Source organism: Pieris napi, chromosome 7 (genome assembly GCF_905475465.1).
Source record: "Pieris napi chromosome 7, ilPieNapi1.2, whole genome shotgun sequence".
NCBI classification, from domain to species: Eukaryota; Metazoa; Arthropoda; class Insecta; order Lepidoptera; family Pieridae; genus Pieris; species Pieris napi.
The window spans coordinates 5182661-5759376 of NC_062240.1; the positions used below are offsets into that span (position 1 = coordinate 5182661).

Genomic DNA, 576716 nt, shown 5'->3' on the forward strand with positions numbered 1-576716 from the left:
ATGATTTTGACTTTCACACGTTAATGTTATTAGATTTAAAAATCATATATAAAAAGAAAATTCCATTAATATACGGATATATTGAGTTAAAATTGTTCACTTGTTACAAGAGAAAAACCATTAGTTTACGTAAAAGTGTATTCCGAATAAATAACGATAAAATTATTCTCATTTATTTTATTGAATTTTAAAAAGAGAAGTTATATATTATAGAAGTGCTAAAGTGCTCTTCAAGTATGTTCACCGCGGATATTAATTTAATCCCTACCAGACATAGATTAGAGACCTCGGGAATTTCTTTAGGCCCCGTATTTTCTTTATTAATATGTAAGCTCGCCCGTAGCTCGTGAAATGACAAGATATTTTATCCAAGAAGTCCATAAACAACCAAAATCTACAGCACTAGTAAATATATTGCTATTAAAATTGGAGAATTCATCAAATTCGGTAAATCAATGTTACAAAACCACAATGGCCGACCTTTTCAGATTTGGTACACCCTATTCTTAAACTACCTGTTAGGAATCTGTTTATGCGGAGGTCTATTTCATGTATTTATACACACACATATATATTTGACTATGTTGTGGTCCTAGGATGCGCCTATTTCCTCATGATTTTTTTACCAAGCAAGTGAAAATTGCGTACATAGATAGAAAGAATCGTTGGTTCAGCCGGCTCAGTCTCAGTTTAGCAGGCTCAGGGTTTAGAGTCGCACTCTTAACGATCGTAATGATATGAATAGGTAATAATAATATTTTATTTATGCTTAAATCGGTTAATTTTTATTTCACTATTTATAGTATTATAAAGTGACTTAAATGGCGTTTATGGTTAAGGTTATTGGACTCAGTTTCCGAACGTCATAATTGGCCCGTTGTGCCTAAAGTCCTGGCTAATTTAGCCAGCTTAGCTCCTTCCAGAAGCACAGAAGTCTCCTGGACACTTTACAGGCTTCACGGAGCGACCTGTTCCGAGGATTTCTGCACGTTGTTTAGCCACAGCCTCGCATTCCAGGGCTAAGTGGGTGGAGTTTATAGTTTTAATTAGGTGTTGAGTGAATCTTATTTCGATAAAAGCACTACAGCCGCTTTCTGCTGGCTATATACGGCATCATCAGCCAGCCCATGCCGTGGTCTTCGAGCGCTTCTTTCCCCAGTTTGGGGCTGAGCTGCCGTAATCCTTATTACCACCAAAAGTTTAAGACACTCCGTTTGTTAATTATACTTTTTATTAGGTATACAAATTACTGGGGCCCCATAATGCTTTAGAATTCGTCCTCTGTGCCATGAAATTATTACTTTAATATCAGTTTACCGGCAAACTCGACCGTCGCTCCATCACTATAATGAATGCATTATTTACATTGGCTGTGCTTTATGTGTACTGTGACGTCAGCGTTTTATTAAAATCATAGTTTTTACGTTAACAGACCGTAGTTTTACCTGTGAATTCTTTTTATACTACGGTATTGTTACAAATTACTGATTAATAGGTTTTTCAAAACATAAATTATAGACGAAAATATAAACTAGGTTCCTCCTGAAAACATTGCAACGGCAATTAGCCTTTACTTTTATTTTAAGTACAATTTGATTTATGTCACACTAATCTAAAAACTGTACATTGGTAAGTGTACTATACAAAACGTATTAAATGTTTAAACAAAAATATCAATTTATTTGTCATATTGTATTTTTACGTCCTTGAAATTTAAGGAGAATTTGCAATACATAAAAGAAAAATTTATAAATAAAAGAAATCTTTTAATTAACAAAGGAGCTTAATGAGAATACATTTTCATAACGTTATTCATTAACTTATTCCAAAAAGTCCGAGTAATGTATAAAAAATATGGAATTTACTGTTGACCTGCCATCAAATTATAATTCTAAAAATGTTGTTGGTAAATCGAAAATAAAAATTCAGCTGTAGTAAAATGATCGTACTTTAATGTCGCATTCCCCGGCGCAATGCAGCGGGATGAAAAATATATGCTACACAACCGCCATTAAATAAATTATTTTTTCAGTAATAGCCTTCTACGTCGTAGACCCAGCGTAGTTATTCGTAGCTGATCGCCACATATATAATGCACATCAGAGAATTGCTAAATTTACTGTCATCAAGTTTTTTTAAATTTAGGTTACGAATTATTTCTGTTTTATTGATTGATTATTTTACAGCAGCTTACAGCCAATACCCATACAATATATATATATATATATTCGCCTTATATTTGATATGTTATCCAGAGATAGCCAATTTTTATAAAGAAATTAGCTGACCTGGCAAACGTCGTTTAGCCATGTATATCATGTATAATAAAAAATAGGGGTTGATCGTAGAGGTGTGAAAATTAGGGGTTGTATGTATTTTTGAATGCTGTATCATAAAAAAAAAAATTTTTTATCTAAAAATTAAAAAAAAATTAGGGGAGGACTACCCTTAACATTTAGGGGGATGAAAAATAGATGTTGTCCGATTCTCAGTTATACCCAACATGCACACAAAATTTCATGAGAATCGGTCAAGCCGTTTCGGAGAAGTTTAACCACAAACACCGCGACACGAGAATTTTATATATTAGATTTATTAAAATCTAAAGCGAGAATATAGGTAAGAGTAAGTTAAACTTTGTACTAGAAATAAATAAATTATCCACTCTAGTTTATGAAACAATGTGCAGCATTTCCGTAAGTAGTCGTTCCGAGTTCGCGCTGTGAAATATGTATGCTATAAGCGTTGCCCCAATAAATCCACTTTATCCCAAATTTGAGCAGTTTGCAGAATTACTGCCGCACGGGAATCTTAAGTGACTTGTGTTGGACTTAAATTGTAACTTGATTAGTCTTATTTGAATAAAATCAGTGGCGCTACAACCTTTTTAGGTCTGGACATCAGATTTCTGTATCTGTTTCATGATCATTTGTCAATTGAATAGGCTGTTGTTGATCAGCCTCCTGTGCCTGACACACGCCGTCGACTTTTTGTGTCTAAGACATGCCGGTTTCTTCTCAATGTTTTCTTTCACCGTTCGAGCGAATGTTAAATGTGCCATAGACAGAATGTCCATTAGTGCACAGCCAGGGATTGAACCTACAACCTCAGGGATGAGAGTCGCACGCTGAAGCCACTTTTTTTTATGAGGTGATCAAGGATGTCGAGCTTTACGCGGGGACTGTGGGGCTGGGTCTACACTTAAATCCCTCTGCTATTCCCCACGAGACCCCACACACTAAAAATACCTCAGCCCTACACACGCCCTTAATATGGGCCCTCGGGGTTCGCTAGGCATTCTACCCAAGGACGCTGAAGCCACTAGGCCAACAAATAATAATAATAAATAATCATAATTAATAACCTATAATATTTACTACTTGATATACAAACCTTGCAATATGAGAAATAAGGGAATTAAAGCTATTCCTTTCTGAAAACCACCACTGCCTATAATAAACTTTATATATGCGAGTAATAGATACATAGTATACGGTAGATTATCTACAGAACAACTATAAAACCTAAATAGTAGGTCAAATTACAAACTTGTAAATGTACTATCTTTCTAACAATGTATTTTACGTTTGTATTTACTAAGATAAATGCTAGGTTATGTCAGTTAAAATGCTGTTTTGTATTTTACAGGTATGCTAGGGTTGCAAGAAATAGTAAACTGACTTCATGTTGTTCAGTTAGGACATTTTTTTCACAAGCTTCTCATATTTTGTTTTTATTATTTGTGTGTACAAATATTAATTTATGTAAGTATAAGTAGAACCTGTAAAAACTATTGTATGAGTGCGCTTTACTACTGTATTTTAAACTAATATTATAAGGTATTAAATAAAATATAACATCATATTTTTTCATCTATGTTATATATGTTGTTAAAATATTCGATACGTAATAGGTATCAAATGCACGAAATGTGTATTACATAGGATCTTCCATCACTACTACTAGGAGGCGCGCAAATGCAATAGTTTATATTCCAATATTTTACACCTAATAGACTGTTTTATGTTATATAACACTGTACGAGATTAAATTCTAGAATTATATGAGACAATAACAAGTATTGTATTAGATGGCCTCTTTTTATAGTAATAATTTACTATATTATGTTTATCCTAATACTACACAGTAATGCTGTAAGGTTCCTGGGTCAAAGGGGATGTTTTAAATGTAAAAATATAATGTACTCTATTATTTACCACTTAAGTAAAGCATTGTTATTACAAGTAAATGATTTGTTATGAAAATGCTATGCTTAAGAGAGTGTCAGCGATTGACTAGCTCTCATGTTTAAACTCCGACGATACAGGAAAATGCCGCGCACGCAAAGAAAACGAAAGTAAGCAAAATGTACAGTCATGGCTCGTACAATGCTAATATGAGTGTTGGTTTAGGCGTGCATCATCAACCCTAAGCGATCAAACGTCGCCTGAGCTCACATATTTCTTTCTATGCGTTCAATGTTTCGAGTTATTGTTGAATGTAACGGAACATAATTTTGATGTTTAATGATCAATGAAACAGACGAAAAAATCTTCTTCATGCAGTGGTGTATAGGAAATTTAAAACCATAATAACATCGTTATGATCATTGATCATGTAGCTAGTAGTTGTTATATTTATTTTATTCAGTGTGAATTTGAAAATTAAAAATATGAAAAGTACAGTAACGAAAGAAATAAGAATTAAAGGGTAGGTATAGCTCTCAAGAAAGCGTGGCGTATAACCAATCAATAAAATCGCATAGCTTTTGTGATTGTAAAAATGTAATGATATGTAAATGTATTAGACAACGATTTCGGACAAACTTGCCCAGAAGCAAAGTTAAACAGAGTATGTAATAAAAAAACGTGTATACTTATGTACACGCGTTGGAAGTTATACTTCTTTGGAGTAGCAAGAAAAAGATATTTTAAATATTTTATCTTTCGCCTTATTCAACGTTTGTAGAAAAAACTACATTAGTGTCGTGTCAATAGAAAAAAAATTACGCTCATAATTTTTTCCTAACGCACCAAAAGAAGTATAACTTCAAAAATAAAATCACCTACGTTTATTCTGTAATTTACATAGTACGAACTGATGGAACAATCAATCTATTCACAGAAAACTGCCGTAAATCCTAAAATTTCTCTAAACCATATCTATCCAACTAGGAAATCACTATCAGTGAATAAATATGTGCATAGATACAGGTGCACTCTCTCTTCCAATAATAATCTCATAGTCCGATAGAAAGGATGATAGAGGACACGACTCATGTATCGTATGATCAGAAATAGGACCAATTTTGTTTTAATTGCTAATTCTATCTCATCTTAAATAATACTAATAAATAAAAAAAAATCAAAAGTCATTTATTAATCTAGGTACAATGTGTACACTTATGCATGTAAATTTACACCATCTCACTATCTTATAGCAACATTAGTGCCCACACATTTTTATCCACTATCTATTCTTGAACTGTGTAAAATCCTTTTTTTATTGGGGTTTCCTTGATGTAAAGTTTAAACTTATGTAGCGGAAGTTTGGTTATATATCAGAAAACATATACATTTTACGATGGTTTCCATGAGAGTAAATAAGTGATAGTAAGTAATGATAATAATATTGAAGTGATATAATTATCAAAATTAAAATTACGTACACGGCGCTGTAGTTTCGTTAATTTTTCATATGTACTTTAAATAGTTTTGTTTTCAGAAGCTGGTAACCCTATTGAATATCTGTGTTTTAGTGTTTACTATTTCTTTGTCGACGATTATCAAATGTTTTTATTTTTCTACTTGTTTGGGGAACATGAATCTCAAACAGGTGATTTCTAAACCCTGGTATGATTTGAACTTAAGTATTTTGAGAAATTACACGTAGTTAATGACTAGGTTTTATTACAATCTTAAAAAGGTATTTTTTGTTTACATTATATATCTATCTATTCTATTCCTAAAATTATGAATTAGCATCATATACTTAAAATAATAATATTACATGCCATATAAAAAATTATCTAATATTTTCTTTGAAATTGTTTGTAGCTGTAACTCAATAGATACAGTAGGCATAAAATTAAGTAGGGTTTAAGTTCAAAATACATCACTAGATTTTTGAATGCAAAGGAATACGGTCAAGAGACTGATGCTAGCTTTCAGCTCAACAAAATTGTACGGAAATTTGGAAATTGCACCTTTCAAATTAAAAATAGCGCAAAGAATTTGAGTTTAAAGGAACTAGGTTAGTAAAACTTCAGAAACCATAACAGTTTATAAGTTATAACTCACTAATAATGGCACAAATCAATTCAATTCATATAATTGCTATTAGTGTTATATATGTTTATCGTTGTATGAGGGTATAAAACATAATTTCATTTGATTATCCTTAACAAATGATTTGAAATCTACATCATTTGATAGTCAAAGAATATATTCTGCAGCATTTATATGTGGTCCAAAGATCGAGCCTACAGTGCATGTTGTTTATCCGGCGGGGCGCGGAGGGATCGGTGAGAGGGGAGGCTCCTGGCCGGGCCCAGAGTTTATGCGCCAATTCAGCGAATTTAGTGCTATACAGCCAGTAAGAAAGCGTAGAAAACTATGTACAATGCCTTATGTAAATTGCATAAAATCCTTAGTAATAGTATATCTGTTTAAAATTTGGAATTTTAAATAGAACATAATTATTTTAAACTATTTAAAAGTAAATCAACGTTATAGAAGAGCATGTCCTTTGAAATAATAACAGACAAGATTGAAGGATATCTCTTCAATATGAATGATCACTATTGTATTTAAAACTGGAGTTTAAGCTTACAGCGCTTTTCATCTCACAGCGCGTTTTATCCGCAAAGAGTTAGCAGTTGCCCAGTATTCAGTCTGTAGCTGCCCTCCGTCGTAAATACACGACCGCGAGTGCTCAAGTGTTCAGAAAACGAGCCGACCTACCAACTAAAGAACGAGCTTTTAATACAACCGGTGAGTAAAAAAAGTTTTAAAAACTTCCGCCTTATTAACCAAGTGAGAGCAACGTAGCTGTGCTACGAGCGCTACGTTGCTACGAAATTGGTTTTTATCGCCGATTTGAGCGATTCTTGGGGGTCAAAGCAAGGTCTCACTTACGGTGATGGTTTGTAGCGAGTGGACAGTATGCGAAAGTCCCACGCCCGTTGTCATTTCACGGTAATTGTACTAAGAGCCTCGACCTTGCCCGGTGCACGGTCCATAACTTCTTTGTTTCATGGGACAATGAGATCTGTTTAAAACTAAGCTCACGCTGATTGGAAGAAAATTTTAATAACTCAAAGTTTTAGTGAATCCGGCATAACATATTTGGTTAAAAATATGTTTTTTTACTATTACTGTTGAAAATTGTTGACTTTTGTCGGATAGACATTGAAATTGATTTGTCTTTATTAAAGGTGGTATATATTTCGTAAAAATAGTTTTTGCGTTTACAATTATTATAGTAATAGAAAATAATATTAAATCCAATTAAAAATAATACAGGCACTTAAACATTAGTGTTCTATCATTCAATTAGTAACGTGCATAATATTATCGGTCCCTTGATATGCATTAGATCATTTTATGTTGATGAATTCACGATTACATTGCAATTTACAATGAAATGAATTTTGTTTTTTTCAAATATCATATATTTAGGTAATTTTATATGTGGATGTGGTATAGTAGAATATATTTGTATAAAAAGCTGTAGTATAAGGCATATAACACTTTTTATTTAGTTGTTATTAATATAGCATAAAACCAGTTTTACGCCTTCGTGAATAAGTAACAAAAACGCAACATCAATTAAAAAGTTAATTGTTTAACATACTAATCAGATTGAAACATAAATTCAACCACGATAACAATTACACATAGGTTTTGCTTACTTTACAAGTAATTAAATTTCCATTACAAAATAACTTTATAGCCATACAATACACGCAATTACTTAGTCCACATATTATTAAAAAAGACTGGCAAATAAGAATCATAACGAGTATATATTATTTCAAAGTTTTGCATCAAAATATCTTATGATGTCAATAATTATTTCAATTTCCTTTGCAATTTTATAAATATAAAACTTTACATATACTCTAGCATTGGTGTTTATTATGGTTTTTTTAATGTTATAAATGGACAAAGTATTCAATTTTTGAATTACGTTTATGAATATAAATTCTAGTTTATGTTATATAGTTCTCAAACTTTCACGAGCAATCAATTGTCCCTATGTTATAACTATAACATGTTAAAAATAAATACTACATTTAACATTTAAAATTGTATCTTGTTAATTAAAATGATATGCGTTGTTATTGAGTCATTAATCTATTTTAGATATAAATAGCCAGATGTCGTAAGAACGTCTACGTTTTATCTGCCAGATGACGCGATAGTATAATATCCAATTAATGCAGCTTCTTCTAATTGAATCCTTATCAAACATGACACAAGTAACATAATAGTTTGCATGTTCTAGAGAAATCTTCGTTGCTGCGCTTGATATAAAAAAATATCTTTGAAAACATTTACAGTTATAATTAAATACGCATAGTTTACGCATTAATTTAAGAAAGCGTTCATGATTTTAAGCTTGCAATTGTATCTATGCGGAACTGATTTGGATATTTATGTCTCCTTACCTTTGTTGGTATTCCAATAAAAAATTACAACATTGATTTAAAATCTTATCAATCTGTTTTACCTCTTTTCTGTTCATTTATTTATTCTAATAAGTCAAGAAGGTATAATAAATCAAGGAATTAATGATATAATTTTTTAATGATATAATTTTTTAATGATAATAATTTTCTTATAGGGCCGTTACTTTATTTGTAGGAATTACAATTTTACGACTTGATATTCAAAAGTTTGTAGATTTTTGATACCAAGTTACACTTATTACAAAAAAAAATTCTTCAATTTATGGTAATTGGTTTCACAATGGACATATTTTTTAGTTCCAAATATATAGTAGCAGTACTTGTGACTCTATATATATGTATACGTATATTCACCGATTTTCAAAATTTTATTTCATCGGTGTAAGCGTAATATGTCCTACGTTAATAGTAGGAGAGGCACTATTAACAAAACGTGTACTGTCACGTGGTAATCAGCTGGCTAGACGCGTGGGTTGACTCTGAACCCAAACAGTTGCGTGGGCGGCCACGCCCTCGCTTTAATATTCAACAAATTTAAGATTTTCCTTACAATCCCGTCTGGTTTCTACCAATTTAACCTACTGTGTTTAAAGCTTCAGTTTTAAGCCAGTAGAAAGATAAACTTTTTCTACTAAATTATTAAAACGTGTCTTTTAAGTAGAATTCAGTTCAATAGCTTGTGTAATTATAACTCTACGTCAACGCGTAAGACTTAGCCATCATATATCACTTTTACGCAGTTTATATATATATTAAATAAAAAAATACCATGTTTTTAAATGTAAACTATATTCTATTTTTTTTTTAATTTAAATTGATGCCCGGACAACATATAGGAATACAACTCTGTGAATGACTGTAAAGAAAAAATAATATTCTAAATAAAACATAGAATAAGTAGGTACTTCTTACTTATTCTTGTCTGGTCTACACAATTTTATTTAAACATGTTCCTTAAATGTAACGCCTACATATCATATTCAGGTGTTAAAATTCTAATTCGCGAATTTCAATACACTGAAACATTGCCATCAATTTTATACAATTTACAATTGGTCGGCGCAAGCGTCAAATCATGATTGCACAAATTGAATACAGCACGTATCCGCTGTGAGCGACATAATACAGCTGGATTTGATTAACTTCATATCATATTGTCACAGTTCGTGTCACACTTCCGGTAATAACGAGAAACACTATGAAAACAAACTACTTTTATTACGAATCATGCCAAAAGCTAACTTTTCTCGTTTTATTCGCTCTCATCTCTATTTGCCAAATTTGCAGAAATTCACTGTTTATTATCATTTTAATTTGAAATTTAAGTGTTTAGGTTTAACAACAGTGGATATTATAATATCTTAGACTATTCGTGTTTTCATATAAACGATATTATAGGGATAAATAAATAAAACAATATTATATTTAAAAAAAAACTATAAAGGATATAAGTCTTATATAAACAATGAACACGTAAAACAGCGAGTTATATATATCAAATGTGTAAAGAATTTTAAAACAGTAATTTTGGTGTTTACACGAAATCCTATAGTATTGTGTGCTTTTAACACTTGAAAAACCCATATAGGATCAAAACCTTAAAATCTTTGAACCGGTAAATGTCACCCGACTTTTCCTTTGTTCACAATAGTTCCTTTGGAAGGAACAACTGAGAGCAGTTCATTTTCTTTTGAAGTCACTGAGCTTTCGCGTACTCTATATACATGATATACAAGTACTGTAAACTTTGTGTTAGCACGACGATCTTTAAATGGTTTATAACTATTAAACGCCGTATATAGGTACAAAATTATATAGAATATTTGTCACTGACTTCTTACGCTAAGAATTTTTATTGATGCAGGGGTACATAAAAACAAAAATTATTTATTATTATAAAATTCTCGTGTCGCGGTGTTTGTGGTTAAACTCCTACGAAACGGCTTGACCGATTCGCATGAAATTTTGTGTGCGTATTGGGTATGTCTGAGAATCGGACATCTATTTTTCATCCCCCTAAATGTTAAGGGTAGTCCACTCCTAAATTCTTATTTTTGAATATTTTTTAATTTTTCTATGATAAAGCATTAAAAAATACATACAACCCCTAATTTTCACCCGACCACGATCAACCCCTTTTTTATTATAAATGATATACATGTCAAAACGACGTTTGCCGGATCAGCTAGTAACAATATATTTGACTTTTAAGTTCTTAAGGAAATTGTATAATTGACTATGTATCTAATAACTAAACTTAAAGCATATACTCTTGAGTGATTTTTGTAAATACATATAATAATTAAACAATTTATATCTTTGCTAAACTAAGAAAATTTATTACATTAGGAAATTAAAAAGGTTAAAGTAACCTACACATTTTTTTTATGACTATCATTAAACGGGCAGGAGGCTCACCTGATGTTAAGTGATATCGCCGCCCATGAACACTTAATACTAGGGGGCTCGCGAGTGCGTTGCCGGCCTTTTAAGATTTTATACGCTCTTTTCTTGAAGGACCCTAAGTCGAATTGGTTCGGAAATACTTTATTTCAGTGGGCAGGCTTGGCTAGGTTCCACATAGTGGTGGTGCGCGGCAAAAACTGCCGATACTTTATGAAAAGAGTGTGATTAGCGTATGTATGTAAGTAAAACCTATGACTAAACCGCAGTTCGTCCTAATTATCGATTCTAAATCTTACCCTAAAGATATACGGATGATTTTTTGTATAATATGTTTATATACTTACTTACTTATTATTTAATATTATAAGGGTAAAGTGAATAAAATATCAAGTAATTGTTAGTTTTAATTGTAAATTGAAACTAATTTATGTACTATTCGTGCGTAGTGGGGCGTGTCGTTAAGCCATAACAAAAGACTTTACCAATTCCAAAGTTGAACCTCCTATCTCTTGATCATACTTATTATGTAAACTTAAATCAAAGTCGGCCTCAACCTATTAAGGCTCTACGAAGTTAAGCTATAGTACTTATATGATAGTCATAAAAACCTGACCTTTCGTGAGTAGTAGCAATATATCAGCGAAGAGCTAAAGCAACCCAATGCGGTGAATTGTAAGGAAAGCTATTCCGGGGAAAACGAAAGTCTTTTAAGAATCAATGGATTTTTCTTCTGCTTTATATGTTTGAAATTCTATATTTTTTGATCAAATTATTAGTTTTACGGGTGTTACTTATATACCATATTTATGTACAATAAGGAAACGTAACAAACACATTTCGTTTGAATGATTGACTAATATAATAACAAATATGTATAGTTAGAAATAGTCAAAGTCATTATACGATGTTATTCAAATATATTAATATTTAATTAAAAAATATAAATCAATACAAAAATTAGGTTAACGTTTTTTGAATGTTCATTATTCTTCTCCCTATTTTTATTAAAAGTTATTGCCAATAGATTACAATTTGCTAAAATGAACACGAGAAATACGATGAATACAAAAACAAATTACATTCAACAGTCAAAATGAAAAAACATTTATAACTTCCAATTTCATTAATGACTAATTAAATTTTATCTGGAGTAAACTTACTAAATATTGAGCAAATATATAATTAATTTACTCAATAGCTTATTACTTAATGGATGTATTTTAAGTGACTCTGTGGCCGCTGTTTAGTGTGCTGTGTTTGGGCATCGAATAAAATCGAATATCTTATGTGCCCAATTGAACACTGGTACTGTGATGGAACACTCGTTAGCAATCGAATCGAAATACCTTAGACTAAAAATCGCCTATACACTGATCACTTCTAATCTATTAAGAAAAAATATATCAAGAAACATGTAGACATCTGAGATAAAACCCAAGGGTTTTTTCTCTGTGACCGCAGTTAGTAAAAAACTAACTTTGATTATTTTATAAATATTTTTGACCTGAAAACTTCAAACAAACATTTTATATTATATAGAACCGCACTAGAGTTTAATTATATATTGGCGTTAGAAGTAGAATAATTGCTCTTTTCCGAGCAGCTTTTATCTAAGAGCTCCGTTCATCGCCCGTTAAAGTTGATTGGTAGGCTCTGTACACACTTTGCGTTTCAACCGCTACTTAATTAATAGGAAGTTGACCTAAAATTGCCAGTTCAATTAAGATGAGGATCTTTCATATAAAAAGGAAGATTTAATAATATTTATTTGTAGTTACGAAAATATTGGTGCAAGACACGAGCGGACTTTTAACACATTTTATGATGTAAAAAGAGTTTGTTCTTTGGCAACGCGGTGAAACCACATTTCAGATTTATGTATTTATAAAAAAATTAAATATAAATAGCAACTATCTTTAAATTTTTGTACGAAGTCAATAAATAATGGTTTGAATTTTTATTATCTAAGGCCCAATAAGTTTACTTGGCAGCGTGCTAAAGTAGGAACCACTTTAATGATATAACGGATATGAACTCGAGAAGTATCATTAACTCGTCTTGAATGCGAAACAAACCTAATTAAACTTGAAAGTTTTGGAAATGGAGTTGAGTTGTGCATTATATTATTTGCTTTGACAGTTCAGTGGCAAACTGACGATGTATCCTTATATGTACTCGTTTTCTTTCATGCTATCTATAGATTATAGTATAATGTTTTTGATTGGTCATGTAATTTTTATTTGATTTTGTACATGGAAAAAACTTGACGCCACGCTATTCTTAGTAGTTTTTTTCCCCAGTATGTAATCGGCCTAACCGCACCGCACCGGCGCATGACGCAGGCAGCCGCAGTGCGGTACATGCGAGTGGAATACGACACCACAGCTCTCATTAATCGGGACCTTGGATAGACACTTTTCCACGAAACGATACTTTTGTAAATGACAATCATTACGGGCCATTAATTGCTCCCGTTTTTGAGCAGGCACTTCTTGATGAGCGCTTCAGTAGTCCTCTTTTTTATTTTGTTTCTAATAAGTCACGATTGAACTAATTAATACAAAGAATAATATTTAAATGTAACTAAACTGTATACAGAATGATTTGGCAATATTTTTGTTAAAATTACTTTACATAAGTTTATTTAACCGCCTTTCTAATTGATTAGTTACACTGTTATAAATGCACTCTCAATCTATTATATACAATATCCTACGAGGTGAAGTTCTTATTATAAGATATGATAACCGTTAATAGAAAATCACTCATATCGTACAAACATAGCTGAAACGCGTATTGATTGATGGCTTAGTGGTGTAACGCGTGATAATCACAATTATATTATCTATTGCATTGATATTTAAGACTCAAGATAATAATTGGCACTTAAAATGCCGAACAAAGAAGACAGAAAATATTCTTAAGATTTAATTATATTGGCATGAAACAAATAGTAAAAAATAATGCGAATCGATAGTGTCCTACTTATTGTTTAAATAAAGCAGCATGTAGTTTTATGACTTTAAGTATTTTCTTAAACTCATGTGTGTCATCGATAAGTATGTGAGTCTCGGATTCTGTAAATTTTAAGTAGTTGTAGCAGTTATGTTATTATCAGAATGCTTCTGGGTGAAATACGTTTACTTAGTTTGCTTCACAATCTTTGCTATATTAAACTATTTTTATTGAAGATAGTCCCTTAGACTTACCTTTAAAAGGGTGACTCACGAGATGGACGCTTGCGAATGCGTTGCTGTCTCTGAAACAATATACATTGTAGCAATACTTATAACTGATATTTTATTAAGCAATAAAATATCGTTTATTAAAACCTAAACATAGCAATCAAATATATTTAAAAAATTTCTTAACCTACATAGTAATCATAAACCAAATTTAAAAAGTTTGGTCCCTGTGACAGTATCTTTAACTCTGGTAGCATTTCCTCGCTCTATTGCGATACTTATTCGTTGAGCGAGGAAAGCACCAGCTCTGGGGTCACTACTATCTACCAGGCGCCAACTTAAATTTTTAATTAGCGCCTGTGCACTTGAACCCCACGGCCCAAGAGTCTCTACTCCAAAGGGAACAAGATCGAATAATCGAACATCGAAATTCCATTCAATTCCACTCTCATCTTGAAACTTCCTGTATTTTCCGCACGTGCAATAAAGATGTCACTTAGTGAGTATCGTAGCAATTGCAAAGGTAAATATTTCGTAATGACAGGAGGGGCTCATCGTGAGAGAGTTTAAATATTAGCAATTGTTCATTCAACTACAATTGTATAAAATAAGTGGTTGATTATAAAATATCATGGTAGAAGGTAAGTTTGAACCGTAGATAATACGAACTTTACGAAAATTTCAGTTTCTGACAGCACAAAAGTATCGAATTCCATATTCCATACTAGATTTCGTGCCTCCGTTTAGTTGCGAATAAGCTCATGCAGCGAATCTTAAGTTTACAAAAATGTATCGGTACTTATCGATAACGATAGCAACTCCATCATACGCATTGTTGGTATATTATGTACCTAACCTTCTTCTCCTTTCGAAGATCAACCTGATTTAAAATAGATGAAAAGCAGTTTTTAGCTTAAGCAGAATTGACTTAAAAGCGTGCGAATCAATCTATCGTGCTAGGTGCACCATAGATTGATTGATTGATCCTTTCTATTGAAATCTAATGAAAGAAAAACGGAATATCCTATACTTATGAATTAACATGAGGCACAGAAAGGTGATCATTTACTTGCCTAATAAAAAGGATAAAAAGAAAACAGGATTTTTATTTGCATGAGTAGATTTTAACAAAATTATGGAGATATATATACAAGTATCTCGTTACTTTTTTTATTCTCTATCACGTTGTAGTAAAAATGAAGGCAGTTTTTTATACTTATTTTCACATAAAAACTACCTGCAAATTCTATTTTATTAATATAAGCTTCTCGATTCGCTTACTATAATTATACATTATTTTATGAAAGTAAACGTCACAAATTATTATTTGAGAAATACCTTTAAACCTAGTCAAACAGTCATGGTATATATTTAATAGTAAAAAGAGCCAAAGGAAGTCATACGTTTTATGTAAAATACCTGGACAGCAAATAGCTATATATAACACACAGTTATTATTCCTCTTATGTGTTTTGTTGTGTATATAACTATAATGCATTTAGCTTTTAACTATTATTATACCTGGTGCTTGGTAACGTAACATTAAACCGCAAACATGGAAATGTGTGTTTAATATGATTATATTAAAATCTAATTAGTATCGTACAATATGCGCTAATTAAATGAAATGATAAATGACGCATTAATTTCAACTGAAATGCAATAACTTAGCATGCAAATTAACAATCGAATTCGTTATTAATTGATTGATGAATCCTCGTTATTGTAATTAAAATTTGTTGTAGCTGAAATATATTTACCATTACATTAATAAATGGTTTTATAAAATAAAATAGTTTTAAGTTGTGGTTATGCAAATGAGTGCCTTAGTGGAGTGCACACAGGTTTCAAGTGTTCAAGGATAGTTGATTGAAGCACTTGTGTTTTTCCCATATTATGGCAAAATAAATAACACAACAACGTTTGTATATAGAATGTAATCGTCAAAACCAAAATATTTTTAAAAGCATTGTCCTCACTCAGGCTCGAATTTACTGGCATAAAACAATTTTAAACTCTATAAATAGCGACGATGTCCCAACCGATATTTGCCCGTATAGCTAGAAAACATCACGCATTTTTGTTATTATTTAAGGACTTCTATGCAACACGTTATGACATTTATATCATCAATACACTAGGCTAGAATTAAGATAATATTCTAAGCGATTTGAGAAGAAATTAACGTGCTTACCAATTCGCCCTAAAAATACCTAAAATTGTGTCAATTATTAAGTGAAAAAATTCTTTCTGCCAATCTTTGAATAGTAATTAATTTACTATCTACTTAATGTAATACTTTTGGAAAAATGAATTATTCTATTAATGATTATTTGCGTGAAACATAATTGACATTATTTTAAAAAGATCATAGTCGGTGTGAATATGAGATAGGTAACAATTAAAAACCTAAAAGTAAAAGTATTTTGGTCTTTGTGAAGAGGTCATCTAAACATAACACAATGTACAAAAGGGTTGAAAGAAGAACTGAATTTGAGTGTTCCTTACCCTATTCTTCTACTGAATCTATTTTTAAAAGTATTTTTTAACATAGTTATTTAATAAATTAATAATGCTAAAATACGTTTAGTATGTACGTAAAGGCAATGTGGGTTTTACACATTACTCTTTCTCTAAATTCAAACTTACTATATAGCAAAAAACATGGTAATTAACTAAAATAATATACAGTTTTTTAAATTTTCTTAACCTACAATTTCTTTTTTTTTAAAGTTCCCTGTGGCAGTGTACCTTTAAAGCTGGCAGCATTTCCTCACTGTATTGCGATACTTAGTCGTTGAGCGAGGAAAGCTCCAGCCTGGGGTCACCGGTACTAACTACCAGCCGTGAGGCGCCAAATAAAATAATTAGTTTTTGTATTCATAAAAATACAACTCACTCTTCGCTGGAACTACTGAGGTCCTATTAATCAAGAAGGCTATATCAAGATGTTATATACTTAGTTTGAAAGTTTGTTATATACTTAGGGTGAAAACGTAGTGCACAGCTAATATATCAGCAAGAAAGTTATTTAAATTAAAATGGTCGCAAGACTATCTGTGGTTAAAATTAACAGGCGTTCTTTCTCGTTTTTCGCTCATTAAAAAAGAGGTTCCAGTGGAAACTTTTTAACAAGCTATTTGGCAAGATACTTAACTACGAGTATTTTGGCGAAATAACGTTGAAGGATATTCATGTTTAAAGTATGGAATTATCATATGATTTATTTATGTAATACTTACATATTAATCGCAAAATCGCTAGTGATTTATAGATAAATTTAAAAGTTCCATTATTTACACGTATTTAACGACTTATAAAACATCTACATAAAATTAGTCAACAGCGAAACATTGACACGAAAAATTGATTAGGATATGGGAGAGAAAATTATAGAATTACAATAAAGATACCTACAGTATTAATCATGTAAAGCGTTAGTACCACTATGACACTGAAAAATAAAAATGGGGCCCTAATGAGGTCGGAAATTGGCATTCGCTCCGATTCCTACTTTTAATGGGACCCAGAATTAGGTTATCATGTCTTCCTCTAATGGCTGCAATAAAACTTGAAATCTTTAAGACCTTATATTAACTATCGTTACTTGTCTTGGGTTTCTGAACATCTTGCGTAGTAATGAGTTTCATTCTCATGAGGTCTAGGCCTGGCTATAGCGGCGAATATAAAATGGTCTTATAATATAATCTGGTGAACTACCATTCACACCGTAAGTACTACATATCGGAGTATGAGTAAGATTTTATATTGAAATCTCTATGAAAAAAATTAAAAGGTAAAAAACTATTCACAGGAAAGAGGTTTATTAAATTATATTTACAATATTATATGATTTTAAATCAAAACAAAAGCACATTCATATGGTCAAGTTAAGTTTTAATAAACTTATTATTATTAAATATATAGAAAAGTTATGACACAAAAATAGTTTTTATAGGTTTTTTTTTAAATTTAAGTAATTTGTTTTATAAAAATTATTTGAATTTATCACGTTTTAATAGACATATTTAATAATCTCTTAGTTTAGTTCAGCACTTCACTACTATTCATAACCATTAATTAATTAGTTGCTAGATAAAAGATTTAAAATAATACAACACAATGATTCAACGTCAAAAATATTTCACGAATTTTGCCATTTTTCCCGCATTTTTGTAATCATTGTTATACGAAATCTTTTGTTGGGGCTTCGAGCTGAGATTTAATCAACGGAGATTGTGAAAAAAGGGAGCGTATTTACTTGCAAAAGGGGTGAGTTAAAATCAATAGCCAGCCCATATGTGAGGTGTATCATATAAAGGATATCTATCCCAACAGATGTACGGTTTTATATTGCTCGACCTGAATTGGACAGGTAACTAGATTTATCTTTAAAAAAATGTTTTAATAATCATAAAGTCTGTCATATAGGCTAACATGTTACTTATGGCATTTTTACGCTATAAGGATGTTTTCAAAAGCTAAGTAGGCAGTTTACATTTTTTCTTGGCGTAATTAAAAACAGATCAAAAATTTTGTTTGTAGCCATGTGATTTATTTGTGTCATCTAAAGTAATGATCGTTTCGTAATTGCGCCTTTAAAACGCCATTGAAACACTTTTAGGAACTACCTTCATACCTGATAGAGGTGGTTACCAAAAAGGGTTATTGAGGTTAGATTTAACAATAGAATTAACCATACTGTAATATTAAACCTCAAGGTTTCATCAGACGATGCATTCCTTGTTTCAATAATAAAGTATGTGAATATTACTGAACCTCGTGGTAGCAAGATCACCTTCATGTTGCACGCAACATCCTATATGTATGAATAATTGATAATCGGAGTTTAACCATCAAATAAGACACACTACTTTAGATAATAACTATGTTCAAAACTACATTCCATGAAAATCATATAAAATACTCCTTACTACAAAGCAAAAATCCATCTTCCTTACGCAAGAAAAAAGTGAATCTATATGCAAAATAGTGGTTGTATAATTTCGTTTAACAGTTACTAAGCCAAGTTGAAGTTGAAATTAAATTATAAAAAAACATTTAGATTGAAATACGCTAGTTTCCTGGTTGAATAACACTTAATAATAAATCATATTAAACAATAATATAGTAAACGAAAAGTATTACAACTAACTTCTAATTTTATATTAGATCACAATCGCATAAAAAAATTAAATTAAGAGGAAAATTGGGTTCTAACATCGGACAGATATCTCCAACGTACTAAAAAATAACACAGATATTTCTAGTAAAAGAAACTCCGAACTGGGTAAATAGGCATGAAAAATAAATACGTCCTTTACTCGGGACGAAATAATTTTCCCAAGTGGCCCTCGAGCTAGCTCTCACAACGAAAGAAAGTTGGAAACTCGGCTTTTTGCCGGACTAGTTGGTCTTAGTTCGTAGAGGACTCTACAACTTGGACAAATTGCACACGAGTGGGCCGTATCGAATATTTTGTACGTACACCCGGTTTGTGTTTAGATGTTGACCTAAATCGCTTGGAAATGTGCATAAAAATCGTTACGGGTGAGAAGTTTACTTACTATGAATGATTATTTCAAAGGAATATAGTGTTGTTTAGTATATTGTTAGGAAATATTAACGATCTTATTATGATATGTTTGTATATTAGTCTTACAACTATTAGTTTAGGTTGTAGGTTCATATTTGTAACCTAACAGTCTTTTTATATTGAATAAGCTATTGCATTTAAACGAAATGTATACCTATTTAAACCGCAAAACAGATTTGCATGATCCTAAACTATATTAGTCTAATTACACCGTTTTAACAAAAGAACATGTCTCTTTTGACAGAAAGAATAAAATCTGTCATTACGTTAAATCTGTGTGCTAATGAAAATGAGCTTGAATTTAGTTTTTTTATGATTAAGTGTTTTAATCTTTAGATTGGAACTAAGAAATATTTATTTTCTTTTTTAAATTGCTACACAATAAATTATTTTATTTACAATTTATCTGATCAGATTACGGCATGAAATTATTATTATATCTGCATAACTACTAACATATACTCTTTAAGCAACTACACACTCAAATAAGACCAACCTTTTGTATTTATCCAAGTCAAATAAAATAGTGCGCATTAGCGCTTAATTTATTTAATACTTTTTGAGCTAAGATAAGTGAATTTTATATAAGATGTTAAATTGCGGTTACTTTATAATACCTATCAGAGAACCAATCAGCTTATTGCCAAGATTGAGGGCACGGGGTGTTTCTACTCTGAGCTCTTCATTAGCTTCGTAATTACTATTTTCTACTTCAACTAGCTGGATCATATGAAGACATAGTTGAATTTATGTGTCTTCAATATATTCTATATGTTGTGTATGAGTTTGTACTTTTCCCTGCACGCTCAGATTACTGAACAGTTCTTCAATTTGCTTTGCACATAATAATAATAATAAAAGCCTTTATTCAGACAGAAAATTTTATATAATTTTAAAATTAAACTATTATCACTAGTGAGTCGGTGACACCGACAGGCGACAACCCATCTATTTGCCCAACTTTGGCAAAGGCCTCCTCCATTTCTTTCTACTCTGCTCTGTTCTGAGCTTTTTTTGTCCATATTTTCCCAGTTACGGATTTTATTTCGTCTTCCCACCTTCGAAACTGTTTATCTCTTATTTCTTGGGTACCAATATATGATTTTTTTTTGTTCCACTTTTCTATACCTCTTATTATATGACCACATGAGGCTTAGCATAAAGCTTTATTTAAAAATTAAATCAGCCTTATTACACTTGTTCTAGTTGGAACAAATCTTTACAGAAAGGTCCAATTAACTACTTTAGTAAAACGAGTAATAAGACTCATTAAGTTTTTAAGAATAAGCGGCTACTCTTTATTAGAGTTTTTTCTGAGGATTTATTATATCTTTTCCTTAAGGTATTAATATTTTCGTTGATAGGAATAAAATTAAATATGGCTATCGTGTTAGGCGTGATTACCCAATGCTCCGTTTGGCTGTTAATAAAATAACAAGTACCAACGTGCCGAGACTTAGGAATATGTAATTATTATGAATAAAAGACATTATTTTTCATGTATGCTTTATTAGTTTGTTTTTTGTTTCTGTTTAGTTCCTTTTTTTTTCATTCTCAATAACTATATGTAATATTTCCTTTTCTCACAGTGGTTGCCTGGAAGAGATCGCTCGAAAGCGATAAGGCCGCCCTCCTTTACAATTAACTATGTGCAACAAAGTGTAAATAAATAAAAATAAAATAAAACACATAAAAATTTATAACGTATAAGAATTGGTACTATATATTAAGGCTATATTATATTTTCATTTGTTACAATTGCAGTTGGTGTACCCGAGTATGTGAAGTGGCTGGTCGTGTGTCAAGAGCCTTTGTAATGGCGCTCCGGAGATAGTGCCAGGTAATTTTGAGCTTTTATATATGCAAACGTTTCTTAAAGTTTAAATCTCGCATAGACAATAGACATAGGGTAATCATGGTCGTCCTCTATTATTGTGAATTAATCTGTACATATTTATATATGTATCCTATAGAATTATATTCAATATAACCTTTAGATGTATATGCAATGAAATTGAGTTATTCCAGGATTTTATTTATTATTCATTAAAAACATTGTAGGCATAATATCGATTTGGTGCCTGTGAAGGCACGGAAGGATATTTATTCCTAATAAAAACAACCTATAAAATAAAGGCAAAATTGTCTTTTCCCATGCTTTATTGAGGCGTTAAGGGACTTCATGTTTCATGCGTTGCGTATGCGTTGGATAATCCAATGAATACATTTATAAAATAAATATTTTTTACAGTCTTTCAAACTTAGGAAGCGTTCTAGGCATACAAAAAATTATGTAAACTTTATTAGGTACTATTTGTCTATCTATCGAAGTTACAATCTTTAAAAGATTAATAAAAAGCTAAGAAATAACCAAACAGTTCTCGAACGACATACAGTATTTCAAAAATACAATGCCTATGTGAAATAAACTGTTCGATAAAATCAAATCAGTGCAGAAAGCACGTTGCGCCCAACGCAGGGGTTGAGAAAAATATAATGACGTCATTTGTATGTTAGGGCACGCGGCGAGCCGTGAGCCGACTTTATGAAGTTAAATAGTGATGGGCAAGCACGATAAAATATTATATTTCGTAAATTAAAATTTTTCAAATTCAACAATATTTATTATATTCATGATAATCAAGAGAAATTCACAATTTCGAAGTAGGAATTGGCGTGCGTTGCGAAAAGTTTGCGCATTCTAGTAGAGATAACATAAACACGACGTGACATCTAACTCTGGGAATTTTATTTTCCAGACATTATATGAAAGTATTTATGCAAGAGACTATGCTTATCTTTATCCCAATGCCTGGTCTAATCATGCGTATAGCCACGCCCCGGCTAAATATAAACACAATAATTTTTCTCATAAGCTTTATTAAGCAAGACTCTTAAGTATGTTATGTCGTGAAATCTGACAACAAATATTAGTACGAGCATTTTTGGGTTTGTATAATACTCAAATTCTTAATTAGAAATATATATTTTAAAATCTTATATTGAGATAGGCTGCTCGTTTGATCATCTCCAGAAGGTATATTATGTATCCGAGGTATTGAACTTTTTAATATTGATATAAAGTTAGTTTATTTTATTTGTTTGAAAAAATATTCTTTAAACAAGGTTATTTGATCAATTTTAACCTATTGTTATGTTACTAAACTCAGTTTTAACGCGAAAAGGTATCGATTATACACATCACTAGCTTCACTGGATAAAGTTTTCTCTTCAAGTAGTACGTGACCGTATAAAAAGCTGAAGTGGAAAGTCACGGTCTGTTCAGAAATTAACTCGTAATTATAACACGGTTTGTACTTAAATCGAGACGAGGGTTAAATCGCTTCAACTATTTTCAAAAGATCTTGCTTAGCTTAGACTGCGATCGTAACTTTTTCACATGTACACTATGTTATTAACTGTGTGACGTTAGGATGGTAGTAATTGTAAGTATTTTAATATCGTTGTTGTTACAATTTAACATTTTAAATTAATAAATACTAGAAAAATTGAACGTACATAGAACATAGAATAGAACTTAAAAACAAGCAAGGAAAAGAATAAAAAGAAACAAGAGCAATTCATTCAAAGTATAATATCACAGAAGAATTATTAACGTATTTTTATAACCAATACGTATGTGAAAGTTCTTAATCACCATATAATTAAAACTGTCTTCAAAGCCGATATAATCCGTGGCGTTTACCTTAATGTTAGCATCACTATTACTTATGTGTTGACAGATCCCATAAAAATATATGGTTGTTATTTTAAATTACATGACAAGCAAAATAAAAATCGTTTCGTAGTTCTAACTTAAGAACAAATGCTACATTTTACAAAATTTAACGTTAGAAGTGTAGATGATAAAGTTCAAATCAAATATCGTTTTAAATGTAGGGCCGCATAATTACATTTTATCAAGAGGCGTCAAATGGCTTTACTGGCAATTTTGTGTCCCGGTTAGGGCAAAAATCGAGCTAGACTTTCACTGAATCAGTTATTGTCGGTGAAAGTTACGATAGCAAGTATTATAGCCGATGTCCGGGATCGACGCAATAACCTTTTTAAATACTTTAGACTACTTACATATTAAATAATTTGGTAACACTTGAATTTAGCAAAATATAGTAGAGTGCAATGCAAAGTTGTAGGAACTGGGATTTAGTTTCATATATAGTTAACTCAATTAAAATTAATATAATAATATTGAAAGTTAAAAGTCTCTAAACAATGTAAAGCAGTATTAAACAGATCAATAAAGCTTCAAATATAAAGTTAATACCTTTAATATTTTAAGCTAAATTTAAGTATTATGATTACTGGCATAAAATGTCCAACAATTTTAAAAAAAAATTCTGTATCTGTTTCAAGATAATTTTTCAATCTAATAGGCAAGTTAGTGATAAGCCTCCTGTGCCTGACAAGCGTCATCGACTTAAGTCATCGGTCTAAGGCAAGTCGGTTTAAATGCGCACATATACAGAAAGTCGTAGAGTCGAAAGTCATCGAGTAGAAAGTCCATTGGCGCACAGGCGGGGATCGAACCTACGACCTCAGGGATGAGAGTCGTACGCTGAAGCTACTAGGCCAACACTGCTCTAACAATCTTTTAACATAATAATAAAAATGTATAGTTATATAGTTATGTTAAGTCATTTGTCCTTTGTTAATTCTTATATGTATATGCATCGACCCCGCGAGGAGACAGGGGGTAAGATGTGAGATGAATTGGAACCGGTTTTCATTTGAGTGTGATTGGTCAAATGGAAAACGGTTAGCGTCTTATGACTGTGATTGGACTAGAGATACTGTTGACCAATTACAGTAAAAGGAAACGTGAATTTTTTCGTCTTTTCAGGTTTCCTTTGTTTAATCTTAGAGACTTTAGAAAGACTTTGACTACTATCTAAACTAATCGTTCTCAGTGTTTAATAATTGTGAATTGCTCATTAATGTTATATTGTTTATGTTTATTTATATTTACTATGGAAGATAATTTGCGAGTTGTTCCCACGAGAATGTAAGTGCGTGCTCCTATTTCACCATGCCTACTGCTGATAGAGGACAAATCTTAGTTTTTTATTTTATTATTAATTAGTTAAAGATGTCGATGGAACATGTTGTAATTATTGCAGCTCCATACAAACATTTTCTAAAACAAAAAACTTATTGCCAGTTCTTCTCGTCCGTTCTACGCCCTTTATTTGAGAACTGGCAGTAAATCTAAAATTAGAAGTATATAATAAATAAATGATTTTGAATTTGAATTTGATGTCTTATAAAAAGACACTAATTTATGTTACACTTTTAATAAAGAAGTAATTAAAATGGATGAAGCGAAAATTAAATCCCTTCATCCATTTAAAAAGTGTTGTTCCTGTGATGCAGGCCGCTGAATGTATTGAAATTCATACATATATTAAAATGGGGAAAATCAACAAACGATTAACATTGAAACAAAAAGAGCTTGGTGTACGCTTCTGGCTTTACAATTTATTGTGTTATATTACACGTCCTATAAAGATAAATTATTTTGATAATAAAACATATAGCATTTATCAAATAGTAATAATCAGATTCTAATGTAGTAGATAATTGATTAAATGATTAAAAATGTTGCCGTTATATTGTTGTTATAACTCCAAAATTACCAAAAACCTACCTAAAAATAACGAATTCCAAAAACATTTGTAAATATACGATATATTTTAATCATTTAAAATGAAATTACTTTTATACAGTGTAGAATTCGTATAATTTAAATATTAACTTTATTGTGCCAAAAATTTAGTTATTAACTATAATATACGTAATAACCGAGGTTTTCATAGAATATACAAAATAAATATTATAGATATAGAACTCTAGTTCCGTAGGTATAATTGTAGCTAAATTGGTCTACGTCGTAGCTCGCTACGACTACAAATTCTGATTTCTTTGTGAGCGCAAATATTAGCCAAAGGTAGGTCGTATCGATCCCTTTTATTCGAAGGCTTTTCCTAATCAATATATTGTCTTTTCATGTCAAGGCCATGTTCACCTTTCAAGAAATTATGTCTTATTCATTATTCCTTACACAGTCATGAAATCATTGGATTACATTTTATCGCTTCCGATATATGCTTATCTGGATGCAGTTCGTAAGGTGATTATATTTATGTGTTTGACATACTTATACATATAATTTATGACGTAATAATAAAATCAGTCTTCATGCCCAACATAACTTTATTTAAGTATATTTCTTAAAATAAGACACAGAAACAGATCTCATTCTTAAAATAAGTCGTAGTCTCCAAGAATTAACAGACTTAAGGATTCTCCTGGCCTTAAATTAATTTAATAAATTCATTGACCAGCTGTATAGCGAGGCGGCGCAGCCAGTAAAGGCCACTGAAAACTTTTCATTTTTTTAATGTTTTTACTACAATTTTTAAAGTTTTGTACAGATGAGGTTCAAATTAAATAAATAAAAATTTAGATTTTAATTAGTAAATTTCTCGTTTATATTTCTTGTCTATTAGTCAGGCCTTCAAGGGCACAGGGTGAGATAGTGTCGCAGTGCCACCACTCAACTGTTTGAATTGCAAATAACCGTATCTGTGCTTTGACCTTCTGGCACGCGAAGCCACGATATCGTTAACAACTGCAATTTCAAATGAAGTTTATATTTCTTAGATATTACCGAGTTAAAAAATTATTTTAATTATGGAATATTTTGCAATAGTTTAAAACCAATTGCGTTGGTTTCACTATTTATTATGTTGTTTTCTGTCCTTTAAAGTAGTGTTTATAAATGTTACATTCACCCAAAATATATTTATATCAATAGGTCAGTATAATCTTCTCGCTGTCATAAAATCTATTATGTACAGTAAATTTTTAAAAGCTCCTTTATGTGACTTAATCAAGCCGCAAGCTAAGTTCGAATACAAACCATTAAGTACGAAAGTAAGTGCGTTAAAAATATAGGTATTATATATTCATTATAGATTTGGGCGACGACGAGGTGATAAAACTATTTTGCTTCTCAATGTTTTTAAATGTTTAAAAGTTGAAAATTCTACATGAATATATTTTTGCATACAATATAGTAAAAATGAGACCGTGTATGAATTCATCAAGGGAATGAAAAGTGTCACTTAATTTGTAATTTATTAAAATGTAAAGGATTAAAATATCTAGTTCACTGTTATTCGTTAAAAAATATAGTAGTCATCTCACTCAATAGAAACCATAAAGACCTTGCAATGTACTCTTTGCTATTTCTTTTCTACAACCGGACGTCATCTTTATTCATCCAGCATAGTAAAAGCGGCCCAATTACTGAGTCTGAAAAGACTTAATCTATCTTTTCTGTCCATAGAAATAATTGAGTACTATTTAACAATCTTTTTTACATTTTCTTTCATTCTACACGTGTACTTTTAAAATTTTCACGCGAGGAAAAAGCTTGGAATGACTTGAATAATTAAGAAGACCTTTATGCGGGAACAATGTGGAGGTTTTTATGCAAGCGAGTCAACAATGGTCTGTGTATCTACTTTATTGTGGTCATCGGTTCTCTTTTATTTTAATGCGTTCGATATTTAAAATTATTTCATTGAGCTTTTGGAGACTTGTGTTTGATTGGCTTGGATATAATGGATAACGTCCAAGAATGTTTTAGGATGTAAATATGGATTCTCCAGAAAATCAAATATATAAAATTCTCGTGTCACAGTTTTCGTTGCCATACTCCTCCGAAACGGCTTGACCGATTTTGATGAAATTTTTTGTGCTTATCCGGTATCTATGAGAATCGGCCAACATCTATTTTTCATCCCCCTAAATGTTAGGGGTAGTCCACCCCTAAATTTTTTTTTAAATTTATTAGACAACATTTTTAATTTCTATTTTTTTATGATACAACATTAAAAAATACATACAACCCCTAATTTTCATCCCTCTACGATCAACCTCTATTTTTATTACAAATAATATACATGGCAAAACGAAGTTTGCCGGATCAGCTAGTAAATGTATAATAATCAACGACTAATAAACTAACATTTTATAAAACGATGATTTTCAGCCATAATCAACGGTGAAAATACAGCTTTATAACTGCCTTCGTTCGAGGTTACCGTGAACCTTTCGAATAGGCGTTTTTCCCTGGATTTACATAATTTAATTTAGCCTTTGCGGAAATTCTCGTGTCATTTGTTAAGGATTTGTAGACGTTGCGAATTTCATATATTTCTTTTTTGTGGCCTACTTTCTACAGGTAGACAAATGTTCTCTAATAATATATGATATCTTATTCTTATGCATAATATAAATACGAGTTTATTTTTTTACTAGAATAACAATGAGCTTCACGGTCCTAGCTTCTGTGGTACTATCTAATAAAATATAAATCTATAATGTATTTTATTGTACTAACAAAATTGTAAAGGACTGAAAGTTTAAAATTGATAATGAATTCGAAATTCTATCAGAAATCATACTTCGATAAACACAAAAATAATATTTGAAATATCTAAGTAGTATCTTCATACATAAATTATATTTTTTATATGTGCAGCTTAGCTATCTTATCAATTAGGATAAAAATTGTCTTTCTATGCCAAGTATCTTACTTATAAATAGTAAACGCATATTGAACTTGTACATCAAGTCCAGCTCGAATATTGATCTAAATCCTCGCCCATTTAACAATAGTAGATAATAGAATTAAAAATAGTAAGATAACTTAATCTTCAAAAATTTCCATGAAATACATGTATCAGAAGAGGAAGTAAAAAACACTTTTTTATCTCTTAAAAAAACCAGTGGCTGTTCATATCTGTTTCGTGTTCATTTTATTTTTCCAATAGGCATGTAGGTGATCAGTCCAACGTCTTTTTCTACCTAAGGCATACCGGTTTCCTCACGATGTTTCACCGTACAAGCAAGTGTTAAATGCACAGGAATGAGAGTCGCATGGTGAATCCATTAGGCTAACACTGCTTTTAACTCCTAGAGATATTTAAGAGTTCAGTTACGTTGCAAAATACATATTACCAATACCAGTTTATTTGTTGATGCGGTGTTTATAGGATTACATCTCATTTCACACTTTTTGTACAAATACAAAATAACATGATAAACATTTAAGAATGTTTACGTCGCATACCCCTTGTATGTGACATATGACATTATGTATTTGATAAACTGATTATTGTTTTACTAGGACCGACCTTAGGACCTTGGATATGACCTTTGTGCATCTGCATTAGTGAATATAATACTACCTAAATCGCCAGCTTAAGTTGGTTGTTATCGTAATTACTGATGATCAATATGTTATAAATAGATAACGATAATATTGTAATACTGATTATTTTTAGCCGGAAACCATAATGATAATTTTTCAGCGTTTAAAATGGGAATAGTTTCTAAAAACCTTTTCGTTTTAGGAATAAGAAATCAACGACTTTGGTATAAGACAAACTATTTACTTTATACGTAAAGTAGCAGGCATCATCTGTGTTAGATTAGTGGTTTGATAGTGCAATTCTCAATACTAAGCCCGGCCCAGCGCTTAACACTTGCTTGAAACCCAAAAATGATCACATATTCAGAAGGCTGTAATAATAATAATTAATATATAGAAAATTAAAACAAATTTGGTCTCTGTGGCCAGTGTACCTAAAACGCTGGCAGCATTTCCTAGCTGTATTGCGATACTTTTATTATGCCATGCAATAAACAAAAGGCTCTACGGCTCATTCACAAACGGATTGATTCATTGGAATTGCATTCACATCCAGCGCTGCAGCATTGCGTTGGTAACGCGAATATATCGGCCCATTAAACTTTTCTGTAGAATACTCATTTTCAAGCAAGTTTATTACTCTTTTGATTAATGGTCTTAACCAGAAGCTCTTACTTTCGTTAATTTTAATAATTAAATGTTTATTTAAATGTTACTCAGGCTACGTTTTTTATCTAACTATTTCCAATGTATGTATTAACTACATGGATTAATTTACCGGTGATAATTGCCTCGAACTAATATAGGCAGACCAGTCGAACTTTATTTGATCAAACAATAGTGTTACAAATTTTTATTTTAAAGCATTAAAAAACCTATTTCCAAAAGGATCTTGAAATGAAATATTCCTAACGTAATTGGTTAATTAAAGACATTCAATCAAGTCTAAATGCATTAAGTATCTAAAAGTTATATTACTATAATAAATAGAACCGAACAGGAAGTTAATATTTTGTTACTTTTTCATTTGATTAAAAACGAACTTACATTTAATAATAAAACAATTTTTTACCGGATTGAAGTTATGTATTTACAATTATTTTTCATAATAATTGTCACGGTGACCACGCACGCTGTAAAGCACGCGAAACGTCGGTTAAATTTAAAATTATGAAAAATAATTGTAAATACATAACTTCAATCCGGTAAAAAATTGTTTTATTATCAAATGTGTGAAAGTTATGTCAATAAAAGACTAAGAACTTACATCTTAATGACCCCTACGATGTTCCAATTTAACAAAAACGATTTATCAATTCATGAAATGCAATTTAAATCTAGAATGAAGATAAGACTTACATACGGTAATTAGCCACCTGTAATTTTTATCTTCAAACATATCCAGATGTTATACCTGGTAACAAAGTTATTATCTGTTATCAATATACTTATCTATGCTTAATAATTTAATATCTCGAGTCATATAGAGTATAGTGCCAATTAAAACCATTCATTCATTCATTTTGTTAGCATGATTTGTCCAAAGTTATCAGAGAAACAGATTTCAAACAACGGCCGTCAAGATATTGTCTTAACAAATGGATGTGTTGTGACTTGATAATTTAGGAAGTTGAGGACAATAGATAATACGTAAAGAAGATTAACTTGAATAAAAACTGTTCCAAGCCGGGAAATTTTTGACGTCATTTGTCTTTTTAGAAATAAATAATAGATGGTTGTTATATATTTAGGGATGCCTTCAGAAATTTGTGTTTCATAGCTGTAGTATGAGGTCTGCCCTGCGATTCTGTAACTCACTTTTCGAACTCACACAGCGGTTTTCGCATCGGCGGTCGCTCTCAAATCAGTCGTGAAGCAGTCATTTTATGATTTGGCATTCTGAAAAGGTGGGAGCTTGTAGTTTATTGTTTATAGCATCGCAGGGCAGAACTCTTTCGTCTGATTTAAAAATGTTGTATGTATTAAGTTTTGACACAAATATATATGTAGGTGATACTGTGATATAATTTCACCGGATCATCTAGTCATTTATTTAAAATGTTATCTATATACTTACAGATTTATAAAATAATGATTTTTCTTCATACATTCTTTAAAAATAAAGGATTAAGATAATTATGACATAGTTATCTGGGACTTGTTTTAATCTCCGATTATAATAATTTTTTTATTATCTTTCTGAAAATATTACAGATATTTCTAATACCAACGCAAAATGTTACTATGTACTAGAAAACAGTTTTAAAACTATTGTTATGATATAGTTTCTCTATTATTGTCAGTAAAACTCAAAACACAAGCAATTTCCAATTTGTTTCGATAACGGAAATTTGAGAAAATGTGTAGGTAGGTTGCTACCTAATTGTAAACGGAGTTAGGTAATTATCAATTAATAATTTTGTATTAGATCTTTTTATTAATAAAAACATATTCTGTACAAGGATAACAATTATTTATGTTTTTACCGTGCAATGAAAAAATTAAGTTGACTGAAAAGTTCATATCATCATAGTTCATTGATCTTTAATTCTATGATCAATGAAAACCTAACAACTATTTGTCTTAAAATTCATATAAAAAACTAATCTATTATCTCTATATTCCAGGTCGTGATTAGAGCACGTGTAGAGGCGGCATGCGTGTGCTAGTCGCAGCGTTTGCGGCGCTGCTGGCTCGCGCGTTGGCCAGCCCGCACGAGCATCGAGCGCGGCACCATGCACCAGAGCACGCCTCACATTTCCCTATACCAGCCCCTCCTCAGCCTTACCGAGGCCATGGGGAAGCTGTGAGATACAATCCCGAATCTGACACGATCCTCCCGCGCATAGACGAGCACGAAACTTCATCGAAGCGCGCCAAATTCGAAGAAACTGAAACCTCCTCTAAGCGAGCTCACGATGAACGATTCTACTCTAATCATGAACGAGTCGAAGAACTCATGGCTGACGAACCTCATTATGGACCAGATGAAGAAGATCCACTAATTGTTCGAACTAGAAAAGGAAGAGTTAAGGGAATTACACTCACAGCCGCAACCGGGAAAAAAGTAGATGCTTGGTTTGGAATACCATATGCTCAAAAGCCAATTGGTGACTTAAGGTTCAGGCACCCAAGACCCGTTGAAAGCTGGGGTGAAGAAATACTCAATACAACAACACTGCCACATTCGTGCGTCCAAATTATAGATACAGTATTTGGGGATTTTCCCGGTGCTGTGATGTGGAATCCCAACACAGATATGCAGGAAGACTGCTTATATATAAATATAGTTTCACCGAGACCACGTCCGAAAAATGCAGCCGTAATGCTTTGGGTCTTCGGCGGGGGATTTTATTCCGGAACTGCCACCTTGGATATTTATGACCCTAAGATTCTTGTGTCTGAGGAAAATGTTGTGTACGTATCTATGCAGTATAGAGTTGCATCTTTGGGATTCTTATTTTTTGATACAGCTGATGTTCCCGGTAATGCAGGTCTATTTGATCAAATAATGGCCTTGGAGTGGGTTAAAGATAATATTGCATATTTTGGAGGAAATCCACACAACATAACACTGTTTGGCGAATCAGCTGGAGCAGTGTCAGTTTCACTTCATTTACTTTCACCGTTGTCAAGGAATCTATTTTCCCAGGCAATTTTACAATCTGGAGCTGCAACAGCTCCTTGGGCTATTATTTCTAGAGAAGAGAGTATTCTACGTGGAATGCGATTAGCAGAAGCAGTACATTGTCCGAGCTCTAGAACAGATCTAGGCCCAATGATAGAATGCTTACGGGAGAAAAGCGCTGACGAGTTGGTAAATAACGAATGGGGAACATTAGGTATATGTGAATTTCCATTTGTGCCCATTATTGATGGATCCTTTTTAGATGAGATGCCACGTCGGTCTCTAGCTCACCAAAATTTTAAAAAGACTAACATTCTTCTAGGTTCAAACACTGAAGAAGGTTATTATTTCATATTGTACTATCTAACAGAACTCTTTCCAAAGGAGGAAAATGTTGGCATATCTAGAGAACAATATCTTCAAGCTGTGAGAGAACTAAATCCTTACGTCAATGATGTTGCGCGTCAAGCAATTGTGTTCGAATATACAGATTGGATCAACCCGGAAGATCCAGTGAAAAATCGAAACGCTCTGGATAAAATGGTCGGTGATTACCATTTCACCTGTGGGGTCAATGAGTTCGCCCATCGATATGCGGAAACTGGTAATAACGTCTTCATGTATTACTATAAACACCGGAGCAAGAACAACCCATGGCCGTCTTGGACTGGTGTAATGCATGCTGACGAAATTAATTATGTTTTTGGAGAACCGTTAAATCCCGGAAAGAACTATTCTCCAGAAGAAGTAGAATTCAGTAGACGACTTATGAAATATTGGGCAAATTTCGCAAGATCTGGGTATGTATTTTTATAATTAACTTTATCGAAATTATATGCTATTTCTGTATAAACTGATCTTTTGTATCATTGTTTCTTTCATTATTAATATTGGGTATAACACTTACAGGAATCCGTCAATAAACGCTGGTGGCGATATGATCAAGGAGCCGTGGCCGGTGCATACAGTTTCAGGTAGAGAATATCTTTCTCTGGCAGTGAATTCTAGTAGTGTCGGACGTGGATTACGAGTCAAACAATGTGCATTTTGGCAGAAATACATACCTCAATTAATGGTCGCAACAAGTAAGTATTTAACATAAATTATATCACAATTACGAAGTATGCTGTGAACGTAGTAATAGTTGGACCAACAGATCAGATTCATACATGTATCACTTTCTAAACATAAAATCGATAACTACTTCATTAATTAAATAGATGTGTGTATTCCCAATTAAGATATATATTTTTAAATTTAGGATTTTAAAAAATTAAGTAGGTACCATTTATACGAAGTATATTTAATTTTATTACGAAATATGTAAATACTCATAAAATTGATTTCTCAGTTATGAATAGTCATTACCTATATAGCAAATGTATTATGAATAATCCTTTTTAAACGAACGCAGGATCTAGGGTTGAGAGTTAGACTAAACCAACACTGATTTTATAATATCTACGTTGAATAATTGTATTATTATTATTAAAGGTAAGCCGGATCCACCGCAGAACTGCACGAACATCGCACCTGCGTCCCAATCCTCGTACATTGCAGTGGGCTTTAGTTATATTTCAGTGGTTAGCTTAAACACAATGTGGTTCAAATATTTTAAATTCTTAAACTAATAATTATGTACAAACGCTTAACTCTTGCTTTTACAATGTTATTTCAATGTTTAATAGACAATTGTTCATCGCGATAAGAATTGGAAATAGATTTAAAACATCATGGTTGTTGCAAATATAATTTTGAAGGCCTATATGTTTGAGTTACAAATATATGTGAAATATTTTAAAAAGTTATTTTTATATGTAAAATATTGTTTTAAATGTAAGATATTTTAGTATTGTTCTGTAAGTTATCTAGTGGTTATGTTGCCTAACCTTCTGCTTTATAAGTGTTATTGGATATCCATCTATGTTGTCTATGAGGAGTATAGTATCTCCTTCAACATATCACTTGTTACTAACAAATTTTAGAAGTATGTAGCGATAAACTTGTAATTCTAAGTCTTTACATATCTTCGAATGTTTTAAGAAAGTGATAACGCGCATGCTCATTTAAAGGGGATCTTGTATATGAGCATACAGTTGAAAATGTGTTTTAGCAAGATGTAGAAGGAACAATGTGTTAGCTTTAACGCCTCTAATGCAATACATATCACGCAAGGCCAGTGAAATGATACAAGCCTTACATAGGTTAATACGATCATTTCATTACTATGTAGCGGACCAATATTAGAAAGTTGTACGTTTGAGGTTTAAACCAATATGAAAATAACGTATTGGAAAAGAGCAATCTATATAAAAATATAATAAAAATATTTCGAACAAAGAATATGAAAATAGCTAGGCTGAGGTCAGAACCAATTACGTACTATAGAGGTAATATTAAAATTTTCTACTGAATGATTGTTTATCTGAACTCTCTATAGCAAATGAAAAATGAAAAATTAAAATACAATATTCAGTCTTAATTCGTTCAGGTTAGACTTGCTTTTGGATTGAATATTTATAATACCCGTAAGATCATATAAAGTAGAATTTTTAGGCTCGGTAGTTACTAGTTAGGTACAGCGATTCAGCTTTCGAATATTGGTGTTTACGAAATAAGTATTGATAATTATGTTAACAAATTTAAATTTCTAGTCCTAAATTTGGAATGTTTTATAAATTCAGCCTCACTGTATTTCAAAAGTAGATAAACATTTATTATCTACTTCTAAATTAGATTATTCCTCTTTCACTATCCTTATTAAACGGAATCGAGTAAATGAGTAATAAAAGATAGATTACCAAGTGTAGTTAAACGTTGTCAAAAATCTCAGAAAATAACAAGTGTTTAGATTACAGAATACTTACCTAAAAGTGGCTGTTGCGTTTTAAGTGGAGTAAATAAATACTGATAGACAGTGAAAGAGGCATTTATTAACAATTAGTGTAAATAAGGTAATGTAACCTAAGTAGAATTTATCGTAAAAGCCCGAGTCTCTTGTCTTTATTATTTCAAGAACCGGGTGCTATCAAATAACCTGTTGTGAAAGACGATACTCTATGAGATAGAAATGTATAATTTCACGTAGAAACTTTGGTTTCGTTCTGTGTATATGAACTGTATATTTGTAAGAAAACTTTAATATCTGTGGACGGTTCTTAAGAAAAACTAATGGACTGTCCCCTGCTTGGCTTAAACGATGTAATATTTGTGGGCTGATAGATTAATATAGTCATGTATTTTCACGTTCAATGTTTCAAGGACTACGCTTATTTGAACCTGCGTATAAACCTATAGAGTGCCTCTTGTTCACTTTTATATAATATTGATACACGTAATATAGGTAAATGTAGTTGTAGTCTTCTTCTGAAATAAATGCACTTAATTTTTTATTTGAAATTTTTAGGATAATAGCTTTGTAGTGCCAAAAGTTAACGGAAATTTTAACAAATCGCGTAAGTTACCTTCTTAATTGTAATAATAACTATGGCTGAAAAGTTATAATATATTAAAGTATCTCGACAATTACATCCTAATATATGTTTCAAAAGATCTGAAATAATTCTTTCAACCAATAAACTCGTTTAATTATGTCCTCTAAATACACAAAATGCGAGACGTGCATATATCGAATAAATAATTTTAAAATAATAGTTGCCTTCATTTTCGATAGAACGTTCTTGTATATCGGCTTCGCGATAGAATTTCGTCTATGTACCAAAAGGCCTATTATGTAGCTTAAACACAAACACTATAGGCCTAAGCAATGCTTATTATAATTTAAATAATTGTTTTTATTCTTATAGTGAAGTAAACATTAGTGCTATTATTGAATGTTCGCATTTATGTTTAGTTATTATGAAAATAAATGCTTGTACATAAATTATGTTTTATTCCTTTTTTTGGAGAGGGATTCGGAGCGGAGTATTTACTTAATGTGGGTTGAACAGTCCCTCCACACAACATTTATAAATAAATAAGTACCTACCATAAAATGTTTGTTACGTAAGTTTTTGGAAAATGGACAAACATTATAAACTAAGATAATGATTATCAGAGCTTATCAATATCTTAAAATGGATTACCATATAAATGTTATTTTATCGATCACGAATATATATTAGCAGTATATAAGGGACGATTTAGATAGTAAAGTACATTGTAGATTGAATAAGGTAAGCCACTGGACTTTCTATTTTCTTCTTAAAACTAGTTTTTATTTGTGACTTAACTTTTTTACTTAATGATAAGAAAACCTTAAGTTTTTGATATCAATTTTTTTATTTTTGTTTTTACAAATTTGCGACTTTATATTTATTTTCAGTAAATCAGTCAAAATGAAATTCCTCGTTCTTGGACTTGCTCTCCTCGTTGCCGGTTCATCGGCTTTCCCCGACATTCAAGGTTTGTAAATTGTTTGTTAACTTAATAGCAGAGCAGATGAAAAGCGGAATGTAAGATGGTTGTATGTTCCTAGTAATAGCTGGACATTTGGATCCAGAAAATTATAATATATCTACTATATAACAATAGATATTTATAATAGATATATACTATTATACTCTAGTATAAACTGCGGAATACTCATGTTTGAGTTGTTTATTTTTATATATTTGACGAATCGGAAGGCCATAATATGCTAATTATAGCCAAACGCCTATGCTCCGCTGAATGTTAGCTAAAAGTACTCAGTTGCTTAGATATGTAAGAGATCGAATAGTAGTAGGGGTTCCTATATCTTACCCTCACAAATCACAAAAAAAAAACATTTCTCTGCCTTGAAATTTCCTGTCTTGTAAATGTCACTTTACTTTAGGACATCAGAGTGAGGGAGAACTCTTTGCTGTGAACCTGAGAAAGGCTATTGAAGCTATCAAACGCTACATGGTCAGAAATGAGCTAGACCCAATTGTCGTCGCAAGGGCTGACCGTGCTATTGCTCGTTTCCCGTAAGTAGTTTTGGACGTTAGTATAGTAACGTTTAAAGACGTAACGTTTAGACGACTCATTGGTCTAGTGGTTAGTACCCATGACTGCGAAGCAATGGGTCCCGGGTTCGATCCCCGGCTGAGACGAACATCGATGTGATGAGTATTTGGTGCTGTGCTTAGGTCTTGGGTGTTTAAATATGTATTTATATGTCTATCTATCTATAATATGTATGTATATCCGTTGCCTAGTACCCATAACACAAGCTTCACCAGCTTAGCATGGGACTAGGTGTGAATTGTCTTTAAAAAAAAAATCGAGAAAAATAAATTGTTGTCGTATCATGCAAATGAAAATACAAAGCAAATTTTTTCGAAACATAGAACTGTCCCATTTATTTATTTTACATAATCGCAACACGTGTGATAGATATACATATATTAATAGAACAAATTGATCAGCCCTGCGATTCTGTAACTCACTTTTCGAACTCACACAGCTGTTTTCGCATCGGCAAATCAGTCGTGAAGCAGTCATTTTATGATTTAGCATTCTGAAAAGGTGGGAGCTTGTAGTTTATTGTTTATCAGAATGCCAAATCATAAAATGACTGCTTCACGACTGATTTTAGAGCGACCGCCGATGCGAAAACCGCTGTGTGAGTTCGAAAAGTGAGTTACAGAATCGCAGGGCAGAGCTTGGTCAAAACACTTGTCGGTTATTTAAATGAAACACTTACTAGTAATTATTAAATCGTCTTCTTAATATATATTCCATGTCGGGTCCCAATCGAAGACACAGTTAGGACAGTAGAAACGGCATTCGAAGAATGTCCTGTTTTTGTAGAGTAGTAAATCTTATATTTCCTTGTAGATACCTGAACGTCCGACTCTTCGTTGAAGGTCTCAATTTCAGTGGTCTCAGCAACATCGTCATCCACACCTTGGACTACTCCAACGTCTTCAGCAGATTACGTTACGACTTGGAACTCCCTGAACTTGACTTCGTCATCGGTATGTGTTTTACGTCATTAGTCATATAGGATTAACAAGAATCAGTGTTGGCGTAGTGAAATCCCGACTTAGCGCCAACGGATTCTTTCTATAAGCGCAATTAATATATAAAGATACACATCGTGAGGAAAACTCTCTTACTGGTGATTGAGAGCTCTCGATGACGAAGACGAGTCTAGATGTTTCCTGAGAGACCCAGAACTGATGCAATCAGAGGCCAAGACCCATAGGATAACAGTGCAATGACGCTTTTAATAATTTTCTTAAATTTGACCAAATTAGACGTATTGACTTTCATAACATCTTTGTCTTATTTTCATTTATAATTCGTGTTAAGTTCTTAATTACCATTATTATAATTAAAATATTTTTTTCAGCCGACTCTGGTATCTCTGGCACAGTCGTTTCCAACAACGTCAACGCTAAATTGGCCGGAAAGTGAGTTTTTTTTCTATATTTATAAAAATATGTTATTAAATTAACGATTACAAATTAATCAGTATAAGATGTTTGATTAAAATGTCTTGTCGAAATCGAGCCACAAACGGACAAACACAGCAATGCATTTGTTTGAACTTTATTAATAAAATGTGTTACTACATATACTGTAACATTTTAGATTGACCATCTCGAACGGTCGCCTGGCTGGAGAGGCATACGTCCAAGCTAACATCATCACCGGTTCTGTCACCATCACTGAGCTCGTGGCCAACCTTAGCATCAAGTCAATCAAGGTATTATTTTTATAATATTAGTTTTACATTTAAACATTCAACTTTCAGTATACAAGGAATATACATTATTCATATTTTAACACATGATTCAAAACAATAATTCTCTTTGTTGTATTTTATTTTTGCCTTTAATGATTGTAATATTTTGTTATTTAATAACTCTATTTTTTTAGTCTGACATCACCCTCGAAGTGTTGGACAATGACCTCAGCGAATGGCTTAACAACTTACTCAACGTCAGAATCCCCAACTTCTTGGAGGACAACGAGGTATGTGGAATAATAATTAATGTTTCTTTGGACCAAGTGATATCACTTAAAGCAAATGCCACAGAGATATAATCGATTTCTTATATGTAAGAGAGGTGAAAACGAAAAAAATAAGAAAGATCTTCCGATAAAGAACAAATTACAATTATTCATTCATTACAATGGCTATAGTCCAGGAATTTAGATTTATAACTGCTACCTATAAGCACAAAAAAAGAATTTCTCCTCAATAACACAGACTAACATTATATAATAATACATTAATATATACAACATTTTTGTAAACATACCTTAAATAAAAAATTAACCTAAATAAGTTTTAATATATTTCGTAGATTGTGTTACCAATCGCATTATTGTCTGTCTCTCTATCTAACTATTTTTAGATCGACACAAGCGACACAAAATAATTAATTGTAGAATTTAGGTTACATTCCGTGTATAATTGCGTAAAAAAGCAACGTCGCGTAAATAGATGTTAGCCATATATTTTTAACATATTTGTTTTATTTCAGAGCGACATCAACAGAGTCATTGCTGGTGCTATCAGATTCATCGCTCAGTTGTACCTCGACAACAGACCAAGACCCGTCGCTTAAATCATAAGTCACCCGATTAGTATGTTAAAACTTCTTTCAACACCTGAATAAAGAATATTTATAATATTTGTTTTTTTATGTGGTAGATGCCCTTACCCTTTATTTTAAGCCTTAATTTTAAAACGTTCATGAGATTAGAAGCGCACCTCGTTCACAGAACAATGGAACTATCCCACAGTACATAATAATAATACAAAGAAATATGGTTGTGAAAAAATCTTACGCTAGTGAGCCCCTGTGTTGTGGTTAACAAGTTACTAGATTGCAATCACACCGTGATACATGGTGCATGTTTAAGACAATTTAAAAGAAAGAAAAAATAGTCTTAGTGTTAGATCTAATTAAACAAAAATCTTGTAAGACCGTAGGTATGCGTGAATGTATGATTATGTGAATGGGCGTGTGTGTCTCTGCAGAATCAAAAACCAAATCGGCTAGCATGTTTTTTATGCGTTTCGTGATTTTATATCTGGATAGTTTGTCTATCTCAGAATCCATAGATCGGAAGATTTTTTTTTAAAAAGTAAATGCAAAAAAGCGTTGATTAAATACAGTCCTTTGTTTTGGCATCGGGAATAAAAAACGTCTGTTGGTTATGGGAGTTTGTTAGTTATCTTAAACAGACCGCTAAGATGTATAGCTTTCTTACTGAATAGGTTTTTGTTTCTAGGTGGAGTTAGACTGTGAGACATCTAAACGGACTGCGATAGGCTACTTTAAGCATTGCTCTTTGTGCATGTCTGCCAACATGATCAGTGTAGGTACTCATAGATGCAGCCGTTCCTCCCCATGCAGGTAGACAGTATGTTAGAATGGACTGACAAAGTGCTAAGTAAATTATTCTAATAACTGCGTCTTCACCTACTCATTTTAGTCGATTGAAGATATACATTAGACCCTGGAAGACTGAGCTTTTCCCAAGTAATATATCGGTCTATTATTACTCCGAGATATTTAGTAGATTAGTTCCTAAGATTTAGGCTGAGCAGATTGTTTTGAAGTCAGTTGGAAATGCAATTTATACCGTTTAGTATGAAATATAATAGAAGTATCATCGGCAAATGCGTTTTCCGTTGTCTAGTGGCAGATTGCACAGCCCTTCGATTCTGTAACTCACTTTTCGAACTCACACAGCGGTTTTCGCATCGGCGAATTTATGATTTGGCATTCTAATAAACAATAAACTACAAGCTCCCACCTTTTCAGAAAAGTGAGTTACAAAATCGCAGGGCAGGTCGTTAAAACAACAAAAATAGGTGTCTGCCCTATGGTACTCCAAATGTGACGTAAACGTAACGTAACTCAACATTGTAGTCGGGACTGCAATCGCGACTGCAATAGCTGTTGGAAGTACCGTCCCAGTTTCGTGTTTGAACGGCATCTAATAAATATGCACTTATTTTATTTTTTTAAACTATGTCAATTAGGAATTTAAAAATCACCCTACCCCTGGATGTCGCCTACGTATTCCGAATCACATTAAATACTTATTTCCCCAGAACGAGGCAAATATCTTGTCAGTTATTATCTTTTGCAACAGTATGAAGCATTATCTTTCTCGTCTTAAATATATTGAGGTTTAGATTTAAAGTAATATACATGTCACTCTGAGCTCACAACTACTCTGGGGACGTTAACAAAAAGGACGTATCATATCGCTAGTTAACGCGTGTTTAGCTAGACATATTGACCAATCACAATTTAATCTACCTAATCTAGTTATCGTACGGTGAAGGAAAACATCCAGAGGAAATTGTCATACCTAGACTCAAAAAGACGACGACGTCGCTGCCTGACAAGGCATAGAAGGCACAGGCCTAGGATTGTATAAACTGTTTTGTATCTAAGAATACATTTTAGATTAAATAAATTATAGATATATAAACATGAGAAATTTTATGTATCTCGCCTAATAATGAATTAAACTATATGTATGTAGCAGTAAATTTATTAGATAAAGTATGAAGTTTATTATAATTAACAAGAGGAAATAGCACGTCAATGGATTATTACTATCTGTATAAAAAACAAATGAACGGAAGTCTAATCAGTAATAAATTGTAATCGCTTCTTTTATCAAATCTATGAAATACTGATGTACCTGCCAGTATGTTCCTTATAATAAAGATTAATTTCAAATAAAAATAATAAAGACTAATTCAACATATTTTCTATTATAATCAAGTGGTATAAGCTAAAAATAAATAGGTAACTAGATTAATGCCTTTATAGAAAAATATACCTAGTACCAACGCATTAAGCAAACGATTTGTTGTTTATAAAATTCATTAGAAGAGTTATGGATAAGGAATGCTCGTTAATGCAGCTTCAGTCTTTTCTTCAAACACACTCAGCTGTCTACAGGATATACGATTTTGCTCGGTGTGTAACTTCAAGCATCTTACACCACCCGATGTCTACATATAAAGAATTTTCTCTTATTAAGGGCCCGAATTCATTTTTATATATCCGTCATTCGAAAAAACCGAATGATTATCTTCTCTTTCTTTTGGTTCCTCTCCGCTACTGGAGGTTAGCCCTCAGTCTTGTGAAGAGTGTGTTGTCGAGTGCCAGAAGCAGCAATTCTTTCGCCGTCGCAATACCCTACTCACTAATGTTACGATTTTTTCCTACGACTAACGCGCCGTTTACCCATCATACTAGATTGCAGGAGGTGATACCGGTCATGTCGCAACACATGGCCCAGGTATGCAACTATCTGTTGCTGATGAGGATGATTTCAACATCTCATAATAACAGGTAAAAGAAAGTCGCTCCCAAGCAAATATTTTTTTTTAAATGTGTGAAAACAATACAATTCCGGGTTAATTTATACCAGAGTTCCCCAAACTTTTTTGTGTCGTAGACCCCTTGCTATATATTGATTTCCTGTAAATTTCTAACTTTAGTGAAGTTTAGTGGTAAAACTTAAAGTAAAACACATTTTAATTTATACATTTATTAATTGAATTTAAATTAAAACTACTCAAAATAAAATGTTGTATCTGTTATGCAAAATATACGTAGCGCGTCAAATTTGTAAGGGTTAATCTTTTTCTTCTCCATTTTCATTTCATGGACCCCCAAAATTTTTTTCGCTGACGTAGACCCCTTGCAGGTTGTCATAGACTCCTAGGGGTCGATATAGACCACTTTGGGAATCACTGATTTATACTGATTGTATTAGTATAAACATATTTTAATTTATGGCTTAGTTATCGCTTTTCTTGAAGTACAATTTTGTAGTCGATCAAAATTAAGGCACCCATAATTTATAAAAAGTCAAGTACGTTTTGAAAAGGGTTCGATCTTAGTAATGAACAACTTCAAGAATGCTGTATATTAGAAGAAATGTAAAACTGTCTTTTAAATTGTCGTCATAATATTATCTGAGCTGTTCGGTTCAAATTCCAAATATTGTTAGTAATAAATGCATTTTATCGTAATTTAATAATTAGCTGTGCACCCCGGTGTCATCTGCATTAATGATTGAGAATCGCGTTTCAGTTACTGCGGAATTATTTTGAAAACATATCCTTTAAAATAAAATTATATCAAGGTAAGTTTTGTTCAAAATTAACTGATAATTTTATTCGGATAAGAAATAAAAACATGTTTATTAATATGGGCTGATTTTAAGTGAACCCCATAGACACTTTCAATGCCAAAGGGGTTGCGAGTGCGTTGCTAATCTTTTCTTGAAGGACCCTAATTCGAATTGGTTCGGAAATACTTCAGCGGGTAGCTGGTACATAGTGGTGGTGAGCGGCAAAAACTTTAATAACGCTCAGAGAAGTAACGTTTAGTACACATTTACATATTTCTTATAACATTGTTTGAACAACTACCATCATCTAACGACGACACAATTAATATTGGCGTACCATATCAACGGCGATATGTCGTATCTTGGGATTCTCACTTATAATACCACAAGAGCTTCAAAATTATCGGGTATTTCCCGATAGGTTAGTTGCAAACAAATATAGTCGTCATGACGACTATATTTGTTTGCAGGGAACCTTGAGGGAAATGCCAGATAATTTTGAAGCTCGTGTGGTATTCGGGGGATTATTTTTCCGACCCAAATGTCGGCCAATAGAATTGCACCATGAGACGAAATGTACAGTTAACAAATAAGAATTTCATAATGAATAAAACAACTACTTAATACTTTTCTTGAAGCAACGACCAGAGAAAATTTTCAAAAAATTATCAGTATAATACCATGTAGGTTGTACCACGTGACGTCGAATGGTGCAATTCTATTGGTCGATATTTGGGTCGGAAAAATAATCATATGTAATACCACAAGAGCTTCAAAATTATCGGGTATTTCCCGATAGGTTCGTTGCAAACAATTAATATAGTTGTCATGACGACGACAGTCGTCATGACAACATATTTGTTTGCAGGGAACCTTGAGGGAAATACCAGATAATTTTGAAGCTCGAGTGGTATTCGGGGGATTATTTTTCCGACCCAAATGTCGGCCAATACAATTGCACCATGAGACGAAATGTACAGTTAACAAATAAGAATTTCATAATGAATAAAACAACTACTTAATACTTTTCTTGAAGCAACGACCAGAGAAAATTTTCGCAAAAAATTTTCAGTATAATACCATGTAGGTTGTACCACGTGACGTCGAATGGTGCAATTCTATTGGCCGACATTAGGGTCGGAAAAATAATCAAAATTATTGAACGTATATTAATTAATATTAACTAGAAAAAAATAACAATGTTCACGGAGTACCAATTGTGAATTACATAACAATTAATGATGATAATTAATATCAAAGATTAAGAATGTATCTAAAATGGATTAATGCTAAATTATCAGATAGCACCCAGCTATTGAAAACGTATAAAAGTTGACACTTTTTTTGCATGCAACATTACGTGCTTGCACCAGGTAAGTTAAAGATCAATTTGAATTCTTAATTGAACTTAGATTTAAGCTTATTTTGTCTTCATTTACGAAATATATATTTATTCATATTCAAATTTAATAATTACTTCCACATTTTTTAATTACTATATATTTAATATTTATATATTATATGGTTTATGGTCAAAAATTAAATGTGTTAAATTTTACATGCATTATATAAAAATTCAGATAATAACCGTAATGTATGGGCAAATTCAATTTAAGGATATCATTACATACCAGTTACTTCAAAGATTTTTTTTACATACAGTCAGACAAGATGAAATTCCTCGTATTCGGACTCGCTCTCCTCGTCGCCGGAGCCTCGGCTTTCCCTGAAGCTCAGGTTTCTGAGCTCCAAGGTATGTGTGTATTACGGAGAAATATTTTCTCTTTAAAGTAACGAATCTGAATTTTTTGGTAACAATTATTTATGTCTCTTTAGTTAATAACATTAAATTAGAATATTCCTCTCTATAGAAATTTAAGTATTTAAATTTTTATGCTTGTTTTGTGGTTACATTGGTTGATAGTGTACAATAATAAATTAATACATTGATACATTTATTTATAAATGTACGACTTGCCTGGACTAGAGATAATTCCTTTAGTAATCACTGCAGGGCTTACTTCATTTGTGATACATGTCTAGAGTTAATTAGGTAGACTTAATAATGTTCATAATTATTTCCTTACGGTAACACGGAGATTTATATATACATATTAATCAAAAAAATCTGTCTGGGCCTCAGATTTCTGTATCTTATAAGCAAGTAGGTGATTAGCCCTCTGTGCCTGACACACGCCATCGACTTTTTGGGTCTAGCAGGTTTCCTCACGAAGTTTTCCTTCACCGTTCGAGCGAATGTTAAATGCGCAGCTGGGGATCGAACATACGATATCAGGGATGAGAGTTACACACTGAAGCTACTAGACCAAAAAACTCTATATATACATATATGCAACTAAAATAGGTGCTGAATGTTTTGAATATTTTATAAAAGATAATGGTTTTCAGGGCGCGACTTTGTTGGCAACCTGAAAAGGATCATTGAGCTTTTCCGTCAGCTGATCCTCGACAACAATTATGACCCATTCATTGTAGCCCGCAGTGATCGCGAAGTAGTCTACCTACCGTGAGTATTGTGCAATTCATTATGATGATAGACTATCAGGTCATAATTACATCCTAAGCTAATCTGGAAATTCCGTACATGAAAGCCGTAGTCGGGTCGGCGCGGCGAAGAGAACACTATAATGTACTTAGATCTAGATCTATCTTCAATAGTAATCTTTGAAGAAAAAATAATATTTTTTTCATATAAGTAAAGTAATATTAACCCGCTTAGTCTTCATGGGTTGAAGCAACAATTATACCAATGGCGGCAAAATTTAAGTTATACAGAATTGGAGGATTAGATAGCTGTTAGTTATTATACATTACACATTCACACACACAAATCCACACATAGTCTACCATTCGCACAATACAAGTTTTTATTACCACATAATTTAGAAGAGGAGAGTCGGAAGAACTGAAGTAATTTCTATTTACTTAGGGACATACGTCCAATATTATTTTATAGTTACTGTTTTAGTTTTAATGTTGAATGTTCAATTATCTTATTACAGACACGTTAACCTCCAATACTTGGTGGAAGAACTGGAGATCACTGGTGCCAGCAACATCGTAATCCACAAATTGGACTACTCTAACATCTTCAACCGATTCCGTTACGACTTAGAACTCCCCGAGCTCGCATTCAGCCTTGGTAAGTGTGTGTAATGAGTGTACTTAATATCAAAACAATATTAAAATGTATAAATATTAATAATAAATAGCAAACTATTGGAACACGTTACCAATTAACTTTAATTTTGTTACTTTTAGATTCTATTTAGTTTCCGTTAATGTTGTAAAGCTGATATATGTTTTTTTTCTTTCTAGGAAATGCCAAAATCAATGGTTTGCTGCTATCCCGAAACCTCAACTCTGAACTCGCTGGCTCGTAAGATTCAATACCCTTTTATATTTCAATATAAAACTGATATGACTTAGTACACATAGTTGTTATGTTTATGCAATGCGTGAATATATAAATCGGATTTTTTTAGCCTGAAAATCTCCGGTGTCCGTCTTTCCGGTGAAGCTTACGTGACCATTGACATTCTTGCGGGTGGTGCCATCAACATTGACTCCCTCGAAGCTCGTTTTGACCTTGCAGGACTTGAGGTGAGTTTAGACATATTGACATTTAGACATATTAATGAAATTTTACTGGTACCGGTGAACGCTACATTATTTTAACAACTCAAGTTACTATACATTCTTGTTTAAGTAGAACTACGCTTACTATAAAATTGTAATACTTTTTAGGCTGAGATTGAAGTCATCGTTCAAGAAAACGACCTTAGTGAACGTGTTAACGTTTTCATCAACGAAAGAATCCCCGCCTGGATCAAGGATAACGAGGTAATAATAATCTAATTTGATTGAAATACTCCTTTGGAAGATGAATTAAACCAATTTTTTCGACTATATTAATTAAAAATTAAAAAAGCATGTAGGTGATAAGCCTTCTGTGCCAACTGAAACCATAATGGTTTCAGAATATAAATATATAGATTATAATTACGACAATCATAATATTGTCCTTTGTTAACTTAAGTACTAATCTTAATTTAAATAAATCTTTTTAAACGAATATAAACGCGAATTTTTCAGGGTCTTGCGACATTTGCCTTTATATTTGTTAAAGAAATATAATTCGTTAAAAATAATAGCGGGTCAACTATCGTAAATTGTATTATCATATTTATAGTATAAGATTGGATTTTACAATTCTAATACTTATTTAAATTGAGTTTGTCTGTAACGAGGTTAAACATGAGTTGCAATCAATTACAATATACAGTTGGTTGACCTATCCCACTTGTTATAAGTTTTTTAAAAGCGTATTTCTAATGATTACTTTTGTTTCAGAGTGACATCAACCGTGTCCTCGGAACTGTCATCAGGACCGTTGCTCAGTACCTCCTGAACCGTTAATTGTTTACTGTACTTGTGTATGTTAATATTATTTTCTGATGAAATATATGATTTTTGATAAATTTATGATTTTTTACTCCTTATTATTTTATGCCATAAACCATTTTAAAGTCAGTTATAAACGGATTACTCTCAATAACACTTTATTTTTCATACTAATAAAGAGCATAATATCAAGCCTTAAAGCTGTTCTTGTAAAATCAGTGTTAGGAGAGGACAGTGCCTTCGAGCTAGGGATGATCGATATTAGAAAAACATCGATTTTGACATCAATATCATAATCGAAAGCCCAATATCGATGTTCGATATTTATCGAAAACCGAACATTACATATTTCAATATTTTTTATCAACTGACTGAATGTAAAGTAATTTTGGTAAAGAAGAACCTTTTAATCTATTTCTTTGTTGATAAAGAGTAGTGAGAAAGCGTGAGAGAGAAAGAGCGGGCGAGACTACGAAGTGAACGTCCGGTGCGCAGCGAATGAATACGAGTTCAGGATTTTAATAAACCTGATTTGTGGATGCGTTCATAGAAGACTTACATTTTTCGTAAGTAGCATTGGTCGTGCAGGTGCTGAGACCATCATCGAGCATCCCTATTTCGAGCTATCGTAAACATATTCACTCTCCTCCCCAATTATCGTCCTAATATCAATACAATCCATAATTTATTTATTTTAAGTGTGTGTATATTTTGTAAATGTTTCAAGGATTAAATGATACTTCTTTATTATTATGGTAGGGGAGCCCAAGAGGGGATTTCGGGATTTACTAAAGGGCGGCAGATTAATATATAGGGGGATACCTTGTACCCGGTTAAGTACCTCCACAAAATATGAGGCCCATATATAAGGCCGCCCGTGAAGGAGACAGGATCAGATTAGTAAAAAAAAATTGACCATCAGAAATTCCCGAGCGCGTCAGATTAAGGTAGGGTGAGTTAATTACATCCTAAAAAGTGTATATTCCACTAATCTGACAATTTGAGAGTGACGGAAAAAAAGGGGAGGGCAACAAAGTTGTAAAAAAAAACCGTCATCTCGACATTCTCGAGCGTAGCTAATTTTTATTTTATTTTGAAGGAAATAATTCAAGAATAATGAAAAATATATAATCTGACGATTTCCGCAAGCCTAAATAACAAAAAATCGTCGATAAAGTTAAATGCGTGCAGCTGCGTGATGCCTACATTTCCTTTAACCGATCGGAATCTACTAAACGGCGTTCTAAATATTTCCCTCAAAATTACATTTCCTGTGAATTTGAACCGATTTGGACCGATAGATTTTGAGAAATTTTGAAAAATCTTAAAAAAATAAGAAATATTTTTTTTTTAAGTGGTTTCTTTATTGATCAACTTCAAAAACTAATCTGCCTTTGAGCTTGAAAAACCACGTCGATCGCCACCAAGCTCGTCAAAAGCGGTTGATTAGTTCGAGAGATATCGTGAACGAAAGAAACCCGAAAAAGTGTTTTTTCGGGATTACTCCGAAATTTGTGGTTCTATCAATTAAAATTACTTATGATGATGATAAAACTGCGTCGAATGCCGCCAACCGCGTGAAAATTGCTTGATCCATTCAAAAGTTATTGCGGTTTGAAAATTCCAAAAATAGTGTTCTGTGAAAATTCTATCAGACTTTCGAGCTGGGAGAGCTCAAATGCATAGACATGTTATTTCTTTGAACTCAGCGAGCTCAAAATATCAATTTTAAGCGCCCAGGAACGGAAGTAGCGGGAAGTTGCAGGGATGGCCCTTTCGGTGAATCGTTTTTCTAAATTTTTTTTGTCAGATCAGGCGAATCCCTCTAGATAATCGTCAGATTATGAGACAGTACGTTTAGAACATAAAGATGAACCACATATATCTTAATCTGACGCGCTTGAGTATTTCAAAATTGCGATTTTTTTTTGCATATTATGAAATTGGCCGTGGGTTTGCGTCCCATCGAAATCGTCAGATTAGTGAATGAGAGCTTTTTTTTGGTGCACTTAACACTCCCTTAGAAAATCTGACGCGCTCGATAAATTTTTTTTTTTTTCATTTTCAACCCTTAAATACAACCACCCGCATCATGCAAACGATCAGATTAACATACGTACATTATTAAAAATACGTAGGGCATAGATGCTATCAATATCTGACGCGCTCGAGGATGTCCATGCAACAGTTTTTTTTTATATATTTAACTATCTATAGCCGCTTCCCCCACCGATGAAAAGGAATTTATCATATAACATTTTTTTATCTAAGCTTTGCATCCCAATAGGTCTCTACGACGCTCGAGTAAATCCCCATTTAGCATCGTGGGCTCCCCTACCATTATAAAAAAACCCAATAGTTTTTATCGTATTGAGGGGTTGAACTTAAGAGGGCGTAAGTTAAATATATCTTTAAACTGTTGTCGATAGTAGGTTCTCTATTCTCTATATGATTAGTATCCTTGGTGTTTACTGTTCTGTGCTTGTAATGTTGAAAAATATTGTATTTAGCGATTTGTATTATTAATAATTAATATTTAATAGTTGCAATAATGAATTAACAAGTATTGAATTAATAAATATAGATACAATTCCATTACTTTAACGAAGTATTTTTACTAAAAATCTTTCAGATAGTATAGCATGAAAAGCCGTTCCTAATTTGTCTTCTAAAATGAAGCCTGATGAACTGCAATCGGAAGAAAAAGTTACAGGAGACGTCATCGGAGACACCGCCTATAGTGAACGGTTTGTGTTAAAGATTTTGTTAAAATTGGCCAACCTCGACACACTTAAAGATGAAATCCTCGATCAGGCTTTTGAAGAAGACTTGTGCACTCTTTGGGACATGACAGCAGAAAGAGATGTGGTTCTATTTCTTCTACAGCATGATGTTCTTAATCTCCTTAGTTTTGCTTGGCCTATTATTGAAACACCACGCATTGCAGAAATTGTGGTTGGGATTATTGCAAATATGTGCTGCCAAAAAGAAGCTGTGATAAATCTACTTAAACTTGTGCCGTTTGTAAAGTCTCTAGTAGAGTGTATCAAAGGCAATGATAGTTTAATCTTAATTCAATTATTGCGTCTTATAAACTCAAGTCTTTTTCTTGCAAGTAGTGATAATATTCAAATTTGGTTAAGATTATTTATAGAAGTTGGCTACTCTAAGCATTTATTTTTCATTCTAAAGAACTCTTCACAGAAGGACCTGCTTATAAATGCATTGGAAAATTTAAATACTATTTGCACATATTGTAATATAGAAGAGCTGTGGTCAGATTTCTTTGGACATTTTGTAAGTGTTGAAGCTTTGGAAAGTGTAATCATAGGATATATTGAGATTGCTGAAAAACATAGAGATTTATGTGAGAAGGAACAATTTGAACGGATACTCCTTATAAGTATACAAATAATTTTGAACCTAGTTGGTTTTGACAAGTCTGTTTCTATTTTTAATGACAACAAAAATGATGCACTAAAAATGATAACAATTACATTCCAATATTATGAAAACAAACTCGTCAACTGCAAGGAAATTGATATGGATCTTGTGGACATAGTTGATTCTACAATTTCTGTTATTAATGCTTTGAAAATAAATGAAATAAGTGAGCTTGATGATTATTTCATGCAAAGTTATAAAATGTGGAAAACTTTACACTACATGGTTGATGATCAGCAAGTCACTGAAAATGATTATGAAGATTTGGTTAATGTTTCTAAAGAACTTCAAACTTCATTAAGTACCTTAATGTTTGTGTATATGGAAACATGTAATGAAGACAATTTACTTAAGGCTTTAGATGAAATTAATGATGACTTTGATGATGTTGCATCATTTATTGTAAATAAAGGTATTTTAAATTTAGTCACAGAGAGAGTTTCTACTTATCGAACAAGGTTAAAGGAAATTGTGGATTGTTAACTAAAATCATGTAACCCAGCCCTAGGTAACCAATGTTTTTGTTTACTGTTTCAAATACTTTCTGTACACTTTGTCTAAATATAACTGTGAATCCAATATTGATTTTTATCTATAACTAGTATGCATATTATTTAAACCTGTATTACATAGAAATAAATTCAATGTTTTTTTTATTTATAGATATTTATTTCAGTTTTAAAAAAGGGTTTGGTAATAAATTATCTCTAAGCCTTATATAACATTAGCTGTCATGTTAGACAAATTGCCAAGTACGGAAACAAGTCATTCTTTCAAAAATGCTATAAAATACTTAGTCCAATTGGTACTTTTCTCTCTCAACTAAACTAATATATTCTAATAATATATAAGCTATGTGGATGACATCCTGCTTTTAAGCACTTCAGTCTGTGGACTTAGGAATCATTTGAAAATATGTGAGACTTGAGAGCTATGCAGCTGATCAAGGGTTAGTTTACTAAGGTAAAAATTCAGTGTTTAATATTCTAGTGGTTCTGACGTAGGGTGACAAACAAGCAGTTCATATATGTTCGTTATCTTAATGATACACTATTAGACAGGATAGATAAGTTCAAATACATTGGGTATTTCTTTATATCTCCCTGACAGTCCTTATAATGTAGATAATAGATATAGCTTAAAGCTAACCTGATAATATAGTATTTAGGACAATATTGTATCTCAAACAATTATAGTTATTATGGACTTATGATCTCTATCAGTCTGATTAATTAAATAGATTATTATTATTACACATCTCATAAAATTGCCATATTATGTTCTTGACCAAATGTGACAAATTCCATCCCACTAGGCCCTGGACTTGCCATACATTTTTACTCTACTCGATTTTGAAGTCTATATGAAAAAGTCAATAACTAAACACCAACTAAAGGGAGAGGAAAAGAAAAGGCAATAAATGAATGAAAGAACTGTGGTACCTCAGTTTTATATAGTATAATGTGGACGATGGTGCCATATTTTTCCATTACAATCAAATAGTAGTATCAAAATGAAGGGTGTGAATCCTAAGGTAGCTTTAGCTAAGTAAGTGTAGAAACTGATTTTGTTTAGTAATTCTTTGCATTCATTGATTATTTAATTTTTATCAGTCTTTGTTTATATTTGCCCACACCACCAGTTAGTTTAGATTTACGTTTATAATCATATATTATATAGGAATGATACAAAAAACTAATTCTAAAATAAAAACAGCACAATATGTATGGGATTATATATTTTGTAGACATAAAGCAACATTCACATTACAATAAACGAGTTCTACCGTCGCCATTTAGCGGAGTATAAACTATTCGAATGTAACAGTACGTAATTCGTAACAGCGCACTAACATTCACTCAGCTCGAACATTCAACATCACAATACTGAAAGGGAGAACGAATAACTTTATACTTTACGTGTACTTAATCTAACTAACCACGAGCCTACGAGCCTCCAGAAAGGAGCAAAACGCACAATTTTAAATATCAATTCGTAAATAGACATATCGATATAGAATAAAAACAGGATAAAGACTAGACTTTACACTGATTAACGACAAATAGCTAACAGCAATAAACCGCGCCTCCACGGCAAACAATGTCGCCGTAAACTCAAACAATTGAGCGAAACAATAATTTCCCTGACGCGAACTGTGACCGATCACGTTTCGCAAAGGCAGAAATTAATATACAATTAATCGTTACCTACAATAAATTACATAAATAATCTGAATTTAAAAACAAGTCTTAGGCTTCAAACACGCCCGAGGCATGGCAACACCCGGCTCTCCTACTCTACCGTCTTTATTACGACTGCCATTTTATAGATCATAATAAATAAAAAATAATAAGAAACAATATTTACAGATTCGTAGACAAGCCGCGGGCCATATGAACGCAACCCCTTTGTACTGACAGGGATATGTAATAGAATTTATATTTTGTCCTCTAACATTTTTAATTACATTAAGTAATATTATAAAACTGGAAAAATTTCGGCGAACCTTTGACGAAAATACACTCAGCTATATGTCAAAATTTATTTTAAATTTAATATTACACTTCACGTGTAAAACATGCGAATAGCGACAATACCAAACCAGCCACGTTATTCTGATGGTCCGTTTTTGGCACTTTTCTCACCACCACAGACTCAATAATACTTTCAATGAATTTGGAACTATTATAAAGAACTACTTTAAAGTGTTGATTTAACCAGAAACCATAATACTTATTAAATCGCATTTCTTTTACATTAGTCCCGAGTCTGTTATGCGAATGCTTATCTATGCCATTATATATTGATAAAATCTACAAGCTTCAACGATATGTTTGACCGAATACAGTGATTTGTGCGTGAATCAATGTTAGAAATTTGTCTCAAAACATTCGCTAACAGACAACAATAAACATCTTTGGTACATTTTGTGAGCAAAGAGTCACGCCTAAAAAGCCTTAAGCGATAATTTATTAAATACTGTCGTTGCCAATTAAACCACGCGGTAAATATGCTTTAGTGGACCTTATTTTCACTGGAATGTTCACAGTTCACAATCCCACGACTAGGCCCAACAAATATTGCTTTACAATAAGCGTAATACATCCGAGTAGGTACGATACATCCATTTGTACTTACATACGTCTAAAGAAACAACCTAGAGTCCCCATTCGTTGTCTCGTTCGGACAGCTGTGTTGCGATAACTACGGGGTACAATAAATAGGAATACATCTACACAGTCTGTTAGGCGGCAAGGGGTGTTCAATAAATCGCACATCGAGCCGATCCAATACTGAAATGACGCTCAAAATGTCAAACAGACGCGAAATCTATTGACGACCTCGGCCGGCATTGCCAAAAAGTACATCGAATTAACAAACACTATCACTCAATGAATAATCGAGATTACATTACTCCTTCAGGACTGTTGTTCTTACGCTCCCGCAAAGCCGTACACTTCCAAGACGCGGATCTCGAAGTCGCCCGAGGGGCAGAGTGGAGGGTTGTTGAAGGTAGAGCAGCGGTCCGTCTTGCCGTATCGGATGTTTTCATCCATCCATATAGCTTGACCGTCTCTGGAATTTCAAATTATTATTACTCATTTACTAATAATTAATATTAAGAGGCTACTAATAATTTATACACAAAAAAGTACACATGTCAGAAGTGAAACTTCTTTGGATAACTAATTTTTAACTCTTGTTCATATTTATACAAATCTAAAACTTTCGATTTCCGAGACATATGCCCGCCTTCCACTGCGAGCGGAACGGACACATTACGGACTCCGCTATACTCGTAACGATGGATCGATTGGAAGGCGGGCATTAGAGAGAGGAAGATAGGTTTATAGGAATTTAATGAATTTAATTGTCATTAAAATATTAAGTGTCGAAAATTAATACAAATTGAATTTTGTTAATTTATTTATTGGATAATAAAAACACGTGGTATTTTCAATTAGTTTTTTGCGATTTCAATAAATTATTTTGCATAAAATATAAAATAATTTCATAATTTCTCTTAACAAAATTTTAATTTTAAAATAGAATTTCTATAAGATAATTCGCCCTTCTCACTCTCTCTTAATCGGTCTCAATCGTTCTCTTCCTTTTCGTTGACAAAAACGCTGCACATTTTCGTGACGATCCATAAAAATGTTATTATCATGCACCTAAAGAAGTTTCACTTCAAAAATATGCATTTATTCTAAATACTTCATTTAATAACAACAACGAAAAAATTAAAAACAACCTATCTCTTGGTCCTTAGAGAGACCCTAAGTGTCATATCCCTTGTCTCAAACCCCGATATCCCAGTTTATGCCCTCAAACACAAACTGAGATAGATGGTAGACAACGTTTAAAATCGATATCTATTTATAAACCTCAACTTTCTCCATAATTCGTATTGATTAAAGTTATACTTGACATTAGTAAATTGTATTTTTGAAGTTATACTTCTTTAACCCTAGAAAGATAATCATATTTTGTAATACGGAAAAGATAATCATGCGTAAAATTTACGCAAGAATTTGAATTAGTTGTAGGTCTAGGTTTAATAGTTTATTTTAATGAATTGTATGTTATTATATATACACATATATTAGAATAATTAATACTGCAGATAATTTTTTAAACTCCTTTATTTTTACTTTAAAAAAAAGAAAACTTTAAACGTGGTCCGCTACTTCACTGTCGGTGTCCTCACACGGAAGCTCGTCATCACTTTGCATAAGAGCGGCCAGGATTTCGTGTTGGTTTCAATTGATACTCCCCATTGTGATATATATTAGCCTCAATATCTTTAAAAATGAAATTATAATATTAGTTATAATATAAAGTATTAAAACAGTACTAAAACTGTCATATAAGCCAAAATCATAAAAGTCACGATAAAGATAATCATGCGTAATTTTGACTCACGCGGTCGTTATATTTCAAAATCGGTGGCACTTACCTTATTGACACTTACGTCACGCGGCAGCTCCCAACCACGAATGAAAAGTCCTAAACGCACAGCTATGGATTCGCGCCAATTAGAAAGATAGAGCAATTATTCGAAAACGCATGCGTAAATTTTACGCAGACTATCTTTCCAGGGTTAAGCGCGTTATGAAAAATTGATGAGAGTGAAATTTTACGATGCGCGCGCACCGTGACACAAAATTAACAGAATGAAGTTGCCCACGGAAGATTCGCGACATAGACATAATTTAAAAACAACATTCGAATTATAATAGAATTTATGTTACACTTAATGTAAGAGAATAATAAAAAATATTTGTTTATTTAATTTTTCAAATGTAAACTGAACTTTATTGACTATAATGACTCCTTTACCAATCTTTGATTATTTAATTGTAATTAATTATTTGCATGCAATCAAAAACTATTTTTAATAATGCCAAAGAAATATAACTTCTTACGCGCGTACATAAGCACACGCACCCTTTTTTTTGTGCTTTGTATCGTAATATAGAAAAGTACAAATATAATTTGTTTTGGGATATTAGTCAATTTTTGAAATCTTATGTCCAAACGTAGTTTGAGAATCCACACTCCCGGTGAGATTTCCCATCTACTCACCCCCCACCAATAGTAATCATAGAATTATCAGCGGCCATGAAAAGCGAGCTGGCGTGTGTGGTCTTCGAGTCACCATCTTTGTTGTCTGCCGCACAACCGACCCACGGATATTTAGCACGGACTGGATGCAAACTGGAAATACGTATGTTTTTACTAACCCTCCGCCTATGGTGATCATTTTGGAGTCTGCCGCCATAAAAAGTTCGGAGCCGTGAGCGACTCGCTGGTCTTCCTTGCCATCTCCGGCTGAACACCCAACCCAAGGGTATTTTGCGCGCTCAGGGTAAAGGCTGTAAGCGAATGGTCGCGTCACACACAACGAAAAGGTGTTGCCAGTAATTGTAATTTCTTTGACTTTCTAATTTTATTTTAATTCTGAACCTTATAAATATACAATATATGTTAATAAGTATAGCGCGAAGTGCGCAGAAGGCCCGAACAAAGATTAATCATATTAAAAAATGCCAAAGTTGTTTAGTAGAAAAACCTCGTCAATTTATACAAATTGAAAGGGAAATTCCTTGGCGAACCTAAAGCAATGTAAACATTTACTTTGAGCAGGACTTTTTGTTTTGATACTCTGCGTATAAAATACATCATTATAAAAGCGTTTTGACGTTATCTTATCATAGTTCTTTAATATATTCATTGGAATTTTTTCTTAACTGGCAACACCTAATTACACCCAAACATGTACAAAATTAAAATGCAGATACATACTTATTATTTATATTATTCCACATATTATATATGAAATGTTTTTCCTATTTGTGTCATTAATAAAACCTTTTTAATATTTAGTAATAGCAAGACAAATAAATAAGGCAAGCAAAATAGTGCAAAATAATAAAGTGCATACAAGTAAATCATGCAAAAACGTATTGACCAATGAAAAAGCAAAGCCTTTACCCGAAGAGCAAAATCAATTATTGCCATAATTAAATACTTAATAGCGGCAAATTATAAAAGCATAAGACAATTTATGGCGTCGACTAAAATGTCAGCCAAAAACAGTTCAGCAAAGAAATATAAAAGATGTTAAGTAGTATATTGAAGTGATAGAAATTGGTATTAACTGCAAAAGATTGATCAAATTTTGATGAACTATGATATCGAAGTAGAGTTCTTAACAAAGAAAATATAGCATAAATTTCTAGCAGCAATATACTTTCAGTATGAAAAAAAACCTATCTTCAGTCACCATGTTTATCCATAATGTCAAAAATATTATTCATTTTATCGATAGGAGCAATAAATTAAACTATTTTCAAAGACTATATATATATATATATATATAAATAGATATCGTTCCTGCAAGAAATGGTTGAAAAAGACAAAATTATTAATTTATTTATCGGAATCACTCCAGCTATAAAAACTCTAATTGTGATATGATAACTCTACAATTGTCTAGAATTATTTAAGGCAATATATATATTTTTTTTATTGTTTAATATTCATAGCTGATTCAATGGTGACTTTTTAAGACAAAGTCTGATCTTAGAGCCTTGTGTACCTGAATAGGAAAGTCTCTCCAGTGCCAAAGTAGGCCTGTCTGTTTCCTCTTTCGTCCTTCTGATTTCTCTCGAACCATCTCGTCGAGCAGTACGCACCAAATACCTGAAATTAACAATACAATCATATAGAGAAACTATTATTTTATATTCTATGTATAAATAAACAGCTTAATAGGGAAACACGACATAAATGTAGTCTTATGATTTAGTGGAAAAAATAACTGCAAATCATACATAATTTATATTCAAATATAATTTATTACGTCTTTGACATCACAGAATTGATTATATGCAAACAACTCTTCGTTTACGTCAGAAAGACAATTATTATGCCAACTATTTTTAGATGCATTACCATAAATAACAAAAATATGTATTTAAGTATTTTAATTATATACGTGAAAAATCCAACAACATTTTGTTTGTTTTTTGATAGTCGAAAACAAAAGACGATCTAAAACAATATAGACAAATTGTCACACATTAACTAAACTTTCTTTTGAAAGCACCTATAACTCCGTTGACCTTGGGCTCTTTTGCATACATAAATGTGATCGCGGCAGATAGCACTCACATTAATTTCAAGTGGTATAAAGTAAAACCTCTGCAGAAACCTTTGACTTCTTTTAAAAATTATGTATGTATTATTTTTATAATTTAAAAATTAATTTTATAAAAAAAGCGTTCCTAGATGCCCAAGTTTGAGCACACTGCGGGTGTACATACCTCGTTGTTACATGTCTTGATCATCAGCAGTGTTGGTTCATGATGTTCAACCCTCACATAGAAAGTGGTCAGTGAACAACCATGCTCCTCAGTGGTGTATAACAGCACAGGCTGGTACATCGTTATACGGACAGGCAGCCATGACCACAGTGTGAATAGCTGGAATTTTTTACATGCCCAAGTATTTGTTATACTGACGACTGTGTGAATGAGTCTTACGCAGAAAACCTCGTCAATTTATACATAATATATAACAAATTTAATCGTAAATAGTCTTTAATATGTACAACGTACTAAAATTCTAAGTATTTAGAATGTTTTGTCATGTTTATTAAACATACATAACTTTATTAGATTTATTTATATATAAAACTACAGTTTTGTGAAAGACTCCCATATGTAGGATTAACAATGAAAGTATCCTTCTATGAAATGTAAGGAAATGTTCCGGCATTTACGAGGGTTTCTTAATTAGGCAAATAAACCCTATCACACAGTCATTTAAAAAATAATAATAGGCTATTTAAAGGTATAAAAGGCTACAATCTAGCTATTTAACTAATAAATATTAAACTGCATTCAAATATTAAATATCAAAAAATATATTTTATTATATAAACATTTATATAACTACTATTTCTACCATATAATTTCTGTAATATAAATAAAGTACTATGAAATTTGATTTTCAATTATTATATAAAATCAATTTTGATAAAACTTGGTAAAAGTATTCATGAAATTTTACCTACAAATATTTTTACGAAGGAGGAGAAATTTTGTCATATCATTTAATTAACTTAAATAATAATTTAAAACACATTGACGGCACATAATTAGTCTTGTAAGTTTAGTGACGGTGCCAAGTGGTTTTGTGAAACATCTAGACATAAAACTATACTGTACAACAAACATGCAATAGGAGACACTTTGACCATAACACTACAGTGCATACCTAGAGAATATTAAGTCCAACATATCCAAATTACCAGTAGTAAATGCTACGACTCGTAGATATTTCTAAAATAATGTCATATCCATTTAAAAATGATTACAGTTACGACAGGTATATTAAACCCTGCGTATTTTGACCTACGTTCTACCGCTTTGTGGCCCAAACAAAAATATTTTAAAGCCGGCCAATTGCTTGGAAGTTGTTACGTTAGCAATTTTATATTACCACACGGTACGCCCGCAACAAAATACTTTTATCTAGAGCCTCTATTAAGCTGGCATAAAAAGCTGTCAACGACCTAAAAAGTCACTAAATTACGGATAAAATACGATATATTACCGACTTTAAAAATATTCGAAGAAGTGCTATCTCATCGTAAATTTAAAGTCAGTTTTGAAAAATATATAACGAAGTAAATATAATAAATAATTTTCTATGTTTACGACTAATTTCAATACGCAAGCAGCCACGAGATGATCCTACATTGTGTCAAGGTTAAAATGACTCCAAGTGAAATAGCCTAGCATGTTAAAGGACAGTGAAAAATTATAAAAAATAATGGTTATGTTTTAATGTGGGACTGTGTCATCTATTACCCTTGTGTGACATCATTCTCTCTTCAAAATTAAACAAAAAAAAATGCATATATTTAAATAAATGTTGTAACAAAAATAGGAGTGAAATGATAATAAATTGCCCGAGTCTAAGATCCTTAAATATCCCTTTATTTAGATGTAATCATAATCATAAACAAACATAAAAATAACTTACATAATTGATCGCATAATATTTTATAGAACAATTGTTATCGCATTTACACTATTAAATTACACGCTCCAATATAATCAGTATTTTATTACTGTGTTTTTCTTTGATGTGTTTTGCATATAGAAACGTGATATCGTCTGCATATATAGGAAAAGTTTAAACCATTAGATCATCAAATTGGGTCCCAGGTAAAATTTTATATTTTTACGGGGTTAAATATACTTTTTGGAATTAAATAACTATATATTATACAAAAAAGAAAAAACAAATTAAAATTAGAATAAAGAAAATAAAAAATTCTAACAAATATTTTGAAGAGAGAAATTTCGATTAATTTGCCACCACATCTACACCCGAAATTAGTGATACCCTATTCAAACCTTCTGTCTGAGGTCTGAAGAATGCTGCTGCTGATCGCTGAACACCGCATTAGGGAATGGGAACCACAGGGCCAGGTGAGAGGACCTTGGACTCTGCAAATACTTTCGGTGATCATGACTGACTACGGGGTCAATGACTTTGACCGTAAACATAGAACCAAATAATGTTCAGCTCATGAAAAAGTATATTTCCTGCGGCTAATTTTTAGAAAATACAAATTACCGACACTACTACACTATTTTACCAACTGGATAATTGTAAAATAAAATGGGTTCTCTGTTTACGGTCGCGACTGATGGGAGTGATAATATCTAATTTGGTGTGTGTAGATGAAGTGTGTGTTTGGCTTTTTAAACGAATTAATTAAGCTTATATAATTAGCCTTCCAAAACATTGAAATTCTTGAACATATAACTCGGGCCGCCATGCATTGGTGGATCAGATTTTATGCAATATCATAACAATTTTTCTGGAGCTTTTATTCTTCGTTAATACAATTTTCCTGCGGCCTAAATTGTCGTGTAATAAAATCTGACCCGACCACCACGCACACAAAAACGGCAACAAAAAAACGAAATAATTCGAAGCGATCTTGTCAAGTTCGTAACAAGCGACGTTTTAAAACACCTAGTGTCAAGCGGTGCATACATCGAGAACGTCGCAAGCTTACGCGACAAAACTACGTCTTACTTCACTGTGGTCTAGAATCTGCGACTTGATCGCTTGTATTGGGTAAACGCCCATCGAAAGGGCGCGCGGGCCCGGCGAATGTGAGCCCTAACGGAAAATCGTCACAATGTTAGCGCTCAATCATGCCAAATACCTAGAACCTAATGTTAAATCAAAAGCACCCTGAATCGAGAACGCATGCTCATGTCCAAAACCTTTCAACCGTCACACACAAACACTGAATAATACAATAAACAACTCCATTCAAAGCCAATGAGAATGAACTTCAATTGACTGTAACTGTTTTTCGATGATTTCGTGTTGTGTACACACTGAGAGAACATATACATAATTTCGCTACACGGATCGAAACATAACATAAACTGGATTCGTGGGAGAGGACAGGAGCTATCTTACAAGAAATATAATTCATCGAATTTGTATCTTTCGATGTAATTGAAGTTAGTCGTGTTAGAAACTTATTCGAATGATATAAAGCGAAAGCCACGCCTATTATCTTGTACAATACCATCTGTTTGCACGTTTCCTCAGACATTTTCTGCAAACCAAGTAAAATCACTTCTAATACACATATACATAATATAATGTAAATATTGCACATCACTATAAAATTTAGTGTAGTATATACTTAAGATACATATATAATTCATAATAATATAGAAAGTAACATGTTTAATGTAATATTAGAGAATATACATTTTAACATATTTTTTTGATAATCCACCACCAAAATAACAATTCAACATTATGTTGTATAGAATAATAAACTTGTATTAAATATCATATTTTCAATTTCTCTTGAAAAAATTAAAACTAATCAAAGTATTAGTATAAACATAACTTACCTCGCGTATAGTTAGAGTGTGCGACATCATCTGGATATTGACCTGTGATTGACTGGTGGGAAGATTATCAGATGACCGTGACCGGACGAGCCGATTTCCCGTGATGACCTGCTTCGACTTGAGCGTCATTTCCGTCTTGATAAACACCCTGGATATGTACTGCGAACTGAAATTTAAAAGAATTTGAAAATTGATTAAAACAAAATGTAAATCTCTCAGGATTGTCTTTCTTATATACATGAGTACTTCTTTGATAAAACTTCTTTAGCAATAACTGACTCATAACCTCGACAAAAGTAAATAAATTAGTTATAGAGGCCTGATAATGTTATGGACATTATTTTAGTTTATTGTAGAAAATAAGTTGGTAAAGTAACAGCGCGTTTGAAAATACTATAGTTGAAAAAATATCCAAACAGATTAAAGAATTAAAAATCATATATTTTCGTCTGTCAAAGAATTATGTCCACTATCCCGGAAGCAATATAACCAGTACATTATTATTCTTTTATTAGATAAATTACTAACCTCAGCGCCCTAATACTAAAAGCAGTACGCAAAAGCTTGGTAGGAGAGGCTGGCATGTTCCTACAAAATTTATCGATGGCGTGGTCTACGCCATTCTTCGTCGCTTCAGCATACCATTCCGAGTTTTGATTGGTGCTGTGTTTGTGGAAGAGTATCAAGATCGCTAGTGCGACTCTGTAGAACACCTGGAACATTCGAATTTTAAATTCAATACTATACAAACTCGTTAGAGCAGCGTTCATTTTTTACGCGCGACTGTCATTTCTTATTAAAAAAGACCTCAAAATCGACGAAGGCTCATCACATAAATAGAAATAGAGCACAACCAAGACCTGTAGATTAAATTGTTTAACATGTTAAATTAGCAAAGACCTTTTAAAATATGGCTGCGTCATAGAAATGGTATTACATTTAGTAAATTATTTTCATAATAACGTATACGTATGATTGACAAATGTTATATATTGACTAAGAGAGGCCTAAGCCTACCACGGCCGCAGTTTTGGTTGTACTTTGTAAATTATTAATAATTCCTTTTTTTTAAAGGACTTAAATACTACTTTGATTTCTACAATAAAACTTCACTTCAAATCTCCACCTAAGTGTGTACTGTTTAAGGAAGCACACTTTTAATTACTAAATAATTTACCTTCAGCCCCTCATGGAAGAAGCAATCCAGCACTCTGACGAGATGAGGAAAAGGCAGTGCTGCCAGTATCCACCACTGCCAGTCTGCATAGATCCTTTCCGGCCCGATGGCGCCCGACAGCCTTAAGAGATGTTGCGCGGCCGACTTCTGCAACCAATCCCGGTGTGCTGTACGGAAACCTTGCCTAATCACTCGGCAGTATTCTCAATAACACCATCTTACAGACAATTAATAGATTTCTGTTTAACTCGTTGTTTTTTTAAAATCGTGATATGACCTTATAAAATTGGCAATTAAAAGGCAGTAAGAACTGAAATTCTTTTATGACTCTTTTGTATTTCAGAAAACAAGCGATCTTAAATTGTTCAAATACTATTTCACATTTTTTACGCAGACCAAGTCGTTGTTTCCGCTTGTTTCCATGATTGAACACAAGTCATTGACCCATAATATTTCACACACTGATAATTTCCAACCTTTTGTGCTTTATCAAGTGTTTTGAACATCAATTGTAGACATCTCCCGAGCAAGACAGATGTTTGTCGCAAACACGTGATACGAAACGTGACTTGTTATCTTAAATGTCACATTAATTGATGATTAATTTCGGCGTAGATAAAAGGGGTAGCTGTTAAATAGTCATTATGGCATTTCAATTGTATATTATTACAATATTTATACATTATTGTTTGAAATAAATTAACAAAACAATAATATATAAATAACAATAAACCATATATAATATATATATATATATATATAATATATATATATATATATATATATATATATATGTTAAGAATTTAGATACAAAGTTTTTTTGCTTCTTTTGGCGCGTTAGGGAAAAATTATAAGAGTAATTTGTTACGATGCGCGAGCACTGTCACAAAAAACCGACTATTTAAAAAAATAATAAATGTCAATTTCTTTAATTTTGGAGTAATATTTTTTTGTAATATTTAAATAAACTTTATTTAACTAGATAATGCGTTATAATAAAACTTTCAATGAATTAAATACCTTTTTTGTAGTGTAGTTTTTTTTTACAAACGTAGAATAAGGCGAAAGATAAAAAATTTAAAAGATGTTTATCTTGTTACGCCAAAGACGTATAACTTCTAACGCGTGTACATGCATATGTTTTTTTTTTAATTTCAAGACGTGGTATATAAGAAATATATATACCAGAGCTAAAAACTATATGCCATTTCAAGGCATATTGCTATGGCACCATATCATGTTCAACTGAATTCACATTGAAGGAGGTAGTACTGGAGGAAATGAATTAAGAGTAGAGATCTTTGTTGTCTAAAATTGGAAGAGACCTGGTAGTCATAAGGATAACGACGAAGGTATATTAGTAAATAATGCGTCGTGATTTAATCTGACAAGCTTATTTATACAGTCTATGAGATGAACGCATTTTTATTTAGTCGTACCTGTGGATTGTGAGCGATCGATACCTTAGTAAATTCCGCTAGCAAACAAAGCTCGCGTGTAGGGTATATTGGGGCACGTATACTTTATGAGGTACTCAGTCACGCGATGTCCTTTAATACGAGTATGCAAAGAAAGCTATCAACAATTTTTACTATCGGTTAGAACTGGTACAGTATTTTTAAGCTACACATACATATGTACACGAGAAATTGTGTAGTAAATATAATTATATTTCAGTAATGATAATTATATTAAACTTTCGCGTTCTGTACCACCTGGTAATAACTGAGAAAATTACGCTTTTTAATAATTAAAAAATTACCTCCAAGTTACATTAACAAACGACAACGCGTGTCAAGTGACCTACTTGTTTGTAATTATAATTAATAATTATTAATGAAACTAAAGCTGTTTTCAAAATAATGAAAACAGTGTCAGCTGTGGAAAAAACCCTTATTTTTAAAATTTTCACGGCTTGAACTACTACTACTATAGAAGTTCAATTGCTTCTTTTTTTTGTTCATTAACCAATTCTATCAACAACTAAGACCAAATTGTTACTCTAAAGCGGGCCATAGACGGACCATTTGCACAGGAACTGCTCGAGCGGTCCGTGTAGGTATTGCAAATATGAATTTAGTATGGAAACTGCAGATCGCCGTGCGGCGACCGCATATTGCAGTCGGTCTTGACTGCAACATGCGGTCCGTCTATGGCCCGCTTAACTAAAACTACATAAGAATATAATCTGAAATAAATAAGTTATTATTATTAAACGATCTTGGTCACCTTTACTACTACTAGGACTTAAAAGACTTATATGCTTTTACCACGAAATAAAGTTACACATTAAGACAAAGTTTACCAGTGAATGAAAACACAGAACAGCCTGATGTTATATGTGATCCGGCGTACGCTGATTGACAGCATTAATTAATCAAACAAATGTTAAAACTGTCGGATGTAATATTAATATTTATTTTTAATTTTAAACGGATATAAATGTTTACTTAATGCAAAATAACTAGTTTAATTAATATCGTCCAAAATGTTTTATTACTTTCGGGATCATTTTATTACTATCAAGGCGTAGTTTATGATTCAAGAATTGTACGCAGTTGTTAATGAATTACATCATTTTATGACAACAAATTATGAGTAAGAGATCTGTAACCAAGCCTTGATAAAATAGGGTATATGATTACTAAAATTACATTTTATTTAAGTCAGTTTAAGTCAAATTAACTAACACCGTTGCACCTGTCTTGTCCTACAATTTCAATTGAAATATAACACACCTTCCAAAACTTAACTCATTTAAATACTGTATTAGAAAACTAAATCAAAATCATTTAATAGCTGCTTAAATTCCAGATATATTTAAATGAAATTTTTATACATAATCTACCCGTATACCACTAAAAATACTGAATTATTTAGGTAGATCTATATTAATATAGTTAAACAAAGAGCAGTTAAATCTGAATCGTAAAAAAAGCAATTGTTTATACGCTTTATTTGTACCTATTAATAATAAGTCTCTGACTCAATATTATTTTTCTAGTATATAAATCCAAACTTACGGCATGTTTCTTAGCGATTTGCATGACAGTTTTCCATGTGACCTCATTCAGCAGTTTCGTCTGAGTGATGAACATCTTCTCCTTCGATGCGACCAAGCTCGCCATGCAGTGGTAGCATTCTTCCTCTGAAATTACATATACATTATTAATAAATATAACATGTTAGTAGAGATAAACAGAGTGGAAGTTCTTACAGGAGGCTGTGCCTCTGTAAAGGAAATCTTTGGGAGGTGCTTAGTTGTCTTGGGTGGTTATTAAGCTACAAATACAAATTTATTACTTTTTAATATGGCAACATTTCAATAGGTTCTTGTTGTTAAACCGTCCTAACAAACATTTAAAATATCAAACATCGCAGACGAAAAGCACACGAAACATCGTTTCATATCTGTTTATATGCCTTATGTCATAAATTGTTTAGTTCAGTTACATAATTTCTAGCGAATACATGTGTTTCGAAAAGTCACTGGTAAGTGGTAAGGCATAATCGGAATATATTGCCTTTAACATTGTCATATCTTATATCATCATTAGTTATTTATGATATTCGTTACCCGCAATTCACAGGAATGGCGTAATTTAAGACGATAGCGCGAAGTTTCATAAGTTCGAAACGTTAATCGTTTAACAGCCTATGCAGTGATCTTTTCAACACAGATAATATTATATGTTAACTGATATAGTTTACCTTGACCGTAATATAGTAAGCCTGATTCTCTTATGCATTAAAAGCTCCGTAGCACGTGACCAGCTTCACACATGTGTGTCTATTGTGTGAATTTTGTATCATATTGCGACTTCTTGTTCTTTTAATTTAGGAATTTTACATTAAATGCCTACATAACACCCGACGGCAAAATAGCAATTTAATAAGTTCATGTGATTTAGGTTAGTTAATAATCAATAAAAATAAAAAAAATCGAGGAATTATTGTTTTTGACAATTGACTTATAACAAAGAGGTCAAACGATATATTTTGGAATGTTTTAAAAAACAATACGAACATTTTAAAACAAACTTACTTAATTCATATAATTACTAGGTACATAATTATATTTCACGAAACATAACATTAATTGAATCTTCGTTTAAATTAATAAACTGAATGACATAATTAACAAGGCCATGAAACGAAGCCGTCAATTTAAACAATTTAGACGAAAAATATCACAGCTTCACGCGCCATAATGAGCTAATTAAAATCCCGGTGATGCAGAATTTATATTTACACAATACGCTTATACCACATGACTGGTTTTAAACAATAGCCTAACAGGCTTTTCATACATATCGAGCGATATTAACAATCTGAATAATATTTGTTTGGTTTTAGTACCATGACGCAAGGCTTTGGGTACTTCTTATCGCTCTGGCTCTACCTTCGAAAGTATGAGATGTGCGAATTACCACTGTATCAGCACCAATACCAACCCGTGGTCTTTGCCAGGTATCTGATTCGTGCTCATTTGTTTTTTCTAATTAGCAAGTATCTGACTTCTGTCTCCAACACGCAATTGACATTAGTTCTAAGACATGCCGATTTTCTTCGACATAGAAACGTTCAATCCACAGCCGGGGTTCGAATACCACCACAGAGAGTGGCACGCTAAACCTCACTTTGAAGGAAGCAACAATGGCAACTAAGGTATTTATAGGTAAACATTAAATATAGCTAGAGCATCAAATAGAGAATAAAGAACAAAGTCAACAGCAGAGTAATATTGAAAATTGTATTGTCTGCCAATACCGAGAGAATTAATGAAATTATCGACGCATCCTAGCCTGTATTGGACACGACCGATAAGGCAAATTGAAATCGATCCAACCTATATTTCAACATACGTCTGGGTTTAACACATGAGAGAATCTAATTCCCTTTTGGTTTTATTTTTAAAAGAATAACCCTTTACTCTTACAAAATATACCGATTCAACGCAGTCGCATTACGATAGTTTAGTGAGTGGTAAAGTTTTTGATAGGACGTATTTTTTTTTAAATCAGCAAACAGGCTGGAGGCTCACCTGATACCACGGCCGCACATGGAAACTCTTAATGTCAGAGGGCTCGCGATTGCGAAATTTGTCGACACGAACTGTAATTTTCATACAAATTAAGTTTTCGAATTTCTTTATACACTAGGTACTATTAAGGCATCTTGTCTAAACCCCCTTTTAAGAGTTGGTACTCTCTTTCTGCTTATTCGAACATTTTAATAAAATATATCTTGATATTATTTATTTTTTAAATAAAATTAGTGAACTAATTTCTTCTCTCATTTCCCTCGAGACCTTCATAAGACCGCCCAAGGCGTGAACCACTCAAGTTTATTAAGAGTTAACATCGTTAGGTACTCACCCCGAGCTAAGTAACGTTAAAAGCTCTTTTGACCTTTAGACACTGTACTTTATTCGTAAACATAAAATATAGAACATTTGCGCACATTTTGTTTTACTTAAGAAAGTCAATATTGTATGATGTCGTCATCTGTCATAGTAAGCATAAAATGGCAGCCAAAATAATTCACAGAATTTCACAACTTTAAAAACTAAACTAGTGCAAGTGGCACTGTATTTTGCGTGTTGATGAAAAGTAAAATGAATTCAAAAATACGACAAGAATAAAAATGATCAAATCGTGTTTATTTAAATTAATTTTCAACTGGTATATAAATGTGACAAGTTGTCATAATTAAACGACGAATTTAAAGTATGTCAATAAATATGACCTAGAAAATTTATTTTTTGCCAAGACTTCATAAATGTACTTACATAATGTTTTGCCAATAATTTCACACCAGAGCAGTGTAATAAAGGCAAAGCATTTTAAAGTAATTTCGCAAATATTTATAGAGTATATATATATTTGATAAAAAAAACCTTATTTGTCATGTCATAAGGTAAGTTCACATTAATCCAGGGGAACCAAAACCCAAAAACCTAGTTCTTTATAAAATTAGGATAGATTAATTTGGTTTATGACCTTTTACCGTATTTCAAAATAAACAAAGAAAACAGTTGTCCAAGTATAATGTAGAAAATAACGGCGCCCTTACATATGAATAAAATATAAGATCTACCCACAAACAATCGTGTCAGGTCACTGACCTATGTTCCAAATATGTATGAAAGAATCATAGAACGTAATCAAAATATGGAACAAAATGCTGTCAGTTGCCTGAGAAGATTCTAATATTCGATTTTTTTTCCAATTTTAAATTTATTTAACTGTTTACAAGATAATCTTCATTTTTTTAACAACCTGCATTACGCGATGCGTTACAAGTGCATGTGTGAGTGTGAGCGAAGGAGTGAGTGAAATGAGTATGAATGTGTAACTACTTGTTAGGTGTCAGTAGCATCTCCAACTCTGCGTATGGTGTGTTCAGAAGCCAGTCCTAAAACAGTTTTAAATTGTGGACGGTGAGCGGGTAGATGCTAAGAATATATGTAGGTACTAGTTCTATTATTTTAAAATGTAAACTAATGAATGTTTTTATAACTGCATCATATTAAAAAAAGTAACTCAAGTCTCTTATACCAAGTTTGTTGTTTTGATTGATAAAAAATTAAAGTAGCTATATATTTTAGAACGGCAATAAGTTAATTATAACAATTATCTCATACTTCTTGTGAACGATCTCAGTTGGGCAAAACCCACTTGATAAATCTACTGACATCAATCAAATTTTTATTTTTTAAGCGATAAGCGAAGTGAATAATTAGGTAATGTTTGGTCTTATCGATAAAACATTTTCTTATAAATAAAATGATTTTCGTTATTAAGCTAGGTGTTATTACTGTATGCTACAATGGGTTATTTGATAATACACATTTTAAAAACCATTTCAGATTATTTAGCAGTGTTGGCGAAGTGACTTCAGCGTGCGACCTTCAACCCTGAGGTCGTAGGTTCGTTCGAACGGTGAAGTTAAATATCATGAGGAAACCGGCTTGCCTTAGACCCAAAAATTCGACGGCGTGTGTCAGGCACAGAAGGCTTCACCACCTACTTACTACTAAGTAGGTGATCCTTTTTGCCTATTCGATTGACAAATGATCATGAAACAGATACAGAAATCTGAGGCCCAGACCTAAAAAGGTTATAGCGCCACTGATATATTTTATTTCAGATTATTTATTAATGCCTACAGTAATTGTTATAATTCATTTGGATAATAAGTATTTGCTTTAAAAAATCAAATTAAACATGCATAATTTCAAGAAACAGCCAAAACGCTCATGTAGCCAAGATGGCGTCGTACTACTATACCACGTCAACAAATATGTTTTGTACGTGTTATCATTCTTAAATTTGATTCGATGAAATTAAACTCCCAAGATAGTATTATAATTAGACAGATGAAGACGTATTATTTAGTGTGATAGTACGTTATCGTCGATTCGACTAATCTGTGGCCCTAACGATTTTACTTTTGTTTTATACAGTAATACTATATTTTATACTCTCAATAACACTTTGTTTACTGAACATCAAAGTTCCTTATATGCCCTCCACATACCTACAATTTCTAGGCCTAACCGGTAACAGTGGCTTAAAAAAGTCTAAAGCCGCGTATCGACTACGCGCTCCAAGAGGGCGAACATTGGCGCGCGCTCCAGTCGCGCGCAATGGATACCACTTTGGAACGCGCGCCAATGTGTTCGTTGGAGCGCCCGAACGCTGAGCGGTCCGTTCCGACGGGTGTCGGTTTTTTACCACGCATCAAAGGTGGCGCGCGCGCCAGTTGGGACGGACATATCGTATTTTTGTATTTTTTGCGCTCCGAATTATGGATAACCAAAGTTGCCGTAAATTAATACAACTGTATGGTACAAAAGAACTGCTGTGGAATAGCAAAAGTTATTCGTATCATAATAAATCGCTTAGAAAAGATGCTTGGAGAGAAATCAGTACTATAAATTGTACACGACTGGCTTCTATTAATTATGAAGGGTCGAACACTGGAACAGTTGCCACGCGCGCCAGGCGCGCTTAGTTGATATACTTCAAATATTTGGAACGCGTTACACGGAACGCACTCTCGGAGCGGTCATTCATGGCGCGCGCTCCAGGAGCGCGTAATCGATACCCAGCTTAACAGATACATGAATTTAAATACATAGTATATGGAAATTAATTTTCTCTATCTACCAAGCTAGACAAGTGTTACACCTGGCCAATTATAATTACGAAGGTCTCACGGTGATTAGTCTATAAGTGCTCCACTTAATAAATGTGTAAATCATACTGCATATAGTACCTAACAGGTGAAAACAGGGAAATTCATATCCTCATCCAATTCACTTTATAATGAAGCAAGTCGATTAGAAAAACCACATCCTTAAGAAATAAGATAATCATTTCTTCGCTTAAATCCGCTTTACGTACACATTTTACGCCCTATCGAATCCTCAGCTATCGCCGGTTCAGAAGAAGCCCACAAGAAACTCGTTTTCAATATTTCTGATTTACAATTAAAACCGTCGCAATGAGAATCAGTCGAAAACGTGTATCACATGATACAACACTACAGTGATTTGTAGCAGTACCTGTGATTTCCGATTTAGCAGTTCATTTAGAACATGAGTTTAAGTATGAGCACTGTCAAATAAGTAAAAGTTCAAATAGAAAAATATTTGACAGCTCTTGAATCAGATTTAAGTTTGTGTAACCTTCTAATAAAAACGAACGCTCTAAACGAATTTTGGCCAAGTTTTCGATCCAATTTTGATCATTATAATAATAATAATAATAAGCCTTTTTTATTTCCTGTTTTACAATAGTTGGTAGTTGTTATATTAAAGTAACCAAAAATATTGATTTTGTTAGTAGGTTAGCTTAAATTATGTTAGTAATATATATTTATAGTATTTATTTAACAGGAACCCCGGTTTGGGTAAAGGCCTCCTCCAAAGATGCCCATTGTTGTCGGTCCTGTGCTATGGAGTGCCAGTTTTTGCCAGCTGATCTTTTCAGGTCATCTTCCCAGCGGTCTAAGGGTCTCCCCTTCCGCCTCTTGCCTGGTGGTCCTTTCCATTGAGTAACTCGTTTGGTCCAATGGACCAAGTCCATTTTGATCATTATGAAACTTTAAATTACCTTAAACAGTCACTTCTACTTTTATTTGGCACGCTTGCAGATATAACAATCCAAAAATAAATGCAGACATCAAGCTCTAGGCCCATATTCTAATTCGTATCTCAAGTCACAATCTTGCCTTGAGCGCTTCCAACTATACCCAACTTCATAAAGAAAAACACCTACTCCTAGTCTGTTTCGTCCACTTCCAATTCCAATCCACAAACTTCTATTTTCGTTACTTAAAATATGAGCGATTTATAAAAAATTCCATCGTCAAATTACATTACGGAATTTTCAAAGTCACCCATGGCATTGTTCCAAATTAGCTGTTTTGGACAATTTAACTGTACCTATATAACAATTGTATTTTGGCACTATTTTGTTGGCTACACCCATGCCAATACACTTTTCAGTCTTGTGACGCGTGTGTTGCTATCTTAAATAATTTATTTCAGTTTATAATATTACAGATAAGACATAATGGAAATAACTTTGCGAAAATTTTACAAGACACAAAACAGCGGGTTAACACGCTTTTATTTGGCTTCCTATACAACTGGACATTTGATTGACATTTGCGTATTTTGACAAAGGCATCTTGTATACTGAACTGAAGCTGTCAGCAGTAAATACTTCGCGTACTTCGATGTTTATATAAACAAGAAAAATAAACCTAAGTTCGACCTATATTGTTATTCATATGAACATTTTTCCGTGTTTTTTTTTTTCAGGATAATTGCCCCCTGGATGTTAAGTGATACCGCCTCCAGAAGGCTCTGCCAGCCTTTTCGGAATTAGTACGCTCTTTTCTTGAAGGAATTGGTGGGTACGAAAAACTAAATAGATTAAAATGGAGGACCACAGTACAGTCTACACAATAGGCTTTATTTATATATTTACAAACTTAATAATTTCTCATTACATACATTATGAAATGTCTTATAAAATTATCTTTATAATTTACAACATTAAACTGGATCAATGCTCTAAGTAACAGAGTCCACTCACGCGCAAGGAGTGGTCTATATATCAATAAAATCAATAAATCGCACCGAATGATAACCTACGTATTTTACGACGTGATAGCGCGGTCACGTGTCCAAAACAAAGCAATAAACTGACAACAAAGAGATCTGCTCGTTTGCAACGTTTATACAATAGATACATAATAGTACCTTTGGCAACAGTTTTAATTAATTTATTGAGTTATTTCTGCTTGTTATATTACACAACACTTGCATAATCTTAATTAGTTTTAAAGACAACAGAATGCGCCCGTATAAACGGAACAGACAAAAAAGTTATGCATTTGTGGATTAAGTATTACGTATGTAAAATATTTAACAATTTTTTTCACGATGCTTTTGTTGCACCCCTAGCAGTGTTTAAGTTCGTTCGGGGCATATGCCCCTTTTGGGCCGTGTGTCGATTCGCACCCTGCTAATACAGAGCGGTACGGGGCGGGCTATTTAGCCCATGATGAGGCTACAGCAGAGCGAAGCCATAGAAGAGTGTCTGGTCACCCAAAACACAGGGATGTCCCTGATGTGAACACTAGCGTCTATATACGTACATTTATCATATAAATTTTTTTATAACAAAAGAATAATCATCATTAAAATTTATCTAGAAATTAAGAAGTTGTTAAACGAAAAACATTTTTCAGTAATCTATTTTAACATTTATTTTTATTTATTTACACTTCGTTGCAAAAAACAAAGAATGAAACAATACAAAAAATTATAAGCGATGCAACGGGCGGCCTTATCGCTAATAAGCGATCTCTTCCAGGCAACCCTAGTTAAAGAGAAAAACTAAAAAAATTACTTTTATTTTTATTTACATTGAATATAAATAATATTTAATATTCTTATGAAACTGCTTTTATGTTCTTGGTATGCATACATCTGTTGCTTTAAGAATATTAAAGTAAGGCAAAAAAGCGTTATATTATTTTAATAAATTTTTGTAATAAGAGTAATTCTTCGAGTAAAACCGCCAACAATTTAAAAAATCTCTATCTCTACCATCTGACGTGCTTACGTGATAATTAGCACGTCAAATGTCACTGACCTTTGTCGAAAGAAAATAATATAACATTTACTGACTCATACTATGTTGAAATTTATGTTATATTCAATTAAGAACAATACAGCAGTTTCATAGGTTTATAGCGATAATAAAATAACGAAGGTTATTTTCTGTGAATCCCTGAATCACCACAGATTCAAACATGAGTCGGTAACAATCAAGTTCGTTTTATCTTTTACGAAATTCCTCATTTACGACTATAATATGAATTGAAAATAAAAATGTGTTTAAATAATTTATCGAGTTTATTAGGAAAATTTTACGTTTCTGTTGTATAGAACTGATTTCACACTGTCGCAGCAACAACTATATTTAGACATATTTGTGATTGAGTCCCAATTTGATATATTTCATACTCTTCTTCGTAGCTCTATTTCATCCTGTCATTTATATTGTATGTAAGCGTTAATTGAAACCTCCAGTTAAAAAATGACATTTTTATTTTCGTGAATGAATTTTAAAAAAAACATCTCCGCTCTCTTTTGGGTACTTATGTTGTGACGGCTCGCGAATTTACATTTTATATTATCACGTAAACATAGGGAGCTGCTGAAACCAAGGTAATAAATAAAACTGAAACTGAAAACCTAGGTCGAACGCGAAACACCTGGTACCAAAAGGTCACAAGTACCATGTGTACGTGAGTGCGCACACGCTGATATAAACTTCAGGTGAATTCCAACTACATCTGTTACATGTTGCTATCAATTATATACCAAATGTTTATTCTAAACAGTGGATTGACATGGATTCCTATATTAATGATACCTAATGGCGAGTCAACCTTTTCCAATAGCAGGGTTGGCCTAATGATATCAGCGTGCGATCCCTGAGGCCGTAGGTTCGAACCCCGGCTGTGCAACAATGGACTTACATGTGCCCATTTAACACTCACTCATACGGTGAAGGAAAACATTGTGAGAAAATCGGCATCCCATAGACCCAAAAAGTCGACGGCGTTTGTCAGACACAGAAGGCAGATCGCCTACCGATCTATTACGAAAATTAAATGATCACGAAACATACAGAAATCTGAAGCCCATACCTAATAGGCTGTAGCACCGCTGGTAACATATTCCTCTATTAGTAGGGTAGAGCGGGGCTAGTTGAGCATAGGGGCAAGTTGGGCAATCGAAATATCTCGGAAACTATTCACCTTACGCGGGAGTATCAAATAGCGAAAAGAAGGAGTGGTAGGAGGGGTAATCATCGCACGATAGCTAGTGGCAGCTCGACGAGTGAGTGAAGTTTCACGGCGTTTTGTTTATTTTGTGACCAAAAAGTAAAAACATTGTTTATCGCAAGTTTTCGTCTGTCTTTGTCTAATGTTCTCTGTTTTCAATTAGGACAGTGTTAATCTTCCAGAAGATTATTGTATTTTTGATTTGTAAATAGGATTTGGGTCTAATTCTAGGCATTTTTTTACAATCCCACTTTTCTTTTAAAATTCCGGGTTGGGGTAAGTTGAGCAACTATAGCCCAACTAACTCCACGACTTAAACAACTGATGAGTAATGAATCTTTTATTTTTGTCTGGATGCTTACAAGAGGAGGAGATGTTCTTACACTACTGAATACTTAAATAATGCTGCAAAGGCTGTCCACGATGAGGGAAAAAGTGTGAATACCGCCGCTAAAGAATTCGGTATGGGTTGACTTTTAAATAAATTAAATGAAGGTGATGGTTCATTTATGGGCTATACATGTACGAGGGAAGTATATCCTCCCTCACAGGAGGACTGTTTGAAAAAATACTTGCTACAAATGGAATTTTTCTCCGAAAGACGACCGTCGCCTTGCCTAAGAGTGTGCTGCTAAATTTGGCATTGAAATTCCACCCAGCTGAATTGCAAATAAGATGGCCGGAAAATAATGGTTGATGATGTTTTTGAAACAAAAGAAATCGTAGCTAACCATACAAAAACCCGAACCCACCAGCCTTGGTAATCTTTTTTAGAAATTATCGGAAGTAATGGATAGATATGGATGCTCATGTTTTGTTGATTCTAGTTTCGGGTAATTATACAAAGAAAATTTCTTTAAGTTTTGTTGTTCTGTCAATAAAAGACTATAAATAAAAAGCTGACTGTCTAACACATATTTTACTTCATCTCAAGTTAACATAGAACCCATGGTTTGGCCTAGACATTCTTAGTGCTCAACTTGCCCCATACCCTTGCTCAACTTACCCCACCTATGGGGTACATTGAGCATACTTGACTTTCTGCATTTAAACATCTGTAGCTATTATATTGGACTTGTTACAAAAAAATACTATGGACACTTTTGTTAAAGGATAAATTACTAATCCATCAGGACACATAACAACTCATTGAGACTTATCATTGAGGAGCTATATCCAAGCAAGTGAAAAATTGCTCAACTAGCCCCGCCCTACCTAGTACTTAATATGGAAATACAATATCGAAACCGTAATTTGTCAATTGAATTTGCGCTTCTAATCAATATATATGTGTATTCGACGTCCATTCGTTTAATTACATCCGCTGTCTACACGAAAATTTCTCATTCAAATATTATCAAAACAAATGAAAAACAGAATCATTAAACAAGGATTATTAGATAACACACAAATACGCAAAAACAGCAAAGTTAAATTTACTTTGACTTTAATTCGGAACGCACAAATACAACTAAGCCTTTTATAGCTGGGTCGCGAATAGATAAAGAACTGTAAAACGCGTATTAATAGAGCGTTAAGCCAAAAATGAGGTAAAATTAGAAGCCGAGGTGTTATTGATATATTTGGATTTCATTAAAAAAAAACTAACTATAAAGTTAGGGGCCTCATAGCCTAGCGGTCTTATTGAGTGGCAGCTAGGTGAGGGGTACCGGGTTCGATTCCCGGTTCGAGGGCAAGTTTTAATTTAATTTAAATTTGTTCTCGGCCTTTGGGAGGGTTGTGCGGTACCGGGCGAGTGCCTAAACCGTACATGGAGGACATGGTCGAATTTCTAAGGCAAAAAACACGAATTATAAAAATCTCATACTTGACGCTGGCTAATGCACAAACCGTGCCAGAGCCATAAAAAAAAATATATATATAAAGTCTAGTAAAGAATTACTATCTGTCCTATGCAATAATTATGGCTAATAAGTAATACTACTGACTGTCTACAATACTTTGCTACATACTAACTAATTTTTTGGCACTGCGATCGTATGTCCAAGATACCGGGCTTGGACTTATATACACTAGTTTCACGAACTGAAAAGCCTTTTTTTCTTCAGATAAGTTGTTCCCGTCGTATTAATTGTGTGCTGAATATATCAGAGAAATCATTATACAATCAAAATCTGTTATAACGGCATCGAAGGGACTACTAATATTTGGTCGTAAAAACCGATAGTCGTAACAGCCGATGACGTTGTAAGTACCTAATACAATAGAATTCAGCCGGGATCTTTGAATTTAGTCAATATAACCGGTATGTTGTTCTAAACGGTTTTGACAATAGTTGCCTAACTGTCTAAGTAACCAGCTGAAACGCAAAGAATCAAAAAAGTCCTACCTACTTTATTACGTTTGGGCCTTGCAGAAAGCATATACAATATAACTGTGGTAAACAATAAAACTGTTTGATATGTGTACTAGTCATGTGCAGCATTACTGCAAATCGCGGTACATGTGTGCTCGTAAACCCCCACCTTTGATGTACGTCCGCTTCTGGCATTTCGTCTACTTAGGGTTACCTACTGACCGGATTTAATTTGTCTGAAAATTGCACTCTTCAAAACATCATTTATGTTTCGGTTTTTTGACGTGACAACGTCTTATAATTCGATGGAGCCGGCTGCACGCACGAAAAAACATGACTCATGCGGCGTTACCTCGCTCTGAGGCGTTCCATTTAAGGCTTGAAGTGCAAGCGAGAGCTCGGAACGAGCGACAAAGAGGCACAATCGTACAAAAAATTACATAATTGTATTTATGCGTACAAATAAATGTAACTTGATCAATTCAATTGTGATTTCCATTTACCTCCTTCTCTATTTCTATACAAGATATCTATCAAACAAATAAAATTTAAATTTTCTTTTGAAAAATGCTACCATTCCATCAGTATTTTCATATGACGTTTTCACGTTCAACTATCGTCAGTAAACCGACTTTACAGACAACCGATTTTTTTTTCAAGAATTTTGACTTAACCCTAGTGCATACAATACGCATATGAGAGATATTTTAGAATAGATAGAGAACAAAGACTACCACCCTGTCTTATTTTACTTACTAATAAACGCAAGATACGGCAAGGGTTCCTATATATTTCAACATTGCATGGAGAGTAGGTTTTATATAGGGCCTAACTTACCATGTTTTGGTAGGCATTAAGTATTAATTGCAAACATTAACAGCCCTAACGTACGAGAATGGAATTCTCTTTAGATTCGGATCAATCCAAGGCCACTTGACGACTGTTTTATCGAAACACCACGTGATTTGTTGCAATACTTTCTTTATTTTTAGTTGTATTTACATTAGCCGTCTTAGATTCTACGTCATTCTAACCCGATTAATTGGTTATCGGATGGAGTTTAGATTTATTTATTTTTGTACCGATCGTAACAATTTAGGTATGTATTTTAATAATAATGTTATGCAAACTATGCAATTCAAAGGGCTAGAATTTATCAGCTTAGATTTGAAGTCTTCCACTTCTATATCAGATTTCGACAATATATGTATAGTTATTTAGGTGCAAAAATAATAAACTTTTAATCCTATTAAATAAAAATTTAATAGGATTAAAAGTTTTTATTGACTTTAATAATAGTGCCAGTGTATTTAATAATTGTAATACAAAACACAAAGTCATATTTTATTTCAGAGTTATATCCGACATCATTTTAAAATAGATTATTTTCGCAATACTGGTACAGAGCTGGAGTACGATTGAGAGGGTGGATGAGGTCGTGACCTAAATAAGGAAGGTCCCGAGGCACGAACTAATCTTTGGAGACCTCAATTTTAATTCGTACAAAGTAATTTAGCAATGAATGTTGAATTTATTAAATTTTGCAAACGTATTAGTTTGTATTATATACGCAAGGTTGTTAATTTAACAAATTCTTTTAAATGTTATTTAATATATCTAAATCAATCGTTGATACATTTTAGTTACATAACAATACTCGAAGAAATTCCTTTTGTCTTTTATCGATAATTTTAAACCATAAGGCTCGTTCATGATAAGATCATTTGAACTTTAAATGAGTATCCTTCAGGAATTAACAGGCGAAAACCTAAAGATAACGCAAGTATTTTTGTAAAAGAAAGTCTGCGGGAAAGTGAAGAAAGGAAACTGTGGGAAGAATTAAAGTAATATAAAGTATAAATCAAATATAATAGGTATACCATGTAGTGTAATCATTAAAAGTTTACAAGGAATTACTGCGTTATAGTAATTAATTTTCTTTCGTTTTGTATACATATGTATGTAAACTACCAACTTAACAAATTTTGTTAAAGACCAGCTTACTGTTTAGAACTATTGCTGGCAAAAGGAACCTGGCATCGTTATAACAGGGAAATAAAGCTACATCACGACCAACCGTATAAAATACACGCTATTATGTGTAGAGTACTTGACACAGAAATATAAATGCAAAATGTTCTGAACGATCGCTTCAGAAGTTTTCTATTTTTTAGCACACAACAAATACGGATATGAAGAATAAAATACGTTTGACCTTGAACGTAAGTTACAATGAAAACTCATGACATCACAAAAAAAATGTAAAAAAAACCGACAGCTTTCTTGATAACTTTTTGTTGAATCATTAGATACGGCGATAGTTGAGCAAAAAAACATTAGAAGAGAAAAAAACGACCGCTTAACGAAGTTATAAAAAGTAGTCAAAATCCAAACGTTTCTTACGTCAGACCGCAAAGGACAAATGAGCAGGAAGTTTACGTGATACAACTATGTTTTAGGGCTATATTCGCTATACCTCTTTGCTATGTTTTAGAAGTTCACCCGTCTCCAGCTATGTAGTCCACACTTGGTCGACGCCATGTAGCTATTGATATAGAGGACTTATTTGATGCGATGTCGTGGGTGGTGTTGGTGTTTAGTCACCACTTTTCTGACTGGGGTGAGTCGAGTCCCACATATGCCAGTTGCTTTTAGTGAATTAACGCATTTCAACTTTGGTTAAAAAAAAGTTTATATAAAATGATATATTTATCATTATAATCATAAATATCAACCTAATCTTTATAATCACAGAATATTTGTTGCAAAAATTGTTGCACAAGAAACATTTTACCACATCATGTTTTTCAATATTAACCACAATAATTATATCGTGTCTGATATACTTGTCATATGACACCACAAGACGTCGTCCCTGAGGGATAATATTATGAGTTTATTACTAGAGACTAGAATATGGGCGAGGCGTATTGATCACCCAACAGTAGGTCAGCGATGACAATGAAACAATGAATAATTACGATTATTGGTATATGAATTATTACAAATTTATTATTTATTAACAATTAGACTAAACATTTATCTCTAATGTTTATATTTCAAACGTATACATAATTGCTATATGTTCAGAATAACAATTTATAAAGAATCAAAAGCCTAAAATTAACGTTAAAGCAAGCCATTAGAAAAACATATCGCTATCGACCTCAACACAAGGAAAAAAATATAAAACGAAGGTAAATTCCAAACTAAGGTTGTAATAACATGCAACCGTGTCTCGACGCTGTCTGATAACAGGTAATAGGGTGAATATATTCAAAAGGATCAATATTACTTGGGCCTCTACAAACATTCAGACAGTTTTGAATTAACTTATTTTATATGAATTTCCTTCTTCTTCTGTTATAACAATAATTTGTTTCACCATGACTGATTATTTTATAATGCTGTGTTAATGAAAATAGTAAACAAATTGCTAGCTGCGTTGAAATATTACTTAATCGATAAGCATCCATGGCGACTTAATATAGCGTGTCTAGTACACTTTTTATTCGTCGAAGCCCCTTATAATACTACGACGCAATAAAGGAATTCAATCACCTACTTTGTTATATACGCAGGGAGGCTCAAGGACGAATGAGGGAATACGTGATGTGGATGTAATGAAGTATACAGCGCAAAACTAAAGCAGGAAGCCACGCGGTCGCGCCCCAATGCGCATTCAAGCTTTTTATGCAGCCCTTTAACCTATACATTGCTATTCATGTACCTAATTGAATTACGGTAGGTCTTTTAAATAATGTAAAAAATTAGCAAATTATAGCTTTAGGAGATACTTAATTTGTCAATACAGTCAAAACCGTTTACGACGACATCGTTTAGAACAACATACCGGTTATATTGACCAAAACCAAAGGTCTCTGCTGAATTCTATTGTATTAGGTACTTAATAACAACGTCCTCGGCTGTTACGACTATCGGTTTTTACGACTAAATACGGAGTGGTTCCTTCGATGTCGTTATAACAGATTTTGACTGTATTTATATTAGCTCCAATTGGAATTTTTAAAGGACTTTATTTTTATGAGTCTCATCAATTTAAAAGGGCATTAAAGATCACATCAGAATGAGCCTAGGAGACTAAAATTAGGACGGCTGTCTGATGGCGACGGGTATCTCGTGCCTATTATAATACAGTGTAAACTCTTTATAACGAATTTATTATGTGGATATTCCGTTAAACCCAATATTTTTCACTCTTTTTTACGTTATAGAGAGTTATAACGAATGACGTTATAAAGAGTTTAGACTGTATTAAGTTTCTCTTGAAAAAATAATGATTTTGTAATAAGAAATAAATTTATTTAAACGTTATATTTTTAAGAAAAAATGTTTATGATTACATATACATATTATATAATTTCATTAAAAAACGATTTATCACATCGGATTCACGGTTTAAATGTTGACATGTTTATCGGAATGTATGCATCCTAAAATTGTAAATAAAATCAAGTTCAAGAGAATAAAGAAGTCACGAATGACTAGTTACTTGTAAACTGTGGCACTGGCGATAAGCCAACAACTAAAACACAGGCCTCTGTTTATATTGAATAAAATATTTTTGTTCAAAACAAACTGATACACTGCGATCTAGTTTTAGCTGGTGTTGATAATGAACATAATGTCAGGGGCAAAGCTAAAATGTTTGCACATAATCTCAGTAGCATTGACTCAGCTGCAACTTGTATTTGGTATAACAGTAGTTGTAGCTTTTCAAATAAGAAATTTAACTGAGTCATTATGACTTCGTTGCAATATCTTTCTTCTATCCCACTTACATGCGAAATATTTACGTATATAAAACAGCAATAAATAAACAGGTGCATTACTTGTATTGACGTCATACACTGCCGATCGGTTTTCTAGTTTGAATTATTCAAATACGAAAGAAACCATGTGCCATTTTGGTCACATTCCAACCAATATATGAACGTGATTCTAAAAGCGAAATTGTAATAACGACGGACGCAATGCAAATCTGTGGCATGCCTACGTCAGGAATTAAACGTATGTCGTCAAATGATATATCTGACTCTAATACAGAGTCATTGAGTTCAATGTTAGTGAGAACAAACAAAGTGGACACGAGCACTTTGGGTGCACACAAAAATGTATCATATCGTATAGGGTTTAGGCATAATTTCGTTCAAACCTATCATCCGAGATACAGTCTATAAAGACAAACGGAGCAATTTGCCTATTGCTGATGTCAATTATCGCCCCCCGCACATATTACGGAATTAAAGCAGGTCTGTGAATTCTGTGACGCCTCTGCAGTCGCGTGAATTGAAAGGATGCTGGAACCGGTTGTTACCTGACATCCAACTGTGTTATCATACGTAGGAAACTGTTTGTTGTGTTTTGGCAAAGACAAAATTGGGTTTTCAGCACGATACATTTTCTACAAGCACTATGCTCAGTTTACTTACGACTGCTTTACGAGTGACTGTTACATTGTTTTGTTTTAATTTGTTAATAGGAACAGCTCCTTACAAACGTTGTGTAAAAAAAAAGCGTGGCGGAGAGTTTCTTCTCTTCCGTTCTACGCCCTTGATTTACGAACTGGCAGTAAATGTAAAGTTAGAAGCATTTCATATACATTTCTTTTTTTGACGTTCATAAGTGTACATTGTGTTACCTATATGATTAAATGATTTTTGACTTAATTTCTCTAATGTATTTGAGAGGCAGGGTGGCTTCAAATCTTAGTGTGCAGTAGGAGAACTGTAGATTAGAGTTTTCCGAAGAAAACATAAGATCATAAGCACAATAAAAACATTGAGCAATAGTGAAGGCATCAAATTATATAAAAATCCGTTGCTTAGGCCAAAGACAATAAAAAAAAACTATACTTGTCAGAAAATAGGTTACAAGTTTTTTACTTTAACCAATTTTACCGGACCTTGTTATGTGTAAATCGACAGACAGTAAGACTAACTTACTAATATTTTTTTAACTTTACTTTTGAGGTAGCCTTAAAATCCACCAGGAAAATAAATATTTTAAAGCTAAATTCTTACATAAATCGAAATGACAGCAACGTAATTCAGTTCAGGGTCTTGTCTATTTACCATAAGACATAGACAATATTAGAATCTAAAGACCTAAAGTAGTTTTAAAAAATCATTTGCAAAGATTGTACTTAGAGCATTCGTTACTACCAAATATTATTATTCAATTTAAAACCTTGACGTAGTAAAATAAACTATTTAGCATTGAAACATAAATTGGCAGAACAGTTGAGAAACTTACCAGGCATAAAGTGTAACAGTGCTGCGGTGATGGGGTAAAGGCTGGGGCTGTAGGTGATGTCGGGGCAGGCGTAGCCAAGAACAGATACCACGCGATCAGCAACCGCTCTGCCTTTGCGAGTCAGGTGGTAGCCGAGACAGTGTGTCGCCTCCACAAAAGGCGGCAACATGATCGGCTTGTCCGGGAGCTCCACGGTTCCGAACACCTGGAATGATAGCCAATATTAAAACGATTGTAAACGATAAATTTACTTCTAATCATATCTTTTGAACATTTGTTTCAAATTATAACTTGATAGCGGCACCTTTTAAATATATCAAGCCAACGGATACATAATTCTGTGCGGAAATGTCACAAACACACACATTTCTTTCTAGTAAGAGTTGCTCAATCAACCGCTAGTCTAGACTTAACTATGTTAGTCACTTCCTATGTAATTATGGTTACGACTACTATGCCGCTAAAGAGGAAACTAGATGAGATTCTATTTCAATTATGTTTGCCGCAACATTCATACGATATTTTACACTCAATATTATTATTAATAAGTAAGTGGAGTCTCTACAATATCAATGCTGTCTTTTAGATGAATAGAATTTTTACTTAGTTATCAATAGAATAATCTTTTAGATGAATAGAATTTTTACTTAGTTATAAATTGAATAAACAATGTTAAATCAAATACCAAATAAGGTTATTTTTGCAAAAAAACATCACATCGCAAGTCGCACCAGATCGCAAATTGATATAGTAAACACCTTTAAATCTCTTATTCAATCTGTCCACAATAGCAAGTTCGTGATTATCCACTTTGCAACAAGGCCATGCGAAGTGGGCAGACAAATTATATCTTTCTGCACAGAGTTGTACAATCAATGTTTCCTTTTGTTCTTATGCAATTTATGTTGTTAATTGATATTAGTGTTATAGTAGCATTGTATCATTCATATGAACTACTTCAGATTCAGTTAGTAATATAAAGCAGTTTCAGACTGCTTTACACAGGGTGGTCAAAAAGTCGTGGATCAAACGCAACTAGGGCATAGATGAGGTCATCAGCTGCAAAAATTGTTCTACGGGAGGTCCCTAAGCTCAACCCCTGCAAAGTTATAATTTATTTTGCGTTTTTATAAGAAAATTTACTTTTTTTAATAATTCTTATTTAAATTCGAAAAAATCTACATGCTATACCTTTTTCATAATATCCACTAGATTGGTATTGATGAGTCCTTGCGTTAGACATACTATTTATAGTTGTTTTTTGAGTGTATTGAAGATAATATTAAGTTTGCCATGTGTAAGTGTCTTTTCAGAATCCCTATTGACCTCCCGTAGAACAATTTTTTGCAGGTGATGACCGCATCTATCCCCTATTTGCGTTTGATCCACGACTTTTTGGCCACCCCTGTATAATTGTACAGTAACATTGTCCTTATTAAACTTTTGTGTAAGTTTGCAGAACTGGCTGGCTGCCCTCTATTGTTAATGGTAAAACTTTTAGAACACTGTCTGTGTAGCCAGATAAATATTATTGCTATAGTTGAAGTCTTTTAAAAATATGAATCCTCAAGCCATGTAAAGCTCCAAGAAATATCAATTTGAGTATTTAAAGCTGTAAGAGAAAATATTGATTACACAATTTTCATTTAGTTTCCCGCGTCACCTGACAGCAATGTAAATAAGTGATATCCAATGAGGTTATGTTTTTTTTTTTTGTGATAAGACTGGTTTAGTTGTGAACATTGTGAGTAATACATATAGATTAACATTTCCAGAAATAATGTATACCTGAAGAAGAAGCAAAAAATTTCGTTTTTGTTTCAGAAAAATGCTATTCCGGCTTCGTTATTAGGTTAGGTTAAAAAAAATACTTTAAAAGTTTACAAGTGGTTAATTCCATCATTGTTCATATTAATACGGTACTGAATTAAGGGTTTCGATATAAATTTAATATCAGTATCCATAACATTTTTATCTTATCGAATGCCTCTCGCATCTATATTACTAAAATTTCATAATACTATTATATCTGCAGTCGTTACTCTTTGACTGAACAAAAAATGTGTTACCGTCAAATTATTTTCTTAAAGCTCCTCAGAAACCAGAGCAAGGAAGAGCATTATACGGCCTTTTTACTAATTATATTTACTATTATAATTCTAAAGAAAATCTTTGAGACAGGTAACTGCAACAGTATACACTCGTTTTCTATCTTACAGAGTAAGCTTGGCTAAAAATGTTACCATAATTATTACTAAGCACATAGGTTCGATGAACGTTAATCTTTCACGATAAGACTTCTATGGCCGTCTGTTGTCTAACTTCAACGTCGTCGCCGAAGATACGATTGCGTAAAATAAACGGAGCAACGACCGTATAGCAAGCAATGCTAGCGATAAATAACGTAAAAACAGGCCAATAACAGTCCGTCACATATAGAAATCCGAAAAGACCGGGTTGTTGGGCGATGCCAGAACTAAAAATAAACAAAAATTTGCGAGCATAGTTTCGGATAAAAGAATACATATTTAATCCAGAACGTATAAATAAGCGATGTATATTTAAAATAGTTGGTCCACGGGAGCCAAACTGGAGATGTTTAAGGAAAGAGTAAAGGCGAAGATGAGTATGCCCAGAGAGCAATGGAGACCTAGAGCTAGGCCAAGAATCAAAAAGATTTACAAAATACGAAGCGGCCAGATCAGGGCACAAACCGACAGACGTGCTAACCCACGCCTTACAACTAGTATGGAAATGAGCAGGCCATGGTGCAAGGTGTACCTACCAAGACCTAAGATGGAACGCCGAAGCCGGGATCTCCAAAACAGAGAAGCGTGGAAAGACCACTAAAGCTGACGATATTACAACAATTTCTGGACTGAAATGGAGGGAAGAAACAAAAAAGCAGATCCAAATAGAAAGTACAGAAGAAGGCCTTAACCTCAAAGGGGTACGTACTGCAAGAATCAATAAAGATAGTAATAACTAACCTAGACTAAGTGTGTAATAACAAAACTAACACCCATTTGATTTGTAAATTTAATTATAAAAAAACACCTATCAAATAATCAGGTAATTACCACAACAAGTACACCAACAGGCAAGCGCAACATTTGTTAAAAAAAAGCGAATTTAATTTCGATCACATCCACACAAAATGTAAAAAAATATATTTTAAACAAATGCAAGTGATTTCAACGGCATTTCCACGGCGACCCATTTTCCTTTAAGCTAGCGTGGTCTTCATTAATTAATACTTTACTTTTTACACAGTTCTTGGAGCTCAACATACAATTAAATAGTAATATTTGCCGTAATTATGGTAGAGAAAAAGTTCAAAATGAATTGGACCATACAGGTAATTATCAACGATAAATCTATTTTTTTCTACAAATATAAGCTCTAATAACATAGTTTAACACCACTTTTCGGTACTACTTAAAAAAAATAACTTAGTTATATTTAACATAAAAATAGTATCTTAGCGATTATGTAATCTCATTGATTACATAATCCAACAACTATAGTATTATTGCTAAAGTAATAAACTAATCCAACAGTTATCAAACCACGACCATCAACAAACATTTTTTAATCCTAAAAATAGCACTTTTGTTAACCGTTCTTATATTTTTCCTTAGATTTGTTGATATGTCCAATGTCGGCAATAGATAATTAATTTCTTAGATAAAAACAATGATCAACATTGCGTGAGTGCCACGCCTCTGCGGGCGCATTTGTCCTTCATTCAGTCAAGGCCATCCACTCCAGCGCAACTAAACATCACATGTTTGTAGATCAATATAAACCTGTTCACAAATGATACACTGTTCTTTACATTAAAACTTCAAGATGGATATTATCAGTACAAAGTCATAAAAAAATACATTCGTAGCTTTTACCAAAACTGCCGCTAGCAATGGCTACAACGTGCTTATGAACGTCACCAAGGACAAACAAAAAATTATTACTTCAATTGAATGTCAATTTTTTGATTGGAATGACATAACGAAGTCAAATAAGACCTAAAAATATTTATACGGCTAAATAACTCTACCTCCAATTGTCTGATAATACAAATTGGGTTATGACAAAGTGTATATAAAATATTGTTTTTAATACTCATATATTATATATATATGATATAGATAAATCCGGTTGATAGCTGTAACTAAATTAATTGTATTACAAATTAAAACAGTATATTGTGATAAAATAATATTATTATTTCGTTTAAACTACAAGTAACTATGAAACAAAGCCATGGAATTCCAATTCAACTCCATTGACATTTTCAAGTATCACTTGTATTTCAGTGCCACAAGATAAAATCTATTGAAATAGAATTCGATAAATATGCCCCCGTATTGTCTTAATCTCGATGGTCTAATTCACTATCGAACTTCCTCAGCGATTGTGTTAAAACACGAGTTCACTTACAAAGTGTTTTGAGATGATTTACTAACAAAGCTTACTAAAAAAACTTTACATAATTTTACCCTTAGTACACATTAATTACATTTTCGGGAATTATAATTTGTAGCTTATAAAATACCAATGGCAAAATGATCACAGCCTTCTTCACATACCGTCGACTTTTTCACTCTAAGATCTCTCGGAAAAGTCTAAGACATGCCACTTTTCTTACGATGTTTTCCTTCAATGTACGAGCGAGTGTTAAACGCGAACATCGACAGAGAATTTAGGCATTAGAGAATCTGCGACCTAGGACCTTCAACATTGCTCGCTTAAAATTTAAAACTATTCACCTCTCAAAACGTTTTCACAAAAAAAAAATCCTAAGCATAATAGGTAAACAGGATAAACAGCTTTATTCAACATGCGGGTACTTCACGTGAAGCGGGATTACGGTGGACACGTGGGCGGAGCGCGAAGGCCCCAATTAATGCGGGTACAACCTCGACGCGACCTCTGACACAAACAATCAACGCTTAATTCAATAAAGTCTCCCGGCGTTCGCAATTTGCAATTTTTGTCTTATTTGATACAGAGTGGTTGAGTTCTTGTGCAGTACTTAAAAGCTACTGATTTAGTTGATAATAACACGTCTACGACATAACTTTAAGATACGTCGAGTGTTCGTAAAAAATCCTTGAATTAAACTAGGTTTTCTATTTCAGTCCTTCGTTTCAAAACTCGAAATATCTTTATTCATATAGGTTAACAAGTACACTTATGAACATTAAAAAAAGTTAAATTAATTGTAAATTTACTACCAGTTCGCAAGTCAAGGGCGTAGAGCGGGCAAGAAGAACTAGCAAGAAACTTTCCACCACTCTTTTGAATCTCTAAGTTTTGAGTCATAGAAATTGTTTGAACTGAAGCAAATTAATCCCATTTTATGATGATTAGGATCATTTAAATAATCGTCGAATTTATAAAAAGCTTTATTGATTAATTTACGTTTAACGAGGGCTTTGAATTTATTTAGTGATAATTCTCTTAAATATATAAAATATACTATTATGTAAATGGTAGGGACTTGTCTAGTGAAGTATTATTTATTCTAGTGCCACTCAAGTTTCTAACCAGACGCTCACGCTTTCGGTTTTTTCATATATTTTCGCTTCATGAATTATGTTTAGATGAAGTAATTCGTTTTCCAGTTTTCTTTACTTTCTCAGTCAGTCGAGTTTTATGTGTTAAAAATATTTTCTCTAGTAAATTATAAAGAAGATTTGATTGTTTGTTTGCATTGAGATCCACAACTACTTGACCGATTTGAGAAACTCAATCACCATTAGAATTCTAATTTATCGCTGATGAACATCTGCCATAGAATATTTTCAAAAGGATGATGTCGTCCAAGGTAATAAATAGCAATAAAACTATATCGCGCAAACAGCAAAAACTATTGACATTTGACAATAATAAAGGGCATCTTAATCTCTACAAAAAAGTACATCTGTGCGGAGTCTGGACTACGTTAGACCTTAACAAACACACCTCTTGGCGTGTTTCAAGTTTCATTCCCATTAGACTTCTTCTCGATTAAGGCGTTGTCTATTCATCAAAATCTCTCGTAAAATTTACATGCGAAAAACGTAAATAAATCCTCATTAAAACTTAACAATGGTCTCAACTGCTGACTAGGTATATCGGATAAAAATTGTCATGAAATTTTCAAACTTTTCTATAATTATTTCTGCACAAGAATGTTGATATACCGAGCAGTATTTTGATCCGCAAATATCATAAACATTCGCTGAATAACTTGTGTTTTTCACAATCGACTCGCGCGCACGAAAGATTTACAACTGGTAAAACAGTTATTTCCGATGCATGTATTGGCTTTGCCGAAAATAGCTCTTATACAAACATTGCTGAGTACATAGGAAAGTTTCCAATTATTTTAGTACCTATGAAGGTGCTGCGCTATTTATATTGTTAGCTTTAAATCGCTACCTTTAGCAATAAAAGCTATAGAAGCAAATATAATATGTTAACAAAGACGTTGCGCTTACTACATGCGGTCTATTCCCTTCATCTTTAACCACTTCATTAAAAACAAAATTATCACTAACATTTCAAAAATCACACTACATACATTTACTAAACATCTCAAACGATATCTTGTTAACCTGTCGTATTCTGATACTGAAAATATTCTTATTGTACAAAAATAGTTTTAATATAAATTGTGTAGAAATAATTAATATAACTTATAAAATACTGTTTTCATGTCAAAAGGAAGAGACTGGCTGCCCACAACACAGGGAATCCTAGTGTGGGGGCCAGTGCACTTTACTTTATCTAAATATCTTGTATAATGTGCATAATAAAGTTTTTTCTTTCTTTCTTTCTTTCTTTCTTATTCGACATCTTATGTGCTTATTATTTTTCATTTATAATTTTTTCGTCATTACCGTATAGGCTTAGTACTGTAGGTACTATTTTTGTAATTAATAATTAAATTTATTCCTAACTTAGTTTATTAGTGCTTCTCGGTAGACACGCACTAATTGCATTTTCTAGATAACGTTACAAATGTTTACAAACGAAAATTATCGCAACATAATTAATGGCAATACATTTTATAAATAATCTCTCTACAATTGCGCAGTGTTTGCGTACATTATTATCGGCAATGATGATTTACGACATTTTAAGATTCAGGTTTACGTGGGGTTTAATTGTATACAATAAAATAGTTGTCAAGGCAATACTATATATCCGAATAAACTACCTTTTTTTACTAACAATTTTTAAAGCTACTTCCTAAGTCCACAGGTATATATACCTAGTAAATAGTACTGAAAAACATTAGCGACCACTCATTTATTTGTATTTCAGTATCACGTCTATAAGAGATCTTCTACGTCTATTAGAAGGGGGTTGGCTTTGATTTCCTGTGAACCAATGATTATTCGATAGATACAGAAAAAAGGCTGATCATCTACTATTATAAAAGACATAGAAATGTGTCCGTTATACTTTATTAACTATTAGACTTGTCTGTCTGGGTGCCTATTACTTAGCCTACGTAGGCACGTAAGTACCTAAGTATCTAATGACTATCTATGAAAAGACACTTATATTTAAAATATATACCAAATCTCGGATATAATGACATTGAGTTTGACCAGAGTCATAATAAACATATAATTTAACGACAAAAACAAAATAATAACATGATAACATTGCTTACATTGATAACAGCTCAGGAGTTGAGTCTCCATTTGCTATGTAAAGTATATATATTTATTGATATACAATATGTATGGAGATTATGTGTCAAGTGAACTTAGATATGGTCTAAAGTAAGACGCGCTCGATTATTACATCGGCAATTTCTCGATTAACCTAATTTTGCCAATATTCACAGTGCATTTTGTATATTAAAACTAAACTTAATCATTAAAACACACACTTCTGATGGAATAAGTATAAAAAGAAAAGAAACAGGATTTGATAAATGTCTTACGTTATTTCAGCTTAAAAAAAACCCTTTCCACCCAACACCCGTTATTTGAAATTTCAATGACATCATACAAGCTGGTATCGCGAAAATCGAGCTTTAAAGAACATTAACGGAATCGCTCATAGACACTATTTTACAATCTCAGTCCCTGTATTTGCGAAGTACATAACAGACTATAATTTGATATCTATTTCTGTTCCCTAATAGACGTTCCAATAGCTACAATTTATTATATCATTGTGCAATGGTCTTCGGCATTAATATCCGCGTCCGTCCGTTGTGCAAGCCCCTTTATTAGGTCGACCTATTATAATCCCATATCACATCTACATAAATAAAAATGAATCGCAAGATATGTTGCGCATTTATTCCTAGAACTCTAAGGGAGGTTTTTATGGAGAAATATATAAATACTTTATTTAAAAAAAAATAGTTTTATTTATTAATTCAGTTATTATTCCGTAAAAGCGAACAGTTTCTATGCAAAATATTCCATATGTTGATATGTAGCTACTAAAAAAGTAGGCAAAGTTATTAAGTTAAAGGCAAAACGAAGTACGCAGGCGCAGTTGGACCAGAAATATTTATAACGCTTACATAGTTTTAGGTTGGGGAGCGTTCAAGTATTACGTAACGCAATTTTTGGAGATTATTGACCCCCCCCCCATGTATGTAGCCGTAACGTTTTTCAGTACCCTAGTACAGTACCGTACTCAAGTATAGTAAAACGTTTCGTGACCACCTTGTGTCTCTTTAGTTACTATACAACGATAAGGCCTGTCGTATAATATATAAACTTGACAACTATAGGGCATTTTCAACGGAAATATTAACAGAACTGATTAGTAATTTATTATTGTTCATTAGTAACTAAATTCATTAACAAATCATGTTCTTAATATTTATTTTCCCTAATACTGTGGCTACTTTATAGTTAGTTATCACACTCTATATAACGTGTAGAAACTTTTGCATAATTAAGTACATATTGTGAAAATAATTGAAATCATCTTTAAAATTATCCTATTTCACATTCAATCTTAGCTTCAATACATCCATATATTGCTTATATTACCTTAAGAAATTTTTAACAATCAGTTGCATTATTGAGTTATCTTGTGTATTTATGTGATACTCGTAAATAAAATCTTATCATTTACGTAAAAAAATATTGAAGACAATCTAGTATTTACAGAAAATGTTAAACAAAACAAAAACTATGAAACATTTAAAATCAAACTTGTGCTATTATTTTGGTCACACATGTGTGAATTAAACGATCACGAGTTATACTATTTGATTCCATTAATACGTTTTACAGGAAAACAAATTGATTAGTCGAAGTTTTACAATAGTTATACTCGCCTTTATAAACGAAATAGACCTGTGATCCCAAAGTCCCATTATTTTTTTAAACATCTTCAAATACATGGTTAGGAATTTCAACAGCCATAATATAAAATCCTTAGTTTTTAATAGCAAGGTATTAAAAAAACGGACCACATCGTCATATTTCAATAATTTTAAATAATTTATTATTTGTATCAAAAATACTTACTTAAAAAGGCATAAGGTCAGATTTTTATCAATTAAATGACCGGATTGTCATAAATCAATACTTTGAAATCGTTTATTTGTGAATATGCACGAGCTGTACATAGAATGATAAAACGATAACCTTTATACACATAGGAATACTCAATGACTCTATCTCAAGTACTGCAAATCTAAACACGAAACGAAGATTCGTCTCGTTTGATTGTGTCAAACATGTCATTTGTCTGTGGTCGTGGTGATCACACATGAAGGTACATAACCTATAGAGTGTTCACCATTCGAGGTTTTGGAATGTTCATGACTTTTCGTATAACGTTCTATAACCCCTTAAGATGCAGTCACATCAGTAACTTTACTTGCGGATGAGGCGGAAACACCATTTCCTTTGTTTGATATAAAAAAGAGATCTATTAGGTATGAGGGTGTGCAATTGTTTAATCGGTTGCCGTCTAAGATTCGTAACATTAGCGTGATTGATCAGTTTAAAAGGGCATTAAAGATACACATCAGAATGGGACCATTAGACTAAAATTGGGCTAGCTGATGGCGACGTGTATCTCGTTCGTATATACTTAATATTAAATTTCTCATGTAAATAAAAGATAATTTTTGTAATGAGAAAAGTTCTTTAAACATAAGAGCACTGTACGTCGTAATCACTTTGCTTGACAAGTGATCAGTTGTGTCTAACACACTTATTTAGTTATTTACACTTCATTGCTCGAAATACAGCACAATTAAAACAATTAAATAAAAGGAAGGGAAACTGACGGCTTATCGCTTTCCAGTGATCTCATTCAGGCAACCACTGTGAAGAAAATTTTAAAAATAAAATGCAAAACTACATAAGATATACAATTACTTAGACATAACATAACAAAGTAATTAAAACATATGTAAACAATAATTAAAGACACATGAATCACGATAACTTCAGTTTGATCAGTTAGTACAAAAGTTTGGGATACGATGTAAAATACTTGTACAGTATAGATTTAAAGGAAGATAGTGAAGCACTCTTCATTGTTTCTAAGGTATCCGAATTTCTTTCTTTCACAGTACGACCATGTTCATTGCGATTTAAACAACGTTTTAAATCAGTAATAGTATGTCAGTTTCTCAAGCCACGCACGATAAGAGATGTCAGACTCAGTTGTAAACAATCCACTGAGGTTATCAGGTCAACTTCTGTTGACTCGCGATACGGAAGTTGTCCTTTCTCAATAGCAGTAGATTATCAATTTAGAACAGCGGAATTTTCTATTACTTTCACTTATTTAAGCATCAAATGTAGATAAAAAGGTAACTGCGGTTTTCCCCATATGATGGCCTAACCTTCCTTAATAACAATCATAAAAATAAATCAGTGGCGCTACAACCTCTTTAGGGCCTCAGATTTCTGAATCTGTTTCATGATCATTTGTCAATCTAATAGGCAAGTAGGTGATCAGCCTCCAGTGCCTGACACACGCCGTCGACTTTTTGGGTCTTAGACATGTCGGTTTCCTTACGATGTTTTCCTTCACCGTTCGAGCGAATGTTAAATGCGCACATAGAATTAAAGTCAATTGGTGCACAGCCGGGGTCGAACCTAAGCCCTCAGGGATGAGAGTCGCACGTTGAAGCCACTAGGCCAACACTTCTCAATAATAACAATCATACAGCATACAAATATTTCATTTCGTATTAGTAGGTCGTGAGTTGTCTCTCCCTACACTTAGTCGAGGGGGCTGGATATGCGTCATACTCATGAACATACTTGTAGAGAATGGTCTCACTTGGACCAGTGTAGGGGTAAATGTACCTATATACGAGTATGTATACATTGTTTTCCTGCCTTGAGTCACCTTGATACTACGTGTTGTTCCCACAGTAGTAAGTGCATGCTCCATTCTCATGCACTTGCTTATAGAGGCAAAACATTTGGTTTTCTTATTTACCTATTCATATAATTAACAGATTAAACATGTGATGAGTAGTATGATGTAATAATTGCAGTTAATTACAAACATTTTGAAAAAAAACCCTAGAGCATATAGCTTATTGCTAGTTCTTTTCGTCCGTTTTCCGTCCTTGATTCGAGAACTGGCAGTCAATTTAAATTTAGAAGCATACGTGTACAATGTACATTGTGTTATCTATATGAATTAATGATTTTGACTTTGACTGTACATTTAGTTACCTACATGAATAAATGATATTTTGATTAATTAATTTCTAACTACAATTAAATCTATAGAAAAAATATTACTTTTTAGTTCCATTACGTTTATACTTTAAAAAAAGTGGATTAAAGTTTTAAACTATTTGGAATTTTATAAGCCGCTTAAAAAGGTGTTTAAAACGTAAATGCGTCATGGTCGTTAAAACGTTTATTTGAATTAGGAACGTGCGTTTTAAGTTGATAAGGAAAATTGTCAACGAAGAGTCTGAACACTGTAAATATCAATAAAAGTCTTCGAATACTGTTTTTTAAACTCGTACACACACATGGCAAGGAATTTATTTTCAAAAAGCATGCACAAAAAGTAAGTCTTACTAATGTTTGTCAAATCTAGCGAGGCTACAATCTTTTAAGTCTGGGCCTCAGTTTTCCGTATCAGTTTCGTGATCAATTGTTTATTTTTTACACGTCATCGAATTTTTGTGTCTACGGCATGAGCGGTTTCCTCACGATGTTTTCCTTCACCGTACGAGCGAGTATTAAATGCACACATATACAGAAACTCCATTGGTGCACAGAACAGTGCAAACAAATGTAAAATAAAGAGACAAATTCTTTCTTATAAAACGTATTTCTTATAAAAGTATTGACTAATTTGTTTTAATGAAAAAATGTAGTAACGTTATTTGTGTTATGTATTCTACGCAGGAGGACTGTAAGTTCCCTATATAAAATCATTTACAAAATTAATGAATCATCAGACAGGAAATACATGACAGACACAATCAAATAAGTGCAATCAATAAGATTAAATGATAACGAGATTCAATAAAGCCAGCATACCTTGTCATTACAGTCAATGACCAAGCTGGGAAAATTTGTGTTGTACATGAGTCTAACCATTAACTTAACAAACGATTCTGGGTACGGCTGATAACATCATTTGAAAACGTTTTATAGCAAACACCCTACAATTTCGTAATTCAGGGTTATTATAATAGTCCTACAATATTTTTTTTATACCTTTACTAGCCGTTTCGCGCCCGCTTTGCTGGACGAATTAAAATAAATTTTATGTTTCATTTTTTTTTTTTTTCATATTTTTATTATTCTTCTTTTTAACTTCCCGCTAAGAAAATTGAAATATTTCGAAAATCGAGTTTTTAACAGATGTTGACGTTTAGAGGTTCTAGGAAGCCTCCCCGAATGTTTCCGCGGTGAAGTCCGTATGGATAAATTTTCATAAAAGTAAAACAGCAATAAAAAAATGAAGGAACGTTGGAATTTAATAAATAAATAGCCAGAAACCATCTAGGAAAAATTCGAAAAATCGATACGATCAGTGGTTTAGGCGTGATTGAGCCTCAAACGAAGACCATTTTCATTATATATATATAGATAGATAGACTACGTCTATACACAATGTACGCCAGCAGGGGTTTGAGACAAAATCACCTTTCGACAGGCGTGACCCATTAAATGAATTCGTATGGAAATGACATTAGCTCACACTTTGTCATGTGACCAATTTTTATACAAATTCGTTTGGCGTTGGTGGGTCACGCCTGTCAAAATTTAATTTTGTCTCAACTCCTAGAACATGGAAACGTTTGGCCAATGCCCCACGAGGTTTTGGGTATCACCCGCGCCATACCCAGTGCATTACGAAAGCGATCGTCACTATTACAATACCAGTTTAAACCGCAAATACTTTTTTTTAAAGAGACATAAATTTATAATATTAATAATCTCTTTTGCTTCTATCTATCTTGCTCAATCGTGACTCGTAAATCATGTATTTTCCTATTTTTGAATTATTTTATATTTTAGTTTGGTAATTGTATTTTTTTAACTGTTACTTGCATATTACCCTTAATAATTATTGTTCCTTATTAAAACTACGTTGCCTGGCTGAGATAGCTATTATCGATAAGGCCGCCAATAATTTATATTATCTGTTTTTGTATATGTAATATGACGAAATTTAAATAATAAATTTTATTTAAATATCGTTAGTCGTTATTAACCTAATGTATTTTTTTTACAAATTAATTAATATTGTATTGTTAATTATATATTTAACATATGTTATCATTAGCGCATATAAATAGTATTTGTAAACAAAAATAGTATTACTTTTTTCTGTTGATGTTTTTGTATGCCGTCGTTCCTGAAGACAGGCAATATTTAAATGATCTCTTACATATAATTAGCCTATATAACGTTGGTAAGTGCATTGGTAACATATTCCGGAAATGGTTCACTTATAAACAATTAAAACAAGAGTTACATGAATTAGTAACGGTAAAATGTAAATCTATTCATGTACAATTTACATGTTTAATGCCGTGTCGAAAAATGCTTGTACTGAAGCCAAATAGTGTATTTAAATCGATTATACAAATCTTTTTTTGAAAACATAGGTGTTAGAGTCTAGCGATTATGGCGATGTCGGATAGCGTAAATTTTATCTGCGCTTGTTTGCATTATTCTATGTAGGCTATTTGAGACTATGAAAAATATCTGTATAGAACTGAAAAAGATTTATGGAGTAAAATTACAAGTTAATAATCATTAATTTATTAAAAAAATTAAATCAGAAATATCGATTTTCATACGTCGGTCACGTGACAACGGTGACAGATTAGACTAATAGACGACGTATGGTACGTACGTAGACTTATCAGTAAATAATATTCCTTTATTATGTCTAAAACTATCCTAGGAATTTACTTTCATCGGAGACTGTTGTTTATCGAAATATATGTATTGTTTAATTTAAGAATGATAATTAACACGCAAAAAACTTGACACTTGTTTACGTACTTACAAGAATCGACCGGCGCGACGCCATCTTGAAGCGTTTTGGCGGGTTTTTGAAATGATATATTAATACTCTTACCGATACAGGACCAATACACAAAAATCTAATCTTTTAAAAGATTGCTGTAACTTTATAGTATATTAACTATTCAGTAGTATGTTTTAATGATATTTAATTATATATTTATACGTTATTAAACAAAAAAGGACAGCAGTGAATACATTTTCTAGTGTATTTAGACCACAATGGCGTAAAATATAATAATTATCTTTGACATAACCAGAGCACCAGAGCACAAAACATTCACCGTGTTGGACTCATTCTAATGCGTTCTACAAATTCAAATTAAATATTCCAGAAATCGTATTCAGTACGAAGAAATTTATCAGCTCAACGTAACGTAAGGAGTCAATAAACCTTTAGAAGAACCCAATGAAGTAATTGTATGTTCCTGCTATCCGTACTGTATTTTCTCCATTTATTAAGTAATACAATTTTAATATATTTATAGCGGTCGCGATACTTGTTAACCAGCCCTGGTTACGTAAAGTGATTGATTCACATGCGGTCAACAGATAAGAACTACATATAATGTTCCCGTGTCTTTAAAGGAAACGTATAAATACAATGTATGAAAGTTTGTGAGGCAACAAATACTTCTTTAACGACGAATAATTCAACAAGGCAATGTATATGTTAACGTAAAATTGTAAAAACCGTTAGATTGTAATCTATCGGTTATCGGTTATCGGTATTCGGTAGATTTTACTACACTAACTTAGTTATCATTCAAACTTCTTTGGTCAATTACAGATTAATTTTACTTCCCAACAATTTCATATAACTACCGAATAATAATACGTTAAATTGCAAGCAGTATGTTGAGTTGACAATCTTTCGACAGTTTACAATCTCGCGAGATAGATTACAATCTAACGGTTTTTAAAATTTTACGGTGACATATACATATAATACTAATCCTTTTGACGTGACAACGTCTTATAATTCGATGGAGCCGGCTGCACGCACGAAAAAACATGACTCATGCGGCGTTACCTCGCTCTGAGGCGTTCCATTTAAAATTGACATAATTGTATTTATGCGTACAAATAAATGTAACTTGATCAATTCAATTGTGATTTCCATTTACCTCCTTCTCTATATCCATACAAAATACCTATCAAACAAATATTTTTTTTTTTTTTTTTAATGCAACCATCCCATCAATATTTTTTTTTTGACGTTGTCACGTTCAACTATCGTCAGTAACCCGACTTTACAGACAACCGATTTTTTTTACTAAGAGATTTTATAATAGAAATTAAATAACAATTTTTGGTTTAAAAAGAACAACATTTCTACATGAATAATAATAATCTATTAAAATAATCAGTAGAAGGCTTTAATAAAAAATACTTTTGGCCAGTTCTTTCAGCTTCGGGAAATATATATTCGGCGAATACGACTATTAGTATTCGTTGCTTCGTATTGTTCTCATTATAATAGTATATATATTTCATCACAGCTCATTCATAAATTTTAGTTATATGTATTTACAGCATATAAACATTTTTATTATATATACAACGACAAGTACGTTTTTATACGCTTTATATTAGCTTCACCTGTATGTATGTATGTAACCGACTCCTTCGGACTCGATTTTGACCCACTTTTAACGGACAGATTTGCGCACCTGTCAAAGATCGATGACAATGCAATAATCCGAAAAATTTAACTAAAAAATAAAAAATAAATAATAGTTTAAAAAACTAGAACACACGCTTTTAGTTTTTCTAGTTTGTTGTTCTAGTTGTGTGTAGTTGTTCTTCTAGTTTTTTTAAACTATTATTTATTATACGCTTAAAGAGTCCTCCGAAGAGTCGAGAAAACTATTAAAATGCGATAGCAAGGGAGGAATGGGAGCTTGCTGACGCTGGACTGTACTGTACTCTAAACAGGTCTTTAGGGTCAAATTACAGGATATATATTAAGAAAGGTAACTTTAGCAGAAGACTCAAGGCCATAAAGTATCTGGATACTTAAACCGTTGATTCGGAAATAGCCTACTTCGTAATCACTAGTATCGAGAACAACAAAGAAACTTACTCTTTGTAATATATTATTACTCATATCCGTGTTAAGGAGCAATGTAATCATAACACAGTTGCGTAATAATAGAGTTTTAATTTTATGATAATTTATTCAGTCCATATTTAGAAAAAATCTCTTAATATGCATGATGTCAGTCGATTTAAAAACTAAAATCTAATGTATAAAATTCTCGTGTCACAACGTTCGTTCCCATACTCCTCCGAAACGGCTCGTCTGATACTTATGAAATTTTTTATGCATATTCAATAAGTCTGAGAATCGGACAACATCTATTTTTCATCCCCCTAAATGTTAAGGATGGTCCCAGTCCCACCCCTATATTTTATTTTTTAGACTAAACTTTTTGGTAATTGGCCCCCTCTACGATAAACCCCTATTTTTTATTATAGTAGATAGTTATTTTTATTGAACTAAAAAATTATTTCCTAGAAATAATATACATGGCAAAACGACGTTTGCCGGGTCAGCTAGTATTCATACAATATTTAAAAAAAAAAAAAAAAAACAAATCAATACGAAACAAGTGACTAACACTACAATGTCAAAGAATCCTCGCAGGTGCAGGAAATGGACCTCGGCTGCTTTCGACTTCCTGTCATCGATCGCACTTAATCACCAGCCATGACACAGACCTTGGAATCTAGCAATTCCTGTCACAAGACTTGCTATTTTCAGTATAATCGATACTTTACGTAAGTTTAAATTTAGCTTATTACTTCCAAGTTGTATCATTTGTAATGTTATATTTTAATCCGTAGTATAAAGGAACTTGCGGCGTTAGTCTAAAGACTGAATCTACCTTTTAGAACCAACTGAAAGCGACTGAAATCTCGAAAAAACTTAAAGATATATAAATCTATTTCCTTTCTTATCAAAGACCAAAACATTTTTCACAAAAAACCTTTTCAAAACGTCGTCTCTTCCGGACTATGGTTACCACCACCAGTAGGATTATAACAAGTCCTGTTTCCTCCTTTATCTTTTTGCACAAAACTGTATTTTAAAAGATTATTGTAATAATTATATAATGATATAGTTTTTATCTATAATAACTCTACACAATAGTAAGTTGTAGATATGTACTTTAGTGAAACAATTATACTGAAAATGTTAATTGAAAACAATTCTTTATTATTTTTTACGCAATTCCATCATTATGCAGTCAGTCTATAGCAACGCAACATCTATGTGTCATCATAGAGACATTTCTAAGTTTCAATATTTACTTCACAATATGTAATTGTAACAATAACAGTAATAATTCTCGATCGCAAAACACGTGACGAAACTCCGTCTATTTTCGTATTTGGCATGTGGCCACACCGCGCTTACATAGGTAAGAATTATCCTAATGTATTTAAGGTAGCTATAAAGTAATCATTAATACATATATGTAAAAAGATTTGCATTAGATCACGCCATCTGTGTCATTGGGAGAACATTATTGAGGGATAAAAGTATGCGTTAGACGAAATACCTTCTTATTTAAAAAAAATTGACAGACAACAACCCAGGTAGGCGCTCCGTAAGTGTACCCGTGATTATGTATTGAAATTTTAATTAAAGAAGTACAACTTTAGTCTCGACACACACTCACCCACACTTTGCACACCCACACACAGAACAAGAAAATTATTAGCACATTGTCTTTGTTAGATGTTCTTTATTTTCGTCGTACATACGGTGTAATCTGTTAAAAATTCTAAATATTACCTACTTAAAAAAAATTTAGATTATTAATAACTAAATACACTGAAACATCATTCCGTCGTTAGAAGACATCATTGTTGCAATCGGCGCTATGGTAGAGGGCCATTACCAGACCATTATTGAGTCTTTAAGTTTTACAAAGTTGCAGAGTGTTGCCTCATACAATATACATCGACCCTGATACATGCGAAACGCGTAATGACATTTCTATATTAGAATGATGCCAAATCAAAAACATAGGTATTGTTAGCCTAGGTCAGTGCTATCATAAAATACAAAGTTACCCACATAAAATTATAAAGTATCGCGGCATACACAAACATACACAAAGCGTTTGTAAGGCAGATCTTTCCACACACCACCACTATGTGGAACCAGTCGCCCAGTAAAGTATTTCCGAACCAATTCGACTTAGGGTCCTTCAAGAAAAGAGCGTACCAATTCTTATAAGGCCGGCAACGCCCTCTGTCAATGTGAGTGTCTATGGGCGGCGGTATCACTTAACATCAAGTGAGCCTCCTGCCCGTTTGCCCTCTGTTCTATAAAAAAAGCAATTGATATTAAGGCTAAAATTAAGCCTTAAACGTCAAAAGGTCATTAAATCAATTAATAGGAAAACTAATAAATAATACTAGGTTTCTTCTTAATATGAAATGATAAGAGCGAAGATCTAATTAAAATGTAACTTTGTAACGACCGTTACAGTGTAATCGGCTTTGATATAATGAGATTATGGACGAAAATAGTCTTTGTGGTTACTTTCCACGACCTCAGATTATTAAAGTTAAAGGCCAAATGGGTATATCATTGATTTTTTAATTAAAACTGCAATATTAGCTACGTCATAGCAGTGTTTACATAATTCATTTAAATTGAATTAACAAAACTGTTCAAATGACGATAGAAGCCAGGAAAATGCAATCAAATATAGTATATTTATTCTTATTTATGTACAAGAGACTTATTTAAACCTACAAAGTTTTTTTATATAATACTGGGTAATGCGTACACTTGAAAAAAAAAGTAAAATTTACTAAGCTATAGTAATAGTGCGTATAGGTTTGTTCTTATACTTTTTAAATTATATCACTTTTTAGATAGCTACGAATTATTATCAATGTAAAGGTAAGTGCTATTTGTCTAAATAAATTGCTAAATCTACCTATCCTTTCAATCTTCTATCCAGTTAACAACACCAGTAAAATTATAGTATAGTTGCACACATAACATCTGCGACCAGCTGAATCGACATTGGGTGGACCTGCAGCTAAAAGCAATTGACGGGAAATGCCACGGGACAGGAAGCGCTGGAAGTTTCTTGTTTTGGAGGCCAAGACACATTTTGAATCACAGAGCCGACTGAGTAAGTAAGATATCTCTGCAACCAACTTGGTTGGTTGGTAGATTCTATCTATTCGGATCACTACTATATACATGACATTAAAAGAACCTACAAATATACAAAATCTAATATATAAAATTCTCGTGTCACAATGTTAGTTCCCATACTCCTCCGAAACGGCTGTGCCGATTCTTATGATTTTTTTAAGTAAGTCTGAGAATCGGCTACTATCATTCAAACCCCTCAGTGATAAGGGGTGTCCACCCCAAATTTATTTTTTATTTTTAGGGCAAATTTTTTTGTTTTCATTTTTTTTTTTGATACAGCATACAAAAATATCCTTAATGTTCCTCTACGATCAACCCCTATTTTTATTTGTTAGTTAAGAACTTATAACTTGAACTGAGGTTAATATAGAGAAAAATCACAGAAAAACCTACAAAGTTTTCATTCCGGGAAACCGAACACTCTCAGGGGAAGCATAGTAAAATGTTTCATGTTGGTATGTACAGTGGCGGATTTATAGATTTGCCGCCCGTAGGCTATTCAATTTTTGCCGCCTCTAAATTTTGATATCTTAGTCCACAATCATATCAATTTTCTGTCAATAAAATTCCAACTTTATAATTTGTGCCCCATCATCCTCGTTACATCAACTTTTCCCATATAGTTATTATTATTGAGAACTATGGTACCGTGTTAGATCCTTGATTATTTTTACAGCAAAGAATTATCAAAAAACATTATTTTAAGGAAAAAATATCTCAATCGTATACCACTTTTAAAGTAAGGTAAGGTATGTCTTAAAACTATACAATACTTACAAAATATGAATTAAGCTTACGTAAAAAACATACATTTGGCGAACTTTGACTAACATTTATTATTACACTCACTAGATATTGAACTAGTTTTTTATTTAATAAAAATTAGTCAATTTTAGTCAGTATTTTTATTAGACCATCGATATTATATCGATTGAATTGGGTAAGCAGATCTCATAATTATTAGGTACATGGAGAAAAAATTATAGCAGTTAATAGTGAAGAATATATGTAAAAATTACTAAATTTCGATTACAATATCGAATCGCGATATTCTAAAAGTTCATAATCATTCATGTATAATTAGTAAAGCGTTTAGAAATTGTTCATGCAGAGATGTTGAAATATTTATTAATTAGCACTGTATACCTATGAGAATATTTCGATTTTTGTTAAATATTTTCATTTCTCTCCAATTTTCGAAATTCGTATTATATGTGTATAATAATTTTTTTTTAAATTTGTAAACCGAAATAAAAAAATTATGAACTAAATTTGCCGCCCCTTAAAATTTGCCGCCCTAGGCTCCAGCCTACTTAGCCTGCTGGTAAATCCGCCACTGGGTATGTACTATAAAGGTAGGCTAGGCATTAAGGAGAAATGAAGTTCGCGGTGGCAGCTAGTAATTAGATAAAAATACATAACGTAACAATGTGATTATGTCAAAGATTCATAATGTTATACATCTATTTCCTCATTTCACGTTTAGCCCCGTTTGATGGACCCCGAGGTCAAGGTGTCCGAGTCGTTGGCACTACACCAGATGCCAGTGACAATGTGAGCCCACTCATGCAAGTGACATTGAGATGCCGCCATAGCGAGATAACACGATCAACAAGATCGATCATCTAACAGTTTAATAATATAGAGCCCTTATTTGCAATGTTATAATAGGCCTTATTAAAATACATTCTGAAACTAGTATATTTTTTTTATATGATATTAAGAGGCAACGGGTATAAGTTATACCGCAGCCCATAGACACTCACATTGCCAGAGGGCTCGCCAGTGCGCTGCCGGCCTTTAAAATTTCGATAGCGAGATTTTATTTTTAAAAATATGTGATAAATTATACAAAAAATTTTCGCACGATATTTGACACTATACAAATCTAAGCAGTTTAAACAAAAGTTTAAAAAAAGGTTTAAAAAATTATTAAACATTTTATTGTTTTGAAATTAATTACCCAAATGTATTTTTTTCATCAAGAAACCGGTTAATTGGTTTAATTGTTATGATCATTTAAATATTTATCACTGCTGGTCCAATACTAAAAATAATTAATTTTTATTTCCTTTAAATAAGAAGAATCTGATCATGAATATGTTCCCTTTGATGAACTGAATACATATTAACAGATTTGATAAACTATATACCCGAAGGAGGAAGTTGAAAAAACTGGATTAAAGGTCTAATACCTGCAGCTGAGTTTCATCATCGGACGTCAAGGCAAAATACAAAATACCATCCGTTTCACCTCGACGTCCGTCGTTCCACAACAGAGCGTTTTCTAAGGCAGTTTTTGCCGCGCACCACCACTATGTGGAACCAGCTGCCCACAGAAGTATTTCCGAACCAATTCGACTTAGGGTCCTTCAAGAAAAGAGCGTACCAATTCTTGAAAGGCCGGCAACGCACTTGCGAGCCTTCTGGCATTGTGAGTGTCCATGGACGGCGGTATCACTTAACATCAGGTGAGCCTCCTGCCCGTTTGCCTCCTATTACATAAAAAAAAAAAAAAGAAGACAAATTATTATTTGTCCTTTATATGAAACGGAAGTATTCGGAATTGTATGCAAAACAACAGGAACTGGATGAAATCACCGGTCCAGAATGGCGATGGTTATTTTAAGATCGGCATTCCGGTGTTTCTCAGAAAACCGGAATCTTGGCGAGCTCACCTTGTCACACAGCCACGTGGCGGAGTCCTGACCATTTGAATCACCACAATATTTACATATCAGAGGAAAACGGAAGTAACGAATGTAAGTGCATACTTTAATTATTAGTAAAGATATATTTACGAGCAATGATTTCTGAATATTTTCATCATAGGCTATTTCTTTCTTTTAATGGTAGCTAATAATTTATATAAATGCACATATATACTATATATGTTGAGCAGTGTTGGCCAAGTGGCTTTAGCGTGCGACTCTCATCCCTGAGGTCGTAGGTTCGATCCCCGGCTGTGCACAAATGGACTTTCTTTCTATGTGCGCATTAAACATTCGCTCGAACGGTGAAGGAAAACATCGTGAGGAAACCGGCTTGCCTTGGACCCAAAAAGTCGACGGCGTGTGTCAGGCACAGAAGGCTGATCACCCACTTGCCTATTAGATTGACAAATAATCATGAAACAGATACAGAAATCTGACGCCCAGGCCTAAAAAGGTTGTAGCGCCATCGATTTTTTTTGATACTATCCAGACTACTACCTCCACGTAAACCATATTATAATACATGGTATTCTGTAGATATACGAGTTATACAAAAATTTGTATACATAATTAACAAACACATTATTTACTTAACATTTTATATACAGAAATAATAAATTAACGTCAACATACTGAACGCTTGAACATCATTAAAATAATTAAGAGTTGTTTAGTTTTCAAATATTATTTCTTACGACCCATTCATTTTAATGGTTAAAATAAACTCGTATTATGCTTTGAGAATTTTGTAAATAAATATTTGAACAAAAAGTTTGTTAAATGTAGCATTCGAAGTATATATACATATACAATAATAACATAATTCTGAATTTTATCTAATATATAAAATTCTCGTGTCGCGATGTTTGTGGTTAAACTCCTCCGAAACGGCTCGACCGATTCTGATGAAATTTTGTGTGCATATTGGGTATAACTGAGATTCGGACAACATCTATTTTTCATCCCCCTAAATGTTAAGGGTAGTCCCCTAAATATTTTTTTTTTATTTTTAGATATTTTTTCTGTTTTTATTTTTTTATGATACAGCATTAAAAATACATACAACCCATAACTTTCACCCCCCTACGATCAACCCCTATTTTTTCATTATAAATGATATACATGGCAAAACCGACGTATGCCCGGTCAGCTAGTAATAATATAATTTGACTACCTACTTGACACCCTCATAGGTATATTTTTTTTGTTAATTTATGCCTTTATTTTAACTGCTTTAAGTAAGTATTGACATAAAAGTCACCGCCGGTACAGATTCTGCTCAAAGACAGTAAAGCAGTAACGATGTCTAACTTATATATGACAACAAAGAATTTAAAAAATAAAAATTCCACGCAAAGAAGCTGCAAGATACTGTAACGAGTAATACATCTGCTGCTTGACATAGTATTATCTGCGGAATCTTGGTAGAAATACAGCAATGGTTGGTTTGATGTAATAGCTGCAATGCAGCGTTCATACAACTGTAACATGTTTATGTACGGACTATCGAAGGTGAACAGGCCGAAAGGTTGACACGATGCCAACCGCGTGCGTCGAAATAATAAACACTGCGCTCAGCATCAAAAAACAGACCGATTTTAACCAGTGAAAATTTTCCGAAAAGCAGTGTACATTACAGCTTGATATCGAGGATGAATCATCTCTTAACTGGTAAATTACTTGTTTGTTACACGCCTAGTTTTACGAAATGTACAGAAGATTGATGATAAATTGATTTGTTTTTATAATACACCATATATTGGAATCTTCGTTTATTGTTCCAACATAAGTTTTGCCATAATAGGCAGTATGGAAATAAATTGTTATATTGTCGAATTATAAGGGCTTTTCTACGATACGTGAATCTACGATAAACATTTAGTTCTTGTCACAATATCTAATTAGGTACATATTTTAAATAAAAACAAATTGACTTTACATGTCCTGAAACAACAAGTGATTCACTAATGGATCAACTTGTTTGATTTTTTGTTAATTATTTACTTAAAACGGCGAATTAAGTACTTATTAGAATTATAATAAAATTAAGAAATAATTTAAAATTGGAATCTAAATTTGAACAATTTTATCATAGAATCGTAGCATCAGTAAAATGGCGCTGGTTGCAGAATAATAGTTTCAATGACTCAACAGAATCATTGGTTAGAAAAAATAATGAAATCAACACCTGCGATACAATTGTTCGGCTATTGTTACCAGAGGCTAATTGTGATGCAGCATATGATGCTGAACGCATACGCGTTGATGTCGAACGCAAGGACTTGTGTAGCAAGTTTTGTTTTTTTGGGTTTTTAACGGACTAAATGATTGAAAAAGTACAATACGGTATCATTATTTTTCGAAAATATTAAATATTGTCCTAAAAAGCGTACATAACTGTAATCTAATATTTTAGTTTGATTAAATCGTACTTGACGAAATTTTTTCGGAATACAAAGTCCAATTAGTTTACGTGATTCATTAAGGCTTATTCATTTAATACATTTTCGTAAGAGGAACTAAACGCAAATCTGTATACTTTCTGTTGTCGGATAACATTGATTTGTACAAAGCAAGTTATTACGTGCTCTATATCCATAAGCGTTAGTGAATGGGAGCACGTGTTGACAGCCATTGGGTTGGTTTAAGGTTGCATAATAATTTATTCGCAAGGTTGATAGCGGTGAAAGAGGCCCGATGTGCAATAATAGTCGGTTCTCATGTAGGTACATTGAATATAATCAGTAATGTACGAAAGCAGTCTTCACAATAAAGATAAAAATAGATGATAAAATTGTTTGTTGATAAGCTAACCTCAATTTAGCTCTTTGTAAATTTCGTAAAAGCCTCCACACGTCATCTTTCGCTAGCCATTTAAGGCTTTTAATAATTAAGCTCTCGGTCACGTACTTGTTAACGCAATGACCGTAAACTTTTCGGACAACCGATTTTAGTCTCTAAACCTAGGCAAATATAGATCAAACTAGAATTTCACACGGGCCTTGTTAAAACAAGAGCGTTTGAATGAAAACGTTCTTCGACCTTGACGCGTCATCTTATCTGGGGGCAACAAAATCTCACAAACATTAAGCGATAAGTAAATAGATATAACCTTGAGGATAATTACGTGCGAGATTTGGCGATAAGGATCCACATAGTTAAAAAAGGGAGCGATAGTTGCGAACCTTGAATGCATTGCATAACTATAGAGCACTGACCTGCGTAACCATATCCCAATAGAAGCCGTCGAGCATGGATTTTCCATGTTGATGTTGTCGGCAGAGGGCTGGCCATAGAGAGGCCCGGAGAGGGCTGTTGATGGGCCAGGAGTTCTCTCTAATGATGAGCTTGAGGTCTCGTTTGCGGCTCTGTTGGATGAGCGGTTGGATCTCTTCGTATGTCTTGAGGGGTGCTTTCTTGCCTGCGAATAAGGGTGAAGGTAAGCACTGCGTCCAGACAGTATTGGAATCATTGGGAGCGAGGCTCTCAGCGCTTGGCGCTCGAAACGCGGCGGGTTCTATGTACATCGCAATGGAGACGCGCAGCACATGCTTTCGGTGCGCGCGCGCATGCGGCACTGCCGCCGGCGGACGCAAGCTCACCCAGCCTCCGGAAAATGCGATAGCGGCAAACACTGTCACACTTCGATTGTTTATTTAACCGATTGAATGCTTTCTTGGTCGATAAGGCCCTTATACATGAAAAAAATATTTTGGGACTACAGAATAGGTAAAATATTAAGACTTTAGTAGGTTTATTTATACAAAAGCTAAGTGAATGTAATTATTGAATACAACTGGTAATATTAACTCAAACAAATTTAGTTAGAGCTATAAATTTTTGTTAATAACAGCTTGTCTTTATGTCCAAATCAAATTATGACTTCACAATCAACAACTCACCACATCTAAAAAAACAATGTTAAAAGTACATAACACAAAAATAGGCAATGAATTATTGCACAAACGCATTCAGTATTGGACATTCGCCAAGCGAACAAACACCGTACTAAGAATGATTTCAAGTATTTGCATTCGAGAAACAATAATGTCGAATGATTTATGCAACCCTACATAAAGCGTATTGATCACCAGGTATGGGTGCATCCAGAAATACTTTAAATGCAATCATTTATTATGATTTACATATTTGAATCATGACTTCTTTAGAAAATTATTTCCTTATTCCAATCGGCAATGGTGCCAAGAATTAGCTACAAAGTAGAACTTATGGGTAAAAATTTTGTAATTCTCAGTTGTGTAATATAGTTAAAAATGGTATTTAGATTATAGAATTTTTTATTGATTTACTACTTTATAACAAGTAACAATAATAATGCATAAATTACGTTTTACGCCTAAAAACGAACGGAACGAGTCCCAAGTGTATACCCCACTCTTCCAAATCTACCAAATTCCCAATTCTACCAAATCTTCCCAATTCTACCAAATTATGTAAGACTCACTCCATTATATAAGGTAGAATACACGAAGTAAATCCGATTATATCATTTATTATTTTGGTACCATATTCTTACATATGAATAATTATTATTATATCTAATTGATGGTAATAACGCGCTGTATTAAAATATAGTGTATTTAAAATATTTAGTTTATAATGCGAAGGAAATTAAAAAATTATATTGGTATCTTAGACCACACCCCGCAACGCACAGTTAAATCTTACCACAACTGATAAGGTGAGGTTATCAACGCCGCACCGATTAGTGTTCAAGTTTAATTTAAACCGTTTGTTTGGACAAAACAGCAACTTTATACTATTTTAAACTCTTGTTTTTTATCAAACTTATTACATTATTATAATTGCACACTCACTATTTAGGTTTTTTTTATAATCGAAACTTAATTTTGTTTAATGTTTATTTTATCGATAATTTTCATGGAATACCAAAAAAATATAACATGAGACCAAATGGATCCTTTTTTATTAAATACGTTAACGATTTAAATTTTCTAAATCTATAGTTAAACTTTACTGAATTAGTGTCTATAGTTTTTATAGATGTCAACACTGCTTATTCGGCCTTGGGTGCTGGCTAGATTAAAAAGTAGTAAAATAAAAATGAATAAACAGTAAGAAGTTTTATATGTATAAGTAAGATTAAATAAAACTTTAAGTTTTTTTTAATCAACGTGATCATATCATTCATTCGTCATTAATATCAATTGGATTAAGCGTATAAAGTTAAATACCGAACTCATCAGATTAAATACATAATAAATCAACCACTTATATAGATCAAGTGTTGATAAAATTCCTTTCATTTATAAAAAAATATTTGAATCATAAATAATAATTCTTGATAAGTAAGAAAATAATTATTGCTCCCCCCTAAATTTCCCTATTTTATCTCTCTTTAGACGCCGTTCCATAAGAAAATAACAACACTCCAACAATCAGTTTATAATAGTGATAGATAGTCTGTGCGATAAGAGAACCGCCGTGATATTTGGTGTCGCTGCAGTGCTATTTTATCTTTTTTTATGCCGACAACACTGTTCACGTCATCATAATTCGATAGTAATCATTTTGATGTTACATATAATTTTTTTAAGCAAAAAAATAAAATGGGGTTCAAGTGCACAGGCGCTTATTAAAGATTTAAGTTGGCGCCTGGTAGATAGTACCGGTGACCGCAGAGCTGGCACTTTCCTGGCTCAAAGAATAAGTCTCGCAATACAGCGAGGAAATGCTGCCAGCGTTAAAGGTACACTGCCACAGGGACCAAACTTTTTAAATTTGTTTTGATTTTCATTTTATTTATTTTCATTTTTTTAAGTATTTATGTTATGTAAATAAATGACGCGTTGCGTAAGAATTATATTAGATCGCACTGCCAAGTTCTCTTACCGCACCGACTACTTACTGCCTTAGTTGGTCATCGTGTACATTATTGAAAATTATTATTTCAAGAAATTACATAATATTTTTTTTCATAAACACAGTAAGACTATAACCAAAGCAAACTATGTGTGTATGTTTAACACCACTCAACATTTTATATACGTTACTTTGAATGCGAATCTAGTAAAAGTTAGGTAGGAAACAATATCGAAAAAGAGTGTAGTTCTGTGTGCGTTTGAAGGTAATTAATATTTAGCGTTACAAATATCTATTCACCCGCGGCCCATTGTTTGTTAGAGATATCAGTTTCCCAATTTAATTGTTTGACTTTTGACCCTTTGACAATTCGACCGTATATAAACAACGATATCGTCAAAAATATTGCTAATTGATCTAAATTATTTTTAACTATAAATCATCCGTGTAACAAGACATTATCATTTATGACTCATAAGATACTATCAGTCATAAGTCGATTTGCGTCACATTGTACAACACTGATATTCTTTTACTTAGAAATAAGTAACTGGCCGTTTTGTCATTCGTTGGTGTACTGATTAGTACTGCCGAATATTATTTATATTCAATATCAAAACGTGCCCCGATTAAAAAAATGCCCTTTTCATAGACTATTACGGGTCTTACTAAGTCGTCTAAATCACTATGACTATTTTATTATAAAATATTTTAAAGAATTGTGCAATTCCCCTACAAAATTCAATGGCCAAAAAGGCAGATTTAAGGAAGCAATTAACGAATGACTCTGAGTGGGACTCTTAGAGACGGTTTCTATTTATATTCTATAACGCTTTAAAATCAGGTTCAATTATATTTATGTGTGTTTATTTACGTTTTAGCTAATCTAAAAAAAAATTGATTTAATATCAATAGTTGCGGTGCTTCTTTATCTAAAATCATACTCTATTTACTAATCCATAAATAAATGAAACTATTAAAATTGCCATCAAACTTAAATCGGACAAAGCATTAAAGTTGCTTATTATATTGGTGGATTATGAATTGTACGTTATTTTCCTCCGTAAATTTTACTTGCAAATGATTTATAGTGTTGTAAAATGAGAGCCTTAAGCCGTATGAATGGGATAGGATTAAGCGATAAAATAAGGAGAGCGTCGGCGGTATGGAATGGTAGAAAATGTATTTTCCTATTAGAAAAGATCAAACATGAAGGTTGTAGGGTCTCTTCGTATCCTAACATATGGCAGCGTCTGTTTTCTTCCTTTTCTTTATTATTGTATGTAGTAGTTACTTGTTGAGTAGGTCGTCGAATTTTGAATATGACAAGCCAGTTTTCCCATGTTTCTCTTCCCTGTACAAGCTTTATGTACATATATATTGTTCCAGGTATACAAGAACCACGGAAGAGTATCAGGTCACCCACAACACAGCGTCCGTCTGATTAGCTACCATGTAATTGTGTAATTTTTAAATGAATAAAAATTGGAAAGAAAATCGGACGTTTTAAGCATTAGGGCTTGCGTTGGGAAGTATTATAGGTATAATTTAAAGTGAAAGTGAAATATTATAACTTAAAATATTTTACTTAGATCAACAAGCTTGTAACAAATATACTCTAGATACGAAATTAATAAATAGTTCTAATGTAGAATATGTAATAATTTAATTCCGTTGGCAAACAATGACATCTACCGAGGTAATCGAAAATCGTGATGCAATTAATTGAATCACAATGTAAACAACATTTACATACAAGCTAAATGCAGATGTCGCTAGTGCATTCTAATTTACAATAGTTTTGTTTCTTATTCATGTCAGAAGAATGTTCTTTTCTAGAGAAACAGAAAACATAGGCGCCTCTAGATGGGAGTCGGTGTTTCTGTATGTATGTGCCATATAAATAATGGTCTAAAACCCAAGATATCGGGTTACCAGCGACCGAATTAGTCAAGGCCGAATACCTAAAAAGTGACACAGGGTGGGCTTTTAAAAAAAACCAAAACCTATCTGTTTAACATTATGTAGAGGACACTATGAGTTATTTTTCCAATAGTAATGTATCCGGCAGAGTCGCGGCACTGATTTCGTCATTCAATTAATTTCAACAGCGCAGTCAATCCGTAACTATGCTTGGTGTAAACGTCAGTTTTAGAATCTAAAATTGAAATGAATTTATTGAAAAATGTACATAAATGTAATATATAATAAAAAAAACATTAGGTGTTGGTTTTAAGATATGTTGATTCTGTCAGAATCGTGAAAACGGTCCCCAATATTATAACAAGGACTATGTTATTCTTCGTTTTCATTGAATTCATGTGCTTGCTCCATAATTAAAAGAAATATATACACGTGAAGTAACAAGAAATGGCAATTAACATTACTAATTACACTTTTTACGATTGCGATAGGTCAGCATCAATGTCAATACCTCCACCTACCTAGGGCCTTGTTTGCGAACGCGTTTTATCGCATTGACCATAAAAAAACACCGAAACATTTTTTTTTGGAGTTTATGGCCTGGTATCTAGACCTTTAGGCCAAACACCGATACATATTCTCTTTGGTTTGCGGATAAAACTTTAACGGATATGAACACGAATTTGTTAATTCGACGTTCATAGATAACTATTTAACATTTTTATTAGCGTATGTAATGTTGCCATATTAATGCTATTGATCTGATTTTGGTATTCTGGATTTTCAATAAAAAATATTATTGCCATTATATAAAGCCAAGTAAATAAAGTAATAAATTCTTCTATAGTTTATTGTCGCAGACGGAAAGAGGGTAGAAGATTATGCGCATATATTTTGCACAATGTGGTCCTCGATGAATGAGGTTGGAGGGATCATTCAAACAGGGAAACTCATTCGTTCCTACTTCTTTGTTCCTTTCTATTAAGGTGAAGCCTACGTCGCAGAGAGATGTTGTTATTAGTACCGTATTTTTATTAGTAAAGGCATTTTATTTTATTAAAACAATGCCTAAACCTTACGACTTGGGTAAATATTCCTTTTTTACGAATCGTAGCTAGTTTGACATCCGACAGATTTTAGAATTTTAAATGCGGCCTTTGAGCTGTTTTTACTTTAAAAAAAAAAAGGAAAATCTAGTTTGAGTCAGAAAAAAACATTTCTTTTAATTATTTCCCCTAAATGTATCTTAATATACGAATTAATTTGGTTATTTTCGGTTAACAATCACAAAAGTTAACATTTACTTACAAAATATCCCTCAATTATATAACTCTTACATCTAAAGTCACGTATCGCTTTATCAATGTAGCGAATAATCAAAAAAACTGTAACCGTTTTCTGAATATAATAATAATCTTTATAATTGAATCATCCCGGAATGACTCAAAGCCAGCAATGAATTTTCAATTCCTTCCGAGAAGGATATCAAGGTTTTCCAAAATGAGGAAAAGTTAAATAATATCGCCTAGAGTATTTTTAAAATTTAAATTAAATAAGTAAACTTCGTACGATTGTCGAAAGCAGTCCGAATCCTGCTGGATAATTAATATAGAGAATAAGACTTGATATTAATTTTCAATTTAATTAAACAAATTTAATATAGGAAAGTGTAAGTAATAACACTAACCAAATAATACACTTTGTGGTAATTACATAACAACCTACAATTCAACACGCCATACGATTAATACAATTTGGAGAAAGTTAATCTCACTTAATTTTGAAGCTTTCCATTAATTTCGCGTAAGGTAATTACGGCTTGGCAAACCAGTGGCCACTAGACTTGGCTACATATAATTTAATAATATCTTCATATTATATAAATGGATGTACGACTACATTACCGTTTCATACTATGTATTTTTATTGGTATTATTGATAAACATTATTTAATAAATTCCGGAAAGTCTTACTCTTAAACGTATTAATAGCGTTAAATATTAAAAAATTATCTTCAAGTTTTTTGCAAAGTAACACGAGATTGATAAGAATAGATTGAATAAATATTCTGAGGCGTACAATACTTTTATAACTAAAGACCGAAATATTTAATGACTGGTTAAAACGCATTGTTAGGTGGAAGATATTCCTAAAAAATATGTTTTATTTTCTGTCTGTATTGAAGTCGGTAATTTATTTTAAATAACCACAGCATCTGACAATATAAATTTTCTCTTGAAATCCTTCTCAACAAAGTATTAGACAACAAAGTGTTCTCATGAAACAGTGTACTTCCTTTACATTGATAAGAAAATAAACAACCTTAATCACATCTTCATCGATAACAATGTCAAGAGATTCTTATACAGCGTTATCTATTTATAAATACTGCGATTTGAAAAATCTTTTCCGAGTCACCTACCCATAGCTACGTCATTCGTTCCGTAGCCGCAAAAATTAATTAAAAGCATTAATCGAAGAATTATCTAAATGTCATCATTTTTTTAGATTATTTTTTATATAAGAGGGGAGCAAACGAGCTTGCGGGACGACCAAAAAGGGCAGTCTTCGCAGCCCATAGCCACCCATTTTTATGTGGGTGCGTTGCCAGCCTTTTAGGGAGGAGTATACTCGATTTTTAAACATTTGGAGGTCGTATCTCTGAGTGAAGTACCTCGAGTACCTACTACATAGGTCTTCCACGAATTACATTTACCCCCTATTCATATTCATGAGTAATTCGAATTGCATCATTTTAACTACATGTCTTTTTTCATCACATCGTAAACACAAGATGACAGAACGAAACCAAGGAGTACTTTAGTTAAAAGAGTGCAACTGCATTAGTTTGTATGACAGGTCAGTTCGGCAAAAGCGTTTTTAGGGATTCCCGTAAAATTAAAATTACGTAAAATGATTGAAGTAGGTATATGAGTCGGGAATGTTTTATACTTTTGTAGTGTTTCTTGAATATTTTTTTTATTAAGTAATTTGATAATATTAGTCATATTCCAGACTTACAATATACCGTTGGTAAAAATATTGTTATCAATGAAAATTTAATGCACAATAATATGCACGCAGCGTTATCGCTTATGAATCAATTGAAATCTTGGCTAGGTTATGGCATACTGTGAAGTATAAACAATTGAACGTGAATTACGTATCGTTGTTTCACAACAATTCCTCATTCATACAAAATTCACAGAAGCTATAGTTTTAGGGTAACTTAGTAACTATAGTGACGTGAACGGAAACATCTGGATTTTATTTTTAATATTCTCGTTGTTTTTTTAGAATTGACTAAAATGTCTTGCCGAGTCTTAAAGGGACAGGTTAGTTCTATAACAGAATAATATACTTAAAACCATGATGCAGATTCTATACTCACCACATACTGTAAAGGAACATAGATTGTCTATCATTTAGGTCAGTCAGTATTATTAAATATTAAGATCTAAGAACAACTACTCATAAAAATAACTATTTTCTTAATTTACTACAAAATATATATTATATGCAATAATTTACAAAAACAGATTTTTTTATGATCATAAAAGGATTTTAATTGATTATGATAAAGCCACATCAAATTATCAAGTTTTCTCTATCAAGAATTTTGACTTTAAATTTATATATTGATGATTCAGTTTATTCTATACGTAAATACATACTGACATTTAAAGAGTAGGAAAATTAACAATAATGTGACAGATACAAAAAGTGGCATGTATTTCACTATAATGTTTTCCAGCTTCAATAATAGTCATGATAAGACAAGTAATTTGCAAAGGAAGGTGTTATCTCCATGACCTAAATTCGGCGAGTAAATTAACTAATGATATTTCTTAGATAAAACAAGTCTGAAGGTTTTTGTAAAAACTTTTGAAAAGGGTTTTTACCAATCATATGTATATGTTAAAAATTTAATTAAATAACTATAACATTAGCATTTTGAATACATTCTAATTTAAATGTTAGGATTCTATTTTTAAAAGATCTCTGCCATTATAAATTTTCTGTTAAAGATAATAATCATTAATAACTCTGAAACACAAAATTTATTGTTCAAATGATGCTAGGTAAACAATAGAATTCATGTTTGACAAATTAAGAGAGGCTTGTCAAAGAGACCAAAACCATATTTGTTCAAACCTATAGATTGAATAATGAATGTTATTTGTATCATTTTAACTGCAATATCCATTATGTTTGGTTTATAATAAATATATATATACAAAGTTTATAATATAATAATTTTTAAGTACATAGTTTATTTACTGTTTTTATTCATTATAATAACAAAACATATATATATAACATGTTATACAATTTAATTTGGCATATTTATATATGATTGATAAATAATTTCGGTTTTTACAAACCAATAAAACATTTTTATGAGCAATACCGGTATGGATTACAAGACATCTGCAAATAATAGCGGACATGTGCTTTCTAATGATTGATTGTGTGGTTTAATATTACCAGTCTACACATGTCTATATGTTTTATTGAAACCCTATAAAATAAAGATTTTTGTAACAACCTAGTTTCATTTAATTACAGTTTTACATTTTTTTTTAAATACAGTTTATAGTTATACCTGGAGAAATGCATAAGATTCTTATTAATAGACATAATCACTTAAGTATCTTTTTTAATAAGTTAGAATTATGTATGTCAAAAAAAAGCTTAACTGCTGTAGATAATCAGCATAATTACCCTGTATAAGATAAAATAAACAGTAGAATCACAACTCTTAAATCAATATTTACAAGATGATAAACCACTGTGTATGAATCTTTAATCATGAGAAAAAATTATTAATTACACAGCTAATTAATTATCTTATTTCTGTCATTGTTGACATTACTAATTGTAACATCCAAATACTGTTCACAAGTAATTTAGAATTATGGGTTAACTCACCTGGAGGACTATCCGTTAAAATTGTGATCCCTGATGGGTCAACATGAGGAGGAAAAGCTTCATACAAATCAGCCTCCTCTTCAAGCACTGCCGACAACATCACGGAGGGCATTCCGGCCTGGGCCTCACTCACTAATGACTAGACACTTCACAACACTACACTAACCCAGTCACCTATCTCACTCAGAACTCACACCAATGAGCTCCAGTGAGCCATTCCCCCCATAGGCCGTAGACCTAAGTTAAATCTTGCTGCACCATCTTCAAATCTGAAACCAATTATCTCTATATAATCACTGAAAACTGTGTTAGGACAGCAAATTACTTTATAAACGACACTATCGCGAAGATAAGTTATCAGCGCTCACGATGAACGATTTGAATCGCGCTAGATCAACTACGATTCTGAATTAATTATCCAATTGGATATAATTAAAGTGTTGTACAGATCAGCTGATTACCTTAGCTGCCAGGAGGGGCTCGCTATTACAGCTATTTTAAGATCGTACGGTAGCTGATCTCGCGATAGTCAATGTCACTCCGAGCAACGCCCGTCTACTGTCAGCAATGTAAAGTATTGTATATGAAACTTACCGAAATCGTGACGATAAATTATTTGGAGCAGAATTTGCGACTCCGTATTTACCGCTTTGGAGTCCCCGCGGCGACTAACCCGAGCTGGCTGCTCCCGGCGCAACGTAATCACGGATGGGATAATAGTGTCGAGTGGCCTGTGGGAGCCGACGCGATTACTTTGTCACTTAAACGAACCACACAGTACAACACACAGTTATGTTATTAACTAACGTATACAGGAATAGAAGATACATAGGAATAAACACTTAATAAGGAATAGTTTGCTACCTTTGTTTCATATAATCAAATTATCGATGTATCCGGTGAAAGTCATTCAACGATTTTCATTCTCAATACCAGTCGTAAATCGCATCCGTGTGGAAACTAAATAATTTTGGTACTTTTTATTTGAGTATATCGTATGAGATAAATTGGATTAACAAGAATACAGTTTTTTATAGTTAGGTTTAGTACTAGCAGCAACCGTCACCGTGTATTGAATATTCATTTGATTTTGCTAATCAAAGTTGAAAAGACCAAAAATCAAATTTAGCACTTAATAGTAAGGGTTGCCAACTTTGAAAATTATACTGTCAGTCGTCAGAGATTTGTTTTATTTAAGTCGAACGCACTCCCCAACCCGATAGCATTCAATATTAACATTTAACAGTATTAAATAATCTAATAACATCTAAAAAACATTACTTTACGTCATTTCTGAAAAAAATAAGGAACATCAAACATTAGTTACTCGTTTATGTAATAAATAAGATATAATTTTTTTTTAGATTTAATTTAATTTTATTATATTATTTATTCAATTTAATAACTAGGTATATTTCATAACTTTTTAGCTAAGTAACAATAGGTCTATATAGAGTTCTAATAAATAATTAAAACTCCTTTATTTGTTTAAAAGGTAAGTACTACAAAGGTCATTATGGTCATTCAAAATTCTTGGCATAGCTGCTAATTTTATGCATATTCTATTTCTTTTTACTTGTAGATTGTCTTATTCCCATCTCGCTCGCGCACGCTCGGCGCCCGGCTGGTTTAAAAAGAATTCGTTAGTGGGCAACTTCATTCTGTTAATTTTGTGTCACGGTGTGCGCGCAACGTAAAATTTTACTCTCATCAATTTTTCATAACGCGCCTAAAGAAGTATAATTTCAAAAACTGCAAAATACCTACAACAAAAAAGATATGAATTTTTGAAACCTCGCTGGCAGAAAACATTTAAAAAACACAAAAAAATGTATAACTCGAAAACTACAAAAAATCGCGGAACATACATGGGGTATTTTCGTATAACCCCAGGTGTGAGGAATCTAAAAAAAAATTATTGACGTCACTAGTTGGACCATCCTGTATATGTATAATTTCGTCCGGAAGGTAAACATAATGATATAGTTTTTTCATAATTGAGAATGATAAACAAAAACTTTAGGGATGTTCTAACCGCAGAATATCTTTCTTCTTAAGTAAATAAAGATACTGTATTTATCAACTAATTAAAATGAATCATAGAAATTTATTTATCTTGAAAGGTAATACACGACTTTACGGAAGCGCTTCATCCAGTATTCAAAAGTGCAAAATAATTTAAAATATTTTTTGTGTCCTTTAATAATAACTGTTTTTTAGTTTTGAGACCTATTTTCAAAATGTTGTGGTCTGTAAAAGTTAATTACCTATTAGTAAGTAGCTATTTACCAAAAGGTATTAAATAAATAAGTAAGGTGACCAACTATATTCATTTATTGAGTTTTCTACTCGTTTTTCGCAAACCGTACCCTTTTTAAATCCTGTACTCTGTAAGTACTCATTTGTGTAATTTAGTTTTAATTGAAATTTCCTTATGTTGTCCAGGCACTAATGCTGCTGTTGAAAGGGTATTTTCACTAGGGAATGATTATTGGAGCAGTGCGAAGTCGCAACTTTCTGTAAAAACATTATCTGCCGTCTTAACAGTCATATTTAATATGCAAAATGAAAGTTGTTCGGATGTGGCTACATTATTAGACGAACATATTTATTTAGAAAAAAATCCACTCCGAAGAAAAATATGTTTTTAAAAGAAAATACAGTTTTTATCGAGTTTTCTCCTTTTTTTTTCACCTAAATGAAATAATGATACTGTTACTGTTACATTTTTCCAGTTATACAAACGATGTGAACAATTATCATAATTAGTATTTATTCGCTGCGATATTTACAGAAGCTGTACAATCTAATCTTAGTCAGTTAAAATTAAAAATTGTAATTCGTGAATTAGGGCTTACATTGGGTAACACTTATCGCTCATGTGAAATGTCAGTTGTCACCGGAATCATAGACATTACACTATATGGTCTAGTAAGTAAATTGTCATAACCTGTTGGTCAGTTGTCTCAATTCTAATTACGAATTTGAAATATCACAATGTCATTGTATCGGTATTTACTATTTAGTTGTTATTCTTGTAATTGTGACAGTGCAAGTTGAGACTGTTGTCTATTATTATTTCATGATAACAAGATAATTAATAATTTCTGTAAATACATACAAGTAGATTTTTAAAACCAGCTTTTCTCTCCATGTAATCAAAAAAATGGATGTGACGGTTGCAGCGTGTCTTAAAGGTTTTTATTTTCGTTAAAATCGCTTATGCGACTTTACCTATTTATCAACCTACAAATTTCGATGTTTATTTTTTTTCAGAATCTATTTTGGATCTTGTTAAAGCTCTAGGAGACATTGATAATTCGGTTAACAACAGCATAATAAAATCAATCTCAAAAATCGCGAATGAGTACCCTAATGAAGTTATTGAAATTATATGTGACTTCTATAAACAAGCAGGGCGAATTAATGTCACACAGACTGGAAATATCGTTAAGTATGTGTGATGTAAACTTGTTTTCTTGCTACTAGTATTTTCTAAATATATGTACATTAATTATTGATATTAATTTAAATAAGGAGAAAAAAATGTTTTTGTGTGAAATCAGGGTTTTCAAACTATATCTTAAATTTTTATACACCCACCAATTTTTGCTAAAAATTCCACTCAGTAGTATATTATAAACATCATACACTTATGATCCTTCACTTGAACACAATATAAAATAAGTTATAATTTCATTTCAACTTATATCATTCTAACTTGCTTACCATAAACTTTCCAGAGTTTTAGAAAGAACATGTGTGAGTCAAGTAAAAAAGATAGAACCTGGAATAGCAACAGAATTGGTCCATGCTATGCTCAGGGCAATGACTGAAAATCCATCATATGAACCTACTGTCCAATTGGGAGCTTCAGCTGTTTTGGTAGCTGTAGGACATGAGTTCCTTGACCTGGTAAGTTTTATTGACGTGATAACGTCTTTAAAATCGTTTTAGTCGGGTGACATGTTCAGAAACTTGTGTCACACCAAAACCTCACGAGCGCGATCTCAGGTATAACGAGAGAGAGACGGACCGATCTCCCATCTCATCTCGAGCGCTGCCAGTCATTCCGTGAATGTATGAAGAAAAATGTATATCATAGTCGAATAAGTAAACTTGTCATTTTACACCCGAAATTTATCATCAAAAGTGTGAATAAAACGATAGATGTAATTTAAAATTTGAAAAAATTGTTATCTTCATTAATTCCTTACTTCCCAAAAACTTATATCACCAATAAGACGTTATCACGTAAACATCTCGATCGTAAACCTACTTTACAAACAACCAATATTTTTTTATTATAATGAAAATGGCTTCCATACTGTTGTTGCATACATGTATTACCTCATTCTCAGTTCTATCAACATATTCATAACCAATCAATGGCTATTTTGTTAACATAAGCGTGTCTAGAGGGGTAGGGGTGCACATCTAAAAATTCAGGTTTGGGCCAAGAGCTCCTATGAAAAGCGATAAAAGTGTTACATCATGTTATGCTATTTAATCATTGAAAATCAATAATAGTAAAAAACCTTACAAACAAAAACCAATGGATATTAGGAAACAATTAAGAGAATTGTTTGAAATAAAACTAATGGATATATGTGTCGTATAGAAACAAAATCCGCCAGATCCAGTTTTGGGGAAAAATAAGCTTTTGTAGTCTATGGATTCAGTATCTTGAGCTCTATGGTCCAATAATATATATAATCTTTCAAACCCAGTTAAATCCTAGTTAATTCACGTACTTTTTTTGCGTTTCATTTCAAAACACGCCAGATCTTTGACAAGACAACATCAAAAGCCGCTAGATCCACCTCAGCCAATCAGAGAAAAGCATTTTGACAGAAAACCGTCATGGCGTTACTAAATATAGTAATGGCCGCTCATGCATTTGCTTGTGATTTCGTGCCGGCTATATCGTGAATTTTCATCAAAAAAATGTCCGATTTACTAAAAAAAATAGAATCAGTTCTTCCGGAACATGCAAGGAAGCGAGGGGTCAACAAAAGTAACTGGAAAAGTGAGAAAAAACGATGTGAGCGGTGAGTGAAACTTCCATAGGATTTGCTATACAGAGTGTTACAGGATGTGTACTTATTATGGTTCCAAAGATAGTATTTTAAGACAGGCAGAATCAAAGTAATAGAGTCCCATTTGGCACCCTTCGTGTATGGAACCCTAAAAACGGATTCGTGTCTAATTTATGTATTGTTTATTTTCAGATATTCTGCGAAAAAACTGCCATCTTTCCCAAAATGTAAGCACAAAACGAATTCTACTTTTAAATGCCTTACACTAAAAACGCAAGATGTTGCTCGGTTTCACCAGAATTTCTACAAATTGAACAACAAAGTCAGCCAAGACAACTTTATACTAAAACATTGCCGTCTCTCCAAATGCCACAGAAAAAGGCTCAAAGATCAGTCTAGAGGACCAAAGAATTTAAGTGCAGAATACTATGTCACAATTAAAAATCCTCACAAACAGGTCAGGGTATGCAAAAGTGCTTTTATTAAAATATTACAAGTGGGGAAAGATAGAGTTACAGGCATTCTACAGAGATCTTATAAAGATGGAGGCAGTGTTGCTAAAGAGAATCGAGGTGGAAACCACAAAAAAGATCGATATGCGCAGAGGCAAAGAAGTGTAATGACATTTATTGAGTCCATAGAAGCAGCTGAACCTCATTACTGCAGGGCCAAATCGTCTGTAAGACTGTACTTGCCACCTGAATTAAATATTAAAAAGCTGTGGAAAATGTATGAAGAGCAAGTTGCAAGTACCCCCTATCTAAAGGTAAAACAGTCATTTTTCAGACAAATCTTTAACCGCAAGTACAATGTTGGTTTTGGTTCTCCCTTGAAAGATACTTGCTCCAGATGTTTTGAATTAAAACGGAAAATAGAAACTACTAACGGCCAAGAGAAACAGATTTACATAACCCAAAAAAGGTTACATAGCATGAAAGCCAAAGCCTTTTATGACTTGTTAAGAAAGGAAGAACATGATACCATATCACTGTCATTCGATTGCCAAAAAAACAGCGCGCTGCCTAAACTGCCCGACCAAGCGGCTTACTTTAGTAGGCAGTTCAATATGAGCAATTTTACAGTTGTTATTGGTAGTTCTAAATCTGCTTTAGATAACGTACGAACTTATTACTGGTGTGAGAATGAGCATGCAAAATCTTCATCTGAAATCGCAAGTGCAGTATTCGACACATTGATCAGCTTGGATATCCCAAGCGATAAAACAAGAGTAAGACTGTTTGCTGACGGTTGCGGCGGTCAGAATAAGAATACAATTTTAGTGGGCATGTGCATGAAATGGTTGTATTCAAACGCACCACCACACGTAAAAAAACTTGAAATTATATTCCCCATGGTTGGACATTCGTTCTTACCGCCCGACAGGGTATTCGCGAAAATTGAAAAGGAAGTAAAGAAGATGTCAGTCATATGCGACCCACAAATGTATGTAAATTTATTTACAAAACACGCAACTATTGTGAAACATTTGGGTGTGGATGTTGAAGTGTATGACTGGAAGAACGAAGTGACTAATGTATGTAAACCTCCTGGCAGCTGGCATTTCAAATTTAATTCTTGCAAACGATTTATACTGCACAAAGGACGCCAGAATGTAAGCGTACAAGGAGAGGAAAACTACAGAAGCGAATGTACTCAGCCAAAATATGTGACTAAGAAAGGAAGACGTTGCGCGGAATTGGAACCTGTAATAAGACGAAAGGGGAATAAAATTAATATAAAAAAAATTGCTGATGTCTCGAACCTGTTATCGAAGCACTTTGGCGAAGACTGGAGAACTATTGAGAGTTTAGCTTACTATAGGGACATTGAACTTAATAATGACAATTCCGAAGAACGTGAAGATCTAGTATGCGTACCGCTTGAAGAAAGTGACAATTGTATTTGATACAATATTTGCGATATTAATTAAAGTTCAGATTTATAATTTTTGGTAGTTTTACTTTCTCTTAATCTGTAATTTTAGAACACCCTGTAAGTTGACAATGACCTAGCGTAGTTGGCATCGATCTCCGCCACATCCATTTCTGTCAGAAACAAACTCCGTCAGATCCGTGTGTCATTATCAATAACCGCCAAATCCAATTTTTTCAGTTGGTTATTAGTTCAGTATCCTTGTAATCTTCAATTGTTTATTATAAGGTCATTTAAATTAGTCAAGTAATATTTTTCTCCTTATTTAAAAAAATAACAGTTAAATGTAACTGTTACCAGCAAAAAAAAATGTATACTGTAAAATTCACCTTTCTGGATCTGGCGGATTTTAATTCTATACGACACATATCATAGACAACAAGAGAGTTGTTATTTGGGTTATGCAAGTGCTGACGTTTTTGGTGCATGCATCAATTTTACTTTACAATCATTTGTTAGTAGTAATATGCATGATTTGATCTAATTCATATTCTCTTCTCCAAATCTATGTAACTCAGCATCAAATATTCAAGTTTCTAATTTCATTGAAAGTAAAGTAAGTTTAACAAATTCATTTTAAGCGTATGGTATTGTAATTGTTTTAAAGAATTTAAAATACATTTACATTTTCATACTATAATAACAAAATGCTGGTATGGCCTTAATCCTTACTGAACCAACATTTGTTAATAAGATTATACTAATTCACTTACAGCTCTATATTAATCAAATAATGTTTCCTATCCAATTGAATTAAAAAGTGGTAATTCAAATTCGTTAGAAATAGTACTTCACTTGATAATTATAAGATCTTAAAAGAGTTGAAAAATACTACATGACACAGAATATTTTATAAATAAAATACACTTACTAAATAAACATTTCACTTAGAGAGATTTTCGAAAATGTGTGATACAGATAAAAAAACAACAGTATTTATTTATTCACAAAAGTCCATACACTACAGTTTACTACTACCTTACAGTTTTAGGCCAATATAATATTATTTATATTTAATATATCAAATATTTTTGGTAAACAAGTATGCCAATCTTGATTGCTCTTATAGTTTTATAGCCATACTTATCTGCTTTTCTAGTTTTTGTATTCAGGAGCATTTAATGGAATTTAAGAGTGTTTTCTTAAACTGACCTTGTGATTGCTTGCCTATTTCAGGTTCTTCGCTCTCTTATAAATGAGCTGTCACCAGCAACATTGCCCCACTATACCATAGCTCATACCATGGGTACACTATCTATGCTTAACACAAAATCAATGGTGCCGCATATAAAGGAGATTCTTGGCAAAATGCTTCCATTACTGCCACTCGTGAGGCAAAACGGGGATAAACAGGCCTTTGCTTATGGTAAGACTTTTTAATATTATATGTATTTTGTGAATTGTCTATGTGTATATTTAAAAATACTCATATCATCACATAGGCAACAAACATCAATTAAGTAACCATTCTCCAAAAATGCTTTAACAAGTGTTATGAAATTTAATTTAAAAATTATCTCATGTCTATATGAGAATAGGTTGTAGAATATGTATCATACTGCTAGAGGCTAAGTTTTAGAAATTTGAGTGAGGCTGTATTAAATTATGCTTTGACGTAGTTTACTCGAGTGAAATCGCTGGGCACAGTTAGTATATATATAAAGTATGACTGTTCAGAATTTAAGAGGTTGATAACAACTCTTATGGTGGAATAAGAATAAACAATTTGCGTGTGTTCCCACGAGAATGTAAGTGTGTGCTCCTATTTCACCATGCCTCCTGCTGATAGAGGACAAATCTTTGTTTTTAACTTATGTTATTGTTATTAATTACTTAAAATGTCATGTGGCACCTACTGTAATGGTTGCAGTTCTTCTCTTTCTTTCTACGCCCTTGATTTGCGAACTGGCAGTAAATGTAAAATTAGAAGCATTTAATATACAGTATTACTTTTTTGACGTTCATATGTGTACATTGTGTTACCTATATGAATAATTGATTTTAATTTGATTTGAAATGGATTAATATAAAAAGCACTTGTTATGTTATCTTGTATTATTTTAAAAGTTTTAATATTTGTATCAGATTTCTCACAATTTACTTCTGCTATGTTCAGCTTTGGTAATTGATATAATTTAGGCCATTTATATATGTCACCGTAAAATTGTAAACACCGTTAGATTGTAATCTATCTCGCGTACCGTTGCGTACTCGGTGCGTACCGTTTCACAATTTGACGGTTTCACTTCGATAGATTACAATGTACCGAATAATAATACGTTAAATTGTAAACAGTACGTTGACACACAATCTTTCGACAGTTTACAATCTCGCGAGATAGATTACAATCTAACGGTACTTACAATTTTACGTTGACATATATAAATACTAATAATATACTAATGTATTGACGTTACTTACAGCTTTTGGACATTTCGCCGTTGCTGTAGCTGAGCAAATAGGCGATAACGTTGAGAACGAAAACATAACATCAATCAAAGAAAATTTTGTCACCGAATTCTCGATTGTATTCGACGTCCTCTACAATCAATGGCTGAATTCGTCTGAGCCTAGAGTGTCAGAATCAGTTCTCGAGGCCCTTGGTCCCATAACTAGACTTATTTCAGAAAGACAATTCAATGAAACAGTCAACAAATTTGTATTATCATTGCTCTCGTTGTATCGTAAACCGGCAATCAACTTCTTTTGTATCAGCCAATGTATTTCATATTTACTTTCGCCGTCATCTCTTAACCCGAAATTGTCGCTAAACGACAACGTTGTCAATTCAATTAATCATGTCTTGTTCAGTTTAGTTCTTTTTGAACCAGATTATGATCAACCACAGACAGTTAAAAATCATTTTGAGGTTCTACGCTGTTTTGATCACATGGCTACTCAATATCCAGATCAAACTATAGAGATGCTTCTACATTTATGCAAAAACACACAAGAGAAAGAAAGGATGAGAGCTGTTGTAATTCTCACGCACTTGACGACGTGTTCGCAAGTTTTTATCGACAGTTTCGCTACTAAATTCATAACAATTTTAAAAGTAATGATAGTTATGGAACAAGGGATTAAAATGAAGAAGACACTTGTCAAAGCGATAGTTGCGTTAGCGTATAGAAATTGTATCATGGCAACAGATGATTTTGCTATGGTTGAATTTATCGTAAAGCATTGCGGTTACGAAGGTCCATCTCATGTGTCGCAGTCCGAAGCTCAAGATGTACGTGATACGTGCAAAAACTCCCTCATACTAATGTGCAATACAGTGACGAGCGTTAGAACACAACTACTTAATTTGCTTCTAAATTCTCTGACACTTGAAGACTTTACTCATTCAATGTCCACAGTCAGCCACTGCCTTACGTATTTGTTACAAAATAATTCAAATGTATCTAGAGACGAACCAACAGAGACTGTAATTGTCGCAATAGCTTCCGCTGATGTTATATTTGTGAGGTGTTTAATGCACATAGTTGACCCAAACGAAAGAGAAAGGAACAAAAACCTCTTGATATTCCTTGAAGAATTTTCTGGAGATATCCACAAGAACTTAAAAAATTCATGGACGATTGAAATCGATAGGCTATTGAAATACGTTGAGAAGAACGAATCCAAGGAGCAATGGCATGGAATGTTATTGGATTTATTGGTATCGGCAGTGGAACAGGTGAACAACAACAAATGGGTGGAGATAATATCTACTCTAATTTCTCAACAAATTATGTCCAAGAAACTGTCGACTATGATCAAAGGCGTATCTTTGCAATATTTATCCGTGTTGTCGTGTCATATGTCCAACGCTGCAGCTGTAGAGAATGTCTTAAAAATTATCCTTCTAGCTCTAAAAGCTATTCCATTCGAGAGCGTGGAATATGTCAGCACGGCTATTGGAATAGCATCAAGACAACATGGTGAATTTATACTTAACGAATTAGATGCACTATACAAAGAAAATGAAGCAAGACGCAGTAATAAACTGCTGAACTTTCTTTCTTCAAGAGCATCCAAAAATGATGCAGAATTGGCGATTGTTAAATATGCCCTTATAATATGTTACGGCAAAGTTGCAAGAGAGTGCTTAGACGTTCACGTCTTAGCTAGATTGGGCGATAACGTCACTTCGATACTGTTTGAAATCCTGAAATCGAATCCCAGTTTTGATCTTTGCAATGCTAGCGTAACGACACTCTATGAGATAAGTAAAGCGTTGCATCCAGCGTCACATCATAACGTAGCATTGCGAAATCGATGGCAGTTGCTCAACGCTGTTCTAGAACAGATATATAATTCTAATCTTGAGAAACGGAACGTTGAACTGTATCCAATAATCGTAAAAGCTTCTAAAGCTCTTACCAAGTTACAAAAGGGCATCTTACCTGAAGAAAGAAATACGATATTACGTGTTTTATTCAACAGCATATTCGGGGAACTGTCATCCTTCAAAAGAAAATATGAAATAGAAGGAAACGGTGATAAGAATGATTTGTTAGCTAAAACATTAAATGATTCCTTGACACTCCTTCATGAGCTTATAAAGGAGTTAATAATTCAATCAACCTGTCTGAGTACTATCGATGATATAATAGGTTTGTTAATTGAATGGTTTCGTCACGAAAACGATGAAATTAGAACAGCTGCCATCTTGATACTTCAAGTTGTTTTTGACTCGTATATCAAAAACGTGAAATTAAACTATGAAACGCCCAGCAAGTTTGGCCAAATGGGATATCTGTTAGGGCTTATAGTGCCCGGAGTCGCTGATACTAATTTCCCCGTGAGATTGACGACAGTCGACTGCGTAAAACTGATTATTCAGATTCAAGATCTTTACGAAGGTCACACTATTGAACCGGACGATGAATGTATGGTCAATCTAGCCCATTTACAGAATAATATTTTGACTAATGATTTATACATGATCAGCGATTACTGTATGAGGTTGTGCGATACAATTTCGCCGAAAATACCGCATTTGCACACCATGCAATTTATTGAAAGTCTGCTAGAAAGCTACGACGGTCATGAGTTAAGGAGCGTTGGGATAAGCTCTATTTTGGATGCATTTTTTGTGAAAAAAGGTCAAGATTTATATCAAACAATTGAAAGAATTGTAGAAGTGATGTTAATTAAAATGGAAGATGTCCCAGACGACGCCAGAGCGAGGCTGATGCGTCCACTCATGTCTTTAATGCGTCATCACTCGAACGCCGTGACTGCTGTTCTTTTGGCACAAAGGATTCCCTTGAAGCCGTAAGTATCTTGTATTCATATGCCGCTTAGTTATTTGGAGTACTATTGGAACGAAGTTCCTTATCGCGCGTTGTGAAAGGGGGCTAGACGGAAAAAATTCTTACGAAAAGTTGTCACGACACTTTTTTGCTATTTGCTATTGTAATACACCGGTTCTCGTCCGATCACCGAAGTTAAGCAACGTCGGGCGAGGTCAGTACTTGGATGGGTGACCGCCTGGGAACACCTCGTGATGTTGGCTTTTTTTTTTCGTCGTAAGATTGGTGTCGAGAAAATCTATCAAACTGTTATGATACCAATTAACATATAAATTAATCGAAAGGAATTTCGTTCCATCCGGGTGTCCCTTGACACCTCTAAAGTTTTTTTCGAACTATTTTGTAATAAATAATTTTTGGATACTAAAAGCTTTTCAAAGATAAACGTGCGTAACACATTGTGGTCTTAGTTGAAAATTTTGTAATTTGGAGGTCATGAGAACTACTACAATGGTTTCATACAAAATGCTAAGAAATTAATATCTATTTCTATTTCTTGTAAATCAAACATCGCGAATGCTATTGCAGATGTGTGGTAAGCTGCTGGCGTCATCTAGCTAGGGACGAAGGTCTGGCTGTGTCAATAGTAGATAATTTTCTGCGATTGATGACATCTGTTGAACTGTATGAGGACCCTTACCATATAACTGAACATCACATTGCTGCTTTACAACCTATGACTGTAAGTACTATAGTATAGTGCTTTTCATGACAGAAGTCCCCCCAGACGCGGCGCTGCAATCGCATGACGTAATGTTGCCATTTATGAGTAAAAAATTTACCTATTTTATTTACATTTAGCAGATGTAATTTATCAAATAATACTATTTTCTGCATACTTCGATGAAACAATATTTATGTTATGTAAAAAGTATATTTTTATTTACTTATATTAGCGGTGTTCTACCTACTTACAAGGAAAAGATGAGAAAATAGGGAAAAGAAAAGCAATAAAAAATTTTATTCAGACTTTTATTGTATAATTGTTGGGTTACAAATTTTTTCGAAGTACACGCCGCTTATACCTTCGTTTGTAATTCTTGTTACAGTTTTCTCTGACACACCTGCAATTAAATTATGAACAATTAAAAATAATACTTTAAATTATAAAATTAATACTTTTAATAATAACTTTAAGTTTATAATGCTTATGTAATATGTAATATATGTTTTAATTTCAGTTACCTATTTTCATCACGTTATGTATTTATTCAATTTTGTCGCAAAAACGAATTTATATCATAAAAGTCCCACCAATACAGCTAAAAAATATTAAATGGCAACTCTTCGTAGAGTTCTTAAACATATATTAGCGATTTTGCTAAGTAAAATAAATAATTTTGCTTTATTACTACTATAAATACAATTAAAGTTTTACAATTTCAGTTAATAAGCGCCCTAGGAGAAATGCTTCAAGAGGAATCAATGCGTTCCATATGCATTAACAAATTCTCGGACTTATTTGCTGTACTTTATACAACGTTAGCGTGTTATGTGGAAGCGGAGCCTCCCGCATATGTCGTACCCAGTAATAAGGGTCAAGAGAGATTTGGATTCATCCCAAATAGAGAGGCAATTAAGTTATCACCTGCCAAAATAACAGTCAACACCTTCAACTCGTTCTTGGAAAGGGCTGATTGTTATAAAGTGAGATTTTTAATAATTTTTTTTTTAGAATATCAGTTTAGATTAATGGCTGGTTTCGCATTGATGAAATTACCTGTTTTAATAGGTGCCCTTTTATTGACTATATTTTTTTACATGCTAGGGTGTGAATATGTTTTAAAAATCAGAGAGAAATATGTTTCGCACATATTAAAATTTAAATTATTTAAATTTATTGTTTGTTTATTTTAAATTTAATAAAAATTTAAAATAAACTTAATAAAATTCAAATCTAGTTTCAAGCATTTTTTTTATGAAGATTGGCATGTGTCGGTGCTCAGACAAGATTTTGACAGATATAAATCAAGTTAAGATACCTAGGTCCATATTCTGATTCGTATCTTAAGACACAATATCATCCTGAGCACTCAAATATGTCAAACTAAAAAAATGGTTTGACAGATCTTAAACCTTGACATTCTAGAATACGGGTCTTAAATTTTAGAGAATGCTTATTGACAAATAAAACATTGTCAGAAATAGATGTTCTACCTGCCTATAACGAATCTATGAATCATTAAAACAGGACAGGAACCTTTAAGAACCTCCAACGTTACGATGAATTTTTATTAAATCTATCTTTGCACATATCCCCATATTTTTCTATTCCATGAATGTAATTAAACACAATTTTTTTCAGGTAAAGGAGGCATGCTCTCTGTGCCTTAGCATCGAACACGGAGATAGTTCCAGCACTATACTTGAACTGGCTCCAATATTAGGTAGTTCCATTAGCCGCTCGTGTCCGGCGCATCTAGCTAAGCTGGTATCCAGGCTTGGTGGATACTGCAGATCCCCATTACCACCTCAAAGATGTGCTGTATTAGCTTTGATGGCCGATTTGTTGAATTATCGGTGAGTTAAAATAAATTTTAATTGGTAACTTAGTGAACTATTTGATCCGAAAACATACACTCACTTTCTTGAAGTAATATTATCTCTGTTTACGCCTAACTCCGTAAATGCGTCGCTCGGTAAGATTAGGGTTTATTCGGGTCGCGATCGGCCCCATCCTAATTACACTTTGTAATTTTGCACTTGCTCGCGCGCCATAGAACTGTCATGTGATTATCTAATAATTAACTGAATAAACCCTACTAAATTGTAACAAAACCAGTGTTCTTTGTTCTGCCTGAACAATCGCTATTCATATTTATTTTGTATCTATGCCAACATTATTGCATAAACAATTTAATTTACATAAATATTTTAATTTACTGAAAGGTTAAATGAAACTTTTGATTATTTTTTTTAGTTATTTACACACGACGTTTAGACTGTTTTCCAAGAGTTATGGTTATTGAAGGACAGTCAATCAAGTTGACTTGATACTATAGTCACATCTATTGAAATGTTGCAATATAAACTATAAATTATGGTGAAGTTCCTATTTGCAAGAATAGCAACAGAAATTCACTAGTGTGTATATCTCCTACGCCTCTACTGTAATATCAGTGTTATAGGCAAATCGTTTAGGATCTCCGCCATTAAGTTGTGGAATAGGCTGCCCGACTCCATATGATTGGCAATCTCCCTAATATCTTTTAAAACTCTTCTACATAATTTTTTCTTAACCATATCCTATCCTGCTCAATAGTGACTTTTGTAATTCTTGTATTTCTTATTCTTTTGTATTGCATCGCTATTAATGAATCCGTGACATTAGCTTTTTAGTTATTAGTTTATTTTATTATTATTATTTTTTTTTTGTATTATTTTAGATTAAGGTTTATCAAGTTAAGATAAGGTTAAGATTAATTCCTATTTTTATTAGTTGTTTGCCTGAAAGAGATCGCTTGTTAGCGATAAGGCCGCTTGTTGCTTCCCTTATTATTTTTAATGCATTATTATATTATTTGTTTTTCTATAAATGTAACAAAGTGTAAATGAATAAAATAAATTATACCGCAATTATTTTTTTGTGGTATGTTGAAACTTTATATAGTGAAGATGAAAGGCATTTTCTGGACATATAGAGAAAAATAATTTTTTTTACGTATGACAACTCACCCGAGGCGAGGTATTTAAATCTAAGGGAATTTGATCAACCCAATTATTTCTAATCCAGTTGCAACGAAAACGTTGTACTAATAGAAGCAGTTCTCGCAAACCTGAGTAGTGGTTGGAAGGATGAGTCTCCTCGTGTGAGGTCCGCTTGTCTTCGTGGTGCTGCCAACATCAGCCAGTTAAACAAGGAACAACGCGCTGCTGCGCTGCCGGCTGCTTTGGCTGCATTAAGCCAGGGGGTTGATGCGCAGAAACTACCGTAAGATTAGTTATTAGTTTTCATAAATAAAAAATCCACAAGTACACAAAACACTTAAGATTGGCTGCAGAAGAACCACAACGTATATGCTAAAATCTTATACAACAATTTTTTTTAAATCTGTTCATTAAAATAGAGTATTTTAATGAACAGATTTTAAAAAACCGTTTGAACCGTAGTAGTAAGCCAAATAAGTGTAATTTTTTTGATATTATGTTTTCATTTATTAATGAAGGTAGTACTTGAATCGAGTCCTACCCATTGAAGTCGTCACTGTATTATATTATTTATTTTATTATATATATAAACTAAGAGACTCGGCCAAGCGTTGCAGTGGCAAGATTTTTGTTATATTACATAGTAGTAAACTATTCAAGGGAAACGGTAGGAGAACACCAGTCATGGGGACCACCATGCTTTTTTGGTGGTTATGCCATTAAATTGTAGCTTATGTGAAACGTTGGTACTTTGAACACAGCGCGATCTGATAGTCAAATAATCAACAAATAATTTGTAAGAAAACAATATTGTGGCTATAGATTAAGATGTAAGCTATCCTTTCTTTAAGTTGGATCAAACTGCACACGGTGTGTAAATTTAATTTAAAATCGGTTAAGTAGTTTAGGAGTCCATCGCGGACAAACAACCTGACACGTGATTTATATATTATATTACGATGTACACAATGTTTCTAATGTTGAATTAAAATTATACAATATACTTCAGCACTTTTATAAAGAGTGCTGGTCGGGAAATTATTTTAGGTTTAGAAAGTAGTCCTGCAGTTTGGTACCTGACTAGAAACTTATTCTTTCTATGTAAAAATTACTTTAATTCGTTTCTAAATATAATATTAACTATATTCCAGTAGTTACTATTTTTTTTCAATTCTGTACTACATTTTAAAAGTTTTTCATTAATACTAATTTTATTAGCTGTATGCAAAAATATATAATATATCATTGTAAGCACATTTAAAAAAATCGGCTTGCTTGACTACCTTTTTAGTCCGAAAACTTTTCAGATCACCGGTGGACAACATTCCCTTGGCCGCAATACAAGGCCTGAGTCGTCTACTGACAGAAACAGATAAAATAGACAAAGAGTTCGACAGAGAATTATCTGCAATTTCTCAGAAAATCCGCCCTTTTATGAACACGGATTGCAGCCAGTTAAGAGAGAACTCTATCCGTCTCTTTGGGATTATTGCGGAAAGGGTCAACTCCGATGGTATAATAGAGCAAGGTGTTAGCTCATTACCCTGTTTTTTGTTGCATCTTTGCGATAATAATCCTGCTGTTGTGAGGGTAAATATATATTTAATATAAATTTAATTTAACGATATATCTATTCCTATAAACCAAAGACAATAATAACGTACATTTTCCTTTACATGTCTGTATTCATGATTATTTTTAAATATATAGGCAAGTAGGTGATCAGCCTCCAGTGCCTGACACACATTGACTTTTTAGGTCTAAGACATGTCGGTTTCCTCACGATGTTTTCCTTCACCGTTCGAGAGAATGTTAAATGCGCACACAGAAAGAAAGTTCATTGGTGCACAGCCGGGGATCGAACCTACGACCTCAGGGATGAGAGTCGCACGCTGAAGCCACTAGGCCAACACAAATACTTACGCTTTCTTAATTGTTTTATGAAATCGTTTATAATTTATATTTCAAGTCTTAGTACAAAGCTTATTTTGAAGTTATAATGTTATAATCGTGATAATCTAGTTCCATAGTTACAAAAATGTAAAATATATAAATAATATATTATTAGTAAACACAAAAGATTATAACGTGTAGGTACTTTAGACTTTTAAAATCTACTGAGGTTAGGTTAGTAACAAGTCCGTTCCGCACGAAGTCTCGAAATAAAAGTGAGTCAACGCCGGTGTTGCCACGCTTTATATAGGTTTCTGCTACAAGATGGCGTTAGTCCGCTAACAATATAATATAAATAATCACTTTCCCCTATATTCCATCGCATATATACCTACCTAATCTTAAGAATTTGTTTGAACTTGTTAACTGAGGAACAACTGTTTCGAAATGTAAAATCTTTTTTGTGGTAAAGTAGTTATCGTGGATCTCCTCTTGTAAAGTGTAATTAAGTGGACACACCTGTAATATAAATTAATTAATTTTTAGGCCTGCAAATCCACTCTCCGTCAAATCTTCAAGACATTCAAAGTTCGAAAGTCCAATGACTTCATTCAGACCCATCTAGTGGATGAAGGCAGGTTATACCTGGATGACTTCCTCTGTGCCCTGATGAGGCAATTGGCTGATGAGATGCCAAGTGCCTTGGTCAAGTGTCTCCATACGGCGGTTAATTATTTGCACACGGCCAGGGAGGATTTGAAGCCGTTTTCTCCATTGTTAGTTGGTAAGTTGATGAAATTGTATTTTAAGTTTTATTACGATCCATTTTTACTGTTGAAGTTTTATAAAGATTTTGTATTTTTTAATTAATCAATGCCTTTTTTTAAATATAACTTTTTGTGTGCCGTGAGAGGTCTCTGATGTCGAGACAGGTCAGAAATCTTGGGTCAATATCTCGATATCTTGGAAGCGTTGTAAAGTTCTATGTTATGAAGTAATAAATGCCAACGGCGTTGTTTAAAAAGTAAACTAAATAAATACAAAAATGTGTTCATTAATTACAAGTAGATATGCATTATCATATTACATATTGTAAGATTTGGGTATGAAATCTTATAAGTAAAAAATACCTGTGCCCAGCTTTTCCATAACAAACTTAATATTTTTTTTAAATTGAAATTTTGATTTTTTTAAACTGTTTACAACAATTTCTTATCTTTATTTTTTTTAACCAACACCATTACGCAACGCGCTACACGCGTGCATGCATGCAAGTGTGAGTACAAAGCAAGCAATATGGCTAGCTAAGTTTCCTTTCAGTCTGGAAGTCCTAATTTCGAATTCGTAGAAAAAGTAAAACATTGGGGAAAATACCATATTTCCTAAAATATAGCCATCTCTCTGTCATCAATATATTATTTGCAGGATACCTATATGCAGATTTATACCGCATCCAACCAAATCACCCGGACGAGTTCAGTTTAGACCCTGAAATCACTCGCACGGCTCGAACGAGGTTGCTACAACTCCTAAAAGACGCAAATCCAGCCGTAAGACAAAATTCGGCCTTCGCCCTCGCCAATATATGCCTTATTTGTACCACAATGTGACCCGTGAGAATCACATCAGATGTGATTAACGGAAGAATTGTGAACAAAATATTTATCGTTAAATAAATGTGGCCTTTGTTTAGTGGCAGTACTTATAAGTATAGAATTTAATTATGAACATAGAATATTATATGAACATGATTTAAGATGAAATATAAAATTAATAAAAAGGTAGCTAATGCACTTATTTTTACTTAAGCTTAGGTTTCCTAGAAAAGCGGTTATCTAACGGCCGTAATGTAGCGTTGGGTGACGTCACCCATACGTTGTCTATAAATAACATCGGAGTAGGTTTCCTAGAGAACGTTAAGTGTCACCTTAATGGCATGTGCATGACGGCCGTCATAGCGGTGATAAACATTAGTTCAACGTTTTTCGCGAATAGCGGTGCCCATATTTAATTATTACAATGAGTGGAAACGTGACTGGGACGAGCGAAAATGATTGTTATTTTGCATTATGTTAAAAAGTAAAGACGGCCGTTAGTTAACGGCACCGCTTTTCTATGAAGGTGCTTTACGCTCAGAATTTTTTTCGGCTTTTAAAACATGGTTACAACCTAGTACCGAATGTGTTACTATGGTTACGGCCATTTACGCAATACCGTAATTAAGTAGTTTATACGTTTTATGAATAAATAATAAAATATGCCAATTTAAAATTGATAATATCGCAAAGGCATTAGTCTAAACATAAAGAAGTCTCAGTCCGAACTCTTTTGTATTGTTTTTTATTAATTAATAGCATATAATATTTACTCAATTAAACGAAGGTGTATTTATTTTACTTTTGATTATTTGTGTAGCATTATATATTGAACATTCCTAAAACGATGAAATGTTTCTCATATTATTTAAACAAGCTTATGGTAAGAAAAAAAAATCACGAATGCTTTTTCAGATTAATTTCTTTGTATACTCTCTCTGTAATCTGTTGGAGTTAATCGAATATTTATAGGATTCATATAGTGTAGATATTTATATTAGTAGTGATGAATTTAAGACATATTTTAAATCTAGTCTTAAAAATAATATTTTTATCTTTTCTATATGTTTTTATACTCAAGGTGCTTTGTATGAAATGTTTATTTCATTTTTTCGACCAACATTATAATCGTTTCCAACGTTTTTCTCATTACAGACTGCGGTCAAATAAAAGTTAATTCTGTTAAGATGTGATACTTAGATTTTAGGCTGTTTTTAACTTTATTCGAATATAGTAAAAATAAAAAGTAATATTAAACATTTATTCCAATAATCTCAAGTTAAAAAATAAAAATGTTATAAAAATTATAAAATTGTATTCACGTTGATCTACGAAAATTTAATGTATATTTTGTCTATACTAATAAAGCTTGTTGTTTGAATATTTTGTTTTCTTCTGAGCTTTTCTTTCCGATGTGGAAATGCAGACTTCGCACCTAAAAAAATACATAGCATTACAATTTACATTGAATATTAGTACATATTTTGTAATTGTTTCGCTTCAACTGCTACGAGCTTAGATTTTGTATGTATAAATTAATGAAATTAATAAGAGTTTGTGATAATTGAGATTAGAGAAAGGTTTATTCGATTTTTTTAAATCTCTTGAGACAATGTTTTTTGAAGTTATACTTCTTTAGGTGCGTTATGAAAAATTGATGAGAGTGAAATTTTACGATGCGCGCGCACCGTGACACAAAATTAACAGAATGAAGTTGCCCACGGAAGATGCTACGGCATTGGACATAATTTAAAAATAACATTCAAATAATAATAGAATTTATGTTACACTTAATAAAATATTTATTTATTTAATTTTTCAAATGTAAACTGAACTTTATTGACTATAATGACTCCTTTTCCAGTCTTTGATTATTTAATTGTAAACAATTTTTAATAATGCCAAAGAAGTATAACTTTTTATGCGCGTACATAAGTACACGCACCCTTTTTTTTCTTCAATATTAGTCGAAAAAATACTATCAATTCGAAGGTATTTTAATGGGGAATATTGAATTTGTTACTAAAAGTCTTACATCAAGTGTTCTTACTAGAAGTCGATATAATATTCTTAGTATGGAAGTTGTTTATTTACCTTAAAGGTTGAGACAAGTAAAATGACTTATCTGGATTGCAGTGTCCACGAACTTGTCTGTTGTCCCACGTCACTGAGTCCATTCTCCATTCTGGTGGTACTACCGGCATTTGAAGTTTTGCAAACGCCATCTATCAATTTTAGGAACTAATTAACAAATCCTACAACTCATCTGCTCATAGTCAGAAGACTGATTGCACGATGCGCTCTATTAAAAAAAAAAAACTTAATAAAGATATGATCAATGGATTTGCATCTACACCACTTAATATAATTATATTAAGTAACAAAAACGTTTGTACGCTAAAAGAAAAAATACGAACCTAACTTGCGTGTGCATACTTTAAAATTAAATTAAATAAGTTTTTGCAATATTAGCTATGGGGCTGTTCCAGGGTTAATTTACGATCGTAAAAAAAAGTGTATAATCGTCCAGAGTGATTCTAAAAGAGGTGATGAATATGCCTATACTTTATCTCTATGGTACACTAATGAGGATAGATGAGGTCAATTACCTAGGGCATTTTGTTACGACTACTATAAGGGACGATGCTGACGTTGAGCGGGTCATTGCAATGGACTGTATTTGATATGAAATGTCTTTTTGTTGCGGGAGTAAATTAAAAAAAAAATTATGACTTCATCCCTAATAACTAACCTATTTAGGACATTATTGTAAATGACACAATAATAAAGAAATTATTTAAAAAAATCAATCAATCAATGGCGCTACAACCTTTTTAGGTCTGGGCCTCAGATTTCTGTATCTGTTTCATGATTGGTAATCTAATAGGCAAGTAGGTGATCAGCCTGTGCCTGACGCACGCCGTTGACTTTTTGGGTCTAAGGCAAGCCGGTTTCCTCACGATGTTTTCCTTCAGCGTCCGAGCGAATGTTAAATGCGCACATAGAATGAAAGTCCCTTGGTGCACAGCCGGGGATCAAACCTACGACCTCAGGGGTGAGAGTCGCACGCTGAAGCCACTAGGCCAACACTGCTCAAAGAAATTGTTATATCCTACAAATATTTTCGAAAAAGTAGTAAATTTCAAATTTGTCCGTCAAGTGGTAGATATAAAATCTACGTCATTTTACTGAAGTTTACCGTTATTAAATGGTGTTTTATATACCATATATTAAATTGGTTATGCTATATATAAAATATCTCACGATTTTATATTTTCTAATTTATTTTTTAATTTATACTTCATTGCCATAATACACATGTACAACAAAAAGTAAGTAGGTTACATAAGTTATTAGGCAACGGGCGGCCTTATCGCTAACAAGCGATTTCTTCCAGGCCACCCTAATAAGGAACAATAAAAAAAGGAAACACCTACAGAGGGTAAAGTACAAGAGATACATAATTAATTATTGCAATCTTTCAATTCTCACTAGTCTTTAAACAGTCGTCTAACTATTATTCGAGCGACTAAATATAAGCATCAAACCTAAAACTTGTTGCTGCACTCAGCATTTCTGATTGTTTGAAACAAAATTTTACCGGATTCGCCGGCGAGTATTTTCCGTCTAGCGGTGCGCGACATCCTCCAGTTGCTGTCGACACATCTGTTTGCATCACATTAACACTAGATTGATAGATGTCCTTTATGAGCAATTCGCGGATACTGGAAGAACATTAATCGGTAGGAATCGTAAATATAAAATGCGCATTGTACGGATCTGTCTTACTGGTGCGGACTCCCTGCCTTCAAGCGAAGAACTATACGTCGAAAAGTCAACCTCGTTCTTTGGATTTTTGAAATGGAAAAAGGTACACAACTGCGGCATGAGTTTAAAGATGTTAGTATTTGAGTCGATATATCTTTTAATTTTTCACTTTAAATCATTCGTAACATGCCTAACAGACTGGATTCAAACCTATAGCTACGCAATTCTATGTACCTACATTTATGATCGAGATATTTTGTCTTAAACTACTATAGACAACTTAGGTTACTCATTAGTGCTTGACTTTTTTAATAAAATTTCATTCATGCAGTTAAAAAAAACGACAAAAAGATTGTATTTTTGAATTTTTTGTGACAAGTTTCGGTACTGGGTAGGTCTACTTCTTGATTTGATGTTGTAGTTATAAGTACCAACCTAGAATCTTTAATATCATCCAAACTAAGTGCAGGTGGCATGACAAGACGAGGCCGCGTCGCCTGAACATGATTTTTCCCCTCTTCCACAGGATTTTCCTGTAAGGATTACATTTAGACAGCCTCCGATGAAGTAATTGAATTCTACATCAGAAAAACAATGAATTCATAGCATTTAACGAAAAGACAAAAGGTCGATTATTCGTGACAAATTTTTTTTTTCTAGTTTATCATTGAAAAATAAATGTAGCCACTATAAACAGAAATGTAAGCTTTAAATATTAGGTCAGACCTACTAAATCAAAATAAAGACGATTTTTTTTCTATTGAGATAAAGACATTAGTGCTGAAATGTGGTAAAGCCATCTTTACCACATTTGCCCATGCACATTCTAGCCTAGCTAAGGCGTATATGGCAATATGTAGTTACAAATTAGAAAACTTACAATGCCAGCGCTGTGGACTTTGTGAGCATCTTTACGGATAATTTGTTTTTGGTTTGCAAATAATTCCGTAGGTAAATCGTGTTTCTTGAACTCTGTAAGAGTATGGATATTCTTTAACGGTTTGTATGCGGGTCTTGGGCGCGATACTTTCTCTTGGTACAATGTTGGGGGATAATAATTGATTATTTCAGGTTGAAAATATGTCCTGTTTGTTGTTTCATAGTTGAATAACATATTATCGTAAAAGCGGACGTCAGGCATGTTGGTAAAAAATAATTAAAATGAATATAAAAATACACTTATAAAAAACGCAAAAAATCAACAAAAATTAAATAAGTCAAAATTAAACATGACATAACGTCGCACAATATCAAAAGTCACACATTTTTTGCGTAATAAACTAGATAGGTACAGAGTATCTACTTAGTTAAATAAATAGTTATAATAATTGTTAATAAAAATGACACATATATCACAATCAACTAACTAAGCATTAGATACTTCCTCTAATTCTTGACTCTGAATCTTACCCTAACCAGTAACCTAGTAGCCCAATTTATTAAGAAGCTCTACTGTAGTAGAGACATGAAACAGTTTCAAATCCTGAATAAAACGAAGTCGATTAAAACGAACCCTTATTTCACTCTTGAACTTTGAAGAAAGCGCGTGGTTCAAAATCGAAATTAATTAAAGCGTTAAATATCATATCACCAGACAGAAGAAAAACATTTGTTCTGACACAGATTTCAGTATTATTTTACGTTAAATTTCTTTAAAGAGTAGGATTTTGTGATCGATGTCAAATCAGATAGAACATCAGAGTTAACCTTAAGATTGCTAGGAGAGATTTAATAACTACGGCATAGTTCTTATGTTATCTCTTAATATTTTCAGATGTTGCAGTAATTGCAACATGTTTAAGGTATTGATTATTTTCATTACGAAATAAAATTCAGTTACAAGCTTATTTAATTTATGAGAATAAAGAACAAACTAAAAAATATAAATATAACTAAAAACTTAAAGAAATTACAACATGCAGAGTTTCTGTGGATTGAATATTGGAGCAGGGCTTTAGATTGTTCTTCAAGCTTCACCTATCTCGTTTCATTTTTCGTAAGTTGTCTCTATGATCTTTAACTATTTTAGTTTCGTCACAAGCTCGACACCTGAAAGAAATTTAATAAATTTTGTGTTAGATATATGAAATTTTGTAAACCTTTTGGCCCAAACTTATATAATGTAGTTCTCAAAGTAGAGTAATTATGTCAATGTTTACTTAGACACTAGGAATGGAATCGGATCTTACCTTACATTACATCGTTCTTCTCGGTATAATTAAAACTACTTAATCTACCATTACTGATAATTTACGACGAATCTGATTACGACTAATGCCCGTAACTTCGTCTGCCTTGATTTGTATTGTCTTGTCAAATTATCTTAACATCGTAAGTGAAGGTTTTGCGATACTAGTTTGGAACAAAATTAAATTACCTAGGCAAAGCATGTGACAGCCAGAAATCTCTAGTGACGTCACAATAGGCCCTAAGTTGTCGTCCATCCCACGCAACGCTCTCCATTCGCCACTCCGGTGATACTAAAGGCGACTGAAGTTTCGGCAACACAATCTACGCAAAACAAACGTTAATACACTTTCAGCCGATCAATCAATTTAGCAGTGGCGTAACTACACCATTTGGAGCCCGTGGCAAATTCTTTTGATGGGGCCCTATCAGTAAAAATCGTTACGTTGTACTCAGTTTAATTTTAATAAACTTCGAGATTTTCAGCGTACTTAATAACACGTTGTATATGTATGTCCCACCTATGGCCATAGGCCACCTCTCTTAGGCGAGAGGGAATGGTCTGTAGTCCTTACGCTAGAGCAATGCGTATTGGAGAGTTCATACTCATCCATAGAACATAATATCTCTTGGGCAGGGGCCCTCTTGGGTCGTGGGCCCGTGGCATTTTGCCAGCCCTGTCACCCCATTGTTTCGCCACTGCAATTTAGCCCTGACCACATGTATGTTACATACATAATTATGTACGGAAATAAAGCTATAACGGACCTCCAGACCTTTTTGTTTCATGCGCTTCATTAAACAAAAGGACATATCTATCTGATACAGGGAGACCTTAAATGCTCATCAACCGTAACCTAACCCTAACCTTTACAGTAAAGACTAATATTATTTGAAGCATACTCAGATATCGTTCTACCGAAAATAACGAAAGTTTATAAAAATTCATACAGGATTAGCAGGCGCAGGCAGTCCGGGAAAAGGTGCTCGTACATTAGTGTACGGAGCGACTGCCTCCTTTGTTGCGCGCGACATATCGCTCGTATACATGTCCGTACAGAGTATATCACGTGCTCGCGAATCAGCAATGTCATCCATACTGACAGCTGGTGTCATCACCAGCCGTGGACGAATTTTTTGGGCCATCTCTCTGTCAGTATCGATTGGGTTTTCCTGAAAAATTATTGTACACTCCTTTGAAACTTAAGAGTTAAAATATATCTAAGCTTCTGAAAATGATCTTGGCTCAGCCACGAACTAAGTTTATAAAAAAATCAAGACTAGCTCTTAGTGCGAATTGCTTACTTAAAAATTAAGTAGATTACCTATTTGTCTATTTAGAGGAAAATTTATAGTATATATAGAAATATAGGACGAATCTATTAAACAATTTTTATTGGCATACTTACATAAGGCTGTTGGACCACACTAGGTCTAGTTTGCAAAATGTCTTTGGGCTTTAGAAGTGCGTTAAAGGGTGGCATAGGCCCCTTCCATTCGGACAACGTATGCACATTTCTGTACGCTGGTTTGCCCCTCACATAACGGCTTTTTTTTGGCTGGTAAACCGTTTTAGGATATTCTCTAAAGGGAATGATTTGGTAATCTGTTCGGTAAGTAGTTCCTTCATCGTAAAGTAAGGAATTTATCCTCTTTCTTACATCGGGCATCTTTGGAGCAATATAAAAACAATTGGTACAAAAACAAAATCTTCAGAGATCAGTTGGAAGTGGATTCAACTGATTAACATTATTTACATATATGTCAAACTTTTAGTAATGACAGTTTATAGATCTAGACTGTCTAGGCACATTAATGCTTAGTTCAATGAAAGAGGTTCACACAACAAGTTATTCAAATGTAAGAAAATTATCAACGTACTTTCCTGTATGGTCTTAATGTTATTTTGTATTTAGTTAGTTTCAATCGTATTTCAGACGTGAACAGAAATGACGTTAAGTTCATAATTCCCCCCACGCGCTCGCAGTATTAAGACATGTTACGCGTCGATTTAACCTTAACTGCATTTCCGATTTTTCATCCAATGTTTTACACTAGAAATAGATATAACTACATCAGAAGCCATGGATACATGTTTGTTAGGTATTCTGTTTATGGCAATAAATTATTATATTAATTCATATTTTAAAAACAGTATTTAAGTAATTTCTACAATATTATACATACAAACCTGTAGCAACAATCTGTGGTTGACAACTGCGATGACGTCATACCCCGCTATGGTATATTATACCATAAACAAAAATTTAGCGAATAGAGCCCATGTCTCCACGAGCGCTGCAGCCCCACCAAGGGCTATAGGCCCCCTCTGTATGAGCAGGGCGCGAATATTTACACAGGGGGCATATGACCCGAACGGGCCAAGCTCAGTTCTCTCGAGAGTATGTGCAAATAACAAGCAACAAGTGCCTCAGTGTATTAATAATTTATTCAATTTCTAACTATATATGAGGCATATAACTGCTAACATGAGATAGTTTGTGTTGTGTCTCTTTGTTCAAATATATACCAGTAACCGCCAAGACATTTACAAATATGGAAATTAATTTTTAAAATAAAACGAAAATATATATTGGATTTATATTTTCACCAAATAAATTACACCAAAGCCGTAAAATAAAATAACATTTAAATATAAACTAAATATCACAAAACATAGGTAATTTGCGACACATACAATAAATACTTTTTCACAAAGCAAATAATAAAATGTTGTTTATTGTCGGTAAATAATAATTAAAGGCTAGTACATAATTGCAGTCTTCGAAGTATTGGAGGAAGGACCATAGAGTTCAACCAAAAATATTCACGACGAATTTTCCGTTTCCTCAGACTTCGAAGAAATAAAAAAAATTCCTTGAAACCAGTCTTAAAAGTCAATATTAAAAAATTGCTAGTGTCACGCTAAATAAATAGCTATAAGTTTTAATTATTTACGAGATCAACATCTATGTACATAATACAAAAATATTAAGTAATGTTACACTTTGTATGTGATATCACATTGTATTCTCTTTAAATAACGATTAAAAATAGCTTATACACTCTGCGACTGATTTAGGATAAGTTGAGCAAGAAATAACATTAAAACTACATTAAACTGACGGATTACATTCGACACACGACGTATTGGCAATGTCTAAAAAACAAATCTAGATTTTAATCATTAAAATGTTAATTTATAATTTTTTATACAAAACAAAGACGTGCTTTGCCAGTTTTCTCACAATCTGGAGTATCACATTTAACAGGAAAACGTAGAATATTTTTGCATATAGCAAATACTATTTTAAATATAGAAATTGTATTGGTATTTTTTGAATCATCGCGCGAGTATCAGTTTTTTAATATATATGTCAACGTAAAATTGTAAAAACCGTTAGATTGTAACAAGACGACATCAATTTACATTCACCAAAACACCGTTTGTTTACATTCGACAACAAACGAATTAACAAACAAATATGGTCGCCACCATGGCATATTCCGTTCAACCAATCAGCGCGCGAGGTGCGTACCGTTTCACAATTTGACGATTTCACTTCGATAGATTATAATCTACCGAATAATAATACGTTAAATTGTAAGCAGTACGTTGAGTTCACAATCTTTCGACAGTTTATAATCTCACGAGATAGATTACAATCTAACGGTATTTACAATTTTACGTTAAAATATACAAATAACAATAAAATAGTTTTAATTTGCAAGCTACACATTTTTATATAGTAACATGTGCCAACGTTCCGTAATCCGTAAGTTTAATTTAGGGTCGAAGAGGTATTCAAGAAGTACTTTTAAACGAAAGACAGGTTTTTATTATATTATATCTCGTAATATCACAATTCGAACTATAATAAAAAACTACTCAATTTTTCTTTGTCTACTACGTGGTTGGAAGGGGTATTTTATTAAAAGAGAGTCTCAAAACTAGTTTTAATGCTCACAACGTAAGAGAGTAACAAAACAATTGCTTGATGTAAATACTTTTAAATAGGTATCCAAGCCAATTAGAGATTTTAAACAGTCTATATATTTCAGTATATTGGGTAGAGTCAGCTAGTGGTGCATTTTCATGACTGTGTGTTCGATAGATTAAATTTTTTTTAATTTGCTGTAAATTTCATTACTTAATAAGCTGTGGCAACACCATGAGTTTTTAACCGACGTAAAATATGACACGCGACGTCTTTACCACCAACATACACTTACAAAAAGTATGTCTTTGGTCATTCACCAATACCACAAAAAATTGTTACATAAAATACTCATTAGTTTTACTTTCAAGAAAATAAAATGGCAGCGCGTAGAGCATAGAGCTAGAACGCCAAGTTTTTGACAACCTGTACGTAACTGTCAAATATTAGAATGAAATATTTTACAGCGCCTCTTATCACAAACTATTTTCATACAAATTTTTAACGCAAATGTTTCGTTCGTTAGTGTTAACCTTTGTTACGGTCACGATAATACTGATAATATGTACTAATGATAAACGAAAATTACCGTTTATATCGAAAACCTTTTAGAAATTAGATGTGCACACATTGGTTTACGAGCTAGCTGAATATTTTATTGCTGCTATTTAAAATGTGATTCTAACTCAATCATGGAAGGTTTTATTCCCTACAAAACGTCTTTTCATCATTCAAGGTTAATATTTAAAAACAAAATAGTTATCGTTAGCAATATTCACATAGATATTTGTAGAACTATTTTACTAAGTGATTAGCACCATTTTAGATTTTATATTGGAGTCACGTTGCGTATGTCGTGGTTGTTTTATCACTTATCGGATTATTATGCAATAGATTATCTCAGGCGTGGATCTGAGCGGATTGAAACAAGTTTACTTCACTTATAATGAAATATAGAGGACAAATAACTCATTTCTAGCAGCAAGAAAATAAATAAGTGATCAAATTGAATTAAATTTGAAAATCGAACCCGCAAAACGCATTAGATAGTCTGTGCCAATTTATAAAAAAAGCGACATAATTTTTTTAAGCAAAACTTTTGAGTCATTATTCATTGTTTAATAAGAGTGGGTCATATTTCGCTATAATGTAGTCTATTATTATTAAATAGCTGTGCCCCGCAGTTTTCCCCTGCATTCATTCCATAGACCATTGTATTCTATTTGTATCATTCGTTCCTGATATCAGTACGTTCAAACAAACAAACATTTAACTTGCTATTAGTATGATAATACCATATCACCAGTAGATAATCAAGACCTATAATATTGGATATATTGACTAAATCCCCATTTTTGACATTTATTTTTGGCGTGTAGTCTCAAAATATTTTTTACAATTGGCTTAATTGCAATTATTTTATAGGTAGTTTAAATTCATAGAGCACTTTTAATTTTAGATTTTATTCATACTTGCCTATCTATACTACTTTGATAATGAAATATATTTGAAATTTTCTATTCTAGAAGGAAATCTCTCAGGTACAATGTTACCCATTTTACTCAAATTTTTACAAAAACTATGGAAGATTTCAATAAAAAGGATTTAGAATTCTATTAGATTTAAAAAATATGACATTCTTAAGACGTGTAACAAAAATTTCACTTCATAAATGGTTTTAAAATCTATTTTGACCAAAAACCTTAAAAATATACATTTCAAACTATTACAACTTTAAGCATTTTGCTTCTAATCTTTTGCAAAATCTTTTGCAAAATAAACGGAATTCATTGGAATTTAAATTATGTATATTAAAAAAATATTTACCTTTGGGACGCGAGACTTAATTCATTTAAAATAACATGATTAGAATATATACAATCAGAACAATAAAATTATCTACATTTCAATAAATAAATTAAAATTACACTAGTAAGTTTGACAATCGCGTGATATATTAGCCTAAAGCCAAAATGGCGCGAAGTCACTTCAAAATGGCGGATTAAAAATATGAAAAACAAAGTATAGACAATGTATTATAAGAAGGAGCGCTGTCGTCACCGCGTAGACCACAGATAAATTACTACCATCGGCAATTTTTATTTTTTGTCAATCGGGTACTTTGATCTCGGTCCAAATAGGGCAATATGGCGACGCTGGGCCGCCCCAGGACCAGCCGCGCGGTATTGCCAGATGGCACAGGCCAGATTTAATGGTCCCCGAATGGCCATTAAAATTGCTTTCTATGTTCCCCGGGCATAGAATAGAGCTTTTACCCATCGTATTTGCATCCACTGTGGTCTTTGCTTCTTCGTTCAGCAATGATTCGCAGTTTTGTAACGCTGTAATAGAGCAAATGTAATTTTATTAATGCAAATAAAAATCAATTGCTACGTGGCGATAGTTGACAATGACTTGATCGATTTGCGGTTTTCAATTACTTGTAAAAAATCTAGTAAGATTTATACTAATACTACTATAATAATATAATAATTCCAAGTGCCATTATCAGATTTAATATGTTGCAGTATCGGATAATTATTTAATTACAGATATAGCTATAATCGGCCAATCTCTTGATAAAGAGGTTAATAAATTTCAAGGGCTTATTTAGGTAATTTCTTTACATGTGTCTAACATTTGTAATTTAAGCGTTTAGTCTTAATATTTTATTTATTTAAAGAAGAATACAGAAGCGATGGTGGAACAGAAATTGGTCATTATTTCTCCGTCCACCGAAGCGGTGTGGTTTTTACGTATTAAAATACTTAAAAAACAAAATAATCTACAAGAATAAATTACAAAAAAATCAAACAAGGCATGATAAGGCGTGGTTTACAATCTCTTAATTTAGGGAAAATAAAATCAAATTTTTAGGACATTAAACTATGTGTAACTTTATTAATTTTTTTAAAGCCATCGTGTCGATTTGAAGTACAGTATAAGAGAACACCGATGGAATTTGTGTTCAGTACTGATAAAAAAGTAATATGAATTAAATAATTATAAAGTCCACAGTTTAAGGTCAAGCGTTATCAGAAATCACCGTACATGTCCGCATTACGTAAGTGATTCGAACAAAGCATCTCACTTATCACTATATCCTATGTATATATGATGGTAAAGAACACAATAATAACCATTCCATAATTATGCAAAACGATAAAAACTCAATAATTATGTAGCGATTTCTTTCTTTCAGTGAAAAAGTTTCATTCTTTTTTCAGTGAAGTCTAAAATTTTCATTCGTTCTTAAGAAAAATAAGCGAGACTGACCAAGCGTAATTTTGAGGAACAATGTTTTGGATGTAGGTATAATATGTTTCTCTTGTCGCATTTGTAATGCCCAAGTTAATTCTGTTAGGATAAAGAGGTTTAGGTAAGGTAGGTCAAAAGGTTAGCTAGCAAAGGGCCCTGTGGCCTTTTATCTAGGTCTACTGCAAAGGTTTATATGGTTAAAAGAATTGAAAGAGATAGGTAATTCAGTCTTGTCTTTAGCATCTTTTTGTACTCATAAATCACTTTCATCAACTTGCTGCTCGGTCGTATCCATCCTAACATTAGCGATATCTTCTAATTTTTTACAAATTGTATTCATAGTATGCATACTATAAAATATCTCAGAAACGGTGGCTCGTAGGGAAATAAGTATTGATACATTTTTTATAGATGGGATAAAAAAATTAGTGGCACTACAACCTTTTTAGGTCTGGGCCTCAAATTTCTGTATCTGTTTCATGATCATTTGTTAACTAGGCAAGTAGGTGATCAGCCTTCTGTGCCGGACACACGCCGTCGACTTTTTGGGTCTAAGGCAAGCCGGTTTCCCCACTATGTTTTCCTTCACCGTTCGAGCGAATGTTAAATCCGCAAATAGAAAGAAAGTCCAAGTGCACAGCCGGGGATCGAACCTACGACCTCAGGGATGAGAGTCGCACGCTGAAGCCACTTGGCCAACACTGCTCGAACAACAATTGTCTGGGATAGTTTTTAATAAAACTTACAGTTTTGCTGAAAATGGCGAAAAACTTATTTTTTTTACCTACCGAAATTTTTTCCATACACGTGAATTATAGGGAACTTAATTTCTTTTTATAATTATGTTTTGAACAATTTTACTGATTCTCAGTGTGACCGCACTAAATAAGGAACATCTTACAAACAAATACTAATTCAATTCATTACTATTAAACGTTGTTTCATTTGACAGTAATTAAATGATTACCACGGTAATATTGGAAATTTTGTTTACATTATGAATTTAAAATTCTGTTACATTATCATATTACAACGAGTCAGCATTACCATCGCCTACATCTCATTAGTTATTGTTATCGGCCGAATTTCACTGTCGTTTTTTGATCCAAAAGGATTTATATAAAAAATAACACTCACATTGCACATTTCCCCAAGTAAGAAACTCGCCCATGAGCGCTAGTTGTAGCTTAATGGCGGATGCCGCATCAACAACTTCCATTAACCTTCTGCAGTCTTCTTCGTCCAGCGTCTCCTTGCAGTGCACGTTCACCAAAATTATAGGCCGGCCGCATATAAGGAACGCTGGAATTCAGTAAAAATATGATTGATTATTTTTCCGACCCTAATGTCGGCCAATAGAATTGCACCATTCGACGTCACGTGGTACAACCTACATGGTATTATACTGAAAATTTTTTGTGAAAATTTTCTCTGGTCGTTGCTTCAAGAAAAGTATTAAGTAGTTGTTTTATTCATTATGAAATTCTTATTTGTCACTGTACATTTCGTCTCATGGTGCAATTCTATTGGCCGACATTTGGGTCGGAAAAATAATCCACCGAATACCACTCGAGCTTCAAAATTATCTGGTATTTCCCTCAAGGTTCGTTGCAAACAAATAGAGTCGTCATGACGACGACAGTCGTCATGACAACTATATTAATTGTTTGCAACGAACCTATCGGGAAATACCCGATAATTTTGAAGCTCTTGTGGTATTACATATGAGTAAATAGTGTGTGTATCATAATGCCCGGAACATTTCTTTACATCTAAAATTGCCAATTAATTTAATTAATAAATTTTGGTACAAAATAAAAATATTTTGTAGAGTAGTATAATTTGTTCTAGTATAGTACTTATAATTAAAAATCAGAGTATAATATAGTTTTTGTCTAGGTACAAAACATCTTCGATTTTTGCGACGGTCTTTAATGACTAATGACCATGCGATGTCATATGAGAGATTCAGAATATAACGCTAAGGAAATATATATTTCTACTTTTTAACGGTTATGGCGTATTAAATTATTAAAAATAGCCTATATTCGGAAACTATAATAAGGATTACATTATGTTACATTTAATATTAGTACACGACCTCCCACGGAGGCCTCCAAAATCTCTCATTTGTCTCTCATCTTCGACACTATTTTCCATCTAATATATTTTACCCCGTTATCTCTTTTATTTCATCTTCCCAGATCTCTGGTGGGCGCCCTCACTTTTTTTGCGTATAGCGTATAACGCGATAAATATATTCCCCCTTCCAGACAAATATGTTAGCGCAATATCAATGTGTGGATATGTCGTAGTCCCATTAGCGAGCACTTGACCTATGGCCGAGCATACAATCCGTACAAAGGTCAATTTAGAACAATGACAATGGAAATTGCAATACTGATACAGATATAAAGTGAATCAATTATGAAAAACACATGTTGAGACGGAAATTGTTCTTAATATTGATATAACCTCATATTAAGAAGGTTTATGGTACAATTATGCTTGAAATATTTTTACGAATTATACGTCATCATCAGGTGTTTATTTAAACAATATATAAATAAACATAATATAACATGTATATTTAAATTTAGATTTTTTGTGCGATAATTATGCATCGGTTCAGAAATACTTCAGTGGTCATCTGGCACGGGAAAAACTTAAAACGCTCAGTTGTAGAACGACGGACGTCGAGGTGATACGGGTGGAATTTGGTATTCTGCCTCGATGACCGATGATGAAACTCAGCTGCATATTAATCCGAACTCCTCTAAACACTCTCCATGGTAAATGCGGTAGAAGATGCAGAGAAACCTCACAACTCTACGCAACGCCAAGGGATCAAGCCGCTCGGAAAGTTACACTTAGTAACTTTCCGGGGAGCTCCCATCCAGAGGTAAAAACAGTACTCCATGTGGGGCAGAAATTCCGCTTTATAGAGTTGCAAGTGGTGGTTCGGTGTGAAGTACCGTCTCGCCTTGCAAATCAACTTCTTGGAGACTAATTTAACCTTTATTGCCAAATTACCGCGTAACGTCATTCGATATGTCGGCCCAGTATTCCGATGCTGGCTAAGGATTTATAGACAAAAGGTGTTTTTAAAGGAAACCTCACCAACTTGTGTTTTCTTAGGGTTAAATTGGACTAGACTGAAAACAATTTGTAGGGCACGGCTGGTTACAATCCAAATTATAAATAATACAATAATTTAGTCTGTGACACATAATCCTTTTATTTAAATACAATGAAATAAGAATTTCACTGTTACTAAGTAGCAAATGTAAAAACTCACGTGTTGTACGCATGTTCACGCTATCGGAAAAAATGCTTATCGCAGTCATAAAAGTAGCAATTTCCCAACAAATATGAATGTTGTTTACTGACAAAAGTTGTTATGAAATAAAAAATTACAAGTGTATTTATAGAGATAATCGCCATGTTATTTCTCGGCTTTTGCCTTAAAGTAGATAATAAAATGCAAATTTAATGCACCTTAACTAGTGAACCGATTTTTCTGTTTAAACGCACCGTATAAGAACGCGTCACACTACCCTCCCCCACCTACCCTCTCATCTACACAAGTGTCACACTCGTTATAAATAAAGTGTGGTGTATTAAGACAACAGTTTGCTAGTATAACTAAGTCTGTTGTCAAATACAATAGACTTAAGTATACTAGCAATATTAAGTTAAGACATTTTTCCATGACGAAACGAACTTTCAAAGACTGTACCTGCGGGGGCAAAAAATTCAACTAAGCCTTTTGGTATGTACTTAATTTTACAAAGTAAAAACCCAAATCTAAATGTAAGCTGTAATAAGAAAGGCTGTAGATTTATGATCGTAAATAAATTAGTAAACCAATAATCCTATTAAAAGAAAGAATTTATATGGATTGATATACAGTCTAAAATTTTTTTCTAATTAGCTTTTAAAATTAATGTTTTTTTTTTTAATTGAGCAATAGGCTGGTGTTAATATCAAAAGTCTTCCGTTAAATTGAACATTTAGTTCATATCGAAATCAGACCGGCGCAAACTATATTAAAACGTAACGACGTAACAATATGGTTTAAAGTGTATGACGCTGATTTAGTGACAATTTATATGCAAAAGAAAATTCAAAACAATTTAAACGACATATCATAGCATCATATTTTTTCAGCCATACTTTGTCCTAGATATTAGCTTTATATAGTTTCGGCGCCATCTACAATGTAAATGAAACTAAAAGTGTGAGCCTTGAAGTATTTCCGCGCCGAACTCGGAACTACTGGATTCGTAACGATAATTAACATGCAAGTCAATATATGCGGATCACCTCATTTTGCACCTTTTATAGGTTGTGGCCGTCACAATTATAAATGCGACAATTACGGACAGTAAAAACTAACCAAGTCGACCTAGAAAGCAAGCAGGTCAGTTCAAGAACGATGACAATTCATGTGCAAGCCAAATCTCAGGTGTTTTACTACGAAGACTACCTAACCTAAGAATTGGCAACTCTTGTAAGAAATATTGTTAATCATGGACAATTACATACAACATTGCAAGGCATTTACAGAGATAAGGTAATATAGGAATGTTGTCACTAAAGTTGGGCAAGCTGTATACAGTTTTGCCTTTGAAGAATTCCTGCTCGTTGCATGAAAATCAACATTAATGCTAGTTGAATGCTCAGCAATAGAGGCACTTATAGACAATGGTGGTAAAGAACTCAGTGTTCTAAGGGGGTTACAAAAGAGTGTCTAAGTATCCAGTAGTAGCCTCTTGAGACAAGCCTGGCGGATCAACATCTTTACTTGCAATCGGCTTTTCAAAAATCTTTGTAATTGTCTATTATTTGAAATGCATAGGTCAATCTAACCTCTTTTAAACTGCCTTTGATCAAAAAAGTTTTATAGGGTTTTGACAACTCTTTATAAAAATATTTTTAGCCCAACAAATTACTATATCCCAAGAAGGCATACATATTTGATGAAGGGCATGCGAAGCAATTTTCAAGTACAAGTTTTTTGTGCATCGTAATTATTCGCTGGATGAGATCGCTTCTAAGACATAAGGACATGACAGTAGACCGTAACGAAATGTTAACAAAGCAGAGACCGTGCCTGGAACGGTTCTGTGACAAATCATTAAATTTTTAAAGGAGGCAAACAGAAATGAAAGAACGGGTCTCGCAAGCATAATAATATGCCGATGTAGCCGAGGCCGACGCGCAACGCGCGAATAAGTATGATTATATGTTATATATCTTTTTAGTAAAAACAAATAAAAGATGGAAAAGTCCCTGGACCTGTGGCAGGGGAGTAGAACGAAGAAAGGTTATAACGCGGTTTGCATTCAGCCATTAGACTTATTGTTTATGTACAAAGAACTGTATATTAATATTCATAAGAATAAAAATGAAACGTCAGCGTTGGCATCCACTAAATGGGAAGTATAAATTAAATACATTTTTTGTTTCATTGCCAACATCGTCAGCTTGTAATATATACATTACATTGGTACTCCGATCCCGGTATTCAACTTTTTGAATTAAAAGTTTCTTCAATACGTATTGCAGAGCGAATTAAAAATTCTCATTGATAATTTCGATGCTCACACAAATATCAAAACGAATCTACGAGAAACTTCTTGAAACATTCTTTATACAACTCAATTCAATTACATTTGGCAAGATCAAGAACTTTGATGCCAAAGCTGCATAAAATTGTACACGGAAATTAATAAAAACATTTTTGATATGTTAAAAGAACAGACAGATTCTTGCACAGATTCTCAAAAGCTGATAAGCGCAAAAATTTAATACTCAGGTCAAAAGTTTGATTAAGTGTAAATTGAGTTGCTAAAAGCATATTATGATGATGACGCAAACACGACTTGATATTTGTCTATAAAACATGAGACTAAATTAGTAGTATGCATAAAATAATATGAATTTTTGATTCTACTAGGTATACCCAGTTATAACGTTCGCTCATTGGACTCTGATAAATTTCGAATCGAGGAGTATTATGATTTCTCTACTGTACAATAATTATTGGGATACAATTACCTAGCTTTTATACTAACTGATCTTTTCAATGTGTGCTTTTCATTGTGCCATTCTACGAATATTTTAATTCTTTTCTTTTGTTCCATTCTTTTCGTCTAAGTAATTGTGTATATTTTGTAGTTTTGCAATTTTTGTTAATAATAAGGTCAGCTTATCTATTTTTTTTTTCACACAGTGGTTGCCTGGAAGAGATCGCTCTTAAGTGATAAGGCCGCTTAGTACCCTGCTTTACATATAATTATTTTAATTGTACTGTATTTCTGAATTACTGCAACGAAGTGTTGTTACTTTGTGTGTAGTTCACACCTTTAATATTACTTTTTTTTTAGTTTTTTCTTTACTAGGGTTGACTGGAAGAGATCGCTTGTTAGCGATAAGGCCGCCCGTTGCATCCCTTATAATTTATGTTATTTGTTTTTCTTTTAATGTAACGAAGTATAAATAAAATAAACTTTTATAAGTAGATGAAGTTCCATACAGTTCAATCAATATTTGTATTACCCTGTAGCGGATACGATAAAAAACAACAATTATTTCTTTACCAATATTCAAAATTTCAATTATGAATAACAAAATAATTTTCACATAAAGGCCATTACCCAACGCCACAGTTCTACACTTCATATTCCACAGTACCGAAGTAAACTTTCGACCTTTCTATGAATGTCACAAACTCCCTGGGGCCTAAATATAATTAACCTTATATTCATAATACGTCCACGACAAACGTCACGTGTTAATTATGCTTTCGAATCGAATTAAATTGTTAATCCCTATTGATTTGCCTATCGGCTGAACAACTAAACTGAATCAGAATATTATTAATTATACTCAGACAAAGTATGACAGATAAATGACATTTAATATGTATTTTAAAAATAATGAAAAAGAATTCATCACCAAAATATACTGGCATTATCCACGTTCAGTCGCATTGCAGTGCGTTTCTAACTAATCGGATACAGGCATTATATCATATCTTACGTATATGTTATGCTCTTGTGGATTATGTATTGTTTTTTAAAGAAAATTATTAGGTGTATAAGCAATGTTTAGTTTGTTATGTATGTATTCGAAAATCATCACTCATTTACCTAATACAAGATTTTAATATTATTTAATTTACGTATCCACCAAAAACATCACAGAAAAACTTCTACTCTCTCAGATATCTTTAATAAGTATAAAATCCATCGCGTTTCAGCAGGATTACTAACTTAAGAATTTTCAAAATAAGTTTTTTTTATAAAGGAGAAAGCGGGATGTAGTTTCACACTGCCAAAAGGCTCGTAAGTGAGTTGCCGGCCTTTTAACAATTGGTACGCTTTTTTCGATGAAAGTCGATTTGGTTCGGAAATACTTCAGTATGTAGCTGGTTCCAAAGTGGTGGTGCGCGACAAAAACTGTCTTAAAAACGCTCAATTCTGTATTTGCAGAGATTTCTTCCTAAACACTTTTCCTCATTATACTGTAAGTATCAATGTTAAACGATAAAAGCTAGATGCTACAAATAAAATATTTCAATTGAAAAGTCAATACAACCATTTGAAACAAAAGAAAGCGGGAATAATAAGCAATATTACCAACGTTCCTCAGTTATGACCTTCACTACATTTGGAACGTAAGTCAGTATGTACGTAGTAAGTAGACGGTAAGTCGGTAATAAAATCTGAATGGACCACAAATCAAGCCAATTATGCGAAACAATGCTCGAACGAATCATTGTTCGACTTCTGACAAATCTATTAATAATTATGTAAACTGAAATTGATAACAAAATTCCTAATATTTTTACTGACTTAAAAGTGACTTGTTGAAATATGGGAATTTAATGGCGTGGAATGACGGTATCCCAAATTTTATACCACTTGATAATGTTTTTGTTTATTACGAAAATAAAACGATCGAGATATTATGAGAAAATGGCCATTTGTTATCAATTATAAATATTATAAACAATCGTGAGAAAGTCGGTATAAAACACAATAGTTCGATAACATTTCAGTTTTACAACACACGAAGTTATCATAAACTTTAATGTTAAAAATACAGGTTAACATAAGAATTAACACGTTTCTGACGAAACTTGGTCTTAAAACGTGGCCCTTTATACTTTAAACGAACTCCGTATCGAAGGTTAGAATGTTCAAGAATACAGAATCTTTAGTAATGCAAAGGATTTATATAATTAATATAAAAATAGCCTATAGTACAGTTACATTATTACCTACATTTCTAATTAGTTACTGTTTGAGTCTGCAAATCAACATATTCATTATTATATTTTGATTTCTAGGCTATATTTTGGCTACATCGTCTAAGCTAGAATGTTTCATATGGGACTACGTTTATGTCAGTTAAAACGCGCAATTCATTTATATGTATTCTAACATTACAAAGAGGAAAGATTTGTATGTTTTTAACAAATAAAATCAAAAATGTATCAATTTCAAAAAAATCGTTAAAATCCTACATTATCCGTGGGTATCGTAGGCTTTAGTTATTTCTAAATATCCAGCTATACAAAGCCGGAATAGAAAGTTTAATAAGTTAATGAAACCAATATATAAGGAACATGTATTATATTATATTCCTGATGGCCCAATTTATACCGAAAACGTTTAAACAATCGCTAGCCAGCATTCATACAAACACATTCTTACAAACTATGGCTAAACAAAATTCAGAGGCGCAACAAATATTATTTTACATACGAAATAGGAATTTTATACCGGCATATCATAATATTTATATTAATGGCTTAAGATTGACTGCAATGGATTTTTATCTATAGGCGTAGGCACTTGCTAGTACGATGAACATCGTGAGGAAACCAGCGTGTTTCAACAGAAGGCTGATCACCTATTTGTAAAAGATATATGATCACAGAGCTGAGGCCAATGACCTATATTTGCCATTTCTATTATAGGTTATTGTAACATTACCTACTTGAAAAATCAAATGAAACTAATAACTATAAATGTTAAATTTGTATATTCTATATTCATTACATTAAATCGAATTTAATCTAATAGTGTTCGAACGAAGGAACGAATGAAATGTACACAAATATTACACATTGAAAGAAAATATATTTCATTTGAGACATAAATGAAAAATGAAGGTTCTTAATCATTCCTAAGTTTACCCAAATTGCATATATATATTTTTTTATTATTTCTTTAAAAAACATACTAATTATTATGCTTTATATGTCCTTGTGTGCCTAGGCGTGGGCGAGTATTTAGACCATAAGTTTGACACTAATATAATTATAAAAATTAATATGACATTTGCATGCCTGTTTATATATGGCTGATTGTGCGGATTTTTATAATTAATCGATCCAATTGTACCACTATCTTAGCAAATAAACGATTTTATGATTATTTATATATTTTATACTATTGCTTAGAAACAACTGCTTTTATGAATGTTTGCATGAATAACATTCAAATACAAATGATGAACAAAGTAAATCTATTTCTAAAGCAATGTCAGTCACACTTACATCAAATTTATCTTTGTGTAGTAAATGTAAATACGACATGTCCATCCGGTTAATGTTAATTCACTGAGAAAAATTATCACATTTTATATTCTATTTGGTAAAGAAATATTACAACTCCTTCGTATTTAAATAACACCATTTCTAATATTAAATATTTATGTGTTAACTTATTATGGCAGTCTCTCGCTGACCACGACTGAAAACCACTCAAATAAATTATGTAAATAATTTAACTAATTCGCGTTTATCTGATAATGAAGTTGTTTTTAAATGTGTGTCACACAAAAATTCATATAAAAGCATAACATTTTCTTTTTAATTCACACCAATTGACCTAGTCCCATGCTAAGCTGGTGAAGCTTGTGTTATGGGTACTAGGCAACGGATATACATACATATTATTATATATAGATAGATAGATATAAATACATATTTAAACACCAAAGACCTAAGCACAACACCATATGCTCATCACATCGATGTTCGTCTCAGCCGGGGATCGAACCCGGGACCCATGGATTCGCAGTCAGGGGTGCTAACCACTAGACCAATGAGTCGCCAACATGCAATTTACTTTTGCATAACATTATTACATATAATAATGGTTTCAACGCTTGTGATAAAAAAAATTTAGGAAAAATATTTAACTCGGAAAAATAACTATATGAGGCTTATGTAGGGTAAACATGGGTACAACCCAGCTGACACTCTTTACGGGTGCAAGGATAGAGGATAACTGTTACCCTACCTCTCCTGTCCATAGCCAGGTGGGGCTGTTGGGTTTTAGGGAGTAGGGGTAAAAAATCTTAAGATCCTGTCCAGATATATTTTTATTATCTTTAATTCGCTCAAATGGAGACAATCTTGAACTAGTATAAATCACAATAAGCTAACAAAAACGCTTCTTACAGTCCGACGTATTTTATCAATAGATTTTGAAAGTAAAGGAGAAACCGCAAGAGTTTGTTATAATACAGTAACATTATACTGTTGGAGAAATAACGACCTCATTATATCGTCTTAATATTATATTCATTCAATACATACGTGGTGCTTCGAAGTAATAGACGTAATAAGCAATTAAATTAATGAAGTACCTGCTTACCTATTATTCCGTATTTTTGCTTCGTTTATTATATATGTATAAAAATTTAGGTTTCGTTTCAAACAACTCGTGTTTTATTTAGGACATACTATTGGATAAGGAACACCTCAAACTCAAAATATCTTTATTCAAGTGGGTAACCAAGTACACTTTTGAATCGTCAAGTTAAATTAATCGTAAATTTACATTTACTACCAGTTCGCAAGTCAAGGGCGTAGAGCGGGTAAGAAGAACTGGCAAGAAACTTTCCGCCACTCTTTTTAATCGCCAGGTATTGTCATACAAATTGTTTGAACTGGAGCAATTCAATCCCAAGGATTAGGATCATTTAAGTAGTCCTAAAATTTATAAAAAGCTTTGTTGATTATTATTTTATTGATTTATTTTTATAGAACGGGGGGCAAACGGGCAGGAGGCTCACCTGATGTTAAGTGATACCGCCGCCCATGGACACTCTCAATGCCAGAGGGCTCGCGAGTGCGTTGCCGGCCTTTTAAGAATAGGTACGCTCTTTTCTTGAAGGACCCTAAGTCGAATTGGTTAATTTTCGATTAACGAGGGCTTTGAATTTATTTAGTGATAATTCTCTAATTTCGCTTGTATAATTCTCTAATTTCGCTTGCCTTACCTCTCCAGAACAGTTAGAAAAAAATATTGTTACTGGCAGAGCGTATGGCACTAGACCTCGAGGCCGATCCTCTACTCGCTGGACCGATCAAGAAAAGCTTACAGGTCACCCAGGTGTTGCATGAGACCTTCAGAAATGAAGAGCGCAACCGAAGAAGTACATCATTCCAGCCGATAAAATTGAATTGAAATACCCGTGAGGACGAAAAATGACACGATGTTTACAGAATGTCCTTCAAAAAGGACATCAGTTCTAATCGTGATAACTAACAATTATACGACACGGTTCGTTAGGGCTCGTGGTACGTAATTATCTATTATGGTGTTATGATAAATTAAATTTTTACCTACTTCAAATGTTATCATATTTTCTGTATGCCCCCATATCTCTGCATAACTCATTTATCATTTATTATTGTAGAATGATCAGAAAAGTTTAGTAAAATTCATATAAAAAATATATTTATGAACATTTTGTAGCTAGAGGTCGTGGACTCAGATTTCTGAATCTGTTTCATGATCATTTTCAAATCTAATAGGCAAGTAGGTGATCAGCCTCCAGTGCCTGACACACGCCGTCGACTTTTTGGGTCTAAGACATGTCGGTTTCCTCACGATGTTTTCCTTCGCCGTTCGATCAAATGTTAAATGCGCACATAGAAAGAAAGTTCCATTGGTGCACAGCCGGGGATCGAACCTAAGACAGACCTCAGGGATGAGAGTCGCACGCTGAAGCCACTAGGCCAACACTGCTCTGAATGTAACCATATGATCTCAAAAAGCTGGGTTTATCCTCCCAAATACTATAAACAAAAAGCTATATTACGCAGGTACTGAAGAAAAATTCATCTAAAATCTTCTCTTCTCCTCTTTTCGTGTTATATTTGTTTTCCAAAGTTGTTTTACAGTGAAAATCACCGCCCACGGATAGTTTTTGCCTGTATAAAATCACTTTATATATTTACCTTGCGTGCTGGTGTTGAATCTATCACTTCGCAGGTCATCCAGCATTTCCACCAGCTTCTTAACATCACAATTCACCACCAGATGGAGCTGGTCCGTCGCAACATCCTCTATCGTCACACTTTTGTTGTTGCCATTACTGTTTTCATATATGAAGCAGAGGGAGCGACTGTAAATAATATATTACCATAATACAATTTCATAAACCTAATGTAAAAATATAAATTTAATTGTGTAAACTATACATTGACAGAGTATAACTAGAGTTTTTTTTCTTCTACTCTCTATTATTGGATAAAAGGAACGAAAAAAAAGATTCAAGAAATTTATAATTGAGACCAATGTTTCAAATAAAATATTAAAAGAACGTCGAATGACACACTATTGCCAGTTTCTTTTACAAGTTTCCTTTATACGCAATATGCATTATGTATGTATCTCATATAGGGAATCTATATGAATTTTTTTTTTAAGACAATTCACACCAATTGACCTAGTCCCATGCTAAGCTGGTGAAGCTTGTGTTATGGGTACTAGGCAACGGATACACATACATATTATAGATAGATATACATATAAATACATATTTAAACACCCAAGACCTAAGAACAACACCAAATGCTCATCACATCGATATTCGCCTCAGCCGGGGATCGAACCCGGGACCCATGGATTCGCAGTCAGGGGTACTAACCACTAGACCAATGAGTCGTCAAAAAATATTGGCGTATATATATATAATGTATAATAATCTTTGGATCAACGCTGATTCAAACAAATTATTTCTGCAATAAAGTTGTTTTATTTAATTTTCTACTTTTAAATTTATGAACAAGCGTCTTCGAACTAATCATAAACTCAATCTAAAGGCAAATAATAAAGAAAATTTTTAATTAATAATTTAATGTGCAATAATAAATAATACGTGAAACGAACAAAAAATACAACAAATATCATACAGTTTTCGTAACAAAAAATAACATTAATTCTGTCTTTCAAACGTCTTTCACTCACGTATAACAAAACCGGCAAAAACATTTTGAACGCAAAAACTTGTTTGTAAGAGTACTTAAAAATTTGATTTCACCTTATATTTCTATTTCACTTTTCGCACTGAAATCTAATATATAAAATTCTCGTGTCACAATGTTCGTTCCCATAGATCTCCGAAACGGCTCGACCGATTCTTGTGAATTTTTTAATGCATGTTCAGTAAGTTTGAGAATCGGACAACATCATATTTCAACATTATTTTTCATCCCCCTAAATGTTTTTATTTTTTATACAAAACTTTTTGTTTTTGATGATACAGCATACAAAAATACATACAACCCTTAATTGTCACCCCTCTACGATCAACCCTTATTTTTTATTATTGTAGATACACAGTTATTTTTATTGAACTAAAATGTTTCTTGGAAATAATATACATGGCAAAACGACGATTGCCGGGTCAGCTAGTAATAAAGTAAAACTATAATTTGAAAAACTTCATTCTATTAGTATGGGATACTAAAGTTCGCGTGAAGCGGCTAATGCAAATAGTAACTAATAATTAATACATTCAATCAAATGACAAGTTTGCCTGTGCGTGTGTGTGTGAATTCTTAAAATGTTTATCTATAAATAAAATAAAGTCTGCTCAAAATGAATGTTAGTATAACATTATTTACTTTCACAATATTGATTCAAAACATAAATTCTCTGTAAAATTTGAGCCAGATCGGTCAAGCTGTTTCACGTGATTGTATACAATCTAAGCTCGTGGTCCAAAACATGAACTTTATTATTATAATTGAGTATTTTAAATACTCTGAAGACAAGGTAATTTTATTCATATTAATTTATGTTTTGTCTACAATGCAGTTTGTGTAATTGAAATTCAAGGTATTACATCAATAGCTACTTGTACAAGGGTAACGTGATCTAAAAATGGCTCTTTGTACAGGTTTGGCGATTGATACGTCGGGCCTGCTGATTGGTTATATATATGTAACAGTTAATACATTATATTCCATTTCTTCATAATAGACAATCACATAATTCAAAGATATAAGAACTCAAGAAATATTTTAATGCGAAACTCTATATTATGCTTATTGCTTACTCTACACATGAATTCGCGTTATTTCGTGTTAAGAGACACTTTTTTTCGATTATAGCATGTGCTAGCCGGTTTTACAAATTATTTATTGGTGTATTTATTTATATTAATGTTTGTTATATTTTAAATCACTGCCTCTGCGAGCCAAAATACCATGACCTGGCACTGAAGAAAGCATACATAAGCCGTGCTATATAATATATGCTGGATCATTACAGAATAAACACAATTTGACAGATAAAGACGAAAGATTTAATAGAATGAAACTTAGGTAGTTAAGCGTACAATTCAACTGATTTAGTTTTTATGAAGCAGTGTTTATCTAGTGGTTTCAGCGTGCGACTCTTATACTGAGGTCGTAGGTTGGATCCCCGGCTGTGCACCAAAGCGCATTTAGCAATCGCTTGATCGCGAGGAAACCGGCCTGCCTTAGACCCAAAAAGTCAACGGAGTGTGTCAGACACAGGAGGCTGATCACCTACTTAGCTATTAGATTGACATATGATCATGAAACATACAGAAATCTGAGGCCCAGACCTTAAACGGTTGTAGCGCCACTGTTTTTTTTTAATATAAGGGGCATATAACAGCCTCAATGACTCAACGAACTTTCGTCAATATTTTCATGGTTGCATGGAAAGTGTCATATATGTATACATATATTTATTAACTACGTGTATAATACGGGCATCAGTATATTTATTTAATAGTTCAATTTAATTACCTTAGTAATTCAATGTAGGGTACATTTTAACATTAAAATCCATTTATAAAATTGATAAAAGGTTTCTTTTCTGTACTGTGTCTTACTATCTTAGCGAGATGATCTAGTTTATTATCAAGTTTTTGTTTTCGATGATTTAAGCTTTTGACTACTACACAAGAAGAGCAGCAGACACCTTATAGTGATGCGACCTTTAGCCATAAACAATACGACGAAGAAGAAACCTTCTGGAGCTGCTAGACAGTTGCTTATTTTTCATATAAGAATTCGAAACCCATAGGTTCGATTCCTGAATACATACAAGCTATGACGGCCAACGTTAACCTATCAGTGAGAGACGCAGATATAGACATATCTTTTCCGCCAATAAAACGAGCAAATGAAAAGAAATCGAGTAAATAAAAGTAAGTTTGAATACTGGTAAAACAGGATTTATATAGTTATGCATTATTAATTAAAGAATTCCTCCGGTATCTTTAACATAACACTTAAGTACCTTTCAGGGGTAAATGTCAGAAAATGTTTGCGCCTTATAAATAATAATTGTTACATTAAAAATGTATGCATATAAGGAAATATGTACTCAAGAGACGAGAGGAAATTTTTATTATTTGATTACAAGCATTTTGTGTTGTTGATATTTTGACGTAGCGATTGCTAAGATAAATGACTCATTTTATGTCACATTGATATATCTGATAGCAAATTTACTTTACGCAATAAATCAGTTTTATTAATAGTATTGAGGTCTAGGCTGAGACAATGTGTCTTTTAAAATCATCCATACAAATGCATTATAACTATAACACTATTACAGAGTCCTTTCATTGCATTTTTAGTATCACAGCACCTGGACACATTTTATTATGGTGCCATATATTTAATCATTTACTAACGCTAGACTTTTATTTTAAAATAAAAAAGCAAAAACATGAACATTGATATTATAATACCTTATATTCTGAAATACTAATCTTAGTATGTAAAAGTACTAAAACTACCGAGTCATAATTTATAGACATAACAAACATAATATACACTATAAGATATATGGACACAGCATTGTATCTCTAACCTCAATTCTTAAATGGTAAACTAAGTGAATATAAAAAAAATATTATTTTTGTGAAATTGACTTATGAAGTGAATGCATGGGGCATTGTGGATGTTGTATGCACAGGATATAAAACCCCGTGTTTATATTTTGCATAATTTATGTTTTGTATAATATTTTATAACCTAATATTGATACATTTTAGAAGATGACTCACCAATCAGCACTCTGTGGTATGCAATATTCCCAATTTTGACTATTTATCTTCCACTCTCTAACTCGCCTTATAGTTGGTGCATTTAACTCTTCACATATCATTTTTATTGCATCCGTTTCTACAACATCTTGTATAGCTATTACGGACAACCTGAATAAAAGTTTAATTTAAATATTCAACAAAAAATAAGTCATAATCAAATTGTTATAACACAGTTTTACAGTTACATATCTTAAAAACTGTTTGTCATTTTTCCTATTAGCATGTTAAGTGACCTTACATGCATAATTCATATAAATTATATTTATAAACACTTAATTGAATAATTGCAAAAATTTATTGGAATTATAATTGATAAGTGAAGATAAACAGCTGAAGTTGATATAAAAGATTATACAAAGATACCTACGGGGAGAAAATTTCATACCTTCTAGATAGATATTGCTAACGGCAATACACAGAACAATTATATTTTACTTGCCAACCAAAACAGGTAACTTTTACATGTCTAAGCTCTACTTACTTATTTTCTAATATTGTCCGACACATGACTTCCCTTACTCCAGGATTTATCACCTTTTCTATTGTTAACTGGTGAATATTCCATGATGCAAGACGACAACATCTTACACCATCTCTTTCATACATAAAATCTTCCCTTACCACTGGTCTATGTGAGTATGCTGATAACAAGTCTAAAATATCATTAACAGGTGCTGCAGCAAATCCGTTTGGTAGTGTTAAAGGAAATTTAACAGGCATTGTAAAGCTCTTTCGGCTTGGTGACACTGGTGTTTTCAATTCACTACTTATTAATGATCCATTCAAAGAAGCATCTGTCCATCCATTTACATGACCATTTGGCAAATGTTGCTCACTCTCACTTTTTCTTAAATCTAAACTTAAGTGCGGTTTCACACCACTTAGTCTCACAATATCTATGCCTCTGACTTTTATTAAGTCATCTAGAGATTTAAAGGGTCCTTTTTTATCCCTATAATCAACTATATTTGCAGCTAGCTCTTGGTTGAGGCCTGGTACACATTGCAATTGGAACACACTGGAGGAATTAACAGAACATAGTTTAGTTTCCATAGACAATCGGAAGCTATCTAGTGAATGTGTACATGAGCTTGCTCTAGATACTTGTCTCTTTATATTTGTACATATTTCTGGTCTTAGTAACTCTAATTTTTCTGCACCAATACCTAAAATACACAGTGTAATTATGGGTACAATAGCATAAACCAATTATACATTAAATTATATTGGCTTAAATTGAATGAAATCTCTAGTAGTCTTTTTAGCTTACAATTAGTCTTAGTATGATATAAATAGTTTCTTATAAAAAAACTATTACAACAAATGCCTTACTACCTGTTTTATTATAAACAAAATATTTTTTAAATAAAATGCATATTGATTAATATTAACAATTACCTGATACTAAAGCAAGGTCATCAACTCGCTTGAAACGACCGATCATCTGGCGATGTCTCACGATTTCCCGCGCCAGCTGTCTACTTACTCCTGGTAGAGTCATTAGCTGTTCCTCAGTAGCCGTATTAATATTCATCAACTCTGGATATTCCTCTGAGGGCGGCAAGTTGAATGTATGACTTAAACTGGATTTATTTAATTTCGAGCGCCGGACAAATCCTCGAAAGGACTTTCGGCTGCCCTTACTCCTTATAGAGCTTGGACTTTGCCCCATTTCTCCAACAAACACTTGCATTAAGCACTTAACATTACACAAATTCACAAGGTATTTATCGCAACTATTATTAGATTGTAATTAGAAATACGCGCACTTGTAGACTGCTTCTCAACACTGATCCCTATATACAACAATTGTATTATTGAGTTGGCAAAATAACCAACTCAAGACGAAAGGAATGTATAAATCGTATCGATAAATTACATCGTCGATCCATCAAACAAATCTCTACGAATCTGATTCCATTAAATACATATTATAAAGTGGACAAGAAACACGAAAGTAAGAAACGCGAAACACAAATCGTTGTCGAATGGAAACTGACTAGTGAGTTGTCAATTTGTCATTATTCGTATAATTTTGAAGGTTTGCTTTGACACATCAATTTGACGTCTACACAATTCTTTCAGACTTCGACAGTACACGGTAAGGATAATATCCATATATGCACAGATGATAAATACTAAATGATTTACTTAACAGCAATAAAATAATATTTATTGTTCACTTTATGCGGCCGTGTACCGTGTAGTGCCAACTACAGTATGTCAGATTACCGAAGCGAAGACCATAATATTATCACTAAAGTTTCAATTTGCGAGGCATTATGTTTTTAATACTTATTTATTTATATTTTTATTATTATCTAAGAAGGAAAAAACTTTATTATACACAATATACAGGATATTTAGATTAATCTACTTTATACATTCAAATCTAAGAAAAGTCCGATCAAATAAACACCTGGTGCTTTAACCTAATTACTAAAAATATAGTAAATCAAAAATAGTTCTCCCAAAATAAAATAGTACATTAGTTTCGTGTCATTTATTTTTTATTTAATAGCATAAAACTTAAGTATTTAAGAATACAATTCAACTGATTTAGTTTTAATATTACGCAGTGTTTGCTTAGTGGCTTCAGCGTGCGAATCATATACCTGAGGTCGTAGGTTCGATCCCCGGCTGTGCACCAATGCGCATTTAACATTCGCTTGATCGTCAGGAAACCGGCCTGCATTAGACCCAAAAAGTCGACGGAGTGTGTCCTTTATATATTCAAATCTAAGGAAAGTCCGATCAAATACAAATCAAATAAACACAGTGCGAGTGTTTTAACCTAATTAATAAAAGATATAGTAAATTAAAAATAGTTCTACCAAAATAAAATAGCACATTAGTTTCGTGTCATTTATTTTTCAAAGTAATTAATAAATATTTCGTCTGTACAATAGCAGCTAAGCTTTATTTAACCTATTAAAAGTAAAGTACACATTCAAACTTCGTAAACATATAATTTTACGAAGACAAGTGTAAGTATAATTTCTAAATTAAATGTATTTAAAGAATTTAAGACATCGCCATTAACATATAATAGTTAGTTTTTAGAATATTAGCTAGTGATTCTAATTTTTTTTCGCGTAACAATATCTTTAGACTGTTATAAGAAGAACAGTTACATTTACTATTATACGTGATATATTATAAAAGTTAGAAGGCTGTAATATATCTACTAAATTAGAAATATTATGGGAGTAATTAACCGCATTAAATTTATGACTGTTATAACAAAGCCAAAGGATCAATATTTGTGAAAGGCTTCCTGTAAATAAAAGGGTTTTCGAGGTTGAAACTAATACCTACTCAAGACTAACAAAATGTAAAAATGAAAAATCTGTCACCTATTTTTTCATCAAAAATATCACAGAAAAGTAAATTATTACGTAAGTATGAGTTTAAAAAAACAACGTGCAGTGTGACTAGTAAATGAAAAATGATGTAATTAATTAAATCCATTTACATAAACATACTGTTGGTGCTAAACAATTTGAACCTGGTAACACACAAAAAGTATATTGATTTTGGACCAGATAGTATTTTTTTTGCATAAAAAGGACATTGATAGAAAAAAATTAAATGTTAAATTGTCATTAATATTTTCAACAGCTGTACTGTAAAGTAAAATTATTATTACTAAATATTAAGCTGCCTATTCATAATGAATTCTCATAATACTTATATCCAAGAAATCGATATGCCAAAGCCTAACTCCGCGTTATAAAAATATACATATCCGTCTTCGTATCAAAAGCTTGCCATTTATCAAATACTTCACTTATCTATCGAAATCTTTTACGATTAATTCATTTTTGAAAAAGTTGCCATTTCATAAGGATTATACAAATTCGAAATGCTTTTATAAATATGATAATGTAATTCAAGTTACCGCTGAATTGCTGCGGTCTTTCAAAGTAAAAAAGTTTAAGTACTCCTAAGAGCCACTTAATCTAAAACTAAAAAAAAAGCTTATAATAGTGACCTTTAGGATTCGTGTAAGAGAGCACAAGGCAAGAAATGAAACTCCATATATTATTCAATCATTTACTATAATAATAAGCACCAAACCAAGTTTGGAATGTTGTGTATTGCACCAAACATAATCCGATCTTTGAGTTACATGATATACATTTCGAATGGAGGTTCTGAAATAAATTTGGCTGCGAAATAATAAAGGCCACCATTACTCTTAATTTTACCTCACGAAAATGTTAAGCGAACGTCAAACGTATTTGACACATTGAACGCAATAAAGAATTTATTATCTGTATCATTCACAAATTAGTCCCCTTTGACCCCTTCATAAACAGAGTGAAGTGTTTAAAAAGGATACTTTTCGTGAGGTATTCAAATCGGCTAATTTATAAAATTTTATAATTTCACTACATAATATTATTATGAGCAAAACAAAACTATCATAAAATAAACTTAATGAAAAACAATTACCAAAATTATATATTAAAAGTTATTTTTGTATTTTCTTTTTTAATCACATTATACATATATATTCGCCATTAAAATATTTTAAAATAATTATTTTTCATTAAATTAATAAATACCATCACACAATACAATCAATAAGACAGCTGGATATTACAAGTCTATTAGAAAAACTGTTTTTAACCGACAGTAAAACCGGCATACCATTCGACATGTAATTCATTTGTGTATCTATATTTGATATTCTGTATTTTTATATAAACATCTTGCTAACCCCATACAACTGTCACTCAAATTTTTTTTTCTATTTGCGCCTTGTAAACAATGAGAATAGAATAATGTGCAAAACCATAGACTTGTAATACGCAACTAAATGGTTTGTACAAATAGTGACTTCATTGTGCAAAACATCCTTTTAATGATTTTAACTACAATTTAATCATATTTTTATATATATGTAACTATCAAAGAGTTGGATTTAAGTCGTTTACCGTAAAATAATGTAACAAACTATATTTAAGACATATTTATCTTTGATAAAATGGTCACACTGTGTCCACTACACTGTTGGCAATAAGTGCATACTGACAGGAATCAAATCTGTGATTGCCTATATTATAAATGTAGAAAAAAAAACTGCTAATGTTGCCATTAAAAAAAATATAATTATTATAAGTTTCTCTATATTGTATGATAAATTGTAGTCGAAATCACTCAGTCTTCACAGAAGATCACATCATACGGAATTCGATATGGTTTTGTACTGCACCATTTATCACAAAAAAAAACTGAAAATTGCAGATTCTAATTTATTAAATAGACACATTTCGTTTAAGTTATTTTAACTAAATTACCCCACAAATAAAAATGTAATAAATTATGTTTCATTTGATCACTAAACTAACTTAATATATACAGTACAAAACCACCGATTAATCTCAAGAATTACAATCACTTGCCGCCCACATGGTACTTTGGGCGGTTAAAACATTTAGTTTTGTCCATTACTTGATAGACACTAAAAGTATCATGTAAGCGGTCGACAGTGCTTAAAACCATTATTCAACTTAGAACGTGAAGCTACCTAAATAAATACTTAATATCATAGAACAAGTGTTACATAGAATTAAACAGGATTTTTTATTCCATTCCACTGTAAGCCGCTCGAAACATTCCAAGACTTCCTGACGAATTTGAAGAAAAAAAAAGAGATATTATGGCTTTATGGCTAAATTTCTAAATATCTGCCGTGCTCGTGGTATAGAATATAACATTTCAAATTCCTAGCCGTTGAATTCGTATAAGTTTTCTACGTCTCTCTAGAACGATAAGCATTCTTCAATAAGATACCTTTTATGGAAGTATGGAGAATAGCTGACAGCCTCTCGTATCGAGTAAGCGGGAAGTCGTGTGGTAAAGCGACGGGACGCGAACGTCCTGCCTTCCTTGAGTACACTTGCCGCACTCTACCTATAATATTATTAAGGAACTAATGAGATAAGAAATAGCTCTTCTTTAACCTTAATACAGAAATAATACGTAACAAAGAGTAAAATATTGTACGTGTAAAAAAAGCGTAATAAGCGTAATTAAACGTAAAAAAAATTTTGAAGTTATACTTCTTTAGGTTCGTTATGAAAAATTGATGAGAGTGAAATTTTACGATGCGCGCGCACCTGAGACACAAAGTTGTCAGTGTGATTATAGCCGGCGCGAGCGAGATGGGAATAAGACAATCTACAAGTAAAAAGAAATAGAATATGCGTTAAGTTAGCAGCTATGCCAAGAATTTTGAATGACCATAATGACCTTTGTCGCTTTTAAACAAATAAAGGAGTTTTAATTATTTTTTCAAAGAAATTTAGCAATGCTTTTTCACAAAGACCTATTGTTACTTAGTTAAAAGGATATGAAACATACCTAGTTATTAAATTGAATGAATAATATAATAAAATAATAAATAATAATAATTATTATTAATTAATTAATAATTGAATAATATACTAAATATTATTAAATTATTAACGTTAAATTTATTATTAATTATTTAATATTTAAAAAAAATAAAGAAAGCCAAAGAAGTATAACTTCTTACGCGCGTACACGCACACTTTTTTTTTAATGCGCTAAGCGGAATAAACATGCGAAAGTTAAAAAAACAAGTTTTAGACAGCTTTAAGGGCAATTAAAATTAACCGAACATAATTCTCTGATAAAATTCGTTGCCATAATTTACCTGCGTAACTAGCACTCGGACGAGTTCAGATCGACAGTAGGCGGTGGTCTTTTATTGCGCGTGAGTCGATCCAGTTCCGCTGCGGCGTCAGACCTAGCAGCAGCTGAGACTGCGCCCGGTGAGACGTCTGCGCGTGCGCCGGGCGAGCCCGTCTTCTTGTATAGCAGGGAGTTAAAGAAATTGGCTAGAACACCCTCGTTGCCTGGTGTACCGCCGCCCATACCGATTTTTGTGCCGTCAAGCTAGCAACATATTATTAAATTAAATATTTTTAGCAATAGCACTTGATAGTCTCTACTAAGCCTGCTGCTCTATTATATTATTTTATTTCAATATTATAAGTGCTACGTAACAAAGCATAAAAAATTGTAACTATACGATAGGAATAAACATAAAAATTTTCAAAAAATCGTTAAACTATTTAACTTAATATAAACGCAAATTATTTTAAAGTAAGAAGATTCTTTTATAAATAATCACCACCAATTTACAAATAAAAATAAACTAGTACACATTAAGCAAGGCTGCGGTTTCTCAAAATAAATTATAATTTTTAAAAGTCAATATTAAAATATCAGGTCTACGCATGTACTTTTAAAAGATCCAAAAAAAATCTCGTAAATATCGTGCCGGGAACAAAATTACCTGCGCGGCGGTCCTTTGCGCAGTCCTAAGCGGGGAGTCAGCTCGAGGTGCAGCTGCTCCAGCTAACAACGCTGACTGCTGTCGTTGGAGGAATGTCTGCTCATCCTCTGACGTTATCTCTGCTTCTCGGAGACCACCGCTCTGTAAGTGTTTGATCAATGATAATTGTTTAATCTATTTAGTCTTGAAGTTGTTAGCAACTGCTCGGTGTTTCAATAGATTAGACAAGTAGAAAAGAGGACATAGTTGTCGTTGCTAGTATATGGTAAGTCTATTTTTATTAATTTGTGAAAAAAAAATAGAACTACGATGTTAAGTTCTGCGAGTGCTTACTTTTTCAAAAGGGTTCAAAATAGTTTAAACGCTTAGTTAAAAGTAATATGAAATTAGAATGTGGATATTGTTAATAAATGTTTCGATCACCAGAGATTGATTACGAATATTGTAAGAACATATTTCTGGATTTAAAAAAAAACACTCTTCTTTGTTCCCTGCAAACAACCTACTATTTATAGTCTAGAGAAAAATACTATGTTTTTTTCTGAAAATACTTGAATGTGTCTTAAAGAAACAGAAGTTATATAATCCTAGCAAATTAAAGACACTGAACCGTGGGGCTAAAAATAACAAAGCGTATTTAAATATGCAGTGTATTTTATTTACCTTCCTAGTAGCGGGTTGTACGATGATATTTCTGTAGTAGTCGTCCGGTGTGCACGACTGTATGTTTTCATGTAATATACTAATTTTCTTCATACTATCCCAGCCAGCAGGTCTAAAATTAATTTAAAACTATATCACTAGGTGAACTTTGTACCTCCTACATATATTAGCCTCTTAAACTTAATAATTTTTTTTTAAACAGACCAATGAGATCGGATCTCATACTACAGCAATGAAACAAATTTCTGAAGGCTATAAATTTATAACAACCAAGTGACAATTTTATATTTCTAAAAAGACAACAAATATTTCCCAACTAAAAACAGTTTTTATTGGAAAATGGAGTATTTTTTTACTTATTTATTTATGTTTCCCTTTCGTTTAAACTTTCCCTGAACTTCAACAAATATTTCAAGAACAGAATTAGCCAAATCGGTCCAGCCATTCTCAAGTCAAACGAACAGCAATTCATTTATATATATATAGTAGATACAACCAAATAACAAAAGAAACATTCATTGTTATTCAGTTCAATAATGCACCTGCTTCAATATTTATATTTTTATTTTCGACGTGTTTTCTGGAACACATGGAAAATGAATATAACATTTTGTAGTTTTTTTCTAAAAAAGTAATCTTTTAAACTTTAATAGTCAAATTGTTAACTTCTAGTTCACTTATTTTCATTATCTTTGGTTTTTCTTAACCAAAATCTGTGGAATATTTTTAATCTATAAAAAAATAATTTTGAACTCACATGAGAACCGCGTCCTTTTCCACAATAAGCGCCGGTGTGCGGAAAGGCAGGCCATATATCCGATGCGTCAAATACTTGTAAAGCAGATCACAATTCTTATCTTCCTTAGCGCTGGTGTAGAACAGGGCAGCGCCATATTGGAGGCAGAACCGCCTGATCCACTGCTGCATGAAGTCGAAGTGCTCGTCCCGGTAGTCGTGCTCTTTCTCTAGGGTGCTCATGTAGTCAGTCTAAAAATAAGCATGTGGAAAAAATTATATTTTTTTTGCATAAAAAGCCTCAGTTAAATTAAGTTCAAAACGGCGCGAGCGTGATAGAGACAAAACATTGGGAGTGCTATGATTCATAATTATTCGTCAATACATAAAGGTGTTTCTTAAAGAAACACCTAGTATTTACACATATAGTATTTATTTTTGATACATAAAGGTGTTTCTTAAAGAAACACCTTTATGTATCAAAAATAAATACTATATTTTGTAATTACAGATATGGGGCCGTTTAAGTATTACGTAAGCAGATTTACTGCATTTATATCCACCCCCCCCCCCCCCCTCCCCCATCATCTTGACAACAAAAGTAAGCAAAGCTCTCAAAAATTTTAGTACATAAACGTATTAATTTTTTGTAGGAATCCGCGCATTTCGTTTCCAAGCATAATTCCAATAATATGTGTAAAAAAGTAAATAATTACTATTGACGTAATCACCAAATAAGAAAATCAAAGACCCCCCTCCCCCTATAGTGCCGATCAAATAGTTTTTACTTCGGTCAAGCGTAAAAGCATTGAAGCAAATACATTTATATATACAACATTTTAGCAGAATTAGCTCCTGTTTATTTTGAAATGGCAATATTCAAAAGTCTCACCTTTGTAACCACAACAACAATATCCAAACCGAGGTTGGTGGTAAGGACCTTCTCAGGCAGGGTATTGTCTTCATCATCACTATCGAGGTCATCTGATAGGTTCCGCGAAGACCGCTTCATTGGCGAAGACGCTGGTTCCAGTTCATCCCCTGGTTCAGTATATCTGAGCCATTTTTGAACTTGCTGCTTTATACTTTGATGCTTTTGTTCTAAAAAAAAAAAATTATAATAAAGAATAGAAATTATAACTTATTGTAGTTTATGATTTGTTTACGGGTGTTTTGATCAGAGCCATCGCTTTCAATATTTTTTTATTGGCCCCTCTGAGATCTAAAAGCATCCCTTGAAATAAAATTATATATTTAAATTTCAAACCCAGTTTTTGTCCAGATCGAACTATTCTAAAACCGCGCCTAGGGTAGTACTCGATTGAGAAAAGGAAAAGTATGGTGATTGCAGGTACTTTCAAGAGTACCCAAGATATTACTCGCGATATCTATTTAATAAAGATATTTTTTATTTATTATTGTTACGATGCCGGTGAAGAATATTGTTAATACTGTATCAATCAATTAAATTTCGTTATAAAAAATTCTAATAACATTTTAGTCATTTAGTACACATAGTAGATTATTAAACTATATTCTTTAAACACAATATATTTAAAATGATAACTTCTGTCTATTAAAACGGTGCCTCGATCAGAGTTCACAGCTGTGACTAAGGAAATTTGTTCACCTGTTCATTTTTAAATTCGGTGGTAAATTAAATATCAGTTCTAAGAAATTAAAATGTACTGTCAGAAGTTTTAGCTGATTTTACATATACAAGATGTAATCATTTATTACGGTGTTAACTGTTAGGACTGATTATGTATGATGATTCAGACGTTCGCACATCTCTGTCCAAGACAGATCGCGCATAATGAATGAATTATGACTCACAGCTTAGCACGTAAGATTGTTATTATTATTACTTGCAAAAGCTTACTACGCTTTAATAAATATAGGAACCCATTGTAATACCCTGTCTAATCATCATTTATTTTTTAGTACAACCAACAAATGTATACCACAATTGAAAATACTTAATTAAATTTTCGTCCATAGTAATAGCGTATGTTAAGGTAAATTTTATAATAGACATCTAATTTTGAATTAGACTTGCTTTCACAGTCATATTACATCTACTATGCGTTTCCATATAACAATAGAGATTAAAAACAAGTAATATAAAAATGAAAATATTTAAAATATTGAGGCAAGTTATTATTTAATATTGGAGAACTTTTATAATGATGACATAAGCTAAATAAAATGCAAATAAACAACCGTTTTCCATTCTAATCTTTAAATATTCTTTAGAAGAACCTGTTCCTCAATTTAGAATAAATTATCATAATATTAAATAAAACAATTCCATCATAAAAATAGGACCATTCAAAAATGTAAATAAACTTGATTCTCACGACTTAGTTGTGAATGAAATATAATACTGATTAAGTTTCACGTGATAACATTTCTTTAAGAATTTTGATTTTATGACATTAACATTGTTTTTGGTTTAGGCTAATACTTAGCATTCAATAAAACTTCTTCAAGTTGAGCGCTAAATATGACTCTTAAGTGGAAATATAAGTCCAAGCTCCATAAGTCGAAATCTCCCACAACTAAAAAAAAATTGTTCCCGGACGGGAACGTCAAGCCCAAAAACCTTAATTACTCGAAATCTTTAATCTCTCTATTTGTGGAAATAATCAGTGGATCTCTGTATCTCGAACATAGCAGATGTTTTCTTTTACATATATAAATCGGTAATTTGAAACTTATTAGGTCTATAGTTAAAAAAATAAGTAATCGTAAGAATAAATCTTAATAAAAAGTCGAATCAAGCCTCCGCTTAAGTCAAAATGCTCCATAAGTCGAAAACTTTTTAACTCGATTTTTTGGCGTCTGCCTTGATGTTTGACTTATAGAGGTACTACGTAAAATGGGACTCTTACTTAAAGCCAAGTCTCGTCTGTAAATCTCTCTCTCCAAATAAGGTGGTTTTGTTGCAGCTGATAAATTAAAGAATACATCGAAACAAATCAACCAATAAAATAATAAGAAATATATATTTAATACACACGCGATTGTATACTAATATCACATCTGAATAAAAACGAAATACACGTTAGAAAAATTTTAATGCATATAATTTCGACTCGGAAATATATGAGCTCTATAAACCCAACTGCAGTTTACACTCCAGGAATCCAAGAAACGATGTCCAAGCATGAATATTTACACTCGGCAAATTGTGAGTCAATATCATTTAGATACACGAAAATCGTATCACGGAAGACCGATTGTAACAGTAACAACAAAATACGAAAGATATTTTATCTACCTGACACACTTTAATACAATACAGTACTTTCACGAATTAATTGTTTTAGCTAGCATGTTGCATTGTGATATAATAAAGAAAGCTGTTATCAATGGGGTGATTGTAATGTGACCAATTTTATATTCAGACTTGAAAAAATTACAAATGTTGACGGCTCATTGGTCTAGTGGTTAGTACCCCTGACTGCGAATCCATGGGTCCCGGGTTCGATCCCCGGCTGAGACGGACATCGATGTGATGAGCATTTGGTGTTGTGCTTAGGTCTTGGGTGTTTAAATATGTATTTATATGTCTATCTATCTATAATATGTATGTATATCCGTTGCCTAGTACCCATAACACAAGCTTCACCAGCTCAGCATGGGACTAGGTCAATTGGTGTGAATTGTCCAATGAAAAAAATAAAAAAAAAATCTATTAATATTTTAAAAAATCTGAAACGACACAACCGATTTTTAGCAACTTTTACAAGTAAGTCTATTTAATATTAGGTATATTCATATCTCTAGCTGATAAGTGTCCCGATCCAGGTTTTTTTTCTAGTTTTTATTTATTAGGAATGACTAACATTAAAATACAATTTCACACAGCCATCATATATTTTATTTTTTCTTTTATTACAGTACCTACGTTTTAAACCCAATTGTGTTGGTTATTTTGTAGAAACTATGTTAATTTAAAGAAGAGCGAGGCTTCCCTGTCACAGGTCTCTGACTTACTAGTGAGGCCTCAATCTGAATTCTTTTATATAATATAGCTAAACAAATAAAGTTTTTTTTTTTTAACAATAGAATTAACGCGACACGGCCTAGTACTGAATAAAATAACGATTTCTTAAGATTCATAGATATTTTTTTTACTACTTTAGAGCTCAACTCTTCATATAGCTCAAAAGTTTCTCAGCTAACCTAGAACAGTTATTGATGCAACTTGATTGTTAATGGGCTATTTGAAAATGTATATTTCAGTTTTAAATATGTTTTGAAAACTTACCGTCTTTCCTTAACAGTTTCCTAGTAATTTCATCGTCAAACCTATCATTTAAGTTTCTAAAGTGATTTTTTTTTAATATTAAAAATTATGTACGTTACATAGTGCATAATATTTAGAACGGCTAACATGGGGCATGGCAAAAAAGGTGGGAAACACTGATTTAGAGGATCATCTCCTACATGTAAAAGAAGGATTATAGACCCGTCAATCTAACTGTTGCATAAACAATACGTGCTCAGAATAGGAAAACTTGAGTATAAAAGTGTACGCCATAATTGTGTGAAACAATCAGCCTTACGAATAGCATTAACATGTTTCCATCTCTTTCTTCCGATCAAATGCACGGAGCTTATAAATTAGAAAATTTAAATACATGAGTGTTGACACAAAGCTACGTACTGAGAAATATCTCCAAATACTCGTGATGACATAACATTTTCTTTTTAATGATAATTTTACGATTATAATAATTCGGTATAAATTCTTTGTTATAACTATGTTAGGCTCCTCTAATAGATGCTTTTTGGAAATTCCATCTCACAGCTCATCCTTTTAAGGCAATCTGCCATTAGGTTGTGGAATACGCTGCCCAACTCAACTTCTAACCTCTTTAAAGTTCTACATAAACATTTCTTAACCAAATCCTAACCGGCTCAATCGTCACTTTAATAATTCTTGTATTTCTTATTCTTTTGTATTTGTAATTCATGAATCCCTGAGATTAGCTTTTAGTTTATTTTATTATTTTTTTGTATTATTATAGATTCAGTTTAATTAACTATATAATTAATTCTATAATTTTTCATTTTTACTTGTAATTTTGTTTTTGTTGATTTGGTTCACTTCTTTCACATTACCCTTAATATTTATTTATTTTCCTAACTAGGTTATTATAAGGTCGCCCGTTGCATCCCTTATAATTTTTAGGTCATTTTTATTTAAATGTAACGAAGTATAAATACATAAAATAATTAAAAATTAATGCTTTCGAAACTTTACAAGAATTGACTCTGACCTGCGAAGGTACTTAAGAGTAACGGATGTTTCTCTTATGTTTTCATAAATCAAGAAATTATCTACTCAGGCCTATGCCTATAGTTACGCCGTTCATTATATTATTTAATTTCTCATGTTGAATGACACAGTACTGTTAGTTATAAAACACAAACCACTTATACCTGCACAAACGATATAAGATTTCCTTTAAAATTAAATAAACATTAACGAGTTCAGTTAGCACCTACGACACTGTGGGTCAAAGCCAGCTGTTTAAATCGATTGTATAATGGTGACGTCACACGTGAGTCACCGCAACAAATAAACAGAGCTTAAAGAGCTTCATGCATTCGCGTGATATCGATAAGCTAAGGAGACTGGGGTTGGGGATTGCTAGGTATTTTCATCTAAGTAAAAATGTTGAAAAACATATTTATTTTAAAAACGTACTAACAATTTATGTATGAGCAAATTGTTGCTAGTTAAGAAAGGAGGTTATTAAAACGATGCGATTTTTGTCCGCAATACAACTTGTTAGCCTTCAAAAACCCTTCGATACAAGTTTTATAAATAAGAAGTTTTTCTATGGATAGATTGTTAAATTCAAGAAATAATCGAATAGGTTCCGTGGCTTACTGGTTAAGGCACATGGTGTATAACTGGGATGCCGTGTGTTCTATTCTCGGAGAAATAATACGGGTAAAGCCCGTACTAGCCATACAAAATTATCAATGCCATCGAAGGAATATGTGACTTCAAATTAGGACCTTGATCTAAACGTTTCGTCGCTTGAACGTTGTTCTGTTATTTGGTAACGTGTTCTATGAATTCTCAGTTGCCTACTGGTATATAATTAGGATGCAGTTATGCGTCATATCTACATTAACGGCGACCGCTATCGATCATTTACACGACAACAATAAATGGACTGTTGTCTTGTGTATATATACTCTCTTTTTTTACTTTCAAAGATTACTTAATTATAAATCTGAAGAGTTTGTTCAGATTGCTTATTCCATTTGTTCAAATTAAAAAAAAATTGTTTGTCATTAAGCAAAGGTTATTTAAAATCGCGCTAATATTGAATACGCGCGGGTGACACCGTGAAAATATGAATGTGCTTTAAAGGTGAATGAGATATTGAAATCATTGCTAATGAAAGATATGAAATTTTTAATAATAATTAACTGTTCCATAAATAAAATGCAAAAATGTAAGCAAAGGTGTCATTAACACAAGGCTATAAATCTTATTGATAATAATTCGACTCACATAGAAGGTTAAAATATCTAAATGGGAAGTTTTTTATTTATTATTGATACTTATTGTTTTAACCTTCTAAAAAACTTAATTTTGTTTACTTGAATTTAAATAATGCCATTTGGTATATAAAATAAACTACTGTGAGGTGACAACAATCTACCGTCATAATAATGCCCTCAATCATTTTTAGTTATATGTATTCAAGTAATAAATATACAAACCTGGTGTGAGGCCTAATTTTTCTATATGATCACCTAGCGCTGCAGCCCAGGTGTGAAGCTGGTCCATTATACCCCAAGGTGTGGTCATAGCCACCGTTAAGATGACTAGTGTGTGCGGGAATGTTTCTGTGTTCAATGCAAATTTGAGCAAATTTTTGTGCCCTGGGTCTCCATCTAATACCCATACACTAAGCCTTGTGTGGTCTGAAAACAATTTACATGCATTAGCGAGGTTAATGAGTTTACCATATACAAGTTATTAAAGGATAGTCAAATACTTTAATGAATGACCGACAAAGAACAGAACAATATTGTATGTTTTCAGTAAACGTGTGTGTGTGTATTGTCTAACTAAGACCAGCTTCTTAACAACTGGCGTACTGTGTAGAAAGTGACCTGGCTTTGTGAGTACCAATATGGTTATAGAAATTCTTTTATGATAACATTTGAAATAAAAAAAGATATTTTACATAGAGCATGTTAACCAACCATATCAATTATATCAGATAATCAATAAGGCCAACAAAATTTCAGTAAGAAATAAGGTTATCAAGTCAATTTAAAGATTTTGTGTTGTATATAAAGGACTACTGATATATTTTTTATAACTTACCATCTCTATATTCATCTCTTACATCTATATATGCATATTCGAGAGCTGAACCCTTCTTAGGGTCTTCTACACCTTGTAATTTAGCTATAAGTGTTGTTTTACCCGTCTCATTATCACCCAGAACTAATACATTCTTATTAGATGGTAATTTTGTGTTCCCTTGATTCTGAACTTCTTCTAAGATTGCAGACCTGTAAACCAACATTGTTTATATATGTACTTAAACATGCTATATGGAGAACACCATTGAGGTGGCACTTGTATGGCAATAGACGCTTTCCGTGATTATTTCACAAACAAAGGTAAAACGTCGCAGCTAGGTCACATATTTCTCAGGTACGACTCTTGACATCATAGGTGTGACACATTGGATTCCCTATATGGATGCTGCATGTAAGTTTTAAATGAACACCGAAAAGTTACCATAAATTATCCTTGCCGTCTCCATTGTCTTTCTTTTTAGATTTAAGCCCATTTACTTGGCCGTTTGTCTCCATTCTTCAGTTATGATAGAAGATAACAACGGCACAAGAGGCTTTTCTTTCGTTTTCGTTTCGGCCGTTCATACGTCACTCTTCCAGAGATGGGAGAACAGATTAAAAATATTATGTGTTTTTACTGCCATGTGTAAATAAAAACAGATAATTAATCAAGGATTACTATTACTGCAAACCTATTTATGGGAATACGAGCCGTTATATAAACTAGTTGTTGGTATTTATTCTTGAAAGCATACATTTTAATAATTTTATTCCTATTACTACGAGACACGACGAGGAAATGAATATTTCAATTAATGTAATCTTGAATGACATAGAATTGAAATTTGACATTTGCACAGATTACTTTGAAGTTTCATTACATTGTTTCTTGAATGGATGAATGAACTTTTAATCAGATTTTGTGATTTGTTTTTATTTTGGTAAAAACTGCAGGAGAATCGATTTATATTTTTTATTTCCACATAATTGTGCCCGTTTGTTCACTTAAATTATTGTAACATAACTACAGCTTAAAGTGCTGCGAAAAATGTCTAGGAAACCAAGATCTGGAAAAAGCAGCAATTTGTCGCAAGTGAGTCATTTAACATATTATATGCTCTTTATTTAGTACGTAGTGTGAAATTGAACTTATTAATGAAAATTGGTGAATATATGAATCTACTTAGCAGCAGAGAGTGATCATAAACTACATTTTCTTATCAGCTGTTTGTGTCAACAAACCCTTTGTTTCAGTTTGGACTTATAGATATTCCCGACTTAGATGATGCAGAACCTATGGACATATCAGATGATGATCTGGAAGCAGAGCTTGCGGCAATCACTGGTGGTGGTGGTGGAAAGGCGAGAAGACCTAGAAAGCCAGCTCCTGTTGCATCAGCTGATTTGGATGCTATGATTGCTGCAAGCTTGAAAGATGTGCCATCAGATGATGAGGGTTCGGGTAAGGGGTTTCTACTTCATTGTATTAGTTTATTGTTTGTATTTTGCTCATGTTATAAATAAGGTGGATTAAAAGAATTTAATTACAATTTATAGCACTTATTTGCCATGTTTTATCTATATTTTTAGATGATGATGATCCCGATTTATTAAATGAGCTCCAAGCATTGGCCTTAGATGAATCTCCACCAAAGATGGCACGGCCAGCACCTGCACCTCCTGGTGCTATGAGTGCAGAGAATAGTACAGTCAGTTTGTTACAAGATAGGATATCAAATTATACACTAGCTGAAAAAAATGCTAAAGAGATTGGAGAAAGTGGTCGGGCTAGGAGGTAAGATGTATTCAATACTTTAATTTAATATCATAAACATAAAATTAAGTAAATTTATTAAGCTATGCAAATCTTATGTTAAATTTTGAGAAGTGTACTTGAAAGCTGCATATTTATGTTTAATTCTATTTATATATTATTGCTATAATTAGTCTAGACAAAAGAATTTGATAATTGGTTAAGCATAATTAACATATAATAATATATATGTATTACATTTTAACAGACATGTAGCTCATAGCTGTATTAAATATTATAGCTTAGTATAATTATATATTATTTTCAGTATTGTATATAAATTTACAGGTTTGCAAGAGGCCTTAAGACATTGAATGATTTATTAAAGCAAGCAAAATCAGGAAAACCTATAAATGATGAAGATATTCCACCACCTGTCATTGTGGGCAAGAAAATTGATACCACTCCAACTCTTGTCCCTGAAAAAGTTCCAATTAAACCATCAATCCCAGACACAATCCCTTCCAGTGAACCTCCTTTACCATCAAGAAGAGCTCCAGCTCCACCCCCTCGTTCAGAATCACTTGGACAAAGACCCTCAACACCCCCAGAACCACAAATACCACCTCCACAATTACCAGTGGAACCTGCAATGGATCCAGCGAAAGAGGAGGGACTTAGAAAAATCTTACGTAGGAGCTTATTTAATTATGTTGCTTTAATATTTTAGCCAGTTATAAAAAGAAATTATCTAGTCAATTATTGGAAATCTGTTTTAGAGATAAATACTGTGCAGTCAAGTATCTCTCTAATTGAATACATTTAAAACTTTTGTTATTAACCTAATTTTTTGCTTTAGTTTTTGTTTATTACATGTAACAATAAAATATAATGTACAAATACATAATACTTTCAGAACGAAAAGAAGAATTTAAAGCAGCGGCTCTAGCAAACAAACATGCTGACAATAAAGTAATGGCTCTTGAATACTTGAAAGTAGCAAAGCAGTTTGACATTGTATTAGATGCATATAAAGCAGGTGAAGAAATGGACTTGAATGAACTACCTACTGTTGAAGCGATTGCTGCTATGGTTGGAAGTCAGACTACTGAAGATCAGACACAAGCTGAGGGTATGTTTATTAATTTCTATTATATCATAGTAATAATAAACAATCATTTTGGGAAGAATTGTTATAAATATGTACCTTTCTTTGCAAATAAAGAAGTACACAAGATGAATGCATTAGGATACTATCCTAGAAGAAGAAATATCACTAATAAAACAAATACAGAATCTGAGGTATATATATAAATATATATAAATATATATATATATATAGGTTCAATATACGTATAGTAAATAAATTCTGATGATCTTTTAATTACCACTGGGAATGAAAATATGTCTTTTAAGTATTCTTACAACATGATAAAAGGATAGCACAATAAAATGATATTCAGTTTCTTTACTATTTATGTAATCAAAGATACATTAGGTATTTCCTTATTACGGCAAATATAGTGTATGTTACCTATGTAGATGGGAATTGAAAATAAAGTATAGCAAATCTGTTTTAGTTCTTTTGTTAATTATTCCTATAATATTATTTTTACAGGAATTTTCATTATACAATAGAAATGCTTCTGGACTAAACATAAATGTCCAATTAAGATTGTAGTTTCATATCGCTCTATTTATATGTATATAAAAGATATAGATAGGAAAATGCCATAGATTATCAAATCTATAGATTCCTATGAGAATTGTCACTTTTTATTTTTAATAGGCTTTCTTAAAATGGTGCTTGATTAAGTATTTAAAATTTTAAACCAAATTATTTACGATATCCCAACATTTATAGAAACTATTACTGCTATATGCTTAGTCCCATTCTCAACTGTGATTTTAACTTAATAACATTTATATTTTACAAAACAATACGTACTAACGTACGACTGTTCTTAATTTGCAGCTGCACCTGAACCAGTAGCTCCACCTCAAGGTCTTATAACTGCCTCCACAGTCGACGAAGCTTTGAAGCAAAGGCTGGCTGCTTTTCAGGTAAGAAGCATATTATATGGTTTTAGAAATATCTTTATTATTAAATAACTACAAGTTATTTTAATGCTTGGAAATGCTGTTTTGAAAAAATAATAAATATGTACATATTAAAAAGATTGAAAATTTTTGTGACTTTAGGGATGTTTCGCATCGCCCTTTAAGTACTGATTATATTTTAAAGTATTTTATGCGGAATTGTTAATAGGAAAATGTATTTTTTACGTGGGCAGTCCATTACACATATCTACAGGTATTTCTTGCGAAGTTGTCGATCAGTACCAGAACGAACTTCTGTTTGAAGTCCAAACACTGCTACTTGGAGTATCGACCCCACTAAATCTAGTCCAATTCAACCCCAAGAATACACGTTTGCATGTTTTCCGTTAAGACACACGCACGTTTTCCCTTTTGTTGGTACTCCTCTCTTCGAAGACACTCCTCTTAAAGCCACAGCCAGCATCAGAATAGTGGGCATTGACATATCGAACGACGTTCAGTTTTGCGGAAGGAAAGGCTAAAGTAGCCTCCAAGACGCTTGCTTTGTTCACCAAGGCGAGACGGTGCTACAGTCTGGGCCACCGCTTGCAACTCTATTAAGCACAAATTCTGCCCCATATGGAGAAGTAGTTCAGGTATCTCTCTTATAGAGATGATAGTGAAATACAAAGAATAATGTTCGCGGAATGAATGATTGCTATACTTATTTAGTACTTACTAGGTATATAAATATGTAGCTGTTAAAATGATAAGTAATCGTGTATTATATATACCAAAATGACTATTTTCTATTTACGTTGCTATAAGCTATTTGTGTGGCTAGCACCATCTATTTGGCAAGGTATATCTAATATATAAAATTCTCGTGTCACAGTTTTCGTGGCCATACTCCTCCGAAACAGCTTGACCGATTTTGATGAAATTTTTTGTGCTTATCCGGTATCTATGAGAATCGGCCAACATCTATTTTTGATCCCCCTAAATGTTAGGGGTAGTCCACCCCTAATTTTTTTTATTTATTTTTTAGACAAAATTTTTAATTTCTATTTTTTTATGATACAGCATTAAAAAATACATACAACCCCTACTTTTTTCACCCCTCTACGATAAACCCCTATTTTTTTAAAAATATACATGGCAAAACGACGTTTGCCCGGTCAGCTAGTATAATATAATTTTGTATTTTATTGACATATTTTTATTATAGGAACAAGAATCAAAAGCAAAAGAGCAAGGCAATTCATCGAAGGCTCGACGTATGGGGAGAATAACAAAGCAGTATCAAGAAGCGATTAAATTACACGCTGCAGGAAAACCTATATCCGTAGATGAATTACCAACACCGGCTGGGTATGCTCCAATACCCACTGAAGGAGTGAGTAAACATTGAGGGTAGTTTCAAAATGCTGATAAGGGGCCGTTCTAGTATTATATATATAAGGGGAGGTGGGGGATGTTTGATTTACTTATTTGGTGATAACGTCAACAGTAATTATTTACTTTTTTACACATATGTGTGGGTAACACATTGTATATGTCACCGTAAAATTGTAAACACCGTTAGATTGTAATCTATCTCGCGAGATTGTAAACAGTCGAAAGATTGTGAACCTCAACGAACTGCTTACAAATTAACGTATTATTATTCGGTAGTTATATGAAATTGTTGGGAAGTAAAATTAATCTGTAATTGACCAAAGAAGTTTGAATGATAACTAAGTTAGTGTAGTACAATCTACCGAATAATAATACGTTAAATTTTAAGCAGTAAGCTGAGGTTCACAATCTTTCGACAGTTTATAATCTCGCGAGATAGATTACAATCTAACGGTGTTTACAATTTTACGTTAACATATATGCTTGAATTTTTAATTTTATTTATTTCTAATTATTCATTTCTAAGGATTCCTATAAAAAATAATACGTTTATGTACTATTATTTTTGAGAGATTTGCTTACTTTTCTGACAAGAGGAAGGGGGGGGGGATAAATTGCAGTAAAGCTGCTTACGTAATACTGGAACGACCCTAAGTTGTATTATCAAATCAACTAAAAAGCATATTAATGTTTATTGTTTGAAATTTTTGAAGTTCTGGAGCTATGGACATATTAAATATTATATGTACTTGATTGCCTTGGGCCTTCTATAAAGAAGTAATTGCAGCATGTGATACCCACAAAAATACAATATTTTTTGAATAGATACTATAATAATGTTGTCTAAAAGCGAAAATTTTAAGAGAAAATTTACTTTACTGCATCTAAAGCTTATTTTTTTAGTCTCATCAGCCAACTGCTCCGCAACCATCATCGTCCAGTCCCAAGGTTCCTGCCAGAAATTCACCAAAGCAGATGACTCGAAACGACAAGCAATTACTCCTTCTTATGCACAGGCAAAAAGAGTTCAAGGAAGCGGCACTTAAGGCTAAAAAGAGTGGTAAGCCAGTTTTGATTCTTCTCTTAATTTTTTATACCCTTAATTCAGGTTGAATATACATTTTCTAGGTCTTTTATGCGAGATTTATCAGAACATATTTAAATAATTGTACTTTGTATTTTTACTCGAACTATTTTCATTTAGTCAAAAAGTCAGTACGACATACCTACCTATAATGTTTTCTATTAAGAACCTGGTTGCGAGTTATATACGAATACTCTTACAGATTTTTGTTATTACTCTCACACACTGTTTTATTGTGTTTTTTTTATATTATTTTTATTACTCTTTAATGTATAATATTCTACGGTTTTGATATTTGTAAATATGTGAGGAACATGTATACTAACTTTTTTAGTATAGTAGTTTTATTCTAAGAGTACATTGTCTTCACATATAATTATTTAACAAAAGTAAACAAAATATTGTAAACCTATTTTAAAAGAGTAAGTGTGGAGTTTCTTGCCCATTCTTCTCCACACGAAACTACCTTTTGGAAGGGGCAACTAGAATCATCTTTATATTTTATTTGACGTTCAAAGGTGCCATTTTAGGTGGTCTAATTGAAATAAATGATTTGACTTTGACTTTTTTCAGGTAATTTGGAGCAGGCAAAAGAATATCTTAGAGCAGCGAAAGGTTTCGACTCTTTAATAGAAGCGACTAAAGGAGGCCTTCCAGTTGATTTGAAGTCCATTCCGCTACCACCTACAGCTAAGAAACAAATTGAAGAGACGTAAGCGTCTTTATATATCTTTATAGTAGCTTGAACCTTCGTGGGGAAAAATGGTAACAATAAGAGTGCTTTTCTACTTAGACGTTCTAAATTAGTCAATTTTGTTTTAGTATTGATTATAGCTTTATGAAGCCTTCTGCCGTAACGAAAATTACGAAATTATTATTTTATCTGTATTTACTACGCAGTGATAAAAAGGAACAGACAAGTTTGATAGTTGATTATTATAGTAAAGTAATAATAATTTAATGATATGAGGGTAGGAATATAATGCGTTCGGTGAATGCATGTCAACGATAGCGAGTTTTAATATACATGTAGCGCCATCTAGGCTTTTTTAATGTAATTCCAATATAGAGGTTTATTTTTAAGGTTTAAGGATAACTTTATTTCTCATAAGAATTGCATACATTCACTTACTGAGAAACAATATGTAAAACTAAGATTAAATAATTAGAGCGCACAGATGTAGGTACGTATATAAAATAACAAAACAAAACAGAAATAAGAATGTGGGTAGACATAATAAACTTGATCAGTCAACCAAGCAAAACACAGATGTTCGAATTATTTTACGCGTAGTAACGTATTTTACGCGTAGTTCATTAACATTCATTTATAGTATGTAGTTAAAAATTTAGAGCTAAGAGTTTAAATGCAACATTAATTCCAGTTTCGATATAATATCGGCTGAAGACTGTGGTCCACCAGACGATACGGCAATATCCCTTGAAGACGATGACGTCATGTCACGTTTGCATTCACAACTGTCAAATCAATTGAAATTGTGTTTGACAAACCGGGACCATTATAAGGCTATGGGTAATATCGCTGAGAGTAACAGATTTGAGCATTTGGCTGTCAGTGTCAAACAAGATTTGGACGTTGTAGCTGTGGCTAAGACGTATGTATTTTTTTTTTAATCTAGTCTTTTAAACATTTATTAAAAGATTTAACATATGCAAGAAGATAAATATTAAAATGTAAAAGCTGTTGAAAGAAAAAAGTATTATACAAGAACAGTGTCTTCCCCTTAATAGAGTCTATAAGTAATGACTGTTAGTAAGTTAAATATCGTGTTTAGTAAATTGAGTAATACTTAAAATACTGATTACTCTGAAGTTAGGCTAGATTGTAATTTTAAATGATGTCTCAGTGCAGAGACAATTTAAAAAAACGTGTGTGTACTTATGTACTCGCGATAAAAGTTATACATACTTCTTTGGCGTAACTAGAGAAAAATCTTTTCAAAAATTTTATCTTTCGCCTTATTCTAAGTTTGTAGAAAAATTGAAAAAAAGTATCTCGTTAAATAAAGTTTATTTAAATATCACAAAAAAATATTTCTACATAATTAAAGAAATTGACATTTATTACTATGACTGACATTTATGACTATGTTTACTTCAGGGTGTCGGTTCGGACGGCGTACGCGCGCAAAGTAAAAATGAACTCCCATCATTTTTCCCTAACGCGCCAAAAAAAAAAAAAAAATCCACTTCAACATATTTTTTATTATTTTCCAGCCTCGGAACTCCACCAAAGTTCCACTACGAGATGCGTCAGTTCGCAATTGTCCAATGCAATACGGATCTAAACGAGAGTGAACTAGAATTAACGATAGTTCGTGGGATCGCTTATAACGTGCCTAATCCGAGGGAAATCGATACTTACGTTAAGTTCGAGTTTCCTTATCCACAGGTAAGGATAACGTTTAGACAAATTTATTTCTCATTACAAAATCATATTATCAAAACCGTCCTAATTTTAGTCTTCCGGGGTCATTCTGATGAGTATCATTAATGCGTGTTGTTCCCACGAGAATGTAAGTGCGTGCTCCTATTTCACCATGCCTCCTGCTGATAGAGGATAAATCTTTGTTTTTAATTTATTTTATTATTATTTATTACTTAAGATGTCATGTGTAAAATAAAAAACTTGGCGATTAAAAAGAGTGGCGGAGAGTTTATTGCCAGTTCTTCTCTTCTGTTCTACGGCCTTGATTTGAGAACTGGCAGTAAATGTAAAATTAGAAGCATTTCATGTATATTTCTTTTTTGACGTTCATAAGTGAACATTGTGTTACATATTATATGAATAAATGACTTTGAATTGAATTTTACTACATACCTTTTTTTAAGTAAATTAGGACTTGTTTTAAGTTCCCTAAACTTCGTTGGGATATGAGATATATACCTCTATAAATTTGTATAATATTTTTTTATTACTGTCAATTTTATAGCCTTCGTCTTCTCCTTAACATTTGTCTTTTTCTATTAATATATATTAATATGTGCTAAAAATAGATAGATCTGTGCTTTACATAGGTTAAGCACTAATTTATATTTATTAATCGCAAGGAATAAATCGAATTGGCAACATTAGGAGGCTACGTCTGGCGTCCCTGCGTCGCCAGACTGAGTCGCCAAATCGCGTCGCCAATGCATTCAGTTCTGTCTCGACTCAAAAATCGAAATCAAAAATAAATAATCAATAAAATTATTAACATAACCTTTACACATTTAAAGAAAAAACCACGGTCAAAAGTGGTCACGGTGACTGACCCGCACGCTGTAAAGCACGCGAAACGTCGGATTAATTTAAAATTATGTCAAATAATTGTAAATTTATAATAATACATAACTTTAATCCGGTAAAAGCGTTTTTCTTTAAATAAAATTATTATCATTATTTTTTGCAGGATGCGCCCGTATCGGACCGTACGGCACTAATAAAAGATACAAACAGCCCGCAATACGACGCCGTATTCACGTTACCGATACAAAGGCAAAGGGCGTGTCTCAGAGTGTTTAAACGCCACGCTGTTAAATTCGAAGTTTATTCTAGAGGGTAAGATTTTTTGCTACTATTTTTTTTTAAGACGATTCACACCAATTGACCTAGTCCCATGCTAAGCCGGTGAAGCTTGTGTTATGGGTACTAGGCAACGGATATACATACATATTATAGATAGACATATAAATACATATTTAAACACCCAAGACCTAAGCACAACACCAAATGCTCATCACATCGATGTTCGTCTCAGCCGGGGATCGAACCCGGGACCCATGGCTTCGCAGTCAGGGGTCCAATGAGTCGTCAAATTACTATTAATACTAACACTATTTCTATAAAGATTATGTTTATTATACTTTTGTAGAAATAGCTGATATAATGAAAGAAAACGAAAAATATTTTTATTTTCTATTGCTTAGTGTTTGACTTGATCAATTTGACGGTTTAGAGACGCAACCTTTATATAATGTTCTTAGTTTTTGTATAATATCGTTTATTTAAACCTAAATATAATATTTATTAAATAATATAATAAAGTAAAAAATGTATTATGTCATGCTTAGAATCAATCAAAATTAATTATTTATATGGATTTTTAGTAGATCTGTTTATGCCCGCAATATTTTAGAGCTTTCTTCCTAATATTTATGCTTTTAATTAATAATTTATCATTTCATTCATTCACCTAAAAGTCAAGTATGTGTCAATGGGACTGTGTCTTTGCATACATAATATGTTTTAGAGATTTTTATTATTTATTGTATATATAACATATAATCTGAAAATTACCCTTAGTTTTAGGGGTTGTTCTTCTTAGGTAGAAACTGCATTTAAAATGTATTTAGTTAGATAGCTAACACCTTAGAAAAATGCCATAAACCCTAGTAAAATATACATTCTAGTGTGTGCGTTCGTGTATATGTGTGTGTATTAGACAGTACTAATATTCTATATATAATTTTTGTAGAAGTATAGTTTTATTAAATTACCTTTGTATCAATGTCGTAGCAGTAGTTGCCTATTCTAGTTGTAGTGTTGTACAGGTGTTGTGACGGCGTGTTGTGTTGCAGTGGCTGGTTCAGTAAGGACACACTGCTGGGATCTGCTTCCGTCAAGTTGGCACCGCTTGAGACACAGTGCACTCTGCACGAGGCTTATCAGGTCAGTATTTTAACTACAGTCAAACCTGGGTAAGAACAGAGAGTAGCTTTTCCCTCATGGACCTCCGTAAGTGAGACTGCCACTTATCTATACCTCTATAAGCAACAGTCGAGCTTGTACATTGAATACGCGGCGGTTGTTGATCAAGCAATATTCGAAAAAATTTATGAGTTAGAGAAAAACATTCAAAATACCAAAACAGAAACTCAAACGATATTGACGGATTTTTAAGTGTTAATAAGTTCTAAATCAAATATATATGTACGTAATATATGTTGTGCACATTATGCACAAATTTTATCATATTACATATTTACTACATTCGTACCTTTTTAAGAGAGAAACGCTACCCATGTACCTGTATTAGCGGGAAACTCGGGTTAGTGAGAAACCTCCATAAGCGAGAATGAGATTGTGGTCCCTTGAAATCTTGCTTATCCAGGTTTGACTGTATATGGGCCGGTTATGGAGCACAATAACTTATATCAGTTTGACTGTTTAATAAATGAAAAGTATAACTTTTTATAGCTTGACAGTTTATTTAATAGAACAATAAAGAAAGAGATCTCCTATGTATAGATGAGATTTTTTTTTGATTTCCCGAGATAAACTTAACAATTTGAATTATTTGTTTGATTCATAGATAAATAAATTTATTGAGTATCATACTTAATGGTTTGCTTATCTATGTCATCCCGGAGTCGATCTTACATACTATTATACATAAATTGTGTCATTAACGTAAAACTATGAGTTCAACGAAAATAATCTTAAATCATTTTATAAGACATTTTTAATTTCACATAAATGTCAAACATTCTAAATAAACTATAAATAATTGTATGCAACTATATATTATCTATATTTATTACTTCTTTTTCTATAATTTAATAGATTACACGTGTTATCATCAAATTTTTGTCAACAGTTAATGGACGGGCGTCGTCCAGCGGGTGGGTCGCTAGAAGTACGTATGCGTGTACGCACGCCCGTTCTACAACAACAAATAGAGCATACAAAACACAGGTGGCTTGTTATTAGTAACTAGAGAGCTTTTGTTTCAAAGCTCACACTGAACTTAATTGGATTTTTCATTAAATAGGCTGAAAGAGCGGGATTTTCACGATATTTTGATTGTATGTGGGCATAAGAGCTTTTCTTAGTAAGCGGGAATCGCTTTCGAGGAAAACTAAATAGAGAAAAGCTTCCTAGAAGGACATTTTGATTTTAGGGTTTAGGTGAATTCTATTAATTTTATCTTACATACATAATCATACATTCGTAAGAAGCCATTGTGGTTGTTTTGTATGAGGAAAAATTCAATTCCAACTTATTGATCCGCTTTAAGATATTGCATTGGAAATTCTATTCCATTGTACGGAATATATGTTAATGGATCCTAGTTTTACTGAAACCTATAAAGGCCTTGACGTTTCGAGTGAAACTTGCCTGACGGCTATAGTATAAATTGTTAATTCTTAATTATAAAATGTGATATTCGCTTAAATATAAATACATATGAGAAATTATACATACATTAAAAATATACCTTGAGTCTCATCGTCAGAAAATATGAATTAAATTGATTATGAAATATAAACGTAAACATTTTTATAAATAGCCCTTAGAATATGCAGCTTATGCAAAGTAATTAAAAGTTACCAAGGCCCTTACTCAGTAACTTTCCATAGCGATCCCCATTTCAATTAACTTTTTGTATCGCGTGGTTTCAATATTGCGACTTCAGCACTATGGATGTTGTGAGAACTACATCGCACTTGCATACAAAATCATGATCGGTATCGCTGTCGCTATTGGATGTTGCAGAGTAATAATGCAGGTTGACAAAGCATTAAACGGAAATGCTAAATGTTTTAAAGTGGGTCGGTAATTCGCCCTTTTCAGATCTGTGACTACACCATTACTTAGTGGTGTATTTATTGTATATATTATTATCAAAATCATATTGTTGAATACGCATATTTTTTATTGTACAATTGTAGATATTATTCATTAAATTATAATACTGAAATGTTTTTTCTACCCTCAATTCCCAAATCCGATTAACAGTTATCATTACAATTAAGTATAAAAAATACTAATGCTACACATTGCTAATATTAGCCCAAATATCATTTATAAAAATTAATTACTCAAAAAGCTTGCGAATATTTTTATTTTCAAACAGTATTTTGAAAAATTTACAATTTATAATTTTACTTTGTTTAAAACTACCAATCTCAATTAGCACAAAACATGATAAAATTTTGCATAAAACGTAATGTCATAATTGAACACAAGATGGCGCTAATAATTCAATGAGTACCAATAAAGACAACAATGTGTGTTTCATTCATAATTTTTTAGTAGGTGTGTTAACCAACCTTAATTGTTTTGCCGAGAATTAGCTTAATTAACACATATCGTAGTGGTAAAAGAAAGCAGTTGTAAAGACTATGAGCTTGTTACGAATTGTAAATACATATATAATATATACTTAGCCACATTCGTATGATTTTAAACTGGATAAAAATCACCTTTATTGGTGTTTCGTGTTTTGATGTTTCGTATAAATGGTTAAGCAAATTTAACTAATGCTTTAGGTAAACTCGCAACGATGTTACGCTAATATGTACATTTTACAATATTAAAAAAAAAAATGCGCGCAACAGTTAATTTTAGACACCCAGAAAAATAATATAAATGATATCACCAGCATAAACAAGTAAACCTTGATAAATAGGATTTATATTTTAAAAAAATCTTTAAAAGGTTGTGGCCCATGAGGGGATCGAACCCGCGACCTTCGCGTTATTAGCACGACGCTCTAACCAACTGAGCTAATGGGCCTGTTGTCAGGTTTTCGAAATAACCGATTGTTTGATTGAAAAATTAAACTTCCAAGCCACATTTTTAATAGTCAAGCCCAGTAAAAGTTTAGATCCTGCCATATAATAATAAAGTAACAACACATGCAAAATATGACACAGTACACAGTGGCAAGTACAGTTGCTTACTAATTTACTATGTTATGGTCCGCAATTTTCGATCTCGACACGAGTCATTTGGTATGTAATCTAATACATAATATAATATCTAATAATTCCGCTTAAAGATGTCGCAGTGAAAAATATAAAATAATTCCGCGGTGGCTACCAAATAATATGAAATACGGGTAAGATTTTCCGATAGATGCTAAAGGAGGAACTCGATAAAAAAATAAGCGGCGATGAAGATTGCAACATGAGTGTAGGTTAAGGAACTCAGCTGTTTGTGAACCGGTTTAGTTGGCGAAGTGCCTGCAGTGTTGCTATCAGGGCTTCCCCACTATAGAGTACATTCTACGCATTACTTGTTGTATTCATTATGTACTGTATTTGGTTACATTGCTAGTAGGATTATGTTTACTGTGAGCATTCTAAAAATCAAGGAATTTTTTCGCGTAGCGTATTCACGCGTTCCCTATCTACTTATACCATAACTCTAGTATAAATCTTATGGTAAAGTTGAGAAATAATTTAGAGAACTTGATCAAAGCTTTTGCTAACATTCAGAAATGAGGATTAGCTTAGTGAGACTCCTATTCGACAAATTAGGTTTTGGTACAAGAAAGAAGTTTGTACGCTTGCGCTAAATTTCTCGAACATTCGAGATTATTCCACTAATTTTAAATAAATTCTAAAGTTGAAGTGAACCGAGTTTTTGCACGGTAAAGCGTTACTTTTGTAGCAATTATTTTACTTTATTAAACTAGTATCTGCGCAAGTCCTTTCAGACATCCGAAACAAGTAATTGAGGAATGACGTCACAGGACGCCGAGGTTGAAGGTCGTTGAGGTCAGTGAAGGGCGTACAAACGTGTCTTAACAGTTTACCCGCGAAAGGTTATGGATATTTTGGGAAAAGGTTATCTTTTATGGTAAAATAAAAATAGAATTAAAGTTAGTAAGCTTGCTAGTGCTAGTAATGTTGCAAGTATGGGTAACATAAACACAAAAACAACAACAAAAGAAAATAATTTAAAAAAATACTTTATCTTTTTTTTAACTGCAATACAGATCTGTGTTTATTGTTTGTCTGTCGAAATCAAAATTTGACAACCTGTTCACATCTTTTAATAATCAAGTACTGAGAAAGGTAATGTAATAAATAGTTAGTCTTTTAGTAAATTTTTAATGTATTACTGTGTAATGTATTGTTCTTTATGTGATATAAATGTAAATAGTTGCCGCATTGGGATAATATGTAATGGTAGCTTATTTTGTAAAATAATAATCGGAATATTTAACTCTAAAACAAAAGACTAAAGTTACGCCCATAAATCCTAGACATAGCCGGCGCCATAATCTTTTAAAAAAACAAAGTTTCAATGCTCAATTCTATTAATTTCTAATATAATAATAAAAATGTGTATTGTTGTAAATGTTAATACATTTAGTTCCACAAATAGGGTTCTAATAAGATTTCATTCAGGTTTCGTTGTAAACACGGCCTCGGCATTGCGGGTAGATCGATCGAGCAATGTCAAGGGTGGGCAATGACGTCAATGTCCCCGTCCCCTCTACCCTCCCCCTACGTGTGGGAGAAAAGGCTTTGTGACATTTGCGAAATTCATATATGATTGGCTATTATTAGGAAACAAAATCTATTTTAAAAATTCATTATGTTTATGTTATAATTGCTACAATATTTAAAAAAAAGATGGAAGATGCATCTTTAAGTAATCAATCATCACATTAGTATTGCAATGAACCAAAATGTTTCTAACATTATTTTGTATTCTCGTATGAGTATTAGAACTGAAATTTCACATTCTCTGTTTCAGTAATTTTATGGTATACTGGCATACATGCAATTCAGAATACAGTTTCATTTAAAAGAAAATACATACTATATACCAAATTAAAATCCGAAAAAGAGATATTGCAAATGTTAACGAGGGTTATATAACCTAACTTTGGTTAAGTATCATATAAATATTTTTTTAGGTAATAATTAGAAGTGTGTAATAGTTGAGCCCTTTAGTTGTTACACTCATAAATTGTATTTTAACATTCTCGTTTCGATAATGTCCAATAACATAAGTGTCATTTAGATTTGTGAACCCTTAGATAAACCAAGTTAGTTTTTGTTAGCGTCGCAACCCCACTACCCGTAATTTTATGTTAGTTATAAGCTCATATTTTAAACCATTAAAGTCAGTTATTACCCAGCTTCTAATTGTTTTATTTGAAAATATCAATACAAAATCGCCACCAAACTTAATTCCAGTACCTAAAGGTATCCAAATCTCCGGGTGTCGCTGGTGTGTCCCTGTCCCATAAAAAAGGTATAAATAGTGTTTTAAATGAGTAATAACGCAGCGAAATACCTAATCGAGTTACTGACCAACTTAGAACTTGGCTATAATGATTTCAAAGGTATATACATTATTAATAGTTTGTAGAAAAGTGCCTGCACTGCGATACAGCACAATTTATATAAATTAACTTCATATCCCGAAATAATAATTACCATAAAACAACATCAAACATCAAACTAAAACGCTACTAAATTTATCCCTATGGCAGACGATATAGATTTTTTAATAATATAACTTCAGTGTTGTATTGTTACGACATGCGAGTGTTCAGGGTATTCAGAGGAGTTGTTCGGAATTCGGATTAATACCTGCCGATGAGTTTCATCATCGGACGGCAGAATACGAAATTTCACCCGTATCACCTCGACGTCCGTCGTTCTACAACTGAGCGTTTTTTTAAGGCAGTTTTTGCCACGCAACACCACTATGTGGAACCAGCTGCCCACTGAAGTATTTCCGAACCAATTCGACATAAAGAAAGAGCCATAAACTCCTTCAAGAAAAGAGCGTACCAATTCTTTAAAGGCCGGCCCTCTGGTATTGAGGGTGTCCATGGCGGCGGTTTCACTTAATATCAGGTGAGCCTCTTGCCCGTTTGCCCCCTGTTCAAAAAAAAAGTATGCTTCGTTCCTTTATTACGATAGATAAAATAAAATTATACGAAAAAACAAATATGTTTTTTTTTAAACAATACTTCGTTGAAGCATAAAAACACTATTAGTACATAACGACGTTTCGATCGGTTTCGAGCAATCGTAGTTAGCGAGAGACCTGCAACAACTTGAGAGATAACAATTTGATATTATGCTTATGGAAACAGCCATAAACTCCTTCAAGAAAAGTACGTACAAATTCTTAAAAGGCCGGCAACGCACGCGCGTCCCCGTGGCTTTGAGAATGTCCATGGCGGCGGTATCACTTAACATCAGGTGAGGTCCCTGCCCGTTTGCCCCCTGTTCTATCAAAAAAAGAGGTATATTATTGATTTGGATAAATACCAACTATTTTCGCAAAGTTGGAATTTAAAATATTACCATAGATTTTCGGAAAGTTTTTTTATTTTTATTTTATAATGGCTCTGGCACGGTTTGTGCATTAGCCAGCGTCAAGTATGAGATTTTTATCATTCGTGCTTTTTTTGCCTTATAAATTCGATCATGTCGTCCATGTAAGGTTTAGGCACTCGCCCGGTACCGCACAACCCTCCAAAAGGCCGAGAACTAATTTTAAATTAAATTAAAACTTGCCCTCGAACCGGGAACCGAACCCGGTACCCCTCACCTAGCTGCCACTTAATAAGACCGCTAGGCTATGAGGCCCCCAAAAGTATATGTTTTCGGAGAGCTATCGGTATGACAGAATCTGGGTAATGTCAACCAAGAAATTGGTTCTGATTATCTATGAATCAAAAATTTTTGTTATCCATGCAGGCATTCTGCTTTTACTGTAAACATACTTTTAGTAGGAACTGTTTGTTGCTAGATTCAAACTTTTGCGTAAATAATGTAATAAATTCAGGTTTATCCGTTAAGACTTATCAGGACTTATAAAGGTTAATAAATTTTACTCTCAATTTCTCAGTTCATATTACTACTATATAAAGTTAAAACCGACTCAAGTGTTACGAATTAGCGTTTTATTTACGTTTTAAGAAAACCATTATCTATTTGCAATGTATAGCGTTTTATGAAAAACGTAACCAATATAGATATGCATGATAAAAAAATATCTTTGCTATTATTATATCGATAAACATGATTCGAATATTCCCTTATCTTTGCTTATATCACATAATAATGTTCATAATCTTGTCTTTGGCATTGTTAAGAAACTTCAGAATCATCGTAAATATACTGAAATTAATTTCTAAATAAACCGCGCGATTATTCGCGTGAATTATAATACTACTACTGGCATACTACCATTGGTCATGAGTGTTTACGGCTTAGGATTTCCGTAGCAAAAATGGTGGAAGGTGGGAGACAAAATACGCTACTGCCTTAAACATAAATGAAACACGCAAATATGTGTGGAGTTGCGGTACTAGCTCCACGCTCATGCCTTGTACCGTTGACATTGACGTTCTGAAGGGCGCGGTTCCCGGGCTCAGGGAGGGATGACACCAGCCCGCAGAGATGGGGTATGAATGGCAATGACGTCATAGGGTGCGCGCGCACTCTCCGCAGCCTTGAACTTGCATCGATCCAGCGATCTTGCACTTGAATCCTATGCACGCCACTCAACCCATGTTTATTTATAGAGATTGCTATTTACACTAGCTTTTCTTGTAGGTTAAGCCTTTTTTCAGTTATGTTGTATTAATTAACTAATTACCTTAGGGAGAGCTTTGTATGTAGATATATAATATAATCCCTAGCAACACTTTGCGTGGATCTTCATTTTAAGGGATAAAAAGTTTAGGTTAACTGGCAACACATATTCCTAACTGTAATATTGTATTTATATAATGCAAATGTAAGTTAGGTCATTACGCTTTCATGTTTATGCTGAATCGATTATGAGGTTTCAGCATAGAGATATTATGGAACCTTATAGCATACTTTTTCCCGCGAAAAGCTAAGGCTTGTTGAAAGGTAATATTTGTCAAATTAACATTCTGCTTGTCTATTTTTACTGTCACATAAAATGACATGTCAATATTTTAATGTTTTGGCTTCCGATTTGTATATGTGTCCTTGATTAGTATCGTATAGTATCATTTCATTTCCCGTAAACATTCGTGTATAGTGTACATTTAGAACTACAAGTGTTTTTGATTATGTGAAAGAGATCCTAAGGTTTCTTAATTCAATATTCCTTCAAAACTAGTTTAAACTAAAAGTGACGTATCTACGCAATATTGATTTAATTTTTTTTGCTATGCTATGCTTATAATGCTGAAAAGACTGGTTGCCTCTGGCTAACTACCCTGGAGATGACGCCTTGACACGCCATACTTATAAAACTATGAAGGCCCGAGTGAGTTTATATGTAACTAACTTAGTTAAGTTATATATAAATAATTTAGGTAATAATTAGTAGCGTAAACCAAATGTAAACAATCATTGTACACTTGAAGCCAGTATGAGTTTTTACCACACTTATAAATTGTATTTTGACATTTACGTTTCCGATAATGTCCTATAACATAAGTGTAATTTAGATTTACGAACCCTTAGATAAGCCATGTTTGGTTTTGTTAGCGTCGCAACCCTCTACCCCTAATTTTAAACCAAGTCAGTTGTTACCCAGCTTCAAACAAAGAGTTTTATTAAAACATCTCCATACAACAACCGCCACCGAACTTAATTTTCGTGCAATATTTTTAAATTTTAATAACAAAAACCGCAACCAAATATCATATTCACAACGTGTTATCTTGTTATGGTGGTAAGGTTGTCTTATCGCGTTTATCACAAACATCCATAAGGCCATAGGGCCGCTCCCACCTACAAACAAGCTTAAGTTACGTCAATACACCTACAATACAAAACCCGATCAATATACCTAAATGCTAATACATAATACTATATCCAATAACTCTATCTGTCTTTTGTAATGCTTTATGGTAAGATAGGCAGTTTCCAAGAATCTTCTATGTCTAGAGCATCAAATTAACAGAAGAGCAAGGTAAAAGTATATTAAAGAAGCGAATTAATTACAATTTTCAAGAAGTTTTATTACGTAGACTAGTTGTTTTACGTTGAAAGAATTCGGGCTTTACAAAGCTTTATATTATACAAAATATTATAAAATATATATATGTATATTTATTTATATAGATATCTTATTATATTTTTTTATATATAGAGAGTTTTGTTACAAGATTAGTTACCAGCTTTCACATAACCTATTTTGAAATTGTTATTATTGTGTTTTCTATAATTAACACACTAAACTTTTTTTTTTAAATTCAAAAACGAACCCGCAAGTTGATTGATTGCGATTTGCGGACAATTTATTCCATAAGAAAATTTGCCAAAATCTACGTGAAAGAAAACTAGAATTTAAATCAACTGGTATGCACGTTTGTATCACGTGATGGTCTCCAAGCTATATTTTTGATAACTTATCATATCGGTGTGTTATTATTGATTATTCGATAGTAATATTTTCCATTATGTTAACCGGATTTTACTACTTTGCAAATCTGTACAATAATTTTGCGCGTAGAAAGCAAAAAATATTTTCTATTGAAAACTATTTCTCTCGCGCAAAGCGAGAACGAGTTCTTCTCTATTATATAGCGAACATCATGCGACATCTCGCCTAATTGTTGCTTACACCCAATTTTCTATTCGGTAACAAAAAAAGCTTTGCAAGAGTTACATCAGTTTCCTTGAAACACATTTGGATTATAATTGTTTATTTAAAGGTATTTGTTTGTTTAATATGACCGCGTAAGAATTTCATGTGATACATCATTTTAAATGATAGGGTTAGCGTGTTCGAAATATTTAAACGTAAATATAATTTGATTTTATAAGAGAACTACCACTAAGGCTTATATATAAGAAAAAATAAAGAAGAATTGATAAAAACGGTGCAGTTCAATTGATCTAAGTTTTAGCATTTGAAGCGTGACTATAATACGCATAGCCGAATCGGGTTAGGTGAAAACTGCAGAATTGCACTCTGTCTCTCAAGTCTGTTCTCCGGTAATGCACCTATTCCACCTCTCTCTTAGCTGTCTTCAAAATTGTACAATAAGCGTTATTTACATTTTTATCACTGTTACAATAAGATATTTCTGGTTTTTGAGTGCTGTGATAGTAGGTAAAGATACCTCTTAATTGTGCATGATTTTAATTATATGATTCTTCTTCTGCTTCTTATAGTGCCATCTTCTTGCGAAGGTTGGCGATCATCATGGCTAGTTTAATTTTGGATGCCGCGTTTCTTAAGAATGACTTGGTGCTTTGAACAAACCATTGTCCAACCAGGACGTGCGTCTGCCGCCATGTCTCCTTCTGCCTGCCACTTTGCCTTGTATGATTAGTTGTAGGAGCTCGTATTTAAATATTCAAGTTTCCCTTTTTTAAGCGTCATAAGCACTTTGTTCTTCTACATTCTGTCCAGCATGAATTTTATGATTGAAAGAAACTGTACTCCAATGGGACGGCGACAAGATCTTCCTGAACCGACAGCATTACCTGCTACTGCTGAGCCTCGCGATAAAGCCTCTTGAATGTACTTATATAACAACATACGTCAATCCTATATTCGCCTACTTGCAATAAAACAGGGACAGTAATAGTAGGATCATATTTTCAAGAGACATAAGACTTTTAAATTCTATAAAAACAACATAGATATCGTATTTTTATTTCATTGTACATATTTATTTTGTTTGACATCCCTATCTTTGAGGTGGCGATCTTTGACTGCCAAAAGTCATTATGTTGTTTAATTATTTATGATACAGATAAAATACTATGTAATTATATTTGAAATACCTTTGTTATTCATTAGATACAAATCCGATTTTATAAATCTAAAAACAACAATAAAACTTATTAGAAATTGATTTATTAAAATACAATGTAATGTAAAATTTAATTAACTAAAACTTCAGTCATTTGACATCGAAAAAAATATTGCGAGGAGGCATATATAATTTTGTAAAAAAAATATTTAAAAATTATATATTTATTTCGCAAAGTGTAATGATACACGTTATCGTGTAGTGAGAAGGCACAGGGGGCCGACCCCTTTGCCCCTAGATAGTGTTACCAGTTTTCACTAGCGAGTATACGCAACACGTCATAATTATCATATATGTATTTAACAAGTTCCTTAGTCAGTTAAAGGCTGTATTGACAATTCTCTTCCTTAAAATCATTGACAGTTTTACACTTCTTCAGGTATAATATAATAATTAAACAGGGGGAGGGGGATAAATTTAAGTAAGGGGTTTTCTTGATGAGTAGATATATAATAATAATAAATAAATAAATCAACTAAATAGTTTAGATAGTACAGTAAAAAAGAATGATCTCATTTTATAACGGCGGTTAAAATTTAAACATAAAATTATATTTAAAAACTGCAAATTATTTCATATTATGATTTTAGCTATATAACAAAGTTTCCTCCTAAAAAAAAGTTTATGTGGCCCATGAGGGGATCGAACCCGCGACCTTCGCGTTATTAGCACGACGCTCTAACCAACTGAGCTAATGGGCCAATGTTTAACATTGTGAAATTAAAGTAAATATAACTTGTAAATCTCGTTCATAATAAGTATCGCAAATCGCAATGTTACAAAAATTTCTTCGTAATAATATATTAATATTCTTGATGAAAACATTTTTTAGTTGACTAATATGCATAAACAATGCATTCTAAATTTCATTGTTAAATACTTTAACAAATATTTATTATTCGATAACAGTGTAACGAAATATAAAACAAGATTAAATAGGCTGATAAGATTTTTTGAATAATGATAAATTTGGGAATTTACAAAAATAGCTTAAATTATTGTATTGACGTGTTAGTTGCTGTAGGAGATGTTGATAAGAAATGATAATATGAAATACCGCTACCTACTCTAACTCTTGTATTATTATTTGTTGTTTAATAATTTAAGTATTAATTTTTAACAATCTCCTTTAAAGTTTTATTTTTCGTCATTTTAGTACTACGAATTGCTTGTCATTTTATTTGGTCTCTTAAAAGTTAACATAGTTTTTTTTTAAGTTTGTATAAGACTTATATTAGTATAATTACGTGCATGACCTCAATATCGCCTGACGATCAAATCATGACATCACCTTACCACGGTAAACTACTTCTCAGGTCTTTATAAATCGATTTTGTTTTGTTCGCGATAGTCATCTTCCTCATTAACCGAGTAAAAATTCAAAACAAGTAAACTAAACAAATGAATCCGTGACCCGAACGATGTAGCAGACAACTTATCTATTGTTGACATTCGCCAATCTTAATGATTTGCCATTTGCGTAAGCGCATGTGTAATCTACGACCAGTATTAATTGACCCTGTAAACATCACCTAGTGTTTGGCACGGTTCGGTTTCTGTGTTGTGTGAGGGGTCAAGTGTTATTGGTCGTCATTATCAAAGTAGTAGTCAATGTTGGGGGTTCTCGCTGTTCCGGCGTTCAGTCGGCGGCGGATCGTCGTCGGCTCAGCACTTATGAGGGGGGTGTATTTAAATTATTAAAAAAAAAATCACTAGTATGGAAAATGTTGTGTTCTTTTTCCATACTAGTATTTTTTTTACAACTTACACAATACTTTTTTTTCATGGATTTTTTTCTTAGAATAAAAATCATCTTCTGAAATACATAATGATTTAACATATTCCCTTATCAGTTCGATAACGTGACAAATAAGAGTTGTTTATATTTCACGACAAACGTAATAACTTTACAATTAAGCTCATGATAATGTTTATTTTTAATTATTACTTTATTAGCATATCAGATTTACTCTCATTAACGTATGTTTACAATTATAAATAAATATTGCGTCGCATAGTAACAAAGAAACATAAGATAATGATAGAATTAATTATTTCACGTTGCTGATGTGTGGTTTTTATTCGATATATCAGAGCAAAACACAGACACGCGGCCGTCGCGTGGTACAACATAAAAATAGAATGTATAACAACGACCAGTTAACAAATGACTCTAGCGCCCTTCAACAAGCAGAGCGGAGCCAGTCCACAATCCACACCGAACGGAGGTCAAAACATTCTGGTTGACTCTCGCGCTGCCTTCGAACCACGCCCTGTTGTTTTCAATGCGGCTCGCGTCCCATATACAAAATTGTTGGCAGTGTTTTGATCGTTATTTTTACGAATTAGGTGCTATACGTGACGAAGTTAATAAAAGAGTTGTAATAACCACTGGTTCTAGATATAGTTATATTATATATTTATGTATAAAAATACTAATATTTATTATGTATGTTAAACGGTGGTAATTCAAATGAGAAATATATATATTGTTAATTATTGCTTAAGGTTTCATGTAAATATTGCTATAGATTGTTTGATACAGTGTGAACTGCCGTTTCAAATAAACGATATTATGAAATGAAATATTTTATCAGTATTTCAAGATGTTTAATTTTCCTATAACATTTGTAATTAAATATTAAGTTATTCGAAGTACTTTTGTATTGGACAATTTGTTGACAAAAAAAAGCAGTATGTATTTATATCATAGGTACTGTTAGCACGGTATCCAGATAAAAAATCTTATATAGTGTCAAAATGTCTGGCACATTTCGTAAATGAATAGATAGACCCTGCCCTGGGCAGAGGAAACTTAGCATGATATACAGTCAAAGTATAGACGTATATAGAGACCAAATCCCAGCCCAAGGGGTAAGGGAGTGTTCAAGTAATACGTCACGCATTTTTTGGAGATTATTGACACCCCCCCCCCCATGTAACGCGCCGTAACGTTTTTCTGTAAAAACACTTTTGTCTATGTGACAAACTGCAAAGATGCAAGGAACGAATAAGGGATCAAATAGCGACTTCTTCCTTGTATCTTTACCCTTTTATCATTTTTGTTTAGCTCATAAGCCTCACTATACATTAAAAAAAAGGGTGCGTGAACTTATGTACCTACGCGCCTAAGAAGTTATACTTTTTTGGCATTATTAAAAATAGTTTTTGATTGCATGCAAATAATTAATTACAATTAAATAATCAAAGACTGGAAAAGGAGTCATTATAGTCAATAAAGTTCAGTTTACATTTGAAAAATTAAATAAATAAACATTATTATTCTCTTACATTAAGTGTAACATAAATTCTATTATTATTCGAATATTGTCTTTAAATAATGTCCAATGCCGTAGCATCTTCCGTGGGCAACTTCATTCTGTTAATTTTGTGTCACGGTGCGCGCGCATCGTAAAATTTCACTCTCATAAATTTTTCATAACGCGCCTAAAGAAGTATAACTTCAAAAACCACTAAAAAACAATCTCAGCATTCCTTCTCATGCCCTCTTATATTTATTTTATTACATTTTATATTTACTCTAACTGCACCTTAACTTCAAGCCCGTTACAATAACAACTGTAACCTTAAGGCCGATTTACATTATCTTAGTGTTTAGGAGAGTGCTTTAGTACAACTTGAAAGGCTTTAGCGTAGCGTTTACTAAAGCAAGTAGCGTTTACATGTTTCAACTAAAGTACTATCCTAAAGCACTCTCCTAAACACTAAGATAATGTAAATCGGCCTTAACGAATAGAATTTTACGAATAACGGATTCTTCGTAAAACTGACTCGTATGGGAAAGTACACTCTCGCCGCGTGACGCCCAACAAGTCGGTGAACTTGTTGTCTGCATATTTATAGAAACAGGCGCTAAACGATATTTCCTTCACAATCTAGTTAATAAGCAATATTTTAAATCTATATAGAGAAAAATACTAACTGTTCAGTTAGTATTGAATTAAATCTTTACTCAAATGTATTAACAATCTGAACCTAACCTTTCTCTGGATTAGTTAAATCGCCTTGATCGTATTTGTTGTACAATTATTATTCATACAATAAAGGAAATTAAATCAATTCCGAAGCTTATTATAAAAATATAAATCGTTACCAATAAACTAATCTGAAGGATAAGATCCATTTCGAGACAAGACTACTGAATCCTTTAGTGTTTTGCCTAACGCCCGAACCCAATAACTTAATCAATCCATAATCCATCATCTGAGATAGTAATCTTAATCTTAAATGATGTAAAAAGTTACAAATAACCAATCGACGGATTGTATAATAACCATCTGTCGATAGAAGCTATCCATGAGAGGTCGTATCGGTGTCTGTGGATAGACCTTTGTATGAAAATGACAGTTGACGAAAGCACGATTTCAACAGTTAATTATTTTAACAGATTTAAACTTACACCAGTTTTTTTAATAATTAATTATAATGTGTATGTTTTAAACATACACATGTATATTTTAATGTTATTTGTATGGTTTTATTTACTTTATTTGGTTTACATTGATTATCAAATATGAGTGAAAACTCGGTAAAATGGAACATCGCCGTGACTGCAGCTGCTAGATATTCCGTATAAATAAAAGTGTGGACGTCACAGAGGACTTAGGAAAGCGTAAATAAGTTGGAATAATAAGAAACTTATGAACATCGCAGCATACATGTTTGCAAATTATAAATTTGCCTACAATTAATTTATGTGTGTGAAGTTAGATAACATAATAATGTTATGATAAGATTGTTGTACTTTTCACAAATATCATGTATTAAAAGTTTTAAACAATATCCGTTAATGTCAACTGTCAATAAAAATGTCATCAGAAAATACTGACACATCAACCAAACCTTAAATCGAATAGTTATTGTATTATATTAATTAATTGTGTACTGTTGTATGAAGAATTCAAACAGTCAGAACGAATGTATGAACATACATCGTACGAAAAGAATTCGTTTTATCTTCTAATATATAAAATTCTCGTGTCACAATGTCCCATACTCCTCCGAAACCGCTCTACTGATTCTAATGAAATTTTTATGCATATTCTGTTAGTCTGAGAGTCGGCTACTATCTATTTTTCAAACCCCTAAATGATAAGGGGATTCCACCCCAAAACATTTTTTTTATTTTAAAGAATTTTTTTTTGTTTTTATTTTTTATGATATATATATGCATACAAAAATACATACAACCCCTAATTTTCACCCTCTACGATCGGCCCCTATTTTTATTAATGTAGGTATATAGTTATTTTTATTGAAATAAAAATATTTTTCCTAGAATTAATATACATGGCAAAACAACGTTTGCCAGGTCAGCTAGTAATCTATACAAATTGTATTAAAAATCGATGAGATTTCGCTGTCAAAATATGACATGTTTTACGCTTACGAACACTTTATTTATTCATAAATATGGACGGTATTACCTACACTATTTTTCCACTCATAGTATTCTCATAAATACACGCGTCGAAGAGGAAATCGTTGTGCCACGCCGGTCCAAAGTTCTCACAACTTGGCTTCTAGCCAGCAATTCCTGCTATTTCCCTACTTTACTAATTTTACGCGAATTTATATTTAACCTTTTTCGTAGAGCTTTGTTAGCTGACCGTGAAATGCAACTGGTAATTTAGAAATCTTCCCAAATAACCCAAAAAGTCGATTTGACTTAAATAGTATTCAAGAGATATTAGATATCAAACCATTGTATGATTATTATTGTATTCAGTTAATTCAAATTTTCTGTTGCATTTATTGATTGAGAATTATTGTTACTATGCTATAAATATCGGTTATCGATTTACTAACTATCTTATTCCCAGCGCCATTCGTCGATCACGCCCATTAATGCAATATTAGAGTAGCGTGAACCGAGTTCAAACTTATTTTTTATGTAAGTGATAGCGCAAAAAAAAAAAAAAATACGCCGCCCATGGACACTCACTTTGCAGAAGGCTCGCAAGTGCGTTCCGGCCTTTCAAGAATTGGTACGCTCTTTTCTTGAAGGCATTGGTTCGGAAATACTTCAGTTATTTAAATGCATTCTGGAGATCACCTCACATTTAGAACCACCAACTGGCGTTCTGCAAAAGTATTTTACCGCAAAGGTAAGGGAAACAGTTTTCAGGTCTTGGGCCTGATGTTCGATTCCTATTCGGTCCAAAACAATTATGGTTAAGATTAAAGCACTTCGCTAACTTGCTTATAAAGTTTTCAGCCCATATACATTGTAGATTGCTACTCCCATACTGATGAAAGACTAGATTTTGTGTTTTTGTTTGTAATAAATCTATGTCTATGTATTTAAATTTATTTATCAAAATTGTCTTACGGCTATAACTAAGATAACAACTTTGTCGATGTGATTATTAACTACTAGGCTTAATAAATAATTTTAATCATAAACAAACGGATGTCTATATCTTTTAAGTCTGTACGTCACCCGCGTAACTCTGTGATCTGTGGTATCACGCCGCGGGCGCATGGCACCTTACGTCAGAGCGCGTCACAATCGAATGTCAGCCTTAACCCACCACGATACGATTAGCGAAATAACACTTGTGCAACGCATTTGTAATTTTCCAGTTGTTTTACGATATTTTTAATGTTTACAACATCTTGCTGAATCTCTGTTTTGTTCAGTTATGTGAGACATGTTGGTTTTTTAAGCCAGTTAGATGTGAGCTTTGTTGTACTTTCTATGTAGTATAGAAATACTCACATATCATAATATAAGCCAAAATATAAAAATTTCAGGTTGGACGTATATGTATTCCTATTAACTATGAATTTAAAAACAACGAATCATACTAATTCCGCGCCGTTATCACGAACAAAATAGCGCAAAAGTCGCGATAACTTAGCAGAACGAACGCGAGTCTATAAAAGCGGCGTGCTACTGATAATATTGCCCAGTGCGGATTGCACGGGCACACTGAAAACAACAAAACCAAATAACTAAACTTAAAAATACCGAAATAAAATGTAAGATACATTAAAATTCCTTTTGTAATTCGAATCTCGAAATCTTAAAGGCACGAGCCAAATCATATGATAACTAATCACTGCATTGATCTTGGAATTTCCAGTATATCAATTCCGGAAGTATGTGGCACGAGACATTATAATTTGTTAAGACTAGTTAAAAGTTAAAACATTGCTATGGAACTTAATCATCCCACTTCCGGTTGCACCGGATGCTAAACACTGAGTAGGATATCAATTGATGAAATCAAAACTTAAGTCATAAAGCAGTTTATTTAATCAGTCTCTCTTAGATGCCGTACTCTCGACCTCTTAAAGAAAAACAATGTTTTTCCGTAATTAAATGTTAATTGATGAAAAAACTTAATTGATTAATAAATCAAATTAGAAAATACACAGTTACGTGGTTGAAACGCTAGACATTACACAATGTCAACATGGCTACCCCTTTATCATTGAAATATGATTTCCGATCGATAAACAATTGTTATTTAAAGTTTTCCGAAAAAATTTACATCCCAGACACGTTTTGTTCAATTGTTATAAATGTATCAACATCAATATAATGTTATTTTTAATCTAGTTTTAGCACTACACATAAATACACATATATTTTGTACGTATTTTTTAAAGTATTGATTGACTAAAGTTTTGCAATCATTATTACTCCAGTCAAATTACGAAATAAATAAACATGAGCGAACACAGTTTGGGGATTTTGAGGATCGATAGGGGGGTGTATTCTGAGCATAAATTCCAATTTGAGGGGTTGTACTGAGGTCAGCTCAAGGTCATTTCGATGGAAACGCGTTTAATTCGATATCTCGAGAATGGTTAGTGTTAGGCGAAAAATTGTAGAGACCTTTTCTTTTCCTAACTAAATTTACTAACTTTTTTATTTGAAACTTTTTTTTATAACATTAATATTTTTCAAGTTATTACTCCCGCAAGGCAGAAATTTTCCTTTTTTTTCAATCTTTCGTCGTTTTCTCCCCAACCATTTAATTTAATTAAATTTTACCGATCATGGAAGTGTAGATCTTTTAATTATGAACAATTTTGTTCATAAACTTTTTTCCGTAATGCCAATACCTTCGGAGTTATAGATTACTTTACCGAGCGAAATCCGCGCCACTGTCGCAATATAAAAAGGTCAATCGATTAAACTATTTAAAAATTAGGTATTTAATTTAGGTAAATTTAAGTAAATTAACAATTAAAACTGTTTCACACATTTATTTATAGAAAAATATGTTATAAAATTCGGAATATTAAGCACCCGAGGTCGATGGAAGTGATATGTGAATATTCGTGGTCCTGACGGTATCGGGGCATACGTCGTCCTAAATTATCCGGAGCTGGTTTCAATGACATCGCTATCGGCTAATAATTACTGATTTATTATCATTATTAATCATATATTAAGATTAATAATTTACTGAGATCGATTGCGTGCAAATGCAAAACCAAATGCGGCAAAGCGTGCGAATGCAGAAAGGCCGGCCTCTTTTGCTCAGTGATTTGCACCAATTGCCAAGAGAACTATTGTTCGAATGTCGCGAACGTTATCGACGATGATGATCTTGACACAATGGACGAGGATGACATATGCCCCGATACCGTCAGGACCACGAATATTTACGAATCACTTCCATCGACCTCGGGTGCTTAATATTCCGAATTTTATAACCTATTTTTCTATAAATAAATGTGTGAAACAGTTTTAATTGTTAATTTACTTAAATTTACCTAAATTAAATACCTAATTTTTAAATAGTTTAATCGATTGACCTTTTTATATTGCGACAGTGGCGCGGATTTCGCTCGGTAAAGTAATCTATAACTCCGAAGGTATTGGCATTACGGAAAAAAGTTTATGAACAAAATTGTTCATAATTAAAAGATCTACACTTCCATGATCGGTAAAATTTAATTAAATTAAATGGTTGGGGAGAAAACGACGAAAGATTGAAAAAAAAGTAAAATTTCTGCCTTGCGGGAGTAATAACTTGAAAAATATTAATGTTATAAAAAAAAGTTTCAAATAAAAAAGTTAGTAAATTTAGTTAGGAAAAGAAAAGGTCTCTACAATTTTTCGCCTAACACTAACCATTCTCGAGATATCGAATTAAACGCGTTTCCATCGAAATGACCTTGAGCTGACCTCAGTACAACCCCTCAAATTGGAATTTATGCTCAGAATACACCCCCCTATCGATCCTCAAAATCCCCAAACTGTGTTCGCTCATGTTTATTTAACCCGTTTTTAGCCATAATTTGACTGGACTATATGTAAGTGGACTTAAAGACTATTTATAAATCGTAGAACCGGCTACAAATGTTCAGCTACGTGCTACGGGAATTGTCTATGATCTCCAAGGTCACATCGGTTGGAAGATTTCCTTAGAGTTATCATAATAGTAGGATTTCGATAAATATTTGTTTTATCTTTTCATCGGTACATTATCATGACATAAAAAGATCTTAATTAGATTAGTTTTATATGGCTGAATGAGTCTAAACATATTTTTAAGGTACAAAAACACAAAAGCTTTGTTTCAGATACTACGTAGTTAAATATCATATAAATATCTGTGAGATAAATTTAAATGGTAGCGTATTAATTAATTATTGCAATACCAACCTTTAGCCCGTCCTGCGAGAGCCACTTTGGTAACGTGCAGTGGGCGTGACAACGGCAGCACGCGTTGAATGCGTGCGCATGACGTCATCGCCGCGCCCGCGCTGCAACATTGACACACTGTCACTATACGCCAAGAATAAAATTACTCTAGGAATTCTTAGAACTTGTTGCCATAGTTTGTTATGAAAGCTTTAGTATTAAATAGTTTGAAAAATAAAAGTTTGTAAACATAAATACCAGTGTTATTAAATTGCAGAGCTTTGGCGTGTTTTTAATATAAATACAATACTAAATGTATTAAATTTTTTTACATAGATCCAGGTATCCGTCCTTCTTTGCCTGGGATTTTCCTTGTAACCAGACTGGAAAATTAAATTACATTAGTTTTAAACAAATGTGCAGCTATGACCTTCACTGGTTTATTTACTCGTATCTAGAACAATGTTCCATACTGTATTGTGTTTTGTCTGTAAATTGTAATCACTATGAGTGGTGTGTGATTGTAAAATTAATTGTAATGGAGACACCGATTGTTCGAACTCGGAAACATGTTATTATTATAATTATCTGGCCCATTCCCTTCCACAGAATAGGCGTGTTCCCAATAGAAAGTTTCAGCTCATGCAAACATTGAGCAAATTTTTTTAAAAAATAAATAGCGCAAACGCAAACGGACAGGAGGCTCACAAGTGCATTGCCGGTCTTTTAAGAATTGGTGCGCTTTTTTCTTAAAGTACCCTAAGTCAAATTGGTTCGGAATAACTTCAGTTGGCAGCAGGTTTCGCATAGTGGTGGTGCGACAAAACTAACATATTTAATTTCACTGTAATATATTAATATGCCTTTACGAATGAACGGCGGAAAATCTACGGCGAACTTTCCTAAAAGACTTTTAAATGTTTACACATAAAGCTATCCAGCGAATTACAAGAGCCGCATCTATGGAATCAGAACGCTCTTCAAACAAACGAAATTTAAATTGTAAACCTTTCTGTGAAGTCGGTTAGAATATAATTCACTACTGTTCAATTCGAATATTCGAGAAATTTGGCTATTTCTCTATTAAACTGTTGCCAAGGTTTTGTCATACAACAAAATAAATTGAATGTTACAATTTGCGTCTATTATTTGCGATAAAGTTATCTCATCCTGTTGAATGCAATGAGTAATTAATATAATTATGATGTTTATAAATACCATTTTTAATATAACTTACAGTCCCCTGTAACGGGGCAAATATTTCAATTTCAATGATCTTTTAACGACCTACCTAGACCATCTATAGGTCATAATATAACCCAGCAATTATGTAATTATGACAAATAAATGTAATATGAAACTAACTTGTCGAAATGGAGGGATAAATATATTTTAACATGGGTATAATATACCCTAAGGTACCTATATAAAACTTGTCAACTCAAATATAAACTAAATATAATGCTGAAGTTAGGCCAGTTAAAGGTGTGAAAAAAACGCTTTTAAAATAAATGTTATTGAAAATATTTCTCCTATAAAAGAGCTTATTTATTTATTTTTATTTATTTATTTAGTTATTAAGCTTACGGCATCACTCACAGTAATACTAATACAGTACTAAATCTACTAATTATTTTACAAAATCTTACATTTAAAATGTGTGACAATTAATGTAAACATAAGTTTCACAAAAAAAAAAATAGAAATTAAAAATACAATTAAAACATATACCTACGATAATACAAGCCCACAATTTAAAAAAAACAAGCTAGACATAATATACGACAAGTTTCGGTCGAGAAGTTTTATAATAAATAATTTAAAAATGTTATAAATATGAGCTTATTATACTTAAAGTATTTACTTTTAAATGTAAAATACCCTCTCAAAGCCAGAGTTTTTGCGCGTGAGTTGCCGGCCTATTAGAAATTTTTACGCTCTTTTCTTGAAGGACCCAACGTCGAATTGGTTTGGAAATACTTCAGTGCGTAGCTGGTTTTACATAGTGTTGATGCGCGTAGTTTTTAAGTGTTAATAATTTCTATGGATTGTACGAGATTTGAAAACATATCATGCATATATACTCGTAATAACAATCCTTAGGCCTTTGTTAGCATCTATGTCGTATATTTCTTACGTATTTTTATTTTCCTTATGTTCTTGGACGGACGTAAACATGATTATGATCTGAGTATTGGCCTTTCCTTGATGGCGTCATCGTGTTTTAAAATTCTTAACTTCCGAACGACATTCTAGAATTTTAAAACTTCACATGAGATAATTTAGAAAATTATGAATACAATTTCAATTGATACTCTATCCGGGGGATGATATGTCTTTGGTTGACGCAAGTAATATATAAATACTTGCGTAAACAAATGAAATTATTCATACATTTTACGATTACACTTTTATAACATACCCACGAGTATGTATAAAATTTACAGCCAGACAAAAGGTCTTGATGTTAGTAAGCACGTACTCGCCTAAGGACAAAGGCCAACACGCAACGAGTGGTTATCTTGGTACCTGTTATAAATAATAATAATAATCCAGTAGCTGTACTTATTAGTACATCTGTTTTGATCCAAAATTCAAAAATCATTTAATCACATGTACACTTATGACTTGTCAGTAAAGAAATACATATTAATGCTTCTATATATATTATGCTTCTATTCTTTATAGGCAAGTGGGAAAAATGCGTCCATTGGCGAATCTATGGATTTATTACTATCTCTGAGCTCCCATGGGAGTTTTTTTAGGTGTTCAGCCTAGATTTTTCCATCGGTAACCCGATGCTAGAATGGGCACTAAGATCCTAGGGTCCCAACGATCGATCGATGTTCGACACATGATATCTTATTATTCTTTCACTGATTGAACGGGTAAAAATACTTTGGTGCAGCGGAGGGTCAAACGAAAGAAAAGAAATTCGTGCCGAAAATCATTATGTATACAATACATAAGTTAAAAAATTGCATAATATTTACATGACACATTTCTTTATTATGTACATGTATTTAAAATGATTAAATTAATTACTTTATTGCATACACAATGAGTTTGAGACTTGCGCAATACTTACATAATTAATTTATCATTAAATACCATAGGCCGGGAGATAGTGACAAAAAATTGTGGGTCATTTGTACCAGTATGGCGGTTCTTCAGGGGTCTTATTACGCAATGAAAAAAAAAAAGATGGTCAGAACGCTGGTACCGACGGCCCAATCGCGTGGACGTTAGTCGAACTCGTCGGATTAATTAGGGTGTCAATCGATTTGTTCCACAAAAACCGACATACTGGTACAAATGACCCACTATTTAGTGTCACTATGTCCCGACCTACCACTAAAATACTACCAAATGTCGATTTACTAGGAATTATGTACTGTACACATCTTAAATAAAAAATAATTATTAATCTTAAGTTGTATGTTTTCATTAATGCAATTAAATAATCTTAAAATTGCATACAGCTAAGTGCGACTATATGTCACGTTGTTGACGGTTTGTGACATCAAACGTCACGCTCTCGTTTCGTGTTGGCTCACTTTACAAAAATAATCAGCTTATTACCTTTGTCAGTATGTTAATTTGATAAATTAGCCTGCAAGTGCATTGTATTATCTCTCGGTTTTTTATAATTATTGCGTACATAAAAACAAAAAACATACAGTTACCTTACCAACTCTACAGCTCTTTAATAGCGTCCTAGCCTTAAAAGGAAGTCCCACCTCTGTCACCCAAAGTATTTTGTCACGTAATTGGCGAGCGTGTAAGAATGACGAGCGTCAATCGTCACGCTTCCGCACCGTGAACAGTTCACCTGCGCAAAGCGTCACGAGGTATAGTTATGGGAATATATAATTATTGGTAATACTAGACTAGACCTGTCAGACAGTAGTTTATACTCTACGAATTACAGTTTAAGTCATTGAACACGAATGCTGTAATGCACTCCAAACGCCAAATAAAATAAGTAATATAATATAAAGCTTTTCATTTTTAAAGGTAGTAATTATAAGAAACGAGCAGTGTTGGCCTAGTGGCTTCAGCGTGCGACTCTCATCCCTGAGGTCGTAAGTTTGATCCCCGGCTGTGCACCAATGGAATTTCTTTAAGAGCATTTAACATTCGCTCGAACGGTAACGGAAAACATCGTGAGAAACCAGCTTGCCTTAGACCCAAAGAGTCGACGACTTGCCTATTAGAATAATAATTAGTTACAAGAAACATCTTTATTAGTGAGATGAGCAAATGTGTAATATTTATCAAATCACTTAAATTGTTTTTCAAGTGTATAGGTATGCGGTGTATGACACTGAAAAATTTAAAACAATGACGTGCGTCAATCGTCACGCATCCGAGTCGTGCACTCCCGCGCAAGTCGTCACGAGTGCATACGATTTAGGGATTTTCTATCATACATTTTGTACGTGATTTTATAAACGTTAACTGGGTACGTTTTTTCCTGAGGTTAGGCCTTAATTTAAAATTAAGGTAACTAAATTAGATAACATCTTAAAAATTTTAACGTATGCATACAGCTTAACTGTTTAATTATTTGATTAAACTTATATTACACAATATATTTTATTTTCATTATTAAATACTTGTTATTTTATTTCTTATAAGACACATTTAAATCTTTATGTTTTACAAAATATCTTTTACGACTTTTTAATAAATAAATAATTAATGTTAATAGAATAGTTATTTTCTATAATATGTTTATAAATATTCCCGATGCGTCATAATTGGCGGGAAAACTGAAGTGACGTTTTTTGTCACTACGCTGCCTCGTGGACAGTGATGACTGGATTGAATGTATTTATTATTAATATGTAGAAGCGGTGACAAGTGACAGCTATTCACTGAGCTGTTAGTGACGATGAATGAATCGATAAAAGTTTAGAATGTTTCTTATAAGACAATGAACCTAGAGGATTTAAATAGATAATTATTTTGACAAAAAATAAATGGATTTTCTGGCTCCAAACCACACACGATTTATATGACTGAAGACGCTTCATTATGTCTCACTTATAAAAAAATACTATGAATATTTATTTACTGGGTTCTTGTGGTAATACCAAAAACAATTAAGCGGTGACCCGGATTCACCTACCGTCTCGCCTTGCTAAGCACGGCAAGCTTCTTAGAGGATAATTTAGCCTTCCCTTCCAAATGACCGCGAAACTGACCGATGCTGGCTGTGGCTACAAGGAGGAGTAGTGACAAAGGGTATTTTTTTAATAGAAAACGCGTAAACTTGTGTCTTCTTGGGGTTTAATTGGATTACGTCGACCATAGTCTACACGTAGCAGAGTTACGACCTCAGACAATTTTAATGATTTAAGGCATATAAATGCTAATTTAATACTGTAATTACGTTTCGACATTTCAAGTGAATATCAGAATTATATCGTGGTCAGCAAACAGTTTGCAATCGAATATGTGTTGTTTGTTTGCTAATTATTAACTCCAACATTGAATTCGCTATTTCAGCCCTGCGATTCTGTAACTCACTTTTCGAACTCACACAACGGTTTTCGCATCGGCGGTCGCTCTCAAATCAGTCGTGAAGCAGTCATTTTATGATTTGGCATTCTGATAAACAATAAACTACAAGCTCCCACCTTTTCAGAATGCCAAATGCAGCAGTAAGTAGTAAGTTTTCGGATTAGATTTTTCTAGCTCATACTGAAGAGTTCTAAAAAATTCATGGGTTCATTCAATTGGCGGCTATATAGGCCTCTCCTGGACCATCGTGCCCTTTAATAGGCCGCATATCACTTGGTCAAACAACTGTCCACTTCTGTATAAAAGAATCAAGTATCTTTGTTCTTTATTACATAAAATTCAGTTACACGTTCTCTATTCTCTATTAGTCGGGAATAAACATGATAGAACCTCGCATTAATGTGTATGTGCATGTGTTTTTTCTAATTATAGACCCTACCGAGTTAGGCCCTTGAGACTGCGACTGATTGAGCCTATATTTAGAACAATTTGTCCATGAGTTCATGTATGACCTGTGACCTAATTAGCTTGTTTACTTTTCTTCTGCGTCATGCAACACGATTTGAAAAATCACTTTTGATATCGTTTTTTATATCGAGAAAATATATTATTTCACGGTAATTAAGTTAAACAATTAACGCATTGGTTTATGTATGGTAGTTGTATAGTTTTAAATATATAACATATTTTTTCCCTTATTCAAGATTTAGAACATTGTATTAAGTCTTACTGAAAGTGACTGAGTTTTTAAAAAAATAGCTCTTCAGATTGGCTTCTGTGTCACGTAAACTTTGAAAATATATACATATAGATAATTCTTTATAAATCTTCGACCAAACGTTTTCGTTTCGAAATTCGACTGTTTTTCCTCCGAATTTCTTTACAAATCCGACTGTCATGGGTATTTTAATTTTTTTGTTGTTAATATAACCCACGACACTTACAAATAAAGACTCTCACAAGAGTTTGGTTCTGTTAATTAAAGCATTCTACAATCTCACGAAACTTACTTCTTGTTAAGCCTTTCAAATACTGGTGGCTGTCAGTCTCTTGGCTGCCTTAGCGTTGACTTGTCTTGTACTGATGCACCAACTCTTCCGCAGTCGCAATACGCGTCCACTTTTTACCGTTGCGAAGTCATGTTATTTTCCTTCTACCAGCACGCCGTTTAGCCTGGATTTTGCGCATTATTAGTTGGAGGTGGTAGCTGTCATGGCGCAAGACGGATAATACTAGTATAGAAAAAATAGATTATTATCTTCCTTTAACAGTTCACTCTAACGTGTTATAAGTTATTCAATATTTCAGAAATATGTAACATATTTCGGGTATGTGTATGTGTTGAATGTGGTTAAATAATGTATATGGAAGGTTGGTTATACCAGTAGAAATCATCTATGGGTACACTGTAGGATAATTGGCATGACTATTGTCTAAGTAAGGACATCTCGGTCAGTTATTAGGTAGCAAGATAAAAAGCAAGTTGAAGAATTATTTTTATATGCATTTGTCGCTCTCCTAACAAGAATGCTATTTTTACTTAAATACAAACCACAGTGGATTTAAAATGTAATTGTAGTAGATTTGATTGTATTTTTCTGTATAATTAATAATGTTTTATATTGAAATCAAAATCATAAAAAATTACATTCTTTACATTAATTGATTTTGATCTCTGGTATATTTAGAATCGTTTTAATTCCAGTGGCTACAACCTCTGTTCCCTGCCTTATATTCCCATACAAATATATTTGAATCAAAACGCCAAAATACTTGTTTTCATTGTATTGACTAGAAAACCTTGACCAAGTGTGAACTCAGCAACGTATAATATAACAATCAGGGTCAATGAATACGTAAAATTCTTATTATAAAATCCTAATATGCCATTTATTTATACTCAAGACCATAAAATGTTATGCACCGCACAAAAAAGTACAATACGAAATTACTGCGAGATGAATAAAAATAATAATGTTTTTTACCTCTTTACAATATTGGATTGTTTACATGTTGCAGGTCAATACCAGCTACAACTGTGAGAAGCTGGTGCCTATAAAAATTAATAAGACTATAGAAGTCCTAGTAACGGGTCACCATCCTTCCATAGCGGACAGAAAATATACAAAGAGATGACTACATACTATGACTAAACTAAAGTTACAAATAATAACTAATAAATAAAACTAAAGCATGAGTGGTTGAGAGTGTGGAAATATGTTTAAGGGTGTGTGAATCAAACGTGTGTGAATGCATTTAAAAGTCTAACTCAAATGGCTATGGAATATGGATACCAAATTTTATGTTGCATCGTAATCAAGGCTCTTTAGAAATTTAGAAACAGCTATTTTACATTTTTTTTTTTACTTTTAATACCTAAGGATGAATTAATTGTTCAAAAAATGTGCCAAGAAAAAGAGAATGTTAGTTAGTGTGATGGGGTCAAACTTTAGTTGGAAATGTTGCTTTAAGATAGAATATGTCTTATTGTGAGGACACAGGATTTAGGCAGCATTTGTGAAAAGCTCAATTTAACCTTATAGTAGGAAATTAAACTTTATTAATAAGCCTAGAATACGTATCTAAGTTGGGGGAGAGTCTTATATATATACACATTTTTGTTTCAAATCTGTCTCTGACTAAAATTTTGTAAAAGTTAGACGGATGCATGATCTAAACTAACAATGAAGAAGTCATATAACATTATAATTTAAAAGAGATTGCGTTTAGTATATATCTCTCCACGTTAACATTTATTGATATTATTGGCGATTTAGTGAAATCCAACCATTCTTGAAACGGTTGATCTTATGAAATATTAATTAGTCCACAATTAATTCAGTGGTGGATGTTTATTATCTTCGAAATTTATAAGTATATTCGTGCTTTACAATTAAATAATCGATTTAAAGATGGTCTAATTATCATTTTGACGTCTGAAATTTGTAATTTGACGCGTCTGTCATTATGCGCGCTAAAAATCACACATCATACTGATAGGAGGAAGTTTTTTGGCCGGGCAAAAATATTGTATAACAGGGTGCTGACTCGTTAAGTCCCTTTCTCAAGTCAAGGCCATATTATAGAATTTGGACTGTACACGATTTGCTCACTACTACATATATTATTAAATTCACTTCTTTTGCTGCAATACTATTTAGAACGAACGTTAAATTAATTCCATGTACCTACTCACTTAACGGTCTTTGAGAGTTCACCATAAAACTTAAAGCCCGATTAGGTAACGTCAGATTTAATTGAAAGAGATAGTTTTCTGGAGATTTTTTTTGTTGCCAATAACCGAATAAACCATGAGGTTTATTCGGTTATTGGTAACAAAAAAAATCTTAATGAGTTTTGAAAATATTAGGTATCATGGTCATAGTTTGAAATGTTTTTAAAGGCCGCCCTATTTAATAGGCAATAAAACTATGAAATATCTATTAACCATGGCCTTCTATTTGTTTCCGGTGACATAGCTAAAGTTTGACCTAGGTTAGTTGTGATGTGACAATAGATGTCTTGTCAAGGATGTCTTGGTAATTTGTCAAAGCATTTATGACAGCTTACACATATTATCTCTATCAGTAAATCGTAAGTAGTAAAGGGTTTGGCCCATTTGGGCCCTCCCATATTTCCCTCCAAAAATTTCGATCCCGCGCTTTTTTGAAACGCCATATAATTTTAAGGACGAGTCGTTCATATATTACTTATTACCAAATATTGTACAAATATTATAGTTGTTGTTAAAGACAGCTTTATAAATAACGGAATCAATTTAAATCACATCGGTTAAACCAAAGGCAATTTACTTTAATTGTCTATGGTTAAACGGAAAGATGGGTTTTGTTATTGGGATTTGACTAGAGATCCAGAGACCTATACTGGAAAACCATCCCACAGCTCGCCAGTTTGCACGAAATGCCTAGAGTAGCAGACTATGGAAGACTTCCTGCCATCGAAGTGGGATGATACCAGCCTTGCGATTCTGTAACTTGCTTTTCGAACTCTCACAGCGGTTTTCACAGCGGCGGTCGCGCTCAAATCAGTCGTAAAGCAGTCATTTTACGATTGTCGATGCCAAATCAAAATTCGAAAAGTGAGTTACAGAATCGCAAGGCTGGAAATATTATTGTGCATTTTAAAGGAAATTTGAATATTTAATTCTTAATATGCGTTTGTTTCAACTCCTGTTGTTGTCCAATTGTTTACGCATTTTCCTCAACAAAAGTATATTTAAAAATGTATACTCACTAGAGGTTTATAGGGGTTTAAAGGTATAAAATCTATCTCTCCAGTAAATTTACTGAATTTACTATAAATGTAGTTAATTAAAAAAATGGACCTCTCGAATTTCTCTCATTAATGGAATATTAACCTTGACAATCATGGAAACAGGAATGTTATTAACCGAATTTGTTATGGCATGTTATCTTAGGAAGTGTTCGCTATCAAGAAAGTGTGACGTCACGTACACAACCGCAAGGCGTGGGCACCGCGTGTTAATATTGTGACTGTAATGGATTTCAAGTTTTAGCTATTATTAAGAGGTCAATAAACAGGATATGTTATATTTTTGTGAAAGATAAAATTAATTAAATTAATACCGTTTATTGAAGTGAAATGCATTTTAAAGGACACAATATTCGTTTATGAACCATCCGTTAGTCGTGATTTTCGAAATTTTATTAAACGTTTTAATAAATATTAGTTTTTTTTTATTTGTTATATATTTAAAAAATAACTGTATTTATTTAAATGGCAAAACAGGATGCCGTGAAGAGAGCGTATAGTAAATGTGTTGTAATTTTGATGCAAAAAGTGTCGTACAAAATTATCATATAATATTGCGCATTAATAATTTTGCGTACTCTACAAAATGCATCGTGTGTCAACAGATTATAAATTGATATATTAAATAGGCTTACAGATGTAATACAAATAAGCTGATCTCTTTACATTATACACCTAACTCAAAAATTACCAAAATGATCCACAAATATGTATAAATCGTGTACTAATAATTTGCTAATATTAGCAAAGACATTATCATGAATTACATAAATTCAATAGAATATCCGGATTATGCACGACTTAGTAGAAATCTGCTCGAGTTTACATAAATAATAAATATCTTAGATTTCCTCACATGAATTGCATTATTTCGATAATTTTTAGTATGAAGAAAATATATAATGTACGCAGAAATGTTTGCGCTTCCAATTACAAATAACTTTAATACGAGATATTTTATTATAATGTATAAATAATGCTGAAAACATTATGCAATATTTAGAACTAGTTTTAAACCCAAAATCCACTTGATAATTCAGATGTAATACATCATTTAGGTACAATAATATCATTGTTTTTTTTATTCGCGTTTTAGAATGATGTGAATGTACTATAATGTTCGTTAAAGCAAATATTTAAATTAAATTAAATCGCATATCACTCGACTCTCACAAGATAAGGCTGTTAGGTTTTTTTCTTATCAGAAGTCGGGTGAGCCGGGCGCGAGTCGACAGTCGGCCGCCTCACCCCAGAGGGTGTAAGTTAAAGTGTTTTTTCTCATTTAAAGTGAAGTGTTACGTGTGCGTGTAGTGAAATCAAACCACAGTGTAAATCAAATCTTTATATTTTTATCTTACAAGTTAACCTTAAGTGCTAGCTAAGTAGTAGATAGGACAGTCTTAAAGAGTACTAAGCTAACGATCATGAGATCTAAATCACAGTCAGTTCATTGCGGTGGGCTGGATGGCCATTGGCGGAGAAGGAAGCAGCCTGAGCACTGGTTGTGGCGTTCTTTCTTTGGCGTGCCGTTTTACGTGCTTCGCGAGGTGGTCGGATCGCATGAAGCGGCGGTTGCAGACGCGGCAACCGAATTTCTTTTCGCCCGTGTGTGTCCTCTTGTGGCGGGACAACTCGTCAGATCGGGAGAAACGTCGCTCGCATCCAGGCCACGCGCAGCGGAATGGCCGCTCTCCCGTGTGGGTTCGGGCGTGAGCTTTCAAATGTGAAGACTTAAAGTAATTTTTTCCACAACCAGGATGTGAACACTCGTAGAGCCTGCGTCGGGCGGCCGGGGCGGGAGTCACGAGCCATAGGGCAGTTGTGGGAATTAGGTTGCCCGGAACGATGACTGCTGGCGTGGGGCGGGGCGCTAATGGCACCCAGCCGGGTGTGGCCGCCGGAACCCGCTCTTCCTGTTTAGTGGGCAATTCTGGGTGCGGCGACGGCACTCGCGGCTCTTCAACTTTCGCCGGCGTCTCAACAAGGGCGGGAGGGCTTTGTGTCTGAGTCGCAATATATTTCACTTGCGAATAACTGTGGCCACGGTTCATTTTAAATTTAAGAGTTTTAAGAATGTTCATTGATTCTGGCGGCGGTGGCGGCAGCAGCGGTTCTGGGCTGCAGGTTCCATCCTTGTGAGCCCGCATAATGACCGATGGTCGCGGACACACTTGCGGCTCTGGAGGAGGTGTGGTGAGGAGCAGGCGGGCCAACTCGCACCGAGAGCGCTTGCTGCATTCATCTTCACCCTCAGAGTCAGATGGCTGGGGTGTGACGAACCCCACAGGGGGCGACTCTCTAGCCCTTTTTACAGCTGCCTTCTTCAATACTTCCACCTGTAGACAAAGAAACGTTCTGCCGTAAGTATATGTTCGGTGAGTCAGAGCACGCGTGCGATGCGTGTTCGCGCTGTGCGCTACATACTTTCAATTGTCCAAGGTAAAGATTGTTTTTTAAAAATAATTTACAAATATATATTTTTTTCATTTAATTAATTAAAAAAAAAATAACCGAAACTTACTTTGTCTTCCATCAACGGCGGCGTTGACGGCGGGGAAAGAGGACCGCAAACATCGAGGAGAGTAGACATTCTGACTGTTCATTCAAAGGTGAGAAACTTTCTTTTTAATACAGTAAACTTGCTTTGGCGCGACGCGATTCTACTCAAGGCGCGTTAGTATTCGTCGGCAATCGGCAGACGAATAAACCGCTTCGCGGTGTTTCACGGCACGAAGCACGAGCTGGTGCGGAGCGCGGGCGAAGGGCGGCCAATGGGAGCGGACGGCGCGGCCAGAGCAGCCAATGGCGGCGCAGTGATCACGCAGCTAAAGCGTGCCGGCGCGTGTTATTCACGTGTACAGCGAGTGACGATCGCCGAGGTCGCTACGTGACGTCACCGGCGCGCCCCCGCATGACGTCGCGAGGGGCGCGGGCGAGCAAGGTCACAGCGCCCTGCGGCTGCAGCGACATGCGCGTCGGCACCACCGGACGGGTTTGTTTTGCTGCATTTTGGCAGGTGTCAACGACCGCGCAAGAAATTCGCTAAACCAAACAAATACGCAACAGTAACAACGCGAATGCACACATCAGGCTGATACACGAATTAGGAAGTACACATACATCAAATACGGATTTGTTTTGGTTTACGTTCTTGTTTACAATCATTACATATTTTAATTAATTTATTCCTCAGCTTCATGAACGCTCAGAAAGTAGTGTAGATAACATAAAGCACATTAAATTATAATAAAGAAATTATACAAATTAAAAATGTTTAAAAAATTAAAAAATTTCCATATCCATTCAAAACAGAAAAGATTGAACTACTTAGTTAACATGTTTATATTACATACCAGTTCAAACTTTGTAGCTCGTTGGAAAATTCTCGTATATAAACAAAATAATCATGTTCCTTGGTCATGAACAAAATCGTGACTTACTTAAAATGCGCCGAAAAACCTATGTCGGGTAACATAGCATTAAATAAGTTAATGGAAAATGAATATAAATGGTATTTAAATATTATAAAAAACAGATAGTATTTAAATTATGGGATTTAAGGCTTAGGAAACCTTGTGTTAGGGCTAGTTGATCTGGTTCTTAGGGTAGGAAATTAAACACTCCAATGATGACTTGATTTACTATATTTCACACACTGACCCTACGTAAAATGTATAAACACCAACTTGAACAAAGGAATTGCCTGTGCGCATGTGCTACAAGCTGTTTTATCCTTTAGTCCCCACTCTGACTCGACCTTCCCACTTCGGGCAGTTATTCGAGTCAATTCGTAACAATTCGTAAATAACCGAACGAGTCAAATGAGTAATTATTGCACATGCGCACTTGTAGCAAAAGAATATGTTTCATAAATTATTTAGAATATTATTAAATAAATAATAAAAGCTAACAGTCGGCCTTTCCTGACAATGTTTGCGTCTCGCAAAAAAAAGAAAAACAAAAACAATGCTTTGTAAATTACAACTCAAAACAGAAACAAAATTAATTCTATGTATCTTTTAACTTTCATTCTTGAATTACATCTCTTTAGTTAAATTGAACCTAAATTTAATTTATGTTTATTTATAATGGAATAAAAGATACAGGTATCACCTATTTCACGTCATTAAATATGTATCGGTAGAAATCCCTATTCATCGGCAAAGAAGACATGGGGTGTAGGCCGAGAGAAAAAGCCGGCGTAAAAAACTCTCGGTACTCTTTTAAAATATCAAGTCATCAATAATTAACAATAGTCTTATCATATCATATCTACTGTGACCTCTTCATATTCACAATAGTCTACTGTGACCTCTTTACATTCACAATAGTCTTACATAATATCTAAAATCTATTGTGACCTCTTCACATTCACAATAGTCTTATTACTTATATATCCAATCTACTGTGACCTCTTTACATTCACAATAGTCGGACACATCCAAATCTACTGTGACCTCTTTACATTCACAATAGTCTTACATACATACATAACTAAATCTTTTGAGATCTTTTTATGTTCACAATATAGTTTACATGACTAAATCTTTTGAGATCTCTTTATATTTACAATATATTTTACATTAAAGTTCACATCACTAAATGCATTGTGGTCTCTTTAAATTCACCATAAAGTTTACATAACTGAATCTGTTTTGTGATCTCTTTTTATTCACAATAAAGTTTACATAAATAAATCTGTTTTATCTCTTTACATTTAAAATAAAGTTAACATAACTAAATGCATTGTGATCTTTTTAAATTCACAATAAAGTTTACATAAGTAAATCTGTTTTATCTCTTTGCATTTAAAATAAAGTTTATATTACCAAGTGTATTATGATCTCATTAAATTCACAATAAAGTTTACATAAGTAAATCTGTTTTATCTCTTTACATTTAAAATAAAGTTTACGTAACTAAATGTATTGTGATCTCATTAAATTCACAATAAAGTTTACATAAGTAAATCTGTTTTATCTCTTTGCATTTAAAATAAAGTTTATATTACCAAATGTATTATGATCTCATTAAATTCACAATAAAGTTTACATAAGTAAATCTGTTTTATCTCTTTACATTTAAAATAAAGTTTACGTAACTAAATGTATTGTGATCTCATTAAATTCACAATAAAGTTTACATAAGTAAATCTGTTTTATCTCTTTACATTTAAAATAAAGTTTACGTAACTAAATGTATTGTGATCTTTTTATGCATTGTGATCTTTAAAATTCACAATAAAGTTAACATAACTAAATGCATTGTGATCTCATTAAATTCACAATAAAGTTTACATAAGTAAATCTGTTTTATCTATTTACATTTAAAATAAAGTTTACGTAACTAAATGTATTGTGATCTCATTAAATTCACAATAAAGTTTACATAAGTAAATCAGTTTTATCTCTTTACATTTAAAATAAAGTATACATAACTAAATGCATTGTGATCTCATTAAATTCACAATAAAGTTTACATAAGTAAATCTGTTTTATCTCTTTACATTTAAAATAAAGTTTACGTAACTAAATGTATTGTGATCTCATTAAATTCACAATAAAGTTTACATAAGTAAATCAGTTTTATCTCTTTACATTTAAAATAAAGTATACATAACTAAATGCATTGTGATATTAGATTTAGTTATGTAAACTACCCATATTCACAATAAAGTTTATATAACTATATCTATTGTGATCTCTTAATATTCACAATATAGTTTACATAACTAAATCCTTTGAGATATCTTTATATTCACAATAAAGTCCTACATAACTGAAACTACTGTGATCTTTTAAGATCACAATAAAGTTTTACCAAACTAAGTCCATTATGATCTCTTTATATTCACAATAGTGAATTTATCATGTGAAATTGATATTCGTATATGTTTTAATTGTACTTTATAATTTATATATTTTTTTGTAAAACTTATGTTTACATTAATTGTCACACATTTAAGATGTAAGATTTTGTAAAATAATTAGTAGATTTAGTACTGTGTGTGATGTCGTAAGCTTATTAACTAAATAAATAAAGAAATATTCTAGTCTATGTCAATTATACGAATAAATAGTGCGTAAGTACAAGGTACACATGTCAAAAGTGAAACTTCTTTGTAGATTAATTATTGAGTAATTAAGCTGACCAAATCCCATAATTTAATTTTCCCAGTCTTTCTATATTATTAAATGATACCAAGGCTAATTAAAAACCAGAGCTAAAATTAGTTAAATTAGTTCAATAATATAAGAAATTACTATCATAATTGCTAACTAATGTCCACATTTTGTAAAATAGCCAACTGGGTCTTAGCAAAAGGTCCAAACCAACAAAAAAAAAAATGGTAATTTTTTCCCATAATAAAATAATAATGATATTGATATGTATTAAAAACACCATCGGTGTTCAAGTCTCAATCGCTCTCTCCCTCTTTTCTTTGACAAAAACGCTGCAGATTTTCGTGCAGACTTCAGAAAAAATACTTATCGAAAGCACAACAAATACTTGAACTATTACTACTACAACCCTACTTCTTTAGAGTATTATTTTTCATCAACATATTTCAACGCACTCAAAACTTACTTATTATATTAAGCCATCACTTTTATTAGGATACTATCACTTCTGGAGATGAATTAAATGTGAAATTACTTTATCAAATAATTTGACATTACTTTGTCAAATACAACCTCATTGGTAACCGATCAAGATGATACAATAATTTTCTTACATTATTAAATTTCATTACAACATTTAATCAATTCTGTTTTAAGATATTTTATCATCAGACATAATGAAAGTATTTCATATCCATTATTAAGACCAAAAAAAAAAAAAAAAAAAAAAAAAAAAAAAAAAAAACTAACCAAGTATTGATTGGTTTGTAGGGAATACATAATATGTTAAAAGGTCATATGTAATTTTGAATTTCTAAGCACATAGCCACAGTACACAAAAAGAACAACAGCCTTAGCAAGCAAGTTAAATTGTCGACATGACGTGACATCGAAGTTTCAGATTTGTTAATGAAATTGAGACTTATGTCTGTTTGATGCTGTATCAAAAAGCAACCCTTTGTAATATACCCAAAGTGAATTACCGCAAAAGAAATGTCATGAAAGACTAGGCTCTGCAGTATGTTAACATTCAGCAGAGTCTTACTCATTTGAAGTAAATCAAACTTCTTTATCAGCAATGCCAACTTTGAATGCTCCCATTTAACATGGTGCATGTAAAATTGACTACGGGAGGATTACTAATTCCTCCTTAAAACCTAAACTTGCGAATGCTTGCTTCTTATATATTTTAAATCTCTAAGCAGCAAAAAAAATATAATAATATTAATACCTCATAATATACAGTCTTACTGTGTCGTTGTCCTATAGAGTCATCTTACCAGGTCATCTTTTTCATCTTTGCTACCCTTGCTCTCACTTAAAACCAGAAATACCATCAGCTTTCTAATAGTACCCTGATGCGAGGCCCTGTGTAATACAACACCCATGACTGAAATATTATCCAATTGATTATTATCGATTCGCGGTAGAGGGCTCGTTTGTTGTTCTCATGTTAAGATCTAGAAAAATCAAAGCAAAATCAATTCTATTTTAACGGGCAAAATGCACAGCCTAGGACAGTGCACAAATTACCAGTCCTTCAGTTCTGGTTTTTTATTTTTCCGTTCCCAGTTTGATACTCTGTAAGGCCGTATTACGGGTAATATAATTGTCGCTTAGCTTTATCTTAATTCCTGTACAAGTTTTAAAACCAATCCCTAAAAATTATTTGAAGAATCCCTCAACAAATAAGTATCTATAGTTTCATTCCATTTCCTTATTAACGTTAATCATTAATATATTAACAAATTAACGACTATTCAACAGTAATAGCGCTTTTACTGTTATCATTCTTATTAAATTCATTTCACCATGTCAAAGCGCCAAATGGCGCCAATGTCGGCTGCCATTATCACAATATCGCATTAAGCAATCAACATCAAATTCATAACTATTAATACCTGCGGTATAAACGAAAGGTAGAGGTAAGAAAAAATAGACCGAAGCATTTTATTACTACTTCAATACCTATGAAACTGAAAAACAATCAATGTTAAACTCATCATTTGACACTCAAAACATTTTCGTTTCCTCTTGAGATTCTAGACATCAAATTTGTTCTGAATCTTTCTTTGAAGTAACGCTACATTTGTCCAATCGATTTTAAGAAATATCTTCTATGTTTGGACTAACGATCTACTAATTGTCTCGCCACGGACTTAAATTTGTAGCCTTTTCGTGAGATATACGTAAACTATCATTTAGACCGTACACCGATATTATTTTGCGTCACCTTACTTTGTAGTGGCAACGCCTGCGTAGCCACTCGATCTGCTGCAGCTTCGTGGTAAGTTTAACTTACGACTGCCCTATAGCCTGCACCTACTGCATTGGAAAGCAAGCTGCTTTAGTCTCACCAATGAAACAACCATAAGGTTCGACTTCTATATGCCTCGTCCCTAAAACGACTTCGTAACTCAGGACTAAAACCCTGGATTCTTATTGGGTCTAGTCATACTGGAAACAATCGTTACACAAAAGAAAAACATTGTACATTATTACTCCAGCCATCTTAATCTATAAGGATTGGCGTCGATTCTAAGTAACAAAGACACTCTATAAAATCAAATAATTTTTTTATTAATACATATATTTAAGATAGTTTAGAATATTATTCAACGTAGTAATAAAAAAAAAAATATTGTTTGTATTGATTATATATATAAAACATTTAAGCTTTAATTACCAATAAAATATACTTCAAACAATACGTTTCAATTGAATTTTCGTATAACAAAGTCATAATATGATATTAAACTAACCTTCTACGATAAATGGCGAAAATTATTGTAAAATTTATTACTTTTGTAAATACCTTAATATTAAACTAACTGAACTTCTAAAAATGAATAATTATTTTAAAGTATAAATTATATATGTAAAAACCTTATTATAATAACAGTCACTAAATAATTTCTAAAAATGGTATAAAATATATATAAAAAAAAAAAAATTGAAATAATTAGTTCTGTAAAAATATTATAATATTAAACAGACTTGAAACTTCTAAAAATAATAAATTAATTAAATGTAACTTATTATAATATTCAACTTGCCAAATAATTTCAAAAATGGTAAAACATTTATAATAAAGTAGTCTGTAAAAATAAAACTTTATTAAAATATTCAACTCACCAAAGAACCTCTAAAAAAAAAATGGTAAAATTATTATTATAAAAAATAAATTAGTTCTGTAAGAAACTTATTATAGTATTAAATCGGCTTGGAACTTCTAAAAATAATAAATTAATTAAATGTATCTTATTATAATATTCAAGTTGCCTAATAATTTCAAAAATGGTAAAACATTTATAATAAAGTAGTCTGTAAAAATAAAACTTTATTAAAATATTCAACTCACCAAAGAACCTCTAAAAAAAATGGTAAAATTAAAATAAATTAGTTCTGTAAGAAACTTATTATAATATTAAATCAGCTTGGAACATCTAAAAATAATAAATTAATTAAATGTATCTTATTTTAATATTCAAGTTGCCTAATAATTAAAAAAAAAATGGTAAAACATTTATAATAAAGTAGTCTGTAAAAATAAAACTTTATTAAAATATTCAACTCACCAAATAACCTCTAAAAAAAAAATTGTTAAAATATGAGACAAAATTAAACTAATTACTTGTGTAATCTGTCGTAAATCTTAATACATATATAAATTACGTGTCACGTTGTTTGTCCACTATCGACTCCTGACTACCGAACCGATATCAAATATTTTGCACACCGTGTGCAGTTTGATCTAACTTAAAAGATAGGATAGCTTACATTTCAATTTATATTATTTTATTGCAAAATATTTGTTTATTATTGAACAGTCACAATTCTAACAGATGGCGCTGTGTTGAAAGTACCAACGTTTCACATAAGCTACAATTCAACGGCATAACAACCAATAAAGCATGGTGGTCCCCATGACTAGTGTTCTCCTACCGTCTCCCTTGAATAGTTTACTACTATGTAATATAAGAAAAACCTTAGCCACAGCAACGCGCTTGGCCGGTCTGCTAGTATCTTATAATAATGATTCAATTTATTTCAACTAAACCGACGGTAAGTATTATAAAAATATGTAATGTAACAGCTTTAAAATAAATAACGTTATATGTTTTACAGGACAGGTTCGGTGGCCGTCGATGCATAACTCATAGCAAAATCCCGAGTACATACCTCGCCATAATGTCTCCCTACCAGAACGTTTCTTAAACACGCACTAAACACTCACTATAAAATTCTAATTAGTGGACGTAACTACATATTATCAATTATAATTATCAAAAACTATATATACATCTAACGTAACTCGAGTAAATCTCAACAAAGACTAATAAAAACATATGAGGATCGGTCGAGTAAAAATATTTGGGATCACCCTCATCAAATATTATAAAATTATGTATTTCGAACACTCGTATAGGATTCATTTTCTTCCATTTATGTTAGGTAGGTATGAAGGACTTCAGCTGGGAAGTTTTGATTTTCATCGATATAAGACGACAAGACAGGGCCGACGGGTTATAGTTGGTAAAAAATTTAGATAACCTAAAACAGCACAGTCCCACACTTCCTACGCAATAGCACAGTCTTCCGTTAGTAAAAATACAAAACTTCATAATCGTAAGCTAGGTTTCATAACAAATGTAACTAATTTACCTTCAAAGGTGTAATAAAAATAATAAAAAAAAAGAGTACCTACATCTTTAGGTTACAAAATGTAGAAAGGAAAAAAAAATCGCATACCTCGTGGGCGTTAATCCTTTACACCAAGGATATGATATACCATATCAGTTTACCTCGATGGCATCCCGCTCTTCTGATTTGTTAGGGCTAGTTGATCTGGTTCTTAGGGTAGGAAATTAAACACTCCAATGATGACTTGATTTACTATATTTCACACACTGACCCTACGTAAAATGTATAAACACCAACTTGAACAAAGGAATTGCCTGTGCGCATGTGCTACAAGCTGTTTTATCCTTTAGTCCCCACTCTGACTCGACCTTCCCACTTCGGGCAGTTATTCGAGTCAATTCGTAACAATTCGTAAATAACCGAACGAGTCAAATGAGTAATTATTGCACATGCGCACTTGTAGCAAAAGAATATGTTTCATAAATTATTTAGAATATTATTAAATAAATAATAAAAGCTAACACTTGGCTGATTCGTTTAATTTGTTTTTAAATAGTTAAAAAAGTTCTTGTATAAAATATTATTTTTGAAAATCCATCTTCCATCTTGCCCCAGCCACGGGGCACAATTTTTTTATGTAGTTTCTGTATCATGTTTATTTTTTTTTTTATTTAAAAATTAATAGACAACCGTTATTCAAAAGTTAATATAATCTGTCTAAACAATTTTTATAGGTCAATGTTTTGTTGATATTTCCTCATCGGTGACCGGCGAATATTCGTGGATGACGAAAGAGTTGTCGAGAAAATTGTACGCGAATGACGGCAGTATTACGTGAAAGTAGCACGCGTTGGACGCGTGATCGTAGGCCAAGTAACAGATTGAAGCGGGAAAGCGATTTTTTTTTCATAAAATGTCTCGATCTAGCATAACTTAAGACTAATAAGTAATTTAAAACTAATTTACTAAAAATGATATCGCACCTCCGCTCAAATAACGTCACAACTCCAAAAACTACATTTTTCAGGAAAGACATTTAAAGTTTACCCAACTTAATTTGTTTAGTTTTTGGATCATAATTAAAAAGGGAACTATTTTAGAAGAAAACTTTCTTCACCGAGTTATAATGTTTTTTTAAGCTCTATAAATTCATATTATTAGTAATCTGAAAATCCTGAAAAAAACATTGAAATAATCTGGGTTGTGACACTATATGTACAAAAAATACAAAGTTTTATTATAATTTGTTTATTATAATGACACAAGTATTTTTAACTTGTAATGAAATACAATATAATATTCTTTAATATAACGTGTATTACACACATATTAGACTTTGAAATGCCTTTTTATATAAAGACAATTAAATTTTCAAACTTATAACTGAAAAAAAAACAACTTTCTATCAAAATTAAATAATCTATGTACTTCAAAACGATCAACAGTTTAATTAAAACGAGGGTAGTACACCTCTATAGCATTGAAAAAATAAATCAAATTAAGGAACTTATAATTTACAACGTCTTAACTGAAAAATAAACAATTCACACTCTATCACTATAATATATAAACACTCTATGAAAATTAAATAATCTAGGTATTTCAATACTTATTTAAAATCACAATTTGTAACAGTAAGTCTAAAAATGAACTTCTATCAAAATAAAATACTTTAAGTACTTATAACAATCAGCTGTGCAATAACACGAGAGTAGACAGTGTAATAAAAAATAATTAAACTTATAAACTATTATAAAAGTTGGCATAAAAACTAGGAATGTGGTTGTTAAGAAGTAATGTCATTAAGTCATTCTTTTTCCGTTCCTTAATCTCTATTTTAGCAGCATAAACTTGCTTTAGATCAGGAACTATTATTTTTTTATTTCGAGAAAGTAAATTAGTTTCAGACCATTCAATGTCAGTGTACGACGTTTTGTACTTTAAAATATTTGGTGCGGCTTTGGTAATCATCATCATTTTAACTTCAGAAATCTTTAGCTTATTTAAAGTAGTAATACCTAGATCACTAACTAATCTTTTTAAATTAATAAAATCGGTGTGTGATAGTTCATTAACTCTTAGTGGTTCCCCAGTTTTCTTAGCCTCTTTAATTATTTGTACGTACTGACTTGGCACGTAAATTGGACCAGTTTTCAAGGAACGTTTTATTTGCTTTTCGATTACCGAATGTATGGCATCACCTTCGTTTTGCGTATGTCCGGCTATCAAAAATTTATGAGTAATAGAATTTAAATTACTAAACTTCAATATTGCATACATGTACAATCCAACAATAAACTTATTTTTGTTTTGGCCGCAACAGTTATCCGAATAAAAAACTATATCAGCTAGTTGGTCACCCTCGTAATCATGCAATTCTTTTTCTATATATTTAAGCAAACAGCTACCAATCTCATCTGAACCCCGATTACCCTGACCCTCGTGCCAAAAATAACAATCGGTAATACTGTTATTTACAATAGTGTCTCCATTGTAACTATCGTCTTCAGTCTGTTGCCTTTTTTTCTTTTTTCCCGATTCTTCTGCTTTCAATTTGCTTATCGTAAAGTTCATATTATTTAATTTGCTCTTATAATAAAAAACAGAAACATCACCACGAGGTACCTGTAAAACTGCTTGTAAATCGTATACAGATACAATCAGGTTTTTGTTTTCTTTTAGGGCTATTTTATCTCGCTTTTTTTCTTCCCTGGATAAAACCTTGTCCACTAAATGTTCATCATATTTTTTTTTGAGCAACAGTTTACTTTCGGGAACTGCATTTTCATAAGCTACACATAATTCACATCTGTCTTTTTTTGGCACAAAAAATCCTAAATTAAATTCACCGTTAAAAATACGACTGTACATTACGTAGTTTCCAAAGTTGCGTCCATCTTGTTTACATTCATTCACATAATCTCTATGTAAGTCAGATATAGTCTTTCCTCCATCAATGTATTCTCGTGTTGTTTGTGCTCTTAAATAATGACTTTCAATTTTCGGTATACGTTTTATATGATTTCTTATATCATTTTTTATAGTGTCACCTACAGTATAATGTTTACCGTGTTTCCCTCTTTCATCTTCTTTCAAAAATCCTCCAGTAGATTTCTCTGTTACAGTTCTAATTGTTCTATCATTAATATCCAATGTATTTTTAAACATTGTTTTGCAAACCCTTTTTAATGAACCTTCAACCTCAAAGTAAAATGCATAGTTGATTTTTCGATTTTTCTGTGCTTTGGTAGACCGAAACTTTATCTCTATCTGTTGTATGTGTTTGTGAATGAATAGTCTCTGTTTCTCTAAATCTTTCAAAGCCCAATAAGAATCAAAGATTTGAATTCTTATTTCATCGGTAAGAAAATAGCTGCATTTAAGTCTACAACCTTCTCCACAACTTGGTTTCATTTGTTTCTTAGAAATATTTCGTCCGGACTTCGTTTGATAGGGTAATCCAGAGTTTCGTAAAACTTTTGTTATATTCTGCTTCCATTGTGCCTCTCCACGGCGTCTCTTACGTGTATTGAAATTTCCCTGTACTACGGTCTCGTTTGGTATTGGAGAATGAATACTATTTAAGTTAATTTCTTTGGAAGTTGAAGGCAAGCATTCATTGTTGTCTTGATTTGTTTGTTTATTAAGTGACAATAGTACAGAGGTAGATGTTGGAGAATTTCTATTAGACGAAGGAGTATCAGAAGAGGATGAACTAGATGAAGATGAACTAGATGAGGATGAACTAGACGAAGAGGAATTTGTAGATGAAGTACTAGATGATCGCTGACGAGAAACTACTAAATTCTTGCTACGCTTTTTGGAAGACAATTTATAATCACGATCTTTAACAGAATCGTCTGTTTCTTCACCCGTAGATTCGGGTTCTTGCAAATTACAGTCTTCATTCTCTATTCTATTACATTCTACCTGTAAGTTGGGAATGTGTGTAGTAGGTTCATTTATATGATATGTATTCTCTTTATTTGACGTGTCACAATTTTCTTCTACATCTTTTGGTTGCGTATCTTCCGCCACAATAGACAAGTCATCAGTTACTGTGTTATGATGGTCATTGGGTTCCAGACATAATGACAATATTTTTCTGGATCTGGACATAGTTACAAGTGACACCGCCAAACCGAATAACACCTGAGAACAAGATGAACAACACAATTAGTTAAAAACAATTAAATACCTACCTAAACATTTTTTAAGGTTTTAAACTAAAAAAAAAACAACAATGTGGCCTCAGGGAATTAAAAAAAAACATTATGCGTAAACAGTACCTAAAATAATTTTATACTATCACTATACGATAATTTTAAATTAATAAATCTATCACTTTATTAATAATCATAGTCAAAAACACGAGCATAATTGAAGACAAATCAGTTTTCTTGCTGACACATAGTTTTATTTTCAGTCGTTTTATTTATGAATAAAGTCAAAATTCAACATAATTCAGATTTATTATCTAATAAAACATATTGTGCCATCATCCCGATCACATATACTGTCATACATTAGTACAGGTCAGTATTAGTGATAAACAGACATGTTTAATAATATAATTTCAATCACGTATACCGTCGTAACTCTGCATAGGTCAGTATTAGTGATTAACAAATGTGTAAATTGAATTGTTTCAATCCCGTATACCGTCGTTACTCTGCATAGGTCAGTATTAGTGATAAACAAACATGTTTAATAATATAATTTCAATCACGTATACCGCCATAACTCTGCATAGGTCATTATTAGTGATTAACAAATGTGTAAATTGAATTGTTTCAATCACGTATACTGGCATAACTCGACAAGCATCAGTTTAGTTGCAAAAAAGAAAATAAAATGTTACTTACCTCGTTTACAAAGACTGTCTTGATTCGACACAATTCACTTTTACTGAACAACGCCCGTATGACCACCTCGCGCAAGTCGTAACATGACACTGTTTATGTTCGCCGCGGCACAACTTTCGGTAAACAATAGAACGTCACAAGTGCCATCTAGGGACAAATAATTGAACTACGTCTATGACGATTTATGAGCATGAAGTATGTGTTATTCTGATACGAATGGTACAATTAAAGTCATTTGACATTTTATCGAGTTATGACGTTATTTGAGCGGATGTGCGATATTTAACATAAGAATCCAATAATACTACTTACATATCACTTATCACTGTTTAGCACTTAAGACAGACGTGTACTCTTACTAAGTCACTAATTCGAATGATTTTGTCCTTTTCAGAAAAGGACAAATGGGCTCACTAGGCCCGTGGTGTCAAGAAGTTGAAGCGAGAGCGATATTACATGCTAAATTCAAACAAACATTACTTTTACTAGAGATTTAAGACGCCGAACATTTATGTTAAAAACAGTTTTTACCAAGGGATTTTAATCTAGCCGTCTAGTCTAGTAATGATATGGGTTTTAACTTTTAAGCAACGATATTTTGAAACGACCAAAACTGCAAATATGATTTGTTCATGTGATACGTTGTTATGTATGTGTAACCCTATGGCATGGGCAATTAATTATTTTTCGTAAAAGAGTTAGCGACTCCATCGCAATAACGTAATATAGCGTTTCATTAAACTTAATTTCACTTATTTCCTTAAAACACATTTCTCAAAGGTTTTAAATGATGCAAGGAGTTAATCTTAGCTACACTGACCTAATGGTATATCTCCTCATTATTTAGTTCGTCCGCCGCACAAACAGTCGCGCAGACTGTACCTTGCACTATACCTACCGTTTGATTGTGTGTGTGTTTCGTTGCCTGGGTGTGTGAAACAAAGCCGGATTAGACTGTGACGTGTCGATGAATACTGAGTCATTGGTCTGACCAAACTGTGGCTAATTATAGCTAAGGATGATTCTTGAACAGGCAACGTCTTGACGCTCGTTTCAATAGCTCTCTTACGAGCCTTACGGATTGCCAGGAAGAGTTCGAGAGCGATGAGGACCGTTACACTCAGCCTAGATAAGAATTATATATAATTATTTCGTGTACAAAGTGTAGATAATGTTCCAACCAAATGTTCTTTGCATATCGTCACTGTATAATCTCGTACCTCGTATGTCAAAAATGTGCAGTGTTTTTGTCGAAAGGGAGAGAGCGATTGAGAGAGAGTGAGAAGGGTGAATTACCTTATAGAAATTTTATTTTTAAAATTAAAATTTCGTAAAGTGAATTTATTAAATATTTGTATTTTATATATTATTATCGAAGAAATAAATAAAAAAATTGTATTAATTTTCGACTCATTTTTTTATAACAATTAATTTCATTAAATTCCTAACATATCTTCCTTTTCCCTGCCTCTAAGTCTCGGAAATCTTATTGCGTAGTTTATTGAAGGGTGAAATGGTAAACAAATTCATACAAGCAACATGAAAAACTTAAGAAAAAATGATATATATGGAAAAACAATCAACAACAAAAGTAAATTTAAAATTAGAAGCATTTATTATAAGTATATTTCTGTTTTGACGTTCGTAAGTGTACATTGTGTTACCTGTATGAATAAATGATTTTGAATTATCGATAAAGACAATTATGTCTTTATTAAAAGAGTTTAAGGACTATAAATATTGTGTTCCAAGTGACCTCACAGGTTGGGAGGCAATGTTGCCATTAATATTCACTCAATTGTTAAGTTTAATGACCTTAGAAATCTTAACTATTCATGTGTTAAAATATGCACTTGTATTACACTAGAAATTATTCTGTTAGTGTTTATTAATAAATTATTAGTCTTTAGTAATGTTAGGCACTTCTCATTTTTGTTAAGCATATATGTAAAATAAAGTGTACAAAAATAAATGAAATAGAAGTAGGTAGGTAAAACTGTTATATAATATATTTTAGTTCACTCAAACCGTTAACCGATGCCGTATGTAAAAACTTTCTGCAGTGAAATGTTGGCTGGGGGTCTTTCAGTCTATCTGCGAATGAAATATCGACGTTGATTGAAGAACGTTAATTTCTCTTTCACAAAAACAACATGTAACAATTCCCCATTAACAACACATAACACATTATAATCGAATAAGTTATTTTTACACCATATTAAAATGTTCAAGAATAATTAAATATTACCAAACGACTATTGCAATTTGCAAATCTGCAGTATTTCATTGTCTCATGTCTGTTAATTGATAACATTGAGTACTCAATTAAATTATTAATGAGGACTTAAAATTTAAAAACCTAAGGATATTCTTTTAAGACTCGGGTTTTTAATTCACATAGATTTTTATACCTCACCGAGTGAGGCATTCAAAAAATTGAGTTAGACTCATTTGAGTGTTCCCCTCCACGGAAATCTTTAGTAAAAGGCGAAAGATTTATACGTTTTGAAGGGAAACCAGAGTGACGACGATAAAAATACGAAACTACTTATACTGAATTGGAATAGATACGATACCGCGTTTCTATTTTCATTCGCAATCTAGTAGCGACATCTATATATATTAAAAGTTTTCGACAGAATTTATCAATTCGTAGTCTTATATTTTAAACTAATAACTTTAAAATATAAAATGATTTTGAAATAAAACATTAGGAATTATTGATCAAATGAATTTATTATGTAATCGAGAAGCTACACTTAATAGTAATAATATAAGAATATAACTGCCATCTAGCAAATAAATGTCAAACTATTTTGAATATCATTATCCTATTTCTTTAGACGGTCTAATATTGTGAAACCAATATAAGCGCCACCTAGTGTAATAGTATTAAGGCGCTAAGTCAATAACACCAAAATCAAGAAACCTGTACCATCGCAGTATTATCCAACAAAGATAGATGTCACTTTGAGCTCAAAAACAATTGAATTATTTTATATTGTGTACACCGACGACTATTCTACTACAATATTAAAACAAGATACATAAAAAGGTTTTTTTATTTCATATGGTGAAGTATATATATATGTATTACATTATGTTATGTTGATAACGTTACAATGAGATAATATATGTATCGGTACTTATATTTTGTCATTTTTTGATATTACAAATCTCTGTCAACGATTATTAAAATATTTTATAAATTGCTAACAATGTAATAAATTGTTTTTACTTTGATGGGTTATAATGTATGAATGTATGATTAGTGATTAAGTACCTACTTGTGGTACTTGTGCATTGATAGAAAAAATATATTTTCAGAGACATAGGTACACAGCAGTGGCGTAACTATACCATCTGGGGCCCTTGGAAAATTCTTTTGATGGGGCGCTATCAGTAAAAATCGTCACGTTGTACTCGGTTTAGTTTTAATAAACTTCGAGATTTAAAGCGTACTCAATTACGTATACACGTTGTATATGTCATACTATTGGCCATAGGCCTCCTTTCTTAGGCGAGAGGGAATGGTCTGTTGTCCCCACGCTAGCCCAATGAGTATTGGAGACTTCACATTCATCCATAGAACATAATATATCTTGGGCAGGGGCCCTTTTGCCAGCCCTGCCACCCTATTGTTACACCACTGGTACATAGTATCTTAGTTTCCAACATGGGAAGAAAAATAAGGTCTTTATAGGATGAAAACAGCTTTAGAATGAATATTTACAATAAAAAAAAACTGTGTAAATATAAATTATTCAAAAATGGAAACATGAGTACATACATGCGCATAACCTGCTATTATCAATAAAAAAAAACGACCTTTTTAGGTCTGGGCGTCAGATGTCAATCTTATGTGTCAAAATTGTGTGCAAGTATGTGATCTGCCTCCTGTGCGACTCACGGCGTCGACTTTGGATCTAATGCCGGTTGCTTCACGTTGTTTTCCTTCACCATACGAGCGAGTGTTAGATCCGCATATAGACAGAAAGCCCATTGGTGCATTTGAACCTACGACCTCAGGAATGAGAGTCGCACGCTAAAGCCGCCGTTAGCTAAGACGCCGTTGGTGACGAAAAATGGTGTTAGAGGAATGAAAATGAATTCGGATGAATACATATTCAACCGGATCCTAATTATGCAAATCCGTGATGTTTGCATTCAATATTTCTATTATCATAACCTGGTAAGGCAAGAAGTCAAAAAACTTTTTTAATTTTGTAGAGCTTTGAAAAATTAGAGAGAAAAAATGTGTATTGTATTGAAATTCGTTAAACGGTTATCCAACGTGAAGACTTGAGACTGAAGCTACCCAAATTGGAACCCAATATAAAATCTCTGCATCAAGTGCAAGGATCTCACTAAATTAATAATAGCAAAACTACTTATTTGGAATTTGAATTCCACTTTTTCATTATATTTTTATGTTATATAATATTCTTCTTCCTATCATTTAAATTTCTTAAGTGAAAAATTAAATCTGTAAATAAGTATATAAATTAAGCATTGCATAAGAATTTTAGGTAGGCTAAGGTGGGCACGAAAGTGGTTGGGAAACACTTGTAATGCTGGAAAACATTGCCGTACCTTAATTTTAATCTTTTTGTGTACTATGAATTATGTAATTTTATTAAGTGGGTTACAATCGTTCTCATCGCATCGTCTGATATTTTAATCAACTTTAATGTTGTGTGTTTGTCATAATTAAATGGCGTTACTTTTTAAATCTTATTGTTTTATGATTTACAATTTTGTGACATTTATTTAAGAACGAATGCTTTGTTTAAAGCCTTTAAATGTATAGTTTCTTGCTTATGAAAACGCACGTTTAATAAAATAATATATAATTTTTATGGAATTTACTATTAAGTTTTTTATGGAAGAGCTGGTTACAGGTATTTTTTTACTTAAAAAGCTTCCCAAATCTTACACATTATATTGAATTATTGTTAAATGAATAAACACATTTTTTTTATTCTTAAAACAAGTATAATTGCAAAACATGTATTATTATATATATTATATAGTATCTAGTAGTTTGAAATAGTCATCTAAGGACAAATTAACTCACATAGTTACCATCCTTCCTTGTTTCAACACCGAGCGTTCAGGCGCCCATCGGAGAATATAGGGTCCTTCAAGAATGGAGCGCGCAAAAAGGATTCTTAAAAGTCCGATAAAGTACTCTGGTGGATTTTCGACCGTATAAATAATATTCCGAGATTTATACCTACCTTTTATAAAGAAACCTGTAGCGTAATAGCCTATTAGGTCTAAACCACAAATAGGTGTATCTGTGTGATTTCTTTTTTAATATACCTATACCTACCTCTTGGCTCTTATATACCTTTATAATATTTTTTAAAGAGATTTTTAAATAAAACCTGTTTAAGGGACTATTGTGACTGAGTGACTGACAAATAAAATATATTCAATACTTGTATACCTATTTGTGAAAGTCAAAAAATTTAAATGTCTCTTGAGACTTACATTTAGGAACTGTAAAATCTTTGACTGTCAAGAAAAACTCCGCCACTGCTTTTAATTGCCATGAATTATTTTTTATAAAATTCAATGAAAAATAATAAAATAAAAAAACTTTTCATCTCTGCAAGCAGCGGACTTGGATAAATACGAGTACGCACTTAGTATATATTCCAAAGATATACTAACACACTGTTATTCTAACACACTAAATTAACACACTATTATTCTAACACACTAAACGAAGACGCTGTAATTCTAACACATTGTTTTTCTAACACACTAAATTAACACACTGTTATTCTAACACACTAAACTAAGACGCTGTAATTCTAACACACTAAATTAACACACTGTAATTCTAACACACTAAACTAAGACGCTGTAATTCTAACACACTAAATTAACACACTGTAATTCTAACACACTAAACTAACACACTGTTATTCTAACACACTAAATTAAGTTGATACTACCTAAGATAATTAAAGTAGGTACTTTTTACTTCAAGGGTGAGATTCAGAAACGAGTATCACATAAGTCAAAAATAATACATTGTTTATGTATAGGAGTCAGGCCGTAATTGGCTTTAATACTACGATAAGAGTCACTTAAATGATGCCATTTCAATGCCATCTATTGCCGCGAAGTTAGCGTAATTCTAATAATAATAATAATTTTCTCGTAGTTTAAGCTATGGAAATGAAAAACATATTTGTATTTACATCCGGTAAAGAAGTTTTATTTGAATATGTACTTTTTTTTCCTCTACATTTATTTATTTATTTAGTATGATAATGTTTAAATAGAACTTTTGGCTTTTAGCTTTTTGCCCGTGTCTTTTAAACTGAATAATGGAGCTATATTTTATTTTTACTAATTAAATTATATTTTAAAAAAATCAATCTAAGAACTACATGTTCATTACTTGACATTTTTATAAACATATTTTGTCGCTAATAGTAAAAGAAAGATTTGCATCATAGAAAATAGTATTAAACGAATTGGCAATAAATATTTTGCTTTTGCATTTAACATTAGTTGTAAATATAGCCATCTGTTATTGTCTCTATGAAAATTTTTAATAAAATAAAATTATACCAATGTTTAATCATTCGACTCTAGGTACATCTAAGAAAAGAAAAAAATAACTGTTATAGTGCAATGTTTACTGTATCGATGGTTTAAGTGTTAAAAAAATCTTGTTTTAAAATATGTATATCTATATAAAAGTCTTGACACTCTATGTATAATTTTATGTCAAAAATGGATTCTTTTCTACCGCTAAGTTTCGCCTCTTAACCTAATCTTACTCAAACTAAAAAAAGATGAACTAATCTATATAAAATTCTCGTGTCACAGTGTTTCTCCTCAATATCCCAATGAGCGGTCCAGCCCTGCGATTCTGTAACTCACTTCACGAACTCACACAGCGGTTTTCGCATCGGCGGTCGCTCTCAAATCAGTCGTGAAGCAGTCATTTTATGATTTGGCATGCTGAAAAGGTGGGAGCTTGTAGTTTATTGTTTATCAGAATGCCAAATAATAAAATGACTGCTTCACGACTGATTTGAGAGCGACCGCCGATGCAAAAACCGCTGTGTGAGTTCGTGAAGTGAGTTACAGAATCGCAGGGCTGGTCATTTTTCTATTCTAATATGGTTTGGCAATAAAAAATACATTTATAACCCTTCTCTTCTTTATATGGCAAAATATCGTTTGCGAGGTGAGGTGGTATGTTATTAATCCTTATCACCTAGCAGTAGTTGCTTTCAGTGCATCTGTCAAATAGGTTAAAAATTACATTTTGAAAGACGTTTATGTTTTCAAAAGGTCCGCGGAGATGGGCGGAGCCAATTCAAGCCGTTGCCTTCCTCGATTTGGCGCCGACGAAACTACGCCTCTAGTGCGCGTTGGTCCGTCGTGTTGTATCGACGTGTGTTCAGCGCTTTTAAGTTGTTCGTAATATCGTGGTAAATAGTGTTGTGTGACATGGTGGTGCCCATAGGAACATGCTAGGTCATGTCTCGAAGGAAACAGAGCAACCCTAAGCCGTTGAAACGTATGTTATTATTCATATTTTTAAATTAAAAAATAATATTATATAGTTTTATTTTTAGTTAAGTTAATTTAAAGTTATCTCAGAAGCATGCAATTTGAGGCCAAAATCCATTTTATATTGAATTATTATTTAAATACAGCCTTCCCTACATTATTCTTTACTTAATAATGTATAAAAACTTCAACAAAATAATATTAAGTTTTAAAAATAATATAAAAGTATTCCAAAGTTAGACAGTGGTTTTGTGTTTTAATAAAAAAAAAATTGTAATTTATTTGCAACAATCCATATTCTTGTACCATTACAAAAATGTTATGGTGATAAAATCTAAAGTTCGCATACCTATTCTGCGACGACACATGACGAATTTCCACGAAATTTTCACGAAATTTGTCTTAAAAGGAAATTCACAAATAGTTACATATAATTTACAGTCAAAGTTGCAGTCAATACACATACAGACAATAATTCTTATATTATATTGTAAAACCTAACAAATATTCAGTAAGTATTTGACCAAACACCGCATATAAATTATAATACATGTTTTGTAATAATTTACGTCACTATGAGACGAGCAATTTAAATTTATTTATCGTATATAAATTCAATATATTTTTTAGACTATATGTCGCTGTACAAGACAGCTGAACCGTCTTAGGATCTGTTTCACAATGTATTAAGTACCAAATAGCTATGCAACACATAAATTATTTGGAAGATAAATTGTGCTATTTGACATTCATCGGACTCATAACTTATGATGGACTTTATGTGACGAATAGCGCTTATCCTACCAATAAGTAATAAATAGCTAATTTAGAACTTATGTAGAACTTATCCGTACATTGTGAAACAGACCCTTAATGTAATAAATTTACGTTTTTATCTGTACATAAAGTTTATGTATACTTAAAAAAAACAATATTAATGTCTGTTAACCTTTAAGACAAATAGCCGATCTGTGGATGTTCAATATTTTAATTGAGTTGAATTTCATTATTAATTTTTCGTTAAGAGTTACGCATTCGTTGTGGGAAATCCCATACAAATACGTTTAAATGCCCAACAAATAACCTTAAATTTTTCCTAGAATTAAGGATAATTAATTCAAGTTTACCTCTTACGTGGCTAGGACATTGAACTTGTTCATTTTCCTAATTATGATTCAACGTTTGTGTAATAAAGAAAATTAATAATACGGTTAAGGTGCTTCTTACTGAGGTGAGAGGTCGTATCTTCGAACCTCGGTTGTGAGACATATCACTTACAGAAGTCTGACCGTGCCTAAATAAAAGTTCAATAACAGATGCAATGTGGCCAAATCTTAAGTCACGGATTAACGTAACAATTTTAATATAATAACAGTTATTTAAAAATATGTCACAATAAAATACTATGACTATGGCAACTAGGAATGAGTTATATTTTCCTTTAATTTCGTTCTTTCTTTGAGGTTTATTAGTATTAGGTACATATGTGTTCATTAATAATAATGAATTTTGAGGTGTATTATGCATAACTATGGACCTCAATTGAAGTATCAACTGACACTTAGTAATCTGAGCTTACAGGATATTAATCAAAGTAATTTTTAGTAAATTTATTTGTCAAATCAAACTAGTGAGTTTAGATGAGAGATGGCGCTACCTTACTATTACTTCAATATTACTTAATAATGAAGACTTTGTAGATTGCGTCTAACAGATATGTAATACATATATATTGTCTATTGCATGAAATAAATAAATATTTTAAACTTAACGGTTAATTAACTTTAAATCCGTCGTTAAGACATAGTAATTAATTGACAATTAATTATCTCTCCTTGATCGACTGTAAAAGTCTAAAGCTGAAATAATATAAATTTAATCTAAGTCAAAGTTAGTTTTAAATTTTAGCCTAATTAAACATTACTTAGGATTACAAAGTCTAGATCTATTTAGGTTCAGAACACACGCGTTAGTCCTATTTTGTAGATTGGAACACAATTATTTTATTCTTTGCTATTACAAAGTGCGTTCAGGTCAACAAACTTTAAATCGTCTATATTGTTTATTTATCAAATTGTGATAAACGTAATTATAACATTGGAAACATCCAGCGATTGATTACTATAAGATGCTTCACACTAAAGAAAAAATAAGATAGACTAACATTGAAAAAAATCTTTTTATGATGGAATTTGATTTCATTAATGTGCCTTCGAGAACGATACAACAATTTGATATAAATTTTCTACTATGATTTGCCTTCTCAAAATAGGCTTCAGTTTCGGCGATTACTTCTTCATCAGCGCAAAATTTCATATTATAATTAACGTATGGTGTGAGACAGTAGACGCGTAATCACAATAAGGACTCTGATATATCACCTCGACAGCTTTGTTCAGCTGAAGGTATTTAAGAAGCAGTACGACTAAGGGTCCTTTAAGAAAGGAGAGTACGAATTATTAAAAGGCCGGCAACGTACTGCCCTCTGTCATTGAGTGTGTACTCGTACATGTGTATCACTTAACTTTATGAAATAAATTCATCAGCGAAAATCTAGGTTATTTTTCAAACGATTTCTGGGCTCAGTAGAATTGATGTATAATTTGCGTACATTAAAAATTCTCTAAAGCATTTTCCGCCCTTTCAAAGGAAAACGGAGAAAGCAAGAAAATCTTTGCCAGTATAGCCTTTCGAGTCGACAAATCCTATATAAATAATTTTTCAAAAATAGAATAAAAGTCCGCGCCCTTAAACACTATTCGTGTTAGATCTCATCTCATTTGTAAGAGCCGATAAGGTGGTGTAATTGGCTTTACAGATTGTCCAACATTCGATAGCCGCGAGTGGCACTCAGAGATAACGCGACATGATTCCCGACACTCGACTATTCAGTTACTGACTCATCAGTCGTCTCGATTTATTATCAAGTACTATTTTGTATGCGTGAGGATTTGCTTAAATATTCATATGGATACTAGCTGACCGGGCAAACGTCGTTTTGCCATGTGTATCGTTTATAATAAAAAAATAGGGGTTGATCCTAGAGGGGTGAAAGTTAAGGGTTGTATGTATTTTTTAATGTTGTATCATAAAAAAATAGAAACAAAAAAATATATCTAAAAATAAAAAAAATATATCTAGGGGTGGACTACCCTTAACATTTAGGGGGATGAAAAATGGATGTTGTCCGATTCTCAGACATACCCAATATTCACACAAAATTTCATGAGAATCGGTCGAGCCGTTTCGGAGAAGTTTAACCACAAACACCGCGACACGAGAATTTTATATATTTGATGTTATTTATGATTAAAGGTATTTTATTCAATAAAACCGATGACTTTTAAAATACTTTAAGATATTTGATTATGTTGTACTAAAATTTACATAAAATATTTGTATTTGTGCCGTTTCATATTTTTATATAAATTTACATAAAATATCATTTGTCTACATTTATAAATGCAATAAATTGGTAATAAACATACAATGTTGGTAATTTATGCATTTGATAAGTCACTGAACTCACCATTCAATCATTGAAGAAACGGTTGTATGGTTGGACGGTTGTATTAAATTATATATATGTATATATGAATTTGTGAAGTGCTTTTGGAATTTTTGAAGAATTAGTACCTCATAGTATAAAACTGTAATAACATTTAAATATACTATAAATTACTTATATTAAACCCATATCACTTCGACGTCCATTGTTTCACAAGTGAGCGTTTTTTAAGGCACTTTTGCCGCGCACCACCACTATGTGAAACCAGCTGCCCACTGAAGTACTTCCGAACCAATTCGACTTAGGGTCCTTGCAGAAAAGAGCGTACCAATTCTAAAAAGGCCGAAAACGAAATTGCGGGCCCTCTGCTAATGTGTCAATTGGCGGCGGGTATCACTTAACATCATGTGAGCATTCTTCGTTTGCCCCCCGTTATATAAAAATTATAATAAAGTTCCAATCGGCCTGACAGATACACCATTGAAAACATGGTAACCAATTTTTTACCGAACGAATCTGTATCGCAAATGAGATAAACAATTCTTGACACGCGTACGATTGTGAGCAAACACTCGGTGCATCGGCGTCTTCAAAGGACATTGTGACTCTTGGCTGCGCGGAGACAGCGTTGCCATTGTCAACGACAACCATCCATACAACCGTGGATTACATTTGTTTCTCCCGTTTATGGGGTTTAATTATTTGTTAAGGTTAGATATAAATGGGAGCCGCAATTTATAATAGACAATGCTATATTTCGACACTACAATATGCAGACAAGATTTCGAAACATGATGGTTACACTTAAGGCAAAATCGGAAGACGCAAGACGAAACGATGCTAAGATGATTGGTCGAACGGATTTGAACATGATGTATCTTATGGTGAGCAGTGTTGGCCTAGTGGCTTCAGCGTGCGACTATCATCCCTGAGGTCGTGGGTTCGATCCCCTGCTGTGCACCAATGGACTTCCTATCTATGTGCACATTTAACATTCGCTCGAACGGTGAAGGAAAACATCGTGAGGAAACCGGCTTGCCTTAGACCCAAAAAGTCAACGGCGTGCGTTGCACAGAAGACTGATCACCTACTTGCCTATTAGATTACCCAATGATCATGAAACTGATACAGAAATCTGAGGCCCAGACCTAAAAAGGTTGTAGCGCCATTGATTATCATCGCCTAGAGATGCTGTTAACCAATCACAAGCAAACGGAGCGCACAATCGTATCGGTTTTCGTTCCATTATCTCTACACGTACCCCAAAACTAAATCGGTGGCATTCGTTCCTGATGCTATTCTACTGTGACCATGACACTCAGACATGGTGGAACTAAGGAATAGATAGAACAGGCGCTCAACTGTTACAGGTGTTTCTCGGCATGTTGGTAAGATTCGTAGGATCCTTTTTGGGGTTTATCTCTTACAACCCCTTCCTTTGTTACACGCCCATAATGGATGCCACTCTGTTTTATTTAAAAAAAAAAGTTTATAAGGTCAAATATTAATCAACCAATCAATGTTTATTATAGTACGAATAGACTTCGAGACTTCGTTTGGTATAAACATTTACGCAAAATTTTCCTCATTATTTAGCGCTGTACGGTTTTCATTCAAATATTGTATGTTTAAGCGCTTTCCCTTTCATAAAAACTACTTAGTTTTATGTAGAATGCGTTGATGCATACAAATATTTACGTATAGTTCTATTAAGTTGTGTGCGCTGTGATAAAAAGAACATGCGGTGCTTAAGTTAAAACCGTTTAATTATGTAGAGAAGGGACATAATGACACATAAGCTGTACAGAAATAGAGCATGAATTTTTTATCTTTTTATTGATTATAAAAGCAGGAATGTCGTTGTAAATATAACTAAAAGTTGAAAGAATTATTGATTCCATTGCTTACATTAAAATTATTTTTATGATACATTTGTCAAGGATAAAATGGTTTTAGTAAACATAGTAACTGCAGGATATTATGTTAACTGATAAACATGCGTCAGACGTCATCAGATTGGCATTAATTAATCCATTATTTTGTTTAATTAAAAGCATACATCGAGCATTTAGTTAACCTTTTAAAAAGTAGAACTATTAAACTTAAACGGTAAAAAATTTAACTTTAGCAAAAATTTGTGAATTAACCCATTTGTCTATTTTTGTCATTTTGTCTGTAAAATTTTGTAGGAAGGTCTCGCGGAGTGGTGTGTTTCGTTTGAAAAAAATAGGTACTATATTTCAATTTTGATATTGTTTTGTATTAAGAAATTTGTTACTATTACTAAGGTTTAGTTCTGTTACCCCAATAGGCCATACAAGGTTCTGCCCCTGTTTTATAAAAAAATAATTATTAGTTTATTTATTTACACGTCGTTACATTTATAGAAACACAAAAAAAAACTAAAAAAAGAAATATGATGGGTAAAGTGCAAGAAGTGCATAACCAAAATTATAAAATAATTATAGATTCACCAACCTTAAAATAATACAAAAAAAAATAATAAAATAATGCAATACAAAAGAATATGAAATACAAGAATTACAAAAGTCAGTAAAGTAATTATTTATTTATATTATCGCGCCTAGTTCATACATACCACGGATCTCCACTTGCTACGGTCCTGACATACCTCTCTCGCTTCATCCACTTCCAAGACATTCACCATGCATGCTCCTCGGTTATGGGTATTTTTAACTTGTCTAGTTGGTCTAGGCTTTCCCAATTTCACCATCCACCATTACCTAGTATTTGTTAAACGCTTCTCATTTATATGTTCTACGTATCGTATCCTTGTCATTACGTCCTCATTCAACCCACACTACTAAACTTTTATGAAAATGTTTATACAATAAACAGTTACTTCTGTACGTACTTCTTACGACTATGGGCCGTATAAAAGAAGCAATTTTCTGAAATGCAAATATCTTTTGTCTCAAATAATATTTGGATAAGGTTACATAAAGAGATGCAGGTTTAAAGAAATAAAATTTTATGTTATCATTTTAATCAGCACTTAAAATCTCGTGATATATAAAATAAGATAAAAATTCGTTCCGTTTTCGTTAATAATCCTTAATAGCGACCAATATTATCTCCAGTACATAATATTTAGCAATACTCGTTAACATGATACTGAGAGTTGAGACGGACTTATTATCTTATCTGATATGTTATCCATTTTTTTTGGTTTAATTTCGGTATGTAGTAAATATGTATTGCCTACAGCCTCAAGTATATTTAAGTCGAATAAATTTATAGAATTCAACATTTTCTATTAAATCAATATCAATTTTGGAGATTAACGGTTTTTATAAACCCTCTCGACAATTGTGCTTTATAATAGAACTAACCTGTTAGATGAAAAAAATGCCATTTGTAAAAACGTGGATATTCGATTTAATATAAAAAAAAGGAAAAGTTGCAAAGTATACCAAAATTTATGGCCACGTGGGAAGCGTGGGAATAAGGGGATGAAATAGGGTCCGAAAAACAACACTGTATTCACCCTAATGTAGAAACCGCATTGCGTTTAAACAGCGTGGATTGGACCAAGAGAGTCTCTTTGGATAACTTTGGGTTCATAGTTACATTAAAACTGCCCAATAGTCTAGTGATTAGCATCAATAATTTGCATTGTCTGATGAAGTTTACGTTATTTGCGTCAGATGAATACTTCTGGAAGTCAAGGAAAAGGGAATGCATATCTCTACATCCACTCTTCAACAAGAGTTCAAGCTGAACTAAAGAACATTATATACAAAAGTTAACGAAATCAATAGAAATTTAGAATAGAGATAGAATGATCCACGGAGATGAATGCGTTAAGAGATAGACAGGCTTCTTTTCATTAAAAGAAAACATATGAATATTTTATTAGGAGCGAATTTGCTTGCGTATGTTTTAGATATAAATCTTTTAGATAAACGATTTAGTGGATAAGCATTATCACGGTGGATTAAAATCGATGGACATTCTGATAACGATCTATTAAAGCTGATAATCAGGTGATTGGTATTTGCGCTCCAAATTGTTATTCAGGGCGAGTTGTACCTATTGTAAAACAGTTTTCATGTTCTTTATTTTAAATGTTTAAGCTATTAATAATAAACTAAAACTGTCATGAAATTGTTACGACATTAATGTTTTTATTACAGAAAATACAGATAATATATTTAAGAATAAAACATCACGGAAGCTCCCAGCGTGTTAATAAGTTTTTCAGACATTTACTACCAAAACTAAAATGTTTTGTGTTAATAACGAATCTATAGTGTCGCGGTGGACATTTTTGTTATCTGTCAACTGTCAAGCTCTGGCAGAGACTGACTGACCATGACTACTGTTAAGCACTTGACACGTTATGTAAATTATATATAGGTTATCTGTTAAAATATATTTTGTTAGCCAATGTATAAAAGGATTATTTGCATCCTCCATACCAAGGGTTATATGGTACCCAACTCGATCTGTGTCCTATCTATCTATATTCTATACCCACTAAAGCCTCGGATTGTTGCAACTCGACCGCATCAGCTTGTGGTCTCTTTCCCAATCTATCAGGACCACATAAATATAGAGGTGTACAAATTTCAGCTAATAATATTTCGCATATAATCTTTGGTCTAAATCGGCCCAGCTGTTGTATGTAATTCTTTAAAGTAATTATTGTTATCTATGCTTATGTTGTTACCAAAACTAATTAATTTGTTTGAGCAAACAATAATATTGATATTATAAGGACTTTGATGCTATAAAAAATACATTTAACGTCATAATAATTCTAGATAAGAGTTTTTAATTGAGATCACTAATTTCGTTTAAAATATTACTCATTAGCAAGTTAACGCGTCGACAAATCACAAATGTTGCTACATGTACAGCGAAATGTCCGAATTTTAATTGTAGATCGACCAGATTTTATATTTTTTATGTTAGTCTTAAATAAATACAAATCTTTTTAATAATGTAAAAGGATGAATCACTTCCGTCAACCTAAAAGAAAAAGAAAGTGATCAAAAAAGGGGAGTAGGAGATCTCTACCAGTTAAATGGCCGGCCCGAAGACGGTCTGAATAACTTTATGAGCGCGTAGCAAATTAATAGACATTATAGTAATCTAATTTTCGAATGAATCTTATTTACTATAATATTTAAAAACTGTCATGATTTAACAACGCAGATCCTACGCCGCTATGATTATAAAACCCTAATGCCGCCTGCATTCGTTACCATGGTTACCATTTTCTAATATGAATAAAAAATCCAACTGTCTAAGGATCTGTTTCACTATGTATGGATAAAGTACCAGATAGCTATGCAACACATACATTATTCGGAAGATAAATTGTGCTATTTGACATTCATCGGACTCAAACTTATGATGGACTTTATGTGACGAATAGCGCTATCTGACAGTCGTGAAACGCAACAATAGTTTTTATCCTACCAATAAGTAATAAATAGCTAATTTGGAACTTATGTAGAACTTATCCGTACATTGTGAAACAGACCCTAAATCTATTTATTAATACGGTATCAAATAGTCCATGTACCTATAATAAAGGTGCGGGTTGGAGACATGAAACGTTTCCTTATGCTAAGCCTTAGGGGTAATAGATGAAGAGTCATATGGAACCCCTTCATTTTCTCCCGGAACGCAGTCGCTTTAGTATCGGCTCATTAGTTGACCAGATATTGTGTTGTGAAAAGTTCGAAGACTTACTTTTTGTATGAAAAACAAAATTTTGCTTATATAACGCCAAAGTTATTTGCAGACCTCTATATCCATAAAGTAATATGATTTAAATTAATATTTAATTTTATGATTCTATTTTTTACTAAAGTATTAACATTTATAATCCGTTTTCAAAGGACAGAATGGATTATGTAGAAGATTAATTTTTTGATAGAAATGATCGATTTTGTTAGATATTGATAAGGAACCTTATCACTTATCGTGTAGATTATTTTTTATAAGATAATTTACATTGCTTATGCTTTAATAGATACAATTCACCTATATTATATAGGATTATAATTAAATTACGATTGAAGGGTCTGTTATATTTTGGTAATTTATGATATATTTAATAAAGAACTTGACAGTTATCAAACACTGGTTAACAACATTTACTGTCATAGTAAACAATAACATCGTTTAAATCATATAACTCATAATAATCTTGTTGGACATTTCCAATTTTGAGGGGACTATTTTTTTAAATACTTGTTTCATGTTTAATATATATATTAGAAACATTACACACTTTTACACATTTATTACAATAATTCAGGTTTATATATCACTAGGTTGTTTTACTGTCCGCGTCAATTACTTAAAATTAAGTACAATTTCATAAAAGAAAACAGTCATTTTATATTAAATTTAAACAGGCATTCCAATATTCGTAACTAAAACTTTTTCTTCACACGTGACAAGTGTTGCCTGCCATTATTTAAATACATATTTAAACTCCAATAAATCTTAATTTACATAATAATAATAGTTAAAAATGAATAAATAATAAATTAAAACAAATTAAAAAAATTGCACAACTGTACAGCGATACCAGTTGAGAGGGGAAAGCACCAGCTCTGGGGTCACCGGTACTATCTACCAGTCGCCAACTTAATCTAATGTGAGCCTGTGCACTTGAACCCCACGGTCAAGAGTCTCTACTCCAAAAGGAACAAAATCAAAGTTAGAGAGAGAAAATATACAAAAAAGAATCAATGTAAATATTTTTTAATGTGTGTTGGAAATTAATTGTAATTGTACTTATGTATAAAGTTCATTAAATGTTTCATCAAATGTTAAAATTTAGTGAGCGTTGCATTAAAACTTAAAAATCGTAACGTCATCACGTAGTTACGAAAGATCAAAAGTCATCTTAATCGCGTGTTGTGTCTTAATCATGTGTTCTGAAACTGCGAATAAACAAACTACATTGTCGCATGTTCTCCCGAATCTTGTCATCTCAAAACCATTTAAATCCACCCACACTAATAAATAAATCAAGTTAAGAATCGAAAACGATATTCTAATTGGCAATGGCCATCTGATATCAATGAGGTGATGAATGTGGAACGATTATTATTGGTGATAAGTGGGATTTTTATACCTCTTGTGTATTTTAAATACTCAATGCTATTATCATGTTAATGAAAATGTAAAACGCTAATTTGATAACCATAAAATGAAGTTATTATATAAAAAGGCCTTTAAAACGTTCTCAAATAAAACTTCTGTAACATTAAACATTGTAATTACATTACTTTAAAACCTTCACGGTTTGATTGTGTGTGAGTGATCACCGAGACTGACAAATCAATAGTTTTGTTATTAATACTAGCATAAATCAAAGATAATAGGAAACTTTTTTGACGTGATAACGTCTTTAAAATCGTTTTAGTCGGGTGACATGTTCAGAAACTTGTGTCACACCAAAACCTCACGAGCGCGATCGCAGGTATAACGAGAGAGAGACGGACCGATCTCCCGTCTCATCTCGAGCGCTGCCAGTCATTCCGTGAATGTATGAAGAAAAATGTATATCATAGTCGAATAAGTAAACTTGTCATTTTACACCCGAAATTTATCATCAAAAGTGTGAATAAAACGATGGATGTAATTTAAAATTTGAAAAAATTGTTATCTTCATTAATTCCTTACTTCCCAAAAACTTATATCACCAATAAGACGTTATCACGTAAACATCTCGATCGTAAACCTACTTTACAAACAACCAATATTTTTTTTACTTCATTTTGCTTGTGTGATTTTAACTCGTATTTCTACTCACCTATCTAAAAAAATAAAAATTGCTGAATTATAATCGCTTATTGTACATCGCAAAGAAAAAGAAAATAAATGAACAAAGAATGTAAATTCGAAAAGTTTCTTTTAGAAATCAGTGACGTAATTTAAACATTGATAATAATAAAAATATCGTGTTGGCCTAGTGATTTCAGTGTACGATGGACCTCCTCTGCAGCGATGTCCCTGAAATCCTAGGTCTGATGCACAACCAATGGACTTTCTGACTATGTGCGCGTTTAATACTTGCTCGTACGGTGAAGGAAAACATCGTGAGGAAACCGGCATGTCCTGGATCCAAAAAGTCGACGGCGTACGTCAAGCACAAAATGCTGTTCACCTACTTACTTGAAAAAAAAATTGATCACTAAACAGATGCAGAAATCTGAGGCCCACACCTTTAAGTTTATAGTGCCATACAGAAATACCAGACCTCAAACTTTATAGTGCCATTGTTAGTACATAACTTAAAACTACATATTTTAATATAAAAATGTTCAAGGTATAAAAAAACAACGAAGGTTGCCGCCTTCTTTGTAGGCACAGGCTACATGCAGAGTATTCCAGAACCGAATAGCAGTGACCAGGGTATTGTTATATAATATAATCGTCATAGATTATATCATCCTCTTTAATAGATAAAATATTATGTCGTGGTTGTCGTAACGATAAGCAATAGTTAATTTCGCTACCGTTTCGTTGTCGCGATACGGGTTTACATATTTGATAGTAAAATTGATAATTTCTAGATTTTATCGTTGAAATAATTGCGCACGAGAAACGATTGGAAAGATTAGGACGGTAAATTTATATGTAAAAATCTTTTTATAACTCTTACACAAACTAGATGGCGCTGTTCGTATTGTAAACCGCGGTACTATGTTACATGTTTAGTCTGAACCACAACGAATTATTCAATTACAATGTATAAGTATGTGCGAGTAATGATTTGATTAAAATATCGGTACACTATACCAGCGATAGCAATAATTAAAATAATCTAACATGAATTCCGAGCATTGACATGCGATCTGTTATCGGCGCGATAGCTTAGCGGATGCTGAGATAACGAGATTTTTATATTGCCACAGTTAATGTAACCTACAGTGATGATTACTATCATGTAATCCGATACGTACCCATGCAGTAATAACAATCATACAGTACAATAAATATACAGTATTCACAATTTTCTTAACCTACATAGTAATAATAAAAAAGGTGCGTGTACTTATGTACGCGCGTAAGAAGTTATACTTCTTTGGAATTATTAAAAATAGTTTTTGATTGTATGCAAATAATTAATTACAATTAAATAATCAAAGACTGGAAAATTAGTCATTGTAGTCAATAAAGTTCAGTTTACATTTGAAAAATTAAATAATAAATATTTATTATTATTCTCTTACATTAAGTGTAACATAAATTCTATTATTATTCGAGTGTTGTTTTTAAATTATGTCCAATGCCGTAGCATCTTCCGTGGGCAACTTCATTCTGTTAATTTTGTGTCACGGTGCGCGCGCATCGTAAAATTTCACTCTCATAAATTTTTCATAACGCGCCTAAAGAAGTATAACTATAATAAAATAAAATATTACAAAAAATTACAAAAAAATTGGTCCCTGTGGCAGTGTACCTTTAACGCTGGCAGCAGTTCCTCGCTGTATTGCGATACTTATTCGTTGAGTGAGGAAAACACCAGCTCTGGGGTTACTGGTATTATCTACCAATGCAGTAATTGAGTTTTCAGTCAAGTCCTTAAAACTAACCAAATTAAAGAGACATATAGTAACCAATATTTGTAAATTTTTATCAACTGTATTAATGTAATGATGAGAAGATGAAAAATATAACACAGTAACAATAACAAGGACAGTTATTTTATCCAACCAATAAATGAAATATATGCATTACAAATAATTCATCATCTACAGCCATTATTGGGTTCGTAAACTGTGGGAGCTAGCTTGGGTCGAGCGGGGTTGGTAAAGCGGAGGGCAGCGTGATGAACGCATGGACGCGATATTAATGATTATCGCGGTTAAATGCCAGTTGTTTAAATTATCGTTTTTAGGTATGATCGTGTAATACTCTAGAGCAGACCTGAGAATTGAAAGTCGTCGAGTCCAGAGTTAATAGATTGAATTTTCTGTTTTTTCTGAAACTTTGAAGCTAGAATGTTCCAGACTTAAAAATTGATGACGTCATCCGCAAATGTCTATAATGAAAATCGGTTGAAGGTACAGGCATCTAAGCCAAAAACCACTACTGGATTATTCATATAATTAATTCTAAGAGTTGTACCAACTGCAGCAAGGGGCAATGGGGAACCCCCAATGTTTAACCGTATTGACACAACCGTATTGTTGTCATCAGTAGGGAACACTTAAGTTGAAACTCCACCTACTTGCTCATTCAGAGCGGTGGCGCTGTTGGTGTCTATATCTGTATCTGAAATTGTTTTGGTTCTAGCAGTTCATCATCAGACGTCAAAACAGAATACGAAACTACCTGTATCGCAATGGTGTCTGCCGTTCTATAACTAAGCGTTTTTGTTGTATTTTTTCTGCGCACATCTATAGTCTATGTCTAGCTATGTAAGTACTTCACTGGCTGAGACTTAGGGCCTTTTAAAAAGGAGCGAATTCTCAAAAGCCATTATCTCTTCACGCAAGAAGCTTCAGTTCGTTCGACCGCTTCTATAAAAATGTCATAATTCTCATGATGAAATTGATAATACAAGTTGATACGCAATACAAAACCTGTCACTTGTTTCTCAATAGTTCGGATGATAACCCACGACCTCCGATAACAAGAAAATCTGATTAACCAAATGGTCTTTATGTAAAAACTATTAATGTTTTAACAAATGTAAAAGTATACTTTCTTGTTTGATAGTTATATTTTTATAGATACATTAATGAAGCATAGGGTAAACCTATATCCTGAATCTTTTGGTGACCAGTTGTAAACAAAGTTTTACCGGTAATCACACTTATCACCACTCATTGTGATGAGTAAAGCAACAAACACGGACCTTAAAAACACGTACCTAATTGCGGTGATAATCCAAAAGTGCACGCCTCATAGCGGTCATTCACATTTAAAAAAAAAATTCTAAAGCAAATACTCAAGCTAAAAAACAAAATAACAAAAAAAAAAAATTAAGAATAAATGAAAATGAATGATTGAAAAAAAACAATAATATAATAAAAAAAATATACAGTGGCGCCATAACTCGTAAGGTGAGGAAAAAAAAACAGTCTTATTTTAGTATTTTACAAATTATAATTAAACGACAGTACTTAGAACGCTAATATTAACTAGGAATCAGTCCAGGGTATAACTTTATATAACAAGAAAAAAAGTATTCTAGTACGATAAATTTTTCGACCAATTTCTCTGCCACATACATGGATCCATAAACACAGACTGACGGACGTCCAAGAATGATTGATTTTAATGTTATTATTTACTATGTTAAAGAAAATAATTGTTCATAAAAAATACCATATGTGCTTGATAGATTATTTAACTCGATTTTAGTGCACTCATATTATCCTGTAAGTGTTATATTAGTGAGAAAAAAGTCATTCAAGTTTCGAAACACTGGGTTTTTTGACATGTCGAGAGTAGAGCACTGCGAGGCGTGCAATATTAAACAACAACTTAGGGTTATTCAAGAAAAGATCGTACCGGTTCTTAAATTACCGACAACGAACCCGTGACCCTTCTAACTTATTATTAAACTAATATATTAAAAATTTGGATTGCTGCCGTCTCGTAGAAATTAAATTGTAAAACACTGCAATATAATGCGTAATTCTTGCAAAACTGTGTTTTGTTTCAACAAAATAGCAATACGTGTCTTATCGTTGCTAAGCAACGGTTTGGTAAACCGATGTTATCGTTCCTTATCGGAAACCTATTAGTTACAAAGTATTCTTTGTTATCAGAGTTTCTTAAATTATGACAAGTTATTTAGTATGTACTCTAAAACAAATTCGTGGAGAGTCGCAGTTTAACACTAATCCTATATTTATAAACGTATTTAAAATTTCAATAAGGTATTGTTTTCTTCGTGCTTTATCTTTTAGTGCGAATTTGTAAATAAACACGTAAACTAACTAACTCAGCTGGTTCCCCCCCCCCAATCGGGCACTTATGGCTGGCGAAAGTTCATCTCCGCGTCTTTCCAGTGAAATCTGATCTGGCCCTGCCAGTATACCGATCATATCTTCTCCTATTTTCTCAAGATGATCAGAATGACGGACTCTTTGGGTTTTATCTTATATCGAGAACACAAATGTTGGTTGACAAAACATTATTTAACTATTGTTTTTTGGATAGAACACACATTTTCTAATGCGCATTTTTTGCACATTTTTTAAGTGCGCTGTGAATAATCCAAACAAATCCGACAGAGCTTCATTTATTTGAAAATAGACAATAGCCATTGCAGTTGTTTTTGTTTTGTGTTTTGTTTTGGTTAACTTACGAGCTTTTAGTAATAAATTTTTACTTTTTAGCCGATTTGGATAATACATTCTAATACTTGTAATAACCTTTTTACGTTCATTTGTTTTTTCTAATAAGCAAGTAGGTGATCAGCCTCCTGTCCCTGGTAGACGCCGGTGGCTGTAAGGTCTAAGTTTTCCTTCACCGTACGAGCTACTGTTAAATGCGCACATAGAAAGTCCTTTGGTGCACAGCCGGGGATCGAACCTACGACCTTTAGGTATGAGAGCATGAGACCATTAAGCCAACACTGCTTTTATACACCCTATGTTATTTGCGTAATATAGTCAACAGCATTCCTAAGGTCTTCCTAGATATTATACATAATTGAATCACGAAATGAAATTATTTTTTTTTTCATTGTACCTTTGACTGTACATTTCGATAATATCAAGGTCCGGCTTACAATTCGTTATACTCCATTAAATATGAATTTAGTTGTCATCTAAATATATTCGTTCTTTGTTCATCTGTGAGTGATAAGGCGCGATAAGCGCTGATAAGGGGTGATACGAAGTGATACTGTAATGGACCCCGCTGATAACATAATGAATCTTCGTTTTAAAACTATCTACTATTGATAAATCTGTTATTATTTGACTTTGTAATTATATAGCATACTCGGCTTCGTGATCGCGCTTATCCGGCGAACTGTGTGTATACTGTGTGTGTAAAACACATATATTTATTTATTAAGGTTCACTAACCAAATATTTATTGATATATTTACATTTCGTTGCAGTACCTATAGATACAGATACAGAAATACAGTACAATTAAAATGATGAAATAAAAAGTAGGGCAACTGGCGGCCTTATCCCTTTCAAGCGCCCAGGCAACCAATGTGAGACAAAAAAAAAAAATTAGATAACGCGAGCGCATGAAGTGCAAAGCTTTAAATTACTTAGACAATAAGAATGGAACAAAACAAAGCAATTAAAACATGTGTGGGGAGGTAATGGGACGATAAAAAACGTATATACACAGAAAAAAGTTAACTAAAAACAAAGAATCAGAGAGAAACAGACCATAAAAGAAAACATTAAGAGATGACAAAAACAATGTCAAATACAAATTAAAATAATATAATTATAATTCATTTCAGACACAACAAATATATTTTATAATATCACTATTTAATCCGATATAAACTATATTGAATTTTATATATTGAATTTACTATTTGTTTTAAATAAGCTAGACAAAACTGTTACAATAGAGGAAAAACAGATTTTTCAGAAATTCTACGCGTCAAACAATAAAGCGACTAAGTCCAATATAAACAGTTGAAGGCACAATTATGGAATAATTATGGTATAATTACGGAATTGCAATTTTCATTATCTACATAACTTTCGTCTTCATTTCTGTTTATATTTGAATAAATACCTCTGTTATTTCCCGATATCTGTGGCTGCTACAAATTGCCTGTTACTGGATGATTATATACCTTGACATATTATAAAGTACGGATTGTAACGGACCGATTAAAAAAATATTTCTCCATTATTCCTAAGTACCATTTTTTTCATAAAACGGGCAAGAGGTTCATCACGACACTACCAATGCTAGAGGGCTCGCGAGTGCGTTTGAACTCCATAAAATATAGTCCTTATTTAATATCGAAATATTTCTAAAAATAAATATCCTGTCATACGAATCAATAAATGGATGAATATTCGATCAGATGGTTCATCAGCCATCACGTGTTTGTTACGTTTGCACTTGATAATTTAATTTTCAATCGGTCGTTCGATTCGAGGTGCCATTCTTAATGTTTTCACTCAATATTTCTACACGTTTAAGGATATAAATAAAAAAAAATTTATTGTATGAAAATTGAAAAGATACAATTTTTTTTTTAAGAACAGGCAAAAGGCTGATGTTAGTTGCATATGGACCCTCACTACCAGTAGGCTCCCATGTGCGTTGCCTACCTAATATATAGTACATTATATTCTCACATTATTTTACTGTATTATTATAATTTTTCTCGATCGATCTGTGTTTAATTATAGCGTTCGAAAAATTAATTAATTTCGTTCAATGCATTTTTTAGGTTCCATTGAAGTCAGGTTGATAATTATAATAATATTAATATATTTTGTTAAATACTCCTTTAAATATCAAACATTTGTTAACTATTTTACAGTGCGGTTATTAAAAACATTGCTTAATTTCGTATTGATTCTATAATCTTTTTAAATACATTTTTTAATGTAAACACATTTTAAGTCTCGTAATTAGTCAAGAGGACAGTAAAAAATTAGGAACATGTATTACTTGTGATGCTATCGCCACCAATTACCAGGCGTTATTAAACAATAGGATGGTAATCGAAAAAATAATTTAATTTATTTTGTGTATAGTCAGCAAAAGAGAGGATGATAAAATTTTATGAAACAGCTTACGTTTACAAGAAAACACTTTTTTATAGAACAGGGGGTAAACGGGCAGGAGGCTCACCTGATGTTAAGTGATACCGTCGCCCATGCACACTCAATGCCAGATGGCTCGCGAGTGCGTTGCCGGCCTTTTAAACAAATCATTCTTTAATTAAGGAAATTCTGTTTGTATGTTGCCTAATAACTAGTTTTTGAGCAATTGTATGGCTTTTTCCACTGAAAATTGTCTGTAATTTGTAAGACAATCACGATATTTGCCGACCGTACCCCTAATTTGTCCAAAAACTCGTCGTTCGTTAACTGGTTCCTTAATTTGAGCTATTAGTTTTACTATCTTACATCACTTGAACAAAGAAAACGATTCTGTTAACTGTAACTTAGATTTGTTGTGGCCATTTTTTATTCAATTTAAACTTTCATTATTCAGTAGATACAAATGAGTGTGGGATTGCCTTTGTTTGGGTTATTTACACATAAGCAACCTTTTTTAATCATTATTTTGTACATAATATGTCACGGCACTGCTTCTAGTGTATTTTTAATGTAACAGGGACAAATGGGAGGCGTATCTGATATTAAGTGATACCGCGGCCCACACACTAACTATCCCAGTAGGTTCGCAAGTGCGTTGCCGGCCTTTAAGGAATTTGTACGGTCTTTTCTTGAAGGACACTAAATTGAATTGGTTTTGAAATACAACGGTGGGCAGCTGGTTCTACATAGTGGTGGTGCGCGGCAAAAGTGCCTTAAAAAGCGCTCAGTTATGGAAGGACGAATAGTATTAGCAGATCATGAAACAGATTCAGAAATCTGAGGCCCAGACCTAAAGAGGTTATAGCGCCACTAATTTACTGAAATACTTGAACGGCCGCGGATTCGAACCAACGAACACATTTAACCAATCCATCAATCTTTCACCACACGTCCTAACAAAATTCCGTCCAGTTTCCTTAAATTTACAACTATGTTTATATTCTAAGGCTTAGCACATTATTTAGTACTGGTATAATCAACACTTCGATCTTGTTTGCACACGAGCTATAATATACTCTAAAGTAAAGGGTTAGAGTTGAAAATATAGTGTTCGCTTTTACGACCTCCGGCCCGATCCATTTCATCTCGAGCATAAATACGTATAGGCGTCAATTGTTAACAGCTTTCGAATCTCGTGAATCGATTTATATTCGATTTTTTTTTCGCTAAATGTAAAGTTGGATTTAAGGTTTGAATGCGTGGATTTTGGACATCATAACTGTAAATGATTTGGACCTCTATTGAAAGTGAAACTTTAAATTGATCCCTGATGAATAAACAGAAAAAATATTTGTGTTTAATAATACCGTTACCGGATCAAAATACATTCAACACAATAACATATACTTTGATCAAAAAGAGACAAAATTTAGCGTTTTTTTAAGGAAGTTTTTGTCGCGCATCACCACTATGTGGAACCAGCTGCCCACTTAATTATTTTACGAACCAAATCGCCCTAAGCTCTCCTTCAAGAAAAGAGCGTACGAATTCTTAAGGCGGGCAACGCACTCGCGAGCCCTCTGGCATCGATTAGACAAACGAATACATTTATTTTCTCCTATGGCGTCGATTCGACTAATCTGTGATCGTTTTGTGTCACGTGACTTATAAAAGTAATTTTTTAATTTTATTATTAATTAATGAATTTTTGATTGTTTAATTATTCACAGTTATGGTAAATAACGCTTTTCAAAGTAATATTTTATACAGATAACGTAATTACGCTTTATTTTTCATTATGTCAAGTACCCTATTGTAATCAAGTAAAACAACGGTTTTATTATTTTAAATGGAAAATATTTTTCCATTTAAAATCATTCAATCATTTTTTTGTAAACGCTTTTCAATATAGAGAAAAAGTTATTATCAAATGTGAGATTGACTTAAAAAAAAAAAACATTCGATAGTCCATACATATTTCAGTAGCAACATATTTGAGCCTTACAATCTACTTCAAGATTTTGACACTTATCACTCACACGTGTCATTGTATTTAGATTCATATCTGTACACAATAGAGTTCATTTTAGTGCAAACGATTGGAAATTAGTTGTTTTTTGAATGTATTGTGTAGGGACAGTCATTTGTTTTGACAGGCCGTGTATGGGCACAGTGACTGAGATGGTGCGATTGTAGTAGAGCGTTTTAGATCGAAAGATAATAATCCTGACACACTGTTATTAAGGCTAGGAAGCGGTGTTACACAGATATACCAATATTTATATGTATTATAGTTTACTAGAATAGGCATACATTTGGTTTTGTAATTTTAAAATAAATAAAAAAAATTTTTTTAACTTTATATTGTTGATTGTTGATTATAAATATTAGGTATATATTTATATTAATGGGAATCATTTGCACTTATAAATGCTTGATCAAGTATTAGTGAACACGAAAGCTTTTATCATATACTAGCTGGCCTGGCGAACATCGTACCGCCTAACACTCGTTTCCTTATTTTTTTTAAATACTTATTCTGCTATTCGGGGCACCGGTCTAGCTAGTAAGATAAAAAAAAAGAAAGTTGATAAGACAACAAATACATTATGTCAAAAAATTAAAATTTACCTTCCCGGAACCCCTCCACTAACACTTGAACTTTATGATATTATGGTATTAAAGTTCAAATTGACTTTTAAGTATTATTACGAATATTTTGTATGGGAAGATAGAAAAGTGTTGTTTTTAGACCTTTTCACTCATTTTTTTTAATTTTTCTCTCCGTAAGAACCATCCTCGTACTTCAAGGAATATTATAAAAAAAGAATTGGTCAAATTGGTCCAGGCGTTGTTTAGTTATGCGCTTACCAACACATTTTGCGATTCATTTTTATATTATAGATAAAGATACTCTACTATAATTTAAGTCGAATAAATATTAATATAATCTATATCCGTTATTATTGTTTATGTAAGCGTATTTTTGATCCATTTCAAAAAGTCGAAAGAAGTAAATTGTTATTCGATGTATGTGTTTTTGGCACACACACATGTTTTACTTCAAAACATGTCTGTTTAAGATAAAACAATTTAACATTTCTATGTAAATTTATATTTTTAATATGCTATATATTTTTTTTATTAAAATCAAGTTCCAGTCTCTTAAAATTGTACTAGTTCGATCTATATATATATATGTATATTTAAATGTTTCATATTATTCTATATATAAATGTACGCCATGCCACAAGTGGGCAGTTGTAGAAATCTGTGTGTCACAGGATTTACATAACGTAGTTTTATTTGATCTATAATGTGTGTATGTTTTTGTATACACCGTTAATGGCTGATGCAGAGATAAGATAACGGTTACACGTTGTTTTCAGTTTAATTACAACCGTAATGTACTATGTTTTATAATAACGAATCTGGTATATTGAGGTTAGTAATAATAATGATAAATAAAAAGTAAAAACTTTATTCATGACAGAAATATGGTTCGTCCATCTAGCAAAAAACTTGCAGGCGTATTCGAAATGGGCCCACCATATTTCCCGTATCTCAGGACGAGAGCTTTTGTACAATATATGTATGTATGTATGTATATTGTAAACCGTTACAGCGAATAAACCATATAAAAAATTAAAGAAATCAGTTGTGCTAAAACCTATTTAGGTCTGGGCCTCAGATTTCTGTATATGTTTCATGATCATTTGTCAATCTAATAGTCAAGTTGATGATCAGCCTTCTATGCCTGATACACGCCATCAACTTTTTTTTGGGTCAAGCCAGTTTTCTCACGATGTTTTCCTTCACCGTTCGAGGGAATGTTAACTGCGCACATATAAAGAAAATTCATTGGTGCACAGCCGGGGATCGAACCTACGACTCCAGGGATGAGAGTCGCACGCTGAAGTCATTAGGCCAACACTGCTCTGAATAAACTATATATTATTATTAAAATAAGCCGAAGGAGCTGCATTCCATCAAAGCTCATTGTGTGAGGTTGATAGGGGAGGCTTCACTTCAAAATAATGTGCTCATACAAGGGGACGATCCATAAATAAAATCATTAACCATCTAAACTATATATTACTCAATACCATAATTAAATTAACGCCGATACAGTGCCATACCGATGTACCTAATCCTTATAAAGTCCGTACCTTTTTGTAGACGATCCTATCAGCGAATACAAAATGAGCGTGCCGAGTTTTAAACAATAGTGCGTAGGCGCAGATTAGCACAAACACTGTGCAATATTGTGATCCGCCATCTTTTATCCCGGAAACGGTTTCTATTGTGAGAATCAATAGTGAGTTGATTGTTGACTTGTTATATAATAATGACTTGTAATGTTTATGTACCGAGTACATTACTATATTATTTGTAATATGCCTTCTATATGCAAACTGTAATAATTGTTTCGGAATTCGAATCTCTTGTTAAAACTAGGTGATCAGCATTTGGTATATTTTTTTTTAAAGACAATTCACACCAATTGACCTAGTCCCATGATAAGCTGGTGAAGCTTGTGTTATGGGTACTAGGCAACGGATATACATACATATTATAGATAGATAGACATATAAATACATATTTAAACACCCAAGACCTAAGCACAATACCAAATGCTCATCACATCTATGTTCGTCTCAGCCGGGGATCGAACCCGGGACCCATGGATTCGCAGTCAACTACTAACCACTAGACCAATGAGTCGTATTTGACTGAATATTGGTGAAATACTTTATACGCATTTTATACAAACTATGGAGAGTGTTCTGGAGATTTGTTTGGGTTCATCTGCCTCGTTTCAGCACCGTGCACCGTTACTCCAAAATTCATCCGCATCACTTTGATGGCTGGAAGTCTTCACTAGACATTTTCTTTTGGAAACCAGCGTACTGTGGACTCCCGGTGGAGGTCCTTCCTGGTAGATACAACCGTTGTTGTTTATAAAGAGAGTATACTCCTCCCTCAAAGGCTACTTACTAAAAAGGGTGTCTATGTGCTGCGATGACTGCCTCTTTTGGGCGTAGTATCCTATAAGAAAGAGCATATTTTATGCGTTTATATAAAATATATATGTAGAATATATTGCTGTGTTTTAAAGTGATACGAGAGTAGACATAGCATGGCTCTGAGTCTTTCTTGGATAACTAACTAACTCTGCTGGCTCTGTGACCCAAAAAGTGTCTTGGCCTTAGAAATGAGAGCGGTGATGGAGGCTCATCTGTACCGGTCGAAGACCAATGGGTGGGCCTAGGTACCGGTGGATTGACAGAGTGGTGGGAGGACCTACTGCAGCTGAGAGCCAGAAAGTGGGACAGCGAGCGCTGGGAGATTCTCATTTCTTGGTATACAAAAGCCTTAAAAGTAAAAACGGAAGAAAATTATTAAGTGAGCTCAAATATGACGATTATAACTACCATAGATAACAGTTTTTCACAACCTCTTTATTCAAATTTCAAAATGATTGTTGCTGTCAAAAATAGATTTTAATCTGTGGAAATTATCGAATAATCGCTGTTACGGTGCGCTTACGCCGGATGTCAAACTAAAATAGACTAAATCGCAGACCATAGGCCTTGTGTGGAAGCAATAAGGTTTATTTTAAGTAAAATTATGATAATTACTACGTTGCTTGTTTATAATAACAGTAGCCTGTCATAGTGTCGCATTTTAGGGATCCACACTGTCTAATAATCTAAATTTTGTGATATTTGATTTTTTCTCATTTTAATGTTGTTAGTTTGCTGTCTTTAATGGGAATATAATAATTAAATCTTTTTACATTATTATTATATAATCGTTTGTGATCGAAGTTAAAAAATACGGTTTATAGACATGTTTTAGGTCCATATTCGTATCGCAAGTTACAATCTCGTCTTGAGCGCTGTCAAATATGTCAAACTTCATTCAATAAAAATAGTTAGACAGATTTTGAATCTTTGATTGGCGTTCTAGAATATGGGCCTTAGACACATTTTAGTCTGTAAGTAACAGATAGTTCAAGCATTTTTACAAGCCACATAGTAGTATTTACATCCTATTATACAAAGACCAAAATTCATTAAATTGCAGATATATTTGTTTAAAAAACCATTAATAGGCTAATACATATTAATATATACAAGGCTCGGGTAAAGGGTAAAGGAAGAGGGTACTTTTCCTACAGTTGTTTTAAAATTGTCACCACAAGACTTTATTTATTCTTACAAATCTATGTAAAAGACTCCTACTAAACTAGACACAGCAATAATTAGAAAAAATAAAAACCTAAAATGAAATCACGGAACCAATGGACCTAAAACCAGATCACACTTAACCAATTCTTAAGATAACAATCACGCCATTAAACGTCTGTCCGATGGTATGGATGATAGAAAGATTTATTTTATTTAAATAACACATTCATATAGGCATTTTTTAGTTTCAACAAACGGATAAGCAGGCACATTTTTGAATTATCTGATTTTAATATCTATTGTTATTAATAACTTAGGAGTTGTCTGCACGCGGGGTTGCTGTTAAAACAAAGAAAGCAATGTAATATTATGTTCATTTATTTAGTTTTGTTGCGTTACTGAAACTTAATAATAACGTTAGAACTGTAGCCCTAGTAAGCACACGACAGTTCAAGTAATTGTCAATACGTAAATGTCAGTTTGACAGCTTGACTGTATCAATTGTCATACACTTTGTTTTTTACTATTTAAAACAACACTTGATCGTGTCTTTTGTTTCCAATAGCGTACAAGAAGCTCAAGTTTTCAATACAAAGTACTGTACTACACAAAATCGTAACTATACGGTTTCTATTTTGTTGTTATTTCTGCTTTTGCACTAAAAATCATGGAGATATTATAATACTAAACGCATAACCGAGCCTTATATAATTTATAGTCTGTATCAAATCACCACATGGACATATTGAAAATAAAATAAAATTAATTACGAGTCTATATCGCACATCGACACGACCTAGACTGACAATAAATCAAGTTATAGTCTGTGGTGCAAGTCTTGTCTATTATTGTTTCTGCGGTCGTTGAGTAAAATGTCAGTCTGTGATTGTATTTTTCCCACCAACGTTATACTTCACATAAAATTGAACTAATGAGTTAATAAATAAGGAAATTATAATGGAAATCGAATATTGTGACACATTACTTTGACACGTGACATTATTTTTGATTATCTGTTTGAGGTTTATAGTATATAGTTGAATGTGGTTACTAGTTTTTGTATTTTAGTAAATTGCCGTGATTATACAACATAAAAACTTCAAAAAACCCGACGGAGTCTATGTTAAAAAGATTAAGATTCTAAAAAGTTTTGTCTCTAGATGTCTAGAGGGTTATACATAGAATAATAATTTAATAAAATGCTTTGATTTGATTTCAAACACTTTTTGATCTTTTGATTTTCCTTACCCAAACTAGGGTAGTAAAAACTGCGTTATAGGTAAGCGTTGGGTCTGTATGACATTAAACTGTAGCCTATGATTAATACGCAAAGATTGTAATCCCTTTTATGGCAATTTTCCTTGGAAAACGGACTTCACAAGTACAATTTGTTGTACAAACTTGTTTATAAATATTTAATGTTGCAACATAATTAAAGATACGGATCGCGTGTGGGACGTATTATGAAATGTCTCGTTCGAGTGAACTTGTAAAACAAATAAGTACTAAAAGGTCGACTCGATCTCGAGTGTTGGAATTTAAAACAAAATAAGACAATTACCTCTTGGCAAATGTTCCAGATTTGCAATCGACGCTCGCGCAATCTCGGCATCGGTAATTTGGCAATAAAATGAATATAGCCCGCGTCTTATCTATGATCCATTATACATCCTTTTATATAAACATTGGTGGTCGAACGCAGAAAGCGCTAACCGCCATTGTGATAGCAGGCGAACTTATCTTTCTCCAGGCTTCGATTGAAACAACTAGGACCGCTTTAAGGCGAATATAGCTTGATGCTTTATTCAGGTTTCGTGTCGATTTCGCGTGGCTGCAAATTTAATTTTCTTTAATAAGCTGTATGAGGTTTAAGCATGCGATTATGGAGTTTAAATCGGCGCATTTTGATTTAGAATTGCGTGGCTGCGTCGGGTCGTGTTGGAGGCATGTATCTCGATAGGCAGCCTGTTTCATCGGCGGAGATGCAAGGTTGGATAGGAGCCCCGCCCATGCTTTTTTCGTGGTCTTTCCTAAGTAACAATGGGGTGATCTGCTAACTAAATAACGAGTGCGATTTATCAGTGGGAACGCTGTCGATGCGAGCGCGGTTTTGTTCTGTTTTGCGATGTAACGTGACACGGAACGTGTTTGATGCCTCGTCGGACGTGCTTTCTTATTACAAGATGATGTACTACATTCAGTTTATTTTTTTAACGTGAACAGACCTCAATGTATCGGATCTTAATGCTTAGTTTAAGATGCTTTTATATCTATTGCAATTATCAAATAATTAACGATAAGGGAAGAAAGTGTTAACTTTTTAGTTTTCTAATTAACGTTATATTTATAATATTCTACGTAGCCTATCAAAGTCAAAGTCAAAAATCATTTATTCGTGTAGGTAACACAATGTACACTTATGAACGTCTAACGTATAACTGAATATGTACATTGTACTTTACATTCCTCTGACTTCCAAAATAATTAGTCTGTGTCTGGATTTGACACAAGAGTCAGACAATTGCAATTAAACAATAATAAATATACCATTACTAAATATATCCTATCGCACTATAAAATATCTAATTAGTGATTTAATAGCATGAGGAAACTAACGTTTTAACAACATTTTCCGTTAAATAGTTAATTTATCAATATCCTGCTATTATCTGGAACACTTGTTTATGAACAGGAATGACACGATTATTGTTGATTTGGTAAAAAGAAAAACCGCAGACTGCGTCAGCCGTTTACAATTTACAGCTAATACATCAAAGTGTTTTTCCCTTCGTCATGATACATTTAAAATAAAGTAATAAATCTTCTTAAAAGTTTAAATAAATCAGTGGCGCTACAACCTCCTTAAGTCTTGGTCTCAGATTTCTGAATCTGTGTCCAGCCTCCAGTGCCTGACACACGCCGTCGAGTTTTTGGGTCTAATGAAGGTTTCCTCACGATGTTTTCCTTCACCGTTCGAGCAAATGTTAAATGCGCACATAGAAAGAAAGTCCAAGTAGTTGGTGCACAGCCGGGGATCGAACCTACGACCTCAGGTATGAGAGTCGCACGCTGAGGCCACTGCTCTTTTTAAAAGTTTATTTATAATGTTTAAATAGTAAACAATAGTCTCTTTGTATTGTGGAATCTTTTTCATTTTACTATATTTTAGCCCCGAATTTAATGTTATGATGGGTTTTTTATTAGAAAACTGACGAGATCTAGATGACTCTTAGCTACAATTTATGTGGATGTTTTCCGGATTTTCAAAGCATTCATTAGTTTGTTAGCTGTGGCAGATTTCACTCATAATAGGCGTTTACTTTAATTCCAAACATGTTGGAACTACATCTACGATCTACCATCGAACTATATCTACATCTACGATACGAACAGTATCTTGTATTAAAAATTTATAAATATAAAATTAAAACAAATTTAAAAAGTTTGATCCCTGTGGCAGTACCTTTAACACTGGCTGCATTTCCTCGTTGTTTTGCGATACTTATTAGTTGAGCGAGGAAAGCACCAGCTCTGGGGTCACCGGTACTATCTACCAGGCGCCAACTTAAATATTTAAGCGCCTGTGCACTAATAACAGTTACCTGTTGGACCTTATATTTGGAACACCCATTTATGCTGGTTAGTACTTTAACGATAGAGGTTGTCGGCGTTAGTAAATTTTGTAAATAAAATGGCGAAATAAGCAGGTATCGTTTCAAACATCTAGTACGTTATTTAGAGATACCGCGAAATGTCAAACACATATCAATAACTAGTTGTAGATAAGCAAATGTTATTCTTGTGTTCTAATGAACATACGTGAGAACTTTTTATATTGAGATAACAGAATTGGTTGCGTCATTCCTTAAATTTGCAAATAATAATATTGGCTATATATTTAATGTGTAAAAGAGGTAATGATATGAATATGAAAGGGTGAGGTGATTTGGCCATGTAGAACGGATGAATGAGAACCTTACATGGTGAAATCGCATTGGCAATGTCTAGACCAAATCCAGGAGGTACTAGAGAAGGGACAACTTAAAAGTAGGTACCTATTACCAATGAGCATGTAAATATCATGAAAATGGATGAAGAGAAAGAGATCTCAGGACCGTAGAAGTGGAGATCTATGTTCTCTGCCACTCTTCGGGAAAAAGGTGTGGTGATAAAAATAAAAATTATGCATCAAATGTTTAATATAACAGATTAAATAAACATTATAAAAATTAAAAATGGTAGCAGCCTGGCAATAAAGTAATTAAAAAAGCATTCTCATAAATGAATAATCGAAGTGCTTTGGTGGGTATTTCCCACCCGGTTCTTAGGCTAGCACAGAACGAGCTATATTGACCTGTTGGTTCTTCCAACTTACTTTTGGAAGCGGGGTATTTGTGCGTGAAGTACAATTATATCATACCCTTCATTTTCAAATTATGTTTTCGTTATGATGAAAAGGACAGAATATTTAGTTTTTATGAAAGAGGTTTTTTGGTTCTCCGACCATTTGAACTATCATGAAACAAAACTAAACGACTAAGAGAAATGTGAATGTTCTTTGAAATCAGCATGTACAGTCAGTCAAGACTTTGGCGTATTAAGGCATTTGCTCATGTTCCCTTAGTGTAAAATATCTTACGACACCTATTTTTGTTTTATTTTACTTAAATTTTAAAATTTAACTAGAAACTTCTCCATTGCACTTAGTTGAACGTTATGTTATTTTGTCGTTGATATTCCAGCGTCACGTCTTACGATTTATTCGAGTTCGGTTAATTTTATGGAAATAGTATGAATTAATGGTGTCACAAATTATAGAGCTTGAATTAGCTGGCAATCCGGTTTTACTACTGCTATCGAATGAATGAACCTACAAATCTATAAGTTCATTGACATAGAGGTGCCATAGTCTTTAATCCTACGCAAAAACGTAATAATATCATTATTAAATATTAATATAAAAAAAACCTTTATGCGAGTACAACATTTACATTACACGTTACATTAAGTCTCTGTCATTATTTTTAACAACTTAGTACTTGACCTCTGACAGAGTGGAGGCCTCAAAATTCTTCCACTTGTCTCTATTTCTTGCGACGATTTTCCAATTCTGCCCCGCTATCCCTTTTATTCCATCTTCCCAAGTTTCTGGTGGGTGTCCTCTCTTTTTTCTTTCCACTGAGCCTTCTTGACCCATCTGCCATCCCATCCATCCAGACCCGGATCCATATGATAGACTTGGTAGTATGGATGTGTCCATGACTGTTCTTTTTATACTTAAGTTAAAGTCGGCTTTCAGAACTTCTTTTAATGCCCAAAATAATGATAACTAAAAAATACTATACTGAACTTTTTTCTTCCTTATAAATTTGTTATAGAGGCCTAGACCTAAAAAGGTTGTAGTGACACTGGTTTAATTTAAAATTATATTGTAACTAGCTGGCCTGGTGAACATCGTACCGGTCATTCGATCTAACAGTCTATTCTTTATTTTTTTTAAATACATATTCTGCTACTCGTACATTATGTCAAAAAATAAAAATTTACCTTCCCGGAACCCCGCCACTAACACTTGAACTTTATGATATGGTATTAAAGTTCAAATTGCCTTTTAAGTAATATAACGAATATTTTGTATGGAAATATAGAAAAGTGTTGTTTTAAACCTTTTAACCCAATTTTTTAAAGTTTTCTCTCCGTAAGAACCATCCTCGTACTTCAAGGAATATTATACAAAAAAAACAGACAAATCGGTCAAGCCGTTTTTATGTTATGTCGTGACAACGGAAAACGGGTTTCATTTTTATATATATAGATACATCTGATTTTGTAGCGACACCTACATTCTACGGCTACAACCACTATGCTGACGTCAAACGCTGAAAACGCGTCAACGCAGTTATTCCGACGCCGCTCAGTCAGTAGTTAGACTGGTCGAGTATCCTCTATTGTGACTGGGGGAACTTCCTCCGGTCTGATCACTTTTATATCCGTTAAAGAAGTTTTATTTATTTATTTCCTTATCCTACAGATATCATAAATTAAATACAAAAATAATTATACTTAAGATGGAGTAAATAATATATAAGGTCCCAATATTTACGAAAGGAAAATGATAACAAAAATTATTAAATACGTAATACCTAATTTGGCTGTGCTGTGTGTTGGTGTGAGGATGGTGTGCTCATGATGCAGGTGAGCACACCCTATAGGTTTAGCGCTATGGACATTCTTAATATTCCTTTAAAACATATTCTGCAATAACTTAAACAGGCATTGCCTAATTTGTAAGTAATACTTTGTGCCTATTTTAGTATAGTAGTTTTATTCTAGGAAAACATTGTCTTCACATATAATTATTTAACTAATACAAAATAATGTAAAACCTATTTTAAAAGAGTAAGTATGGAGTTTCTTGCTCATTCTCCACACGAAACTACCTTTTGGAAGGGGCAACTAGGATCATCTTTATATTTTATTTAACGTTCAAAAGTGCCATTTTAGATGTTCTAATTGGAATAAATGATTTGACTTAACTTGACAAATCAAGGCTTTAATAGTGGTCTTTGTATGTCCTGGTTGTGTCATACAAAAATGAATTTTTTTGCATAGGTGATGTGGGGTACGTGAAAGTTATTAACAATACATGCCAAAACGTTAAACCGAGTTTCATACTATGCTAACTTGCATTTGCCTAGACTCAATCTTGACTTGATATGTTCGAACTACATCGTCCCCATTAATGCTTGGAAACGTGCTACTCGATATTTCCGCCGTTCGTCGATTATTTAGCGGTTCAATTTATCAATAGCGATTTGTTGCACAAACAAATTAGCAGCTCGCTGCCGCGGCCGAGACTCTGCGTTCTTATTAAGAAATAAATTAGGTGCTAGGGTTGCCTTTATACAGCCATTATGACATATTGTAAACCTTTGATGAAAAGCCGAGAAGTTTTTTGTTATATTTTTTTGACATTTAATTCAAGTTCGAATTGGATAATTATTTTTTGCTTTGGATCGTTATAGGCTACAATATCCTGTAGGCAAATGTAGTAGGCAGTGATTCGTATATTATAGTTATTTCTAACAGGAAAAAATATAATCTGATCTTTTCTTCTTACTAGAAGATTAAACACACCGTAATCGAAACATTATTTTAGTGGAGTATTTTTGAACTCAAAACAAATGTGATCGGTATTAAAATAAAGATATCACTGAGGAATGATATCATAGGAAAATTTGCTCAATCTCCGTTGTATATATAGTATTTTTTTGAATCTGGTATTTAATAGTATGTATTTATACCAGGCTTTAAAATCTATATTAAAGACAAAAAACTTAACTTGTCCAGTTATACGAGGTGGGGGAAAAGCTTGCGCAAGTAAGGAAAACCTAAAACCGTCATCAGCGTGACAAATTCTTAATTGTTTAAGTGTAAAAAATATTTGAGGTTTGTTTTATTTAAATTAATCGTGTATTTTCTAATCTTTACTGTGGCAACCCTAACGGTATGAAGCGTTCGCGACCCGCGGCAACGCATATAAATTACAGATTTTCACATAATCCTTCATTTTTTAGTCTTTGTTCGATTGACGTTTTACACAAAGGGTAATTGCTTGAACATGTTTTTCATTATTTTGAAATTGATTTTAGCGGTTTATTCTGTTTATAATATTATATAATAAATGTATAAAATTGTTCTTTAATACAGTTGTAAGATAATCGCTGCGTTCTTATCTAAGCGTGTATGCGAATGGGAATACGTTCGACCCGGTTATAATAAATAGAAAGCAAAAATGGTTAGTGAAACAAAGGAACGTACCAAATACTCCGTCAAGTGTTCGACATTAAAATACCTAATCGACATTTAAATGTCGATAGTTTTAGCCTGTAAAGAAATATCGATTTTACTACAGTTATTACTTTGTCTCAAATTATTTATTTAATAAAACGATATCAAAGTTAAAGCTGCGTCATAACAATTCCTAGTAATGTTAATCACAATCAAAGCTCTAGATTGCCAGTGACGTGTGAGTTCAACGCAGTGGAGTGGAGTCATACATACGTATAACATTTATAACATCTCCTTTAAGGTGGTTATATTTCTGTGGAATTTTTTTAGAACATATAATATTTTTGTAATATCTGTTGTACAAATCGTTTATAATCTGTAGCCCTCGTACCGAAGACGGGTTATTTCCGTCGCGGCCTCACCGGAACTAACGCCATGTTTACAAATCGCGCGCCAAACGTCCGCGCGAATTTTAAACAGCATTGTGTAATGTTTAAATTATTTTGAATATAGCAATTATATTTTGATCGATGGATTAAAACCGTGCTTGTCAATTATGTTTAATAAAATCTTTGGAAACGTAGTAAAAGTTAATTTACTTTATTATTTCAAATAAACTTGAAATTAATTTTTTTGTGTCTAATTTGAGAAATTATTTACGGCTCCACTACTACTACGACTTATTTAGTGTTACATATTAAATGTTTCGAATTCATGTATCGTAGTTTAGTCTCAAAATTGTTTCCGCCTAATTATGTTTAAGAATAAATTTATATAAAGCTATAGCAGTTTGTAGAAAACAGGAAAAAATGCATGATTAAAGCATAAAAAATAAGTGAAGGATATTAGTTAAAAGAAAATTTCCTAAGACTACAAAGTTAATATCAAGCAGGACACAAAAAATAAAATTAAGGTATGATAAAAAAGTGTTCCAGTCCAATAATTCATCACATAATGACCCCGAGGTTTTCCTAATGTTGCAGAAATGTAATTAAAAATATATTTTTTTAATTAAGACGATTTGGCCACGGAAACATTTGTATGAAAATGAGCAAATATTTTTCGTACCTGTGATAAGTTTTTTCAGGCATTTGAGGATATAGATATAATTTAGTTAGAGACTAATATATCACGAAAGTTTAACGGATAACGTAAATGTTTTTTACGTTAATTGTATTGAAATCGAAACAATATTATAATATAGGGCGTCAGTTTGATATTTGCTGTCATATGTGGTTAACTGTCAAATCTTAATAATCTATTTATTTTTTTCAGGTAAGTTAATGAAGCCTACACAGTGAGTTCAAACTGTATGAAGCATTAAGCAGACGTTTCATCACCAATATAAATGCTTATTGCGTTTTACTATTGTTTTTATATTTTAAAAATAATAAATAAATTACACAGTTACAAATATACATTGGTCGGTTCGGTTCTCTGATCTTTGGGAGAAGGGTAAAGTTATACCTTCACTATAAGAACTGTTAGTTGCTCATATAAAAAATATATATATGTAGATATATATATAATATATGAGCTAGATACTAATAATACTAAAATACTATAAAGACCTTTGATCACTATGGGCGAAGAAGAGCGACCTCTGGAATCTCTAGTAGCATCTGCAAAGGAATGTAAAGAGACTGGCGTAAATCTAGACTCAAGCTTGTATTTTGCCTGTTATTAGAAGTCCTGCTCTAGGGGGTTTCCGGCACAGAGCAATCAAGACGCCGGCGACATTACAATTTCCGAGAATTCAATGTAACAATACTTGTTTATACCTAATAAATTGTACATAACTGTATTTATTATCATGTATTAACACACTCAAACTGTTGTACTAATTTTTTTGTTTTGTTTTGTTTTATGAGACGTTGATACCATAAAATTAAGTTATAAAAATATAATAATTAACTATTCTAAACCTATCAAAACTAGCTAGTCTCATTAACGCTAGAATTCAACAAAATAGGTCCAACAAAGCACCTTGATTAGCACCTGTATCGCCCGCGTAAAGTACCCAGCGAAGCAAGTCGTGTGCATGCGCAGTACTTACAATAACTGTAAAAGCCACTTTGAATCTCTCAATACACATTATGCACCCTACATCGATAGACCCTAAATCTTAATATATATAAATTACGTGTCACGTTGTTTGTCCGCGATGGACTCCTAAACTACCGAACCGATATCAATCAAATTTGCACACCGTGTGTAGTTTGATCCAACTTAAAAGATAGAATATCTTGCATCTCAATTTATACCCGCAATATTATTTTATTGCAAAATATTTGTTTATTATTTGATAGTCACAATTCTAACAGATGGTTGAAAGTACCAACGTTTCACATAAGCTACAATTTAATGGCATAACCACCAAAAAAGCATGGTGGTCCCCATGGCTGGTGTTCTCCTACCGTTTCCCTTGAATAGTTTGCTACTATGTAACATAACAAAAACCTTAGCCACAGCAACGCTTGGCCGGTCTGCTAGTAGGACTGTAAAATGAATATAAAATGGCTAATTAGTTTAAATTATGAGTAGTACACTTTTTAAAACACCTGTTTGAAAATAGCTCGACATTAAGCGTATGTCGGAGATAGCCCACTTTGCCTGTTTAAGCCGAGCTAAGCATTGTTCAAACTTTAGTCGCATTATGCGCCATTCCAATTGTGGGAGCAGATTAAAAACTTCGTCGTTTCCGTATGTGTCGCTCTTTATGTATTCGATATTGTGAATTAAACGCGCGTTATTTAAGGCATTTGTGAATCATAGAGAATCGCAGTCCCCGATAATATGTGACCTTGTTAGTTAAAAGTAGCAGAAGTTTTAGTACAATACTCGGGTCTCAGATTCTATTGTCTTTGAGAGGTTATTTTTTTTTTATTTATGGCTCTGGCACGATTTGTGCATTAGCCAGCGTCATGTATAAGATTTTTATAATTCGTGCTTTTTGCCTTAGAAATTCGACCGTGCCCTCCATGTACGGTTTAAGCACTCGCCCGGTACCGCACAACCCTCCCAAAGGCCGAGAACAAATTTAAATTAAATTAAAATTTCCCCTCGAACCGGGAATCGAACCCGGTACCCCTCACCTAGCTGCCACTTAATAAGACCGCTAGGCTATGAGGCCACCTTTGAGAGGTTTAATGTGCTGCTGCACTTCAACATTGTATGTTATAATAAAGCCTCCTTTGTCGTAAAACTAAAAAAAATATGTGTAAAATATAGATTACTTTACATATGGACTTCTGTAATTTAACAGTGTGTGCAGGAATATTGTAAAACAAATGAGAGCAATTGAAAAGAGTGACGGAAGTTAGGAACCTCCGATACACTTTACGATTAATTCAATTATTTTATAGATCTTTATTATTTTTATTTTTATTTATTATCGATAAAATTATAATTAACTTTAAAAATGATAGTACTAATATTTATCTACTACACTATTTATCAAAAGCTATATTTTGTTATGTTGTAAATTTTACCAACTCCTAGTTCGCCCGAGCGTAGGGTTCGGAAATGAAGGGTGACCACGTGACTCGAATAAATTCTGAAAAAGTAACAACATCAGAAAATGATATTAAGGCTGTGATATGATTGATCGGAATTGTATGTATACGTTAATATAAAAGGATCTTAGCCATCATAACTACCGTAGTTTCATAAAAAACTATTTAAAATCTCTTTTTATCGCATTTGTAATTTAGTTACAGATAATTCTATCAGTTTCATGAACGCATTTTAGAGAGAGCATTGTGGGGTGCCTTTCTCGAACCTAATTTCGCTGTTTTGCTGATGATTTTTCTTTTTTTTTTCTTCTTAGTGCCAACAAATTTCTGTAATTTGATTTTATTTTATTGTGTGCTTGTACTATCGTATATGTTTTAATTGTATTTTTTTTAATTTCTATTAAATTTTTTTTTGAGAAACTAATGCTTACATTAATTGTCACGCATTTTAGATGTAAGATTTTGTAAAATTAGGACTGTGTGTGATATCGTAAGCTTAATAAATAAATAAATAAAACGCGAATCAAATGTATGTTTACCAAACAACAATTGTTTTTTTTCGGATCAGACAACATTTGAAATTTTTGGGCCATAAATGATAACGTATCAGATAGAATACAAAAGTTCCATTAAAAGGGTCACTTGCAAGAATCTAAACTAACTTTAAGATATGTTTCAATAGAATCAAATAATAATGATGAATCGTTCACATTGCTTAGACACTTAATAAGAAAAATTTCTCTTTGTTCAAAATTTTTAATCAATCAACCAAATATCATGAATAGTGCTGGGATATCAAGATACTTTATGATGTATTACATGTATTACAGGTACAATATTTGGTTTTACACGTTTAATTTTAAGATAATACTTTTATTTACATTTTATCTAAGGTCCGCAAACCCTAGTTTGCATAAAGCTCCTTCTGGTCTGTCGATATTTCTATATCCGCATCTAATAATTACTCTTTGAAAAACATTGTAAAGAAATCGATATGTATTAGAAACAAAAATAACATGTTTCATGCATGCCAACATAACATCCCTTGCACAGATAAAAAATTATTGTCTCACGCATAGATAAGACAATGCCCTTTACCAAGCAATATCGATGACATTACGATGATCTGTGGGTCACCTCCCCTATCGTAGTTAATTAAAGAGTATTTACAAATAGCGAGAGATAGCCACTTTCTATTTATCAGCAAATAACAACGCTATCGGGGACAATGCACTATCTTCAGCGATGTAATGACTTGCGTGATAGGGCTGGGCTGTCTTTATTAAGTTAATTAAATCACGAAATATTTCATCTACAATGTTATGGACAAATAAAAGCTTTATTTCCATTTAGCCAATTACACTATTTGACAGAGCTTATAGCTTCGAGTAAAAACTACCTGCATAATGGGGTACATATGCTTTGGCTGATATTAGACTTATCAGAGCAATTCAAAATTTGAATTTAGAATACAAAAATTACCCTTTACAATCTTTGGCGTCGCTTGGGTTATAGGTGCTAGTGGTAAAAAATTAAAACGCAGCCCTGGCTATCAGGGGAAAGTGCACGTCTCGATATCAAACAATGTGACACAGCGATACCGTGTCGTGATCGCAGCGTTATCACCACCCCCTCTCCCCACAACCCTACACCCCAACACCCCTGCCCCCCGGTTATTGTCTATAATGAACCTTAAACAATCGGGTGCAACCCTATATTTATTATCTTAACATATTGATCCTTTTAATATTAATTAAATCCGATAGATTAATCAATACTTCTGTGACAACGGATTCGAAATTAACTAAATGTTATATAGACAAAGGGACAAACGATGGGGTTTTCGCTTCACAATAACTATTAAATAATAATGAACACTATTCATATAGACAAAAACTTATGATAATTAAGATATAAAGCAATGTTTACTGCGATTCCGCTGGTAAACATTTTTGAGAGGATCAACTACAAACAGATATCTATGGAGACAGTAGACACATCTAACGATATTCATGGCTATCCAGACGGTGTCACTTGATATACATTATACACGGACTGAGCGAATATTTAATGGGTTGATCAGTGCCGGACCAAACTCTACTACGAGAAGTCTTGGAGTAGGGACGAATGAATCTAGTTGAACTTACTTTAAAAACAAGATTTACGTCTTGCTAACTGCCCGATATCTTTTCTAGTCTTGATTATTCTGGCCCATTCTATTATTAACCATCACATTATTTGTACATTTAAAAAGGCAGAATGTAGGATTTGCATACCCGGGTTGCCGGGATATCTAAAAGGTTGTAGCGCCACTGTTTTTTATATAACTCGTTCATTTAATTAACAAATATTAATCAACTACACACATGACATTTTGATGACTGCTTATGACCGATCTTTGTGTACATCATAGAATCTACATTCAGAGAGTTAACCTCGGTTGGTGGAGGGATGTTCTAATAAATGAAACTCTTTGTTTGAAGTTGGGTGTCAACTGGCTTTAATCATTTAGAACATGAGCTTATAACTAACTTACAATTAGTGGCCGCAACGCTGGATTAACAAAAAACTAAATTGATTTATTTAAGGGTTCTCAACTCTTAGGACATTTATGTTACCTATAAAGAATATAAGTGTCCCTATTGGACATTATCGGAAACTAGAATGTTGTATTACATGAGTGTGGGAAAAACTAAAGGGCTCATTTTGGCTTCAAATGTGCGATGATTGCTAACGTTTTGTTTGCGTATAACTAAAATATATATATATATACTAGCAGACCGGCCAAGCGTTGCTGTGGCTAAGGTTTTTGGGACCACCATGCTTTTTTGATGGTTATGCCATTAAATTGTAGCTTATGTGAAACGTTGGTACTTTCAACACAGCGCCATCTGTTAGAATTGTGACTATCAAATAATAAACAAATATTTTGTTATAAATTAATATTACGGGTAAAAATTAAGATGTGTGTAAATTTGATTGATATCGGTTCGGTAGTTTAGGAGTCCATAGCGGACAAACAACGTGACACGTAATTTATATATATTAAGAAGATGTAACTTAACTAATGTTAGAATACATCATAAAATCATTTCAAAGCATATAAAATGTAATTAAATATGGTCATGTTAAATTGTAGTAAACAAAAGGCCGTCGAAGCCTTTCCGCTCTTATATTTATTGCAAATTATTACCGATATCGAACCATCGCCACCTTCCGATAATGGACTTCATACGAACAGAATTAATATGGATAAGACAATATTAAATATATTTAAACCGTAAATCTATATAATTTTCATATCTAGTTCATGAAGTCTAGCAAGACATCTAATTCGTAATCTCTTAAATCCAGATGACAGGTAAATACAGAATATAAATATGTAACACTTTGTTGTATAAATCAGTACAAGTTATAATAAATAAAAAGTTAGGAGGGCAACGGGCGGCCTTATCGCTTTGTTCCAGTCAACCTATTACGGAAAAACTAAATGAAATAAGGCAAGAAATGCAAAACGAAAGATATATTATTATCTTAAAAATAAAATAATAAAACAAAACAATTTAACACATGAATCATTCTAAATTATATTAGGGATACGATGTGGACAAGTAATGCTTTTAGAGTAGACATTTAAAGGAAGATAGAGAAGGAGCTATGCGAATAGAGATAGAAAGTGAATTAAAGAGAAGATACCGTATAGAATTCGCCAAGAAAGGAAGAGTTATGTTGGAGGATTTCAAGAGTGTATGTCTCGGAAGGGCGTAGGATATTGCAATGAAAAGTCGTGAATTTAAAATCGTAAATTAAAATTTTATAAATAAATAAGTAAACAATTTAATATGTATAATGGTAACTCTTAGTTAGGTGGTAGGTTAGAAGTGGAAAGTGTTTGATTATTCTCAAGTTTCGGATTTAAAAAAATGTTCAAAACGGTAGAATTGGATAGTAAAATATATAATATAAATTCCATAATAACAATTCGTTTAATTATATGACGTCACATCCCCCTTTCGACAGCCTGCCTCGATATTGACAAAGCCGGTATCGTTGATACGACCTGATTTATAAGCCATTATACTTCCCCTTAACTGATCCTAGCGATATTAAAAATTTGAATTTGGAACATTTTTGATTATTATCTTTGGTTTTGGATCTTTTAAAAATGTTGAATCTTTTTAATGCCGAAACTGAGCGATTACAAGAAGGGGATCCTTGGTTCGACTCCGGAAAAAGCTAGAAGCAATAAATGGTTTTTGTTACATCTTTATATATATTGGAAGTTGTATATTTTATTTGTAACTAAATGATTAAAGAATTAATTGACCGCGAAAAATGTGTCTTGTTTCACTGGGACAAAATGACTTAGCTATGACAATAAATCGGGAAAAATTATAATTGTAAAATTCAATGTTTCATTCGTACTTATAAAAATATTGTTTTGCATTTCAATTCTAAGAAGCTGATTAACTAATGCATCGTCCCACTATTTATATAAACATATAATATGTCATGGCGCAATATTATGATAAGCATATTAAGAAAGTCTTGTTCGCGGGTGGTCTAAAAAACTTATAAACAAATTTTACTTACTGCTTATCTTTTATTATATCGTTATAAATTTAAGTCATGATCCCGAATATGGATAAAAATTCATGTCAATAAAATTCATTATCAGACTTAAACCTCTGCAAAGTACCACTCCGAAGAGATTCCAATCATATCCCCAAGCAGACGCTTGGAACCCACAAGGAAAGTAGAAGCGTGGTCGTCCCAATCAAACCTAAAATACCATCCGTATCACCTCGACGTCCGTCGTTCCACAACTGAGCGTTTTCTAAGGCAGTTGCCGCGCACCACCACTATGTGGAACCAGCTGCCCACTGAAGTATTTCCGAACCAATACGACTTAGGGTCCTTCAAGAAAAGAGCGTACCAATTCTTGAAAGGCCGGCAACGCACTTGCGAGCCTTCTGGCATTGTGAGTGTCCATGGGTATCACTTAACATCAGGTGAGCCTCCTGCCCGTTTGTCTCCTATTACATTTAAAAAAAAACCTTTCGTACAGTTGCAAATGAGGCGAAGAGAGAAAGACTTGGAGCAAGGTGAAATACGAGGCCTAAGACCGAATGCTATGGAGGGGTTATATTAAGTCAATCCTCTGTAAATCCTATCTGCTAGTAGACTAGCACCACCATTATGTGGAACCAGCTGTCAGTCAAGGTATTTCCTAGCATTCAAAAAGAAGGCGGTGGTGACTCATCAAATGAGGCTCCAGCCTTTTTGTCTCCTATTTCATAAACAAAAAACAAGAGGAAAAGTAGAAGAGGGCGCCGTAGAAAAGGTGGATAGATGATAGAAGAAGTGTTAGCAGAAAGCGGATGGAGAACCATGGAAAAGTTGGAGGAAACCTTTTTTCATAAAGAGGTTCCGATCACTGGTACTGAAGTAAGTTAGAATATATAACAAATTCAAACTGTAAATTGTCAACGTTTGTATAAATTAGAAATAAAAATATATTCTAATTTATAGGACTTTCGCTAATAATAAAGAAGTTTAGGGCTTTCGTCGCTCCAAAATCTAAACAATATAAGATTAATCTATGAAATGGGATACTGATTTCAATAATTTATTGGTATTAACATTGTCTATGATTTTACGAAAACTATGGAATACACAGAATTTTGTATTGATAAAAGTACGTAACCGTTTTTTAATTTAAATATTGCTTCACAATTTACATTTTAATAGCAAATATATTACGACTGTTATTGGCAACAGTGTTATCGTCGATGCTTGGCTGATAGAGCACGCGTTTTGCCTAAATAATTGCCTGATAAGACGCTTGGGTTACGTAACCGCTTTTTATACTAGCTCCGTCCTGTGGCTTTGTTGTGTACTAGGCTTTCAGATCTGATTTAAAATATTAATTAAGTTAAAGCATAATCTATATTATCTAATTTCACACCCCGTCTTCATACAATACAAGGCAAAACGAAGTATTTAAAATTCCTCGGTCTTATACAAACTATTTACGTAACTCAGTCATGTATCGTATACCTTCAGATTATAACTCAAATTACCAGCAAATAAGATATATTTAACATAACTAAAAATGCTTAAAAATTAATATAAAATCCTCTGGTATCCTTTATTATTTATTTATCCTTTATTAGACATAATGGCTTTGTTATTCCTCTTTTATATTAAACATATAATAATGATCAATGCATCTTACAATTTATTATATAGGTATATTTTTTGTTTTTGTTTTAGGTAATTATTTGTTAACTGTGTGCTATGTCTATGTTTGAATGTGTATTCCGATTTTGGCTTTTGTGTATAAAGTAGTTGTTTAGATAATATTGTATAATAAGTCGCTATAGGAATACTGATAAGCAAATAAATAAATTCTCAAGATTAATTAGTTTGGATTTTTGGAGTTGGATAGATTTACCAAGTAAAGTTGACTAATATAACGCTTCGAATTAATGCGGGTCACAGCTAGTAGTAGGCTTCGGCATGAGACTCTCATCCCTGAACTCACAGGTTGATGTACGGAAGTGCACCAATGGACGGTTCCGTCTATGTGCGCATCTAACACTCGCACGTACGTTGAAGGAAAAAGGCACCCAAAAATCGACAACATTTGTGAGACAGAAGGTCATCTACTTGTGTATAAAATAAAAATGATCTAAGAAACGATTGCGTCCTGAGGCACAGATCCATTTATGGGTTGTAGCTCCACTGGACTATTATTATTCACACTAGTGTAAGGTTCGATTAATAAATAGTGATGATTTAAAAATATTATCGGTTTAAAATATGCGTCAATCAAGAATCAATTCTAACCGTGCATTGCTTATAGCAAATAAGGCACGCATAATTTGTAATTATTGAACACGTCCAAATTCAGTAACTGTGTAAACCTATAATTTTAATTGCCTTTTCCTTAACGCATTGTTTAACATTATAAGTTATATAATAGGAAATTTAATGTGATAACAATCAGTCTAACAACGTAGTTGAAACTACAAACCCGCTGAACCGTGATAATTAATAACTAATGTATTAATTCAAATAATTACACTTATCAATACAATAATGCACACCTCATCAAATTCACCTGTAGTGGTACATGAAGAGGCTGTATCGCTGGTTTAATGGCGCGAGAACCACAGATAACACCCTCCCTCTCACACCACCCCACCCCCGGGAATCAGATCAGTGTAATTGTCTGGTAATAGATACAAAGTTTTATCAGTTAGGTAGAATTTTTGCTTTTTACGAGAAATCTGGGTTGTATTAAGTATTATTTGAATGGTATTAATACGTATGTCGGGGTAATTTAAATGTCAAATCTATAGTTATGTGTAAATTTAGTTGCTAAACGCCTGACTTCCCTTATTAATATCTAATGAACAAAATTAATATGCCAACGCCTTTTTGACCAACTCCAAAAAATTAAATAATCCTGATTTCGTTGGGCAAATATGTATAAATATTTTAAGTTGATGAATGAGTACATTGTTTTTAGAAATTAATAACAAAATTACTATAGGCACTCTATTTTAATATAAAATATTTTTATTTCTTTTAAACAGTGCTATTGCTATGTTGATAGGCAGGCTGATGGCATTAAAATTTTTGATAATACTAGAAACGTTTAGAAATATGTTTTTTAAATGTTCCAGATTTTATTATTTTTTAATCACATTGCGTAGGATACGATTTACAAGATAAATAAATAGCACTTAGCTATTGTATAATATATGTACAGTTTTATTACAAATAGTAAAGTATTATTATGTTCTATAATTTGGTTTATGCTAACATTAACAATTTATGCATCAACACAATAACATCAAAAACATTCAGAAGTACAGACATAAAATTTGTCGTTGTTTTCGAAACAGTAACGAGAAAATTGTCGTGCCGTTTGGCATCGTGGAAATGTATCAGGGCGTAAGGCTGCGCGGCGAGATAGCGAACCTTTGTTCTGATCCGATATCGCGCCTCGCGGGATCATACTAAATTATTTATCCTTTTTGCTGATACGGAAGTGTGAACTGTGGATGTGACAAGTATTATATGAGTTCGAGTTATCCATACCATTTTTGGCCATTTTGTAGTTTCCTGCGGTTAGTGGCTATTTCCAAGTTGTTATGGACAATATATGCATATTTTTAAAGGAATCATTTAAGGTACATTGTAATATGTCTGTTACTACTTTTTTTAAATTTGAGCAATAATACAGTATTCTAATTAAAAATCTTAATTTATTCACTGAAAAAAAATAAAAAAAAACCTTCAACTTATTTGTTGCTGAACAAATCCTGTCCGTTAGTATAAAGAGATCGCTTATTAGCGATAAGGCCGCCCGTTGCATCCCTTATAATTTTTATGTATTGTGTTTCTTTTTTTGCAACGAAGTGTAAATAAATAAATAAAAAAAAAAATAAAGATTAGATTGAATAACTTTGAAAGAATATTTGTTAAATATTTTTATTATAGCCTGCCAACTCCATATTTCTGTGAATGATGTGATGCGGTATCCTATAACGATAACAGGTGAAACGCGAAATATTTTATTCAAGATTAAACTGAAAAGGGCTAACAGATTGATCATGCGCTGACGTTATCCGTTCCTTTCAGCTTCTTAGATATTTTCATTACGAAGGCTTTCCATATGAATAAAATCCAAATTGTATTTTTATATATAAACTACAATGATTATGGATTATAAGTAAAATCTTTGAGTGAGGCTTAAATAAAAATTATTAGCAGATTTTATCACGAATTGATTACTTAATTAGTTCGAGTGTTCGATGCATTAAAACAGTAATCATTGTGTAAAATATAAATGTTAATAAATTCGTGATAAAATCAATATTTTGATAACTTTCCTACTGTATGTATGTGTTATTATAAAAATATGTCCTAGTATTTGTTGTGCCTGGTTTCGGTGTTTTAGAAGCTGCACTTGAAATAATCTACACTGTAGGTTTACATTACATATATAGAAATATTATATTTAGCTTACAAAAATCTGTACTATGTTACTATTTGGTATAGTGGTGATATACAGTAGATATATACTCTTTCTCCTATTAAATATGGTTAAGTTTTGATGTACGTTTAAAATACTACGTAAAGTTTACCATCCTTTTCATAACTTTTAGTTTAACTTAAATATTCGGAGGATAAATATAACTTCAATAATTGTAAAATTTATTATAATTGAAAACATGGTATTAAAAAAAATATGTTAATAATGAAAAATTATGCCTTTTGAATTTATTACAATTAAAGATTTTGTAGTTGACAGAGCTTTATCAACTTCGGTGTATACGAATTAGATATAACAACATTATTCAGCGCTGAACATTCCGAATTGCTTGAAAATTTCCTCTAACGGTTTATGAGCTCACGGCTAGGATCGAACTTATTCACAGAACTGAATTTTACGATAATCCAAGAACGTAAAACGATAATCTCGTCATTCAAAAATCCGGTCGAGTGATTTTAAAAACATCCTATTCAGTGAAGGTGCCGCGATAGCGTTTATCGTCACACGCAATTTGGCTGCTCGCCTCCAGCCGTTCGAACTAACGACCGACTACGTCACTGATATCACTGGTCATGGCGCTACAGAATAGGTATGTTTTTGTTTGTTTGAGATATGACGGCTTTTTCTGCCTGCGTTTGACTTTATTTCTAAAAGCTGAATTGTATACGAACCAATCAAACTGGATCGAAGGCAAACTTTTTAACTAAATTACAGAAGCATAGATAATGTGTACCTTAATAGATATAATCATAGACAATGGGTTGTAATATTCTTTAGTTGATATTAGACTGATTAAAAAAAGAACGAAGACGTAATACTAATTCTGATTTCTTAACAATTACTACAGCCATATTATTGTATTATCAACTTTATTCCAAAGTGTTAAGCAGTATTTATGCTTACGTAATTTCGAAGGGGGTTGCCTGTTGCGCACGGATATTGCTCCACTCTATCGCCCTGACTGACGGCAATCACCCTTTAAGGCTGTCATTTAGTGAATTACTCCGAGATTTGCTGTAATTAAACCTTTTTTGAGCTGTAAAATTTGGGATTTTACAGTTTTCTTTTGGTTTTATAATGGATGTAATGATATTTGCTCCCGTAGGCTGTGCGTAGCATTGTAGCAATTTTCGTAGAGGTTTCGTAGACTTAAATTGCATAAATACGATTTCTATACTTTAATAAAAAAAAATGATATTAATTAAAACCATTAAGTAATATATATCTTTAATACAACCTTACGGTTGTTATGTTTTACGACTTACACTTATCTTTACTTATTTACTTTTTCTATATCGCGTCAATGACTTAATGCTTAGCGCTCGAAGCTCTGTGTTCAAGATCAATTAAACGAACCGAAATTTTGCTTGTCCCAAGGTAATGATCCATCAATACTTCAAACATATACTTTACGTTTTAAGCTTAGATTTTAAGACATCAAATAGAGGGACAGGAATTTATTAACTACACAATGTGTGAAGTCACATAAAAAATTGCATTCTTAAAAATACGTAATTTATTGACAATTGACATAAGACTATAATAAGCCGTTTAATTATGAAAAGTATATCTATATCAAGCTCATATATCATACACGAATGGCGGTGGATTAAAAACAAAACACACCCTCACTCATGACATAGAATAATTAATTTTCTTAACAAAAATAACGTTATCGCTGTTATCAGGGAGTCACAGGCGCACCTTGCACGATATCATCTTTTAATTAATCCCTAGTAGGTAAAAATACCAACCCTCGTCACGCCCGTAATTAATAAGCATGTGGTAATTAGAGATTTATGTACTTTGTACTTTTTGTTCATAAAAAACTTCATTAATATAGAATCTCCATATTTGTTCTTCGATTCAATACACAACCATTCGCGAGTCTATGTCTATGAAAACATTTTTGACAGTTCGTTCGTGGGATAATGTCAGGTATGATTATTTATAGTTGTTTTTTTTAACGAAATTTTGTACTCGAGACGTAACTTCCTGGAACAATATGTGAAACACTAAATTTTTCATACAAAATATCGTTATTTTTCTATCTCGATACAAATAGGTATATATAGGTATAGGTATATTATAGAAAAATAACGATATTTTGTATGGAAAATTTAGTGGTATTCCGAACTATGAAATCATGAAAGTGATTGTTTAGCAAAACTAAATATATAAATTTTTTGGTGTAATACTTTGAAAATTACATACAATTACACAAGTCAATACATAGAGTATAAGTGTACATATAGAGTCTGATCTAAAATTTTCAAATACTTATAGAATTTTTCGTCAAACAATTTATATGACCAAGGACTTCACTTATAACTCAGGATGCTCTTTATCTAAACTATCACTCTCTTATCTAAGGCAGAAAGGTGACGCCTCATGGGCACATTATCAACAAAGGAAGCGAAGATCGTGGAAATACCTAAATATGCGAAAAGTGTCTTTATATATAATAAAATCTATTATAAAATGTTAATCTATATCACGTGATGTCATTTTGGTACGGGATATTACGGGATATTGTGCCGCGGACACACTTTTATTACTGCAAACTTTTCAAAACAATCAGTTGTCCATAATTACTAAGGAAAATAAATTTTAATATCCGAGAAAGGTAACCAGCCTCTTAAGCATTTCCTTCCACCTTACCGAGGAAGGGTACTCGGTGCCTACTCTTTATACGGCGTGTATGTAATTGTAAAACAAGATGGCGTTAGATATATCTTGTCTTCTTTTCTTATTGCATCGTATTCGTCTTAGCTTCCAAATTAATCTAGCACATTTAAATCTATTTAAATTATCTTTGTTTGTTGACTAAACTCGATTTATTTTTCATATATTTAAGCCATATGCATATTAGTTTTTAATCTGTACTTTATTACATTTACGTGTTTGTAAGATCAAGATTACGAAATAAATAACAGAAAAGCGAGTTTTCTTTCTCATCCATTTTATTACATTTACGTTTTTGTAAGATTTTTTATTCTTATGTTTTAAGTAGCTGTTAACTCACCAATAGATAAAATTCGTCCTGTGTATCTCATCTGCTCTCATCATCACGAAGGGGGCTTGGACGCGACGGATGTGTTCAATAATCTTCTATTGTATTCTAAATTAAAAGCTCTTCTGATCTTTCATATATGTACGAATGTTATAAATGTAAATAAAAGTAGAGTTATGACACAAGAAATAAACAGCCTACGTCATTCTCGCATTCGAGTTTCGAAATCCTTAAAAACACTCGATAAATATTTGGTCCTCTCGAGAATGGGTTTGTAAATGAGTAGTGATGTGTGCGGACGCCGGATAAGGATGTATTAGCACATTCCCGCCGTATTTATACTTATCCGTAAGTCAGGTTACACCTCTAGGGGTGGGCGTACATCGATAAATCGTTTATACCCAGGTTCAAGGTTGTTTTTTGAAGTTATACTTCTTTAGGCGCGTTATGAAAAATCGATGAGAGTGAAATTTTACGATGCGCGCGCTCCGTGACACAAAATTATCAGTATGAAGTTGCCCACGGAAGATGCTACGGCATTAGACATAATTTAAAAACAACATTCGAATAATAATACAATTTATTTACACTTAATGTAAGAGAATAATAATAAATATTTATTTATTTAATTTTTCAAATGTAAACTGATCTTTATTGACTATAATGACTCCTTTTCCAGTCTTTGATTATTTAATTGTAATTAATTATTTGCATGCAATCATAATCTATTTTTAATAATGCCAAAGAAGTATAACTTTTTACGCGCATACATAAGTACACGCACCCTTTTTTTTTTAAACTATAGACGACTGATAAGAGAAATTGAATAACTATTGAATTGAAAATGTTAATTAATAAAAGAGATGGCATATAACACATACAATAAATAAGGAAACTTTATTGCATAGCTTGCTTCTATTACCAAACGAATCCTTTTTTTTTTAAAGAACAGGGGGCAAACGGACAGGAGGCTCACCTGATGGTAAGTGATACCGCCGCCCATGGACACTCAATGCCAGAGGGCTCGCGAGTGCGATGCCGGCCTTTTAAATGTAGAGAGTTCCCTTCCTGTTCTATTGTAGCTAATATGTCGCAAAGCTAGCGTATATTATGGTAATCTAAAAGTCAATTATTTAAGTTTACATTCAGTATATACTAAATTTATTATTAATAAGTACTAAACTATGTGTACATTAATTTAATTATATATCTAGCTTAAATTTGTATAATACTTATTTATCGATAAGGTATGCCATCACTTGGCTTGCAGAAGGGGGTAATAGCGACGCTTGGCGCTGTGAGATAGCGCGATACGATCGCAGGGTGGTAGTCCTGATATTACGAATAATAATAATTTTATTATCACGATCAAAGTGATGTGCACATTCATCGATAATATGTTTAGGTTTATGCATCACCTGCACGAACAGTTTTGGCCTAGCGACTTCAGCGTGCGACTCTCATCCCTGAGGTCGTACGTTCGATCCCCGGTTGTGCACCAATGGATTTTCTGTCTATGTGCGTATTTAACATTTACTCGAACGGTGAAGGAAAACATGGACAACAGGGAAACCGGCTTGCTTTAGACTCAAAAAGTCGACAGCGTGTGTCAGGCACAGGAGGCCGATAAGCTACTTGCCTATTATATTGACAAATATTCATTAAACAAATACATAAATCTGAGGCCCAGACATAAAAAGGCTGTTGTAGGTACATATCCTTACTTTCACACCATCACACAACACAACCGACTTAGGTATTACTTAGTTAAATTTATTTAATAATTAATTATTAACTTCTTCCTTTCGTAAATGTTTGTACCATTTTGTATATATTATGTATTACATCTTTCTACCTCACCCCTTTTCTTAGTATTAATTTTCTTACAATTTTATTATAGTTCACTGAACTCAACTTATATAATCTCGAAAATAATATTCAAAATAAGAATAACAGTGACATTCAAAATAGGAATAATAGAAATCTTATAGGCATTCATACACGAGTGACGGTCAAAAATCTCACTTCCGGTCCCCCCAGGGTGGGAGGGGTTGCTTATCTTCAACTCACAGATTGAATATATTTCATGTGAGTTCATATCCTTAGCGCGGTTTTTGTACCCTCTGTTTACTGTGAACCTCGGCTTAATAAGATTTTGCTGTTATTGACAGAATTCAACACGATATTCAGGCTTATTATATTAGCAGTATATGTTTAATAAATAAACTTATTACATTAAATAAAGATCTTATTATATGCAGCTGTGTGTTTCGTAATTTTATATGCCATTAAAAACATAATTGTAAAAAACCAAGTCTCGCTATTTCTACCGTAAAAAGTTGTGATCCATGTAATACCAAGTCGGTTAATTTATTCTGTCCCTACTTAAGAAAACTGCTGTCTTCGTTTATTACGTAATTAGCTTACCTTTTTAACAAACATTATTTATATTTTAAATAAATAGATTCAGTTGGCCAAGCATGAAAACAAAATGTATTGCACAAGTAATACATATTATATGAAATAAGATGGTTGAGTGCGAGCAAGTCAATCTATTTACTGACTACGCTTCTAGTTTTATCCATAACCAAGTTATAGGGCGTCAAAAAGTGCCAGAACTGTTTCAAGTAAAGAAGCTCGGTCGTGCCGCTTTTTACTCGATTTGCCAAATATGGAACATATAAAGTTCCTTCAAGAGAAATAATTTAAAAATAGTTTTTCTTTTAAAAGAATAATTAAAGTCTACATAATCTTGAACTGCGTAAAAATATGATTTACAGAGGTAGACCCCCATGTTAGTGGGTGCCGGGCTTTAAGAAGTAGGCACTTCTTTTCAAATGTTTGGAGGTCGTATCACCCAGGAAAGACCTCCCGAATTTTATTATAGTACACGGTAAATGGTAAGGACACAATTTAACCATAAAATGATTAGCAAATAACATACAGTTGCTCATTAGTTTTTATCAGCTATGTTGGCATTGTTAAAGTGAATAACTATCTGTTAATGAGGCGGGTTCTGTGTTAAGCTATCTCCACCTGTCTATGTTTGACCTTACGAAGGAGACATTATGTTTCCTTAAATTCCTCGTCATAAAATGAATACAGTGTCAAAAATTGGCTGTGTTTGGATTTTTTTCTATCGAGCGAAGTTATTTAAATCGTGTATCGATCTTGCAAAATGGATACATAAACTACTCAGCTCCACCATATATTTTTTCCATTCGCCCTACTTCAAGAAACGATGACGAAAAATGGAAAGAACAATGTACTTTTTTGGAGTTTGGCGACCAGATAGGTCCTTAAGAGAGTTGAGAAATGAGAAATGGAAAATAAACGTTTGTATACCGATTTTAATTATTATTCATTGAATTGTATCTTAGTTATCTAATTGTTAATTTTATTTATTATTACATTCGCATTAGAAATTTTTTGTCAGACTAGCTCAAATATATCATGTATTCAATTAATATAATTCAATATACACTCATAAATATCAATAAAATAATAATGAATGCATTTAAAATTAACGTTACCTATCAAGGAGTACAACTTTTTAATCAAGTGTAAATGATTAAAAACACATAAATTGTCAAAACAAAGAAATATATATAATACTTTGTTTTTATTATCTATATGCGCGTGGACATATTTATTTTGAAAACAGTTTTTTTATTATTATTCAAAAGCGTTCATTAGCAGTCAACAAAACAATAATATTTTTTTAGAAGTTCAATTTTAAGCCCAAAAACTAAATACTAATCATAATAATGAGCAGTGTTGGCCTAGTGGCTTCAGCGTGCGACGCTCATCCCTGAGGTCGTAGGTTCGATCCCCAGCTGTGCCCCAATGGACACATTGAAAAATGATCATGAAACAGATTCAGAAATTTATTGTGTATTCTATTTTTTATTTATTTTAATTACTAATCATGTGTTTTGTGTGGGAGTATGCAGTATGTGTGCGCGCGTTTTATATGTATGTATGTTTTTTTTAAATTCTATAACCTTATTGCAGCTTAACAATAACATAGCGATAATATCGTCTTCATAACCTTTAACAGGTCAATAAAATGGTACCGGCCTTTGTTGTTATCGCTGGAAATTGTGAAAACTGTCCGAGATAACGCTGTTTGGCATGGACGCCCAGATAGTGTTGCCTCTATGTATGGAAATTGGCAATCTGATCGTAAATTTTTACTATACAGGTATTTAAACCAACCACAAAAATATGTTTTAAACAAACCTAGCGCTAAGTATCGATTCTGAAACATAACATATCCTTAGTGGCTAGCCGCCACTGCCAACCCCGAAGTCGTACGTTCGAACCCCGGCAGCACCAATTTTGTATTCTACCGTGCACAATTAACACTACATATAGTGGATTAAAACATTCCTTTTAAGAAGACCACCAGTTCTAAGTGATACAAATAGAATGTCAGTCACTGAGGGCTGATCACCCTTAATATAAAAAAGAAATGACAGGCATATTTGAGGCCGAGGGTTGTGGTCCAGTCAAAGACAATTTAAGGTAGTCGTACCCTCTTTTTTTGGCATTAAGTGTCTTAAGCAGTGCTCTGTCGTGGAACGCCAGACGTCAACGTGGGACAGGTGAAATTTTGCATTCTGTCTTGACTGAATCTAATATAAGTTGTTGACTTTTTTATTGTAATCTATCCATAAATAAATAGAACATTTTATATAAAATTCTCGTGTCCCAATGTTCGTTCTCGTACTCATCTGAAACGGCTCGACCGATTCTTATGAATGTTTATATGCTAAGTTAAGTGATAAGGGGTTTCCACCCCAAAATTTTATTTTTTATTTTTTCGACAATTTTTTTTGTTTTTATTTTTGTATGAAACATACAGCCCTTAATTTTCACTCCTCTACGATCAACCCCTATTTTTTATTATTGTAGATAGTTATTATTGAACTAAAAAAATGTTTCCTAGAAATAATATACATGGCAATACAAACGTTTGCCGAATCAGCTAGTATATTAATTATTTTTAAGTCTTCTTACTAAATTCCTATTATAAAGCATTATCATCCGTCCACCTATTATTCTTCTTGCCATAGTCAATAAAGGAGGTTTAAAACCGTGAAGTAGTCATCAATCACATTATTTAACTAATTGAGGCGTAAGTTCGTTTTATTTTACTTATAAATTATGTCTATGATACAAAACATGTTGGATTTGATATAACCTATTGTATATATTTAAAACTATCCATAACAAAACATGTATGTGTCTATAAGCCAAAATATCGTCTCACAAAGTTTGATACGTTTCTATATTTCCTATCCCTTAGCTTTAAAATAGTCAGCACATTTATTACCAAAATATTACCATAACTCACAAACCAAGTATGTAATTTAACATCTAGCCAAGAAATCGATCATATAACGTGAAAACCAAAACAACCTGCAATTTCATAAGGAAATGGCGCGTGGGCGATCTTACGATAGGACTCATTTGCATATACCGCAGATTTTTTTCTAGAAATAACATATGCCTATTTAGAACCCTAATGCAGGTTTTGTTTGGTGCAAGTCCGAGGCGGCGCCGGCCATCGACCACTTCAAATACAATCTAAATAAAAAACCTTTGTGGATTGAAAAAAAAACGGGATTAGTTAAGTGCCGATAAACATCGACAGCGTTTTAAGCAAAATTCAAAATTGGAATTAAAATCTCCTCCATTTTTCAAGTCAAATAACAAAAGATCATAATTAATATTATTTAGTTAGTCGTCATCACAAGAAATCGAAGAGCTGTCAGCTACCTCAGACAAATAATTAGTCTAGGGATTCAAACGGGGAACGCTCCCAGTATCTTCGGAACCTTGACTAAAGGGACTCCTTTTTCTTCCTTGGGATAATATATTTTAGTTATTATATAGTGTTTTTTAAGGTTATTAAGTATTACTTTTATATTCTAAAACAGAATTGACTAATTGTTATGAATCATAATGTATATAACTTCATGTAAAATTCCTTTTAAGACAAAATTGCACGCCATTATGTATGGAAGAATATGCGAACCTTCGATTGTACCACCATAACATTTTTGTACAATTCTTGCAAATAAATTATTATTAGAAAATTATTTTAAATATCATACGGTCCCGCTACCGTTTATAACTTGATCTATCAATTTATAGTTCACTTGCAGGTTTGTGCTCGTGACTCCAGGGGTAATGATATTATAATGTTATTGTTTTTTTTGCAGGTAAGTAGGTTATCGAGTAGCGAGTTGGCGGTTTTGCGATTGGTAAGATTAAGTAAGTTCGTGTCGCCTTGATAAATGCATGTAGGCACACGAAGTCTTTATTTGTAAAATGCTGATTCAATAGGATTATGTTAAAAAAGTAATACTGAAATTAAAATAACCTTTTAATTAATTCTATGAAGACGCAAGGTTAGTGTTTTGCTTTTGAAGTTATCTTTCAATCAATTGTTGCCAGTTCTTCTCTTCCGTTCTACGCCCTTGATTTGAGAACTTATAGTTAATGTAAAATTACAAATATTTAATATTTATTTCTTTTTTGACGTTCATAAGTGTACATTGTGTCACCTATATGAATAAATGATTTTGACTTTTTGACTTTTTTTACTTTAATATGGTCGATTTAGTCATATATAAAGCTGGCTACTGCAATCTTCTTGTATATTATTAAATGTGTGTATTCATGCTATCCATCCGTCTAGTTCCAGTCGTATCTAAATTATATACTGAAGAATATTTTGTGTTGTTCTAGCCTAAAAAACGTTCCCGGCAGCTTCATTTCATAAATGCGTGTTATTTTAAAATTAAGATATTGAAATCAAAAGATAAGATCAAATTTGTAAGAGTAATTCCGTCATGTATGAACTTTACCATTTAGCAACGCACGGAAAGAAAGCTCACCTTATCGATAAATGGACTTTGGAACACAACAAACTGATTCAAGCATTTAAGCAACGAACCAAACAAACTGCTTTATGAGTTTATATTAAGAGAATTATTTTATACTGTGCTCTTCGTTCCGCATCTGCATTAATTCGGTCGTAGCACGATGTTCCTTCCTGAAGCTTTTCTCGTTAGGACTTCATTTTAGATATTAATAACTTTTATAAAACTGTAGTACTGTAGTACCTACGCGATTAAGGAAATTTTATTGGACTTTTTTAACACCTTGGGTTACACTTTCCTAATTTCATATAGAACCATAACTTTTTTTGATATTCTCTCATGGTCTCAAGCGTGTGCCTGATACAAACACAACCACACACAAGCTCCCAAATATTCACTCACATACACACGCTCACTTACTCACACACACACACATTCAGTCACACAGGCACACACACACACACACACCCATACAACTTTATTTCTGTAGGAATCTAGTTGACTGTTTTGATTAATTTTTTTGGTTGTCTACTCATATAATATGTACTTTTTTGTTATGACTCAATTTGACTTTGCTGTGGAATGGAAGCCTGGTTATCCATATCACAGGTTCTTACCTAGCTTGGAAACCAGTCTCCCAATACCTTCCTAATTGTAATCGTACTGTTTGTTTCAAATGTTATATGGGAGAAAATAAAGAATTATTATGATTATTATTATTCTATAGCTTAGTTTATCAGGGATAACGTAGGGTTCTAACAGTGAAAGAATTTTTCGAGTCGGAATTTGTTTCCTAGTCAATGCAAACAAACAAATTAATTATTCCTCCTTATAATATTAGTATACATATATACAGTCTAGCTTATTAGGGTGTGAGGAAATAAATTATGTTTTTCTCAGTTGAGGGGGACGCCTGGGTTGGGTCGGGGACACAAGTTCACTTTATCTCATCTATTTGACGGATTCCTGCAGACAACGCTGCGTATTCATATTTTACAACAGATAGCTTTTATATAGAGATAGTATTTTAGGTTTTCAATTGTTCTGTAGACTCTAAATCGTGAGCGTTCAAACCCCTGCTGTGCAATGATTCATTTTCAATTAAATTTGTACTTACTCGTATAGTAGAGGAAAACATCGTCAGGAAAACGTGTCTGAGATGAGGACATGAATTATTATCTGTTGTAGCACAGACTCACAAACTGTGTTATCACCATTTGACAGTAATTGTTAATAGTTCTAATTTTAAAAACCGTTTTGTGGCATTTGACAGTCCGGAGATTGATATGATAAACAATTTCGAGAACACATACGAAAATGGTCATCTACCACTAAAACACTCACTCATACATTCATCAGTTCATTCGTTCCTTGATTGATAGGTTTATTTCCTGACGTTCACGGTATCTACTAATCCCAACAAAAAAAATCCAAACTTAGTATGTTTCTTATTATGATTGTTAAAACCGATTTTGCAACCTTTTTCATCAGTAATTGTATGGGTCACGTCTAGGTAGGTATGACATGAATTATAACATTTATGTCATAATGATTAGGGTACAATATTGTATACAATAGAATATAAAACTATTTAATCTTGGATCAACATTACTCTACGTCCGATCCCCGGGGCAGAGATAACCGCCCGGTAATCAGAGATCGCATCTGTAAGGCGGGCGGTATCGGAGGCTTATCCGCCCGCCCGCCCTTATCAGCGCCATATAAATTCTCCAACGATTCTTATCATTACTCCGCTATATTTTTGCTGGAAATACGTATCTTTTGTTGTAATATTGTTGAGGATGAATTAAGCTTTGGCGTAACGTTTAATCTAAAATTAGCAACTCGTTATTTAGTTCGAGACATCAATATGTGTGTAATGAAAAATAAATAAATCAGTGGCGGTACCTTTTTAGGTCTGGGCCTCAGATTTCTGTATCTGTTTTATGATCATTTGACAATCTAATAGGTGATCAGCCTGTGCCTGATACACGCCGTCTTTCGCCGACTTTTTGGGTCAAAAAATTTCCTCACGATGTTGTCCTTCACCGTTCGAAGGAATGTGAAATGCACATATAGAAAGAAGTCCATTGGACAGCCGGGGCTCGAATCTACCACCTCAGGAAGAGAGTCGCGCGCTGGCCACTAGGCCAACACTGCTTTATATGGATGTTATAATTGTAATCAACTATACGAAATACCTGTATCTATATCTATTACTATACTTTTGTTCGTAAACACCACACGTGTCCCAAGGAATTAATAATTAGTTGCCATATCAGTAACTTCCTGCGCCTGAGTTGATTATATCGCCTAATTAGACTTATCGAGGGCCAATTATTCATTAACGCTTATCGTTAACCATTGTACATACAAGCTATGTAAAGAGGGTAACGCATCTGCGCTTAAACATAAACTTAATAGGTCAAAGAAAATGTATGAAAACTTCCGTCCAAAAGTGAAATATAAGTACGAAATGTGTTAAACATTATAACTTAGCATATAAATGAATTAATTTAGAGTAAAAATTTAGATAGTTGATGTAAAACGTTTAATTTTTAATATTGTAACTGTAAGTTTTTACTATTACAGTACGAACAATAACTAATTAATTATTTTAACTCTTGCCAATTCATATTTTCTCGTTTTCTATTTTTTTATTGGACACAGGAGTAGACACACTTAGAACCGCCAAATATAACTGTAACGGCAGGAGGCTCGCATCTACGTTGCCGTCTTTTAAAGAAAGAAAGAAAGAAAAAAAATATAACACATAATAAAAAAGGATGTGTAAATGAAATGAAATGTTAAAAGAAAAGTGCACCTGTGTCGTTGGCAGCTAGTCTCTTCAATTAGAATTCACTTAGAATTTTATAAATAAACTACTGATGCACAAGAAGAATACTTTCAGCATAGGACAAGTTGAGAAGAGACCTTAGGCTTTGTGAATGAATGAAGTTTTGAATGGATAGTGAACATTTTGTTTTTAAGAAAGTGGCTGAAGATGAAAGGGCCTCTGAAAGAGAAAAGCGTTGGGCAAAGACGGTGGTATCAGAAAAGAAGATAAATTAATTTTAAATTTACATTTACTACCAATTCGCAAGTCAAGGGCGTAGAACGGGCAAAAACTATGTACTGAAAGTCTTGAGGGGGTAGTGTGCAATCCAAAAACTGGGGTTCTTTGTACCTATGGGACATGTGCGACGGCGAAGGCCTAGTGCGACACTCTGTTGCTGGTCCCCGTTATCAAAGACGTTGCGCCTACTAAAGGCTGTCTCCGACACTATTAACATATTTATATGTTCGAAGAGTGAATTCGATATTGTGTGTTTAATATTATATTTAATTTATTTTTCTGGACATTATCGTATTCGCATAGTCTGTAATTATGTATGTATTTCTGTAATAAATAAATAAGTATAGTGGTTACCGTTAGAAGTTTTGTTTCATTGTACAGTTTTGGGTGGCGAAAAGGTGACTAAATCTAATGGCTTCCATAAAATGATAGTGACCGAACGATCTGTCATTGAATGCCAAACATCCAGGTGATACAGAAAAAGTACAGGGATTTTGTGTTGCAGGCTGTTTTAAACAGAGCAAAAGATTTTAACCCCTTGTGCAATAATACAATTTTAGCCTGCAAACTGCAGTAATTATCCGTATCATCCGAAGATACAATAAAATTGCATTGAGGACAACCATCAATTGCAGAAAGGAGCGTTTCGACACGATATATGGCCAATAAAAATGTTAATACGCGATGTAACTGCACATTTCTTATGTCTGTAATTTGCCGCGTTTAAAAACGAACAATTTAGTATAAACTATGTTTGGTTTAAGTTAAAAGCGGAATGTAATGGAATTATCCTAAGCAATATTTTAATTTTAATTGAGTGTTAGCAAGCTGAGCTGAGGTCTTGTTGTTGACATATTATGTCTTATTTGTATAGAACAGAAAGCTAATCGCCCAATTGCGTGCCCCATGCCCCGTGCTTACAGGATAAGTCCTATACATATACTTATATAATGTGTTTATTTGCAAACGTATGGTTTTAAATTGATATAATGAGAAAAACGTGCTTATTTTGTATTTTGAGTTTACCCAGAAAAATCTTGTGGTTGCCTGGAAGAGATCGCTCGAAAGCGATAAAACCGTTGCATTCCTTATTTAACTATTTTAATTATTGTACTGATTTTTTATACGAAAGCTAAGTTTTATTTGGGCAAACATTTCGGCTTGGTATTTGAAAGTTGTAATAAGTATCAGTGAAATTACATAACATTTACTTACTCTATTGCAGTAATTAAAAAGAGAGTGTGGTTTAAGATGGTAGATGCAAGTGATTGGCAATTCGTAAGGCTAATAATGATAACGGTGGTAAAAAGAAATTGCAAAGAATGATATTCGTAACTAATAACTTAATCATATGCCTCTTATAACTTAGACCAGATCCCTACAATGTGTATTACGTTTTCTTGAAAACGTCTGTTAAAATAAATGGGACATGCAAAGTATCGATCGATGAATTTAGCAGATGTGAATTACGCAAGACAATATTTTCGTTTGAGTATTTCAAATAGTTTATGTTCTTTTAACCATCCTCCATACAGTCAACACCTAAGCCCTAACGATTTCTTTACATTTCTAAAAATTAAGAAAAGTCTTCATGGTCAAAGGTTCCAGTCCGGTGAAGAAGCAGTAGACGCTTTCAAGTCAGCCATTTTGAACACCTCCACTTTAGAGTGGAATAAATGTTGTAAAAACTGATTTAAGCGAATGGAAAAGTGTATTAAGCTACGTGGTGAATACTTTGAAAAACAATAAAAAGTACTACTATAAGGTTCTAGTTGTGTTTTTTTCTGCAAACGACAAAACTTAAAAGGCATGCCTCGTATGAGCACACCCTCATACATACCATCACTTTCACACCATGAAACAAGACAGCCGAATCTGGTATGTATTTAATAATTTTTATTGCTTTTTCCTTTCGTATATGTTTGGACCTTTTTGTGTATATATAGGTACGTAATGTAATTCACATTTCGCTATATCTTTATTATTTTTGTTATATGTAACTTATGTAATCCTACATTACGAAACAAATGAATGTTAAATGCGCACTTAGACAGAAAGTCCATTGGTGCACGGCTGGGGATCGAACCTACGACTGCATGTTTGAGAGTCGCACGATGGAACCTCTTGGCCTACACTGCACTGGTTGTAATGCTATATGCCTTCATAAATGTCATCAGCAGTCAACAAATTATTTCCATGACCTCAATATTTAATTAAAACATAAACTTATCTTTCACTATCTCTATATAAAACTTAATGGTTAATTTACTTGAAGTTCGCACTGTTACGCATGCAAACACTTAAATATATAAAGTATTGAATATACGTTTTAAAACGCTATCTCTCAATATATATACGTAAATGATGTATTAAATTTTGTAGCTAAATCTTAATACTCGTATTAAATAAATTTGAAAATCACCCAATTAAGTCAGGCTTTATTACTAAAGTACTCATCTGTCTCTTTTCAACACAGCGTAAACCCAATTTGACAGAAAGAGACAAAAGACTGAGTATTGATGAATAAGGATTTCTTTACGATTATCGCAACATTTTTACTCTTATAAAAAATACATACTAATCATAAATTTTAACTGTTAATCGCTTGTTTTGATAGCTACATACGTAAAGAACTATATACTCCTTAGGTACTTATATATATTTTTATTGTTTTTGATATCTCTCATTTTATTTGTGTATTTGTGTGTTTATGTGTGTGTGTGTTTTTGTTAGTAGTAAATGTTATGTCTATAATAATTTTTAATTCATTCAATATATTGCATAAAGTATATATAACACTGAGAACAAGTTTTACTAAATACTACGTGAAATAAAACTAAGAGAATGCAGAGTAAATCCTATTCCCGATAGGTTATTTGACTTAAACTGCGTTATATCGGAACCTGGAAGCTGCCAAAACCACTAACCCAAGTATATATGCCAATTTTTAACCTATATTCCAGTCCTTGTCCTAGATCTAGTACTGAAACACTAAACCTAACTCAACGGACCATTTTATTTTCGAAAGCTTTTTACTTTAGTTTCACGTTAATCTAAGTCTAAGAACGTATAAATTTTATTCTAAGTCCCGTCTGAATAGTCAATTTATTAATGTTTTTATTATGACACACTAAAATATTAGTACAGATACATTTCATTATAAAATTTTGTGCGCTATTTTGACAGTCGATATCGTCGTGTTTTTCACATTTTGTTCTCCATATTTTGTACCACTAAAAAAACATTTTATTTATTATTTTATATTATTTATAGATAATATTATAACGAGGAAAGATTTGTTTGTTTTTAAAAACTGCTGGAACAATTAAAAAAAGGGTGCTTGTACTTATGTACGCGCGTAAGAAGTTATACTTCTTTGGCATTATTAAAAATAGTTTTTGTTTGCATGCAAATAATTAATTACAATTAAAGATTCAAAGACTGGAAAAGGAGTCATTATATTCAATAAAGTTCAGTTTACATTTGAAAAATTAAATAAATATATATTTATTATTATTCTCTTACATTAAGTGTAACAAAAATTCTAATATTATTCGAATGTTGTTATTAAATTATGTCCAATGCCGTAGCATCTTCCGTGGGCAACTTCATGCTGTTAATTTTGTGTCACGGTGCGCGGGCATCGTAAAATTTCACTCTCATCAATTTTTTATAACGCGCCTAAAGAAGTATTACTTCAAAAGGTTCAATCACCGTTAAAATGAAACATTATCCCTAAATAACTACATATTAAATTCCGTACAAGGCTGATCAATATGGATCAATGGATGGACTAAGGATTAAGGGAACTATTTGTTTTTGAAGGCGATTAAAATATATTTACAAAGATTAATTAAAAATAATAAATGTTAAGCCTTGTGCAATCGCTAGAATCTATGGCGTAAGCAAAAAATCGCAAGAGCTGATAGCAAGGTGGTCATTAAGAGATAATTGCTGTGATAAGATGACGTCGGATAATGCACAGTTTGCGGATTAACTTTCCTTTATTTACCGCTGCTCTGATTAACTAGATTTTTAAATTTAACCTCTAAAACTATAAGCAGCCTATCACGGCTGTGCACGGCTAATGATTGATCTTTTAAAATATTTTGGTACTACTCAGGAATAATGAAGCATTTTAATAGACAAGAATAAAAATATTTAAATTGAGTAGTTTTTAGAGTTTATTTGTTGACACACAAACACAATTGTTCCTGTTTATTAATTTATGGTGAAAAAGTTCAAAATTTTATTTACATGCGTCGGTAGCCTAAGGGTGCGATTCAAAGGTCCTGTTTCAAATTCCGATGTGCACCATATCATTTTTCTATACAGGTAAAACATGCTCATACGTTGTACGTCTAACTATATATATAATAAAATTCGTTTTTATCGAAGCTGTGTCATAAGACAACAAGCACTGGACAAGCGTGGTAAACCTTAACGCTTTTATGGTAAATAAACAGTCGTATTTCTTTGCATTCATACATAAAGGTATATATTTCTCTTTCGACATTATGAACAAAGACAGAGATAAATGAGTAAGTAGGACTATTAAGCAATCATAGTCTTCTTTCTATGTGCGCATTTAACATTCGCTCGAACGGTGAAGGAAAACATCGTGCTTGCCTTTGACCCAAAAAGTTGATGGCGTGTGTCAGGTACAGGAGGCTGATCACCTACTTGCCTATAACTTATAAGATTGACAAATGATCATGAAACAGATACAGAGATCCAGACTTAAAAAGATTGTAGCGCCACTGATTATTTTTATTTTATTACATCGTTAAATTATTTTTGAAATAGTTTCAATGCAATATTTAAACACATGCCGTGTTTGATTCTGATAAAACAGTGTTCAATAGTCTAAAATATTAAAAGAATTGTAAACAATACTCGTGTTACATCTTTGAACAATATCAGAATAATAAGATCACAATGGGCTAACTAATGGGGTGGCCAGGGTAAAAAACCATTCTGATTGTATGGGTCATAGGGTTGCCAATTAAAATATACTGTATAATATTAAAATATCTTTAAACAAACAATATTCACATACATACATACATCACAATTTCCGATTTTTTGCAACTCTACCAAGTCATCAAAAGCGATGTTATTACGTATTATGTAGATTTTTAAAAGTATAAAAACAATTTACTTGTATACATCTAAAAACCTTAAACAATTTACATTTATACAAATAAAAGGACCAATCGACAACCCTACACATTTAAAACAAATTAAATCGCCTTGACCTCTATAACAAATGTGTTAAACACTTTATAGGATATAAACAGTGGTCGCTATTGTCCGATAGGAATCTCCCACACAAAGAGCGAGGCGTATCGTGGTAGCGGGCGCGGTGTGACAAATGTAGCCATCGCGCGCCCACCCAAAGCGACTTTCGTATTATGATACTTATTTTTCAATTACATCGCTTATAAATGTGTTCCATCAATTCTTCTTTTGGCAACCCTTGGAAGAATTGCCTTTAACCTAGCTGTCATTGGAGTGCTTAAACAGATGCAAAAAACCATGAAGTGGTTGAACATCGGAAGTCTAAAACAATTTCTTAGACTGACGAGTGGAACGGATAGTTCAGAGTCAGAAGAAGAGTGTTGAAGCGTATTTTGAAGTTATTATTTTGGCGCGTTAGGGCAAAATGATGAGAGTAAATTTTTACGATGCGCGCGCATACCGTCACAAAAAACCGACACCCTGAAGTTAGCTATAGTTAACATTTTAGTTTTTTTGAAGTTTTCTTTTGGCGCGTTAGGGAAAAATGATGAGAGTAATTTTTTCTATTGTTAGTGTAGTTTTTTCTACAAACGTAGAATAAGGAGAAAGATTAAATTTTTGAAAGGACTTTTATCTTGTTACGCCAAAGAAGTATAACTTCTAACGCGTGTACATAAGTACACACACATTGACTGTTTAGTAGGATACGCAAATGACGTTTCTATTGAAACTAAACAGTCTTAAAAAAGAAAATGTAAGTCTTGTTAAGCGACAATAATCTGTTTTATTCAATAGGACTTCCAAGTATTAACTAACACGGGAGCATCTGTATCGTCAGTCACGAATCTTGTTTAAAGTAATAGTATCGCGTCGCGATAGTGCTCGGCCATTTTTCTTCCACACAACAAAGGATGTAATCGGCCGTGTATGCGACCCCCGGGTTTGTGGGATATGCCATGAGGTTACAGCGGTTTGATGCTTGCTTTATAATTCATTTCAAATCGTATTGGACATACGGGACGCATTCTGAGTGTTCAGCCTCAAGTCTGAATCTATCACGTACATTTCATACACGTGTCCTTTTTTGGCGTAACAAGATAAAAATCATTTCAAAAATTTTATTCTACATTTGTAGAAAAAACGACACACAATAGAAAAAACTAAAATGTTGACTATAGCTAACTTCAGGGTGTTGGTTTTTCGTGACGTGTTTCGCGCATCGTAAAAATTTACGCTCATAATTTTTCCCTAACGCGCCAAAATAAGTATAAATGAAAGCATATATAGCACATATAGAAGCGATATCAAATCGCTATCACCTGTACCTTGCACCGGGGTCATAGTGGGCGACGCGTCACCTCCGCCCTCTATCGGCGTTAAATGATTCACGCTGCGATACCTCCAGTTATCATTTATTCTAAATTCATTACCGAACAGTTGACACATACATAGATTACTGCGCACAATGATATCATTCGTAACTTGAGGATCGTTTTGTTGTATCTTGGATTTATACAACAGAAAACTTATACATATTATATGTTAGCTAAAGAAAAAATTAAAAAAAAAGTGCGTGCGTACAAAGTACACATGTCAGAAGTGAAACTTCTTTGGCTAAATAATTTTTAAGTCTTGTTCATATTTAACTAATCTAAAACTTTAGATTTCTGAGACGAGGGAGGGAAAAAGGAAGATATGTTAGGAATTTAATTGTCATTAAAATATTAAAGTGTTGAAAATTAATACGAATTATAAATTTAATTTACTTCTTCGATAATAAAAACACGTGGGATTTAATTTATAATTCGTCATTTGAGATTTCGATAAATTATTTAGCATAAAATATAAAATACTAATATTTCATCAATTCTCTCTCTTTACGAAATTTTAATTGAAATAATAGTATTTCTATAAGGTAATTCGCCCTTCTCCCCCTCGCAATCGCTCTCTCCCTTTTCTTCGACAAAAACGCTGCACATCTTTGTGACGCTAATATTATTATTACTGAATTTCATCCGTAAAAATTTTACCCTCACATCTCCAACATCTCCAAATTACGCTTAATACATTCTTTGAAAGTCTTATTAATTCCATGTAACATGATATTTTGACACGGACATAAAAGCTCAGTGTTTGAGTTCGGAAGCATTTTGGCAAAAAAAAATGTTAAATTAAAAACGGGTTCGAGCTTAACCCTACAATCTGAAGATAACCATCTCACACGGCGCACGACACGACTCGTTTTATGCATTTTAATTTATATCTCAATAAATATGTTGAATTAATCGCATACGAATATTTTAATAGGTTATAATGGGATTAGATGTGGTAATTTTGCGGGGTCTGGCTAAACCCGTGAGCTTTGGAGGAAAGACGAAATAGGCTATTAGAGCGGATACATTTCTAGTGATTTTAAAATGCCCTAACCATTAATAAGTTACTTGTATAGTTGCCCCTGTACTGGTACTACAATAGCGAATTCAAAGGCCAATTAGCCTATTTAGATGACGTTATAGTTGCCTGGAAGATATTGTTTAGTAGCAATACGGCCCGTTGGATTATTAAATTAATAACTATTCAGTGGTGCTACAACCCTATTTAGGTCTAGGCTTCAGAGTGCATCAGTTTTTGGTAATTTTTATTTCACAGACGAGATAATCAGCCTTCTGTTTGAGACATGCCGGTTTCCTCACGATATTTGCCTTCACCGTACGAGCGAGTGTTAACTGTTAGATGCGCACATAAATAGGTCCATTGGTGCATTGGGTATCGAACCTACGATCACATGGATGAGAGTTGCACGTCTATACGACGATTTATGTGCAAAAAGAATCCTTTAAGAAAAGAGCGTACCAATTTTTCAAAGGCTGGCAACGCACTCGCAAGCCTTCTGGCATTGAGAGTTTCCATCGCAGTGGTATCACTTAACATCAAGTGAGACTTTTCTACGTTTTCCCCCTGTTCTATAAAAAATTCATTATTATATATTTTTCTATAGAACAGTGAATCAAATTATTAATAAACACAGAGTCTATATTTTCTAAATGAAGAGGGAGGGTTTAATTCTCAAGGCAATTTGTGTCCTAGATTGAGTATCTGTCGTAGGGTTCAAGGAAGGCTGGGTTGAAAGCGATCGAGCGACCAATTTCGCAAAAACTACACAACGCGATACGTTGTACAGATCTTTGATATGGTTAAGTAGCGTTAGCAGAAAAAAAATATTACGCATTTTAAATTTAAATCTAAGTCATGCATATTTTCCTTATAATCTGCTATTTTATATGAATTTATTACATTAGAAAAACGAATTGTTTTTATTGTTAATATGTAGTAATTAGCATTTAGATGAATATATCAAAAAGATTACACATTTAAAAAATACTAATCAAATTCTAGATAACAATCTTGCTACGAAACACCTAATTAATCTCGTGGTGTGATTTTTTTGCTGCCACTGCACACACGGTATCATACAATCTAATATTATTCTGGGAACAGCCTTAATAAGTCACTACAGAATGTTATCTATTCCATTTTATCAGTGGAGCTGATAACGATCTCCATCCAATTAGCCCCACAATGCAATATGAACCGTCTCAGTTATGACGGAGTCGAATTTAGGCCTTGTATAGACATGGTTTGTGGCCTTTTGGCCTCAAATATCAGTTTACTTGTTTATAGGCAAGTAGTGTTTCTAACATATGCCGGTTTTGTTAGTTTTCTTGCGATGTTTTCCTTAACAGTATAGGATTAAGTTGAAAAATCAAGAGTATAGGCAGGATTCGAACCCAATAGAATCGTAAACAGAGCGATTAACTTAGGTTCAAGAAAATTTTTGTTTGTGAAAGCTCGCCTAGAGGCACGCTGGAAGCTTTATTACACCGTTCCTAGATGTTCCTAGATGTAGACCGCTTTTTAGTTCACCTAATTACATCAAAAACTGTCACGCATACAATATACAATGTTAATATGAATTAAAGTATCACGTAATAAAGACATAAAAACGGTCGCTTATAAACATTTTAACTTACCAATAGTTAAAAACACCGGTGTGACGTGGAGTCAAATTTTTTAGATCAAATATATGACGTCTATAGACAATTATCTGTGTATCTATGTTAATCGTAAAACTGTCATCTGTCGTTATAAATAATGTGTCGCAAAATATCTTACAATTAAAAGTCGTATGTCTCCCAAGCAAGGCCCCCTGATCGGTCAAATCGCAACATATGTTGCTAAGCGCAAAACTCGATGACGGCTAGACCAATTCGACTAATGTTTTTAATTTATTCCTTGTTTTTATTGAGAGAAATATCTAAATCCCCAAGTCTTTGGGGTACCATAGCAAAATGTTCCATATGTTATAGCTACGGAAAAGGTATCTAGGCCGAGTAAATCATATTAAGGCGAAACGAAGTTCGCGGAGTAGTATATAATCAATTAATAAAAAAATATATATATATTTTAATAGGTATATTGTTTATTTGTTTATTAGAAAATTACTAAAACAAAAAGCGTGGGTTGCTCTATAGACGAAAAATTTGGCACAGAGCGCCCCATGCTTTTTCACAATAATACCAGTATTTTTTGTTCATTACCATTTTCAGCCTAAATTAGGAATTATTTTTCACTTTTTAGTTCTATGTGTTAAAAGCGTGTTTTTTAGTTTTTTTTAACTATTATTTATTTTTTAGTTAAATTTTTTTTATTTATTTTTTTCGGATTATTGCATTGTCATCGATTTTTGACAGATTTTTGACAGCGCAAAATTTGAATAAAATCTGTGCGTTTAAAGTGGGTCAAAATCGAGTCCGAAGGAGTCGGTTACATACATACATACATACAGGTGAAGCCAATATAAAGCGTGTAAAAATAATTATTTGATTATGTACTTTTTGCTTTTGTAACTTAATATTGAAGCAAGTACCTAGCCCTAAAAATGCCAGTGAGTTAGTTAAATGATAATTTGCCGCCGGAGCTGCAATCAGCCCACATGTGAGTTTCACTATCACAGGCAACTTTCATAAGATCCAATGAAACGGGTTGTTTTATCTCTACATTCTACTAATAAATTCTCTCTGATAAGATAAGAGTACTCTCAGTTTCGATAGAATTTTTTAGATTTTGCTTATCAAAAATCAACAATATTGTCAAGTCCAGTCGAGTAATGTTCGAATTAAAAATTTAACTAGATTTATAAGAATGGTACCTACAATTATTATCCCATCATCCCACATCGTCAATTGGTGTGTAGTATCTTGTGTTTGTCCTTATTTTGAGCCCAAAAAAATATATTTTTAATGCTCAGTAAAGAATTCAGAGGGTTCCTATATTTTTAACAGCTATATCCGTTCTAATATTAAATTTACATAATACATTAAGACCATCTTGGAGGGGACGATAGAAGGCAGGAGAGAACGAGGAAGACCGAGAATAGGTTACATAGACCAGATCAAGGAAAAAGCTGAGGTCTTGACATACCAGGAGGTCAAGACACTGACGCAGAACTTCTTCTTGAAAGACAAGAGAGCCCGGCTCTGAAATTTTAAGAAGAAGAGAATACATTATCCTTGAGGAAACAACACAAACTTATTTATTTATTGATTGCTTGAAGATATGGAGGATATAAAGAGGAGCATGGTTTGATAGTTACATCTCCTTACTCCTTATATTGCAAAAAAGGTGATTAAAATGCGTGTCGAAAACTAAAATTTAAAGGCATTGTCAATAATTATCCTATAAGACTTTATGGAAGATCAATGCAAAACCAAATCATTTTTCAATTTTCAGATTGGTCTATAGACGAAGTAGGCTTAAAAATTTATAAAAAAAGATATGCTTAGAATTGTATACCTATTTTGGTTGAAAATGAAAACATAATCTGTACAACTAATGTTTACAAATTCTAATGGCATATTGAACTTATCAAACGTTGGTAGAGGTGTGAAGGCTGCTGAAAAACGTTGAGTTGCACATTTTGTCAAATCTAAAGATATTTTAATGGACGATTAGAACATTGCTTTACTAACTACTCTTAAAGGGTTTAACATTTCCTTAAAAACAGAGAAGAAAGAAAAGAATAGGAAAATGTGGTGTTGAGGCGGATGCTGAGAATTCCCTGGACAGCTAAAAAAACAAACGTGTCTATATTAAGACGGTTACAGGTTCAAAATCGTCTTTCGACAGTTTGTTTACAACGCATCCTAAAATTAGACATTAGACACGCAGAGATCTAGAACGTTTAGAAAAACTTATTGTGTCTGGCATAGTGGGGGGCACCAGACCTCGAGGCCAATCCCTACTCGCTGGAACAAGTAAAGGGCCTTACAGGTCTTACCATCACACAGGCGCAGAGGCTTACCGAAGAACAAAGAAGAAAGGGTTTAAATTTTTTAACCTCCCGCGCTCTGGTACCGGATAAGCTATCTATTGATCGTATCACATCACCGATAAAGATGGTATCAGCAAAACTCATTCCGTTCGCATTGTGCCGTTTACTATTGTATTTGATGATTCATTCAGTTATAATTAAATTATATTATTATATTGCCTAGTTTTGCATGGCACGAAATAAAACGTTTTGTGTAACACAAAATACATTGTGAAGTCAAAATAAATGTAAGCATACATGGGTAGATTTTTTTTTTTGTTGTTTTTTTTATTTCAGTAAGACTTGCTTGAATTATAATTTACAAGATTCGTTGAAATTTCGTGCCTTTAGGTTACTTGAAATGTTTCAACAATAAACGAATAAAAATGACAACCATCCAATAAAATATCACCGTATATACTAAACTGGTAGATTTTTTTCTAAATAAAAATAGTACTGGCAACAACTAAGTCTCGTAATTTGGTTAAACAAAGCGTTAATTTTCCTTATTCATTATCTTTGTATTGGTGCTTGACCTTATTTACTCATGGCACAGCGATCCAAAGTGAACCTTGCTAAAGCTACAAAGCTAAATAACGCCACCTTTGCCGCGAGCTACCACTAATCAGGCAGTTGGAGCTTAGGTTTCTCTTCACAACATCTTGGCAGTGATAACTGGCCCAGTTGACGTGTCGAGGGCCGGCCGGTACACGAAAAACGCTTTTAAACACTCCAATCTTCTCTCACTCCTCCATGATGACCAGTCCAACGGATTCTTTGGCCTTATCAAGCCAGCCTCGTTCATAACCAAAGCGCTAATTTCATGATTCTCCCTGTCTATCGTCATTCAAAGACCAAATGAAATTTATCAATAAATTCCTTTCCACATTCCTAACGATAAGATCCAATCGCTTTGAATAAATTAACATTAAATGTGAATGTATTAGAAGCTTAATTAAACATGACTACAACGTATACTAACATTATTTACAAACTGATGCTCACGCGTTGGTTATTGGGTTTATAGAACTTCGAAAGATCAGAATAGCTTCATGGTTACAATAATAATTAAATCATTGGTAGGTGTGACAGCTGATACGATCTTTGATTGGAAGAATTTCCGTATCACGAACGTGAGAATGTTCAATGTATAGATGAAAATTATCGCTTTATCGCATAGAATACTTAAAAACCTACAAATACTGATCATTTTCCGGGCAAAAAATGACCATAAAGATTTGTGCAAAAGTGCAAACTTATAATACATTACAAAATTAAAATAATTAATAAAAAGAACATTAAAACAAATTTAAAAAGTTTGGTACCTGGGGCAGTGTACCTTTAACACTGGCAGCGTTTTCTCGCTGTATGATCATATTATTATCTTCTCTTCTTCCATATGATTGTCAAAATGAAAAAATATGACAATATGCGGAAAAAAAAAATCCTTATTGAATTTCAATTCTTTATTTAATCGGACCATAAATGAACGTTAACGAATAATATTTATTTATTAATAAAACGATAAATACAGCCTTGAATATACAGATATCTTATTTATTTAGTATAATCCTGTTGGTTTGATTTCTTGTATCCTTATTACCACACAATACTTTAAATTGATATATAGATAGAATCTCTGAACATCAGCTATGCAATGGTTGCCAGTTGACAGGTCTATAAAACGCCGAAAGTGGAAGTGGGTAGGCTATACGCTCCGAAGGGATCCAAATCACATTGCCAAGTTAGAACTCGGCTTGAATTCTCAAAAAAATGTGGCTGTCAGGTCGAAGCATCATTGCAGAGGCGGAGGAAATTATGAGAGCCTCCCAGAACCGATCAGGCTGGTTTTGGCTACGCTGGATGACCTCTGCCTCAACTGGGGGACATAGGATTTTAATAATCACTCTAATTTGCGCATTTTAAAATACACTTTAATACAAAAAATAAAGCCAAATCTCAAACACTCAAAGCAACTTTATTTTATAGAGTAAAAGATTCATATAAATATAGCTATCGTAATAAATAAATTAGCTTTTAAATGAACCCCTAAAGCTTAACATAAAACAAAAGAAAACCTGTACAAAACAGACATAATTATTTGTCGCGTCGCCACATTAAGAATCCATTAGTTCGATATTATTAATTCGTTATCATTCGGCTTCGCTTATCAATTTGAGTACACCTTGATTTATGCCGGGATATTTTATCTTTGGTAGATGTAGGTGGCGCCACGCGTATCACTTTCTTTACGAATTTGAAGTTTGATATGGAATTCAAAGATGGCGGCGGCTTCTGTTATTTGGGAAGCTTTTAGTTTATTATCAAATTTGATAACGTTGTAGCGCAACGCTTAATTCTAAAGTAAATAATACGTTTTATTAATTAATTAATATAAAAAAAGTACAACCCTTGGTCTTAGCCTTAGTTTCAGAAAACTACAAATGCAGATATTTGTTTCGTGATCATAGTCTGTACCTGAAACACCGTTGACTTTTTGGACTTTTTCAATATATTTTTAAATGCGCACATAGACAGAAGTGCATTGGTGCACAACTGGGATTCGAACCTATGACCTCAGAGTCGCACGATCAATTCACTCCGCCAACACTGCTCCTATAAATTATATTATTAAATTTAATTTTGTGATCTATGTATGTTTTAATTGTATACATTCTGAAATGTTTTAATTAATTATTTATTGTAAGAAGAAAAGCCTAATATTTTAATTTAAACTTTCATATAATAAAGAACCGAGCGTTATAATTAATTTAGATTTAAAAACTAAGATTTCACAAGAAAGATTCCGGGTATGATATAGAAAAAAACTAAATGAGTGTTGCACGCTAGATGGGGTGATAGTCTATCAGATTGGCCTGAAACCACCTGCACCATATCTGGCCATCATAACGTTTGTGGTAATCTCTACATCTTTATGAGCACATCTCTATTTAATGTTTTTTGTAACAATGCAACGTAAAATTATGGCATTGCGTGCTATTTGTTGCCAACATGTAAAAAATTCGATGTTATAAAATCCGTACCAAACTTTTGCGTAACAAAATCAAGATATTATTTAAATAAAGATAATAATCGTCATAATCGTAGAACAATTTCGGATTTGAAAAAATCCAAAATCCACTTTTTATTATATTTGGATACTACATTGACTAAATATTACGGCTACATTAAAACAAATTTTCATGTGTTTTAAATTTTCAATTAATCAGTCAGTAAAGTGACGGATTTGATAGACGCTCATTGATTTTTCTAGAAAACTGTGTAATTTAATGTTATTATTTTTATTTTGTTTCAAAAGAAACCCTTTTGTTTGCTTGTATGCCAATTTTCATTATCACAGAATATGAATTTAAAAAATTATGGCAAGAAACTAACATCATTATATAATTTTGAAATGGCTGCCCTGTAAAGTTTACTATTTCTCAGATCCGTCACTATTCTATGACTATGACGATTATAAAAGATTTTTTTTAATACGTTTTGGAACAGGCTTTTTAGTATTTACTTCAAAATACATATCTTGTCTTAACTCTCACAATATAGAGAAGTATAGGTAGTATATTCATCCTATGTTTTGAACCATCCAAATCTATGGGGAAATCAAAATGTCGCAGTTGCGTTACCATTTCCAAATATAGAATTATCTGTAATTTTATATTCTATCGCATTGATAATAATCTACTTATTTAACTTGACGTTTTTGACAGCTATAATCGATTTAACTTATCGAGAAATCGTTATGATTTATCTTGTTTGCGAGTTTCCATTATTACGCATATCACGCATTCCATTATTATATTTAATATATTTAATAAATAAAATTATTGTTTTCTATTATTTATTAAAATAAATAGTATTCCACTTTGTGTTCCAGCGTCACATAATTTTTTTTAAAATAAATAATACCTATATTTTATTGATTATATGTTATACTTCTATCATGCAGTATTATAAAGTAAACATGTCTATTTATTCAAAATGCGTACTTAAATTTTAATAATTTATTAAAGAACAACGGCGATACGATCTTCACCCCTATTATTTCTTCAATTCGATTAGCTATTAAGATAATATTCCGTTTATAGTCAGAATACCTCACGTTACAAACTTTTGTTATCGACCAACGTAAGTATAACACAGATCTGAGCATTCTCATGATGTATCGATTTCAATAAATCAAATTGCCAACTCGATAGTCCAGTATCGATTAGATCGATGAAACACCGATCGTTCGATTCCCGCTAAACCCATTCACTGGTCCATATTTGTCGTGTTCTTGATCATTCATTCGCACAGAGAAATCTGATACTGTGCAAGAATAGAATTGCATTTTTTACATAAAATATCAATTAAGACAATGACGAAACAGGTAGCTATCAGGTTACTACTCTAAGAAATAATATTAAGTTTAAATATCAATAAATTATTGATATTATTTGCACTAAAAATGAATATTTTGTCATTTATTCTTCCCACTTGGTTGTGGTTGGAACTCTATTTCAAAGAAATAAACCTTATTCATTCGTGAAGAAAAATAGTTAAAAAATCAGAGAGCGAAAAGTTCTACGGAATTTTTTGAAAAATTGCACATAGCAAATACCATATCAAAGTCACTATCAAATCAGGCTAGATACTTTTACAGTGGGTAGCTTTTTTATTTGACATTTTATACAAGTTTATTCAAACACCGCGATAGGATCGCTGACGTTATCTTTCAATGCAACGTTACCGCGAGCTCGGAGGCGATAGGATCTCGGGGCAGCCATTGCTAGTTAAACCAACCTGATAAGGGATCGGACCTGTGTGAGTGTCTGTTGCTGTGTGCGGGGTGGGGCGCGTAACCAAGCCAGTCACTCAATTTACGCGGCTAAAGAATGACGTCGAAAACGAGTTGTGCTCTCAAAAAAGTTATTTGAAGTGTATTTTGACGTTTGTGATGTTATTGTGGCTACGGTACCTGAAACAGCTGGAGCTGGCGTGCGCTAGTGTCGCCGAGTTGCCGCCAGGCGGCGTGGACGACAAAATGTGTACGCATTTCAATGTTTACATGCTTTTGTTTATTTAAAGGCTTTTATTACTTTTCTTATTGGAAAGTACTTCATACCATTAACCTTATTTATATTATATTAAAAATATTTATGATAGATATTTTTGCATGCTTTAAGTATAGATTAGCAAAATTCTGTTTTTATTTATCTTTACCATTTCCTGACCATCTGAATGGAAGTTTTTTTATATCAGATCACAGTTGATGCTGTTGTGATAAGATTAAGATTCACGTTTGTAGATTAGAATAATTTAATAATTCTAATTTTGGTTGAAATAATACGTAAAAATGTTTGGTAAGAGTTTAATTTAGTAATACTTTCAATGTGGTATTAAAACCTGGCCTCAAAATTCTACACCTGCTTAAATTTTTTTTACATCAGCCTTCTGTACAAAAGACAAAAACACCTGTACACGTCGTCATTTAAGTGTCAGATATGCCTGATGTTTATGTTTCTTTATCTTACAAACAATTGTTAATAAAAAAGGAAAATTTGTGCTCAGCCAGGTTTGAACGCACGACCTCACCTTGAGAGTCGCCCCCTTAACTCCTAGGCCAACGCTGTTATAGATAAAATACACACAGTTTATTATTATGTGACTGCGTATAATTTAAACATTATAGATGCATATCTACATATTTAATCTATGTCACCAGATAAAATATCTCTTTCAATGACACGACTGACAACTGCGAATTACGACATTCAGTTGAAATTCCCGCCGCGTGTGGCTCGTTACCTATTTTGACAGCAGATGTCAATGTCAAACCAGTTTAGAATTGACTTGTATGATAATAGTTGAAACTTTTTATACACGGTGTAAGCTTAACGAGTATTACAACTCATAGACAGTGATGTTTCATGTTTATTTTTAAACATAATATTGCTTATTTTATTATTCGTTTTGCAAACTTAATATACGGTCTTGACCTTGAGTTGAATTGTTGCATTTTTGTATATTTATAAATTCAGCTAATTATAGCACTATCTGGCAAGGCAATAATTAATATTTTTAAGATTTTTAGAATTAGATCTTTTTTGCCAACTTCACACAAACAAAGCCACGGCAGTCTTGAATTCTAAAACCACAGAATAAACACACATCCGTATTCCATTCGTTACTCTATACAGATAAAAAATGACGTGTGCGCTAGTGAATGGGGTCCCGACGAAGCTCCCGATCTACTGATAACAGTGGGGGGTAAGGGTGGCGTTATCTTGACGAGATTTCACGTTCATTATCAACTGCGGCGGTGATAGGGTGTTTCATTGTTGCCTATGCGGGCAAAACTTGGGCAAAAAGATCGAAAATATAAGTTTTAGTGTCAAATATAGTTTTGCGTGTCAATAGATGGCGCTATTTACCGTTGAATACCTATTTTCTTCGAAATAATTCTTTAAGTATTTTTGTAATTGTAAATGTAATAATTTAATATTGTGTTTAAGGTTCTATAATCTTTAATTTTATGTGTGAGTTGCAACGCGAGTCAATATTTTAAAATTAAGTCACAATTGCTAGGATTCACGTTTACAGAAAAACATTCCTTAACATTCAAACTTTGACAACAGTTTATCGTCTTGTCCGCATAAAATATAAAATAAAAAATCTATCATCTGCATTGTATTCATACAAAAAGCAATATTTTTATTCCGTACAAAAAATCCCACGATCTGATAGGACTAAAGCATTGCGCTCAAGATATGAGCTAGCGATAGGCTTCGATTCCCGCCCGATGTTTGAGATAACATGTTTTGGGAATAAACCTCCCGTATTATTAACAATAGAATTATAGCCGGTCTAGACTTAATAGGAACATAAATTTGACGAAATCAAGAATACGTTTTCCCTCTTGAAATATTACAAAATTTTTATTTTAGTGCGACGTACGTTTGTAGTGTGTATTATGTTGAGTATAGGTCTCGGGCTAAAGGCTGCGGACAAAGCAAAATATATTACTAAACGCGCGATCGCTCGCAGCCCGTGGCTAACCCCTCGCTGCACTGCTACACATTTAATTCATGAGCTATATACATAATTGTGTTCCTACAATGTCATATTAAAAAAGATTGAGTTATGACCTTGATAATGAATACAAACAAACGGATAGTACGAGTCCTAAAGAACTGTGGCACGTTTCGTTTGACTGTCATTGGTCGAAAGGCGTGTGAACAAAGGTAAATTTAGTGAAACATCTAATTAAACTTACCAGCATATGCTTTCTTAATATATACCCCAACGGACAAGTGTCAAAAACACAGAAACAAAAATATATCGATCTATTCATTGATAAGTAAAACATCCATGTTGCATGTTTAAAAAAATACAATAAAATATGTTGTTACAAATGTTACACACATACATATCAATTATACTAATACATAGAATCACAAGGAAGGAAAATAGTTCGAACTTAGGTTGAAAAGATATACCTATAAGATTCTATTTCGTAATTGGAAGCTATCGTAATATCAGTAAATAACAATTTACTAATATAATAATATTTGCATTTCTTCAGAACGATTTAAGTATTCAATATTCTTCTACGTCGCAATAATCTGTGCGATTTAATTACATATTTTGTCCTGTTTCATATAAAAGGTTAGTGGTATTATTGTAGCAAACATTTGCATGTATATCGATGCCTACACGTTTTACGTATCGCAAATATAAAACAAATTTATATGTATCGTAGCCCAAGGACTATATTATGTATGTTATCCGCAACTGATAGTTACCAACATATTGATAATAGGTGTATAAAATTATGTTGACAGTTAAAATAAAAATGGAGTCGTAGTAGAAAAAAAATACGTATTAGCCATAGATGGCGCCTATCATATTTTACAGCTTACCTGTTCTTCGGGCACCATCCAAAATATTTATTTAAAAATATAAATATTGTAAATAAATAGGTTAAATATAGTTAGTATAATAATTATCATAATTTAAGATATCAATCGTACAAATAATATCTGTCTAATTATAAATAAAAACGCGGGCGTTGTCTCTTTTCACCACAGGATAAAATCTATTTATTCCCGAGATGAATAAATGTAATTAAAGCAGTGTAACTTAACTTAACAGTGTCAATTGACTTCGTTGCTACGAATATATTTTGGAAGTAAGGTTTAGATTCCAAAACTAACGCTGAGATTGACCCCGTAGATATAAGAAAGAAGAAGAAAGCAGTATACTAAAAGTCTTCGCTAACTTTTTGAGGCTTTTGAAACCCTGAAAAGATAATGACGTAGATAAGTTTACTAAATAAATAAATTATAAAACAGAAGGCCTATAAAGATTATGAATGAAAAGGACATTAGAATTTCTGAGTCTAATATTACCTATAGTTTATATTGGCTACGTTACGGCCTGTATACGCGAAATGTAAGCACAATAGACGTTTATTTCCTTATCTTATCTCGCCGTACAGACGGAAATGACAACATTATTTCGATGGCAGATACGTTCAAGTAAATTGCCACGAATATCATTAAAATTAACTGAATTTTAATTTAAATAGGTTGAGATAGCGCGATAAGAAGTTAACACACAATAACTCAAGCGATAACTTAAATGTGTAGTTCTGTGGCTGTGCACTAAACTTAAAAACAAAATTATCATCACATGTGTCATTTCCCACTATGCGTCATCTGTCAATTGTCAAGCGTACTTGTTTTCTACTGAAAATGAAAATGAAAAATGAAAAAATATTTATTCAATCACTTACAATGATAACAACATGTGGCTGGAGCCTCCATTTAAGTATGTATAATATACTTGTGTTTGGAGTATCCGCTCTTCCTAGGTACACTTAATTAGGTATGTAAGTTTAGACAAAAGGGAATAATATTACAAAAACAAAACAATATTTATACAAGTTAAAAGATGCATCGTGTATGAGTGATAAATTGAGGGGTGTTCGTTGTATTCAGTTAAGTGTATGTTGATGTGTGAGAGTGTAAGTGTGTGTGAGTGAGTGTGTATGAGGTATGTGTGTATATGTCTGTATCATATGTTTGAGTGTGTGTGTTCTTTTAGAGTGTAAGATAAAAGTAGACTTTAGAATAGTAATTCTTAGATAATAGATTCAACTTCTTCATAGGTTTGAGTTTTTAACCAACAATTTATAGTTATTTTACATTTATATTTATTCATATTATATAGATTTAATTCCTTGTTTAATTTATTATATAAGTTAGCAGACTGGTAGCAGTACTGTCTATGAGCATATTTAGTTTTAAAAGTTGGTAAAGGTGCCACATTATGCCTTCTACGTCTGTTCAAAATACTAGGATCATATCCAATATGTCGATGGGTTCTAAGAGTAGTTTGCAGTACATACAACTTACGTACTGACAGAAGATCGCTAACCGCATATAACATTTCCGTAGGGAATCTGTATGGCTTAAAATGGATAACTTTGAGTAGTGACCTTTGTGCTCTCTCCAGTTCCAGGAATTTTGTTTTAATGGCACCACCCCAGGCCGGAATGCAGTATATTAATATTGACTGCGCAAGAGCAGTATAAATTTGTTTTAGGAGGGCCGAGTCAGCTACGTGTCTTAGATTTTTAAATAACCATATGAGTTTTCTTACTCTAGCCATAACTAGCTCTATATGATCGCGCCATGATAGGCGTTGGTCTACCATAGTACCCAGGTATCTTACGCAGTTTTGCCGCTTAATAAAATCGCATGAGCATATTATAGAATGAGGTGAGCCACAAGTATGTATTTGAATAGCAAACGTCGGAGGTGGTTGAGAGGAGTTATAATTGGAGAAGCATACATAGTTAGTTTTAGAGGTATTGAGGGTCAAAAGGTTATCGCTGAGCCACTTAGCTATTCTTGCAAGGCCCTTTTGGGAATTATTTTTAACAGCCTCCCAGGTGTCAGCTACAAAAACGACAGCAGTGTCGTCAGCATAAGTGAACATTGTTCCCTCTTCTATATCCATGTTACATAAATTATTAATATATACAAGGAATAGAGTGGGCCCCAATACACTTCCTTGCGGAACTCCGAAGGTGATTTCACATTGTTCACTTTGGTGTTTTCCTATTTTTACACTCTGTTTTCGATTGCATAAATAGTCTTTGAATAATTTCAAGGGAATTCCTCTTATGCCTATTTTCTCCAACTTGTCGATAAGGTCTGTAATTGATACTGAGTCAAATGCCTTTTTCATATCCAAAAACACTGCAGCACATTTTTTGTTTTTATCCACAGCATTAGTAATAAGCGATGTGAGATCCAACACGGCATCTTCTGTCGATAAATCCCGTCTAAAGCCATATTGACTTGGGGAGAGGATATTAAATGTATTAAGGTAGTTCATTAAACGTTTATTAATTATTTTCTCCAGTATTTTGGCAATAGGTGGTAAAACAGAAATAGGCCTGTAATTGCTTATATCCGTTTTATCATCTCCTTTGTACACTGGGGTAACTACAGCGATTTTCAGTGCATCTGGAAAGACACCTTGAGCAAAGCATAGATTGATCAAATGAACAATAATAGGGACAATTATATCAGCAGTTAGCTTTAAGAATTGGGTAGGAATGCCATCCCAGCCTGGAGCACTATTTGATTTTAACCCCATCAGGACATTAAGAACCTCATCATTGTCAGTATCTCTTAATACAAATGAAGTTAAGTGAGGATAATTCGAAGTAGTTTTGTCAGAACAATTGTATGCGGGTTGTTGTGCAAGGATACCTTCTGCTAGTGATTTGCCAACTTGGGTAAAATATTGATTACAATGATCTATAGACTCTTGTGCTGTTTCTTTACAGTGGAGCAGTTCGTAATTGTCGCTTTTATTTTTATTCCGATTTGTAATATTGTTGACAGTTTGCCATAATTTTTTTGAGTTGTTTTTATTTAGAATTAGTTGCTGTTTATTATAATTTCTTTTTAGGTTTCTGATTAATTTATTACAATAATTTCGATATCTACGGTAAGTTATTTTTAAAATTTCATTATCAGGGTCTAATTTTAGCTTTTTCTGCATGTTATTCCTATTTCTGACACATCGTAAAATGCCCAAAGTCATCCATGGCTTAACTACACGATATTTGCATGTAATGATCTTAGTGACTGTATGTAAATCTAAGGTTTGTCTTATTTTACTTAGTAAGAGCTCTATAATCATGTTGGGGTTGTTTAATGAAGTTAAGTCAGCCACCAATGTGCTATCTCTTAGAGTAGCTATCGCCTTATCGTAATCAATGAATGTTTTTGTCTTAGTGGAAGCACCTGACTTTGGTATATTGGAGAGCCTTAAGAATATGGTGGAGTGATCAGTGACAGAAGTATTTATTACATTTATATTTGCGGAATGTTTATTTTTGTCTAGTCTCAGCATAAAGTGATCCAGACAATTACCATACCGTGTAGGTAGTACATGGCCAGGTAGCAAGCCGTGCATAGCCAGCATGTTTAAATAGTAAAGCCGGTTATTACGCTCCTGCTGCGGAGCATCATTTCTGTCAATCAGGTTAATGTTAATATCCCCGGTTATAATTAAATTAATACAATTTTTCAAAGATGTTAAATGTCGGTCTAATGAGTCCGTGAAGGGCTCGGAATTAGTATGTGAAGGGGACCGGTATATTCCTAGCACGGTAACTCCACAAAATAAAATTTGGAGGCAGGATGCATGTGTTAGAATAATTTCTTTGACATTGACACTGTGTTTTCTAGAAACATAGATAACAACACCATCACATTGGTTTATATGGTTTGTAGTCGAATAAGAAGTGTAGTTCTCCATTTGGGGTATTGGTTTATCACTATCTATTCTACATTCAGTTAAAATTATCAAATCTGCTTCAAAATTAAGCTGGGCAAGGGTGAGTTGGAAATCATCTAACTTGCTGTATACCGACACAATATTCTGAGAAATTATTTTTAAATCATTTTTATGAAATTTAGGGGATTGGTTACATATGTCATGAACATCACATAAGCTAGAATTAGCCACCTCACTATTGTCAATTTCTGTTATCAATGAGATTACGTTATCCATAATTGGATGGAATTTTAAATAAACCATTCATTTTATTAGCTTGTTGGTTATGAAGTGTGTTAAATAGTCTACTTATTATGAAAGTATCGCGTACTGATAATGTGTGAATATGTTTGGAGAAGGTGTGTGTGTAGTAGTGTAGGGCCGAATCCAAGCCTTTGTTAATAAAGTATTTATGTGTCTTGGTAGTAGTAATGAGTAATGTGTGTACAATCGGGAACAAAATTTGATAAAAGAATAACATAAGATATTTTACTATGTAGTTAAAAAGATGTGGTTTGGGTGTTATTGGGGCAATATGTAAAACTAGTATGAAATAACATAATATGGTAAAACAAAAATATAAAATGGGCCGAGCAAGCAAAGACAGAGAGAGATAACAAGGTTCAAGAATTAAGTCTAGTCATTGCTCTCCTAGTAGTTTTTGGACGATTGCTTCATTATTTATAGTGATAATGGGTGAATTTTCAGATTTTCTGACGTAGACACGGCCATAGGAAGTCCAGCAAAACTTATAAGATTTTGATCTCATTAGATCTCTAGCAAGGAAGTACAGCCGAGCCCTGGAGGCGGTCAGCTGTTCTGCTACGTAGACAGGGATATTTTCTTGACCTTGTGATTTTAATCCTAGGTGTTTAGCTCGTAATTTATCCTTGTTCTTCAAGTTGTATGTTTTACAGGCCTGTAGAAACTTCATTTTTAATAAGGTAGTGCTTAATTCGAAAGATTCTACTATTCTATTTCTACTATATTATGACTTTATAAATACATACTATGGCTGAATTGTTTATATATTTAGTATATACATATATGTATATATATAACAGTTTATATATGTATGATATTAGATTTCTACAAGCCCATTCAAGACCAAACCAATGTTTTTTTGTAAAGGATAAATTAAATGCCTGACTTGCGTATACTTCCACACTAGAGGGTCTAAAGTTTTTCAGTATATATATACAGTATATTAATACTCAGTATTTAACGATATTTTATTTGTCGATAAAAGTCGAGTCACTATTTATAGACAAAAGAAAACAATTGAACAATTGTATTTATAAAAAAAAGCAAATTTAGTTCATTTTCCGCAAATGGTATCGTAGTTATTTAGAATTAAAGTCGTCTTTACGGTAGTAAAAGGATAAAATAAAAAGGCTTTGATATAATTTATTCAGAGTGGGCTGGCCAGATCACGAGTTTAATTGATTTGGGATCAGCGGGCGTGGCCGGCGAAAGGTCGCCGTTCGATTCCTGTCATAAAGTGACGTCGTTGCCCGATTTTCACGAATACTCGGTTGATTGAGATGTAAATACAATATGATTAAAAAAAATACAAACAAATTGATTCCGTTTGTTTTACTTAAGTTGTATAAAAAAAGATTCATATTGTTATTAGTTGAAAGAATTCAAAAAACGTAAAATACGAATCTTTGGCTATTCTCCTTTATAATTTATTTTAATTAACAACAGCATTATCTGTGTAGTTTCTAATACACTATCTATGTAGCAGTTACGAACAAGTTATCAGAGAAATATGTGCACATAAAAATTCAAGTAACCTAAATATGTGAATCCTTATCTGTAATGCGGGTGCTATCGTTAAGCGATAATATTATCCTTCAGGGCGTAAAACTAGACAGTTTTAAAAGCTAGTTTAATTTAATTATCTAAAGATTGAGGCAGAATGTGATATTCCTGTATCACCTCATCCGTCGTTCAACTACTGGGGATCAGAAAAAAACAAAAGACGTATAGTGCGTTTAATTGTGATTGGACATAAGACATGACGTGACGCTTCTCAATGCAGGTTGGACAAGAGATTCTGTTAACCAATCACAATCAAACGAAACGCGATTTTTTGCGTACTAACAACAATTTAGAAGAGAGTTTAGTATAGACTATATCTTGTGTGTACTTTGATTTACTGGGATTATATTCCATTCTTCCTCAATAAAAAGGATCAAGTTTAAACGGCCGACAACGCATTTGCCTTTGGCAGTGTGCTAGGTCACTTAACATCGGTTTACCTCAGTTCTATAAAAAGATTCGAACATTTCGTATGTATAATAGTTTTTACGTTTCCATAAATTAATGTAATTTTTCGATTTTCATATTTGTACCGTAGAATTGATGTTCGCAGGTCGCGACCCATAAATTATTAAAAAATTCAACGCAGCCACCAAAATGAGCACTTTAATATTAAATTAATGTATGTAAAGCGTGTTCATTTATATTGCATAAATTACATTTTATAAAATAGAAATAAAGTTATGGGTTCGTAATTTTTTAACGTATTTTATTTCTAATTAATATTATCATATCTACTACTTTTGATTTTTTAATGAATATAAAGCGAAGCAAAAAAGAAAAAATTAAGTTGAAACTCAACCTTCATGGATCCTTCGAGAAATTCTCCTTGGTTATTTATTTAAACAAACATAAACTACAGAGGAAACCCCTAATAAGTCCAATTGTACTCTTTTAACTGCAATACTCTTTTGTCTCTATCTGTCAAATTGTGTTTACACTGTGATGAAAAGAGATAGATACGCACTTTAGTGAAAACAATGCATTCAAGTTTTTACGAATCAGAGGGTAATTTAATATTGAGAGACCAAGAATTTTTTGACGAATTTAAAATATTTACAAAATATTACGAGAATGATTAACCTTTAATATCTTCTAAGATAAATATTTTTTCATAAAACAAAAAACATTCTTATTAATTTAATAGCAGTCATTTTTTAACATGATGTATACGTTTATGAAGTTTCGAGATAGCTATTTTATTTATCACACAAGATTTATTTTTGATAAGAATCGAATCTTGTTTTAGCTTTTAAAATAAAATATTATTGTCTCTAAACAAATTTTATGCGTTTTTTTATATTTATTAAGATAAATTCTAGTATATTAATAAGAGATCACTCGAATTAGATACTTAGTATAATTTTGTTCTGTCCGGTTTTTTTAACAAATTATACTTTAAACGTCTTGATGCCTCTATTAACAGTGTTAATATTTATTTACAGTATTTTATGCTATAAAATACATACTAAAATAAATAAAAAAACATAAAAAGTACATAGGTACTTCACAAAAGGTACAAACAAATGAATAACGTAATTGGAGAGAAAATCATTTGACAGCGTCATTTAGCATCGATTTTTATATAGTAGTACCTATCAGGCGATGACGAAAAGCATGTAGAGGCCACCTATGGGTCTAGCTCGCGTGGGCAATAAATCTGCGCGGACGCATTACAAATTGGAATGAGATTCGATCGCTTGTCTGCGCCCGCTTGTTAGCACATCGGATCGCATCGCGCTCGTGAGTGCGCCCACATTCTGTCACTTGGAAGTACAATTCATTGCGTTGTTGCACTGTCTAACAGACCAACAATTCACTTATGTTGGATAATATCTATAAACATCACAAAAGCCTCATAGTCTCGTAAGACCCCAATGGAGGAGGCTCATTTCTGCATCTTTTGTTTATTGGAACGAAGTTCCTTACCGCGCGTTGTGAAAGGGGGCTAGACGGAAAAAATTCTTACGAAAAGTTGTCACGACACTTTTATGCTATTTGCTATTGTAATACACCGATTCTCGTCCGATCACCGAAGTTAAGCAACGTCGGGCGAGGTCAGTACTTGGATGGGTGACCGCCTGGGAACACCTCGTGATGTTGGCTTTTTTTTTTCGTCGTAAGATTGGTGTCGAGAAAATCTATCATACTGTTATGATACCAATTAACATATAAATTAATCGAAAGGAATTTCGTTCCATCCGGGTGTCCCTTGACACCTCTAAAGTTTTTTTTATATTTTCTTAAAGGCTTGATTAGCCACACCTAACACGACTTGACTTAATTTCTATGACCCCTAGGGGTTTTTATTTTATTGATCACGAAGCTGCAGAGGCCCGCAAAGCGAGCAATAATAATTATCTCTTTCTGGTCAGTAGCTGAGCGGCATGGTTGGGTAAATAAGCGTCATGGAGCGTTGTATAACTCCACCAGTTTCTTCCAGCGCCTCTCTCATTATCTTTCTATTACTCACCAATCTGTTGATGGACCGATCACATCTGAAAGCAGAACAGCCGTGCGATCTTTTGAACTAACCAATTTATTAATATAATATTATAGTTCATATTAACCTTTTTACTATCAACTAACTCTTATAATCGAATAGACTTTAATTTAAATGTTGTATATATATGTTGTATATCTTACTAGCCGTTTCGCGCCCGCTTTGCTGGACGAATTAAAATAAATTTTATGTTTCATTATTTTATTTTTTTTCATATTTTTATTATTCTTCTTTTTAACTTCCCGCTAAGAAAATTGAAATATTTCGAAAATCGAGTTTTTAACAGATGTTGACGTTTTGCGGTTCTAGGAAGCCTCTTTTGTTTATATTAGCGGGAAAAATTTTCATAAAAGTAACACAGAAATAAAAAAATGAAGGAACGTTGGAATTATAATATATATATAATTATAAAATAAATAGCCATAAACCATCTAGGAAAAATTTCGCATCGAATGGTGGTAGTTTCATGTCGATACGATCAGTGGTTTAAGCGTGAAAGAGCCTCAAACGAACACCATTTTCTTTTTATATATATAAGATAGAAGAAGAAAGATATACAACATTTTAATAAAAGATGTTCAACAATTGATCAATATCAATTTAATAAGTTGCCAAAGTAGAAAACCAGGCTAGAGCACTTTAAGATGTTGTCATTGGAGAATCGTTTGCGTATAAAATATTTATTAATTGGGTTGATTGCCCCAACGATTTAACTAAATTTAATTACCCTTTATTTTAGATACCCCAGACATCCCATTTGTTCGTCCTTTCAGATGATCGCGTTTTGGCCAAAACTCACCGATATTCAGATTGAGCATTCTGATAAACGAGTTAGGTCTGGATATCCATAGTTGCTCCCACTTTAAAATTAATTTTCGATTAGTTTTTATAATTTATGATTCGATACTATATAAGATATATAATAACTTAAACATAAAGAATAAAGCAATTAAAACAGATGTAAAGAACACATGAATCATGATTTATAAATTATGTTAGGGATACGATGTGGATAAGTAATGCTTGTAGAGTAGAGATTTAAACGAAGATAGAGAAGGAGGTAAGCTAATAGAGACAGGTAGTTTAATTCCAGAGGAGAGAACGAAAGAATTCGCCAAGAAAGGAAGAGTTATCTGATGGGATTACAATGATATATCTCTCGGAAGAGCATAGGCTGTAACTATGAGCACCCGTGAATCTAAATGATTTCTTGAGATAAGAGTTTTAGGATTGAAGAGTATGGAGTTATAAGGCATCAACTGAAAAGTTTAAAACAAAAAAAAGTTTTTATAATTTATGATTCAATGTATTTTCTTCTTCGTATTTGTTGTATTTTTTTTAATTATGTACCAATTTATCAGTGTGCCGAGCGTTGGAAGCATATTTAAATAAAATTTATTAAAAAACACTAAAAAAACTGTATCATTTAATTATTAAGTTACTTACCTAAAGGAAAATAAAGAATATCTTAATACATAGTTGTAAAGATGTCTACCTATTACAGTGTCATTAAAAACACATTACGTTTCATACAAATAAAAACAAACATAGCATTACAAAGGTACGGTCGTTATCAGTCGCTATCTCCGGTCATGTTAAATGATAACGCGATAACCATGAACTACGACTGCCACAGATATACATAGTATGGGTTATTTATTTTGTATCCTCAGTGTATTTCGAGATTGTATATTTCGTGCAATCGCGAAAAATTAACGACTTTTGTGGGGATAATGTAGACTTTTATAAAACAGATATTATTATTATTAACAGATTTTTGACCATTATTATATATTTTAATTCAAAAGGATATTACATTTGACCAAAAGCCATAACAAATGTGCTAACTTGTTTGAGATAGATTTAGATTTGTAATTAGATGATTGTATCGTGATATTGATTAGTGTGTGTAGAATAACGTCTGTCGGGTCCGCTAGTCACGTATAAATTAAACTAAAATTAAAATAAAATAAATATATAGACGAGGAAATAAATAAGTACAATTAGAAGTCTTAAATAATAAGGAGGGCAACGGACTTGTCGCTCTCGAGCAGTCTCTTCCAGACAAGCACTTAATAAAAAGGCGAGCGAAAAGATAAAAACGCAAAACTACATGTGATATATAATACTTAAACATAAAGAATTAAGCAATTAAAACAGATGTAAGGACACATGAATGATGATTTCTAAATTATGTTAGGGATACGATGGGAACAAGTAATGCTTGTAGTGAAGAGATTTAAAGGAAGATAGAAAAGGTGCTACAGCGGATAGAGCGGATAGAGACCGCTAGAGGAAGAGGCCCTATAAAATTCGCCAAGAAAGGCAGAGTCATCTGATGCGATCTCTTCCGAGATATGCTTGAAGCATATATCTCGAAAGAGCGTAGGCTATGACTATGAGCGCCCGTGAAATTAAACGCTTTCTTGAGATAAGAGTTGTAGGATTGAAGAGGATGGAGTAATAATGTATCAACTCGAAAGTTAAAAAATGCTTAAAAGTAAACTAACACACGAGTCGTAAATGATACTTGTTAAACCTCTATGTCTTGTTAAGACTCTATGACGAATGAGGTTTTAATCCAAACTAGCTTTTAAAAAAATGTCAGAAAGAGTAGAAAGAATAACTCTTAACCAATATCTTTATAAATTTCTTTATTTACTTCGTTTGAATAAAAAAAGGAATACATTCATTTATTAACATTTTCTTTTAATAACATTATCACGCCATTTTTCCCTATGGGGTAGCAAAGACCACGGATCTCCATTTGTTACGGTCCCGACACCATACATTTCCTGTTTCATATTACGACTTAAGCCAAAATTTCGGTCAAACGCATACAAGGATAATTCTTAATAATCTGCGGTCATATATCACGACCCATAAATAATATTTCTCGAACTAGAAGATTATGCATGAACTTCCAGGTAATCTATATATATAAAAATGAAACCCGTTTTCCGTTGTCACGACATAACATGAAAACGGCTTGACCGATTTGTCTGATTCTTTTTTATAATATTCCTTGAAGTACGAGGATGGTTCTTACGGAGAGAAAAATTAAACAAATTGAGTGAAAAAGTCTAAAAACAATACTTTTCCATATTCCCATACAAAATATTCGTAATAATATTTAAAGGCAATTTGAACTTTAATACCATAAAATAAAGTTCAAGTGTTAGTGGAGGGGTTCCAGGAAGGTAAATTTTTATTTTTTGACATAATGTATTTGTTGTATTATCAACTTTCTTTTTTTTATCTTACTAGCTAGACCAGTGTCCCGAATAGCAGAATAAGTATTTAAAAAAAATAAAGAATCGACTGTTAGGCGGTACGATGTTCGCCAGGTCAGCTAGTGCGTAATAAAAAAGAATGTAAGAGAAGTCAAACAATAGCATTCGAAATGGTATTCCTTACAATAAAATGATTAGGCGAAGCTGTCGTGATTTGAGATTTATTCACGTTTCCTCAAAAATATTAGCTAAGATAACTGCTACATACGGGGTCCAATTAAAGTGAGGATGGGTACAAGCGCACTGCTCACGCCTAGCGAGCGAAATATACACGTTAACGTGTACATCACTAGATCCGATACAGCACGCTAGGGATGTGCTTCATATCGATAAAATACTGTAGTTCTCGCACAGCTCATGATTGCGTATTTCTCGGTACATATATTGTTCGGCTGTGTTAGATTAAAACCGTTAATTTTTAAGAATTTAGGTCTGATATAAACTAAAAATGATCAAAACTGTATTACATGTTTATAAAAAGTTGATAAAACATTAATTAATTTAAATAACATCCTGTTTTTTTATATAAACTCCTCGACAATTCGAATAACAGGACAACCCTAGAGTATATTATCTCCGTGCCCAATCGCGCGAATATCATTATTGTATCCCAGCAACGCGAGATAAAAGCCTAAAATGTAAATGAGACGTGCGAAAAAGTATTCGATTATCTCACTATTAGGTATAAATTAAGGGAATGAGGCATGCGGTACAATTATATTGTCACGAAGGGTCGCACCTGCGCGGGGGCAATCAATGCACCGATCTGCGCACGCCAGGCACGCCAGTGATTCTTTCGAATCGATACTTTAATTCTTACTATTGAATGTTAATGATTTGACGAAGTAAAGGGATGAGACTGAACTACATAGTCGCGATAGATAGATAGTATTTGAGTTTATTACACTTCAACAAAAAGATATTTGTAAAATTAACTACATGTTCAATGTAGTTCTCTCAAGCTTACGTTTACATATATCACTACTGAATTGTACTGTGTAATGGATATAAATATTTTTTTATATAGTATATGTGTATTATATGTTATTGGACTTATATGTTAAATATCCTTTTTAGCAATTTAGGGTAGTTTTAAATTACTTATTAATCTTAAGTTAGGCTAAATCGTATTGCTAAATAATGTCATTGCGCAGAGAAAATTTGTAAAAAAAATGTATATGTGTTGATCTAAAATATTGACTGAGACTATTAAAAATATGTGTGTACAATTTACCTTGATTATACACATAATATGTCGTATTCATCAAAAATTTTAACTATGTCTTTTACCAAATTGTAATGATTAAATTGATCGTGATAAACTATCGACATCGGCACATCCCTATGTAATCGATAGAACTGCAACGGACAAACTCACATAATATTTTATTGTGTGCCAATTAAAATTATTTTCCTTCCCAGTTGATTGCGATTCGCGAGAGTTTCTAACTGCGGAGTTGATTTGACTTATGTTCCGCTACGAGATTAAATTTATAAATTCATGAAACTTAATAATTTAAATACATTACCAATAGCGCTACAACCTTTAAGGTCTCCTCAGATTTCAATCAGTTTCGTGATCAGTGTCCTTACGATGTTTTCCTTCACATTCGTTGAAAGTCCATTGGAGCACAGCCGGGGATCGAACCTACGACCACATGAGAGTCGCAAGTTGAAACCACTAGGCCAACGCTGCTATAAAATAAATAAAATGAACAATTTAAATACTTATTTAGATTAGATTAAGCTTTAAGAAATGTTTACTTACACCTAAGTTATAATCTATTTAATGAAACGTTCTAGATTGTAATTTTGCAATAAATAGTGAAACTTCAAAACAAAAGACGATAAAGTTTTGTTTGATTGAAATTTATTAACGATATCTCTTGTGTACACAGACCATGCGATTTTATCTATTTGTTTTTTAAAGAACAAACTTTTTGTTGGCTAAACTAAATATTAGTAACAACAGAATGAATTAATGAATGCGAAATACCAACCGTATCACCTCGACGTCTGAGTTCTACAACTAAGCGTTTTTTAAGGCACTTCATGCCGCGCACCACTGAAGTATTTCCGAAGCAATTGGACTTAGAGTCCTTCAAGAACGTACCAATTCTTAAAAGTCCGACAACGCATTCGCGAGCCCTCTTGCGAGTGTACTCGAGCGGCGGTATCACTTAACACCAGGCGAGCCTCCTGCCCGTTTGCCCTGATAAACAAAAAATCAGCGTCGTAGACATATACAAACTAATAAGAAACAATTATAGGCCCATACATAGCAACATTGACAGAGAACGACGAAAGAGTGAATAAGTGCAGTTAAATTGATTTAATGAATAATATTTTTGAATACTTCTTACCGGATACGCTTCAAAGCTTTAGACCTCGAGGAAAATAACATATTTAATACCAAGAACCTTCTGAGTCAGTTACACGCTATGTTATTGTTCGCCTACCGAACAGTTATGCGTTATCGTTTCGTTATCGTCACGTTATCGTATATTGGGCGTTAAATATGTTTAGTTCTGTTTAGTACAATGTGTAGTAACATGCTATATGTAAATTAATTCTTTTTTGAGCATGTTAAAAAATCTACGTTTCGTAGCAATTACGATTGGTACTTGGATATAGAAAAAGGGTAGAAAACTATGTACTTACTACTACTTTTAGATATATTTAAAAAAATCTTTCGGTTACCATAAAGATATATTTATTTTAGCACCAATTTCGTTAGAGATCTAGTGATAACATCAAGAGTCACCACGCGTTTTATTGCAGTATCGTTGACAAGCAAACATCAACCTTATCACAAAAGTTCACGAATCAATTTAGTTCGGCAGTGCATTCAAAATCAATGCTTAATATGACAGGTTTCAAATAAAAATTCCTTCGCGCCCTACACCGAGCTACAACACGATTTATCCAAAATAAACCTTAATTCAAAGTATTAAAGTCTTTTGTATTACAATTCATGGAAGATGCATGTAAATTTGATAGTTCAAGCTATTTTGAAACTTATTGTCAAGTAATAAAGCTGAAGTATGCTATAAGTGGTAGAAACGTCGTTTAGTTACGAGTAATAAATTTAGCGCGAAAGCAGACATACTCACGCGCAGATAGCCTTCGAAGGGCTAGACGTTGTACAGACACGATTCTGGAATGCTAACTAAATTCTGATGAAACAAAATGAGTCGATACATTTCGTCGTATTGAATATTGGCTTATAAAAACATATTTTTTTTAATTTAAACCGCTAGTACAAAGTTACAAACATATATTTTTTTCTATATAATTACTTTAAAACTTATTTTAAAAGTAAATAAATAAATAAATAAACGTAATTTTCTATAGTTTTATCAATATATAAGTGGTTTAGGTAGAAGACAGTACCCAACTAACAGGACTTTTAACTATTTTTAATAGTAAAATTACATTAGTTACTCAATATTGTAGTACAATTATTACATTTATTTTTGTAATCATAATAGTAGCCTTTTATAAAATATCAATATATTTTTTAAAGATTCTTATTACCTAACGTTCCATTCATGGCGCTAAAACCTCTTAGGTCTAACCCTCAGATTTCTGCATCGGTTTCGTCATCATTTTTCTTAATAGACAAGCCTTCTTTGTGACACTCTTGACTTTTTGGGTCTAACGTATACCTCAAAATATTTTCCTACGTACAGCGAGAGCGTTAAATAGGAAGTCCATTGAAGCACAGTCGGTGAACCTACCTAAAGTATGAGAGCCGCACTTTGCAACCATTAGACCAACATTCAACCTATGTAAGTCGTTAATTAAACTATATTCTAAATGAGTTTCTTTAATGTTAGTATGGAACACATTCAATAAATCTTATCCCATTTGCGAATTTCCCTATCGGGTTTAGGCAAGGAGGGGGAGGGGGTCAGATATTTCAATCTTCGGTCGGATATTGGGTGTGAGCATACATCTCAAAATCGGTCGCCTTCCGTGCGGTCAGCTTATCTGTTTATTAAAATCTTATGCATGTTTATATATGGATGATGTTCTATATTTCATAGCTTTATTTACAATTGCCCATAGATATTGATATATAAATAATGTTGATTTAGGTTATATAAATCTTGAATTTAATGTTGATAAAAGGCGGCAGTACACAAATTATATACAATTAATACGCTATCTACCTAAATCACTGTCAAACTTCCTTTATTATGTGGATGGTTTTTAGAACATAAATCTGTACTTTTTATAAATCAGCTATAAAAACTCTAATATCGTAATTTACACAAAACATAGATTTAATGTTCATAAACTTCACGTACACAAAGTATATATGTTTAATACTATATCTACTTGAATCACTGTCGAACTACATTATTTTTATGGAATTTTATCAGTACAATGGTCTGTACCCTTTATGAATCAGCTTTAAATACTCTTACAACTTACTACGTAATTTACGCAAAACATGGATTCTCTTTCTCTTAAAAGGTTTCACATACACAAATTATATACAATTAATACTATATCTACTTAAATCACTGTCGTACTACCTTAATTATGTGGTATTTTGACAGAAGAATGGTCTGTATCCTTTATGACTCAGCTATAAATACTCTTAATAATTTTTTGAATGCCTTTTTTGTATAGTAAGGTTATCGTACGTACCTAAAGGTCGTTCCCATTTGCGTAAGAAATGTCTGATAAAAATTGAATACTGGTCGGTGATTGAATCCGGCCGCTATTTCCTATTGTCTGTCACTGTGTCACTCGGGAACGAATACATTTTTATTGAAAATACTCGCTTCTGTATCTGAATTGTGGTTTGATCTTTATGTTTGTATAAATGATTTTTCTTGTACAATATGTCTTGCTATATCGCAGTATAGCTATATAGCAAGACATATTGTACAAGAAAATGTAAATGTATCTATATAGATATCGCTGAGAATTGATATTATATAGGTACTTAGAATATTCTATACTATTCTTATCAGTAGTCAATAGCAAATAATATCACTAATGATCTGACGTGCGTGATATTATTTGAACGAAGTCAATGTATCTTTGTAGCATATGGCGTATAATCCGGATACAGTGGGTTCGATATCCACGATACAATTATTTCTTATGATTAAAAATCAATGAAAAACTAATCAGCAGAAATTTACGGTCCACTTCATGCTCTAGTTAGACGACATTTTCCAATTAGCCGCTAAAACCAAATGAAGTAAGTGTTTGTTAGTTTTAAGTTTATACCTATGTAGTTTTTAATAGAAGATTTTTTTGTCAAAAAGCGAAATCATAAAATTCTTTTTTTCTAATTCTGGGGTCTTCCCTCAGAGATACGACCTCCAAATGTTCAAAAAGCGAGTCTACTCCTCCCTCAAAGGCCGGCAACGCACCCACTAAAAATGGATGTCTATGGGCTGCGCAGACTGCCCTTTTTTGTCGTCCCGCAAGCACGTTTGCCCCCTTATTTTATAAAAAAAAAAAATCTTAATTTAAATAACTACTTCGACTCACAAATATCACAAAACAAAAACTTATTATCGAGACATAAATACCTAAACGTATTATTGATGATTGATTAACCCGTTAACATTTCTAAAATTGAAAATCCAAATCAAGTTACCGCTTCACTTAATCCCTTTAAACGAAATGAACAAACGAATCCGTAAACAATATCTTATTTCGCAATAATCCTCGCGGAAGCGCTGCTAATTTCCTGCTAGAGAATAGCTTTGTTTTGTCACTTGTTTAGTAAACATGAAAGATATGTCTGAAGAGGATCTACGGTATTTCTTTTATCACTACTTAAAAATTGTGTATGTAATAATCATGTTTTTTACCACAATGTTAAAAGTATAATTAGGTTTTAGAACTTAAATCCTAAAAATTAACGTTTAATTAAACGCATAAGTTACAATATGCTCGTATTAAATCCTTTGAGACATTTTATTTTCTATCTATTTAATAAATAAATGGAATTAAACTTAATTCTTGATTCGTAAAAAAATAAATATTCACATAATAATCGAATTTGTCTGCGCTGCTATCAGATTTCTTATGATTTATCTTACAAGATAACGATCTGATAGGTCAAGTATGCACATATTGGAGAATTCTGTACGAAACACGATTGTGGCCACGGGGGGTCTCTCCGCTTATAGTTGAAAACAAGATATTATAAACCGCATTTCAATCAAAATCACGAAAATATGAATTCTGTAAAATGCTTTTAAATTTAATATATGTTTCGTTACACGTTACGTTTGTTACGTTACAACTTTATGTACCCTAATAAATTGAGATACAAATTATGGCGCCAAAAGCGCAAAGCGGGCGCGGCCACAGATAGTAAAGTACCTATGCAATTTTTTGTTAGAAGGAATTGCAAATTTCATTATAAAATCCTTATGAGTGGAGATGACAATTGACTTGTATTTTTAGTTTTAATCCATATGTTGTATGAAGTACGTAATTATGGACTTTTGACGTGGGAAATACAGGTTTTTTATATATCAAAATATCGTTGTATATAATATCCATTAAACATATTCACCATATTCATCATTAACCGTATAATGAAACATATTCATATTAAACTGTAAATATAGTAATAATTAATTAAAATATTACCAGAATATAATTTATATTTTTATATACAGTAATGTAATGCCTTTCGTGGTACTCACACGTTTTTTAGATTCCAGGGTAAGATTTAGGGTTGAGTCTTAAGTATGTCTCCCGTATGTCAACCCTGTCAATTATAAAATGCTATTAACATTAGAAGCCTACAAAGCGATTACAGACGAACTGTCACAAGACAATTTGTCAAGTTAATAAAGTTACAAGAAGTGGCAGTTCTTTGTTTAGCGCCGATTTATCTGCCTCCACCGGGCCGCTCTTCATTTCCGCCACTTCCCTCTTGTCGAACTCGAGAAGGACTGAGTTATGGGAGATAGCGTGTACATACAGCTGTAACAATTATAAAAGCAAGGATCTTTAAAGGTGTATTACGTGATCAAATAATTAACAAACACACTTGTTATAAAGTACTTAATTTAGTTAAAAAACAATATTTCATTTTTGGTTATGTATTACCAAGAAAATTAAATGTTATTAATAATTATTATCTTAGACAATTTTTTGGAAGTAGAGAAAGGAAGATAATCTTTTTGTTCTGTATGAAAGCTGATCACCTACTTGCCTACTGACAACTACTACACTAAATACTACTGCCTACTGACAGCTACTACTTGACTACTACAAATAAATACGGAACAGATACAGAAATCTGAAGCCCAGACCTAAAAGTTTGTACCGCCATGTGTGTTTTTGTGTTTTGCGTGACGGGTTAAAAGTGAGATTTGAGAACTGATATAAATCACTTGAAACATCGTGAAACATGAACATACATTCGTTTAAATTTGTTTTAATTATCCATTTTAGTTATTATTATTACTATATTTGTGTGTTGTAAATAAATAATTCATAAATATGAAAAAAAAATCGTTAGTATCCATTAAAGAAGCTTTATTTAGTTTATGCGACTAAAGTGATATTTTTTTATTTCTAATTCATGTTCTCGAATAAAATTAATATATCGCTTACGCCTACATTTTATACCCTACGCCAAAAGCAGAATGCGAAAGGATAATCACATTGCATTGTTTTTGATTCATTGCCGTTTCTAGTCGCAAACTTTCTATTTATTATATTTCTGCGTTGCATAAATTTATAGGTTTTTGTAAAGCAATTGTTTTTTAAACATTAAAGGATATAAATATGAATAACTATCAAATAAAATATGGAAGTATCAGGCATTACTAGTTTTATTATTATCTATTTAAAAATTGATTTTTTGAAGTTATACTTCTTTAGGCGCGTTATGAAAAATTGATGAGAGTGAAATTTTACGATGCGCGCGCACCGTGACACAAAATTAACAGAATGAAGTTGCCCACGGAAGATGCAACGGCATTGGACATAATTTAAAAACAACATTCGAATAATAATAGAATTTATGTTACACTTAATGTAAGAGAATAATAATAAATATTTATTTATTTAATTTTTCAAATGTAAACTGAACTTTATTGACTATAATGACTCCTTTTACAGTATTTGATTTTTTAATTGTAATTAATTATTTGCATGCAATCAAAAACTATTTTAAATAATGCCAAAGAAGTATTAAACTTCTAACGCGCGTACATAAGTACACGCACCCTTTTTATTTTACTTCTCTACAAAAATTCGTTAATATTGGTTTCGTATTTATGAGCTATCAAAACTACATATTTTCAAAATTAACTAAATGTATTTTTTTTACAGGTAAGTCTCTCTTTTCTCCTCTTATTATTAAAGGACTTCAGTAAGTACTAACATAGATAATTCATTAGAAAGCTCCTAAAACACGGAAATGTCTTATTTTAATTTGCCTCTGACTCCTTCAAATCTCGAACATTCACCTACATCAAAACCTATAACACTAAAACATTATTGCATCAGCAATAAATCTGCGGCTGAGTGCGAGCCACGCCCACCGATACCAAGATACCATTTAACCACCCGTTCCCACTTCACACCGAATGTTATTAATTAAAAGCTTTGAGATGAAGGCGGAAACGAAAAATCATGTTTGATAGGGATTGTACTCAGCAAAATTTTGCGCGGGCAAAATAAGCTTTTAAACACAAAAATTTGCCTGGCCACTACAAAGAAATGATTTGAACTCCCCATATATATATTTTTTGGAGTTTACTCCTTAAGAAACGATTTGAGTTATAAGGCCCGGTACGGAAATTTTATGAGGAGTAAATTCAAGTGTAACACGAAAAGTTGAGGCGTTATGTGTAACATGAAAAGTTGAGGCGTTATGTAGAAAGAGACAAACTATCTGTAGGATTGAACGTGTAAAAGAATGAGATGGAATACATTACACAGACTTTCCTATTTTGAATTCACGTTTTGACAGCCACGTTACAACATTGTCAGTGTTGACAGGTGAAAAAAATAAAAGTAGATTGTCTAGCGTGCCATAGAGTTTTGTCAATAGTAATGGTCAGTGAAATTAAAACTAAAAAGATTGTTCATTCTTATTCTTCTCTTACTATAAAGGTAACTTTGGTCACAGAAAGAAAATCCTATTTGGGCATAGATGATGTAGGTATGTTTTATTACTACTACAAATATTTATATTATAAAAACATATATTCTTACCACCTTTAGTATGAAAATATGGTCGACAGCCACAGAACATTATCGCCATTTTATCGTTCGTAAGGAGTAAACTCCAATCGTGCGTCGTGGCTGACACACACACACTATTTTTTTATTTAGATATAGCGTGTATGGCCTCCTTACGCCCATAACCCACTTTCCCGAGATTTCAACTTAATAGCAATTAAAAATTTTGGGTATAAAATCTGAGATACTTATCATGAATGCACGTAATAATAATCCAGTGGTACAACCCTATATGGTTCTTGGCCTCAGATTGCATCCGTTTCTTCGATATATATTTTACAGACAATTAGGTGATCAGCCATTTGTGTGACACAAAATTTTATTTATTTGAGACAGGCTGGTTACCTCACGATGGTTTCCTTCACCTGAGTATTTAATGCGCACGTAGACAGAAAGTACATTGGTGCACAGCCGGGTATCGAAACTACGACCTCAGGGATGAGTTACACACTTAAGCCACTTAACCAATACTGCTCCTGCGCGCATGGTACTATCATAATGTGTTTTTTAAACTTTTAAGATATCTCCTACGAAATCCTATCCATCATATACATAAAGTGTTAGGTTGGATTAATATCATGATCATAAAAGACTTTTTAATTCGAACTAGTAGGTACTGAGATTGTTGCTTTTAACCACACAAACAAACTCTTCAGCTCTATAATATATCGTGAATAAGAGTAGAGCCTTAATACACTTATTGAAATTCTAAACGCTAAAATATTGATATTGTCGCCTGTCTTGTCATGTAAAAAGATCGACGCCTTTTTGAGTGGCTATCGGTTGTTTAACTTGTGTGTTGTGGTCTAATAGAACTAGTAGTTTTAGGCAATAATCAAACTTTTCGTGTTGAAATCGGGTTATCGTACCTTAACCAAATCCCTCCTGGAGTATTAGACAAGTCATAAGTTCTCATAACCGGCGAGCATGCATGGTGAATGTCATGACGTGGTTGAAGCGAGAGAGGGATTTCAGTAAGTGGAGTGTCTGTAGTCTCTGTCTACCACTTCGGGAAAAAGACGTGATCATATAAACTATTAATAAAAATGAAAAAAAAAATCCCAAATATTTTCACATACAATAACGAGAGGTCACAACTACATATCGTATAAAAGAATAATAAGAAAGCCTATAGGTTCCTATAGGTTCGATTACCGATGAAATGAAAGCAATAACTGCCAACATCAAACTATCAGTGAAAGACGCAGATATAGATATATATTATATCTAAAGATAGAGGCAATTAATCAACACTACTAAACATGAGAATGTAACATTTACTAACGACCTCATCCTACTCACGCGCATGCTTATCGATTCGTGATAGACACTGATTATTCGCATTTAATCTTCGCAGACAAATGTGGAGTTTTCACGCTAGTTTACGCTGCAAGTTACTTAATTTTAAGTTCTGAATGACAATAGGGGATTGCTTTGTGAAGCACAGCTTTAGTTGTGCAACACAAATGTGAATAACGAAATACCGTATATCTAATATTTTTATCTTAATACAAAGGGTAAAATTCACTACTAGGTATATCAAATTTCAATTCCATCTACGAAAGGCACACTTAATATACTAGATAAAGGAATACGATGATTTCAAATAGCAATAATTAATACTGTGCGTTTTTAGAACAGTGTTGCACTAGTGGCTTTAGCGTACGACTATCCTCCTTGAGGTCGTACGAACGAGGTTCGATCCCCAGCTGTGTGTGTCAACCACAGGAGGCTGATACACCACTTGCCTTTTAGATTGATAAATGATCATGAAACATTTACAGAAATCTGAGGTTTAGACCAAAAATAGTTGTTCTTTTATTACTTTTTTACTAAGACATTTAATAATTGAAAATATTTGTAACTACTCAGGCGAATTCTTTTTTCTGTTTGTACTTTTTAACTGGTCGAAAATAATTTCTCTGGCGACAGTAGAAGGCTTTAATAAAAAAATACTTCTGGACCAGTTCTTTCAGCTACGGGAAATATATATACGGCGAAAATGAATACGAAATTCGTTGCATCACTAGTAACTTTCGACTCTGATCTTACCCTAGGTTCAACATTAATTATAATAAGTTTTAGTTATAAGAATTTCACCATATCATAGTTTTGTCATGACCTAGAGAGACATAATAAACCCTTAATGAAAATCTAAACGCCAAACGAAACACTTTATGCAAATGATCAAGTGATCTTCAGGCAATAGCAAAAGTGTTAATTCAGCAGATTTCCCATATCAACACCTTGTGAAAGGCAGTCGTGGCGTGGAAAGAGCAAATTGCCGATACCATCAGCCCAAGTGCCATCTCGTGGTCGAGGACGCGCGCGCGCCTAATCGCGTTTAGCTGTTTCGAGGAGCCATCCTCGGATTGCATTTGAGGGTCTTGAGGTTATCGATTTGTGCTTGGAAATTATTCTGTAACGGATACCGCGTTTGCATTCGTGTGTCAAATGTCAAAATGGCATTTGCTTTTATACTCTGTGGCTAATGTTTGTGATGATTGACATTACTACCTAAGTATAGTCTGGATTGATTATTGCAAACTCTGCATTAATGACCTACTGATAATCTTTTATTCATGGTTATTTCTTATCTGTAGAAGTAAAAGAGGTTGTGTTTTCAAAATGTTTATACAAAGCTTTATAATAATATTGACGGTTTACATAACCTCAAATTAATTTCAAGATAATTCTGACACCAATCTCAATGCAAGGGGGATTTTACTCTCACGTTGCTTGCACTAACTACATTAATTCTGCGTAAGAAGCCAGCGAATGGATCCCAAACTATCTTCAAACTACAATCGCCGTATTATCTATGCGACTACAGCTACAACCAGTTGACAAAGTGCACTACGTGATATTGTAGCCATTACTCCCTGTGATTCATATCTCCTCCCCCCACTACGAGCCTTACCCCCTTTTCTCTGAGATAACGGTCCGCACGTTGTCCAGATATACCTATTAAGGATGCAACGCCGACCTATATAAATATCCTAGCTTATAGACTGAGAACAATGTAAGCTGTAGCAGAATAGCGGCTAAATTATTAACACTACTACTAGTATATGTACATATCTATACGTAGAACTCAAATCAAATAAGTCTATTGAATAATATTTTTTTATTATTGCAAAAACACCAACCACTACTACTACTACAGTTTAAGATTAATGCCTGAAGATCCACACTACACTACCAATTCTTTTATTTAGAAATTAAAGAGGGAAGAGAAAAATTCCTTTAATAAAAAAAACAGATTAAACAAACAGAGAATAATAATTATTGGTAACTATGAACACTTGTGAACGTCCATACTTTAAAAACAGATCTAAATTTACACTTACTGCCCAAACCAAGGGCTTACAACGGTCAAAAAGAACTGGCAAGAAACTCTAATCCACTCTTTTTAATCTACACAATTTTATGGAACTGCAACTATTACAATCTACTAGGTACACTGGACGCATTGAAACAAAATGTCAAAATAGTAAAAGTAAGGAGCGCTTATCTGCAGCCAAATTTTGTTTTGAATTATTAAATTAGATTTAGGCGACTTGACTCTCTCGCTGGACCACATCTGAAGAATATTAAAATAAAAATTAAATTTTTAGTTAATAACAAGAACTTGCCAACGCTCGGCACACTGATAAATTGTACTAAAGAAAAATATAATACAAGATATGATGTGACCAACACTTATAGACAAACATAAAAAAACACGAAAAAAAAAATACAACGATTCATAAATTATAAAAACTACAGTAAAATTTATTTCAAAGTGTGAGAGGAATAACTATGGATGGATATCCAGTATTTTTTGGAAAGAAACAAACAAATTCTAAGTTATAATCGCGTAAATCAAAGACCATATTACGTATATATCACATGATGTGCTGTTCATAAAAAATCTGAAACACGTAAAAGCAAGCCGCGCCACAAAACAATCAACAATTTCGAATCGAGAAATCGGACGTTTATTGTTCGCTATCGAGTTCTGTTTACAACGATGCCCAATTTGCTCGGGAGACTTTTTATCTCACTTTTTCCCGCCAAAACAAAGAGTCGGTATGACAGGTCGGTGTATCTGTGGTCGGGCACACAAAAACGACAATCGCAAAGGAGCAATGGGCGCGCATCGGGCCGTGACAATTGCGTCGTTGCAGGCGCCATATTGGATTATAAATACTATTTCGATTAAATTGCTTTGTTTTGATTGTAATAGATTTTAGTCCCTTGTTAATGCTTACATGTGGTATGTTTTAGGTTTCATTTGAATTATTAAAATACTTCCTGTACCAGAAGCTTTGTGCATTAAATAAAGATTAAGTTTTTAATATACTTCTATAATTAAGAAGTAAAAGTCACCTGTAATCTAATTATTTCGTAGCAATATAACATACATTACAATTTAATTAATAATGAAACAATTAAACACGTTTAAGACGTCTTACACATCGCTTAACAATGTTCTGAAAAGTCATGTACTAACTAGGGCTGTGCAGACAAAAAGCTGTGTTCACATTATTAAACAACTACACTTGCTCCTTTTAGTTTTACTTTAAGTATACGTGAATGTATGAATATCTGAATGGGTGTTTAATAAGAAAGGGCGTATAAAAACACTCTGTAAACCAGTATCAAATATATGGTAAATTCTAATATTTATATATATATTCTACTGTACGTGTGTATGTCACTGAACTCCTCTTAAACGGCTGGACTGATTTGAATGAAATTTTTGTATGCGTTTGGGTTGCGCCCTGGATAGTTTAGATTCACAAATCAGCCCGGCAGATAGCGCTGCAGTCGGTACTTTCATACTTTGTTTATTACTCTAATTGCTTGAAATATCATGCAGGACAACGTCTGTCTGCTAGTTATATGTATAAAGCTATTGCTATTGTTTAATAAATTACTGTTATATTAGCGTGTTTAATCAATTTAAAAGGGCATTAAAGATACACATCAGAATGAGCCTAGACGACTCAAATTAGGTTGGGTGTCCGATGGTGCCGTGTATTTCGTTCGTAATGTAATATTAAGTTTCTTGTTTAAAATGATAATTTTGTAATGAGAAATAAAGCATTTAACTTAAATGTATATTTTTATGCAAAAATTATAGGCTAAGTGTGCACACGCCTAACATCGAGTACAATAGTGATGTTCTCAAAGTATTCTTATTTTAATCGAGTCTGTGTATCGAGGAGGCGGGTATCGCGCGCTCGTGTGGAACAGAGATAGTGTCGGACACTGGTCTCACTCGATAGCGAGTACAACTCAAAAATCCGCTTCTATTTTTAAAATTTTCAAGAAAGATTTTCTGGAATTATTTAAAGGAAATTTAAAAATAGAACTTTACATATTTTTGACATTGCATGATATTCATTCTTATTATAAAAAAACACATTGATAAAACCTCCTTGAAGTTTGAAGAAAACACAAATGCCACAATTTAGATATTAAGATTGAATGGCTCAACAACCTTGAATGAACTCAAATTCTTCCGTTTAGGAAAAAATAAGGGGAATTGGACGTATTGAAAGTTGGCGCGTGTTTGAATACGATATAGGAATCAATCAAGCTTCAATTTTAGTTCGAAAAGTCATTTCGGTACACGTCGCGTGTCACTCATCGCTAACTTTAGTTAAAAAAATCTTCGGAAGCAATCCGGCTTTGACGTTTGCATCAAAAACGGGGGAAGTGACGCGTCAAACGCGGGATGGATTCGAAAATTAAAATCCCAGTGTGGCAGCATTGACGTGTGTCGGTTGCCAGCTCGATTTCAGGCTTGTTCTAAATATGTCAAGTTCTTTGTTATCGTGTAACGTGTGCACGGAAATGAAAGTCCATCGAGTAGACAGCCCTATCATCGATGTTCATATTATTTTAGTCAATTGAAGCTAATAATTAACTCTTTAATTACAAATAAATAAAAAATGCTACACTTTACTAAGAAATAGAGTATTATACAATTTAAATCTGGAAATCTTTTATCAGTGTGTTTTATTTCAAAGTTGTCAAACAATTGTATAAAAATCATACTTCTAAATTCCCAAGAAATCAATGTTCGATGTCAATACTCAACAGAGACATATCAGCGAATAGCTCTTGAATGGATCACCGTTCGTTGTCTCTCGTTCACTTACTCATTCACTCACTCTAAGCTCTTCGCATTATGAAAGTTAGAGAGTGCACGTAATGTGATAGAACTGTCAAAACTTACTGAAATGCTTTAAATTGTTGCGACAGCGAATAAAAATTGCTTTTGCGATGATTGATATTCGTAAAAAACAATTTGAATTTAGCCTCGTGTGTCAAGTTAACGTTCGCCGTGAGTATTGTCAAAATGTCACACAAAATATGTGATAAATAATAACTTTCCAGTTTCAGCTTAAGGACTAATTACACTACTAATTTTCGTGTATTATTAGATAATCTCAAGAACCTTATATTAATTAAGGAAAGAGATAATTGTACCTCTTTGTTATGTAAGATTACACTATTATCTTACATTATTATAAGCTCCCGCAATTTTGATTACATACAGCAAAATACCTACAAAAACTATTGTTTTTCTTTATTGCTGTGTCTTATCTGAAGAACTTGTGAAAAAATATAAGAAATCTATTTCGCATATTTTCTTATTGCTTCTAAGCAATAAAATTAAGATAAATTTAATAAAAGTCAAGATTGAATGTTTTGAACCAAGAATAAAAGATTGAGAAATACAATATTATCGGTTCTGTTGTGTCACCGCGTCACCTGTCCACTGCAAATGAAATCGGTGGCTCACATTATGTTTGTCCACTCAATGTTTTTTCAACCGCTTGTCTTTGAAAATACCATAAACATTTTTTCATCATGTTTTTTTTTGGTGGCGTTTCCTCTTCGTTGCATTCCAATTCTAAATTCAAACTTTAGGAAAACAGTTAAAATCACTTCCATAGACATATCAATACTTTCAAATATAGTTTCAAATTTAGAACACTTTGTTATTGGCTTATTTTTTTATATTCATCTATGTAATAAACATGGCGACTGCAACTAGAATTTCCCTAAAAGTACTATCACATGAGATGTGGAATTCACTAGAGAAAGGGTTACACGTATGACAGTTTTTACGTCGTACTTCGCTCACTTCAGTAAGCTTCCGTCTTGCCCTTTGATGACCACCCCGCGACAGCCCCTGATTGTCGATTGTCGCAAGAGACGACCTTGCGGTAATCGCGGGAATATGCCCATTCCGGCTGAGCTACACTCGCCAAAACAGCCCGAGCTGAGGTTTAAAGATTCCATTTCTAAAAAAACTTAAGAGTCTGACAGAAAGGCGAATAACAATAAGTAATGTTATTTAATGTTAAGATAAGTTTTATGTTAAACATAAGTCATGAACATTTACTGTACGAATGAATTTTCTTAAACGACATTAGTATATTTTTAGACGTTATTAGAAGTAATTTTATTATCTACTAGCTGGCCTGGCGAACATCGTACCGCCTAACAGTCGATTCTTTATTTTTTTTAAATACTTATTCTGCTATTCGGGACACAAAAAAAAATAAAGTTGATAAGACAAAAAATACATTATGTCAAAAAATAAAAATTTACCTTCCCGCAACCCCACCACTAACACTTGAACTTTATGGTATGGTATTAAAGTTCAAATTGACTTTTAAGTATTATTTTGTATGGAGATATAGAAAAGTGTTGTTTTTATACTTTTTCACTTAATTTTTTTTTAATTTTTCTCCGTAAGAACCATCCTCGTACTTCAAGGTATATTATAAAAAAAAATCAGACAAATCGGTCAAGCCGTTTTCATGTTATGTCGTGACAACGGAAAACGGGTTTCATTTTTATATATATAGATAAAGCATTGCAAGGCCAACGAAATCATTGCAATATCAATTCACTTCTATGAAATTTTACCTTATCATAACCAGTTGCAAATACTTGTTCATGAAATACTAGATAAGTAAATAATGTGTAATGTAACTGATGGTTATCGTATCGTGTAATCCGCCGTGTCCACTGATAAGGGAATCGTAAAAATCGCGGTTGATTAAATGTTATCGCTGCTCGAACGATAACAGCCAGTTTGCGTTCACTTACGAATGAGGAATCAGTTCTTTTGATTTTCTATTTCAAAATTGGGACTTGCCGGGACTATTCGGGAGCCGGTAAGATAATTTCTGTAATATTAATAAATTGTTTTAATTGAATTATTTCTAACATGATTCTGTGGTGTACACGTTGGTTTCATGCTTCGTTGGAATTTTGTTTTGTACTACTTTGATGTTCATAAGTGTAGGTACCAATATATATGTCACCGTAAAATTGTAAACACCGTTAGATTGTAATCTATCTCGCGAGATTATAAACTGTCGAAAGATTGTGAACCTCAACGAACTGCTTACAATTTAACGTATTAGAGAGAGATTACGATTACGCGAGATAGATTACAATCTAACGGTGTTTACAATTTTACGTTAACATATATAAACAAAAAATTATTTATTTTTATACTAGTAGACTCGGCCAAGCGTTGCTGTGGCTAAGATTTTTGTTATATTACATAGTAGTAAACTATTCAAGAAAAAAGGCAGGAGAACACCAATCCATCATGCGTTTTTGGTAGTTATGCCATTAAATTGTAGCTTATGTGTTATTTATTTTGATACGGATCAATACCTAGGTACGACTAAAGAGCCTTTTCTAGCGGTGGTATTTTAATAAAAAAAACTTAATAAAAGGTCGCTTATTGTGACGTAACTATAAAAGATAGAGACATGCTGTCGTTTTTTATAGACATTTTTTATAGATGTGTCCTGAAAAATTATAATACATCATTTTGTTCTATCATTAATAGTTACACCTTGGGTTAGATTATTCAAGTTTTAGTAAGCATCACTATTTTTTTTTAAATAAAACATAGCCTATGTCATTCGGGAATAGTGTAGCTTGGCAACGGTGAATTGAATTTTTGAAATCGGTCCAGTAGTTTCGGAGCCTATTCATTTCAAACAAACAAACAAAAAATCAAATCTTTTCTCTTTATAATATTAGTATAGATTTCAAGACGAGTCTAATATTCGCAGTCTTGATAAAATAATAAACATATAGCGCGATAATAAAATATAGAAATTTGGAATTTAAAAATCCTTTGACAAGCAAAAAAACTTCTATAGTAAAATTTTAAATTTATTATTTCAATTGGAATTTAGTTAAAAACTTAAATATACATTGAAGGTAAATAAAGTAATAAACTTAATCATTGTACTTATTACTATTGACGTAATACACAACATTTTTACCGTATCGAAGAAACTTGTTATTAAATATAAAAAATCAAACTCTTAAATACATTTTGTTTGTAATATCTCTAAGGACATCGTAAATTATCTGCAAATGACAAACAGTCAGACAACTATCTCCTCTAAAGCAATATACTTATTAACTAAAATAGATTGCAACATTTTATCTCTCTATCTTATTGACATTAAAAGTCTGATCTCAAAGATAAAATTCGTTATCACCTTTAATTACAAATAATATCTTGTAAATTTTAAAGATAACCAAAGCAGTAATTTATTATAAGCGTTATCAGTAGATAATTGACTATGTAATAATGTGTAATTATGACTTCAATTTTTTTTCTAATACCTATAATATTCCATATTTTGTAAACCTACTCGTCATCCAACGCTAATAAGAAGTTATATTGCATATTTGTTCCATATATAAAATACTTTGGATATCCTATAATTAATACTTGTTTAAACGGTGACGGATGAGGCAACCAGGGAAAGGTTAAAAAGCCTTTTTACCGGTCATCTCCCTGTCTATTTTTATTTTTTTTATGACTCTGGCACTATTTGTGCATTAGCCAGCGTCAAGTATATGATTTTTTAAAACTCGTGCTTGTCTTTAGAAATTCGACCGTGTTCTCCATGTACGGTTTAGGCACTCGCCCGGTACCGCACAACCCTCTCAAAGGCCGAGAACAAATTTAAATTAAAACTTGCCCTCTAACCGGGAATCGAACCCGATACCCCTCACCTAGCTGCCACTTAATAAGACCGCTAGGCTATGAGCCCCTCCCTGTCTATTAAGAGTAATAATATATGTAACAAATTCGGCCCCAAAACAAAAGAAACAATGTATGGAGTTAAACATATCATATATATCAGTCTAGATATCTCATTACCAAAATTGTAAATAGCTTACTTGTCATTTATCACACTTATGTTTTCAAAAAGTAACCAAAAATCTAAATTATAAATTCATGTAATATTTAAAATGTTCTATCATATTTATTAAAGATATGAATCTAAAAACTAGAAAATCACCGGAGAACCACTAATGATACCTTTTTTGAATATTATTAATTTGGCGCCTTTAAACGCGTTTGGTAACTGGACATATCATAGCTTATAAACACAGATAAAATATGATATTATAGATAACATCTCACTTCTAGTTTTGGTATAATTTGTATGACATTACGTTATTTGTGGATATCAAGTTACTGTCTTACGCTTTTGACTTCTTATTTATTAATATTTAGATTGTTATCTATTATAATTCAGTATTGATTAATATATGCATACAACAAAATTGTATTTCCTAGATGTCTGTATATAGAAAACATTTAGAAAAAACATCAATATTTAGAATATTTTATTCTTATGACATTTTTGTTTTGTACTACCATGAGTTGAACCTCAGAATTAAATAAAAATGTGTTTATTCATAAGTGTGTATTACGATGAGTAAGATTTGGGTACCATTTTAAGTAAGTTATTCCTGTGTTAGGGTTACCAGCTCTTCTATAACACACTTAATACTTTATTCCATAGCTAAGTAAATATTTTTTTTAAATTTACAATTTTAAATTTTTTTAAACTGTTTACAACTTACATTTATAAATACATATTATGATTAAAAGCTTTATTTCACAATGCATTTTTTTTTCTATATTATTATGATGTACTAGGTCTTTCAAGTTCTTTACAAAAGCTTTCTAAAAGTACAACCGGGGCTGGCGTTAGTGTAAATATAGTAATGAAAATGAATACCAATCGATAAAATCTCCAATCAATAATTTAATGACAACACAAATGTGTGTCTTCTTCGAGTCGTTACCGAATAACTTCGTATCTAAATAATCGATTTTACGTGTGTTTTATTCGTTATAATTCATTCGATTATCGTTAATCTACTCCCGTTAGTCGTTTGTAAGCAGCGCGTGATTTAATGACAATCGATAAAATTTAATGAATTCGATACATAAGTATTCGATTGTAATCGCACTGTTATAAATCTGTCTTATTAGATTTACAATATTTTGGAGTAACCGATATGGGTAGTTAATGAGCTATTTAAAGAATTCCAGACCACCATAAAAAGCTATGTCAGCATAGCATTAAAGCGTTTGACATTCGGCTCTGAGTACGAACGCACGTATCGTTAGAACTATTACCAATGGGTGTTTCTTTGCGCGCAAGCGGCATGTTTTAGACTCCATAATCGACAATTTATTTTAAAAAGATCTCATGATACACAAATAAATTGTAATATAATATTAATATACTAGGTTTCTTTATTTTTCTAATGTAAAATAATAAATTTTCCTATTTAAAATATTATCTAACTTCTGTCCTAAGAGTGTTCAGAAATGTAATTTAAATATAAAATCTTAACACTAAATATTAGTTTCTATAATTATATAAATTATAACGACAATAAATTCATATCTCAAATTTAAGTTTCTCATCCACAAGATTTAAAAATCTTTGTCGAAGTTCACATTTAGTACGGTCTAACCAATTGCAATAACTTTTTTTAGATTCTATCCTCATTCAGTTTTATAATTAATAAAAATAAGTATAACCCGAATAAACATCTAATGACAAATAACTTAACCAATTTATTAAAGACACTGGAAGCAACAAGCGTTTAATATACAGACTAGGCCTAGTTTAAACGCTAGTGCACATATAATTATTTTATGTACGAGGTTAACCAAAATTAATAGTGAGAACACAACGATTCGTTGCATATTGTATGTTTATAACCTTAGAATGTAAGTACAAAATGTAATTGTTTTTTCGTCAAATAAAGTGTTTTTTTTATTTTTATTTATTTATTTCAAACACACAAATATACAGTATTTACAATATTTTTAACTAAAATTACATATATAATTTTATTTGATGTAAAATAAATAATCTGTAACAATCATTGGCCGGAAGATGTCAAGCCCTGACGCGTGCGCACTTCATAGCTCTTTAGTGAATTATTTCCTGTATGAGCGCCACGTGGATCTATTGTATACATATTTAACGATAATATTTAACGTTTAAAGGAAAGCATATTAAATGCTACGAATGGGCTATATTTTTTTTAAATGGCCATTTAGATATATCTCTGTAATTGTCCTGTGATGGGTCTTGCTCTGCTTTGTGTTGTCGAAAAAATTGTCGGCAGTGACGAGGTTAGGAATGCAGTGGTATCCTTCTGTGAGTAATGCTACAGAAGACAGCTTTAGGGTTCCAAGGGTTAGAAGACGAGGAGTAAATAGGACCAGATATGCCCATCTCCTACCTCCTATGTAGTGTTGACTGCACCGGAGAACATGCCTTTGAGGTCCCGGTAGATTGCGAGAGTGACCCCAGGGCCTCTGTATCGCGGAACATTTTTTTAAAATCTAATAGGCAATTAGGTGATCAGCCTTCAGTGCCTGGTCACACGCCGTCGAAATTTTGGGTCTAAGACATGTCGGTTTCCTAACAATGTTTTCCTTCACCGTTGGAGCAAATGTTAAATGCGCACATATAAAGAAAGCCACTAGGCCAACACTGCTCTTGCCATGATATTGAGCCTGTTAAATTTAAAACAAAATTTTCCCTCGGAAATCAACAGAACACATCGAAACCATAGATAATAAATTACTTTGCCAGTTCTATACCTGCTTTATGTCAAAAAGAAAATATGATTTATGCTCTGCCGTATGTTGTATTAAAATGTAATTTTTCTTACAGGTAAGTTCTTCGATGCGCCTAATGTGTAAGTAATGACGCGTGTGATGAATTAAGGAAGTCGTGAAATATATTGATATTTATTATTGCAAAAATTGCTTTTTGGCGTAGCTTAGAAGATGTCACAATTGTGTCTTCTCTCCAGTATTTTTGCCTCATAAATAAATATTGTTGTTATCTTTAGGTGGAATTCAACGCAATTGAATGTCTAATTAATACTAAAACCGGGTCTTATAATACTAATTTAAGTAATTATCAAATAAATAAATTTGCAAAAATACTCAATCAGATTAAAAATATGAACTAATTTTAAAGCAATTTAAAATAATTGAAACTGAAGTGTTTATTAATTAAATAAATAAGATCCTTTCTCGAATAAAACATAGATAATTTTGAATGATAGAGACGTTATAATCAATATTATTTCATAGAGCCTCATAAATTAGATAAAGATTCCCACTCATTGGACAAATCTGTCCGCACTAATGACGACATCGATTTATTGTCGCAAAGTAGCTGACTTTACATATTTAAATATCGGAAAGGGTTTAACTACATGCTAATTAGACCTTTGTAATTTATGTTTTACTTAAGATTTCTTTAAGTACAAAAGACGTTTATCTGTTTCAAAGTGTTCTTAATTAAACATGGTTGTCTTTCAATGGAAAAAGGTACAGCGTTTGCGCCAGTTTCTATTATTAATATTCGTTCTGAATGACATTTTGGCCAGCTCACACTTTGAAATCGTAGTTTTTTTTTAATTTAGATAATATAGGGAGCAAGCATTTTTAATGTTTCAATTTATGCTGGTACTAACCCCTTTAAATATTAAATAAAATCTCATTTATTCCATTCGCAGTTATAATCTACATTATAGACAAATAAGCCTAGAAACTTAGACTTAAATTTTTATTTTTATTTTTTATCATTCAAATTATCCTATACAAAAAATATTTGATTAAATATAGCAAACCTTAAAATCAATATAAATCTAACAAGACAATGTATCAACCTGCTACATAAATATCACACAGAATCAACGAACAATTACCAAAGTTCCCGCATCAAGCTGACAAATATCAAGTCTTTACAAATACGCCAGATTTTTATTCCGTCGAGTTTTTATCTCGCGGCCCCAGGGGCGACCCTTGGTACACAATTTTTCAACGCGATATACCTAACTGTGGCAATTTGAGTCTTTAAAAAGTAAAAAGTTTATCGTCAAACTTCGCACTCGTCCGTCGCGGATGATATATCGGGCCGCATTAATCTTTTCTGTTTAAACTTTAATCGTTGGTTAAGGTTTTCAAAGTATGTTTCCGCTCTCCGTAATGCAATAGTCTAGATGACCCATTTGTCAATGGTTAGACGCTTGGGCATTATCGGGTTTAAAAATCGAAAAATTAAAATCACTTTTCGCTCTAATATTAACCTTTTATGACTAGGCGTTAATAGTAAGTATCATCATATTCATGATCTATTCATTTATTTACTAAAGTTCACCACATCATATATAATGCATATTCTGTAGTCTATTTATCTATTCTAAAAATCATGACAATTACGGTGGACATGAATTTTACAAAAATTATAAAAATATTACACTCCCAATTTTAGTTTTTACTAGCATTTTTTATATAAAAACTAGCTGACCTGGCTAACTTCGTTCCGCCCTACAACCTTATAATATCGTTGTTACTTTAATTTAACTTATTTTAGGATTTCATTAATGTTAAGTATTACATTAATACAACTTTTTTGCAAATACAGAAATGTTTTATTGCTTGCCATTGCGAAAGAAGAATGGCAGTTTTACACATTAGGCATCTTCTCTCTAGCGTCAATATGGCGATACTGCATGTTAAGCACTTTCTGATATCCAACATCTTTTGATCAGGATCAAAGCATGGTTATGCATCTCCTCATTCACCTCAAGATCGGAATTTCTTGAACTGACACGAATTCGACGTAAAATGATGCGTAGTTTTGTCAACAGATGGCACCATATGGTTTTTGCATTCGTAAAATTAATTAATTTATTTATTGTTATTCGATAACTTATCCGATATTTTATTGCTTATTCTGCTATTCGGGACGGAAACAAATCCAACAAATCAAAAACCATGGCAATCGGTCCAGCCGTTCTCGAGTTATAAGTGTTGTAACAAACACGACTTTCTTTTATATATATAGATACTTATTCGCTTAACAATAAAGATTCGCAGATAAAGTAAAATAGGTGCTTAGAAATGGTTTTTTTTTAATTAATCAGCCCTCTACCGAATATATCAAGTTCTGAATAAGTAGTGTTTATTCTTTTATATTCGGTAAAAATTCGAATTAGAGGTGCCTGAGCTCATAGGTTGGTTTTTGCAGACGGAATTTGGAAAATTCTGCTGATTTGAACCTTGGGAATGTATACGGGATGACAATGTTAATATTGTGTTAGAGGTTACTGTTCTGTATTTGACCATTTAACAATTTGTATGAGAACGTCTATATTATGTCAAATCTTAACAAAAGAGTTACATGATATGTATAAAATATTGTTAATCAACACACAAGACCATTCGATAATTTCAGCTACATACATAGCATTGTAAATAAAACGTTTTCATTTTAAATATATTTCTAATATTATTTTAGACTAAATTGTATGACAGATGAAAACAAGCTAGCATTCGCATTTATATTTAAGATTAAATGAAGCTTATCAAAGGTAACAATTTGCGTATGTCTCGAGGCGGGATGAGTTTATTAAACTTTTTTACGTCAGCTCCCGGAGTACTGGATAAATTGTGGAGCGATAAGTCACCGCAGCTAAACGAGGTTAATACGTTAAACAGAGTTTAAGTGGAGTTAGTGGCTCCGGGCTTTCCGCTTCTAAGTTTGAATTTGATTTTTTTTGCGCCTGATAAGATGATATGAATGGACTGTTGCATATTCCCCTAAGCACCTAAGACTGACTTCGAACAAAAGGTATGGAGGCGGACGAATTTGGTAATATACAAAATTTTGCATATTACGAAAGCTTTATTTTAAATTAAACCTTTTATTTATTTATTATTATTATTACTAAGCATATTGTCATATTTAAAGAAAACACTTTTTTACCGGATTGAAGTTATGTATAATACATAATTTCAATCCGGTGAATAGTATATAATATATATAATAATAATATAAACTTATAAATATTTTACATAATTTAAAAAAATCCGACGTTTCACGTGCTTTAACAGCGTGCGTGGTCACGGTGACTGAAGACAAAAGGTGTTGAATGTAAAGCACGTGAAACGTCGGAAAAAAATTTAATTATGTAATATAATTATAAGTTTATAATAATACATAACTTCAATCCGGTAAAAAAGTGTTTTCTTTAAATGTGTAAAAGTTATGTTTATAAATACCCTGTATATACCTACCCTGACAATACCCTGAACGAGTTTCTGACAGTCTTTCATTCATATTATTTTTCGTAGTTTTAATAAAAAAAACCATTCAACAATATAACTCACCTATAATACCTTAATTATCTAATAATCTTGTAAATTTTACATAATTAAAAATAAACTCTACAGAAAATATTAAAAACGGTAGGTACTCCTTATCATACCTGGTTTAAAAGGTATTTAATGAAATAAACAAAACATCCGCCATTTTGTTTTGTTAAGCTTTAAGTTTCTATTGTGGGATCGCACAAAATAATGTATCTAGGGGTGATCAATGAAGCACAAATTTGATCACCCGATAAGCCTACAATATCCGGCCATTGATGGTGTAATGGATCTAGATAATTTGTTTTCCTGTTTCACTCATTTAAGACAGATGTTCTGAATGGCTGATGCCGCTGATACAACCTTAAAACTTAATAAACTTATTTATAATTTTGCATCTGTCCATTCATAAAAGTGAATTCATTTAAAAAAATTGGCTGTTTTACGGTTGTTAAACTGTTACTTATTTGGTTAACTTTAACTTAAATACACTAAATTATGTGAAAACATTTAGCTAAGCAGAATAAAAGCCTTAAATATAATATTGTGGTTAAGTATCTGCTATCGTCTCTGTGGCCTATTTAGTTGGGTGTGAGGTACAAAGTTGATTTCCAATTTTTAAATTAAAGTTCACCACATCTTGAGTATATTGCTATATCTACAGTATATGTTACGAGCTATGTTTTCTAAAATACAAGACAATTTTAGTAAACATATATGTTACAAAAAATTAAAAAGTAAAAATAATATAAATTCAGTAAAAATATTACTTTATATTAGTAGTAAAATAGCGGATGATAATGACTTTTTCACACAATTACCTTTTTTCTACAAAAATAACCAACGAAATTAACGCCAAACCCCGTTGGTTACGGGAATTGGAATAACGTGATAATCTCCATTGGTTAGCGACCTTTATATAAATAATGCGATATCCTTGCGATATCTCTATCTAGCAGATAGGATTTATTTTATTAACACACCCACTTATGCATATCTTACAAACAGGAAACTTTAAAAGCAATAACAATAACCAAGGTTTATTTGACTTGAGAAATATAATTTAATTACATAGGTACTCTGTGACGTTAAAACTTTTTTAAACCAACATTTTAACTAAAACTATTTTAAACCTTTTTTTGCGTGGTGACATGTCACTTTTCATAATATATTCTTGTATGGTACAACAAATAAACATAGAAATATGTCTGTATATATTATAAGATATATTTATAGGCAATTAATATCCATGTCAACACTTTGTTCCTTTAACAGCACAGTAAAAACTCGGGTTAATTAATAAATACAGCATTCACAGTATCAAATTAGCAAAACGAATTTAAATCACAGATTCCTGTTTCACTGACAAGAAAGTATCAAATTTTACCCATCGAGCACACCTGAGGACTTGGTCTGGCATGCGACCACAGACACACAAACTTCTTCCCACCATAGACAACATATACCGCGGTAACATAAACTATATTCCCTCTACTCAAACGTCAAATTGCAATGACAACCCTAGAAGGAACGCAGTAACAAATTTGCAACCGCATCAGATAAAATCTTTTCGTACGTTAGCAAGAAATACGTTTCAAGAGAAACATGCTCGATGTTGGGCCCGAATCGAAACAAAGCGTTGTGACATTCAGATAAGAATCGATTGGCTCGAAACGTCGCACCAAAACGAGCCGAACAAATTATCGATTCATAAAAAGATCGATTTTAAATTATTACAGCGCGCTATCGCGTCATTGTTGAATTTTTGATAGGGTGCCCAGGTATGCGGCAAAAAAGTGTTTTTTAATTGTTTCGAAAGGACAATATGTTTGATAGCGGCTACTGCAAAGGAATGCCAAAAACCTCCTGAAGAATACTTTTACCTAACAGAACTAAGCTTTTATTCGTAGAAATGAGTAATATGTAGTAATAAGAAAAAGTTAACCCCCTGGACTAGAGAGACATACAATTTTTGAAGTTATACTTCTTTAGGCGCGTTATGAAAAAATGATGAGAGTGAAATTTTACGATGCGCGCGCACCGTGACACAAAATTATCAGAATGAAGTTGCCCACTAACGAATTCTTTTTAAATGCTTTTTCACAAAGACCTATTGTTACTTAGTTAAAAAGTTATAGGCCTAGTTATTAAATTGAATGAATAATATAATAAAATAATAAATAATAATAATTATTAATATTAATTAATAAAAGAAAGCCAAAGAAGTATAACTTCTTACGCGCGTACACGTAAGTACACGCACCCTTTTTATTTTGTATGTCGCGTGTTCTCTGTAAGTGATATGAGACTGCCCTACAATTTTTTTTTATTTTTTTTATTAAGAAGTACATAAATATTTTTTGTACACAGCGCAACAACTCCGATCTTATATACCAGTATAAAACTCTATATACTTAAGTCTATGAAAATTTAAAATGAAAACATATTCGTAAGTGAATGCCACCTTATTCAGGTGTATGCACGCTGGGCGGGCACTATCGCGCGCCATACGTCATCCGATATCACAACGTCACCGGACCCTTAGATTTTGTCATACCCCGCACAAATGCTTCTTAGCTTTTTGTCAGTTACATCTAGCTGTATTTAATATATTCGTTATTTGAATAACATTTATGGAGTTTCGTGGAAGGAATATCGAAATGGCGATCGAGTTATAAACGGGTGTTCAAGGAATATAGTTACGATTTATGTTAGTGTCATTATTAGAATTGGTTTTAAAATTTACACAGGAACAAAATAATCCTTCAAAACTGTCCTATATGAGAGCACTTCCTGTCAGTGTCGTATTCCTCTGCGTTACTTGGTGTCGCTCTCCTCATTTTATAAGTTATATAATCATGTTTTTATCATTACATTTCTATTATCTCTGTTTTTGTATTATAAATTAGGTTTCATGCTCTTGCAATTCTTCACAATTCTTTTCTGTTTTTTTCTTAGGGTTGCCTGGTAGAGATCGTTTAGTAGCGATAAGCGCGCCCATTGCATGTTTTTTAGTTTATTGAGAATATTTAGTTCTTGTGCAAAAAGTTACAAAAAAACAGCTAACATTCATTAAGCCAACAAAATGTAATTAATTTTAAGAACTAAATTATTAAATTAAAATTCCAAATAATATTTATTCACTTTTGACCCATTTTTAATTATTTTTAGAACACCTTCAAACACGAACCTTCAAACTGTCCAATTGTACACTTCTTTCTTTTCCTTTTTGGATTTGTCATCCAAATAGAAATCTTTGGAAACAGTTTTGGTTTTAAATTCATATCAAACAGTCAACATCATAGCCAACGCCTGCAAGGTAAGTAAGTAAGAGTTAGTGGTAACAATTGAATCTTAACTTTATCGCGATTCTCCTACAATTAAATCGAGCAGTTATTCAAGAAAGCACAAAGCCTACCTGTTGCTCTGAAAACGATTTGTTTCAATTGTACTGAGTACATCGCGTGTTGCCTTCCCTCGTTTAGAAGTTAATTCCTTCTATAACTATCATGTTTGGTTCTCAAATGTTGTTTGCTTAACACAGAAACTGAATTTATTTATGTAGTTGTGAATAGAATCTGCGAACGACGAATAATAAATTTATAGTGTTCGGTCAACGCTTGTGTGAACCCCAATAACGAAATCTCCTGATTTGACTTAGATTGTTTGTTTACACACTAACGAAATATGTAAGAATTATGCTGGCACGTTTGAATTAAGAATCTGAAAGCTTACTACATGTTTTGGTATAACCGTACTCTCACTACTATGAACTATGTAGCATCGTGGTGTACGCTATTACATCTATAAGTCACACACACACGTATTAAGACCATACTTACATACAAGATCTTACTCGATACGTTACATTGATTCCTTTTACTTGAAAATTTATCATTTAGTATATGCTTTATTTTAAATATTTAAATCAACTATAAATGTACCACGACAGCGCCATCATGCAAGTATTCTGTATCATTTATATTTTGTTTTGGCATCTCTGCGTTGGTGTCTTGGTCACCTTTTTTTTGCGTATGAAAGTTATATAATAACTAGCTGATCCGGCAAACGTTTTACCATGTATATCATTTATAATAAAATAGGGGTTGATCGTAGAGGGATGAAAATTAGGGCTGTACTACCATTAACATTTAGGGGGATGAAAAATAGATGTTGTCCGATTCTCAGACATACCCAAAATGCACACAAAATTTCATGAGAATCGGTCGTGCCGTTTCGGAGGAGTTTAACCAAAAACACCGCGACACGAGAATTTTATATATTAGATATCCTTAATGTGTCTACGAAAACTTACTAATGCGCGGATCACCATTAACATGTTCATTTTCCCTTATATATAACCCTAATAACCTTGCCCTACCATTTGAAATCGATTGTACTTTAGTTTTTATAATGAAATTTGTTGGTATATTTTTTTGTATCATTCCTGTTTGTTATGTTTGCCTATAAGTACTTGTCACATTAAATATTGTATTTTATTTTTCTTGTACCTATCAGTGTGCCGAGCGTTTGTTTTAAATAAATAAATAACAAGTATAAAAATACCATTTAAATTTGCTTCAGAAAGATATAAAATAATTGATATATTGACACTAAAATCTAAATAAATAGAGTAACTCATTGACTTAAAGTACTGCATAAAAATATGTTAAAAACCAGGTCAAACTTAAAAATCACCTATGAAATAGTGTGGTCGGGGACAGCACTCCTGCGAACCTTATCGCGGCTGATACGGGGGCGTGCGCGGGACTGATAACGACCCCCCAAACCCCAAACCACCAGCCCCAACCCCCGTTTCACACCGACACCGCCTGAGGTACAGGCGTCTGTTAATTTAAGATTATATTTGTTTGCGTCATCTCGTTCTGTCTGTATTTGTGAATAAATAAACATACATTTAATCTTCAGATTAAAATAAATCAGTGGCGCTACAACCTTTTTTAGGTCTGGCACTCAGATTTCAGTATATGTTTCATGATCATTTGTTAAACTAATAGGCAAGTAGGTGATCAGCCTCCTGTGCCTAACGCACGCCGTCGACTTTTTGGGTCTAAGGCAAGCCGATTTCCTCACGATGTTTTCCTTCACCGTTCGAGCGAATGTTAAATGCGCTATGTGCGCATTTAACATATGAAAGAAAGTCCATTGGTGTTCAGCCGGGGATCGAACCTAACACCTCAGGAATGAGAGCCGCACACTGAAGCCAGTAGGCTAACACTGCTCATTCAGACACGTTTACTTGTAAATTTACAAAATAATATAAAAAGAAACTATTTAGACCTACCGCCATGGAGACTTAGAAATTTTCGTCATCTTTCATCATCATCTTATAGGGTTGAGTCTCGTAACCTCGTAACCTTTTTTGGCCTATCATTATCAGTTCCATGGCAAGTCCATCCCACCATAGCAGTCTTGGTGTACCGAGTTGGTTGGTTCTTGCGTGTAGCAATTAAGCACTATCGCCTCAGTAATATTTGTACATTTTCATTTCATTCTTTGGGAATTAAATAATGGTATCTAAGTAATGTAGTGCCGTTAAAAATAACAAAATATTTCCGAAAGTCGATCTCATTATGCTTCTTACAATTTCGTGTAATAAACAATTTTTTAAATCTATGAAGATTTCATCCTTGGAATTACGAGTAATTGACAATATCACCTCTTTCATCTGTATAAAATACCTTTGTTAACCGAGGGGTAGTATATACGTAGAGGTCTCTCCACCCTTCATATCAAAAGACCGTCTCCTATACCATAGACCGCAGTGCAACCAACGAAGACTAATAAAGCGATTTAATAACCACTTCCTAACCTCCCGTGCATACTCGTAAAGAGGAAATCTTTACTGCCAATAAATTAGGAAACTGCATTTAGTTTACATTTGGTTATATGTATTAACATTGCATGTTACTTCGAACTTAATTTACAGCCGAAGTACAGCAGAAGGTACTTCAATAATTTAACACTTAAAAGAAATAGACAATCTATGTATTTACAAATACATAAATATATAATATAGTTTATATATTTTCAGTTGTGTTTTAATCTTAATATTGAAACTTTATAACATATTTTATACATTCAACGGTATAAAATATACAAACTTTGAAAGAGGAAAATGTAATTACCTTTCAAATTATAATGTATCCCATAAAAGTATTATATATACCAAATGAAACGTATTTCGACGAAAATCCAACGTTACAATCATATCATTACAGAATACGACCAAATTGAAAATACATTAAAGCTGGGAGCGGGGTAATTTTACGACGTTTTATCATAGCTGCATGATGCAGGGCGCTATCAGGGCGGGCCAGCCGCCTTATCTCACACCGACACGTCTCGAGACTGGCTTGTTTCAAAGACTATGAAAATACCAAACTTAACCTGTTATTACTGGCCAGTATTTTACCAAAAAGAATAAAGGACTGTGGTATTTTTTAAATAGACAGGCCGGAAAGTAAAAAAAAATTAAAATCAACAAGGAGATTTAAAAATAGAAAATGGTGTTAAAACTACACATATAAATCTAAAATCAAAAATTATTTCTTAGTCAATTATTGTAATATCATTCTATATTTTGAAGTGAGATTTCTTTAGGCGCATGAGGGTGAAATTTTAACAGAACGTCACGAAGATGTGCAGCGTTTTTGTATATTTTTTTTAAATAAAGATATTGTGGCGCGATTATTCATACTTGAACACCGATGGTGTTTTTAATACATATCAATATCATCATTATTTTATTAAGTAACTAAATTACCATATTTTGTTTGTATTGTATTTTTATAAGGGCACAGAACTAAGACCTTTTTTGCTAAGACCCAGTTGGCTATTTTAGAAAATGTGGACATAAGTTAGCATTTGAATTTGTTATATTATTTGGTTATTGTTACCATTTTTATGATGGGATTTATATATAACAACAACTAATTTAAGTTCTGGTTTTTAATTAGCCTTATCATTCATTAATATAGAAAGACTGGCAAAATTAAATTATGGTATTTGGGCAGCTTAATTACTCAATAATTAATTTACAAAGAAGTTTTACTTCTGACATGTGTACTTTGTACGCACGCACTCTTTTTATTATTACATACCTAACAGCCTGGCCACGGGACATTCGCCGACGCGAATATTCGCGCGGTGCGAACCGCGATGCGTCTAGCGACTGAAATAAACTCATAACAATGTACTAATCAAGCCACGCGCAACGGCGACCAGCGATGCGACCGGCGAAATGTACCGAGCGAATCGCGCGGGCGACTGACGTCGCGACGGGCGAGCGAAACAAATGCATGAATCAGTACGGTGCAAGCCACGGAGTCGAGCGGCAGTCGCGGCGAATAGAGAAGGGAATAAATAAGTTTAGTCGCGGTCGCGGCGAAAAATGAATACAGAGTTTTTTGTTACTGAAATACTGGCTAGACCAGCTATTTGGAAGTCTGGCCATCCACAGCATTAATTTAATATACCTTAATCTTAATTTTTCAGCGGCACTTAAAATTCTATTTGCATTAACTTTTTTCTCCATATCTGGTTGAATATTCATAAGAATATAATTGAAGGTTTCAATACTCATTCTGGTATACTCAAAAAAAATAATTCTGGATATATTCTGAATTTCTCATACTTCTTGTGGAATTCTCCACAATTTCTCCAAATATTAGATCTTGCACCAAAAGCTATTACTTTCCAAGCAATATCGAGATGATTTCGATAAAGACATTTCGCTGTCGAACTTCCTTACTGGTCGCGGCGGCAAACGTGACTGGTCCGTGGCCTGCAAACGGCCCCGCGCGAATGGTCGCCTCGCCTCCCGCATCGCAGTTCGCACCGCTGATCCCCGTGGCCAGGCCGTAACTTATATAACCTATCCACACTTAAAATGTATAAATGATAGTGAGGTAATCTTCGTGTCTTTTCGAACCTTTACAAAGCGCGCTTAAAGCGAGTTGACTTATCGTTTACAGTATCGATTAATAGACAAATTAGTGATAATGTTTTGCTTGTGCAAGTCATTAACCCAGGTTCAACACTTACCGTTGGTACTGGCTTATCTTTAAATATAATGACGCTAACAGCCTGGCCACGGGACATTCGCCGACGCGAATATTCGCGCGGTGCGAACCGCGATGCGTCTAGCGACTGAAATAAACTCATAGCAATGTACTAATCAAGCCACGCGCAACGGCGACCAGCGATGCGACCGGAGAAAAGTACCGAGCGAATCGCGCGGGCGACTGACGTCGCGACGGGCGAGCGAAACAAATGCATGAATCAGTACGGTACAAGCCACGGAGTCGAGCGGCAGTCGCGGCGAATAGAGAAGGGAATAAATAAGTTTAGTCGTGGTCGCGGCGAAAAATGAATACAGAGTTTTTTGTTACTGAAATACTGGCTAGACCAGCTATTTGGAAGTCTGGCCATCCACAGCATTAATTGAATATACCTTAATCTCAAAAACAATTTTTCAGCGGCACTTAAAATTCTATTTGCATTAACTTTTTTCTCCAATTCTGGTTGAATATTCATAAGAATATAATTGATGGTTTCAATACTCATTCTGGTATACTCAAAAAAATAATTCTGGATATATTCTGAATTTCTCATACTTCTTGTGGAATTCTCCACAGTTTCTCCAAATATTAGGTCTTGCACCAAAAGCTATTACTTTCCAAGCAATATCGAGATGATTTCGATAAAGACATTTCGCTGTCGAACTTCCTTACTGGTCGCGGCGGCAAACGTGACTGGTCCGTGGCCTGCAAACGGCCCCGCGCGAATGGTCGCCTCGCCTCCCGCATCGCCGTTCGCACCGCCGATCCCCGTGGCCAGGCCGTAAGATGTTTTAGCACTGAAGATTATATTAGACGCTTCCGATAGAGATACAATCCGCTGGAGATGTCGATTAGATATAGTCTATGAGAAGCAAGATAAAACTGTTTTCAACTTATACTTCCTAAATAAGTAAAATCAAATTCTTCTTAGGGAGCGTTCAAGTGTTACGTAACGCAATTTTTGGAGACTATTGACCCCCCCCCCCCATGTAACTCGTTGTAACGTTTTTCAGTAGCCAAGTACAGTACTGTACCCAAGTATAGTAAAACGTTTCGTGACCACCTAGTGACTCTTTAGTTACTATTATGTGGTGTAAGTCGGAAAAAATATTAACAATAACGCGTAATTTAATCCCCGCCCCGCATCGTAACGTTTTACAAAAGGAAATAAATACGTTACGTAATACTTGAACACAATATCTTTGTCCGATTATTTGTTTTAAGAACGTAAATATATTCTACACTCGAGAATTTAATGTAAGCGAAAATTGTATTAAAACTGTTCCTACACATGCCCTAACAACCCTATTATCTCCCACCGTTATCTGAGCACATAATAATTTAAACAATTTTAAAACAAAACCAATAGATGGAGCTAAGTCATGAAAAGCTTATTAAAGCACGGAATCTGTGCTTACATCTCAATTGTAAAACAATGTTATCAGTTCCTATACAGCATTCATTAAAACTCATTCGAAACTCGACCCAAACTCACAATAATAAAGCTTAAAATCCCATATTCCAACAACTGTATGATATTGGCTCAAAAAATCTCAATTGCGCGATCGTACGATTAAAACTGAACTTTAATTTGTAGTTAATACGATATAATGTTATTTGAAATGCGAAACAATGTTTATTCGGTAAAGGGTGGTGTAACGCCTACCTTAGGGTCTAGATAATATCAATAAGGTACTAAATACGTGCAAACTCGCCTTAGGTGTACACTGTGTGGCCTTTTACTATGAATCATGATTGTGTTTCAATATAATGTCAGGTATAAAAACGTCATACTTAACTCGTGTTCACTATAAAAATATTTAATAATTTTTACACAAGTATTATCTTAAGTAAGACAATGCACCCATTTGTGTCCCACGGGGGTGTTGATGCTGTTGCAATTACCCGAAGATAAGATTCAATAGAATACTGAATAGTTTTACATTCTTAGAAAATGAGATAAAAGAATTCAATTCAATTCATAATAATTGTATATATATACGAGTATACACAACTCTATATATTAATCAGTGGCGCTACAACCTCTTTATGTCTGGGCCTCAGATTTCTGAGTCTGTTGCATGATCATTTTTCGTTCTAATAGGCAAGTAGGTGATCAGCTTTCAGTACCTGACACACGCCGGTTGCCTCACGATGTTTTCCTTCATCATTCGAGCGAATGTTAAACGCGCCAATTGAATGAAAATCCATTGGTGCACAGCCGGGGATCCAACCTACGACCTCACGGCCAACACAACTTTAAATATGTATAAAGTTGCTTTATTTCATACAATATGTTTAATTATTAAGATTTTTTTACAAATCGAATTTTAATATCTATCGATCCAAATGTATTACACCTCTTTCTTTAAAACAAGTTGTAGGTGCTACAATTTTTATATAAATTCCTATGTTAGTAATTTTGATATGTTCACTTGTTGATTATATATGTTGAAGAAGCTGCTGTATTTAACTCATATAAAAGTAATTCAAAGTTAGATTCCCACATTCGATGTTCGAGGAAAATAATCTATTTGATTCTGCATCATTGCATAAAGAAAGAGCTAAAGAAGTATGTGCTGTACCAGGATTTTACTCTTTTATTCGAGTATTACTAGTAAGTTCTAACATATAAAGGTTTCTTTACATTTAAGATATCCTCCTATCGGGCGTAGCACTCGTCTCGTTTGACGACAAAAATACTAATAATTTCACGGGTTAGCTTGTTTGAGCCGCGGTTTCAGCGTTTATTGATATCTTTTACTGGAAGAACTTAACAATTTATTTTTTTAATTTAGAATTTTATTATTTACATACACATATTATACCGTATTAACATGAAAAACAAAACACAATTATGAGTAACTTTGGGGAACAGTTTTTATTTGTTAAATCAGTCCTTTGAACATAATAGTAATCAACAATTATTATTTTAAGGTCATTGGCCCATATTGCCCTCCATAACAAATACAATAACGCTTCTGTTCTTTTGTTTTGGTAAAAATAAGCTAAGTAGGTCATAATAATCCGAAACTACTCTATGTAGATTAAGAATATTGTAAATACTATATATAATATACTAGCTCGTGCCCGCGACCTTGTCTGCGCAGGATTAGTGTTTCGAGTGGCTTCTATTACCGTGGCGTAGAAAAAAACTACTTAAGGTTTTGACTATTTAAGATAAACGTTTCCATCATTCCATCATACGTGTAACTCTAGCGGTTTTGGCTCGCCAGAATAGCTCGCAGATGGTAGATTTTTTTCCTACTTACTTGATATTTTGGACAATTCAAACAATATCTTTATAAATTGTATCCTATATGATATTCTGAGCTACATTATTGTAAAGATTCATTACAATCCATTCAGTATTTTTTACGTGAAAAAGTAACAAAGATCCATCCATACTTACAAACATTTGCGTTTATAATAAAAAAGTTTCACATTAAGAATATCTTTTCTTAAACAACTTCTTTTTTTATTCAACCTTTAAGTAAACATATCTTTAACATTCGAATATCTACTAATGGTTATTACAGCTATTTTAATTATTATAATGTCACATCCAGACCTCCTAGATCTCGAACAACGTGCCCTATCTCGGAGGCTCGCGCTAACGATTTATTTAGTAACACAACGGCGTTTACTCGACCAGCCACACGTCACCCTTCTCCACTAAAGCCTCCCACAGTTTTTATCAATGATTTTTGTGAATACTATTGACTACATTGAAGTATATAAGGAGTATATTTGCGTCTGTTGACATAGAAAGTTTAAACAGTAGGTTAAATCATAATAACAATGTTTTTAATTATATAGAGGTTACACTGTTTTTAAGTTAATCCATGAAGTTTCGAGTCCCTTCCTTTGCATATCTTTGATATATATGAGAATATATATATCAAAGATGCCTTCGCGGTTATGTAGAAATATTTGTTGTATGTTATGTAGTTGAGAGCCCGTTTGTATGTTAACAACATAGTATCAACGTTATCAACTACATTATTATTTTTTAAATTGTTGCACTTATTAAATGGGACTTATCTAGTGCATGGGCAGTGTTAGCCTAGTGGATTTAGCGTGCGACTCTCATCCCTGAGGTCGTAGGTTCGAACGCTAGCTGTCCACCAATGGACTTTCTGTCTTTGTGCGCATTAATCACTCGCTTGTACGATGAAGGAAAACATTGTGAGGAAACTGACATACTGCTACTAGATTTATATATATATATAAATAAAAAGTTGGTGTTAGATAAACATGAACACATTTAGCGGGTCGTAAACGATTTTTTAAACCTCGATCCTTATCCAATGGACTACCTTCTCAATATAACAAATTTACGATCGGGCGATCTTTAAAGTACAAAGGCCTGGGAAGCGGCCGTTACTAACGGCGTCGTTACGACCGCTAACGGCTGTAAAGGCGCTATCTGCGATACAGGGCGGGCGGAAGGCAGGGCGGCTACCTGAGGCCAACGTTAATGCATCCGATGTTATTTATTCGATATGTTTCCTGATAATCCGGATAAACTGATCTGAACCGGTTAATTAAAATGCGGATATCTTTTTTGGCGGGCTTTATGATTGAAGAAATTAATTTTAAGTAGGGTTTACATGCGTTTATTTTTATACGCAGTATGTGAATTAAAATATTTTATTTTTCAATTAGCTATTAGATTAAATCAATCCAGTGGCACTACAATCCTATATGTGTCTCAAATTGCCTCCGTTCCTTTGATGAATTTTATTTCATAGACAAATAAACAATGCAACGCAATGCAACCCTCTGGCAATCTGAGTGTCTATGGGCGGCTATCACTTAACATCAGGTCGACCTCCTATTACATAAAAAAATAAATATGAAAACTTTTTTCGTCGATTGACATGCCATGCCAGTTTCCTCACGATGTATTCACCGTATGGGCGTATTAAATGCACACATAGACAGAAAGTCCATTGGTGCACAGCCGGGGCTAGAACCTCAGAAGCTAGTAGGCCAACTACTAGAATACTTTTATAGATACAACACATCATAGTGTTTACACAAAATACCTGAAAGTTATATGCAATTATGTTATATACTATGTGTAATACCTTGATTATGTTAAATGTCTATCCCGAATTGATATATGTAGTAAAAACATTCAATTTATCATTGAAAAATGCTCAGTTTATAGTTCAAAACAACGATATCAGAAAGTTTCAGAAGTCCAAGATAGCGCGTGATATATACAGTTGAGATACTAACTTCGACTTGCACCGACTTCACAGCGATTGTGTTAAATAAATACACTAAAAATGTACTTTTATCTAGTGAAGTTAGTAGCAGCTGGAGTTGGAAAGGATTTTTAGTTTTTTCAACGCTGAAATGCGCGGTTTTCATGAGAATTTAGGTTCGGAAAAGCGAACGTGTAGCAAGCAATCTTTAAAAGTTAATTTTATCACACAAACTTGATATTTTGCTTGAAGAGCAGTGTTGGCCTAGTGGCTTTAGCGTACTACTCTCATACCTGAGGTCGTAGGTTCGATCCCCGGCTGTGCACCAATGGACATTCTTTCTATGTGCGCATTTAACATTTGCTCGGACGGTGAAGGAATACATCGTGAGGAAACCGACATCTTAGACCCAAAAAGTTCGACGGCGTGCGTCAGGCACTGGAGACTGATCACCTACTTGCCTATTAGATTTAAAAATGATCATGAAACAGATTCAGAAATGTGACGCCAAGACCTAAAGAGGTTGTAGCGCCATTGATTAATTAATTAACTGATATTTTGTTAATTAATCGGTACATTAAAATAAACTTGTAAAACTTGGAGTTTCAACTGTCAAAGTATTTTGTTAAGTTAATACAATCAAATTTCATTGACCTTCAAGGTTTTTGTTCCAGAAACGAGTAAATTTCTCAAAGACTAATATATTTTATTGTACTATTGTAATTTAGGTCTAAACTTAGTGTGTCAATTCGCAGTATTCATACAAGTTAGATACGTGTGATAGGAAGTTCTGAGATCCAATACAAGGCGCCTAAACTTATTTCGACAGTGTGGCGTAAGTTATAAGAGGACAAGAGAAGAATAATAATATTTTTTTGCCATCTATATATTTACTTAAAGCTTACAACTTGAATCAAATCTAGACGATATTTCGTAGCTTTATTATAAAGCCTATTCAATATGGTTTTATCATAAAAATCTTAGCCAAATTGTTAACAAAACTTCGACGATGTTTAAATATTTAAATTTTATTACGTCTGTTGCGTATTTTTTATCCTTATCGATCACTTTTTTTAAACATAACTAAAAAAGACAAATGATTAAATAACGCATTGTTGACTTCCACAACACCAAGAAGTCATCAATTCATAACGATTTTAAGTTTCTGGAAGTACTCCTGCTGGCTTAATTAGCCCTCCTAGCTACACATTATAGATAACGGTCAAAACACACACTGACGTCCAGGCTAATTGCCACGGTGCTTATTTGTCTATGGCTGCAGGAGACATACATGTACACATATGATGAGGAATTAAAATATCTTAGGCCTAACAAAAACGTACCTATATATCACCCCATAATCGCTTGGTCGCTTTTGCTTTTAACTTAAGCCATACGCCCAACATGCATACAACTAATACGCTTAAGATGCATCTAATTAAAGTGTTATGTTAGTTGGTAATGTCGCGAGAATGTCTTACAAATGGTCGCGTCGGACGTGAGATAACGATACTTCGACTGCATAGAATTGCACTTTATACTCGTATAATATATATATATATATATATAAACGTAGTATGAATGGAAAATACACGTTTTAATGTTTTATTTACGCGATTTTAACGTATTGTTTTGACGGATGTTTTAATCTAATATATAAAATTCTCGTGTCACAATGTTCGCTCCCATACTCCTCCGAAACGGCTCGACCGATTCTTATGAAATTTTTTATGTATATTCAGTAAGTCTGAGAATCGGCTACTATCTATCTTTCAAACCCTTAAGTGATAACCCCAAAAAAAGATTTTTTATTTTTTAGACAACATTTTTTGTTTTTATTTTTTTATGATACAACCCTTAAATTTCACCCCTCTATGATCAACCCCTATTTTATATTATTGTAGATAGTTATTTTTATTGAACTAAACTATCATGTATAAAAAAAGTTTACGGGGTCAGCTAGTTATTATATATTATTTAGTAGAAACAAATAACATATTTTGTATGAAGACATTTTTCTATGTTAATTATAGTTTGAGGTTTTATTTATATGCTATATAATTTAATATATGTAATTATTAAATATATAAAAAACATTTTATGTATGAACGTTTAAAAATTTGTTTGAACGTGCGAGCGTGAACCCATGTTACATAAAAAAAATCCATTCCGTTTTCCTAATAGTAAATTACTGTTATAATTAACTAAGTCGATCACATGACGCAGCTATCAGACGAGGCGCAATGTTATTTTTCGTATTAATTATCAAGTCTCGTACAGCACCTAATGGTCCGTTATCAGGGGCGCAACAGTGGGACATTCATTCCTGCCTGCATCGCGCTATCGTCGGATAAGCTTAAAACATTCGGATAGCTGTGAGACAAATGAATCACTTTGCCATTATAAAATAAGGTCGATTATGTGAGAGGGGAGTTTATGGGCGTGACATTTAAATTACGATTCATATTACTTGTAAAGTACAATGTTTTTATATACTTTAAATTCAACATACAATTATTATTATTAAAAAATACAACAGAAACGTTGATGTTGTTAAATTTTCTCGAGATTAAAAGAATCTAGTATAATTAACTACAAACCTTTCATTAAGATAGATATGTGGGTACCCACACATTTAAATAAATAATTTAATAAAATAAATTTAAAAAGTTTGGACTCTCGTTATTGCTTCTAAATTCTATTGACAATTTATATATATTTTTATTCTCATTTTTTTATTATATTTACAGAACTATAATACACATCATAATTATTATGTTATTATTAAATAAATTTGAATTATTGATCTAAAATATTGTCTTAATGAAGTTAGATTTTAGTAAATTTCTTATTTAAATTATATTAAAATGTAGCTCTCACGTCGCTGCGTCTGTAAACATCCTTAAAACTAAGATAAAGTCAGCAGAGATAAGTCTGAGTGCTTTAAAAGATACAGCGCGTATGAAATTGGTGTATGATTCAAATCGTTGTCTTTAAATGACATGTGGGTTACATTAAACATGTTAGAACTTCTTAAATATGGCGACATCTATGGGCAATATTTATAAACTGATTTCAAGATTTTTACAAGACGATTTTTTATACATGTGTCTTCACTGAGACGTGGAACATTACGATCTAGCCTAACTTAAGACTAATAAGTATTTTAAAATTTACCTAAAAAGGATATTTAACATAAGAATCTAATATCACTAATTACAGTATATTAAGGGGAGGATACTCTTTACTTGTATTATATTTTTTTCACTTATCACTGTTTAGCACTATAGACTAACGTGCACTAACACTAATTGAAATGGTTTCGTATTAGAAGATACTTTAATAAAGGATATTCCTTTTGAATGATATATTTTTTTTAAAAATTAGTAAATAAGCGTTCGTTTTCTTGTATTGCTATATAAAGCTACATATATGTATGTATTGTTATGTACATATAGCCTTTAAAGTATCCGAATAAAATAATCTAAGATGACTTTAGTATGTTAAGATAGTTGATTTAGATATTCAGGTGTACGCGCTTAGTTGCAATTTTGAAGTATTAAATGTCAAAAATTACACCAGTAAAATATAGCTATTATATAATTCCCATTTAAACTTCACACTATAAAATTGTGTAAACAAAACATACAATTTAATCGATCAGACATCGAATCGGGAATCTCAATTTGTTCATACAAAATGCAGGTGTTACACGATACAACAGTTGCGTCGTATGTGGCCGCCCTAATATTGATAACTTTGAGATAAGCGCGAGTGCTTTTAGAGATAGGGACTGGACAGTTTACTTATTCACAGTGGGTAAATTTGACTAGTTGACTTTTGGGTAGAGGGCATCCAGCCTTAATTTCACTCCACGTCATTCCAGCTTACCTTTTTTTTTTATGGCTCTGGCACGGTTTGTGCATTAGCCAGCGTCAAGTATGAGATTTTTATCATTCGTGCTTTTTGCCTTAGAAATTCGATGATGTCCTCCATGTACGGTTTAGGCACTCGCCCGGTACCGCACAACCCTCCCAAAGGCCGAGAAAAATTTAAATTAAATTAAAACTTGCCCTCGAACCGGGAATCGAACCCGGTACCCCTCACATAGCTGCCCAGCTTCCCTTGCCTCTGCAATGATGTTTCGTTGCCAGGTCTGTGCCACGTTTCCTTTTGCTTTGACTGGAACCGGGGCATATGGCCCATTCATTTCTACACTTTGATTTAATTTATTTTTTATTTTTTTTTATTAGGTAAATCTATAAATAAATAATTTTGAAATAACGGATTCGTTGCGCTAAACCAATTTAAAAAATCTGAATTTAGAACTAATACTTAAAAAGACGTTCTATATTATTCCAAAGCAAACACACAACATCAAGCTTAGAGAAAAAATTAGAGAAAGATCTAGTTCCAAGAACTACCTCCATATATGCGGAATAATCCTATTTTAATGAATTCACTATAGGCTATAGACTTCACGGTTAAGCATTTTTATTAATGATGTAATGAACAATGGTTTATATAACTACAAATACTGTAAACTGTGGACAAACAAAATCTGAGTATGATTCAAATTGCATCGTGAGCTTATCAGGCGATGCTAAAAAGCTGTATGGAAACACGTTTTATGACGTCACTCACTTGTAGATACTTTATCGTTGTGTTTACAAAGGCGCTCGTTTTATTCCTATAATATTTAATTTAACATATGTAATAAAATTATTTTCAAAATTATTTGAACCTTCTATCAAATATTTGTAATTTAACTTTAATGGTGTCCGCCAAACCATCACAATAAATAAGGAATTTAATAAAATACCCGACTATACAACAAAGATAAATAAAAACCACAATATTTTATAGACCATAAACAAAAACCATAAAAATACAAACGAACAAATTTGCGTACACACAAATGTCAGTTTAAGAAAAAAATTGAGAGAGAATACAAAATTGAGTTTTTGAATAGCACCTTGGCTTGCGCAGTATTATCTGTGGAGTGCATCCATCAGCCGCTGCTATCGCAGGCCGCAGCGTTATGAAACTACGTTTTATTTCGCACCGCAGTGTTTGCCTTGTGAAATCTATTCGTTTATACTTTTGTGTTTTGAATTAATAGGAATTTTAAACAAATGACTATCATTATCTAAGCTTCGAAATTCGAACGTAAAAAGGAAAGTGTTTTTATTATACAAAATTTAAACTTAGAATATGGCAATAAATAACAAATGACACATAATATACTTTACATATGCTAATCTCATCTCGATATATTTGAATTACGAACGCAAAACCCGAAATCCGTTTTTTTGACGTATAGAATATAGTAATTTAAAAACATTGATTTGTACTCTATGGTTTCCATTTGTGTGCCACGTGTTTTGTTACATTAATTTTCCTTTTTAAAACAATTTAAGAGATTTTATAAAGCATTTTATATACACATTTTCTATCAAAATTTAGATGAAATCATCGATAAGATAAGAATATTTACTACAAGCATTATCCTTTTTTTTATATAATGTAATGTATAAAGTGCTTCGATCTTCTTGAGCGTTCCGCGTGGATTATATTTCTAGCTAGTAAAGGTTTTACTCTATTATTACGTTCGTCTACTTGCCTAAAGTCATTGAATAATAGCTATTGTTTAAGTACCTTAAAGTTATACAAAATGTATAATGAAAACAAAATACAAATAAAATCGACAAAATATATACCTCAACGATTTCATATTAATAAAATACAAGAGAAAATAACCAAGATTTTCAATAGATTTTCGCTTTCAATTATCTTATACCTTTTGCTCACACGTTATCTCCTCTGTGCATCCATCATAGAGCCTTATCGTGAGGCACACTCGCGTCCCGTTTTATTTAGCACCGACTGTTGCGATGGCAGCGGGAATAGATCGTGCAAATACTGAAAAAACTTTACAGTAAAATTCAATCGAAAATATTGTACTAAAAATCAATTAAAATCACAAACTGAGGCTTTAAAATTTATAATTTGAATTCATTGTCGACTCTTAATATTTTAATTACAATAAAATTCATTAAATTCCTAACATATCTTCATTTTTTCTCCCTCTAAGTCTCGGATATTCGATATCGATTCGATTCGATCGATATATTTATACAAATCTAAAACTTTAGATGTTTTAGATTTGTATTAATATGACTATACCTAATAGACTTAAATTTTTTTTTGCCAAAGAGGTTTCACTTCTGACATGTGAACTTTGTACGCCCGCACTATTTTTTATACATTGAGTACAAACAAGCCTGTGGGACGCCCATTAAGGACATCCATCGCATGGTCACCGATTTTAGTGGATGCCGGTCTTTGTGGTATGCTATCTTAAAAAATTTAAGGTCATATTATCTCCCCGGAGACCTTCACCGGGAATCGATTCCACAGTTCACTAGTTCGTTTGAACGATTATTTGATTATCTCTGGGAATCGGAACTAATAATACTTATCATTGCACTGGTTTGTGTTTGGTATTAAGAATAGAAATTACGTCACGGCAAAATTCAGTTTTTTCTCCAACCAAGCAATCAAAGAACAAAGAACGATTAAGCTAATTGATTTAACCCATTTAACTGAAATTAAATCTATAAAAACTTTACATTTATTTAATTCTCAAATCATTAAAGCTAGAACAGAAAATAAGCATTACCGAGATCAATTCGCAAATAAAATAAGCATTAAGAATCTTTATCGCGACCAATAAAACGATATCTTGAATAATATAAGTTATAAATGGCAACAATACGATTTTGTAATTAGGTAATAAATATCTCGAGGAGATATGAAGGATTTCAAGAAAAAATTAGATTTGTTTTGAGTCCGGTTGGACGAGGTTCCATTGTTGAATGACACGGACTTTAAAACGCGTGTTCCCGATTAGGAAATATAAACTTTATTAATGACAGAAATATGTTCTGACAAAATTGATCTAACGCTAAAAAATAAGCAAGCAATACTTTTAAGTATTTCTATTGGATGAGAATTTCTTTGTGTTCAGATGTTTAGAATTCTTAAAAAAGCCCGGTCTTTTTTATCCATAGAGAACATTTTTTTTTCTCATTGAAAAAGTTTTAATCTCACAACGTGGCATTTCGAAATAGGAATATCCTAAATGTCTTGGCTCATGAATTAAAGCATGATTTTGATATCATGTGCAAATTCGCAGAATTCACGCGGATGAAATTGACTTCGTGAGAACATTAATGCACTTATACGGAGGAATGTTTTCGCATTTCCTAATTTGCTCTACATTTACTCGTTTCGGGAACTGCTTTATGAGCCACGTGTTCTATATATTAAGCAGATCATAAGCGTGTAAAATATTGTGTATCTTTCAGTACGATTCAGTAACACGACTATGAATCCTGTATATAAATACCTTCACTTTCTCACCATCACACAACACAGCCGAATAGATATTACTTAGTTAAATGTATTTAATTTTTTTATTGTTTTTTTATTGTTTCCTCTCATAAATGTACCTGTTGAACCTTTTGTATTCCACCTTTAGTTATATCTTTAGTATTTTTGTTTTTGTTATATATAATATATATTAGTTGTAGGATTACGAAATACATAAAGAAATAAATATATCTAAAAAATGTCCAAATTCAATAAGTTTTTGACTGGAGTCGTACTTAGCGCTAAGTCTAAAGTATGAATATCACTCTTTTACTTTTATATGTGTTATCTTCTTTACTTTTACTAGTATTTTAGATTTATTCAATTTAATTTTATGCAATTCTCATCTTAAGTGCGAATACATATACAGTCATCAATTATACCTGAATTACAACACCAGCAACATAACATTTCTATGATATAAACGTAACGTGCCCATGAATTAACCGCTTTTAACTCCTAGTCACGGTCGTGAAATGTCGTCGAATTGAATTTACCTAAATAGAAGAGCATGATAGCTCTGTGTAGGATATTTATTACGTGCTTCCATATTGGATTATATCTTCACGTGGACAGATAATCTATATGTCCTTATTTAATTCAGCACCCAATCTGTGGTGACTAGCGATTGGTTAAGTTATTGTAAGTATGTAATCTATACTAACATTATAAACAAGTATAGTTGGAGTTCTTGGAGGTAATCTCTGGATCAAGACAATGGAATTCGAAAATTCTTTTACCAATAGAAAAACACGTTGTTTATTAACGATTTTTTTGTGGTAGTTACATTTGCAAAACAAGATGGAAAAAACCTGTCGACTGAAAACTTTTCTTGAAAACGCTGCCGTAACGATGAGAGATATATAATCAAGTTCTAGAGATATGTTGTAGAGCTTGATAATGGCTACAAAAAATTTTGCGACGTTAGCATACATACGTATATATAATATATATGTATAACTTTTATATTATATAAAACAAGTCCTCTGCCACATCTATCTGTTCGCGATAAATTTAAAAACTACTGAATATAATATGAGAATAGATTGATTCATAAGGAATATTTAGGTATATATTTTTAACGTATACGGGTCAGGGTTACCCGTGCGAAGCTGAGCGTGTCGCTAGTTCCAATATAAAATAGAAAATTCATGCCAATTAATATATTTTACAACATTTTTACGGTATACATTCTTTTTCAATTTAACAGTATACTATATAGAGTTATTTTCATTTTTCTTTACAGCATATGTTGTGGACTACTGGATAGACTGTCTATTGACTTAAGACGTTCCTAAGCATTACAATGGACACCCGCACTCCCAAAAGTGCGATAAGATATATTCAGTTTTATATTTAGCAGCGATAACAAATCGATTAGACGCGCATTAACGATAACGTTCTGTCTGTTTATCTGAGCTTCAATATATTTACGTCTCGCTTATCATAGCTTTGATGTAATGATTCAAATGTGTATTTCTAGATGTTGATTTCTATGCGAAGAATTGGGATACTATTCCCACAGAATAAAAATATCTATGAACCTTAAAGTTATGAATAAATATCTAATACAACAAAATAAGGACGTAAATATTAAACAGATTACCCTTATTAACTGTAGGTAATTGATTAATAGTGTGTGATAATTAATTTTGAGGCAAAAGGCAGCTTAGGCTCAGCTTATACTGGCAAAGCCTAGACTTGCACAGCGCTTTCCTAGTTTCCGCTAATAATCCTGCCTTAATATAACTTTAATATTCAAATATTGACATTCGTCTGACTAATATGATTTTATTTGAAATAATTGTAACAAAACTTTTATAGTCGGAGCTTTCTCCTCGCTCAAAGGCCGACGAAAGAGGTCTATCATCTGCGGTATCTCCTTTTATGAATGCCCCGTTGGCTCATTTTCCCCCCATATCAAAAATACCGAATGTATCGGTTGACAGTGAAATATAATAAATTAATGAATAAACTCGAGTCTTATTATTAACCTTCAAAATAATCATTTCAACTTAAAGTTAAATAATGTTTTAAAATTGACACAAGGCATTTAACAGCTATAATAAGTATATAAATGTAAAAAGTACTATTTCCATGTAACTTAGCGACTACATTTAATAACAATAAAAAAGGGTGCGTGTACCTACTTATGTACGCGCGTAAGAAGTTATACTTCTTTGGCATTATTAAAAATAGATTTTGATTGCATGCAAATAATTAATTACAATTAAATAATCAAAGACTGGAAAAGGAGTCATTATAGTCAATAAAGTTCAGTTTACATTTTAAAAATTAAATAAATAAATATTTATTATTATTCTCTTACATTAAGTGTAACATAATTTATATTGCTATTCGAATGTTGTTTTTAAATTATGTCCAATGCCGTAGCATCTTCCGTGGGCAACTTCATTCTGTTAATTTTGTGTCACGGTGCGCGCATCTAAAATATCACTCTCATCAATTTTTCATAACGCGCCTAAAGAAGTATAACTTCAAAAATAAATTTTGCTAACAATTTCTTGTCTTTGTCTGAATCAGTAAAAAACGAAACAAAGCCACCCACGAGTCAAAGATAGTACTGCTGAAGATATCGTGGTAGATGGATGCGCCCACGCACCATTGCGACATTTGCATGCTGTGTCTTGTGGATGTCGATACTCTTGTGTTTTTTGCAACCTACGCCATAACTAAATAAACGTTTAAATTATCCATTTAATTTGGCGAACGGAGAAATGAGATTTTCCAACGGGCTCATTTGATGAAATATGTTATTAAATTCTTATTATTTTTTTTATCATATAGGCAGTGTTGGCCTTATGCCTTCAGCGACTTCCATCCCAGATGTCGTAGGTTTGAACCCCGTCACCAATGAACTTTAAGCCTATGTGCGCATTTAACACTCTCGTACGGTGAAGGAGGAAATTGGCCTTAGACTCAAAAAGTCAATATGTATCATACACTTGCCTAGAGAAACAGACCAGCCCAGACATTAAAAGGTTGTAGCGTCACAGGTTTTTTGTATTCGTTTATTATTCATCATACTATATGTATATGTATAGTATATTAAATTTACCATAATACGAAGACAAATATTTTTTTTTACAACATTTGCTTACTTTGTGTTAATTTAATATAAAAATCGTATATATTACCTACTTAATTTTAACTTACGATATTTTATTTATTATTTAAACTCCATTTATTTTTAATTATATACAAACGATTCTTTTAATAATTAAATAACTTAAGGAAAAATCAAACATCCACCCTAAACATTAAATTCTTTGTGATTGTCGAAAGCGAATAATCATAGTTGAATCAAAAATCCAAACATCACAGTGTTGGATGTAATAATCGATTCGTTGGCAATAAATCCTCGAACAACACTGAGCACAAACAGATACGGGGAATCTATTAACTGCAGAGACCTAAGACCCACGGTAACCATCATTTTGGGATTTGTACCGTTTCGTTGAAAATTACATAATTTGGGGTCAATTTATAATCAAATTTATTTTTTTATATAACACGGGGTAAACGGGCAGGACGCTCACCTGGTGTTAAGTGTCGCCGCCCATAGACACAAGTCCGTTGCCGGCCTTTTTACAAGTGTAGTCTCTTATATTGAAGGACCCTAAGTCGAATTTGATGGGAAATACTTTAGTGGGCAGGCTTCCCTAAAACGCCTAAATAATTAAGGTATTTATTAAAATCGGAAAAATTCGGAAATGACTTTAAGCATTGATTCTAATAAATTTATGACTGTTTTCTTTAGTTTATTGGGACAATATTGGTTATTTTGAAGTGAAAACTTCTTTACCATCGTTGTAATTTGAAAGTCGATGAAACGAAAAAGCGACAGTAAAAAAGAGATACATAAATTCATAAGATTTAACGTGGGACAAAATGAGATAGGAAGCAAACCAAATTTTTTGAAGGTTCTACCGCCTGTGAATTGCATACATGTTTTCTTTTATTTTATTTTCCTATGGCAATGTGTCTCAAGAATGAGTTTTTAATTTGGGACTAAAATTTATCTTAAACCTTTATCCCACGAACGTTGTAAAATGTTCACCCTACCCTAGGCAAGTTGACAATGCCTAGATGGATATCATCAGCGCCCACACGGCACTATGAGAGGTCTTGAATTTTGAATACCTAATAGAATACCTTTTTTACAACGATAATAATCTCTTTAAGTACTAGAAATTGTTGCCATTTAAATATATTAACCGCAACGAATATAAACCACAGATTTAAATTAAATTTTCTAAATCAACTAGATATTTGTGACTTATCGCACATTAAGAGCAATGTTGGCTGAAGCTTCAGCAAGGTCCCTGACCTCATAATCTGCAGCTGAATGTCATATACCCTTAAGGCATTATCCCTGTAATTACATCATAAATACTATACTGTTTACTATAGTAATAGGTGCAAAATTACGACAGCCACAACTCATACGAACCAGGAACTATCATAAAGCGTAGCACATGCATTCCCGTAGCCTAGTAGCGCGTCAGTTGTCACGCATCGCGTGATGCGTGCTACGCCGTGACATCGTTATTGTCTACGACAATGACGCGACAACGCATGTATTTTATTTCAAGCTTTTGCGGCTTCGCTTGAAATTTGTATTGTATTAAACCGGATATAGCAATCGAAATGGTTTACACCTGCTTAATACTTAGTTACTTAGTAGTAGTAATTCCTTCTATTATTTGAATAATATTACCTATTACAGACTATTATGTCATGTATTGTTTAACGTTATAGTCTGTAGTTATATTGCTAAAAGACTAAAAATTCTATTTGGGTGATCATAGACAAATGTCTAACCAAAAAATTTAAAGGATATAAATTAGGTATTACAGAACATGCAATCTAAATTAATATTTACTCTATCCGACTATTTATGTGTGTTATCGTGAGTACTGCCAAGGGACTTAAAATAATTCATGTTGGGCGTTGACAAAGCGCATTTTTATAGCGAAAAGTGCGTGTGTAGTGGAGATAACGATCTTGATATATATTACTTGTGAATTGGGTCACAGACTATGTTATGTCACAGAATATATAATAAATGGTACTAGGTCTGTGGCCAAGTTTGTTTTGGGTTAGAAGATAAATAAAAGGACCACTTAAATATTAAATTTAAAACGTTTCTCACGATTACTAATACATAGGTTATGGGAACTTTGACGTTGTTAGGTTTTTTAGACATTTATTTGTCTATATCTATCCAAAGTGTATTATCTATGTTAAGCCCACATTGTCATAATAGAAATAAGACATATTTTTTTTCTTTACAGGTAAGTGTTGTTCAACCATCGCGGTAAGCTGTCCGTGCCTCCGGCTCACATCCTTAACGACTTCAAATGCGTTTTAAATTCATGTTGGCCATGCAAAATGCACTTCAGTTATTACACTGACATTTTGTAACCTTATATTTTAACACGTACAACAATTTTAACTTTTAAGCAAATTTCAAAACATAATATGTTACATATATTCAGACTGGAAGGCACAATATAAAATTTACATAAAAAGGCTTATAAAAGAACATATAAGAAAATTACTGCGGGGTTAAAAACATTAGGATATTAAAGGATGACGAAATAGTCTCGTTTTAGTTTATAAATCAGTTCAAAAGAAAGTTTAAAGACTTAAAAAATACCGGGCAGGTGTATGAGATTGATTTTTGCACAATGGTGACACATAAAACACGTCTTTGACTTGATATGAATCGCTTCATAACAATACAATCGTGAATCAAAAAAGTGACCACATTGCACATGGCAACCCCGTCTTCTGTTTGTATTGTCATCAATAGCTAATCGCGCCATCTAACGACGAGGTAAAAATGGTTTGAATACATAAAATATAACTTTTTAAGGACATATTTACATAATTTTTGAATATACAATTTTAGTTAGGTTAGGTTAAGTCTCGACATTGAATACTTAAGCGTCTGTTCCTTAAAATTGATAATTTTTTTTTAAGGTTATTTTGTTATTAGTAACGTCAAAAGTTTGACTTTCATTTTCGGATTTTTTACAAAAAAAATGTTACCCACATTCCGTACAATATTTGATTTTACCGAAAGAGTAATATTATTTTAGAAATACCATCAAATAGTCTGAACTCTGAAGTTAACAACCAACAAGGTACTATAAAGATACATTTAACCATAGTGTATAATTTGCAGTATAGGAGGCTAGTTAATGAGAGCGTGGATACCAAAACCATTGTTTACAGATTCGATCTCTGTTATCTCTGGTATTTTTGTTCGGCTGCCGTGTTTTCACTTATCTGTATTTAATAGGACCAATTGTTTCCACCGTTTTCGTCATCTTGTTATTGTCTGTGGTTCGGATATCACTACCGGATCTGAGATGAAAAGATAATTGTGTTCGATTTAATTGTTTTGTTTTTTTTGTTTTTAAACTGTCCATAAAACTTAATGTGCTCTTGTACATCTTACCAAATGTTAATGTACTTATCTGCTATTTTACACTTCTTACTTTAATTTGAACGTATTAGTATAAGATCCCGCTATACAACGACCTTCACCGAGATGCTTATTTAATGAAACTTATTTTATATTTAATTTAATATGTCAATAAATATAATCCATATGGGTTGCCTAGCAAATTTCAGTCCAGAGTATGTTTAATTAATATTAAAAAAAAATTTTTTTTTTAATAATTTGCATGTAGTAAATTTTTTGAACTTTTTTCAATCAATATTTTTAATCAGGGTAGTATTATATATGTATCACTATAACCTTCTTTTATACTAAAGATGTATATATACTTTAGTGCCACATAAAAAATATACACATAAATAATTAATTGATTAAAAACAACCTAACTTTTGCATATTCTATGGGCTTCATACTTTCGATTGGTATAGAATTTATCTAATAATCATACCGGTGAAATGTTTAAAAAAATATTTTTTTTTTAAATTAATTAAACATACTCTGGACTGAAATTTGCTAGGCAACCCATATGGATTATATTTATTGACATATTAAATTATATATAAAATAAGTTTCATTAAATAAGCATCTCGGTGAAGGTCGTTGTATAGCGGGATCTTAGACCATATAGATATATTAGGTAATTTCTTTATAGATATCTCAATGTAAAATTGTCTAATCATGATAGATTTCATAGACAAAATAAATCTTATAATGTATAGTAGGTATACTCTGTGAGAAATTTTTAAATGTCTAATTTATTGAAAACCACAGATTTACGGGGTATCTAAGAATGTATATAAAAAAGTATGTTTTTTAGTCTGGTAATATTCTAGAATCTAGATGGACAGGATAACAAGGTGGATGAATAACGCACGAAGCAAATTAGGCTCCGATTGCACGATACGTTTGCGCGCGTCAAACCCGCCGCGCTTTTAACGAACCGCGAGTATTGTATGCAAAATTCATCCAAAAATGGTATTTTTAATAGTTTTATGATCATGCTATTGTATTATCATTTGAATGATTTGTTAAAAGAAATAGAGAAAAACTTACGTTTGCTTATTGGAATGTAGTTAAATTTGTATAAACATATCTATTAAATGAATTATACTTTAAATTAAAAGGCTATCGTTAAATGAATCTAATACGTACGTACAAGTACGTAAATATACAATTGACAGGTTTAAATATAAAACGTAACTAAAACAAACTAAATTTGGTTTGTAGAATATAAGTAAGGATTAAATTTTATATTACTCAGAGAAATGCTTGTGCATTTCTGTATTACAACAAAAATAACGATAGCGTATTTTTCAATCGCCTATTAAGTGTCCATTGTAATGCTGATAGTCCGGCGTGATCCTTAAAACACTATCAAGATAAACTCTCCTCTACTACACTAGCCAGTAAACACACAATCCTTTGTACGATACAGTATTTATGACTTTCTTTCACAAGCGTCAAAATTCATCGTAACCGCCTGATTATAGGAAAAATATTAGGGAGCTTATGTAAACTGTTTAAGGTCGTGATTGCTTTGCTGTGATAGAATAGGCCGTGGAGGGTGTATGGCGCTATCGGGATCACCTTAATGATTCCTCGATGTCGGATAGCCATTGTGCTGGATGTAAATTTGTAGCCGTCGGCGCGGGTAATGATGTGAGAACAAACTGAGATGCCGATAGCTGCGATCGCGATCGCCCGGTGTGTTCTGTTCTTTATATTTGCGTCCTTGCTCTTTCGAATTCATAAAATATGTTTTGAAATATTAAATTAATAAAACAAAATATTATAAATATTTAATACTCGGCGTATCAAATTCTTATGAGTTGTTATAATGTTGTGTCATGTCGTGCAGAGACATAATAGAAAAACGTCTATAATCTATACTCTTATCCATTCTTATTTTAAAAGCACATATTTAAATAAAGTCTATACCTAGTTTTGTGTTACCTTCATAAATTTAGCAACAATCGATTATTCCAAAATTTACATAGATTAGAATTTTATCTTTTTTATTGCTTTAAGCTATTTCCTTATCTTTTAAATTGCCATTCGCTTTCTTATTATTTAAAAATTGTTCTCGTTCATCATTTACCACATCCTCTAATGAATATTTACAAATATTATCTTTATAGGATTTATATTGTTTATGTCAAATATAATGTCTCTTTAATTTTATAATCCATTAAATATTTTTTATGATTATTTGAAGTTCAAAGTAGGCATGACGGCAGACATATTTCTGCATCTGCATTTAATATTAGAAGATTTTCTTAATAGTAAAGGGGGGGAAATCATCCTACGGGAAGCCCAAAAAGGGCAGTCATCGCAGCCCATGGACATCCATTTTAGTGGGTGCGTTGCCGGCCTTTGAGGGAGGAGTATACTCTTACTTTAACAAATTGGAGGTCGTATCTCTCAGGGAAGACGCCCACCGGGAGTCGATTCCACAGTTCGCTAGCTCGTAAAAGAAAGTGTATTGTGTAGCGGACCGTGGAAAACTTTGAGCCATCAAAGTGATGCTGATGAAAAAATATATGTATTTACATATAAAAAACGAGAAATTTTTAATTGCGCACAATAGAAATATCAATTTATTGGTAGAAAGATGAAATGGATTTAACATTGGTGCCCTGGTGAGCCCAGGTTTAAGCGAATGACTTCCGGTTTCAGCATCGCTCACCCATTAGGCTAACACTTCTCTCTATAAATCGGTGAGCTATTAGCTATATTTTAAACTTATTATTTACTCAAGCGTTTGTATTTTAACACTGTCTAAAAGCTAACTTTCCTCTACTAATGTCAAAATTAATCCTTAGTTATCGCTTTAATGTTAATATTAGGTCAAAAACAAACAAAATAATAGTAACGTAGCGAAACCTTTCTATTTTATTAAACATTAACAAAACGCACCCAAAATGGCGGTTTAAAATACCATCATTAGCTTATCACACTATTCTGTCTATTCGACAAAATTTCAGTCTTTCAGCGTTATAATGAGTGCCATGTTAAGGATATTTTGAGGGGACGCGATAAATAACCTAATGTTGCTAAAACAAAGGCGATGAAAAACGACGCACGAACCACGTTTCGGCGGGAAATTTAAGCGCCATTTTACGTTAAATAGACATGACGCGTATTGAAAATTATTAATAGCGATGTGATTTTATTAATTAGTCTGACCTAATTTTGACACGAGAGTTATTTTTTACCTTAAATATGTCCGAATTTTGCAATCCTCCGTAAATTTTGTTAAAAAAAATACCGCGAATTCGTTTGTCACTTTGTAACTTTAATGCCGCCATAAGACCTTTCAAACAACAGATTATAGTTTTAAAAATTCTGAGCAGTTATTTTTTATAAAGTTAAAATACCTTATTGAGTTAATATTACAGTTTTTATGCTGTTGTTGATGTTTCGGTTATGATACTTATTTATCTTTTTTTATTGGGTACATAGCAATCCACAATTAAGTCTTTTAACAGCGACAGCGTGGCATGACATTATTATCGCGAGGATCGATTCTTTTTTTGTTTTGAGTATAATCGAAATCGAACATGGCGCCGCCAGACGATCTGTTTTATCGTTCTATTATCGAAGACTAATGCACTGGCCAAGATAACGCGGACATAAGAGCGGGGGCAGATAAACTCAGTGTGGCCATGTTAAAAATAGTTTACATGCATACTTGTCTATGGTAGGGTTGCAATCTTTAATATTTATGAGATGCTGAATAATTTTGTTTATCGATTAGTCGGACATTAAATAAATAATACCGTGACGTGAATACCGGTAAATGGAAGTTTTATCGGCTTGATTTATCATATTTGCATCCTCTGTATTGCAAAAATATGTACAATTCGATAACTTAATAGCTTGTTATCGTGATTTCAATGGAATTCGTTGTCATTATTAAAATAAAAACTCGTATTGGAGTATTTTTGCGATATCGCTGTAATTAAAAACATTAATGGTCCCAGTTTCCATACTTTATTAATTCATATTGATTATTAATACATTTACTGTAGGAAATATTATTGCTTATTCATTGTGCTCAACCCTACTTATTATGTTCAGATTAACAAACGAATTCCTCTTACAAATTCTTTTAAAACTTATCGACAGCCCAAAGAAATACATCTTCCTTACTTAAATAGTCATTACGAACTCTTTCCTTGGTGTTATCGAGCGGCCGGCTTCGAAGAGATGGCAATAATAAAAATTATCTATACAAATGGGCTTGGATTACTCGACGACATAAATTCGGCTCTGGCCCAATGAACGTGGCTGTGAGTGAAGATAAAGGGTCAACGCATTTTAGAGCTTCGATTTTGCTAGTTCGATCCTCCCACGTCAGTCAATTAGAGATATCAACGTTAAGCCCAGATAGACAGGCTCTAATAGCCGAATATGGACGCCTGATAAATACTAAAAGATTAAATTTTTATGGTCGGACATTGCCCCAATACATGTTTTAATTTCGTTTATTTATGCTTGGAATGTTGTAAATTACACCGAATAGTTACAATAAAACAAATCGGAAAGCGTATCTTTCAAATGCTAAAGACTATGTCAGGGAATAGAGAAATATTTTAAAGTCCAATCCGTTTAAAAAACTGAAAAAAGCGGCAACCGGCGAGGCTCGTATCGGGCGCTTACCGAGACACCACCGCAGAGTTATTCGACAAAAATGCTAATTTTCAAATCTCGAACTCTCGCCCGCCCGCCACAATCGAGCGACTTGAATTTTTTTGCGATACCATGTTTATCCAATGCGCCTCAGCACTAATATTTCATGATTAGATTTTTGTCATTGTTCGTCTAACCGGTCAATGTATTTCCTTAAAAAAATCGGAATAAATAAATTAAAAATAGTTCAAACTTTCGGTCATCACTAAATTAGGAATATAAACCTTTTTAAACACTATCTTCCCAGATCTATTGAATTTGGAACCTTCACTCGAATATAAATAACGTTCGATTAAATCAAGTGATCGCAATCGACCGATTTTCTTTAATTATACAAATTATCGTGAAGGAGCAGCTATCAGCGCCATCTCTTGGCGAACGCTGGCAATTTCCGCGATAACGCAGCCGACGAACGATTAAATTCGAGTTTATTAAGAATAAATACTAACGGAAAGATAAAAGTTAAGTATAGCTATCTTGTCTGATGTCCTTATTTTTTGTTAAATTACTTTGTAATTTATATTGCCAGCTATATCTCCAGTAAGTGTAATAAAAATTAATAAAAACACAAATTTGTACGGATCTTTTTTTAATTTGTCAAGGATTTTTATTTCATGCGTTTTTTTCTTATAAATAGTAGCAGGTAATTATAAGCGATATATTGCCGACCGGCCAGTTTAGCCTTAACATATTAGATCGAAACTCGATCCATCAAAGCCTTGTTAACACGTTCACAGTTCTGGGGATCCGTAAAAAATATTGCCTTTATTTATGACTAGGTTAATGCTCCGCCGCTCGAACTCGCCTTTATAAATGCCTTAGATTAACTTTTAAATAAGTACTAGAAATTACATGTTCACGACATTTCTTACGCCTCAATACATTAATTATGATTTTCTTGAACACGAATATCAGACGTCTCAATAATGTGATCAAATTTACTATTTTTATGTGACGCGTGAGTAAGAAGGTCAATATATTCCATAGCTAATTGGAGCTTCTACTCTACGCACGTTTGCAAAATTTGAATAATTTTAAATTTCGAATAAGTATATGAGTTTTTTTTAAATATAATCAAGATGATGACAGTATGACGTCTCTCACGTCACACGTCAGACGGGTTGCTGTAGATTTCGTAGAATGCTTACGCGCTTCAGGATTCTTAGTGAAGGTGATAAGAAGCTTCAGTGGGTAAGACTGCTAAAGCGCAGTCCTAAACGCATTCCCCTTGATATTTTTTTAATAATCCATCCAAATATTTCATGAATAAAGTCAAAAACTAATAATTATATAAATAGTAACGGAACCCGCTAATTTAAATGACTTTTTTGGAGTTGTCCTGTTGGTAGTAATTGGTATGGGAGTAGCCGTAACACGATGTTCTAAGGTGGAGTTAATTATTTTTATAGATGGTATCCCTATCGAGATAGTGTTGTAACAATGAGATCGTTTTGACGTGATAGTGCCGTTCTAATATCGAATGTCTGTAATAACGATTTTAAGCACCTTTCATAAGATGATTTTATTTACAAATGATTTAGCGGTTATTCAATTAAATTTAGTTGAGCAGTGACGTCACAAGGAGTACCTTATTCTGTTTGTGCAGTAAGGGATGTATTATTTATATCACTCAATATAAAAAGATAATTATTTTAATTATTAAATACTCATATATATTATCACAGAGGAAAGTATGCAGCCTTCATAATCTATATGTATAAAAGAAAGTCGTGTTTGTTACAGCACTTATAACTCGAGAACGGCTGGACCGATTGCCATGGTTTTTGATTTGTTGGATTTGTTTCCGTCCCGAATAGCAGAATAAGCAATAAAATATCGGATAAGTTATCGAATAACAATAAATTAATTAATTAATTTTACGAATGCAAAAACCATATGGTGCCATCTGTTGACAAAACTACGCATCATTTTACGTCGAATTCGTGTCAGTTCAAGAAATTCCGATCTTGAGGTGAATGAGGAGATGCATAACCATGCTTTGATCCTGATCAAAAGATGTTGGATGTCAGAAAGTGCTTAACATGCAGTATCGCCATATTGACGCTAGAGAGAAGATGCCTAATGTGTAAAACTGCCATTCTTCTTTCGCAATGGCAAGCAATAAAACATTTCTGTATTTGCAAAAAAGTTGTATTAATGTAATACTTAACATTAATGAAATCCTAAAATAAGTTAAATTAAAGTAACAACGATATTATAAGGTTGTAGGGCGGAACGAAGTTAGCCAGGTCAGCTAGTGATTAATAATAACAGATAAAACTTATAATGTAATATCAAAGTGTGGCACCTCGATCCGTTTGGTTGCTTAGATGTCTACGTCTGTATATAATTCTTCTGTGAGTGTGTATGTCACTGAACTTCTCTCAAACGACAGGACCGATTTTGATGAAATTTTTTGTGTGTGTTCAAGGGGATCTGGGAATGGTTTAGATTCACAAATCAGCCCGGCAGGTGGCGCTGCAGTCGGTACTTTCATACTTTAATATCCTAATAGCTTGAAATATCATGCAGGACAACGTCTGTGGGGTCCACTAGTTATATATATGTTCAAAATTGACTATCACATAATAATTAAAATTATATACAATCTGTGGACCCTTTTTAAGTAAATACAAATTACTTGTGCCAGCTCTTCAGTACTCTATATGGTAAAAAATAAATAAATGCTATTGGGCGAATGGTGGACATGTGTGCGTTCGTGTGTGTAAATGTTATATAATAATAGCCATTAAATCCTCCACTTCTATGTAACCTAAGTTAATATGTCTGTACTTCCTTATACAATATAACCGATAGTGTTTTAAATTATTGTTTTAATAGAAAAATTATCAACTATATTTCTCCTTTTGCTAGAAATCTTACTATTGAAAGCAGTCTGTACTACCTCAACATTGTGTAGAACATAGAATAATTATACATTATATTAATTAACTCTTTATTAACCGTTATCGTCACGATATTTTAACCCACATTTCCATGTCCAGTACGTTCAAGTTAACCCTTTCTAACAAACGAGTGGTCTAATCAACCGTTGGGATCGCAGTGACCTCTATGATTGATGTAGAATGCAAGTTAATATTCATAAGGTGTTACTATGTGTAATTTCTTTCGTAGATGTGGGAAAAATAAAAATGGCGAAGCATTTTTTTTAAATAAATTGTCGATCTAGCCTAACTTAAGACTAATAAATAATTTACTAAAAATTATATTTAACATAAGAAAGTGTCCAATAACACTACATACACACAATAGAGACACTATATGCTTAAGGGGAAATACTCCGTTCTTGTGTACAAAAACGCATTAAATAATTTTTGTTCTTTACTTGTTGTAAATGTTTTGAATTCATATAAGAAGTGACTTGAATTTTAATTATCACAATTTGTTATTCACTATTAACTTAAAAGAAAACCAAAAATGTAGACAGATATTTATTAATGAAATATTAAAAAAACTTACCACATCCAAACTGTTATATATAATTTCTTTCCTTTGAAATTACAATAAAAATTGTACTGTACATGTGAGATTGTTTCGAGATATGAAATAAGGAAATTAACAGTTGTGCTACATACATGAAGCCCGCGACTATTCGTATAATTAAAAATATTAATACTGTGTAAAGCAAGGTATTATTTAAACTAGTACTCCAATTTAATTAAGAGTAAAGTATTAAATTGAGTTAAACAATACTTAAATAAATTTCAAATCCGAGTTGCAACTTTGATAAGATATTTTATAAGATAAAATTTAATGGCCGAATCTGATCTCATATAATATATAGTTAGTAAGAATTTCCTGTTAATAGATTCGAATTTATTACTAGAATGCAATCGCTAGAGGGCAGCAGTTAGTCTAATAGAAAATCATAATCGTCAAACGAGCCTTGATCGCCTCAACGTCTGATAGGAACCCACCGAGGCTGAGAAACAAGTAAACACGGCAGACATTTGCATAACTATCGAATTTTTAATCTATGCAAAGCGCGACGATACGAAACACGGCTCACGAGTGAACCCTTCATACATGCGATTTCATAATGACCCCTATTTAATAAGGGATTATTAGTTTGGTAGAAAATACTCAAAAATCATTCATTAGATGTAATGTTTTTTTTTTAATTGATATAATTGAAGTGAAACTTCTTCATCGGGGTTGGAAAAAAATGTAGTGTAACATTTTTGCGTTACGCGTCACATTTTTCCGTTACGCGCCATCTTTTGAAGTGAAACTTCTTTATCGACGTATGGGAGAAATTTTGTAGCAGGTTACGCGCCATCTTTTTCTTGTCCCTACCACGGTTGATCCGAAGAGATTCGAAGCCATTAGTAACAAAAATATATAATAACGATAACAATGATAGTAATATGTACTAATAATTCTATTACAATTAATGAAATTCTGTAATAATCTTAGTACTACATAGTAGTACAGTAATAAGTTAAAATGAAATAATTGTATTTGTATTCATGTCTATGATAATAAAAGCCTTTTATTAAACTTTATCTAATTTAACTTTATTTAACCAATTTCTGTAAAGTTGCATATAGTAGATCATTTTTCGAAAAATAAGGGCATAAAGAAGTTTCACTTCTTACGTGTGTACACTAGTACACGTACACATTTTTTTTCTTTGCCTAATTCCTCGTCATTGTCGTCGGAGGTATTAAGTAACTTACTACATAGTATGATTAAGTTTTTTTTTTTCTGTTAACAACTTTTTGTATTACGTATATTTAAGAAAAGGTGACACTTAAGCTTTTCAAGATGATTTCTTTGAAGTTTGTCTCTGTTGTGTTCATTCCTACAATCGTAGTAATACATAAGACAGTCTGTCAGAACATGTAATACCGTCTCTTCAGCTGTATTGTGGCAAGGAAAAGCTGGAAGCAAGAATTGTTAAAATTAACAATTATTTATGTGTTCATGGACGGTATTTTTTTAATCAGATATTTTTATTTAATATACCTCCACATCTCGTTGAACACTTTGATCGCTATCTTTTATTCTCACAAGCTTTCCTTTATACAGTTCTCGACCTTTAACTGTCCTAAAATAAATCGGTATGAAATCGATTTTATCGATAACTTGCGTACGCTCACCTGGAGGCGTCAAAAGTAGGCGTAGCCGCGTGAAGTACAACGTGACGGAATCCGCACTCAATCGAATCGATCTCGATTTTAATTATACGAATCGAGTACATCGTGTAGATCGAATATTAATCGATTGCGATATCGTTCACAGCAGGGTTGCCATGTGCTAAATCATTGCCTTGTTAACAGGGTTAAATGTTTCTTAATGACGTCTATAGTTACGCTACTTTTAATACGTCCTTATGTGCGTGTTTATTAAAACACGATATTTTTAGGTAAGATGAATTTCTGACACAGTAATACAAATCAGTATTTTTTGATAATTTATATTATTTAAGTATATACTCATAAGTCTGCATTGACAGCTACTTGATGTATTCTATTAATATAGAATCGAAATAGGTAAGGTTTTATACCTTTAAATACATACCGCTGTACATGTACTTCAGTGGGCAAATGAGATGGTATGGTTCGGTAATAATAATGACTAAAATAGTAAGTGAATTCGAGTATTCAACAATTCACCTCGTGATCCGATTGGAGTTTTCGCGTAACTCGATAGTATTCCGCAAAAGATCATAGATATGCAACTGGGAAGTGCATACGTCATTATTTATTCGTGTTGCTGCTGATTTTATGATTACGCGAAACTTGGATGCGATCATTTTGTACAATGGCGTATTTTATGTTAAATTGAAATGTGATGAAAATTGATTAGATGTACAATGACTGAATAGTTTAAAAAGCATTTGTATTTATTTAAATTGCAATTTAATGGTTGAATAGGCAACTAAAGCTATTGTGTCCTAGGACTGCTTTAAATCTGCCACTTGTAATCACGACAGATGTGACCTTGAAAGGGTCAACAGCAAAGTTGTCCTTTGCAGTTTTGGTTTCTTAAACCTACTTTTATTTATTAACGAGTTCTGACGACGTCTCACTCTAGCTATAGCGTGGCAGTTTTGATATTAAATTCAACGTAATTATAAATTATGATTATTAGATATTGTTGAGGCGATAAGGTTGCTTTTTGACTGGTGAACTATTAAGTATAATTTTAGTGCAATGAAACGTCTGCTTCGCGTTGAATCTACTTTATTACTAAATTAAAATTACAAACATAATATGACTGAACATATCCGCCCACCAAAGGACCTTTAATGTCCTTTCAAAAGATTACATGCAAACCCTTAATATATACTTTAACAATTTGGCACTTAAGCTTCATTAATTGGGAGATAGCAAAGATTAGATACAGATCGTTTTACAATATTATTTCCATTTTTAACACTATAAACTCTAGTTACACCATCTGATCCTGGATGTTTTTCAGTAATTCGTCCAAGGATCCATTTTCCAGGTGGTAAATTTTGTTGTTTTATCAGTACGATATCACCAATTTTAAATTCTTCTATTCTTTTTAACCATTTTGGCCGTTGTTGTAGATTGGTCAAGTATTCATTCTGCCAACGACACCAAAAATCGTTTAATAGCTTTTGTGTATATTGCCAACGGGCTAAATGCGAAATTTTGATATCGTTCAACTTTGGATGCGGTACAACTATTGGGGCTTCACCAATTAGAAAGTGTCCAGGTGTTAGTGGATCAAGAGTATCATCTGCTTGGCTTATATGGCAGAGTGGCCGTGAGTTAAGACAGGCTTCGATTTCACATAATACAGTGGACAACTCTTCGAAGGTAAGGTTGTTATTAAGAATTCGTTTTAAATGATACTTCATTGACTTAACTCCAGCCTCCCAGAGTCCTCCGAAGTTTGGTGAGTATGCAGGAATGAAGTGCCACTGAGTGCCATCATTTGCTAAGCTGTCTATGATTTCTTGATCAAATTGCAATTTTGCTTCTTCCCATGCTTTACATAACTCTTTGTTTGCTCCTACGAAGTTTTTTCCCTGATCACTCCAAAGATGTGCGCATTTGCCTCTTCTTGATGTAAATCGTCTGTATGCAGCTATGAATGAATTTGACGTCATGTCACCGACAAGTTCTAAGTGAATTGCTTTAGTAGACATACAGACAAAAATTGCAGTGTAGGCTTTGTTTGTTTTGATACCTCTTCCTTTGTTCATCAAAATTTGAAATGGACCAGCGAAATCTACACCTGCATTGATAAATGGTCGAGAAGGTGTAGTACGAACGGAAGGTAAATCACCCATTAATTGAGTTTTTACCTTTGCACTTTCCTTAGCGCAAATTAGACATCGATGGATATGCTTCTTTGTCATGTCTTTTGCACGCAATACCCAATATTTAGAGCGTAAATAACAAAGCATTAGCTGAATACCTCCATGTAATGTTGTTTTATGAGCGTCGGCGATAATAAGTGAGACAAGAGTGTTGTTGTTTCCAATGATTATAGGATGTTTAGTATTTGTTTCTAAACTTGATTTTGCTAATCTTCCGCCCACCCTGAGCACTCCATTATTATCTAAAAATGGATTAAGCGTCTTCAATTTACTGTTCTTTTTAATATTGTTCTTTTTCTTTAACGAATCTATTTCAGTTTCGAATTCTTCATTTTGCACTATTTTGATACATGTTAATAACGCTTCTTCTATATCTTCTGTTGTGATTGTTATATTTTTATTATCCTTTTTAAACTTGATAAACTTTTTACAAAAAGCTATGGTTCTTAATAGTTCATTTAAGGTAGTAAATCTTTCAAATTTTTCAGAAAATCTTTTTTCTTCTTTAATGTTTGTCAATATGAGAGTTTTAATTCTTTCCTTTTTCTTTTCTAGATCTGTTGTAAATATGTTCTCGTCTGTTAAGATGATTTCTCCTTTTTGTAACCAAGTAGGTCCTTTCCACCAAAGGTTGCAGTGTTTCAAATCGGAGATAAACATACCTCTAGATGCAATATCTGCTGGATTTTCTTGTGACTGGACATGATGCCATTGTTCTTTTTTATGATTTGCTAAAATTTCTACTACACGATTGGCCACAAATGGCTTCCATTTCGTGGGTTCACCAGACAACCAAGCTATGACTATAGATGAATCTGTCCATGCGAAAACTCTTTCCATCGGTATTCTCATGGCCTGTGCTACTTGGTTCAATAATCGGGATAAAAGCAAAGCTCCAGAAAGTTCTAATTTTGGCAACGAAATTGTCTTGAGGGGAGCCACTCTAGTTCTGGCTGCAATTAATGATGTTCTATATGAACCGTCCGTTTTCTTAACTAGGCAATACACCACGGCGGCGTAAGCTAAAATAGAAGCATCACAATAACCATGAATTTGAATTGTATCCATGTTGGAGCATGAAGTACTTAACCATCGATCGATAGAAATGTTATTCACATTCATAAGATCTCGGCGAATCTTCAACCATTCTTCTTTCAGAAAAATGTTAAGATCCTCATCCCAATCAACCTTCTCAAGCCATAGTTTTTGAATTAATATTTTAGCTTGAACAATACTAGGTGCGATCCAACCTAAAGGGTCGAACAACTTTTGTATATCTGAGAGGATATTCCTCTTCGTGATAATGTTTTCTTCATCGACTTCAGGTAAGTCTAAGTTGTATTCAAATCGATCATTCCCTAAATTCCATTGAACCCCTAGTGCTTTAATTATTCCATCTAGTTTTAAATCGAAATGAGCTTTAGTAGTTCTTTCGTCTGGTTTTAAACTTTGCATAAATTCAGTATTATTAGAGGACCATTTCTTCAACTCGAATCCTCCTCTACGTAACAATTCTTTTAAATCCTTGCTAATCTGAATTGCTTTTTGAACGTCATCACTTCCAGACATGCAATCATCAACATAGAAATCTTCATTTAACATTCTAGCTGCTTCAGGAAACTTATCCCCTTCATCAATCGCTAGTTGCTTCAAAGTTTTTACTGCAAGATACGGTGCTGAGGCTGTCCCGAACGTTACAGTAAGAAGGCGATAGTCACGTATCTCATCAGATGGATTTTCTCTCCATACTATACGTTGGTAATCAACATCATCTCTATGAATTTTTATCATTCTATACATCATTTGAATATCTGAGACGAAACAAATTGCATGAATACGCCATCTCATGATTAAATTTCTTAAATCTTCTTGCAAAACTGGACCTGACAGAAGCTCCTCGTTAAGTGAAATATTGTTGGAGCCTTTACAGGAAGCATCGAAAACAACTCGTGTCTTCGTAGTTTCTTTGTCCTGACGGACAACAGCGTGGTGAGGTAAGTAAACTGATTTTTTATGTAATTCTTTTTCAGGTACTTCTTCAATATGATTTAATGTTTTATATTCATTTATTACTTTCAGATATTCGTGTTTTAGTTCTGGATTTCTACTAAATCTTCTTTCAAGCTGCATTAATCTCTTAATTGCTGTTTCTTTTGTATTTCCTTCAGATGACAATGGTGCTTCAATTTTAAAGGGTAATCTAACTATATATCTTCCTTCGTTATTCCTAGCATGAGTTTCTTTATAAAATTCTTCACATCTCAATTCTTCTTTAGTTAAATTACGTTTTGTGTCTGTATCTATCTCCCAAATAGTTTTAATTAAATCATTAAAACTTGCATCAGTTGTGATATTCATTGCCATTATGGCTTTATGCTTCGGTTTCATGTTGATGTTTATTCCACCCATCACAATCCATCCCAGGCTGGTTTTCTGTGCGCATATTGTGCCTGATGGACCCTTGATTAATCCTTGTTTAAGAATTGCTGTATACTCTTGCACCCCTAATAGCAAATCCAATGCTCCGGAATCCATAAAATTTGGATCTGCTAGATTCAATTTCTCAAAGTGACGCAGTTCCTGTTGCATATATTCTGATGAAGGTATGTTAAACTTTAGTGGCTGTGACATCACGTAGGCGTGTATTGGTAGCTCAAAGTTAGGTTCCCAGCGTGATAATAAATCAAAATTGACTTCTTGTTTGATGTTTACCTTCATATTATCCATACCCGTGACGACCAAATTTACAGGTTTGCGTTGCAATTTTAGTGCTTGAGTTGCCTTTTGAGTAATAAAGCATGACTGCGACCCCGAATCTATTAGCGCCCTAAGTACAGTTGTGTGCCCATAGTTTCCCTTTATAACCACAATTGCGGTTGCTAATAGATTGATATGTTCTGTAACATTATGTAAAGCTGTCATTGTACCAAGAGTCTTCTCCTCTTCCTGAGGTAATGTCATCGGTTGCTTGAGTTCTAAAGATGCCGATGCATTTGCTTTAGTTGACTGATGAAGAAGAGAATGATGACGAGCCTTGCATATTCGACATGAAAGAGGTAAATTACATCTAAATGCCGAATGCCCTGGAGCCAAGCAGTTGAAGCAGAGTTTGTTGTGTTGTGCATAGTGACTTCTTTCTGCAGGTGACATTTTTGAGAATGTTTTACAACGACATAAGCTATGATTTTCCTTACACATAATACATGTCTTCTCTATAGACATGTGGAAAACACGTTCTCTTAACGGCTTGAGAGTTGGTTTAAAAGGTGGATTTAACAATTCTAACGTTCTAAATTTTCCTTCTAAAAACTTCTGTAATTCAAACCAGGTAGATAATTCTTCTTGACTCATATCATACGAAAATTGTTCCCATTCTTTGTGAGTATCTGGATCCAACCTTTGAACTACTAAAAATACAATTATAGGGTCCCATGACTCTGTGGATACCTTAAGATTTTGTAAGCTGTTTAAAACTTCATTTGTTGTATCTAATATTCCTTTTAATTGTAAAGCCGATTGTGACATAATTTTCTTTTGTGAAAATAATCGTTTAAATAATGAATTAATTATCATACGTTTATTCCCATATCTAAGTTTTAAAGTCTCCCAAGCAGATAAGTAATTCGACTCGGTGATTTGGATGTGTTTTAATAAGGATGCTGCTTCACCTGTGATGCTGCATTTCAAATAATGTAGTCGTTGAACATTAGACAGTGAAGTGTTATCATGTACCAGTGCAACAAAAATATCTTTGTAAGAAGGCCATTCTTCGTAATTACCCGAAAAAGTAGGTAATTCAATGCGCGGGAGTCGAACCTGTGATTGTACGTTGTGTTCGACTGCAGTGGAGCCGTTCCCCTGATTACAGGATTGTTGTCCTCTTTGAATTTCAAGACCTTCTAACATATCCCTGATGTCAGACACCATACATAAATATAAATCCTCGATCAAATAATAATCCTCATTGACAAAATATGGTAAAATTGACTTTTGTTCACGCGGCGTAATTTTTATTAAATCTAAATGTGCACTTTTATAAGTCTTCCAGTAACTTTCTATACACTCCATCCGTGTTTTTAGATAACCTTTCGTAAGTCTAGCCTTTGCACATTTTTTAATATTTATTTGAGTCTTTTTTAATAGTTCATTATTATTTTCAAGTACACTTAATAATTGTTCCACATTTGCCATTATTTGATCACTTTAAAGTCACTTGCACGTTCTATTTCAATAATATTCAAAAGTTATAAGTCTAAAAATTGCACAAAATAGTTGCTAAACGAGTTCCTTATCGCAATGGAATGCGTAGTCTATTGTTCCTTCGATGCAGCTCAGTAGACACAAGATCCGGCTCGAAGGACCATATGTTGAGGCGATAAGGTTGCTTTTTGACTGGTGAACTATTAAGTATAATTTTAGTGCAATGAAACGTCTGCTTCGCGTTGTTCAACCATATTATGTTTGTAATTTTAATATGTAGTAATAAAGTAGATTCAACGCGAAGCAGACGTTTCATTGCACTAAAATTATACTTAATAGTTAACCAGTCAAAAAGCAACCTTAGCGCCCCAACATATGGTCGCAATCTCGCCGGATCTTGTGTCTACTGAGCTGCATCGAAGGAACAATAGACTACGCATTCCATTGCGATAAGGAACTCGTTTAGCAACTATTTTGTGCAATTTTTAGACTTATAACTTTTGAATAATATTGAAATAGAACGTGCAACTTGCAAGTGACTTTAAAGTGATCAAATAATGGCAAATGTGGAACAATTATTAAGTGTACTTGAGAATAATAATGAACTATTAAAAAATACTCAAATAAATATTAAAAAATGTGCAAAGGCTAGACTTACGAAAGGTTATCTACAAACACGGATGGAATGTATAGAAAGTTACTGGAAGACTTATAAAAGTGCACATTTAGATTTAATAAAAATTACGCCACGTGAACAAAAGTCAATTTTACCATATTTTGTCAATGAGGATTATTATTTGATCGAGGATTTATATTTATGTATGGTGTCTGACATCAGGGATATGTTAGAAGGTCTTGAAATTCAAAGAGGACAACAATCCTGTAATCAAGGGAACGGCTCCACTGCAGTCGAACACAACGTACAATCACAGGTTCGACTCCCGCGCATTGAATTACCTACTTTTTCGGGTAATTACGAAGAATGGCCTTCTTACAAAGATATTTTTGTGGCACTGGTACATGATAACACGTCACTGTCTAATGTTCAACGACTACATTATTTGAAATGCAGCATAACAGGTGAAGCAGCATCCTTGTTAAAACACATCCAAATCACCGAGTCGAATTACTTATCTGCTTGGGAGACTTTAAAACTTAGATATGGGAATAAACGAGTGATAATTAATTCATTATTTAAACGATTATTTTCACAAAAGAAAATTATGTCACAATCGGCTTTACAATTAAAAGCAATATTAGATACAACAAATGAAGTTTTAAACAGCTTACAAAATCTTAAGGTATCCACAGAGTCATGGGACCCTATAATTGTATTTTTAGTAGTTCAAAGGTTGGATCCAGATACTCACAAAGAATGGGAACAATTTTCGTATGATATGAGTCAAGAAGAATTATCTACCTGGTTTGAATTACAGAAGTTTTTAGAAGGAAAATTTAGAACGTTAGAATTGTTAAATCCACCTTTTAAACCAACTCTCAAGCCGTTAAGAGAACGTGTTTTCCACATGTCTATAGAGAAGACTTGTATTATGTGTAAGGAAAATCATAGCTTATGTCGTTGTAAAACATTCTCAAAAATGTCACCTGCAGAAAGAAGTCACTATGCACAACACAACAAACTCTGCTTCAACTGCTTGGCTCCAGGGCATTCGGCATTTAGATGTAATTTACCTCTTTCATGTCGAATATGCAAGGCTCGTCATCATTCTCTTCTTCATCAGTCAACTAAAGCAAATGCGTCGGCATCTTTAGAACTCAAGCAACCGATGACATTACCTAAGGAAGAGGAGAAGACTCTTGCTACAATGACAGCTTTACATAATGTTAGAGAACATATCAATCTATTAGCAACCGCAATTGTGGTTATAAAGGGAAACTATGGGCACACAACTGTACTTAGGGCGCTAATAGATTCGGGGTCGCAGTCATGCTTTATTACTCAAAAGGCAACTCAAGCACTAAAATTGCAACGCAAACCTGTAAATTTGGTCGTCACGGGTATGGATAATATGAAGGTAAACATCAAACAAGAAGTCAATTTTGATTTATTGTCACGCTGGGAACCTAACTTTGAGCTACCAATACACGCCTACGTGATGTCACAGCCATTAAAGTTTAACATACCTTCATCAGAATATTTGCAACAGGAACTGCGTCACTTTGAGAAATTGAATCTAGCAGATCCAAATTTTATGGATTCCGGAGCATTGGATTTGCTATTAGGGGTGCAAGAGTATACAGCAATTCTTAAACAAGGATTAATCAAGGGTCCATCAGGCACAGTATGCGCACAGAAAACCAGCCTGGGATGGATTGTAATGGGTGGAATAAACATCAACATGAAACCAAAGCATAAAGCCATAATGGCAATGAATATCACAACTGATGCAAGTTTTAATGATTTAATTAAAACTATTTGGGAGATAGATACAGACACAAAACGTAATTTAACTAAAGAAGAATTGAGATGTGAAGAATTTTATAAAGAAACTCATGCTAGGAATAACGAAGGAAGATATATAGTTAAATTACCGTTTAAAACTGAAGCACCATTGTCATCTGAAGGAAATACAAAAGAAACAGCAATTAAGAGATTAATGCAGCTTGAAAGAGAATTAGTAGAAATCCAGAATTAAAAGACGAATATCTGAAAGTAATAAACGAATATAAAACATTAAATCACATTGAAGAAGTACCTGAAAAAGAATTACATAAAAAATCAGTTTACTTACCTGAAGTCGATGAAGAAAACATAATCACGAAGCGGAATATCCTCTCAGATATACAAAAGTTGTTCGACCCTTTAGGTTGGATCGCACCTAGTATTGTTCAAGCTAAAATATTAATTCAAAAACTATGGCTTGAGAAGGTTGATTGGGATGAGGATCTTAACATTTTTCTGAAAGAAGAATGGTTGAAGATTCGCCGAGATATTATGAATGTGAATAATATTTCTATCGATCGATGGTTATGTACTTCATGCTCTAACATGGATACAATTCAAATTCATGGTTATTGTGATGCTTCTATTTTAGCTTACGCCGCCGTGGTGTATTGCCTAGTCAAGAAAACGGACGGTTCATATAGAACATCATTAATTACAGCCAGAACTAGAGTGGCTCCCCTCAAGACAATTTCGTTGCCAAAATTAGAACTTTCTGGAGCTTTGCTTTTATCCCGATTATTGAACCAAGTAACACAGGCCATGAGAATACCGATGGAAAGAGTTTTCGCATGGACAGATTCATCTATAGTCATAGCTTGGTTGTCTGGTGATCCCACGAAATGGAAGCCATTTGTGGCCAATCGTGTAGTAGAAATTTTAGCAAATCATAAAAAAGAACAATGGCATCATGTCCAGTCACAAGAAAATCCAGCAGATATTGCATCTAGAGGTATGTTTATCTCCGATTTGAAACACTGCAACCTTTGGTGGAAAGGACCTACTTGGTTACAAAAAGGAGAAATCATCTTAACAGACGAGAACATATTTACAACAGATCTAGAAAAGAAAAAGGAAAGAATTAAAACTCTCATATTGACAAACATTAAAGAAGAAAAGAGATTTTCTGAAAAATTTGAAAGATTTACTACCTTAAATGAACTATTAAGAACCATAGCTTTCTGTAAAAAGGTTATCAAATTTAAAAAGGATAATAAAAATATAACAATCACAACAGAAGATATAGAAGAAGCGTTACTAACATGTATCAAAATAGTGCAAAATGAAGAATTCGAAACTGAAATAGATTCGTTAAAGAAAAAGAACAATATTAAAAAGAACAGTAACTTGAAGACGCTTAATCCATTTTTAGATAATAATGGAGTGCTCAGGGTGGGCGGAAGATTAGCAAAATCAAGTTTAGAAGCAAATACTAAACATCCTATAATCATTGGAAACAACAACACTCTTGTCTCACTTATTATCGCCGACGCTCATAAAACAACATTACATGGAGGTATTCAGCTAATGCTTTGTTATTTACGCTCTAAATATTGGGTATTGCGTGCAAAAGACATGACAAAGAAGCATATCCATCGATGTCTAATTTGCGCTAAGGAAAGTGCAAAGGTAAAAACTCAATTAATGGGTGATTTACCTTCCGTTCGTACTACACCTTCTCGACCATTTATCAATGCAGGTGTAGATTTCGCTGGTCCATTTCAAATTTTGTTGAACAAAGGAAGAGGTATCAAAACAAACAAAGCCTACACTGCGATTTTTGTCTGTATGTCTACTAAAGCAATTCACTTAGAACTAGTCGGTGACATGACGTCAAATTCATTCATAGCTGCATACAGACGATTTACATCAAGAAGAGGCAAATGCGCACATCTTTGGAATGATCAAGGAAAAAACTTCGTAGGAGCAAACAAAGAGTTATGTAAAGCATGGGAAGAAGCAAAATTGCAATTTGACCAAGAAATCATAGACAGCTTAGCAAATGATGGCACTCAGTGGCACTTCATTCCTGCATACTCACCAAACTTCGGAGGACTCTGGGAGGCTGGAGTTAAGTCAATGAAGTATCATTTAAAACGAATTCTTAATAACAACCTTACCTTCGAAGAGTTGTCCACTGTATTATGTGAAATCGAAGCCTGTCTTAACTCACGGCCACTCTGCCATATAAGCCAAGCAGATGATACTCTCGATCCACTAACACCTGGACACTTTCTAATTGGTGAAGCCCCAATAGTTGTACCGCATCCAAAGTTGAACGATATCAAAATTTCGCAGTTAGCCCGTTGGCAATATACACAAAAGCTATTAAACGATTTTTGGTGTCGTTGGCAAAGTGAATACTTGACCAATCTACAGCAACGGCCAAAATGGTTAAAAAGAATAGAAGAATTTAAAATTGGTGATATCGTACTGATAAAACAACAAAATTTGCCACCTGGAAAATGGATCCTTGGACGAATTACTGAAAAACATCCAGGATCAGATGGTGTAACTAGAGTTTATAGTGTTAAAAATTGAAATAATATTGTAAAACGATCTGTATCTAATCTTTGCTATCTCCCAATTAATGAAGCTTAAGTGCCAAATTGTTAAAGTATATTAAGGGTTTGCATGTAATTTTTGAAAGGACATTAAAGGTCCTTTGGTGGGCGGATATGTTCAACCATATTATGTTTGTAATTTTAATATGTAGTAATAAAGTAGATTCAACGCGAAGCAGACGTTTCATTGCACTAAAATTATACTTAATAGTTAACCAGTCAAAAAGCAACCTTAGCGCCCAAACATAATATGACTGAACAGATATTAATAAAAGTGCAGTTTTTAAATATATTATTATTTATCAATAATTCCACGCACCGACAATAGAGGTCAGTATAATTTGATTTAGCAGTGTTCGCTATCAGCACACGACGGCCAGATTTATACAGGACGTGCCAGGAAGCTCTTATCTACCGTGCCACGACGTTTTTGCACTCCACACAATTTCTTGTAAGACACTGTTTTTTCGCGGCCCATTTTCTATGCACGTGTTGAACCTTCCCATTAAAGGAAATCTTTTGAGAGTGCCCTATTTCCACGTTTAATTTATAAATTACTAATTTGTAAAATATTAATTTACGTTTGTTAACTTAGATTGATGACAACTTACAATTGTCTTTGTAAGTTGTCTATATTCAACGTTCATTAAGTTTGAAACTGAGTTAAAACTATTTTCGTATCGTTGTAACAAGAATTCATATATGTATTAAACCCTTAAGTTAATTAAATATATTCTTCAATCCAAACCAATCCACCTGATGTATCTACCTAATAGTTAAAACAAAAATACAAAGTTAAGTATTTAACCGAAGATGAAACTGTCTTCATTAGTTCAAACGAGTAGATTTAACGTTAACAAACGGCCTCGATTTGTTATTACAAATACCTACTAATCTTTCCTCAAGCTTCGAAGCTTACACTCCAAATCAGCGAGGTACGATCACAGCAGCAACAGCTGAGTATCGGAACCGATATGCAAATGTCTGATCGTGACACACGACGTCCTGTCGCTCAAGATTGCCGCGGACAGATACACAATACTCCATAGTCTATACTTGTCGCTTATTCGTACCATAAACATTTTTTATTTTTCAAGAATCAAAAAAGGTTTTAAGGTATGCATACATTTCTATTATAAGTTAAAGTTCTTGTAATTATTAACTGTAATTTATAAAAAATAATATTAATCTTTATATAATTGATCTTAACTTACCATGTTATTGAGAAAAAAACTCATGGGCCATGGCTTATATCTGTACTTTATATCATTTATGTTAACTGTTAGAATTGGCGGGAAAACAATATTCAAAGATCAAAGATGTAAAGGAACGTCGAGTTAAAACGATTATTCATGTTTAATTCAACGAAACAAAACGTATGTTGTTCGGGTGTTTAATCATATGTATAAAGGCATATAAAATCACAGGTAGTATCAGATTTCGAATAAACTAGGTGATCGGTCACCGCCGTCACAGATCTCTATCGATTCGATTGTGACCGACTCGATGCACGACTATTTTAATTGGAGCCTGATCTTCCATCTGATAAATGTAAGGACAAGATGGCGACTGTTGTTTTTTTCTGTAGCACGTGTTCTCTTGTCGGGTTATAGAATTTTGAATGGCACTTTAATAGCGTTTGTGGCTTGTTTGGACATTTCGAGCATTGAATGGTAAATGGTTTCAAGTTTCAACGAAATATTTGATTTTATTTTGTGTTTAACAAATTATTGTTTTCGGTTCTAACAGCTTATCAAATTGTCTTTTTGTGTGTCTTGCCACACACTAGACGAAATCACTACTTTGCGTTATTACATACTACGTGCATTTAAATAATTTCAACACATACCTTTAGGATACCGTGTATCGCGTCTAGAATTTGCTTTCGAAGTAATGCGGGTCCTAACGATTCAAACAAAATAATTATTTGCATGTCTGCCCATACATAAAGAACTTTTAGCCACTATATTTGACATATTTATAAAGACAAAAGGGCACTGATGAATATCATTTAACGAATCGACGTTCGGTCTGCGAGCCCTGCTTAAACGACACTGAGTCACGCCATCTATCTGATTGAAAATTCAACCTCTGAACAATCGCAACTTATAACTTACTTAGCGAAAAACGGGAGCTTGAACGCAACTAACGAACGAATAGACTCGCGGTTCGCTATGAAGCAGACATTAACCGTGCAGTTCAGATAAATCAGGCATTAGCCGAGCCAATCAAGCTGCCACTGCATCCTAACGACCAATCACAGCCTGCGTCTAGGATAGCGTGACCCGAACGCAGTCTGATTCGAGTGGAATTCGTTACCGCGAGATGGCAGCCGCTCGACAATCGTCGCGTCCATCTCACTGTCGTGCCCATATAATGATCTTCACAGGAGCGGAGAATGAAGTTGAGCCTCTCATTAATTGGCGTTTTGAGCTGAGATCGTTGCGCGAAAGATAGGTTAATTCCTTGCTCGCTCGAGATCCTTGTCGCTCAAAAAGGAAGGTCAGCGAGCGTTTTCTGGAAATCAGATCCAATTACAAGAGGGTCTGTAACCTTTTTGTTCTGTTTTCCCTTGAAGGAATCACGCGCAATGTTGATGGACGAGCGGCCTCGCGACCGGTTCATATTGACAGATCGACCTCTCGATTTCGCATTTCTGTATCCTAATAGAACAAACGTATTTAAACTCTCAGCTCCCCACCCACGCGGCGAAATTTACATACCGCGAGCACGTCTCAATTAGGAGCGCTAATGTATGCCTCGACCGAAGCCAGATCTGACTGACGTCGACTGATACCGAGCGAAACGTGACGAGTGACGACTATCGCGAGAAAACCACTGCCAATGTAGCATCGCTGAGCTATTAACAACACTAATAGGAACCGATACCGTCGATTTGTTTTTATGTCTACTCGGAATTCCATTTACGTATCTTTCAATGCCTCAATTGTAATTAAAGGTGTGTGTCTTTACAGGTGAGGACGAGGAATGGGGAAACGAGACCGAGGCGATGCCGGCAGAACCTCATACGCCAAGTTCTGGAGGCGAGCGCGTCGCCTCCAGCGGTGCTGCATCCCCAGACTCTGGGAGCTCTCCGGCGCCCTCCCCACCCAGACTGCGCCTTAACACAAACCTCGCTACGGATCCTGCGCTCGCGCCTCAAGCGACCACGCTCAAGCACGAGCCTCCGTCACCTTCACCGCCACCGCCATCCGTGCAGCAAGCCAGAGATTTCATTGCGCTCACCGCGGCAAACTTCCCTGCCTTATTTCCCGCTGCAATCCCCACACCCCCCGGATACAAATGTATGCCGTGCGGAATACGATATTCCTCGTTAAGCACACTTCAAGCACATCAAGAGCATTATTGCTCTAAAAGACCATCTAAACCAGATAACAATGATTCGTCAAACGAGCAAACGGCTGACAGTGAATCTGGTGACAGCAAGACAAATCGGCCAGTGGGCAAACAATATGCTTGCACCTACTGCTCTTATAGCGCTGATAAGAAGGTCAGCTTAAATCGTCATATGCGAATGCATTCATCGTCACCTGTAAGTACTAGCACACCGGTGCCAACACCTACCTCGAACGGTCAAACTACAGAAGGTTCGCCGGCGCAAGACAGATATTGTGTGGACTGTGACATTCACTTTACCTCTGTTAAAACTTTTCGAGCCCACAAAGAACATTATTGCAATACTAGACAAGTTGTGAAGCAAGCGGTCCTGGCAGCTGCTAGAACAGGGTCAGCTACATCAGGCTCTGCACCTCCTTCTCCCGGGACTACTCCACCTGCGCAAAATCAATATGCCCTAGCATTACCAACTAACCCAATATTAATTGTACCGTATTCCCTATTACGAAGCGCTAGCACGTTGCCAGGTGCGACATTACCGGATCCTGATACTCCATGTTTCTTATTACCGAATGGTACATTTCAACCAATAAACCGACATATACCAAATATGAATGCTGATATTAAAGAGCCAGAAGTTTTAAAATCTGCAAATAGACCTCGTGAGGCGTCTAGAGATGCCGCAACTCCATTAGATCTGACCGTTAGACGCACACCTGAATCGGTGACCACTGATGACCATGAGAAGGAAAATAGAATACGTTCCACAACACCGGAACAGATTGTATGTGCTCCATCTCTTCCCGCTTCACCCGCCACGCCCTCACCTTCCAGGCTTTCTTCCTCTCCAAGTGGTGAAAGTTCACCAAAACGAAGGCGAAGAAATTCAAGGGATCCTACACCGAAACCTCTCAGGTTACCATCTCCTCCAGAGGAAAAATTCAGCCCCGTTATGCCACCTCAAATAATCCCATCCTTGCCTTTAAGACTTCCAACAGACTTGCCAATCACAACCGCATCACCTCAAGTGCTAGTCAAACAGGGAGTATCGAAATGCAAAGAATGCAATATTGTCTTTTGCAAATATGAGAACTATCGCATTCATAAAAGGCATTACTGTTCAGCTGGAGGAGAGGAACGCGCAAGTCCAGCGCCTCCGGAACCCGGGCCTCCTCCTCAATATCGACAACTGATCTGCCTTGCGTGTGGCATACATTTCAGCTCGATGGATAACTTAACTACGCATCAATTGTACTACTGTACAAAAAGAGAGACTCGATCCCCAAGAAGTGTACCCGAGGCGCCAAGACCTCCGTCAGGTTCTGAAGGAGGATGGAAATGCCCATGTTGCGAGGTGGTTTCACCGACTGCAGCGGCCGCACAAAGGCACATGGAAGCTCACGCTGGCGTCAAAGCTTTCCGTTGTACAATTTGTCGATATAGAGGAAACACGCTGCGGGGCATGCGAACACACATTCGTATGCATTTCCGAGAGAAGCCGTCTGACTTACAGGTACGTACATTAATAAAATAAACATAAATGAATAGATATTCACGTGATGTGCAGGCAAATTTAAAAATGCATGATATTACAAGCACTTTTAACACATTTGTGGTTGTATTTCGCCTGTTTCACTCATGTTCTATATAGATAAGTAGGAAGCTTATTTTTCACTAGTTCGCGGAGGCTATATATCTTATATTATTATAAGTCATTTGTAGAAAATCAAAACACAATATAATAAATATACCTAACTCTGCATTTTAGTGTCGAAGCTATAGACAGTAATCCCAGTTTTACTGTCATTTTATAATTTATTGTTTAATATATATCTTATCGTCAAGAAGACTTGAATACTAATTCGACAACAATATTTTTCCAGGAGGAGAGCTTTATTTCGTGTGTTCTGGAAGATGACACCCGCGAGACTACCTCGCCCAGCCCTGGAGTGGGGGAACGCATACATCGCTGCGGAAGCTGTGCATACACATCCACCTATCGCGGAAATGTAGTTCGCCACGCCAGGCTGGTCCACGCTACTGAAGATCCAGAACCGGAAGAAACCACACCAATCCCGCCAGCCGATATTAAAAAGGAACCGGAAATCGATGAAGACACTCCCAACTATTGTAAATCCTGCAATATATCTTTCAAATACGTGAACACTTATAAAGCACATAAGCAATTTTATTGCAAAGCCGCAACACAGGATGCAACATCGAATAATAATGTTCCCGCGTGCGTTGCTGATGCTCCTGTTGTATAGATTGCCATATTAAAGAATATCATTGTCTAAATACAAAAGTGCGCCTTTTTACTAGTCTATTATAGAATGACATTTCAATGGCGCTAGCGGTACTTCCATAGACGTAAGAAATATTATTGACATATTATACTAATACTATCCTAATTTAAAATTAGTAATTTCCCTAAATTCCATTCCACTTACCTGTTCTTGTTACAACATATCTTAAAATAATTCAAATTATCTCAAAGTCATTAAAATAACGTATTTAATATTGACGATAAAGCTTTGCTTTTTATAATTATTGGATACATAAATATTAAGTGCAATATAAATCGATTATAATCATATCAATCAATACTTCATTCGACGTAGACTGAAGGGTGACGTGAAATCTCGTTGTAAATATTTCTGTTTTGTAATTGTTATGTAAATGTATTGTTAGTGTTACCTTTCCATCTTATTAGTATACTTTAATACCAAAACTGTAAATAATTGTAAAGATATTATTGCATTAACTAAATTTTATTACCATTCGTTGTAAGGTTGTTCTTTCTTTGTTGTTTTGTTAATATTTAATCTATGCTGTTTTAAATCAACTGATTTTTTTAAAATTACTAAACTTGTTTTTAATTTAAAACCCAATTGAGTTTAAAAATAAATCTTTTATTCTGAGGTACCCTGGGTGAGAATTAAAACATGTATTCAAATAAAAATAACTGTTTTTATCTAAGTTCGTGTTATCGTAATCAAATAATTATATACATTATGAATAATCAGTTGATTTAAAATATGGCAACAGTTCGCCAAGCAAGCAATGCTCATTCCACATTAAACAAGGCAGTGTTCTTAATGATATTGCAACTTGGCAACCTATAAGAGGTTTTAGTTTCTACCTAGTAATTTAAAAATCTCATTGTTTTAATCAAGTATGCAATATCATTTCTCTCGGAGAACTCGGATGCTTCAATAGATTTGTGATACATATTCGTAGTCTTACGATTTACATATTTAGGATGATTCAAGTTAATAAAATTACCTAAGTATATAGTTATTTGGGGCCGGATATAAATCTCTTTTCACAGTTTTCAACTAAAAATTGTCTTTTAATACCGATTTTTTACCGTTTAGAAAGAAATTATTTTTATTGCCGTAAAAATCTAACTACCTACCTAGCGTTACTACACGGTCTTTTTAAATATCGATATTGTTTACGAATTACGATTTTATATTCGGCCTAGTAAAAATCAAGGGTATATGTTTTGTCTATGCCAAAGCATCGCTAGATTAATCGTATGCATTTATAGATATCTCACTAATTATAACTAGATTTAAGTGATTACAAGACTTATTCCGTAGATTGTATTCATTTGTGCTTGTCGTTGGAATAAGTCTCGATTGTGGCAACATCACGGTAAAATGTCTACGACCTGTAGAAAAGGACCTAATACAACCATAAAAGTTTATTACAAACTGAGGATTTCTATACTAGTTTTAAACAAACTACTTAAATACATTACAATTAGTAACAATTTGCCCCAAAAACACCTCAGTATGAGAATAATTAAAATAACATATTTGGTTCCTATCCTTGTTTTTAACATGTATTAGTATGTCCAATTTCATTAGTGTTACACACACATAATGACATTCAATCCTCAAGTGGTGCCATTATCCATTTAATAAATTTAAAAAACTCGAATAAAACAGCTTACATTAATCCAAAGTTTATTGCTGATTCATAAATAGAAATGACATTATGCATCAATATTGATTTATGTTACTCCAAAAGCAAAATACATCTGCAGATTTTTTTGACTAGATTTAGCATTACTTGAGTAAAAATTAAAAAGCATATTTAATGGTAGATACAATACTTTGTTCTTTTCTAAGCATATAGTATAAGTTCCTTATACAAGAAAAATATATGCATCAAATAATAAACTTACCTCTGAACGGTTGGTGTTAAGTCAGTTAAAACTAAGAATGTTTTGTGTATTTTTGTCTTTGGAGTGAGATAATTTCAGGGAATGTAAGTGATAGTGATGTAATGCATAGTGTAAATATGCCAGACAATAAATTATTATTTATCTGATATTAAATACTTTAGTTTTATTTAACATAAACTTTTATACCATTTCACAGGAATTTTTACAAAAATGATGTAGTTTGCTTACACCACAACAACTGTTTTAAATATATGAATTACTGTGCTATAAAAAGAAAAGATAGCTTGGTGTATACTGGATATATATTTATTTAAATCCTATCAAAACTCCACAGACAGTTTCACTGAGAAATTTTAAATAAATATCAAAATAAAACTTTCCATCAATCAGGATTATAAACTTCATCTGGAAATTGTTCATAAAAGTCTTTAGAGTCTTCATCCTGGCCATAGTAAAACCCATCATCACTCTCTTCTTTATAACCATCTATTGATTCCTCATCCAAATCCTTAATTTTTGTTGAATGAATGAGGTTTTTATCGTCAACTATAGTGTTCTCTTCAGCAAGCACCTTTGCTTTATATTTGGCGTATGCAGCTCCATACTTTTTTACATCATCATTTAATAAGTCTGGTGGATCTGTATATATTTCATCATCTTCATCTGTAGATAGATTATCTGAAAATTAAAATAATCAGAATGAAGTACAGTTTCACAGAGTTAAATCAAGAAAGGCTAAAAGATAAAGATTAGTAGACATGTTTAGTAGTTTATTTTGAGTGTGATACTTTAGTAACAAATACATAAATTGTTTAAAAATACCTAAATCACATCTTTTCATAGCAGCAACCATGTCGTCTTCATCAAAACTGCTAGGTTCAGAGTCAGGATAGTCATTGCGCCAGTTATTTTCATCATTAGAGTCATCATCATCAGCATCTGATGAGGATAAACCATTGTCCTTATAAGTATCCAGGATTAGATCTGTTTCATAGTTCTCTATACTGCAAAGTAGGAGTCAGAAATTAAATTCATTAGGAGACATGCATGGATTTATTAAATGTTTGATGATATAATCTTTATGCTCTTATAAGGATAACAATAACAAAAAAATACCAACCTAACTAAATTATCTAACATTGATATGTCAAACTCATTCTTAACTGATGTATATAAATCATATGTGTATTTTGAATTGTCACAAATTAAGTGGGGTTGATGTAAATCTACCAAGTTTATGGAGTCTTTCTCTAACTCTCTACTGCAATTCACCACTTCATAACGATTCTCTATAGAAGCTTCTTTTCGTTCCTGACGAATCTTTTTTATTATTTCATCTACATCAGTCTTTGGTTTAAGCTTAAAATCAGCTTTTGGCACTATGTCCTTGACAACTGCTGGTTCCTAGAGAGAATATTCTTCTTAGGATATTTTATGCAAACCCGAAGTATAAAGAGACAATTGAAGTCACTTTCTAGAGTTTTCATAATTACATATATAGATGTTCAGACTAACTCTTAAGGATTATAAGGTAGATGTTTATAAATCTTTAGTACCTTAACTGAAAAAGTTCTGATTTTAGTTGTTTTTTTTATTTTTATAAGGAAGCCTTGTTCTTAGAGGCTAACTCAACTGTTATCAAATAAAAATTAAAACAAATGAAACTGGTATAAAAGTAAATTAACATACATTTCCTTTCTTTTATAACAGACTTTATGTGAACAAGCTCCCTGCATAAAGCTAAAAGCTCCTGTCTAAACTCTAGCCATTGTGTTATTATCTCACTGGAATTAACATCCTATGGAGACAACAATAAAATAGGTATGCACCTGATTATTAACACTTCCCCTGAAAACGAAGAGAGCTGGAGATATTTCTTCTTCGTTTGCTTTTTTACGTTTACAAAGAAGAACTAAAGCATCTTGTGGGTTATCATCAAGTCTGCGTTTTACACGAAGAACTGTTGCTGACGCCATAACTCACAGAATAACGATTAAGCACGGAATAAATCTTTATTTACCGATTTTTAGAGCATTAATGAATATCTAATATTATATCAATACATAGACGTTTTGATGATTCACGTTATTTTTTTGACCTTTAGTCTAGAAACTCCAAACGCCAAATTGGCAAATTCACGTTGAATACTTGAATACAAATTCCCACAGAGTGTTATTCATAACCGCCACAGACAAGATTTCTTTTGCTATGTCATCGTTGTGAAACAAGGGGATAACATGAGATAAATTTAAAACTGCGAATGGAATGGAATTCTAAGATAAGTCTAAGATCTTAGAATTCCATTCTTAAATGGAAAAAACAAAATGTTTTTTCTAAATCAGCTATCTAATGCGTAAAAAAAGATTTTTTTTTTTCTTTATCACGTATGTTTAACTTTATCACGATTGTTTTTCAGTTTCTTTTCCACCGCCCTATTAGTTTACAAAAGTTCTGTGAATAAATTAACGTAAATAGTTCTTGCTGAAAAGAGATATACTTGAAAAAAGCTAATTGTGCTGTATAATCATCAATTACAAAGAGACTCCAGTGCAAAATTGTCGCTTGTGATATCAACATTTTAACGAGAAAGAGACTTGTGCTATATTCACGCTTTTGTGTTGTGATATTAACATTATTAATGTAATTATTGTAGTTTAATAAAATTGTTACCCATATACACTCTTGTTTTATTTCTCTACGTGAAATTATTCTTTAAAATTCTGCACTTGCATACGATTTTAAATTCTCGCGCCATACGATAGTACCACTGGCATTAACTGGAGCGCTGGGCCGCTGGTGGAAGCATTTTTTTACTATGAAGTTGTTGTTCTTACTTCTTACTTCTTCTTCGCTAGAAGTGTTCTGTGCTTCAATCTCCATCGCATTTTGTGAATTGTGACTTGTTTTCGAATTAATAATAATAAAAATAAGCGCTTGATGATAAATAATCTGAGTATATAAAAACTGAGTACTTGTTTATTTCATGATTTAAATCTAAATTACATATTTATAGAACAACGTATCGGGAGGTGCGTCTTGAAATCATCTTTATTGATTTATTGTTGGATACATCACAATGGATAATTTAAATTTAAAACATATGAACGCAATGCCAGGCGAAGATAATAATTGGCGAACTCAGGCTTCGCGGCAAGGAATTGTTGCTAAGATGTAAGTACTATCGATTAATAATATTACTACTGTCAATTATACATGAAAGTATCTAAAATATCTATAGTATTTTTTATGCATCACCTAATTATCATTCGATGATAATTAGGTGCTGAATAGTAACTTAACTCCTAAGAAATACATAAAATAGCTTCTAATCTTAACCTATGTTGCCAAGAAATTATCAGTGTGGTTTAGTATATATAAGTACTTAATAATCTGAATGGCTATATAATCCATATTTATGTATTTTGTTGCATAAAATAAAGAATATATTCATAATAAACCTGACTTATATTTTTTATATTATTTGTTATATTTATAGTGAGGAAGTAATACAGAGGTCAGGCATGCAGGTAGCACGAAACAGCAGTGAGATGGAAAACCATGTTTTTATGAAAGCAAAGACCAGGGAGGAATATATGAATATGATTGCTAAACTTATTCTACATGTTAGGGAGATGTGTGAGTATTTAGATAAAGTAAAGTTTACTTGAACTAGTTTTATAATATGTAAACAAAATATTTTTTATTATTACATGATAATAAAATATGTTGTAAGCTTGTTTTGGCTATTACTTTGCAAGTTTTTATTTATGTTGTGTAATAATTATTATGATCTCTTAAACTAATTTATTTTAAAACACTACAAAGTATAGTGCAGATGTTTATCATTTTACAGAATGATGACAAAAATTAATTAAAACAAATAATTTTAAATTTTAGCTCAACCAAAGCAAAACCCCAATGCACCTAACATGCAAGGTCCAAACCAAAATCAATCAAACAACCAGGTTCAAAATCAATCTGGCCCACCACCACAAGGATCTAACAGTCAACCGGGTATGGCCACAGATCCCATAAATGCTTTACAAAATATGGCTTCACAAGGCACAAGAAATCAAATGATGAACATGGGTCAAGGTCAAATGCAACAGCAGGGTGTCATGGGCCCTAATCAAGGGATGGCCATGCAAGGTCAAATGGGACCACAAGGACCAATTGTATCACAAGGCGGGCCTCAGTCCCAAGCAGCTACCAATCTGTTACAAACCTTAAACCAAAGACCTCAACTAAATATGCAAATGCAGTCTAAGCTCGGAGGGCCAATGGGAATGGTCCCTAATCAAGGGCAAATGGGTAGTAATATGGTTGGTGGGATGGGGATGAGTAATTCTATGTCGCAACAACAGAATATGGGAGCTGGAGGGATGCAATCAATGATGCCTAATATGTCCATGTCAAATATGATGCCAATGTCTGGTGGAAATAGTATGGGTCAGATACAGTGCAACCAAGTTGTTGGTGGCATGAGTGGGCAAATGGTGCAGAATTCTATGCAGGGCCAAATGTCTAATCAAATGGGTGAGTTTTTAAGTTTTAAGCAATATTAACACAAGGAATGTTGTGTATATAAATATTAAAAAAAATTTATCTACTGTATGAACTTGGTTACAAAAATTCATCAAATTCCTATTTCATATAAGTACAAACAAAACAAAGTATATAAAACTATATTTTCAACCCACATAATTTTCAAATCTAGGTGGAATGGGTAATAACCAGATGGTGAATATGAATATGCTTCAAATGCATGGTCGGGCTAGCGGCAAACCAGATGTGATGATGGGCGGAGGATACACACCCCGTGGACCACCACCCAACCAGTTTCTACGTCAAAGTCCTTCCCCTTCGGCTTCTTCACCAAATATGGGTGGACCCAGTCCTGTGTCTATGGGTAATCTTGCATATCTAATATAATTAATTGGCACTGCCAGCCTATATGGAGTCATGGCCTCATATGAAACTGTATGTCCAGCTAAACAAATCAAGTTGTAATAAGAATCACAAAGAATGTTTTTGTGTATGGGAGCGTTCAAGTATTACGTAACGTATTTTGGGAGGGGGGGGTCCTTTTGTAAAACGTTACGATGCTTGGCGGGGATTAAATTACGCGTTATTGTTAATATTTTTTTCGACTTACACCACATAATAGTAACTAAAGAGTCACTAGGTGGTCACGCAACGTTTTACTATACTTGGGTACTGAAAAACGTTACGGCGAGTAACATGGGGGGGGGGGTCCAATAACCTCCAAAAATTGCGTTACGTAATACTTGAACGCTCCCTATCTTATACACATAAAACACAACTTATTACAAATAATAGCTCAGTAACATATTCCCTATGGAGTATGATATATTTCTGATAATATATTTGCCTTAGATGTCATGTGTCACTTTGACACAATATGTCAATGTAATAGTTGAACCTCATATATTCAAACGAAGATTAAATCTGTACATACATTTCACAGATAATATTATGTAAACAAAAAAATTATATAAATTTTGTTTACAGGTGGGGGTGTGTTAACTGGAGCACTAGCATCTCCCATGTCGACGTTAGGGGGCTGCGGTGGCGCCGCTGGTAGCCCTTCGCCCTCTGCTTCGCATATGGGACTTCAGCAACGGTGAGAGTCGATTTCAACTTTATATTACCATCTTATTTGTAACACTTATTCTGTTTGAAATGTTTGTCACATTCTAAGGGAAAAATAATTTTTCATTTACTTCGTTATACTTTTAGATAATAACGCCGTTCGTTTACTAAAAAGCTGTTTTGTTTATTAAAGCCAGATTAAAGTGCATGATAATCGACACGGAAAGTGAATTTCTACTGAAAATATTAAAAAATACTCTTATACTACTGTAATATTGTTGTTGCTGTCGAATTTTGAACCACTATTCACACCCAACATGGTGTGAATAGTGGAGGGGATGTCCTCCGCTGTACAAATTGCGGACATTGAAGAAACATCCATTGATATTTGAAATACTTATATTTAACGATACTAAACAAACTCATCTTAGTAAGTAGTCGCGATTTAGTATAAAAAATAATTATTTATTTATGAGTAATCTTACCGCTACAAATATACAAATTACAAAAATAATCCACAGACAATATACAAAGCCAAAACAGATTACATTGTTAAACAAAATATACGAAACAGATAACATAAGTCAATTACATACATGAATAGATAATAAAACAAAACTGAAATTAAACAATAAACAAACGACAAGTGGCCTCATAGCCTAGAGGTCTTATTAAGTGGCAACTAGGTGAGGGGTACCGGGTTCGATTCCCGGTTCGAGGGCAAGTTTTAATTTAATTTAAATTTGTTCTCGGCCTTTGGGAGGGTTGTGCGGTACCGGGCGAGTGCCTACACCGTACATGGAGGACACGGTCGAAGTTCTAAGGCAAAAACACGAATTATAAAATAAAAAATCTTATACTTGACGCGGGCTAATGCACAAACCGTGCCAGAGCTTTAAAAAAAAAAACAAACGACAACTTAATATGTTAAGGTAAAATTTATTTGTATAGCTTTCCCGCTTCTTAAAATATTTCCTCACACCCGCTTTGGTAAGGAAATTGTCAACATAAATTGTATTGTAATTTGCTAAAACCCAAAACATTGGCGTATTGCGCAGATAATTCGTGTTCGTACGAAGCACATCGAAAAACTGTGAATATCTTGTCGCATACGGGGGAGGAATTCTTAAATAAATTATTGACAGCAAATATATTTTTTCCCTTGATTGTCTTTCAGTGGACTATCTCATCTATTACGTATTTTATTAAGACCTTCATTTGATTTATTTCAATACAATATAAGCTTACAAAAGAACGCCATATTGTTCATCTTGTTAAAACTGTGCAAAACTTTTTAAAGTTATACTTCTTTTGGCGCGTTATGAAAAATTTATGACAGTGAAATTGTACGATGCGCGCGCACCGTGACACAAAATTAACAGAATGAAGTTGCCCACGGAAGATGCTACGGCATTGGACATAATTTAAAAACAACATTCGAATAATAATAGAATTTATGTTACACTTAATGTAAGAGAATAATAATAAATATTTATTTATTTAATTTTTCAAATGTAAACTGAACTTTATTGACTATAATGACTCCATTTCCAGTCTTTGATTATTTAATTGTAATTAATTATTTGCATGCAATCAAAAACTATTTTTAATGATGCCAAAGAAGTATAACTTCTTACGCGCGTACATAAGTACACGCACCCTTTTTTTAATGAAAATCCCCTTTTTAGTGTAAACATGGGGATGGTGGCGTCACCATCATCGTCTCTTAATACCCCAGTGGGATCAAGCGTGGCATCCCCGGGAGGTGAAGAGGCCGCTTATAGGGAGAAGGTCCGCCAACTCTCCAAGTACATAGAGCCGTTACGTCGCATGGTTATGAGGATGGTTAACGAAGGAGAAAGTGAGTCAACTTTTTAATAAATTTAAATAAATCTTTGTTGTGTATCTAAAATAACCGTATTAAATTAAGCATTTCGAATATGCTTTGAAAAGTATAAGTTAAATAGTGTTTAAAAAATGAGGTGTTTTATTCAAATAACCTAAACGTGTTATACTTTGTTAAACGTAGAGCTATTGAGGTTTAAAACAAAAGACGAAACGTGACGCTTTTTACTTGAAATTCAGAGTCAAATCACAGACGCGGCACATTTCATTTGACCAATCAATTTGACGTTATTGTTCCGTCATTTGTTTTATTCCGCTATCTGTCATTTCTACATTACCGTATCACATTTTAAAATATTATAAAAACTAGATGTGGAAAAGTTGACAAAAATGAAGAATCTTCTGGATATCCTGTCGAACCCTAACAAGCGTATGCCTTTGGAGACTCTAATCAAGTGTGAGGTGGTGTTGGAAAAGTTGGACTTCAAACGCAGTGAGGGCGTTGGATTGGGACTGGGACTGCCGCCACCTGGAAAGGTATTTTGACATATCCGCTTATAATAATGTTTTATATATTAATATTTAAAAAAAAATTAATTAGAAAACGAATTTCAGAAATTATTTTTGAAACAAGTTTGGCATATTTATGGAGATCTACTATTTTTTAATTTTTAAAAATAAGTCAACAGGACCTATCAATAATAACTATTAAATGTCGATCGTGTAAAGGTGGGAACTGACCAAAGTTACGATGTGTAATGTAGCATTCGCATCGAGCGTGTAACGCTGTGTTTTAAAATCGGCGTAACATGCTCGTCAAAACTCTGTGCTCCACTTTCGCCGCCAGTGTTCACGAGATGTGATAGTGATAATGTTGATATCTTTCATTCTATTTAATTATTGTTTCATCCAAATTAAGAAGAAGAAAAAATGTTACTGGACATAAAACTTATTTAAAAACACAGGCGTATGAGGTGGTTTGTTATTGATTGCAATATTAAAAACCAAATGATTCCTGGACAGTATAAAAACTTTGTACGCAGTCAAGTTTCAAGTCTCGATTTTGAAGAACTGTTGAATTTAATTGGACCAACAGTACTTAAAAAAGACACAATTTATAGAAAATCATAATCATGATCACTCGCGACGTGCGTCGCGTAATTACTGAACCGCGTAACAGTCAAAGGATTCGCCAAAAAACCGACAGCCAGGTGGTGCACTCAAAGCGAGCAACGAGCGGCTCGTTGCTCGCTGGTTTCCCTGTAACACGACGTACTGATTGCACGAATTCTCGCTGTGTACCATTACATTACATGTTACATTACACCTCGTAACGTTGGTCAGTTCCCACCTTAAGCGATTTAACATAATTGTATCCCTTCATAATTCATAATATTTGAATTACGAACCGTTTTACCGTTTTAATAAACGGTTCTATAAATATGTTCAGTCTATGACATTTCAATTAATCTGTGGCTTCTACCAAAGACTAGGCGGTATGGGCGATAAGAAAAAAATATTAATCTGTGGCTAACGCGTTTAGCCATTTCTGCTAGTTTATATACATTCAATCCCAATTTATGATTTCAGATAAATTAAACTGTACTTAATGTAGGAAATAAATTTGAGTGCTTAAGTGCGTTTAACTTTGAGTGCGTTTTTTGTGTTAGTTTTACTAACTTTACTTAATATACAACAGGGGATTTAATATTAGAAGAAAAAAAAATCATGTGTCCAATTCACACGTGGTAGAAGTGAAACCTTCAAAAACAAAGTTTTATAATTAAAATATGTAAATTAGACATTTCTCTATCTAAATGTAGGATCTTTTCTTTAAAAAAAATATATTTTAATGTTAAATTTCATTTTATAACTTTAATATCAATGTTTATTTGGTAAAAACTAAAATAATGACGTGGGAGAAAATGAGATAGGAAGCATTATACAGTGTATAAACTTTAAATTAAGCAAACTTTTAATTAAGTGTAGTAAGAAGTTTTCACTTCAAAAAGTTTCTATAACTAATGATATGTCAATAAAATTGATAAATAATCTAATTTTATAATTAAACTACTTACTTGATTTTTTAATTCAGAAAATGATCAAATACACACTATTTTAAAGTTTATACACTGTATAATGCCTCCTATCTCACTCTCTCCCACGCCAAATCCTATTAATTTATGTGTATGTCTCTTTTCACTGTCGCTTTTTCCGTTGCATCCGGTTTGAAATCACAACGATTCTAAAGAAGTTTCACTTCAAAATTTTATTCACCTATGCTTATTGTTTATATTACAAAGAGGAAAGATTACTATTTGGCTATGTTTTAACCCAAACCACTGGACTTCAAAAACTTAACATTAGAGTGCTACGTTATCCCTGAGAAATATTTTACAGTAAATTTCATAAACGTTTAAATTATTTTCAGGAGCAAATCTTCAATCCACTTCTAGAAGTAGTGAACAACTGTTTGTCCAGTCCGCTCGCCAACCACACCCTCAAACGTACATTTGGATCTACGCTTGACGCCCTCAACGGCCCTGAGATTAAGTAAGGAAAATTATTTATTTAAAATAATAATTCATATGGATAATATTTCTGTAGAGTATTTTCAATATAAGTCTTATTCTAATAATATTACAGCACCCCCTCGATATCCGCTTGCCAAGTGGCGTACCCTACTCTTCTTCATTCGCTTTTATTAAAGTTATACTTCTTTAGGCGCGTTATGAAAAATTTATGAGAGTGAAATTTTACGATGCGCGCGCACCGTGACACAAAATTAACAGAATGAAGTTGCCCACGGAAGATGCTACAGCATTGGACATAAATTACAACATTCGCATAATAAAAGAATTTATGTTACACTTAATGTAAGAGAATAATAATAAATATTTATTTATTAAATTTTTCAAATGTAAACTGAACTTTATTGACTATAATGACTCCTTTTCCAGTCTTTGATTATTTAATTATAATTAATTATTTGCATGCAATCAAAAACTATTTTTAATAATGCCAAAGAGGTATAACTTCTTAGTTCTTACGCGCGTACATAGTACACGCACCCTTTTTTTTCGAAGCGCGCCATAATGTTTATGAATATCGTCCAATCGCTTATGTGGTCGTCCTTTACCACGCTTTCCATGATGACACAATTCTGATAGATTACTGGACCATTTCTCCCTTCTACCTTCTTCCCCTTCTTCTCTTCTTCGATTTCAGCTTAATAGTCGTTCCAAAGGAGCCGCTGGTTTTTTTAATTACCAATTTTTTTCTATAATAATTTTCCCAGTTTTCTTTTATTGGGCATGTAAGAGATCGCTTAGTAGTAATCTTATAAAAAACGACGGGTTGCACTCCGGGAGTGTCGGCAGAAGTGAAAACTTGAATATTAACGTTGTGCATTTTTGATATTTTGCAATGGTTAGGGAATAATTTTGCACGAATTGTTTTAATTATGAGTATAAAAGTACTATCATTTATGTGGTAGAATACAATATTTACTTATTGCGCTATCGTACACAAACAAGACAATTTATATTACATTAAATACGCCGCGCCAGCTGTCTACTCTCCATCCGTCTTACGAATTTTCGATCAGATCACGTGTCCTGACGCGAGCTTTACATTTTTTACCCATTCCAAAAAAAGTGTACAACGCCGCTAAAGAAGTTTTCACTTCAATAAATGAAACAAAGTAACTAAATACTACATTCGTAAAATATTTTACAGAAACTTACCGGCGCCACAGAAAATTGCTAAATACGTAGAACCAGTATCAGAAATACCAGATGTATTGCAAGGAGAGATTGCAAGGCTGGACTCCAGATTTAAAGTGAGTAACTATTACAGAAAACAAATATTTTATCTCGTAATATTTGAATTTCGAATGTTAAAAGTCATAATGACATACACGTCTGTATGTGAAAAATAAGATTATTTATTTAATCTTAAGGAAATAAATAATCTTTTTCTAATACGAGAGACAATTAGTAAAAAGTCTAGTAGTCAAACTAATATATACATATTATTACCAAAAAAAGATAACAATACAGATCAATTCGTTCAAGACTTATTCGGCAATTTCTATACGAGTCTGAACATCTGAGTCTATACATACATTCTATTGTGCGGTGCTCCATATTTAAATGATTTTACGGCGAGTGATAATTGGTCCCTTTTCATTTGGTTACAAACAGTAACCATACCTATACGAATAAAGATATTTTGAGTTTGAGTTTGATTAAAAAACGCACAAGTAAAGATAACGTTTCATATTTTTAAAAAGGTTTGCTAAACCTGGAATTAGTATGATGATGCCAGCTAAAGAATAAAATAAAATTATTAAAGTTAATTCGATTATATCGAGATTCGTAAGTAAATATTTAGATTTACCTTTTAGTAGGTACGTATTTTTTATATGCCCACAAACAAGTTTGTCCCTTTTTCAGTGGAGAATTTTTTTAGTAGCAACACTTATGAAATGCCAGACTTCTACTACTAGGAAGTAGGAGATGCGTAACTTCTATAGTCTTTTATTTAACTCTGACCGTGTAGCACGATTAGCATCATAGATTGACTTTAGCCATTCTTAAGATATCCTATATGAAACCTTTTCGCTACTCAACTCCAAAATTGTACAATGAAACAAAACTTTTAACGGTTAGATACTTCTGGAAACGACCATACCACATCATACACAGCCCTATACATGATACATATAAGCTACCCAAAGAACACACTAATCACTTTCTTCACAACAAAATTTTCACTAATGATTCAAAACTTTATACATTCACTAACAATCTTAAACAACATCTTCTCAACCTGTCCTATACTGAAACAGAAAATATTCTTATTGTGCAACAATAGTTTAATTATAAAATGTAAGTGTTATGTAGAAATTATTTCAAGTACGGTTAATTTGTCAAATTGAAGAGACTACCTGCCTTAACATAGGGAATCCTATTTTGGGAGCTAGTGCGCTTTCTTTTTCAATAAATATCATGTTTTATTGTGTATTATAAAGTTTTTTCTTCTTACTTTCTATTAGCTTCATTCCTTATTATGAAACTATTTGCGATGTTATTTTTATTTATTAAAAAGTTTAAACCACATTTTATATTGGTACATAAACTAATTAACTACCTAAAAATATGAATGTGAAAGATGTCCATCGTAATTGTAACTAAACAATGTAAATAATGAAATCAATTAAAAGTACAAGAATTAATAAGATAATTCACTCCCATTAATTATTATGTTATGATCTTGAATTAAACTACTTTAAAAAAAAAAATTTATTTTATTTTTTAATTTATTTATTTCCTATTTTTACAGTAAATTAATTTTACCATTTTATAACTAATTATATATTTTATAGGTTTCACTCGATCCCTTACAATTAATGGGCGCTGAGGGATGCATAACACTGACAGCTCAGTTAGACGATGCCCGGTTACCGTGCGTGGCCGCCGTACACGTGTCCGTCCCAAGAGATTACCCACAATCGTCCCCGGCCAGACTTAGGCCCAAGCCCACTCGCCCCGACCAGCCTCACCCCTTTTTGGCGAGAGTTGAACGCGCTATGGACGCTCGGTGTGCCAAGTAAGTTAACTTTAAAAATCTTGTTTATCATGTTTTCGAAGTGAAACTTCTTTATCGGGTTTGGAAAAAAATTTAGTGTAACATTTTTTCGTTACGCGTCACGTTTTTCGGTTACACGCCATGTTCCTTTTTGAAGTCAAACTTCTTTATCGGCGTTGGAAAAAAATTTACCGTCACATTATTTATTATTTATTGTTTATTATTTATTTATTTATTTTAAGTATCGGAAATCTAAACTTTTATATTTGTATAAATATGAACAAGACTTAAAAATTAGTTTGCCACTGAAGTGTCACTTCTGACATGTGTACTTTGTACACACACACTTTTTTTTATATACGTAGCTAGAGTCTGGCTAATGAAAGAAAATAATCGAATTATTTGAAAACTTTCGGATGGCAACACAAAATGTCATTGAATTTCTTAGGTTAGTATGATTTATTGCCTTGATACCTTATGCAATTACTCATTTTTATTTATATTATATATTTTTTTCCGAATAGTTAACAGGTGTAATAGCCTAAACTTTGTTTTATTTGATAGAATATTTCGTTTCTTTCGCAGGATTTGATTATTCCGAATTAAGTTGTGTTTTATAATAAATATAGTTTTAGTTTTCCATGCAATGCTAGTCATTTTAAGTATCAACAGTAAAAGACTTAATACGTATAGTATTTAATTTCATAGAAATACAGTTACTAAAAAATAAGACGAGAGAATCACCACTCCATATCCACTCTCTACTCTAAACTCTCTATTTATCTGTTGACATCTAATTCGCTTCTTTCAGGTTACCAAAGCGCTGTTCAGTCGGTGAATTGTTAAACGCATGGGAGATGAGCGTGCGACAAGCGTGCGCACCCGCAACCGTTATGTACACGCCCGTACCAGCATTAGGACTATAAATATATAAAAACCTAATAAGTTTATATAAAAAGTATATACACAATGATCACAATATGGAAAAAAATAATCTTAAATTTGAAACGTAAAATAAAATCTAAGACATTTTCGTAAGTGACATAATGTTGATTTCAAATTTCATTTGAATATGAATTATCAGTTTGATTAAATAACGCTTAAGATTTTCAAGTCACTTATAAAAATATTACGTAACTCCTTCAATGATAACGTACACATTAGACTGATTCAAAATAAAATAAATTTTTTTTTTGAGTAAATATATCTAAAAAGCTTCTTTGTTAGACAAAAAAAAACCTCCTAAAAATGAGCTTGATATCTTGAAAATTGAGCTGGCGCATGGGAGGGTCCCATTTTCCATTTAAAATGCATTGAAAAAACTTTTTTCTTTATTTTCATTGTAAATCGACGAAAAAATTGTATTTTCAAATTTCTCTTTTTGATATCTTGTAGGAAATTAATAATAATTATTTATAATTAATTTTTTCTTTAATTTATTTTTATTTATTTTTATTTTATTTTGAATCAGTTATCAGTCTAGTACACATACGAATATTTATCGTAATAGAATAGTAATATGTATTGAAAACTTGAGCAGTGCTACAATTGGACCTTAAGGTAATTATTTATACCTATTTAACCTATACGGATTGACAGAGAATTGTCAATGTCAGAAACATTGACGTAAACAAATCTATCGCAGTGTAAGAGAAATGGAAATATAAAAATCATAAGTAAAATTCTACAATATCCATAACATTTATTAATCTTAAGTCAAAGTTTTGTATTTTAATAATGAATTATTTTTGGTGTTTATAAGGATAAATGATCTTCCTCGCGTATAGTAAAATGTTGTACTAGAAGTTAGATTAACTGTTTCGATATGGATACATAAGCAAAGAGCTATATAATGTTTTGTCTCGCTTCTTTATCTACAAAGTGACACGAGAGTGATAGAGACAAAACATTTGAGGCTTATGAATAAATAAGTATTTAGCCCTTGATTAAATGACAACGACTATCGTAATGTGTTGTGATAGATTTAGTAATTTTGAAAGTAATAAATATAATAAAAATTAAAATCAATTTTATGCCATATTTTAATGAAATAATTTCGAATATTTACACAAAATTTTCGGTATTAAATGGTTTCCTAATACATATAGGTCTATAAGTATTGCTCTCTCATATAAGAGCTTATTTCCATAGCTCATTAACAATTGGAAAATTTATTATTTTGTAAATACAAAGATTATTATTAAATTTAGCGCATATCACGCTCAAATTAACAAGCTTAAGGGATCTCGAAACGAAATAGAATCAGCATAATTCACTGGCTATTTTGTAATAACTATAAACAAATATATTAAGAAATATAACCATCGGGTTTGAAGATATAATCGTAACTAGAATATTTTAATCAAGTTTTAACCTTCAAAATATAACTTTCATATAATATAGCAATTCATGGTTAAAACATTTTATTAAATGATTACTACGATTACTTTACTAACAAAAACACATACAGCTTTATAAAGTCGCCAGTGTGTTATGGCCCAGATGTGATATAACTGTGATACTGATATTTTTAACTACTCACTCATTACGCATCATAATAGAAGTTATTAATATATTATTTAATTGTGGCATTAATTTCGCGTTGCAATGCCATGAGATAGACCTTGCTTCTTAGATAAAACTATACAACAACCGTTTGAAGTTATTGATTTCATTTTTTTTAAATAAATATAAAGGGTAAGATTTAGAGATGACACTTGACGCTAAATGTGACTCCGTGTGTCAAAAAAGGAAATGAAATTGCCTCTGAATCTTACCCTTACTGATTCTTGCATTAAGCCACGATAAGACTTGCACTTCTTTTTATGTGAGACTAGGATTTTGATATAATAAGTGCGGATTAAAGTGATATAAACAATATTTATTGAAGTGAAAACTTCTTTAGCGGCGTTGTACTCTTTTTGGAATGGGTAAAAAATGTTAAGCTCGCGTCAGGACACGTGACCTGATCGAAAATTCGTAAGACGGATGGAGAGTAGACAGCTGGCGCGGCGTATTTAAAGTAATATAAATTGTCATGTTTGTGTACGATAGTGCAATAAGTAAATATTGTATTTTACCACATAAATGATAGTACTTTTATACTGATAATTAAAGCAATTCGTGCAAAATTATTCCCTAACCATTCCAAAATATCAAAAATGCACAACGTTAATATTCAAGTTTTCACTTCTGCCGGCACTCCCGGAGTACAACCCGTCGTTTTTTTTTATTAGAGTTTATTTTCACTTAGTTAAATTAGAAGAATCACAGACGACAGTATACGGTACTTGACAATGCCAAAAGTTTGAAGAAGAAAAAAATTTGAATATCTATCCAAAATATTAGATTTTGATTTACTAAGAAATTTGTAAGTAAAATAGGTATATTTTTTATATTATCTGTAACATTTTCGTATACCATCGATCAAATTAGAAAATGTCAATAAGAGAAATATCAGTTGAATATTATTATTAGATTTAAGGTAAAATATTATATTTGAGTTTATTTTATATTTTCTTAATGTGAATTAATCAAAGAACGAGGTCCCTTTTGATTTTTTTAGGAAATGTATTTAAGCAATAATTTTTGTAAAATAAAGATTAGAATGTTTACTATTGTTTTATTTCTTATGTAGTTAAGAAAAGTTTTTCCCGCAATGGACAAGCGACTTAACTCGCCATATTTCTTCTAAAGTGCCTAGTGCCTACAGAAGGCATGCACGTGCGTTTTGTCTTTATGTAAAAAAAGTAAATGATTATTCAAAATTGATACATTGACAACGATTTTAACGTTAATCATAATATTCATCTCATTTCTTTAAATTAGAGAGCGTTCAAGTATTACGTAACGTATTTTTAGTCCTTTTGTAAAACGTTACGATGCGAGGCGGGGATAAAATTACGCGTTATTGTTAATATTTTTTTCGACTTACACCACATAATAGTAACTAAAGAGTCACTAGGTGGTCAAAAAACGTTTTACTATACTTGGGTACAGCACTGAAAAACGTTACGGCGAGTCACATGGGGGGGGGGGTCAATAATCTGCAAAAATTGCGTTACGTAATACTTGTACGCTCCCTTAACTGTTTAATATATCTTTACTTTTTTAGTGAACTGTCAAAATTAATGAATAATTCTATTGAAGTGCGAGGCCGCTGCATGTGGTTCAATTATTGTAGAATGTACTAACGCACTTATACCTTAGATTATTATTAAGCCAATAGATTTAAATAAACCAAGCACTAGACCAAACTCACCTTAATAGAGGCGAAGATAATTAATTACCTTTATTGTTAAAGATAAGAAAATAAAACAAGCTAACTATAACAATTACATTAATAATTTTATTTATAACAATCACAGTAAATACCACAGTTTAACGAATAATACTGTTTTTCTATCTACTATTTATTAGTTACATGATACATATATTATTCTAAAACAATGTCTACCCAGGTAAAATAAAGACAATTTTGTAACTGGCCCGTAATGTATCTAAACTAAAATTCCAAATCAGTACCTCAACTTCTCAGTTTAAGATTGAAAATGATATACATGTGTACAAGCTTAACTCGTCACCAGTATGGAAATTGTCACAAGTCAATCGCATTAATTTATGCGACATAGTTTTATACGCATTGCACTAATAGCAGCATTTTTTTTCTTTGCGTAATTTCAAAGAAAATAAAATTTGCATTCGAAGTTTTAGTCCGATCGCGTCGTTACACACCTTTCATATCAAATACTTAGATCAGTTATAATCCTACTCATAACTCAAAACGCTTGCCAAATAATTCTTATGAATAAAGAACTATTTGATCACCTTTGAGAATACATTAACTTAAGACACACTCGTCCTATTATCACTAGTATTATCTGCCCAGTACATGTTAATCTAAACGTACATTTATACATTATAATACATATTATTATGTAAGATAACTCTAGACCGATTAAGTTCAGATTCAAGTATGGGCTTGTAGTATAGAAAAAAAATACACATTAGCATATTACAGAGAAAATTGGTATAATTGTTGTGGTGGTCTTGCGCATGGTGCATTTCGTCTGGTGTTACCACAACACGACCAGTGTCTTGTCCCAGGCCATCCAGCGTGACCGTGGCCACAACCTGGAAGTGATGGCATCATGAAAAGCAATAGCAAAAACAATTTTATTATAAAGTTGTCACAACACCGCTCCGTAACTTGGCCAGACATGTATAATTGTATGTTTAATAAGCTTAAATATTAAATACTTTGTCATGTTTATTTATTTCGACAGTAAATAGATTTTGCTTAACATAGAAAGCAATTATCGCAGATAAAAAAACAGTTATTTTTTTTATGTTATTTTTTTATAAAAAATCCGGCATAATTTTATCTTAACTTAATTTTTTTTTATAAAAGAATTAAAGTCACCTTACCTTTATAACCACCAGCCATAGTAGATCCACAAGCGCAAGTAACATCCCTTCGTCCACCAGAAGAACAGAACGAGCAACAGTGGAACTGACCCGAGTGAGCTTTCATCACTCGCGCGCAGCAGGTAAATGGACTGCCCTAAATTGATCATAAAAAACACAATAATATATCAAACATTATTGTGGAATTTGATTATGATATTTTTTCCTGTTAAAGTGTTATAACATAAGTATAAGATCACATCAACAAATCTTTTCAAATTTGTTAACAAATAATGATTAGCAAAAATGCATAAGGTTAAAAATTACAATGTCTGGTGTTTTATACCAAAAACCTACAGTTACCTATATTATTATGTCATTTATAATCTTGCTATATAGCACCAATAACAGATAAACAAAAAATAATTAAATTTAATTTAATCACTGTAGCATTATTTTACATCAACAATACAAAGTTAACAACATTTGTAAATCAATTGTCCTCGATATGACCAACTACGAATCTCTAATCCATTTATTGAATTAAATAATGATTAAAGATAAAATTACAAAATAATATTAAATACCTTAATTGGAGTATTGTTAAGCGTGACGGCCAGCAAGTAAGCTCCGGGGCTGGGAGCCGCAAAAGTTACCGTGTAGGAACCATCACCTCTGTCTCTTACACGCGCTAAGGCAGGTCTGGCTGAGGAATCCCGTCTTCTAAAGTAGCCACATACCTATAAAACATGATTGATGATGATTATTTGACATCCGGAAATATAAAAGTTTTGTTAAGACGGCAAAATCTAACAAATCTGCCGCGTGGCGGGTGATGACGCCTATAGAAAATTAAATGTTTTCACTATGTTGACATTATTGTTCCTTAAAAGGGAGTATATGTTTATAATGTTACGTTAGTTTTGTTCAATAAAATAAACGTAATCATAAGCAAAAACATAATCCATCTTCCTAACCATAAATTAACCTACCTGCTCTCCTCCACACCATATCCTCTCATCTTTGCCGTCATGTAGTTCTAGTACTGCTTCATGCGGGTACTCTACTTGCAGATCTTGAAATCCTGAAAATGTTTTATGTAGATGAGAGAATGCAACAATATTATTTACTAGGTTTTCATGTTCTGTGTCTGCGTTTTTGTTTTCATAAATTTTTAATTTAAGATTCGTATTGAATCTTATTTCATTTAGGCTCGCTAATGCTCACGATTTTTTCAATCTAGACATGATCAACTAGGTTTCTGAAGCTAAGTTTTGAATGTTGTTATTAATAAAAATGTGTAAAATATTGGAAATTATTCACAGAAATAAAGTTATATCATTTGTAAAGCAACAACAATCATTATTTTTATAAAAGAAAAACAAATATAAAATATTTACTACTTCCAAAGAAATTTATTAATAAAGATAATTAATAAGGAATAGTAATTGAAAGGTGTGTACTTCACATTATGTGAATACCTTCGGTATTTAAAACGCATTTATCCGGATCAGCGGCCTGCGTGAGTAGTCTTCCTACTAAGCGATTTTCCGGTCCTGGCGCGTCAGGGGCGAAGCGCAACTCGCATCGAGGTGGCTCCGACACGGGCTGAAGCTCCGTCAGCCTCTCGAGACGACGGAGTACCGGCCCGCTTAGAGACAATACCTCGTCTTCTTTGCCTTCTGAGAGGAGCTGGGATAATAAACCTTATATTTTAAAAGAGTTTTGTTCATTATAGGTTTTTACCAAAATATAAATAATAATGTTTACTAGAAGATATTGTCACCTTTTATTGAATTAATCTTTTATATCAATAATCTATTATTTTTAATAGGCATAAACATATTCAAATTTATGGTTTTTATTTACGTCATCGTACTAGCATATAATAGTTAAAATCATATATCATTTTTAATCTTATCTTAATATATATAAATTACGTGTCACGTTGTTTGTCCGCTATGGACTCCTAAATTACCGAACATATATCAATCAAATTTACACACCGTGAGTAGTTTGATCCAACTTAAAAGATAGGATAGCTTACATCTCAATTTATATCCGCAATAATATTTTATTGCAAAATATTTGTTTATTATTTGATACTCACAATTCTAACAGATGGCGCTGTGTTGAAAGTACCAACGTTTCACATAAGCTACAATTTAATGGCATAACCACCAAAAAAGCATAGTGGTCCCCATGACTAGTGTTCTCCTACCGTTTCCCTTGAATAGTTTGCTACTATGTAATATAACAAAAACCTAAGCCCGAGCAACGCTTGGCCGGTCTGCTAGTAGTAGGTACACATATATGTATGTAGTTGGGACCTCGAAGAATAGGTTAATATTTCGTATATTGTATAATAAATGTTTTTTAGATTTTTTTAAAACCAACCTCTTCAGCAAACTGGACGGCATCCATCGCGTGTTGTGTTCTTTCTTCCAGCTGTCGTGTCTTCTGTTCTATCTTCTCTCTGCATGAGGTTCTAGCCCTGGCTGCGGCAGTACATAAGGCGCGCCCGTGAGCTTCCACAGCACGTTTGTATTCTTCGGTCCACGCACGAATCTCTGCTTCCACACGGGATGCTTGGGTCTGGAAAAAAAAACCTCTGAACAACGGCTTTCGAAGGTTTACTACAATTATTTTCATATTTTTATAGTCGACGACAGCAAAAGCATCTCACAATATATCCAATATTGTCACAATTTAAGGGAAACCGTATTAATATTGCACAAAAGCACAGAAAGTATAATATGCATTTGAAAATAAATACATAATGACAGAATGCACATACACATAGTACACGTATATAATATTTTTGTTCCAATATGACGAAGTTGTTTCTGATATTTTAGGATAAGGATCTATCAAAAATAATCGTAGTACTTCTACTAATTCTAATCCTCTTAAAATAAGTTTAAACGTGCTAAATGTGGCAGTAAAATACAAAACGATTGGTTAACGGATAGCCACAGACATCGCTGGAAACAGCCGACGCCTATGCGAGCTGCAAGTGACTGTTTAGCAGTACCACTACTCCGGCGAAGGTGGAGTTCTCTTGAGAAAGTTTATTATTATAATTAATACCTCAACTTCATAAGTTTATTATAATTATAATTAATACCTCAACTTCATAAGCATGCACGTGGAGTATCCTGGTGGCTCTTTCAACATTATCTGGTACATGCTTCGCTCGCTCGCACGCGTCACGCACTTGCCGAGCGCGTTCTTTTGCCGCCCGTGAAGCGTTCGCAAGAGCATGCCCCGAATGAGATATTACACAACAATCACGGCATACTACCTGAAAAAAGATATTGAGATTTTGAAACATGCTACCTTATGTATCATATTTTCTTTGACGGTAGGAGCAGGCAAAGATACGAAAATAATAATTGATTTTTCCTATAATAGTCTACGGTGATTACAAGATTTTCAAATTCTAATTAATAATTAATTTATTTAATTTGATTTTACTGGACATATTGAAAAAAGCGGGCATCACTTCAAATTAAACACGACTTGTTTTGATTATGAGTTTCTTATTGCCACCTTGACTTCATAATAGTAAGATAGCAGCTACGTGAGGGGTAACGGGTTCAATTCCCGGTTCGAGGGCAAGTTTTAATTTAATTTAAATTTGTTCTCGGCCTTTGGGACGGTTGTGCGGTACCGGGCGAGTGCCTAAACCGTACATGGAGTACACGGTCGAATTTCTAAAGACAAGCACAAATTTTAAAAAATCCTATACTTGACGCTGGCTAATGCACAAATCGTGCCAGAGCCATAAAAAAAAATAGTAAGATAATTCGTTCAAAGTAACGCACCTGCTGACAAGTTGCGCAGTACACACTCAACTCGGAACGTGGATGTTGGGTGCAATATCTGACTGGAGGATCTATGGGATGAACAGGATGTTTGGATGTTGTCTTCTGCTTCCGATGCGAATCAGCACACGATGTACAGATGCTTAGAAGACATTCGTCACATCTACTCTCGGCCTGAAAAAGGCTACTGCTGTATAAAAACCCGTTGTTGTTGAAGAGTTCAAATATTATACTTTTTTTTTGCTTTGAAATATATATTGCGTCTTTTTAGTAAAAGGTAAAGTCAAAGTCAAAAATCATTTATTCGTATAGGTAACAAACACAATGTACACGTATGAACGTCAATAAAGAAATATACCTACATTAAATGCTTCTAATTTTACATTCACTGCCAGTTCTCAAATTAAGGGCGTAGAACGGAAGAGAAGAACTGGCAATAAATAAAATGGTACAACAACAACAAGCTTTCTTTGGGTACCATTAGATATGGATTGCTTCTATGAATAAATAAATATTTAAAATTTGGACACAGTCTTTGTAGACACAATATACAAGTTGGAAGCACTTTATCGCGAAAAAATAATATATTTTACTAAATATAAACTATTTTTAAGGTAACTTATTCCAAACACAATACTATGTATATTATAAAGATGTGTTTTTGTATGGATATACCATTTTATAAAACTCCTTTACTAACAGTATTTCTCGGCATTTAATTGTTTAGAAACGTATGTATCAAAAAACGAACACAAAGGCCATCAATAATTATGTCATGCATCAATAATGATGTATACTTGTGCCCGAAATAAGTTTTCAATAAAAATAGGAATCCCTCACGCCGTGTGAAGTAAACGTGGCATGTCATTGTAAATGAGGATTTCGCCTCGAAAACCGATACACTTCATTTAAATCTGATTTATTTGAGGACATTAGTCGATTTTGTTTGTAATTGAATTTTAACCGTGAAGTACTATGATGTATAGAGTTCCGTTTTACACTACTACTACTATGGATTGAAGTTAGAATAAAATATTCGATTATATTGTAAAATTTTGCGGTAATTGCGTAGCAAATTTTGCTAATGAAAATAACTGCAAAAATTAATGTACAGGATGTCTCAACAGAAAGTTCATATTTAGTTGATCGATTTAAAAAAAAAACGTAAGATGTGTATCAAAAAACAGTTTACTCATTATTAAAGTACACGTTCGCAGTACTCATTTAATCGAACAATAAAATTACTTATGACGGCTCGGCAGGTGGACTCAGTGATGCCATTTCGTGACAGATATTTTCTTTCAATTGCACCAGAGAAGCCGGCTTATTGGCGTAGACTTTAGATTTAAGATAACCCCATAAGAAAAAAATTCATAGGGGTAAAGGTCCGGACTGCGTGGAGGCCAATTTATGTCACCTCTCCTGGAGAACAATTTGCCCGAGAAAATTTCACGAACTCGTGGCAGAGTATAATATAATTATAATGGCCAGGAAAGTTTTTAAGTTCAGGCACCAAGAAGTCGTCTAACATTTTCACATAATGCTCTGAATTGAAATATATAATATATATAAATTTGAGACACCTGTTATTAAATTTTAACTAAGCCTTTCTTGGGTATTAAAACTAGAACAGGTTATGCACAGTTATACCTAATGACATCGGGAACTTTGATTAACTATTTACCTTCAATAGCGATTTCAGTGACGGACTCAAATATCAGTCTGACATTTCTTCTGGCTATTAAATTATATGTTATGTAGGCTATTGCAAACTTTAAATTATTCGAAATATCTATGAAGCCATGTTCGCAATTGGTACTGTTGGCACGGTAAGGTTTGGTAAGGTATCCCAAGATAAAACGTATTTTATTCGTTTTAAATTAAACTTTTTAACGGATATAAACATAAACCATAACTTCCTTATATTCCGTGAGTAGGTGGTACTGACATTAACGAAATAGAACATTAATAATTACCGCAGTGTTTCTGCTAAGGACAACTTATCAAATTTCGAAATGTGTCTAGACGATCCCCTACTGGGACCTTACTTTCTCCGATCATTGAATACAATTAAGTCACTTCGGGGAATTGTGTACAGCAATATCCACCTGAGAATTTCGCAACACCTGATTATGAACTTCTAAAGTGTTTTTGTCGTGGACCGTTGTTGATTTAACAACAATAATTTAACTTTTTGAAGCAATAGAACACTACACCTTGTGTATTCAATAAAACAGACACAGATGTCGAGGACCCTACTCCTTTCCCCTTAACAAAACCTATTTAATATATACCTATTAAAGTAATACATTAAAAGTACATATTTTTCAAACTTTGTTTAACCACACTTTTTTAAGTATTTAAGGATGATTAAATGATTTTTTACCATTAGCCACTCTTAAGCAAAAGTATAATTTAACTGTCAATTCATGTTGTGATAAAATAAATAAATACCTTGCAATCACTACTGCACAGATCACAAAGAATATTGGCAGCATCTCGAGTTGCGATTTTCCTCAACAACACATAGTTCAAAGGTAACGCTGATACTCCACCCAAGGGGAGTGGCGTCTCCCCCAAACAAGTTGGGCATACTACGAAATGGATACTCTTGCCTGATACCTGTAATTAAAATTTAACTACCTAATGTCTGTCGTGGAACAAATGTGGTGAGGTCATTTTCTTTTAAGGCGAGTTTTTGCAGTGAAGTTGCAAAAGCGCTGGGAAACTTAAGTTAAATCCTAAGGCGCGAAACACACAGAAAAGGCGTAAGGTGAAGGCGCGGCGCAGGCATCTTGCCGCTTCAAAACGCGTCAATACAAAATGTACGTAAGCGGCGTGGCACAGGCACGTCACCAATATCTTCGGTGTCTCTGCACATTAATGAGTTGCAGCAAATCAAGCGCATCTTCGTCATCTGAAGAGGAAGACATGCTATCACGATAAAGTCAGCCTGCGTTAATAACTCTTTGTGCCGTCTCTTCGCCTCTTTGATATAATTTAAGTCGCATCCGTGCCTTATCTGTTCCACGCCGGCTCTGCGCCTGCGCCGCGCCTTCACCTTACGCCTCTTCTGTATGTTTCGCACCTAAGGGAAATTCAGGATCCAGACATGTTTAAGTTGGATGTATAGGTACTAAAATTCACTTCAAATTTGCTACTATTATACGTGAATCGTTCTATTATTGTAATGTAGTCCAGAGTACTGGGTTACCTACTTAGCTAACAACGACAGCTATATAGGCCCCGTTAACTGTAAATCTCGAATATCGAATTACCTTGTGAACTCACTATACTCGTAGCGATTTGTCGATTACTTTACTCCCATTAACCGCTTGTTAATTATTTAATTACTCTTGACAGGATTTTGGACAGGTCTATACACTCCTTATGCACGTAGGTTATAACCCGAATGTTGCGCTGTACGCACCTTTTTTGTATAAATTCCGAATTTGCGAGGTTTCTGATTAAAACTAGCATCAGAGTCGGAGTTTCTTTCACTCTCGTATCCTGATGCTGCAGAACCACTACCACTGGCACTTCCACTGCCTGATGCGGATCTAGTACTGGAGTCTTGTTGTATTGATACTGAAATTTGTTACAAATACTTTAGTAGAAAATAACAAAAATTTAAACACAGTAAAGTATGATAGTATCATTCTTATATATATAAATATTTTCGAATCAAATAGCGAAACAAAATAATATTTGCAATAACACTCGAGGCCAAACACAGAAATGGTATGGTCGAACAAACGGCAAAGTATAATATATTGAAATCTAAAATAAATAAATAATTATAGTCAGGTGGGGTAAATGCATGAACGGGGCAAATGTAATAACATAACTTTAACTGTTTACACACAAAATAAATTAGTGCTGGCATCCCTTATACACGTAAAGTACTTCTTGCACTACACTCTGACAACTTTTTGAATCTGATGGATTGACAGATTTTCACCAATCTCGTTTCAATAAAAACCAAAGTATATTTCAATTTGCGTATTTTATTGCTATTACCCCAGATTACTATCTACACTATTAGAATTTTAACATATTTTTTACATTTACCCCTTTACACCGGGAAAATGCAATAGAGACTTAATCTGTAATCATCCATAATTAAATATAAGTAATTACATCAAATAAAAGCATAAACCAAGTTTAATATTTACAGTAAACATTATTTGTAAATTGTAAAAGACCAGAAAATAACAAGTCAATCTAGTTATACTACTCGCATTTACCCCACCTGACCTACTGTGATCGTGACAATAAATAAAATATATAATTATATTCTTTCTATAAGTAAGTCTGAATTCAGATTAGATCAATACACGTAGTTCTTAACCCTCCTAATGATAGAGGTGACAAATAACCTAGGCAAGAAAATATGTGTTTCACGAAAAATTCTTTACCATTTTAATTCCTTAAGATACCTACATATTAAGTCTCGATCTAGTCAAAATCCAATTATCCAACCCAGGGGTGCCATATGTATAGCCCCTAAAACTAATTACCTAAGATAAATGCTTGTACGCAGTATTGGCAATTTATTAATAACAGCGGAAGACACAAATGTATTGCTCATTACATCCGACACGAAACGTATTCTTTAAATAAATCGGCCTCGGGCAAGCTGAATCATCTTGGGCACTTGAAAAATATTGTTAGAGTGCAATGATGTCTATAGTTTTTTTATTCTGGGCTACGAGTAGATGTGTAACGTCGTCTAATACCAAAGACAACTAATAATTGTCTTTGATATAATTTTTAGTTTTTATATCAGTCTGGTGGAAAATCCCTCTTGGAATAGAGCAGTGTTTAGCAGCTACGCCCCGCCCCACCTTAGCATTTCTAAATTATTTCCCCCCTATGCAACATGCATAATTTTTAATTTTAATGTAATTGTTCTCCTAATAAAGACTTACTCCCTCTCTTGTTAATGACAGGTTTATATGATGCAGTAAGTAAACTCATTTTCAAAACATATATTAAAAACTGAAATTCAAATTCCAAATAATTTTAAGAAATTTTCCAAGAACCTCCCCTTAATAACAATCAAATTGCCCCCCTAGGAGGCGAGGGCCCCCCTACAGTGTTTTCGCCGCTCATCAAAGGCTAAACAGTAGTAGAAGGAAACCTCTTAATACTGACACGCCGTTAGTGTTATAAAAAATAAAGAATCATTTATAAATATGTTCATGTGATTTCTATCCCACAAAAAAATGAAAAAACAAAAGCGCGTTATTATAGAATAAAATTCTTAATAGATAAAAACATTACAATTTGATAACAAAAACATATTTCACAAATTTTTCACGCAATTATGATTTTAAAGACTGATTCCCGAAAATTAAATCAATATAATAATTTTTTCAAGTTCATAATGAAATAAATAGTATTATAAATGTTATTATTAAAACGATAATTTAATAGGTTCCATGTAGCTATAAAATTGAATTACCAGGTATGACTTTGATCTTGTAATTCGAATCATCATTTCCACTTCTTTGAAAGATCGCGTAAATAAACTCGAGTATGTCTGGCATATCTCAATTATTATTATGATATAATCAAATATTATTTTTATAATTTCGAGGGAATAAAACCGGGATTTAAAACTTAATCGACTCGAGCAATTCTTTGATGGCTAACTTTCTTCTTGATTGATTCGCTTATGCTTATTATAATAATGTATTAATAGTACTTCTTTAGAATTGTGATTGATTTCTTTATTATAAGTGGTAAGAAGGGTTTGTTTAATCTTAACTATATATTGGTTTCATAGCTGTAGGATGAGATCTGTTTTCAAAATTTTGTATTAAGTTTCGACACAAATATATTATGTAGGTGATACGAAGTTCACCGGGTCATTTAGTGACGTATATTTTTTTATTTGAGTAGTAAGTATTGATTAATTCTACTTTTGCAGACCTAAAAGTTAATGTTCCAATTTATAACGCAGTGCAGCTACAACGTTAAGACTGGAGAAAATAATATCATTTAACATACAGTATATACTTTTCGATTTTATTATGTACTCATTTATATTATGTTAAGTAGCAAGGTTGAAACTAATCTGGAAGATTAATTGATACCTATATGTAATATATATGTATATAAGTATGGATGAACGTTTGTAATTTGACTGCTGAAGAATAGATTGACTGAGTCTGTATATAGTCTGTAATAATATAACGTCTTATTCAACCAATAAAAAAAAATTGTGCCAAAAAACTAAACAATTCTCTGTTACTTTATAGTTCACGTTAAAATAATTTAATTTATTTTTAGAATATCAATGACGTGTAGGCCGGAACATAGCTAATGTGCATCTAAATATAGCTCAGCCACCCGGCGTGCCATAAACAATAATATTGATTTTGATTTACAAACGTTACCAATCTGTATTATTTTACTTCTAACATAAAATAAAAAAAATCCTCGTCGCGTTACGTACTTTTTGCTCTCCTTTAGATGAACTGACGATGTAGTGAGTATTTTAAAATTATAGATAATTAATTATTATATCTAGTAATATTAGTTTTTGACATATTGTCTTTACTAGAAGAACTAGCTGAAGTGGGCTTCATCATGGATTTTAATTTCGCTACGGAAATTTTAAATTCAAGCGAAACGTAGCGCCTTCACTCGCAGTTCTTAATAAAATTTTAGCCGTGATTTTGTTGTAATTAACTATTCATTTAAAAAACTATCTATATTAATGATAATAAATAGTAACAAATCCATGTTAAACCCTTAATACTGTTAATAAAAACATTTTTAATAAAATAAAATTGTAAAGTGAAATACACGTTTATTGGATAGTTGGTATAAAATCAAATCGTTCCTAAATGGCTTATCTTAATTACGGTGACTATAAATAATAATAATAGTTTTAAAATGCATTGATGTTAATTTTGTAATAACAGTTTAATTATGTAGTTTATTTTGTTAACTTAAACAGATTCAGTTGTCCTTGCATTTATAGTTTGGATATAACCAACCGAAGATGATAAATTTTATTTGGCAAAGAATCACTAGAAATGTGTCAGTAAACACGTGCAAGTAAGCCAATTATTTTCAAAGTAGGTTGCCCCTGTGGGGCTTCGGCGGTTCAGATGCTTGTTGCCTTCACGTTATTGTAGGCATGGCCTTATTTGTGTATTTTAAATTAAAATTATAGCACTATTAAATTTTATTCCTCGATATAAATTAGATACAAGCGATTAAAAAGTGCTTAAACATTCATAACACAATAAAAATTTGGATTTTATTATTATGTCGTTTGCTAAAGACAAAACTCAATTTAGCTCTTTTTATAACCAACACCACCCTGGTATCGGAAACGTTGAATTACTTAGTAAGATAACTCAAATTTTAATATGTGATCGTGATCAGATGCACTCGACGGGGTATGCCTTAATATACTCAAAACTGTTTTCTCAATCAACAAAGCTTTTTCTATAGGAGATGCGGCTGCCAAAAAGTTTGACACCCATCATGACCAAACTACAGACTGGCTGTTGATTGTCTATGGTTAAAACAAAAAATAAATAAATATTACAGGGTTACTCCTACTTTAATTTGTTGAATGTTTTGGTTAATCTTTATTTATATAATGGTAGGGGAGCCCAAGAGGGGATTTCGGGATTTACTAAAGCGCGGCAGATTAATATATAGGGGGATACCTTGTACCCGGTTAAGTACCTCCACAAAATATGAGGCCCATATATAAAGCCGCACGTGAAGGAGACAGGATCAGTTTAGTAAAAAAAAATTGACCATCAGAAATTCCCGAGCGCGTCAGATTAAGGTAGGGTGAGTTAATTACATCCTAAAAAGTGTATATTCCACTAATCTGACAATTTGAGAGTGACGGAAAAAAAGGGGAGGGCAACAAAGTTGTAAAAAAAAAACGTCATCTCGACATTCTCGAGCGTAGCTAATTTTTTTTTATTTTGAAGGAAATAATTCAAGAATAATGAAAAATATATAATCTGACGATTTCCGCAAGCCGAAATAACAAAAATTCGTCGATAAAGTTAAATGCGTGCAGCTGCGTGATGCCTACATTTCCTTAAACCGATCGGAATCTACTAAACGGCGTTCTAAATATTTCCCTCAAAATTACATTTCCTGTGAATTTGTACCGATTCGGACCGATAGATTTTGAGAAATTTTGAAAAATCTTAAAAAAATAAGAAATATTTATTTTTAAAGTGGTTTCTTTATCGATCAACTTCAAAAACTAATCCGCCTTTGAGCTTGAAAAACCACGTCGATCGCCACCAAGCTGGTCAAAAGCGGTTGATTCGTTCGAGAGATATCGTACACGAAAGAAATCCGAAAAAGTGTTTTTTCGGGATTACTCCGAAATTTGTGGTTCGATCAATTAAAATTGCAAAATTACTTATGAGGATGATAAAACTGCGTTGAATGCCGCCAACCGCGTGAAAATTGCTTGATCCATTCAAAAGTTATTGCGGTTTGAAAATTCCAAAAATAGTGTTCTATGAAACTTCTATCAGACTTTCGAGCTTGGAGAGCTCAAATGCATAGAAATGTTATTTCTTTGAACTCAGCGAGCTCAAAATATCAATTTTAAGCGCCCAGGAATGGAATTAGCGGGAAGTTGCAGGGATGGCCCTTTAGGTGAACCGTTTTTCTATTTTCTTTTTGTCAGATCAGGCGAATCCCTCTAGATAATCGTCAGATTATGAGACAGTACGTTTAGAACATAAAGATGAACCACATATATCTTAATCTGACGCGCTTGAGTATTTCAAAATTGCGATTTTTTTTTGCAAATTAAGAAAATGGCTGTGGGTTTGCGTCCCATCGAAATCGTCAGATTAGTGAATGAGAGCTTTTTTTTGGTGCACTTAACACTCCCTTAGAAAATCTGACGCGCTCGATAAAAAATTTTTTTTTTAAATTTTCAACCCTTAAATACAACCACCCGCATCATGCAAACGATCAGATTAACATACGTACATTATTAAAAATACGTAGGGCATAGATGCTATCAATATCTGACGCGCTCGAGGATGTCCATGCAACAGTTTTTTTTTACATATTTAACTATCTATAGCCGCTTCCCCCACCGATGAAAAGGAATTTATCATATAACATTTTTTTCTTCTTTTTATCTAAGCTTTGCATCCCAATAGGTCTCTACGACGCTCGAGTAAATCCCCATTTAGCATCGTGGGCTCCCCTACCATAAAGCATGTAAACGCGCATTATTTATTCATAAGTAAAATTAAAAATACTATCGCATTGCATTGTAAAATATTCAACAACATAAAATGTCTATAAAACATATTCAACATCGAATATTATTCTATTATGCGGCATTAAATTATTTAAAACAAAAATCTTTCTCGCCTTTCCGATTAGTTTGACCTATTTTGCAATCAAATTTATCTGTTTACCAATCTATTGTAAAGTTATTAACGACTCGTTATATTTAAGAGCTCCAGCCAGATGTTAACACTGGGCGACTGTAAATTTTTGTTTTATTTCTATTGACCAGTAGAATTTTTATTGGTGTTTTATAGCGGTTTCAGTGATGAAATCAAGATTTTATTATAGCTCTTTTATACACTCAAGCAATGAATATCTAATGGCGAAGCATCTTGCAGCTTCCATTTATGAGAAATTGTGGTATGGGTAGACGTCATGTTAGTTTGACGGAATTGTTACATCGTGAATCTCTTGAATCTCTAGAATGTCTTGCTACACTCTGCATTTAGTGATATTTAAAATACTAATTTTACTTATGTGGAAATTTAGTGAGTCCGGCATCTGGGATACCAGGTTCAATGCTCGGTCGGAGAGTAATTGATTTAATTTGTTCACCGCCTGGTAAAAAGGACTTTAAATTCGCTTAACTGATGGGTTTTTTTTTTTATGTAATAGGAGGCAAACGGGCAGGAGGCTCACCTGATGTTAAGTGATACCTCCGCCCATGGACACTCACAATGCCAGAAGGCTCGCAAGTGCGTTGCCGGCCTTTCAAGAATTGGTACGCTCTTTTCTTGAAGGACCCTAAGTCGAACTGGTTCGGAAATACTTCTGTGGGCAGCTGGTTCCACATAGTGGTGGTGCGCGGCAAAAACTGCCTTAGAAAACGCTCTGTTTGCGGTTTAGTGAAATTAAATTGTATTATAAAAATGCTGGAAACCAATAACGGTTTTTCCGTCTTAGCAACTTATTCAGCAACTTATTCAGCAACAACCGCCTTCTCTTGTTGAACCTATGGTCCAGTCCTTTCATATGTCTATATAAGAAGAATCTGTATTTTAAATATACCTAAATGTAGACATTAAATTTCACTAAAAAACTTAGAAAAAAAAACCTAGAGCGATGCCTGTGAGATGTCTATGTAGGTATGTAGTCTGTAGATATATTTGTATAAACATTTTAGGAGTAAGCAATCAATTATATACTATTTACAATGTATATTCTTCTTTGATACAATGCTTTTAGAATTACACATTAAAATTTTGAAACTAGTTCTCTGACTGTTTCGCAAGATTTTGGCAAACAAAAATAGGCTTCGCTTTCACAATAATATTTATGTGTAATGTATATTTTGATCTATCAGTTAATTAGGGTAATGCGTTAACAGTAGGTATAATTAGATGACATTTAATGTCACGTGATTTTTATTGGTTTAATTTGGTTAGTAATTCTGTAACTCATTTCGTTCGCGTGGTTAGTAGCCTGTTATCCGTAAAATGTGTATCAGTTTATTTTTATGATTTTTAAAATAAACATGAAGCACAACCGGGATTAGAACGCACGACCTAAGGGTGAGTGAAATACTTTAGGACTATGCTATAGCTTGCTAGTTATTAAATAGTCGTTTAAAACGACTTTACTTTTTACTACTACACGGGAAGTGAATTGCCGACTTAGGAAGGGTTTACAATTCGATGAGTTTATTTTTTTCTACAGAACCTTTACCAGAATAATTGCTTGCATGTTAAGTTTCCATTAAATTTAAATAAACCTTTAAACAGTTATTAAAATTATATTCATGGAAATAATATTTTGCTAAACATGTTTTCTATACTATAATTAAGAACTAACATAATGCGCGGTATATTGTTGTAATTTAGTAACGTAGAAATATTTGTTTTTTATTTTATTTATGCACCATATACACCATATGCCGTGTGCGAACCATAGCTGTATACAAACTTCATTCTGGTTTGTAATTGAATAGAACGGCTTACTACTGTACTGATTTAGAAAACTAAGCTGCAAATTCTTCATCCTAAAATCCTACATAAGGCTTCAATAGCTTAAACAAATATTCACCTATCACCTCGTGTAATTCACTTAAATGCACGGCCTAATCCAAAATCAATACATACCATCTATATCGCTCCAGTTTTCTGACTCTCCTTCCAACGGTAGACCCTGAAGACACCTTGTACAGAAGCTGTGAAGGCAGGCAAGCAGCCTTGGCTCCACCAGCTCCTTCTTGCACACCCCACACTCCCATTCTCTAACCACGCTATCTAATTGGTACGCAGATGTCCTGGCTGGCATGTTTTGGCTCCCAGGTCTAGATCTAACCTTCATAGGACTGTTCCCAGCACTTACAGAGGTTTGCTCTAAAGACTTGCGTCTGTCCTGCTTTTTCCTTGAGAAACTGCCGAATATATAAAAGATACGATCCACCTCCATTCTGAAATATCGTCCCTCACATTATTTCTGTAGCTCTGTGTTTATTAATAACGTGCTACTACGCCGAATGGTTGGGACTGACTGAAGGAATATAGACAGAAGCCCTTCGACGCGATTTCTATGCAAGCTGAATGTGAGCCTGGTATGAATAAAAACATAAAATGGAGTCTTTGTAAGTATATATGTAACTTATACATGCATTTGATACTTTTTCTGTAATACTACAGGTCTGTAATTATGTAAATCCTAAAGTAGTAGGTACCTGTTCACGAAGATACATACTATAAGTACCATTTAATAGTTTAAATATTTCCTTGCATTTTAACTTTCGTTTTATTTGCCTGTCGCTAAGTCTTCTTAGTAGGTATTTCTATACTATAGTATTCTTACTATTTTAATACGTCTTTTGATATTCGAATTATTATACACGTAAGGAAAACATATTTTCCTATACAAACTCTTTTTATAATTTAATTTTCTTCTTTGCCGTCTGATCGACGATGTTTAATTTGTCACTAGACATAATAGATGTAAGATGTTTTAATTTTTTTCATTACATTATTTTATTTTATAAAACGTAAAAATATAGGCTTTAAATGTTGTTTCTTTTATATTCACAGAGAAACGCAGTTGCGCCTTATTTATTCCCAGTACTCGTATAAGCGATTGATATTTTTTTAAGTTCATATGTATTTAATAAAATTCACCTTTAATTATTAAAGGTCTCATTCCACCTAAACAGTTAAAATTCATTACAATATTTCTGATATTGTTTTACGATTTTATAAGTTTGCTAAAGTCCTTCCGGTTATCTATCAGATTTAAATTATATGAGACGATACCGAGATATAAAGATGTTTTCTTCAGACAGAAAGTCATTTGTGCACAGCCGGGGCTCGAACCTACGACCTCAGGTATGAGAGTCACTAGGCCAACACTGCTCTTTATCACTAATATAAGAGTATTTGAGAGGAATGGAAACAGGAAAGAAAGAATAATTGAGAGGTTGATGTCATTTTGGATTAATCCAAGTAAGTGGGATATTCACTAAGCAGTATTAAGTTATCGATTATCAAATCGTATACTAAACTTGCCTCGTTAATCAATTTTATTTTATTATCTATTGTTTATTACTACTTCAAGTAATTTAAAAAAATACTTCAAGTTTTTGACATTGACAGAAATGACATAAAATAACAGTGAGTGGATAACGACGTCGAGACTAGACAGTTGCCAACGTCTCCCGGTGCTTTAAATTTGATTTTATTTTGTAGCGTAGATAATATTCAAGAATAACATTTATGAAAATCAGCCACGGGTACGTGCGGTCTCGGAAGTTATCGCGAAAAGACATACAATACAACATCATCCAAGTCAGAAAACAGAAAACCTCTATTGTGGTTTCTAATGTTGAACTATTTAATTGATTAGTTTTCAGTTATTTATTTAGGGCATTTTATCTTCATTTTGCACTAATTTCGCGGTATAATTTACACGTTGATATACATATTTTTTCAAGTAGGTACTTAAGTAAAAATTTCACAAAATTTGTATTTTTTAACTTTAAATATTGTATGAAATAAATATTAGTAATTATACCTTTTAACTAAAATAGGTATGATATTCAATAAGTAATTAAAAGTTGTTGTTTTATAAAAAAGTAATGAAAAAATAACTTTTAATTCACTATATTGCCGAACAAGAAATAAAATAAAGGCCGTTTCTTTAAACAGTTGTTTTTATAATTTTTTTATACACACATACACTAATAAAAGTTAAGCATCTGAGCTTTATTTGAAGCCCTATTTAATACCCTATGCATGTGCAAAAATTCAATCGTCTTTCTTGACAAATAAAAAAGTTATCGCTTTTTGATATATAAAATAGACCTCGATTTTCCATATTCGCGACTCGCGACGTTATAGTCTGCCTGTGCTAGTCTGTGGTGTGATTATAGGGCCCGCGACAGTATTTTCGTGTTGATTGTTGATGTTCTTACATAGAAATGAAAATAATTATGTTAATAATTTTGCTGTGTGGGTGTTGCGAGTAGTGGGAAACGAATGTTTATATTTATAAGGAATTCATATAAAATTATGTCAGTGCTCATTTTCTTTTAGCTTTACGCGGTTGCCTCGCGATATTATGTTGAACATTCATAAATTATGGCTATTTTCTTCTTTGTGCATTATTGTTATTGTAGTTTTATATTTCCAGTCCGAAGTAACTCGTCTAGAAGAAGGTTATCGAAAGCTAGGTAAGTATTTTAAGGATTTTATTCAGTGTATTAAATAAAACTATGTATTTCTAATGCACTTGACACATTTCAGAATACAAATTAGTTCAAGCGCATTCGCAATCTCGTCAGTTTTTCCCGAAGCCGACAGAAAAAGATGACGATGATTTGGTCGTTATATACAACAGGGTACCAAAGACTGGGTCTACCAGTTTTGTTGGTGTAGCGTATGATTTGTGCAAGAAGAATCATTTTAAAGTTTTGCATATCAATATAACTGCCAACATGCATGTTATGTCACTAAATAACCAGTATAAATTCGCTCAGAATGTGACAAAGTGGCAAGAGATCAAGCCTGCACTATATCACGGACATATGGCATTCCTCAACTTTGATAGGTGAGAATCCTTTTAAATTTGTGTACATTATATATAATTAATTAATTTATCAATAAAACAATGTTCTTATATCTAAAAACATTGTATTTTACAATGAACTAGTGGCCCTATAACCGCTAGTTGGACTTTCATTATGTTACTGAAGTATAATGGAGCATTCTAATAGGCAAAGAATTATTGATGACTCATTTCAATAATTTTTTTACTATAATTTAATTAGTTACAAAAATAAAAATCTTTCATTTTTGTAATTTTATACCATAATCCATCATAATCAAAATTGTGCTACAGGTTGGGTACAACAACAAAACCCATATTTATAAATTTAATAAGAAAGCCGCTGGATCGGCTAGTTTCTTATTATTATTTCTTAAGACATGGGGACAACTTCAGACCTCATCTCGTGAGGAAGAAGCATGGCGACAAAATGGTATGGTCTTTTATGAAATATTTATAGTCAGCTGTAGTTAAGTAATTACTTTTTCAAAGGTTATAATAATAATTTCATAATATATGTTAATGGTTAATACACATTTTTCAGACATTTGATGACTGTGTTGCAAAAGGACAGCCAGACTGTGATCCAAGCAACATGTGGCTGCAGGTACCTTTTTTCTGCGGACATGCTGCTGAGTGTTGGTTGGTATCTTAAATTAGTCTGAGTTTTACAGTTTAGTACAAGAAACTAACAGATATACAAGACAACAAAATGTATGTAATTTCTAAAAGTTATTGATTTTCTATTGTTTGATTCAATAAATGTAGTGAAATTTAAATATAAACGTAAATCTACATGAACACAAAGAAACAGGTTAATTTTATAGATTCATAATATTGCATCAGTTTTCGTAGACATTTTATATAATATACACATACAATAGATAAATAATTTATATTTATATATTCACAGGAAACCTGGAAATAAGTGGGCATTAGATCAAGCAAAGCACAACCTCATTAACCACTACTTATTAGTAGGAGTTACTGAAGAAATGTTAGATTTTATCTCAGTATTAGAAGCTGTATTGCCAAGGTTCTTCAAAGGTGCAATAGAGCATTACTTAAGTAGTAATAAGTCCCACTTGAGGCAAACAAGTTCAAAAATTGAGCCCACGTTAGAAACAATAGAACGGATAAAAAAATCTGATATATGGAAGATGGAAAATGAGTTGTATGAATTTGCATATGAACATTTTAAGTTTGTGAAACGGAAAGTTCTTATGAGAGACGTGAATAGTGTACCGCAGATTTATTTTTATGAAAAAGTGCGTCCAAAGTGATTTTGAAATTTAGCTTAAACGGCTAAGGTTAGTTGTACATTTTCTACTCTACTTAATATGTGTTGAAAAATACTGACTGGACTACTCTTAGTATAAATTTTCTATTGTTACTGAAAATACTGATAGGTTTTATAATTATTTATTTTATATTAATGACTAGTTTATCAAAGTTTTTATACATTATGTAAAACTTTAACTATAACATTGTAGTTAAATTTATAGCACTAGTCTATACCATATTGGTAACGAAAAAAACATTCCATTAGTTATAATTATTTGTAGAAACTTAGTTATGTTTGTAGAAAGTATTAAATTAGTATATACAGTGTTTCAAGTTTGTATGCAATAATAAAAACAGAAATGAATTTCATTATTTAACATAAAGTTACACATACATCAATTTCCATAGAAACAAATATTTTGGGTTGAAATAGCACAAAGATATGTGCCCTTCCCTCTCTGAATTCTAGGTTTGTGTTGAAATGAAATAATATTAAATAGCTATTGCATACAATGGGAATACTATAAATTATTTGTTATAACAAACTATATATATATATATTGTATTTAGGACGAATTTGTTTTAAAAAAATGACTACTTAATTATAGAATTATAGTAGTATGATTTTAAATTTTAATACTATTATTAATGATAAAAGACGAATGGTAAAGACATTAATTAAATGTAAGGTTTTCAGAGTATACAATTAATAATTTATGAATGAGCACTAATGGACATTATGTACTTATTTTAATTATTAACTTGTTTTTGTTATTTGTGTCGAATTATTGGTTCCTAATATTAATTCTCTTTAAAAAAACTAATGTTTTTTTTGTTATTGTAGGATAATAGTTTTATGGTATTAGTAAAATATTACTAAACTTAAACATACTATATAACATAGTATGTTTATGAATAAGACACATCTTTTCTGCATTTAATTACATTAGGAAAGAGTCTGAGAAAAGTATAAGAATTTGTTTTGTTAAAACCATTTAAAAGTGGCCTTTATAAATGGCTTGCACCAGTTGTAACGCACTAATCAATGTATTAAAAAGATATTTGCAGTTAATAATCTCATCTTTTAATCTAAACTACTTCCAGTTGTCATAAGTTAAGACAGAAACTATAACCACCTAGGGTAGTATTATACTACCCGTACTATAACCATTACGGCAACACCAGCCAATCTGAAAAGGTGGGAGCTTGTAGTTTATCGTTTATTAGAATGCCAAATCATAAAAAGACTGCTTCACGACTGATTTGAGAGCGACCGCCGCGCCGGTCCGAAAACCGCTGTGTGAGTTCGAAAAGTGAGTTACAGAATCGCAGGGCTGACGGGCTCTGAGTGCACTCTTACGTTCTACTGGGCCGCAAGCAGTATATCTATATACGAGCCCCGTTGCAAAATATTTCGTCTAGTATGGAAGTAGTGCAAAGAGTAAAATATAGAAAGTAAATCATTTAATCATATAGGTAACATAATGTACACTTATGACTCGTTAGTAAAGAAATACATATTAATGCTTCTAATTTTACATTAAGTGCCAGTTCTCAAATCAAGGGCGTAGAACGGGAGAGAAGATCTGGCAATAAACTCTCCGCAACTCTTTAACCGCCATTTTTTTTTACACAACGTTTGTAAGGAGCTGCAGCCATTGCATCATGTTCCACATGACATATCAAGTAATTGAGACAAAGACTTGTCCTCTATCAGTAGGAGGCACGGTGAAATTGGAGCACGCGCTTACATTCTCGTGGGAACAACACGCAAACACATAGTCGAAATAACCAACATCACCGCATACACGAATTCAGGTACGACCAGTCACCACAAGCAGCACCCGTTCACGAGCCTGACGCATGGCCAGCCATCGGCCCCCTCGCCATATTTTAGCACTTGTAATACGTGGTCGACTAGTTTTCTTCTAACAAGAAGTCGTTCTATTCTTTTTATAGTGCTGAATGTTGGATTGGACTACAGACCTGGGAAGTATCAAGTCTTTAGATATTTGGTAACTTGATTTGCCACCATCGACCCCACAAACTATTTGCTTTCGAAGCTCTTCACACACGGGTTTGCCACGACCCATTGTTATTTGAAAACTAATGAAAAATACTGATTTTTAAAATGGCATAAGTAACGCGACATGTGATAGTAGAACAGCTTAATAATTTATATAGATATATATTTATTCTGCCTCTTTACTAAGCAGTGTCTTTGTTAACTAAAGACACATTTTCTTTCAAATTATAAAGAAATACCCCTGTGAAGTGCCCTACAAATCGAATTTAGTTCGTAGATATTGTATGTACATCACCTCATTTATTATTACCTTATCCTTATACCTTATCCTTAAGTGTTTGGAGGTGACCCAATAAGAATTCCAATTAATTGTAGCTTCAACTCTGTCATTATAGTTAGAAGTTTATTCTCGAAACGTATTAATTACAGTCGTTTATTTTGAATAAGTTATAAACCAAGATGGCCTCTAAGACTCTTTATAATTTACCGACTTGACCCTAATAGGCACAATAGTTAACACGAGCAAATACATTAAACGCACCCCTGCACGAGGGTTGCATTTAATACTCTAAGTACCAGTTTCATTCAGGGGGCAACCTCTTAATTATTCAATGTATCAACTATCCTTTTCAATTAACCGGAAAATGAAAGTGATAGATACACCTTGCGTTGTAAATTGTAAAAGCTTTCACTTGGGTCAGTTTCAGTCGCGCGTGACAGTTCGAGTGGTGCGGACGTCCCGCGATGCCGGTCCGTTTAAAATTGCTGGCAGAAATGCTATCTCGAAGACATAACTTTCGAATAATAGAAAGAAAATTGAAAAGTTAAATACAAATGAAAATGAGTTAATTTAATTTTTATATAAATTTTTATTTCATTCAGTTAATGTTTACAAGGTCACGTCCTTCAATCGATAAACAATTAAATACGTGTGACCATATATCGGACTCGTGTTTTTGATATTTTGATATAAGTGCCAATACATAGTTTAGGTTAGACTTAGTGTTTGGAAAAGACATAAAAACTTTCTTCTTCATGGAATATGGGCATCTGTTTAGACACAGGTAAGGTGTTTTACCGCCAATTACCTGTATAATACTTATTAATATTTATAATTTTTTTGAGGGTACTACGTGACTTCCACGTCTAGGAATTAACGTCAAATATTTTTAAATTATATCTCACTCTACTAACATGTATTACTATGTTATTCTAGTCTGCTAAAGTCGTAAAAGCAAAAATCTGTTTTTTTCAAGAAAAAAAAAGGAGGTAATGCTATTATTGCTAGGATATTAATTACATCACATACAAATATATATATATAATGTAGCAATTTTTTTGCCTATTTGAAAACTTTAACATTGTTGTAAAGTATTTAGTGTAAATAGTTAAAAAATAACTAACTCTATATTACAAAAATTTAGCTAATTAGGTAGGTACTCTGAAGAGCAAAAGCGTTTTTAGATTGTTTCACTGTTTAAACATAATTACGATTAACGGACGACACATTAACCGCACATTTTGACGAATGTCTAGAACGTAATAATCTATTACCAATGTTTTCGCGGAAATATTATTATTATTATCACTCTTTATTTGTTTTCAAACTGTCGAATTAGCTTTTATGCTTTGGTAGAATGACAAAATAAACTTAAACTATTTGTATGGTTGTTGCTATCTATTTCAGGAAGGTAAAATTAGGTAAACGATTATTACTAACATTGTGTGATAAATAGTTTTGCAAAAAATGCACCCAAAGAAGTCAAATACTGTGTGACTGTTCTCAGGGGCAAGCAATGTGAACCCTTCTTCTAAGGTAAACTTCGTTTATTAAATGAAACAGTGAATCTCCATGAATCCTAATTTATGCTGTAGAACAAAACAATGAAGAATTGGAGACGACGGAACGCAGTCGTGGCAGTACCAGGGCGAATTCTCCAATGGGAGCTGGCTTCCCCATGCAGAACTCGAGTCACGTCAAGTTTGAACCACCGAACGTTCCAGTTATATTTGTATTGGGTAATTGCTTATTAACACATTGTAGCACGATATTTCTTATAAAGCAAAAAATACGACTAAACTTACAAACTTTTTGAAGTAAGCTATAATCTAAAATACAGATATGACCCTCTTAGAAGCTTTATTATTTTAGGTCAGTAGTAGAAATGGTGCACTAAATAAATAGTACGGATATCTGAAATAATTTACGAACCCTCTAACGTGAAATGAAAAAAGTATGACTTTGACAGTTGTATCTAGTACATAGTAAACGGTTTTTAGCTACCTTCCAAAATTTGTCTTAATCAGTTTTTCATATCTTAATATGTATATATAAATTACGTGTCACGTTGTTTGTCCGCTCTGGACTCCCTAAACTACTGAACCGATTTCAATCATATTTGCACACCGTGTGCAGTTTGATCTAACTTAAAAGATAGGATAGCTTACATCTCTATTTATACCCGCAATATTATTTTATTGCAAATTATTTGATAGTCACAATTCTCACAGATGGCGCTGTGTTGAAAGGACTAACGTTTCACATAAGCTACAATTTAATGGCATCACCACCAGAAAAGCATGGTGGTCCCCATGACTAGTGTTCTCCTACCGTTTCCCTTGAATAGTTTCGTTTAATATCACAAAAACCTTAGCCACAGCAACGCTTGAACGGTCTGCTAGTTGTTTTATAGTACCTAGTGCGGCACCATAATTTTCTCTAAATGATACGTCCATATCCAATGTTGGACAGTTGTGCTAGACAAATTGTTGTGACCCTGAAATACGAGCGTGTTTATTTACACGATACAAGAATATACCTATCTATGTCTAGTAGCCAGTAGGACGCATGTAATTGTAAAAAGTGCTTAGTAATTACGTGATCTAGGAGGCCCGGGCAGTGGCAAGGTGACACACTGTGACAACCTGATGCAGGAGAGACGCGGCCTCGTACATATCAATATGACTGATTTACTGCAGCAGTACGCTATTGGCAATGGTAATATAGTTTTAAGATCTTATTAAGGTTTTCGATAAAATACCGGAAAATATTGTCTAAAGTAAATGAAAAAGTAATATGGGCCACCATTTTTGTCTTACAATCTTACGCTCCCCTGTTTTTGACTGATTGATCTAGACGTTGAGATCTAGGTGGCCTTGTCTATGGCTTTTAATTATTATTATCTATAGTGTCCTAAAGTTTGTATTCCATCTATCACATTTATAATTTAGAATTGCGCCCCGGCTCGCCCATGAATATTGTAAACAAAAATATTACCGATGTAGCCGGGGCGTATTTCGCGAGACGTGTGATGTGAAGTTTAGAGATAGAAAAAGTCCCTGGACACTATGGCAGGGGAGTAGAATAGGTATTACTTATAAAAAAAACATTTATAATTTACGTAGTAGGATAAACTTAGTTATATCCAGTATTACTAAGTTTATCCCAGTACTATGTTATAAATATCTATATATATAAATGAATCCCTATTTCCCTTGGTCACGGCATCACGTGTGCTCGGCTGGGCCGATTTCGCTAATTCTTTTTTTTATGTGTTTGTTAGGTTCTTATAAAAGAAAAAAATAAGAAAGTAATATAATTTGTTTCGTTTTATAAAATAACTTTGAGAGGTAATACTTACCTCCACCACGGACACCGATGATTAGTGTTAAAGTACAGGCACACAAAATTGCGTCCCTGACACTAAACTGGAATAGAAGTAATTGTACAGTACGTGAGAACCCCCATCTGTTAGTGCCTGTGAATCACTTGTCTTGTATTTCAGTATACTTAATACTTATATCGATTTATCGGTCGGTTGTTACTATTTTTACTAGATAAGACATTGTGAATAAATAGAATAATAAAATTGTTACCTTTTACGGTTTTTAAAAATTGTAGACTTTAAAGAATATTAGAATTGAGATAACCTAAGAAAGTACTACACCAGTACTGCATGTATAAATAAGACCTCTAATGCATTATGCATACAAAAGACAATCTAAGGTAGTCTTCGCGAGATTTTTAAAAAACATCTTAGGGAGCGTTCAAGTATTACGTAACGCAATTTTTGGAGATTATTGACCCCCCCCATGTAAGTCGTCGTAACGTTTTTCAGTACCCAATTACAGTACTGTACCCAAGTATAGTAACATGTTTCGTGACCACCTAGTGACTCTTTAGTTACTATTATGTGGTGAAAGTCAATAAAAATATTAACAATAACGCGTAATTTAATCCCCGCCCCGCATCGTAACGTTTTACAAAAGGACCCCCCCCCTAAATTCGTTACGTAATACTTGAAATATTTACATAGCACTTTTCGACTGCTTTAAGAACTGTACCGTGAGGGACTGAAGGTTTTTGTTTTGACGTGATAACGTCTTTAAAATCGTTTTAGTCGGGTGACATGTTCAGAAACTTGTGTCACACCAAAACCTCACGAGCGCGATCGCAGGTATAACGAGAGAGAGACGGACCGATCTCCCGTCTCATCTCGAGCGCTGCCAGTCATTCCGTGAATGTATGAAGAAAAATGTATATCATAGTCGAATAAGTAAACTTGTCATTTTACACCCGAAATTTATCATCAAAAGTGTGAATAAAACGATAGATGTAATTTAAAATTTGAAAAAATTGTTATCTTCATTAATTCCTTACTTCCCAAAAACTTATATCACCAATAAGACGTTATCACGTAAACATCTCGATCGTAAACCTACTTTACAAACAACCAATATTTTTTTACATATATGTATATATAGACATGCAAGACTTCGGTACACTGTCAAGTAAGACGGTGACAGAGGTGCTGATGTTGGAGATGAAGATGGCGCCCACCGCTAAGACCTACCTTGTGTCTGGCTATCCACGGTCTATGAGGGATGTTGCAGAATATTCAGAAAAGGTAATATATATGTATGTTACTTACTAAATTATACCGTATTCAAAAACATATCAGAATTTTATAAGTCTATCTAACCACTTTTGTTATTTTTGGCAGCGCTCAAGTATGTTGTGCGGGTGTTGAGAATTAAGGCCTAGATATAGCCAGATGGGTTGCATTCCTAATTCTTGGATATAAGATAAAGAGATATAAGAAAAGAGACCAAAGTGATTGTGCCGTCATTATTTACTGCCTGAAACCAAGGCGGTATTTAACTTTTATATTTTTTTACAGCTGGAATTTTTTTTTAATTTTGGAAATAAGTACGTCTAAGTTATTAATATAGAGTCTAAATTCAAGTCATTTAATTAACATTTCACACGGGGATATTCTTTTAAATCGCTTTTGGTTTTTAATATAAATTATATATAATAATACTAAGCTTTATAAGATACGTATAGGAGAAATATCATAATTTTGCCGTATATCCATCCAAAATTCATACCTTTAAAATCCCTTATCGCTCCTTTATTCCTAAACATCGATTAGGGAGTTCCGTTAAATAAGGATAGACCGTGTCAAGGACGAAGAAATAATAATTACGTTCTTATATCCATTTATTATAAAGGTAAGATTACAGGTATAATTTAAAAAGGCTATAATATTTATAATAAAAATACCAATAAATAAATTATTTAAGTAGTATAATTAACCAATTTATTGTCTGTTACACTGATAAACCGAACTGTATCTATAGCGTCTATCTATCTATAGGGTGACAGTTTCAGTAACGTTTCGTTTCTCGCTTGAATGTTGCCGCGATTTTCAAATTATAAATATGTTAAAAAAAAATTAAGCAACTGTCACCCGCATCATACTACAGCGCACATACCTACAATAGTTGTTTGTTTTCTGTATTTATTTTAAACTTTTTCATGAATTTGACAAGGTATTAAACAAAACGTAGCATTCTTGAAATACAAAAAATATGCATTTGAATAATATACCTACTTGGTATAAGCTGGATTACATTTGAAATCAAAATAAATGTAAAACTAATGAATTTACTAATTTTAGGCTTTGATTAAAACTTTAGTTTACACAAAGTATTAATGGAATTGTTATAAACTTCCTATAGGTAACAGCAAAGTCAATCTTACATAATATCTTTTAATATCATGTTAATAAGTAGGTTTTCATGAGTTAACTACCTAAATACAAAAAATATAAATCGTAAAATGCATGTAAAATTTTATATTTCTAAACTACTATTGATATAGTTTTAGTAAAATTATAATTCGATAGTCCGATGTAATGCGTCACATAATGTCACGGAACACGCGATGGTCAATCTGCTAAGCTTATCATGCAATTTATTAAAATTGCCCACCAGGAATAAAATGTTTCACTATTGTTAATGCTACTAGAAGCTTAAGATAATTGGTTAAAAAACCTACATTGTATAGAACTTGTTATTGAGTTATTTCCATCAAATTCGCTCTCGTTCTAGCCATTATCACTAAGACATTAGAAGAATCTGTAAGACATTCTGTACGAAAAATTCGTTATTTTCTCTTGAAAAACTAGAATCGGCTCCCATTACTCTCTTTCTAAAGAGTTATCTTCATCTCTTTAAGAATAGATAAATAGATAGATACACCCTCAATAGCCAGTAACACTAATGATATAGTGTCATTTAGATGCTATAACATTCAAATTGCGATTTTTTGAAGTGAAACTTCTTTAAGCGCCTGAGGGTAATTTTTTTTCGAAGAAATGGTAGAGAGCGATTGAGACCGATTGAGAGAGAGTGAGAAAGGGCGAACGTCGCATCACGACGAGCGAGAGGTGGGAGAGAGCTATAGTGAGAAAGATTGAAAGAGAGAGTAAGGGAGATCGAGAAAAAATACACGCTATTGGTTGATGTATTCGTTTTGTAGTTACATTTTAATATGTATGCATATTATCATTAGCACGTATAGTGTGTAAACAGTGTGAATATAGATATACAAGTACAAGAAGTGATCATATACCGGACATGATCATCTATTGGGGCTTTTAACTTAGTAATAATTAATTTACAAATAATTTTCACTTCTGACATGGGTACTTTGTACGCACGCACTTTTTTATTATTAAAACAAAGCTTGTGCAACTCACAAACCATGTACGATATTTTTTACTTTTAGATACAAACAATTAGTGGTGTGATTCTCGTGAGCTGGCGGCAGAAGGTTCTAGAACGACAAATAGAGTATGGGGCGCGGCTCGGCCACGTGGTGCTCAGCCTGGCGAGGATGGAGTTAAACAATTTCTATAAGAATGTGATGCCCGTTGCTGACTATTTTGATCAGAGCAATATGCTTGTTTCGGTAAGTAACCATAAAGTCTTATAAAACTAAATTAAATATTTGCTGAAGTATTAAGTGTCCATAGCTCAATATAGAAATTATCGTGATAGACCTTGAGTGAGTTCCCTTTACATTGTCTATACTTATTTCAGCTGTTTTAATATTTTTATTCTTTATTTAAGTTATATATAATATATATGTATATTATTTGCAGTTTTTATTGGTTGCCTGGGAGAGATCGCTTGACAGCGATAAAGAAGAAACACTTATTTATTGTTTTTATTTTACTGGTTTTGTAATTTCTTCTTATTTTCTTCAGTCTTATACTACATTTTAAGTTCTTATTCCTTTCTTTATGCATTGTATGCTGTAGAATTTAAAACTAAAAACTAATTTATTTTTAAAAATGAGTTTTTAAGAGTTTAATTACTGGCAGTCAATAGTCATGGTTTTTGACATTATTTTGAAGATATAATCTACATATACCTATATGTAGATTATATTTAAAAAAAAAAACAATTTTGTGTATCCAATTGATGAAGCAACACAGCAGATTTCCATCATGCATATGACTGATAATTTAATTATACCTTTGATCATACTAATCTGACTTTTTGCTGCAGGGTCAGAAATTACATGCAGAAATTATGAATTGTGTTCACTGAATGTGAAAAAAATATGTGGCCCATGAGGGGATCGAACCCGCGACCTTCGCGTTATTAGCACGACGCTCTAACCAACTGAGCTAATGGGCCGATGTTTGAATACGTGAAAAAATTAAGCAAAACACCAATTTTTAATGTATTATTTAATTAAAAGTTTATATGCAATTATTTGATAATTTCGTTTGCAGTCTTTTATTAAGTCCATACAACAACAATAGGCTATTTGACAGTATAAATAATGTTATTGAGATAAATCTGTATACAATATGTCTGGCATATAAACATGAATTTAAATCATTTTTTTTAATATCCATAATTAGAATATTGATTTTGATGTATAGGTACATCAGTCACGTGACGCAAAACGGTATAGCTTATAAATAATGTCGTCGGCTGTCTCATCCAAATATTGTTTTCGAGTTACAATTCGTCGGAGATATTATAGTAAATAATCTGAAATTATATTTAAACTCTGTCAAATGCTCATTACTTCTCAGTACTGCGATTTCCCACTTTTTTGGTTTAAAGATCTTTAATGATAGCGGTAAGCTACTTTATTAGTCAACATTCAAGATTACTATAATCGTTTATTCGATAAACACATTATAGTAGAAAGTGAATAATACTAGCGGAACCGACGGACGTCCTGTACACACGTCTTGAATAAAAAAAATCATCTACATAATTGTAAATCTAAACCATTGTCGATTCCTATTGAACACACACTGAAATCTACGCCGTTTAGGAGAAGTTTAATTACAAACACATGCACAGAAGATTTATATATACAGTGAAAATCTGTTATGACGACATCGAAGGGACTATATATTTGGTCATAAAAACCGATAGTCGTAACAGACGATGACGTTGTTATTAAGAACCTAATACAATATAATTCAGCCGGGACCTTTGATTTTGCTCAATATAACCGATATGTTGTTCTAAACGATGTCGTCGTAAACGGTTTTAACTGTATAAAGACTGGTAAACCAAAAACAGAAATATTTTTCTTTAAAAAACCAATAAACTCGAAGCTCGAAGCAGACGTAATATTTGTTATTAATTTAAACTTCATTAGTCATTACATTAAAAATAAAAACGAATGACATATATATTCTATATAACACTGAAAAATGATACAATCTAAAATAAAATATTTTTTTAAATAAAATTAATCTCACAATTCATGAATTACAATCCAATACAAAAGAATAATAAAATACAAGAAGTGTCTCTCAGTGTCAATAGCGATAGCGATTCAATATAACCTAGATGTCGTAAGATCGCAAGGTTACATCAGCGCTACGGATGTTGAGAGAACTAAAATTGCATACAAAATCGCTATAATAGCTATTGATAGTAATAGGATAAGATTCGGCATGTCATGTCTGTGACAAAATCCAATACGTTTTTGACATGTGGTTGCTGAATCTTACCCATAGAATACCGGTCCCAAACAAATACACGTTGTGTCCAAGTTGACAAATCGAAGCCCATGAATAACAGAAGCTTTGCGTGACCCCATATCGATTGAACGAGCAATGTCAATGATACCTGTATGTCTCATTATATGCAACCTCAGCCTTCGTGCTAAATCATGACAAGTATTTTAAATATCGAATGCGCTCCCTAGTAAGCGGTAAAACTGCGATAAAATGGCAATATTTCGATAAATTCTAATTTTAATATCAAATGGTTATCCGTCTAATGTGACAGTCTTTCGGTGAATGACAAACATTTGAATACTGGTAAATAAGGTTCATTCAAGATAATGTCCTTTAAAGATGTTGTATATGAATGTGTAGTACTAACGTAAAATAAAGACATGGCAATCCATTTCTTACAGAGTGAATCTGAACTGTTGCTGAGTCAGTCTTAATATTGTGCAAGTACGTTGCGTCTCAAATGTATGTAAAATTTACATCGTGGTAAATTAACTGTAAGGGTTTGGTCATTTTTTTCGTGGGGAAATGCGTTACGCATACCCGCGGTGCGACTGTCTTCTGTCAAATGTGTGGCACTCGCTAAAACCCCACAGCGCCATCAGCAATTGCCCGAGGCAAGACACCGTAACAGCATAGCCTTGTCCGCAAGGCCGTAATTACAATTTATAATATTCCAGCGCCAAGTAGTTTACTTAATGGGTAGGTAAATTTCCACAATTATGCTCAATTTTCTTGCATACGTGAACAAGTCGTTATTGATCTATTATTTTCTTTGTATTTGTTATAAATCGCTGATGGACGGTATTGGTCTTGGTTGAAGGTGAATAAATTATACATTTATTTGCTTTAATATTATTTATTTTCGAATATTTGAATTGCCATGAATTGTTGGCATATTTATTGTTAAAAAACCTTGCCTGAAATAAGATGTTTAGTGCGGATTCGAAATCTCGTCATGGGCCCATTAGCTCAGTTGGTTAGAGCGTCGTGCTAATAACGCGAAGGTCGCGGGTTCGATCCCCTCATGGGCCACGATACTTTTTAATTTAAGTGAAATTATATATATGCAATGTCCATTTTTCCCAAGGGGCAGAGAGAAACTTCTAAATTAAGTATCTATCTGTATCGTAAATATTAGAACAAAAAGTTCACAAAAGAATTATTGTCTACATACATAGACCTGTGTCAAGTTTAAGCTATAGTATGGATAAATAAATCTATAAATAATAGTTGCACTGTGAGAATAAACAGCTGCAACTTTCAATTAAACTTTCATGAAGGTAGAGCTGCCCTGCGATTCTGTAACTCACTTTTCGAACTCACACAGCGGTTTTCGCATCGGCGGTCGCTCTGAAATCAGTCGTGAAGCAGTTATTTTATGATTTGGCATTCTGAAAAGGTGGGAGCTTGTAGTTTATTGTTTATTAGAATGCCAAATCATAAAATGACTGCTTCACGACTGATTTCAGAGCGACCGCCGATGCGAAAACCGCTGTGTGAGTTCGAAAAGTGAGTTACAGAATCGCAGGGCTGTTAGGGAAACCATTGTATGAACTATGAACGTATAATATTATTAATACAGGTTGCGCAATCAGTGGTGTATTTTGATGAAGCAACACTTTTTCTTGTTTTGTGCCTAAATTCATTTCTTTAATCTATGGCATATTACCAAACCAAATTAAAATCATGCTTCTAATTCAGCTTATAAGCAATGGTACAAAGAATGGTTAAACCTGTATGACTCACGTACAATGTTATTTATGAGTAAACCGATAATTAGTAGTTCAATGCTTGTTAAACATTAATAGTGGGTGTGTGTGTAGCTGAATACACCTATATATTAACTGAACTCTACTATTACGAAGAATTATGAATTTTTACTGAGTATCGTTCCTTGTACTTGTTTGAATGTTTGATGAAGTTACTTTGAAGGTTGTCCTAAACATTTATGAAACTAGCTTCAATATATTGAGGTCATTTGTGATCCGTATTTTTAATAATTTTGGGGTGACTTACTTATTACATTCTTTTTACATTTTCCTCATATCTCTTTGTTTCACAATCTATCCCTAATGCTATCCTTTCTCTTAATTCAGTTCAAAATGGTACCCGTAAATAATCAAAAGCTACCCAGATGTTTAGTCGTCAAAGTCAAATTTATTTATTATTAATTCATTTATTTCAATTAAACCACCTAAAATGGCACTTTTGAAAAGAAGATTCTAGTTGCCACTTCCAAAAAGTAGTTTCGTGTGGAGAAGAATGGGCAAGAAACTCTACACTTACTCTTTTAAAATAGGTTTACAATATTTTGTTTACATTTGTTAAATAATTATATGTGAAGACAATGTACTCTTAGAATACTTTACTAAAAAAGTTAGTATACATAGGTACATGTTCCTCACATATTTACAAATATCGAAACCGTAGAATATTTACATTAAAGAGTAATAAAAATAATAAAAAAAATAAATAAAACAGTGTGTGAGATAAAATAAAAAATTAATTTATAGCATTATAAGGTTTAAAAAAAATAACAAAAATAAAACGTAACTAGATACGTCTCTGCCTTTGTTTAAAACTGCTTATTTAAGGCAACCAAAATCTTACATGAATAGGAGAAATTTGAAGAGCTTTTTGGATGACTTTTTAAATATTAATACCTAACGACGACCTCATCAAAGTTATTAATGAGCTGTTGAATATTGATTTGAACAGGTGTAGAAATTGGTGACTCACAGATACTAAGTAACCTATCAATATGTTATTATATTTGAGTCATTGATTATTCGTAGTAATAGCTTTTTTAATCTTTTAAAGGTGCTACGAGTGTTTACTTTGTTCTGTTCTAAGTTTTTAGATATTTAAAGCTTATAGCTCTATTCGAAGCTAATAATTCTATGGTGGTAAAACCAATTGACACACATTTTTGGGTTAACCCTTCTATTTATTCTAGAACATCTATTTCAAGAACTGTCATTTTTTCTGTATGAAGTTTCACATATTTGACAGCGCTCAAAGCGAGACTGACTAGAGATACCAATTAGAATATTGACCTATGTTCTCCTCACCAGGTGACTACAAAAGGATCGAATCCAAGATGAGATCACATTCCACGAAGTTTACTCTATTATAACTAAAATTTTAATTTATTGTTTCTAAGTCATGAAAAAATCTTTTGTCTTTAGGTGAATGGTGAACGGAACCCTGATGAAGTTTACAAAGACTTTCGCGCTGCTGTTCTGCAGATACTAACCTCCGTTGAAGATCAGGATATGAATGGTGTTGGAAATGGTGGTATGTTATATTTACATGTTAGCTGTGTATGTTACAAAGCTGTAGCTAACAGATTATAGTAAAACAATTATGCACAATATTTAATTGTAATTATATTACAAAACTTGTAGTGAAAATAATTGTGTTCTGCTTTTCGAAAACTATTTTTATAACAAAGTCGGATAAGCCAAAAATATTTTTATATAATCTCATTCGGTAATATTCTAATTATGAAATGAAATACAGACTTTTTTTGGCATATTTTATTTACATACTTCCTTAAGAAAATTAAATAAAAGCATTATTCTCATAACAAAACAATGCTTTAAAACAATTTTTTGTGTCCCGACCAAGGAGGTTTCAATTCAATTTAAGTACACATTATCTGTGGTGAGCGCGCTGGTTCCGAGCCAATAGACCAATAACAGACTTTTTCAATTTTGGCGCTATTTCGTACATACGAATTTGAGTAATATTTTGTTGGATAAAACTTTAGTAGCATAAATGTCAAGCAACACCGACGATACTGATGAAAATTTAACTCCATCTGACATTCTATAAACAGCTACGAAACTGACGAATAGTCTTTTGCCAGAAAAAACAAGAAAGCTTTACCTCGGAACTAATATTGATTATATTTTTTCGATTGAAAGATAATGCTAATGAAAGTTAAAATTATAGTATTTACTGAGGTAACGACCAAAACCCTATATATTTACGTCTTATGTCCTTATAATTTATTAAACATTGTAGTTAGTAATAGTAATTGATACCTTTGATAATATTTGCTTAAATGATAGTAAAATGTTTATACTGTTTTTACAGAATACACAAATTCAAATTACTAAAAAATAATGCAAAATTTTGTGGCCCATGAGGGGATCGAACCCGCGACCTTCGCGTTATTAGCACGACGCTCTAACCAACTGAGCTAATGGGCCGTTGGTGATACTGTCGAAAATACGGTATCAATATTACAGTAGGTACTTAAGAACGGAAATTTTTATCAAGAATTAGTTTTTCGAATTAATTTATTGCACAGATTATCTAAGGTTTAACATTATCTATTTTTATCCAGCAACAAATTTTGGCAACTATCGCGATGTTATACATATTTCTAGGTATCTAAATATAAATCCATTATTGTAGAAGAACTAGTTTAATTTTTATTACTTTTCAATACAACGCAATTCGATGTAATTACGTTAAGTTGCTGAGTCTGAATTCGGGGGAATAAACATATAATAGTACCTATAGTCTACGATCAATAGAAGTTATTACTAGTAGTCAAAGATAATTCCGTGGGTTTTTAATAGTGACGACAAACGAAATACATACATCGTAACTCCACTTTCATATGATGTTTGAATCGAGACAAAATTTTAAAAAAATATAGCAATATACCTAGCAGCAATAATTTGTCTCTTGATAATTTTTATAACTTTAATCTGTAAAACTAAGAAATTGAGAAATTATTTATTGTTTTCACACTTCATTGCATCAAAAACTAGTACAATCAGTACACAAATAATAAGGAGGGTGAGAGGTGGCCTTATCGCTTTAGAGCGTACCGAATGATATACAATAATTTAAAGAAAAAACAAATATTGACTGCTTTTTCAAATTGTTATACATCTGTTGGCAATTAAGGCCGACAGCCATTTGTAATATTAATTTATTCCTCAGGCATACCGGGTGAAATAGTTGGCGTTGAACCTGCACCAACGAGAACACAAACTGAATTCCAAGCCATTGATGTCGAAGATATACCAGCTCCAACTCGGCCAATGTCAATTGTGTCGCCCAATATGCCACAGAGCATACCACACGCCTTGCCACAGAGTATGCCAAAAGTCTTGGCTGTCAACGGTGTGGACCATGTGAACTCAAGAGTAAGTGTTTTACTTTAAAACGAGTCGGATTTTTCAGAAATCTTTAACATTTGATGGTGTTTTTATTTAGTTTAGATAATAAATAGATTTTTCAGAGGAATATATTTTATTTTTATATAAAGTTCTCGTTCGGCTTCTTCTCGTCTCTCACCGCGTTCTTCTTTGTTCTTCGTCATAAGGAACTTTAAATATGTTTGCGACATTAACGCTAAGATATTAAAAGAAATATCGAAATTTAGTTTGATGTCGTCATTGGGTCCCTACTTCAAACTTGAGCCAATTGTTAACTTATTATTAAGTTCATAATTAGGAAGAAAGAGAAAGAAAGAAAAAACTTTACTGCACATAATAAAAAAATGATGTGTAGGTAAAAGAGAAAGTGCACTATCACCCACACTTGGATTCCCTGTGTTGTGGGCAGCTAGTCTCTTCCACTCTCTAGTCTCTTCAGTCTTCACTAGTCTCTTCTCCATTTGACATTTTAATGCTTTTAGGTACTTGACGTATTAATTTAAAACTGTGGCACAAGAATACGTCCCGTTTCAGCATGGGACAGGTTAAGACGATGCTTAAGATTTTTAGTTAATATATAATGTTTTGAATCGTTAGTGAAAATTTTGTTTTTAAGAAGTTTATGATGATTTAAAGTCCATACTGATCCTGTGACTAAAACAGTGTTGGCTTCAGCATGCGACTCTTATCCCCGAGGTTGTAAGTTCTATTCGATGGACTTTGCACCACTGGACTTACTGTCTATGTGTAGGAAAACATCGTGACGTAACCGGCATGTGTCAAAAGGCTGATCACCTACTTATGTATGAAATAAAAGTTATCAAAGAAACGTAGGTATGCGATCTGAGGCCAAGAACCATAAAAAGTGCTACTATTTGGTTTATTATTATTACTGATACTGTCATCAGAACATACAATCTTTTTATTTATTTTTAAATTAGATTTTTGCTTTAATAGCGTTCGAATTTCAGCGAAATTTTAGTTCAAGGAAACTTGTTGATCCTAACAAAAGACTTGACCTTTAAGTTTTCGCAGACAATTTGTTTACTTTTGTTCGTCATTTGACGTTGATTGATCTAATTTTGTTAATCTTTAAATAGTCCTATCAAGGACTAATACCTGCATTGACTAATGGTTTTTCACATACGCCGTATATGATATTTCCTTATTTTTTTTCTTTTTATTTTTTTTTAATATAAAAACAACAATAACATCGTTCTCGTTCCTCCACGAATAAAAGTCTCCTCTAATGCATTCCACAATTTTATATCTTTTTCCTATCTCCAGCCATCTTACCCGCTCGTACGGTGATGAAAAACATCGTGAGATAACGGGCATGCTTGCTTTACCCTTAAAATTATCGGTGTGTGTGAGGTACCTTAAGAAAAACTATGATCATAAAACATATACATAAATGTGACGCCCAGACCAAGGGTTGTAGCACCACTGGTTTTTTTTTATCTTTATAAAAAGGTTTGATTAAATTATGACATTAAATATTTATTTCAGCCTGAAGTAATAAGAGTTCGTGGTACCGCGATTGCTACTCCTACGCTTTGGGTGGTAGGTGGTCCAGGTAGCAATAAGGCCGCCTTGTGTCAGCGAGCCGTGACACAAAGACATGGTTGGACCCATTTCAGGTAATTTGACGTTGGTTCGGGAATTTAATAAGGTATTAATCAGAATGAATCTGCTTCATGTGGGACTTTAGGACCCGACAGATGTTGTCCTGAACATAGAAATAAAACCCAGTGACTTGTAAATCTAAACCTTTCTCGAGTCCACTTGAACACACACAAAATTTTCAGGAAATGTCCAGTAGAAGAAGTTTAATACATAGGCACAGAACATTTATGTGTATAAAGAGTAATACTTAGTTACATCAAATTAATACTGTAATAGTGTATTTTACTTAGGAATATTTTCAGTTATATAATTTTTTTTTAATTCTGTTTCGCTGGCTTTAAAAATTCTAACAATTGTTTAAGAACCCGCCAACAGGCTAGGCAAGATGGCGTCTTACCTGTGACGTATCATGCTTGTAAACACGTAAACAAAGCTATAGTTGTTTATCATTCTGCCATTTGTGTTAAAATACCCAAATACAATATATTATATTTGGATCACAATCATTGTTTGGATCCCAATTAAACTCCAAGACAGTATAAGGATTAGACAGGCGAAGAAATATTATTTACAAGCATGCTACGTCATCGTCGAATCTAATCCTGACCTTGGGATTCCGTCACATACGTAAAATATTTCTATGAATTACCAGCCTAGGCCAACATCTTCGCATCCTATCTGATGCTGGAGGAGGACCAGCATCAGATGGTGCCTTATCCCGTGCTGCGATCAGTGGGGGAGAGTTGGCACCAAACGACCTGGTCACCAAGTTGGTGACCGCTGCCGCTGTTGATGCAGCGAGAAGTGGCCATGGTCTATTACTGGATGGATACCCTCGGGATGTAGACCAGCTGGCCTGGTATCAGAATGAGGTCTGTGTGAACACTCCTATCAATTTATATCGTATATTATATAGTACAATAAATGTCAATAAAAAAAAAAATCGGTTTACTGACGATAGTTGAACGTGACAACGACATAAGTAAATATTGATGGGATGAAAAAAAAAAAAAAAGGTTGCATTTTTCAAAAAAAAATTTAAATTTTATTTGTTTGATAGGTATTTTGTATGGATATAGAGAGGAGGTAAATGGAAATCACAATTGAATTGATCAAGTTACATTTATTTGTACGCATAAATACAATTATGTCAATTTTAAATGGAACGCCTCAGAGCGAGGTAACGCCGCATGAGTCATGTTTTTTCGTGCGTGCAGCCGGCTCCATCGAATTATAAGACGTTGTCACGTCAATATTTATTGACATTTATTGTACTATATTGTTTCATAGCAATTAACCTTTATTTATTTCGCTTATAATATATTGTTGTACGCGATTGGTTAATACAGAGTAACAATAGAATCCTCTATTATGTTAAACACCCCGATGACCCAGAAACCGTATATTTTGACCCTTCGAGCCGGATTAAAAAATACCAAAGTAATGTTAGGTATATAAGATATAAAAAAAAATATTGCCTTAAGAAGTCTTTGTTATTTTAATTTCGTTGCATAAAATTTTAATTTTTTTATAGAATTAAATTTGGATTATTATCTGCATTTGGAGTCTATTCATCTATATTTTGTTTAATTTAATGAGCGATACTTACTAAAAATTCCAGTTCAAAGTACAACCACGCATGGTACTCTTGGACTGTTCGAAGCTGCAATTGGGAAGGGGCAGACGAGATGACTCTGTAGCTGCTTTTAGAAGACGACTCGAAGTGTTCCGTGAACTCAGCCTCCCAATGCTGAAAACGCTGGACCAACAGCATCGGCTTGTTATTGTATGTAGTATTTCGCAATAATACCAGTAATATTCGAATTATAAAATGACTAAACTAGTTACCATGTTAACGAAGTTACTTCTAAAGTAACCATGGTAACACCGTGCTTAACAAAACACACAAGCAATATCTTCCAGGCAACCATAGTTAAGTATTTCCACTGATGTATTAATGAAACAATTCGACTTTGGGTCCTTCAAGAAAAGATCGTACTAATTTTTAAAAGGCCGGCAACGCACTCGCGAGCCCTCTGGCATTGAGAGTGTCCCCGAGCGGTTTCACTTAACATCAGATGAGACATCTGCCAATTTGCCCTCCATTCTAAAAAAACTAACAACTACAGAACATACAAATATAGATAATATATTTTTTCATAAAATATTGAATAATTTTAAATAAATAAAATATAATTAATTTATTAATAATTAATAAATAAAAATAATTTTAAAATAGTGGTACAAAATAAAAAAAAATCGAACAACAAGAAAAGTCCGCACAACCAGCCATACATAAACAGGCATGCAAATGTCATAGTAAGAAGTCAAGACATTTATGAGTAATTGTTAAACTTATGTTCTAAATATTCGGTCACGCTATAAAAGCATCTTGACTTTAAAAACCTAATCACCTTTAATAACATTATTGTTTAGTGTACGGTTCCTGGATCTTCAGAGGTTCGAAATAATAGAATAATTTTAACTTACTCTATATTTATCACTCGCGTAATACAATAGAATATGAGCGAAATAATAATTGTGTTAATTGCTATATAATGAGTGCAATCTAACAAACAGAGATAGTGCCGACGTCTGGCTATGCTCCCGGGGTGAAACTCCTATGACTTAGTTAATTACGAATGACTGCTGTAATCGTTGAAGAGAGTGCCTGCGTCGGGCTATACTCTCGGGGCGTGACTCCGACGATTTAGGAAATCGTCATGCTTATAAGTGATCAAACTGCTGTACAGTTTCCAGTCCAGGACACGTACTTACATAAGACAAACATCACGCTTGTAGGTGATTGGAATGTACGAGCCCTGGCACGTACTTACATAGGGAATAATTAAGCTTATAAAACTAAGGAAGCCTTATCGAGCAAAATGTACAGCCTTGGCTCGTACAGTTTAGTATTTATACTCGAAATATGACCATTATCAGGTTGACGGCGATACCGAGTCAGAAGAAGTTCAAGCAGAATTCACGAGGGTCCTTCTAGAGGAGATGGAGAAGGCTGAAGCACTTGCTGAGATACCACAACCGGAATACTCGACTCAAAATGGTACAATTTAGTATTATTTATAAAAAAATCCTTTTTCTTAATTTGTTGATTCTAGATTTAATTGTTTTAACGGAGAATCATCATGATTTTTTTCTTCCTTTTAACATACATTTTACACGATTTAACAATGGATTTGAGGTACATTTCGAATAACCGACTTCAAAAAACGGAGGTTATTTTACCCATATGATTATGATGATCTATTTAGGCTTCCTTAATTTAAATCGGACTTAACTCAGGGAACAATCCAAACTAAATCAAAATTTGTTTAGTAGTTTTGAAGATATGTTTATTCACGCATTTCTGTAGGGGAAATGTATAATATTGGTACCTGATTTTCTTTTATTTCGCAACGCAATTTTTTAATATGCGCAAATATTTTATTCTTTGAACTGTGTTACAGAAGCAATGTCCCAATTCACACATGCGATATCCCGTATGGGGGCAGGATTGGCTAATGGGATCCCAAATGGGACCCACAAGGCGGTGCCAAATGGTAACATTGGCAACGGGTTTATTGGGATAACTAATAATAAGGTATGCCTTGAATACAATACGATTTACGAACTTAACAGCCAGTAAGAATACGTAACAGAAACAACCGTTTAATTGTAAATTTAAATAGAAAAAAATCTTTGATTCACAAACGTTAGTCTTTAACTGTTTTCCAATTCTTAAATTCTTCAAAAATAACTTCAGACCGGCTGTTTTTCTATATTTGAGAATACTTGGTACAAAATTTTGAAAATTGGGTTTGAAGGCGCAGAATATTCATCTACCCTCTATTGTCTGTATTTCATTATCTGGCTATCTCTATTTCTATCCTATACTTGCAATTGCTTTCTCTGTCTAAATTTAAGCGTAACAGCCCGTTCACACTAGTCGTAAGTCGCATAAGACTAAAAGTCGAATGCTCTGGTCACCATACACTTTATATGGAGCTGTTCACATTGGATGAGACGCGATTTTTAGTCTAATACGACTCAAAAAACTATCCGACGGGCCAGCGCCTGTTGTAAGACTAAAAATTCGCGTCGAATCAGGCTCGCATAGGTGCCTGCTGGTTGCTGTTCACACTAGTCGTGCATCTAATCGTCTCGAGCGCGTTGTTATTCTATTGTTATTCTAAAATAATTAAAGAATTTTCGTTCGTCATTTCTTAATTCATGTACCTATTAAATTTTTATAACTTCCCAAAGTCGATCTTTCTGTAAGGATTGGGTGCATCCAGTATTTTCTTGGAATTGACATTTTTTTCAACTTTTTTTATTTTCATCGTAAGTAGTAGAGCACAACAAGTTCTCGGCGTCCATCTCGCGAATTCGCTACGTACCGAATGGCGCGAAACTAAGACCTATACGACTCGCGACACAGTGTGAACAGGCACATCAGACTTTCGACTTTTAGTCATATGCGACTTACGACTAGTTTGAACGGGCTGTAAATAGGTCTATTTTAAATTTTCAGGTGAAACCATTGATAAACATGACACGCATCCCGTCTGTGTCCCAAATGACACAAGATGACGTCAGACGACTGTACGAACAAAGTTCGGGAAATATAACTGTCAATACACATATATAATATATGTCAAAGCATCAATAGTGGCCGAATTTGGATGTATGAATTCTACAACTAAACAATACTAATAAAAATATACTATGCTAATATACAGTCGGTAATATACGTATCAGGGGCTTGAGACAAAGTCACTTTTCGACATGCAATTGTATGAAAATAGTCACGTGTCAAAGGGGGAAGTCATTCCCATCACACTCTATAGCTGTGGTCTATGGATATACAAACATAATAAAGTCAAAATCTGTTATGACGTCATCGACTACTCATATTTGGTCGTAAGAACTGGTAATCGTAACAGCCGATGGCGTTCTTATTAAGAAAAGAAAAAGAAAAGAGCGTACCAATTCTTAAAAGGCCGGCAACGCACTCGCGAGCCCTCTGGGATTGAGAGTGTCCATGGGCGGCGGTATCACTTAACATCAGGTGAGCCTCCTACCCGTTTGCCCCCCGTTCTATAAAAAAAAAAGAACCTAATACAATAGAATTCAGCCGGGACCTTTGATTTTGGTCAATATAACCGATATGTTGTTCTAAACGATGTCGTCGGAAACGGTTTTGACTGTAATTGTAATAATAGATAAAAAGAATATGTATGATGATATAAATGTATTTTTTCAACGATAGCTGGTCACACCATATTTACCTCGGGCCCCGGTGTCAAATGTGTCAAACCGACTTACTGTCTATAGCTCTATTATATATAATTTAATTAAGTTTATATTTATATAAAAATTAGTTAATAATATGGACCAAATCACTAACTTATAACACATTATTGAAAATGTTAACGTTTTTTATATACTTATTCTAAAAACCTAGATGTAGCCTTGGCTAATTGGTTATTTCTAGTAAATAAAGCGTCATTTAACACGACTCACACAAAAACTGTGCATTCTTTAAAAAAAATCAGTGGCGCTACAACCTCTTTAGGTCTGTGCCTCATATTTCTAAATCTGTTTCATGATCATTTTTAAATCTAATAGGCAAGTAGGTGATCAGTCTTCAGTGCCTGACGCAAGCCGTCGACTTTTTTTTGTGTATGCTGCTAGTTTCCTTACGATGTATTCCTTCACCGTTCGAGCGAATGTTAAATACATATAAAGAAAGTACATTGGTGCACAGCCGGGGATCGAACCTACGACTTCAAGGATGAGAGTCGCACGCTGAAGCGAAGGCGAACGTTGAGTGCTGAGTTGGCCTAGTGGCAACACTGATCTTTGTAAATAAATTAAAGTTATGTATGTGCCTACAACTTTAATATTTTCATATGTTTTACTTGCCTTATATAATACAACCAACACTAGTAATACTTGTATGACGAATACCGGAAATATACACATATTCAAAACTACTTATTGTTTTAACTAAAGCAAGCTTACCAGTTACCTCTACCTTGAGGTTTATACTAATGTCAAATCAAAATGTAAAAATGTTACGCGCAATACGATTTTTCATAAAATTATTTTGCTATTATCATCTATGTCCAATAGCGTCAACACAGATTGAAGGAAAAAACGAACGAGTAATTGAAACTGTAATAAGATATTTTGTATTTTAATAAGTCGTAATGGATTTAATGGTAAGATACGTCTCGATCTTATTGTAAAATAGTTTTCGTACGCTAAACGTGAATCTGTCAATCAATTTCTCTCACAAAAACATTATTTCTCAACACGATTGTCATAACTAGATGAGATTGACTCTTCGAACGTATTTAAAATAAGTCACTCAATTTTAATTGTAGTATAGTAATATCAATTAGTATCACAGGGGCCAAGTTAGTTTTAGTCGTAGAGTTAAAACATTAAATAATCACTGCACTTGTAAGCTAAATTTTATATTAATAACCTATTTAAGGTACACATTAGATTGACTATATAAATAAAACAATCTTAAGGCGAACAACACGCCTCTTCATAACTGTTTTTCGTAAGATTGAGATGAAAAAAAAATTAAATATAAAACTAAAATTTACTATTATTTTCTTAATAGATTTTATGGCATACTATAATATATAAGAATTTAATATACCAAATATAATCATTTAAAATTGTGTATGCATTAAACAGATCATTTATTTTATAGTCAGGAATTGGCTTAATATAATTAGGGTTAATCGAAGGCTTAGTATAAGAAAATCTTAGTAATATAAGTTCAAACAGGCAAAATGCCTATAATATGTGTAAAACTTGAATTAGATTTTAAGATAATCATTAAAGTTATAATAATAATAAACAAATACTTTGTTAACACAATGTACCTTAGCTCGTAGCCTTATTTGTATACGAACAATAAATAAGCACAATTTTTATATGAATTATTTTTCGTTTCATTGATCCTCTTGTTTTAAGTAACTAACTCACCTGAAAAGATCTCGATGTATTTTTGTAATTTCCAAAATTTCGAAAACATTTGACGGTTTAATCTTTAGTCATTAAGTTGAAGAAGAAAAAACTCGCGGAAACTTGGCGCTATAATTATTTTTTGATATCCATTGCCAATCAACGAATCACATTAATATAATTTTTGCAATCTTATCTGCGGCCTTCATGGTAACAACCGATATGCAACATATTAATCAGGTTATTGCAGTTTAGTTTCGAAGTGTTACAGAAGAAAAATTCTTCGTTGTAGGTAAGTTTTAAGAATTTAACTCGTTTTAAACGTTTATCGTAATAAATAACGATTAGAAGATATGTTTCGAATTGAGAATACGTTAGTTACCTGTATGAAATTGCTATAGACTGCTATCTTTATTTACTATTTTTTAATACGCGATAATCGGTGCGTTATTCCATTACGCTATTAATTTGTAATTTTTATCATATTGTTTTGAAAAGAAAAGTTTTACTATTGCGCGTTAGGACAACATTTTTGTTAGGAATAACAACAGAATATAAACCTCTGACAGATATATTTTCCACAGATTACAGACAGCTGTCATTTCGCCTGAAAGTTTCCCGCGCAAAGGGTCGCGCTGTTTGGCACAGTTTTGACGACCTTGACCGCCTGATTATCTGCAGTTGCCCCACAGAGCTTGGGAAGCTCGGGTGTTGGTTATAGTCCTAGAAGGGGATATTAAATAAAATGGTAAGTGAACAATTCTTTAATTCTTAGTTTGTTATATGAATCTAAAAATAAAATCTATAATTATCAACACATTGTGTAACGGAATGAAATTTAAGATAAGATTACGTCACAGACGCGTTAAGAATAGAAAAGATACTTTCTAAATTAAAACATACTTTATTTCTACTCATTATTTCTTTTATATTATTGATGATATGGCATACAGTGATCAATCCACTTAGTATCAAGTTTTACCTGAACATAATATTGCTGCGGTATAATATTAATTTAATCAATATAAGATTTTTTATTATTATTGCTTTTTAAAGGTGTTTGTATTATTCGGAATAAAGTTACATTACATTTGATTTTAGATAATATAATATATAAAATATATGTTTAATTTTTTTAAAAAGATAATTAATTATTTTGCGTAATAAAACATACGTAGACAAATGATTTCGACAGTTCTTTTAACATCGGTTTTTTAAAGGTCAAATGGCAACAAAATCCAATACTAGTGATTAAGGTCATAGTACACACATGAACCACATTGTAACCATGATCGTTCCAAAAATAGTGGATTTAGATATTGTACATTCACACGAACGTTATTGTGATCTCGAAAAACAGATCTTCGTCTTCCTAGGTTACTGTATATTTTTTTCATAATATGAAAGTATGTACCCTACTGTGCCTGGCGTGGTCTATTTTTTAATCTAAGACATGCCGATTTCCTGCTGTTGCTGTTCCAATGTTTTCCTTCACCATAGAAGTACCATTGGTATGTTTATAAATTGCAGCACAATTAAATAAAATGCCAATACATTACGTTTTATTATTATCTATGTCAAATTTACATGATGCACCATTTCATTTACAAATGAAAACTATTACTTACCGTTGTTTATTGATTGAACTTAACTTAATAATATTAGAAGTAAGATGAATCATGGATCGTTTCACGCACGTGTTCTTGATCTGAATAGTGACTACTTCCATTCGAAATATAATATAATTTTAATCGAATTTTTACTTATACGGTTAAATCGTTGACAAAATTTGAGTAAGTTACAATAATTATAACCACTTAAATAAAATTAATTTGGCTGGGACTATGGGATTTATTTTTTTACTATACGATAGTTTTTCTTTTAATTCCCTTTTTATTATCTTTGCATATTTTTGGAAATGTTCTTTGAATAAAGCGAACATACGTTATAGTTGATTTTTTATATATTATATTAGAAGACCTAAGTAAAAATGCAATATAAACTTTAATATTCCATATTAACAAGAGTTTTTTTTATTAATTATACTCTACTCCCCTGCAATTGTGTCCAGGGACTTTTTCTATCTCTCAAATTTTTCCAAAAAACAAGATACATTATATTAATTCTAAAACAATATACGATAGTTACCATGACTCAAAATATCCATTATGACGATGTAAAATGACGTGCAAATCGTACGTTTGATGGTTATTTTTCCAAAATAATCCAGTGTTATTCTTACGCGCAATAAGAACATTCGTTTTACCGCCAATTGGCAGCTTCGTGAATAGTTTAAGATACCGGGGACTTATGTTAGGCGTGAATGTCATTTAACTCCGATTAAATAGTGTTATAATTCAATACAAAATTAAAACTGTATAAATGATACCTTAATTATGAAATAAGATAAATCATTGTAATACCATAATAATTTTTACGGTAAAACCACGAACTCAGTTTACTTAAACGTGTACTTTTTTTATAGAATAGTGGGCAAACTAGCCGGACGATTTTTACGTCACGTTCTTACTCTTACTTAAAAACTACGATATTATTGCTATATTTTCCCTTTAATATTTTTTACATTTCCAAAAATAAACAAGTGAAGCTCTAACACACGCCAAACGTTAATGTTCATTTCGCGCCAATTTTCATCTTTAGTCGTGGCCTTCTTGCTAAATGAGAAACTCTCTCAAAGACGAAACTATCACCAGTAGAATACTTTATTTTGTGTTATTTTTTGTTACAACGTTTATTGAACTGAACTGTGTACACTGGAGAACATCATCTAAGGTAATTGATCATTCGATAAACTCTAGAATATTATTTCTTTACATTTATGATATTTTAAATTTCCAATAAATGAGTACTTTAATAATTACTATTTCAAGAGGCTACAAATTTTGTATCCAAACAATATCGAATAATGATTTGGTTCTTAAATTAGATTGTTGGGCTTGAAATTTTCATCCCATAATGACTGAATGAAATCGCACTAAAATACAAAATAATAATATAAGAATTTGTTTTTTATAACAAATGTTTTAATTTAATCCCATATCTTTTCCATATATGTATTGCTGTGCCTTTCAAGCATCATCCCTCTCTCACCATAATGTAGTGTATTATTGTACTACTTATGTTTGTATTGTTTAAAAAAAATATATATTCTACCAATATCCTGGCATCATTATATTACATAATGCGGAAGGCATGACATTTATAAATTTGAAGCCAAATAATATTTATGACTGGCAATAACTTTGCGTAACCTGCTACACGCAATGTCGAATCTTGGAGTATCAGCTACGGCGTAGCTTGCAACCTCTACGAATAATGAGTATTTAATGTTTTAACATCCAATAATGATTAATGTATCATCCGCGGCATAGTTTGTAACGCACATGATTTGATTTCACCGAGGTAACAAATGTTAGAACGCTGGATATGTACCATCTGTGTGTTAAGACCGATTAATTGACACTTAATTATTTTTTTATCTTTAATTTTTATATAGTACTAATATTTTATAAGACTTCAAAACAATTCAATATGTGCTCAAAATACTATTTGCGGAAAAACTAGACTGAAAAAACCCCACGAGTACTTTTATAAATAATAATAATAATAAATAATTTTAAATATCGTTAATAATTGACTGACACATTTTCGCAGACATCAGCCCTGAAATAATAGATTTTTTTTATTAAAGTAAATAATACATTTTTTTTTTAAATTGGAGTAGTGTTTGTGATGTCAGAAAGATTTTAAAATAATCTTATTCTAAAGCCACCGGTTGTGATGTTCGCTGCCGAAACTAAAATAGAACTGACCTTATTGTTACCACAAGGTTACTTATAAGAATTCGTTTTATTCTGCTTTGTCATGGTAAATACAAAATATTTCTATCGAAATATAAGGCATTTATTAATTTCTAAGATTCCAAATTTCTCTATAACATTGTGATCTCCGCACTAATGTTTGGCTGTCGATAAAGGGTTAAATATGCAAAAAAGTAAGATTATTATTATTATAGTAGTGATATAAAATCCAGATATCACTCAAAGGATAAGATTTTTACTAATTTATAAATTCTAAGCTATATTATCTGTATAGTACTTAATTTGAATGTTTAGAAAACCATAGATTGCCAAAACCTTAACAAAATAATGTGCCAAGAATTTGACAAAGAAACTATAGCAATCAAAATGTGACGATTTTAGTGATTTGCTCCTATTTTTTATTGTATATATTATAAAATGGCTGAAAAATGTTTTCCATGCGATCAGCCAAAAATTGACAAATTGCCCGCATGTCCACTTCAGTGTATGTCGCCGAAATGCAAAGCTTTTCAGAGGGTTAGTGATACAAATATATATCTCAAAAGTAGCATTATTGTCTTTGCTTGGTCATCAAAATTTTATCTACTATATAAAAATAAGTCGGGTTTTCCGTCCTGACGCTATAACTCCAGAACGCACGAACCGATTTCTACGGTTTTGCATTCGTTGGAAAGGTCTCGGGCTCCGTGAGGTTTATAACAAATTTGTTAAAAATTTCAACAGAAAAGCGGGATCACCAAATTAAATCTTACATAAAACGAAGCCATCTGGTGGCGAAACGGAGTTCGCCGAGTTTGCTAGTATCGAATATAATTTGTGTGTATAATCTTTATCCATTGATGACTTTAAGATTATTATCAAATACAGAAATATAAACAAAACCGGATCTTAACATTTAACAAACTTCCTGTTATTTTATAGGCTTAATATTGGTTTTAAGGTTTCCCAATATAGAAATTCTTATTATATACTATGTACGCCGTCATATTAACGAAATTAGTCAAGCGTTTTCAATTAAGCATTCTCTCCTTCCTTTAAAATGTGGTCACGTGTGAATTTATTAAAATAGTGAAATAAAATTATTTTTATAAAATAATCTGTCCCCATAATATCAAGGTCACTTGGCAATTTACCTCTTTTTATTCCCGTTACAGGCTCCGATCGATACTAGCAAGAAACCAATCGTCTGGGTGTTGGGTGGCCCTGGATCCGGTAAGGGCACACAATGCGAGAAGATAATCGCCAAGTACGGCTTCACACACTTGTCTACTGGGGACCTGTTGAGGGCAGAAGTCAAATCGGGCTCGGACAGAGCCAAGTGCCTCACTGCCATTATGGAACGGGGTGCGTCTATACCTTTCTTATTTCCAAATATATAAAGGGTATATTGTAATAGTTTTTTTCTCCATTTCTAAGTCTGCGAAGCGGGCAGATGTTAAGTTTCAAATTTGAAATTTTAGTAGCAAAAGTATACTGTTGAATAGTTTTTGTTCGACGAATTACATAATTTTTATCGCGTGTTGAAAAGCTATTATATAAGAATAACTTTGCATTTGATTTAGCAACATTAAGCCTTATTATTTTAATGTTACCTCGCGATCTATATTCCGCTTATCAACATATAATTCAATTTAAAAAAAATCAATGCACTGCAACTTCTTTAGGTCTGGGCCTCAGATTTCTGAATCTGTTTCATGACCATTTTTTAATCTAATAGGAAAGTAGGTGATCAGCCTCCTATGCCTGACACACGCCGTCGACTTTTTGGGTCTAAGACATGTCGGTTTCCTCACGATGTTTTCCTTCACCGTACGAGCAAGTGTTAAATGCGCACAAAGAAAGGCCATTGGTGCACAGCTGGGGATCGAACCTACGACCTCAGGGATGAGAGTCGCACGCTGATTCCACTATATAATTCATTTATATCAGGTAATTTTAATTAAATTATAACCGCAATTGGTTTTAGGTGAGCTTGTGCCCAATGACGTTGTTTTGGATCTGCTGAAGGAAGCTATACTCGCCCGCGCGGAAGAGTCAAAGGGATTTCTCATTGACGGATACCCGCGAGAAAAGTCTCAGGGCATCGCTTTCGAGAAATCTATTGCACCTGTTACTGTAAGATATTTCTTTTTGATTTTGATTGATCAGCGATTCTTTCAGTATATACGTACGTAGTACCTACTCGTATATACCACTGTTTCACAAATTGTGTTCTGGACCCTGAGGTCGTGCGACAATGCTGTGCTAATGGAATTTCTCTTTAAGCACAAAATGTCGTATTAGGGTGCGTACAGACTATGTAACATATTATATAACTTGTGTTTTATAACACGTCCACATTATGTAACCTTGTTATTCAACATTATAACATAAAACAATACTGTACACATTAGAATAACAATGCAATATAACAATGTTATATAACCATTTTAAATAACAAAAGAAAAACAAAAAAACGTAAATGCTGGGTTCGTCCTAGCACACATATCAATAACATGTTATTATAACATGTTGCATAACATTCACTGTCCACATTATCTGAAACATGTTGTATAGCAATGTTGTATAACATGTTATGTTATATAGTCTGTACGCATCTTAAGACGTGGGTTGTAGTGCCACTGGCACCACCGAGAACGTCTTTATTATTTATTTTATTCCACGAGGTATTTGAAATGTTTGTAACATTAAACAATATTTTTCTTTTCTACCATTTTAATATTTTTATATATGTATGTCTGTTTTTTTATAATAATTTTAGGTCATAATCTACTTCGAAGCGTCATCAGACACGCTGACAAAGCGTCTTATAGGACGTGCGGCAAGCTCTGGAAGAGCCGATGACAACGAGGACACCATCAAGTTAAGACTCAAGACTTTCCTCCAAAATAATGACCTGGTGCTAGCTCAGTACCCTGAGAAAATCAAGAGGGTGAGATTTTGTATAATCTGTATTTATGAACAATTTTTTTTTTTTAATTTCGCCGAATTCGAAATTCAGAAATTCAGATGTTTAACTTTCAATTGACGTGATATTATTGATAGATAATATTTATAATTTCGAAACGTGGAGGAAAATAAATTTCTAATGTAAATTTCCTTTTCAGATAAATGCAGAAGACTCAGTAGACGCCATCTTCAACCAAGTTCAACAGATCTTGGATCCGCTCGTTGCTGCCTAGACAATACTCGCATTGTAAATATTTAAAATGGCCTTTTATTAAATTATATTTCTACTGTTATATTCATTTATTTTTGCACCAAGAAAACCTACCACAGTAAAAATATTAGGCTCAGTAGTTATTCAATTTTTAATAGTCATTTGAAGTCTTACATTTACTAGATCGTCAGATAACCAGAAACGCGACAATATCAAGACTTTCAAGTACAGAAATTGCTTTACACACAAGTCCTGAGTGGGTTGGTATAAGATTTTTTTATTGAAATTCATTAACTATCTTCACTTACGTCTACAAAACAAAAATATTTTATCTTATCTATGCAATATCATACTTTAACTTTAACTAAATTTGTTTTAAACCTATAAATAATTGGCAATTTATGAAATAAGCTTTTTCTCCTGTTCAATCTCTCGTTGACGAACAGCCACCGCAGTCTCCACAAGTAGGTACAAGCGTTTAAAATCTTCGTTCGCCCAAGACACCACCTGAGAAATAGGTTCCAGTTAAAAATGAACCTTTGTCAGGTGATGCCGGCGTTAAAACGTAAATGAAACATATGTTTTTGTGAATCGTTTATTAAATCAAACTAAACCACTTCGACAGAACCAAAATATTTTTATTGAAACTAAACTAGTTACAAATTGGGTCTGCAATTTAACTTAGTTTTAACACCGACGTCGCCTGCACATAATTCCTTCCTTTAATCGCTATTCTTTACCTTATGCTACTAGTATAAGATCCCGATATACAACGACCTTCACCGAGATGCTTATTTAATGAAACGTATTTTATATTTCATTTAATATGTCAATAAATATTATCCATATGGGTTGCCTAGCAAATTTTAGTCCAGAGTATGTTTAATTAATATTTAAAAAAAAAATATTTTTTATAATTTGCATGTAGTAATTTTTTTCAATCAATATTTTTAATCAGGGTAGTATTATATATGTATCACTTTAACTTTCTTTTTTACTAAAGATGTATATATACTTTAGTGTCACATAAAAAATATATACATAAATAATGAATTGATTAAAAACAACCTAACGTTTGCATATTCTATGGGCTTCATACTTTCGATTGGTATAGAATTTATCTAATAACCATACCGGTGAAATGTTTAAAAAAATATTTTTTTTTTTAAATATTAATTAAAATACTCTGGACTGAAATTTGCTAGGCAACCTATATGGATTATATTTATTGACATATTAAATTAAATATAAAATACGTTTCATTAAATAAGCATCTCGGTGAAGGTCGTTGTATATCGGGATCTTAGACCATACGGATAAAGAACCTAATCTTGCAAAAAAAATACATTTCTATGGCGCTTATGCAATTTAGAATTGACTGGGCCTACTACGACAGGCTTTTGATCTGATAAATTAAACTATACTAAATTTCAATTCCTAAGTGTGACACCACATATCAGTGGTAGCGACTTCTAGTTCCACGGCAACAGGTGGCGGTGGAGGGCTCACCTGCCGACGAGGTTGTATCGGAGTGAGCTGGGTCCAAACCGTACTCTCACTCAGCTCTGGTACATCATCAGTAGTTACTGCCATTACTACTGGACTCCTGGTTATGGAATTGTTAACGTTTAAGAGCATTTAGAATGAAACACAGTCAATGATATTAAAACAGTATGAAAGTTCCCCTATTTCATTTAAAATTTATAACATCAAGCAATCTTCTGATTTATTATATAAAACCGTCCGCCGTTTTCTCGTTTGCAGCATTCACTACCTAAATATAGATGTTATTATGAAGAAAGCATTATTTTTAGACAAAAACTAGCCGATCCGAAAAACTTTGTTTTGCCCTGTATATTATTTCTAGGAAACATTTTATTAGTTCAAAAAGTAACTATCTATTTGTTTTGATTTTCTTTTTAATTATAAAATTGATGTTGCTCCTTTTATAAACACAAAAAAACTATCTATCTATATAATAAAAAATAGGGGTTGATCGTAGAGGGGTACAAATTTAGGGTTGTATAGTATTTTTGTATGCTATCATAAAAAAACTAAAAACAAAAATTTTTGACTAAAAATATGAAAAAAAATTAGGGGTCAACCCTAAAATTTACCCTTAACATTTAGGGGATGAAAAAATGTTGTCAGATTCGCAGACCTAACCGACATGCACACAAAATTTCACAAAAATCGGTTGAGACATTTCGGAGGAGTTTAATTTCAAACACCGTGACACGAGAATTTTATATATTAGACAAAAATGTAATTTTCTTTCTTTCACCCTAACGGAAAAATAACTCACTTGTCAACCTTCAAATCCCTGTCCTCGGGGCCGTAACGTATTACGCTTTGCCACACTGACGGGTCGTATTTCACCTCTTCCTCACTTATGGTACTGGAGTAGTCTTCCTCGCCATCTCCCAGCTCTGGTTCATCACGGTATACCAAAAGACCGTCTCCATAATCGTTTGGACGACTTGGATCGATGATATTCTATGTAGAGTTATATTACATATTAAAATAAATCCCTTAATGATGGAAACGAAGGTATGACATATATTGGAATAAAAAGTAAAATGGGCACTTACCTGAACTTCCACTCCATTCCAAGGTACCATAATATTACCAGGTGGAATGCCGAACCCCGAAGTAGAAGGATATCCCACCATGGGTCCCATAGGCCCCACAATTGGTCCCATGCTGTGAAGCTGTTTGCGACCTCTTCGTGATATCGTATAGTGTAAAGGGTCGTGACCTTCGCGTCTTATCATTTCGGGTAAAATACGCCGACGTGCGTTTATAAACCAGTTGCATACCTGATACAATTACTTCAATTTAGATGTGAATGTAAAAAGACATTACTTAATTATAATTTACTAGCGGACCCAGCGAACTTCGTTCCGCTTAACATTCTAAAAATATCGTTTTAACTTTAGTTCAACTTAATTTAGGATTTATTTGAGGTAATAACATTAATACAACTTTTTTCCGAATACAGAAATGTTTTATTGCTTGCCATTGCGAAAAAAGAATGACGGTTTTACACATTAGGCCTTCCCTCTTTAGCGCTAATATTGCGAGACTGCATGTTAAAGTACTTTTTGATATACAACATTTTTTGTTTTGTTATCCGGCCCAAGAACAAAGTGATAGGTTTCTTTGATATGCGTAATTTTGTCAACAGATGGCACCACATGCAGTTTGCATTCGTAAAATTAATTAATTAATTTTTTTTATTTGATAACTTATCCGATATTTTATTACTTATTCTGCTATTCGGAGCGGAGAAGAATCCACTAAAAAGAGATAACTAACATCAGTCCAGCCGTTCTCGAGTTATAAGTGTTGTAACAAACACGACTTTCTTTTATATATATAGATTTCCCGGTACTAAATTAATCATTATTAGATCTACTGACCAATACAATTAAAATCCAATATGCTCACCTGCAAAACTGTCAAATTTGCCTCTTGACTAAGAGCAAACTTTTCAGTATCACTTGGATACGCATTGTACCGATGTTCATATAACCACCTCTTTAAGATACGGACAGAATTCTTTGGGAGGTTACCTCTTCTCTTCCTTACTGCCCCCACGACGATACTTTGAGGTGGATGAGGTGGGGGCAGTCGGGGCATCATCGCCAGTGGACGAACGTCCCCCCAATCATTACTAGTATCAAGGTCTTCATTAGAAGACGTTGACGGAAATCGGTCCCGTGCTAAAAATTCAAATTAAATTTCAATTAATAAAACAAAAATATAGAAAAGTTTTATTTTAGTATGGTCAATGCATTTCACTTTTGAGTAACTGTTAAGCCTAGTAGTTTAACGAAAATTTTGATCTCCCGATGAAATACGGCTTGGTACCTAATAGGTATCCTATCTATACCTAAGTATCGTAAATCGTAACGATGCAGCTGACTTAGCAGAGATATTGTAAGGAAATTACTAAAATTATATTAAAGTTTACAAATCCTTGAACTTCACTTCACCGGCTAGTGCCAGTTTTAGTTGAAGTCATGATTTGAAGCTTTTGAAGTAAAAAATGTCTAGTTAAAGAGCGGGTAAAATATTGTCAGCGAAGTTTCAGTCATTCTTGTTTTTGTCAATAATAAAAGTTTAGTGTCAAAACTTTTACTATACTTACGCAATTTTATTTTCATAACGTTGATCACTGATTTACGCAGCGTGGCAGTTTTATTCCTATTTTATATTATTAAGAAAAACTCACGGTCGATCGTGGACGCTTGAATACGAACTGATTCCGTTTTTTGTTTTGAAAATCGATGCGTTTTGTGACAAATGACAACTATGCGAAAACGTTTGTCTATTTGAAATTTGGAAAAAATATTCTTAGTGGCCAGTTTTTTTTTGTTTTTAAATAGTCAATTTTGAACAGAGTATAACATGTCGATTATATCTTGATCGACAGGATTTTGTGGCATGTACGTAAGCGTTGTTCATTTTTCATAATTATTTTACTTTTACGCGAAACTAAAGTTTTTTAAGAGCCATGGTACGAGAGAAAATATTTAAAAGAATATGTAGGCACTGAATCAGGCGTTGTATTAGTATACAACTATTTTATTAATAAAATATCTTCGCAAACAATATACCGGGTTTGCTAACGCATATTAATCCGGTAAAAGTTATTTTTAAACGTGTAAACGAGTTGAGAGTCAGGAATATAGTCTCATTATTTCTTTAAATTTACAAACTTAATATGTCAAATGCGCCGAAGAAAAGAAAGTGGGTTCCTAAACACAACATTTTTCCTACTGGGGACGCTATAGCTTACTTTTTCGTTATCAAATCATCGTGTAACCATTCGTATAAATAAATAAATTTCATATCAAATAATGTTAAATAACATTTTACCAAAAAAACAAACAAAATAGATTAAAACGTTTATTAAATACAACTATAAAATCACGTGGCTATTTCTACTTCCGTCTCCAAGTCTGGGCTGGTCATCACAGCGGGTGCTGATGCTGTAGTGGGGGCTTGGTTTTTCTGTGCCTTCTCTATCGTGTCCGAGAGAATTTCTTTTAATGTGTTCGCTAAAGCTTTTGGATTCCCGCTACTATCAAGCTGCAGGGGAAGAAAAATAGATAAATAATAATAATAGGCCTAAATTAAATACTAATTAGTTAGTGAGAATCTCTTGAAGCCAGCAAATTTTTAACGTCTAGATTTTAGACGCTAAAACGGAAACGAAAAATAAGTGATCAACATTGACGAAACGTAAAAATGACATAATAAAGAAAAATTTGCAGTAAGATATCATCCATAGAGAGTTCTAGCCCCTAAATGTATATAGTAAAGAGAATTTGTCTACCGTAACTACATGTCCGCCAAATCGTTTGTGAACATTCTTCACTTTGTGCGCGGCTTGTTTCACAATTTGTCTTGCTGCGTTGATTTCTGACTCCGGTCGGCCTAACTCCGAAAGCTTGCTTTGCAGTCTTGCTGCTGCTAACTAGAAATGTAGAAAATCGTTAAGACTGTGATCGTACGTTCTAATATATCTAATATATAAAATTCTCGTGTCGCGGTGTTTGTGGTTAAACTCCTCCGAAATGGCTCGACCGATTCTCATGAAATTTTGTGTGCCTATTGGGTATGTCTATATCGGACAACATCTATTTTTCATCCCCCTAAATGTTAAGGGTAGTCCCTAAATATTTTTTTTTATTTTTAGATATTTTTTTCTGTTTTTATTTCTTTATGATACAGCATTAAAAAATACATACAACCCCTAATTTTCACCCCTCTACGATCAACCCCTATTTTTTATTATAAATGATATACATGGCAAAACGACGTTTGCCGGATCCGCTAGTTAATTTATAATATTAGTGTCACACAACATAAAAAAGTACAGTGATACAGATACTAACATGAAATTATCTTTTTAATATTATTTCTAAAAAACTATATTCAACCTATCTGTTGGTCCTTTCCTATGTCCGGTTTGCTCAAACGATTTTTAATACCATTAACATTTAACTGCAGTTTAATATGCAGACTTCATTGTATAAAGAATGTTTTGGAAGACACAAAACGTTAATAATTATCTATTTTTCTACAAATTGTCTGATCTACTCTTGCCCCATTAAGAGTACAATATATATACGCTTGTTTTATATATTATGTTATAACCGGCCAATCGAGTCCACTGGCTCCATCTGTCAGTATCTTATGAATAAGTCGCTGGTAGAGAAAATTATGAAAATATGATACTATACCTCATTGTCCACCTCCAAAGCAACAATTTTCTCGGGCCACTTGACTTGCCTATTGAAAATGCTTGACATCCTAGGATTTCTGGGGAAGCCCACCAGAATGTACCCCTTCGCATCTTGATTTAGTAGCATCGTTTCTTTTATCAAATCCACGGTTACTTGCTGTAAAGATTAGGGATATGAAGCTTGAAAATACTTTATTATCTTTATTGACACAAATATTTGCATCTATTATATCTACTATTTACGAGGGGGTTATGCCGAAGGGCCTCGAACTCCGAACCCTTTTAAATAGATCCCCAAAGATTTTATGAGATGTTGAGCTCTCTTGGGTTCATTGAGTAATGTGATGAATCGTGCTCATTACATTATTTTAAGTAGCTTGTATACGAGTATATATAGTAGGTAACTTGCTAGTACATAGTAATATTTCGCACTTTTAAGTTTCAAGTTCTAAATTAGAGATATGGCGGTCTGTTGTACATAGATAGCTGTTATTATTATAATATTATTCATTGTTTTCTTGTGTGGGTATTTGTCGATGAATAATAAATTTAAATATCTTTTCGATATCAGCGTGAATTTATAATGTGAACTTTGAGAAATAAATTTAAAAAAATCTTGCCTGATTTCATCAAAATAGTTGGTCTATAGTGTTATGTCAATACGGGAGTTAGGTACTTAACTAAAGTTGGGTTATATATAAATACTAGTGGACCCGACAGAAGTTGTCCTGCATGATATTTCAAGCAATTAGTAAAGCAAAGTATGAAAGTACCGACTGCAGCGCCATCTGGCGGGCTGATTTGTGAATCTAAACCATTCCCAGATCCCGTTGAACACACACAAAAAATTTCATCAAAATCGGTCCAGTCGTTTGAGAGAAGTTCAGTGACATACACACTCACAGAAGAATTATATATATAAAGATTTTAGATAATAATAAGAAATGTAAAAAATCATCGTACACTTGCAGCCAACATTGAGCCTTTGTTTTTACCACGCCTATTGTATTTTAACATTCTCGTTTCCGATAATGTCCAATAGCATAAGTGTCATTTAGATTTGCGAACCCTTAAATAAACCAAGTTAGTTATAAGCTCATATTATAAACCATTAAGGTCAATTGTTACCCAGCTTCAAACAAAGAGTTTTAATTAAACATCTCCATACAAAAAACCGCCACCGAACTAACTCGGGAATGACGAAAATTTCTAAATACACCTAATTGCCATTAATACTCACGAAACAAACTTACCTCAGAAATATCTTCTTGTGCCTGTAACTTATCAGAGACCATTCGCCCCCGCGCAGTATCCTTTACAGCTTCTTCCCTGATCAGCTCACCAGGCCTTATCATCATATATCCTGTGATACTGGCCATTGTTTCAGCGACTGTCTGGTTCCCAGCACCAGGGACTCCGTTCACAAATATAACTGGCAAATGTCTGATCGGAGACATGTCATAAACCAGGTCTTCCTAGTATACAACAAAATCGTAAGCGAATTCGGACTATTTTTAGCAAAACATGATATTTAGCGTATTTATTTAGTATATTAAGATTTATACAATATATTTTTTACTGACACAAATTTGATTTTGCGGATTGTCAATGTTTATCATTACAACTTTAATGTCATCTCATCTAAATCTAATATCATCAAAACTTTGAATGTACACATTATAATGTTTTGAGACTAAATCGGCAAGCCCTATAGAAAATTGACCTTAAATTCCGTGTCAACTAAAGTCCTTCTAGATTATAGTAATATTAGCTTTTTAAACCATTTAAATTTATAATGTACAGGTAGGTTTGAACTCAAGACTGAACGATATCTGGAGAATCAAAAATCTGGAGGAATTAATAAGTTTGAAAAATCCTATTCCTACCTATCGGTGGTTGTATTACCAAAATAAGCTTATTAGTGAAGTAAAAGTAACTATTGAAGTAAGTCTTGCTTAATAAACTTACCTCCAAAATTCGCCTAGAATAAAAACAGCCCATATTGTTAAATAAATGTCTTATTAATGTAAATTATTTCCAATAGAATTAAAATGCATTTCCAAATGTTTGACATTAATAATAAAACCGATAGTCCTAGATTTTTGACATTATTGACGCTATTGATAAAAATAATATATCGGACAGTTACAATTTGTAAAACTTATATATAAACTTTTTTATTAATATGTTTAATATGTACCTACGAGTATGTGTTCATTAGTAACCTAACCTCGCTTCCAATCACACAGAGCACAGAAATTGGTTTTGGAAGTTATACTTCTTTAGGCGCGTTATTAAAAATTGATGAGAGTGAAATTTTACGATGCGCGCGCACCGTGACACAAAATTAACAGAATGAAGTTAGTGGCGCATGTTGGCACGCACGCCGCCCCTGTTCACTGTGTATTTATATTTATAATATTTATCCACATGCTTTGAGTTTCTACATTTAAAACACGTGTTTTCATTTAGTTTTCATTATACAAATGCGAATTTTATATGTGTGTCTGAATTATTATCAGAAGTGATTTAAATTGAATATTTAAATCAATACTAATTAATATCAGAAAATAATAATAAATATAATATTAATAAATATTTATTTATTTAATTTTTCAAATGTAAACTGAACTTTATTGACTATAATGACTCCTTTTCCAGTCTTTGATTATTTAATTGTAATTAATTATTTGCATGCAATCAAAAACTATTTTTAATAATGCCAAAGAAGTATAACTTCTTACGCGCGTACATAAGTAAACGCACCCTTTTTTTGTTCATCGGAGAGCCGAGTGAATACTTACATAATGGCAGCAAAATGTAGCTCGGTATTTTCAGTTAGTTTTGTTTTGTAAATAACGCATATTTGTATTGAAATCAACGTGTTCCAACCCGTTGCTGAAAACTCAAGTCTTCAACCAAAATCGCACAAATGAGGTTCAGAATTCTATTCGAATAACGTTTTGTAAATTATAGAACAAGGACATCAGGCTCACCTGAAATTAAGTAATTAGTAATATCTAAAGGCTTGTCAGGATTTTCCGGGCCTTTTTAACTTCATTTATAAAGACACAATTTGAATATAAAATATCAGATTGATACTTTAAATAATAGGGTTCAGATAGAAAATATATATAGCGTTTTTTTAAGTATTCTTTAAACACTAAACTTTAACATAAACATATAGGTAATGATGTTTTGTGTATGGTTTTTTTGTATCTGTTGCATAAACTGCAACATAATTATTCAGTTTTAAAAATAACGTTCTAAAATACTTTTTACTAGATTAGCCTAAAGTCTAGTTGCAGTATGAAGTTCTTACCTACTAAAATATAAACTCTGAATCGTATCAAAAACAATAACAGTTAACTTTCCCTACCCTGGTGGTCTATTGAAAGTAAAATTAGAAAACGAATTACTGTGATTACAGTGTCATATTTGATAGACATTTCCGATACAAGCAATTAGATTTGTTTTCATGAATATAAACTCGGCCTTCATTTAAATAACAGTCAGTTGTTTGTGTGTCCAGTAGGTCTTTTCATTTAAGGCTATGAATAAAATATAAATACTTTGTTATTATTAAGTATCTACGAGACTAAATTAATCATATCTAAGACAATACTAAACGTTTAATCTGTGCTAGCATTGACAATCGATATTAATGTTTAAAATACTTTTTATATCCCTCATAACATCAATCAATGCAAATCCAAGATGTTCCACCGCTACAAGTGTACCAAAGTATCATTTAATTGAACCATGCCATAGATCTACACTTGGCATCGCCGCAAGAGCCAAGTACTCTTCTCTTACAAGTTGTAAACGACTTGGCATTGAGAAAAAGGCGTTGGCCTTAAATTTTAGCCCAACTTGGAACCGCTCGGAGCCGGAATACCCGTGTGAAGTGCTCAAATGTTCCGAAGCTGAAGGTGGACTCTCACTGAATAATGACACAAGATACGATTATTACAGTATCTATGCTAACTGCTAAGCCCATACGTAAGTATGCTTTTGACTATTTGATAGCGAGATTAAGTTAAAATCACACAGGAACAAAGTCTATCTACAGGGTTATTGGTAATTCTACGTATACCGTAAGGAGGTCATAAGGTCTATTAAATAGATTTTGTAAAAATAAATAATAAAATTATTAATACAAATTTTTTCATAGTTTTAGCCCCCATAATTATGCATTATGTAAAAGTGAACCATTTTTTTTAGCTTATTTCAAAATTTTACAATAAAGCAACAACAAAAACTTATTTAAAAACGTATCAATTTAAATCTAATTTTTTCAAAAACAATTAAACATCGATTAATTTTAAATATTTACACAATAGTCCAAATTTGACAATGCGGAACGAAGAACGATTTTTTTTGAGATTCTTATCCCACGCAATTGCCTTAAAAACATAAACGAAACTTATCTTGCATATTATTTAAAAAACATAACTGCTTTGTTAGCAAAGCATAAAACTAGCAACTTATATCAAAGAAATTGAAAAAAAATATTACAAAGAAAACGGGTTATTCAGGAAGAGGGTCCTGAAAGGTGAGTTGAATAGTCCCTATTACCTCCCAACGGGATAACGTTCAATTACCAATAACCCTGTATATCATGAATATTGTATCCAATCGTGGCTCTCCAAGCTGTGCTTTCTAAACGACGTGTATATTTATAAGGATCTCATCTGTTTTAGCTAACGTTAATGCAACTTGCGTACCAAGTATAGGCATGTTCTACCTTCTGTCTCGTAAATTAAACTATACAAATGCAGACGATAAGTGCAAGAATATGAGTAGTACATTAGCAGATGTGAACAGTGAACAAAGAACAGATGCTCTTGCGCAGTTCCTCACTGGGGCGGGAGTAGCCACTGCGTTTGTAGGCTTAAAAAAGGACCACGAGACAAGATTTATTGAGGTAAATGGTAAGATTTTATAAACTTAACTAGCTTTTAGAAGCCCAAGTCCTCAACAAAATTTATCTAAAATAGACGATCAAAGGTTTTTTGTAGCAACGAAACATATAACGATGGTATAGAAATATGTTCTTATGGTGACTGCAAAATTAAAATATAAATTTAGACTGTTATTCACAAATTTTATGTTATTTCGACAATTTGTAATAATGACTTTTAATCAAATTTTTAACGTTTTAACCCCTATTCATTTACGGTAGTATTTTACTTGGTTTTGTTATCAGGGAACGGCCTCGATTGTACTACCTACCGCGCCTGGGCTCCGGGACATCCGAGAAGAAATCGTTATCATAATTGCATACTTCTAACAAAGCAGCATACTTGGCGGACAACTTCCTGCGAAAATAAACAACAAGCCTTATGTGAATTGATTCCTCACGGCCCCTACAAAAAAGGTTCTATATTTAAAGATAGTCCTTGAGTGATGTGATAGTTATAAGTCTTACCACATTTAAATTAATGTTTAGTGTTACAAAATGTAAAAAATATTAGTTCCCGCGCTGATTTTGATTTTTGTTAGTAGAGGTCATTTATCTTACCATAGCAACCTTTATTTAATTGGTAAATGACATTTGACAACGATACGAAAACTGTGTGTGTTTAGACTTTAAAACCAACCTGTGGTACAGTATCACAGTCTATGTTCCATAAAAATCCAAAAAAAAAAAAAAAACAATTTATGTCAAATGAGTTTCAATATTGTTTATTTACATTCGTTTCTGTGATTAGATTTCATTAACAATAAAGTACACTCATCATTTAATAGTTTAATTATCATTTTTTATTGTATAATACTGTTAGGATTTTGGTTTTACATCTAAGATATTACTAAATACTACTTATTATTTCTGAATTGTGAGGATTGCAATGGGTCAAGGAAGAAGCCAATTTACGGAAGAAGAACTTCAAGATTATGAGGTATCTATTTAGGTGTGCTTAAAGAACAAAATGCACTAATAGCTGCTTTGCTTATAATTGATGATGTTAATACTTATATTATGAATATTTTTCAGGATCTTACATATTTCACCAAATCCGAGGTTTTATAGTAAGTATAGCTGATAGCAGCTAGCTTTTGAAAACGTTTTAAAATATTGATACATAATTTTATTATATAAAATAAAATAAAATAAAATAGCCTTTATTACTGTAAGTTTTAAAGTTAGTATATATAAATTAAAATTATAAAATATCCCTAATTACAGTGTGCCTTTCGGCAAAGGCCTCCTCCAATTCTTTCCACTGTGTTCTGTCCAAGGCGACTCTCCTCCAGTTTGGGCCTGCTGTCAGTTTTAGCTCGTCCTCCCATCGTCTGTATTGACGTCCTCTACTTCTCTTGCCGTTACGTGGATACCAGTGTGTGACGATGTTGCTCCATTTGTTCTTTGAAGAAGAAGAAGAACGCATCAAGTGTCCTGTCCACCTCCATTTTTGTTGGTCTATTCTGATCAGTATGTCGGTTAGTTTTGTCCTACGCCGTATGTCGGTGTTTCGAATTTTATCTTTCCTCTTGATGCCGAGCATACTTCTTTCAACTGCATGCTGGAATGTTGACAGTTTTTTCCTGTGTAACTGTGTAAGGGACCAAGTCTCACATCCGTATGTAACACAGGGCAGTATACAGGTATTAAATACTTTTTTCTTTAGACCTATATTCATAGCCTTGCTCTTCATTATTTCTTTCATTGCCCAGTATTTTCTCCAGCCATTAGCAATTCTTTTGTGTATTTCTTTAGACATTTGGTCTTCGTGAGAGATTATTTGCCCTAAGTAAACATATTCTTCTACATACTCTAATATCTTTCCATTCACTTTGATTTCTGTCTTGATAGAGTTTGTCATCACCTTAGTTTTTTCTGTATTCATGGTTAGTCCAGCTTTGATACTTTCATTTGTAAGCATTTCAATCATAACCTGCAGTTTTTTAGGGTTTTCTTCAAAAAGAATCAGATCATCCGCAAAGCGAAGGTGGCTAAGTAATCTTCCATTAATATTTATACCGACTTGATCCCAGCTGATATTTCGGAAAATGCCTTCCAAAGCAACTAGGAATATTTTCGGGGAGATAGGATCACCCTGTCTAACACCTTTGCTGATTTGAAAGATGCTTCCTAGTTTCTCTAGTTTGATTCTTGCTTTGCTGTGGTTGTATATTTCCTTTAATATATTCAAATACATATTATTTATTCCCATTTGTTGTAGGCATTTCCACATATAGTTGTGATTAAGGCTATCAAAGGCTTTATTGTAGTCTATGAAGGCGGTGTATAGTGGTAGATTGTATTCTCTGTATTTTTCCATTATTTGTTTTACGGTATGAATATGATCTAAAGTGGAGTAATTGGTTCTAAAGCCTGCTTGTTCTTCTGGCTGATTTTCATCAATCTTTTTACATATCCTGTTGAGAAGTACCTTTGAAAATATTTTATAGATATTAGACATAAGGCTGATGGGTCTGTAGTTATTGACATCCTCTTTAGAGCCTTTTTTATGGATCAATATTATATGCGATATGTTCCATTGTTGTGGGATGATGCCTGTGTTAACTATTTTGTTGAAGATATCTGTTAATAGTGGGCTTATCTCTTCTATGGTACCTTTTAGTAGTTCATTGTATATCATGTCTGGTCCAGGAGCTTTATCCAGTTTTTGACTTTTTATTGCTTTTTCCACTTCGCACTGTAGAATATCAGGTTCTTTGTCTTGTGTGCTGTATTCTGAAGGGTTTATCACTTTGGTTTTGTTGTTTGCATTTGTCTCATAGTTTATTTGTTTACTTTGATCGGAATAAAGTGTCTTATAAAAGTCTGTTGTTGTCTCTAGAATGTCCTTCCTTTGAGTAAAACTCTTTTCTGCTTTCTTCAATTTTGGAATCCAGTCATTTTTCTCTCGTAGTACTTTCAGAGCCTTTCTTGTGCCACCAGATTTTTCTATGTAATTTTCCAACGTTCTTAGTCTCTTAGATCTTTGGTCATTCCTTATATGCTCTCGTATTTGTTTGCTTAGTTTATTAATTTTTTTTAAATTTCCTTTCTTGTCTTCTTGTATCATTTCTTTTCTTTCTGCAAGTAGTTTTAGCGTTTTGTCACTGAGTTTTTTTGATTTATTTTTTCCATTTTGTTGTATGTTGCTAACACTGCTGGTCAGTTGTAATTCTAGGCTGTTATATTGTTCTGTAATGTGTAGGGTTTTGTAGGTTTCATTTTTTGCTAAGGAGTTAATTTTAGTTTTTATTTCTTGAATATTTTCGTGTTTAAAATCTTTTCCTGTAGTTTTGTGTATATGTTTTCTTGATTTTTTAATGTCTTTTGGAAGTAGAGTTCCACGAACCATTCTGTGGTTAGTATTAAAGTTAAGATTTTGAATAATGTCTACGTCGACAAAGGTTTTGGGATTATTCGATAGGATGTAATCAATTTCATTTCTAGTTTTTCCATCAGGGGAGACCCATGTCCATTTGCATTTTGTTTTCTTCTTAAACTTAGAGTTCATTAGGTATAAGTTGTTCTCCATTAAAAATTCTGCCAGTCGTTGCCCATTCACGCTTCTTTTGCCATGGCCATATTTTCCAATTATAAAATCTTCGTAGGCTTGTCTAGTACCGATTTGGGCGTTGAAATCGCCCATGACTATAGTGTTTTTATTTTGATTGTTTCTTATGTGGTCCGCTAGAGTGTTATAGAAGAGCTCCGTCTCTGTTTCATCGGCTTGTTCTGTTGGTGCATAGATTTGTATTAGTGTCCATTGTTCTGGGTAGCCTGGGAGGAGTATGTTGAGTACAGCTATTCTGTCGTTTAAGCCTACAAATTCCTGGATATTATTCTTTAGAGATGCCTTTACAAGAAATCCTACACCTCTATGGCCAGCCTTTTCTCCTTTGTAATACATTACATATTTTGGATACTCTTCAATGCCTTCACCCAGTCTTCTCATTTCGCTAATACCAATGATATCCCAATTGAGGTTTTCAATCGCTAGTTCTAATTCTTTAAGACTTTCATCTGTTCTAAGGGTTCGAGTGTTAAGTGTTGCTATATGTACCTTGTTTGATGGAGGGTTGTGGTCGCATTCCCCACGGGGACCAGCCGGATTGGGGAGTAATCTGTCGTTATTGTTCTGTTTATAGTTGTCGTGCTTTTTCTTGGTTCTGGTCTGCCGTGTGTAAGTTTTATTGATTGTTTGTTCTGCCAGTATTGGAAGCTGAGTTTGCTCTTGAACGAAATATTTGTGGGTGTGACTTACTAATTTTTGTAGGTGCCGATGTTTCTGTGTTTATGCTGCCGTTACCATTATCTGAAGATGACCTTCTCCTTTTGGCATCTGTTGTACCTTTTTCTTGTATTATTAGTTTGTCATATCGTATAAAAGCTAGTTTCCCGTCCTTTTCTGCCTTAATTTTCATTTGTTTTAACTCTTTACGTTTGATTAGAACTTCCTTTGGATAGTCTTCCGTAGCATATATGTTAGAAGGGAAGTAGTGGTTGTTCTTTAGGAGTTCATACTTCCGCCATGCTAGAGTGAGTGTTATAAGTATTGGTCTTTTTTTACCTTCCATCTTCTTGCCGAGCCTTCTTAGGTAACTCTTCAGACACGAGTCAGGGATCTAGAGAGAACTACAAGAAAAAACAACATTATACTTCATAGCGTAGCTGAAACCGAAACAAACACGAATGATCTCATGAAAAACGTACTGGATATACTAAACGAAATTAGTCGAAAAAATAAAGAAACGCGGGAATGGGACCAGTGGGAACTCAGCAACCTAATTTTATTATAGTGCTCATCAAAAGTTTAAAGAACTGGCACCCGAAAAAGTAGGACATAACAAGAATGCAAAGCTTCCAATGGCTAAAATTCTACAGTATCCAGAACTACGTGTGAACCCATTTAGAGACAGAATTTGTAAGGTGTTCAGCTCAAGTAATGATGGTGACTGTACTTTTGAAGACTTTCTGGACATGATGTCTGTATTCAGTCAGAATGCACCAAAATCTGTGAAAGCAGAACATGCATTTAGGATTTTTGGTAAACATGTTTATTGCTTACTCTGGTACTAAAAATTTAAACTCTAGTTGTACCTAGCCGTTCTCTCTGTGTTGTTTCGTTTGTATATATATGTAATATAGCCCTCATTGATAATAGGACTAAAATATTTTAAATTCCGACTAGTAAACAATTTTATGAAAGGAAATTTTTTTAAACAATATTTTTTTGTTGACTTGAAATGATAAAATTCTTTTTAGTGATCTAATCTAATAATTGATCTGTTCTTTATAGATTAAATATGTTATATAATGGATCTAATATGTTTATAGATTTTGATGGCGATGACATGATTGGTGTGTCTGATCTCAGTGAGGTAGTGGAACGGCTGTGTGGAGTAGAACTGAAACTCAGTGAATCTGAAATACAGGCATTGATCCAGAATGTACTACAAGAAGCTGATTTAGATGATGATGGAGCTCTTTCATTTGCTGAGTTTGAGCATATTATAGATAAGAGTTCAGATTTCTCCCAGTAAGTATGCATAAATATTTTACCATCTCCATTGTCATTATTCACAGCATATAATTTTACATCAGAACGTAATAGCTGAATTAGTATTATTATTTTCTAAAGCACTGCAAACTTCTAGAATCTGAGGAGAAGAAAAAGGTTGTAAAACAACTGTCTAATTACAACATGCTAAACCAGCTCTTGTCTTATATTCTCACCTTCAGATATTGCTTAAAGAAGACTTGAAGGAAAGAGATGTAGTATTTAATTAAATAATGAACAATTTAATTTCAGTTCCTTCCGGATCCAGCTGTAATATAAGAAGATAAACATATTTGTTGTAATAATATATGAATCTCATATGATTACTAATGTTATAATTATATGTTAGCATGTAATTAAATACCCAAATTATACACTGTGATTTTTCCAATTGGGAAATCTAGAGTCATAATAATTATTGTCTTCCTATTATAGTTAGTAGAACATTTTATTATTTATACTTAACAACTTTTGCTTCCATTCTTTTAATATTTCATTTAAGCAATAATTTTATATCTAAACCATTTTATTTAGTGTATTACCATTTACAATGTTTAATTCAAGTCAATAATTGTTACTTGTATCACATTAATATTAATAGTCACACTTCTGTATAAAAAAATTTATTAAAATAAAAATTGATACACTTCAATCTTAAACAAGTCTATTTTTAATATTATTCTTAGTTCTGTAAGTATCCAGGTAGCTTCATTCTCATAAAGATCCATGTTGTAAAGAATGAAACAAGAATACAAAGGAAGGCAACAGATATGAGGAGAATTCTGTTTAATTTAGGTGTTGTAGGGTTGTGAGTGCGATCCAGAATTATAAATCCAAGTCCACCAAGTGAAAACAGGAAACTTGAAGCTAAGCCTTCCATAATATATTGACCATTAACTCTATTTGGCATAAAAGCCACTGGCCTACTGTGCCCATGTTCATCCGTCGTCGAACCAACACTGGGTGGTTCCACAATAACATCATAAATTATTCCTGCAAATAAATACATTAATAAATGTTTAAAAATATAAATAGTTATGTCTGATAAGAAAACAAAACTGCGAACTAACCTCCCGTTACAAGAAAATATGAGAGAAGAACTAAGGAAAACGTTGTCATAGCTGACGGGGCTTGGAGCCATGATGGTTTTTTAATCTTTATGTTAGGAATTTCAAGCACAGTAAACGGCAAGGTAAAGAGAGCTTCCATTTTATGTAAATACTAAAATTCTAAAGACCGGAATGTTGAAATTTTGTATATATCAGTTATGACACGACTGCTTGTAAAATAAGGCGGTTGTAAATTGTATGTTAATTGTCAGTTGGCACTTCTGAGCTACAATTCGAATACTTATGACAATATTGGTGTATAAAATATTTAATTAATTTTATCTAACATATTAAAAACTATATTTGTTGTTTGGTAAATATGTACATAAAATATTTTAAATTATCATATTTTCAATCTGTATATTTTCTAAACCCGTTATGACATATAAAGGAACGTTTTGAAATAAATACACCAATCATTATTTAAACTGTATACTAAATGTTTGAATCTTATTGGTTAATTCTTGAACACTGTTTAGAATACTATTTTTTTATCCAATCGCCTATGGCAACTAAAAGAATTTGAACAAAAGATAATTGCAAAAAAAACTCGGAATTTCCTAACAGCTGTCATGTCAAATTCATTCGTGAAAAAAATGTTGGATCGCGATTTTTGTCCATCTCTTCAATTTTACCATTTTTATAATTCGGACTCATTTTGCAAGTTTTAAGTTACCGTGAATGATAAAGCATAAATATTAGTGATTTAAGTCGATACAATAATGTGTTTGTGCTGTGAATAGTGTTGGTTTAAATTAATTTTATAGTCGCTATGTGTTCTATGTAAAACTTACACAAAATGAACTGGAATGAGAATATTTTACTTATACTACGATGAAGGGTGGGCTATGCATAATTTACACGTCGTTGTTGACAATTTCGGTGCTATCTAGGTAAGATGAACCAGATCTAAAGAAGTGCCCCATTTACCCATTAAATTTACGTGACTTATAAAAACTTTTCTATGTTACAGTTGTGCCCTATTCCTATTGGTAGTTTCCGAAGCCCTTCATATTGAAAACGTAGAACAAAAGGTTGATTTATCAGGACTCCATAATGTTAGTAAAAAAACTAATGTTATTGCATCATCTGAACCTGACCAGTCTTCTGACACCACACAGAACTTGCATGAGCCTGAAAATCAAGGAACAGGAGAAGATGACAAAAAGATGATTTTTCCAGATACTGTGTCAGTGAACTCGGTGACAACTGATGGGTATGTATCTTTTTTTAAGTAACAGTATTTCATGTTTAATTTTATATTTGGATGTCTAAATGAAATGTCTAAAGGTCAATTGAAACTAATACACAGGAATAACAAAATGTTTTCTTATTGTAAGGTTTCATAAGTAATTTAATTTAATAATTACCTATAATGAACTCAATGCTTGAGTTGTTTATATTATTTCAACTTATACAAGAAGTGACACAAATATATTGCTACCACTAGGTGAATATTAAAGTAATATTGAACAATCTAAAAACATAATACCTCATTTAAATTAAAATATTAAGTCATATATCATAAATATTTTTAATAATATAGTTTATTTAATATTAACTATTGTTAGGTATGACACTAAACAAATAGTATATATAGCTAATTTTATTAATTAATATGGTCCCATAACCAATAAATAAAAGTATACAACTTCAAGATAAATAAAAATTACATTTTTATTTTTGAAATAAAATATGCTGCTATATTCAAAAAAAATTGTTGTTTCTTCTCAATCAACATGAGTTGACCTGAAATGAAATGATGAATAACAAATAATATTCAAACATGTTAACATTTTTGCTAGACAAGCTATGAGAAATTTTATTTTTGTACATTTAAAACGTAAAACACTGCCACAGGGACCAAACTTAAATTTGTTTTAATTTTCTTTGTAATAATTTTTATTATGTATATATGGTTAAATGAATAAAATTGGTAAACATAAGTAAGAAAAGATAAAATTGGATTTTATTTTGGTGTACTACCAATACTTTTTAAAATATGTTAATAAGTAGTGAATGATACCAATATGTGTACTGTTATTTTCACTCATGACCTTATTTTTTTACGAGCACATTAACGACGGACAAAAACCTAGTAGGTCAGCTCAACTAAGGCTATTCAGTACTCAATAAATGACGCATTTACGTTGTACTGATAGTTGTTAAATTGTTATCAAAATATTTACGTTTAAAATGTTACATAAGCAGTTCCTTTATCGCGAAATACCATAACACGTCTACACTCTTGCAAATACCAACTTCTTCTCCTGCACATTCTGGTTATTATTTATTAACTGTCTTTTTTTAGTCAAAATTTTACCGAAGTTTAACTTTGTAAACTTTAGAACTTGATGCGACGCGACACATTTAAAAATAATTATGTTCATTACGCTATAACCGAGTTTTTGTGATTTATATTTCAATCATTGTTTTTTACTTTCATTTTTATAGGCGTGTTACTATTGAGTTTTTTGTTAGTAAAAAACATGTTAACCATCGGCCGTGAGCAATTGTTGAGATCGAAAGTGCTATCAAAATTTAGCACAAGTGATGGTTTACTATTATTTAAACTCTCCACGTGTAATATTATTTTTGATATATACAAACAGCTTACGACTTGATTTCTACAGAGTTGTTGAGATATCTCTTATCTTACAAACTTAACCAACATCCGATAATATTTTAAGTGATATTATGTTAAACAGATTCATACTTTCTTAAAGTTACGGTGATATCGTTAAGGAATTATGATTTTTGGTTGTACCATACATTTTCCATATGGATATTCGATAAATCGGAAAAGTAAAATTGTTATAATAGCATTCCAGTATGAAACCAAAATTGTTATAATAGCATTCCAGTATGAAACCAAAATAATAGCTTTTAATTGATTTTGATTGGTATTTATATCTGGCGGCACTACTGGCAAGTACTGCCGAACAAAGTCTAATCTGTATTTGCGGTATTTATATGCGACATCCTATAAATATGCATGGAATTGAAATTCCAGTATTCATACAATGGTTATTAATAGCTGTTGGTTTTTTTTGGGCGATCACGCTTTTGTATTTCTATATATTATCGTCGCAATAAGATATTGTAACCAATCTCAAAATATTTTTTTTTTCATATGTTAAAAGTTTTAAACATAAACGAAACAAATAGATAATTTTTATTGATTTTATTTTAATCTAAATTTGATACGTAGATAACGTCCGGATTTAAAAATCACGGACGGTAATTGTACGAAGTTACGTTGAGGAACGTATTTCATAGAAAGAGGTTCCTCTTTAGTCTATGATACTAGCTATAAACCCAATTTTTATATAAGCCGCAATTAAAATAAGATAATTCGATGTCCTCGCGCGGAAGTTGCAATCAACAATGCACAGGGGGTTATCAGCATCGTTACGAGCCGCCCTGGGCCAATTTAAATAGCTTTTAGAAATAGACGCGTAGGTGACTAAAGGTGCTTACGGAATGGTAGTGATTTGTTGGTCGTTGCAATTAAGTTTTAACAAGGCGAAGATAAGGAGCAGTGAGATGTGGGGTAACGGTACTTTGAGGTTATTAGGAGAGCTTGAAAATTGATTGCGACCACGCTCAATACGTATATTATGGTTTAAATGTATATATTGATGTAATTAATGCATGATTTGAATGCTGCTGATAAGCAGATATTTGACACTTTTTTATTTAGAACTCAAAGCTTGAGCTTGCTAAAAATGTTTTATTCAGAAATACAAATGTATGTACCAATAAATCAGTGATATATTTTTTTTATTTATAATATTTTAAATTTGAAGTTACACTTTTAACTAAATTGAAAGTAAGGCATTGAATGTTAATAAATATAAGAGTCATTGAATATGATGCCATTATGCATAAATTCTTTATGCCTTCACACCTATATTTTTAGAAATATTTAATGCCTATATAAATTACAGGTCCCATTAAAATTATAACACGTCTTTATCATTGGTCATAACGGCTCGTTATGAACGGCCAGTTCGCATGTTGTCACTTTCTGTGGCATTTGTAAAAGGTATCGCCTTCGCAATCGGTCATTCACTGTCTGCCTGAACTTAGATACTATACCGTTACTATTGGTTTGAGTGAGAATCGCGTGAGTTACTTTACGAGACTTGTTCTAAGTTAAAACCCGTCTTAGTAAAACCGCTAAAAAGATTCAGTAGCAGAATACTATTTAGTATTTCTTCCGTTAACACTGTTCAAAATTTAAAGCAGTTCCTGACTTGTGTACATAGTTAATGTTTAGAAATTAATTGGTCCTCGGTTTGTATTTTATTGAGTATTGTTTCGTGTACTATTCGCTATATATGACGAAGCAAGGTCAATTAGTTATAAATTCATATTTGTTTCGTTAAGCATTTATTATGTTAGAAGTAATTTATCATTTTAATTATTCCATAATAGAAAGAAATGTAAATAAATATATTCGGCGATAATACAATCATGTAGTTGATAGAAAGCATATAAAATATGTTTTTGAAGACGATTTCTTCATATGTCACGGACAAAGCTAATAGGAGAGAAGAACATCGATGTGATGAGCATTTGGTGTTGTGCTTAGGTCTTGGGTGTTTAAATATGTATTTATATGTCTATCTATCTATAATATGTATGTATATCCGTTGCCTAGTACCCATAACACAAGCTCTCACCAGCTTAGCATGGGACTCGGTCAATTGGTGTGATTTGTCTTTAAAAAAAAAAATAATTCAAGTTCAAGAAATGTCATTTTCAGAAAAATAATTTTCTCCAATTAACATAAGACCATCGGATTTGCTATAACGCAAGATTAAAGTCTGTTTGTTTTTCATTGTTATTCGAAGGATGTACAGAGTTTTACGAGTTGAACCTTCTGCATATATTATTTTGTCCGTCGAAATATTTTGGCAAAATTATAGCTGTAACCTTTGTGTTGTGGCCTTGAAAAAACGATCATATCATTTCATAACGATCGAATTGTTATTAAATTTTGCTGAAAAAGTGAAATATATTGATATTAAATTATTCATACTTTCATGTAAATACGACTGAAACCTTCTTTTTATTTTTTGTCCCTCGAAATATTTCTGGCAAATTATAGCTGTGACCTTTCTGTTGTGGTCTTGAAATTTTTTTTTCATAACGTTCAATTATAGTAGATTGACCTATATTCTGTTATAAGTAAATTTTGCTTAAAAAGTTAGGTTTATTTATCTAAAGAGAATGTAAATTATTATTTTAAAAACTAATTCAGTCTTATACTATCGGAAGTTCACATTCCTAACTTTCTATTTTGATTTCGATCTGATTAAGAGACAATTAGTTGGGATTAAGACATATTTTATTAGTCGGAACATTTTCAATTATCTTGACACGAGAGTTGGTTATTAGAGTTCGAATTGTGACTACACTGGGAGGCATAGGCGTGCAACTTAAGAAAGCCGAAAATTTGTAAGGCGGTGCACCATTTTTAAATGTAAAGTGTTATATTTTCTTCGATGCAATATTAGGTCGAATTTAATTATATCGAGAATCAATAGTAAGGCATTAGTAGATAATTAAGCTCGGACCAACTGGTGTCTGTTACGGGAAAGCAGTTTCAGTTGCAGATACAAGTTTTTGCAGCATTGTTGCTGATAACCTTACATAGACACATTGAGAAAAGATTTTATTATATCGCATTAATGTTTCCGCACGGTTTTAATTAAGATGAACAGAGGATGCAATTTAAATTATACAAATTAAATATTTGGTGATGTAATTCATCAAAATACAAATTTTCCTATTATAAAAAAAGTCTTTAAGACTTCGCTTACATGCTAAATATAAAGTAAGTGCCTAAAGTAATATAATTTTTAATCCCTATCTATCGGCTAACGGTTATTTATTTGACAAAGGCTTTCTCTATTTTTTTCTAATATTTGCGTTCTCCAATAGCAGGTAGCGGGTCCAATCCACATTGGACCCGCTACCTTCTTTATATCGTCCTCCCATCTTCTTACCTGCCTGTCTCTCTTTCGTTTTCCACTGTGTGGATACCATTCCGTTACAAATCCGTTTTATTTTTGCTTATTTTCTCCTACTTCTAATAGTAAATTAATAGTTTGAATAGCCTGACTCAATAGTAGTTTAATGGTAAATTAAACAAATGGCTGGCAAACCAAGAACTCATAAAAAGAATATCTAATTTGAAAAATCATTCCTTAACGTTTATATGCGAATTCTTCATTTGTTTATGGTCACAAATGAAAATGTCATGATGGAACTTCCGTTCATACTGCGAAAGTCTGTAAGAGCTTCCATTTTTGGCTGAGCCGTTTCACCGTTCAGAATCGTATTAGAATACAATCGCGTGGGATTGTTTCTATCTAACAATATATTAATCTAGCTTTCTGTCTATGTACCTGCCAATGTATCCGATACGAGCTTTCCAGATAATGCTGAATTGTACATAGAAATACTTTTAATGATATTATAATTTATGTAACTAATTATAGTCGCTTTTTAGTGAGTAACATTATAATAAAACTTACAAACTTTCACTAAAATTTGTATTGTAAATAATTTATATAAACTTTGGTTTTAAAGGGTGTATCCTTACTACACTTAAACACATCAAAAAACAGAACGTTTAAAACTCTCCAGGTCCTCGGATCCGGCTGTAATTAGTATTTTTTTATAAAAATCAGCGTAACTCTGCAAGTACCAATTTCATGCCAATAGATGGTGTTAATATTTGCCACACGTAGGACAACATTCACAAGGGATGTGGGTATTATATAAAGGAACGTCATAAAATTGTATTATCATTTAGATCTTAAAAGGGCGGATAATATATAATAGTTTTGATCTATACATTGATGATATCGCTATTTAATTACTATGGCATAATTATATTTCTTTTCCATACAAGATATGCTAGAATGAGAACGGAAGCGACTAACTGGTAACTAGAATGATTGTAGCGCACTGTCATGTATAGACATATAATGTTAACTACTTTTTTAGCCCATATTCTAATCAGTTTAACAAAATAAAGACGACATATCTATACTAATATTAAAATGAATAGGCTCCGAAACTACTGGACCGATTTCAAAAATTCTTTCACCGTTGGCAAGCTACAATATTCCAGAGTGATGAGTTATAGGCTATGTTTCATTTTCAAAAAAAATAGGGATGCTTACTAAAACTTGAATAATCTAACCCAAGGTGTAAAAAATAAACAAAAAACTTCCTTCAATCGTGTGCGTTGCGAAAACTATTAATGATAGAACAAAATGATGTATTACAATTTTTCAGAACACATCACTATCTATAAAAAATGTCACGACAGCAGGTCTATCTTTTATAATTACGTTACAATAAGCGTCCTTTTATTATAATTTTTTTATTAAAATACCACCGCTAGAAAATGCTCTTTATTCGTACCTAGGTATTGATCCTTATCAAAATAATTACCAACGTTTCACATAAGCTACAATTTAATGGCATAACCACCAAAAAAGCATGGTGGATTGGTGTTCTCCTGCCTTTTCTCTTGAATAGTTTACTACTATGTAATATAACAAAAATCTTAGTCACAGCAACGCCTGGCCGAGGCCGAGTATATTATATATATATGTCTCTTCGCTACGTTAAAATTAACGAGCATAGTTTTTCAGTATCAGTTCATTACTTTTTTAACTTTTCACATTCAATTTTAAAGGCAAAGTTATCACGCCTGTGAAAAATGGACTTTTGTCAGACTTATCTGTTACCTAATATACAATGTTACACTTACGCTCGGTACGGCTATCACATGGGTGTTAACGAGAAAGTAGTCGCTCCATACCTGGTATGAGGTAAACTATTTCCGTGAGTTTTTATGAATAACTAGCTGACCTGGCTAACTTCGTTCCGCCCTACAACCTTAGTGTCGTTGTTACTTTAATTTAACTTATTTTCGGATTTCATTAATGTTAAGTATTACATTAATACAACTTTTTTGCAAGTACAGAAATGTTTTATTGCTTGCCATTGCGAAAGAAGAATGGCAGTTTTACACATTAGGCATCTTCTCTCTAGCGTCAATATGGCGATACTGCATGTTAAGCACTTTCTGATATCCAACATCTTTTGATCAGGATCAAAGCATGGTTATGCATCTCCTCATTCACCTCAAGATCGGAATTTCTTGAACTGACACGAATTCGACGTAAAATGATGCGTAGTTTTGTCAACAGATGGCACCATATGGTTTTTGCATTCGTAAAATTAATTAATTAATTTATTGTTATTCGATAACTTATCCGATATTTTATTGCTTATTCTGCTATTCGGGACGGAAACAAATCCAACAAAACAAAAACGATGGCAATCGGTCCAGCCGTTCTCGAGTTATAAGTGTTTTAACAAACACGACTTTCTTTTAAATATATATAGATGAATTGGTCCTAGAACTAAAAACATATTTTTCATATTTACCTTTGAAAACACAAAAAAGACTGGTGATCTACGCTACATGAGGTTTCAGGTGTACTTGTCTGTAATTTAATTTTGACAGATTTGAAATATGGACAGTTTAAGCCACCTATATACACCGTACAGTTTACACAAACCTGTCGTTAGTTTAGCGTCATGTGTGCAAATTCTATGAATGTAATATATCCAAATGGGCAGTGTTGGCTTAGTGTCTTAAACCTGCGATTCTTATCCCTGAGGTAGTAGACTCGATCCCCGGCTGTGCACCAATGGACTTTCTGTCTATGAGCGCATTTTATCCTCGCTCGTACTGTGAGGAAACAGACATGCTTTGGACCATAAGAGTCGGCGACGTGTCTCAAACACTAAAGGCCTACTTGCCTAATTAGAAAAACAAATGATCACGAAACAGATAAATAAATCTGAGCCACAGACCTAGAGAGGTTGTAGCGCCATTGGTAATATATCCAAATCAAAATCAGCTAACTTTTATTTATGGCCTCTCAGTAGTTAGCTAAAAGTCCTAACAGTATACATTTCATGTTAACGATAAATGATGCTTGTTTCCTGCCAATAGTTTCTACAAATATACAAACGTGACAGCTCAATCGCGTTCTTATCTCTCAATCAACGATTATTTTACTTATTGGCTGCGACATCTATAAATAACACTATAAACCGTGTTTCCAGTATTCGCAATGAAATATGACAGCTAGGTGCGACTTTCAATAAGATATTAATACAAAGCGCATGAAAACCAACTTTCTAAGTGCGGGCTCTATCACATCGTCAGCAAAACCGATTGCACCATTAAATCTCCCTGGGCGAGCCTATTAAAATTTAACAGCCGATCTTAAATCTAATGCGGTCGCATAAACAATCCGAACAGTTATATTATTCGAAATCAATAGTATATTTATTAGCAGGGAAAGCGCCCTTACCGGCTGGACCTTACGACCGACTCCCACATGTTTGTCGATTTTAACACGACTTCGAAAGTGAAACGATAACTGCTACGATTGTTAATCTCGATACACGCGCCGACGCATTTTAACGGTGCGTAATTTATGGAATTCTAGACGGAATGACCGTTGCCTAGCGGCTATTCTTGTTTGCGCTAATGCATGGTTATTATTCAAGAGTAAATGTAAGCATTATTGTGAATGTTGGTAGCGTGTTCGTTTCCTTTAGTGGACTGTAATGAGGCTAATTAATAAACATCGTCTTTGAAATAAACGAGCCAATGTCAGGTAAATAGTGTCGCGTGAGAGGTACCAGAGTTGGAAATGTTAATTCAGTTCATAGTTATTGCTAATGCTTATTTAATATCCGTTTATTGAGAAATTATTGAAACGTTTTTGTTACGGATATTATCGACAGTAATTACGATGAAATCTTTTGATCCAATCTCAAACAAGTTTAATAAAATATCTATATTATGAACAATTATGTTATCAACCGAATCGTCTTCGAGTTCCTATAGTTATGTGAAACGGTAAGACATCGCTAGAGCCTAGTACTTGTTAGTTTGTTTATGGAAAACAATAACATCTGATTTACGGTCTCTTTATACTTTCCAGGACGCTGATTGAGTCTTTACAGGCGTTAGGATATTGGTCCAGTTCGACAGATCGTAATTTCCATCGTATCGTTCGATAATATTGTTCTTACACGATGAGAATTGCTGAAATAAAATGTTTAGTTCCTTTACGTCACTTTTACCGGAATTGTCATTATGTATGGTTTTTGGACTTAGTTTCCGCACTTATACTCGCATAAGTCGCACTTATATAACATTAAATATAACACAGTCATGCACAATTATTTTTTCGACTTTAATATGAACATATTTTTATGAATTCGCTTTATAGTCTTTGAGCCAATGAGGCTATGCAAAATGTCCGCTATAACTTTTCTTAAGAAGAGAGCAAACGGGCATTGAGGGATTGACATACCACCTGTGTATGTATTAGTCACCTTTAACTAATATGCAGGCAAATGCCTAAATATTACTAAAAAATCGAGACGAAATGTGTGGAAAGTGGTCAATCGCTATGTCGCGCAAAGCCAATTTCTAAAGCCAAGCTTTTTGCGGACATCAAATAAAGGTAACGAACAATAACTGTCCGTAGAGATGAGCGAAACACGAATAGAGTTGACTGGTAGAGATTTGATGAAGCCGTGAACAAGTCAGCGAAATGTAATTGTTGAGTGTTAACAGTTAAATTTGCATATTCTTTGACGAATCTCTATTATGTAATTTATATCAGAATGGCCAAAAAGTCGTGGATCAAACGCAACTAGGGGATACATGAGGTCATCAGGTGCAAAAAAAAAATCTACGGGAGGTCCCTAAGCTCAACCCCTGCAGAGTTATAATTTATTTTGCCTTTTTATAAGAAAACTGACTTTTTTTACTAATTATTATTAAAATTCGAAAAAATCTACACCTGTATCTTTTTCATAATATCCACTAGATTGGTACTGATGAGTCCTTGCGTTAGACATGCTATTTATAGTTGTTTATTGAGTTTATTGAAGATAATATTAAGTTATACGATATAAAAATTTCTCAAATCATAACTTTTTGTTTACTTTGGACTCCACTGTGAAAGAAAATACTCTATCGAAAAGTGAGCCTGTAATACAAGTTTTGCCCCATTTAATAGGGATACTGAAAAGGTATTACACATTGCCATTTTCTTTATTGTTTCTTGAGTAGGTATTTTAAAGATGGAGCCTGTATTTTTTTTTCGTTAAAATATTGTATATTTTTATATTTAAATTAACTAGTACATTATAAATTACTTTAACATACTAAACAAAACATTTATGACACATACAAATTTTACCATTCACATGAAGTAAACAATTTTATCGTTCAATAAAATGCTTATTGCCCCTAATAAAGCTATTACTTACTAAATAGTATAGGTAATGTACAAACTTTCCCATGCGAGTAAACATTCAAAACGGACATTGATTGACAAATGCATACATAATGCGAAATATTTGTTATGCGCATAAATATATGAACGACGGTCAAATGTCGGTGCAGACTTCAGAGATTTACGGAATACTGTTTCGCTATCAATAATCGAATAAGAATCGATTATATTTAACGACCCATGTAATATATCGTTAGATTGATAAATGATCTGAGTTCTAGAAGTCAATATTTTGATTGCATAGACTTATTAAATTTATGTGTGTTGGGAAGATAGCATGTGAAATTATCCTAAGCTGCGGTAAAAAGCAATAAAACTGAAACCATTTACTACCGCTTCTTAACCTTTGGCATTTTGTCTACCTAGTCGAAGTAAACGGAGGCTTTTAAAGGTCTTTAAATATTAAATTTCCCGATAATATTGCGAAGAGATAAGAGAACACTGTGTCTTTTAAATTGGAATGAATGAGACATTTTAACGTAAAAGCAATACAAAGCTTAGTGTACATCTTATACATAACTCTTAATAATATGCTCGAATCAAAACAAGTTTCAAAACTGTTTGTTATGTAAACTGTGTCCATTGATTATCAAATTAGCCGCAAATATTGGTGAATCTGGCAAGTGTCTAAAACTTTCTCCTTTCAGGTGAACAATTTGCACTCGAGATAAGCTAACGGTGAAAGTTTAGTACTTAGGTTTTTATTGCTGAATAGTTTTGCCTGTTAATAAGCGTCTTCATGCCACTGACTGGCAAGCTTTTATAGTTTCATTTGTAATTTTAAAAAATAAGTTTCTATTTTAATGTCAATGCAGATCTGAGGAGTCAACGAGTATGTCTTTATAATAACAAATTTATTGCGAAAATCCCTTTTACATAGGAGTTTTTGAACATTTATGAACTAAGTAACGCGTTGGTTGCAAGTGATTTTGTGGTCTCTTAATTAAATTGCCTGTTGTGATTAGTGTCAATGATAAAAATACTAGTTTCTCACTAACCGTTTTGGCATTTCTAATATCTTTATTACAGTATGCTTATCGGTACTACTAATTACCTATGGTGAGACAACAGAAGCCCTAGATTCGATACCCTGCGACACAATTGGTAAAAAGGTTAGACGCGTATTCAGTCTTCCGAGAATTTCGTTTCAAATTTCTCTCGCTTAAAAATAATCTAGATTGTCTAATCAATAGTTATTCTAACGCCTATAATAACTACATGTCTGTTACTATAATTAAAGATTTCTTTCCCTTTCGTTTACGACCGGCCATTGACTCGCCCAAAAAAGTATCGGCTTTATCTATCACCTTAGGCAAAAAGCATAGAGTATCGGTTTTCGAACTTCAATAAATTTAATTGATATGATTCACAGTAAGTCACTTTCTTGCTACAAGTAAAAGCACTTGAGGTATTAGTGGAGTCTACTCCGGGTGGGGGTCTGGGAGAAACGACCTCCAATTGTTGGAAAAGTATATCCCTTACTTTTCCATCGAAGGCCGCCGTCCCGTAGGCTGATATTCTATAAAAATAAAAAAATGAGTGTATGGCTTTTTGGCAAAAATTGTATACAACATGTTTTATTGTCAACTGTCAAATGTGAAATGACATACGACTTACTCATTGTTTAAATAACAGCCATATGTGGGAGAGATAACATTTACAAATGTCAAAGAGCTACGCGTCGCGCTTCTTTAATCAAAGTATGTAAACACAAATATCAACACCCTGATAGCCCATGATCGAAGCTTTCACTGATTGTAAATGATTGATCTCTGTCATCTATTACGTAAACATTAGCGTATTGAGACTTGAAGCTTAACAAAAGGCTATTTAAAACTGTACATGCTGTTTGGACTACATTGTATGCAGATTTATATAATACTTTCGTATCTTTTGATCCGGGATATGTTGTATTGAAAAGATAATAATGAAACTATACGTTGTTACATAACAACAAAGTTTGATCACCTATTTGCCTCTTAGTTAAATTATCGCGTATTTCGCGGGACGCGTAACACACCATTTGTGAAGTAGTTTATTGTAATTAATATACCTAATGTATCATATTTATTTTGTAAAAATTTGAGGGATAGAAAACGTCCCTGGACACAATACACAATAATAGTAGAGTATTATTAATAATAAAAAAAAAGTTAAATTATCAAAAAAATAGACGTAAAGCCTCCTCAAATTTTTGTAGCGTAATAACTTATTATTATAATTTTTTTCCCACATTCCTGAATCTTGATCTGAGAGTCAATGCCTCTATCGGTTACTTGTCGCGCGCCGATGTCGTTCAATATTTCGCTATTTTACCTTAATCTACCGGAATCCGCTAGTTAAAAGGTGACTGTGAATGTATTCTTTATAGAATTAATCATGAGAAATACTCGCCTCTCAACAGATCCTTAAACAGCCATAAAGAGGGTTTGATAATTAGGTTTAAGGCAGTGTTCCCCAACGTTGGGCCCACACACCACAGGAAATAGATAGTTAATCGAAAAATTTAAAAAAAAAATTCATTTAAGTTTATTAAGTGAACAATTCAATTTTTTTATCTTAAAAATTATGTATTTTACATTGGGCATAAGAATTTTAGAAGCACTGGTCTAAGGACTACCTTATGAGATAGAAAGATGATAATAAAACACAAAGCAACCAAAGTATATAACGGTGAACGCTCTGAACTCATTCAATTATCACAAACATGAATAATTAATAGTGTAATTATTCTAAAGCGTCATACTGACGTCAATATTTCCATGTCTATTTCGCACCACGTGGCGAATTTTTGTGTGGACACGATATTGTAACGTCATACAAACTCAAGGAGTGTTTATCTAATCAGTATCAAACTATTTTCATGAAGAGTGCTTTATCTTTCATCGTGATAACCTCTATTGGAATTCTGCTTTAGAGCCTTGCAAATTACTGGGGGCTGTTTCTATTTGTGTTTGGCTTAAGCATGTGCTACACGGTATGAAACGGCGGTTTGAAACGAAATAAACGCGAGTTGCGCTTTTCGGCTACACGGTTTAAAACCAACAGTGTCCAAAATAACGTTGCGCTGATAAGACGTGTCCGCGCTCCCGAACCTGACGCACTTTCACAATTAATTACAAGGACATCAGCGCCTTGCCTAAGTAAACAAAAAAAAGTTGGGTCTATAACTTTTAATTTTTCGGCTAAAATATCCCACCCTTTCTTTTTCTGAGACGAGTCTTTATATGACTCGCATGATATATCCCAAAGACATGGCAATTCTCTGTATGATTCGAGCAAATCGGTAACAACTTCACGTTCACTTGCTTCTTGGGCCATTGTGCAGAACGTCGTCGTCGCGTGCGTGTACCCTCGCCGCCGCAGCACGACTGCCGAACGCGTGGTTTTAAACAAGCGGCTAGACGGTTTCAAACCAACGGTTTTGGTCGCGGTTTGCAACGCAAAGCGTGCTGCCAAGGACATACCAAGGTTAAACGAAATTTGGCATAAAACAACTATCCACACGGTTTGAAACCAAAGTTTCAAACCGCCGTTTCATACCGTGTAGCGCATACTTTACTGAGACGTAGGGATAAAAGCTATTCAGAAACAGTTACTTTACGAATACTGTGTATTGTTGTTGGCTAATTATATAAGAAAAGCCTCCGCTTTTCATAAATCCATACCAGGGCCCTATTTAATGGACATCTTTGTTATATATTTAATTCGGTATAAATAAAACTTTCTTAATATAAATTAATAAGTATGACTGGACTGATTAAATATTCAGAGGATAGAGATATGTTATAGATAATTTAATTGTGGGAATACCACACAGATTAGACAAGATATTATTGATTTCTATTATCAAAACCTTGACTGATTATATTATTATCATATGTTCTAATTAAGAGCTATCCTTTTAAATAATGGTAATGTGTGTTTAACTTTGTCATAAAATGATAACGCGTGAAACGTAGTATGACTGATATTTTTGTTACGTACATTATCGGCCTGCATAATTATCGATATCGAGAATTATGCAGGCCATCTTTTTGATTAGCGCGCATATTTTACCTCGTTTCACGAAAATATACCTATGTTAGCTAAAAATAAATTAAGGGCAAGGTTTAATTAGTTTTGAACAAAGGTCATATTGTCTAAATACTATTATTATAATCAAGGCAGCAGTCCAAAGCGGCTGTCACTAAATGTAGTAAAATTGATGTGTTTTGTTGCGCGTGCGCAACATATTCTACGTTTCATTGCCAAGTGCAATAAACACGCATAGTGTGCAAGTTTGTACTCATATTTATTGATCTTTATATCGAAATTATTTTTAATAATTATAATCAATTAATTTATTGTAAAATATTATAAATTGCTAAGGTAAAAGTTATCAAATCGTCTGCGATTTGATTAGATGAGAAAATTTTCTTGTAGCAATTTTACCTACCTATTATTATCTAAGTTATGATTATCATGTTTATCATATAATGATATGTATATGATTATGCCTACTAAACTATGATTTAAAAACGAAACCTTGTACTAAGATATGTGGCAGGTGATCGAACTCATTCTTTAATTAAATTACGAATGTGTCAATAGGCCAATAAACCCTTACGTAGACCTTGTGCTACTCCGGCGCATGTTAACGTGAGGATGCGTTCTTGGTGAACGCATTACTTATATTTTATTCTTGCTAAACAATTTAATTTTTATATCCTCGGACTATTTAATAGTCCGACATCAAACTGAATAAAAATTGCATACATGAAGTAAAACAGAGTGAGCCAATTTTGTTTAAAATAAATTTTACCGGTCTGTTGACTACGCTGTAAGATTAAGGTATCCAGAGAATGAATAACACGATTTCGAAATTAGGCCTTTGTTTCGTTAAGTTTCAATAAAATCGGGAAAAACAAAGCAATTGTCTGGACTGACCGAGTTTTTCATAACAAAGACAGCTGTGACACATTTCAGTACATTTTCATAAACGGCAAACATCGCCCATTGTTCAATTTATTCATCCATTTCTTTTTATAATATTATTTCTCATTTTTAAATACTCTTTTTAGTATAACTCGGCTCTTCTCAAAGGTCTATGGATTTATTTAAAAAATATACTATACTTTTTGTGGTAACATGTTTTAGTTTATTTCGCCAGATGAATGGATGGTAAAAGTTTCTAGGACTGAGTTAGTTTTATAAATAACCCCTTATTCAATAACAATTTATGTAAGTATTGCGTGCGTGGCGTGCAAAATATGATGCTAACAATTTTTTGTGTTAGATACAGTTTCTTATAAATAATTTCTCAAATACAAATTGATATTACGTATTTTGATTACTAACAAACACTTTTATTTATTTATTAAGCCTTTATTGCTGACACCATGTACAATATAATAACACTTATTTAAGTTATATAAAAAAAAAACTTAATTCTAATACATAATAATAAAACTTAATCTAATACGTCACTAGACCCGTTATAGGTAGTCAGCGTGTCCTGTGACACATAGGCCTCTTCCAGCTGTTTCCATTCTTTTCTGATGTTAGCTCTTCTTGTCGAAGTTGTGCCTCCTATTCTCTTTATATCGTCTGCCCATCTCTGTCTTTCTCTTTTCCTTTTTCCATCGCGTCACGCGATTCGCGTGGTTGTCATTCTGTAATTATTTTTGTCCATTTTAACCTGCTTTCTCCTGTCATTGATGTTATCTCAGGAACATCTTCTAACAAACACTTAAGTAAATAAAAATATTTTTGAACTATACTATTCAATTTATTCCATATACATGTATAAGTATATTAAGACCCCTACTATAAGAACCATATTCATGTGATCGGGCAGATCCGTGGCCGAGAATCTTAACTACAGGGGAGTGTCTAGTCTCCCCTTTTCTAGAATGGGGCTAATTATGCTAAATCTGACGGGCTAGGCGTCTCCCGCCGGGCCCTGGCGACTACTCCGGAAATATCATAATGATATTTATGGGCGAGCCGTAGCCCGCTGAAGGATGGGCTTGCTTCGCGTGTGCTTCACATCTAAAAGATATATTTGACGGTTCTTCTAGCAACATGTCAGAAAACCCATTTGGAAATGAGTAACGTCACCTGTTTGTATAAAATTAATGAAACAATACAGATCAAATTGTTCCACGTCTTGTTAGCATACATGTTATAATTTTATCTTTACTTCTGTAAATAATTTGCCTTTATTTGATCTACGTGAGACGTCAAACATGCTCTAAAGTAGTATTTACTTAAATGACTTGAATTTTATTATTATTATTATTATTAGTTACTTAGGAAGAAGATTGTCGTGTCTTTTAATTAATTACACTTTGGCAGACAGTACTAAACGTACTTTATAAGTTGTATCTTTAAACTAAAAAACTAAATCACGACAATCTCGACAAGTTGTTTAGTAGATAAGATCTGAATCTTATGATTTTAAAAGATCTCGAAATTATACTTTTAATTTTCAACCTCCTGTTGGCTCCTGTTGCTATCCTGGATTATGTATCCAGGATAGCAACAGGAGCCTTAAGCCTATAATTTCCTGGTCTACCTAATTTATATGTTAGTACGATAAACCACTTCACCATAAAGCTCACTTTCCCAACATATTAACGATACGGTGGCAACACAAATTCGTCAGACACTCCCAACTTGAATTATATACTTGAAATTGTAGCAGATATAAATATAGCTTGATTGAAAACCGGTATCGATACGGTAAAACCGAAGGCTAGTGAGTTTATTAATAAGGACCACTGACTGAGTGTCCCATTATGAATAGTGTTTAAAATGGTTGCAAATATGTTACCGGTATCCTGATGTCCAACTTCGGGAATGCATTCTTGAAAAACTTAGGTTTTAATAGTTGTTTTATATGTCATAGCGATAAAATATGAAATCGACTAATAATTGTAAAATACAATACGCTAGTAACTTGACGACCTGCTGACGCGTTATGAAATTTTGATTATTTCACGCTTGTCATGCTTTTCCATACAAATTTGATTAGCCACAGTCATACATGCCTGTTAAAGATTAAGAATAAAGAAATTACGCTTTAAAGGCACCTGTTGTTTGGAGAATTCGGTTTCGGTATTCGGTGCCTAAAACCGGTGATAGTTAGAATTATGCCTACGTACAGTACAAATCTTGGTAGTGCCCGGCATGCTGGTAGCGCATAACTTAACGGAACAATGATAAATATGGTTTCACCCAGCTTGTGGAATATCGTGATTTATATTTTGAAAGTACTATGGTATTTAATTTTGTTGTGTTAGTGAAACTTGGCGATCATGTAATGACCCAATCAAATGCTAATATTTATCTCCAATTATTCCACTTTCATATATTGAAAGTAGAAATGTACGCATAGTACTCATACTTAATGTTGTACACGTGAATGAGTATTTAAATAAAACGTTAAAAAGCCGGCGGCGCACTCGCGAGATTTTGGCACTGACTGTGTCCATGGGGGGTATACTTAACATTAGGTGAGCCCTGTTTTTCCCCTGCTCTATTACGAAAAATACAATTATTTAATGATACATATTAAAAATGACAATAATTGTTGATTATTTAAATAAATTGTTTAACATAATGTAAAACTATTCGGTTTACTGTTCCTTTAATTTAATTTTCGGGGAAAACATCGTTACGACAAATCTGTTAAAAGTGAGACAGATACAGAAATATGTCTGTTTGTCCCCTCTTACATAAAAGAGTCTAATCCATATCCTTGCACTTTATCAGTAAATAATGTCTGAAACGGAACTATTAAAAAGTATGTTTCCCACGTCTATATAGCTCACAATTTATTCGTAATCAATACCTATATTAAAAATAAACTTATTAAATAACAAACGTGATACTGTCTGACCGACAATAGGAAGCGAATAAGTTTAGTATTACTTATCGTATTTCACTATTACTGAATTACTTAGAACTTTTATACGTACGTGAAAATATGAATCGAATAATAATAATAGGCACGCATAATTTCGAAATAAGAAACGCAATGTTTTTACTATTATATTATATCACGTCTTCGTTTAAAAGGTATAATCTGTAAATATATTAGTCTGGTAATATCATAGCCGATCAGTTTTCTTGGTTTTTAAGAATAGATACTTTATTTACTACGAAGGAATGATTAATTTGATGTTACTAGAAAGATCTATTCATTTGTTAAGAATTATCAATTAATACCTATTGATAATAAGTATTATATGTATAATCATCACATAAATTTATCAATTTGATATTTCTAGAATACAATTGATTTTAAAAATAAAGAACCATGTTCTATCAATTAACACCTATTCATAGTTGTAGCTATTTGGTTAAACACCTGCGCAAACGTAACTATTCGCGAATATTCAGTTACGGATCATTACACTTGAACCCAATAGCGCACGCGTCCTTTAGTTCTGCTACATTGAAAATCTCGGTTATCTTCAACTTTGTTAAACAATACGTATTATATAACATATGTGTAATAGGTACATAGTCAAAGAATTAATACTTTTTTGTTATTAAAGGTTAGTCTACAGGGTTAAATGTCTGGTTGGAGCTTTAATTCGCTTCGATCGCATGGTCAAAGACTAATCCTCTTTTTCGAGGCTATATATAACCTTTCACTCCTCAGCACATTGGCGGTGGCTGAGAATTAGGTAGAGCGACCTAAGGGCTAAAGCTAAAACTTTTTAAAGGAAATCCTTAGTCAATTCTATATCCTTGTCCTATACAAAATATAGCCGACGGAACAGTTTACAAGATAAATAGTCGTCGTCTGTAGTGAACACAAAAAAAAGTGCGTGCGTACAAAGTACACATGTCAGAAGTGAAACTTCTTTTGCAAACTAATTTTTAACTCTTGTTCATATTTATACAAATCTAAAACTTTAGATTTCCGAGACTTAGAGGGAGGGAAAAGGAAGATATGTTAGGAGTTTAATGAATTCAATTGTAAATATAATATTAAATGTGTCGAAAATTAATACAAATAATAAATTTAATTTTTTACTTTATTTTTCCGCTAATAAAAACACGTGGCATTTTAATTTACAATTTGTCATTTGAGATTTCAATAAATTATTTTGCATAAATACTAATATTTCATAAATTTCACGAAAGTTTAATTTTAAAAATATAATTTCTATAAGGTAATTCACCCTTCTCACTCTCTCTCTATCGGTCTCAATCGCTCTCTCGCTTTTCTTCAACAAAAACGCTGCACATCTTGGTGACGTTTTTTAAAAAATTTACCCTCGTGGGCCTAAAGAAGTTTCACTTCAAAAATATTCTTGGCTTTTGAAGCTGACATAGCATACTGCTTACGTTCTCAGCAATCTCCGCCTCTAACGCCTGCGAAGGCTGTAGGCGGTATAAAATTACATGTGCATACGTACGAAACGGTGGCAATTTTATTTGTTGTTATTGTAGATTCAATAGGTATATAGGTATATTATTTTTCTGTTACTAGTTTTAATATTTCGCTAGAACTTGATTTCGATTCAAATTGGTATATATGGTACGCCTTTGGAACAATTCGAATAGATTCTAATACTTGTTTTGCATATCAGTTGCAAATCAATTGTATTTATAGATTGTATGAAACATAAATTGTCATTGCCTGTCTGCATGTTAGGCCACATGAATATATAGTCACACGCACTTTACGGTTGAAAAGTTGCGAACTCATATCAATTGATTGAAAACATGATGCTGTTTCGAATGTAGATATTGTAGCCAAGGCTAGACGCAAAATAAGGGCAAAAACAAGTAATATATGAGTAATGAATTATCGGTGTGCTAGCAAGATTCCTTCTACGGTTATTTATGTAAAGACAACATCGCCAGAAATCAACAGAAAATCTTTATTTTAATTTACAGACAATCAGTGGTCTATGCCCGCTGCCCTCAGTATATTGATAAAAATGGAACCTTCATGGAGTCGTTGTATAAATGCTTAAAAGTAGAATGTTACTATTACTCTTTTTTTTAATATGTTTGATTTTTTTGTAAAGAGACTAAATCAGCTTTGTATCAAATCAGAATATGTAAATTTCTTTCATAACAAGTCGGAAAATAAGCGAACTTTTGCTCTTTATAAAATTTGCGACTTAACTATTTGGATTAGGTATCTGTATTTTTATGTACAGATTATTCTAATCTGTTTACATATATCATCTATCGTAATACACGGTTTTTAACTATGCACAGTTCTTACTTGGCGATTCAACGCTCTACAATCTTGACCTAAAATTGCATTTGTTTTGTTGATATGTCTTCTCCTATTAAGGTAAGATTCAGTTTCGGGACTTAGCGCTAACTATATATTTCAAAATCCACTACGTTTTCAATATATATAGGAGGATACTAAATACGTCAAAAGGCGCTTAGCCCCCTATGGCCGTGACTGTAATTACTTATCTGTTAAGACGTGTCGAACTCTTTCACCGAAGCACGTGCGTACCCCTCTAGAGCATTAGATATTGTGTAGCTCGGAAAATGTTTAAATGTTAAAATCATAAGCCTCCGTTTGCGCCGCCTTAGTCCAGTAAAAAGAAAACAATTTCGTTCTCAGCTTAATGTTTGCTTGGCAATTCAGTGTTACGCGTGATCGCGTGCAGGCAACTTGTGTGCTAGTGCCAATAGACGTGTGGATTTTCGTGTGTGAATGTGATAGCGGGATTTACGATTTTAATATGGTAACATTTGGGCTGTTGATAGGCAATATCTGAGTGGTTACGTCTTTGTTTTTATACGTATTATATCTTGTCTGACAGGATGTATAGAAGGCTTATGATAATTATATAATTAGAATAAAAATTGCTAGTTCTGCAACAATTTAATCAGTAAATGATAATTTACATAATTCTTCGATTGATTATCATGAACCCGAATTCTAAATAGACCTTAAAGTTTAAAAATCGAACGAAATGTAGTTTTTTTTTATATTTCCACTCAACTAACATATTCTTAGTCGCTAATATGTTTAGACTCAGAAGTTAATAATTCTTTGAAGGTCTTAAAACTTTGATAAAATATTGCAATGTCGCAATTGCGATTACATCTTTACAAGATAACGTAAACATACTTGATACATCATGTGATATCAATTAAATAGTTTTTTTAAGTTTGAATTAACTGATGATGAATATTTTGTATTGAATTATTACAATGAACTAATTACACTTAACGAGCTTAAATAAAAATTCACGTCTTCGTGTGAAATGTTAGAAAGTCGAAGAAAAGTTATCTAATAGACACTAAAACAAATTAATTTTCGTAGAAAAACACTTAGTAACAAATAATGTTTTATATCTATGTATGTTTTAATTAATTTCTAGAAAATTCTTCGATTAGGTATGTCTCGTTTTTAATTACTTTTTGAATATATGAAGTTAGTTACATTTTCATGGTTAAATTTTCAGTTATTATCAGTTACATAAGGTCGATTGTATAAAATTATTAATTATTTTAGCTTAATTTTATTTCGCAAAAATATATAATTTTTACAAATATTGAGTTTTTGCGCGCTGTAAAAAATATTTAGTTTTGTTATGTGCATTCAAAGGTAGGATAGGTTTATTAATTAAAATAATAAATCTCATATTACATCAAATTCATTTGAATATTGATAATAAAATACCCAGTAATGTTGTAGAAATTGGGGTAAAATTATTTATTATGAATTTTGTATAGCGCATTGTAGAGAAACTGCCAACCCACTCATTGCACTAAGAACGAATGTGTTGGCAGAAATGTCAACTGCGCCGATCTTCAATAAATAATGAAAAATATTTCCGAGTTGGAACAATTATAGTTGTTTCATCCTTATAGTTATATCATTTAGTATTTACGTTAAATCTAATAATATTGTGTATATATTAAATACTTAGCTTTTCGAACCTCAAAGTTGTAAGTTACGAGTCACGGAACTTGTACTACAGTAGAACTCTGTCGAACCTCGAAATAAGTCGAAAAAAAATCAAAATCATTTATTAATATAGTTAACACATTGTACACTTATGAACGTTAAAAAAGAAATATATATTAAATGCTTCTAATTTTACATTTACTGCCAGCTCTTAAATCAAGGGCGTAGAACGGAAGAGAACAACTGGCAGTACACTCTTCACCACTCTTTTTCATCCCCAAGTTTTTCGGAAACCTTAAAAACTAGAAAATATGTTTGGTTCCCTTCCCTTCAAAACCTCCATTACCTACTCGAAATCTCAACCCTCTATTAGTCGAAATAATAAATAAGCAAGCCGATTTGATAAGTTCCTCTATAACTAGAAAAATTTAATTGGACCTCTGTATCTCGAACATAGCAATGTTTTATTTTACAGCTAGATAATTTGCTTATTACGCTGATAGTTCGAAGAAAAGTAAGTCATGTATTTAAATAATAAAAATATCTTTGTTACCTCTGTAACCTGCATTTTTAATTATTTCACCTAGAGAGGTGAAGAATAGAGAGGTGTAAGAATAAATCTTCACCTCTACAAGTTGAATCAAAATCCAAATCCATAAGTCGAAAGTTCGAGTTCCTATTAGAGGCTATATCATGGCCCCGTTGTTTATAAGTATTTCGATCTAATAGGTATTTTTCTTAACTGCTAATAACAACTAGTTGGGAATAACAAATATATTAATATAGCTATACAGATTTGAAACTTGAAAAATAAAGTGATCCGACGAAAGCCACTAAATAGGTTGCGAAGATCAACACAAAAAAGAACTATAATTAAAGTTTCGGTTTCTTTTTATTAAAATAATCTTAAAGACGATAACTCATTGTTTTATAAACATTGTAATTGTTTTGATAAAAACAATCATTTTACAAGTTATTATTGTGGAAATGTCATATATAATAACATTTAAAGAAGCCGGTTTGGTGTTAATAAACACTACATATTCATGTGCTTACATTAAATGTCGGCTTAACATTTATCCATATTATAATTCTAAAATTGAATTGAAACAAAAAATCCAAAAACTTATTACAATATTTGTTCTATTCATAGGGTCCGAACAAGTTTTAGTATTTCAGGAAAAGTCAAACATTTTAGTTTAGCGAAATAAAATATTGCCCGCGAGCTTTTACAAGAGCTACGAAACATCTACAAAATCTAGGCATTCTTATAGGTAACACAATGTACACTTATGAACGTCAAAAAAATAAATATATATATTAAATACTTATTTTTACATTCTATCTAATATGTCAACAATTACCATCGCGCGCAATTACCATCTTTGGCCTCCATCGGAGCCTTTTAGACTTTAGACTATCTATTCTATGGCAGTGAAATTTCATGCAATTTTACCTTCATGTGATATAATTACTTTTACAGACAAAAACAAAATGGTTTCCAAGTCAATGACCGCGTTCAAGTTATAATTTAGGTTTAATCGAAACTATTTGCCGACGAATTCTTTTGAAAGTTACAAAAGAATTACTTATGGAGTTACGTATCTTATTGCAAAAGTAAGGGAATATAATAACTTTAGTTTTTAATTATACTAATTTAATTTATCCATGCATTTAACAAAACAAAAATTATTTTCGCATAATAATTAAATAAATACACAATTTAGCTACACGCACCAAAGTACTACTGAGGAACCTCGGTGCCTGAAAACCCATAATACATAAATAGTTAAAACTAGAGCCTGAAATATAAAAATAGTATAGTACCTAGTAATTATTAGTTCGTATATAGACTTAAGATGTCATGTGGAACATGGTGTAATGGTTGCAGCTCCTTACAAACGTTGTGTAAAAAAAAACATGGCGATTAAAAAGAGTGGCGGAGAGTTTATTGCCAGTTCTTCTTTTCCGTTCTACGACCTTGATTTGAGAACTGGCACTCAATGTAAAATTAGAAGCATTAATATGTATTTCTTTACTGACAAGTCATAAGTGTACAATGTGTTACCTATATGATTAAATGGTTTTTGAATTTAGAATTTTATAAATATATATATATATATATAATTCTAATAAATCCTCAATGCAATATAACGTGGAATTTACTGATCAGTTTAGCACCTGCAATGCAAAAGTTCTCTGCTATCTCAAAATCAAGTACAGTAATTGTCAACTACCGAACTTTATCAAATTTCACATTCAAATTGGTTCTTGTTACAAATAAATTCCTAGTAATATAAACCAGTACCTCGTTGTTGCCTATAAATGTGATCAAATAAGGCCTAATAGAAACGAATTTAAATCTGAATTGTTCCTGCGTATCAATTGAAGTATTTATAATGTCGTTGTTGATCAGTATCAACGATCGACGACTCATTGGTCTAGTGGTTAGTACCCCTGAGTGCGAATCCATGGGTCCCGGGTTCGATCCCCGGCTGAGACGAACATCGATGTGATTTGCATTTGGTGTTGTGTTTAGGTCTTGGGCGTTTAAATATGTATTTATATGTCTATCTATCAATAATATGTATGTATATCCGTTGCCTAGTACCCATAACACAAGCTTCACCAGCTTAGCATGGGACTAGGTCAATTGGTGTGAATTGTCTTAAAAAAAAAAAGTATTTATTAAATTATTTCTACTTACTACAAGCCACCGTGTACAGTCTCTGGCCACTTTACTTTTCGATGTTATGTTAATAATTTAATAAATTCTCGTCACGTGTAAACAAATTTTATTTATTTAATTATGTACATGTATGTCTTTGTGGTGTCAATTTTGTTGAATAAGTTCCATCTGAATGTCTCGGATTGTGTTTTCGGTTACGTCTTTTTTTAATTCCCAGCGGGCAAACAGCAAAGCGATCGAATATCGAATAAGAAGTAACGAACTCGTTTTTCTTATATTGTATGTATGTAATTGATTTTGTAATTATATTATGTAATGTTAACCCGGCTATGAAGACTAATCAATTATCACTGCTATATGACTAATTTAGTTTTTTTATGAATAAGAGGAAATATCTATATAATAGTATCTCTATGTAATAATTCCTTAAAGCAGTGTTGGCCTAATGGCTTCGGCATGCGGCTCTCATCCCTGAGGTCGTAGTTTGGATTTTCAATGCACCAATGCACTTTCTGTCTATGTGCACATTTAACACTCGCTCTTACGGTAAAGAAATACATCGCCAGGAAACAGGCATGTCTCAAATCCAAAAGACATGTATCAGAAAGAAGGCCGATACTTACTTGTCTATGAATAAAAAACAAACAATATAACATGTGAGGCGCGGATCGTTTTATTTGAAACCGCAATCGGAGCGAGATAAAAGTGACTTCCTACGAGCTATTAAAAGACGTATGACATTTGCAATGTAATTTAGGCACAAAGCGCCAGCGCTAAAGGGTAATGAACGCATTTTTTAATTACATTATGATTAAAGTAATACAAGGCAAAGGTTAAAGAAAGATTTCTAGAATGTTTAGTTTTTCCATATTACTCCGACAAATAGTTTCGATTAAACCTGAATTATAATTTGATTTGACATTGACGTGCAAACCATTTTGTTTTGGTCTGTAAAAGTTATTATATTACATGAAGGTAAAATTGCATGAAATTTCACTCCCATAGAATAGATACACTAAGGTTACTTCGAAGGAGGGCAAAAATGGTAATCTATTAGTTAGAAATGCTTTTTTTGCCTAAACTAATTTATTAGATCATTCCCTGATATACTCAAACTTGTTTCGGATCCTATGTATAAAAAAAAATATTGTAATATGTTCATGGATTTTTGGTTTCAAATTAATTTTAGAATAATAATATGAATAAATATTGAGCCGACACAATCAATGTCTATAGGTATGTAGTGTTTATCGACTCGAAATGTCTAGACATTGCTTAATTTTACAACCTGTTTGAAAATCTTTTTATCCTACGGTCGTTGAAGTTGACGTTTTTTAATTGTTTACAAAATAAACAATACAAAATGTAAAGTTTATAATCATTTATAGAAGGAATTGTAATTCAAATACTTTATATATTTAAAAACTTTATTAGCTATCTATCATACAAACGAAAACACAAATTATACGTTAGGAAGAGCTTTATACCCGAAACTAGACATTTACATTACGAAATTGGATAAAATGAACTATATAAGTGTGTTCCACTAGTAGTGGTGTACTTTGTTTCGCCCTCGAGCAAAGCTTTATATGAGTGAGACCTATATTAGTCCAGCCTTAAAGGAAATCTATAATCATCAGAAAAGAAGTATTTCTATACAGCACCGTTTTAAGAAAAGTTTTTATATCCCTCTCGTCATCACAGCGTCTACACAATTTGACAGAAAGAGACGAAAGATTTGTATACCAAATTAATCATTTGAACAAATGCCTAAATGTAATGATTTTGTAGTAAATTTAATTCAGTATGAAATTCCATAGTAAATTATGCTGTCCTAATCAGAAAGCCTGCAGGGCTGAGTACTAGTTGGGTCTATTTATAGAACTTGCTGTGGAATGCTTATTTGGTAAATGCGCCTTGAATACTGCATACCTTGTAAAGTAATTAGAACATTTTGCTACTAACACTATCTCGACGGTGTAATTGTCAAGGAACAATGCAGTATTACATAGTATTTCTTATTTTATTAGCTAATTTATCGATAAATATCAATTATATCCTTCGTAATTTGTTTAAAATCAGCTGTTTGATAGAGATTTAGGATTTGTATGCAATTTTGTATTACTCTTTTGATATCGGTATTGGGGCTACTCTCTTAATATGAAGTTGGGATGGCAATTGCTATTGGAAGTTACCTGGTACGGGTATTCTCTACATCACTGTATTTTAAGAAATTTAAAATAAGACTAACTATAAGTAAAAAAAAAAAATTTTCACGACTGTTTCGACATCTTTGAACGGTTTTTTAATAGTTCTGAATTTATATTAAATATTCTTTTTGTCCACCTACTCCGATTTATATTTTTTTATAGTGTGTACAGCGAAAGCTTTCACAATAAAAGTGTCTATTTTTATAAAAAATAATGCATTTATTGCCATTTTTCCTTTAAGACTTTATCATTTTTCTAAACCTGACGAAGTGTAACGATTGTGCAACACTAAAACAATTTCTTTTCTACCCATATACAAGATATTAATAATGTATTTGCTTGGAATAAGTTCAATGACCAATTAAGCTAACGTATATTAAACAAGCTCAGTTCATAAGCATATCGATAAAGTATTTTTTTAATTTCCACTGAAATATAATATGAAAGTTTAGACCATTCGTGTATTAATAATTTTAATTATGTTTCGGTAATTATAGGTACTACGTTGCCAAACGCGTTTTTGTATAAAAAACCTAGATTGTTTTTAGAAATCATAACTTACCTCATATTAAGATGTCAAAATATAACAATAAATTGTCTATAAATCGAATGAAATGATATTCTTATCTCTAATTATATTTGCAGATATTTAATGTCCTGCATATAAATTCAAATATAGCTGTGTTTATTCATATATGCGACTATAAATAGTCGCATATTCGTATTATTGTGAAGTAATAAAACTAAAGAACATAGAACAAATATTAAGTATTTAAATTCATATTGGATTTCAATGTAAAAATGTTTTTATTTCATAAATGTATTTAGATAAAAGTTTATTTGTTGAATCTACTAAACTAGTGTATTATTGCTGGATTATCAGCAGAAACAACAATTTTGAAATGATTTTTATAAGTGCGAAAATGGATGGATGTTATCATGTGTTATGGAAATATCATTCGAAGCACTGCTTGAACACACCATATTTACTTGCTAAAGTAAATTTGAATACAAATATTTTATGTAAAGGTTTAGCATTAATATAGTCTTAAACTATCATAAAACAACAATTCAACATAGTACCTACATATTCTTTCCCTTTTTTTTTTTGCAAAATTTTTCATGAATGCTCCTATTACATATAATTTGACAATCAAACGCGAACTAACCGACTTCCGAAGGAGAAGGCTATCTTATATTTGATTGTATTTTTTATTAAATTAGAACCAGTATTCCGGAGATGTGCGTGTTCAACCAAAGGAACAATCTAATATATATATATATATATATATATATTAGTTATATATATATATATATATATATATATATATATATACAATAATATTAGTATACATTGGTCACGGCTTGTCGCAGTATGTAGAATGCCTGTCTCCACAGCGTCTAAAGGATTCATAGAAATGTTCCGATGATTGAACAAATCGCAGTGATATCAATAAGGATTTAGGTTTCAAAGTAACCGACACCGGCTTACGACACTGCGGTGAGACAATGGACAGTAAATACAAGATATTGCGGCTGTCACAGACCGCGACTTCATTATACCTCGCCCACGGCTCCCACCTACTGAGACGATTTCTAATTTGCTCCTATCTAGGGTTACCAGACTTCTAGGTCCGCCAAGGTAATCAGCATATCATAAACCTTTGGCTAGTTTTCGTGTATTCGTATACATCGCTAAGTGTTATGTCAGTTTGACAGGTCCAGTATAGTTTACACGAATACCATTCGAATGATTTGTTTTTTTTTTTTTTTTGACAATTCACACCAATTGACCTAGTCCCATGCTAAGCTGGTGAAGCTTGTGTTATGGGTACTAGGCAACGGATATACATACATATTATAGATAGATAGACATATGTTATGTAAATACATATTTAAACACCCAAGACCTAAGCACAACACCAAATGCTCATCACATCGATGTTCGTCTCAGCCGGGGATCGAACCCGGGACCCATGGATTCGCAGTCAATGAGTCAGACCAATGAGTCATCATCGTGTTAAGTTATAAAGTCGGTTGCGATATTAAATTGAACGGTTATATAATTAGATTCCTTGAAATGTACATTTTTATTTAATAGAACTATCAGACTGAGAATATGAGTAGAAGAACTACTCTATCATCAAAATATTGATACTCTGATATTTTTTTTGTAATTTTAACCATCTGCAATCAGCCTCTTGGCTTTTATCAAATGATGGCAATTAGGGAACGTAAATCCAATAATTTTTTACTTCCCTTCGTAATACTTTGACATGAATATTTTTATTGTATGTACAATGTAGCCTTTTGTGACTTAATAATCGTCAATAATTATTTCATTGAAGTCGATTCCTATTATTTCAATAGATATTATTACAGTGAATTGCATTATATATATATTCAGCGTTACAAAGTTTAATATAATGTGTTGTATTGTGCTACGATGGTTGTGTTTATTGTGAATTGCGTTGGCATTTTATACATAACTCGAATGTTGACGTCAAATATCTAAACAATAACGTAATAAATATTAATAAACGCTACTTGTGTACCTAAGTTCAAAATACCAAGTAACTTTAACAGCGTCTTTTGGAACAGTGGAATGGGAATAAAAAAAATTAGGTTTTTAAAATATCAACACACGGGTAACATCTATTTAAGAAAATTTTCACTCTTTTGATTTGGCATTTTAAACTAACGTATCAACTTTATTTGACGAAGAACCCTATTTAATATTCTATGGCGCGTAAGATTTCATTACAATTCATAATAATTATGTAATTCATGAATATTCATTTGATTCATAAATGAATAGTTTAATATTTCAAAGGGCTGTAATCATCGTGAGCTTCTTAAACCTCGGCTCAATTATCAAGACTTTGTTTCATCGCGAGTTAGACACTCGTAGATTGTGGGTTAGAAAAATATGTTGTGTGTGGACATTTCATTTGTGTTTATAAATCTCGAAGTAACCTATTAAGAAATGGTTTTCATAAATATCACTTGTAGCAACTATTGCATGAAAATTAAATTAAAAAAGGAATATTTGATATATTGGCTAAGTCTAAGCTAATCATCATAGCTAAGCTAAGCATAGCATAAGCTTTCATTCACCAGTGTTGCATGATGTACATCTAATAGATAAAAATCTCGTCTTGTTTGTGGTCGAACGTCTCCGAATAAACGTCTAATCGATTGATCGACGTAATTTTGTATAGATTTTACTCTTACTTGATGTGGATTGGTCGTATTTAATATCGCTAAATGAAATTAACGCAAGTTCTAGTAAAACATAATTTGTGAATGTTTATGCTACTTCCTTCTCGTATTTGTATAACGTAGAATCGGTCAACCTTACTTGTTGTTTGCATGTTGTAATTTGTAGCATTTTGTACCAGTCAGCGGAATCACGAGCGGGTCCGCCTACTTAGTGCATTGCACCACTAGGGAAAGCAATTTAAGTGTCTCACAGGGCTCCAGTCTCTCCTATTGTTGAATAAATTTCTCCTCTTAGACAGTTTTGATTAAGAGTTGGCGAGTATGAATACTGTTGGAGTGTGATCACTTGAGAGCCAATTGTAAATATTTGCGTTTCACAGTTCTCGGGTGTGACATGACCACAATATACAACTTTCGACATTACAAATAGGAAAATTCACTTAAAGCATGTCCGAAGTATGGGAGTAAAAATGGCATTATTTGTTCTTTTACATGATTTCTAATACAATTATTTTACATTACATTTAAGTGTCCCACTTTGCGGGTAGGTATAATGGATTTTTATTTTTTTGTTGTGGGTGGTACACGTAGACTTCGTCAAAATCTGTGATACAACAAGTTTTGGAGTTTGTAAAATGCACATTCCAAAGCAATAAAAATGTACAAATAAATAAGAGAATCAATAAATATCATTGACGGAATAGACTATTCAAGAAATGTACTGGTATAGTGTAAAGTAAGTCAGAAACTAGTACGTGAAAATGTAAGTATCAAAACGGTCGACCGAGTTTTTCATATACAATTTGTTTTATTACTACTAATTAGCAAGGTCGTCCCGCTCACGAGTTGCGTTCCTAATTGTAGTTTTAAAATAACTATTTTCAACATTCTGTAGACAGCGCAAGTTTATATCGTCTTATAATGTCCATTACTTATTATATATTATATTTTATATATATATATATTATTATATCCTATCCTGATCAATCGTGACTTGTATAAATCCTATGTTTCCTTTTACATCACAATTTGCTGTCCATGTATTTGTAAGATTAGCTTTTAAGTTTTTAGTCTGTTGTTAATATTTTTTGTTTGTATTACTTTAGATTAAGGTACTATGTATATATATATATTTTTTTTTATATAACATTTGGTACTGCACTTCTCGCACGCATCATGTTTCTTTTTTTTTTAGTTTTTCTCTTTAACTAGGGTTGCCTGGAAGAGATCGCTTATTAGCGATAAGGCCGCCCGTTGCATCCCTTATATTTTTTTTGTATTGTGTTTCATTCTTTGTTTTTTGCAACGAAGTGTAAATAAATAAATTACTATATTTTGACATATCGAGTCTAATTTCCAATTTTACTTAACTTTAGGTTTAATTTTACTTTTATTAAAATTCTTTGTAAAACCATTCGCAATAAAACAGTGTTTAGTTTTCATGTAACTTTCCTTGACTCGATCAGAATCTTAAATACAATGTCATTAGGCGGTGCTCGATTGGAGATATGCTAACCTTTCCTAAATGCCGGTTCAAACAAACATATTCCATTTAATTGCATAGGGCTCTTGGGTTAATTCTTTTACATAACAACCTCACGTTTGGTCGTGCTACGCCGAATAAGCGGAGCTGCGGGCGTTCTTTGTATCCATAGTTAATAATTTCGTGGCTATTACTTTAATGTTTCCTACCCAAACGGTATATTACAGTTTGTCATTAAACAAAGTATGAACGGTCACGTTTTTAAGCGTTCACTTCCCTAAACAGTAAGATGTCTACCTTGCGATTCTGTAACTCACTTTTCGAACTCACACAGCTTTTCGAACTCATTTTACGATTTGGCTTTCTGATAAACAATAAACTACAAGCTCTCTCCATATTAAAGTGATTGTCAAAATTCAATCTATGTAGTATAAGATCCCGCTATACAACGACCTTCACCGAGATGCTTATTTAATGAAACTTATTTTATATTTAATTTCATATGTCAATAAATATAATCCATATGGGTTGCCTAGCAAATTTCAGTCCAGAGTATGTTTAATTAATATTTAAAAAAAAAAAAATTTTTTATAATTTGCATGTAGTAAATTTTTTGAACTTTTTTCAATCAATATTTTTAATCAGGGTAGTATTATATATGTATCACTATAACCTTCTTTTATACTAAAGATGTATATATGCTTTAGTGTCACATAAAAAATATACACATAAATAATTAATTGATTAAAAACAACCTAACGTTTGCATATTCTATGGGCTTCATACTTTCGATTGGTATAGAATTTATCTAATAATCATACCGGTGAAATGTTTAAAAAAATATTTTTTTTTAAATTAATTAAACATACTCTGGACTGAAATTTGCTAGGCAACCCATATGGATTATATTTATTGACATATTAAATTATATATAAAATAAGTTTCATTAAATAAGCATCTCGGTGAAGGTCGTTGTATAGCGGGATCTTAGACCAATGGTAAATCTATGTGATGATCAGGGATGCGATCATGAATAAAAAGATAAAGATGTAATGCCTTGAATACTGTCGAAAGAATCTCGTAGAAAACAATGATTTCACAGATTTTTAATTTCGTGATTTTAAAACTTAAGCTATGTTGCACAAAATCATAGTTAGGGTCAGATTTAGAATCGCTAAGTGTTACTTCCGCATGTCAAAAACGTATTGGATTTTGAAATACGGGAGTGTAGATTCTTGATCTTAGCCTTCCTTATGCAATTGAACTTGAAGAGATAAAGTAAGAATGGAAGCAATTTAAACACAGCTGAAATAAAAAAGAAAATAATCTCTATAAATATTATTAATGTCTATTGAATGCTGCAGAAAGTGATCGGCTGCGTAATATTCAATATCAGTGAGGGTTGAGTGGTAGGTCATTTACATGAAGACACAGGAAATCCACATGTGCCGGTCAATAATTCATCGCGTAACTCAATGGTGACATTGATTAATGGCTGATGATACTGATTTATTGATTGGTTCGATGCGTTGATGATTAAAACTTTCGCTTATGGCCTCCGTCGGTATGTTCATTGATGTTGGGTTTGGTTCGACTGCCGTTAGAAAGGGTATTGCGATGGTATGATCTATTAACGTGAAACATATTTCTGCTATAATTGCTAAGTATTAGAAAGTTCTAGGTCTCCCTTTCGTTCATCCACATATTGGATGTGTTTCGTTTGATTTTGATTGGTCAAACGGAAAGATAGATTGTGTCGCGTGTCTATAATTAGACTGGAATATATTGACTTCAACACGTATACCTTATTGTATCGTAACGTATACAGCCGTAATCTTTGCGGCGCCTCCACATCTCCTGGGAATTAAAACTAACTCAAATATATTTCATGAAAATAATATATTTTATTACATTTAAGGTTAATATCTCTATGAAGAGCATGGATATATCTTTCTGTATAGTATTAAATTCATTTCATTTTTAAATTGTTTTATGGTATAATATTGTTAATAAATTGATTACTAATTAAAAATTGTAACACATTGAGTATTACTTTGTTTAGGTAGCTAATAACTTAGCTGTTGATTAAGTAAGAAATAATTACAGTAGATAATTTATCGCTATCCAAACAGTAATTAATTAAAGTGACAATACAACTCGTGCTACTGTTTCAGTTTCTAATTATTTATTGCGTGTTTAACACACAGAAGTTGGATTTTCTAACATTACTAAGAAATATGTTAAGTTATTGAATAATTAATTATACATCAATGGAATTATTATGGGAAATTTTGTTTGTCATACCTATTTTAAATGATATATAACAAATGGATTATGCGGCTCGTCACTTCAATAAACATTACTTCTGATATCCAAACTAAAAACTAACTAAAATATCTATTAGGTTTCAAATCTGTATTAAGCACCTGATTTGTACAGATTTGAAACCTAATACAGAGTATACTAGCTTCTAGCCAACCCCATACTCTCACAAAGTAGTTTCAATGAATGTCTAAGTTGTGCCAAATAGATTTTTGGCTAACTTAAACTACAATGCAACCCAAAAGGATTGTATTTACGCAGAAATGTTTAACTAAACATTTAACGGTTTTTGATTACAATTAATATGAAATAAATTATATTTTATTATATTTTTTAATGTGAACATCTCGAGAAATTTAACTGTAAATACTATATGATCAAAAAATAACTAATAAGTATAAATTTATTGGTCCTTAATTATCTCAACTGGTATTATGTATTGATATCTCAATTATTTTCAATACGATTATTATAATTAGTTAAAACGTTCACTTAATAATTGTATGTGAACCACTTAAGATAGTTACGTTACGGAATTGTCTCTTATTCTCAGCTTTCTAAATAAGTTATTATATACACTTTTTTATGTTTAAATGTTTTGTCTTATACAATCACGAGGTAAATAATCAGATATGTTTATAACAATGCAAGATAGATGTTTTCTTTAACACACACATATATAGTATGTATGTAATATATCTATTATCCGAACAGCAATTTCGCACATTATCTGGACTTGGGGTGTATGTTAAAAATACCAGTTTGGATGGAGCTTAAAAGCTTTAGGAAGTTATAGGTTTATTCTGGTTTTTATTTTCAAGGTTTTTAGAGCATGTATTAATCTAGAATAATAGTAATCTTTAATCACGTGTGACGTGACGTCAGGTCTTACTATTCATAAATTCTCAATGCAGTCAATTGTTTATTAATGACGAACACTACTGACCTAGTTCTCGATTACCATGACGTTCCTAGTCAATCAATTCGAGCTCTCAATCCAATTATATGCTCTTTTTTAATTCAGATTATATATAAAATTCATATGATGTCAAAAGTATAACCATGTCCTGTCTTTTTCGTCGTTTTAAGAGATGTATTAGGTTCGTCTGAAATAGGAAGGATTTGTACGTTTATAATCGTTGATAATAAATGCGTGGCGAATGCTTTAAAATAATTGGCTCATTTTAATTTATTTTTCGAGAGTAAATAAATATTGTCTTATAACGCATGTATGAAGCGAAACTATACTCTACATTCACTATAAAATTATGACTGTTCGTGATTTACATAGGTCTAGTCATTATGACACGAATCTATATAAACACACATGTGTTTACGTTAATAAATTATCGAAAATACAAAGTCGACATTGATGAGTCAAATGTCGATTGCAGAGTGCAGCGGACTATCGCACGTGCGAGACGCCTATCTTTCAACTATCGCCTTTCTGATTGACCAATCAATAGTTTCATTTTGAGGGGTTAAAAAGTACAGACTGTTATGATTTAATCATGTTAATTTTAATATCTTAGTTATACAATTAACATAATAAGATGTAACCACTTACTGATAGCTTAATGTTCCTTTTAGTTTTTTCGCCAACGGTATAAACATACATTTGGTAACTGTAACACGTAAATATAAATCCTAAGCAGAGACTTAGAGAGTACGTGAAGGTATTGTTAGACTGAAAACTGTGTGTTTTTTATTATTTGCCGTTTGGCAGCGCGGATGCGGTGTCTGGTTATTTGTGGAACATAGTGCGGTTAGTGTTAGAGCTGGGGTTGTTACTCGGTGTGATTGGTGCGCGACGCCAATGCGGCGCCGGCGCGGGCGCAATGTCGCCGCCGCGGGCGCTGCTTGCGGCTCTGCTCCTCTGTCAACTGCTGTCGTACGGTGGCCACCAAGGACTCACCAAGATATTTTACACGTAAGAAAGTTTTGACGGTGTATAATTGTCATAACCTAAACGCGGAATTGGGCAGACACATTTATGTCTTAATGACAACTTTTCTTTAAATTATGTATGTGATATAGTACATACCGTTTAAAGGAAATAATAAACAAATAACAGGAGGGAATTAAACTCATGAATGTGCCCGAAACAGACCTTGCTACGAACCCAAAATAATTTGGTTTTCTTTAAGAGTAGGACATCGGGCCTTAACCATCCTCGCATCTTACGGTTTTCGCGTGTATCAGTTTCGTTCGTTATCTTTAAAGTTTGGTGTTATTTATATAAATGTTGTTTTTATTTAACTATATGTAAATGTTAATATAAGAAGTCATTTAGGAGGCTTTACGAGTTTTAACTTTTAACTTTATGCTTTTAGACCTGTATATTACGACTCTAAATGTATATAATGTAATGTAATGTAATGGTTTATAATTATATATCTTTTATAGATATCTTATACAGTTTCGTAGTTAATGTAAAAGTTACCATACTATAAATAATTTTGTTGGTGACTGAAAAACATGTAAAGAATGTTATCATATAATACAGGCCTTATTAATCTTATCATTCATCAACCATAAAATGTAATTAATTATTATCAAACACAAAGGTATGTAATAAGAACCTTGATAAGGTATTCTTAACAATTCACAATTTTCTTCTCATTACATACATATTTAATATATACTTCACACATATTTTGTTTTTATTTTGTGAATTGCTATAAAGTTCATTTGATTTAAAACTTGTCTAAATTATTGTTAAATTGTGTGAAAATATTTAGACTTTTCGAAGATTAATATGTTGTGTCCATTGTGTTTGTCAATTTCAATTGTATTTCATAACGATTTATGCGGGAATTCAACACTCCGACTCACATTGACTTAACTATTCCCGCACTGATTGCCTCAATTGATAGTAACAATAGCATTCACATTTGGAAATTATAAGACTGTCCAATTCCTGAGACTTTACTATAGAGACAAACAATAATGTATTTAACTATTTTAACATGTCTTTTTTCTTTTATTGCAGGTTACCTGACACGGGACAGCCTCCAATACTGATCTCTCTGACAGATAACACAAAACTGGATTTAAAAACTGCAGATGAGCTTTTATTTACCAATGATTCTGAACAGCACAATCAGACCCAAAGGTTCGCCATTGTGGACAACGAAACGGTTGAAGGTGAGAAAACATCGGAAACAGTGGAAAAAGAATCAACGGAACCTCGACTCATTGTAAAAGCTAAATCAATGCATGAAACGAGACAGACAGATGAAAGTATTCAGAGTACCACTGCTATCCCCGAAGCGGAGACTACCGCCGAATCTCAATTAGAAACTGAATCAGCAGAAGACATTCCAATCAACCCGGAAACACCGCAGGAAGATATTCCATCGTTTTCAGAGTGGGCACAAAAGCAATTGGCAGAAGCGGAAAAAAAAGATACAGTACTAAACCACTCCAGTCAACCTAGTCATAGCAATACTAATTTTAGCAGTAAGAGCACTAAGTTGCGGTCAAAAAATTACGCATCACCGGCGTGTGGCGCCAAAATTATCGCGGTAAATCCGGAAGCGGGATCGGCGAGTTCAATATTATCTCCAAACAGAGATGAGTATATGCTCAATACGTGTAACAGCCGCATATGGTTCGTAGTAGAGCTTTGCGAGGCTGTTCAAGCTCAAAAAATAGAAATAGCAAATTTTGAATTATTTTCCTCAACTCCCAAAGACATCGCTGTGTATTTCAGCGATCGTTTCCCGACAAGGGAATGGGCAAGTGTCGGACAGTTTACCGCTCAAGACATGAGAGACGTTCAAAGTTTTGACCTGTATCCACATCTATTTGGCAAGTTTATTAAAGTTGAAATGCTGTCTCACCACGGATCTGAACATTACTGTCCAATATCTTCGTTCAAGGTTTATGGTACTTCTGAATTTGAGGTACTTGAAAAAGAAAGCTCTCAACATTCAGCACTTATTGATGAAGATGAAGACGATGAAATAATTGATGTTCCAGATATACCTGCAACTGAAACGGAGCCATCCAAAAATTTATTCGGCTCTGCAAGAGATGCAGTAATGTCGATCGTTAAGAAAGCTGCTCAAGCATTCAAAACGGAAGTTCCTAAAAATGTGTCCAGTGAACAAAACGATACATTATCAGACAAAGTGTACAAACGGTGTTGCTCTCCAAGCCATATTATAGTGTGTGATAACTGTAGTGACATTCTTTACAGTGATGTGTATGAACTTCTTAGTTGTAGCTCGGACAAATTAACAAATTTAGTGCGAACTGTATTCCTTAGAGATACTTTAAAGTGTACCGGCATATGTCAGAAGTTCGGTTTAGATTTTAAAAGTACAAAGACTATAGAATTTAGTGAGGAGCGTGTAGCATACATGAACGCTTTATTTCCGCCAAAATATTTGGCCGCGTTGTGTAACATTCTCGCTATTAAAGAAAAGAAGGTCGTTCTGAATACGAGTTTTGAGTCTGAATTAAATGTTACCACAAATATAACCGTCGACGAATCGCCTCAAAATCATAGTGAAACCAACAGCGAACAAGATGTCAAATTAATTGCAGTAAACACAGACAGTGACAGAGATGATGAAAAAACATTGACATTAGAAGAGAAACCTACAGTACCTGAAGAAAAGAATGATAGTACTCCTATAGATATAAAAGAAGATAATAAAGATGAATCTAATGTGGTAGTTGAAGACACGGTAGTGCTAGTTTCCCAAGAAGACATATTACCCGATAGCAAAGTTGAAACTGCAGAAGCAGAGAAACAGGATATATTGAAAACAGATACGAAATACAGTAAACCGGAAATATTGATAGAAAAAACCAAAGATTCGTCAAATAATGCTGAGGATATAAGTGAACCCGTAGTTTCTATTGATGGTGACAGCTTTATATCCGATTTTGATCAGATGGCTGTAGACCCGCAACCAGGCAGTCAGAATACTGTTAATCAGAACCAAGCACAATCGACGATACAGAAGGAATCTGTGTTTCTGCGGCTGTCAAATAGGGTTAAGGTAGGTATTTATTATTAGTCTTTAATATAATAATTTTAATTAAATTAAAATTTAATTTAAGAGTATGAGTTATACAAATCAGATTTAAAGCTGTGCCGAGTACAAACATTGCCTACTCGATACTCGGTTTTGCCTCAACCAGAGAAGTCCTCGACAGAAATATTTGATACGGCTACAGATTATTATTACATCCCTAATTCATAAAAACCTAAATCAGTGGAATTGCAAAGTTACGTACTCAACTGTCATTTTACATCCCAGCGTATTAAATGCATTATACTTTGACAATATATTCAATCGAAGCCAAACAGTGAAACCATATACATATCTAGTGTATAATATATATATGACATAATATTATACTGAAATATTTTTCTAATTTCAGACGCTCGAGCGTAACATGTCTCTCTCTGGGCAGTATCTAGAAGAGTTGAGCAGGCGATATAAGAAACAGGTTGAAGAAATGCAGAAATCTTTCGAGAAAACATTGGTACAGATGACAGAAGAAAGAAAGAAAAGCAACGAACGGGAACAAAAGTACATAGAGCAAATGAGCAACTTGCAAGAGCAACTCGCTAAAATGGCCATTAATATGGAACTACTTATGGAAGATCGAGATAGCTGGTTCGGAAACGTAACGTTCTTTAAATTTATAGTTTTCCAAGTTTTAATAGTTATAGGAATCATTTATTATCTGTTACAAAAACAAAAGCCAGAACCAGTCATATTGCATGTACCGAAAAAGATAAAGAAAAGACAGGAGAAATTAAGAAGACGATCTGTGGAAGGTGTGAGTGGACATGCAACTCCTGCTGCGAAGAAAAGGCGGCCAAGTGAGGAGGCATTCCAAATTGCAAGACAGTCTACCGAAGATGTAGAAATAGAACATAACCATGGTGAATGGCAAGTAGCCAAGAAGAACAGGCGACGAAAACCATCAGTGTATCAACAACACATAGAATTAAATACAAACATTAACACAAATCAAGATGAAATCAGAAAGCTAGACGAGAATCCAATAGCGTTAGACGCAAACGAATATTTCGCGCCCATACCAGAACCAGTAGATTTTATTGATGTAAATAAAAAAGAGTTACCAAAAACCAACGGGTCTTTCTTCAACAACTTGAAGAATAAGACTCTGAAAACGAGGCGACTCTCGTCTCCCGCTTTCCTAAGAACTTTAAACAGACAAAGTCTCCGAAGTACTCCTAGTCCCATTATGAGGACTATTGAGCCTATTTTTAACGGGAAAATAGGTAAAAAGGCTGCTTCTGAGTCGCCTACTGGTAGTCTGTGGTCAGAATCCACAGATATTTCACAAAACGGACCACAGTATAGTGAAAACGGTAAAAAGAAGAAAAGTTTAAAAAATATCCTTAAAAAAGTGTTTTAGGACTTATATAATCATGTTTCTATGCTATTTGGCTATTGTAATTTATTTCAATGTGGATGTAATTATTGTTAAATTATTGTATATTATTTGTATGAATGTTAGAGCTGTGTAGGTGCCAATTGTGATAAATTAGGGAGCCTAATGATAGTTGTTGAATTGTTTTGTAATGCCGCTTGGGACAATAAAGTAAATTGATCATGGACACTAGTCGAGTGAGCGAATACAAAGAAATGGCATTAAATGCGTTTTATTTTATTTTTGTTGTTTCATTTAGACTCAACATAACATATATTTGAATAGAAAGTAGATATTTTAAAGTTAAAACCTTAGCTTTACCTATATTAGGTATTAGTAGATAAATAATCATTAAATCATAACTATTTTACATAAGGTTTTAACTCATATTTCTCAAATGGTTAATAAAAGTTAATTTATGTCGAAAAAAATTGCCAAGAAACGAGTCGAGTCTCATCAATTTTTCATAACGCGCTTAAAGAAGTCTAACTTCAAAACAAACTATATAACTTAATAACTTTATTAAAATATATATATACATCTATGATTCAATAGTAACAGCTTGCAAAAAGTCTTTTAAATCAACACATTTTATTTTGACTAAATTATGCTTCCTCGCAGTTGCGTTTAAGTTTTTAGCAGCTTCTTCTAAAACTTCAATATTATAAGGCATATTGCTATTTGTAGCAAAAATTATTTCATTAACTTCTTCATACAGTTTAACCGACACTATGTGCTTAAAATGTCTCTTTAGCGTTTCAATTGTTTTCTCCTGAAGACTTTTATCTCGACACACTAAGTTGAGGATAAAGTGACCTAGAAAATATATTTAAAATATTGTATAATTATTAACCATGTATGAAACTCGTAAATACTAAATACATATAATCATAAAGCTGACATATTAGTTTTTAAAAAAATATGTGCTACTAGCAGACCGGCCAAGCGTTGCTGTGGCTAAGGTTTTTGTTATATTACATAGTAGCAAACTATTCAAGGGAAACGGTAGGAGAACACTAGTCATGGGGACCACCATGCTTTTTTGGTGGTGATGCCATTAAATTGTAGCTTATGTGAAACGTTGGTACTTTCAACACAGCGCCATCTGTTAGAATTGTGACTATCAAATAATAAACTAATATTGCGGGTATAAATTGAGATGTAAGCTATCCTATCTTTTAAATTAGATCAAACTACACACGGTGTGCAAATTTGATTGATATCGGTTCGGTAGTTTAGGAGTCCATAGCGGACAAACAACGTGACACGTAATTATATATTAAGATTTATCGATACCGCCAACTATTGACGTAAAACAAAAATTATATTTTCTACAAACATCTTAAAATAAAGTTATACCGTCATTCGTAAGTATCCTCTCGACGTGACTCAGTGCTTCGTCCTGCAGAAACTGTTGCGGTGGACATGAGAGGCCCAGAGTTCGATCCTTGCTGTCTACATCAAACATCACGCAGCTATACTGGCGGCCTGGAATTGAAAAATCTTTAATTAAAAAGATTACATCCAATGGACTATTATATACCAGTTTTATAGTTATTTTAATCCAATAATTATTACTTATTTAATGTATATAATGGGTATGATGATATAATACTAGTTTTTTTGTTTATTAATAGTAATTCTTTTTAACTAAATAAATAAAGAAATTAAATGTATGAATTAAACTTCTCAAACCATGATATATTTATTGTACACAGTATTCACTATTTAGTTTCATGTTGCCATAAGTAGCTTAGGGAGCGTTCAAGCAGTTATTACGTCACGCAATTTTGGAGATTATTGTCCCCTCCCGTAACGCGCCGTAACGTTTTTCTGTACACAATAATAAAACGTTTCGTGACCACCTAGTGACTCTTTCTACCTAAAAGTTACCATTATGTGGTGTAAAGTACTGGAAAGTCGTATTTTTAATAATAACGCGTAATTCAATCCCCGCCCCGCGTCGTAACGGTTTACAAAAGGACCTCCCCCCCCCTCCCAAAATTCGTTACGTAATACTTGAACGCTTCGCTTGAGAGAAGGATGCAAAATTATTTCTAATTTTTTCAAGCATTTCTACAATAAGCAGTATAGACAAAGATGACTCATGCGATATTTGTAATACACTATGTAAAAATGTTTTATAAATTAACTTACATATCTCAGCCTCTTCCTTCAAGAAATCCAAACCATCTTGAATTTGGACACTCAATCGCTCATCTACTTCCAACTCAAACTGATTTTTGGCCACTTCTAACATAGCTGGGTCCAAGTCCACTGCAGTGATTTTCATTTTTGGGTAGCATTTTTTGAGAAACATACATAGACCGCCTCCACCTAGACCTATTATGGCTATATCTGTTGCCGGGGTCAGGTGCAAACATGCACACATAAAGGAATGGTATCGTGATATATGGCCAAAATCAATCACTTGCTTTGTTTTGTTCTTCTTTTTAACTGAAAAACAAAATTAAAACAGGACAAATATATTGAAATAATAAATATTCATTTATCAAATTAATTTAAACTTATAAAAGGTATAATAATTTTAAAGAAACATAATTAAGAAGTAGTGTTGATAGTATTGTTTTTGATTGACATAACCTTTATACCTTTAAAGAAAAAACTTTTTAACCGGATTAAAGTTATGTATTATAAATTTACAACTATTTAACATAATTTTAAATTTATCCGACGTTTCGCTTACTTTACAGCGTGCATGACTGTCACGGTGACTGAAGACAAAAGGTGTTGGATGTCAAAAAGTATCACAGCTGTAGAGAAACTTGCATTATCTATATTTATTTCCCCGGAGTTGGTATCAACTAAAAGATGGAGAGTTTTGGCATATTATATATATATAATAATACATAACTTTAATCCGGTTAAAAAAAATTTTCTTTAAATGTATGTAAATCTTAATAAAATATTATCTAACCATGATTAATGCAAAGCCAAAAGTAAATGTAAATATTATAAATTTATGACGGGATTATATCCGTTAACGCTTTGTTTAAATTTGAATCGTGCCAAAGTAAAAATATAACATTAAGCATGGAAGGTGCCACTAATATCACTTGACAATTAATCAATTTAACTACAGCTAACTATTAGGTAAGTCTTTATTCTCTTTTAAATAAACTCAAATTTCCTAGTTCAAATGAAAATTGAAAATATCTGCAAAAAAGCATGTGTGTGAACAAGTAATATATTTTCTGTCTGAGAGAATACTTTCGAATCTCAGATTCTAATGCAAACTATGAATTCAATATGTTCAAAATGGTTTATTGGTATGACAAATTTGTTATTTAATAAAATTTTATTATTTAATGAATGATGGTTACGAGAATTTTGATCCATAATAAACAATAATTTAAAGGCACTGGTGCGATAGCTTCGGCAGATCTTACTGAGAAACTGTTACAAGAGGAGTTCGTAGTGGCAGATTCTAACACTTATAGTCTAGTCGACAAGTTGAAAATGGTACAAAATAGAGATACTGCTCTTAAAATTATGTGCGATAGCTCATTGGATCCGGAATGACGTCTAGAAAAATGTGCCAAAAGCGTGTATTAGCACATAAAAAATTGCAAAAGTTATAAACAATTAAAGATGAAAAAAAAAATGGCATTTCGTTTTTTGCCAATATTTAACAAACTATTAATATTTAAGAAATTTCAAAAAAAGATTCTGAAAGAGGAGGAAATTTCTAATAAACAAAGTATAAAAATTTTATTAACTTTTATGGCACGATCTTGTTAAGTATGAATGTAAGAAAGGCTTTACGAAGCGGGAATAAATTAATTATAGTGTTCAGAACACACCATAATTTATTCAAATAAAAAAAAAATTCAATACCTTAAATAAATTAATTAATGTGCCGTAGTAGCTTTTGACGCCACGCGCGAATCCTAAAAATGTCACGCGCAGACCTATTTTCAGCGTTAAATTAAAATTATAAATAATGGAGATAGTGTTCCGGGAGCTGTGAGTTTTTTATTGGAAATTTCCTCCTCTTTCATAATCTTTTTTTGAAATTTCTTAAATATTAATAGTTTGTTAAATATTGGTAAAAAAAATGGCATTTCGTCCATTTTTTTTTCATCTTTAATTGTTTATAACTTTGCAATTTTTTATGTGCTAATACACGCTTTTGGCACATTTTTCTAGACGTCATTCCGGATCCAATGAGCTATCGCACATAATTTTAAGAGCAGTATCTCTATTTTGTACCATTTTCAACTTGTCGACTAGACTATTAGGTCATTTCTAATTTACCTGAAGTCAGAATCTCGTCTAGAGCGCTGTCAAATATGTCAAACTTCATGCAGAAATAGCGGAGTTCGTAATGGGTCCGTTCCGCGCGCAGTTGAAGACGGGCGTTATGAATGAATAGAAATGTCATTGTGTTGCTATAGTAATTGTACCTGTTTTAAGCTTCGCCTCTGACTGCACAAGAAATTGGTTATCCAAAAATATAAGTCTTTTGAAGGTGTCTTCGCCCACATCCACTTCCTCCACCACAAACTCTCCCGACACCTTCGAACTGCCTTCATACACTTTCACACGACGACCGACGTCACTACCTAACGAGAGAAACGGAATCTGAAACGCCAAATACGAACTTAATATATTATTTAAAAAAAAGTATGAAGGCCAGAATATTTGTAACCTTTTCTACAATTATGGTTACATTTAATTTTATTGAATCTAACGGGACAAACGGACTGTTAGCTCGCCTGATCTTAAGTGCATCTCATTCTCAATGCCAAAGAGCTCGCGAGTGCGGTGCCGGTCTTTTAAGAATTGGTGCGGTCTTTTCTTAAAGGACCCTAAGTTGAAATGGTTAGGAAATAAATAAAAAACTGTCTTAAAAACGCTCAGTTGTGGTAAGACGGACGTCGAGGTGATACGGGTGGAATTTCGTAATTCGCCTCGCCGTCAGCTCATCTCTGAGACCGTAGGTTCCTACCCTAGCTGTGCACCAATGGACTTTTATGTGCCCGACGCGAAAACAGTCGACGGCTTGTGTTAGGCACAAAAGGCTGATCACCAAATTGCCTATTAGAAAAAAAAAACTACTCAAAAAATGTAAAACCGCTTCAAACATAAAACAGAGGATGACTTGCACATTATTAAACTCTTCCTACCTGACCACTAAGTCCGTTTGGTGTGAGCATCTTCGCGGACTGAGCTAATTCCTCTTTCACAGCGTCGAGACTTTCAAAATGGTGTCCTCTTCTCAACACAGCTACGACGAGTCTACTAAAACGCGCCGAATCCTGCAATTGCCTGCGTCCTGTTGGTGTACCGAACAACCACTCCGACTCTCTGGAATTAAAAGGTGGTTTCTTAAATATTTTTGGACTTGAATGACGTTGTTTATGAGATTTTCCTTTGAATAATTGTGATGTGGAGGGTAAAACTTGCTGAGATTCTTGCCTGATCTACTCAGAACAAGGCCTCCTGGTAGTTTTGCGAACGGATGGCGTAGTCTTGCTCTTTCGCGAATTTTGTAAACGTTTTTGACATTCATAAGCATGCTCTAAGACGCATCTAAACTGAATAAACGTATTTTGATTGATTTTATTTGCTCTCACCTTAAATATTGGTGAATAACTTTTATTTTAATAAACGTAAAAAACGGTACATTATTCCAATGGATTGCTTGGAAATGATTTATTAATTTCCTGTGTATTTGTTCTGATCTGATATCGCGAAATAATGTAAGAGAATTTTGTCTTAAAATTGACACCTATGACTTTAAACAGTCCTTCCTGTCTATTTAAAATTACATCTATCTTTATATTTTAATTTCTATTTCTATTGTTGCATTGGCTGTATGTATTTTTATGAATAAATAAATTTATACACATAAAAATAAGAAGTTACACAAACTAGAACCAAACTTGTGTCAGGATTATAAGTGCGGTTGGCGTGCACAAAATAATTATGATGTTTACATAAATGACAAAGAAGTGACAAAAATACAAAAGAACCGAGTGGCTTCAGCGTGCGACTCTCATACCTGAGGTCGTAGGTTCGATCGCCGGCTGTGCACCAATGGACTTTCTTTCTATGTGCGCAATTAACATTTGCTCGAACGGTGAAGGAAAACATTGTCAGGAAACCGACATATCTTAGACCCAAAAAGTCGACGGCGTGTGTCAGGCACTGGAGGCTGATCAGCTTGCCTATTAGATTTAAAAATGATCACGAAACAGATTCAGAAATCTGAGACCAAGACCTAAAGGTTGTAGCGCCACTGATTTATTTTTATATATTTGCATAAACATCGAAATTTTGCGCTTAACACCATATTGGCAAAAACATTGATATAGAACAGGTAAACAACTTTATTAGCGAACTGTATATGTTTTGGTCTAAATTTAACGCGCAGAGTGCGTAGGATTGCCCAATGTAATAATAAAGAACGATTCAAAAATATGATAAAACAGTTTTAGTTATTCCATGTCAACAAAATCTATAGCTTGTCAAATTCTAGAATTCATATAGCCACACGACTACTTAATGACAAATGAAACTGAATCTATATATATAAAAATGAAACCCGTTTTCCGTTGTCACGACATAACATGAAAACGGCTTGACCGATTTGTCTGAATTTTTTTAATAATATTCCTTGAAGTACGAGGATGGTTCTTACGGAGAGAAAAATTAAAGAGTTTAATTGAGTGAAAAAGTCTAAAAACAACACTTGTCTATATTCCCATACAAAATATTCGTAACAATACTTAAAAATCAATTTGAACTTTAATACCATAACATAAAGTTCAAATGTTAGTGGTAGGGTTCCGGGAAGGTAAATTTTTATTTTTTGACATAATTTATTTGTTGTCTTATCAACTTTCTTTTTTTTATCTTACTAGCTAGACCGGTGTCCCGAATAGCAGAATAAGTATTTAAAAAAAAATAAAGAATCGACTGTTAGGCGGTACGATGTTCGCCAGGCCAGCTAGTAATTGATAAATATTTCTCAAACGGATACTAAGTAAAACTATGGATTTTCTGAATTTGATAACATATTTAACGCAAACATAATAATATTTTAAATTCTGACTAAGTTTTCTTTAAATGTGTAGTAATCGTAAAAATCAAAAACAACTTTAATCATTTTAATTAATGAAAAATTAGAAGAACTGTTTTTTTCGAATATTCGGAAACCTTACCTCATTTAAAGTAGTATCTATATAAAATTATCAAAATATCAAAAAAACACTAAAATATTCCTCACAAAACAGTGCACTTTCCAAATCTTATACACCAAATGTTGTGTTTGTTGCAGTGTACAATATAATGATGCCTGATGGAATACACCTCCGCAGCGACTAAGATTGGCCCAAAATTAAGGCGTGGCACGCATACTACAGAAACAGTGGAGTCGCTAATGTTAAAACTAATTTAATATAAAAGTTATCATATATATGTCAGATACATATCTGTTTTCTATATGAAAAGTTTTTAGAATTGGTTGAGCCACACGCAATGTAATCACGATGGACATGTTTATACCGTGGTGGTGCCTGGGATTCAAACCGACTTGTCTTATACCTAAACTTTTGCCGGAATTGTGTGTCAAGGCTTATAAAGATTATTAATAATAAATTCGAATTTATCTGGAACTTTAAACATTGTAGTTCTTAGTATGTATTTGCGAGTATGGTATTATAATATTAAGATAATATTCAACATGAAATAGCCTTAAAAAATATGATTTTTTTATTTAAGTTATACACTCTATATCTTTTTGTTCTTTTCAACACCGAATAACGGGCACGTATCCAAAGAAGCGTGTTAGTAAATATTATGAAGATCCTTCTGGACGTTAATAAACAGCTATATTCATATTCTAATTATAGATGATACAAAATGTAAGACAAATTAATTATGATAATGTAATATTCACTGAAATAAGTTATTGCTTTCATTATAAATTGGGTTAACCAATTACGATAAGTTCAATAATAATTAAGATATTATAAACATGATATGCAGATTTTACAAACAATATCTGGTCTGTTATACCACAATAAATTTGCATTTCTTAACTTCAAAAAAAATATTTAAAATATCAAATATTTTACCTTCCCTGCGGCACAATAAATACAGCGTATTTGTTAACAGCTTGCGATTTTTTCTTATCTACAACATACAGAGTGTAGCGGGGAGTATCTTCCCCAGGCATCATAAGGTCAAGGGACACCTGTCAAAATGAAAAACCTACATCTTCAATTGTGGTTAGTTGCCATGCTTTTTCAAAGAAATAATTAATATACATAAGTTACCTAAGCTTTTCCTACTGGCTAAACATATAAATATACTTTATCTCTGTTCCCTCTCTGGTTTCTACCATATTTTATATTCTATTAAATCATAAGAGTCGCATATAGATAGCATAAATGATTTATTCAATTAGATTTAACAAAACCTAGCCTTTAATACATAATATTTATGCCTTCAAAAGTTTTTAATAGACAAAATACGTAGTTGGTCCCAAAGTTCTGTCACTGGCACATTATTTTTAAATTTCGAACATGATTTTATAAAAAAATTATTGCTTTCTATTTTTGAATGTTCGACTTTTGTTTTAAAACAAAAAACAATCTCTTTTCGTAATTTTTCACGATGGAGTGGACATTGAAAGAAAACTGAATAGCTGTTATTGCGTTGCACCGCTGTGGGCACTCGCTGAGTACCATTTTCAAGTTGCTCAAAATTTTTAACATAACGCTTAGGTTTGTGTACCGTACTATTGATAGGTACATTGAAGTCTCCAGTGTTAAGGACAAGAAAAGAACTAGCCCTAGCATACAGAGTGTACGCTAGGAGTTGTGAAGAAGCTGGAAATAAAGTTCCGAGGGTGCAACATGGACATCATCCACCATAAGTAATGGTCTGGTTGGGAGTGTCCTATTACAGGCCAACTGAGGTTCATTTTTGCGAAAAGGGGCAGTTCAGCAAGAATTTGTACCTGCACACAAAGCCAAGACCACTCAAGCCTGGTTTTAGCCTCAAAACATTGACTTAATAAGACATTAGTATTGGCCTTCCCTTAGTCCGGACCTTAATATTTGGCAGGTGTTAGAGGAAGGTCTATGATAAACCCCATAAAAATTAGCCGAAAGCCGACTCTGAAATCGACATCAATATGGTGCGTGCTGTGATAGACGTCTGGCCGCGGCGCTTAAGGGCCTGTATTAAAAATAAGGGAGGTCATTTCAAATAATTTTATGCTATTTCTATTCCTTAATTAATGTACTATAAATTGATATATCACTCATTAAAAACTGATCAGTACTTCTATCATTATTTCCATTTATGACAGAATTTTGATACTGACTATGTAGTTATGTTCATTTATCTGTATATTATGGCGCTTCTAAACGGGCCATGTTTTGCTGCAATTGATGGCTGCACTGTTGGCAACTAATTTCCCGGCCATTACAAAAATATTTTAATGCAGCTGATGGCCGAACAATCTATGGCTGGGCCATGTGTTGCAATATGTCTGCAATAGTATGGCCCATGATGCAGACTCCTAAACGGGCCACACAAACCGGCAACAATGGCTGACGAAATCACACTGATCGCAGCAGCTTATATTGTTTTAAAAAAGAAACAGAAAAAGAAGAGATTGTGGATTCGACCTTACTTAAATAGGCGTGAAACTGTAGACAATTTGAGTCTTGAAATAAGCCTTGATAATAAATTATTCTTTATTAATTAGACTTTCTTTTAAACGAAATTGGACCAAAAATAATTTTTTTTTTTTTGTAAGCCTCGTTGCTTGTTATGCCAAACTTTTCAGCGATTTCATTCCATGCATCTTTTTTAGCATTCCTATCATTGTTTATGCCGGTTTTTATATCCCACAACTCAGGGAATAAATGTACTTCATTAATGAAATCAGTAATTTTTTCGTTAGACCACGTAGCAGTCATTTTTACGTAGTAGCCTAAATTTTAATTAATATTTAATTTAACGTCAAAATGCAGCTGATCGCAAAACACAGAATATAGCAACAGGCACACTTCACTCATAGCAAACTTCATGTCGCGTAAAAAAGGATACACTGTGCCATAACAAAGAGAGTGACTGAAACAACAATAGAACTGGCAGTGCAATATTGCAGTTGAATTCGATAGACCAGCGATCGTCCGGCCACCCATCGGAGCAACATCAGCCATATGTGGCTATACAAAACATGTTTGGCTATATGGCCGGGACATTACTGCATTATTGCATAGTGTGGCTGCTATTGTTTGCAATGTTGCCGGCCACAGTGTTGCAGCCATCAATTGCAGCAAAACATGGCCCGTTTAGAAGCGCCATTATAATATAAGGCTTGTAAGTTATGAAGTGAGCCAGGTATTGTTATTTTTTAGAATTGTATGCCTTTTTAATTTTATTTGATTGAAACCAAATCAGTATATATGCTACTACTATTTATCTATGGGCTATCTATAATCATGTTTAATTAAATTCCACTTTACCTCATCATCCTCATCGAGGCGTGATTTCCCCAAGCTGTTTGTGATAAATGCAGTGTCTTGAGCAGACTTCACACAACTAAGTAACTCTTCTGGCGATTTTAGTCTTATCATTTTTTCACCAGCTAAACATACTTCTAAAAGCTGAAAATATGAACAAAACAAATAATGATCTCTTCATAAAATGTGTTTTTGAGTGTATATATAGCACATTCTGTAATAAAGCATATCTTTAGATTTTTAGAGTAAAAGTTTTTCCTATTATGTTTTTTTGTAGAAAAATCTTTATATTAACATACAATTTCCTGGACTCATTCAATAACAAACACTCTATAGGTAAGTAATACCTTGAGTGCTATATGGTTACCAGTAATTTCAAACCTATAAAGATCTTGCTAAGAAAGAAAAGTTATATGAACTTAGGTAGATTAATGTAAAAAAAGAACAAACCAAGTTTGGCATCAGTTTGAACTTAGTAGCAATAACTACAAACACTGGCAATGTTGTTCCATCACCATTTTCAATATTTTTCTGCTCAGCTTCATGACATCTAACAACTCTAAACATCCATGATTTATCAGAAAATACATCAACTAGTTTCTTTAAAATATGACTCTGAAGAAGAGATATACATATAAATCTTCCACCTGTTTTTAATATTCTCTTCATCTCTTTAAAATAATTATCAATGTTTTCTATAGTGTCTTCAGATTCATCTGGCATTAAAGCATCCAATGTACCTTTATCAAGTACCACATTAAATTCATCATCTTCAAATGTTGTTTTCATAGCATCCATACAGGTAAAGGTCATTTCTGATCTTCCCACATTTTTAGCCTTCATTTGCCTAATTACAACTTCTGAGACATCTATGTTTGTTATTTGTTTCAATCCAACATCATAAAGATCAGCACTAAGACTAGAATTACCACAGCCAGGGATTAATATTTTGTCCGTCTGTTTAATGTATTTATGTAAGTATGTACATAGTTCTAAATATTCCCCGTACCTGCAAAATATTTTATTTAGTCACATACATGGAATTAACTTGTAAGATGTGCAAATCTAAAGTTAACCTACCATTCAAAAGCTTTGTTTCCACGTTTTTTGAAAAACTTATTCCAATAATCTTTATCACTAAATTCTTTATGGCTTTTTGGAAGAAGGTTCATTATTGTAATTTAAAGATGGAGATATAATACGAGGTAGGGTATTAAACGAAAGCAAGAAATAATCATTAGTAAATACTTTAATGCATATTCCATACAAAATAGTGTTTTAAAATGTTATTGTCACAGACTAGAAAGACTACACATGAGTGACAAATGACAATTGAGTTTTGAATTAAAGGTAATTGAATAAATACTTGACAGATAGAGTCAGGCAAATGAAAGAAGATAACGAAAAAGCGCGGCAAATTCGGAATAATCAAAATCAGAATCGAAAAAATCAATATGCATAGATTCATCAGAGTCATTGCTGTTATCACTGTCTCTCACATTGATTATGAAGATTTCTAAATGCTTAGGCTATTATACCTGTTAACTATTCGGAAAAAATAAATAATAGAAATAAAAATGAGTAATTGCATGAAGTATCAAGACAATAAACCATACTAACCTAAGAAATTCAATGACTGTGTTGCCATCCGAAAGTTTTCAAATAATTCAATTATTTTCTTTCAACGTGAGATTTTTTTTAAAACAAGTTGTATATGTTATAGATAAGCTACTACAAGATTACGTTAAGTCGTTAATACAGAATGTGTAGAGGACACGCCGCTATGAAGCCATAATCACGCGTCGATGCGATGATGCATGTTTATACAAGTTTTATTTGGGAAATTAATCAGCAGGGCTTTTCCCGGGACCTCGGGTTTTGGCCGCCGCGGGGTCGTCATTCGCCTGAAGTGCAGGACAGCAGCTCACTGGGGTGAGCGAAGTACGTAGTAAAGAATCCCTGTGAAGAAGGCGCGGTTCAAAAGTCTTTATAACATCGACGTGGCCTGCGAGGAACACGCGAAACTAGAGCTCGGCGGAAAATCATCAACGACACTAAGTTAATTAAACACGCATTGTTTGTTTAACATTTGTATGAATAATGTGTGTTGTTGATATTTTATTTCAAAATGTACTTCGATTGATCGAGTAATGAATCTATTTAATTGAACACGCAATGTAAAAAAAACTAGCCGAGACATGTAGCACTTTACGCCTGGAAATTGTTCAAAGCAATATATATCTACATATTTTTAGTTTTAGCTGGATACTTCCAGCGTTATATTGAAGGTTACGCGACAAAGACCGTATATCGCGTCTCACTAAGAAAGACGTCAAATTTGAATGGGGACCCGAACAAGATCGAGTCCGACGAGAGTTCTTGAAGCAATTGACTAGCGAGCCAATACTTGCGATTTTTGACCCGAGCCTTTCCACTGTGTAGTTCACATACTGACGCTAGCAGTGCAGGATATGGTGCCGTGCTCTGCAGGCCCACACGGATGGTAATAAACGAGTACTAACATATTTTAGTAGGGTCACCCAGGGCGCGGAGCCCAGCAAGTACCATTCATATTATGAATTAGAAACGTTGGCGGTCGTCAAGGATCAGCAAAATTTCCGGCATTATCTGGTTGGTATAAGTTTTAAGATAATCACCGATTGCAATGCCTTGAAGGCCATTGAATGTAAGAAGCATTTTCTTCCACGAGTTGCACGCTGGTGGATTTACCTGCAGGACATTAATTTTGAAATTCAATATCGTAAATGTACCATGATGGGTCATGCGGATTACTTGAGTAGGAATCCACTAGAGCGGCCCGGCCCTTGAACTGTGCGCAGATGGCTCAATCAGCCGACTCCGAGACCGCCGATCTCATACGTAAGCTCGGAGAAGGTAATTTAGATCCCAGACGATATGTATGTCAAAACGATGTGCTCTATTATCGTTATTCACCCGTTGGTGAAGAGCCGCGTTTGCTTTGTTATGTACCTCAGGCCTAGCTTACTGAGGGTATTCCATGACGAGCATGAACATATCGGGGTTGACATGACTTGTGACCTAATTTTAAAACACTTTTGGTTTCCCGGTTTAATGCAATTTGTTCGTAAGTATATATATGGGCGCAAATTCATATTATATAATGATTATATTGTTACAAAAATATAAAGATTGATATTTAATTCAACTAAATAAGTATATTTAAGATAATAATAAACAATATAAAGGATTGATAGTCTGTGGGAAATTCATAGCATTTATTATTTATGTTTAAGGAATTGTCATTCATCATCATTTGGTAATATCGGGGTCAAATTAGTTGAAAACGGTTATATGGTTTATTTTATTTACCAATATTAATGGATCTGCAAATTAACGACTATTTGATAGTCTGTAGTCTTTATAATTAATATTGAAGACATTGTGTTAGTGTCAGCTGTCATTGTCAATTAATAATGTCAAAGTCGAATTGGTTCGAGGCCGTTAATACGAATGGTTTTTTTAATTTGTCAATGTTGCTAGATCTATAAATTAACGACTATTCAATGGTCGATAATAATAATGACTCCATAGTCATTATTATTATTATTGAAAGTAGTATATTATCATATCACTTTAAACATTTAAAACTTATTAATAATAAATATTAAAGAAATCTTTGACACTCGTTTCTATGACTGCCGTTTGTCTCTATGGTCGATTCGGGTTCGGTCGTGGAACGAGTACACGAAATGTCACGAAACTTGTTTATTACAAATTCATCAAGCAGAATTATCTTAGTGGTTGGTTTCGATCCCCACCCGCCTTCTATAAAAGAAAGACCTCAGTCACTGAGGCTCAGTGTGCTACGTGCTCTGTTCTTGTTCGGACGTTGAGAAGATAAGTGGTTGGTGTCGAGGCCGCATACTGTGAGTTTGTTCTGTGTTGTTTTTGTGTAATTGTTTTAACTCTTATCGTGGCAAGATTCTTTTTTTAGAAGAAAAGCAAAACAAAATTATATAGGTAGCTTCTTTGGGGCATAAAAATCATCAAAAAAATAAATAAAAAAAACGTGACATGAAATTTTGGAAAAACAAGATGTATACTATTCTATACATTGCTACACGTACAGTGATTATCGCATTTTCAGGAATGTATATTATGCTATACATTGGTATGTTTTGGGAGAGTTGAAATGTCACTAGTAGTTTTTAATATATACCAAAAGATTATTGTAAATAACATGATTTTAAATAAAAATAACTGTCTTGGTGGAAATAAAATGTTTAATAAAATTAATCTTTCTTGAACAACAAAATAATCGTAATTTAATAATTCAGAGACCCTATTGCTTGCAGTGGTACTCCAAAAATCATTTTCGATTCTTCACATAACAAAGATGAACCTTACATTTTGTTCACATCGTACTTGCCTGGCCAACTTTGCAGTACTTGCACCTCTCATATCCGGTTATTTGCGGCCAATGATCATATTTGTCACACCGGACATCATCGCATGGTTTTTATATTTGCTTTGTCCGGTATTACGTCTAAATTTTTCACTGAAACGTTTCGACCTCGTTTCGGTAGGCCACTGTAGATTTCGTACCTAAAATCTTCTAGACGATCCTGCTTTCTAGTGGTATTTATCATTTTGTTATGTCTGTGACGTAAAGCCAAGCGTTGTTGATGCCTACGAGTATATACAAAAGCTGCGAGAAAATTTTCATATACCACCTGTGCCATCTTATTCCAGTGCGATATAATGCAATCAGCATGTCTGCCAAATCGACACCTCTAATGTGACGATTATAGTCTTTAACAATTTTAGGACATCTTACATCAACACGAGATTTTGCTTCTTTGCCGAATCGTTTTATATTTTCGACAGGGTATGCATCATCATAAGAACCCACCAATGTGACCTGTTTATTATCAACCCACTAAGTATTTAATAATTATTTCTTTTTCAAAGCCTTTTCAGTTAGCAGGTTAGTAGCAGCATCTTTGAGTCTATTTTGTATTTTGTCTGATTGTTCCTTAACTAAATATACCATAATTTTCCCTCAACATAATTTATAGCAGTCTATTAGCCCAAAGCAAAAGAAACATGCAAAAAACCCATCGTTATAGTAAAGCCAAACCATATTGTATTATAGATATATATTTATATATCAGTTATGTAGTATTTCAGTAATAATAATATGTGTATTTTTTGTGGGAATCGAATCCCAACTTTGTGTGTAGCTTTCTACAACCACTATATCAACGAGGCAGTCAAACATAAGTTCAACTGTCTTTTAAATTGTAATAAAATTGGTTTAATATACATATAAGACAGACATACTTGCAATTTAATTTTTATAGTAAAGTCCATTAAAATATTCATTCCGTGCAGTTAGCAATGTATATTATTCTATACACTATCAACGAAAGGTAAATTACTGTAACTGCGGCATTGTATAGTATAATATACGTTAGTAAAAAACACGACAAAAACATACTGATTCTCATAGCGACAACAGCATATCATATATAAAAATGTGTTAAAACAAACATTTAGGCATGTGTATTTTATAAAAAACATGCATATTTAGGAGTACAAACATAAAAATAAAATAAAACTTACTATAGATAAACCTGTGCGGCGCATTTTGACGTTTATTTTTCACAATTGATTTAAAATTAGGAAATTAAAAATGATTTTATAGTGATCATATATTTTTATAAAGTTGGATGTATGGTATACTATACAAAATGAATATAAGGGTTAACTTAGTTTTATTAAACACATGACATTTCTAGACGTCTATTTATACTTCAAAGATAAAAATAGTAGTTTATCTGTCATAATTTTAAATCAATTGTGAAAAATAAATGTCAAAATGCGCCGCACAGGTTTATCTATAGTAAGTTTTATTTTATTTTTATGTTTGTACTCCTAAATATGCATGTTTTTTATAAAATACACATGCCTAAATGTTTGTTTTAACACATTTTTATATTTAATATGCTGTTGTCGCTATGAGAATCAGTATGTTTTTGTCGTGTTTTTTACTAACGTATATTATACTACACAATGCCGCAGTTACAGTAATTTACCTTTCGTTGATAGTGTATAGAATAATATACATTGCTAACTGCACGGAATGAATATTTTAATGGACTTTACTATAAAAATTAAATTGCAAGTATGTCTGTCTTATATGTATATTAAACCAATTTTATTACAATTTAAAAGACAGTTGAACTTATGTTTGACTGCCTCGTTGATATAGTGGTTGTAGAAAGCTACACACAAAGTTGGGATTCGATTCCCACAAAAAATACACATATTATTATTACTGAAATACTACATAACTGATATATAAATATATATCTATAATACAATATGGTTTGGCTTTACTATAACGATGGGTTTTTTGCATGTTTCTTTTGCTTTGGGCTAATAGACTGCTATAAATTATGTTGAGGGAAAATTATGGTATATTTAGTTAAGGAACAATCAGACAAAATACAAAATAGACTCCAAAGATGCTGCTACTAACCTGCTAACTGAAAAGGCTTTGAAAAAGAAATAATTATTAAATACTTAGTGGGTTGATAATAAACAGGTCACATTGGTGGGTTCTTATGATGATGCATACCCTGTCGAAAATATAAAACGATTCGGCAAAGAAGCAAAATCTCGTGTTGATGTAAGATGTCCTAAAATTGTTAAAGACTATAATCGTCACATTAGAGGTGTCGATTTGGCAGACATGCTGATTGCATTATATCGCACTGGAATAAGATGGCACAGGTGGTATATGAAAATTTTCTCCCAGCTTTTGTATATACTCGTAGGCATCAACAACGCTTGGCTTTACGTCACAGACATAACAAAATGATAAATACCACTAGAAAGCAGGATCGTCTAGAAGATTTTAGGTACGAAATCTACAGTGGCCTACCGAAACGAGGTCGAAACGTTTCAGTGAAAAATTTAGACGTAATACCGGACAAAGCAAATATAAAAACCATGCGGTGATGTCCGGTGTGACAAATATGATCATTGGCCGCAAATAACCGGATATGAGAGGTGCAAGTACTGCAAAGTTGGCCAGGCAAGTACGATGTGAACAAAATGTAAGGTTCATCTTTGTTATGTGAAGAATCGAAAATGTTTTTTGGAGTACCACTGCAAGCAATAGGGTCTCTGAATTATTAAATTACGATTATTTTGTTGTTCAAGAAAGATTAATTTTATTAAACATTTTATTTCCACCAAGACAGTTATTTTTATTTAAAATCATGTTATTTACAATAATCTTTTGGTATATATTAAAAACTACTAGTGACATTTCAACTCTCCCTAAATATACCAATGTATAGCATAATATACATTCCTGAAAATGCGATAATCACTGTACGTGTAGCAATGTATAGAATAGTATACATCTTGTTTTTCTATATAATTTTTTTTGCTTTTCTTCTAAAATAGAATCTTGCCACGATAAGGGTTAAAAATGATTTTATAGGGATCATATATTTTTATAAAGTTGGATGTATGGTATACTATACAAAATGAAGATAAGGGTTAAGGTTAACGGTTGTTTTTAAAATACCCAATGTCATGTTGTTTTGATTGTATAAGTTAATTTTAAGGTAGATTTAGTGTTATTTCGAATAGTTTTTTTAAATTTCATTATCACTTCTGGTTGCTAAAATCAGAAGTGGGATAGGATTTCGCTCACAAATAAGCCTTGTAAACAACCGTTAATTTTAGAATAAGTCGCCACGTGAACGATCAATTAGGACGCCGCCGCCTCGCTCTCATATTGAGGGTAGCCGTCAAAAGCTGTTTCTAATGTGTTATTTCCCTATATATAAGGATTTTAATTGTCTTTTTTTTAAAATTTAAAATTTCTCTTTAATTTTTTGTGAAACGTATGTTTACATTAATTGTCACACATTTTAGATGTAAGATTTTGTAAAATATTTAGTAGATTTTGTACTGTGTGTGATGTTGTAAGCTTAATAACGAAAAAAATAAAAAAAAAATAAGCAGAAATCATAGAGGGGGGTTTCAATCCCCACCCGCCTTATATAAAAGATAGGCCCCATATTGCCGAGGGCTCTGGTGTTGCTCGGACGTTGACAAGAAAAGTGGTTGGTGTCGAGGCCGCATACTGTGAGTACGTTTTGTGTTACTTTTATTCGGTAATTTTTGTGTAATTATTTTAAGGTTAACGGTTGTTTTTAAAATACCCAAAGTCGTGTTGTTTTGATTGTACAAGTAAATTTTATGGTAGATATAGTGTGATTTCGAGAATACCGTGATTTGTTCTTTAATGAAGTTATTTTTGGTTAAATCACTTCGTAGCTTATTTCGAATAGTTTTTTTTATTTGATTATAACTTCTGGTTGCTAAAATCAGAAGTGGGATAGGATATCGCTCACAAATAAGCTTCGTAAACAACCGTTAATTTTAGAATAATTTGCCAATTAGGACGCCGCCGCCTCGTTCTCATATTGAGGGTAGCCGTCAAAAGCTGTTTCTTATGTGTTATTTCCCTATATATAAGGATTTTAATTGTCTTTTTTTTTAAATTTAAAATTTCTCTTTAATTTTTTGTGAAACGTATGTTTACATTAATTGTCACACATTTTAGATGTAAGATTTTGTAAAATAATTTAGTAGATTTTGTACTGTGTGTGATGTTGTAAGCTTAATAACGAAAAAAATAAAAAAATAATAAGCAGAAATCATAGAGGGGGGTTTCAATCCCCACCCGCCTTATATAAAAGATAGGCCCCATATTGCCGAGGGCTCTGGTGTTGCTCGGACGTTGACAAGAAAAGTGGTTGGTGTCGAGGCCGCATACTGTGAGTACGTTTTGTGTTACTTTTATTCGGTAATTTTTGTGTAATTATTTTAAGGTTAACGGTTGTTTTTAAAATACCCAAAGTCGTGTTGTTTTGATTGTACAAGTAAATTTTATGGTAGATATAGTGTGATTTCGAGAATACCGTGATTTGTTCTTTAATGAAGTTATTTTTGGTTAAATCACTTCGTAGCTTATTTCGAATAGTTTTTTTTATTTGATTATAACTTCTGGTTGCTAAAATCAGAAGTGGGATAGGATATCACTCACAAATAAGCTTCGTAACCAACCGTTAATTTTAGAATAATTTGCCAATTAGGACGCCGCCGCCTCGCTCTCATATTGAGGGCAGCCGTTAAAAGCTGTTTCTTATGTGTTATTTACCTATATATAAGTATTTTAACTGTCTTTTTTTTTTAATTTTTAATTTTAAATTTCTCTTTAATTTTTTTGTGAAACGTATGTTTACATTAATGGTCACACATTTTAGATGTAAGATTCTGTACTGTGTGATGTAAGCTTAATAACTAAATAAATAAATAAATTTAAGCAGAAATCATAGTGGGTGCTTTCGATCCCCACCCGCCTTCTTTAAAAGAAAGGCCTCAGTGTTCCACGGGCTCTGGTGTTGCTCGGACGTTGACAAGAAAAGTGGTTGGTGTTGAGGCCGCATACTGTGAGTACGTTTTGGGTTACTTTTATTCGGTAATTTTTGTGTAATTATTTTAAGGTTAACGGTTGTTTTTAAAATACCCAAAGTCGTGTTGTTTTGATTGTACAAGTAAATTTTATGGTAGATATAGTGTGATTTCGAGAATACCGTGATTTGTTCTTTAATGAAGTTATTTTTGGTTAAATCACTTCGTAGCTTATTTCGAATAGTTTTTTTTATTTGATTATAACTTCTGGTTGCTAAAATCAGAAGTGGGATAGGATATCACTCACAAATAAGCTTCGTAACCAACCGTTAATTTTAGAATAATTTGCCAATTAGGACGCCGCCGCCTCGCTCTCATATTGAGGGCAGCCGTCAAAAGCTGTTTCTTATGTGTTATTTACCTATATATAAGTATTTTAACTGTCTTTTTTTTTTAATTTTTAATTTTAAATTTCTCTTTAATTTTTTTGTGAAACGTATGTTTATATTAATGGTCACACATTTTAGATGTAAGATTTTGTACTGTGTGATGTAAGCTTAATAACTAAATAAATAAATAAATTTAAGCACAAATCATAGTGGGTGCTTTCGATCCCCACCCGCCTTCTTTAAAAGAAAGGCCTCAGTGTTCCACGGGCTCTGGTGTTGCTCGGACGTTGACAAGAAAAGTGGTTGGTGTCGAGGCCGCATACTGTGAGTACGTTTTGGGTTACTTTTATTCGGTAATTTTTGTGTAATTATTTTAAGGTTAACGGTTGTTTTTAAAATACCCAAAGTCGTGTTGTTTTGATTGTACAAGTAAATTTTATGGTAGATATAGTGTGATTTCGAGAATACCGTGATTTGTTCTTTAATGAAGTTATTTTTGGTTAAATCACTTCGTAGCTTATTTCGAATAGTTTTTTTTATTTGATTATAACTTCTGGTTGCTAAAATCAGAAGTGGGATAGGATATCGCTCACAAATAAGCTTCGTAAACAACCGTTAATTTTAGAATAATTTGCCAATTAGGACGCCGCCGCCTCGTTCTCATATTGAGGGTAGCCGTCAAAAGCTGTTTCTTATGTGTTATTTCCCTATATATAAGGATTTTAATTGTCTTTTTTTTTAAATTTAAAATTTCTCTTTAATTTTGTGTGAAACGTATGTTTACATTAATTGTCACACATTTTAGATGTAAGATTTTTTAAAATATTTAGTAGATTTTGTACTGTGTGTGATGTTGTAAGCTTAATAACGAAAAAAATAAAAAAAAAATAAGCAGAAATCATAGAGGGGGGTTTCAATCCCCACCCGCCTTATATAAAAGATAGGCCCCATATTGCCGAGGGCTCTGGTGTTGCTCGGACGTTGACAAGAAAAGTGGTTGGTGTCGAGGCCGCATACTGTGAGTACGTTTTGTGTTACTTTTATTCGGAAATTTTTGTGTAATTATTTTAAGGTTAACGGTTGTTTTTAAAATACCCAAAGTCGTGTTGTTTTGATTGTACAAGTAAATTTTATGGTAGATATAGTGTGATTTCGAGAATACCGTGATTTGTTCTTTAATGAAGTTATTTTTGGTTAAATCACTTCGTAGCTCATTTCGAATAGTTTTTTTTATTTGATTATAACTTCTGGTTGCTAAAATCAGAAGTGGGATAGGATATCGCTCACAAATAAGCTTCGTAACCAACCGTTAATTTTAGAATAATTTGCCAATTAGGACGCCGCCGCCTCGCTCTCATATTGAGGGCAGCCGTCAAAAGCTATTTCTTATGTGTTATTTACCTATATATAAGTATTTTAACTGTCTTTTTTTTTAATTTTTAATTTTAAATTTCTCTTTAATTTTTTTTGTGAAACGTATGTTTACATTAATGGTCACACATTTTAGATGTAAGATTTTGTACTGTGTGATGTAAGCTTAATAACTAAATAAATAAATAAATTTAAGCAGAAATCATAGTGGGTGCTTTCGATCCCCACCCGCCTTCTTTAAAAGAAAGGCCTCAGTGTTCCACGGGCTCTGGTGTTGCTCGGACGTTGACAAGAAAAGTGGTTGGTGTTGAGGCCGCATACTGTGAGTACGTTTTGGGTTACTTTTATTCGGTAATTTTTGTGTAATTATTTTAAGGTTAACGGTTGTTTTTAAAATACCCAAAGTCGTGTTGTTTTGATTGTACAAGTAAATTTTATGGTAGATATAGTGTGATTTCGAGAATACCGTGATTTGTTCTTTAATGAAGTTATTTTTGGTTAAATCACTTCGTAGCTTATTTCGAATAGTTTTTTTTATTTGATTATAACTTCTGGTTGCTAAAATCAGAAGTGGGATAGGATATCACTCACAAATAAGCTTCGTAACCAACCGTTAATTTTAGAATAATTTGCCAATTAGGACGCCGCCGCCTCGCTCTCATATTGAGGGCAGCCGTCAAAAGCTGTTTCTTATGTGTTATTTACCTATATATAAGTATTTTAACTGTCTTTTTTTTTAATTTTTAATTTTAAATTTCTCTTTAATTTTTTTGTGAAACGTATGTTTATATTAATGGTCACACATTTTAGATGTAAGATTTTGTACTGTGTGATGTAAGCTTAATAACTAAATAAATAAATAAATTTAAGCACAAATCATAGTGGGTGCTTTCGATCCCCACCCGCCTTCTTTAAAAGAAAGGCCTCAGTGTTCCACGGGCTCTGGTGTTGCTTGGACGTTGACAAGAAAAGTGGTTGGTGTCGAGGCCGCATACTGTGAGTACGTTTTGGGTTACTTTTATTCGGTAATTTTTGTGTAATTATTTTAAGGTTAACGGTTGTTTTTAAAATACCCAAAGTCGTGTTGTTTTGATTGTACAAGTAAATTTTATGGTAGATATAGTGTGATTTCGAGAATACCGTGATTTGTTCTTTAATGAAGTTATTTTTGGTTAAATCACTTCGTAGCTTATTTCGAATAGTTTTTTTTATTTGATTATAACTTCTGGTTGCTAAAATCAGAAGTGGGATAGGATATCACTCACAAATAAGCTTCGTAACCAACCGTTAATTTTAGAATAATTTGCCAATTAGGACGCCGCCGCCTCGCTCTCATATTGAGGGCAGCCGTCAAAAGCTGTTTCTTATGTGTTATTTACCTATATATAAGTATTTTAACTGTCTTTTTTTTTTAATTTTTAATTTTAAATTTCTCTTTAATTTTTTTGTGAAACGTATGTTTATATTAATGGTCACACATTTTAGATGTAAGATTTTGTACTGTGTGATGTAAGCTTAATAACTAAATAAATAAATAAATTTAAGCACAAATCATAGTGGGTGCTTTCGATCCCCACCCGCCTTCTTTAAAAGAAAGGCCTCAGTGTTCCACGGGCTCTGGTGTTGCTCGGACGTTGACAAGAAAAGTGGTTGGTGTCGAGGCCGCATACTGTGAGTACGTTTTGGGTTACTTTTATTCGGTAATTTTTGTGTAATTATTTTAAGGTTAACGGTTGTTTTTAAAATACCCAAAGTCGTGTTGTTTTGATTGTACAAGTAAATTTTATGGTAGATATAGTGTGATTTCGAGAATACCGTGATTTGTTCTTTAATGAAGTTATTTTTGGTTAAATCACTTCGTAGCTTATTTCGAATAGTTTTTTTTATTTGATTATAACTTCTGGTTGCTAAAATCAGAAGTGGGATAGGATATCACTCACAAATAAGCTTCGTAACCAACCGTTAATTTTAGAATAATTTGCCAATTAGGACGCCGCCGCCTCGTTCTCATATTGAGGGTAGCCGTCAAAAGCTGTTTCTTATGTGCTATTTCCCTATATATAAGGATTTTAATTGTCTTTTTTTTTAAATTTAAAATTTAAAATTTCTCTTTCATTTTTTTGTGAAACGTATGTGTTTACATTAATTGTCACACATTTTAGATGTAAGATTTTGTACTGTGTGATGTAAGCTTAATAACTAAATAAATAAATAAATTTAAGCACAAATCATAGTGGGTGCTTTCGATCCCCACCCGCCTTCTTTAAAAGAAAGGCCTCAGTGTTCCACGGGCTCTGGTGTTGCTCGGACGTTGACAAGAAAAGTGGTTGGTGTCGAGGCCGCATACTGTGAGTACGTTTTGGGTTACTTTTATTCGGTAATTTTTGTGTAATTATTTTAAGGTTAACGGTTGTTTTTAAAATACCCAAAGTCGTGTTGTTTTGATTGTACAAGTAAATTTTATGGTAGATATAGTGTGATTTCGAGAATACCGTGATTTGTTCTTTAATGAAGTTATTTTTGGTTAAATCACTTCGTAGCTTATTTCGAATAGTTTTTTTTATTTGATTATAACTTCTGGTTGCTAAAATCAGAAGTGGGATAGGATATCACTCACAAATAAGCTTCGTAACCAACCGTTAATTTTAGAATAATTTGCCAATTAGGACGCCGCCGCCTCGCTCTCATATTGAGGGTAGCCGTCAAAAGCTGTTTCTTATGTGTTATTTACCTATATATAAGTATTTTAACTGTCTTTTTTTTTAATTTTTAATTTTAAATTTCTCTTTAATTTTTTTGTGTTTACATTAATGGTCACACATTAAAGATGTAAGATTTTGTACTGTGTGATGTAAGCTTAATAACTAAATAAATTTAAGCAGAAATCATAGTGGGTGCTTTCGATCCCCACCCGCCTTCTTTAAAAGAAAGGCCTCAGTGTTCCACGGGCTCTGGTGTTGCTCGGACGTTGACAAGAAAAGTGGTTGGTGTCAAGGCCGCATACTGTGAGTACGTTTTGTTACTTTTATTCGGTAATTTTTGTGTAATTATTTTAAGGTTAACGGTTGTTTTTAAAATACCCAAAGTCGTGTTGTTTTGATTGTACAAGTAAATTTTATGGTAGATATAGTGTGATTTCGAGAATACCGTGATTTGTTCTTTAATGAAGTTATTTTTGGTTAAATTACTTCGTAGCTTATTTCGAATAGTTTTTTTTATTTGATTATAACTTCTGGTTGCTAAAATCAGAAGTGGGATAGGATATCACTCACAAATAAGCTTCGTAACCAACCGTTAATTTTAGAATAATTTGCCAATTAGGACGCCGCCGCCTCGTTCTCATATTGAGGGTAGCCGTCAAAAGCTGTTTCTTATGTGTTATTTCCCTATATATAAGGATTTTAATTGTCTTTTTTTTTAAATTTAAAATTTAAAATTTCTCTTTCATTTTTTTGTGAAACGTATGTGTTTACATTAATTGTCACACATTTTAGATGTAAGATTTTGTAAAATATTTAGTATATTTTGTACTGTGTGTGATGTTGTAAGCTTAATAACGAAATAAATAAAAAAATATAAGCAGAAATCATAGAGGGGGGTTTCAATCCCCACCCGCCTTATATAAAAGATAGGCCCCATATTGCCGAGGGCTCTGGTGTTGCTCGGACGTTGACAAGAAAAGTGGTTGGTGTCGAGGCCGCATACTGTGAGTACGTTTTGTGTCACTTTTATTCGGTAATTTTTGTGTAATTATTTTAAGGTTAACGGTTGTTTTTAAAATACCCAAAGTCGTGTTGTTTTGATTGTACAAGTAAATTTTATGGTAGATATAGTGTGATTTCGAGAATACCGTGATTTGTTCTTTAATGAAATTATTTTTGGTTAAATCACTTCGTAGCTTATTTCGAATAGTTTTTTTTATTTGATTATAACTTCTGGTTGCTAAAATCAGAAGTGGGATAGGATATCGCTCACAAATAAGCTTCGTAAACAACCGTTAATTTGAGAATAATTTGCCAATTAGGACGCCGCCGCCTCGCACTCATATTGAGGGTAGCCGTCAAAAGCTGTTTCTTATGTGTTATTTCCCTATATATAAGTATTTTAACTGTCTTTTTTTTTAATTTTTAATTTTAAATTTCTCTTTAATTTTTTTGTGAAACGTATGTTTACATTAATGGTCACACATTTTAGATGTAAGATTTTGTACTGTGTGATGTAAGCTTAATAACTAAATAAATAAATAAATTTAAGCAGAAATCATAGTGGGTGCTTTCGATCCCCACCCGCCTTCTTTAAAAGAAAGGCCTCAGTGTTCCACGGGCTCTGGTGTTGCTCGGACGTTGACAAGAAAAGTGGTTGGTGTCGAGGCCGCATACTGTGAGTACGTTTTGGGTGACTTTTATTCGGTAATTTTTGTGTAATTATTTTAAGGTTAACGGTTGTTTTTAAAATACCCAAAGTCGTGTTGTTTTGATTGTACAAGTAAATTTTATGGTAGATATAGTGTGATTTCGAGAATACCGTGATTTGTTCTTTAATGAAGTTATTTTTGGTTAAATCACTTCGTAGCTTATTTCGAATAGTTTTTTTTATTTGATTATAACTTCTGGTTGCTAAAATCAGAAGTGGGATAGGATATCACTCACAAATAAGCTTCGTAACCAACCGTTAATTTTAGAATAATTTGCCAATTAGGACGCCGCCGCCTCGCTCTCATATTGAGGGTAGCCGTCAAAAGCTGTT

General features: G+C 32.9%; 30 protein-coding genes, 2 long non-coding RNA genes and 6 other non-coding genes across 57 annotated transcripts in view; 17 read left to right on the forward strand and 21 right to left on the reverse strand.

Moving 5' to 3' along the window:
• Positions 1-6862: 6862 nt before the first annotated feature.
• On the forward strand, positions 6863-36631 carry LOC125051073 (acetylcholinesterase-like). Its single transcript, XM_047651220.1, has 5 exons — positions 6863-6992; positions 21644-21719; positions 31748-33548; positions 33658-33833; positions 34243-36631. Exons 3-5 carry the CDS (start codon positions 31777-31779, stop codon positions 34377-34379), a joined length of 2085 nt encoding a protein of 694 aa, XP_047507176.1. The 5' UTR covers positions 6863-6992; positions 21644-21719; positions 31748-31776; the 3' UTR covers positions 34380-36631.
• Positions 36632-36876: 245 nt separating this feature from the next.
• Positions 36877-40358, forward strand: LOC125050996. Its single transcript, XM_047651112.1, has 8 exons — positions 36877-36923; positions 37073-37152; positions 37565-37697; positions 38551-38690; positions 39068-39128; positions 39310-39424; positions 39598-39693; positions 40209-40358. The coding sequence occupies exons 2-8, from the start codon at positions 37086-37088 to the stop codon at positions 40290-40292; spliced, it is 696 nt and encodes a 231-aa protein (XP_047507068.1). The 5' UTR covers positions 36877-36923; positions 37073-37085; the 3' UTR covers positions 40293-40358.
• A 5104-nt stretch (positions 40359-45462) lies between these two features.
• Positions 45463-48341, forward strand: LOC125051060. Its single transcript, XM_047651201.1, has 7 exons — positions 45463-45592; positions 46249-46366; positions 46863-47002; positions 47179-47239; positions 47346-47463; positions 47608-47703; positions 48214-48341. Exons 1-7 carry the CDS (start codon positions 45511-45513, stop codon positions 48277-48279), a joined length of 681 nt encoding a protein of 226 aa, XP_047507157.1. The 5' UTR covers positions 45463-45510; the 3' UTR covers positions 48280-48341.
• A 2383-nt stretch (positions 48342-50724) lies between these two features.
• LOC125051186 (protein saal1) lies at positions 50725-52362 on the forward strand. Its single transcript, XM_047651383.1, has one exon. It carries the CDS (start codon positions 50938-50940, stop codon positions 52189-52191), a length of 1254 nt encoding a protein of 417 aa, XP_047507339.1. The 5' UTR covers positions 50725-50937; the 3' UTR covers positions 52192-52362.
• A 1067-nt stretch (positions 52363-53429) lies between these two features.
• LOC125051184 (GTPase-activating protein skywalker) lies at positions 53430-121549 on the reverse strand. Of its 11 annotated transcripts, none has more exons than XM_047651372.1 (15): positions 121306-121544; positions 121036-121172; positions 120442-120710; positions 110961-111163; positions 85328-85532; positions 67380-67504; positions 64357-64503; positions 63708-63892; positions 63180-63345; positions 62843-62872; positions 61644-61736; positions 59541-59699; positions 58814-58917; positions 57456-57587; positions 53430-55284 (listed from the first exon to the last, which is right to left on the reverse strand). In XM_047651372.1, the coding sequence occupies exons 3-15, from the start codon at positions 120551-120553 to the stop codon at positions 55143-55145; spliced, it is 1803 nt and encodes a 600-aa protein (XP_047507328.1). In that variant the 5' UTR covers positions 120554-120710; positions 121036-121172; positions 121306-121544; the 3' UTR covers positions 53430-55142. The 11 variants fall into 11 exon arrangements, with proteins under 11 accessions (XP_047507328.1, XP_047507329.1, XP_047507331.1 ...); XM_047651373.1 differs by having other exon boundaries at positions 121036-121201; XM_047651375.1 differs by lacking the exon at positions 57456-57587 and adding an exon at positions 57298-57429 and having other exon boundaries at positions 121036-121549.
• Positions 121550-123458: 1909 nt separating this feature from the next.
• On the forward strand, positions 123459-141229 carry LOC125051205 (maestro heat-like repeat-containing protein family member 1). The gene is made up of 12 exons (XM_047651410.1): positions 123459-123638; positions 123718-123895; positions 124185-124356; positions 128589-128778; positions 129836-132674; positions 133241-133394; positions 134099-134359; positions 135018-135232; positions 136446-136643; positions 137668-137950; positions 138800-139037; positions 139679-141229. The coding sequence occupies exons 1-12, from the start codon at positions 123608-123610 to the stop codon at positions 139861-139863; spliced, it is 4944 nt and encodes a 1647-aa protein (XP_047507366.1). The 5' UTR covers positions 123459-123607; the 3' UTR covers positions 139864-141229.
• Positions 125049-127427, forward strand: LOC125051207. Its single transcript, XM_047651411.1, has 2 exons — positions 125049-125492; positions 125673-127427. The coding sequence occupies exons 1-2, from the start codon at positions 125389-125391 to the stop codon at positions 127384-127386; spliced, it is 1818 nt and encodes a 605-aa protein (XP_047507367.1). The 5' UTR covers positions 125049-125388; the 3' UTR covers positions 127387-127427.
• On the reverse strand, positions 140605-144892 carry LOC125051210. Its single transcript, XM_047651416.1, has 5 exons — positions 144497-144892; positions 144052-144149; positions 143450-143573; positions 141943-142073; positions 140605-141283 (listed from the first exon to the last, which is right to left on the reverse strand). Exons 1-5 carry the CDS (start codon positions 144755-144757, stop codon positions 141208-141210), a joined length of 690 nt encoding a protein of 229 aa, XP_047507372.1. The 5' UTR covers positions 144758-144892; the 3' UTR covers positions 140605-141207.
• A 379-nt stretch (positions 144893-145271) lies between these two features.
• Positions 145272-147893, reverse strand: LOC125051209. Its single transcript, XM_047651415.1, has 4 exons — positions 147213-147893; positions 146755-146976; positions 145994-146127; positions 145272-145665 (listed from the first exon to the last, which is right to left on the reverse strand). The coding sequence occupies exons 1-4, from the start codon at positions 147471-147473 to the stop codon at positions 145590-145592; spliced, it is 693 nt and encodes a 230-aa protein (XP_047507371.1). The 5' UTR covers positions 147474-147893; the 3' UTR covers positions 145272-145589.
• Positions 147894-149527: 1634 nt separating this feature from the next.
• On the reverse strand, positions 149528-171417 carry LOC125051208 (endonuclease/exonuclease/phosphatase family domain-containing protein 1-like). Of its 2 annotated transcripts, XM_047651413.1 has the most exons (7): positions 171147-171417; positions 170808-171115; positions 169891-170575; positions 169368-169517; positions 165271-165437; positions 154137-154301; positions 149528-152083 (listed from the first exon to the last, which is right to left on the reverse strand). In XM_047651413.1, the coding sequence occupies exons 2-7, from the start codon at positions 171100-171102 to the stop codon at positions 151851-151853; spliced, it is 1695 nt and encodes a 564-aa protein (XP_047507369.1). In that variant the 5' UTR covers positions 171103-171115; positions 171147-171417; the 3' UTR covers positions 149528-151850. The 2 variants fall into 2 exon arrangements, with proteins under 2 accessions (XP_047507369.1, XP_047507368.1); XM_047651412.1 differs by having other exon boundaries at positions 170808-171417.
• A 2034-nt stretch (positions 171418-173451) lies between these two features.
• Positions 173452-186117, reverse strand: LOC125050789 (cytoplasmic dynein 1 light intermediate chain 2). Its single transcript, XM_047650800.1, has 9 exons — positions 185933-186117; positions 185510-185700; positions 184897-185100; positions 179033-179241; positions 178163-178392; positions 177406-177517; positions 176743-176883; positions 176098-176339; positions 173452-175331 (listed from the first exon to the last, which is right to left on the reverse strand). The coding sequence occupies exons 1-8, from the start codon at positions 186004-186006 to the stop codon at positions 176106-176108; spliced, it is 1395 nt and encodes a 464-aa protein (XP_047506756.1). The 5' UTR covers positions 186007-186117; the 3' UTR covers positions 173452-175331; positions 176098-176105.
• A 243-nt stretch (positions 186118-186360) lies between these two features.
• Positions 186361-197605, forward strand: LOC125050788 (coiled-coil and C2 domain-containing protein 1-like). 2 transcript variants are annotated; one of them, XM_047650798.1, is made up of 14 exons: positions 186361-186583; positions 186745-186952; positions 187081-187285; positions 187592-187935; positions 188160-188375; positions 189219-189307; positions 190512-190679; positions 191585-191741; positions 192339-192477; positions 193151-193381; positions 194004-194178; positions 195179-195327; positions 196320-196437; positions 197366-197605. In XM_047650798.1, exons 1-14 carry the CDS (start codon positions 186539-186541, stop codon positions 197483-197485), a joined length of 2364 nt encoding a protein of 787 aa, XP_047506754.1. In that variant the 5' UTR covers positions 186361-186538; the 3' UTR covers positions 197486-197605. The 2 variants fall into 2 exon arrangements, with proteins under 2 accessions (XP_047506754.1, XP_047506755.1); XM_047650799.1 differs by having other exon boundaries at positions 186362-186583; positions 196347-196437.
• A 1608-nt stretch (positions 197606-199213) lies between these two features.
• On the reverse strand, positions 199214-199287 carry Trnai-aau. The gene has a single exon. It is a non-coding gene; the product is annotated as a tRNA-Ile (tRNA).
• An 8623-nt stretch (positions 199288-207910) lies between these two features.
• On the reverse strand, positions 207911-207984 carry Trnai-aau. Its single transcript has one exon. It is a non-coding gene; the product is annotated as a tRNA-Ile (tRNA).
• Positions 207985-228062: 20078 nt separating this feature from the next.
• On the reverse strand, positions 228063-229446 carry LOC125051127 (Krueppel-like factor 10). Its single transcript, XM_047651288.1, has 2 exons — positions 229255-229446; positions 228063-229069 (listed from the first exon to the last, which is right to left on the reverse strand). The coding sequence occupies exons 1-2, from the start codon at positions 229321-229323 to the stop codon at positions 228176-228178; spliced, it is 963 nt and encodes a 320-aa protein (XP_047507244.1). The 5' UTR covers positions 229324-229446; the 3' UTR covers positions 228063-228175.
• A 913-nt stretch (positions 229447-230359) lies between these two features.
• On the reverse strand, positions 230360-231473 carry LOC125051128. Its single transcript, XR_007117246.1, has 2 exons — positions 231191-231473; positions 230360-231145 (listed from the first exon to the last, which is right to left on the reverse strand). It is a non-coding gene; the product is annotated as an uncharacterized LOC125051128 (long non-coding RNA).
• Positions 231474-232465: 992 nt separating this feature from the next.
• LOC125051169 lies at positions 232466-238020 on the reverse strand. Of its 2 annotated transcripts, none has more exons than XR_007117252.1 (2): positions 237608-238020; positions 232466-234245 (listed from the first exon to the last, which is right to left on the reverse strand). It is a non-coding gene; the product is annotated as an uncharacterized LOC125051169 (long non-coding RNA). The 2 variants fall into 2 exon arrangements; XR_007117251.1 differs by lacking the exon at positions 237608-238020 and adding an exon at positions 235094-235733.
• Positions 238021-239042: 1022 nt separating this feature from the next.
• LOC125051348 lies at positions 239043-242651 on the reverse strand. Its single transcript, XM_047651596.1, has 2 exons — positions 242365-242651; positions 239043-241651 (listed from the first exon to the last, which is right to left on the reverse strand). The coding sequence occupies exon 2, from the start codon at positions 241616-241618 to the stop codon at positions 239240-239242; it is 2379 nt and encodes a 792-aa protein (XP_047507552.1). The 5' UTR covers positions 241619-241651; positions 242365-242651; the 3' UTR covers positions 239043-239239.
• Positions 242652-244771: 2120 nt separating this feature from the next.
• LOC125051442 lies at positions 244772-244889 on the reverse strand. The gene has a single exon (XR_007117284.1). It is a non-coding gene; the product is annotated as a U5 spliceosomal RNA (small nuclear RNA).
• A 4861-nt stretch (positions 244890-249750) lies between these two features.
• On the forward strand, positions 249751-420741 carry LOC125051201 (zinc finger protein ush). 2 transcript variants are annotated; one of them, XM_047651406.1, is made up of 3 exons: positions 249751-249916; positions 416012-417906; positions 418277-420741. In XM_047651406.1, exons 1-3 carry the CDS (start codon positions 249877-249879, stop codon positions 418658-418660), a joined length of 2319 nt encoding a protein of 772 aa, XP_047507362.1. In that variant the 5' UTR covers positions 249751-249876; the 3' UTR covers positions 418661-420741. The 2 variants fall into 2 exon arrangements, with proteins under 2 accessions (XP_047507362.1, XP_047507361.1); XM_047651405.1 differs by lacking the exon at positions 249751-249916 and adding an exon at positions 324181-324345.
• LOC125051202 lies at positions 402683-405409 on the reverse strand. Its single transcript, XM_047651407.1, has 2 exons — positions 403362-405409; positions 402683-402916 (listed from the first exon to the last, which is right to left on the reverse strand). The coding sequence occupies exons 1-2, from the start codon at positions 405375-405377 to the stop codon at positions 402908-402910; spliced, it is 2025 nt and encodes a 674-aa protein (XP_047507363.1). The 5' UTR covers positions 405378-405409; the 3' UTR covers positions 402683-402907.
• On the forward strand, positions 410965-413211 carry LOC125051203. Its single transcript, XM_047651408.1, has 2 exons — positions 410965-412533; positions 412979-413211. The coding sequence occupies exons 1-2, from the start codon at positions 410965-410967 to the stop codon at positions 412985-412987; spliced, it is 1578 nt and encodes a 525-aa protein (XP_047507364.1). The 3' UTR covers positions 412988-413211.
• A 131-nt stretch (positions 420742-420872) lies between the features above and the next one.
• On the reverse strand, positions 420873-422711 carry LOC125051204 (probable RNA polymerase II nuclear localization protein SLC7A6OS). Its single transcript, XM_047651409.1, has 4 exons — positions 422418-422711; positions 421709-421992; positions 421411-421592; positions 420873-421266 (listed from the first exon to the last, which is right to left on the reverse strand). Exons 1-4 carry the CDS (start codon positions 422562-422564, stop codon positions 420971-420973), a joined length of 909 nt encoding a protein of 302 aa, XP_047507365.1. The 5' UTR covers positions 422565-422711; the 3' UTR covers positions 420873-420970.
• A 720-nt stretch (positions 422712-423431) lies between these two features.
• Positions 423432-434819, forward strand: LOC125051074 (mediator of RNA polymerase II transcription subunit 15). The gene is made up of 11 exons (XM_047651222.1): positions 423432-423759; positions 424085-424224; positions 424486-425124; positions 425306-425497; positions 426121-426232; positions 427890-428062; positions 428417-428583; positions 430478-430599; positions 431785-431887; positions 433436-433659; positions 434450-434819. The coding sequence occupies exons 1-11, from the start codon at positions 423665-423667 to the stop codon at positions 434562-434564; spliced, it is 2082 nt and encodes a 693-aa protein (XP_047507178.1). The 5' UTR covers positions 423432-423664; the 3' UTR covers positions 434565-434819.
• Positions 434820-437964: 3145 nt separating this feature from the next.
• LOC125051302 (tripartite motif-containing protein 45) lies at positions 437965-454678 on the reverse strand. Its single transcript, XM_047651518.1, has 11 exons — positions 454262-454678; positions 446302-446459; positions 445326-445493; positions 442872-443045; positions 442172-442348; positions 441442-441639; positions 440526-440736; positions 440037-440128; positions 439632-439784; positions 439066-439201; positions 437965-438771 (listed from the first exon to the last, which is right to left on the reverse strand). The coding sequence occupies exons 1-11, from the start codon at positions 454575-454577 to the stop codon at positions 438653-438655; spliced, it is 1902 nt and encodes a 633-aa protein (XP_047507474.1). The 5' UTR covers positions 454578-454678; the 3' UTR covers positions 437965-438652.
• Positions 454679-456511: 1833 nt separating this feature from the next.
• Positions 456512-458603, forward strand: LOC125051239 (heparin sulfate O-sulfotransferase). Its single transcript, XM_047651453.1, has 5 exons — positions 456512-456834; positions 456908-457211; positions 457503-457641; positions 457753-457850; positions 458122-458603. The coding sequence occupies exons 1-5, from the start codon at positions 456723-456725 to the stop codon at positions 458489-458491; spliced, it is 1023 nt and encodes a 340-aa protein (XP_047507409.1). The 5' UTR covers positions 456512-456722; the 3' UTR covers positions 458492-458603.
• A 2302-nt stretch (positions 458604-460905) lies between these two features.
• LOC125051379 lies at positions 460906-481576 on the forward strand. Of its 2 annotated transcripts, none has more exons than XM_047651646.1 (13): positions 460906-461582; positions 462394-462537; positions 463409-463516; positions 465283-465425; positions 467594-467776; positions 473054-473162; positions 474828-475033; positions 476555-476685; positions 477324-477543; positions 478293-478457; positions 479615-479735; positions 480139-480272; positions 481203-481576. In XM_047651646.1, exons 1-13 carry the CDS (start codon positions 461561-461563, stop codon positions 481317-481319), a joined length of 1803 nt encoding a protein of 600 aa, XP_047507602.1. In that variant the 5' UTR covers positions 460906-461560; the 3' UTR covers positions 481320-481576. The 2 variants fall into 2 exon arrangements, with proteins under 2 accessions (XP_047507602.1, XP_047507601.1); XM_047651645.1 differs by having other exon boundaries at positions 460907-461582; positions 463406-463516.
• Positions 468437-468510, reverse strand: Trnai-aau. The gene has a single exon. It is a non-coding gene; the product is annotated as a tRNA-Ile (tRNA).
• Positions 470824-470897, forward strand: Trnai-aau. Its single transcript has one exon. It is a non-coding gene; the product is annotated as a tRNA-Ile (tRNA).
• Positions 474009-474082, reverse strand: Trnai-aau. The gene has a single exon. It is a non-coding gene; the product is annotated as a tRNA-Ile (tRNA).
• Positions 481577-484248: 2672 nt separating the features above from the next.
• Positions 484249-490742, forward strand: LOC125051188 (adenylate kinase isoenzyme 1). 2 transcript variants are annotated; one of them, XM_047651386.1, is made up of 5 exons: positions 484249-484406; positions 488655-488844; positions 489467-489615; positions 490262-490432; positions 490608-490742. In XM_047651386.1, exons 1-5 carry the CDS (start codon positions 484404-484406, stop codon positions 490680-490682), a joined length of 588 nt encoding a protein of 195 aa, XP_047507342.1. In that variant the 5' UTR covers positions 484249-484403; the 3' UTR covers positions 490683-490742. The 2 variants fall into 2 exon arrangements, with proteins under 2 accessions (XP_047507342.1, XP_047507341.1); XM_047651385.1 differs by lacking the exon at positions 484249-484406 and adding an exon at positions 486301-486451.
• A 317-nt stretch (positions 490743-491059) lies between these two features.
• Positions 491060-494958, reverse strand: LOC125051187 (homeobox protein PKNOX2-like). The gene is made up of 6 exons (XM_047651384.1): positions 494814-494958; positions 494111-494385; positions 493252-493479; positions 492966-493156; positions 492170-492266; positions 491060-491167 (listed from the first exon to the last, which is right to left on the reverse strand). The coding sequence occupies exons 1-6, from the start codon at positions 494827-494829 to the stop codon at positions 491060-491062; spliced, it is 915 nt and encodes a 304-aa protein (XP_047507340.1). The 5' UTR covers positions 494830-494958.
• Positions 494959-495560: 602 nt separating this feature from the next.
• On the reverse strand, positions 495561-499014 carry LOC125051126 (adenylate kinase isoenzyme 1-like). Its single transcript, XM_047651287.1, has 5 exons — positions 498885-499014; positions 498170-498391; positions 496915-497073; positions 496005-496145; positions 495561-495757 (listed from the first exon to the last, which is right to left on the reverse strand). The coding sequence occupies exons 1-5, from the start codon at positions 498915-498917 to the stop codon at positions 495596-495598; spliced, it is 717 nt and encodes a 238-aa protein (XP_047507243.1). The 5' UTR covers positions 498918-499014; the 3' UTR covers positions 495561-495595.
• A 1200-nt stretch (positions 499015-500214) lies between these two features.
• On the forward strand, positions 500215-502527 carry LOC125050783. The gene is given in 4 exon segments (XM_047650781.1): positions 500215-500898; positions 500900-500918; positions 501620-501850; positions 502126-502527. Coding segments are annotated over 4 exon segments (765 nt in total). The 5' UTR covers positions 500215-500580; the 3' UTR covers positions 502323-502527.
• An 80-nt stretch (positions 502528-502607) lies between these two features.
• LOC125050781 (calcium and integrin-binding protein 1-like) lies at positions 502608-508098 on the forward strand. Its single transcript, XM_047650779.1, has 5 exons — positions 502608-502819; positions 502915-502949; positions 506679-506926; positions 507217-507418; positions 507692-508098. The coding sequence occupies exons 1-5, from the start codon at positions 502769-502771 to the stop codon at positions 507711-507713; spliced, it is 558 nt and encodes a 185-aa protein (XP_047506735.1). The 5' UTR covers positions 502608-502768; the 3' UTR covers positions 507714-508098.
• Positions 508047-508742, reverse strand: LOC125050782 (oligosaccharyltransferase complex subunit ostc-A). Its single transcript, XM_047650780.1, has 2 exons — positions 508510-508742; positions 508047-508432 (listed from the first exon to the last, which is right to left on the reverse strand). Exons 1-2 carry the CDS (start codon positions 508646-508648, stop codon positions 508122-508124), a joined length of 450 nt encoding a protein of 149 aa, XP_047506736.1. The 5' UTR covers positions 508649-508742; the 3' UTR covers positions 508047-508121.
• A 240-nt stretch (positions 508743-508982) lies between these two features.
• LOC125050778 (SUN domain-containing ossification factor-like) lies at positions 508983-550456 on the forward strand. 2 transcript variants are annotated; one of them, XM_047650773.1, is made up of 4 exons: positions 508983-509441; positions 509522-509764; positions 546783-548805; positions 549191-550456. In XM_047650773.1, the coding sequence occupies exons 1-4, from the start codon at positions 509383-509385 to the stop codon at positions 550199-550201; spliced, it is 3336 nt and encodes a 1111-aa protein (XP_047506729.1). In that variant the 5' UTR covers positions 508983-509382; the 3' UTR covers positions 550202-550456. The 2 variants fall into 2 exon arrangements, with proteins under 2 accessions (XP_047506729.1, XP_047506730.1); XM_047650774.1 differs by lacking the exons at positions 508983-509441; positions 509522-509764 and adding exons at positions 530583-530692; positions 545381-545720.
• Positions 550457-550720: 264 nt separating this feature from the next.
• Positions 550721-576716, reverse strand: part of LOC125050779 (eEF1A lysine and N-terminal methyltransferase homolog) — a 368946-nt gene continuing 342950 nt past the window's right edge. Inside the window, exons 1-9 of one of the 3 annotated variants that reach the window (XM_047650776.1) lie at positions 561808-562041; positions 561178-561736; positions 560731-560871; positions 558322-558440; positions 555367-555547; positions 554644-554821; positions 552374-552673; positions 551576-551704; positions 550721-551032 (exon numbers count right to left, since the gene is read on the reverse strand). In XM_047650776.1, coding sequence (XP_047506732.1) covers positions 550758-551032; positions 551576-551704; positions 552374-552673; positions 554644-554821; positions 555367-555547; positions 558322-558440; positions 560731-560871; positions 561178-561736; positions 561808-561899 — 1974 coding nt within the window. In that variant the 5' untranslated portion in view covers positions 561900-562041 and the 3' untranslated portion in view covers positions 550721-550757. Of the gene's footprint in view, positions 551033-551575; positions 551705-552373; positions 552674-554643; positions 554822-555366; positions 555548-558321; positions 558441-560730; positions 560872-561177; positions 561737-561807; positions 562042-576716 lie in introns of those variants that run through there. The other 2 variants (XM_047650778.1, XM_047650777.1) reach the window with 2 other exon arrangements.

What these genes read in the sequence shown, in the direction of transcription:
- LOC125051073 (XM_047651220.1), top strand. Translation starts at nt 31,777, where the DNA reads ATGCGTGTGCTAGTCGCAGCGTTTGCGGCGCTGCTGGCTCGCGCGTTG. An exon ending in GCAAATTTCGCAAGATCTGG is followed by an intron (nt 33,549 to 33,657) that starts GTATGTATTTTT and finishes TAACACTTACAG; the next exon opens with GAATCCGTCAATAAACGCTG. An exon ending in TCAATTAATGGTCGCAACAA is followed by an intron (nt 33,834 to 34,242) that starts GTAAGTATTTAA and finishes TTATTATTAAAG; the next exon opens with GTAAGCCGGATCCACCGCAG.
- LOC125050996 (XM_047651112.1), top strand. Translation starts at nt 37,086, where the DNA reads ATGAAATTCCTCGTTCTTGGACTTGCTCTCCTCGTTGCCGGTTCATCG. An exon ending in GGCTTTCCCCGACATTCAAG is followed by an intron (nt 37,153 to 37,564) that starts GTTTGTAAATTG and finishes ACTTTACTTTAG; the next exon opens with GACATCAGAGTGAGGGAGAA. An exon ending in AACGCTAAATTGGCCGGAAA is followed by an intron (nt 39,129 to 39,309) that starts GTGAGTTTTTTT and finishes GTAACATTTTAG; the next exon opens with ATTGACCATCTCGAACGGTC.
- LOC125051060 (XM_047651201.1), top strand. Translation starts at nt 45,511, where the DNA reads ATGAAATTCCTCGTATTCGGACTCGCTCTCCTCGTCGCCGGAGCCTCG. An exon ending in TCAGGTTTCTGAGCTCCAAG is followed by an intron (nt 45,593 to 46,248) that starts GTATGTGTGTAT and finishes AATGGTTTTCAG; the next exon opens with GGCGCGACTTTGTTGGCAAC. An exon ending in AACTCTGAACTCGCTGGCTC is followed by an intron (nt 47,240 to 47,345) that starts GTAAGATTCAAT and finishes GGATTTTTTTAG; the next exon opens with CCTGAAAATCTCCGGTGTCC.
- LOC125051186 (XM_047651383.1), top strand. Translation starts at nt 50,938, where the DNA reads ATGAAGCCTGATGAACTGCAATCGGAAGAAAAAGTTACAGGAGACGTC.
- LOC125051184 (XM_047651375.1), bottom strand. Translation starts at nt 120,553, where the DNA reads ATGCCCTCCGTGATGTTGTCGGCAGTGCTTGAAGAGGAGGCTGATTTG. An exon ending in ATTGGGATATGGTTACGCAG is followed by an intron (nt 85,533 to 110,960) that starts GTCAGTGCTCTA and finishes CTATCATTCCAG; the next exon opens with GTGTTCGGAACCGTGGAGCT. An exon ending in ACACTCTAACTATACGCGAG is followed by an intron (nt 62,873 to 63,179) that starts GTAAGTTATGTT and finishes CTTGGTTTGCAG; the next exon opens with AAAATGTCTGAGGAAACGTG.
- LOC125051205 (XM_047651410.1), top strand. Translation starts at nt 123,608, where the DNA reads ATGGATGTGACGGTTGCAGCGTGTCTTAAAG. An exon ending in ATAATCCTGCTGTTGTGAGG is followed by an intron (nt 137,951 to 138,799) that starts GTAAATATATAT and finishes ATTAATTTTTAG; the next exon opens with GCCTGCAAATCCACTCTCCG. An exon ending in GTTTTCTCCATTGTTAGTTG is followed by an intron (nt 139,038 to 139,678) that starts GTAAGTTGATGA and finishes TATTATTTGCAG; the next exon opens with GATACCTATATGCAGATTTA.
- LOC125051207 (XM_047651411.1), top strand. Translation starts at nt 125,389, where the DNA reads ATGTCCGATTTACTAAAAAAAATAGAATCAGTTCTTCCGGAACATGCA. An exon ending in GAGAAAAAACGATGTGAGCG is followed by an intron (nt 125,493 to 125,672) that starts GTGAGTGAAACT and finishes GTTTATTTTCAG; the next exon opens with ATATTCTGCGAAAAAACTGC.
- LOC125051210 (XM_047651416.1), bottom strand. Translation starts at nt 144,757, where the DNA reads ATGCCTGACGTCCGCTTTTACGATAATATGTTATTCAACTATGAAACA. An exon ending in AAGTCCACAGCGCTGGCATT is followed by an intron (nt 144,150 to 144,496) that starts GTAAGTTTTCTA and finishes TAATCCTTACAG; the next exon opens with GAAAATCCTGTGGAAGAGGG. An exon ending in AATACTCGCCGGCGAATCCG is followed by an intron (nt 142,074 to 143,449) that starts GTAAAATTTTGT and finishes TAAAATTGATAG; the next exon opens with ATGGCGTTTGCAAAACTTCA.
- LOC125051209 (XM_047651415.1), bottom strand. Translation starts at nt 147,473, where the DNA reads ATGCCCGATGTAAGAAAGAGGATAAATTCCTTACTTTACGATGAAGGA. An exon ending in GTGTGGTCCAACAGCCTTAT is followed by an intron (nt 146,977 to 147,212) that starts GTAAGTATGCCA and finishes ATAATTTTTCAG; the next exon opens with GAAAACCCAATCGATACTGA. An exon ending in CTGTCACATGCTTTGCCTAG is followed by an intron (nt 145,666 to 145,993) that starts GTAATTTAATTT and finishes AATTTCTTTCAG; the next exon opens with GTGTCGAGCTTGTGACGAAA.
- LOC125051208 (XM_047651413.1), bottom strand. Translation starts at nt 171,102, where the DNA reads ATGCAAGTGTTTGTTGGAGAAATGGGGCAAAGTCCAAGCTCTATAAGG. An exon ending in TGACCTTGCTTTAGTATCAG is followed by an intron (nt 170,576 to 170,807) that starts GTAATTGTTAAT and finishes TGTGTATTTTAG; the next exon opens with GTATTGGTGCAGAAAAATTA. An exon ending in ATACCACAGAGTGCTGATTG is followed by an intron (nt 165,438 to 169,367) that starts GTGAGTCATCTT and finishes TATTATTTACAG; the next exon opens with TCGCTCCCTCTGCTTCATAT.
- LOC125050789 (XM_047650800.1), bottom strand. Translation starts at nt 186,006, where the DNA reads ATGGAGACAAACGGCCAAGTAAATGGGCTTAAATCTAAAAAGAAAGAC. An exon ending in TTGTTGTTGTGGTTACAAAG is followed by an intron (nt 178,393 to 179,032) that starts GTGAGACTTTTG and finishes GCTTATTTTTAG; the next exon opens with ACTGACTACATGAGCACCCT. An exon ending in GAAAAGGACGCGGTTCTCAT is followed by an intron (nt 177,518 to 178,162) that starts GTGAGTTCAAAA and finishes AATTAATTTTAG; the next exon opens with ACCTGCTGGCTGGGATAGTA.
- LOC125050788 (XM_047650798.1), top strand. Translation starts at nt 186,539, where the DNA reads ATGTCTAGGAAACCAAGATCTGGAAAAAGCAGCAATTTGTCGCAA. An exon ending in GGGACTTAGAAAAATCTTAC is followed by an intron (nt 187,936 to 188,159) that starts GTAGGAGCTTAT and finishes TAATACTTTCAG; the next exon opens with AACGAAAAGAAGAATTTAAA. An exon ending in TTCGAAGTTTATTCTAGAGG is followed by an intron (nt 195,328 to 196,319) that starts GTAAGATTTTTT and finishes AGTGTTGTACAG; the next exon opens with GTGTTGTGACGGCGTGTTGT.
- LOC125051127 (XM_047651288.1), bottom strand. Translation starts at nt 229,323, where the DNA reads ATGTCTACTCTCCTCGATGTTTGCGGTCCTCTTTCCCCGCCGTCAACG. An exon ending in CGCCGTTGATGGAAGACAAA is followed by an intron (nt 229,070 to 229,254) that starts GTAAGTTTCGGT and finishes CTTTGTCTACAG; the next exon opens with GTGGAAGTATTGAAGAAGGC.
- LOC125051348 (XM_047651596.1), bottom strand. Translation starts at nt 241,618, where the DNA reads ATGTCCAGATCCAGAAAAATATTGTCATTATGTCTGGAACCCAATGAC.
- LOC125051201 (XM_047651405.1), top strand. Translation starts at nt 324,255, where the DNA reads ATGTTATTGTGGCTACGGTACCTGAAACAGCTGGAGCTGGCGTGCGCT. An exon ending in CGGCGTGGACGACAAAATGT is followed by an intron (nt 324,346 to 416,011) that starts GTACGCATTTCA and finishes GTGTCTTTACAG; the next exon opens with GTGAGGACGAGGAATGGGGA. An exon ending in AGAAGCCGTCTGACTTACAG is followed by an intron (nt 417,907 to 418,276) that starts GTACGTACATTA and finishes ATATTTTTCCAG; the next exon opens with GAGGAGAGCTTTATTTCGTG.
- LOC125051202 (XM_047651407.1), bottom strand. Translation starts at nt 405,377, where the DNA reads ATGTCTGGAAGTGATGACGTTCAAAAAGCAATTCAGATTAGCAAGGAT.
- LOC125051203 (XM_047651408.1), top strand. Translation starts at nt 410,965, where the DNA reads ATGAATGTGAATAATATTTCTATCGATCGATGGTTATGTACTTCATGC.
- LOC125051204 (XM_047651409.1), bottom strand. Translation starts at nt 422,564, where the DNA reads ATGGCGTCAGCAACAGTTCTTCGTGTAAAACGCAGACTTGATGATAAC. An exon ending in GGGGAAGTGTTAATAATCAG is followed by an intron (nt 421,993 to 422,417) that starts GTGCATACCTAT and finishes TATTCTCTCTAG; the next exon opens with GAACCAGCAGTTGTCAAGGA. An exon ending in TATGAAAAGATGTGATTTAG is followed by an intron (nt 421,267 to 421,410) that starts GTATTTTTAAAC and finishes TTTAATTTTCAG; the next exon opens with ATAATCTATCTACAGATGAA.
- LOC125051074 (XM_047651222.1), top strand. Translation starts at nt 423,665, where the DNA reads ATGGATAATTTAAATTTAAAACATATGAACGCAATGCCAGGCGAAGAT. An exon ending in GATGGTTAACGAAGGAGAAA is followed by an intron (nt 428,063 to 428,416) that starts GTGAGTCAACTT and finishes TATAAAAACTAG; the next exon opens with ATGTGGAAAAGTTGACAAAA. An exon ending in CTCAACGGCCCTGAGATTAA is followed by an intron (nt 430,600 to 431,784) that starts GTAAGGAAAATT and finishes AATATTTTACAG; the next exon opens with AAACTTACCGGCGCCACAGA.
- LOC125051302 (XM_047651518.1), bottom strand. Translation starts at nt 454,577, where the DNA reads ATGGAGGTGGATCGTATCTTTTATATATTCGGCAGTTTCTCAAGGAAA. An exon ending in AAACTGGAGCGATATAGATG is followed by an intron (nt 446,460 to 454,261) that starts GTATGTATTGAT and finishes AACAAATTTCAG; the next exon opens with TATCAATACAACAAGACTCC. An exon ending in TATGGCTGGTGGTTATAAAG is followed by an intron (nt 438,772 to 439,065) that starts GTAAGGTGACTT and finishes CATCACTTCCAG; the next exon opens with GTTGTGGCCACGGTCACGCT.
- LOC125051239 (XM_047651453.1), top strand. Translation starts at nt 456,723, where the DNA reads ATGTTGAACATTCATAAATTATGGCTATTTTCTTCTTTGTGCATTATT. An exon ending in GCATTCCTCAACTTTGATAG is followed by an intron (nt 457,212 to 457,502) that starts GTGAGAATCCTT and finishes ATTGTGCTACAG; the next exon opens with GTTGGGTACAACAACAAAAC. An exon ending in GGACATGCTGCTGAGTGTTG is followed by an intron (nt 457,851 to 458,121) that starts GTTGGTATCTTA and finishes ATATATTCACAG; the next exon opens with GAAACCTGGAAATAAGTGGG.
- LOC125051379 (XM_047651645.1), top strand. Translation starts at nt 461,561, where the DNA reads ATGGGCATCTGTTTAGACACAG. An exon ending in GGGCATCTGTTTAGACACAG is followed by an intron (nt 461,583 to 462,393) that starts GTAAGGTGTTTT and finishes TTTATGCTGTAG; the next exon opens with AACAAAACAATGAAGAATTG. An exon ending in AGAGCAATATGCTTGTTTCG is followed by an intron (nt 467,777 to 473,053) that starts GTAAGTAACCAT and finishes TTTTGTCTTTAG; the next exon opens with GTGAATGGTGAACGGAACCC.
- LOC125051188 (XM_047651385.1), top strand. Translation starts at nt 486,338, where the DNA reads ATGAGAAACTCTCTCAAAGACGAAACTATCACCAGTAGAATACTTTAT. An exon ending in ACTGGAGAACATCATCTAAG is followed by an intron (nt 486,452 to 488,654) that starts GTAATTGATCAT and finishes TTCCCGTTACAG; the next exon opens with GCTCCGATCGATACTAGCAA. An exon ending in CACTGCCATTATGGAACGGG is followed by an intron (nt 488,845 to 489,466) that starts GTGCGTCTATAC and finishes AATTGGTTTTAG; the next exon opens with GTGAGCTTGTGCCCAATGAC.
- LOC125051187 (XM_047651384.1), bottom strand. An exon ending in GGAATGGAGTGGAAGTTCAG is followed by an intron (nt 493,157 to 493,251) that starts GTAAGTGCCCAT and finishes AACTCTACATAG; the next exon opens with AATATCATCGATCCAAGTCG. An exon ending in CGATACAACCTCGTCGGCAG is followed by an intron (nt 491,168 to 492,169) that starts GTGAGCCCTCCA and finishes CCTATTTCTCAG; the next exon opens with GTGGTGTCTTGGGCGAACGA.
- LOC125051126 (XM_047651287.1), bottom strand. Translation starts at nt 498,917, where the DNA reads ATGGGCTGTTTTTATTCTAGGCGAATTTTGGAG. An exon ending in ATTCTAGGCGAATTTTGGAG is followed by an intron (nt 498,392 to 498,884) that starts GTAAGTTTATTA and finishes GTTGTATACTAG; the next exon opens with GAAGACCTGGTTTATGACAT. An exon ending in TTGGCGGACATGTAGTTACG is followed by an intron (nt 495,758 to 496,004) that starts GTAGACAAATTC and finishes CTTCCCCTGCAG; the next exon opens with CTTGATAGTAGCGGGAATCC.
- LOC125050781 (XM_047650779.1), top strand. Translation starts at nt 502,769, where the DNA reads ATGGGTCAAGGAAGAAGCCAATTTACGGAAGAAGAACTTCAAGATTAT. An exon ending in AAGAACTTCAAGATTATGAG is followed by an intron (nt 502,820 to 502,914) that starts GTATCTATTTAG and finishes AATATTTTTCAG; the next exon opens with GATCTTACATATTTCACCAA. An exon ending in ACATGCATTTAGGATTTTTG is followed by an intron (nt 506,927 to 507,216) that starts GTAAACATGTTT and finishes ATATGTTTATAG; the next exon opens with ATTTTGATGGCGATGACATG.
- LOC125050782 (XM_047650780.1), bottom strand. Translation starts at nt 508,648, where the DNA reads ATGGAAGCTCTCTTTACCTTGCCGTTTACTGTGCTTGAAATTCCTAAC. An exon ending in ATATTTTCTTGTAACGGGAG is followed by an intron (nt 508,433 to 508,509) that starts GTTAGTTCGCAG and finishes ATTTATTTGCAG; the next exon opens with GAATAATTTATGATGTTATT.
- LOC125050778 (XM_047650773.1), top strand. Translation starts at nt 509,383, where the DNA reads ATGAAGGGTGGGCTATGCATAATTTACACGTCGTTGTTGACAATTTCG. An exon ending in ACAATTTCGGTGCTATCTAG is followed by an intron (nt 509,442 to 509,521) that starts GTAAGATGAACC and finishes TCTATGTTACAG; the next exon opens with TTGTGCCCTATTCCTATTGG. An exon ending in AACTCGGTGACAACTGATGG is followed by an intron (nt 509,765 to 546,782) that starts GTATGTATCTTT and finishes CTTTTATTGCAG; the next exon opens with GTTACCTGACACGGGACAGC.